The 530,442-nt window shown below is 38.7% G+C and overlaps 1 long non-coding RNA gene and 1 pseudogene across 1 annotated transcript; both read left to right on the top strand.

Moving 5' to 3' along the window:
- The first annotated feature begins 193,361 nt into the window (after positions 1-193,361).
- LOC141276841 (uncharacterized) lies at positions 193,362-511,819 on the top strand. Its single transcript, XR_012327020.1, has 4 exons — positions 193,362-193,507; positions 324,779-324,845; positions 452,864-453,016; positions 511,668-511,819. It is a non-coding gene; the product is annotated as an uncharacterized lncRNA (long non-coding RNA).
- Positions 381,356-385,287, top strand: LOC101318304 (ubiquitin carboxyl-terminal hydrolase MINDY-1 pseudogene; annotated as a pseudogene).
- Positions 511,820-530,442: the final 18,623 nt, after the last annotated feature.

Genomic DNA, 530,442 nt, shown 5'->3' with positions numbered 1-530,442 from the left:
AGAGTGCCTCAACATAAAAATAACATTCCTCTGATGAAATGTTTCACTGAGACTACCTGAAGGGGGCCATCATTTGCTTACAGTGACATTGGCAGGCAAACCAGGATATCTGTCTGTTGTCCTGAAATGCCTGTGTGGAGAATGGATGATGTTACCGTGTGGCAGAGAGAGATGAAAGGTAATCCTCAAAGTGACTTAAGAGTCTCCTAGGCCTTAGGTACTTATGAAAAAAAAAAATCTGCCATTGCCTTCCCAGATAAGAAGTTGAGGTTTTCCTAGGAAGGTTGTTTTGTGATACGTGTACATACTTAAATATCCTTACTCCCTTGAGTTACCTCCCATATTCCCATTGTTTTTGAGAACAAGGGTCATGGGGACAGAAAGGAAGAAAAAGGAAGGAAGGATAGAAAGAAGGAAGGCTGAGGAAAAGTAGGTATGCAGAATAGAGGACAAAGGATGCAGTTAGGGTGTTTGGTGTATGTGGAAAGTGCTTGTCTCATGAAGATGAAGTCTGCTTTTCTTTTCTTTTCTTTTTTCTTTTTTTTTTTTTTTTTTTTTTTGCGGTACGCGGGCCTCTCACTGCTGTGGCCTCTCCCGTTGCGGAGCACAGGCTCCGGACACGCAGGCTCAGCGGCCACGGCTCACGGGCCCAGCCGCTGCGCGGCATGTGGGATCTTCCCGGACCGGGGCACGAACCCGCGTTCCCTGCATCGGCAGGCAGACTCTCAACCACTGCGCCACCAGGGAACCCGTGCTTTTCTTTTAAAAAGAAGTTTTTCAATCCCTGGTCGGGGAACTAAGCTCCTGCAAGCCACGTGGCATGGCCATAAATAAATAAATAAAAAAGAAGTTTTTGAATTATGATTTTTACACATGTCCAAACCTGATTGCACTTGTCTGTGATTACTTTAAAAGACATGAGTAAGTGTAGTAGAAATAGCAGATCCCGGGCAGAGTAACTATGTAATTTTTGGCAATTTCCTTGAGCCTACTTAGCTTCCAGAGGAAAATGGATCCATTCATCTTCTTTTCCTGACCACCCCTGGGTGTTACTCCAAGGAGACCTTGTGGAAGCATTTTGTAATCACTAAAACGTTATGTGAATTGAATGTTAGCACTTTATTATGCTTCTTTGACTGTTTCATCTAAACCAGTTCCATCACCTTGAATTACCATTATTGGTTTGTATTTTATTTACTTAAAAAAAATCACAGCTCTCAGGTGCTGGCAGATTTTAGAGCATCTTTCACTGCTGGGGCCACGTTGGAGGGTCCTGGGAGTAAGAGCGATAGGTACTGGACCTTTTGTGTTCCCACCGTCAGAGCCCATCTCCTCCACTGCTCTCCCCTCTCCTGAATATCCCTACGCCCTGCTTGGGGAGCACTTGCTCTCTTTCTGCGGTCTTGGATGAATGAATTTGCCTCTAGCCAGTTACAAAGTGGTCACCACAGTGTGATTTGACTGAACTAACTGGTGTATGGATGGAGAAAGGGCCGTGGATTTGGTGCAAAGTCAGTTCTGACTTGGACATCCCCCTGTGCTTCTATCCTCTACCACAAGCTTCTATTATAACGCTTCCAAATGTGTGGACCACGCTTTTCAACTTAGTGACATTTGTTAAATTAATGATTGCATCATTTTTCTTTCTTCCGTCTAGATCATTAATATAAAAGCTTTGTGAACCCAGATCTATCACTGGTCTTAGTATGGTACTTGTTTCTTCCTTCCCACCGCTGGATACATCAATGCTATTATTATCTCTGTTGTTTATGGTCCATCAGGCAGTTTTCAATTCAGTTGAGGGTGCTCACTTCAAAGCCAATTTGAATTAATTTTTTATGAAAGATTTATGGAGACAATGTATGTCAAAGGTCTAAATTTATTACACACCTTGCTTTCCCTTACCCACTAATTTAGTTATTTTTCTCAAGAAAGGAAATCAGGTTTGTCCGAATTATTTTTCTTTTTATTCCTCAGCTGCTGTTTATTGCCTCCTAGGCAATATTCATTGTTCTGTAACGTTTGAAGATAATTTCTACTTAAATTTTGTTTTATTATTTTACTAGAATCAGAGTTAAATCAATTCTTTGTGGATTGAGAAATGCATTTAAGGTAATGTGATGGTAACATTATTTATAGAGATGCATTTTATAGATTAAGGGTGGAAAGGCTGTCCTAAACAAGGCAAAAATCCAGAGACTCACACAGAAAAAGGTTGACCCATTTAACTACACATTTAAAAATTAGAATTCCTGTTCTGCAAAGAATTTCACCATAAACAAAGTTAAAAGACAAATAGCAGACTAGAAGGAGAAAATAAATACATTAAGTATACAAAGAGCTTCTACAAACAAGAAGCTATCTAATAGAAAAATAAGAAAATAATTTAATCTGGCAACAAGTAGAAAAAATATAAATTGTCCAAAAAAAGATATTAAAAGATGTTCAGAATCCTTAGTCAAAAGAAAATATAAATTAAAACATTTTAAAATAGGCAAAATTTTAAAAAAGTAATAATATATAGAGCTGTGAGGAAAACGGTTGTAGTGAAAATCAGTACAATCTTTCTGCGAAGGTGATTTTGGGTCTGACACCTAAGACTCTATCCTATAGAAATAATGGCAAGAGTCCTATAGATACAGGTATAAGGGTTCTCCGAAAAGGCAAAAAATATGAAACAGTGTTCTTTAGTAATCAAATTATTAAATAAATGACGGTGTCTCCATTCTATAAAATAGTATGTTATAAAAAGTAAATGAAGTCAATCTATCTATATACACTGAACTGGAAAGACATTTCTGACACATGATTAAGTTGAAAAAGCAAGATGTAGAATCTAACAAGGTCATTTCTCTTATTATAAAAAAGGTATGTGGGTGGACACATTCAGGAAAAAATTTGAAAGAAGTTTACAGAACAGTTACCCCTGGTTCTCTCTGGGAACTGAGGTTTGAGGGTCAATGGTAGGGTTTTTCAAGAGTTATTTTAAATAGTTTGATAAAGATTATGGGTGACAGACAGATATTTACTGTCTGTTATGCGTGTAGATTTTTTTTTTTACAATTAAAAAAACTTAAGAATAAATGATTAAATAAATGAAAATGTTAATATTTCCTGTAGGTTCTTTGCATCATTATTCATTCTCTTCTCTTTTTAAAAATATTAAGAGTGATCTTCCTAATTTTAAGCACTTGCTTTCCGTAATTTTGCTTCTCACATTTTATTACCTAAAACCATTTTCTTTCATGTTGTTTGGATCAAGAATGCATTTAAAAATAATAATGATATGTAGGATATAATGATATATCTTTGCTTAACAACAGATACCTGCCCTTTATTACTAGTAATTAAAGTTTTGAAGAAAATTTATGATAATAAAATATATTATATATAATATGCTATATAATATGTATTATCATATATTATATATGATTATATTGCAACATTAGTGACTTTATTGAATTTCAATAGGAATAATTCAGTTTTACTCTGTAAACTGAGCCATTTTATAACTTCTGTCTTAGGTTGGTCACAAAACTGTTTTTTAAGGAGCAGAACAAATATAGATTTTTGTGTAGCAAGAATTCTCACTTTCAGCTTTGACAAAGTGATTTTGGGGTATGGCTTCACCCTTTGATCTCCTTACATGTGTTTGTACCATCATTGGCCCATTCTATTTCCTGGTTCAAAAGTGGAAGAACGATGGTCTTTGCCTTCGAGGTTACTAAAATTCACACTCTAATCTTTCAGGGACTGCTATTTTCCAGTCATACTCAGATGTCTGATTGTCAACTTTATGTCTTGGAAAGAATTCCTCGCAATTCAGGTACACTAAAGTATGTAGCTCCAGCTAGCCTCTGTGTACTACATAGCTTTTATAGTCATGATAAAAAATAATTTATTGAAAAAACTTAAACCTTTTCCAACTCAGGTGACTTTTGATTTAAATGTCTGTGATCCTGGCTGTGGTATTCAGTGATGGCAGGTTTTTTTTTCTGAATTAAGTTTGCTGTTTATATTACAAAGTTTAGAAAACATGAAAGTAACATCATCTCAAAGATAACTGCTTAGAAGAAATGGAAAGTCCATAGTGCCCATTTTACCATTACTTGCTTTGGAATCACATTTAATACAAGGCCTAGAGAAATTTCCTATTCTTTGTGTCGTATTTTTCCTCTTCTATGTATTTTTACTTTTGGGGGGCTGCTGTGTAGTAAAGTCTAAAATATAGCAAGCTTCAGTCTGCTGTGACTATTGTTTGAAAAAACCTTGTTAGGTGAAATTATGAGAAGCAACTTAAGCTATTAACAGTAACAGCAGATATTTAGAATAATAATTAATTATTAAAAGGTTTTTAGGAGGTTATGTAAAGGTGATGGTACAGGCAACAAATCTCTGTGAATGCCTAAGTGCTTAACCTCTGAAGACATAAACTCTCAGTATATTGTGATCTGAATTTGGAGGCGCTGTGCTGACAGCGGTATTTCCTATGCACACGGAGGGAGCTGACAAGATCAAGGTGTCCTCTGCAGCCTTAGACAGTCTGGTCAGGGATTGTAGCTGTTACTTGCAAGGAGTGTTTCACTACCTGTGGGCTGCTTTGTTACTTAGACTTTTGGCATTGAAATGAAATCACTCCTTACTCAAATGCAAATGCAAATAGCACCAAGCTATTTTTATATTTGCCAACTGAGCTCTTCTGACTCGGACTGTGGTCAAAGCAATTAAGTCATCTTTCATCTGTGGGTAGTTTGATGTGCCAAGACCCAAAAATATCATTTGTGTTCATCATGCTACCATTTCAAAGAAAGTGGTTTGCATACGACTTAAAGTCAGGGCAGCTCTTCACTGTTTTTTCGTTACTATCAACCCCCCTTATATTTTCTAGTTGCTGATGCTGTTATAGCTTTTATTTTTCTTTTTAAATGCATGGGACTTTTTTTTTCATTTTAAAAATATGCTATGATACAGAAATAGACATGTTGAATACAATCTCAGACTACAGTTATGAGGAAAGCTTTTGTTCCTTGTTTAATGAATACAGACACTTTTTGTGGAACTTGATGTTAAAATATGAAGACATGATAGTTACCTATAGAAGCTTTAAAATCAATCTCTTCCATCTACATCAAAATATACTGATGGATAATGAAAGATAAGAGAGCAAAACTTTTTTAAGGAGGGACTTGAAGAGATTTGAATAGTGCTAACTTACTTAATAGGATCTCTTAAATGAATGCATGGAAAAAAAAAAGAACCTCCACTATTAAATGAAGTGTCAGAAGAGGAAGTATGTTAGAGAGGTTGACAGATGACAGTGTTTCTAAGAAGCATTGATTCTCAGTGAGTGCGACTTATAACAGAGGTGACGGTTTTGAACCATGGGTAGGTTTGAGAGGTAAAAGAAAGAGCAGAGGGCTTCAGCAGGAATTTCTTCAGCCTATTTTTGAAGAGTAACCGTCCTGCAAGGAGAAACTATGCTTCAAAGCTCATTAGCAGGATCAAATGTGATCTTCATCTTGATAAGAGTAAGCAGTGAGTTTAAAACTCACCTGAAGGTGCAGAATCAAGAAAGCCCCTGCCTCTGGGAAGCATGTCAGAGTAATTTTGTAAAACCTAAATTAAGGTAAGTGGTGACAAAACCTATTTAAACATCCCAGCGATGCCTCTATCTGTACAAACTGGATTCAATTCACGCAGTGCAATTCAACTCAAATGGACCCAGAGCAACACAGCAAATATTCTGTGGTCGTGTACAGGGCTTTCTTTAAATCTTGTTTCTAAGAAGATTGCTTTTGGAAATAGATATCTAATTAATTTTTTGTTAATTAAATTCTATTTTAACAACAGCAAAAGAATTCTGAAGGAGACGTGTGAATTGTTGGCAGGCTGTAGATGCTGTAGGGGAGAGAAGGTGTGCATTAATCAGGATGAAGCTGTTGTATGAGGTCAATGCCACCTATGGCCTAGTGGCCTAGATGGCGCCACTGCCACCTAGTGGCCTGAGTTTGTGGACACGGTACATGTACGTGGAGTATCTAGTTAATTCAATGTAATTTCAGTAGCGGCAACCGTTATACTAGATATCCTAAAAATAAATTTTCTACTTGTGATTGAAAATATCAAAATTTACTTTTTTCTTTACTTCGAGGAAAGACACCCCTTTTAGCACAATCTCTTCTTAGCTCTATATACACTCCATGGCCCTTATAATTGCATATACATAGTTTACTTTAGAAAAGGGATAGAAAATAATCATAGCATGCTAGGCTTGTAAATTTATTTGGTGGTTACAAAGGCACTTATTGCAAAATAGGCCATTAGATAGGCGAACAGATACTTCCTAAACTCTCATTTTATAATATAAAAATGGATTTTATGGATTTTCCATTTGCTCAAATGCATAACATAATTTCAACACTTCACAGGCTTATAATTACTTAAGATTTTTAAGGGTAGCTGGTGAATGCTTTCATACATTTTAGCTTTCTCTCTTTCACTGATTCTCATCTTCATTTGTTTCTAACACATCTGTAAACACATATTTGATATTTCATATTCATCGTATTCAGGTTTCATCTTCTTTTCATTGTGCTTTCAGTTTAATTTGTGACTGTGAATAGTTACACACTTTATCTTATGTCTTAAAGGGAAAAAAATACTTGCCATGTTATTCTATGAATCATGTACAGGAAGGCAGGTTGCTCCATTACTTGGAGTGAGAACTCCAGCGCAGCAGGTGAAATAAGTGAGGAATGGCCATCTTCTGAGACACATTCAAGCATGATGTTCATGGGGGCAATCGCGTCCGTAGCTGGCTATGCTTAGCGTTTTCTTGACCTTCTATTATGAACTTCAAGGAGTCAAGGGACCTGGAGTCTGGTTCCAGTTTTCTGGTTAATTAAATTGTATGACACTTAACCTCTCTGATCCTCAGTTTCTTAATCTATAAAATGAGTCTATGTAGTGTTTTCCTATCTGGCACCTATCAGGGGAAAGACTGGCTGGCTCCTGATTTCTTCATAGCAACATCCAATGCCCAAAGGCAGGGCAGTAAAAGAAGCCTGATTCTGAGGCCAAGTGTGACCCAGGAATGTTACACCCATCCAAGCTGTCCATTAAGTCTGAAGGCAAGAGGCAGGTTACTAGTCAGCATTGTTGAGTCCTTCCTAGAAAGACAACTTGATGTTGAAATTTGGCCAGCTAGGCAATTAACTAAAATAAAGAACTCAGGAAGGAAGACAACTTGATGAAAGGAATGGAGGCGAGCATTTCATTTCAGTATAAAACTAAGACAAAGCATCTATGGGGATTATTAGAGTTGGGACAGAATGTAAACCTTGACAGGCCAAAGATTAAAAAAAATGAAAGATAGGAGAAAGTGTTCGTGTGAGAATCTCCTCAGTTTACTATATTATCAGTCAGTAGTACTTAAAAGTGAACTGCAGTTTAAAAAGTAGCCATAATTAATTCCAACCCCTCAATCTTTTTCATTGTGATTTTTATTAATTTTAGTGGGAAGACTTTATCTATAATTAGAATGTTTTATGCTTCAATTCTGTTTTGCTGTTAAGTGCAAAAATTAAATAATTTAAAAACGTGCGTAGAACGATCCCTATTTTATAGTCATTTACGTCTCTGTCTTTATCTGTATTTATTCCCGTGAGGATGTCTAGGCTGATGATGACTTATGTTTCATAAGAATAACTTCTAGCTAGTTCGATTTGAAGTCATTATTTCTTTGGTTTTTTGGTTTGTTTTTTTTTTTGGCTGGAATGTCATAAAAAAGCCATTATCATTTATAAAAGTAATTTTAAATAAAAGAATAAAATCTGGTGTTTTAGCTTTAGCTCGTACCATCCCCTTTTCCTATGGTTTTTGGTTTGGGACTTTGTTAATTATAGACTTGGAGTGAAGCATTTAAATATTTTGTTAATTTGGGTGACTAAAATAACTGGTACTATTTGACATGCTGAGTGCATAACCCAAAGATAGTATTCAAATTAAATATTCTACCGGATGTATCCTTGCTCCATACATGTAGTTTGCAAATGTTGCTTATTGTGTATTATGCATAGTATGATTTCCTTTGCTACCTAAAACTGTGAACTTTTGTTAAAATATGCATTATTTTGCTTCCAAACTCTTAACTCCATGTTCTTAAAATTGTATATATTAAAGTCTGGTCCTTAAAAGGAGGGCTTCTGGGCTTCTCACATGGAGTCTTAAAAAGGGTTAAACTCTCATCTTCAGCAAAAATCATTATTTGCAGTGTGAACATGGAAATGTAATTTTGAAATTCAATCTACGTTTTGGGAAAAACAAAGCGTTTTTGGAATATTTGATAGTGAGTAATTGACAACAATATGCTGTTTAGACTTTTTGAGGGCCCCTACTTAAAAATACTAGGGGCTGGCATAGAGCAGGAATGTGTTCTTATCCACTGACAGTGGTAGAACTTCCACCGTTATCAATGCAGATCACTCAAACAGCCCTTGGCAATTATTTCTACGGTTCTGTGTGATCTACACCCTCTATTGCTTTTCCATCTTCATTCTTTCTTGATTATCTCATTACACATTTTACTTTAAAATTGTTTTCTCTCTTTCACTTGTCTTTTGTGTAATAATTCTATTTAATCCTGCTGGTAATATTAAAATAGACATAAGGATCTAATCCTGCTGGTAATATTAAAATAGACATAAGGAAATTAAACTTAATACTATGCTCACTCACTGGATCCCTTCCATATACTTAACCACTGTGCTACGCTTTAAGTGGTACAAAGGTGAAAAAAACACAGACCGTGTTCTCAGAAACTGACAATGTAGGAAGTAAGATGTGGAAATAATAGATCAGTTCTGGTTTATTTGTCTCCAAAGGGAATGCTCTTTCATTGCTAAAGCAATAGCAGTTTTGAGTATAATGAGAACATGAGTTTTAAGTCACAGGCATGAGTTTGAACCCTAGCTCTGTTGCTTAATAACTCTGAATCATATGTCAGTTTATTCAAGTTAAAAAAAATGGAAATGATACTTCATGCAATTGTGATACAGAATAAATGAGAAAATAAGCTCACTGCCTGGTGCATAGTTTCCCTCGATAATAATTAGTTTTCTTCTTCTTCACTTAACTCAGAATATTTGCAAAATAACTAGCAAATATATTGCCGGTATCTATATATTATTTTACTATATTTCACACTTGTATCCTTATAGTATGTGAATCTATCTCTATATGTATCCTTGCAGTTTTCCCCCTTATTATGTTTTATATATTTTTAAATTTTTTTATTGGAGTATAGTTGATTTACAATGTTGTGTTAGTTTACAGCAAAGTGAATCAGTTATACGTACATATGTATCCACTCTTTTTCTTTTTTAGATTCTATTCTCATACAGGTCATTACAGAGTATTGAGTAAAGTTCCCTGTGCCATTCAGTAGGTTCTTACTAGTTATCTATTCTGTATATAATAGTGTGTATATGTCAATCCCAATCTCCCAATTTATCCCTCCCCCTTCCCCCTTGGTAACCATAAGTTTGTTTCCTACATCTGTGACTCAACTTCTGTTTTGTAAATAGGTTCATTTGTACCATTTCTTTAGATTCTGCATATCATATGACATTTGTCTGTCTCTGTCTCTGACTCACTTCACTCAGTATGACAGTCTCTAGGTCTATCCATGTTGCTGCAAATGGCATTATTTCATTCTTTTTTTATGGCTGAGTAATATTTGGTTTTATATATTTTTATTTGTATTGGATTGTACATTGTCTTGAATTATTGCCATTTCTTTTATTATTATCATTATTGATTGATTGAAACATTAGTGCCCGTGTCTCTAATTTTCTGCAGTCCCCATGGTGAGAGCAGGCAGCCATTCCTCCTCCAATTTGCAGCAGGACCTGTTCTTGCTTCTTGCTTGTGGAGGAAGGGGTGCCTTTCCTGCCATCACGTCCCTCCCCATTTGTTCCATGCTGTCCCATTTTCCAGGGAACTCTCCTGTATCTCACACCACTCCCTTTCTGCGGTAGCATTTCCTGCAATATCCACCAGTCACTCCAATCCTAAAACAAAACAAAACGAAACAAGACTGTCCCTCCTCCTTACAGCTTCCTCTAGCTACCTTTCTACATCTTTCTTTCCCTTTCATGCCAAGTTTCTTAAAGAAGAACCGTACCTCACTTCTACTGCAATCCTCAAACAGCTACAGTGTGACTTATCCTACTGACACTCAGTGAAAATTGCTTTCACTAAAGACAATTTATGACATCCGGGTTCCAAAATCCAATTCACTTTACAGTAAGTCCCCTACATATGAACCTTCAAGTTGTGAACTTTCAAAGATGTGAATATGAGATCACACGTCCAATCACGTGAGTTAGTTCATGTGTCCGGCATACTTTTCAAGGTACTGTACTGTAAGATTAAAAACGTTTTCTTTATTTTTTTGTGTTTGTTTTTTATGTATTATTTGTGTGAAAAGTATTATAAACCTATTACAGTACAGTACTGTATAGCTGATTGTGTTAGTTGGGTACCTAGGCTAACTTTGTTGGACTTACGAATAAATTGGACTTACAAACGTGCTCTCAGAACAGAACTCGTTCGTATTTAGGGGACTTACTGTAAAGAAACTTTTCTCCTCTTACTTGACCTCTGTACCATGTTTAAGAGTGGACCCTTCCCCGTCTCTTCATCCAGGCATACTGACCAATTGCTGTACTCTCCACTTTGCATAGAGATTCTTTCAACGACAGCTTTTGTTTCTTGCTCGGCCCCTTCACTCCATTTTTTATACGATCTGTGATAAATATTTATTCTAATAAATAGGTGTTTAGGTCAAAAATCAACTTTAGAAATAAAAATATATTACTAGTGATGGTAATATATTACTAGGCATGATAACCAACAGCTCTAAAGTATCAGTGGTTTAGCAAATACAGCTTTGTTTCTCACCCATGCTGAGTCAAGGTGGATGTTCCTACTTGGGCAGCTCTCCTGGGTTGCTTTCCTTCATGTGGGGACTGGGATTCAGCTTTTTCTGTTTTTTTTTTTGATGCCACTCTGTTCAATATACAGGGCACTGTGGGAAGAAAAATGATTATGGCAAGAGCACAATTACTAATTATCCTCCTTAGTCTGGAAATGACACACATCACTTCTGTTCATGTTCCATCAGCTGGAGTAGGGGAAATGGAGTTCCTGGCTGGGCAGGTGACTCTAAAATACAGAAGGGGAGCCCGGATCTTCAGTGTTAGCCAGCTACAATTTATTATATTTTTCAACTTTTATATGACTTCAACAATTCTCAGTAATGATTGCATTTACTCTCCCAAAGGGTAATTAACTGCTCTTTTGTGTCGCACCAGTGATGGCCATTAACATTCACTGTTACTTGAGATGCTGATGCATTTAATGTTATAATGAGGTCCCAGGGAATGTAGCAGATTGGCTAAGGAGAGACCTTGTCTGTAGCTTCTCTCAAGTAAAACAACTTTCCAGTGCCTCTCTGCCTCACTGATTCACACTCTTTTTTCAAATCTCATCTGAAAACATGCCTTTCTCCCTGGACTATGCCTCTTAATTTATTTCTTCCTCTGCTCTTTATTATTTAACTTTGTATTGTTTAATTAAATTAGGTTACATTATTGTGTGTTGAAGATGCTAATGCAAAGGAAAGCTCTTATACAATATTTAGCATTTTAACTTCACTTGATGTTTCCAAAGCACTTTACAGTATTAATTAGTAAATTGTCACAACATTCAAGGGAGGCAAATTAATTATATCCTGGGGTTTTTTGGGGTTTTGTTTTTTTTTTTTGAGAAATAGCCCATCTCAGTGAAGGACAAAAGGGTGTACTTTTCTTCACAGATACATCTGTGCTAAAGTCCTTGCCCTTGGCCTAATACCAATGGAAGTTTATAATGATAGAAGTGTTAGAATGATTTCTTGAAGTCCTACAATGCATCAGAAACTATGCTAAACACCTTACACGGGTGAACTCTTTAATTTTCACAGTATCCCTGGTAGGTACTTTGAGGTATTATGCCTGAGATCACCCACCTCACGACCTGAGTTGCCTCATTAGCATTGTTGGAAGAAGATAGTCTAGTGCGGCACGAGGCCAGTAACGTGCACTTGATTCTGGGCCTGTACCATCAGCCTGTGTCATAACTCTTCATTAGTTACCCAAAACTCTCTTATCCGGATCTTCTATGGAAAAGACCTCTTTGTTGATGAGTTTCTCTGCATCATAAGGACAACTTCAGTAGAATTTAATCCAAACTGCATTTTCTATTGCCGAGCGTAATTAGAGTTTAAAACTTGGCAAGCTAGCAGTTTAGGTACCCAATGGGTGGCCTCAGACTGGATCATAGGATATATGCCTTGGGTCTCTTAAGGAAATTTTGGTAGAAATCCCTAACTGATGATAAGGCAAAATTCATGCAAAATTTTGAAGTGTTATTTGATACCACCTTTCTGTTTAGCTTTTTCTGTGCTTCCCCTGCCCCCAACCAATGATGAGCTCATCCTGTTTTGAGAGACTCCTTTCTGAACGTGCTCTCTGTTCGTGTTCTCTTGGACTAGGTAGTGATGCGATTACACAACCTCAGGCTAGGTAAGGTGGCTTCCAATTATACCAACCCCCTCGGAGATTCTGCAGGGGAAACGCCACAGTCACAAACCCATTCAGAGGGGCGCCTCCCTTAAACCTTGCTCCGCTTTGTCCCACATGACCCTACTATTTTTAAAGCTAGCTTTAATACTTTACGTAATAGAGAACCAACAACAATAGAGAACTCTTACTATATGAGTGACTAAAGGATTATATAAAGGTATTACTTAGTATAAATGTAAGGGCTGGAACACATATACAAACTTTCCTAAAACTGAAAGAAAAGAAATAACAAGGAAAAGAGACCACATAGTATATAGTAAATGTAACACACAGCAATATGACAGTACTGAGAACAAACGTATCAGTAATATCAATAAAAGTGATGGCTTCCTTCCAGGCCATGGTGCGGCGAGTACTGGGCTGGTGCTGTAGTACCTTAGTGCTAACCTCAGGACGAAGTGAGGGCCTTGCCCCAATCAGGCCTTAGGTCTCCTGGAAGGACCAAGCACTTTAGCAGCAGTTGAGGGAAAAAAAAAAAATCTTAAAATAGTAGCAAATGGTATCCATCAGCCCATTAAAAATCAACGTAATAGTCAAGTGGAGTTCACTGAAGAAATGCAAATGTGTTTAGGGAAAAGACACCTGAAAAGACAAAATTGAATACATTCCTCAGTTTTAAAAATTCAAGAAAATAAGAATGGATAGATCCTTTCTTAACACAAAATATATATTTCTCTGGGGGGAAGTCAGCTTCTTACTAAATGAGACATTACATTCCACTAAAGTCAGGTGTTGTCATGGTATTAAAGTATAAGAAAGAAACATGGATGAGTCATTTTATAATCTAGAAGTGGAAAAAACCTAACTATGATTCAAAATTCAGAAGTAATACAAGAAGAGATTATTATATGCTAAAAATCTTCTGCATGGCAAGAAAAATCAAAGACAAATAATAAAAGGGAAGCATATATTTGCAATTTACATTAAAAAATATAAATATAAAAGTTTCCTAAAGCAGGAAAAAAAGTGAGCAAAGAAATGGACAAATATTTCATATAAGACATGAAAATCACTCAAAAGTACAAAAAATTGCTTAAATATACTCAATATAAGAGCAATGCAAGCTAAAATTATCCAAGATACACTTCTCAGATTGCAGATTGACAAAATCCCAAATTTCATCCATTCTCTGTTGATAAGGTTGTGAGGAAACAGACACTCTCGCATATTTGCTGGTGGGAATGCAAAATGAAACTCCATGGAGAGGAATTTAGCAGCATTCCGTATAAATTTATCCTTGACTCAGCAATTCCATTTCTAGAAATCTATCTCATCAGACATTGGTACGATGTATGATGTGCTTTATGCACGAGATTATTCCCTGTGGCATCATGTGTAATAGCAAAATTTGAGAAACAATTCTAATGTCTATCCAGAGGGAACTGATTGAATAGATTACTGTCCATCTATACAGTTGAATATGATGCAGATCTCAACGGCAAATCTGTGGAGACAGAAAGTGGATCCGTGGTTACCTGGGGTTGGGGATAGAACATGGATTAGCTATAAGCGGGCATGAGGGATCTCACTGGGCTGATGAAAGTGGATCCGTGGTTACCTGGGGTTGGGGATGGAACATGGATTAGCTATAAGCGGGCTTGAGGGATCTCACTGGGCTGATGAAAGTGGATCCGTGGTTACCTGGGGTTGGGGATAGAACATGGATTAGCTATAACGGGCATGAGGGATCTCACTGGGCTGATGAAAGTGGATCCGTGGTTACCTGGGGTTGGGGATGGAACATGGATTAGCTATAAGCGGGCATGAGGGATCTCACTGGGCTGATGAAAATGTCCAAAAAATGGATTGTGGTGATGGTTGCACAACTCAGTAAATTTACAAAAATCATTGAATTGTATACTAAAAACTGGGTAAAATTTATAGCATGTAAATCATATCCTAACAGCATATCTACAGGCTAAACTAGAGTGAGCTTTTGCATATATTGTTAATTGAGAAAAAGCAAGGAACAGAGTAGGATATAGAGTATGTAGTTTTCATTTCTTTCAGACATTTTTAGTGAACAGAGCAAAAAAATGTATGTTTTTGAAAAAACATCAAGAATTTCTACTATTTTCAATGCAAATTTACATTGCACAATTTGTACTTATTTTACACTTTTATCCTTTTATCTCTTTTATTTTACACTGAAGTGAAACTATCACAGGCAAGAGGAGCCTTAGGAGAGATGACAACTAAATGTAATACGTTAACCTGGGTGGGACCCTATAATAGAAATGGGACATTAGGTAAAAACTAAGGAAAACTGAATAGGGTATGGACTTTAAATAATTTGGAAAATGTATCAATATTGACTCAATTGTGACAAATGTACCATACTAATGTAAGATGCTAATAATAAGGGAAAATGGGTGTGGAGCATATGAGAACTCTTTATACTGTCTTTGAAATTTTTCTATAAAGGTAAAACCATTCTGAAATTAAAACCTTATTTAAAAAATCTATTAATTTTATGTCGAAGGACATAGGATCCAACATGAAAGGGCTCCCATTTGGCCAAAAATGGGACAATTTGTAACTGCAAATGACCGGTACACATTGAATATACAAAAAACCCATAGGTTCATGATGAAAAATTAAAAATAAAATCATTGGACACTATTTGAAGTAATTAGGTGCCAAATTCTTACTCTGAAAAGTTGCAATTAATAGAACGCAATTGAGGGTAAGTACAAAGCTCTGGGTGATGAGAAAACTAAATCCAAACCGATCTTAGCATTAATAGGTGAGACAATCAGATATTGTTTGACTAATGACAGGATGCTATATGAAGCCCATAGTAACACCGATGAAGTATTCTTGTTCTTGGGAAAAAAAAAAAAAAAAAAAAAAGGCTGAACCTGAGTCTAATCAAGTCCCTAGAGTTAACTTCTATTTACAGGAATTGTAAGGTTAAAGGAATAAGTTAAATGACACCATGAGGCGGTAGACAACTATATCTGAGAAGTAGGAACATTCTTTAGGATAATGAATCTGGTTTCTGTCACAATTCAATAACAAGAAAAAAGAAAGAAAGAGGGCTTCCCTGGTGGCGCAGTGGTTGAGAGTCCGCCTGCTGATGCAGGGGACACGGGTTCGTACGCCGGTCCGGGAAGATCATGGCTGGGCCCGTGAGCCATGGCCGCTGAGCCTGCGCATCCGGAGCCTGTGCTCCGCAACGGCAGAGGCCACAACAGTGAGAGGCCCGCGTACCGCAAAAAAAGAAAGAAAGACAGAGAAGAAATTCTTAGGTTAAAAGAGATCTAAGAGACATGAAATCCAAAGTAGTGTGTGGGCCTGGTTTATAAATGATTCAAACCAACTAGCAATAAAAGACCCGTTTTAGTCAGCTGGGGAAATGTGATAGTGGTTGAGGTATATGATCCCAAGGAATTGTTGTTAATTCTGTTAGATGTAAAACTGTAGCTGTGGATTTGTAACAAAATTGTTTTTAGAGATTCATAATGAATGATATAGGAGTGATATGATACCAGGAATTTACATTACTTTTGCAAAAAAAACCCCATAAAAAACAAAAACAAAAACAAAGCTGGTGAAACAGATATAAATACAGCAACAGTTGCAAATGCTTGATAACTGTTGACTTTGTGATGTGTTTCTGTGTTATTCTCTCCATTTTATATATGTTTAAAATTTTTCATAATGGAACATTTTTAAAATAGTAAATGCACTGAATATTTTTTCACTTATGCTGGGTGGGAAGGACTTTTGGAAAATGACACTAAGTAATGAAACAATAAAGGAAAAGTTTAACGGCATCACCATGTAGAAATTTTAAAATTTTGTACAGAAAAAATTAACATAAATGTCAAAAACAACTATATTTGTTGAAACTATTTGCAGTGCACATGTAGACAAAGTTAATATTTTTAATATAATAGAAAAATAGGCAAATTCATGTTCCATATGCAAAAAAAGAATTACCAAATAAAACAATGAGATATTATTTTTTACCTATAAGAAAGGTAATATTTAGAAAGATTATTAATGTTCTCCGAGGCAAGGGTATGGAAAAATGGCACCTGTATTACTGATGGGAATAAATTGCTACAAGTTTTTACAACTATGTATTTATACTTTAGATGGGCACACTTTGCCTCTGTAATTCTACATCTGGGAATTGTATCTTAAGGAAATAATTGGAGACATGTACAAAGATGTACTTAGTAGTATGTTCTCTGAAGCATTTTTAACAAAAACAAAATCTTGAGATGGCCTCAGTGTCTATTAGCATGGATACATAAGTTATCACATATCCACACAATGCAATTAGGAAGTCATTAAAATTGATTATATAGATGTATATTTATTGACAGAAATATGCTACAAGGGAGCTGGAATGGAAGTGAATGAGCCAGTCTGCTCTGTGATTCTCAGATACATATTAATATATTGCCATTTACGTTTATTAGGTAAGGAATATTTCCAGAAGTGGGAGTCTTGGGAAAAGGGGAAAGAACAATTCAATTCTTTTCATACATATCACCCAACTGACTTCTGGAAGGTATATATTAATTTATGCTTCTCTGAGAGACCATTTTTCTGAACACTTGCCAATTCCTAGAACTTTAGCTTTAAAAAATCTTTGGCAATTTGGTGGATGGAAACAGCATCTCATAATTGTTTTAATGTGCATTTCCTTGATGACTAGTACTTTGTACATTTTTTCATATGCTTAAGGACTGATTGATTTCATCTTTGTAAAGTGCTTTTTAAGTTTATTTGTAATCTTTTCTACTGGTGTTTTCATTTTTCTAATTTGTTTCTGACAGACTTTCAATATCTCAATTATTTTCTCATCATATATTGCAAATATATTTTCTGGAATTTTTGCATTGCTTTAATTTTTCTTCATAATGGATCTTTGAAATATACGAGTTCTAATTTATATGATTAAATTTAATCCTTTTTAAAATGGTTTTTGCTTTTGACACAATTCTTACAAAGGCCATTTCCACACCATGATTACGTAAATCATCACTCCTACATTCTGTTAGTATTTTATGGTTTTACTTTTATATCTAAATCTGTAATCTATATGGAATTCATTTTGGTGCAGTATAATATATGAACTACTGTAATTTGTTGTACAAATGATTGGTAGTGTGTTCCAAAACCATTTAGTGAATAATACATTGTTTCCTCAGTGGTTGGAAGTTCCAGCTTTATCAGAAAATATTATTTTTTAATGTAGTCTTTATACTCAATGAATGATAACATGTGACATGTATTTTTCCCTTTTCCCTTAATGATGTGGCCTTCCTAGTCCCACTTTTAGTCCTATAATTTTTCTTAATATCAAACTAAATTAACTATGTGAGAGAGAGGAAAGGAATATTTATTTTTTTGGATGTGTCAAGGCTCTGAAGAAAAGTTTTGTAATTAGCATTATTTTGTCACACACACACACACACACACACACACTCACACACACAGCACCATGAAAGACACACACTGAAGACATAATTTAACTCTAGGTAGTTATAGAGTTGCTGAAAACCTTTGGACCCACTTAACCTTGAATGCTGCCTTGAGTTTTGGTAATGCTTTCCTTTTTTGTGGGGAAGGGGTTATTTGTATTAAATTCCTTTTGGAGTAACTTAGGGTCCTCATGTTTTCTCTCCTTTAATTGTGAGACACGTACAGTTGCTCCCTAACTGGGCACATCTGTTCTTGAAGGAAGGAAATATTTGGATAATCTGAGAAAGGCAAATGAATAACATTTGTCAAGAACTAATGGAGAGGTTTAAAGGTCCCCCAAGGAGAAATGATTGATAAAAATGTGGAGAAATACAGAATCTTATAGCAGTATAATTTCTCCCTATTTTCATAATCTTGCCCAGGGTAGAACTATGTCCAGTCTTGGGAAGTTTCCCTTTGGGAGTATCAGGGGCTTTTTCTTTTCCTGCTGTAAGGAGAGCTACTTTATACCACCCATCTCTTCCCCATAACCAAGAAAGTTCGCAAAGATGATTCATTCCGTGACTCTGATCCCAGAGCTGGCTGTGGAAGGTGCTTTCTCAGCTGAAACTAAATGATACTTTATGTGTCTTCCCTAAATAGAGAGATTAGAAAGTTATATTAAAAAGGTGGTAGGGAAGCACATTAAATATGTGATAAAGTAAGTGGTTTGGTAACTGATTTTATTACTTAAGTTCAAACATTCTTTTCTCGCTAGTCTTTGTCAACTATAAATTGAGATAGAAGAAGTTGGACAGGGGGCAACCAGAGCAGTGCAGAATGCTTCAGAGATCACGTCTTTAAGGGTTATTAAACACAATTTGTTTTTGTCAGATTCCAATTTATCTGTATCTTAGCAAATCCAGGGAACGTGAGTTCTGACATCTTGTACATCCTTATTAATTATTCATGCTTGAGGTTCTGTACTTGCTTGACCTTAAGGGATATGTGCTGTTTACCCCAGTGAAAAGGGAGCAGAATATTCTGCCCATTTTGAATGAACACGGCTGGCCCCCCGCCCCCTGTGATTTCAGACACATTGAATGTCTGGTACGCATCTCCCTCACCCCAATCCCTCCTTTGGAGGAGAAAATAAGTGGAAGTGGTCTTAAAGGGATAATATTAATGTCCAGGGGATTTTTAAAAAATCTTAAAATTCAATGTTACAAACCCCAAAGGGTTTTATTGTCAGAAATCATTACTCTACACACCTGAGTTCTGCAATGCTGCTTTTTGAATGCCCTGTTATTTCTGAGAGTTCTTCTGATGTGCAAAGATAATGTAACTGCCTTCATGGTTTGTAACTGATAATATCTGGCACCAGGGCTCTCCTTCCCACTGATGAAGGAGGGGCAGGGCGAAGGGGAAGAAAGTGAAATTTTCTATGAAAATATAAATCAGGATCCTCCTGATTTATAATATGCCTTCTGATAAATATTTATAATATACTTTATGTTTAATATAATATAAATATATATTATATTATATTATTTATATTTATAAATATATATTTATAATATAAATATAATATAAGTATTTATAATATATCTTCTGATAAATATTTAACCCATTCACAGGTCACAGGTCTTTCAGGAGTGATCCCTCTGTCTTAAAGAGTTCCCTCCGCTCTTTGCCTTCCCAAGTTGGTACCTCCGTGCAGGGAAAATCATAGGTAAATCCATTGTGGGGATGAGAGCACGTGCTATTTTCCAGATAATGTACAACTTCCTCTGAAATCCCCTCATTCTGCAGATCCCGTGGGTGATTGGTACTGGTGCCTGCTACGTTTGGTCCTGTCCCAGTCTCTCTGCTGACAGCCCCAGATGTAGGCTGCAGTATCTGCAAAGCTCAGCCCTCAGTGTGCTGCACCATGGGCATTCTTGTCTCCAAGAATCTCCTGGTTCCCCCCATTCTCTCAGAATTCTTTGCACCACTCTCCCCACACCTGGGCCCCTCCACCCCTGCCAAGCTGGTGTTTCTGGATTCCCTGCTCAGAGCTGGGGGCTCCGTCTCACTTCTCTCTGTTCACGGATACTGTGCTCCCCGCTGGAGCAATACTGGGACTGAACCGAATGCTTCTCAGAGAGACTTTCACCTCACCTGTGCTGTGCCCAAGGGAACTGAGGCCCTGGCTGCTATGTTCTTAGATGCCCTCAGACCCATCTGGCGCCCCCATCTTGGGGTTATACACCTCTCCAATCGCAGTCTCCCATTCCTTTGTTTGATGGGAGTTGGAATTAAGGATGCTGGCAGCTAATCTCTTGCTTTTCTTTTTTCCCCCTCCCTCATTCTCCCAGCACCTTTGTGGCCTGGATGATGACGGTGGTGGTGGTGATGGTGAATAGCTGCTACGCTAATATAGCTCTTACCACGTATCAGGCACTCTTCTACTAATTAGCTCATTCAGTCCTCACAACAGCCCTGTGAAGCAGGTTCTATTATCACTCTGTTTTTACAATTTAGAAAAGTATGTATTCAGAGCTGGATAACTTGCCCAAGGTCACCCAGCTAGTAAGGGTTGGAACCAGAATTTGAATCCAGGCAGTCTAGCTCCAGAGTCTATGTTTTCATCCTATGATTCTCTCACTTCTTTTTCCCATCTGGCTAGATCTCTTATTTCATCTCCTCCTTCTTCCTAGGACGGACTCTGGGGATTATGGTGTCAGCCTAGCCCACCCCGAGAAAGCAGAGCCTGAGGCCAAATTGATGTTTGATTTGGGAAATGCAATCCCAAAGAAGCAGGAGTAAGGGAAGGACAAGTGACACAGAGAAGGAGGGAAAGAAAGTATAAGGGGAATGTGTTGTTGAGCATAATGGCAAGACCATTGCTCAGTCTCCCGGGATGTCTTTAGCGGGGATAAATGAAGGGACTGTATATCCAGTCGGGGAGAGGAAGGGAGAAGCATCGTGCCCTGCCTCCCATATCCTATGGGTCACGGTCAGGCCCATGGAGCTTTAACGCTAACAGGAATGCCAAACGAGCCCCAGCGTACCCTCACCTCAGTGCAACGGGAGAGAAGGGGGTGGCGCTGTCTGTAGCTGCAGAGACAACTGGCTGTGTGACCTGTGGAAGAGGATGAGGCCCACTGGGGGCTTCACAGGCCAGTAAGCAAAGCCTGCGTGTGGATCTGGGATGGTGCCTAGGCAGAGTCTGGTCCATGCTGCTTTCCCCTTCCCTGTAGGGATAAATGTCATCACAAAGAGGAAGCAGAAAAGAAAAAAGTAAACTTACATTAGGAGGTTTAAAACCATTACTCCCATTACATAAGGAAATACAGCACAGAGAAAACTGCCCCGGTGGAGGCCCAGGCCCCGAGCGTCCAGCTGAGTTTGTTCTGCCTCGTCGCAGCTGGTCTTCACGGGGCGGCAGCAGTTCAGTGCCTGGCCTACCTCTCCACAGGCTGCCAGTGTCTCCAGATCACATAGCTCGGATACAGCCCGCACCTCGTAACACCCAAGGTAATACCTCTCCCAGAGTCTTCATTTCCTGCCGTAGAATGGATCATTCCCTAGAGTAACTGACGTTGGAAATGTTTCTTCTCTCTAGGGAAATCTTTTCTCTACCCCAGGGAGAGACTGGCCCTACAGAGCCAAGGAGATTGTCACGTGATCATATGACATCAGAACCTTCTGAAATCTGAAGAAAATCGATCTTAGAAAGAATGTGTAGAATGTCCATAACTTAGCCCGATCTCAGTCCAGTTTTGCTTTCTTAAATGTCTCTACGGAGGGTTAAAAAAAAAATCTTGAGGTCCAGATTCACCTAAGCACATTCTATTAAGTGATTTTTTTTTTTAAGATGTTGGGGGTAGGAGTTTATTAATTAATGAATTTATTTTTGCTGTGTTAGGTCTTCGTTTCTGTGTGAGGGCTTTCTTTAGTTGTGGCAAGCGGGGGCCACTCTTCATCGCGGTGCGCGGGCCTCTCACTATCGCGGCCTCTCTTGTTGCGGAGCACAGGCTCCAGATGTGCAGGCTCAGTATAAGTGGTATGTTTTAATAAACATTTAGAAAAGAGATTTCCATTATTACTCTTACCATAAAATTTGGATTTTGAAATGTTCATACGATAGGAAAAACTGGCACCAAATATTTTCTGGGTTTTTTTTTAGAACAAGGAGGCGTATGAACCTAATCCACTTCTTGTTAAAGCACAGACATTTTCATTCTGTCATAGTCCAGTAGGTGGTAGCCATTGGTCAAAGTGGGTTTATTAACCCACCTATTAGGTGAAGGTGGGGAGTGGCAGGTATTCAGACATTCTGTTCCCCTGGTGGTGTTTCTATGGGGATTACACAACCCAGAACCCTTATCCCTACAGCTGCCCACCTGTGTATGCTCACACTCTGTGTCCCCCTGTCGTCTTCTATTTTGAGGACAAATTCTGCACACAGCTGTGAAGCATCATCAAGGAGAAGCTTGGGGCACTGTCTGCAAATGTCCCTTTATTTCTCCCGATCTCCGATAGCTCTCTGGACATACCTCGTTTTTCTTTGTTTGTTTGTTTTTTGTGGTACGCGGGCCTCTCACTCTTGTGGCCTCTCCCGTTGTGGAGCACAGGCTCCGGACGCGCAGGCTCAGCGGCCATGGCTCACGGGCCCAGCCGCTCCGCGGCATGTGGGATCCTCCCGGACCAGGGCACGAACCCGTGTCCCCTGCATCGGCAGGTGGACTCCCAAACACTGCGCCACCAGGAAAGCCCAGGGTAAGGCTTTTATCTGACTTGTTCCCTGGAGGTAGATTTTTCTGCCAGTTGGAATTCTTTCTGTCGCTAAAGATCGATTATTTCTCCCAGATGATTAGAAGGCATAAAAAGTCCCTTATAGCTGTTTTTCCTGAAATTATGTTTAACCATCTTCAGTCTCAGTATCATTTCACTGGCCTTCCTGTTTTCAAGACCTCTGTCCATTTACAACTACCAGTTAACTTGGTTAATGATTTTCCCCTAAATAATGGGTGTGGTGTTAAACAAAATAGAAGAGCACAGTAGTTACAAAATACCGGATAACTGCTAAAAGTAGCTGCAAAACCTGCTGAAAATGCCTGGGGTTGGTAATGCTGAATTTCATTCAAGCTAAGACACCGCTGCTTGCAAGATTTCACCGTTATTTTATATTCCACTAAGGAGAAAAGTTGCTGCCAATTGAACTATGGCATAATGATTCCTTATCACTTAGATCATTCATTTTCCACTTGTTGAAAAGAGTATTAGCCTTGATTAGACCCAGATATCTTTTATCGTGTATCCCTCTCTATGCATACGTAAGAAGGAAACCATCAGCAGAATGAATGGACGAAGATATCATTAAAACTTTGTCACTCTATCGAGTCCAACTGTTCTGTATCACTAGTGCAGTCGAAGTCATCGATGATTGTGAATGATGCAGCGGTTTGAGGATAGCTGTGTGTGTGTGCTCTCTTTGTCTGGTTTATTTTTCTTTTTCTTTATTTTTTGTACATTTTTCATCATGTACAGTCTGAACCCAGCATTCGCTTCTCACATCTTCCACGAGGATCTCCAACAGAATTTTTATGTCCCAGCGTGTGTTGAATTAGAAGTAAAATCTTAAGGAGATTAGATTTAAGGGAAACTTGGGCAACTTTTTAAAAAAGCATGTGTTCTCCACTGTTTCATTTATTAAGAGGAGATGCTGTTGTGATTCTTGATTTAGCAGCAATCATTCTTTTGTTTACATGGTTGTGGTTTTATTTGTTGTTTTGCTGTACACTGGAAACAGAAAGTGTTCTACATGATTTTCAGTCAAGGGTTGTGGTAGTTTCTCTGTGTTTGTAGTGACATCTACGTTGTCTTTCTAGGATTTTTTCCTGTGCAGACAATCTTTATTTATGAAGAAAAACTTCTTTGTTTTGTTATAAAACCAGCGCTGGGTGAAGGCACTTGACTGGGGAGAGATGGGGCCGGGATCCTAGTGGAAACTAATGTGCCTGACTCGGCCTCTGAAGGCTGCTCGCAGCGCGTAGGGGCGGTTGTTTTTAGAATTTTCTTCAAGCCACTGACGCCCCTTCTGCAAGTTTCAGGGAACCGAGAGGCAGTGGCAGCCGTGGCATTTCTGCTGACCGGCAAACAGTGACCACGCGGTGCAGCTCTGATTTCAGAGCTCTTAAAGTGTGCCTCAGGGCCCATTTTAAAATTGGTGTAATTTTAAATGGGTTTATATTTTCATATTTTTATGAGGAATTTAACCTTATTACAGAAAGTTTTGAAAATAGAGAAAAGGAAAATAGTTCCCCAAATCTAACTCGACTGTTGGCAGTTTTGCGTATGCCTTAAAGTCAGTGTGGATGTAACTAACCGTTGATGGCATGAAATTTGGTAATACATTTTCTAGTGTTCTTATATATGTAACATCATATAATAATAGTTTATTATTTTTTATTTTTTTTATTATTATTTTTAGGTTACTGCAGTATGTTTATAACCATCATTTACAATTTTACTGAAGTGATTCTAAAATGGAATTCAGTCTTTTTCATCTAATATCTAAAAGTGTGGATGCCTTTTTTTTTCAACTGTGGGTTTTGTGTTTTTCCCTTCCCGTAAGCTTTAAGTAGCTTATTATCATAGGCCCTGAGTTAGGATTCTTTATATAGAGTTTTTAACCATCTTTTGTTCCCCAGATTGGTTGGGAATTGATCTTCTTTTCCTACGGCAGCCTTCCTTTCTAAGTCATCTCAGTCATAAATTTATTTTTCAGAAAAATCCAGTTGTCTCAGTCATTCATTAAAAACCTAAATCTATTAGCCAGAGGTAAAATACAGCCATTCCGACTCTTCGTGCAGCTGAAATAGCTGTTGGAGGCGTCGGATGTTCTGCTTTTCACCTGGCTGCTTCAGCATCACATGGGCTGCGCCACGCCGTAAGCTGGGCCGTGAGGTGATTCTGTTAGCCCTGAGGCCCTAGAGTTGCTTCTCTTGCTGGCATGAAAATGGCTATGTTGTCTCATTCTAGGTCCTCGGGTTTGAAAGTCTGGACCGATAAGGACATTTGTCAAAATAAAGATTATTTGATATTTGAAAGATGATTAAACCATTCAGATTTTAGTCATTAGAACAGCAAAACAACATAAACAGATGCTTTCTAAATATATGATGTGGAGCAGTTGGTAACATTCATTTTAGGATCATTGTGTCAATCCTTTCCCTAAACTAGTTTCTTACAGCTATTTTGGGTCTAAAGATGTTTAATATTCAGGCAGAGGGATGCACTAACTCTAAGAGTTCAGGTTTTTATTTTTTCTAACGAGAATTTCCTTCTGTAGCTTGAATAAATGAGCTGAACTGAGATAGCCATGCTGTGAAAAATATTTGGTTGCTCAAAAGGCGAATCATCCTAGTGTTCAGAGACTTTACTTTTCTCTGGAAATTTCAGGAGTTTTGACTCCCTCACACCCTACGGATCCTGTCCAACTCAGGATGAGAGAGTCCAAGAAAGGGATCTGCTAGCACAGAGTCCTATTTAGAGGGGCCTTTATCTGCCACTCAAAAGAGAATAGTGGGGCTTCCCTGGTGGCGCAGTGGTTGAGAGTCCGCCTGCTGATGCAGGGGACACGGGTTCGTGCCCCGGTCCGGGAAGATCCCACGTGCCGCGGAGCGGCTGGGCCCGTGAGCCGTGGCCGCTGAGCCTGTGCGTCCGGAGCCTGTGCTCCGCAATGGGAGAGGCCACAACAGTGGGAGGCCTGCGTACCGCAAAAAAAAAAAAAAAAAAAAAAAAAAAAAGAGAATAGTGGCGGAAGTCACTTTGGGGAAACTTCCTTCTCAAAATGTTGACCAGTGAGAACCAATGAGTAAAAAGCAAGCTAACAATAAACAAAAGTGAGAAAAGCAATTGTGATACTGAGTCATGTGGTAGACTATTTGGGAAATATTAACTGGTGTCACCCCATCAACTTCTCCTCCCATTTGAGCAGCTGTTTCATTCACTGCCCTGGGAGGAGATGTGGCAGTTACCAAGCACGTGTGCCACAGTCTACGCCTGGCCTGCCCTCCACCTCCAGCAGCCCCGGTGCCTTGGGCCTTTTCTTCAGCTGAAAGGCAGGGGAAAAAATGTTGACTATCAGTGTGAGAGTCTAGAACTCCATCACAACCTAAACTAGAATATGGTGCTGGGCTTGGGGAGAAGGAAAGACCAAGGGGAATCTATGATTGTCTGTGTTGGTGGGTCCCAGATAGAAGGGCACTGCTCTCAGACTTTGGGGGGAAATCCTAGAGGTTAGGTTAGAGCAGATCTTAAGTGGAAGATTCCTGTGCAACGTATTACGGAAGGGCTCCCAGGAGAGACTGGTGGGAGAGCGAGCAAGGTGGGACAGGAAAGGGGGAAAAGCCACACAAGGGTGTGATCTCAGGCTGAAGCCTAGAGTCCTGACCCTGCAGAGGAGCTCTGCAGAGTAGCTTATGCCTCAGAATTGTCCCAACCTGAGCCAGGAGGGCCTCCCCTCCCTCCCTAACCCCCCAGGTAAACCTCTGAGGACAAAGCAACTTCAGCTGCCCCAGGGCAGCCTTCAGAAGGACCTGAAGGTGCTGGTTGTTGGAAATAAAGCCACTGAGGCTGTGGGGAACGAGGTTTCCAATATAGCATTGTAAATCAACTGTACCAATTTTTTAAAAAATGGTAGAAACTGGATCCACGTTGTTCTAGATAGAGCACTGAAGTCTTCTCCACCCAGGAATAAGAAACAGAATACTATAGGAATATGTGTAGGACATGCGTGTATATAACAGTCTACCATTATCTCTTCTGATCTTCATTACAACCTTAGAAGGTACAGGTACATGCTACGACACCCTCCTCAGATGTGTGAAGTTGAGGTACAGCACCATCAAGCAACTTGCTCTAAAGATGACAGCCTATGTCTTTACCTCCAAACCCACCAGTCTTTCTCTCTTCTGCAGCCACAATATAGAGACTGTTTCCGGAATCTTCTCCTACAAATCCAGAATCCAGGGGTTATTGTGGAGTAGGTGGTAGACTGGGGCTGCTGTCAGAATTCCTTGGCTCACATCTGAGAGCCTCTGCATCAGCGTCTCCCAGGGTGAAGCCAGTGGTTTCTGTTTCTTTCCGGGATCCTCAGGGGACTCCTGTACGGCCAAGGAAGTGCTATTGTCCAGACCTGATTCTGGAGGCCACTGGTTCAGAGCAGTTCTGGCTTTCAGGCAGGACAGGATATGAGTCCTGGTTCTGCCATTTACCATCAGTGTGAGTTTAGGGAGGTCACTGAAGCTCTCAGAGCCGCCCTTCTGTCATCCGCAAAACTGGGTAATGTGAGTGTTTATTTACCTCCAAGGGTTGTGTTGAGAATTCAACAAGATGATATTGGGAAGTGCTGAACCTAGGGCCAGGAAGGAGTAAGTTCCCAGTAAGCAGGATCTACTATGATTTTATTATTTTTAATCTCCATACTGTCCTGCAAATTACTCAAACTCAGATCACCCTGTCTCTAAAATGATGTTTTTCCCCCTGTGCCACACTGAATGTCAGCGTGGACCACTTTTCAGGACTTGAAAATGATTCATCAAAGTGAACCTTTCGGTTAATGTTGTTTACTGGAGTGGGATTTGAGCTGTAGCAATTTAGACACTTGGCTGGCACATGGTGGATGGCCTTGGGAGGCTATACCATTTGCCTAGAATACAGAGTTTGTAGTCTCTCTTCACCAGCCATTTAAAAAATGAGTCTCACTTAGAATTTCACAGAAGCAAATGAGCCTGTAGTTAAAATCCTGGTGAAATAACCACTTGGTTAGTATTTATTTACAGCCCAGACACCCAAGCAGGTACAATCCCAGATGTACTTTAGCTTAAAAGCAAATTCTACAGTGCCCTTCGATTTCCTGTTTTCTGGGCATGAAGAAAGACATTTGAAGACCAGCTTACTCCCAGCCCCCAGCCCCATGACAGAAATAAAAAATGAGGAAAGAATTTTTCTCTCTAATTTGTAAAGCAAATAAGAGAAATAAAAAGACCAGGAGGAAGCCAGCTGCTGGAATGATACACAAATAGAACAGTTCTCAATAGGTGAGAAATCACAGCATGAATGAAGACAGAATAAGGGTGGCATCCAGGCCCTCAGACCTTGCAGCACATATGTAAGTGGAAGCATCAAGGGATGACAGAGGGGCACTGATGACAGGATGAGATGAAAAATAATGGTTCATCTTTGCAGAGACAGAGCACAAGAGCAAAGCTTGCTGAGAAGGCTTTTCTATCAATCACGGCCATCCTACAGGATAATCCCAGAACTGCAGGGCCAGAGAGGATTAAGCGCAGCCCCTCATTCTCAGCATGGCCAGAGATGCTGAGGGAGTTGCCTTCTTTAAACCAGTAAGGCCAGTGGGCACGAGAACACACACCTCCATGTTGCCCCTGGCTCTCCACCTCTTCCCAATGTGCTAGCCTGTGTCAAACAACCCGTTAAAAACTTTCGGTGAATGGTAAGCACTCAATGAAGATGGGATAGAGGGAGAACAGAGCTAATCAAAAGAGCTCTTCACCTTCACTGTCCCTTTCCTATGTGCTAGGTTCACAGACGTTATCTCAACTAATCCTCCTGATGGCCCTGTCAGAGGTGTACTTTCCCCATTTTACAGGGAAAGATACTAACTTTGCAAAACTACAGTGTGTAGCAAAACTCGCCTTTAATCCCAGGAATTGTTTCCACAGCCTATGATCTAAACTTCTAGCTATACTGTCTTATAGTAAAGAAAACCCCTTCATTGCAAGTAATTTAATGAGGCCCTCCTATGTCATGGAAGGGAGAACACAAAGAAACGTATACAACTCAAATGCTTCTCTGGTTAGATTTGCTTGGTTTCTTTAGGATTACACTACAACATCCTGAGAAGCAGGATTGAGCTTTTATAAACGAGTGCAGTGAGTAGGCCTGTGTTCACACTGTGACCGCGGAAGGGGTAGAAATAAGGCCCAGCTGTTCAGACCCCTATCACTCATTTATTTCTCCAAGACACCCTTGTCAAGTCCCTATCATGTGCCAAACACTTGTGGTCAGAGATGGAAACACAGGAAGATGAATGGAGAGTGATTTCTTCTCATGAGAATCTTCCCATATAAGGGGAAAGTCTGCCAAACAGATAACTGCAAAGCAGTGTGTAATAGTTATATTTGTGATAACAGTGGTAATAGTTGTAACTTTCGGCCAAGTCCTTATAGGTCCCAAAAGAGATACCAAGTAGGAAGCAAGGAAGTTTTTAACTGAAATATCTGGATGAAGATGGCTTTCTGAATTAAAAGCAGTGATAGAGTGAAAACAATAAGATCTTAATAAATGCCGGAGAAATTTAAAAACTCATGGTTTTTTTCAAGGAAACTAGAAAACCAAAAAGAAAAAAAAAAGAAATTTAAGAGATTCTCTAATCTCTCTAAGAGGAAACACTTAAAAATACAAGTTACGGGAATTCAGGAGCAGACTTCCGGGAAGATGGCGGAAGAGTAAGACGCGGAGATCACTTTCCTCCCCACAGATACACCAGAAATACATCTACACGTGGAACAACTCCTACAGAACACCTACTGAACGCTGGCAGAAGACCTCAGACCTCCCAAAAGGCAAGAAACCCCCCACGTACCTGGGTAGGGAAAAAGAATAAACAGAGACAAAAAGATAGGGACGGGGACTGCACCAGTGGGAGGGAGCTGTGAAGGAGGAAGGGTTTCCACACACTAGGAGCCCCTTCGCGGGCGGAGACTGCGGGTGGCAGAGGGGGGGAGCTTCGGAGCCGCGGCGGAGAGCACAGCAACGGGTACGGAGGGCAAAGCGGGGAGATTCCCGCACAGAGGATCAGGGCCGACCTGCACTCACCAGCCCGAGGCTTGTCTGCTCCCCGGCCGGGGCGGGCGGGGCTGGGAGCTGAGGCTCGGGCTTCGGTCGGAGCGCCGGGAGAGGACTGGGGTTGGCGGCGTGAACACAGCCTGCAGGGGGTTAGTGCGCCACGGCTAGCCGGGAGGGAGTCCGGGGAAAAGCCTGGACCCGCCAAAGAGGCAAGAGACTTTTTCTTCCCTCTTTGTTTCCTGGTGCGCGAGGAGCGGGGATTAAGAACGCTGCTTAAAGGAGCTCCAGAGAAGGGCGCGAGCCGCGGCTAAAAGCGTGGACCCCAGAGACGGGCGGGAGACGCTAAGGCTGCTGCTGCCGCCACCAAGAAGCCTGTGTGCGAGCACAGGTCACTGTCCACACCCCCTTTCCGGGGAGCCTGTGCAGCTCGCCACTGCCAGGTTCCTGGGATCCAGGGACAACTCGCCCGGGAGAATGCACGGAGCGCCTCGCGCTGGTGCAACGTCACGCCGGCCTCTGTCGGCGCAGGCCCGCCCCGCACTCCGTGCCCCTCCCTCTCCCCGGCCTGAGTGAGCCACAGCCTCCGAATCAGCGGCTCCTTTAACCCCGTCCTGTCTGAGCGAAGAACAGACGCCCTCCAGCGACCTACACGCAGAGGCGGGGCCAGATCCAAAGCTGAGCCCCAGGAGCTGTGAGAACAAAGAAGAGAAAGGGAAGTCTCTCCCAGCTGAGCCTCAGAAGCAGCGGATTAAAGCTCCACAATCATCCTGATGTACCTGCATCTGCGGAATACATAAATAGACAGCGAATCATCCCAAATTAAGGAGGTGGACTCTGAGAGCAAGATTTATGATTTTTTCCCCTTTTCCTCTTTTCGTGAGTGTGTATGTGTATGCTTCTGTGTGAGAATTTGTCTGTATAGCTTTGCTTCCACCATTTGTCCCAGGGCTCTATCTGTCCGTTTTTTTGTTTTTTTCTCTTAATAATGTTTTTTATTTTAATAACTTTATTATATTTTATCTTACTTTATTTTACTTTATCTTCTTTCTTTTTTCCTTCCTTCCCTCCTTCCTTCCTTCCTCCCTCCCTCCCTCCCTCCCTCCTTTCTTTCTTTCTTTCTACTTCTACTAATTCTTTCTTTCTACTTTTTCTCCCTTTTCTTCTGAGCCGTGTGGATGAAAGGCTCTTGGTGCTGCAGCCAGGAGTTAGTGCTGTGCTTCTGAGGTGGGAGAGCCAACTTCAGGACATGGGTCCACAAGAGACCTCTCAGCTCCACATAATGTCAAACGGCGAAAATCTCCCAGAGATCTCCATCTCAACACCAGCACCCAGCTTCACTCAACGACCAGCAAGCTACAGTGCTGGACATCCTATGCCAAACAACTAGCAAGACAGGAACACAACCCCACCCATTAGCAGAGAGGCTGCCCTAAATCAGAATAAGTCCACAGACACCCCAAAACACACCACCCGACGTGGTCCTCCCCACCACAAAGACGAGATCCAGCCTCATCCACCAGAACACAGACACCAGTCCCCTCCACCAGGAAGCCTACACAACCCACTGAACCAACCTTAGCCACTGGGGACAGACATCAAAAACAACGGGAACTACGAACCTGCAGCCTGCAAAAAGGAGACCCCAAACACAGTAAGATAAGCAAAATGAGAAGACAGAAAAACACACAGCAGATGAAGGAGCAAGATAAAATCCCACCAGACCTAACAAATGAAGAGGAAATAGGCAGTCTATCTGAAAAAGAATTCAGAATAATGATAGTAAAGATGATCCAAAATCTTGGAAATAGAATAGACAAAATGCAAGAAACATTTAACAAGGACCTAGAAGAACTAAAGATGAAACAAACAATGATGAACAACACAATAAATGAAATGAAAAATACTCTAGATGGGATCGATAGCAGAATAACTGAGGCAGAAGAACAGATAAGTCACCTGGAAGATAAAATAGTGGAAATAACTACTGCAGAGCAGAATAAAGAAAAAAGAATGAAAAGAACTGAAGACAGTCTCAGAGACCTCTGGGACAACATTAAACACACCAACATTTGAATTATAGGGGTTCCAGAAGAAGAAGAGAAAAAGAAAGGGACTGAGAAAATATTTGAAGGATTATAGTTGAAAACTTCCCTAATATGGGAAAGGAAATAGTTAATCAAGTCCAGGAAGCACAGAGAGTCCCATACAGGATAAATCCAAGGAGAAATACGCCAAGACACATATTAATCAAACTGTCAAAAATTAAATACAAAGAACGCATATTAAAAGCAGCAAGGGAAAAACAACAAATAACACACAAGGGAATCCCCATAAGGTTAACAGCTGATCTTTCAGCAGAAACTCTGCAAGGCAGAAGGGACTGGCAGGACATATTTAAAGTGATGAAGGAGAAAAACCTGCAACCAAGATTACTCTACCCAGCAAGGATCTCATTCAGATTTGATGGAGAAATTAAAACCTTTACAGACAAGCAAAAGCTGAGAGAGTTCAGCACCACCAAACGAGCTCTACAACTGCTAAAGGAACTTCTCTAGGCAAGAAACACAAGAGAAGGAAAAGACCTACGATAATGAACCCAAAACAATTAAGAAAATGGGAATAGGAGCATACATTTTGATAATTACCTTAAATGTAAATGGACTAAATGCTCCAACCAAAAGACACAGATTGGCTGAATGGATACAAAAACAAAACCCGTATTCATGCTGTCTACAAGAGACCCACTTCAGACCTAGAGACACATACAGACTGAAAGTAAGGGGATGGAAAAAGATATTTCATGCAAATGGAAACCAAAAGAAAGCTGGAGTAGCAATTGTCTTATCAGACAAAATAGACTTTAAAATAAAGACTATTAGAAGAGACAAAGAAGGACACTACATAATGATCAAGGGATCGATCCAAGAAGAAGATATAACAATTGTAAATATTTATGCACCCAACATAGGAGCACCTCAATACATAAGGCAAATACTAACAGCCATAAAAGGGGAAATTGACAGTAACACATTCATAGTAGGGGACTTTAACACCCCACTTTCACCAATGGATAGATCATCCAAAATGAAAATAAATAAGGAAACACAAGCTTTAAATGATACATTAAACAAGCTGGACTTAATTGATATTTATAGGACATTCCATCCAAAAACAACAGAATACACATTTTTCTCTAGTGCTCATGGAACATTCTCCAGGATAGATCATATCTTGGGTCATAAATCAAGCCTTGGTAAATTTAAGAAAATTGAAATTGTATCAAGTATCTTTTCCAACCACGACGCTGCGAGACTAGATATCAATTACAGGAAAAGATCTGTAAAAAATACAAACACATGGAGGCTAAGCAATGCACTACTTAATAACGAGGTGATCACTGAAGAAATCAAAGAGGAAATATTCTGCTCTACTCTTCGCTTTCAGCACAGTGTGTGCCTTCAGCATAAAGAGGGTCTCTTCTCATGCTTGTTCTTCCTTCAGTGGGAAACTGACTTTACTTGTAACTCAGTGTGAGGCTCATGGTGGGCATCTTGCTGGAGGGTGCTGCTTCAGTCTTGACCAACTGTAGCAGAGTTTTGCTCTGTATCAGAGCAAGAGCCTGTGCTCAGATGTCTTTCCTCTCCTTCAGATGGTTTTTGCTTTTACTCCTCTCTCAGCCACAATTAATCTTGTAATCTCAGCCTACTGATGAGCTTAAGAAAAGCCATGATTCTGTTGATTATCTACAAAATCTCCACCTCACTTTAGGAAAACTCTATTCTCTGTCATAAGGTTTAGTTGTCTCCTGGTTCCGTCTTCTTCTCCATATCAGAGTATCTCCTGAGATGTAATTTCCCAAAGTCTAGTTTATCAGTCTAACTGACTATAGTAATATTTTGTTGTATATGAAGTGTAGGAAGTATGTGCGGAGTGGGGTTGGGAGATTCGGTAGGACAATTCAGAAGGGACCTGGTGCTTTTTGCTTGAGTCTTCTTCTTTGGTCCAGCCACAGTGGTGTGAAGGAGCCAATGCTGTGCATCTCTTCCCAACTCTTCTTTCACGTGTCTTGTTGGTAGTTTGCAGTCAGTCATAGTAGGAGTGTTTACACCATGGCAGTCAGCAATTGCGACAAATCAGGGCTTTTTTCGTACTTGAGAGAACCAACTGTTAAACATCTACGAGCACACCCCTGTCCCAGCATCCTTTTATGGGACCCAATTCTTAGCCCAGGTGGTCCAGATGAGGTTGACCCTATTCTTTGGCTCCAAGAGTAGGGAGAGTGAAATATCCTTCCTGGTTTTGGTGATTGGTACAAAAATGGGTACAATTTTTGAGATGGACCCATCAGATCCCCCTCCAGGACTTTTCCTGAAATGATTGGAAAAGAGGTACCCTCTCCTTTTGGGATTTTGGACACTAAGGTCCCTGAAAATCTGGAGCTGGTGAGGGCCACGTGGACAGGTATATGGAGAAAGCCTGCTTGAGAATGAAGCCAGCCAGCACAGAGGAAAAGAAAGTCTAAACAAGGAGCAAGAAAATGATCGGGCTTGTGCTCCTTGTTTTAATTCCTGGATCGAGCCCATAAGTTTCAGTTACTGGCACCAACAAATCTTATTATTGCCTCAGCTATTTCGAGTTCAGTTTCTGTCACATGTGACCATGTAAAATTTGACTTATATAATTGTGAAGAGAACACACATGCACATACACATCACCCAATGGCAGATGGTACTTTTTAGATAATAAGGAAGAAGAGACTTTTCCTACAGATAATGTAGAGAATTACATTATCACGCAGAGCAATGTCCATTCTTCTTTTCTCATCCTTCTGCTTCCAGATCATCCCTAGGGCCTTACCAAACAACAGACTCAGCAACTTTTGTTATTCCAACACCAGGCAGAAGTTTGGGAATTAAAGTCCCTCCCTACGCCCCCTTTAGACCAGGTCACAATGTTAGGAAGTAGCACTCCTTTCCACTCTTTAGCCTGTAGATAGAAGCAATGCAGAAATTGATATTCTCCTTGACAGAGCACCCTTTCCAAAAGAAGAGGGGTGTTACTACTCACAATGACCAAATGACGACTATTTTATATTAGGAAGAAAAAGTTCAAAGAGATAACAATTCAAAAGGATGCTATTTCAGCTCAATGACATTAGCAAGTTTTGATAAAATTAATACCCCAAAGTGGAAATGGTTAAGTGAAACAAGCACTCTCTTGCATAGGTGAATGGAAAGTCAGATGATGTAAGCTTTTCTGGAAAGCAATGTATTGATATACATCCAGAAGGTCATATACTTCCATTCCCCTTTGCCGAGTATTTCCACTTCTGGGAATGCACTCTAAATCAGTTATCAAAAAGTCAGATGGAAATGTATACACAATGATATTCTTTGGAGCCTTGCTTATAATACAGAAAGGTTGGGAAAAACCTAACTGCCCACAATGAAGGAATGATTAAATAAATTGGGACCCGCTCTGTGTGAGAATACCATTTTATAAATGGTATTTCAAGAATTTAAAATATAATCCTGATATAACATTGAAGAAAAAGCCCTACACAACCTGATAAATAGATGATTTCACATACAAATGCATGTACACCTCACCGCTCATCTCGACAAAGGCTGAGAACCTCCTAATGCCTTTGTTTTTGCCTTTGCTGGGCCTTCACCCACTTTGCCACCTGGTGAATTCTTATTTTTCCTTAAGCATCTAGCTCATATATTATACCTTCTGTGGAAACTTTTCTTGAGAAGGTCGTGCCTAAAGGGAGTTAATTATTCGGTCCTAAAAAAAATACTAAAGAATAGGCCACGTGCCCTGAGAATTTATAAAATTTATAAGTCCCTTTCTTCCACGAGTTCATTGCTCTCTGCAGCCTCTACCACCCACTGTCACTGACACCTGAGGTGAGACCGATTGCCACTCTGCCTCTGTGGTGTCCCAGGGGACCTCTGTGAGCCCTCAGCCGGCAAGGACCAGTGAGGACACCCTGGCTCCCATCAGCAGCACGGGTCTACAGGTGGATGCTCTGAGCCAGACTGTCACAGATGCATATCATTTTAAAAAGACCTTTCTACTCTGGAATGCAATACTTCATAACTGTGAGATGTTGATACACATTACAAAATATGGACTTATGCCACTTGTAATGTGTCAACTATTGGGTGGAATCCGTGAATAAAATCAGCCAAGCTTAAAAAAAAAATATATATATATATATATATATATATAAAAATATAATTGTCTCTAGAAACCATAAGGGAACTATAGAAATGAATTTTCTGTTACTAACACAGGTCACAGCAGAGGGTTTGCTGCCTCAGTATGAAACCACTGCCTGGTGTGACAAGCGGAGAGAAGGTGAGTCCTTACCTACTCTTGGTTGTCTGCTAAACAAAGGAGCAATGCAGTCAATACAGTCCCCGAACTTGCATTTGGTAGGGGTCTCCTCCACCAAGGATCACTTCTCTTTCTGCCCAGGCTGTCCCATTTTCAGGCACACTGCTATGACTGTTACTATTACTACTGTTTTGTCAATAATTTGTTGCTAATGGCACTAAAACTTCCTATCATTATCATAACAATTTCCTAAAGGATTGGAAGCTTTCAGATTGGCATACCTCTGCCTTTTCTGGCTCTATCTCTTCGGACAGATTACTTGACAATCTTGAGGGTGAGTTGGGAAACTTTCTAGGAAATATGGGGGGAAATAATGAGACCTGAATTTTTTTTTATTTTACTTTTTTCTTTGTTTTAATACATGATGTTCAAGATATATTGATTTCTTAGAAATATTATAAGAGCATCTCTGACTTTGAATTTACAGAAAAACCCAATATAATACACACTTTCAATTGGTGTTATTGTCCTAGGGCTTAGATTCAAAGGATTTTGTCATTTGATTTTAAAGCCTATTTTGTCTGATATGAGTATTGCTACTCCAGCTTTCTTTTGATTTCCATTTGCATGGGATACCTTTTTCCCTCCCTTCACTTTCAGTTTGTATGTGTCCCTAGATCTGAAGTGGGTGAGACCTGATGTTTAATGGAGAGTCTGTAAGGATTACATGAGATACCACATGCGAATTTTTATATACGTATCACTTATATAGTAAGTGCTCAATATTTGCTAGTCATTGTCACTAGTTTTGGTATATCATTGTTATTGTTGGGTAACTGTGATAAGTGATCCGCCTCTACATTGTAGTCAAGGCAGGTCCCCACTACTGGAAGTGGGGATGCAGGGAAATCTCTCTGGAGGGGCCCTTGCATGCACAGAGCTTCCGGGGATTGGTCAAGGTGGGGCTCAAGGTGATGTCTGGCGATGAGCTGGTGATGTCTCTCCACTGCCACACTGGGGGAAGTGGACATTGTCTGGCCAGTACTGGAATATCTTCTGGGGGGTGGTCTCATCTTGACAAGTAAGCGTATTTTCTTTACGTCTTTACCTTGTGAAGGTGCAGGAATGGTAGTAGTCTGGAAATGTTTAAGTGGCAAGTCATCAGATGAAGTGACAGTGTTCTGATATACCATGGAATAAACCAGGGGACGACCTTTTGTTGGATATCTCGGCTAGTATTCCCATAGCCCTTTATTACTCTAATATCATTTATCACCTCGTGGCTGTGTCTTTCTCTTTCCTTATTCTGTAAGCTTTCAAGGGCAAGAATAGAGCCTATTATTCACTCATTCAGTAAATACCTACTAAGCAATTACAGTGGGCCTACCATGTCTATTGTATTTCCAGTCCCTAGCAGAGTAGCTGGCAAATAATTGGTGTATGACAAATGTCTAAGGCGTAAATGGGAAAAATATGTAACTTTATGACATGTGAAGAAGGGGATTGCTAGAACCATAGTGGGAGAAGCCCTATGTGTACAAAAGGAAGAGACCAGTTAGAAAATTCATCTAGAATTTGGACACACTACAAGCAAATATTTAAAGTTGTGGTTTAGCAAGAGAATATTTCTTTACTGAACAAACATAGTGGTTACAGCAGACAAGAAAAGGGATGGAGGAAGAGAAAAAAGAGAATATGGATAGATACTAAATTTAGGATAGAGGTAGCCTGTGGTCAAGAGGGAGGGATTGGGTTTGGGGAAGAGCATATAGTGGGCTTCAATTATATTTGTAGCATTTTATATCTTAAGCTGGGTGGTAGGTGAATGGATACTCACATTTTTCTCTATACTTTTCTTATTTTGTTAAAAATATTCATTGCCTCTAAGCATTTTTATAATGTTGTTAGAAATTTATAAATTTATAAGACTAGTCACTAAGTTTAGTCAAGTCCATCTCTGTAATGCCCCCTCCATTAGATCCACCTTTTCAGGCCCTCAGTAACCTCTTCCCAAGGGCTCAGTGATTATCTCCTAACTGTCCTGACCACCAGGCTCAGGTCTCTCCAGAGAGGTCTTCCTAAGAGGTAGATCATGTCATTTTTCTGCTTTAAAACCGTTAGTGAGAGAAACTTGCCAACCTAGCATTCAAAGAACCCTACAGTTTAGCTCTTATTTACCTCTCTGGTCTTTTCCCCACTGTAGGACATTGGGTTCCAGTCATGATGGCTCACTTGACCCCAGCCCACCTCGTGTGCTTTCATCAGTCTTTAATTCTGTCCATTACACTTGAAAGGTGAGTGCAAAACCAGATGACTTTTCTTGTTCAGTTTGGGAAGATGCCTTCAAATAAACCAAAGCTCTTGGTATCTGAGAGCCTCAGATAAGAATAAGACTAACATCAAGTGAATCAGTAAGCAGGTGTTGGGGCTACACTAGCATCCATGTGCCTAGAATAGTCCCTTTGCTCTTGTAATAGTTGGCCTTCAATATAATACCTGTTCAGTGAGAATGAGGTATAAGACAGATATTGAAATTATGATGATAACTGCACACAATGAAAAAGATTAAACATTACGCAAGAGCTGAGGATTTGACTGGTGTTTGTTTTCAACATGTCTTGTGTGTGATTGGTAGGTAGACTAGAAATATAGGAGATAAAATACTGGTCGGCAAGTTTTGATTTTAATCCTAATTTGGCATGACTTTTATTTTTTATTAAATGCTTAAATTCTTGGAGTTTCAATTACCTTTCCTGTTGATGAGAAATCATCACCTAACTTTAACTCCAGTATCTAATCTGTCATGTGTTTGCAAGCCTTTTGTCCAGTGTTACTGAAACTGAGTAGGAAGTACCTATCTGGTACCTGTTGCACCAGAGGGGTAAGTTTGCTTCTGGTATTCTGTGAATCCCTTGTAGTTATATGAGTTTGAGGAAATAGGTTAATTTGTTACAAAAGCTGTTGACTTAACAATCATGGTTTGAGCAAGTGAGATCATGGCATACTGTACCAGCTAAATTAAACTCGTCCTTCACCACACTGTCATCAGTAATACCTGCTGCTGTTGAATCCTAATGGTGGTGGATATGTAAAGAGGAATGACATTTACTGCCTTTCTGGTTTGGTTTTAGAGAACCCTTGGAGGTCACACTGGCTTCTTTTCACTCAACTTTAACCCTGAAATGCCATTTTGGGATTTTCTTTTTATTTTAAAGACTTTCATAAATACTGCCAATATTGAAACTTTAGCTGGCATGGAATATCTGAGAAAATACTTTAATGGGAGAAGGGGAAAGTAATAAGAAAATCTGCAAAGTAAGGAAGGAGAAATTGTGTCCATAAGAGATAGAAAAAGAAAAACGCTGTGGAGTTTGGTCCATTGAAATTTTTACTTTTTTCTCAATCCTGCCAAGACTCATCACTTATATATTATTGTTTTCCCAGTAAAATTCATGTAATACTCGAAATGAGAAGAAATGTTAAATAGGTACAGGTTGTTACTCAGAAAATATTCACTTCCTACCTTCCCTTCTGCCCTCCTTCCATGGGAGAATTATACTTCCTCCTCCCATTGATGTTGGGCTTGGCTGTGTGACTTGCTTTGCTTCTGATGGTCAGGAACTATAATAGGTCTGATATTTCACCCTATTTGCAAGCTAAAAATTATTCTGCCACAGTTTCATGGATGCTGGCAGAAGACATAAGGCTCCCACATCAGACAAAGAGCTTTATTACAGCAATTACAGAGTATCAGCCTTTTCTTGTGTTGTTTTCCCAAGCCCCAGTTCCCACAGGGTGATATGAAGAGGACCAGCTGACACCTGCACTTGTAGTGAGTTGCATTACAAGAGAGAAACCCTGAGCTTAGGGAACCCAAATCTTTTATAATGGGCAGTCAGTATGTTTCCCTTTTATTCTGTAGGAGAACCTATTTCTATCTTCTAAGTCTGTTTACCATACGTCTTTGAAAAAAATAGTCCACAGTAAAGGCTGTCAGTGCCTTTGCTTATAAGATGTGCAGACACATGAGTGATGCGTGGAGCATTGTCTCCCAGCCCCAGCCTCTACCAGGAGAACATTTCCTAGATATCTGATGCCACATGGGGCCAGGCTCGGTCAAGCTACAGCCGAATATAAAGCCACCACAGCTAAATTCATCCTGAATCAGCTCAACAGTAGTCAGCATGAAAATACATACATATGGAAATAAATGTAGCATTGCTGTAGCCATAACTGACTGGTGTGTAAGTTGGTAAGAAAATGAGATGCTGCCGTATCAAAACCTCAAATCTTTGGCTTGGGTTTGGCTTTGGGACCACACAGGGGGTAATGGGGAATCTATTATGGGAGGCTGTAAAAATGGTCATTTGTGTTCTAAAATGACAAAATATTTGATAAAACTGTTGCTTCGCAGTAACCGAGAAGACAGAAAATGTACCTAATATACTTGTAGCATTTAGTTAGGAGATTTCAAAAGCACGAGCTTTTGAAACAAAGTGCTACAGGAAAAAGATAAGCTCAGTAAACGCTGGTTGATTAGCAAGGAGGATTTAGAGGGACTATAAAGAGACCAGAAATCTCAAGTTTGAAAAATAAAATAGTTTTTTAAAATTAAAACAAAGATGTGGTGTTTTTAAAGACCAAATTAACATTGGGTCTAACATCCTTTGTTAAGACGTATGCATAGAATGTGTGGGTTAGTAGATAGTCTCAGCTAGACAAAAGGGCTTCTAGAAAACTTGAGAGCAAGTTCCCACAGAAGATTAATGTACCCAAAGTACCTGAAATTAAGTCTAGAGAGAGACATGCCTTGGAATGTATTATGAGTGTGACTCTTGGCACTTGGATTTAACTAGAATTAATTACATAGAAAACAAACCATTCTTTTGAGAGACCAGTATTAGCAAAAGTGCTACCAGCCTAGACTGAAAGACACCGACACAGAGATGTAAAAAAAAATCTCTTGTGGTGAAATCAGAAAGAGAAAAACAAATATCGTATATTAACGCATATATGTGGCATCTAGAAAAATGATATAGATGATCTTTTTGGCAAAGCAGAAGTAGAGACACAGACATAGAGAACAAACATGTGGATACCAAGGGGGAAAGAGGGGTGGGTGAGATGAACTGGGAGATTGGGATTGACATATATATACTACTATGTATAAAATAGATAACTAATGAGAACCTACTGTATAGCACAGGGAACTCTACTCGGTGCTCTGTGGTGACCTAAATGGGAAGGAAATCCAAAAAAGATGGGCTTTATGTATACGTATGGCTGATTCACTTTGCTGCACAGCAGAAACTGACACAGCAGTGTAAAGCAACTATACTCCAATTTAAAAAAAATGAAATTTCTACACCAAAAAAATTGTTTTTAATTAAAAAATTTAAAAAAAAAGAAAAATGCAAAAAAAGAAATCTCTTGCTTCCCAACTTTATATAGTCAGGAATTGATCTTAAAAAAAAAAAAGGCAAAACAGCCCCACCCCACCCCCCAAAAAATCCCTGCTCAGAGGCCAAGAAAGACTTATTTTCAAATGCCCTCTTCAGAATTAGTCAAGCAGGATGATGGCAATGGCAGAAGCCCCAAGAGGGCCAACTCGAAGTCTATGGGGACAGTGGACTAAGAACCACTACCAGGAAACAGAGCCAGGGTCTTATCAGGAACCATAACCCATGACTCTGTTATTTATGGGTTCCATATTCACTGAGAATGAAGCAAATCACCTTTTCTCAACTCACATGATTACACAGGTAAAGGTTTCCATTGAGTATTCTTGTGCAGGAAGGCTCATCTTCCTCCTATGGGGTGTGCACAGGTATCGTTCACTATTGCTTTTATTCCCACTAGTTACATGATATCGTTATATATATCTTATTTCGGTCTATCTGTAGGGAAAGAGCAGTTAGCAAGCAATCATTTAAGTTCCCTATCCAGTTTGAAGACCTGACAGCGTTTGCTCTGCAGGGCTCCTGATTTGTTATGGACAAGTGAACTATCATATACTTCTTTAAAAAATAGGAGTATTTATTGTGGTACTCTATCCAAGTTTCATCATTTTGTATTGGGTGTGTGGGGATGGGCAAATTGTGCTTTTAGTTCATGGCCCGGTGAATCAAACAGAGCTGCATTCAGACCAGATGTAGATCATGAGGTCGTGGTGTTGAGCCTGATGCTGTGACTTGAGGAGTGTAATGCGATGAGTATATTTCGCGTGTGGGAAGATGGAGAATACATGAGAACAAAAAGGTGCACTGTGGTACATTGGCTTATTATATGCTATTCTCTACCTCCATGAGAATAGCATATGCCACTTCTCCTTGACGTTGGGCTTGACTCTGCAAATTACTTGGCCAATGTGATGTTAGCAGATGAGATGCAAGAAGAGGCTTAAAACATGTTTGCGTGGTTGGGCTTATTCTCTTGCACTTTGGCTATAGCCATGGAAAGACCTGCTGGAGTAGCTGCTGGCCCTCCGGCCTGGGGTCTGGTGTCAAATGCATGGAGCAGAGCTGTCCTCAACCCACAGACCTGGAGTCCAAAGCAGAACTGCCTCAGCCAACTTGCCGTTGCATAAAAAAGTAATAGATGCTTTTTCTTATCACTGAACTTTTGCGATTGTTTTCTTTGTAGAAAAAGCTGATTTATATTTAGAGACATAGAAAATGCTCACTTTTAGAAGGGAATAATGCCAATATTATGGACTGTGGGTAGTGGAGAGAGGGCAAGAACTGAATCTCAGGGCAGTTTGAGTTTCAGAGAGACAATCAGCAGTGAGTTTTCAAAGAAGCCTACGACCTTCTGAAACCAACTATTTCTCTGTTTCTCAAGTTGAATGATTTTAGTGAACGTCTATCCTATCCCATGCGTCTTTATTGGAGGGTTCTTAAAATTAGATCCTAAGCATTGTTTGTTTGTTTGCAGTATGTATAGTGTTGGCATCTAGTACCCCTGGGAACAGTGAGCAATTGTGGAATTCAGGCTTCCTCGGAGTGCAGTGACTTAGCAGTTGATCACATTTTGCAGAATTCTATTTGCAAGCTTAGAAAATTACCACACACAGTTCACCATATGGCACGACTTATTTTGCTAAGCGGACTATTGTATTTGAAAAATCAAAAACACTCACTAAATCCCCAAATCTCTCTTTTTTTCTCTACCATCATGGTTTCCATGACTACACTTCACAGCTCCATATTACATCTTACATGTAAATGATTTCTTCTGAAAAACACTATGTAGAATTTTCAAAAGGAAGCAGTGAGAGAGATGTTTACTCTTCCAGGCAAATAGTACGTGCTGATTTCCACAACTCTGTCTGGGATTGGGTACAGCACCAATGAGAAGTACATTTTCAAAGCGTGATTTCTCAGATTTTTAAGATGGGTCCTGAGACAGGCTAGAGATTGGAGATACAGAACTTCGATTGGCAGATAGGGGTTGGTGACAGTAAACTTGTGTGTAATGAGTTGGATTCTTATACCTTCTAACAGCTCTTAAATATTCTGCTTCTCTTTTATCTTTGTGGTTTAAGGTGTGCTCTTAACAGTTTTTGGGGGGTGGTGGAAGAAAGTATAGTCACATAAATTTTCCCCTCATGAATTTCTTAGAATAACAAAGACACATAAACATTCCTAGGTTTTTTTTTGTTCTGTTTTTTGTTTTGAATTAGGAGAAGAATGTTGAATTTAATTCCATGCCTACTTTTTCTTTTTTTTTCCATGCCTATTTCTTAAAAGTATTCTTCAGAGCTGCCCTTTCCTAGTGTACCTTTCATTTTATTGAAGACCGTATGTTGTTTTCAGTTGCATGAATGTTGTCTAGTCCACAAAGTTATTATTGTGTTTAACGTGAACACTCCTCAGCTTCTGGCAGGCCGCATCCGGAGCCAGGGATCTTCATTGGTATGTTTTATACGTGCTGGTACAAGGGCCTTCTAGAGTTGTTACTCAAAAAGGAAACCCCAAATGTGCCTCATCTTACAAACAGACAGCACTGCTTTGATGCTTCCCACCCCTTGTTGTAGAATAACATCATGCTGCTTCAAGAGGAATAACATTTGAAAGGTAAATTTGATGCAAATAGACTTTACTTTTTTTCACCTGCATATTTTGAGGTTTAACACCTTTTCTTGTTAGTAATTAGCACACCTGAAACTGGCCCAACATTAGCAACGCAATCTCTACCTTGTACAATGGAAGTTTTCCCAGGTTTGCAGTAAAGTCTATAAGTTGAAGAATCCACATTGGACGGGTCAAGAATTGGATGACCTGAATGTGCCACATAGAAGCATAGGCCACACCAGAAGCTGCTCTGGATATCGTAAAGTCTTAGATCTTTGTCTTCTGTTTCTCACCAGAGAGAGATGTGAAGAGAGCCTTATTGCATTTCCAGTTTCTTTTCTCTTCGACTACTGAAGGCCAGAGTTTCTGATGAAGATTGAAGGGTGGTGGCATGAGGTGGTAGGGTCATTATTCTTACAGAAATTACAGCTTCTACCACATTTCACCTTCTACTTGTTTCTTCTGCATTATTCGAGGCAAACTAGTTGATAAGCATGTAGGAACAGAAATTAGTGAACACTGAGGGCACAATAGCCGTTGTGTGTGCGTGAGGGATGTTTTCATTTGTGTGTGTGTACATGACTATTATGGGATTTTGTGACTAAAATGCTTCCTTTTGTAAAATGCTACTTGACCAAAATTACATGTGTTCATAGGTTTAAATAAAATTTTTATTAGTAATGTATATTAAATGAAGTCCTAAGGAAAACAAGATTCCCAAATTGAGCAAAATTTTTGCTCAAATAAATGAATAAAAACAATATGCATTGCATTGGGGAATGGGGGTGGGACTTCAGCAAAAATGGGGTAGTAAGTACCTCCAAACAATCTTTCTTCCATTAAAGCAATGAAAACACTGGCAAAAAAGTCAAAGTCAACTTTTTCAGAAATCTGGCAATTAGCAAAGAGCTTGGAGCGATCTGGGGAAGTTTATTCAAGAAAAATGACTCCATCTTAGTAAGAACAGTGACATTGTAACCTGCCCTATTCCCACTCCCCCTCCCCAGTTCTGTGGTGGCCTCTGAGAAAGAACCACTTGTAATTACAGCTCTCGTGGTGCAGACAGCCTTTTCCCCGGGGGTATTTGTCAAAATAATCAGAGGCAATTGTTTAACGTTGTGCCTGCCTGAGGTGGTAAATAACAACTGGGGCAAATAGGTTAACCAAAAAGCTTCAAAGGAAAAGCTGGGGAATGAGATGTCCATTGGGAACTTGGAAAAGCTGCAACATACATCTGGAGATCTAGAAGTTAATGTATATGTGTGGGGCTGTGCACATGCCCAGAGCTGTGCGCATACTCGGGAAAGATCAGCCAGAGCCCTAAGTTCTCACCTCTGGGCTCTATACAGTGGGAGGTGAAGGCTAAGGTGGAATTATAAACTGCCTGACCGCGAGCTGAAGGCATTCACCAACATGTGCACAGAGTACCTTGGCAAAAACTGGGAAACTCACTGGCCCAGACACTTAAGGAAATCTCTGTCCAATTACTAGGTGACCACTAAGCTAAACGAGGAGAGACTTCAGTGGTCACAAATGACAAACACGGGTTTTACAGAATCAGTTCGGAAAAGTCAGTAAGACAACAAATGACAACAAATAGTAACAAAAATAAACCTTAGGAAGGGAGTAGAATCTAATTTGCAGAGTTGCCATTTTTTTAAGCAATAATATAAGACATGCAAGGAAAGAAAAGTATGGCCCGTACACTGGAAAAAGCAGTCAATAGAAACTGTTCCTGAGGAAGTCCAGATGTGGGGCTTATTACACAGGCTTTAATTCAGTTATTTTTTATATTATCAAAGGATTAGAGGAAGCCACATATGAGAATGATGTCTCGCCAAATAGAGAATATCAAAAAAGAAACAGATTTTAAAACTAAAAACTCCATAGAAAAATATAATAATTGTAATAAAAAATTCACTAGAGGTGCTCAACAGAGGATTTGAGCAAGCAGAAAACAGAATTTGAGAACTTGAAGATTGGCCAGTTGAGGTTATCTCATCCAAGGAACAGAAAGAAAAGAAGAACAAAGAAAACTGAACAGTCTCAGAGACCTGTGAGACACTACTGTCTTAGTCTATTCAGGCTGCTATAACAAAATACCAGAGACTAGGTGGCTAATAAACAACAAACGTTTATTTCTCATAGTTCTGGAGGCTGGCAAGTCCAGAATCATGGTGTCAGCAGATTCAGTGTTTGGTGAGGGCTTCATTATTCACAGATGGCCATTTTCCCCCCTATATCCTCACATAGTGGAAGGGGTGAGGGATCTCTCTGGCATCTCTTTTATCAAGGCATAAATCTCATTCATGGGGGCTCCACTCTCATGACTTAATGACCACTGAAAAGCCAGAAGGAGAAGAGAGATTATAAAGAGGCAGAAAGAATATTTGAAGAAATAATGGTTGAAAACTTTCAAATTTGATTGAAAATATTAGTCTATGTTCATCTACCTGTCTTATCTTATCACATCTGAGCTCAACAAACTCCATGTAGATTAAATTCAGAGATTCACACATAGACACATTATACTCAAACTGTTAGAAACCAGAAACAAAGAGAAAATCGTGGGAAAGAGCTACAGCACGCAAACAACAACCAAAATGAGGTTGGAGTGGCTATATGATATGAGACTAATTTTTTATATATAGATGTTATATCATCCAATATTGTTGAACTAGTTTATTAGCTCTGATAGTGTTTTGTGGGTTCTTTAGGATTTTCTTTATATAAGACCTTGTCAACTGCAAATAGAAATAGTTTTACTTCTTACTTTCCAATTTGAATGCCTTTTATTTCATTTTTCTTGCCTAATTGCCCTGGCTAGAACATCTAGTATAGGGGTTTGATCCACTGAACAAGAATAAAGATCATATCTTTATTCATGTTTATACAATCAAACATGGAATGTCAAATCTCACTCTGGAGAGATGTGATAGACTGAAAGTGCCAGAACTTAAAAGTCTGCCCACTGAGAACATTTCCCGTCTTTAGTTGTCCTGTAATCTTCAAGATGTCTAAGGATATCTCTTCCTTAGTGTGCAGTTAAATTCCAAGTTGGAATGTAAATTAATACAGCCACTATGGAAAACAGTATGGAGGTTCCTTAAAAAACTGAAAATAGAACTACCATATGACCCAGCAATCCCACTACTGGGCATATACCCTGAGAAAACCATAATTCAAAGAGAGTCATGTACCAAAATGTTCACTGCAGCTCTATTTACAATAGCCAGGACATGGAAGCAACCTAAGTGTCCATCATCGAATGAATGGATAAAGAAGATGTGGGACACATACACAATGGAATATTACTCAGCCATAAAAAGGAATGAAATTGGGTCATTTGTAGAGACATGGATGGACCTAGAGAGTGTCATACAGAGTGAAGTAAGTCAGAAAGAGAAAAGCAAATATCGTATAATAATGCATATATGTGGAATCTAGAAAAATAGTATAGAAGATCTTAGTTTCAAAGCAGAAGAGACACAGACATAGAGAACAAATGTATGGATATCAAGGGGGAAAGGGGTGGGGTGGGAGGAAATGGGAGAATAGGATTGACACATATACATTATTGATACTATGTATAAAATGGACAACTGATGGGATCATGCTGTATAGCACAGCGAACTCACCTAGTACACTGTGGTAACCTAAATGGAATGGGAGGGAAGTCCAAAAGGGAGGGGATATCTGTATGTGTATGACTGATTTATTTTGTTGTACAGTGGAGGCTAACACAACATTGTAAAGCAACCATACTCCAATAAAAATTAATTTAAAAAAAAAGCAAAAAACACACACACGCAGAAAATTTAAAAAATAAATTCTAAGTTGGGCAAAGCTAGTAGCAAGATTCCCTGACACTTGTGATACCATTGCAGAAAGATCTCAAAGTTACTAGGCCACCCTCTCATTATTTAATTTTAATTTTGGAAGGATATGAAGTTAAATTCTAAACTACTAGGGGTGCAGTAGAGAAATTGCTCTAGAGATCATATATATAGTCATAATGTTGCTTAGTTTACTTAACGTTTTCTTTCAGATAAGCATTATTTTGGCAATAATCTTAAATATTCTCTGAACAAAGGTTAAAGCAGGGTGCGGTGGGTTGTGCAACACGTAGCTCTGAATTGAACTCTATTTCCAGGCTGATGAGCAGGGAATTGGGGGAGGGGTGGGGTGCAGAGCTTGGTAACTTGCTTGAGTGCTGCTGAAACTTGTCCTCAATATTTAATATTTAATGTTTTAACTGCAGTGGTAGAAGGTTAAGAACAGAGTCAGTAGTTTCAAACTGCAAGAATGTTATATTCTGTGTTGGAAGATATGAGATTTGGGACAGTCTGGTCCTTTGATTTGGAAGAGCCCCTTAAAGGGAATTATTTAACCCTTCAATTGTGGAGCAGAATTGCCCCCAGGAAAGCTGTTTAAGTTAATGTCACTCTAAATGAGTAACCTCATACTCAAGATAATCAATAATTTTTCTGAGAGGTGAGCAGAATTGTATTTCCTCTGTGTTCAGGTCCCCTGAGAGAGTTTATTTTGTTTCTTCTCTGAAGATTTAGGGGGAATCTTTTTTCTTTTCCCCCCGGTGATATTTCTGTTTTGTTGGATTGGGAGCTGGGAGAAAGACACCGAAGGAGCTGACTTCCTGAGAGACTTGGTGAGACACCAGGACCCAGGGGTGATACTTTGAGGGGAGGTCAGTTTTTTCTACTGAGGCATAGGACCCTGGGAGAGTCCAGCAGAGCTGGGAGTAAAAGCTGGGGATGCTAAGGAGAGAGCCCTAGTCAGGACGGGGGACAGGGTGGGGTGATGGAGCTGGGGCCTACAGAAAGTACTGGCAGCAGTGGGAGAGCACAGGTGGACTTGAGACAACACCCCTGGGTACCAGAAAGCGACCAAGGACCCTTTGTGGATGGCTCAGCATCTGCCTTGGAAGGTGGAGCTCCAAATATGCATCATTTTGGCACTAAAATAAATGTGACCTCAACTGGATCCACAGGCTGGTGAAATCCAGCCCATTCAAGTTTCTTCTAGATGGTACTTCCCTGTGTAAAGTTAGCAAGAGAAGTGCTGATCTAACCTTCATTTCTAGAAAACGGGAAACAATAAGAGACCAAAGATAATCAAATGACTTAATATGTAGGGCAGTGAGAACATCTCAGGATTGACCTATACCATTTGGTCTCACTGAATGCAATGTGATGATCAAATGCATCTCTTTTTAAAGGGGTACTCTACCACAAATTCATTATCCTAGTTATTGGACTGCGTTTCCTTCAAAGGAGAGCATTTAATGTGCTAGTTAGTAGACCATTTCTTCACGACAAGAACTCTACATTCTTTATTTACTTATTTATTTATTGGCTGTGTTGGGTTTTTGTGGCTGGGCATGGGCTTTCTGTAGTTGCAGCCAGCGGGGCTGCTCTTCGTTGTGGTGTGCGGGCTTCTCATTGCGGTGGCTTCTCTTGTTGCGGAGCACAGGCTCTAGGCGAGCAGGCTTCAGTAGTTGTGGCGTGGGCTCAGTAGTTGTGGCTCACGGGCTTAGTTGCTCTGTGGCGTGTGGGATCTTCCTGGACCAGGGCTCGTAGTTGTGGCACACGGGCTTAGTTGCTCCGCGGCATGTGGGATCTTCCTGGACCAGGGCTCGAACCCGTGTCCCCTGCATTGGCAGGTGGATTCTTAACCACTGTGCCACCAGGGAAGCCCAAGGCCTCTATTTTAAAATGAAAGATTTGTTACCATGAAGTTTACTACACACAGAGGAGTGTCACAATTAGATTAGTTTCTATACATCTATTATCTAATTGGAAAGATGACAAGTGAAAGATAATGCTGCCTCTGTTATGATGACAGTTATGCTTTCAAGAGTTTATAGTTCTTAAAATCGAGGGTGAGTCAGATCAGTAAATTAAGTGTATAAAAATATAAAGCAATATGAATAAAACATTTTAGAAATGAAAAGCTTTTAAACCATTCTTCCCTCATTTTTATATTCACTGAATTCCCTTATTAATAAGAATTATGTTTTTACTAACATTCAAAGGAACCAAAAAGCAATTATCCACCAGTAAACTACATTTTTACTGCAATGCATAAACTTTCAAGTGTATGTACAAGAAGTTCCTCTGAACACAGGAAAATCAAAGCCAGAAATTGGAGTTTTTGTAAAGGTATTTCAATAGTAAGTTTAGGCAAGCAGGGGAAGGAGTTTCTTGCGTCTTTCCCAGTTTGATATATTTCAGAAGGGACGTGTAAAGGAAGCGACTTCATGTGATGATTTATAATTTTACAGGAAGTGATGGAGTATGAAGACCTTTAGGAAGCATTGTATGTTCGCTTAGTTTGCTGGCTGACCAAACTTTTACTTGGGCCCCAAATCTTTGCATTAAATAGATCATTATGTTAAGATGTGTTAGAGATGTTTATTTCCTACAACAGAAAATTTTCCTACAGTCATTAACATTGTGAGCAAGGTTTTGTTCGAAATTCTTGCATCCTGGGAAAATTCTGTAGGATTTGTGACATAGGAGAAGTTAAGAAACTTTTCATACAAACCACCTAATGACAAATGTGTGTGATTATTTTTCGCACTTTTTTGGTGAATTATTATTTTCTTTCTAACCGATTCAGACATCTTTGGAGTGAAAGTACCAAGAGGATAGGCATTTGGGGGGTTGAGTCCTGCCAACAGCAGATCCTGCAAGAAGGATTCGGCTACATGGTTTATTTGGGAGGAGATGACCGGAGGCAAGAGGGAAGGTGAGACAGGGAAAGGAGAAAGGCCAGTCAGCCTGTCAGTGACCCGGTTACCGCTGGGGCAACTTGGTCTAGATGGGCTTGGGGAGTCAATCTCTGAAAAGCTGTGAGGGAATCCCCCTCCGAATTCTCCAATTAAGGATGAGGTGACTGGGCGTTTATCTTCCTACTCCCATCCTCCTTTGTTTGAGAGCTACCCCCAGGCATGTCATTCCTCTGTCTTGTGGGTTGCACTGAGGGACATGCGGCAAGCTTCCTTGATCCCAGAAAAAGCCCTCAGGCAGGGAAGACCAGCGATGCGGGTCCCGAGGGGCAAAGCTGGCAGCGTGCTGGCAATTGTCTGTGGCAGCTGTAGGTGAACTTGTGGACCCGGGGCCAGCAACAGTGGGAGCCACCAGGGCAATTCTGATCAGTCTCCTTTGTATTGGGGATGAGGTTGTGGCATAGTTTCTATCCTGGACACTCCTACCCCCTGGCACGGTAATCAATGCAGATGTAGTAGCATAGCGTTAGCCCTCTTGAAATGAAGAGAGATGATGTCTTAAAATACAAGTTTGGCTTCTGTGAGAGAGACTGAAAATAGAAGTAGCTTATAAAGAGAGAGCTGTTTTTTACTCACATATATCTGTTCAAGCTCACAAACTGAATAACCAGAGGTCCAGGTGCCTTGTATCGCGTTCCACCGTCCCTGGGGGATTGTTCTTTTCACACAGACGAAGATGCTCTACACCTCCCCGTCTGCACTCCAGCCACCAGGAAGTGAGAAAGGGAAGAGAAGGGCACATGCTTTTCCTTCAAGGGCACAGCTTAGAAATCGTATGCATAATTTTCTCTCTTATAGCGTTGGCCACAACTTAGTCCTGACTCCAAGGAGAGCTTGGAAATGTTGCCTTTATCTTGGGCAGTCATTTGCCTAGCAAAAAATTAGTTTACCAGGGGAGAAGGGGAAAACAGATCTTGGAGAACACATAGCAAGTTCTGCTACAGACCCTACCTAGGGTGCATCTTCTAGAGAAGATGTGCCTGGATTATCTAAGTTTCAAAACGGAATCTTTGAAATATATATATATAATCATTTAAAATTATTTAATGCCACTGTAAAAAGCTTTAAAACATTGTGAAAATGTGTGTATGTTTGTGTTGGTATTCATAAAGTTATAGATGGTTTTTACTCTGTTAGGATATTTTACAGTTGTAGGAAGGATTTTATGCTATTGTGGTAACATATGTGTATATATTTTATCTACCATAGCTAGTTGCTTCTATCCTATGTTCTAGACTTTATTTCTTTTATACTTTCTTTCTCTCTCTCCCTCTCACACACACCCTTAGATACCCTCCTGTTTATTGGTACTCTGCTAATAATTAGCCAGCAAGATAATAAAATTGGTCTTGATGGTACTTTTTTCCTTTCCCTTAACTTTTTTTCTTTTTTTTTCTTCTGCGGTACGCGGGCCTCTCACCGCCGCGGCGCCTCCCGCCGCGGAGCACAGGCTCTGGACGCGCAGGCTGAGCGGCCATGGCTCACGGGCCCAGCCGCTCCGCGGCAGGTGGGATCTTCCCGGATCGGGGCACGAACCCGTGTCCCCTGCATCGGCAGGTGGACTCTCAACCACTGCGCCACCAGGGAAGCCCCTCCCTTAATTTTGACCTCGTTTTCTTGACAGTGTCACAATTAGACTTTATAACACCTCGCTTTCTGCCTCAGTTGCCACACCTGATCAGCCAAACTTCCCTTTCTGTCAGCTTTGCACTTTTGCTGCTTTGCGTACCCTCCCAAAAGGGGGCATTCCCATCCTCATGTCTTAAAACGGGAATAGTCTCCCATCATCGATTGAAGGACTATGTATGTCTCCTTCAAAACTGGAAAAACTTTTCCCCGTTTTGTAATTTACAGCTCTCACGCACAGTGAACCTGGACCTTAGGATGCTATTGGTGAGTGTTGGAAGGAGAATTAGAGGAGAATCAGGGACAGGTTCTGTGTTCCTAAAGGACAGGAAATGTGTCTAATCTGCGTTTGTATCTGTATGTGTGTCTAACATGTATATAGGCGATGAATTTACTATCATCCTTAATATTGGGACAGTGATTTTGCTTAAATTCTTTGTGTGCTTGGAAAACTGCTGGCTTTCGCTGTGTGGCGGAGCTGGAATTTGAGTCCAGAGCCCGCGTCCAGAAGCATGTGCCACTGTTCTTAGGTTGATGGTCATCCAGGAAAGCTGAGGATGTGGCCCAGGGTGAGTCGCGGGCAAAGCTTCCAGGCCAGCTTTCTGGAGACCCTGGCTTAGGTTCCTACACTGGGAGCATTTCCAATCAATAGAAAGCCTGTGATCACTCAGATTCCTGGAGATCTCTAACACTTGACAAGAAAAATCACCTTCCCTTTGGGGAAGAAGATCTGTTATGAGTAGGCGCCAGAAAATGGCGATTTAAGAAATGAAATTTCTGTAGAAAAAAGAAAAGCTGTCCAAGTACTACCTTCACATATGTTTTCTCTTTGATCATCCCCATATCTAGTTTTCTTATTCTTTTTATGATTACTAGTCCCATTTTATGGATGAGAAAATGAGAGCTAAAGGGTTTAATAACTGACTGATCCCAGCCAGTAAGTTTCAGAAGAAGTACGGGGCTCTTTTTCCTGAATGCATTTCATCTTTGAAACCCAGCACTGATGTGGGCTGGGGCCCAAATGTAGCACAGATTATAACAAATAGGAAAATTAGAAGGATTCAGTTATCTGTGCCCAGGTCCTTTTGTTTTCTCTCTGATTTATCTTCCTGATTCTTAACTGCAAGCCATAACCATGTTGCTCGGCACTCTTGAAACTGGGGACACAAAATACTTTCATTTGGGTTCAGAAAGCACCAGCCAGTGGTTCAGGCTCAGCTGGAATTCCAGGCAGACTCCATATCCCAGAGGGTGCACTTCCTGAGGAGCCCTGATCTCCAGGGTCAGCCTCCTCCTTGGTCCTCTCAAGATGATGACGCCGCCCACACGAGGTGCTAAGTATGTGGTTAAGCTCGTTTCTATTTGATGGTATTTAATCCTCATATTCACGATGGGTTGGTTATATTGGTTATATATTGGTTATATTGGTTATATATATTGGTTATATCGCTGCCCCATTTCATAGCCAAGAGACTTGGAACTTAGGGGGTAAACTCACCTGCCCAAGGTCACAGGGTTGATGCAGGGACCTGGATCAGTCTGTCTCTAAAGCCCCCACTCTTGGCCACCTGGACAGGTGTTGTCTCTCTCACTGAGAACCTTGGGTCCCTGGGACACTGCCTTCCAGCCAACTGAATGACATGAACTTCATGTAAGAAAATGCCACGAATATCCAAACAGAGATACCCACATTCCTTGTTTGTCACTTCTGCTGTCACCAGCCAAGAAGGGAGACTTCTCCTTTCAAGACTGAGTTCTTTTTCCTAATCAATGCTATTTACCTACATAGGCATTTCTACTATCTTAACTTCTCAAACTGTCCTCCACATGTCCCTAGTCATAATTCATTCTAAGTTTTCCTTGCCTCTGCTGCATCCCTACTTCTCCTCTGAAAATCATATATATCACTTCTCCCAAAGTGGAATTCCAGGCTGATACTAACCTATTGTTGTATATTTCATGAATCAATCTTTATAGTGTCCTTAAATTAATACAGGCTCATGGGAGATAATATTCACAAGAGTTGCACAGAAAATGCAATTTAAGGCAGAATTATTCCTCAAACAGTTCAATGATACTAACTGAATTTTATGTGAGGCACTAATTAAAATTTCTGATCTCAGTGACCTATTACTTTAATTTTCTTGTATTTTGCTCTCCATTCAGGCTTATTTACATTGCTTCTGATCTGCAGTCTCTCACATTTCAGGTGCTCACAAATTGTTAAATCATGGAGTCATAAATGCCTACCTAGAAATAGTTTATGGAAACAGTTTCTTCTCAAAACCTAAACTTATTGATTAACTGGTAGGCCCAGTACAGATGTATATGTATAGAGATATATGACAAAATCTATACAGATGACGTTACATGTAGATTATGGAAAATCATGCAAAATGCATGAAATCACATATAAAACATATATGTGAAAATCATATATATGTGGTAAATCCATCAAATATAAAAATCATATGTGTATAAAATAATAAATATGACATGATTTTGTACATATATGATTATATATGAGATATGTCTATCTCATATATATGATTTTACATATATGTATATGGTATTAACATTTTAAGCAAACCTAGGGCCCCTTGCCGTCTGGAAGTCTCGTCTCTGAAGGGTGGGCTGAGTATCCTGGGTCTCCTCTCCTGACACTGCCTGGGAAGTTCTCCAGCTGCTAAGCTGAGAGTGGCTCCGGGAGGGGTTCAGTGTGGCCTCGGGGCGGTGAGGCCTGAGCAGTCACCCGGGTGCTTAACGAGTCTTCCCCCCGCAGGCCAGGCAGATCAGGGACCCTGTCTGCTGGGTGAGGGCTAGGAGAGTGTCGCTCATTTGTCTTGTGGTTCCTGAGCTTCAATGTGCAGTTTCAGACGGACCTGGTTTGCTTCTTACAGGAACCTGCTCAGGCATCATCAGAGGCATTGTGGGCTCTATATTAAAGATGGAGAAATGGACATCTCCTTATGCAAATTGTAAAGTGACTTATGATGTGGCTAAGAAATGGCAGAACCAGGATTAGGGCTTAGTTCTCTTTCCTACTTGACAGCTTTTCCTATCACATCTTCTCTACCTTAGTTTCCCTCCAGTTGTTTAATATACCCTCCCACCTCCCACCAGCAGGATACGCTAGCCTGTTGGTACTGCACTCATCGTTTAGATGACGTTTGTGCTACCTGTTTTGAATAGTATGAACATGGAATGTAAATGAATTCTTTTTCCCTTTGATGTCATGGTCCAAAAGTCCTATGCTGGTTGGCAACCTGCTTTCAGCCTCATGTCATTTTACACGTTGCCATATGAGCCCATCTCTTTTTCCTGTCCTCTCCCCCAGCCCCTTCAGTAAATTGGGTTTATAATAGAAACACTAAGTCAACGTTAACCAAAGTGATACTGTCAAGTGATATGATAAGACTGCTGGGTGATGTTTTATGGTAATAGAATCTCTTTGGACTTCATTTCCAAGATCATGAGATGGTGCCTTAAGGGCAAACAGAAAATGTGAAAGCCACAGCAGGAGGAAATCTATGGTACATATGTTGCCATTGTGTTTCCATTCCCAGCTTTGTTATGCAAACAAACAAACAAAAACCAAAACCAAACAAAACCCTGTCTTTTCAATTATACTCCAATAAAAACGTTAAAACAACAACAACAAAAAAAAACCCCTGTCTTTTGTTAATACAAAACATGGACAAGAGTTTTTAGAAAAAGAATCCCTATGTGAGGAGATGAAGCTTATAAAATGAATCATAATGTCCAGCCTACCCCATTTTACCCTCCCATAAGGGCATTTAACATAGTTTGGCCACATTCATACGAACCTCTTTATTTAAACCCCTGAGCACTAAAGTGTTATAAATCCCTTCCTTGGTTTCTCTTACCTGATTTAAGACAGACAAAATCTTCAAAGGGAAAAAAATGGAAATCAATGCACAAAGAATGTGAAGAAATATAAGGGGCATTAAAATAGTGAACCTTGAAAAGATTTATGCTCCTGTCTTAGTAACTTTTAGTGCCAGAGGACTGATAGAATGCTCTAGGTAACTTGCCAGGCTGTGGTCTTTCTAAATCCATCCCTACGCCTGGCACCATCTTAAAACTTGGCTTTAGCACCTGTGATCTGTGTGATGGGTTGCAAGTTACGAAACCTCAGTTATTTAATCTGAAAAATGAGAGTAATGAGAGCCCCTACTCCATTGGATTGTTGGGAGGATTAAGTATTTTTAAGTACTTTGCACAGTGCCTGGCGTAGAATGAATACTCATTAAATGTTAGCTATCGTGATTATCATATATCTTGATGGACAAAACCAGGCTCCTGAGAATCTAGTCATCTCCTGAGATAATGCCAGAAAAGAGAGGGTTCCAGATTCTCCACCCCTCGAGGACCCACCCGTTTAGCTTTTGCTCTTGCTTAGAGGGACATATTCCTTTCTTAGTAGCCGGGTGATGCAATGATTTTCCCCCATCAACTGAAGCCTCTCCCTTCTAGACACAGAACACGGGAGCTTGTCTTATACTTTACCCATCTTCCTGTACGACACCTTAAGAAACCAAAGGCCATAGGAGCGAGGCAGGAAAGAATGCACAAATTCAACAAACAAAATTCTGATTTGGAGGAATAGAGTAACTCTTAAAAAGTTCAGTCCTAAAGTTATATTGCTGGGTTCGTTGGACAGCGCCTCAAACAGTGGCTTGCACATTTTTACACACCCAAGTGCTAAAGACCCAGAGACACTGGCCAGAAAATAAAGCTGAGTGTTCACAACCTTGCAGAATTTCAGAAAAGCACGAGACTGTGCCGTGTAGATAGATATCCAAGCTACTGGATCACCCACTGGGCTTTCTGTGTGTACTTAACTGCATGAGAGTTCTGGAGAATTATTTTTCTCACCTCAAGTTTTTGGACATGTATCATTTCTTGGCAAGAAGCAAAAAGTATTTCAAATTCCCTTGGTTTGGTTATTTTTTGTGATGAGCACAGAGTAGATGCCACTGTAGGAAACAGCTCCATTGTGAGCAGAGGGGCCTGAAATTTGTGAGTTTGGAGAGTGCAGTAAGTATAACGGTTATATGTCCATTCCTGGGCCAAGGACCATTCTGTTTGCACATGTTAAGTCCGGGAAATAAGGGTCAGTGAATTGTGTTAGAAAGAGGGCAGATGGCTGGATTTTTCCCAGGGAGCAGATTGCTCCTCCCACGAAGGCTCGCACCTGGTTGCCCTGCAGCCTGGCTCTCTGGCCGCCTCTTGGATGACTTGGTCACGCCGACCTCACAAAGATGGGTGTGCATTTGTGCACTGTCTTTTCAATCTGGAAAATAATGTGGATACTGCCAGTGGATTTGCATCTCATCTGAGGAGAAGCTATTCTTTTAACGAAATGCTGCCTGGCTGGTGTGTGTATCTCTATACAAACCAAATGGCCAAGATTCTTCTACAGATTTTCAGAAGAAAATGTGAACGCTAACCAGATCCACCTTTAAGTGAATCATATCAGAAAACTGTTTCCTTCTTTTCCCTGCACAGAGTCTTTGCAAAGGAAAACAATACTTGGAAGGACTTTGCCCGCCCCAGGCAAGAAGGAACTCAGTTCAGACAAAGCCACTGTGACCAAATTCACCTTCATAAGCTGCTCTGGTGGGAACTGTGCTCCTGGGGCTTGAGCCTGGAACATTCTCTCCTTGCTCAGCTACTCATTACAATCTCTCGAAGGAACAGGAAGTCCAGCAGGAATTATTAATGGTGTGAGGATGACGGATTTAAGAGTGAAGATTGTATAGCTTTGTGGTTCTATGCCTTTCGCTGAAGCAGAACAACGAAGTTTAAGGATGGGGCCCAAAGTGTGAGGTCTGTGATATAACAACTTGTCCCAGTAGAAAATAAGACTGGACATCACTCTATGACCTGTATGGGACTGCAGCTTAATTAGAATATCCCAGTGGGATAGTGCCTCAGAGGTGCTAAAGTGCAGCCCTGAACAAAGCACACCGATCTTGGATACCGTGGTTCTGGAGAAAGCTGGGTTGGGGGCCGAACACAGGGGTGGGCGTGGTGCCCATGCCTGCCTTTATGCCACAGACCAGAAACCTTATCCTGGCTAAGGCTGCCTGGCAAGTAATTGCCCGAATGAAGTGCTAAAGCAAGCAGCCGCCGTGTCAGAGAATCTGACCTTGGGAAGATAATGAGACAAGGAGAATTCAGAACAGATGAAAGCCAAGAGCACCTACTTTATCTACTGACAGCCAGAGACACCTTCATGCTCAATCAGTTTCTGCTAATGAGACAAGATGGGGCAAGATGGTGAAACAGCAGTAACAGGCAAACTTTTTTTTTTTCAGCTTAATGATCTATAACTTAGCTAGATAAAATCCTCTTTTAGGTCAGGCAGCAACATGAGTCTGAGGGTAAAAAATACAAAACCACCCCCTGAATTGTTTTGGTTTTGTTTACTTTGTAAGGGGAGTGATGAGGTTGAAAGAAATAATAAAGACCGTGCCATTTCCTGGCGGACTCAACCAGAGGGACAGCGTTTAATACGGCTGTGCCTTGGCCAGTGAATCCCTTAAATCATTCTCTCTTACAGACCCTGTCACTAGCTGTTTTAACATCCAACAAGAAATTTAAGTTGCGCCTGTCGCTTTTAATTAATCAGTTCTTTAGTCTCTCTCTTCTGTGCTGCAAGTTATTACATGCCTCCTGGAGATGACACTGCAATTTCCATAAAGTTTTGAATATCTATCAACAGGGGAGTTTTTGGATACCTCCTACTTTCTTTGCAGTTGCAGAAATGGTGCCCAGGTCACGGGAGAGGGAACCACTGGCTGGCTAACTTTCGTGCGCTTGACATGGCAGGAGGAGCACCGTTTAATCTTCCCTCCAACTCTGGGTGGCAATTCCTTTTTTTTTTTTGGCCGCGCTGTGCAGCATGCGGGATCTTAGTTCCCTGACCAGGGATCGAACCTGTGCCCCCTGCAGTGGGAATGCCGAGTCTTAACCACTGGACCTCCAGGGAAGTCCCTGGGTAGCAATTCTTATTCAGCTTCCTTTATTGATGAGAAAACTGAGGGCACAGAGAAATTATGAAGTCCCCCAGTATTCCATGGTGGGTATGTCATTATTTATATTTATCTTTTTATTGCCAAAGTTCCTGGCCTTTTCACTGCATCCTGATGCTAATAGATAACTTTTCAAGATAGATACATGGGAAGGGGTGAAAATTATAGTCCCGAAAAACAAAGTCAACGTATTTAAGACAAGAAAAGCTGTCTCTGAATTAACTTTTTGGAGAAATACACAATGTGTTTGAAGTAGTGTGATGAGAGATTAGTGGATTGTCATCGGCCTTTATCAGTGCTACCTCGGCTGGGTCCGAAACAGTTTTGTGGGTCCTTGAGCTGCTGAAGACAATTTCTTATCTGATGCCACTGGTGTCTGCACGGGAGTTTTCTTGCCTTCTGAAGAGGGGAAAGGCTATAGCACTGTCTTTAGTCTCTCTACCTGCACCGCTCATCCCCCAAACACACACACACACACACACACACACACACACACACACACACACACCTGTGAAATCACAGGTAGCCGAAGGCTGCTCTCAGGAATGGTAGATGAAGGAAATCAGCGCTGCCATGGATACTTGGGAAATGGAGCTCTCCGCATGGGTTGTCCTCTAAAACTCGAGCCGACGCTCACCTCGGCCAATCTCAGAAAGACTGAGCCATTGCAAGCAAGCAGTGGTTTCTGTATGTCAGTGAAATATGTTACCTGAGGACATGCTTCTCGTGTTGGGAAAGTGGACACTTGCTCAGTGTGACTCCTGATGACTCTGCTCAGGGGTCCTGCAGGGTCAGCTTTCATAATCAAACGACACAGCCTTGGCGACCGTGCTGGAAACACCATTTATTTTCCTCATTTGCTTAAAGAACCTGCCCAAGCAGCCCCTGTATGGATGGGGGAGGGCTGAGGTCAGGGGAAGGAAAGGGCCAGAAAGGAGAATGAGGCTTTTACTGGTTTATTAGGTGCCCTGGGTCAAAAAATTATTCCTCTTTCTGAAGGTGCATGCCACAGACCCATAAGCCTCTCAGACAACAGCCAACTTTTTTTCTGCCTTAAATTACTCATTCCGCCATGTTAGGATTTTCATCTGTCCTTCCTTTCATTAAAATGAAATAGATTTTATTGTACAAAATCTACATTCATTGTTGAAAAAATGGAAAAAACAGATAAGCAAAAAGAAAACTATTTAATCGTAATTATACTTCTAATGATAATATTATTAAAGTCTGATGTATAGTCCTCTTCTCCATTTCTATTTCTATTCATACATATACTTTACCAACACACATATAAGCAAAATGAGACAATAACGCAAAGTTCTTTTTGGTAAACTGTTTTTTTTTTTTTTTTGCCACTTTATGTAAATGAACATCTTCCATATCAATAAATCTATTTCGATGTTAACATTTAAAATTTTTACATGATATTTCATAGTATGGTAGTATCATACTTTATTTAATCAATGTAGAAATTTTAGGCTGTTTGCAAATTTTTTGATATTTTGCATTAAGTTAGAGTTTATGTTTTTGTACAGCTATCTTTTAATACTTGTACAATTAATTCCTTAGTATAAATGTCCTTAAATGGAATTTCTGGGTCAAAGCATATATATTTTAAAAAGCAATTTCTGTTTTTCTCAAAAAATTAGGTTAAAAATGGTTTTCCTTTGCCAGTCCTGAAAAGTGCCGACCGCATAGGCATTTGGTGTCTGTTTCTCTTCCTTTGAACCAATAGCCTTGGTCTAAGTCATTACTCTCCACATTAGAAATACCCTAGGGAATTGTTCCCTGAATGAGACATGGGTGCTCATGGTTGTTCTCTCTCCCTCACTGTACACGGACTTGAGTGACAGGGAGCTAAAGGATGATGAGGAAGAGAAGTGCTAAATCCTACAATGGGCAAAACAAAACAAAACACAGACACTTCAAATGACTTAAGCTCCAAAATTTTGGCAATTTATATTCACAGTTGCTGAGAAGGCTTGAAAAGGTGATCCTAGAAAAATAATAAATAATCGTAAAAATAAAACCACGTGAAATTTCTAGGAAATTGGCAGTGAGGAAATTATTTTCTTAATTTAAAAAAAAAGTAAAAAATTCTGGAAACCACATACTGATGAAATTGGCAAATTGGCAAAACAAAACGAAAAACATAAATAAGAACCAAATGAACTGAGCCAAAGTTGAATTCAACAATGTGTCTGGTCAACATCACCTAAAAGGAGAAACCAACGTTCAGTGCGCTGTGAGGGCAGAGTTAGGAGAGGAAGGAGGGCCAGTGACCGCTATTCACATTTCACGAAGCGGAACCAAAAATCTCTGTGTGGAGTTTCCAAAACCCTACTCCACAGACAAGTACAGGAACCAAGGAGCACAACCAAATACGTGGTTAAGCACCAGGGAAATAGAGAGTTTAATTCTGCTGTACCTTTCCCTGGTGCCCTTAGGATGTTGATTTGTATTATATATTACATTATACTGTATTACATTATATTATATTATTGATATATTATATTAAGACATTGGAAAGTATAGTGGGTTTTGCCCTTGTGACAGCCGGACTGCTTTACTCAGTCTCTAAAGATTTCACATTTCCATTGTTTTCCTCTAAACTTTTTATTTTATGTTTACCCACCTTAAAACATCCCTGCTTCTATATGGCCACTTACTTAGCTGTGTAAGTCCTTCCATAGTTTGACTTAAAGAAAGTTTGGCGTTTTTATAGTGGTCACGAAATCCACTTCTTCCAGATTCTCCTTTGGAGTGTTAATATTTCTGGGAAACTAAGGGCTTAACTTGACTCTCCTAGTGCAGCATGCTCTCCAGCACCATGATAATTCGATTTTTGTAATAATTTTTGATGTGATGCTTTGTCAATACTTTTCTAGTGGCCTTTATAAATTGTTCCCTTGGTCTTCTGTCTGTCCATACACTTACTGTCTTTCCTTTGCCCTCCTCCCGTCCTTCAAAAGGATGATGCCTTCTCCACTTGTCCCCTTAAGAGGTTGCAATGAAAGGATTGATGGGAGGAGTCAAGATGGTGGTGTGAGAAGATGTGGAGTTAATGTCTCCCCACAACTAGGGCACCTGCCGGCTGCTGGTGGGGGACTGACCCCCAAGGGGATGGGAGGAACCCCAGAGTGAACTGGTAGGATGTAGGAGGATCAAGGGGGGAGGAGAAGTGGAGGCCAGACAAGATCAGCACCCCTGAGACCGGGGAGATCAGGAGAGGCAGGTAGGAGCGATTTCCTAGCCCACTGTGGCTGGGGAGCTTGCTGAGCTCCCAAGCCGGTTCTCCCCCTTCCAAAGCCCCATCCAGGCTGCATGGGTCCTGGGGCCATAGGAGGGAGGCCGAGGAAATCAGGAGAGGCAGGCAGGAGGGGTCCTCACAGACCCCAGACCAGAGGAGCAGGAGAGGAGAGGAGGACGTTTGCTCCACCCACTCAAGCCCAGGAAGCCTGCTGGGCTCCCAAGTGAGGTCCCCAGCCCTCTGAGATCAGGGATGGGTGGCACGCCTGGCCCCTTCTTTTCCTTGAGCCTAAGCCCCACCCCGCCATGGTCCCCAGGGCCTTTTCCAGCCCTGTGGGTCCTGAGCATTGGCCCCACCCAGCCCCCAAACCTCACCCTTGCTTAGGCCCCACCCTCACAGCCAAGGCCTCCCCCCACCACCCTTTTATTTTTTCTTTTCCCTCCTCCTCTTTTTTACTATTGTGGTACTGATGTACTTTCTGGTTGTTGATTCATCTATATTTGTAGTTTTACATTCTTTCTAACATATCTGTTAGTTTCTGAGTCTGAACCACTGGACTAACAGAGAACCTCAGATGCCAGGGAATATTCATTGGAGCAAGGTCTCACAGAGGTCCTCATCTCAGCACCAAGACCCAGCTCTACCCAATAGCCTACAAACTCCAGTGCTGGAAGCCTCAGGCCAAACAGCCAGTAAAAGAGGAACACAATCCCATTCATATAAAAAAAAAAAAAGTGAGATGGCAAAAAAATATGTCACAGATGAAGGAGCAAGGTAAAAGCCTACAAGACCAAATAAATGAAGAGGAAATAGGCAATCTACTTGAAAAAGAATTCAGAGTAATGATAGTAAAGATGATCCAGAATCTCAGAAATAGAATGGAAGCACAGATTGAGAAAATACAAGAAATGTTTAACAAAGATCTAGAAGAACTACAAAATAAACTAACAGAGATGAACAACACAATAACTGAAATGAAAAATACACTAGAAGGAATCAATAAGAGAATAATGGAGGCAGAAGAACGAGTAAAGGAGCTGGTAGACAAAATGCTGGAAATAATTGCCAAGGAGCAGAATAAATAAAAGAGAATGGAAAGAATTGAAGACAATCTCAGAGACCTCTGGGACTACACTAAACACACCAACAATTGAATTATAGTGGTTCCAAAACAAAGAAAAAGAAAGGGTCTGAGAAAATATTTGAAGAGATTAGCGTTGAAAATTTCCCTAACATGTGAAAGGAAATAGTCACCCAAGTCCAGGAAGCACAGAGAGTCCCATACAGGATAAACCCTAGGAGAAAACACACCAAGACACATGTTAATCAAACTAACAAAAATTAAATTCAAAGAAAAAATATTAAAAGCAGCAAGGGAAAAACAGAAAAATAACATACAAAGGAATCCCCATAAGGTTATCAGCTGATTTTTCAGTGGAAACTCTGCAGGCCAGAAGGGAGTGGCAGGATATACTTAAAGTGTTGAAAGAGAAAAACCGACAGCCAAGATTACTCTACCCAGCAAGGATCTCATTCAGATTTGATGGAGAAGTCAAAAGCTTTTCAGACAAACAAAAGCTAAGAGAATTCAGCACCACCAAACCAGCTCTACAGCAAATGCTAAAGAAACTTCTCTAAGCGGGAAACACAAGTGAAGAAAAAGACCCACAAAAACAAACCCAAAACAATTAAGAAAATGGTAATAGGAACATACATATTGATAATAACCTTGAATGTAAATGGATTAAATGCCCCAACCAAAAGACACAGACTGGCTGAATGGATACAAAAACAAGACCCATATATATGCTGTCTACAAGAGACCCACTTCAGGCCTAGGGACACATACAGACTGAAAGTGAAGGGATGGAAAAAGATATTCCATGAAGATGGAAATCAAAAGAAAGCTGGAGTAGCAATACTCATATCAGATAAAATAGACTTTAAAATAAAGACTGTTACAAGAGATGCGGAGGGACACTACATAATGATCAAAGGATCGATCCAAGAGGAAGGTATAACAATTATAAATGTTTGTGCACCCAACATAGGAGCACCTCAATTCATAAGGCAAATGCTAACAATCATGAAAGGAGAAATGGACAATAACACAATAATAGTAGGGGACTTTAACACCCCACTTACACCAATGGACAGATCATCCAAACAGAAAATGAATAAGGAAACACAAGCTGTAAATGACACAATAGATCAGATAGATCTAATTGATATTTTTAGAACATTCCACCCAAAAGTGGCAGAATACGCTTTCTTCTCAAGTGCATATGGAACATTCTCCAAGATAGATCACATCTTGGATCACAAATCAAGCCTCAGGAAATTTAAGAAAATTGAAATCTTATCAAGCATCTTTTCTGAGCACAACACTATGAGACTGGAAATCAATTACAGGAATAAAAAATGTAAAAAATACAAATACATGGAGGCTAAACAGTTTGCTACTAAATAACCAAGAGATCACTGAAGAAACAACCTAAGTGTCCATCGACAGATGAATGGATAAGGAAGATGTGGCACATATATACAATGGAATATTACTCAGCCATAAAAAGAAATGAAATTGAGTTATTTGTAGTGAGGTGGATGGACCTAGAGTCTGTCATACAGAGTGAAGTAAGTCAGAAAGAGAAAAACAAATACTGTATGTTAACACATATATATGGAATCTAAAAAAATGGTACTGATGAACCTAGTGGCAGGGCGGGAATAAAGAGGTAAACGTAGAGAATGGACTTGATGACATGGGGTGGAGGGCAAAGCTCTGCCGAAATGAGAGTAGCATGGACATATACACACTACCGAACGTAAAATAGTTGGCTGGTGGGAAGCAGCAGCACAGCACAGGGAGATTGGCTCGGTGCTTTGCGATGACCTAGAGGGGTGGGATAGGGAGGGTGGGAGGGAGGCTCAAGAGGGAGGAGGTATGGGGCCATGTGTATGCATATGGCTGAATTCAATTTGTTGTGCAACAGAAACTAAGATGGTATTGTGAAGCAATTATACTCCAATAAAAATCTATTAAAAAAAAGGGGGGGCTTCCCTGGTGGCGCAGTGGTTGAGAGTTCGCCTGCCGATGCAGGGGATACGGGTTCGTGCCCCGGTCCGGGAAGATCCCACATGCCGCGGAGCGGCTGGGCCCGAGAGCCATGGCCGCTGAGCCTGCGCGTCCGGAGCCTGTGCTCCGCACCGGGAGAGGCCACAACAGTGAGAGGCCCACATACCGCAAAAAAAAAAAACAACAAAAAGGATTGATGAACTTGATCTTTATCCTAGTTTCCTCTAGGTGGTCAGATATGGAAAAGCCTCTCAGAATGTTTACTTCCTAGGACTCTGCTGAAGCTCAGACTTTCAGCTTGGCTCCCCTTGGACTTTACCTTGGAGGAACTCCCCAGGAACGAAAGCCAAGAGGTAGAATCTTCTATTCCTGAGTCACACACACACGCGCGCACACACACACACACACACACACACGCATACACAGCCCTGACCCAACCTGTACCGCCTTTACATTCTGTGCTGCCTCGCCCACTATAGTCCTCCAGATCCTACAATTCTCATATCAGAATGTGGAGGGGCGGGGGAAGCGAAATATGTTTCCTGCTTCAACTACTCACGAACACGTCTGCATTTGAAAATAATCTGTTCTTTCAGTCATGAATGACAGCCGTTTGAAACAACACATTTCCACATAACAGTCCCACTATGTGTCTAAATTTTACTCCTTGGCCTATTCACAGGTAGTTTCAGGACAGAAGGGGCCTTAGCATCTCGGTGTAGGGCACTAGTGACAAATTGAGAGGAAATAAGGAAGTGCAGCCTTTCTGTAGACTATGTCAATTTCCTTTCCCTTTGTGTCTTTTAAAAGACATGTCCCTTAATTTTTAAATAGTAATTAGAAACAGAAGATATCTCACACCTGAAACTAATATAATACTGTAAGTCAACTATATTTTGATACAATTTTTTAATTAAAAAAATAGTCAAGCTGATTTTATCCCCTCATCTTATGATCTATGGAAGCATTTTAAAATTTATTGTAGTTATTAATCGGATAACGTATTGCTGTCGTTACATTAGACAATGGGTATTTTGAAGGCAAGAGCTATATTTTACCAAACTCCTGGTACACAGTAGGCCCTTACTGAGAATTTATTGAACAGGTGATTGAATTTTGTTAATTTACTTGTGTTCTGGGTATGTGGCAGAATAGACCCTAGGCTGGGAGGCAGTGGATCTCTAGATCTAAATGATGGGTCTACAGACGTTATGCTTCTAGTTGCCATGTCGTCCTCAGGAATTTACATAACTTTTCTATCAGTTTCCTCACTGGCGTAATAAAGGAGTTGGAGTAGCTCTTCTCTTCTAGATCAAGTCCATGGCCTATTTTTCTTGGTGACATTTAAATTCATTCCCCAATCACCTATGACAAATGGCTCTTTAACAAAGAAAAAGGACAGGTAGGAGGAGACAGAACTGAGAAGTGGTTCTAATAAATCTGGGGCTGTAGTCGATCCCCAAACCTTAGTCCTCACTCATAATTCAGCAGGTGACTTCGCCTCCTTTCCAACTTTTCCTTTCCTAATTGCTTAGACAAAGACTTAAAGGATCTTATTTTTCATTCTTTGAGGACCTGTCACTAATGTCAGGGGAAGGTGACTCAGAGTTGTGCCGGGTGGCCAGCAGAGAGAAGCTAGGTGAGGATGAAAACGGGACCGCTATTCAGACATTGATTTCTAAGCCTTTGTTTCGGTAAAGTGATTTTAGCCACCTGGAGAGGAGCTATTTTCTAAAATCCCTCTTTGTAAATGCATCTTTTTATGGGCATGATGGATGGTCAGGGTGACAGGCAACACCTGCCCCTGACGGCATGTCATGTTGTCCTGCAGCGAGGTGGTGGGCCCAGTGGGCCTCTCAGGGTGGGGCTCGTCAGAGAGTACGAGTCCTGACCATGGCTCCGTCCTTCAAACTTGTGGGATGACCTTTGAGAAGACACTTCACTAATCTGCGGCTCTGTTTTTTATCATCCATAAACATGGAGGAAATAACAACTTTTCAGCCTTTAGTGGAGAACTAGCTAATAAATCATTGAAACGTGCTTGGCAATAAAATACTCTGCGGAAAAGTGGAAGACTAACTGCATGCAAATGGACTAGAAATGGCAATTGTCCGGAAAAAGTAAACTTTGCTCAAGCCTGCATGAGGGAGAATGAACATATTCTCAGCAGAACATCTTTGAAATGATGAACGAAAGTTTTATTTGATCTGTCCGGCTCCCTGGACGGAATGCACTGGATGGTCATGGGTCTCGGTGTAGCTTGAGTTGAGGAATGTGGTCCCTTAGGTAGCATATGGGTCTTACTGGAGTTCTAATTCTGCCCCCAAAGAAGAGAGTCTGAACTGGTATGCCTGTTCCCAAAAGTCAGAGTAGAGCCAGGGGGCAGATAGTTTGAAAGGAAGCAGGAGAAAGGAGGCCTTTGAAGGAGAGAGCATCCTGTTACAGGGATCTTTTTTTTTATGTTATTGTCCTTCTGCTGGTTTATTGAAGTCTTGAAGGCAAAAGCCCAGAGTTTCCCAAACTTCAGTAGGTTTTCACAATCTAGTTAATGACCCCACCTTGAACTTCAATGTTTAAATTTCTTTCCACCCCAGTACAAGATCGCTTCCCGTCTGTCCACTTCTCCAGTATAAATCCTGTTCATCCCTCAAGACCCCTGCGTCTAGCAGTTTCTCCCAACTGTGCGTCTTTACCTTTGATGACTTTGGACTCCAAAGCCCCATCACGTTTGGCCTCAGCTCATCTCGCAATCTTGGCTGCAGCTAGCACATAGAGCACCTTTGTGCAAATTACATGAGGCTCCCTACCCGGAGGATGGATAAATTACACGAAACTCCACCTGCCCTCCTCTGACCCCCTTTCTGTCCTGTCCACCGCACTTCCTCTCCTTGTCTTCTCCAGTGCCCATTTTCAGTGCACAGACTTTAGGTTCTGTGAGGGGCTCTGGATGGATTATTCTGTCCTCTCTGGTCCTGTAGTGCGTGGCTCTCCGTGTCCTCTGTGTGTTCATGCTGAAGATCACCTCTCAGCAAGCTCAGCTTCTCAATGTGCCTCAGCCAGTGCTGACCAAACCTGCTGGACTCGCTTAGGAGCTTGTAGCTGCAGGGCTGACCTGGCACGAATCCCACCTTCTTGCCATCATCCCTGTCAGCCCATGTCTTGAATCTCCACTGGTCCTGTTAGTTCTCAGGATTGAACTGTAGCTTTGTTATCCTTTCATTCCCCCGAAACCATTTTGCTTTCATTATAGAAACAATGCATGCTCTTGCAGAAATAATTGGAAAAAGATGGTGCAAAACAGAAAATATAAATTACACATAGTCTCAACTCCCAACCCATTTTGTGTGGCTGTGTAGACTTTTTAGTGTTGTAGATCCTTGCACACACTCGCACAGGTTTATCAAAAATGGAGTCATCCGGGCTTCCCTGGTGGCGCAGTGGTCGAGAGTCCGCCTGCGGATGCAGGGGACACGGGTTCGTGCCCCGGCCCGGGAAGATCCCATATGCCGCGGAGCGGCTGGGCCCGTGAGCCATGGCCGCTGAGCCTGCGCGTCCGGAGCCTGTGCTCCGCAACGGGAGAGGCCACAACAGTGAGAGGCCTGCATATCACAAAATAAATAAATAAACAAAAATGGAGTCATCCAAAATACGCATTTTATATGCTTATGTTTTTCATTTAGCATGATGTTCTCAGTCAAGAATAAATGGTGCCCTTCCTGCTTGTTATTATTAAATATAATGAGAAAAAGTGATTGTTGAATAGCTACACGGTGTACCTTTATATAACTATTTGAAAATTTATTGTCAACCTCCTAGTGTAGGACATTAGCATTGTTTCCCACTTTCCACTCTGACAGATGAATATAAACATAGATGTGTCTCTGGTCAATCAGCTTCTCTCCATCTCCATTGCCCCTCCCTGGTCCAAGTGACCACTGTCTCTCTCATGCAGGACTGTGGTCTGGCCCAGTGGTCCAGGATGGGCTGGAATCAGAATGCTGAAGCTTGGATGCTGGATCTAAGTCTTATAACTGTGATCTTGGGGGAGTGATTTGGTCTCCCTTTGCCTAGGTTTTATCATCTGCTATATGGAGGTATAACTGGTAAGGATACCTGTTTCAAGAGGTATTAAGAGAAACAATAAAATACTGTATGTCAGGCACTTGGAATATTGACAAGCATGTAAGACATTCTCAATAAATGCTCCTTTTTCCACAACTCACTCATCACTTGCACCCACTCTTGCCCTAATGTGCTCCGTTTTCCACATGGTAACTAACATTCCATCAATGCGTTTTTCCAAACAAAGTTTACAGATACGTGCATGTATATTGAATAGATGCAGTATAGCCTCTATCTAGATTTAAAAGGGGAGCCCAAGTATACATATTATTGAGAAAGGGGTTCTTCATTTCCCTGTGCTTTCAGAGAAAAACATGTTATGATTTGAAGCACTTTCCTGACATTCATTAGGCCTTTAGAATGAAGCAGTAAATTTGTGTTTTCTACATTTCCCCAATATTATGCCACATATCACCACAATTTGTCCCCAAATTCATCCCCACCTCAAACAGAGGTTTCCTGATGAAGTCATTAGGAGTCTGTAGTAATTCACGGAGAACTTCGTGGGAGAAAGCAGCCAAGATTTTTTTTTTTTTTTTTTTGCGGTACGCGGGCCTCTCACTGCTGTGGCCTCTCCCGTTGCGGAGCACAGGCTCCGGACGCGCAGGCTCAGCGGCCATGGCTCACGGGCCCAGCCGCTCCGCGGCATGTGGGATCTTCCCGGACCGGGGCACGAACCCGTGTCCCCTGCATCGGCAGGCGGACTCTCAACCACTGCACCACCAGGGAAGCCCCAAGATTATTTTTGATAAATTCTTCAGAACATTAATTTAACATCTTGTTCTCTAAAATATGTTCTCTTTGGTGGTGATAATTACTGCAGATGTGAGTGAAGCTGAGGTTGAATCATTTAAGAACTCAACATTCACAAATATGCCCAGTGGAGCTTATTCCTGATACTGATGCTTAGGCAGTGATTTGAATAATGAAGTCTTACTGTGTTTCAAGAAAATCAACCACGTATGGAGATGGTTAAGTTTAGGTATTCTCTAAAAATAAACATTCTTTCACTCAGTTAAGAAGGGCCCTTATGCAAGCATTTGGGGGCTTATAAAGGTATGATCCTTGGAAGAAGTGTGTGTTTGCGATTAGTAGGATCATGGGAGAAGTTAGAGTCAAATTATAAAACGTGCCAGCAATAATAATCCTATGAAACTAGTCCAACTGAAGGGCGTGGATAATGGTCAATTATTACTGAGGGACTGACCCTGATTCATGCTTGTAACAGAGCCTCTTCCCTCAGGAGTGATTTTTGTCTAATTTTTGGCAAGTTTCTTTCCAATAACCTTCATCTCTTGTAGGGGTATGATATCATTCTTTGGGTTTTGAAAAGTTGACAGTTTTCTAAAAACAAATCAAACTGTTAGAAAAATAGGGCAATTATGAAGATTAAGCATAGCCTATATTTTATTTTTTTGTCAGGATCTGCATGTGTGTGTGTGTGTGTGTGTGTGTGTGTATAAAGAGGCTGTCTTTTGGGTGGGCATGAGATGAACACTCCAGGAAATGTGACACAAGCTTCTTTGGTGAAGTGTAGATTAGATCATTTTAGAGCAGGAAGAGGTACGTTTCAGATCAGTGGGGCCAATTTTTTCATTTTACAAGTGGAAAAACAGCTACAAAGAACCTAAAGACTACTCCAAAGACACAGCGTGTTAGTGACTCGGGGTAAAGGGCAAAACAGGACAGCTCACCAAATTTAGGTGTAGTCAATGAGATCATAACTTCTGATTTTTTTGATAAAAGTTTTTTTAAAAAAGAAAGAGAGACCATAATAAAACTACTACTAGTATGAGCTATTTAGACTAGTTTCAGGCCCATCAGATTTTATGTTTTCCAAGGCAGCAGTAGCCTCTGTTGAAAGCACTAGGGCAGGGATTATATCCCTAACTCACCTTGGCAAGGAACAGAAATCATGTTTCCAGGAAGAAAAATGGAGGGAAAGTCTATACGCAGGTAGCCAGATATGAATGTTCAGACTTATTTTCATATGAAACTTTTGTCCTCCTTTCCTTGGTACATTAGAGGGAGTTGTTGTTTAAATCCCCCCTACCTTTGAGGAAGAGAGACTTAGTTTTAGATTGTTTCGGGAGCTTTAGATTCAAGGGCCATCAAAGCCTATTGGGAAGGAATGAAGGAGTGGGGTGTATGGGAAGCAGATGCCTGAGAAAAAAGGGGAATTAAGTGACAGAGACACAATGTCTCAGGCAAGCAGCGGGGAGAGCTAGGTTTTACCCTCCCCTTCCAGACTAAAAAGCTTTCCCTGGACTTGGGGAAGGGATGTTGGAGAGAAGCCTGTGAGTCTGTGGTCCTGAGAGCACTGGGGCCAGGTTCCAGCAGCACCGTCCAGAGGAGGGGAGCTCCAAGACGGGAAGGGTTGCAGGGTTCAGCTGGGTAGGTCAGACCAGAGTCTCCGAGCAGATTCGAGTGACGGAGAAGTGCAGAGACGTGTAAAGCTTTCAGCTGAGCGCCCATTGTCCGCACCAAGGACTTTGCTGACGTCCCTTCTCTTGGTTCACTGAGGAGCTGAGCTCATCCACACCCAGGGTCTTTCCAGGGGAAGTTGTGTGACTCTCTGTGGACAATGAAACTCGCTAGGGTACCCTAAGCCCAAGAAGGGGTAGGGACCCCAGACACATACTGGAGTTAGGGTGGGATCTGGAAGGAGCGGAAGCCTTTTCCTTTGGATTTGGAGAGGCTGAGCTGAACAAGCTTAGACCACCCCGCCCCAAGATGGAAGAGAGGTTAGTGACATCCTGCCAATGCAGAGGAACCCCAACTCTGGGAGTGCCTCAAAAAGCCCGATATAAGTACCGACTGCTTCTTTAAGTCACTTTGATATTTAAGTTCACTGACTCTCAGGACTGAAAAAGTGGCATTTCTCAAACCAGGAATGAAGATGAAAATCTCATTATTGCATCGCAGTGAGGCAGGCCTCCTCCCCAAGCTCCAGCTGTGCCTATGCCCTTGTTTAAACCTCTTTTGAGCATCCACACTAAAAAGGTAGAAATAGGGAATGGAGACACACCTGCGAACAAAACAGACTTCGGTCTTTCTGACTTGTAGCTACTCTAGTTCTTGACCATCCTTCTGCCATCAGTCAGTGTGGGACTTGCCTAAGGCTGCCCATTGACAGCTCCTAATCTGTGAGCTTCCGTGATCACTACATTTTGGTGAGATTGTTTATAATCTTTCTAGACAGTGTGTTTCGTTCACCTGCAGCAGAAACAGGGGGGTGAGCTTACAAAGACCCCTCAGAAATACCTGATTGAACTTCTTGGGCTATAACAAATAACCAAAATGATGAGTGTAGGTCAGCAGATGTCTCTGTGAGTAATAAGTGGTAAAAATACACGGATACAACACGTTTAGAATTTGGAATATTCTACAGGGAAACTGATCTGGTTTTCTTAAGAAGACCATGGCATGAAAAGGGGGCGGGGCAGCTCTAAACTTAAAATGACCTTAAAAACATAACAAACAAATGCAATGTGTGGACCTTTTTTTGACATTGATTCAAACGAACTAGCTGGAGAAGGACAGTTGTAGGACAGTCAGAGGAATTTGAATATGGTTTAGTGTTAGGTGATATTAAGGAATTATTATTTTTATTATAGTAATAATATCGTGTTTCTATAAGAACGCTGTTTTCAGAGACGTTTATAAGAGTCCTTCTAGATCACGTTTGAGATTTGCTTTAAACTACTTCACCAGATAAAAAGATGCAATTCTGGAAAAACGTTCATCATTCTTCAGTGTAGATGATGGCTTTATGGAGATTAACTCTATCATTCCATTTTTACTTCCATGTTAAAAATTTTAAATAAAAAGTTTACCAAGTGTGTAGACCCTGATTCTCGATGCCAGTTAATGTGAAGACCCAGGGATGCACTTGATTTCTTCAGCTGTTCCTGCCTGATGAATTAATCGATAAATGTTATTTTTGTCTGATCCACCTGAGTGCTATTTAAATTGTTATTTATTTATCCAACGATCCAGTAACCATTATTCACTTGTTCATTTATTCAACCAACCTGCAGAATCTGATGCCAGCTACACTCATGTGAAGAATGCTCTTTCTTTTCCTCCTTCCTGTTCTGGAACTCAGACAGTGGTATTCTTCCCTCTGTGCTGCCATCAACCACCTCCTCTCCTAGGTTTCCTTCTGTTCAAATCAACTACAACAAGGAATTTATTCCCTCCACATATTCTGTTTGAGTGGGGAAGGAGGCATGACCAAATAAAAAAGATAATGAACTTTAGGGGTAGATCTGAATTCAACTTCTGACTCTGCCAATTGCCTGCTATGTGACCTGGGGTACATGCCGTGCCCTGTGAGACCCTCATCAGTAAAATAAAGGCAAAGCATGCTTAATGCCTGGTGTGGCAGGTACTGCAGGGCGCCCACCGCTATTCCATCGGCGCTCATGTTTTTATCCAGGCCCACAGCTTCCCATTGCAAGTATCTATGACTCTGCCTGAAGAAGTTTCTCTCTGGACACAAAGGCTTTGCTGTCTTGTGCTTCAGTTTCCCTTGCCTTGTCTCAAAATACTGAGTAAAGTTTTATTAAATGTTTGTGATCTGAATGTATGATTCAGTGAGAAAGTGGGAAGAAGAGATCGGGAAAGAAAACCTAGCAATGGTCCAGAGCAAGTGGTGATAACTGACAACTAGGACTGGAGACACCAGTCCCTAGGAATTCTTAAAAATATTTCAGGAAGGAGTCTGAACTCCTGCAGCTGCATAAGATCGGAGTGGGGTTGTTTTCCTTTGGGATCGATGACTCTATTCCCGGAAAACTTGGAGACATAGGTCATGAAAGGTTTCCCAAATCAACACATTTCTCATAACTCAGAGGACCTCGCTATGGAAATTCTGGAACGTTTCCCCAGTGGATCAGTGAGGTACACCCATGTTTAGAGATAATGACTCAACTGTAGTAGGTGGCCAGCAATCCAAATTACAGGGTGGAAGGGAGTATAATGTCATGGGTAGGACAGAGTAATAAGCATTTCTAGAAAGTGGGAACATTCCTAAGAAGAACATCCATGCGGTTCCAGGCACCACACGCGATTTGAAACAGAACTCCAGTAAGCAACAGTATTCTTCCTTTGTAAATTGGAGATAATACAATTACTACTTCCCAAGGCGGTGGTGACAGTCTAATAAGTTTATATGCGTGAAGCACTTATAACAATGCTTGGCACAGAGCACGTGCAATATAAGCTTTGCTGTTATTATCATCAGCCTGCTAGCAGAGGGGTGTGGGGAAAAGCAGGACAGTTTCTCAAGGTCAGACTCTGGTCCCAAGGAGGGGACTGATACATTTATCAGGAACAGAGACAGAAATCCCAGTGGGTAAACTAGGAGCCAAGTGGCCAGGATTGAGAGAAACTCTGTAACATAAGGACCCTGTGATTCCCAACTATATAGTAAGTTTTGTGAGGACAGGCACCATGTCTTTATAACTTTATCCTTAGCACCTAGTACTGACACATAGCGGGTACTCAGTACATGTTTGTCCAGTGAATGAATGAATGAATGAACGAAAGTGTAGGTACAATGGATCTTATACAGCACAGCAGAATCTTTCCAAACCTCATTCCTAGTATATCTACTTCAATCTCACAGGATTGTTTGGAGGATTACTGCTAAATCTTACAGTTAAAGGTGTAACTACCTCCAGGTGACCCTTGTGGAAGGTGTAGAAAACAAAAGTTCTCTCCTTTTTAGCTTTCTGCAGGTCACCACTCTTTCGGGTTTTGGAAATCTCTGCTATTAGTCTTGCTTTAGGAGTAAGGTTTTCATTTCTCTTCTCTGAAACCAGCTGACTCAACCCCATATGGATTAGAGGCCACGTTGAGCTGCTCGCGTAGCCTTCGTTTGTTTTTGGTTTAGCATTGCTTCTGGTACATCCAGAAAAATGTCTTTACATATTTGGATATATCCCCTTGTCTTCTAAGTCATCTTTTTTTTTAGTGAAGAGGGTGCATTCGTTTGCCGCCCCCCCCCCCGCCCAAATTTGACACATTTTTATTCTCTTCCAAGCCTCAATGCCCTTCTCTCAGCACTGTGTCATTTCTGCCCCATGGGACATTCACTCTAGGGTTTTTTTTCCCCTGAAAGCATTTTCCAGTTTCAGCACAGGGTGATCAGGTCTCAGCAGAAAGCAGTAGTTCCTTTGGGCCAAACAACAGAGATCTGAAATTCTAAAGCAGATAAGACTGGGGGAGCAAATCTTTGAGGGGAGAAAACCACAAAGAATTGAGCTAAAGAATCTGTTCACAATTTCCCCTTAAGCTATGTAGAGGAAGTCTCCAAGCAACTCAGCAGAAAACAGCAACTGAAAACCTAAATTGCTGAATAACTATTTCAATAGCCATGTCTTGCCTGAGAGACAGGGGTTGACGTCCAATTCCTGCCCTGGTGGGTTGGCTTTCGCAAACACACTAGATTTCCAGGAGAGACCTTATGCCAAGGAATAAGGGAAAACTGAAACAGACTAGCCACCAACAAAGCCAAAAAATAATCCCTGTCAAGATCAAATATCTGCCCATGCTCTCTATACCTGCCAGGGAAAATGTAACCCTCTTGGGAAGAGTACATCATTCAGCACCTGCATAATTTTTCATATGGAATGTGTGGCATTTAATACAAAATTATTTGTCATGTTAATAAAATAAAAGGACCAAGTGACCAAGTGACCCCATATTGAAAGAAAAATCAAGGAACTAGCCCCGTGGATGATTCAACTTATTAGCCTTATCATAGAGGAAACTTAAAATAACTTTGATTAACATGACCAAGAAAATAGAACCAAAGATGGAGAATTACAAAAGACTTGAAACCTATAAAACCAAATGGAAATTCTAGAATGAAAATATACAACAACTGAAACTAAGAATCCAATAAATGGGTTTAATTAGAAAATTAGAATTGAGGATTAGAAAACTGGAAATCAGGTTATTAGGAAGAGAAGGATGGAAAATACAGTAAAGAGCATAAAATACACATGGGATATTGTGAGAAAGGTTAACATGCATGTAGTTGGAATCCCAGCAGCAAAGAAAAAAAAAATTGTCTGGAAGTACTATTTGAAGACACACAGAGAAAACCACACCTAATTACATCAGAGTCAAATGACTGAAAATTAAAGACCGAAAATCTTAAAAGCAGCCAGAAAGTAAAACATTATGTTCAGAGGAGTAAGAATAAAACTTACAGCTGCCTTTTCTTATAGAAATGGCAGAAGGTAGAAGACAGTGGAATATCTATATGAAGCGAAAAATCCTTAATAAGAGTAAAGTAAAGACATTTTCAGAGAAACAAATACTGGGAAAATTGGTTGCCAGTAGACCCATACTAAAATATTTAAACAATTTTTTTCAGGTGGGAGGAACATCTGAGAAAACACGAGAAACATAGATGTGCAGGAAGTCATGAAGAACCTTAGAAAATGTAAACATGTAGATAAATATAAATAAATATTCCCTATTTCAAACAATATCTTGTGGCATTCAGAATAGACAGGTAGGTAGATAGATATCAAGATATAATATATGACAAAAATAAGGCAAAAGGCAGAGAGGGGTAAATGAAGTTAAAGTGTTGCAAGGTATTCGTATTGTTTTGGAGGGACTGGTAGAAGTATTAATTGAAAGTAGTCTGTAACAAGGTAAGAATTCGTGTTGTAATCTTTAAAAAAAAATCGCTAAAAAATAATACAAGGTCCAACGAATAATTCAATCAATTTTGTGTTTGAGAGCACGCCCAGCACTGTTAGGACTCACTAAAGGTAGCTCTAGGGTCAGTTCTCCAGAATCCTCACTGGGGGAGCGATGCTCAGTGCACACACACACCTGGCTTAGGTCAGGAGGAAGCCCAGCACTTCCACAGCTCTCTCCAAGTAAGTCCTCTCGTCTCTCTGTCAGTGAATCTTGGCTTTCCCAGGCCTGGAGGTAGGGGAGGCTGAAGGTGGCAGAGTTGATTGACAAGCCCTGCACAGATGACCTAAGACTTTGGTCTAGATTGAGGGTCAAGATCACCCATTTCTTAGCCTTCTCAGCCTACCCTGAGAAAAGAGAAGGGAGATCTCGTGTAAATAATCTGCTTCAGTGTGGTGTTCTTAGCTGCTCTGGTGTGGGCATGTGTGTACAGTGAGTGTGTACAATAATGCCAGCAGGCCCCCTGACTTTCCTACTGTGATCACCTGCACTAAGGTCAGACAGTGAAAATTAAAAGGCCACGTGGTCACCTTCCATTTGGATCGTAATTTGAAGTTTATAACACATTTTTCACACTTAACTAGCTTATCTGGTCCTCATCATAACCCTGTCAGGTAGTCAGAGTGATTAAGATTATTTCCTATATTTCAGATTTGGTTAGTAAACTTCAGAATACCTAAGAAAACGTGTCCCAGGTCACAGAGAGATGGGACTCCCAGGCCACCTGTTAGGAGTCCCAATTAAAGACCAAATGGGAAAAGTAGCTTAAATAATCCATCTAGTTGAAATATAACTCGGTTTTATCATAAATGTCCCCATGATTTCACTTTCTTCACTGGCCCTCCAAACCTAGGTAATTGGGAATCAGCTGTATTTCCTCTTTTCACATTGAACTCAGGACCCCTATGAGTTTGTAGTTTCATGTTTTAATAACTAGTTTTCCATCCAATTGTTACTGCTCTTTGGTACTGATTCTTCTGCTTTAAAGTTCTGTGGTTTTCAGAAAATATCTTTTATTGGGTATTTTTTCCTATTTATAAAAGAATTTCTGTTCATTATGGCAGTTTAGTTCAAATCTTACTCCTTAGAAGTAACCATCATTAAAATTTTGATTTAGATCATTTTAGGTTTTTTTCCTGTCTGTGTTACACATATATTACATATATGTAATTTGACATATTATATGTATAGTATAATGTGTTACATATGTTTTCTTACAAAATTTTGATTATTTTTGTAGCCAATATTTTTGTTAAAAGTATATGAACATTTTCTTATGGCATTAAGATCCTTACACAAAATTACTTCAATAGTATTCATGATAAAGAAATTTGCCTCATTTTTATTTCCATTATTGGACATATTTGGTTTTTTTCTCAATTTTTGCTAAAAAGTAATGAGGTCATCAACATCATTATATACAAATCCTTAAATATTTAAATAGATAAATTTCATCAGGATAAATTTATAAAAGTGGAATTTGGAAGTGAGCAGTATTTTAGCCAGCTCAGGCAGCTATAACAAAGTACCACAGACTGGGTGGCTTATAAACTACAGAAATTTATTTCTCCCAGTTCTGGAGGTTGGAAGTCTAAGATCAGAGTTCTGGTGAGAGCCCTCTTCTAGGCTGCAGGCTGCTGACTTCTCGCTGTATCTTCACACAGGGGAAAGAGAGCGAATTAGCCCTCTGGCCTCTTCTTATAAGGGCACTAATCCCATTTTGGGGGCTCCATCCTCAAACCTAATCACTTCCCAAAGCCCTCACCTCCAAGTATCATGACTCTGGGGATTAGATATCAACCTGTGAATTTGATCTGGAGGCAGGGGGCGGGGAGGGAGGAACACACAAGTTCAGTCCATAACAAGATTCTTAAAAAAAAGATTCTTAAAAAAAAATGTCATACAGATTGCTAAATAGGCCTTCAGAAAGGTGATACCCATTTACAATCCCATCTAGTTTTTGTTGTTGTTTGTTTTTTTAAGTTCTTGCCCTGACTTTTTTCTTTTCATTGCAAAGCTCTATGTTGATTTTCATTATTTTCTTCATAAAATAATCAGATGAGAAAAGTGAAGTGATATTAAAAAGCCAAATATGAAAACACATTTTTTTGTCTCCTACTTTTCAATCTCTCTGTGATGCATGACAGGGAATCAGACATTTTCTAGGCTCTGTTACCACAACCCGCCTTTCAGCTTTCTAGGGTCAGTTCTTGGTGATGCATTCGGGTTCATGTGAATGCAAAGAACAATAAACTCTGAAGCCATGTGTTTCCTCCCTGTGGTTTCCCATGGAGTTCCCTCCCACAGGTCAAAAGCTGCAGTTCTTCCAAATTACCACTAAGTGTCAGGCAGGGAATAGTCAATCGCACATGTTTTGCTGATTTTTGTTCAGACTTGCAGCCTCCTTTACATGGAAATGTTCAATAAGAAAGCACATTAAATAAGCACACGGTGAACTTTCTGATCCACTCCTCTTTTGATCCCAAGAAGAAAACAATAATCTGGTGCTTTTCTTTCAAAATTAAAAACAATCGTCTTTTGATTCACAAAAATGTCTTTCTTAAGCTTCTTTCCCACTTGTTCAGTTGCTTAGTGTTTTAACTCCTTCTCAGTGGTAAATCTTCATTATAGTATTTGTATTTGCAAGAAACACACCACAAAAGATCCCTGGCTGAATACAAATCAAAACCCAAATTAATAAATTATTTAAAAATAAAATATTCAGTTCTAACTATAGATTTGAAAGGACTAAACTAAAAACTTCCTCCTCATCATCACGCAGGGTTTTCTTTCTAGATCATGTGAAAAGATAGCCCTGTCAGGCAGTCCATAAAAATTGTGATTCAAATAAAAAAAAAACCAAAACATATGGCTCAACATAGCATTGTAGTCAACGGTTTTATAAATAACTTCTTCTGGGAGATGTGAGAACCCCAAAGTTATTTTCTGCTGCTTAGAGATCTTTTCTACTCTGATCAACACCTAATTTTAGATTGGAGATATTGACAATTATTGTGGAAAATTCATACTTTAAGAAATATCCAGAGACATTAAAGCCCTTTGACCAAATAGCCAAACAGCTTGTAGAGCTAAAGGCTTTCTACAGTTTCTATTAGACTTGGCAACACATGAAGGGCTATTTCAAGGTTTACTTTCGTTACGGGTTGAATTGTCTCCACCATAAAAAGATATGTTGATATCCCAACACCAGTACTTCAGAATGTGATTTTATTATTTGGAAAGGGGGTCATTGCAGATGTAATTATTTAAGATGAGGTCATACAGAAGTAAGGGACCACCTACTCCAGTATCGCTGGTGTCTTCTACCCCAGTATGACTGGTGTTCTTATAAGAAGATGGCCATGTGACCATGAAGGAAGAGAGTAGAGTTGTATGGCTGCAAAAGCCAAGGAACAACAAAGATTGCCAGGAGATTCCCCCAAAGCTAGGAAGAGGCGAGGAAGGACTCCCCTACCGGTTTCAGAGGGAGAGCAGCCCTGCTGACACCTTGATTTTGGACTTCTAGCCTCCAGAACTGTGAGATAATAAATGTCTGTGGTTTTAAGCTGCCCAGTATGTGGTACTTTGCTAAGGCAGGCTTAGAAAATGAATAAAACTTTCTTTAGAACAGTAGAAATCCATTAAAATTGCTTAAAAGTATACCCATTTATGAGTTGGGGAACTAGTTCAAGAGTTTGTTAGCATTAATGACTCACCATGTATAACATACAAATAAACCTATATATTCAGCGTTTTACACATAGCACTAAAGGACATTCTGCCCAATTTGTGAAGGAATTTGTTTTGTGCTGACATCACTTTGTGCTCTCACGGATTGCCATAGGATGGTAGTGGAAATCAATAACCATACAGCGTGCTCACAGATGCTGGGATGCCCATTTGGTGTCGGTTTAGGTTTGCTTGTCCACATGCCAACCTGTCTCTGAAGACAGAAGGGCCCTTCAAATCTCAGCCCGTTTGAAGACTGATGTGAGAAGAGGACCCATGGGGATCTGGGGCTTGTATTCTAGCAAGGCTAATCCTTGCAGTATAGATTGTCATTTCCTTCTCGAGGGATTTTTTTCTTTCTCTCTTTTAGTAAGCTGCCTCCTGTTCCCAATGTGCTATCAGCAATTTTACTGATTTGGGTGGTTGATAGAGTTAAACTATCAGATGCTTTGGGAGTGTATTGTTTGTGGGCCCCGACTGAAAAGTTGATGGCGCTAAACTTTGGATCGAATTTGTTCAGACTACATACAGTTCATTCACAAACCAAGAAGCACCATCTGACTAATGTTTTGCACATATCATTTCACTTCCAAATGTCAAGTACTATTTTTTTTAAACTGTAAAGTAGTTAACAACACACTACAAACCCTTCAAATGTGTTACAGTTGAGGTATGCACATGCACATAAGTTGTGGCTGCGTCTTACTCGCTTTTCACACGTGTGACAAACATGGTTTTACTACCAAGTTGGAACTCACTAAGGCTGACCTTGATTTTGAAAGGCTCCCATGCAGATTTCTTCATCATGGGTCTTTGTCCAATGTACACAGTTACATAATTGCTTTTTTCACAATTGGCAGGCAAGACTTCTGTTCTAGTTCAGGTCACTTTTAACCTTGAACTTGCCTTCACATTTTCCATTATATGCTCTCTTTTCCATTATGAGTTCAAATCCATAATGATTTGAGCAGGTCAACCTCCGACTCTTAGAAACACATTTCAAACCAAACAATGCACGTTTTGTTCCTGGGAGCAAAAAGATCACTCTCCAAACAGTAAAAGAAGGTTTCTGTTTTGGCCAAGACATAGCTACATTTGTATTGGAATACCAAAAACTTGATAATTATCGTTCTGTAAACTGACTTGGGTCCATACTTTGTGTGCAGACAATTCTGGTGGCATTTAGTTTTCCTCACCCAGGCTTACTTCTTTCCCTAGGTCACTGTCTTTCTCCTCTAAGGTACCTTTCTAGTTGGAGATGTCCACATCAGTCGTGTGATGGTTGTGTATGGTCAGTAGGAAGAGAGCAGGTGATTACATATAAAGCTGTAGAAATACGCCGGAAACCTAGAGGAGTCTTCTGAAAAATCCCCACTGTGAATGGTACCATTGTCCCTTCCCTGACTCTGTCCTGTCCCCATTACCTTTCCACCTGTGCTTATTTATCTGTGTTTAGACACAGCAGCACCTGATTCTTGAAAATGTCCTCCAAGTTACAGTGAAAAGAGAGAAGGGAGTCACTGTTTTCACTGACGATCATAAAAAGAGCTAAGGTTAATGAAATCATTTTGCTCTTAGCATTACCAAATTTACGACTGAGAACAGCCAATTTCCTCACAATTTAGCACATTTATTCTTCCAGGTCAAAGAGCACATCTGAACTGTCTTTAATGCAAAGTTCTTAATGTAGGGCCGAGCACACTGGCACTGCACGGCTCCCACTGACTGACTGACCACCTACAACCGTTTGACTGAGGTTGCCAGGAAGGTTTGGCACACACATCCTCAATTAACAGATTGGATAGTTGCTAATTATCTGGGTGAGGGATTTGGCTCCCTGAGCTTGCCTTTTCCTGCAAACAGGAAGGAAAGATTCCACCATAGCGTTCTGAATTGTTGGAATTTGTCCCCTGTGGCCTACCATGATGTCACACTGACATTTTCTCACACGCAGTTTTTGAGGTGAATTTGGAATTTAGAAAGTTAATCTAATGAATCAAACAAACGACTTCGTATTGAAAATACCCTAAATCTGAATGCTTTAACTGGGATGAAGACTTTAGAAATGCAGGTTTTGAGAAAACGTTTTCAGGATATTTAATTATTTCCCTGGTGAGCTACGACAGTCCGTTGGTAGACTGCCCACCACGGGGGTTGTCCACGACAAGCTGTCTGTCTACACTGACTTCCTTTGCCCCGAATGTATCTGGTGCGTGTCTGTGTCGCTGCCCACCCTCAGCAGCAATGCAAACCCAGTTGGCATTAGCACAACAAAATTGCACTGCAAAAGGGAAATTTTTGATCAAAATATGTGATATATTGCACATATATAAACATGGTACAAAAGTTATTTAGAAATTCCCTTTGCTTTTAATTCTTATTATAGATTTTTTTAAAACATTTTTTTAAAACAATTCATTTCATTAGTAAGTAGAAGACAGAGAACATCTTACTCTGATGACCAAGAATCTCGTTGAATTCCAGAGGCTTCAATTCAACATCAGTTTTCATCATAGAAGACCATAACTGTGTTGGAAGATAAAGGATTAGATCAAATATAAACCGGTTTCAATCTTTGAAAATTTTTTCATGTCATAAAACATGCAAAAGGACAATAAGACTACCAACAAAAACAAAACAACAATGACAACAAAACACAGCTGGAATATTAATTCTTAAACCAGGCTACCCAGGATTGAAAACGGATCTCCCACTTGCTAGCTGTGTGACCAAGGGCAATTCCTTAAGCCTTCCATGCTTCAATATTCCCATCTGTAAAATGGGGATGATGATAATTGTATTGATACCTACCTATTTCATAGGTTGTTAAGAGGATTAAATAAGTAATTAACGTAAAGGACTTGGTGCAGTGTCTGATACATCATATATGCTAACACCAATATGTGTTAGCTGTGATTAATTGGGGAACTTTAAGTTATTTTTTATTTGTTTAACTTTTAAACATAGTGTGCATAGCAAATTAAAAAAAAACTTTTAGAAAAACTACCTTTTAGAAGGTTGTTAGCAATTTCAGTTTCTAGAGGTGAAACTATTATGACTTCATTCTGATAAACTCTCTGTAATAAGCCTCCAGGTCAAACCAATAAGGCTTCCTGGAGAGCTGTGGCTTGGGTTATCACGTCCTCTGCTTAGAGAGGTAAACAACGAGCATCGTTGCCTGTGGTTTTCGGGGCAGAAGAATAATGGTTGTCCTGAAAAATGGGAGACTTAGGTTGAAATTCTGGTGCCCCTCACACGTTAAAACTCCTAGATCTGGAAAATGGGCTGAGACTATGACGGTTGCGGTCTCTAGGCTCGGCGGGCTGCCTTCAGCTGTGGGGGGCTTGGGGAGGAGAGGACTTGTCGAGGTGTGGAGCAAACACGTGGGAGCTCTGGTCCCAACACAGGTGCTAGCACCTCTGTTGACCTGGCCCCCAGAGCAATCGGCACCCGGAACAGTGGTAGTGACTCTGAACAGACATTGGCTCCAAAGTTCTCCAAGTCCTAGGGTTTAAGGGACAAATTGCCAGGATAGCAGTGGGGAAGGGGACCGTGTGATGGACCAACTAGACAGGTGACCACAGAAGCCCAGGGAGGGTAAGTGGTTTGCTAAGTCCACTCAGGTAACCTGTGATAAAGGTAGGACCCAAGCCCTGGTTTCATAACTTCTCATCAAATATTCTTTCAGTTTCCTTCCAAGTACTTTCAGAAATTTAGAAATTTGGTTAGAGCTCTCCTGATGCCTGTAACTCTTGAGAAGAAATGGAGTTAGATGCACATGTTGCAGACACTGCCCGCATACTCTGTCTCATTCTTCTGGGGCGAGGTGCCTGAGTTTGGGTAGAAGCTACCTGGAAGAGCGGAGATTCAGATAAATCAAGAAATACGTTTGACAACGTGAGGAACATGAAATATGCTTTGGTCCGCTCCTGGTCTCTAGTTATACCACTTTTATTTCTGTGTAGTGACAAAAGCAGAGGACACCAAAGGAAGCTTCCTGCGCTCTTAGCAAGCCATCAGTGTACAGAGGGTGGCTTGGAGCCTGTCTCCCCATAATTAGGGGAGGCAAAGGTGTTCCCAGCGTTGCTTCCTGAGTTATAGAAATGAATATCTTGAGCTTCCCCCTCCAGCAAAGACTGTCTGTTAATACCCAAACTACTTTCAGATTTATTGTGACAAGTGATACAGTACCATGTTCAAGGAAGAATTTTGGGATGCGTGCCTTGGAAACTTTTTTTTTTGTTGCCCATCTGTTTTGCTTGTCGCAATTCCTGTTTGTTTAAGATGTACGGGTGCCAGAAATGTGGAAAGAATGTGTGTAGCGACAAGTGCTATCGAGCCATTTTCACACTGGACTTATGAGAAGCATGTGCTGCCCATCTGTGAAGTTCTCATTTTATGCAAATTTAGAAAATAGATTCTTATGTCATGTTGCCTTAATGCCCAGGGGTAGATTGGAACATACATAAGGAGGAGAGAGACGGGGGAAATGACCTCATGTCCAGTGACAGAGTGGCCTTGCTATGAGTAAAGGAAAGACTGGGGTGCATGTTACTTGTCAAAAAGGGCAAAGGCCGAAGGGAAATCTTCTCCCCAAAAGTGTTGCATGCAGTAAAACTGAATGTCTTTAAGAAGATTGATTTTTTTTAGTCTATGAATGAGATGGTAAGAACCCCTATCTCAAGAAGCTTTGAATGGTAGAGAGAGAGAGAGAGAGAGTACGTGTTTATCCGTGGGTCTTTCCCATCTTCTGGAACATTCTGTGATGAAGGCCTCAGACATTCTCTGGGTTCTAAAGCAGAGCATTTTTAAAGAGGACCTCAGTGTGTGACTATTTCTAAGGGATCGTTCTCTCTGGACCTTTAAGACTGTGATTGGAGTTCTGTTTATCCCCATGCACTGACTTAGTCAACAAGCATGGTCATGTTAAAGTGACCATAAATAAAGGAGGGAAGAGAGTGCTCTTGGAACAGGCCCTGTGACCTTAACGTGGATTTGAGAAGCGACCTGCACACAGACCGCTGTGGGTTATCCTGACACTAGGTGGGGTGAAAGGTCCGCCGTGCTGCCTCCTTGGTATCGCCATGTCCAGGGTGTGGCTGGAGAAGACTCCTCGTGTTTCCTGTCAGCAGGAATATAACTCCTTAAAATTTATCTAAATCCATTCTCAGTCTTCAAGACAAAAACAATAAAAAGCTGAATATAAATGAAATTTTTATATCACTAAGATAGTCACAACTCTAAGAAACAGAATAGTGAAGGGGTCTCAGAAAAGCAGCTGACATGAAGAGGGAGGGTGAGTGGCATCTGGCTGCAAGAGCTGGTGCTCTAAACCCAGAGGAGGGTGGGCTTCACGGGTGTGTGCCCTGGGCAGTCACACAGGCCCCCGCTTAGAAGGGCCCTGAACTTGGTTTAATACTTGCTGTCGCCATCTTGAAGTTCTTAATGATTTTTAAATAGGGTGCCCCCCATGTTCATTTTGCCCTGGACCTCACAAACCATGTAACTGGTCCTGCTGAAGACACATTTGAACAAATATTGGCAAATTCAAGCAGAGCGTGAGCAGGAAAGTTGAGATTGAAAGGTCCAACCTGAACAGGAGGGCCCAGTGTGGCCAAGGGTCTGCTTCCCCCTCGCTCCGTCATCAATATTCTTCATCCTTCAATATGCAGTGGGATCCTGGTGGCTGCAGCCTTGTCCCTCTTATGTGGGCTTCTCGGTACCCGTCCTTACGAGCGTAGGTTCCTCTTCGTCACTCCCAGCTTGGCCTTGGATCACCATCTCTTTTGCTGCTGGTCATTGTCTGGAAATCCTCAACACAGTCCTTTCTGTTGACTGTGGCCCCAGTGGCATGGCAGTGGGATTGGGGGGAATTCCAGGCTTCTGTTAGGTTGTTAAGTTTGAGACGCCTGTTCATAGGCTAGTGGAAGTATAAAATAGGTGGTTAGATGTAAGTACCCAGAACTCAGATAAGTTCAAGGGTCCCATAGTTGAACGTCTTAATATCCACTTCCTTTGCTACACAATGACCCAAATATAGAGCTTAAAGGTTACCCCTCATAAGGACTCAGTGAAATTCTCAGCTAAGGTCCTTCTTCACGTGTCTCGGGAGGCAGAAGCAGAGGGTCACTTTATTCTTTCACTTATGCTTATTTCCCTTTTATGTAATGATAACTAGGTCACTAAATGACAGCAGTGAACGGGGTGGTGGCTGGAGATAGGAGTGAATTGGGGGATGCAAGGAGCAGCTGGAGAAAGCCACACCTGGCTGAGTGTTTGCAGTTGCCAGTCCCCGACTCTGTCACCAGCTGGCTGGGTTTGGCTTGCGATGGACTTGCTGCCTGAGCGTGGGGCAGCTCGCTCAGTGGCTGGCACAGACACCAGCAGCCCTATCAGTCTGTTAAGTCAAAGGCGTGTCCTCAAAAAACCCCCTTCTTCGAACTGAATATAGAGTGAGTCCTCTGGGGGTCACCCAGCTCCTAGGGAGCCCTGGTTATATTCAGAGGCTCTGTCTCCATAAGTGGAAGTTTGTTGCTACTACTGTTCATATTACTCATAGTTGGTTTACCTCATATGCATTGCAGGCTGGAACCAGACTGAGACAGATAATCACAAAGAGAGAAAGGCAGAGACAGACAGAGATAGAGACCTCCCCCACAAGGATTCAGATATGTGTGCCTCTGTGAAACAAAGCAGAAAACGGATGGGAAAGAACGGTCCTTTTTCTGTGTGCACAGAATAAATAGCATGCGTCGGTAACACCAAGTTTAGACTCTGCAGAACACGATTTCTAAAGCCAGGCTCCCATTTTGTTCTACACAACTATTTACAACTTCAGAATGCACCACATTCCATCCGCTTAAACCAACGCCCTAGGAATCATCCTCGATTCTTTCATTTCCAAAAACGTAGTCCATCAGCACATCCTATTGGCTTTGCTTCTAAAATCTCGAAGGTGTGTTCACTGCTCTTCATCTCCATTCTCCTGTCTCTGGTCCAGGCTGCCATCACCTCTTGCCTGGACCTTTGAAAAATCCTCCTAACCGATCTGCTTGCACCCACTTTGCTGACTCCCTAATCCGTTTTCCACACAACAGCCGCAGGATCGTAATCATTTGTGCCTCAGTTTTCTCGTGTGTAAAATGGACGTAGCATTAGCACTTATAAGGTTCTTATGAGGATTACACAAGACGATCAAAGCACTTAGTACAGTGCCTGACAATCAATTCCTTGTTGCTGTTTCCATACTTAAACCATTAAACAGTCTTTCTCTTTTCATCATTTTTTCATCTCTAATCCCCTTATTACATATGCCAGAGACATTTTTACTGGAATGTAAGTCTGATCCTGACAAAAAAAGCTTCCCGTTGCCTGCAGGATAAACTCAGATTTCTTGGCCTGACATGCATGGTCCCTTAGGAGCTCTCCCCTGCCTCCGTCTCTTTCCTCATCTTTCAGCACAATTCCTTCTTCTTGTCCCCATTCCAGGCACACATATAACTGCACCTCTCCACACTTGGGCTGTACCGAACTTCAGTGCCAGTTCCAAAAAGGCACAGTTTACTCCCTCAGTCCAGGTCTTTGCAGATGTCTTTCCATCTGCCTGAAATGCCTTCCTCTCCTGTCTCTCCTCTCCCTCTCCGCAGCGTCCACCAGTGTCTCGAGGCATGTAGAGAACTCCTACTCAGCATTTAGGACTTCACTTAGATAGTGAATTCCTGGTCACCTCCACCTTCCCCTGAACCCAACAAGGCTGAGTTAGCTTTGCCTGTGGTGTGTTCCCATAACATCCTTCATATACATCTATGATAGAATGTATAACAGGATGTGAAAATGGAAATCTTAGCTGAGGTAGAAGAAAACAGAAAACCACATCCCAAATAACATTTACAAAGAGGAAGGGAAAAATGGTTACCTGACTTTTCAACTTCCTCACCTATATCAAGTATAGAAAAGAGTTAAGCATTAGGGATTAGAGAAGGATTGAGGGGACCATTCCTTCGTAGAGGGTTATGCTGTAAATCCAATCTCCTCTACCTAGCGGAGGAGTGGGCAAGGACAGAAGGAAGAATTGCTCACAGCAAAGCATGTCATGAAGGAGGCACACGCACAGGTTCCAGAACCTAGATTCCAGGGTCTGACTCATTGCTTGCTGTGTGACTTTGAAAAAAATCACTAGGGTTAACAAAAAAGGACAAGGTTGACGTAGATCATTTCAATGGTCCTTTCAAGCCCTAACATCCACAATTCTGCTGTTTTGGTTTGGAGAAATTTATCTCAACAGCAACTCTAAACCAGAGGATTAGATGAGGTAGAACAGCTTATTAATTTTTTTCATTTGAGGAGAGAGGGAGAGAGAGAGAGCGAGAGAGAGCTTGAGTTTCCTAGAAGGAAGACCCTTTTAGAGCTGACCCTTCAATTCTGAACATGTTATAGCCAAATACCAATTTGAGCCCAGTCATTTTGCATAGCTTTTCTATCATGAGTGGCTCTTGTCCCCAGGCTGTCTTTTACTGCCAGGAACCCCCCAGTCGTGGGTCGAATGGTGGCCCCCCAAAATGACGCATCCACATTCTCATCACTAGAAATTGTGCGCATGACCTTATTTAGAAAAAGAGTCTTTGCAGATGTAATTAAGTCCAGGAACTCCAGGATTATGGGGGTGGTGGGAGGGCCCTAAATCCATTGACAAGTGTCCTTATAAAAGGTACACAAGGAAAAGAGGAGAAGATCGTGTAAAGACAGGGAAGAGATTAGAAGTAATGCTTGAAGTCACCCAAAGAGGGAAGAGGCAAGGGAGACTTCTCCTCTAGCGCCTCTGGAGATACGTGACTTTGATGACATCTTGATTTTGGACTTCTGACCTTCAGAACTCTGAGGCAATACAATTCAGTTATTTAAAGCCATCCTTCCCCTGCCCCCCATTAGTGGTAATTTGTTACACAGCCCTAGGAAACGAATATACCGCCTGTGATGTTCTTCTGAACAGAGCTTGTATTCTAGAACCGTTACTCACTGTACCGCACCAAAGCTCAGCGCCCTGGTGATGTTCCTTAAGGACCCAGCTAGATGAATATCTATGCCACCCGATAAACCAAGTTTTATCTGCCTGGCTTGACAATTGTGGATAGCATTTTCATTTCTCTGGAGACCTTTCTGCCCCTAAATAAAAGTAATATGATATTTTTATAGTCCTTTGTATTCAAAGCATTTTCAGGAACATTATGTCATTCTTCCTACATGCCCCATTAGATAAATTAGAGATATCATCACCCTCATCTTGAAGGTGATGAAACTGAGTAACGATAGAAGAAGTGACACACCCCAGGACACCCAAACCGTAGGGATGTAGATAAGACTGGTACCCAAGTCTTTGGCTCAGAGGAGTCTAATCTCCTCATTGTCAAAGGACCAATGGAGAGATATCTTGAACACGGTAGCAAATGAACACTTCTCAAATCGTAACAAAGAGGGGACTGTCGATGCTGGTTACTGGCAAAGCTGTTAACTACTAAATAACTAACCCTCTACCAATATTATGAAAGTCCTGTAACTCCCATCTCACTCTGGGGGAAAATCAAATTCTTAACTGTGGTCCGCAGGATCTGGCCCCATCCTCTCGTCTCCCACCTCAACTGCTGCAGTCCTCCCAATTCCGCCTCAGCTCTAAGCACCTCCCCTGGCCTGTCGCTGCTTCCTGGGTTCCCTTGGGACATCTGCCTCATCTTGGCCTGAAATATTCACCCTCCACTTATCCTTACTGCCAGCGACCTGGCTTCCTTCCGGCTTTTCCTAATATATCCCCTTCCCAGTTTGACTCACCACTCTAATTAACATTGAATACTCTCCCCACCCCCAAATCTATTTTTGCTTCCCTGCTTTATTTTTCTGCATATCACTGTGTATTCTACTGATCCCTGAAGGGTGAGTGAGACTACAAAAGGTAAAATTAAAAATGGGGAGGAAAAGACAGTTTTATCCATGAAAACATCATGAACAAAGGAATAGGGGAATAAAAGTCTGGGATCGTCCCAGAGCCAACATAAAAGACCAGCTGTGCACTTTGAAGTTTCTGTGTCACAGGACGTGTGCTGTTCATGGCCAGGGCTCTGCTTCCTGTGCAGGAGGCGGCCAGTCAGGTGGAGCTCCTCGGGCCCTGCCCCGGCCGCATCCAAACCAGAGCATCGATGGCAGCCTGGGCATATCAAAACAGCATCTCTGAATACAAGGTAAATAATGACTTGAGAAGTTCCCTCTCTCTCTCTCTCTCTCTCTCTCTCTCTCTCTCTTTTGTTTTTTAGCAAGGGAAAACAAAATGTATCAGCAGAGTAGACAATCACAGTTTAACTGCCTGAGAGCCTGTGATATAATTAGGAAGTTGGTCCGGGAACCACAGGGCCACTGTCACACCCAGCTGAGAGAGCAAGTGCAACGTGGGGTGGGATTGTACCTCACCCACAGCACCAGACTCACAGGTTCCTCAAAGAGAGGAAAATGAAACATGTTTTTATGACGTGGAGTATGGATACTCTAAACTAAAATTAAGACTTAGTCCAAGTGGTGTGTGTGTACCGGTATGTCTGTGATGTTCAAAATCTTCTCCTCAGGACTTTACACAGAAGTTGAAAGCTGACAGTGAAACCAAAGTGAAAATAAATAGGTTTCTGCCATTCCTAATATGGGTCTGGAAAGAGACATTAATTTCTTGATCACGTGATTGGGGAATAATGACATGAGTCCTTCCTTCTGCCCTCCCATCCCTCCATTTTACCCCTTGGAGAAGAATCCAAGTCATGGTAGAGAGGAAAAGGCACCAGACTGGAGTTGGACCAGTCTCATGGGCTTGGCTCAAAGCCCTGCATTTTTATTTCCAAGGCAAGTGAATTTGGACAAGCCCTTAACCTCTCCCAGCCTCTTTCCTCATCTCAAAATACTACTAATCTCACCTCCCTCCAAGACTTGTAGTAAGAATCCAACTTGACCATGAATACTAAAAAGGATCAGTATTGTATGGCGGACATGTCAGACTACCTGTGTTCAAATTCCCACTCCATCTCAAGATTAGCGTTCAAACTTCTGTAAATTGTTTAAAGTCCCAAACACTCAGTTTTCTCATCTTCAAAGTGGGGATAATAATAGTGCCCTCTTCAGAGTTGTTGTAAGGATTAAAGCAACTCACAAAAAAGCTGCTTAGAACCTGCATAGATAAAACTCAAAACATATAGTAATTACTATAACAATTGTTAAAATTTCTGGTTAACAGTTAACTAAATAGTTGGAATAATTATTTAGATAGGTCTTGGCATGAAGAAGGTGCTCAGGAAATGATAGTGGATAAGCTAAATTTACAACTAGCAACTTCCAGCAGAAAGTGTTTCTTCCCTTTCTTGAGTATTCCAGCCAGAACGAAGTCTACCCACGTGGAATTTCAGTCTCTGTGTCACAGGTCAGGTGCCGGGACACCCGGGCACATGGTGCCGCTCCAGGATTCACGCTGGGGAATAAATACATCGGAGAGGCAGTGCATTGATAAAGATCCACAGTTCTAGAAAGTCCTGGAGAACCCCTTGAATTGCCTCCGAAATGGGGGGTTTGAAGGGACTAATGTATAACTCCCCATCTATAGGCAGTTATTTTACTTGACCCGCCCTATAACTCTGTAGATCGGCCTTGTTACATGTTTACATATGAGGAGAATGTAAAAGTAAATCGCTGTGGATTCAGATTCAGGTTGTCTGACTCTGGAGCCCACATAATGCCCTCTTAGCAGGATAAAACCATGCGCAAGACCAAAGCCCCTGCACTTAAAATGCATATCAGTGTAACTGTGGTAGTTAAGAGAGCTACGTAAGTGATGGAAATTAAGACTGCCGACTGAAAAAAAATCCACCACCTAAAAGTTGAGAATCATGTTGTATTTGGTGGACGTGCTGAGGACTTAAGCCTGGGAGGCAGCCTCTCAGACGGCTCTGAGGGAGCGCTCTGCAGAGCTAAGGGAGCCGCAAGGCTATACAGGAGTTTTTGCAAAAAACAAAAATAAAACCCAGGCAGTCAGAACGTCAAAAGAGGACTGTTAATTAAAGAAAACCAGACTTCTCAAGTTAATGAATTTAGCACTTTTCTATGTATGGGAAGATGCAAGAGTCTGGGCTCATGGAGATCATTCCTTTGATATGCACCTTAACTATCTAGGGCCAGTATCCTGCTTTTCTCCATCCTGAATCGCCTCAGGGTGCACAGTCAGGGCGCTGCAGTGGCCGAAGGCTTGATGTTCGCAACATCATTTGTTTCTGATATGACAGGTCACATTCCTCGTCGGCAACACGAAAATGTGAATATCCCAAGTGGCGGTCTGATTATAAATGGACGATATTCCTGAACCAAGGTTCAAAGGGCAGAGGTCACATGTGGATGGGGTTCAGGATAGGCTTTATTGTGAGCTGATGCTAAATGAGATATTTAATTTCCCTGGGCAGAGCTAAGGGCAGGGGATGGAGAGAGAGAGACAGTCCAGCAGGTAAACAGAATGCCACACCCGGAGTCGGCGAGACCTGTGTTTTCCCTGATCTGCCACTTGGTGGCGCTGTGGCTGGGCAAGTGATTGATCTCTGAGCCCTCCTTTCTCGCAAGGGGTGTGAGATTTGGAGATCATGCAGAGCCAATGTTTCAATAAATGGTGCTACTGTTATAATTTCTCCAGGTAGCTAGAAGTAAGAGGCACGGAGGAGAAAAATATAAGCCCTACTTTAGGGCATACTTAAGAACAGAAATAACACAGAAAAAATAATTGAAATAGTGAAACGAGAAAGAAAGCTTCTCTCTACAAATACAGACATATGAGTGCATGAACATGAACTCAGACACATAACAAAAACACAGAAATACTTCATCGGTGTCTTGGGAGTGGGCGGAGTTGGAGACCATTTGTACTTTTAGGAATCAAAATGATGGTTGCCTTCCATTTTTCCATATCTGGAGACCAACCAGGACAAGAAAAAGACATACCTTCCCCGCCTTCACACTCCTTAGTCAGACATTAGCCAACTCCCAAGAATTGTGGGTTCTGGTCAAGGGGGCTGATCCCAGAACTGTGGCGTGTTTCTCATGACCACAGGACTAAAAAAAAGCACTCCAAAACAAGCGGCAACCCAAAAAAACAACATATTGCCATCCTGCAAAAAAATCTAAGTGTGCTGAAAAAACAACAACATATGGCTGGGTGGGGTGTGACCAAAAGGAATATAGTTATCACGTTTGGAACATTCCTTTTACAGACTTGAGTGAAAAGAAATTTTCTAGGACAGAACATGGAGTAGTCCCAAAGCCTGCCTTTTTTGAAAGCACAATTGAGGACAGGAAAAGCAAAGAAGGATTCGTTCCAGGTGACTTACAGCCGAGAGCCAGGAATGGAATCTCACCCTTGACCCAAGAATCTGCTGAAAAGAACCAAAGCAGACAGAAGAGGAAGAGATAAGGCCAGGCTCACTGCTTTGTAACCAGAGTGCTGTTGAGATTAAAACAGAGAGAGGAATGGAATGTACTTGAACATGCTCATTATCAACACCAGAGCCACAATATACACTGATAATAGCCCTGGGGTGCCGTCATTATGTACCTGGAATCTGGGTTTCATTTGAACAAAACAGAATTAGCTTCAAGTGCAGTGCTCTGCTAGGGATCTCCATTATATAACTGTTGCATAACTCAAGGTGAAGTTACACAGCCAGGCAGCAAGACGACTGGGAAATGAGTTTTCAAACTTTGGGACTTTTGCTGTTTATCTAAACCTGGCCTATTTACCCACTAGTTACACACACCGTGAGTAACCTACGCCTGAGGTCCTCTCTGTAGATTGGTATCTCTATGGGGTCTTTTATTCTTTCAGTAGGAAACTGTAGAGAGACAGTCCAGCAGGTAAACAGAATGCCACACCCGGAGTTGGCTAGACCTGTGTTTTCCCTGTTCTGCCACTTGGTGGTGCTGTGGCTGGGCAAGTGTTTGATCTCTCCTTTGTGCCAGGACTGGAGGCAGAAGAAAGAGGCAGGAGGAAGATTCCTGCCCTCAGTGAGCTCACAGTCTAGGAGGGAAAGGGTTATACGAACAGATCATTAACACGTACTACGCGCAGCGTGATCACAAGTGACCACTACAGTCCAGAGTACATAATAAGGAATGCTGTCTGTTTTAAAGCCGAGCTCACCCTGTGCTTGCCTCCCCTCTCTTGCTCCACCCCAGCTTCTGCTTGGTGGAGTGAAATTACATTTGTCCTTTCAAACTATTTCAACACCTTTTGGTATAAACAGTGTCTTTAAGATATACTCAGTCTGTCCTGGATTAATATCTATTCAGGGAAGTTATCCTACTTTGTTTGGTCTGCTGAAACAAAATACCGCAGACTGGATAATTTGTAAACAACATATATTTATCGCTCACTGTGGGAAGTCCAGGATCCAGGCACCCACACGGATGCCTTCTGGTGAGAGCTGTCTTGCCGGTTCACTGCGCTCTCACATGTTGCAGGAAGTAGGGAGCTTTCTCAGGCTACTTTTATTAGGGCACTGATTCCCTGCACGGGGGTTCTGCCCTCACGCTGTAATCATCTCCCAAAGGCCCCGCCTCCTAATCCATCGTCTTGGGTGTTAGGTCTCCACATGTGAATTTTAGGGGGACACCAGCCTTCAGACCATAGCAGAAGTTGAGTGCAGTCAGTTCTGGCCTCCCTCCCCATCCCACTCCCAGCCCTTCGCCCGTCTTTCTCTCGAGGAGACAGATGATTTGAAAGTGGGAATGGTGGAGGTCGTTGTGAGGGTTCGTACGTAGTCAAGTCTCATTTTGCTCCATCTGATGCCTACTTGTGACGTCTCTGCAAACGATTCCCTGGTGCTCACTGGGTAGCCTATGCTGGATTACTGAGAGGTCACCCCTTTGGACATTGTGGACCCGGCTGTGCCTGAAGCCTGGAGTTCCTGTCATCTGTGGTCTCCAAGTGCCATCCCAGGTCTTCCCCAGGCCCTGGAGTCTCTTAGCATTTTCGCATCCCCCATGGCGGTCCTGGAAATAGCGGGTCTATGAACTGTGGGTGTGAATGAGGCTGTGGGCGCCCCACGGGCTCTCCTGGGTGGACGCCATCCTCAGTCATTCTCAACTACCTCCCATGTGGCACCATCTTCCTCTGAATTTAGGAATCCTCCAGGAGGCTTGACATTTCCTGGGCTTCTGTAATGTAAGGGAAAGCCTCTCTTCTCTGGACTTCCCCCAAACTCTCTGGTTATTTCTAACAACACATCCCCGCAGATTCAGCCCCAAGGCTGGGGGGCCCCGCAGCTGACCAATCATTGCTCTCCGCTTCCTCTCTGTTATTCCTCCATGACACCGGCAGGGTTTCCATCTTCCTGTAGGACAGGAACTGCTCCTCTGTTGTGTCCTTACTTGGGTGGCATTTGCACTCTATTCCCATGAGGCAACATGTTGGAATGGCTACAAAACAAACAAGCAAACAAACAAAAATATCAAATTACTAAAGCAGGAAAATGCATCAGCACGTATTTAAAAAATAAGGCCTTTACAGCAGTGCTGCGATAGATCAGACTTCTTGAGGCAGGAGCTCTACCAATTCTGAAAGGAGACATTTTCCATCCTTGATTTCTGCCCCAAAGCGGCATTTGAAGGTATGTGGAACTATTTACTATTAGTATACCACTTTTTCCCAAGATAATTAGAAAGCACACTGTCCTCTCCAGAAGCCCAGTGCCTCAGCTGCATAAGGATTCTGAAAATTTGAACATCATAATTTTAGTGTTAAAAAAATTGCAGTGGTGCTTCCCTGGTGGCGCAGTGGTTGAGAGTCTGCCTGCTAATGCAGGGGACACAGGTTCGAGCCCTGGTCTGGGAGGATCCCACATGCCGTGGAGCAACTAGGCCCGTGAGCCACAATTACCGAGCCTGCGCGTCTGGAACCTGTGCTCCGCAACAAGAGAGGCCGCCATAGTGAGAGGCCCGCGCACCGCGATGAAGAGTGGCCCCCGCTCGCCACAACTAGAGAAAGCCCTCGCACAGAAATGAAGACCCAACACAGCAAAATAAATAAATTAATTAATAACCTCCTACGCCCAACATCTTAAAAAAAAAATTGCAGTGGTGCAGAAAGTTTTATTTCAGTTATATAAAAGTATAATAGCTGTGTCAGGTTGCAATTTCCAAAGTTTTCTCCTATCATAGTACTCTTCTTCAATATGACCTCGCCTCTTCCCATCAAGATGTGAAATCTAATTCTCCCGCTCTTGAATCTGGGCAGGGTTTTGACTGTTTCTACCAACAGAGTACAGTGGAAGAGACAGTATGTGACTTCCCAGGCAACGTTGTAATAGGCCATGCCTTTTCTGCCTTGTCTGCTGGACCACTTCCATGTAGGATGTCCACTTACCCCAAGGCGCCATGCTATACGGAAGTGAAGCTACATGGTGAGGCCAGAGAGGCACTTTGGTCAGCAGCCTTGGTTTTCAGAGTCATCCCAGCTCAGCACCAGATGCGTAAGTGAACTCGCCTTCAGATAATCTCAGCTCCTGGACATCGGGTCAGCCCCAGCCTTTGAGTCTTCCCTCCTGCCCCCCAAACTCTCTTCACTGTTCCCTATCCTAATTCCTGACCTACAGAATTTGTGAGTATAAAAAAATACGGTTCTTGTAGACAACCCACTTTTCAACAACGAGTTATGTAGCTTTAGTAACTGGAACAATGACTTAACTTATATGATGGTGTATTTGCCTACTTCCAAAGCTGTCTCAGTCGAGGACTTAAGAACCAGACTCTCTTTATTGAATCTAATAGTCAAAAATGAGAATGAACCACTGAATTCCATTTCATCTATTGCGGAAGACAGGAAACACCTTGTGTTTCTGTGAATTGCGTAAACCAGAGTTTGGTGCGTGAACGTTACGTCAAGGTCTGGACAACTTGGTTTGGGGCTAACCAAAGCACATTTTTCTACAATAACTAAAACTAGATGATGCTTGGTGGGGAAGAGGGAGACTATAACTAGCACGAAGTTTTTTCCTCTCAAATAAAGATCTGCAGAAATTACTAGAACTAAGTCTGTATCATGAAGCTAACAATGAGGGACGCATTTATAAAGCAAAATCGGACTCCAATAGTTTGGGCTAGGCTAGAGAGGGAAGAGCAAACTGCATGGAGATTTGAATAAGGTTTCCACCAAATCGAGACCTACCATGTGTTTTTGGGCAGTGAGGGCAGAAGGAAGGCGCTGCCTCTGCGTGGGTGGAACTCGCTCTCTGAAAAGACTCTGGAAACTTATTCCCATCCTCCGGGAATTGGATCCACGTAGATACAACAATTCGAGGATGCTCAAGTCCCTTACATAACACGGCACAGTACAGTCAGCACCCATATCGGCAGGTTCTGCATCTGTGGATACAGAGGACCAACAGCATCCTGAAAACAATCTTCTGAAAGCAGGGAGGGCTTCCCAAGTCGAGTAGGGTCTACTCCTGCTTTCTTTGCTGTGTGTCACTGGGCATTTTTATAGACGTGAACAAGTGAACTGCGGCAGGCCAGGAGTACATGCAATCTTGGGGTTAAGGTATCCTATTCATTCTCTGGTAGGTATGAGCCCTGTGAACTCCTGGGGAACCAGTCCTGATCATAACAGAACTGGTCAGAGGACCCAACCAAAGTCAGTGCTTAATTCATCCCTGTGACGTGAGAGGCCACGGCCATGTCCCTGACCCTGAGGACCTAAAGATGAAGAGGAAATGCAGCAGAGAGTATAAATAAATAATTACCCTAGAAAGTGATTCTTGTGCATATCTTTATGATAACATTTATTACATTGTGTTGAAATTGTCTACATATGTGTCTGTCTCCTTAACTAGGGAAAACATTCTGTCTAACTCATCTTTCTATCCACAGCATCAACATAGATTTTGGCTCGGAGAAGGCACTCAATAAATGCCCTGTGAAAATAATTGAACCTGAGGTAAAAGAGGAGAAGTAAAGGCATCTAGGCGGCATGGAGACTCTGCAAGTCAGAAACATGGGAATTGTCCTGGGCTCCTCTCCCTCCCTCTCAACTCCCACATTGTCCAACTTCTAAGCCCCGATGTCTCTCCCTCCTAATTCCCTCTGCCTTCCCGCCTTCCCTCCTGCTACTGCCTCGAGTGACATCCTGGTCATCTTTTTCCGGGGCTGCTCTAATAGTCTCCTGACTGGCCCCTGCCCTCTGTCTCACCTGCCTCTAATTTGCTGTCATTCACCATGCTGCCACTGGAGAGATGTTTCTAAAAGGCAGATTTGTGTATGTCATTTCGCTGCTTAGACATCTTCAAGATCTTCCCTCTGTCTACAGGATCAAGTCCAAACCACCTTGATTATCATCCAAGACCCTCCGTGATCTGACCTACGGTCACCTTCTTCAAGTTCATGTCCCATGTACATCCACATTCCTCCGTACACTTGATCAAAATGATCCTCTTTCAGCTCCGCCAATGTTGTTGGACATAGATGTTTTTGCACATAGTGTTTTCCTGGCTATGAACCCACTTCCTCCTTCCTCCCCAACCCTATCTTTACTATGTCTGGCAGAGTTCTACATGTCCTTGGGGCCCACTCAGGTGGAGCTGATCACCTTCTTTGTACAGGCATTGCGCCTTTATTCTGTTATAGAGAGAGCACAGCTTCAAGTGTGGGATGGTGGCCACTTGTCTGAAGCTGCTCGGGCTCATATTCCACCTCTAAGGCTTACCAGCAGGGTCATCTTCGCCAAGTGCTTAACGTCTCGTTACCTCCATTTCCTCATTTGTAAAATAAATTCCCCGGGTCTCTGGGAGCTGACGTTTACGGCAGCCCCCATGCCTATCTTGCATTCTGCTAGGGTTTGGCCAGTAGGAGGCTCTGTCAGATTCTTGGAGGTTCAGGGAGAGTGAGGGTAAAATGAGTTCTGGACCTATAATTTCAACATGTATTGGGGGCTGGTTTTTGCATACCGACAAGCAATTCTCAAACACCAGCTGGGTGTCCTCCATTCAGCTCCGTTCTGATGCTATCTACGTGAGGAAAGCCTCAGACCCCACGGGTTAGGGGCCCAGTCCCCCGAAGCTGCCCCTCCAGCCACACTTCAGATGCCAATCGCAAGCCAGGGTCGTTACCTGTGCTTCTGACAGACTAGCTACAGATTGGAGGGTTCAATGACATCCCGCCCAGAATTTGATTAATTTGCTCACAGAGCTCAGAGAAACATTTTACTTACCAGATGACCAGTTTATCATAAAGGGATGTAATTCAGGAACATCCAGATGGAGGGATGCATAAGGCAAGGTACGTGGAAAGAGTACAGAACTTCAGTGCCCTCTCAGAGGGCATCGCTCTCCCCAAATCCCTATGTGTTCCTCAACCCGGAAGCTCCCCGAACCATGTCCTTTTGGGTTTTTATGGAGGCTTCATTACATAAGCACAACTGATTAAATCATTGGCCACTGGTAATTGAACTCAATCTCCAGCCCCTCCCCCTCCCAGGCGGTGAGGGGGGACAGGGCGTGGGGGGCAAGGCTGGGACTGAAAGTCCAAACCCTCTAATCACAGGGTTGGCTCCACTGACAACCAGCCTCATCCTTAGACGGTGGCCAAATCCACTTATTAGCATAACAAAAGTCAACTTTATACTCTCATTCCTTAGGAAATTCCAAGGGCTTTAGGGGTTCTGTGACAGAAATGGGGACAGAGACCAAATACATATTTCTTATTATAAATCACAGTATCCCACCGGGCCATGTATTCTTTTCCCTGCTTCTCCCCTGTCAGGCCCCCTGGCCACAGCTCCTGCAGCAAGACCTTCTCCTACAGCTGCAGTTGTTTCCCAGGTTCCACTACCTTCCTCTGCATTTCTCAGGCTCCCCTCCGGGGCTCCATCTTCCCTTTCTCACACCTTTGTGGGTAGATCCTTCTTTAGACAGTCCTCAAGTTTTCCGTTTGGACCGCCTGTCTCTAACCAGGACCCTGACTGACACATCCCCCCTAGTGGCTGGTGAATGTTGAAATGCTAGGCTTTAAAGACTTTAAGGTTAGGCTGCCCTTCAGCTGTGTGTTCTAGCACGGTACCTGATGCAACATGGTAGAAGTTAAATGTAAATCTCTCCATGAATTAATGAGCCAACGAGTGATTAACACCTTGGAGAACGGTACGGCGGGTAGTCGGGAAAGCCTTCGAAGGGCAGATGATTGCTGAGTTAGGTTTGAAGGACGTTAAGCAGGGACATGCCTTGCCAAGAAAACAGCACGTGCAAAAGTACAAGGCATACAGTGTTTAGGGAACTGCAAGTAATAATTATTACTGGAGCACGAAGCATGTTGGGCTCCTATATAAGCTTTCTTTGGTATAAGTGATTCTGCTGCTACTGCAAAGTTTGAAATCACTGTCTTCTGAGCCAAGCTCCTCACTTTCTAGATAGAGAAAATCATATCTAGTAAAGGAAAAAGCATTGTCCAAGTTCACCGTTGAGCCCTCTGGAGCAGTGTTCACTTATGACGGGGAAGTTCAGGTCTCCACTGTATCTGCTACCTTGAGCGGACTTAAGCCCTGGCACACCACAGAGCGCAAGTGGGGACACTCCAGACCTTGAGGCAAGCACATTAATGGGGCCAAGCTCATTGTTTTGTTAGAGGCATCGCTTGCCAAATGGAGTTGGCTGTGTAGGGAAGGCTTTGGGGCAGAGCCCTTGGGAGGCTAAGGACATCACATTGCAGCAAACAGACACAATCAGGCCACGATTCACCCTGCGTGGTTCCTTTCACCAGAGAGCTGGCCTTGGAGACCACATTTTCAGGGGTGAGTCAGATGGCAGGCGTGTAAGGCATCATCCTGCAGGTCCTCCCGTCGTTGCTGAAGTAGAGCCACAAAAACTGGAGAGTCCACAGCCCAAATGTCAGGAGAGAGACCCCTGGAGGGAGCCACACACTGACACTTACTCTTTGCAACTTCTTTTCTCCGTGTGCTTGCTAGTGACTTGGAGAAAGAGGAAGCAAACGGGATGTCACCAGAATGTGGTAGAAGTGACCATATCCGCTTCCCTCAACTTTGTACAAGTACAAATGTGTGGACATAGGAGGTGCTTTAATGAAAAGCTTACTGAATAAATGAGTGAATGAGTGAATGAATAAATATCCTGTACCTTGTTTTGGAGCTATTTGGATAACTGGCTCTTATGGACTGAATGTTTGTGTCCCCTCTAAATTCCTGTGTTGAAGCCCTAACATGCCGTGTGATAGTATTTGGAGATGCGGCCTTTGGGAGATAATTAGGGAGACAATTAGGGAGATAATTTGGGAGATAATTAGATGAGGCCACGAGGGTGGGCCCTCACGATGGGATTAGTGTCCTTATAAGAAGAGACACCAGAGAGCTTTCTCTCTCTTTCCTACCACATGGACACAAAGAGGTCACCTGAGCACACGGCAGGAAGGCGGCCCCTCTGCAAGCCAGGAAGAGTCCTCACAGAAGCCAACCATGCTGGCACCCTGATCTCAGACTTCTAGCTTCCAGACCTATGAGAAGATAGATTTCTGTTGGCTAAGACACTCGGTCTGTGGTATTTTGTTATGGCGGCCCACGTTGACTAATACCTGGCGATAGCTGCACCGCTTTTGTAGCTATTGGTAAAGAAATGAAATGACTTTCAGTTGCCAAGAAGAAACACTTAGAATCATTTTAAGACTGAGATCCAGTGAGAAAGTTTGCTCTTCTAATGAGGTTCAAATATTAACTCTAACACCTCACAGGCATTGCCATCCAAAGGCTCAGGCCATAATTAAACATTTTTAGTCGTAGTAAAACAAGCCCCCAATCACTTATCCAAAACCCTTGGGGCCAGATCTATTTCAGGGTTCAGAATCTTTTAATTTTAGAAAGATTTGGTGCATATGCCATGCAGTTCCTAATATCCTCAGTGGTTTCTCAGCAACACACCATAACCAAACACACTACTGTTTCTGTAGCAAAACGTATACATATCCCCACTAACTGTGATTAAGACTGTGATTGCATCAGCTCAGTTCAGGTTATGTTTTGACACCAAATACTTTTGCTAAAAACTTACAAAGGCTTTTGATTTTCAGAGCTTTTTGGATTGGATATTGAGGATAAGAGCTTGTGGACCTGTAGTAGTAATAGCTATATATTTGTTCAATGCTTACTGTATGTTAGGGCTCTACTAAGTACTTTATATACATTAGTTTATTTAATCTTTAAAGGAGAGAGACAACTATTAATAGACCCATTCTCCCATGTGCGAACAACTCTCAGAGAGCTTTGTAACATGCCTTCAGCCACGTATCTGCTCCCCTTTTAGCCACTCTTCTGCACTGCCTTCTGCTGTATGGACAGAGAGGCAGAGAAGGCTGGTTTGCCAGGAGGTAGAGAAGATTGAAGAAGACGCAGAGACGAGAGATGGAGAATGAGGAAACACCTTTTAATTCCAGTTTCTGGTTTTAGCACTCCCTGAGGTCTTGCTTATTTCCTGGGTTGAAATGCATCCCTTTTTTCCTTAATAAACAATCAGTTTTTGGTTATTATAGCTTAAGATGGTTTCTATTACTTGCAAACAAATAATCCCAACCAATACCATGTGGGGCAGATGTCATTTACGCAACTTTTATGAATAAGCACATTGAACCTCAGAAAAATTAGGGGACCTAACGCACATACACATGAAAACAGCTAAATCAAACAAAAGGCTTTCTACTGATTAGTAGTCAAGGTAGTTCTCACAGCAACGTTGTCTACCTGATGAGTTCTTTCTACTACATCATGTTGCCTTTTACTACGCAAGAACAAAAACTTTCCAGATGATTAGCTGAATGTTGTATTTGATTAAAGGTACAGTGTTATGAGCTTAGAAGGAATGTTTTCAATGCAGAACAAGTACACATAGGAGAATGACACGCAGGAATGTGGCAAAGTTTCATTATACATGGAACTGAAAAAAATCGACCGAGGTGAATGGGTTGTAATTCTCAGGGTTTGTATGTGTTGGACAGGGGTGGAGGGGGTAGAGAGAACAGCAGGAGTGGGGCTCTTTGTCACTGTGGACAATATCCTCTGAGCGGGCCATTAGCTCAAGGCTATTTCCATAATGAATGGTGACCATATTGCCGATCGCTCCTGGGGTGACCATAGATCTTCTGTGGTTGGTGTAGGTTTTCGTTCCTCTTTGACAGCATAGATGTTCCTTTTATTTATCTGAACTATCTTACACAATATACTACCTAATTCACTACTTGGGAGCATAACATCTAGTAGGCGAGTCACAAAACACACACTTCATTACAGAAGCTGTCCTACGGCCAAAAGAGGTGAAGTGCAAGGCCAAATGTGGTGCTCTGACACAGGTAGGCTCTGGTTTGTTTGTCATGGTCATCCTTAGATGGGAATCTTTTAGCCAAATTGTATACGTGTGTTCAGCAGACAAAGATTTACTAAAGACTTTCTGGTTCAGTTCTACAGGTATTATCCTACTAGTGAAGCTTCTTAAGAAAGTATTCGAAAAAGGACCCCTGTCTGGGTAGGACTCAGGCTTTAGTCCAGCTTTGGCTGTGAATCAACTGTGTGACTTTGAATAAGTTACATAAATTCTCTGGGGTACTGTTTCCTCACCTGGAAAATGAGGAATTTTTTTTTGACAGTTCTTGATCCTCTTATTAGAAATGTAAAAAATGCTTTAAAATTCCCTTTGGAGGAAAAAAAATCTCTTAAAGGTTAACATAAATTCTACTACCAGTGAGCAAAAAATATAGGTCATGTAACTAAGACGTATAGATCGAAAGGACATCTTTCTTCCTTCCTTCTTTTCTTCCTTCCTTCCTTCCATTCTGGCTGCATTGGGTCTTCGTTGCTGCACGCGGGCTTTCTCTAGTTGCGGCGAGCGGGGGCTACTCTTTGTTGCGATGTGCGGGCTTCTCATTGCGGTGGCTTCTCGTTGCGGAGCACGGGTTCTAGGTGCTTGGGCTTCAGTAGTTGTGGCACACGGGTTCAGTAGTTGTGCCTCGTGGGCTCTAGAGCGCAGGCTCAGTAGTTGTGTCTCCAGGGCTTAGTTGTTCCGCGGCATGTGGGATCTTCCCGGATCAGGGAATCGAACCCATGTCCCCTGCATTGGCAGGCAGATTCTCAACCACTATGCCACCAGGGAAATCCCCCAAAGGACGTATTTCTTAAAAGGAAAAAAAACAAAACAAAACCGTAATGCACAATATTTACCACTACTTAAATCATCCAGTTGAAATCTTTATTTGTCACTAATGAAAAAGTACAACATAGATGGTTACCTCTACTGTGAAGAGCAGAAATGACTGGGGCTGGGGAAAGGATGAAGAAGGTCCGTTCTGCTGGAGCTTTGCAAGTTTCACATGTACAGCACCAGCTCTCACTAAATCAGCTCCTTTGGGTCAGTCATTAGACAGATGATTCTAAATTTCTCTCCAAATTTCTAAGCTCGGAAACTTTAGAGTCCTTGAAACCCTTTAAGTATAAAGAATTTAGTAAGTTTAGTAGAAGAGGCACAGATTTAGTAGACTAAATCCATTTTTAAACTCTGGGCACAGGACAAGTCAGTGAATTTCTCTGAAGACCACTTTTCTCCAATAGAAACTCTTGGGGAAATAGTTTCAGGATCACAAAACTACTGTGTGCAGCTAATTGGATAACATGTGAAAGGGCTGAAAATTTTCAGAGATTTTGCTGTGACTTCTTTTTAATTGATGCCTAACCCTTACAACTGCCATCTAGTGGCCACTTTCTAGTAATTACCTGCCTCAGATTCCTTGGGCTCCTGAAATCCACAGCAAACCTGCATCACAAATGGGACTTGAGTGCAGTTTCAATCCATTCCTCACACCAGTAAATGCCAGTTATAACCCAAATTATTCTAGTTAAATGTTCAAAGAGAACGATCTCATTAGAAGTATTAGGCCTTTGTTGGCTAGTTAGCCTTCTTTAAGTAATGGTATGAGATTTTTTGGGGGGGAATTACTTTTCCCCTGAGAGATCTACACCGGGAATGTGATCCAAGCTGGAATTTGGGTCTTGACCAGGTGACCAGAAGACTGAAAATGGTGGAGTCTGGACATGACAGTGAAAACTTCTCCTGTTTCTTGGACCCACAAGGCTACTTGTTACGTCTCATTTGCTGTGTCTGACTCTCCAGTTTTCCCATCAGGTTTTTAAGGGCTCCATATACTTCGAATCAAAATCGAATGTGTATGTGTATGTGAGGCAGATTTTATTTTGTTCTTTGCAACCAAAGGGCCTTAACTTACGTATTAAGAACCAGAGCGTACAAGGCAGCTGCGGTGTTATCTGCAGCAAAACAATGTCCGTAAGAGCTGCCATTATGACTCTTATGATCGGCTACATGCCAGGTTAACATTTTACCTTGTACTATTTATTTAATTATCACCACCTTCCTTTTAGCTGTTATCATGAATCCTCATTTTAAAGATAGTGAAAGTACAGTTGAACGAAATGAGGTAACTTGCCTAAGCACACAGTTAATAAAAGGCGGAGTCAGGGTAACTTCCAGCCGCTTTTGGTGACCAGCACAAAGAATAAGGAGGCTACTTGTTTTCTGTAATCTGTAACTTGGACAGTTCATTTCTCTGGATGCAGCCTGGGAATGTTAGTAGTTACATCACATGGTGAGCTTAATTGAATTTGTTACCCCAAACCCTACATTATCTTTCATTTGAATTGCTATCAAGCACTTTCCTGTCGTTTAGAAGAATTTATCTACCAATAACTCATCGAAACAAAGAAATCCCCGAGTGAAAATATATGAAGTCTGAGTCAGAAATCTCAGAGTTTTTTGACCTTTTGATTGCTAACTCCATTAAAATGGATCCTGTCCTACCTTCTAGCCTGTCTAAGGTCTAAGAAGAAAATGACACTTTTTAATTCTGAGGCTCTTTCCTTTCCTCTTCTCATCAGGAACAGAGATCATGGCCATAAAGATCCTTAGGAGAAAACAGAGTAAAATTATTCATTTATTGAACAAATGTTAATTAAGCTATAATAAATGTCTGAGTAAATCAGTGAAGACCTCAAGCCCCTCCGGACCGTCAACTCCACAGAGAGCCCCTCTGCCTTCATTTCTCCCTGATCTGCTCCCAGTGCCCAGGAAAGACTGCCTGTCCTACAGGAAAGGCTCTGATGAAGGGAGCATGAAGTCGGCGGCACAGACTTTTCTCTGTGTAAAGCCAGTTGGCACCTACAGGGATTGAAACCTGCCGTCAGCTCATGAGCACAGCCCTGTGACTAACTGAGCCAACTGGACATTCCAACACTCATGCTCTACCAGGTGAAGCGGCTCTCTGTGGCCTGAAAAACCTGACCATGCCCTCCTCAGGGACCCCGATTACCTACAAGGGAAGATCTGTGAGTGACTGCAGTGACCCAAGATCCATGGCCATCCCGGGAGCAGCAAGTACTACTGTCATCGTTCATTTGGAGCCAACAAGGAGTGGATGACAAACCCAAGGGTCTAGCTTTACATCGACAAAGTCTCTGGGACCAAAAACCCATTATCTTGATACCATGTAGTTTTCAGAGACAGCATTTGCATGTCAGCAATAAGACCTGGTGTCAGGGCCCCTCCCCAGGTACCTAACTTGTCACCAAGCCTGATAAGAGGAAGCATGCTTTTTCCTAGTTTTTAGCACAGTAACCACCAAACAAAATTGCTAATGAAGAAAAAAAATGCCTTTGCTTGTGGCTTAATACATATTTCCTTTTCTCTCAAAGGCTTGCACATTTCAAGTGTAATCTGCTCTTTGGGGACACGTTCTCCCTAGAAGAGTCTAGTGGTGAAGAGCCTCAGCTTCAACCAGGAGGACCCTTTTCTAATTGCATCATGTTGAATAAGTTACTTAAATTCCCTGAGACCAGATTTCTTATCATTAAGTGGAAATACTAATAGCCCTACCTGTAAGGTTGTTGGGAATATTTAAACAAGATTATATATACGTGTGTGTGTGTGTGTGTGTGTGTGTGTGTGTATAAAATGCTTAGCACAAAACCTAACCTAGTTAATGCTCAATACAGTTAAATATTACGATTACTAAATGAACTAATAAATATACACATGCCCAGTACAGCTTGGTGGTTAACAAATGTTAGGATAATATTTGTAAACTGTGGGGCACTATTCATATGTCAGGTCTGAATATTATTAGCACTTGCCTTAGTGATGAAGCTTTCAGTTCAGTCATGGTCCAGTAAGAGATGAGTCAGAAGGAAAATTAGGGCACACAGCAGATGGCTTTCCCAAGCATATGACCTATTCAGTCTTGAAAATCAGCCCAGGCACTGGTCAACTGCAGTCCTTGGGTATTTTGCATTTGAATCGCTATCAGATATTTTCCTCTCTTTCCATCCGTGCTAAAAGGAATGACCTTTCTTCTTTAAAACACAGAACACTCCAAGGAAAGCATTAGAAGGAGAAAGTTCAAATCTGGCCTTTGACCTTACCCTCCCCTAGAATCATTCTCCTTCCTACTGCCTGCAGTGCAATCTGGTCCATGGGAATGCATTAGAGCTCACACCTGGGTGAAGTCCCCTTTCTTTAGTTTCTCTCAGGATGTCTAAACGTGGCTGAGCTGTTTAAGAACTTGACTGCCTGCCGATGGTTCTTGAACCCAGTGACAATGAAGCTGTGTGTTTCACATGACAAAAGACCTTTTGCTTCTCTTTCCTGATTGTTTTCATTTGTTGTTTTGGCTCCCTCTTGCTGGACACTGCAGGCATCAGATAATAAGCAGAGCTCTCAACTGACAGGTCTGGGGTGCAGCAAAATGGGCCAGAGCTGAGGAAAAGGCACTGCTAGGGTGGGCTCGGTAATTATGTGGTGTTAGAGCACGCTTTTGATCCTATTTGAACATGTCTAATCTAATGAACTCTTGAAATTCTTTTCAAGGATGCATACTAGAACTCTACTTCAGCAGTTCCTAAAGCATGGCTTGTGCATCTCTGGAGGCCCCTGAGACTCTGGGCTTCCCTGAGGCCAAAACAACTGTCGTAAGAATGCCAGGATATTACGGGACCTTTTTTACTGGGTTGACATTTGCACTAATGGCACAAAAACAATAGTGGGCATAACTCTGTGAATCAAAAGAGTGGTATCTAACTGTACTTCTTATTTGCCATTGTGTTCTTTAACCTCACACACTGTCAGTAAAAAAAAAGAAAATATCAGTTTTACTTAAAAATGCCCTTAAAGAAGCAGTAAAAAGTATTCATTTTATTAAACCAAAATTTTTGAGTACATGGAACACCATTTTTACTTAAAAGAATAACCGAGAGCTTCCCTGGTGGCGCAGTGGTTGGGAGTCCGCCTGCCGATGCAGGGGACACGGGTTCGTGCCCCGGTCCGGGAAGATCCCACATGCCGTGGAGCGGCTGGGCCCGTGCGCCATGGCCGCTGAGCCTGCGCGTCCGGAGCCTGTGCTCCGCAACGGGAGAGGCCACGACGGTGCGAGGCCCGCGTACCGCAAAAAAAAAAAAAAAGAATAACCGACAAACGATGGTTATACAGACTCGGACATCTGGCAGGCAGTTTCTTAAAAAAACTGAACGAAATAAAATCTATGGCTTGAAGGAAAATGACTCACAGTATTTATTGCCAGTGGTAAAGTTTGAACTTTCAGATGAAAATTAGAATTGTTGAAAACTTGAATTCACCACTGTGGGTGTGACAACTTCTTACTACTTACAGAATTTTCGGATGAGATAGGCGGTGGTATTAACAAACATGAGTTTTTGATATTGCATAATAAAATCTGTGAACATTTGGAAAATTTGCATAACTCAGTGAAGCAATACTTTCCAAATGACCAAAGCATGATGTTTAAAGTGGTTTCTGATCCCACACTGCAGCCAATCTTTAAGAAACTGCCTTTGGACAGGGATAAAGACACAGGCATAGAGAATGGACTTGAGGACACGGGGAGGGGGAAGGGTAAGCTGGGACGAAGTGAGAGAGCGGCATGGACATATATACACTACCAAACGTAAAATAGATAGCTAGTGGGAAGCAGCTGCATAGCACAGGGAGATCAGCTTGGTGCTTTGTGACCACCTAGAGGGGTGGGATAGGGAGGGTGGGAGGGAGACGCAAGAGGGAGGGGTTATGGGAATATACGTATGCATATAGCTGATTCACTTTGTTATACAGCAGAAAGTAACACAACACTGTAAAGCAATTATACTCCAATAAAGATGTTAAGAAAAAAACTGCCTTTCAACGAGTTTTGGTATAGTTTCAAAGAATATTCAAATCACCTAAAAATGCTATTAAAATACACCTTCGTTTTCCAACTATACATCTGTGTGAGGCTGAATTTTCTTCATACACTTCAAGCCAAGCAACATCTCAACAGATTGATGTGCCAAAGCAGATAGGAGAATCCAGCTGTCTTCTATGAAGCCAGACATGAAAGACATTTGCAAAAATATAGAACAATGCCAAATTTGTCACTCCATATAGCTATTTTTCATCAAAATGTCATTTATACTAAGTATGTTGTTATGCTATATAGTGTTTTTATGATATATTTTTAATATACTCCAGTTTCAACTTTTTCTATGGTAGATTTCGATAGGCAAAATTAACATAAAGCTCTTTGGGGTTCTCCATAATTTTTAAGAGGGTAGATGGGTCTTGAGACCACAAAGCTTGAGAAATACTGCTCTACTTGTCTGGAAAACCTGAGATATTAAACAGCCATTAAATGGGAACTAAAGCCCCATTGCCTGCAGTGACAACCTTACTACGGCAGCCATCCTTCTGTTGGCTTTCCCTCCCAGGGTGCCCCTCCCTCACTCTTGCTTCCTGGGATCCCCTCCCAAATACACTGCCTGCACCCACATCCGAGTCCCAGGCTCTGAGATAACCTAAAACTCTAGGCTTACTACGTGCGGGCACCGTGCCAATAGCCGAGGATGTAATACTGAACAAAGCTGGGTTGTACCGAGCGGTTGAATCTCCACTATGTTGATGATGTGTAGCTACCGAGTGATTTTAGGCAGATGTTTTTTTTTTTTTCATCTTGCAATGTATCATCTACAGTGCAGGGGTACACGACATCTGCAGTGTATCATTTTTTCATTTTACAGTGAGTTTTTTTTTCATTTTGTGGAGTATCATCTATTCCAATGAATGTATATGATCGCTATATACAGAAACCTAGCACTCAGGTACTGTATGTCCACAGAAAGAAATAGAACATTAGCAGTGCCTTAGAAAACCCCTGTGCGCCCCTCTCTTGCATTAACTGATTTACTTTTGAACAGGTCATTGTGGGAGTAGGATAGCTAATGTATTGGAAGAGGATTCTTAGTATAGTTGGGACCAACAAACACCCACTCATATTTCAAGTCTTGGCTGTAGCATCACTTTTCTGTAAAGTCTTTCCTGATCCCCAGGTTGAATTCCTTCCTAGCTGTCCTTGATGAACTCTACATGTTATCGCGGCAGTTAAAATCCTTTACAGCACTTATTGACTCTGCTTTTCTAAAAAACAGTTATATTGAGATATAATCTACATACAATTTAATTGAAATATAATTTACCTTCACCCATTTAAAGCGTACCATTTCACCAGTTTTTAGTATGTTCACAGATATGTGCAACCATCACCACAATCAATTTTAGAACATTTTCATCACCTTAAAAAGCTTTATCCTTTAGTTATTAACCCTTCCTATGATCAACCCCTCCTGTCTCTTCAACCCCTGTCCCTACCCAGCCCCAAGCAACCACTAATCTACTTTCTGTCTCTATTGATTTCCCTATTCTAGACTTTCATATGAATGGGATCATATAATATATGGACTCTTGTAACCGACTTCTTTCACTTAGTATAATGTTCTCAAAATTCATCCAAGTTGTAGCATGTATCAGGACTTCCTTTCTTTTAATGGCTGAACAATATTCCACTGTATGGATGTGGCCCATTTTGTTCATCCGTTCATCCACTGATGTGCATTTGGGTTGTTTCCACCTTTTGGCTATCGTGAGTACTTCTGCCATAAACATTCATGTATAAGTTTTTGTGTAGACGTATGTCTTTAATTCTCTTGAGTACACACTTTGAAGTAGAATCTGCTGGGTCATGTGGTAGCTCTATGTTTAATCATTTTCCAACATGTCTGCGCCATTTTAAGTCCCACCAGCAGTGCATAAATGTTCCAGTTTCTCCACATCTTCATCCACACATGGATTGTCTGGCTTTCTGAGAATAGTTACTTGGTGGGTATATGATTGCCTTTTCAAAAAGACTGTGAACTCCTGGAAAACTGGAATCAAATCTTATTCATCTTTACATTTTCACCAGCTAACACTGCCTGGTACCTGGTAGGCACTCCATCTGTTTAGTGGTCGAGTGAGCCCAGCAAAGAGAAGTTGAGGAGGTGAATGAAGGCAATTATTATGGGCTATTAGAGAAGGATATTGGGGGCGGGGTGGAAGCAATAGACCTTAGTGACTGGCAATGGGAGGACAGGGGTGGGCATGGATTCATTTCATTCTCACTCTCACAACAGTGTGACTGGAGGAGACACCCTCTGCCGGATCCAGCATAGAGCCCATGTTTCTAACGATGCCCAGAGACCCGTCTAGTCTGGGGAGCCTAGTGTAAGATATTGACTCTGCCTCAGCTCCCTCATCTGCACAATTAACTTGTTAAAATTGTGGAACACTCAGTTTACTTTGTGTCATACATTCTTCTCTTTTGACTTTGATACTTAAATGGTTATGAGGCATGGGTATATTTATCCTCACTTTGGAAAAAACCGAAACCGAAACTCAAAGGCTTCACTTCTAAATAATGGTAGAGCTAAAACTCTACCTGAAGTTTCTTGACCTTGAGTAATAGGAGTTCTTTCTCTGACATCAGGATACCTGTGGATGACCTCTAAAGGTGGCTTTTTTTTTTTTTTTTTGCGGTACGCGGGCCTCTCACTGTTGTGGCCTCTCCCGTTGCGCAGCACAAGCTCTGGACGCGCAGGCTCAGCAGCCATGGCTCACCGGCCCAGCCGCTCCGCGGCATGTGCGATCCACCCGGACCGGGACACGAACCCGCGTCCCCTGCACCGGCAGGCGGACTCCCAACCACTGCGCCACCAGGGGAGCCCCAAAGGTGCCTTTTTTGAACTCTGTATGTGAACTCAGGGCCCTGCAATCAGAACTGGCTATAAAGTATTGCTTACGGAAATTCCCTTTTATGTCAAGTGCTGTGCTTTAAGTAGTGTCTTTTCATATCCATAATTTTGGCCTTTTCTAAGGAGAAGGTTTCAATCTTTAATCATCCATTCAAGAAGGAAGTCTGTGGTGTAGGTTAAGAACGTGGACTCTGCAGTCAGACAGACATAAGCTATATCTTGTGGACTTTCTCAATTGTAGATCTGGTGTTTCTGAGGGAAATTCACATTCTGAAGAATTTTTGGAAAGGGATCATCAAAACAGCAAGTTATGTGTAAATAACTGTGCGTGAGAAATAGATGAAGGAACTGAAAACTGTTACTTTGGGGGAAAAAGAGGGACATAACTGTTGTGAAATGATAGAGAATATATCTGGTAATGAAGAATGTTCTGTTATGTTCTAAACATAACTAGGGTGAACAAATAAGAGATCACAGAAAAGTGGGATTTAATTGACTAGAAGAAAACATGTTATAATAGAGTATTCAAAGATGGAATGGTTGGCCTGATGATACACTGAGCTCCAAATCCATGGACATAGTTAGGTAACCAATATCTCCCTGCCCCTATTAAGGATGCTGTGTCATGGGTTCTGCCTTTCCGGGAAAGGAGCTCCGATATCCAGAGATCTCCTTCAGATCTCAGGTCCTCCGTGTCTCAGTACAGTGTGTACTTTTGATAATGTGAACTGGGTTTATATTCTCTGTTTTTCAGTACAATATTTGTCTTGCAAGCTAGTTCTCTCCCCTACCTCTTTTCTGTTAATTTTACATAATTCTAGTCACCCAGGCTTAAAAAGTAAATTGATTTGAATTGTTTTCCTTTCTCCTTTTCTCCTTCTGTTTTTCTTCTTTCCCCGAGCCCAAGTGATTACTAAATTCTATCCATTTTACCTCTGTTTTCTCTTTTCCATTCCTAATTCAGTGCTGTAAGGTACCCTCTCTACTGGTTACCCCACCTCTAGGCTTTCTCCTCTGCTCTTCATCCTGTTCATATGCCAGAGAGACATACGTGGTGGCTTTACTAACTTTCCTAAAACACCGCTCTAGCAGTCTCAAACTCACTTTCTTACTCACAATTTCATTGACTCCATTGACCACAGAAAGCCTTTTCTTTAGAGCCCAATATCCCATTAGTGCCCAAGACTTATTTATGCTTCAGGTCAACTGGCCACTTATTAGTCCTCCGTATTTGCAGTTCCATGATGGAATGCCCTGGACTCTCATTTCTCTCCACTGAAACCTTAGCCGTCTTCAAAGCCTAGGTTAAATATCACTGCTGTACAATGTCCTCACTCCTTTCCTGAATTCTTAGCTTGCTGGGACTTCTTTTGCCTCTGAAATTCTAGAATCCTTATTTATATTTCTTCTACTTAACCTTCTATTGGTAAATGCTATTCTTGTTTTCTCCCACTGGTAGCCTTGAGAACAAAGACTTTAATTTCCTCCTTCTGGGTATAATAGCCTAAGTACAATAGTTGCTTGATAAATATTGAAGGAAATAATTGCTGATTAAATAAGTGAACAAACATTTAAGGAAAATTGTTTAATAAATAGTTAAGGTGGGCTTCCCTGGTGGCGCAGTGGTTGAGAGTCCGCCTGCCGATGCAGGGGACACGGGTTCGTGCCCTGGTCCGGGAAGATCCCACATGCCGCGGAGCGGCTGGGCCCGTGAGCCATGGCCGCTGAGCCTGCGCGTCCGGAGCCTGTGCTCCACAACGGGAGAGGCCACAACAGTGAGAGGCCCGCGTACCACAAAAAAAAAAAAAAAAAAAGTTAAGGTAACAGTCGCTGATTAAATAAGTAAACAAATACACAGGTGATTTTTACTACGAATCATCTTTATAAAAACAATGTGAAGGGGGCGGTAGTGCCATGGGGGCTCCTTATTTTCTGTGGGAGCCTCCAACCATTACTCAGTGGCCTACTTGTGTCATTGCTCATAAAATGAACAGCACAGGAAAGTGGCAATGACTCACCCAGGGAAACAGTTCTAAGCATTTGTTGTACGGAAAACTTGTAGGAGCATAATCCTTTCATATTAAAGGAAGCTCATCATAAACTCCCATGTCCTAAGCACCTTTCTTAACAATAAAAACAAAAGCAATCTAGCAACTTAAAACCAAGGACGTTAATAACCTTGTGTTCCCTTATAATAGGCTACAGGTTAGACGGCATCTTCAGCTGTGGGCCCTTTGTGGGAGATGGTTCTACCATCGAAGCCTCAGGGTCTCCCAGGGCCATTTCAGATTATTGCATTTCTCTCCCCACAGAAGCCCAACGTGCGCCTAAATAGAAACCTTTTGTATTTTACCCTCGTTCTTTGTAGCACTTGGTGGTAACTGTGCCAGGCAGACTGTGCTGATTTGGAATTAACACTAATATAAAGGAGCAAGATAAGGAGAGAGAAACTTCTTCAGACCAATCTTTACATACACAAGACTGGTGTTCTCACTGTAAAGCCTAAGGGGGTTAAATTTTTATAAATAAGAAAGTCATGGGGTTTCAAATTTGGAATTTTCACCATTCTAGTTCCTGATGATGACGATGAAATATTTTGTGTTCCAGATAAGGCATGGGTTTCTATTCCATTCCCTCAGTTTAAACATACACTAGAACTTTATTTTATGTAATATTCTCAGAGAAGCGAGCATTTTAAACAATTTGTCGTTATTTCTATGTTTAATCTTTGGTAGAAGGATGGTTCCAGAATCTTTGCTTATTTGCTTTATAAATTGTTATTTAATCTCAATGTGATCACTTTTACCTTGAAGGGTGTTACCGGTGAAACACGTTAGTAATTTTTTCTATTTCTTCCCTATGATAACTTTCAAATTACAGCATAAATATTATGCACATGCAGTTTCCTTCTCTGTGGTGTTATTAATTAGAGATATTAAGGAAAAGATTGTGTCAGACTCTTCCGAGTATGTTTCCTCAACCCATCTTTGTTTGTCAGTTGGGTTGGTCGCTAGATGGCAGCAGCCGCTAAGGTGGTGAGAGAAAAATCCTTTTGCTAAAATCTGCACTGCCAACCCCTGGCAAGAGTTATCATTATCATCACTCTGATGTTTTAATTTTTAAGAATAGCCAATAAACAGAAGGAGAATATTGCTGCCTGAATGTATTGTAATTATAGGCATATATTTTAAAACAAAATATTTCCAGTTTTAATATTTATGTGTAGGTAGTTTTTATTGCTTTGGGACAATTTATAAATGATTAGCTGAATCTCTAGCTGTAAAGACTCTATCATCACTGAAAAAGTAGCTGATATGAGTTGCCAAAATAATTCAAGCCCAAAAATGTTCTCGTGTATTGAATTTGTCAAGTAACTCAGTCTTCCTCTTCTTCCTAAAGTGGTTCCTCAATCCTGGAGACTACTTGAGTTTTACCCCCCTCTGCAGTCCTCTGGCTTACTGCGGGGAGGAACTGAACTGGGTCGGCCGTGTTGACATGCACATTCAGATGACGACACAGTGTGCACACACCATGAGCACACCACGTGCACACACCATGACCCCTCTATTTCCATACAAACTTTGCTCACTGTGGACCAAAGGGATCTGATTCATCTAAGAGCCCTAGGCTAGAATTAGTTACTTCTAGAAATTTATATAAGGACAAACCTTTCCATATTCATGAATGACTTCCCATGTCCCCAAGATTTCCTGGAATTGTCATCTCAGATTTCTCTCTTATCTTAGGGAACCGTGTCCACAGGTGAGGTTACTCAATCACTCACCCCAGAGGATATACTTCAACAGTGTTTCCCACCAGTCTCCTTCCTGAGCACTTTGATTCTGTCAGTCTGATATCCTCATAAGGCCATGCTCAGCCTTTCCTCTTTGCCTTTTGCTTTTGCTTGAGCTCTTCCCCCACCTGGATACCTCATCTCTTCCCTCCACCAATGCAAAGTCAGACGTTTCTTCAAGACTCACCTCCTCATGACACCTGCTCTGCCTCCCCCAATCTGATATTTTATTTTGTCTTGATTCTCATAGAACTTAGATTCTGTATTAGAATACACAATCTAGCACATTGGTCAACAATTCAACACATATTTCACAAGTACCTAGTGTCTCCAGGTACTATTCTGAGCGATGAAAACAGAGCAGTGAGTAAGAGAGACATAGCTCTCTCCTCACAGGGCTGAGGGTCTAGTGGGAAACAGTGTAAAATGTAATTTACATGGAACAGAAGAGAGAGCCCAGAAATATACCCTCATGACTACAGTTAGTTGATCTTTGACAAAGAAGAACAGGAAATACAGTGGAGCAAAGATCATCTCTTCAACAAGTAGTGCTGCATGCAACTAAGAGTTTGTGTGCTGCAACTAAAGTTCGCGTGCCACAACTAAGGAGCCAGTGAGCCGCAACTAAGGAGCCTGTGAGCCGCAACTAAGGAGCCCGCCTGCTGCAACTAAGACCGAGCACAACCAAATAAATAAATATTTAAAAAAAATAGTGCTTGAACCACTGGACTTCCACTTGAAAAAAAAGTGAATCTAGACACAGACCTTATACGCTTCGCAAAAACAACTCAAAATGGATCATAAATCGAAAAGTGAAATGCAAAACTATAAACTCTTAGAAGATAGCATGAGAGAAAACTTGGGTATGGTGATACCTTTTTAGAAACAACTCCATGAAAGAAATAATCGATAAGCTGGAGTTCATTAAGTTAAAAATTTCTGCTCTGCGAAAGACAATATCAAGAAAATGAGAAGACAAACCACAGACTGGGAGAACATATTTGCAAAAGACGCATCTGACAAAAGACTGGTATCCAAAATATACCAAGAACTCTTAAAATTCAAAACTAAGACAACGAACAACACAATTTAAAAAATGGTCAAGACACCTGAACATACACCTCACTAAAGAAGAGATACAGATGGCAAATAAACACATGAAAAGATGTTCCGTATCAGGGAAATGCCAGTTAGAACAGCAAGGACGCACCAGCACACACCTTTCTGAATGGCGAAAATCTGGAACCCCGACAACACCGGATGCTGACAGGGATGTGGAGCAACAGGAATTCTCACCCACTGCTGGTGGGAACGCAAACTGCACACAACCTGATGGTTTCTTACAGAACTAGACAGACTTTTACCATATGACTCAGCAACCACACTCCTTGGCATTGACCCAAAGGATGTGAAAATTTATGTCCACACAGATACCTGCCCATGGATGTTCATAGCAGCTTTATCCATAAATGCCCAAACTTGGAAGCAACTAAGACGTTCTTCAGTAGATAAATGGATAAATAAGCTGTCATACATCCAGACAATGGAATATTATTTAACACTGAAAAGAAATGAGCTACCAAGCCATGAAAAGACATGGAGGAAACTTCAATGCAAATTACTGAGTGACAGAAGCCAATCTGAAAATACTACATACTATATGATTCAAATTATATGACATTCTGGAGAAGGCAAAAGTATGGAGATAACAAAAAGATCAGTGGTTGCCGGGCTAGGGGAGATAAATAGGCAGAGCACAGAAGTTTCTAGGGCAGCAAAAATGAGCTGTAGGTTACAGTAATGGATATAAGCCATTAAGTTCTTGTCCAAACCCATAGAATGTGCAACACCAAGAGTGAACCCTAAGGTACACTATGGACTTCAGATGATTATGATGTGTCAACATAGGTTCATCCTTGGTAAAAAATGTATCATTCCGGTGAATGATATTGACAAGGGGGGAAGCTGTGCATATGTGAGGACAGGGAATATGTGGGAAATCTTATACCTTCCTCTCAATTTTGTTGTAAACCTAAAACTGCTCTAAAAAGTAAAGTCTTGAAAGTAATTTACACATAGCGTAAGTTAGGGGAAATCAAGGCTGCTATGGCTGATCTAGGCCGGAGCTTATAGCAGGCCTCTCTGAGGAAGGTATACAGAGTAGACACCTGAAAGAAAAGTAGAAGGCAGCCAGATGACTGAAACAGTTAAAAAAAAAAAAAAGAGTAGAGTTCAAGGGAGAGGAAACAGTATGTAGAATGGGCTAGGGGAGGACAGACCAGGACACAGCAAACTACTGAAAAGCAGCCAGTGTGGGACAGCATAGTGGGTTTCTTAGGAACGTGGGAGGGCGTAAAAAAAACTGATGAATTTATCCCAAGGACAGTAGGATGCCTTGGGATTGATATGGTTGCTTTTTTTTTTTTTTTTTTTTTGCGGTACGCGGGCCTCTCACTGTTGCGGCCTCTGCCGTTGCGGAGCACAGGCTCCGGACGCGCAGGCTCAGCGGCCATGGCTCACGGGCCCAGCCGCTCCACGGCATGTGGGATCTTCCCGGACCGGGGCACGAACCCGTGTCCCCTGCATCGGTAGGCGGACTCCCAACCACTGCGCCACCAGGGAAGCCCGATGTGGTTGGTTTATGAAGGAAGGCTTTGTCCTAAAGTACAAAGAATAGACGACAGGCAAATAAGCAATAACAAGACCAATGGGTAGCATGCTGCGGTGGTCCATGCAGAGGATAACAGTGCTCTGTGCTCATGTTTGGGCCATGGAGATGTTGAGGAGTAGAGGGATGGAAGATACACTGAAAAGGCAAAACGGTACTTCCCTGGTGGCGCAGTGGATAAGAATCTGCCTGCCAGTGCAGGGGACACAGGTTTGACCCCTGGTCTGGGAAGATCCCACATGCTGCGGAGCAGCTAAGCCCGCAAGCCCCAGCTACTGAGCCCAAGCACCACAACTACTGAAGCCCGTGCGCCTAGAGCCCGTGCTGTGCAACAAGAGAAGCCCCCGCAATGAGAAGCCCGCGCACCACAACAAAGAGCAGCCCCCGCTCACCGCAACTAGAGAAAGCCCGCGCACAGTAACGAAGACCCAACGTGGCCAAAAATAAAAAATTAAATCTTAAAAAATCCCAAAAAAACAAAATTAAAAAAAAAAAAAAAGCAAAGTGAACAGAACGTGACAATTGTTTAAATGAGATGGTAAAGGGAAGGAAGGACTCAGAGATAAATGTCAAATTTTGGCTAGACTAGGACTGGATGAATTGTGTTTACATTTACTTACATAGGGATGTGGCTAGAGCAGCAGGTTTGAGAGTGAAAATGATTAGTTCAGTTTTGCTCTTGATAATTTAAAGTGTCTGGGAAACATCTGCGTGGAGATAACCTAGTAACCAGTTGGATCTACTGGGATGAATCTCAGACAAGTCTGGGATGAAGGTACATATTTGGGAATTATTCACATATAAAATATGAACACTGGGGATTTCAGGATGTCTGTAAACCCCTTGAAATTGCATGCAGTTGTTGTGCGTGTGTATGTGAATTTTTATTCTTGGAAAATGGTTCCTAATTTTCACTAAAAGGGTACCAAGGGAGAGAGAGAATCTGAAACAGCAGAACTTTGAGGAACAATGGCTTTAAAAGATAAGTAAGATGGGCTTACCTGGTGGCGCAGTGGTTGAGAGTTCGCCTGCCGATGCGGGGGACATGGGTTCGTGCCCTGGTCCGGGAAGATCCCACATGCCGCGGAGCGGCTGGGCCCGTGAGCCATGGCCGCTGAGCCTGAGCGTCCGGAGCCTGTGCTCCGCAACAGGAGAGGCCACAACAGTGAGAGGCCCGCATACCGCAAAAAAACAAAAAAAAAGTTCACCCTGTCTAAAGAGTGGATTTCAAGGGGGGCAGAGACCAGGTAGGAGGTTCCAGTAACAGTTCAGGATAGAGGATGCTCATTTAAAGTAGGAAACTAGAGATGAATAGAAGAGAACAGAGTTGGGAGATGTCTTAGCTTTAGTATGAGATAGGAAACAACATAAGGGAAACGGATTTTGAACAATGTGGAGAGTTTTGAGGTACTGTTCAACTAAGAACATCCAAATTTTCCTTCCAAAGCCAGGGAGATTTATATAAACCATTCCACTCTGGTGACAGGAATTCATTCAGGTGTTTTGTGTAAAAGTGTACGAACATGTTATACAATGCTCTTCTATTGGAATAGAGCTATATTCCAGCATTTTTTATGTGGTACAGATTTGCGTGATATTAAACAGAACAGAAATGACCACAGCAGTAAATTTCCATTTGATGGGTTCTTTACAGTCGAGGAGAAAACTTCAGTAAAGATCAGGTTTTGAGAATATTGTCGATCAATTCAGAACTCTATGCAATTTGTAATCTAATTTGGCTACCAGGAGTTCATTAGTCTGCTGGGAACCAGAACGGGAAAAAGGCCAATGTGCTGCATAAAAGGGAATGATTCAGAGCTAAGGAAGCTTGAACATGAGGATCTTAGACTGAGTGCTGTCCAGCAGAACTTTCTGCAAAGTTGGAAAAGTTCTCTATTTGCACTGTCCAATACAATTGCCACTAGCCACGTGTAGCTATGGGATAATTTATAAGTGGCTATGTAACTGAGAAATTAAACTTAGAATTTTTCTGAATTAATTTAAATTTGAATAGCCACATATGACCAGTAGTAGTATATTGGAGAACACACATCTTAACGAATACTGAAACAAGAAAACTACACGAGGCTCCCTTGGCTAAAAGTGCCACCAGTAATCCAGTTAATACCAGAACTGCACTCTACATTATGTGTTATTTGACACATATAATTGTGTTTAACTTGACTGCTGATAATTTTACATGACTGCAAACTTCCAGCACCCATCCCCATACCTACCTCATTGTAATTGTTTGGTAAATGTTAAATTGAATGAATTCCGATAAAGCACTTGTCACATACTAAGAGAACAATAACTATTAGCTCTGATTATTATTTATAATGTCCAAGTAAACTTTTACTTGTTGTGAGTTAGAAGCATCCTTTTTTGTTTTTAATTTATTTTTTTGGGCCATGCCACGCAGCTTGTGGGATCTTAGTTCCCCCCAACCAGGCATTGAGCTTGGGCCCTCAGCAGTGAGAGTGCAGAGTCCTAACCACTGGACCTCCAGGGAATTTCCTAGAGGCATCTTTTCTTTTTAATTAATTTATTTTATTTTATTTATTTTTGGCTGTGTTGGGTCTTTGTTTCTGTGTGCGGCCTTTCTCTAGTTGCAGTGAGCAGGTACTACTCTTCGTTGTGGTGTGCGGGCTTCTCATTGCGGTGGCTTCTCTTGTTGTGGAGCACAGGGTCTAGGTGCGCGGGCTTCAGTAGTTGTGCCTCACAGGCTCCAGAGCACAGGCTCAGTAGTTGTGGCGCACGGGCTTAGTTGCTCTGCAGCATGTGGGATCTTCCTGGACCAGGGCTCGAACCCACATCCCCTGCATTGGCAGGTGGATTCTTAACCACTGCGCCACCAGGGAATCTCTAGAGGCATCTTTTAAAAAGAGGAATATGAACTGGCTAGGTCCCAACAGCCTGTGTGTTGAATACTCTGCCTCCTTTTCCTTGAAAAGCCCTCTATCCTGGAGGGCCCAGTCCTGATTTCCACTTAACTGAGAACAGCTTCGCTGATAGAGGTGTCTCAATGCAAGGTCTTGTCTTTGTTCTTGTTAATTTGAGTTGAATGTTGAGTGTATGAGCAGTACCCCCTATAATTTTATGTACCAGAGGAACATAAGAGTGATAGTAAGATGAAACTAACCTCCAGCCACTGTATTCAATCTGTTCAGCATTACATAAGCACCAGGAATATGGTGTTTGGCATTGAGAGAGCATCCTGAAAAGTGGTCAGGAAGTACTGTGTCATACAGCTTTCTTTTCTGCTCTTCTAATCATATTGATTATTTTTCAAGTCATAAATTCCCAAACTCTGCCCAATGGCTTCCTGTTATAGCAACAGAAAGGATGCCAGGCAAAGATGATGAGGGCACAGATGTCTTCTCTGCTGGGCTTTGCAAATTCAACTGGACCTACCTTAAACGAGGTTAGTTGGCAAAGGGCGGAGAAGAGACCACGGTTCCTTGAGGACTTGCCTCTGTGCTGGAAGTTGTACTAGGGGCTCAAAGTTTACTGCAGCTGGAGAAACTGAGGACTCACTGAGTTGGAGGAAGGAACATGGAAATAGAAAGAAGAAGGTTCACCTGAGAAGGATGAGGAAGACAGGCCACGTTATCCCCCTCCGTGATTTATTTCGGGGCTTCTCAAGGGCGACTCGATCGACATTTGGGTTGGATACTGCTCTGTTGCTAGGTAGGAGGCGAGGTCCCGGTCTTCTGCACTGCAGGATGTTTAGTAGCATCCCTAGCCTCTATCCATTAATTCCAATTATAACACTCCTTCCCTCTGTCACAGTAATAGAAAACTGTTTCCAGACATTACCAAATGGCTCCTGGTGGGTAAAATTGCCCCCAGATGAGAATGACTGGCTTCACTGAAGTGTCGCTGGGCATGTGGATGATTTGTGGACCGCTTGCTGAATGACCCAGAATAATAAAATAAGGGCTGAGGCCAAGAGAACATAGTTCTCTTTACACCTTACTTTTGGAAGTATTTTTATTTTTATTTATTTATTTATTTTGGCCACGCTGTGCGGCATGCAGGATCTTAGTTCCCCGACGAGGGATGAAACCGGTACCCCCTGCATTGAGAGCAGGGAATCCTGACCACTGGACCGCCAGCGAAGTCCCATGCCTTACTTTTGATAAAAGAAGAATAAAGGCTCAGAGGCATAGTGAGTACCAAGCTGTGAAGGACATCTTGGAGATGATTGAAATTATTGGGGCTTTCTTTTTACATAGAAAAAGATAGAGAGAGAACAACCCCCAAGAGAAGACCTGTTGTTAGACCAAGGGCTGGGCCAGGACTTAAAAGGCAAAAGCCCAACTGATTGCTGACCTCCAGGTGTGTTTTTCTCCTCCACTTGTAAGGTTATTCCTTCCAAGAAAAATCCCTAGGTAACTTACAGATAAATATAGTGTCAATTACTGCACATGATATCTCGTAATTTAATGGGAAACCATTCCGAAGCTGGAGCTATTTAGCTCAAGATAAAGCATGGAAAATCCACAGCTTTAAATTAAAATGTCCAATGACAAGATAGAGAAAGTATTGGGAAGGAATCTACTGTACTTAGTTTAAGATGCATGTATCTATATATATTTACTTTGACCAATGAAAATACTGTTAGGCAATAGATAAAGTTATGATGCATTTATTCTCTTTATCTCCATCACTGATTGAGAGAATGCTCCTCACAGAATGTCCAAGAGGCAGTTATACAGAACCACGGGAGGAAGGAAACTGAGGCCCTTAGACAATTCTGTCAGCTGGTGGAGAACTGTGAATCAAAGCTTGGAAAGCCCGATACCCAGGCCACTCAGGCAAGGAAGAAGCAGCCATGTTTCAGCTTGCTGACTGCTTCTTCTTGAAAAGAATCACTCTTTTTAAATAAACTGAAATCAGAGTTTCATTCCTAGGTTAACCAAAGTCTGAAAAGAATGGAAAAAGAATCCCTTTCTTACTCCCACAGAGGGGTGTTCTATGATTTCCTTCCCTGGAAATCTTTAAACTCAGGGCAGACAACAAACTCTCCAGGATGGTGTGACTGGGCTCCTGTTTGGAGGAAGGGAAATGGCCAGGCAATTTGGGGATTCCTGTAGCTCTCTGATTTTAGGACATTCTCTGTCTTCCCAAAGGTGTGTGTTATCGAATGAGAATAAACAGCATGAAGAAGAGTTCTCAAGGGGCAGGAAACTCTGGTCACGTGGGCTCCCAAAAAGAAGCAGTAAAGAAAATTTTTAAATGAATACATAAAATAATCTGTTCTGCAAATCCATATTAAATCCTTACTTATAGACGTTAGTAGATGTTAGGGCAGGAGGCGGGGGAAAAATAAAGATGCTTAGAAATGGTCCTGTCCTACCAAAAAAGGTGTTATTAAAACATAATAATTTAACTTTAATCTAATGCCCTTTTGGCATCTCTTTTGCTGACTTCTCTAAATTTAGAATGCCCTAGAATAAACATGTTTCTGTGCTCGTTACACTGAAGTTTAACTTCAGATCTCCGGGTCTCACTGGCCCAGGAGCACAATGAAGCTGTTGTTAATGGCAAAGACACAGTCACCTCCTGCCCCTTCCAAAAACTCCCATTCCTTTAAATCCCTTCCATCTGCTTAAGGGGACCTTAGGGGGTCTTCTCTGCCCTCCATGAAGGCATGAAGCTCTCCGAATCCGCCCTACGGAAGGTATTATTCTCTCTTACACTCCTGATACAGTGCTCCCTGGTCACTGTGTTGGCTGCCTTCAGATCTAAGTTTCTTTTCTCGGGGCTTTTAACATTTTTATTTCTTTGACCTCAACTTTATTAAAGACTCTGATTCTAGATAAAGGGCTACGAGCTCTGTTGCCAGATTTAGCAAATAAAGATACAGGATGCCCCAGTTCAATTTCAATTTCAGATGAATAAGAAATAATTTTTTAGTGAATTCTGTCCCATGCAATATTTGAGGTATAAACTAAAAACATTATTCATTGTTTATCTGAAATTGAAATTGAACTGGGTATCCTGTATTTTATCTGACAATCCGAGCCCCGCCCCCTAGCTACACTCAAAATAGCCTTTGTTGGTTTTTTGTTTTTCAGTGTTGTTTTTTTTTTTGGTACCCAGTGAACATTCTCAACCTTCCTTTCTGGGAGAGTGCATTCCCATCGGGTCCAGTGGTAATTGTTAAGGCAAGGTCGTTACTCTCATATTGCGTGTAGGGTCTTCGTCCTTGATAAACAGCTTTCACCATAAGTATACCAGTCATCTTGCATGGAAGCAGAATTCCAAACATCTATTCCCACTGCTGCTTCAGATATCTTCACCCATGCTTTAATTCAATGAAACTGATGCTTTTAGTCTGAGATCATTGCTATATAAATAAATGTCAATTCTAAATAAAGTAGTAATTTTTTTATCTAAAAGTAATAACATCAGAAGACAAACTTCATTATCTTAAAATCGTAACTGGGAGTTCTTACCTAATTCATACCTTAAGATTTTTTTTTATAATTATCCCTCTAATCATAATAGTGGTTTAGCAATATAATGAATATAGGATTCCCCGAAATTGTACCTAATGCATGACTCTATTAGGAAAGTAGCATAGGGGTAATATACAATTGTATGAAAATTTTCTATTGCCTAAATTACTTTCACCATTGAAAGAAGGTAAATCCTTATTCTGTTAGAGTTTACATATTTGATTAATCTGCACACTGGTTCTTTTTCATGTAGTAAAGTATGACATATCTTAGAGTGGGAAGTTTTGGGATTAAGATGATAGATTGAGCACATGCACCTCATTTTACTCTCTCTAAACATCTTTAGCAATAAAGTTAAGGGATTTCTGAAATGGCTTAAACCCATAAGAATGAGAAAAACAGGAGAGACAGCAATAACAACAAACTACAGGGAGCTAGAACATAGAAAGACAAGTGGTAACTGACTCAGCAGAGCCCAGAAAGCTGAGTCTTAAGCTGACAGTAGAGAAAACTGAGGACCAGACTAAGTTGTACTCAAATTAGAATTCTCAGAAGACTCGTTCAGTTCGGTATCTAGACATGATGAAAGGAGAGGCTTAACTAAGAAAGACTGGGTGAAAGAGCAGTAGACACCTGGAATCCCCACACCAAGCCGCTGAGAAACCGCCTGTCCTGTCTCAGCATGTTTGCAAGTTGATTCTATGGAGACAACAAAGCTCTGTGCACTTGAGACTTCAGGGCTTGCATGTCCTACCAAAAATAAAGAAATTGACTCTATGTATATTGAATAAAATGCTGAGGACCCCCGAGCCCAACCCTTTTGCTCCACTCAGCTTCCATGACACTAGAAGCCTTTCATGTATGTGGGAGATTGAAAAACTCTTCTCTGGCCACCAGCCCAAGAAAGGGACCTAAAGATCTCAAATCAGGAGGTTTCCCCAAAGCAGCCCACACTGATCACACGGTTCTTAACCCCAAACTCAACAAGCCCCATGTGCTCAGACATTCCAGGTACCTTTCTAACCCCCCCTCGTGACAGAGAGCAGACCACCACAGATGGTCTTTTAGTTCTGAAAAGCCTCTGCACAAAAGTCAGAGGACAAAATATACCCACTGAAGAAAAAATAAAATAAGAGCAATTTGGAAGAAACAAATTATTTTAGGGCAAAAAGTAGAACTCTGTTATTAACTATAGAAATATAACTCTAGTGTGTAGTATCAGATAGCAGATCAGTGGTTGCCTAAGACCGGGGCGGGGGCAGAAATTGACTGGAATAAAGCACAAGGGAACTTTTGGAGGATGATGGAAATGTTCTACGTTTTGATTATGGTAGTGGGTACGCAGGTGTATATATTTGTGAAAACGCATTTAGCAGTACACTTAAAGTGGGTGCATTTATTGTATTGTGAATGAAAAGTGTTATTTGCCATATCGGTAAACAAAGGATGTTGCAGCCATCGAGCCACTACAGCTGCCCCCCTACGGTGAGCCCTGAGGGGACTCAGGATGGAAAAGAATAGGACACTGGCCCTAGATGGCTAAGGTGCATATCAAAGGGATGATTTCAGTGAGCCCAGACTCTTGCATCTTCCCACACATAGAAAAGCACTAAAGTCATTAACTTGAGATGTCTGGTTTTCTTTAATTAAACAGTGATCTTTTTTCTTTTCTTTTTTTTTTTTTTTGCGGTACGCGGGCCTCTCACTGTTGTGGCCTCTCCCGTTGCGGAGCACAGGCTCCAGACGCGCAGGCCCAGCGGCCATGGCTCACGGGCCCAGCCGCTCCGCGGCATGTGGGATCTTCCCGGACCGGGGCACGAATCCGTGTCCCCTGCATTGGCAGGCGGACTCTCAACCACTGCGCCACCAGGGAAGCCCGTGATTTAATTTTAATTGATCAATATACTTTATGTTTCAGATGATAAACCCGGTTTGTAGTTTCCAATGACATTTTTTCCCAGAAATTCTTTATGGACTGGTACGACCTAGAAATGTCTCAAGCACTCTCCCCTAGGCAGGGGGAACTGGAGAGAAGACACTGCAGAGGCTATGGGAGAACGTTGACTAGAGACGGATGACATGTGAAGTAGGAGAGACACATGAGACATTACTAGATGATTAGGTTGAATATTGAAGGCCTGGAGAATGGTGAGAAGATGGATTTCCACATCTCTGTTGAAAAAAATCAGGATTTATTGGTCTGGTTGCTGGACTCATTCAAGTCCCATACTTGTTCAATTTAGAAAATATTGCTCAGAGGATTTCAAGACTATTCCAGGGCTAAAAGGTCTATAAATATTGCACAAATTTCTATTTCGATTAAAATGCTTTACCACGCTACCAAAAGAAGTAAGCCCTCACTGAGAGAAAGAATGTGATCGTGCTCTATCTCTATTTCCTAATCTGGAGGATGGAGCGCCAAAGGCAGTGTAACACGAGATTTATCTACTCTAATGTAGGCGTTCATTGTGGACTCCTGGCCTAAGAAGACATTGTTAAGAAGGTATTAAATAATAAAGTTAGTTGAAAGCTCATTTCCAGTCTTTCATAGAATTCCTATAAGTGCAGCTCATCAGGAAGACGACAAGAGTTTAAGTCTAAATGAATACTAAAATCTAACATGCCTCAGATTTCTAATAGAGTGTAAGCTCTTACTCAATGCCGACTTGTATTCAGGAGGACAAGAGCTTAAGCATTCTCCTTGCACCCACATTAGAAAAATACTTCTCCAGTTAGCCTTGGACGAAAGACTTATTTTGAATAAAGGATAAAAACAAAAAGCAAAGTAAGACTCTGAGCTACTTTTCTGCCACAATACATACTGAGGTCGAGCAGACTAAAATGAACTAGAGCTAATTTTCAAGCGAGGGAGGAGTGCTTTTATGCGTCTCTACACAATTTGGTTTCATGATTCTCTTTGTGAGTTCCTCCCAAATTTTAAGTTGCCATTGTATCAGAACCTCTAGAGTCAAAAAACGGCTGTCTCAAAAATTGCATGCAGGTGGCCTACAATTTTCTCACAATATTGTCAAGGGCATTTTCTGGATCCCAATTTAAAATTCAACTTCTGGTTGAATATATTGCTTGTTACAACATTTATTCCATAGTCCTTTATTGAGTTCTTTTTTCCCTCTATAATAAGCCATGCTCTTTGTGTTCATTTAAAAAACTTAGATATTATCTTTGGTTGGTATTTTAATGTTGGGGACTCTCTTAGTAGCAGCAGCTTATACCTTTAGAAGTGTTTATTTAGGGTATCCAAAAAGATACAGAAAGTTAATACAGTGAACACCAGTGTACCTGCCACCTGGTTTAAATAAAAAGCATAGTCAGTAGAATGTGTTTGTGCCCTTTTTGGGTTATACATTCTTTCCTTTCCTCACCAAAGATGCTCACACTCCAGGATTGTTTTCTGTCATTCCCACAGATTTATTTATACTTTACTACATATAAATGTATTCATAAACACTATCATATAGTTTCACAAGGTACACATCCATGTAAGTACTGTATGTACTCTTCTGTAACTTGCTTTTCACACAGTATTATGTTTTTGAGATTCATGAGTGTTAGTATGTGTAGCTATAGTTTCAGTCTTATATGAATAGTCCACAATTTACTTATTCATGCTTCTGCTTATGGACATTTAGGTAATTTCTAACTTTTTTCTAGCACAAACAGTGCCCTATGAACATTCTTGTACATATTTTCTCATGCACATGTAAGAGAATAGGGCATATGTCTAAAACTGGTCTCAGGTATTTGCCTCTTTACTGTTAGAAATTGACAAAGTGTTCTTTGCAGTGGTTGTAACCATTTATATTCCCTAGATTGTGAATTAACAGTTCTCTTAACATCCTTGACAATGTTTTTGCTGTAAGACTTTGCAAACTTCATCAACTTGATACATTAGCAATGGTAACTCATGGTGTGCATGAGAGTTTTAAAAATGCTGTCTGAAGATAATTGAAGCATAGTAAGATTTAAAGGATTTTTTTATGTAAATAAAAATAGAACATGTATTATAAACTCTTGCGTTTTGTTCCCCTGCTCACCACATTGTGAAGGAGCAGGGAGTATGGAGAAAATAAATTCCAAAACGTAAAAAAAAACACCATCTGTGTTGTGTGAGGGTCTTCAAGTGATGATAATTTTGGCACATTTGCAATTCACCACACGTTTTCTCTGACCATGAGTTATCAATATTTCTTTAACACAGCTAAAGATTGATCCCAGAGGACCCAAAAAGTATAAGATAACATTTCTATCATCTTTACAATTTTATCTCCAACCTTCAGTCCCAATCCTCAAGCCTTGGGAGGAGAGGTACGAGGGTGCTGTATGGCCACCCTAGAGCACTCAGGATGATGTCCCACCACAGGCAGCATGTAGCAGGGATAGTTTGGACGCTGTTATTGCTTCGTCTCCACCTACACTGGGCAAATCATCTGCCCATTCCTAGTAAGAGGTAGAAGGATGTAGACATATGCTAGCACATTAAGTCAGATCTTGTCTTTGAGAGACTGAGAGACTAGATAAAAATAGTTTTGAGAATTGCAGCAACTATGGCAACTTTAAATATGAGTACAGTTTTTTTTTTAAAATGGGATTAGGTATGTAGAAATACCACCTAGTTATTCTGATCCTATATTCATTCGATAAGTATTTTAGAGTCAAATCTGTATAAGCTACTGGTGGTACTCCCAACCTAGTGGGAGAGAGATATATACACATATACAAACAAATAATTATAATGCCACAAATCTTTACAAAGGAGATAAAATGTTTTTAAAAAAATCCCAGATAGACAAGGAAATGGAGAAGAAAAACACTGCCTTATTCATAAAATGATTTCAGTCCATGCTCAAGTGAAAGATGAAGCAAAGTCAAGGAAAAATAAAAGCTAATGTTGTCCATCAAGTCTAATATTTTGTGACTAACTAGATGCCTGAGTTTAAATCCCAGCCCCACCATGTACAAGACGTGTGATCTTAGACCAGTTAAGTAAACTCTCTAAGCCTCAGTTTCCTAATAAAATAGAAAAAAAGATAACTCTATATACCTCTTAGAGTTACTGATGTGAATAAATATATGAATATATGTAAAATGTTGAAAGAATGCACTGCCACTCAGTTGACACTCAATAAATATTAGCTACTCTAGGGTCATTCAGTAGTAGTGTATAGAGCAAAGAAACATTTCCTTCATGCCCAGCATAAGGACTTAACCCCGTATTTTCTAATTTCATCTGAATAATCTAGAGACAAATATCACCTGCAGAATCATGAATTCAGTCACTTTGAGACTCCGTGATTTTCTGTGTCTATTGAGGATTTTGACTTCACCTGCATATTTGAATCAGATCTCAAGCCACATTAAACTTTTAATTTTGTTCCTTTTGTAGGATGTCAGAACATTTGTCCACTGTGCATCATGGATGCTTTAATCTCTGCTCCACTTTCTGAGTCTTTTATATCTCATTCTGCCTCTGGAAATGGCATTTTCTCTCTTTCCCTTTCGATATCATTGTTGAAGCTTTGTGTCTAACTGTACTCAAAACTTAATATCTTCACACTGGCTTCTTTGGTTTTGAATGCCGTTATTGGGAGGATGAAGGAGATAAATATAGAACCTCTATTTCCTTTTCATGTGGAAATCTTGAGAGCCTCAACCTTGTGGCAGTTGCTAGCAGCAGGCTTTTTGTAAAGCATTCTCCGTGCTTTTATCAAACCCAGACCACAGTGCCATGTGAGTGAAACAATCATGGCAGGGCTCCTAGGCAATCTTTCCACAATCCTCCCTACTCTCTCCCCTTCCAGGGTGCAGCGTTACCCTACTGGAGTGGGATACAGGGTAGGGGAAGAGAGCAGAAGAATAATCTATCTGTGGAATAGGAAGGGAAAGGCTAGGGAAGGAATGTGAGGGAAAAGGAGGAAGGAGGGAGAGTGGAGCAAGAAATCAACATGTATGTAGGATTCATCATACCCCGGGGACTGTGCTACATGCTTTAAACACATGATCTCCTTTCATTCTCTGTGGATATGCATGTGAGCTGTAGTGTGAGAACCTCCTTAGCAAGTACTTCGTGGGCTCCCTTTGGAAAGTAGATGGGAGAATTCCCTGATGGTCCAGTGGTTAGAACTCCACGCTTTCACTGCCGAAGGCGCAGGTTCAGTCCCTGGTTGGGAAACTGAGATCCTACAAGTCGGGAGTTGCGGCCAAAAAAAAAAAAGAAAGTAAATGTAAGATGGGAGAGATGTAATATTATTTCCCAGTTGTTGGCAGGAGTAGTCAATGAAATTCTTGGATCCTGAAGTAACTGTTTTTAGATAATAGTAGTGGTAGTAGTAGTAGGAATAGATATTTATTCTCACTTCAGATTTAACTGCAAGTAAAAGAGAGACTGAGAATTACCTACACTCATTAATTCACTGTCAGTCTTTGAAAGGGTTCAGCGAGTGCCCACAATGTATAAAGAATTGTGCTTGGCACTGCTGTAGGTACACACATGTACAAACGCACAAGTGCCAGAATCCATTTTACTAGACCTAAAATCTGTAGTTCTGAAAATAAAGTTAATTATGTAGTCTGGGAAGTGCAGCACTGAAGAAATGAAATTTGGTCAGGGTGTTGATGGTGGTACATAGGTAGGCAGAGAGGAGAGAAGAAAATCACTCCAGGTAGACAGAGAAAAAATCCAATACCAAAGTCCGTGGAGATGCTTTGGAGAAGCTAGTTTGGAATCAACTGGGAAGGATGGCTCTGCGTTATAGTCTATGTTTAAAAATATACCAAGTCCCACACATAGCAAGCCCATTATTATTCTCTAAACGTGACTCTGTGATAGAGAGCCCAGTGTACGTAAATTTTTATTTGCTGTTTGTAGAAGTAGCAGTCTGAAGCAAAGACTAGTGAGTCATGGGTTAAGTTGTGAGCTTCCCGTAAGAGTGATTATCAGTGATAAAGAGTATGACTATTGACAGACAGTGGTAGAGGTGTTTATTCTGCTGCTGTCTGATGGCTCTACAATGAAGAGTGTATGTACCTACTCCCTGAAGGTTTCTGAGTCTCTCTTTCACTCCGTCTCAATTTCCTATAACCCAACACTGATCCTTAAAAGAGCAAAGAAAATCTATGCCTATGGCTGAAAGGCATTCTTGTGCTGCTCATTAATATTCTGTTGGGAGAAATATTCAGAGAATTTTCTAAAATATAATTGTGCTCCAAGGGAACTCAATTATATTTTTGAGAAGTTCTTATGGAGATTACTTTCCATATTAAATATAGGATTTAGCACTTGGTCAGAGCTAAGGGTAATATCTTGCCTCACAAGCACACAAGCCAAGACACAAGGACACAAGCCAAGACACAAGGACAGTTACCAATATGCTTCTTGATATTCGTTGGCGAGTAGAGGTTCGTGTGCAGCCTGGATGCACGCCAGTGAGAAACTCCAGGTTGGCTTGGTACAGGGGGACAAAAGAGCAGTGGATTTTGCATCAGAAGACAGTGAGCTCTAGTTCCAACTCTGCCACCGTCCTGTCCTTAGGCTTCTTACCATGTCTATTTCCTACTTTGGACAATGAGAGAATGATACTTTCCTCGCAGCACAGCTGTGAGGCTTGTAAGCCACATGTGTGAAAATGCTGTGGAAACGATTAAGTGCTAGACAATTGAAGGTTAATGTTATTGTGATTAAAAAGGACTCAAGTGAACTGTACTCAGGTTAGCACTTAAGGCAACCCTGACAACTATAGAATTTCTAGCATCTTTAGTCTCTGTCTGATGGACACACTGCTGAGGTCTGAGTATTCGGAACAGCAGGGTTGAAAACTGTTAATGGATTTTGCTACTTTGTAGAGTTTAAAAACTATGCTTGTTAGAGGACACAGTTTATTGATAACTACATTATACCATTATTGATTGATCTGTGAAACATATAGTAGTGATTAGTATGAATTATTTTCAGCCTGAGAGATAATATGCTCATACCCACATGGTTTAGACCCTGGGACAATTCAAGGAGAAAGTGTCCTCGATATGTGAGTGGTCACCAGCCCTCAATGCTTTTAAGCATCATGAAAAAGTGATGATACCAAAAGGCAGAAACATGTAAGAATATACATTTATTGGTCACGTGGAAGCTAGTTTCCTGGTAATTGAGCTAATTACCATGTATAATTGAGTTAAATATGTTAATGGATTTGGATCATATTCTCCTTCAGTTTTCTCATATCTTAGTAGAAGTAGGAAAATGAATAGTAAGAAGGATTGTTTGAAAAAACAAAACAATAAAATAGGTATGTTCCCTCTATGTCCGCTTTCCAGAGAGTTTTCTTTTTTTTTTAGCATGGATATTGAATTTTGTCAAAAGCTTTTTCTGCATCTATTGAGATGATCATATAGTTTTTATTCTTCAGTCTGTTAATGTGGTGTATCACGTTGATTGATATGCAAATATTGAAAAATCCTTGCATCCCTGGGTTAAATCCCACTTGATCATGGTGCATGATCCTTTTAATGTACTGTTGGATTCAGTTTGCTAATATTTTGTTGAGGATTTTTGTTTCTATGTTCATCAGTGACATTGGCCTGTAATTTTCTTTTTTGTGTGATATTTGTGTCTGGTTTTGGTATTAGGGAGATGCTGGACTCATAGAATGAGTTCAGAAGCATTCCTTCCTCTGCAATTTTTTGGAATAGTTTAAGAAGTATAGGTGTTAACTCTTCTCTAAATGTTTGAAAGAATTCACCTGTGAAGCCATCTGGTCCTAGACTTTTGTTTGTTGGGAATTTTAAAATTACTGATTCAATTTCATTACTGGTAACTTGTCTGTTCATATTTTCTATTTCTTCCTGGTTCAGTCTTGGGAGATTGTATATTTCTAATGCATGGAGGGGACGTACTTCAACATAGTAAAGGCCATATATGACAAACCCACAGCTAACATCATAATTAACTGTGAAAAACTGAATACTTTTCCTCTAAGATCAGGAACAAGACAAGGATGCCCACTTTCACCACTTTTATTCAACATAGTATTGTATGTCCTAGCCACAGCAATCATACAAGAAAAAAGAAATAAAAGGAATCCAAATTGGAAAGGAAGTAGTAAAACTGCCACTTTCTGCAGATGACATGATACTATACATAGAAAAACCTAAAGATGCCAGCAGAAGACTACTAGAGCTCATCAATGAGTTCATTAAAGCTGCAGGATATAAAATTAATGTACAGAAATCTGTTGCATTTCTATACACTAACAGAAAACTATCAAAAAGAGAAATTAAGGAAACAATTCCATTTATCATCATATCAAAAATAATAAAAGACTTAGGAATAAACCTACTTAAGGAGGTAAAAGACCTATACTTGGAAAACTAGAAGACACTGATGAAAGAAATTGAAGATGACACAAACAGATGGAAAGACATACCGTGTTCTTGGATTGGAAGAATTAATATTGTTAAACTGATCATGCTACCCAAGACACTCTACAGATTCAATGAGATTCCTATCAAAATACCAATGGCATTTTTCACAGAACTAGAACAGAAAAAATGTTTAATTTAGATGGAAACACAGAAGACCCCAAATAGCCAAAGCAATCTTGAGAAAGACAAACAAAGCTGGAGAACTCACACTCCCTGACTTCAGACTGTACTGCAAAGCTACAGTAATCTAACCAGTATGGTACTGGCTCAAAAACAGACATGTAGGGCTTCCCTGGTGGCGCAGTGGTTGAGAGTCCGCCTGCCGATGCAGGGGACGCGGGTTCGTGCCCCGGTCTGGGAAGATCCCACATGCCGCGGAGCGGCTGGGCCCGTGAGCCGTGGTTGCTGAGCCTGCACGTCCGGAGCCTGTGCTCCACAACAGGAGAGGCCACAACAGTGAGAGGCCTGCATACCTCAAAAAAAAAATTAAAATAGTTAAAAAAAAAAAAAAACAGACATGTAAATCATTGGGACCAAATAGAGAGCCCAAAAATAAACCCACACTTATGGTCAATTAATCTACTACAAAGGAGACAAGAATATACAATGGAGAAAAGACAGTCTCTTTAATAAGTGGTGCTGGGAAAACTGGATAACTACTTGTAAAAGAATGAAATTAGAACATTCTTTAACACCATATACAGAAATAAACTCAAAATGAATTAAAGACCTAAATGTAAGAATGGAAACCATAAAACTCCTAGAGGAAAACATAGGCAGAACACTCTTTGACGTAAATCATAACTATATTTTTTTGGATCTCTCTCCTAAAGCAAAAGAAATAAAAGCAAAAAAAGAAGAAAAAAAGGGACCTAATTAAACTTAAAAGCTTTTGCACAGCAAAGGAAATCACTGACAAAAAGAAAACACGACCTACTGAATGGTAGAAAATACTTGCATATGATATGGCTTATAAGGGGTCAATATCCAACATATATAAACAGCTAATACAACTCAATATAAAAAAAAAACAAACCAAACAACCCAATTAAAACATGGACGAAAACCGGAGTAGATATTTTTCCAAAGAGGAAATGCAGATGGCCAACAGGCACATGAACAGATATGCAACATCACTAATCATCAGGGAAATGCAAACCAAAACCACAATAAGATATCATCTCACATCTGTCACAATGGCTATCATCAAAAAGAACATAAATGACAAACATTTGTGAGGATATGGAGAACAGGGAGCCCTCCTACACTGTTGATGGGAATGTAAATTGGTGCAGCTATTGTGGAAAACAGTATGGGAATTTCTCAAAAAGTAAAAATAGAACTACCATATGACCCAGCAATTCCACTCCTGGGTGTACATCCAAAAACACTAGAACACTAATTCAAAAAGATACATGCACACCAATGTTCATAGCAGCATTATTTATAATTACCAAAATGTGGACGCAACCTAAGTGTCCATCAGGGATGAATGGATAAAGCAGATGTATATATATAATGGAATACTACTCAGCCATAACAAAGAATCATATTTTGCCATTTGCAGCAACGTGGATGGACTTGAAAGGTATTATGCTAAGTGAAATAAGTCAGACAGAGAAAGACAAATACTATATGATATCACTTATGTATGGAATCTAAAAAATACAACAAACTAGTGAATATAACAAAAAATAAGCAGAGTCACAGATGTAGAACTACTAGTAAAAACTAGTAGTTACCAGTGGGGAGAGGGAAGGCGGGGAGGGGCAATAAGGGCTAGGGGACTAAGGTACATGTTATTATGTATAAAGAAGCTACAAGGATGTATTGTACAACACAGAGAATCTAGCCAATATTTTATAATAACTATAAATGGAGTATAACCTTTAAAAATTGTGAATCACTATATTGTACACCTGTAACATATAATATTGTCCATCAACTATAAAATAATTAAATAAAAATAATTAAAAAATAAAAATAATTAAAAAATAAATGAAATTAACTACCTCTTTATTTCTGGACTATCAATTACTACTCTCAGGAAAAAAAAAAAAACAATAAAATAGTACTTGGCTGTGGGGTTTTTTAGCTGTTGCTGTGTGTGCATGAGAGTATATTGACAAACTCACATGCAACAGACCTTGAGCCGCCTTCTGAAGAATCCACAGCTCCTTCTGGGTTCAGATGCTGCATAATGTGTTAACTATCTCTGAGTAATGGCTGACAATTTTAAATAAAATACGGCTATTTCAATAGGAAATGATTGTGTACTAGCTCTCTTAACGAAGGCTGATAGAACCTTCTACGGAAGCAAGAAGCACACTGTAAAATTTGCTCTATGTAGATATTTTATTATGCATTACATTGTATAGCATTGAGACCGTGCTTTATAATTAGGTGTAAATCAAATGCTAAAGAAGGACACATACCATTCCAACAAGATTCAATTCATCCTGAATCTGCTGATTATAGTCTCATTTATTAAGAACATATTCCCACTGCATTAAATAAATGCACTGTTAAAGGCTGTCTCCCCCGATAGATCAAAAATCATTTATCAGGTTTGATGCATATCTAAGTAAATGGAGGCTAATGACTTGGGATCACTGTCGGGTACCCTCCTCTCTCTCAGCCTTTTGTGGGTGATGCGTCCCTTTGTGTGCCATCTGAATGTGCTTTACTTTTTCTTATTCCTCGGTGTAGCCTGGATACTGTCAGTGTAGCCTGGATACTGTCAGTGTAGCCCAAATACTGTCTCCTGAAGTCCTGGCACAGCAGCAGCCTGTAACCAGTTTCTGTCTGAGGATGATCGGGTGGAGAGAACAGGGACCGAGAAGGCCTCAACCTTCCTGTTGGGCGGTGTCTCTGCTTGCTTGTGAAGCCCATATATGCTATACCTCAGGACTATGACTTAATTCTCTAGTTACTCACATTGGAGTTTAGAGATGTCTGTATGTTTTAGGAGGTGTTTTATTCTTTCTCTCACTGATGCACATTATTAGTTATCAGCTTCACACATGAAAAGGGTAGAATTGCATCACTGAACTGCAGAGACCTGGAGGCCTTTCAGTGTTTTCCGCCCCCCTACTTTCCGGAGGTGGGAAACGGGATCAGTGTTTTAGAGTTTGTGGGAGTCCTTCGCTGGAGACTTCTGCCTGTACCAGAATCTCCACATTCTCATGAAACTAGCTTCTTGCTTCGCCTGTGCTATCGCTGCAGAAGGTCCAGATATTCCTATGAAAAGTCCTTTCTAACTTTCAAAAAGTGGCAACTGACTCGACAGAGGAGTCGCGCCCTGGATCAGGGCTGGCTGTAAAAGCATTTAAGTCCCTTGCCATCTTTGCTCCTATACGCTCTTCTCTGTCTGAGACCACTCTGCTGTATTAGCGCCCTGAGACAGAAAGCACTGACTAAGGCAAGAGCTTTCACAGGCAGGTCGTTTATTGTGAGAGTAAAGCCAGGGAATGCAGTGGGATGGGGGCAGATAAGGGGACTGCAACAGGGAAGGAGAAAAAAGCCATCCGAGAGTGATTTGTGAGTTGGCTGTGTTGTGGGCTTGAGACTGCTGGAATCATGTGGGGAGCTGTGCAGAATGTGTCTCGGAATTATCCATCCAGAGGGTGGGGCTGCAAGGCGTGAGTGCTGGGCACATGCTGCTTGGTATCCCACGGAGCCCTTTATTCACAAGATGCCCCTAAATACCTTGAGAAAAACTGATGACCCTCAGTGTCCTGTCTCAGAGCAACACTCCTGATTTCCTACATGTCGAGTAAAAAGGAAGAACTTTCCTTGGCAGTTTATTGCACACAGATTAGACTATATCACATCTCCATTGCTATTAAGGTTGCTGTGATTAGAATGAATTGAATTCTGGAATATATCTAAGTTATTTAATTCCATCCTTTTGTTTTGCAAATGAGAAAACAAGGGCCCAGAAAGGTAAGATGAATATCCAAAATCACACAGCATTTCAGAGAAAGACCCTATTTTTACACTGAAAGGTTACTTGACTCCCTGTGTAAGCCCTCTCCACCGCACCTAGCCGCCTTGCAAAATGCAAAAACACAAAAAATCTAAACACAGCTTCTATTTCAGCCACACGAGAGTCTTGAATTCCAGGACTATTAGAGACGAGGTAGTCAGCCACAATATACAAGTGATAGCATTTGCAGGAAGTCTCATTTTGGTAAGCGTTACTATTCACCAATATCTGTTATCCTCAACTTCCAGATACATGGACAATTTCAATGCTCTGCATGGCCATGTGACCAGTTCTAGACGATAAAATATGAATGGAAGTGATGTCTATAACTTTTGGGTCAAAACATCTTTCTGTACTTGAATCTCCAGCCACCTGTTTCCCTAAAATATTGTTGGAGGAGGTCATGTGCTTGAAATGACACCATCTTTAGATAGTGAAGCCTCCATCAGCTGGACTTCTTGGGACAAAAATATGGGCAGAGTTCTTCTGTCAACCTATACTGGGCTTGTAGTATGAGCAAGATACCAACCTTTGTTGCATTAAGCCAGTGAGATTTGGGGGTTATTCATTATCATAGCGTAATATAGCCCCTTCTATTTAATACATTATGGGTGCAAGGTAATTATTCTATACCTCTTGAATCACCCTCATCTTTTTTTTTTTTTGCGGTACGCGGGCCTCTCACTGTTGTGGCCTCTCCCGTTGCGGAGCACAGGCTCCGGACGCGCAGGCTCAGCGGCCATGGCTCACGGGCCCAGCCGCTCCGCGGCATGTGGGATCTTCCCGGACTGGGGCACGAACCTGCGTCCCCTGCATCGGCAGGCGGACTTTTAACCACTGCGCCACCAGGGAAGCCCCACCCTCATCTTTGATTGTTGATCCTGTTCATATCAAATATGGATTTTCTTTAATGGTACGGTAGATAAATCTCTGTAAGAGTTAATTTTCCTGGCAACTGACTCATTTTTATTAACAATGATTTTTGATTAACAGTTATTTTTCTTAACAATGATTTGCCTCTCTGTGGCAGCTGTGAGAATATACCTCACACTCCTCCAACTGCAGGGAGTGTAATTGACCAAGGGACCCAGCTCCCCTGCTCTAAAATCCATCATTTTGTTCAGAGACCAGCAGACTGCTCCAGCCTCTGGCTAACTATGGTAAGGATTCTAGAGCAGGCGTTCTTGGAAGACCTGGACTCCTCTGACAGCCAACTGGCTCAGTGACTTCCTGATGACCTTGCTAAACCTTCCTTAGACTGCACCTTACTCTAAGACACTGCAGCCCACCTTCCGTTTTTCTTTTTTCATTGGAGATCAGACCTGCATTGCAGTCTGACAGCTCACCCAACTTGAGACTTGCTGCCCCCTATTTTCTATCACACAGGCATTTTCCCTAATAAAGACATGGTACATTTAATTGCATCTTGGCATTTGCTTCTCAAAGAAGGCAAACTTACTCTCCATGTCGTAGCTAAGATTTCCCCCAAGTATCAATTCTTTCTGGGTCTGCTTATCTAGTGATCAGCTTCACTATCTTAGAACTATTAATTTTCTTGAATTCATAGCCAGAAAGTTTAGAGCTACAGAGGTGCTTGGAGAACTGGTCCAGAGTTTCTCAAAATGTAGACCAATCGTACTAGAACCAGCTGTGGTGCTTGTTTAAATGTGTCTCAGACCTGCCTGCTGAAACTGAATCTCCGAGGATGGGACCTAAAAACCTAAATTTTTAAAGTAGCTCCCAGGGTATTTTTTACTTCATATTATGGAGAGTCACCGTTCAAGTACACATAATTTGGAAATCCAGTGAAAGAAAGAAAGAAATCCAAATTACCCAACCAATTAAAGTCAGTCAACATCGGTCTCCAAATTCCAATGTCAGCAAATTAACTATTTACATGGTGTACCGTATTATGACAACTACATCCCAAAGCTGGAAAATTCCTACACTCAGATTCTTTGATGAATTGAGTAATCAGAACTTATAGGAACAGATCTTTGACCTTTTGGTACATGTGACATCTGTTACTGTCTTCAAATGTCTGACAAACATCTCTCCATCTTCAAAGACTTGGTCAAGATGATAGCCAACAGTTGTGAGCAAAACACTGGAGAGATCATCATGATCATTTTTCCTGGAGCCATAAATCTAAAAACTTCACAGCTAACGATATGGATTAAAGAAGAGTTTCAAAATTATATCTTTGGGAGTATTTTGGAGTAGACTTTTGAATGATTAGTTGATCTGATGTTTATTTTAAACATTTGAAGTCATGAGGTCATGAAGAAGTTGGTCTGATTATGATGCCCACTTTAATAATTAAATTAGATATGGTTAGTGACATTCATAACCCCTGTAGGAAAACAGCATATAAATTGAAAAGAATCTTGATGATTGAAGAAATAGCTCATTAAAATGAAGGAAAGAAAGCAAAAAACAAACAGAAGAAGGAAAAAATGAACAGGAACAAAGCTACAGCTTATCGGAAACATACGTAAATGAGGGATAAGGACCAAATTACAGAGTTTGGGTACACACGTATGTAGCTAAAATGGGAAGTCACTTGACACGGGAAGTCAAAGTCTGTGACAAACTGCGAATAAATATAATCAGTGAACACAAAGGTCATGCATGAGTAGTAAACCACAAGTCAGATGGAAGTTAATAGTTAATCATCAACATTAAATCAGCTTATATTAATAATATTTTGCTCAGTTGATCTCCAAATTGGCAATGGGATAGTAAAGGCATTCATTGTTACCAATGGTGGAGAGAAGTGGGAATAACAAAAATGTAATTGTATTGGGCTTCTTTTTCCTAGAAAAGTAATACACAAATCTGCTTTTATCATGAAGAAAATGCTAATTGTTGGAATAGGATTTAAAGATAAAATGACTTAAATTATAGAAAGTAAGTTAGTTTATGGGAGTAGAAAATTTAACTTTGGGAAAGCTTCTAGATAAGACTATAAGCTTCATAAAGATATATCACGTTTCTTTCATTCACCGTTGAATAACTCAACACATAGAACAGGGCCTGGCACCTAGGAAGCATTCAAACAGCAATGAAATGAATAAACAAATATGTTTTTATCATTGGAAATCCAGGAGATTTGGGGTGTTTACCATGACAAGAAGGAGAGGTTAAAGTAAAAATTAGTTCAAGTCTTTTTATATATCTTATTCTGTGGTATAAGTTTATGTCTATGACTGAAGGCTATGTTCAATGTTATTGGTCTAAAAACTTACTTTGCTAAGTTCTGTTATTCAATTCAGATAAGAGGAAGCAGGAAGAGAGAAGTGGAAAGATAATGTAGAAAAACTTTATTCATCGAAAGGACATTCATGGATTTAGAAAATGTTAATTACTGCAGAAAGTTATTGCAATAACAACAGCAGGGGTACGGAAAGGATAGTTTGAAAGAACCAGCCAATTTTTTAAACGTTTATTAATAGCTTTGTTGTACCATGGGGTTTTACCCTGTCAGTTAGCTGATAGTAAAGAGATAATTGTGGGAGAGATGGGTCCAGGTCACAGCTAATGTTGATTTTATTTTTTATACAACTATATTTTAAATGTAACCATAATCTCTAATATAGATATTCATCATTACTAGCTTTTCTCTCTGTCCATATGTATGTATATACACTCTCACCACAGCACTTGTTCTCCAATCTAACACACTGCCTGGTGCTTACTGGGCATTTCTGTGCTTTCTGAATTGAAAACTTAAGTAAAAATAATCCTTTCACAGACTCAGAATCCCTTTAAGTATATCCAGTTGGTAAAAATCGTTTATTAAAGAACGTATTCATGGAGTGCTTGTCGCCGATCTCTTTGATTACCTGATCTTGTCAGAACAATTAAAATGAACAACTACTGTAGCCTAGTTCTGGGAACTGAGAGAGTCAAGTCAGGCCAAGACATCAGAGAAGGGGCAAGTCCCTCTGATCTGGAAAATTGATGCTACACAGCTCTGGGCAAAAGAACGTCTTTCTCCACTTGACGTTTTCATAGCAGCCCAAACTTCATAACCTTTGAATTGACCTTGGCCAAGGTTTTTAGCATTTAGCATATCAGCCTGGGACTCACTTCTCACGCTAACATCACCCACTGGGAACTCCTGCAAAGGCCCCAATTAAGTATCCTGTCTGTCTAAATATATTGTGACTACTGCTTAGAACACTGAAATCAGCAGGGAACAAATTGCTAAGCCAGGTTTCTTCTTCACCTATCACCGTTTTGTATTTAAACAAATTGACAAAAGGAAGATAGTTTGCCCAACATATGCTATATTATAATAGTTCTATTATTATAATTTTAAAAGTTTGACCTACAACTAGGAAAGGAAAAACACAATCCTACCTTTCAGTCCATGGGATATGAGTTGAATAATGAAGAAATATTTTGTTAATTTCATTCCCAGTCTTTTCTCTGTCTTTCTTTAACACAACAAGAGCAAAATTGTAACACATTCCAATGAAGAAACACTCTTTGAGATAACATCTGGTAATTCCTTAAGAATTTTCTACATAAATATCTTCTACTGAAACACTAAAAACAGAATTGAAGTCAACTATCTTCTTAGTTCTTGCTTCATATGCATCTCAAAGACTTAATTTCTTTCCATTTCACCCCATTTTGCCTTGGTAGTATCTTCTGCTTCCAATAATTGATTTTTTTTTACTTTCCTGGGTATTTGTTCTTCAGTGTAAATATTTTCCCTGCACTTGGTAACTCCAGATCTTCTAAAGGATAATCAATTGCAATTTCTTGACATTCCAATTTTATTCTATCTTAAAGCACTATATTTTCAATTCCTATTCAGTCATATTTCTACTAGATTGTACCAGTTACTTAATGGTGGCTGATGGAAATTGCAGTGACAGCTGACTCTGAATACTGGATAAAAAATACTGGGTGTGTTAAAGCCTATTCTTTCTAATTTGAAGTCTCGGATTAGGGCTTTTATTTTGTGGTCAACAAGTATTAAATTCTATATTAATTTCACTAAGAGTGGGCGTAAAGGAGAGTACAATTATTGATGTGTTTAATCCTTATAAGTATCAGTAATTAGTTGCTTTTATTGTATTAGTGCATTCTATAAAATTATTGTTTAGATGCATATTACTCCTTTAGAAGTGAATGTTTCCATGGATTCTAAATAGCCAGAGGAAGTTAGGAGGAGTGTTTCAGTTACAATGTTACCCTTGTACAAATATACAATAAAGAGGTTAAAATCCAAATTATATACAAATCTGAATGACAAATATTGGTGCATGCCCTTCATCTTGGGTAGCATCTCTTGGACATTGGACAAGCTCTTTTAGTTAATTCTCTTCCATTTTTCTTTTAAAGAATAGAGGAAATGATTTTTAAAAGAAAAAAAACGTTTTGTTATGTATCATGCATTTATTTACTTCTAGAAGTTGGTTTTAAACTTACAAAAACTATCAGGAATATAGAAAAATTATGTCACTGTGTTTATTCTCTCCTGGGTAAAATATGAATTTATTTAGAAAGAAATGTAAATTAAGCAAAAAGACAATTAGTATTTTAATTTTTAAAAAGAATGCTTAGAAAGGAAACAAAAATTCTAACAATTTTTATACCTCAATTATAATGCTGTATGCATTCTTTGCAGAAGTAGCTTTCAGAAGACAAATGTACCCACAGTAATGTGAAATTTTACATATTTGGACAAATATTTAACTTAGTTTAACATTTAATCAAGACTTTTTTTCTGTTGTAGTTAATTATGTAATCATATAATTTTAAACATTTAGCCTAATGTTCTCAGCAACCTTATAGTTTAACATTCTTGTAAGGATTTTCATTTAAAAATTAGAATTAAATAAGTGATATTAGATAGCTATTTCAGTCTGATACCATAAAATAAACAGAACTTTATTTTTACAATATTTATTTAATAACTACATAATTAATAGAAACATTTTATTACATTAGTGTCGATAGATTCAACAATAGTCTTTATGGCAAAAATGTGTGTGTGTGCTATAATTTCAAAATTCACAATATTGAATTAATACAGCTGTACATTTATTTTAGTCAATATACACCTATATTACATAAAAATTTTAAAGAATTTTTAACTTAAAAAAAAATCTCCATTTAATTTGAGAAGAGATTTTCCATACTGAAAAACTAATTTTTAATGCAAGTAACACTGATGAATTACCTATGCTGGGACCATATCTGATGATTTCTGCTCAGAATGGGTTCTTTTATGAATAAGTCTCTGCCAGCTAAGTATTCTTGTAAATTCATTACAAAGATTTCAAGGGTAGAAAGAGTGTACATATTAGTGCAAAGGAAAAGTTTCAACCTCTTCGTCAAACATAACTCTCTTATTCTGAAAGTAAAAGCCTGAGAAAAATCTGGCTTAATTTTCAAAACAGGAAAACAATTATGTATCTCAGTCCTTAATTTTTAAGTTTATCTTAAAAAAATTAAACAGCCTGTGCTTGATATCCTTAATTATTTTTTCCTTTATTAGATCTTAGTTATTGGAGAAACCAGGAAAAGTCTTCTTTAATCACTTATTCACCACAAAGGTTTCTAATTCGATTTGCAATTTTATATTTCCATATAAAATTTGAGAAAGAAAGGATGTGGAAATATAACTGCAGAAATACATTAACAGACAGAAAACTTCAAAACATTGACTTTTTACTACCCTCCAGAATGAAGGAAATTATCCAGGGAGTTCTCAAAATCAAAATCAGGTGGCCCCTTCAAAAGTACAATATGATGAGAGCTTTTAAATTTCACAGATTAAATGTTGCTAAGAGCTTAATATTTTCACCGCTTGTTGCGACTCAGTGCCATCTGGCTTTTGTAACTGATGTCCTGCCTCTTTCGGGCAGCAGAGGGCGCTCTGGCACTGTTGACAACGGATACCTTCTGGCGCACTGCGCTAGCATCTTGTTCCCAGGACGGAAACACACTATTTCCCTGGAGGGTTGTCGTTGAGTATCTCAAAGGGTCAAGCTGTTCCTAAATTATTCCGAGAAGCTGTAATTTGAGACCACTGAATGAAAGTTGCGATTGTCAAAGGGCCCCACCACACGACGCGCCGAAATTCTCCAATTGCGAAGCAGGGATTGTTTTAGTGCAAAATGCTGAGCATAGAATTTCAGAGCAGGGAAATTGGCAATGGACATTAAAGCGGATGTTTATTTTTAAGAGAACTAGAAAATAAATAGTCTTTAAAAATCTAGAAATATTACGGATCGATAACCACTCTAGATTTAATCACGGCAACCAGATTACTAAATTGTGTGTTCCCTTATCTAAGTGGTATTTTACCTTCTCTCTTTCATATCACGTACTTCACTTCTATTTAGAAAGTAATTTTTAAACAGATTAAGCTTCCTGCAGACGAGTTTAGACCGTCCTTAAAAGAAAGGATTAGGGTGAGGGAGATTGTGTGTCCCAGTTATGTAATATGAATTATAACACAACTCAGGCAGAAACATTTTGCAGCCTTGGACCCTTGTTGTTCAGTGAAATATCCGAGGGAATGCGGACGCAGGAGATCAGCTCAGTTGCATGAATACTGGAAGGAAATCAAGGCTTCCACGATAACGTGTAATGCTTTAAACCCACTTCAGTGTCCATTGACTGATCTTAACTGGCACAAAAGGAATATTCCCCAACCCTTTCCTTTTACCATTCGAGTAGCCCTTTTTTCCCCTAATGTATTTTAACCTACTCCTTCCCAAATTGTATAAAATAAAATATAAACCTAAGTCATCAATGGATATGAAAGACCAAACTCTCGGAGTTCTAAAATCAGAGGGCAAATAAAATCTACCCTGAGGGAGGGGGCGAGGACACCTCCCACTGAGTATACTGCGCTCTGCCGCGATGTTTTCTGAATCATTTCATACATCTACACCATTCCGGTGTAAAAGAACGACTCTGATGAAATCATGACCCATTTACAGTCCATTTCTGTATCTGGATCGAAATCGGTGTTGCTGCCTCCATTGCCTGGTCTGGATTTTTTTTATCTAGTCCTAATTTTAACATCGTTTACGTTTGTGAATTTATAAGCAAATGCAAGGAAACGCGCAACAATTTTTTTTTTTTGAGAGCCCAGGCTGGCTACAAATTGGTTAATTTTCCGTTTCTTCCTCTCTCTCTCTCTAGCCTCTTTGATCCATTATTTAGTTAGAGCACTTAAATTTTTATTATTTACATTTAGTGCTGTCAATATGTAGGCTAGGACGATGAAATATGCTGAGGGATTAAAAGATTTATTGAATGTATTAATACTGACCCCGACGACCCTCGGCTCTAAAGCGAATCTTCTTTTCCTGGGATTCAGTAAACACCCTGCCTTTTTCCATCTGCCGGATCTAGGAGGAGGAGGATGCTGTGCGCTTTCTTTCCGCAGTGCGGATTTCAGGCCTCCTGGCTCTGCAGTGCCTCCCCCAGGCCGGAAAGCGCGCAGCATGTTCGGCGCACCAAAGCGGTCTGCGGGGCTCGGCTCTCTGGACCCGCTTAGGAAGGCCGCCCTGCTTCGAGCCTGGCCAGAGGCGGCAGACTGGGTGGGCTCCTGCTTGGTCTCACCTAGTCAGTCCCCATCCCATGCCTTCCTGGTCAGTCTCGAGGCCCACGCTTGAGTCCGTCGCTAATCCCTTTGGCGAGCACACCAGCACCGTTAAGGTGCGGAGCTGAAGACCTTACGTTTTGTATGTTAAGGAAAAAGACTTAAGAAGAAGAAGAAAATAAGCCTTCATTTTCCTCATTCTCCTTCTTTCAGGTCCTAGATTCGGTTTTCAGCCTAACTAAATGGAAATTAGGGATCTAGTGGAAATTGTTTCCCAATGTACATAGATTAAGCGCATCTGTATAAGTGAAGACAGAAGAGTAAAAGCCAAGGGTGGGGAGAGCGAGAGCGGTCTATTTCGGTAAACTATTAGGTTTCACGGTTTACGGCATCTCCCTGCTTTTACATTTTCTTTCGCAAGCTACCTAATATCCAGTTATTCTTTGGGGTGGTGGCAGGAGGGTCCTATCGCTTTTTGGTAAAATTGCATAGAGAAGAGGGACGCGGTCAGCACCGCGGACAGCGCCGGGAGCCGAGGGTGCGGCTGCTTCTCCCAGTCCTGCCTCAGCCCCTCTCCTTTGTTCCCACCCCCTACAGGCCAAGGCAGAACAAAGACATCTATCAAGCCTCGCTTTCTCAGCTGAGTTTGTCTTTGGCTCCAAGGCCGTGGTGCGGAACTATTATCACCTTAACAAAGTCCAGCTCTTTGGCTTCCAAATAAATTAATCTGCCCAGTCCTTCTAAAGTTTGTGGCCTGGCCTTTCCCCCCTGTCCTACTCTTTTGACTGATTTGACCATTGCAGCTACACTGAAACAAGGAAATCGTCTTGGTTTTTTGTCGTTTGGTTTTGTTTTAAGCCAGGCAAGGCCAACTCGAGAATGGGAAGAGAAAGGGGACAGGTGGGGGCCGGGGACGGGTGTTCGGAGCTTCTCGAAGGAGCTGAGCTATTGGAGGTTTCGTGTGCAAGGTGGAGAGGGCGGCATTTAATGTTAGCATCCTCTCACTTCTGTTTTGTTTCCGCATCTTGGCCCAGGATTGCAAACAATCACACTACCTGCTCTCGAAAGAACCACTGCTTTCTAAACGCCTCAGCTCTGTAGAATATTTGCACAGACGGGAGCTACTGCTCTCCTGACAGCTGTCACTGAAGCGCCCTTAAAATCCCCCTGGGGATTTGCCTGCGGATTTCCGAGGCTCTTAGTGAAAACCATGACCCTTTTGCTTTCGGAACACTAGGCTGGTTCTGGAATCAGTTTGTGGCAAAGGATGGGTTCGTTCTACCACCCCTCAGCGTCCCCTTGCAAGTGCCTTTTCCGCTTTCTTATCCTAAGACGCTCTGGTGTCCTTCAGGTGCAGCCGTAGGCTCCGCTCTTGGCATTCACCGCGTGCCTTAATTGTATGACATTAAATCAAGGTCCGCTGTGAACACGGAGGGCAGAGTCTGATCTTGATCCGGAAAGTAACTGAGACACTGCGAATATCACTTCTCCTCCTGCCCTTTCCCCTGCCCGGAGCTCGAGTCCCTGTGACTCCCTCAGAGTCGTAACTCAAACTCGGCTCCTGTCTCAGCTCACCTCCTGCCACAGCTGCCAGAGCCGCTGCTAATTAGTCTGTTCCGTGGACGTGTAGACGATGCATGTGTCTGCGTATACATATGCATATATCTGCATGCCATTTACAGCACACCTAGAAATAAACCTAGTTTTCAAATGACGGCGTGGATCGAAGTTAATTACCCCTCTGGTACAGAACTAACTTCGTAATCATGTTATTTTACTGAAGGCAATTAACTGAGTTGGTTCGCCCTGCATCTCTTCTAAGTCACTGGTAAGGACCGCGCCATTGCATGTTCTGCTGCAGAAAGCTTTGCCAATCCTCTCCTGCTGTCGGGGATGAGATCTAGCACATTAAAAAGACAATCATCGCACGTGTGTGTATGTAAGATAGACACGCAGACATGCCTAGTCTCTGTGTCCTCTGATAACGTTACCACGGTTTTGGTTGGGAGATTTGGGGAAGAGATGAGAGTCCAAGGGCCGGCTGGGTCATCTTTCTTTGTAATGCGGAAAAATTAACTCAACCGCACCTGCCTAGTCCCGAGAGAGCTGGGCGGCCCATCTGGTCAGGCTACAGCTCTGCTGCAGAGAAAAGGCTGCTCGCTAAGGCTTCCCCGCCGCCGGGGAGCGCGGGCCTCGGGTCTGGGCCCGGCTGGGGGTTACGGTTCAGAGCAGCGCAGCGGAAGCGCACTCCTCAGAGTGCTGCCCGAGTCGGGAGGCTGGCGGAGCCTGGGCCGGGCGGAGGGAGGGCGAGCAGGAGAGAGGAAGGGGTGAGGGGAGTTGACCTCTACGGGCGGAGCCCTGTGCACAGCGGGCAGGAGGCGGCGGGCGCAGCGGCTCTTTTCTCGGCGTCCCCTACGGCGCGGTTCGCGGGAGGGAAAGGCCCACTCCGGCCCCGGTGTCCGAGGAAGGGAGGATGATCCGCCGCCGCGGCCCCGGGGCGGTGTCGAGCTCGGCTGTGGCTGCAGAGGCCGCCGGGAGCCTGTCCAGCGCGGAGACCCCAGCACGCGCCCCTGAAAAACAGAATCACAGCGCAGGATTAGAGAGGGGGGCTGTAGGGAGGAGGGGGAGGCTGGGGAGAAGGGACCGGAGGCGGGAGGGAGCGGGCGAGGGAGATCAGGCGACGGCAGGACGGGAGCCCAGACGGCGGGCCGCGACCTCCGTCCCCAGGCTTCAGGCTGGGCGCGGAGGGGCCGGCGGCGCGCGAAGCCCGAGGCGCGCAGCCTGGGGGGCGGCGCGGTGGAGGTGCGCGCAGGTCCCGGCCGCGGAAGCCGCGAGACGGGGGGCCAGACGCTGCGGCACGGCCGCGGCCCGAGAAGGGATTTCGGCAGCTGCAACGGTCAAAACGCGTCCGCAGAGGGTCCTCCGGTGCAGTCCAGCCGTCCCCGCATCCTGTACCCCCTTTACCCCCGCTTCACCCCTTCCCTTCAGACCACACTCTGGATCCCCACTCTCCAATCCCCACCCCTTCATGGCTTAGTACCCTGCGAACTGCGAGACCGGCGAGTCCCAGCAAGAAAATCGAAACGATCGATGCGAGAAAGAATTACATATACACATAGCCCTGGAAATCCGAAGCAGAAAGACTTGCTAGCCCTGCTCAAACCTGCAGAGGACCAAAGCGTTTTCAGTCGCTGCTGAGCGCGTTCTCGGAGGAAAGGGGAGGCTGAGAGGCTTCCGTGGTATAAGGTGCTTTAGGGTGGGAGGTGGGCGTAGGGAGGGGGTGGATCGGAGCGGTCCGGTCTTTCCCCCTCGCTTGCTGATCCAGAATTAGGGATTAATGGCTCGCTCCAGCCAAACAAATAAGGCATCTGCCTTCAGCGCAAGAGGATTACACGGGCTGCTGACGTCACCAGTCAGACAGATGTTGGCTCCCAAAGTCCTGAGCAGCTCGCTGTGTCCTTGAAACCAAAGAGCCGCAGAAGGCGCTCAGCCCCCAAGAGCTGCGCCTGGGTACAGCAGAGGGCGAGCACCCTGCCCTTGCCTCTACACCCCACTGGCACCGACACAGTGGCCCAAAGACAGCCCCCTAAGACGTCGCGCCCCCAGTCTCTCCAGCCCTTTTCTCACAGCCCTACCTTCAGCGCTCAGGCTCGCTCAGGGCAGGTCAAAGTCACCATTCTCGGTTGCCTCTCCCTTAAATGGAGACAAGAGCCCACACTTTCTGGACTTCTCGTCTACATCCCTAATTCTAAGCTTTTGGGCTCTTGTTCCCTCGCACATAGATGGCCAAGTAGCAGCAAAATAAGCACCTTAGGCCGGACAGAGTCCACGCTCCAGATGAGGGGCGGCTTCTTAATTACGTGCGCACGCAGCAGAAGCAGGGCTTATCTGCATCTCCTCTTCTCACCCCGCTGCCAACCTTTCTCCAGGCCAAGGTTTAGGTTTATGTTTAATCTTATCACGAATGCCATTTGGGACTAATGTGCCTTTCTAAACAATGACCCTCTTCCAACAGAGGTCCGCGTCCCGAGCAGAGCCCTGGGCCACCACTCGGTGTGCCAAGGGGACCTCACCATGGTCCTGATCATTGCATTTTCTTTGCAAGTACTTTGAAGACATTGTCAAAAAAAAAAAGTGTGTGTGTGTGTGTGTGTCCAAAGTATGTCTAGCACCTAATTTTAAGAATCTACACAGTCAGGTAACTGCAGCTTCATTCTATAGTCAAATCCAATGAGTAAAGATCAAAAATTAATTAATCTGTAAACCCTAAACTCTTGAATTTGATGTCGTTTTAAAATTTAAATAAATATAAACTATTTTATTTTTTCACACCTGCGTATTATTTTTGCTTTATATGATTTCCCAGGCCTCTACAAGTCACACTGAAGCCAGGTTATGAAATAAGCCAAAAGACACATGGAACTGGAAATTTAAATGAGCAATTTTGAATGTGTTATGTAATCCACAAATGAAATGGCTTTAAATGAAGTTCAATTCTGGAAAGGAATAAAGGCAATTCATACCATGTAGGAAACAAAATAAATTGATCTCCAACACAGAGCCACACTGAACCAACCCTGTGCCCCAACCAAATGAATATACATGGAAAAAATCTGCGATTTTCTTAGAAAAAGGTTTGCCGACAACACTGCATTGACGATTATATATTACAGTGCCTAAACAGGAGTAAGAGTAGCTGCATTATATCTCCATTCATATCATTCCTGTCTATCAAAGTGGCATTTAATTTTTCCAATTCTATGCATTTAGAAATTCAGTCGCTGATAAAAATCAATTTAATTTATTCCAGTGTCATTCAGCTAATGCCAGCCTGAAAGAGTAAAATTTCTGTATCCTCACTCTGCTTCAAGGCCTTGTAAGAAACAGCCCACGTCTCAAAAGGACAGATTTAAACTTGTTATTTACCAGTAACAAAAGGTAGACCTCCTCTTGTCTTAATTGGATAAATAACATACACTATTTGAGCAGGGTATATAAGTCATTGTTTCTTTGAAACTTGGTAGAATAAGTTTGAAATGCCACAATTTAAAGGAACCTAATTCCTTCTAAAAATCATAAAGATTGTTTTTGTCTCCCAACATGTTTTGAATGTAAACCTCCATTCTGCTTCCACAAAATTTTACAAGAGTTCTTTTATGCTCAGTGATTTCATATTAGTTCGCTGTCCATGGTCTTGATTCACATGAAGGGAGGTGCTCGTGGTGCATTTTGAAAAATGTAAATCACAGTGCTTCTGCACCAATTTGATGCTGTAACATTTTAAGATAATGTCAAGAGGGGAACATCTACAGGCTTTAAGTGCTCTCTTCCATTCCAGTTGTTTTCATTTTTCTATATTTGCCACCAAATTTAGAGTACAGGAAGCAGGTGGGGAAAGTTTGCATCTTGAGCTGATAAAATCGCCACAACCTTTAGGGGGTCCGAAGAATTGTAGTAAATAGGAAATAGTATTTTTCAACCTGCATTTTGTTTTGTTTGTGCTTTCAAAAATGTAAGGCATCCTTGTCCACTTTTACACATGGTTTAACAAGTGCAGAAAATTTTACAAAAATGACAAATTAAGAGAAAAGGCCAAACAACAACCTTCTCACTTCTCTCTATAGATAGATATAGATGTAATCACACACATATGCACATCCAGAAGCACTAAGAGTATTACACTAAATCCCTTCTTTAACACCCTACAGTTTTTTTCTTGTGAAGCAAAGGAGGCATATGCTCTAGTAGTTAAGGCTGCGTAATAATTCCTTCTGTCCAAAATAACGTTTCACCTTCGGTTTAAAAAACAAAAGATTGACCTGGCAGAGTAACATTTAACCTCTCCTGGGGGTTCCTTGAGGGGGTGAAACAATAAAGAAAAAACTTTCCTCCTTCCTACAAACACTTAAGTGTCTTTTGTCCTTTATCTTTCCCTTCAGATTATCAGGAAAAGTATGTTATTTATATATATGTATATAAACACACATAAACAGACACTTATTTTCCGAATCCCTGAGAGCCACTGCGGATCTTTGAAGGGCATCGACCTGCACAAACTGGTCATATTTTTGTTTCGATACAAGTATCCCAACGGTAAGAAAACAGGCTCCTGCCCAATCTGAGGTCGGTACCCACCCCAGGCCACGGGGCCGAACTACAGCGATTCACACTTTTCCGGGCAAGAGAAGGCTACTTTCCGAAGAAGTCTTTAGCACTTGGGAAAATCCTCGTACCGGAAGAAAATGGCCTAAACACAATAGGACTCGCCATTTTCTCCTTGTGAAGCACAAAGCGCCTGGCGCTGCCCGGCACACAAAGAAAGCGTGAGCCCGCGGAATTCTTGCACATTTCCAAGAGGCCAAAAAAATACCTCCCCCAGAACCACAAATTCTCCCGCCTGGGCGCTCTGAGACACACTTTCCCACCCTCACTCAGCCCCTGTCACCAGAGGATCCTTTATTTGAGGTGTAGAGAGAAGACCCATCTACCTACGAAGGCGCGATGTTAGCTAGCCAGCTAACCCCGGCAAGACTCAGTCCCGCAAACCGAGGGCCCGGGCCAGCGGCGGCCCCAGACTCCATTCCAGGCCGGCGGTGCTGGCATTCCCTTCCTCCTCTTCCTCGGATCTCTCCTTCCAATTCCATCCCGTCCCCCCGGCACGTCTGGTAGTCCGGGAGCTTAAGGATCTCGGTGACCTGATTTCCATCCATTGCCAGGAACCAACCTTGCAGCCCGGAGCCGGGCGCGAGGCTCTCGAGGATGCTCGCTACGCGGGAACCCCTCGGCTCGGCGCCTCCCGCCGTCCCCCTCCCGCCGCTCCAAGTCGCCGCATCCAAGACAGCCAGTGCCCTGCTCTGTACGCCCACCACGGGCGGAACACTTATCCCGCTCACGTGCGGAAAGTGCAAGCTTCGAGGACAGCCCTGGGAATAAAATCACCAAAACACACCCGGCGCCCCCGACTCACAAAGCGAACACTCTCTATCCCGCCGGCGACGCAGAGCCGGGCTACCGCAGGAAAAGATCGTACTTACAGCCGGCGCGCGTTTGGGTAATCCGCGTCTCAGCCTGTTTGGTTTGTTTGTTTGTTTTCAAAATATATACACATCTCTAGGTACTTGATTTTCCACATCTTCCATCGTTGAGAAGGAACGAAAACAAAAATCTTGTAGCCTAGCGGGGATGGGGGAGGGGGATGGAGATTTTCATTGTCTACGCTCTGCACATGCAGCCCAAGGAAAGACGCTCATTGCTGTGTGGGGCTGCTTCTACTTTCTGCTTGAAATTCAGAAGCTTTCAATGCAGGAAAGCGGGGGTTTGGTCTCCCTGCCTCCCTCCCTCTGCGTCCCCTTCTCTCCCTCTCGCTCTCTCTCTCCCTCTCTTCTCTCTCTCTCTCCTTTTCCCTCCTCTCCCCTCCCTCTCTCTTCTCCAGCTCGAAGTCTCAGTCTCTGTCTCCCTCTCTCTCTCTCTCCCTCTCTCTCTCTCTTTTTTTCAAAAGAGGGCAGGTCGCTTCCTGCATCCCAATGAGTTAAATCACTCACTTACTTCTCATGCATCAGCAGCCTCTTTAACAACCCGAGGGCTGCAGGCACAAAAGAGCATTTAGCTGCCTCCAATTTGTGTAGAAGGCCTGTCCTTAATTTGTTTTTGGAATATAATTAAATCATGTATTTCACGTAATATGAAAATACCAAGTTCCCAACTTTAGCGAATAAACTGTTAATGGTAACCTTTGAAAATATACCCCCCCCTTCTCGTTGGTGCCCTTAGAAAGGGCCTAGGACGCCCCAGAAATGGAGAGGCCAAGGGTTTGGGCCCAAATCTACCCGCCCCTCCCCCATTTCACACGTCAAGGTCACAGTCGTCTGATTTCCCCCATTGATTTAAAATGGAGCCTTTTAAAAATCAACCCTTTGCCTTGGAAAGGAATTAAGTCTTTTTGTGGTGTGGGAAGAGCCGAAGGATTAAATAAATAAATAAATACATCCTTAATCTGAAATACACACGTAAGCAGAATCAACTGTGATCAGACATGGGGATGCGGTGGGAGGGAGGGGGAGGGGAGGGGGAGGGGGAGAGGGGAGGCTGACACCATGCGAGTGTGTGTGATTTTCACTCTCCCCTCCACCCGGCCTGGAGACTTCTGAGGGTCTCTCCGTTTTGCTCGGGTTTCTTCCGGAGGCTGAGTGGGCCTTACCAGGCGACAGGGCCGGCGCCTCTTTCTTTCCTCTCTCTCTCTCCTTTCTTTCTTTTTAAAAAGCCCTCAGAGAGTCTCTGAGGGGTCCAGATCTTGCGGACACCGCCCAGTGGTCGGGGGGGGGTCATGTATATGGCTCCCCCTCCTCTAAAGGGCTGGGGCACAAAAAGCAACTCTGCCTTCCTGCAGTTTCTCTTTCAGAAAAAACCCCAGGCCCGGCTATTGTTCATCCTCAATGAAGGGGGCCGAGGGTGACAACAGAGAGCCCTCCTCTTACCCCACACTCACCACCCACCTCCTCCCTCACCCCACCCACGGCCACTGCTCAGGGGACATCTGGGCATATTTTCTTGCTCCTGAGATCCCTGTCTGGGAGATCATGAGATCCAATATCACTAATATCTTGGTTATCTTCTTTGTATTTTCTTCAGCAATATTCCCTTAAGTCGTCAGCCCCCGCCTCCTGGCCCCCCATTTTCTGGTTCTAACAGCGCTTGTTCGGAAACATTGCCCTCGGATACCAGAGAGGTTCGGGCTGCAGATAACAGCGCGCGCCGTTCCATCGAAAGGGGATGGAACACTATAACTTGTCACCTCCCGCCTCTGAATATTCACCCTTATACCTTAAATCACCCTGGGGTTTTGAGTAAGGCCATGTTTCACCCTGAACATTTATCAAACCGGACTCTGCGGCCTCTGCTGTCGCAGGAGGACGCAAAGGCCTCCAGCACCCGGCTGACATCTGCTTGGGAAAAATTCAACAATACCCCCCCAACGGGGTCTCTTGCAAAAAATGAAAACCAAAAATGCAAGATGATTTCTAGAAGACGGAATATACATACTAAAAATGCTGGGTTTGGGAGCTCAGATTACCTAAGATAGAACATCTCTTCGGTTGAGCCCAGACCGAAGGCCTCGCTGTACGGGTGTTTTGCTAGCGGCGAGAGACGACGTTCTCTTTGGAGACACTAGAAGGAACGCGCTTCGTCCCCCCGCCCTTTATCTTTCACCGGATGATGCTCATTCTATCCGTTTCCACTTTATTGACCTGGGATGTGGGGCTGTTAAAAGATCGGCAACTTCTTGCCAAAGCTTGAAGGAGGCAGGGTCACGCGGTGCGCACAGCATCCGGCCCCTGGGAAGATGCGGCTCTGTCCTCTGCTTAGCCAGAAGGGTGTGCTCTGTGGGGTGACCACCTCAGACGATCCCGGTGGGCCCCGAATCCGGCAAATCCCCCAGCCCCGCCCCGCCTCTAGCGATGCCAACTTTGCCTCATCTTTCCGGGTCCTGGAATTTCAGCCTTGTCGGTGGGGAGGCCTTAGGAGGAGACCCAGGCTGCGGGTGACTTTCTTACGCATGGGCCGCTCCTTCGCCCGTGGGTTATTCTAAGTAGAGGCTGCAAAGAAAAACAAAAGCTAAAGAGATCAGCGGAGAATGCTGGAACATTCGCCCGGGCCTTTCACCCTCACCCCAAACAGATGGCTGGGCCGGGACACCTGCAAAGCAGCCCGCAGCCACCGCCTCCACGCCGCTCTCCCGACGCGGGCCACAGTGCCGGATCAAATAAGGTCATCTAACATCCTGGGCCCAGGGATCGCTCAGTCCCCCGCCCAAAAAACCTTCTTCTGGGCACGTTTCGGTCCCTTCGGAGAACAGAGCTTCCGATCCCCGCCTCCCGCCTTCGGCCCAGAATTTGAGCGGGCGACTCCTTTCCAGCCCCGGGGTTTTTTTCGCGTTTGCCAGGAGCGCAAACCTCCTCCTGCCCTGAGCATCTCGTCGTCCGGGCTCGGAGCATATGAAAATGTAACCCAACTCGTTGCCAGAAGTTGTTGCTAATTAGTGGATAATAAACTTCTGTAGCCAGGGCACAAAAGTCTTTTAAAAGTGCAAAGGTGTTCTTTGTTATGGCATCAGAAAAGGGATTAGCATATCAATTGGACTGGGGGGACCGGACAATGAGCCCTCCTCCCCCCGCGCTGCCCTCAGCTCGTCGCCCGCCGCTGCCGCCTCCTCCTCCTTCTTCTGCTCTTCCTCCTCCTCTTCTTCCTCTCCCAGCTCGGGGAGCTGTCAAGGAGCGGTTGGGGAGCGCAGGGCGGCAGGCCGGGGCCGAACGGGCAGGCGCAGTGCGAGCTTCCCGCCGCCCACCAGGCCGCGCAGCCTGCGCGGCCCCTCGCCCTCGCCCTCGCCCTCGCCCCGCGCCCTGGCGCGCGCCGGGGCGTGCGGGGACGCGGAACCCGAGCGTGGCAGGTCCCGGCGGCCGCGAGGGCGGGGACCCGACCTGTCCCGGGAGGCCGGCCTCGCGCAGCCCCACGCGGCGCCCCCTCCCCGCCCTCGGCTCGGGTCCCGCGAGCCCGCGCCCTCTGCCTCCCCCGGGCCCGCGCGACCCCCCAGCGGACTTTCCACTCCTTTGGCCACGGGGAGCCGCCAGCTCCCCACCCTCCTCCGGCGTTTCTCGGCTGACCCGCTGACCTCCCGACCCTCGCCTGCACGCGTCGGGCGGTGCGCGAGCATTCGCGACGAGCCGAGGCCCGCGGTCTCGACGCAGCCGTGGCTTCGGGGGCGGCGGGTTCGCGCGGCCCGTCCCGGGGTCGGGGTCCGGCCGGTCGGCCGGCCGCCCGCTCGAGGGCCGCCCAAGCGAGGCGGAGGCGGCAGGGGCTCCGGCCCAAGCAGGCCCGGCGAGTCTCCGCGCGGCCTGGCCTGGCCCCGTGCCCCCGCCCCGAGCCGACGGGAAGCTTAGGAAGGCGGCCCCGGGCCGGGTGCAGGAGAGCAGAGCAGAAGTAAGTCTCTCGGAGACGGAGACGCGGCCCCGGCCCCCTGTCCCGTCGCGCCCTCGCCCGGCCTCGTCGGCCCCGGAGCGCGCCCGGGCAGGGAGGGTCGCCGGGGCCTGCGGGTCCGCCTGGCTCTCGGGAGAGGAGGCGCGGAGCGTGGCGCGGGGAAGAAAGGCGAGAGGGGGGAAGGCGCAGCGACGGCACGCCTTGCTGGCCGGCCTGGAGGGGCCGCGGGCCCGGCCGCCCGCCCGCCCGCCTCTCAGCCCCGAAGCCCCCGCCGCCCGGGGTACCCCGGCGAGGAAACGTCTTCTTCTCCCCTCCCCCCTCTCGCCTGTCTCCCTAGAGGCGGCTTCCGTCCTCTAAATGCGTTTCAAAAAAAAAAAAAAATCTCCGGGGCTCTCCTCTTTCCACCCCGTCTCGCCTCCCCGGACACTGGTGTTTGGCGAACAAGCGCCAAACTCACCCAAGTTTCCCTGAAAAGCAACGGCTCTAACTGCCGTGAGGAAAGATGTCGGGGAAAAACGTGGAGGTCAGTGTTTCCCTAAATGCAAAACATCACAGAGGGATCTGAAAGGAGCTTTACTTTCCCTGCGAAATCTCCATTGTTGCTTGGCGAACAATGGGAGCCTGGGCGACTGCAGGGCTGTGAGGATGAATAGGCGATCCGCGGGATGTGTGCGGGTCAGTGCTCGGGGTCCCGGGCCGAAAGCCCCTTTCTCAGCTTGCCACAATGAACCAGAGCAAGCTTTAGTCTTTACTGGGTCACCGGCCATCCTCTATTATTCAACACTTCACAACAAAAAACACTTATTAATCAGCGCTGACCAGCGGCCCCTTCTGAAACAAGAGAAGAGGGGAGAGAGGGAGAGAGAGGGGTGAAAAGAAGATTGAGAAGCCCTGGACAGATCTTTCTAAAGCCAGAGCAACCATAGGGTACTTTCCTCCAGTGGCCAAAGTTTCTCTGACACAACAAAGTTTCTAAGCAGGCCACGGAGACCTAGATTTCTCCTCGTTTGCCTTCCTCCCCGTCTCTTCCTCTGAAGAGCTTGGAGACTTTGTTGCGAGGAAGGATGGCTTTAGGTCAGATTGCTAAAGCCTGATCTTAAAGATCTAATCGCTCTTGGAAGATAAGCCTGTTTCCCAGCTGGGCCTCCACTCTGGAGATGGCGCAAGGAAGACGGTCCAGCTCTGCTCTGGGCACCCTGCTGATGGATGAGGTGTCAGGCCAGTAGTCATGTGAGGACTGGTTTCCAAATGGTATGAGCAATAGTCAAATGTGGTACTTTTTGGTGATAGTGAATGCAATCTGTAGATTTTCTACTTCCTCATGTTTCAGTCCGGATGTCTGAAAAGACTAAACTTGCTTGCTAGAATCAAGAGGAATTGATGATTCCCGTGCTTAGGCAAGGATTTAAGGGAAAGAATGTGATGAGTAGTTTTAGGGAAGAAAATGGTTCAAAATGTTCCATACCACGAAAATCAGTGGGTTCTTTGTTCAACTTTGATAATTTTTACAGAGCTTATTTGATGTTTGTAACCTAATTGTATTTCTTTCATTTATCTGGTTACGGGCTTATTATGAACACATGCTCAGGCATATATGGACACATGTACATCAAAGTAGAATGCTACCTACATCAGCTTTATGGATGAATTTAATCCATTTGGAACTCAGCTAGACATTTGTGATGGCAAAATTTTGTCGCCTTTTGATTTGGGGTTGGAAGCCAATAGTTCTTGGTGTTTCTGTCTGTTTTACATTACTCAGGTTGTAATTTAGCCAAGTGAGCAAAGCTCTTTTGTAATGGCTGATGTGTATAACTGAACAGATGTGTATAACTGAACAGAGGCAGCAGATATTGGCTCTTGGTGGTCAAAAGACATAAGACAGTTATTCTCCTAAAGAAATAGGAGTGAATGTCAAAGCAGTATTCTTTTAAGTTTAAAATTTCGTTTGTGTGCACTTCTGGATTCCTGAGTGACATAACTAACCATTTCCCTTGTTATGATTCAAAGAAGACTTTAAACCCAGAAAATGTATGGGTGGGGGATTGTGTCTTCAGCAAATTAAGCTGTAGAACTAGATGGCTTGGTAATGAAAGCAAGATTGCAGAATTACTTTGTACGAAACTACAGTGGTAGTTACCAGAGTTTATGCAGTAAATGCAAAAAATGGGTTGCACGGTTTGGTCTCAGAAAGTGTTTTACTTAGGTGCCTACTATTTGAGATGGGCTTTTTTATGTAGAAAATATTGTGTTACTCAGATTTTGCAGAGCTCAACGCTTCTTGCAATGGAGTAATCAACTGTTATCTGAATAATTTAAAGCCTGGGATTAAAGGCCTTGGAGTTGAATGCTGACAAGCTCTCACATGTAGGCAGGGGAAAGTTTAGTATTCTTCTCTTTCTGTATATACTTTGAAAATAATTTGGTCATGTGTGGTGAATTATTTTTAAAATGTATGCATAAGAACAATGAATAATTCTTTCACAAATTGTTTTCCAAATGAGCAAATAAGATTGTTCAGAAAAAGAGTGGGAATCTGTCTAATACCTAACAGTGTGTCACCTAAAATGGAATGTTTTAAAAGGACTATTCTATAAAAAACATATTTGCCAAAGAAAGCTCCACTCTCTCAGAAAAGTGTTCAGAGCGTGTGGATACAGAGAATATATTCATTCCACAAATCCATTCGCGGGACATGACAATTTTATGTCCTGTTTTTCCTTTCAGTATTTTGGTTGACTTCCTCATTTGCTTAAGGGAAGCGTTGTTATACGTGTGTGTGTGTGTAGTTTTATTTGTAAACTGAAGGTATGTACTAAATGGGACTGATCATTCATAGATTATCTTCTGAGTGAGTTCTGTGGAATAAGCAGAGAGTCGAGGAAAGCTCTAATCTTAATATATAATACGTTGAGTCTGCATGTATATCATCACACAGCACATCATGTTAAAACATATTTATAGACTCCAAATACTTTTCTTTTCTTTCATTCTTTCATTTTTTTTTGTTGGGGGGTGGTGCTAAGAAATTAACTAAATAGCTTTGTAATGACATCCCCTTAAACATACCAGTGAATTTGTATGGAAATTGGAATAGCTTCCACATTTGTCAAAGGAGAAAAGAATAATACACGAACATTATATTCGGCAAATGTTTAAAGAGGGAAATGTTATTTGTTGGTATTATTTACCACAGAAGCAATAGTTATTAAATTTAATATATCTCTATGAAATCATTATTCCAAAGTACAGTTATTCAGTAGTGTATGCATACAGTTGCATTTTTTTTAAAAAAGAAAATACATCTGTAAGAAGAACCTAAAGATTGGATCATAGGTTTAATACATCATAAAAATTACTTTGTAGGTAGCTAAGTCATCTATATCCTGGAAATTGTTCTTGCCTTAAAAAATCCATCTGGACATTAAAAAAATGGCACATTAAAAAAACTCTCAGGCTCCAAAGGAAACAAATATCTTGACAGAACTTGTGTATCTTTATCGAAATGAAGGTTAGGTGGCAAAGCCTGTGGTTATAAAATGAAAAGTATATGCAATCTGAAATGTTTATTTTGAAACATATTTCAGTTTTTGCATTTATTCTTCCTGGCAGATGCATATAATTCAGACACTTTTCCATCTTAACAGAATTTGTCAAGTTCAGTTCCAATATATATCCACGTGATCTGATAAAATATAGTATCAATAGGTTATCAGGAAGTGTATATGTAAACTCTACCAAATGTTGCTTTGATACATGCTACTTTTTCTTTTATCTAAAAATCAATCAGTGCAGTTTTTCATGATAGAGGGTAAAAAGGAGCTGATAGAAATTTGACTTGCCCCCTATGATTTGCCCCGTTGCCAGAGAATTCTGGTTAGTTTTATAGATCTGACTTCTGTGGGGAGACTCAACCTGGTACTTATTTATTTATAAACTTCCACCTCACTAGAGATTCCAAGTTATATTTAGGAAACTAGAACCTCACATGATATGTGTTTATTTGATTCTTCGATTTAAATACTTCATGAGTACCGCAAAAGTAATTTTTAATGGAAAATTTTCATTAGGTTTACATGTGTTACATCTAAACATCCCTGATGTATTTCTGTACATACCAAGACATGACATCTCACTTTTTGGAAACAAAAGAAAATCAAGCTTCTGAATGAAACTCCACCCCACCTCCCCAAATTATTTCCACAGTTCTTCTTAGTTTAATATTTCCTTCAACTAACTGCATTTTGATACACATGCTATAAACTCCATTTTGACTTACAAAACAATTTTTCATCCAGAAATCTATCTGCTTATATAACCATTTGTGACAAAGCAGAGTATTCTAGAGAATTTCACAAAAGGCACCTAAGATACGTGTGTGTGTGCGTGTGTGTGTGTGTGAGTGTGTGTGTTTAAACCATTTTAATTTCAGTGGTTTATGGATGTTTATTATAAGTTTGAAAGGAATTATTCAGCACTCTCTTCCTTTATGGTAGTTTTTAAAAAATGAAAGCTAAATCTTAGAAATACCTACAAGGTAAAAAACACAAAATGAAACACTTCTATATTTGGATTTTTTGCCCTGGTAATCAGAGACTGAGACTATAAGTTTGACACAAGTTTTTCTTTCAATTAAGGAGGCTCTTTGGAGATGCTGTAGGACACTAGCTATGTTGAGATTATGGGAAAGAGCTACGAGGCTTTTGTTTGTTGTGTTTCGTTTTTTTGTGTTTTTATGGACCAGAATGTAGATACACATCCCTGCACTCCTCCAGTGCCCCTCGTATGTTTTATTGCTTTTTGTGGGAAAACTAGTGAGAGCAGGGGTGTGAGACAGGAGGAGGTGTGGGCAGCTGAGTCTACGCAGCACGTAGAGTTGGTGACATGCTGCTCATGATACTGAGCCAGTCCCGTGTGCCAGGAAAGGATCCATCTTTCAAGCTTCTCCTTCTCTGTCATCCTCCTGCCTCTCCACTCAAAGTGCCTAAGAGATCCTAGGAAAACTAAGCTTTCACAAAAATCATTTGTTCTGTACCTGACGACATTGGTAGGAGACAGAGGCAGGAGAGTGACTCAGGTCTCACATCAGGATTGGCCCTTTGGAGTTCATGCTAGTCTGCAGCAATGTAATGTTATGTTTTATGTATGTGCATGGTGTTTTAGTTCCCAGTAGTTTGCATGTCCATTGCAGATGCATGGATTCCATATTTAAAATTAAAACCCTAAAAACGAGAACATTTGCTTGAACGTATTTTGTAAGAAAAAAAGCATTAGAAGAGAAAAGGTCTTAGCTATGGGGAGGGAAAAAATACATAGCCATGAAAATAGATAATTGCACTGCATTGCAACTAGCTTTAATCAAACTCCCGTTTCCTGAAGACCACAGTTAACTGATGTTTATGAACATCTCAAGAGTTTTTCTAGATACTCCGGCTTCTTCTGAAAGGCAGCTTTTATAAAACCAGCCAGCTGAGACTCAGCAATATCTCAATTGCTTTTTATCCCAAGGTGGTTTCAATGATCCCCTGAGCCTCAGGGATGAACAGGTTTCTTTGTGCATATACGTTGCCGCAGAGTCTAGCCGGGAAGAGTCACTCAGGGGCCACCTGGGAGGAATTGAGATTGTGCCTCTGGGCCTGGGTCAGAAGGGCTGCTAAGCTTGACGTGACAGATTCCTTGGGCTTTTGTGGAGGACCTAGTCCTCAGGAGCAGAGCCACAGTTTCTCCAGCTGTAGAGTAATAACAATTTCATGCTTTGCTGAGGACCTGGGTTTGTTGGCATCAATCCTAGTGATTCCTACAGCTTTAAAGAAAATGAGCTTTGTGATTAAGCTTTCATTCTCTCTTCCTTTCCCTCCTCTTCTCTCTGTCCTCTTCCTCCATCACTCTCTTCCCTTCTCTTTCCTCCCTCTCCTCTCAGACTTTAGTGCCGCTGAGTCAACCCTGTGGACAGATGCATATACTCTGCTATGGGTTTGCTTGCTTTGTTAGTTACTCTTTAAAACCTTTCAGGTGAGGGCTTAAATGAAGAGACTTTACTCAATTTTTGTCTGTTTCTTTCTTCTGAACGTTCCACTCTTCTAAGAAGCTAAATGTCTTAGACTAGTGTCCTTGCTGAGCACAAGCCTCCCTCTGGTGTCCGGAGGTCAGGCCACAGGCATGGAGAAGACCAGATTGCAGGTGTCCTGTTCATCTAGGGTGGGCTTAAGGTGGCCTGAGGTTACTGATCTGAACCGTACCTCTGACACTGCCTAAGCACAGTCTCAAACCTTCAGAAACTCTCTAGGTTTTTGAAGTTTTCTGGATCTGGAAAGAAGGGGAATGAGCTGCCCTCCCTTGATAATTTTATTTTGATCATGTTTGCTTCCCTTTCTAAAGAGTGTGTGTGTGTGTGTGTGTGTGTGTGTGTGTGTGTGTGTGTGTGTGTGTGTAAGGGGAGAGAGAGAGATGACAAATGATTGTAGGCATAGCTGCTGAGATATGAGAATGGCCTTACTTTAAAGTTGGAATGCAGACACATAAACGTGGATATCAAGGACTTTTTAGAACATCAAAAGAAGTCAAACAAACTAGGACAAATAATTCTGCAGTTTTACAATGTCTCTAGTTAGGAAATATACTTGTATAGTTGGATCAAGAGATTAAGGGGACTCAAAAATCTGAATTGCCTGGGAGATGACAGAATTGTTGGATTGTAAGAGAGGTTGTCTGTTGTGTCCCCTGATCTTTAAGACCAAGGGAAGGCGGGAAGAAAAGGGAACTGACATGTAGTCTGGTTTACTATATGTTGAACGTCCTGCCAGGCTCTTTTACAGCACATTATTTCATATATTCTCACCAGAACCCATCAAGGTAAGTGTTAATTTTTCTTCATTGTAGAGATGAGAAAACTCTGGAGAGTTATGTAACCTGACCAGGGTCACACCGCTAACACATTTCGGAATCCAGATTAGAATTCAGATAAGCTTGTTTCCAGAACCTGCAGTCTTTTTCTTAAACCAGGAATATCTCACATGATTTATTTTCCTCATAAGCATTCGTGGCAGAAGTCAAGATTTAATCACCATGGATTTTCCCAGACTTATCTTTCTTTATGTTCTCCTTCCTGTGGTTACGTTAGGCTTTGGTCCCAGGGGCCAAAGCGCCTATGCTTTGCCATACGCTCCTCTCGAAGGCTCTATTCTTTGGCTTAGACTGCTCAGTTCCCCCTCAGTGCCTTCACCAGGATGTTGACTTGGGCCGCCTTTTATTCACATGTGTGTGTGAACTGATGGGCTTGGGACCAAACCTCCTTATACACCTATCTATACATGAAATGGCATTTTATGTTGCATTCTACTGTGAAACAGAAATTGGGCAAAGGCAGTCGCATAGGCAGTTGCTTCTCAGATATTTAATTTGGGGATCTGATGATTCTTTTACCTTCTTTTCCCAGTTCTTTAATATTTATTTTAAGAAAGCTTTTTTTTTTTTTTTTTTTTTGCTATCCTATTTCACATCCTAATGCACAATCAAGCCAATTAAATCCTGAATCTGAACCTTCAAGGGCTTGGGCTAGTTCTTTATTGAGGTTAGGCATCATTCTGTAGCAGAATTAACTCTTTCAAGCCCTTGATTCATTGTATTGCATTTATTAAATGTTTGATATTTAGTGCTTAATTCTCAAAGAAAGGAAAAATAAGAGTATGTTGGTAATTTACCTATATTGCATGGAGTGTTCTAGATATGAGTATACTGAATATAATTCCCTGCTTCAGTTTTCTTATCATGAGAGTGGTAATCCTTATTTTAATTGGAACTGTAAAAGTTTATTAATACTGGTGAACACCTTGAAAATGATAAATAATATCAAGTACAAAAATCAAAATATAAGTGGTAAGTTAGAAAACATTTAACTTCCAGTTAAATTAATCCTTCTTTTTTTTTATAGTTTCTTGTTGAAACATTAATTTTCTTTCAAGAGTCTTACATTAAAATCTTTAAATGACTGTTGCTCATATAAAAGGCTATTTCTGAAAAAGTAAAGACCTTAATGTAAGTAATCTAAGAATTCTTTTCATTGAGCTAAAAACTCAGAGGAAATTAGGTTAAAAAAGATAGAGTAGTACTTTAACATTTGCAGTATTTTGGTGATTAAAATGATTTGGTAAATGATGATGAAAATATGAAAGAATATTAAAGTTTAATATAGTGGCTTTTGGATTGGAAATAAACATTGGAGATCACACCAGGTATTTGCTTCAAAGATACAAATGACCTTGGAAGTTATGCTTTTGGATGTACCTTACTGTTTGTAGTACTGCTCAAAATCAAGGGTTGAGGGTCACTGTGGGGAACAAAGGGAGAGAAACAGTAAGGGCACTTACTCATACGGATTCTTTCAGATTAGTACCATGATGTCAGCGACCAAAATATTAGCCGAATAATCATTAGATCTTGAGTTTTATTTGGAGCTAAATCTCAGGTGAGCCAGTATAGTTCTTTTGACTTTGATTTCATTTCGTCATCTTCATCCCCCAAATGGAGATAAAGTTGCTTACTTGCAAAAGAGATAGTGAATACTAATTAATTAATGGGTTTGAACATGGCTAATAAATTCCATTTTCTTAATTTAGTTTTCAAGGCTACAAATTCAGAAATGCTAAAGATGCAGAAGTTCTGTGTTCATATATAATGTATCTCAATATTGGGGTTGTTCAAATGTGTACCTAGCAGACTCAAAACACAGATGAATTTCTTGGAGAGCTTAAAGCTCATTTTAACTAGCCGAATAACAATGGAACTCTTGGTAGAAAACGGTGAATTCTACTGGCTTTACCTATAAAGCTTAAGGGGTGTGTGTGTGTGTGTGTGTGTGTGTGTGTGTGTGTGTGTACTGATATATTCAGTTACTTTTGTCTTTTAGGTGGAAATCTAGAAAAATATGTTTGTGAAAATAAACCGCCGAATCACAGTGAATCCAAACTGTCACTTATCTCCAGTTTCTGATATGTACGCAGTGTCCGAAGGCATGGCAGCCTCTGCCTGTGAATTAGCAGGCATGAATTTATACTGAGCTGGTCTATCTGACCTGCTTGACCTAATTTTAAGGAATTGTTTGAGGTTTTCAGGAGTAACTTATCACAGTAGTATCATCTGTGCAGGGAAGTAAGTTAGACCACGTGGTAGCCTTCCAGGGTGATTGGGTCTCATGTGTATGAGGTGTCTTGGAAAAGGCACTGGTCAAGGAGTCAGGAGCCCCTACTTCTAGGGCTGGCTCTGCCTCTAACCAAGTGAATAAGGCAGGGAGCGCTACCAGTTTCCTCAAATGTAAAGTGAGTGCACTGGGTTAACGTCATGCCCGCCTTGTGCTGCAAACCAGTTCTCCCAATTCCTAGGCTGATTCCCTCCCTATTGTTTTACGCTGTGTTTCCAAAGAGTATTTTTGTGGGCCAGGGATCAACTCCAGGCAAACTACGTGGCAGAGAGTAATGCCTGCAGAGAGCTGTGCACGTATTCAATAAATACATATTGCTTGAAATACTTGGTGATTAATTAACCATCTAGAGAAAGCCTGTGATCAATGCTGATGACTAAACCTTAATGGCAAAATAGTTAACATTTATTGAGTAGCTCTGAAGTACCAGGCACTCTTTGCAGTTTGCAGGTGATATCTCACTTAAGCAACCATCCAGGAGACACATCTCAATCTTCCTGGACAGTTTTGACATTATGGTATTATTGGCCGTTCTTCTCAGAAAAAGTCTTTTCTGCTGGACTTGTTTGGAGTCTCCCTCATTATGTCATTTGAAGAAATTCAGTAAAGGAAAACGGATTTGCACTGGGAGAAAGCAGGGCTAAATATCTATGGAAAACTCAAACTAAAGCATTGAATGTATACATTGCATCTTGAAAGCTATAGCCAAGATCATATTCGAGCCAGAATCTTTCTCATCGTCCATGGTTTCTCCCCCTTTTCTGAATATTTAAGTAGGCAGAATATAGGCAGGAAGTGGTCTTTAAAAATTCTTTTTACCATGTAAATATCTCAAGAATCCATCTTCTCCCGTCCATCCCTGGGATAATTGTTTTAGTTCAGACATCATCACCATCTCTCTCATGGAATGTTATAATAGCCTCTACCTGGTCTCCCTTCTCACCCTTTTCCAATCTATTCTCTTTTCTTGCTGCCACTGTATTTCCTAACATTCAAACTGATCATATTTAAAATTCTTTAATGGCTCTTCTTCACACCCTGTAGGGTACATTGCCTCTTTGTCACCTCCTTCCCAGGAGGAGGGAGCTACCCCATCCTCTGGGTTTCTGTGCACTTCGATACGCACTTCTTTTTGCAAGTATATCTTATGAATGTCTCTCCTATTGGTCTGTGAGTTTTCTATAGTAAAACATCTTTGAAACATATTGGTGATTGGCACATTGTTAATAATGCTGAAGGAATAAAGAACCTGGGGTTCTTGAGCCATTCTGGGTTCAAATAGAGGAGACATAACATCACAGTTCATTAAAATTGCTTTTCTAATCATTATCTTGTTTGAGTCTCATAGAAAAACCCAACCCTATAATTCTGATCCGTGAAAAGGGCTTGGTTCAGCGCCTGAGAATTCCTGAGAGGCAACCTGTTTGGCCAGGTGATAGTTGGGCAGGGCCCAGAGATAACTATTTCAGGATTACTTCCCAAAGGTCTGATCCTCCTTCCTGAGAGTAGGAGTAAAGTCTTAGCACCAACGTTACCCTGAGAGTCAAAACTGAATCCCTAGTCCTCAAAGGAAACGTTTCCAGGGCTGAGCATAGGATGGTATAGGAGGGCTGCAGGAAGTGAGGGAGAGAAAACATTTCTAGAATGATCTGAATGAACATGAGTGGAGAAGGGGGCAGAGAAGGAACCCTATTAGGGGCCCTGCAGAAGCTTCTCAGATCTGAAAAACCCAGAATTCTGAGACAGGATTGCCAAGTTCTGGCAAATAAAGCTAATGGCTATGGTATTCAGAAAACTTTTGTACTTAGAAAAGAGCCTTTTAGCATCAAGGTATTTCTTCAACTTTCTTACCAAATTCCTTCACTTTGCCATACTTCCTGACATGCCATGAAATAAGGACTTGTCTTTGTTAATAAGCCTTTTTTAACAGACAAATGTGCAAAAGGCATCTCAAATTTAACATGTCCAGAACAGAGCTTTTGATTTCCTACCTCTCCCCAAATCTATCCCCTGCCAAATCCTCCCAGTTTTTCCTCTCTCAGTAAATGATATACCCATTCCCTAGAAGAAAACAAACAAAAAAACTAGAAGCCATCCTGGATTCCCCTTTCTCTCTCACCCGTACCCATCCATCAGTAAACCCTATCAACTCCATCTTTCCTAAGTCCCACCACATTTCCCTATCTTTACCGCTGCCATCTTACACTGAGCCACTGGCATTCTCTCTTGATCTACTGCAGTAGTTTTCGGACTGGTATCCTTATTTCTACTCTTGACTCTCCTGCTCTCCAAGATAGTCCATCCCCCACAGAGATGCCAAAGTGAACTGTTAACCTGTAAATCAGGTCACTTTGCTGGACAGCTCAAAACCACACAAAACTTTCTCTCTCACTCAGCATAAAATCCGGAGTCCTTAACAGTGACCCACACCATCTACCTACCACCTACTCTTCTAGTTCCTTTCCTTCTTTTTTCTCCACACTTTTTCCTTTCTAGCCATTCTGGCCTTCTTGTTCATGGATCTTGTGCCTTAAGAAACTAGTGGATTTTCCTGCTTTTCATTGGTTTCTTATAAGTTCAGAGCTAAACTTATGGTCTGTCTCCAGTAAGACTATGATAATATACATTTAAAAAAATACCAAGAGATTTCTGGCTCAGCCTTACTTTCTTACTATTATTTTATCTTTCTTTTTAGTAATTCAAACTTAAATTTACTCCTTACTGACTTTCTTGTTGTAAAATCAATATACATGTTTATGATGAGAAAATCAGAAAATATAATAAAAAAGTAGAACAATATTCTTTTTTTTTTTTTGGCTGTGTTGAGTCTGTTGCTGCACGCGGGCTTTCTCTAGCTGCGGCGAGTGGGGGCTGCTCTTCGTTGTGGTGCGCGGGCTTCTCTTGTTGCGGAGCACGGGCTCTAGGCGCACGGGCTTCAGTAGTTGTGGCATGTGGGCTCAGTAGTTGTGGCTCGTGGGCCCTAGAACACAGGCTCAGTAGCTGTGGCACACGGTCTTCGTTGCTCTGCAGCATGTGGGATCTTCCCGGACCAGGGCTCGAACCCGTGTCCCCTGCATTGGCAGGCGGATTCTCAACCGCTGAGACACCAGGGAAGTCCCTAGAACAATATTCTTATCAGACTGCCCCCACCCCAATTCTCCAGTGACCTTCCCCCCATTACTTCTATTATAAAGTTTAAAGGCTTTAGCATGAGTTATAAATCCTGGTTTCTTCTTACCTCCAGCCTCATCTCTCAACTCTCCCCTTTCACTTGGCTACCTTCTGTTCATTCTTCAGGTTTCAGTGAAAACATTAGGCTTTCTCAGATACCTCATTGGTGAGCCCTCCGTGCTTACTGACTCCTAGCACTCTATTGTAAGGTGATGCCATTGCCCCTGTTGGAGGACGGGGACAGTGTCTTTCTTATTCTTCATTGTATCCACAGCTTTAGCTTAGTATCTGGTCCATAGGAAGCTCTTAATGAATATTGATGAGTGAATGAATAAATGAATGGATGAGAAGCTCTCACTCAGGGAGGGTTTTTGAAAGTATCTGTCCAGGGTTTAGTCTGTACAACAGATATAGTATGAGAGGTGGGCAGGGAGTAGATGTGAATTATAAGACACTTTGAATAGGTACACTTTAGGGTGTAGTATTGTCAGAATCTTTTCCGTTGGTGGACAGCCAATAAGATTCAAGATTGCCAACGCCCTCCTTCAGTAGGGGGTCTCTTCATCTTCACCTTAGTGCTCTTTGTGGGAACTATTGAGTTTAAATGCTTGAACACGATAGAATCAAACAAGAAGTTGGGGAACCAGTATGTGACCTTTGTCACCATTCTAATTTTATTGACCCTCAGTATTCATTTTATTGATTATAAAATCAATGGTGTTTTTTTTTGTTGTTGTTGTTGTTTTGCGGTACGCGGGCCTCTCACTGTTGTGGCCTCTCCCGTTGCGGAGCACAGGCTCTGGACGCGCAGGCTCAGCGGCTATGGCTCACGGGCCCAGCCGTTCCGCGGCATGTGGGATCTTCCCGGACCGGGGCACGAACCCGTGTCCCCTGCATCGGCAGGCGGACTCCCAACCACTGCGCCACCAGGGAAGCCCGATGGTGTTTTCTTTGTGTCTGTAGCTGGGTAGCAAGCACTGTGAGTGTGTAGCAGATCTGTGGCTGTATTTTCAAGCTCGGTCTCTCATCAGGATGGCAGAGATTTGGCTCAAAAGTAATCTATTTTCTGAATTAATGAAATAGCTTTTATTTGGCCCTGCCATCTTTATGGAGCAGTTAAATCTTTGCTCTAGGCAGAAGTGATGGCAACACCACTATTTACAGAGACACAGCAATGTGCAGGGCTCAGAGATGCAGACAGTTTCAGCAAATAGTTCATTCTAGGTTCCCTGGTCTTTCATAAAATGGTCCAAATAGTCTCTTCATATGCAGAAGTTTTTTACAAAAATGAAAAATAAAGCATCTCACATTCAGACAAATGTTGTTGAAGGTGTTGGATTTGGAGGCCAGTATGATGAAACTGATTTTAAATATCTTTTTTTTTCCCGTCAGACTTCCTATGAACACAAATTGAGTATCCCCATCCCATAAGTAGAGATTTGCTTTTTCTTTACTAAAAATAGTTTTCATTTATTGAGTGCCTACCATGTATCATATAATCTTGTTGAGCCTTCAGAACACCATGATAATTGGCTGTTTTTACTCCAAGTTTACTGAGGCACTGAAGGTGCCTCAATGATAAATATCTTAAAACCAAGATCACAAAGCTGGGGGTCCACTTGTATTTCTTTGATTCCAAACTCCCTGCTCCTACCATGAGAAGAATCTAGGAAGAATGGTGGAATTGTCAATGTAGAATCTAATGTATTTTAAAATGCTTAAGCGAGAGAGAGGCAGGGACATATATACACTACCAAACGTAAGGTAGAGAGCTAGTGGGAAGCAGCCGCATAGCACAGGGAGATCAGCTCAGTGCTTTGTGACCACCTGGAGGGGTGGGCTAGGGAGGGTGGGAGGGAGGGAGACGCAAGAGGGAAGAGATATGGGAACATATGTATATGTATAACTGATTCACTTTGTTATAAAGCAGAAATTAACACACCATTGTAAAGCAATTATCCTCCAATAAAGATGTAAAGAATAAATAAATAAAAAGCAAAAACTATAAGAATACAAAAATAAATAAATAAAATGCTTAAAGGAAGCAGTTAAGAGATTTTTTTCCCCTAACATGCAAATTTACACCATAAATGTATGAATGAGGCTATTATGAAGGTAAGAGATAGTTCTTTTGCAGGTGAGGGCAGATGCTCTGGAGAGAGAATAAGGTGGGATAAAGTTGTGAAATGCTTATTGACTCTTAGAGCTGAAAACATTTATAAGAGTAATAAAAAAGAAGTGAGAATAGACTATAGATTCTTTGAGTCCTGTGGTCAATTAAGGAAACGTGAAAAGACAGGAAGCAAAAAGCTGGGTATTCTAGCAGGCAGATCCTAAAAGCAGGCTTAGAAACAGACCCTGGTGGAGCAGCCGAAGGAAACAAGACGAGAAGCAACAAAGAACACAGAGTGCTTTGATCAGGAGAGTATGGCCCAAGTCAGAAGACATATACCAATCACAGTTCTTAAGAAGGAGATTTCAAGGGTGACACTTACAAAGTGGTTATAGATACTACTCTGTAACCAGAAGCAAGAAGGCATTTTTCTCCAAGGGTCATAAGGGGGAGGAGCAAAGGCAACAAGTACTGAAGTTTGATCTAGAACTGGTTAGCAGAAGTCAGGTAGACTAGACACAGGCTGGGGTTCCGTTGACTGCCCTTCCTACCCCAAGGGCAGTGACAACATTTAGTCTCTTGGAAGGCTTTGCTTGCTGACCGAATGGCAGATGCCAAGATAAATTAACTACAATCTCTGTCCTGGTCTCAACAAGATCCCCTTGTGAGGGTAGATGGAAGAGGGAGGAAAAGAGACAGATGTGGAAGCAGAAAAATCACAGACAGCACAGCGAGTTATGTAACACCAACATGTACATAGAAGGCACTTTGGAAGCACAGAAACAGTGATGATTAATTATTAGAATAGGAACACACACAAACTATTATGCAAAGTCTTAAGTGTTTTAATGTCATGTGCAAAGTGCTATATACTAGCATAGTTACAGAAGAATTCATTCTTCCCAGGGGCTTTAAGGAAAACTTCATTGAACAAGGGATATTTGAGAGATTTTGAAGGGTGGGATTTTCTCCAGGCGGAGAATGAAGTTAACTACCAGGAACGAGAGAGAGGATTCTGTACCCTTGTTCTTTCACAGAAAGATTCTAGGGATAGAACTATAATCTATCCAGTCAACCAGGGAGAGGCACTCAAACTGTAGACTCAACCATAGTCTTCTCTTTCTTTTCTTTTTTTTTTAATTTAAAGAGACATTTATTAAAAGTAGATTATTATAGTAGATCAAGTACAGAGCACATAAATATAATGTATATAATTTTTATAAACATGTTTTGTATATGATCTAAAGGATCTTATAAAATAATTATTCATGCTATAATTTTTTATGGCTGAGTAATATTCCATTGTATATATGTGCCACATCTTTAAAAAAATTTTTTTTTAATTTTAACATTTTTATTGGAGTATAATTGCTTTACAATGCTGTGTTAGTTTCTGCTTTATAACAAAGCGAATCAGCTATACGTATACATATATCCCCATATCTCCTCCCTCTTGCATCTCCCTCCCACCCTCCCTATCCCACCCCTCTAGGTGGTCACAAAGCACCGAGCTGATCTTCCTGTGCTATGCAGCTGCTTCCCACTAGCTATCTATTTTACATTTGGTAGTGTATATATGTCCATGCCACTCTCTCACTTTGTTCCAGTTTACCCTTCCCCCTCTTCTCTTTCAGTTATCGCTAAAATGTGAGCAGTTGCCCAGCTCCTGTGACAGTTAAGCTTATAATGATGGATTTCTTTATTGCGGAAGTATTTTGTTGTGGATGTCTGTGTTTACAGGTAAAGCATACAGGAAAACTATTGGAGCTCTGAGTTCTGCAGTGGTTGTTGGAGAAAAGCGTGTGCCTCTGGTAGACGAGAGGGTCAAACATGGAGTGTGCGAATGTGTGTCTGTATGAGGGGTGGGGCAGAGCCACGGCAACGCCGGGATACTGGGAAGAGGCTGTGACTCCTTCTACTGCCTTTGGGCTTTGGAGACCTCCTGCTTGGGCACCTGTAGGAGGACCGTGCTGTCCTGGCATTTGGCTGATGGCCTTTGCGTCAGGTCCACCTCTTGGCAATAAAAGACCACGTTTTGTACGTGATGATATTCTGGCTCCCATAGAAAGAGTTAAAGGAGAGAGTCTTCTTTCGGAGATAGTATGAGTCTTCAAATTATTTTCTCTGGTCTAGGATATTGTGTAGAACATGTCTACGTCGTTTACCATTGCTTCTCAACAGCTGTCCTGGGGTGGGAAAAGTCAGGCACAGTATGTACCCGAAACTGTAGAAATGTCAGCGTGTGCTACGCTGATATATTAATTCCAATAGTGGTGATTCAGAAACACATATTGCATATATACCATATGGGCCTTAAATATTTATGAAACCTAAAAGTCAGAAAAACCACTCTTTAAATGTAAAAGTTAAAAGTCTATATAGTTTTTCATGAACTAAGTTTTAAGCATTTAATTTTTAAATTTACATGTTACTGAAAGGACACATGATTAAAAATAAAATTAATTCTTATTGATTACCTACTTTGCAGAAGACACTCTGTTAGGCACTATGGAGGAATAAAAAGGATGCCCAGAATTTGTCAGATTCTTATCTTGTTCTTGTGACTTTCTATTTTTACCACCCATTGAGTGGTAATTTCTCATTGTAGGATAAGAACTGAAAAGGAGAATAGGGAAACCTCAAATCAGGCTACTCTTTGTCTTTTCCAAGCGACATGGCATCTAGGGAAAAGCAGAGCTTAGGAGGAGGTTGTAAAGCAGTGATTGTCAAGAAGGCGTCTTAGAATTATGAAAACAACACTTTTTTTTTAAAAACATCTCTTCCAAGCTTGGTATGGTACTGAGTGATTTGGCATAATTTAGTCTAACAGCTCTGGGCTGGTAACACAGAAACCTGGCTTCTAGCTGTGGCTCTGAAACTAATTAGTTATATCTTAGTTTACTAATTTATAAATGAGTGACCGATTGGCTTAACCTTAAATTTGATGTTATACAGATTATCTCTCTAGCCTTTTTACATGTTTACAATGAAGACTTCAGGCTACTGAGAACTAGAATTGTATCTGTTTTGACCACTATTGTATACCATGTACCTAGTACAGTTCCTGGCATGTGCGTTCCAGGAATATTTAGAATGAAGGAATAAGATGATTAAAATCTAATCTTAATAAAGAATTTCCTGACACCATCATGTCCCCCTTTTAGGAAATGTGGCTTCTATATTTATTGCATTTGGAAGAGGAGTTGCATTGACACTTGCTTTGTGACATAATTTTAATATAAATAACCCTTTACTATACTTTGGACACCCTTTATCCATTTTACTTGCTCCTTTCTGTCCTCATTGTTATTCATCAACTACTTTCTATCACTCTCATCCATCTTGATAATTTCAGCTTATAGTTCGTCTTTCTACTTTAGCTCCTGTGAACATCCTTAAAATTTTTTACTTAATTATTGGATACTTGATTTTTTTTCTTAACTTCCTCATCCTCACCTTCACTTTATGATTATTCCCATGGGATCTCATCCCCACCTAGAATGGTTTATCACTAATATCTTAAGATCCGTTATAATAATTATTATTTCAGTAGTATTATTTTCAGTGTTTCCTTTTCTCACCAATCTTTATAAGTTGTCCCTTGAATATCCTTTCACACCAAATAACCTGATATTTACTTTGTATTTTTAAAACTCCTTTTCCCTGGGCTATTGATTTACTTTTGAATTTTTTTGAATCCCTATCTACGCTAGGTCCCATGACCACTGATGAAACCTTGACATTTGGAGAGTGCAGTAATGTTGCGTGTTCTCAGTCTTGCACTGGACCTGGTGTGCCAGTTCTGGGATCTAATGCAGCCTGACTGTGCATTACCAGCTCTTGTGCTGCCAATTGGAGAGAAGGTCATAAAAGCATACTCATTGGGTCCTATAGAAATTGATTCAGTCTATCCTCAAACCTGTTTTTTGTGATGTTACATCACATTTGGATGCAACAGTTCCAATCCATTTCTCTACTTCTTATGTCCTCAGTCTTATTTATTTATTTTTGCGGCACGCGGGCCTCTCACCGTTGTGGCCTCTCCTGTTGCGGAGCACAGGCTCCGGATGCGCAGGCTCAGCGGCCATGGCTCACGGGCCTGCTCCGCGGCATGTGGGATCTTCCTGGACTGGGACACGAACCCGTGTCCCCTGCATCGGCAGGCGGACTCTCAACCACTGCGCCACCAGGGAAGCCCCTCAGTCTTATTCTTATTTCTTTTACACTTAAGAGAGAAGCTTTCCTGATTTACATAGAACATTGAGGGCCTCTGTGGCAATAATACTGTCAACTTCTTTCTCTTCAATTCAGAAAATCCCTTGTACCTCCACTCCCTGTTCTCCTGGCTGCTGTTCCTTTTTTCCACGGTTAATTCCATGAACTTGTGCTTGATCCTATCACTACCTGATTCCTCCAGGAATTTGTGTATTTCTTGCAGGTTTAAGTTTCCAGATCTCCCACTTACTTGTATGTTTCTTTTGAGTAGTTCATTGACTTTGTGGCTCGGTTTTCTCATCTGTAAAACAGAAAAATTATACTCATCTCATTGGATTGCAGAAGGATCAAATGAGGTAAAGGATTCTTATGTGTCTTTCCACCTGCTTCTTTGTGGTGACATAGTCTTAGCTACTTGGAGCAGAATTGTAAAATTTTTCCTCCCAAGTCATTACCTTTGCTCTAAGTAGGACCAGACTCACAGTAAGCAGAATACTCTAACTTCAGAATGTGTAAACATATTTGTGATAAAAAAAAAAAAATCAGGCTAGAGCTAGAGATATACTGCTACCCCAAGGGGATTTTTTTTCTAGAAATGTGGAGCCTTGCTTATTAAGAAAAATGAGAACAGTCAATTTTGAAAATAAAAGTAACAGGCAACTTGGGTATTAATATGGCTTTTAAGAGCTCACTGTTTTACCTACAAAACAATGGGGTTCGACCGGGTGATGTCTAAGGTTCCTTGCAGCTGCAGTCCGTGATACTATGGCCTGAGTCTGAGCTCCACTTATGGGTATGAAATTCATAGGCTGAACTCCTGTGTCTCCAGAATTATAAGGCAGCAGCTCAGGGATGGTACTATTTCATCAGACAAAGAAGAATTTCTTGTTGCAAATGATTGTACTATTAGTTTTTGAGAGAAAACTCAATGATCTGCTCAGTGTACAAGAAGCAGTATTGAGTGTTTCCTAGCAGATAGATAGCTGGCAGGCTTAAAATGAGTATTGATGTGTTTATGTGGAGATAAGGATACACGTTAGCTTTTCTCAGAATTCCATTTTCAATTACTCTTGAGCTAGTTTGAAAATTCATCGTCTTCACGCCGAATATCTTCTAGTGTGCCACGTACGCTGCGTAGCAGACCCTGACATCTCAACAGGGCTCACCTAAGTATGATCAGGCGAAAATTAAATGGAATCGGGGAACGCAGCTTCCTGGTGCTGCTTTGCTAGTCAGGAATCAAGGATTTTTGTCCATTAAGAGATTTATACCTGTATCTCTTCTCTTTTCATTCTTGTTTTGCTTCTCACTTCTCTCCCTCTCTTCCTTCCTATTTTTCTCTTTCCTTTTTGTCTGTCTTTCCTTTCACATAAAATCCATGGCTTTTTAAAAAAGAACGAGCAAATGCATGAATACAGATCTCTCCACCTTCAGCTGCTCTTGCTAGTTAAAAGCAGAGAGAAGGCTTCCCTGGTGGCGCAGTGGTTGAGAGTCCGCCTGCCGATGCAGGGGACGCGGGTTCGTGTCCCGGTCCGGGAGGATCCCACGTGCCGCGGAGCGGCTGGACCCGTGATACATGGCCGCTGGACTTGCGCGTCCGAGGCCTGTGCTCCGCAGCGGGAGAGGCCACAGCAGTGAGAGGCCCGCGTACCGCAAAAAAAAAAAAAAAAAAAGCAGAGAGAATATCCCAGAGAACTAGGACTGGAGGGGGTATTGGGAAATCATTCAGACCACTTCTCTAACCTTAGGCCACCCCACACTATACCGAGGTAGCATAGATGAGAAAATTCCATCACCTTTTCTTGTCTCTCTTCCAATATTGACCAACTTTCAGAAATGCTGCAATATTAAACCTGCTGCTAAATTGTCTTTAATGCTGGCAATGGTGAATATGTTGACAAGTTAGAAAAAAAAGGGGGGCCATTGAGGCATGGTCCCAGAAAAGTTGGATTTTTCTAAGCGTGATGCTTTATAGGATGGCTATAGGTATATGCAACCTAGGATCGAATGGATCCTCCTGAAATATAATAAGACTGTAAAACTCAGCTACTTTAAATCCTGTCTTGGTCCCATATGCGGCCACAGCTGTGAGGTCCACAGTATGGTTATTTTAAATCAAACTGTTTTTCTAAAGATAGACAATTAATAATGTTAGCAAACTTGTGCATATTTTTACAACTTAAAAGTTTACTTATTTCATAGAATTTCATGGATTGTTAGATTGGAAATGGACCTTAGTTCTCTATCAGATGCTTAAATCCCCTTTAAAATATCCAAATGACCATCTATCCTCTATCTGAATATGTCTTGGGGATAGAGTGTGCTTATGAAGGCTCTTCCATTTTTAAAGCACTCCAATTATTAAAAAGTTCTGCCTTATATGAGAAGATTTAGGCGTAGACTAAGTATTAATCTAACCAACGCTTTTTCATTCAGGATTTGTAGCTTGCTTGCAAAAAAAATACTTCGTCTTATTCCAATAAAAGGAAGCAAAGCAAAAACCAACCTGAATGTAATTTATAAAGCTAAATAGATTAGTGAGAAATGATTAAATTTATTTAAAATTTAGGTTTTTGGTAGTAATGCAAAGAGGTGATTTGTTAAAGCAGGCCCACATGCAAGGTTTTTAAAAATAACTCATTATATATATATTTTCCTTTGGGGAATCCAATCTTTTATTGCCTAAACTATTGATGACTTCAGCTGTTACATTTGTCTTATAAGACTTAGGATCTGCCCTTTGTTTTGCCTTTGTCAACAACATGATCTTAAATATATATTAACTTATTTTCATTTTATAAAAGCAAAATCTTTGCTATAAAATTGTCTCAAAGCACAGTGCAAAAGTAAAACATTCTATTAGCTAAAACAAGAGTCAGCTGACCTAAAAATGGAACCTATTAAGAGTATAGTATTTAACACTACGAAGTTTTCCTTTTAGTTTGCTGTTGGCATGAAAAACAGGCAAGTGCAGGGGAAGAAAGAGCCATTTGACTAGATGGTGGGGGGTTGGGGTAGGTGTGTTGGCACTCAGAGGTGTGCTGTGGTGAAACATGCCACCCTCTGCCTCTGCTGCTTGGCTTCTTTACACAAAAAGTGACCTGATATAGAGGGTTGTTGAAGAGATTAAAAATAAAATACACAAAGTATCTGATAAGCAATAAAAGACAGCCACATTTATGACTCATATATATACCTAATAGCCATGTTAATAATGAATCTGTAAATTGAGAAGGATCTCAGGGTAGTTCCCAGAGTTAATGACTAAACTGTCGCTTCAAGAGTTTGGAAGGTAGCTATAGTAGAAAGATCATGAACTTTGGAGTCTGAAATGCTTGGTTTTGAATCCTGGGTTTGCCACCTGTCGGAAGAGTGACTTTCGGCAAGTTATTCATGTAGGCTCTCTCTGCACCTACATTTTCTTATTATAAATATCAATGAATAAAGCATATAGCGAAGATGGGTGTTTAGCAAGAGCTAATGCTCCCCTCCCCCAATATGGCTAATCTGTTGCAGACACTCCTGAGTTGAGAGTGACCATAACCAGGCAAGCACTATCTGGTTATTTTCAGAGTCTAAGGATTCAGATTGCCAGGCAGGTTTTGAAGTTTTGACATTGTAGCATGCTAGCAGGGTCCCCACTGCTCCTTGAATGCAGACTTGTTATTGTTCTGTGTAGCAGTGAGGCGTTTCTCCCAGTCTTCACTGGATACCGTATATCCTGAGATACAGAGCCCCATGGCACCTCTGAGACAAGGCTATTGTCATAGACTCAATGTCTTCACTTTAACCTATTTTTCTAACAAGTGACGTTTATCCAAAACTCATATGGTTTCTTTTCTTCTCCTCAGAAGAGAGGGTTGTGCAAGTTTCTGAAATGTGGGCATTACAGGAAAAATAGAGACCTGGAATCCAAATACCTGGGTCTGGTTCTTAGCTCTGCTACTTACAAGCTGTGTGACTTTGGGCAAATCACACACCTAATTTTAGCCTCAGTTTCCTTATTTATAACATGAGAATAGTAGTAATAGGTTGATATCTTCACAGAATCGTTTTGAGAATCAAGAGAGATGATAAAGTTGCTGGAAACTGAAACTATGTTATGTAAATGTGAAGCTTATTATCTTACCAGACCTGACCCAGTCAAGGAAAACACCACCTTTGGAATCTCCCGTAAGACAGAGATGGTCTCTCAAGACAGCCTAAGGCACTGCACTTCTCAGCACAAGTCCTCTGGGGGACACGGCTGGGGGAACACTGTGCTGAGACTCTAACTGCAGTAGACTCCTTTCTGGGCTAGATGGCTTCGTAAGGAGACTGGTCCGCAATACAGATTCTACCTCTCACTCTGGCCTGTCATAGAAAGACTAGACAGTGTGGGTGACTCTAGTTGAACCAACACTGTCGCCAGATAAATAGCTCGAAGTGCACGTCGTTCTTAAGGATTACCACCACAGATGAAGGCTCATTCATTTATAATAATATCTGATAATTATATCACCCTGCCTGTTACAGAATGCTTGTATAGACATTGTTTGCTCTGATCTGCATGTAAAACCTCATGAGGTCCATAAATCAAGTATCATCATGATTTCCACTTTACAGATTTGCTTCAAATTGGTTCCCAATGTCACCTAAATATTTAGTGATTGAGGTGAGACATCAATTGAGGCATTCAAATTGGATTGGATTCATGACCCATTTTTTTTGTCCCACTCTCAATATCTTAAGGTATTGTAAGTAATGAACCCAAGCATTGGGAAAATAAAGCTGCAGTGTGTTCAAAGACTTTAAAAGTCTGCATGAGATCATTTCTGTTTTACTGTGCACACAGGTAGGCAAGTTTTCCCTCCAGAGGGCCAGCAGGATCTCACTTCTTTTTTAGATGTTCTTCTTGTGATTTTGGATGATTAGGGAAAAGAGAATGCTAAATGTTAAGAAGAAAACACGAGGAAGTTAAAAAAACAGTAAAATGCTGGTAACAGAAGTTGTGAATATGGAAATTTAAAGAAGTACCTAAGTTTGTGCACAACCTCTTGAATAAATTGATGTGTTGTGCTTGAAATGTCTTCATGTTCTGTATGAGACTGACTTTTAATGTCTGTGGCTGGATATAACGGAATGCACACGTATAAAAGCATCTTTTGCCATGATACTGTTTGTTTAAAAAACGGCAACAAGGGCTTCCCTGGTGGCGCAGTGGTTGAGAGTCCGCCTGCCGATGCAGGGGACACGGGTTCGTGCCCCGGTCCGGGAGGATCCCACATGCCGCGGAGCGGCTGGGCCCGTGAGCCATGGCCGCTGAACCTGCGTGTCCGGAGCCTGTGCTCCGCAACGGGAGGGGCCACAGCAGTGAGAGGCCCGCGTACCACAAAACAAAACAAAACAACAACAACAACAAAAACGGCAACAAGAGTTTGCTTGCCTTCCTGTAAATTGACATAGCTTTGGATTAGGATAAAGTAAAATCTCCTTGGCATGGCAAACCTCCAGCATCTTCTCCCCTCCTTCTTCCAAAAGAGGCATCCACCTTCATACCAACCACACCAGGGCGCTGCCAGTCCGTGGAGAAGTCAGTTTAAGTGCTGGGTTGGTTTCCCTTCTCACCACCACCTTTTGATGATAGATTATTACTTGTTGCTGTTACCATTCATATGACTGAGATATCAGGTTAAAATGTTTTATCAACTTTCCCAAGGGTTATGTTCTTTTCAAAATATGGCACTGAGAAGAAATTTTTCTTTTTCCTTTCTCCTACTTTCACCTCTGATAAACTTTTTCCAGCTAAAAGGATATGTCACATCCACTCACTTGTAAGGAAAATTTGAGGAACTCCTCTTTAGAGTAATTTATTTCTGGTTTCATTAGCCGAACTTTGTTCTTCCCTCATCCCTATATCATTCCTTCCTTCCAAGGAAAGAATTTTCAAGCATGTCAGACTCATAATTTAAGTAAGAGCCAGTATCTGGAGTTTATTTTTATTTCTGTATTTACTGGAGTTTAGGGAAGGACTAAGCTAGTGCATAGTTTATAGACAAAACACATTGTTGAATCTGTAATGTATGATATCCGTGCTCCAAAGAACATTTATATTACATTAGTACATTTATGAGTTATCAATGTATCTGACTAATTTATTAGTTGAAGAAACATAAAACAACAAAAAGACTGCATCTTAGCATATGCAGTACAATATTTCATTGGAGTAGTCATTGTTTAGGGTATTAAAACTGACTAGTGTTAAGTGCTAGATTTAGAAAGGTAGAGTAGTATAGATTTATGCCTTTAAGAAAGCTCTTATTTTTCCTTTTGGTTTTTAGTAGGTAGCTGAGTCACACTGGACCAGACAAACAGCTAGAGGGTATAGGAGGCTGAAAGCAGGGCTCGGGGAGAGGCGCGAAATCTGCCCGAGGAGTCTCATCTTGCTCATGCACTTGGGAGCCACAGCAGCCCCTACACTTGTCTCTCCTTTCAGGCATTGTATGCCCACCCCCAGCCCCCAAAAGAGTGATCTTTCTTAGCTCATTGTTCCTAACACCTTCCACTTTCTAATAATTTTTTCTCCAGAAAGCAAAACAGATTGGCAATTTAGGCTGTGCAGAATGTATTTTTTAATGTGTAAGTTTCAAGATGTAAGGGTCATATGTTGTAAGGGTTTTGCATAGTATATTTGTAGCAATACGTTGTAAGTCAATGGATTAATAGTTGGTGAAATTTTTTTGTGAACTCCAGTGAACTAATAGACGGTAGTTATTTTTTGTTGTGACAACCATTAGATATACAGTTAACCCTGTAACTGCTCCTCTGCCCTGCCCCCCTGTCTATCTATCCATCTGTCTATTTATACTTCTTGGTTCAGCCAAGTCACACCTTAGATATATTACAACCATAAATTAAAATGCTATGCACATAAAAGTGGGATATATATATATGTATATATATAATCATATATATGTATATATTTGTGACTGGGCTGAACCAAGAGATATTTTGTCTCATGCCCACAATCTAATTTTCTAATTTACTAAATAGCTAAAGAGCCTAAAAAAACTCCCTTGTATGACTCCCTCGTCTCGGCGACTTCAGTCTTTTACTAGTGGAGGTTTCACCTCCCAAAATATAATGTGGAGCCTCCTTAGTCCCCTGTCTATTTGCTATTTGCTTCCTGAGAGAGGTACTCTCCTCATGGGTTATAAATGGAGAGGCACTGATAATGGGCAAGGAAGAGGCAAACAGCACTCTGGCGGCCGCAGAAGGTGGCAGCCGTACAGTAGAGGTCCACCCGCACCAGTATCCGGCTTTGCAACCAGGGGCAAACAGTGGGATGTGAGGAGGACATGTTCCTAAGCTCTTCCAACTGGCCCAGCGTGGTTTAGCCAGTGCCTGTGCAGCTTAGTTCATTTCCATTTGACTTTATATTTTTTAAAATTATTGATAGTTCGTAAATGTTTCTTTTAAAAAAAATTTATTGGAGTATAGTTGATTTACAAAGTTGTGTTAGTTTCAGGTGTACAGCAAAGTGAATCAGTTATGCGTATGCATATATCCACTCTTCTTTAGATTCTTTTCCCACATAAGTCATTACAGGGTATTGAGAAGAGTTCCTTGTGCTATACCATAGGTCCTTATTAGTTACCTATTTTATATATAGTAGTGTGTATATGTCAATCCCAATCTCCCAATTTATCCCCCCCTCACTTTCCCCCCGGTAACTGTATGTTTGTTTTCTACATCTGTGACTCTATTTCTGTTTTGTAAACAAGTTCATTTGTATCATTTTTTTTAGATTCCACATATAAGCGATATCATGTGATATTTCCATTCAACTTTATATTAATGGTCAAGCCATTGGTCCTAGTTTTCAGAGTTGTTATAATTTTTCATGTGTCCAAAGAGTCTTTCTAAAATGCAGACCTGATTATATTACTCTCTTGCTTTAAAACTTTTAAAGATACCCCATTGCTCTAAGGATAAAAAACAAACCTATATTCCTTCAAAAGACCTAAAATGCACTGTATTATCTGGTTCTTTCATCCCTAGCCTGCCTTATTTCCCTCCATGGCCCACTACAATTCTACAATCCAGCCAGACTGAATTTGTTTTTTAAAAAAAAGTCTCCTCCATCTCTTGGAACATGCTAACTGGTCTTCCACTTTCCTTACCATCTTTGCTATTTCTTGTACCTTGTTTTCCCAAATAATTCTCACTCAATTTTTGGATTTTCTCTTGGAGTTCCTCCAGGAAGACTCCCATACTAGCTTTAGTCTGGGTGACGTGCCCCGCTGGTGTGCCCCTGGCACCCTGTTCTACCCCTATTATTAAACTTTGCTATATCTGTTTCGAGTGGCTTATGTTTCCCACCAGAAGATAAGATCCTCAAAGGTAAAGACCTTATCTCTTTTGCTTTCCAAGATATTGCCAATGTCTTGTGTGGTGTCTGTCATGTTATTGTTGTGGAATAAACACTTGATCATTGACAAAAGTATTTTTTTCTCTGTCCTCAGAGTCTTCGAGCATTCATCACTTTAAACCATAAGACGCATTCATAATGGAGGGGAAGCATAGTCCAGAGCCCAGAATCCACCTTAAGAGCCAATGTTTGAAAGCTTTTGCTCCCACATTTACTACCTGTATGACTTTGAGCAAGTTGTTTAACTTCTCTGTGCCTCAGTTTCCACATCTTTTAAATGGAGATAATAATAGTACATACCTCACAGGGTTTGTTAGGAGGATTAAATAAGTTACCTTTTTAAAGCATTTAGAATCTACATGGCACATAATAAACCTATATTTTGAGTGTTTAAATAAATCAACAATCCCTCTAATAGCCTTTTGAATTGGGAATTATAAAATACTGAGAGCATATTTTTAACTGACTTTCAGGCCCATTAACATACCTCAAAGTGTGGTTGCTTAAACTCACTTGAACTTTTAAAAAATATTTTGGTGTTTTATTCCATTGGCAGTAGGGAGCAAGTAGCTCATAGCACTATTTTTATTCCCCATAATCAGCTGTATTATTTATGGAACATCCTTATGTTCTTTAAAAACTTACTTCACGAACTAAACCTCTTTGATATCTGCCAGCCACCGTAATGTGCAGAGGGGATGTGGTTCCTCCCTTTTCCTAGTACTTCTTCACTGCAGCTATGGCTGTTGCCTAATATTATATCCTAATGTCATGATTTTCAATGATTTTCAGTAGTAACCTAGTCAGTGTACAGTGTCAGGGGTGACACTGCAGAATAGTTAATTGAAGAGGACTTTGGCAGCAACTTTGCCTATGATATGAATTGCCACAGTGACTCCCTCTATCAGATGTGTTCACACCCCACCGGTTCCCACTGCAGCATCGGCCAAAGCAAAGATCAAGTACTATTGGTGCCATCTGGGTTACAGGCATCCCTCACATTCCCTGCATCCCTAGATGTGGAAGTTCTCTAGAGCATATGAAGGCCTAGCACTACTCTGGAACCATACATTTAAACTAGGATCTGTTAGGGAACCCAGAAAGAACAGAGAAAATATTCTATAGAAATCTGCAGGGAAAGGTAAGTTTTAGAATTATGTTGAATGGTGACTGGGAGTATCTCCATAAATGGTATTTCAGCTGATCTGAAACACTGGGAAAGGATGTAAACGGCATTGTAAATGCACTTTAAAAACTCATGAAATTCATTCATCAATGTTTATTGGACGATTACTATCAGGTTTACTTGTGACGTGTTCTAGGATTTTACAGTAGTGTTAGTAGCGTGGAGGAGGGTCTTGGGATTTGGGTTGACCCACTCATGACGGTGTGGTTTCAGCCGTGTTTTGAAGAAATCAATTGAAATGCAGAATTTAGCTCTAGCCAGGGGAAATGGGAAGTCCAAGTCATAGGAGGCAAAAGGGCTAGTAGGTTCAGGTGTGATTTGGCATCTCTCTTTACAAAATTTGCTTCTTCATGAAGCAGGGAAGGGTAGCTGAGATGGCGCTCACTCAGGAGTAAACAGGACTGATGTCCATATTACGAGAACTGTTCTCATCTATTCTTCGTCTTCTCTGGAAATACTTGGATTTTGGGGAAAAAAACTTGGTGTGTTTTATGTTTTCCAAGTTTTGTACTGGACACTCAGGAAACCATGCCAGACAGATGACCTTTCCCGAGATGTTCCCAAGATGTATATTCTATAGATCCTCAAAGTATTTAACAGTGGTTATAGGTGAGGACTCTGGAAACAGACAGCTTTTCTTCTTATACAGACTTTGAGCAAGTTGCTCAGCTATAAATGGAAATAAAAATAGTACCTGCGCATTAGGTTGTTGTGAGGATTAAATGAAATTTAGCAATGTCTGGCATTGACTATGCAATCAATAATCATTATAATTTTTATGTAATATGAGAACAGTGTTGCTGAAATGTTTCTGGCTTTGGCATACCCAAATATGAGGTGACTGCAGAACTACCCACTGAAATTCCCCTTCTCATCTATAAAATAGGGATAAAAATATTATGTAGGGCTGTTATGAGAATTAAATGAGATAATGCATGTAAGGCACTTGGCACGTACCAAATTGTTATTGTTGCCTTTGATTCAATTTTCCAAAGACAATGAAACCAGCTGTCAGCATCCAGCGTAAATATTAGAGACAGATTGTGTCTATGGCTTGCCTCCTCTCTGAAATGAGACCTTACTGTCTGGTGAGAATAACTCTTATTTATGGCTTTCTGCATTGTGCAGTTCACAGCCAATGGGTTACTTTGTCTGACTAATAGAAGTGGCAGAGGAACTCATAGTGGGATTGAAGGAAGGAGAACATTGATATAATTTATTACCTCTGTATCAGTCTTTGAGCAGTAATCTCAGCTCTGAGTCTCTTCTCTAGGATCTGGTATGTTAGTATATTTGCCTTGGAAAGATGCTTACGTACATCTGGAATGGAAGAACTCACTTCTATTATGACTATTTTATCTCTATATTGATTTTACTAGTGGGTAGGTATGAAGTATTATCCCTGATGAGTCTCAAACACCAATTACAGAGACCTGAAATGGGCTTTTAGGAAACTGTCACTGTAAGGTATGAGATCAGAACTGGATCTGAGAGTTCTATTTCTAAGGTATTGGAAAAAGACTGGGAGAATTATCCATATTCTCTCTTGGGGAATCATCATTGGTTCCATTTCACTTGAGCATCCTGAGAGTTCGCTATCTTCATCTCCTCGTCTGTCAGGCAGGGGAATTTCCATCCTATTTTCAGGCAACTTCTAAAATAAATTCATATATAATATATAATGTATTGATATAATATGTAGTATATAATTACCTTATCAACTACTTATGGGCTTCTTTAAAGATGCAGTACATGCAACGTACAATGAAAACTTGAAAGATGAGCAAACTTTTTTTTGAGGGATTAAAAGAAACTTGATTAAGTGCCTAGGCATAGGATAAAAAGTACGTGAGGATGGCGAGAATGAAAATGCAATAAAGGGGAGATGGCAGATAGAACAAATCTCAGACAAAGATTGATGGGCAAGGATAGAGGGAACTGGGACGGAAGAGTTAACATGTATTTCTCTGGGATGGGGGTTAGGTAGAGTGTATGATGAGGTTGTGGAGAACCTTTAATTGGATAGTCTCCACCTTTTAAGTGAAGTGACAATGTCATCAGCCCAGTGTAGCTGGGGATGAAGTCCTAAGATAATTGAAAAGGTTTTAATACAGTTGCAGTGTAATATGAAATAGGGAGTGGAAAATGAAAATGATTTCTGAGCATGTGCAGGGAGTGGTTGATATGAGGTGTCATAATTTGCAGTGAGTCCAGTTGACATGATTCTGTGGTTTTCTCTGGCAATGTTAAGTTGCCTGGGGGTATACACAGAAAGTTATGAAACTGCATGCCGGTCCACCACAGTATCAGTCTCTCAAGTGAGGATCATTTTTCCCCAAGGAAAGAAGTTTTCCTTCCTTTGCTTAATTAATCTGATGTAGTATTGTCACCTACCAACTCATCAGCATTTTTTGGGGGGGTATAAATCTTGATTACGTGCAACAATTGATCATATATTCCTTTTTCTTTTTGCAAGGAACTCCTTATCATAACATAAATTCATCAAAATAAATTTACTAATCATACTTGAAGTGTTAATGGTTACCTAGTGTATGGAGCATATGCTCTTTTTACATCACTGTTGCCTTCTCAGGTAACCTTTTCCATCTATGCTGTTGTAATACTGCAATGTCATTTAAATTTTTTTCACCTTTCAGGAGACTCATATTGAACAGTATCAACCTTTGGGCATTATATTATGCATGGGGTGTTGCTAACCAAGTTTTAGAACTTTGGAGTCTACCAAATAATACTATGTTCAGTTCTTTTTATCCCACTTAACTGTATAGTAGGCAAAATTTCTTTCTTATTTCAAACGGTGATGTATTCAAAGATCTTAGATGCATGCATCATCTTTTCCTTCTCGAGCAAGCCGAAGACAGTATTATTATGAGCTTGGCAGTTTTCCCAGCAAGAGTTGGAGTAGGTGTTGACCTTTCCAATATTTCGAGTTCTATTGACTTTTCTTCATTACTTTGTCAAGGCTCAACACGTTACCTGCTTGGATGCAATGTCATCACTCATGGGAAGCCAATATCCAGCTGAGAGAGGCAGATTGCTCCATTAAAATATATAGGCTTAGGGACGTTTAGGGCATAGTGGATACATGTTATTATATACTCATCAAAATCATGGAATATACAATACAAAGAGTGAACCCTAATGCAAATTATGGACTTTAGCTAATAATAATATAACAATATTGGCTTATCAATTTTAACAAATGTACCACACTAATGCAAGGTGTTGATAAAAGGGGAAACGTGTGTGTGTGAGTGGGATGGGTGAGGGCATATGTGGGAACTCTGTACTTTCTGCTCTAATTTTCTGTAAATGAGAACTGCTCTAAAAAATAATATTCATTAATTAAAACATGTAGGCTTCCAAAGAGGAGAGGAAGATTCATAGCTAAAAGAAACAATGTAAATGATAAAGAAGGCTATATTGGGAATTCCCTGGCAGTCCAGTGGTTAAGACTTTGCCTTCCAATGCAGGGGGTGCAGGTTCGATCCCTGGTCGGGGAGCTAGGATCCCACATGCCTCGTGGCCAAAAAACCAAAACATGAAGTGGAAGCAATATTGTAACAAATTCAATAAAGACTTTAAAAATGGTCCACATCAAAAAAAATCTTTTTTTTAAAAAAAGAATGCTACATTGAGCAATACAGAAAGGAACAGAATATGTGTTAATTTAAAGTTTATAGGTTGCAATTAAAGCATTCTAGTTATCTGGCTGTACATGCATTTAAAAAACCATATCCTTGCTGACTTAGTTATGCATATAAAAGTAAATTCCTATGTATTCATGAAGTACTATTATTTATATACACATAGGCATAAATGAGCATGAGAACTGCTACACTGGACCCGAGCCATGCTCACCAGTTTTATTTCTGGCAATAGCATTAAAAACTGTTTTGAGGGAAGATGTGGCTGCCCTCAACTTCTGAGTTTCAAAATTCCTCCAAAGTTTTATTTACCCTTAATCTGATGTATAATTATGTACTATCTTATCACAGTTATTTTTGAGACTATTTATATTTGATTCTCCTTCAAATAGTTCCAAATGCACTTAGCAGTAATAGTTTTATGACTTAAAACTATCTCTTTAAAATGTTCCTGGGGTAATCCATTGTTCTAGTGTTCTGGCAAACGAGCTTGTTCTCACTTTGCTCGAATCCTCCCTAATTTTAAAAATTAAAAAAGCATATCTCATTTCATGTTTTCCCCCGATCACAGCATTATAAGTGATTTTCCTATCTCTTGAAGAGAGGACCCATGTTATTCTAAGGAAGAATATGAGGCTACCTAAATTATGTGAGTTCAGGAATTGCAGTAACATTTGCTTTCCTCTAGTACCTTGCCAATTAACTGGCTGCTGCCTGAGAATTCACTGTTAAACACCTATTCCTTTAGAATCACTGTCTGACTACTGTTAAAACTTGACTCAAGTTTTAACAGTGGACATAGGGATGGCCATAGAGAATGAAGAGGTTGGGAGCTGAGAAAATAAACTTCCTCAAACTTTGCGTCTGTGCCTAGAGGAGCTCGAAATTTGTGAGTGGTTTCCATCAGTGAATGCCCAAGGGTGTGAAATGATGGTCTATTACATCCAGACACGGAAAATGTCGGCATTAACAGCGTGTTAGCCCAGGGCTAACTGGGACTAGTCACTCCAGTGACTCCGGGGACCCTTGCTGGGTTGTAATTGGTTGGTGCAGTGACTGGCTTTGAAATATTTCCCCTGAAGTTGGGAAAATTTCCCCTGAAATGAAACCATTCTGGGAGGCAGCCTATTATGATGCAAAGAACGTGACAGGAGAGGGAGATAGATCTGAATTCAAATTCTGCACCTGCCAATAAGATCTCTGTGGCTTTAGGCAAATTTCTTATTTTCTTTTCTGCCTCAACCTACTCCTCTAGAAAACAAGGAGAAATAAACTCATAGGATTGTCTTGAGTAATGAGGCAATAAAAGTAAAGTGCAGGTTCAATGCCTGTTGCGTTGTTGGCACCCAGCACCTGCTACCTATTATTGTTGTCTCAAATGAAGTTTATCTTCCTGTGCTTTCAGGATCTTCTTATAACTTCTCTTCAGCGGCTAATTCACTGTTAGGAAAAACTGAGTTTCCTCAATTAACAGAGACTTTCCTCTGTACTCTTTCTTTCAGATCATTTGGAATCTCGGAATAATAAAACTAGAAAGAAATTGGAGAGAACCTATTTCCAAAGCTTTATAATGCACACCAAGTAAATCTGACGCCAGAGGATTAGCTGAAGAACAAGCTCTGTGCTGCTCCCTTCCACATAGTAAGACTAAAGGTGATCTTGCTTTCACTTTCATGAAGAAATAGCACGATAATGCAGCAGACACCAAAAGCACATAGTGTTTTTTCAATATCACCCTTGCAAAAATCAAATTTTCTTTCTAGTTCTTGTCCATATAGCATAAGTTGCACAGAAATGTGATGATAGTATAGATATTGTGATGAATCTTGCTTTTTACTGTTAATCACATGCCTATCATTTTTTCATATTGCTGTATAATCTTTTAAATTATACTTTTTAATGGCTATATAATATTTAATTGAATGGAAGTATTATATGAAAACATTTGGCTATATCATTGGAAATTTTAGTTGTTACTTACACAGCAATGAACGTCAACGCGAATAGCCTTTCATTTATTATTTCATTAGGATACACTCTGATATTTGGGATTCCTAGGTCAAAGAATAAGGAAAAATAATGGACGTTAATATGTATTGCCAAATAAGTTCCAAAAATATTGCATTAATTTGCAATATCACCAACAATGTGCATTTGATTCACTGTAGCCAAACCATTACTAAATATGGTTTTTGAAATATTGCTTTATAATTTAACAGGTGTAAAATGGTACTTCATTGTTTTAACATAAATTTAGTTAGAATTAGCATGATCAAACATTTTTCTATGTGTTTACTTATATGTCAGATTTTTTTCTTGTGTCAATTGAGTATTCTTAGCCTTTGTCTGTTTATATATTAGGGTCTTTAAACAGTTACTTTCTAAGAAATGTTTCCTACAATGGTTTAAATGATTTTTAAATTTCTATTTTAAAAGGAAATTCACATTTCTAATAAGTCGTTTACTAAGTTCTAAGACTATCATAATCATCTGTCAGTGTTGTCAAATCAACTTACATTAAAAAGAGATGCTAGGAAATCCCTTTATATGTCAAAAATGTACGTATGAACTGTATTTATTTCAGGTCCTAAGTATGTGATACACCAAGAGTCAAGTGAGGTAAAAGTACTTTAGTTTGAATTGCAGTCCTAAGCACTCTGTTTTCATGCTATGAAAAATAATGATGTAATAGAAGAAAGAAACTTTCACAGATTTTTTTATTTGAATTTTATTTTTTTATACAGCAGGTTCTCATTAGTTATCTATTTTATACATGTTAGTGTATATATGTCAATCCCAATCTCCCAATTCATCCCACCACCCTGCCCCGCTGCTTTCCCCCCTTGGTGTCCATACATTTGTTCTCTACATCTGTGTCTCTATTTCTGCCTTGCAAACCAGTTCATCTGTACCATTTTTTAGATTCCACATGTATGTGTTAATATATGACATTTGTTTTTCTCTTTCTGACTTAGTTTGCTCTGTATGACACTTTCACAGATTCGATAAAGCATTTAAAAGTGACTTTTGAAATGGATATTCATGGAATGTGCTATTATTTATATCATTTATATTTAAGGGATAGATTATTATTTATATAATAGAGGATTTCAATTTTTAAAATTAAGATATATCTCTCTCCTCTTGGTTCACTCCCCACTTTATAAGTTTGTTTTCTGGGTGAATTCTTTTTATTCTCATGTTGGGGAGTTGAGAGGTAGTGGATTTAAAAAAAAATGGGCTTTATTTTCTTGGCATATTCAAAATACCGATATATGACAAATTATATTTAAGTTGGGTTTCTAAAGTGACTTTAGAAACATAAATTAAAAAAAAAATCACGTCAGTGCTTTGTGACAGCCTGGAGGGGTGGGATAGGGAGGGTGGGAGGGAGGGAGACGCAAGAGGGAAGAGATGGGAACATATGTATATGTATAACTGATTCACTTTGTTATAAAGCAGAAACTAACACACCATTGTAAAGCAATTATACCCCAATAAAGATGTTAAAAAAAAAAAATCACGGGCTTGTAGGGTACTATTATTGACCCTCTGGTCCAATTCTTCTATCTTTTCTACCACATTTCCTAAGAGTCTTTTCCGAATCTATGCTTGAACATAACAATGACAAGGAATGTACTAGCTTCCGAGGCAGCCCAGTATTAGGCCAACTCTGAATGTCTGAAAACTCTTTTCCGAGCTAGAAGCTGACTTTTATATCTTTTAGTCATTAGGCTTGGTTCTACCCTGGAGATTTGTAGGACAGGTTTAACCTCTCTTCCCCATGGCAGGCTTTCAAATATTTGAAGCCAGCTCGTGAACATAAAACTATAATGCAAAGTACGATAGAGAAGCCATAACTGTGGTATAGAGATAGATCTTCTTGAGGGCCTTCAAAGTGGGTAGAGATCACGTCAGTGTAGGGAATCAAGAGTTTGTGGCAAGATGGACTGAGGTGAGTGGATAAGATCTTAACAGGGACATCAAGAGAGGTGACTTTTCCAAGTGGAGTGGACTGCAGAAGTAAAGACACAAGGAAAACACAGAGTGTGTCTTGGAAACAGTTCAGTTTGATGCATAGGAGAAATGTGAACCCTTAGGAAGATGGGGAAATTATTATGAGAAGTCTCATTTGCAAGCTTTTTTTAAAAAAATTAATTAATTTATTTTTAACATCTTTATTGGAGTGTAATTGCTTTACAATGGTGTGTTAGTTTCTGCTTTATAACAAAGTGAATTAGCTGTACATATACATATATCCCCATATCTCTTCCCTCTTGCATCTCCCTCCCTGCCACCCTCCCTATCCCACCCCTCTAGGTGGGCACAGAGCACTGAGATGATCTCCCTGTGCTATGCGGCTGCTTCCCACTGGCTATCTATTTTACATTTGGTAGTGTATATATGTCCATGCCACTCTCTCACTTTGTCCCAGCTTATCCTTCCCCCTCCCCATGTCCTCAAGTCCATTCTCTAGTAGATCTTCGTCTTTATTCCTGTCCTGCCCCTATGTTCTTCATGACTTTTTTTTTTTTTTTAGATTCCATATATATGCGTTAGCATACGGTATTTGTTTTCCTCTTTCTGACTTACTTCACTCTGTATGACAGACTCTAGGTTCACCCACCTCACTACAAATAACTCAATTTCGTTTCATTTTATGGCTGAGTAATATTCCATTGTATATATGTGCCACATCTTCTTTATCCATTCATCTGTCGATGGACACTTAGCTTGCTTCCATCTCCAGGCTATTGTAAATAGAGCTGCAGTGAGCGTGGTGGCACATGACTCTTTTTGAATTATGGCTTTCTCAGGGTATATGCCCAATAGTGGGATTGCTAGGTCACATGGTAGTTCTATTTTTAGGTTTTTAAGGAACCTCCATACTGTTCTCCATAGTGGCTGTATCAATTTACATTCCCACCAACAGTGCAAGAGGGTTCCCTTTTCTCCATGCCCTCCCCAGCATTTATTGTTTGTAGATTTTTTGATGATGGCCATTCTGACCAATGTGAGATGATATCTCATTGTAGTTTTGATTTGCATTTCTCTAATGATGAATGATGTTGAGCATTCTTTCATGTGTTTGTTGGCAGTCTGTACATCTTCTTTGGAGAAATGTCTATTTAGGTCTTCTGCCCATTTTTGGATTCGGTTGTTTGTTTTTTTGATATTGAGCTGAATGAGCTGCTTGTAAATTTTGGAGATTAATCCTTTGTTAGTTGCTTCATTTGCAAATATTTTCTACCATTCTGAGGGCTGTCTTTTGGTCTTGTTTATGGTTTCCTTTGCTTTGCAAAAGCTTTTACGTTTCATTAGGTCCTATTTGTTTGTTTTTATTTCCATTCCTCTAGGAGGTGGATCACAAAGGATCTTACTGTGATTTATGTCAGAGAGTGTTCTGCCTATGTTTTCCTCTAAGAATTTTATAGTGTCTGGCCTTACATTTAGGTCTTTAATCCATTTGGAGTTTATTTTTGTGTATGGTGTTAGGGAGTGTTCTAATTTCATTGTTTCACATGTAGCTGTCCAGTTTTCCCAGCACCACTTATTGAAGAGGCTGTCTTTTCTCCACTGTATATTCTTGCCTCCTTTATCAAAAATAAGGTGAATTAGTAGAAGAATTACTAATGATGTATGTGATCAATGATAAACTCTTTCCAATCTAGTTTACTTTTTTTTTCCCTTAACAAAACAGAGAGCAGAAATTCACAGTGTAAAACAGAATAGATTGGAGTCTGAAGAGATGAAAAAATTTATAACCTATAGAATCCATGGATTCTTAGTGACTTAGCCCAATAAATAAAGCAGAACTTTATTCGGTATTAATCAAAACTTGTTTGCTTCTTGATATTGGGAAATTAAAATATTAGTTACCTTATGTCTTTGAACACTTTGTGAAACATGGCGGTGTTAATATTCTGACATTTTGAGTTGGTACCACAAGTTCAACTAAATTAGATGAATTTTCAAACTATAGTATACATAACTTAGGAGTCTTGTTCAATTGAAGATTCTGATTCTGTAGCTCTGTAGTGGGGAGTGAGATTCTAATAAACTCCCTGGTGAGGCAGATGCATGGGTCATGCTTTGAGTGATAAGGATTTAGGGGACAATTAGGGTAATCTTATTTAGGTTATTCATCTTTACGATCATTTTATTAAATTAAGATGTTTCATTATTTAACAGCTAATGCTAAATTTCTTTGTAAAAATAATTTAAATAGTTTGTTGCAACAAAATTATAGTCATCTACAATGCCTCATTATTAAGTATAATTTTCCAGTTATATAACTTGATTCATCCTTTTACCATGAGCTATAACACAAGGTAATAAGTAATCTAAAGTAAGATTGTCATCTTTGCGAGCGGATGTTGTCAATGTTTCAGAGAAAAACAAGTTTAATTTCTTCATTTAAAAACAAAATTGGCATTTTTATTCTGGCTGAGACTGTCAAAAGCTGGTATATCACTTGAGTGGGTAGCTCTATTAAGTTTTTACATGTTCAGTCTCTTTGATGGGATATCAGTGGGAAATGATTAATTAAGAAAAAATTAAAAGAAATCAAAATTGAAGATAGAGATATGCAGAGTTATATTTGGAAGTGCTGCAGTTGAGCAGAAATATTACCTGATTTTGTTCAAAAATAAAAAGTTAAAGACTGTTTTTAGTTAGGGAAATGTCACAGTGTTGTTTGTGTCTTGCTTAAGAGCGGTGTCTCATCCCGGTGACATACTTAATTAGATTTTGTTTTCCTATCCAAAATGCACTAAAGACCCAAGTTAGAGATCTCTTAGGGAATTTACTCATCCACAGTAAATTGCCAACCAGTGATACAAGTTGACTTGAAGAAAAACCCGATGCTATAAATGCTTGTTATGAGAAGGGAAATTTTGAGCTTATTTTATTGAAGGGCATATCCTATGGATGTACAGCAAAGCACTATAGATCTGCAAATTTATCAAATCCACCTAACTTTTATCTTCTCTTGGGGTTGATTTTGGCCTGATGGAAGATGTATTGTACTACAAGACATTGGTGATTAGAGCAAGAAGGCAGAAAATGTTACTGAAGCAGAGAATACGTGCTGGGATAAGGAATGGAAAGCACTGAATGGAATAAGTATATACGTGGTCAGCACGGAAAGAGATGTGGACAACGTCAGGGTCAAAAGGATAAACACAAACAAATAAGCTGTTTTGCAAACATTGGGGAGGAGGGTTTAGGATAAACACTAATGGATGAAGTATATTTATTTGGACTTATAATGCATTTAAACTCTGAATGCATACATTCTCCAACTCAGTCATTCTGAGATCTCAAGTAACTTCTCAGAGTTATCCCAGATGAAAAGAACATGGGTACTTGGTCTTCCAAGGCTGATACAAAGTAAAAGAAACATGGGTGGTGTGTGGCTTCATTTTAATGTAAAATCTTCCTTAAAATTTTCTCTTGCAGAGTTCTTTAAATTAGCTATTCTAGCATTTTCCCCCCTCATTTTGCTGCTATGTTCTATTCTCTTGTTTTCCTGATTTTTACTGTATCTTGAACATTGGCATTTGCTTTGATTGATATTCTGTCCTGCAAACAGGTTATCTTTTGAACATGATTTATGTTGATGCAAGCTTAGGCCACCTGGCATGCAGAAATTGTTTGGTTTCAGAGAATATATTCTATAGATTTCTTCAGCACTTTGTCATCTCTTCCCATTCTCGTGGTTACCTTCAGCCCTTCACACTAACATTTATACTGTTTCTCAGGCATCTTTGTGCTGGATTGGATTTATTGGGTTTGAGCTTAGGGAAAAAAAAATCTTTTTATGTATCTATATCATGATTATTCCATTATATTGGAGGAAGGAAAAACAGTAATGTGGAAAATGTTACTAACACCTATTGACCGTCCACTTTATTTTAGAAATTCTAAAAACACTGTACTATTTTTTTCTACATAAAAACTCTTTAGAAAATGAAAAAAAAAATTAGAAATTTAAAAACTTTCTCCAAATTGTCCAGCAGCTAAGAAGCTAACAAAGATGAGTCCAGGTCTGTCTGACTCCCAGAGTCGCAGAATTTTAAATTAATCCAGTGTGTAACATCATACCACAATGTAGTTAATCTTAATGGCATAATAGCTTTATAATGCAACCACTCAGTCACAGTAGCTTACAAGATATCAGGGGGAAAAGCATGATGGTTATGGTGGGAACAGTCAATCCAAAAACCAATGTATGGGGCTTCCCTGGTGGCACAGTGGTTGAGAGTCCACCTGCCGATGCAGGGGACACGGGTTCGTGCCCCGGTCCGGGAAGATCCCACATGCCATGGAGCGGCTGGGCTCGTGAGCCATGGCCGCTGAGCCTGTGCATCCGGAGCCTGTGCTCCGCAACGGGAGAGGCCACAACAGTGAGAGGCCCGCGTCCCGCAAAAAATAAAAAAAAACAAACCAATGTATGGCTTATTATATTTATAAACTCAGGTATACCATCTGTATCAATCTAAAAGTGTGTGTGTGTATATATATATATATATATATGTGTGTGTGTGTATATATATATATATATATATATATATATATATATATATATATATATATATATTTGTGTGGTATGGGGGCCTCTCACTGTTGTGGCCTCTCCCGTTGCAGAGCACAGGCTCTGGAGGCGCAGGCTCAGCGGCCATGGCTCACGGGCCCAGCCGCTCCGCGGCATGTGGGATCTTCCCAGACCGGGGCATGAACCCGTGTCCCCTGCATCGGCAGGCGGACTCTCAACCACTTGCTCCACCAGGGAAGCCCAAAGTGTGTATAGTTTTATTTTCAAAAGATTATGTTTTTTTGCTTTTTGGCTAAACAAATACACAAGCATCTATCTATATCTCTTAGGATGGTTATGAGTAATAAAAATAGTAAGTGAATTTTGTGTCATGTATGGGTCTGATCCTGACAACAAATGTGTTCATAAGGGTTATTACAACTGGGTTAAGATTTTACAGTTTAAAAGTAAGTGGTGGGGCTTCCCTGGTGGTGCAGTGGTTGAGAGTCCACCTGCCGATGCAGGGGATGTGGGTTCGTGCCCCGGTCCAGGAAGATCCCACATGCCGCGGAGCGGCTGGGCCCGTGAGCCATGGCCGCTGAGCCTGCGCGTCTGGAGCTTGTGCTCCGCAACGGGAGAGGCCAGAACAGTGAGAGGCCCAAGTACAGGGGAAAAAAAAAAAAAAAAAAAAGTAAGTGGTAGATCCAAAATGGAAAATTCAATCTCCCTTACTCCAAAATTCATTTTTAACCATAGATTTAAAAAAAATTATAATTTTTCTACCATGCACAAAATAAAGGTAAAGGATTTTGTTAACTCCATTTTGTTCCTATTCATAGGAATTTAAGTTGAAATGGAACTTATTCCTAATGGCTGGTTCAATTGCAGGTTGATTTTAGGTTCTAAGTCTGAGCTGAAGGAAAAGGAGAAAGAACATTGGGTTAAAATGAACTGAGATGTCAGCTCTTCTTTAATCCCCAGGCTGTCAAGATTTTCTAGAAGGCCACTTTTGCTCCAGGGGCCATTATGGAAGTTGAGGTTCATGGCTAGTAGCCTGACTGCAGATACACTAAAGTGAATTTCATGTTTGTCTTGGGAGAGGGGCAGACTTTCCTTGGCTATTTAGTGTTACAGAATTGGGAAGGCTGGCTATCTTCGTCCTCACCTCTAGCTATCTCTTAACTCATCCAAAAATTCTAAGATAAAGAACATAGATATTTCTTTGGTAAATTGTCTTATTGGACAGAAGCCAAGAAGTTCAAGTGATGGTAAAATTATGAAAATGTACACAATTTATGATGACTTAATGCTGATTTAAAAATGGTCAAACACTAAAGCATTAAGATTAATTGTATCTTCAGTGGGAACCATATCCTAGGCAGAGCAAATCAAGTGATAATCACCGTAGGACCATCATAGTATGATTTTGTAACTGATTTTAAATGCAACAAAGCACTTTTGTTAATGTTTTATTTTGTATTTATTTCATCTGATCTTTATTTCTTTTTTATATACTTTGGAATCAGTTGAGTTAATTTTAATATTCCATTTTATCTCAGTTTTGGTTTATTAGCTATACCCTTTATTCTTTTAGTTTAAACATTCTTTTAGTTATTCTATGATTTACATTATGTGTCCAGCTTCTTACAGTCTACATTCATTTAATACTATACCTCTCCATGTATAATATAAGAAACTTATAACAGTATACTTTCATTTTCCTCATGTTAACTTTATGTATTTCTACTTACATATATTTTACTTCTACACATGTTTTATACCTGACAATACATTGTTGCTTTAAATAATCAATTGTTTTTTTTTTTTTTTTTACGTTTTTTTTTTTTTTTTTTTTTTTTAACATCTTTATTAGGGTATAATTACTTTACAATGGTGTGTTAGTTTCTGCCCCATAACAAAGTGAATCAGCTATACATATACATATGTTCCCACATCTCTTCCCTCCTGCGTCTCCCCCCCCCCACCCTCCCCATCCCACCCCTCCAGGCTGTCACAGAGCACCGAGCCAATATCCCTGTGCCATGCGGCTGCTTCCCACCAGCTATCTACCTTACTACGTTTGTTAGTGTGTATATGTCCATGACTCTCTCCCGCCCCGCCACAGCTCACCCTTCCCCCTCCCTAATCAATTGTTTTTTAAAGAAGTTTTAAAAATGAGAAAAACTGACATTGTGTATGCTGACATATTACCCTTTCTTGCACTCTCTATTTATTTGTGTAGATCCCAGTTTCCATCTGGTATTGTTTTTCTCAACACAGACAATTTTTTTATTATTTACTTTTGTGCAAGTCTGCTAGTTTCAAATTCTCTCAGCTTCACTTGTCTGAAAAGGTCTTTATTTTGTTTTCATTTGTGCAAGATATTTTGGCTGGATATAGAATTCTAGCTTGACATATTTTTTTCAGTACATTGAAGATGTCATTCCATAGTCTTCTTGTTTATAATTTTTATTAAAAATTGGTAACTATTCTGATCTTTGTTCTACTCTTTGCCTGTCTGCTTTTAAAATTTTGTCTTTATTACTGAATTTCAATCATTTAATTATGATTTTTTTCTTGTGAATTTCTTTGTGTTATTCTTATTGGAATTTGATGAGCTTAGTGTGTCTGTGTTTTTAGTTTTTATCAAATTCGGAAAATTTTAGCAAATTTCTTGAGATATTTTTCTGATCCTCTTTTTGTGTGTCTTCAATTACATGTATCTTAGACCATTTGATACTGTCATACAGATCATTAAGACCATGAATTTTATCCTCTGGGAATTATTCTTAGCATTTTATTGATTTGTGCCTCAGATTTGATAACTTCTAATGTTATGTTTTCCAATTCACTGATCTCTTTGTCTGCAGTGTCTGATCTAGCCATCTACTAAATTTTATTTCAGATATTGTGTTTTTCAGGTCTTGAAGTTCAATGATAGTTTTTATCTCCTTCCTCATTATACTCATATATTTATTTAAAATCTTAAGCATATTTATAATAGCTGTTTTAAAGTTTTTGATTACTAAGTCCATCATCTCTATCATTTATGGGCCTGCTTACATTGACTGATTTTACTTCTGGCTATGGGTTAAAATTTGCTGCTTCATCATATGTCTTTTTTTTTTTTTTAACATCTTTATTGGGGTATAATTGCTTTACAATGGTGTGTTAGTTCATATGTCTTGAGTGTCTGGATTTTGTTATTTTTCTTTAACAATTGTTTTAGCAGGTAGTTCATTTACTTACAGTGCAACTTAAATACTTCTGTGGATCTAGAGAGACCTTTATCGTAGGAGTATTTTAAGGCATGACTCTTTAGTGGTCCTATTTCAAATATATAACCCTTTCCTACTAAGCAGTTATACTGAATGCCTCAGTATTCAACAAGCTCTCCCCTCTTGGCTTGTGGAAATTTAAACATTTCCTTGCTCTGCATGAGCTCTGGAAACTGTTTAGCAAACCTGAGTGTTATTGTTTGGCAATATGGCATTTTACCCTGCATATAATGCACGTTTATATTCAAACAAGGACACAAGGAAACCCCTATTCATATTTCTGGAGATCTTGTTTTTACATATAGCTCCCTTTTCTCTGGTACAGTTTGATGCCAAGTCCAGCTACTTCAGTCTCCCTGTGCTTAGCTTCAGTTCTTCCTTCCTCCAAAAATGATCTGTCAACTTCAAGCAGAAAGCTGAGGCAATGGTAGAAGTCATCTCATTTGCTTCCCTTATTTTAGGGGTCACAATCTAGCACTCCCTGTTTTTCAATATCTGAAAGCAGTTTTTTTTTTAATGTATTTTGTCCAGTTTTCTAATTATTTATCATTGGAGGGCAAGTAGCATTGTTGAAAGTACAAATCAGGAGTAGAGTTCTTCAGCCATTCTGAAGAAAATTCAATTCTTTTTTTCAACTCTTCAAAAAACAATCAAGTTATTATTTGCCTTAAGGCCTTTGCACTTTTTTGTTTTTCTACTTGGAAGAGTCTTCTCATGTGTCTCTAGAAGCTGTCTCATTCTTTATCTTCTAAAAGAAGCCTTTCTTGACCACACTATTTAAAGTCACTATTTGTCATATTAATTCTTTCCTCCTTTTTTTCATGCAGTTTATCCCTGTCTGTAATTATCTTTAAAAATGTTTTTACATGTATAATATCTCTCCTCCCCATGCTATGTAAGCTCTACAAAGAGAGAAACTTGTTGATTGTGCTCCTATATTCTGATTTGGTACCTCATCCATAGGAGGGAGCCAACAAACATTTCCTCAGTGCAAGTTTGAATAAAGGTAGTATCTAATCATATTTTCTGAAATATGTAGAGAGGTGCTAAGCAACGTGGTACCAGAGGCCTGTACATTAAAGTAGGTTATGTTTATGTGTTCCTGTAGAATCTTCTTTTTCATGCACAGTAAAGAGAATTAAATCCATAATGTTCATGGGAAAAAAAATGTGACTTTAAATTCTAGATATTCAGCAATGTTTGCTATTGGTCTCTACTTCTCCATATGTAATCTAATTATACTTTACCCCTGTTGGTTGCACTCTATGTATGGTGTGTCCAGTTCGTTGAAATAGATGCTTAATTATTTTCTCAACATTAACCTGTTTCAGTGAAATGTATTGGCATTGTGGTGTCTTAGTTTGGGCTGCTATAACAAAAATACCATAGATTGGGTGGCTTCAACAATAAACATTTATCTCACACAGTTCTGGAGGCTGGGAAGTCCAAGATCAGAGTGCCAGCAGATCCTGATGAGTGGTGAGGACACTATTCCTGGTTTGCAGATGGCCATCTTCTCATCTTCTTGAAGTTTCCTCATGTGGGAGGAGCTAATCTCTCTTATGTCTCTTCTTATAAGGATGCTAATCCCGTTCATGAGGGCTCATTCTCACGACCTAATTACCTTCCAAAGGCCCCACCTCAAATATCATCACTTTCGTGATTAGTCTTCCACATGTGAATTTGGGGTGGGGCGGAGGCGGGAGCACAAACATTGAGTCCATAGCCGGTGGAGAAAATAATATTTTGTATAATGGTGTTTATAAATACTATGTGCTAGTTTTCAATTTGGTTGACAATGAAGGGGCTGGCCTGTGTTAGCATGAAATAATTGTGTTCATGTTACTGATTTTAATTCTGAAGTAGGTAGAGAAATAGCTGACCTACATAGTCATGCTGTACTTAGTTATACACTCTCTTAGGTACATGGTTTTTATTAATCATCCACCTCACTCAAATGTAGGTCTGCATTTTCCTGCATTAAAAAAAATATTTCTGTCCAAGATCTTGGGATTTGATATTCTCTCAGTATTATTGGCCTACATGATGGAGGTCTAATTCTTTCCCCAGTTGGGAATTGGTATTTGAGAGCATAGAGGACTTTGTGACAGGTTTTGGGCCATAATTAGTCATAGGAATCCTCTTTGAATCTGTAGGATAACTTTTTTTGTTTTTTTCTTTGAAAATTTCCCCAGAACTTTGTTATTGAGGTTATGTTTATGAATTATTCTTCTTCATCAGGTATTGGTAGCTTTTAGTATTTCATTTAGAATCATAAGTAATACACTTTGACACAAACTAAGACATATTTAATTTTTAAAAGTTGTGCCTCATGACAATAATACCACTTTAATCATAAACATTCTTAAATTCATCTGTGCTATATTGTCCTAAGTCAGTATAAAACTACAAACTTAAACACCACTTTAATTTACACAGTCATGTAAATAAATGGTATAATTTATAGTTATATAGTTTTTTAAATATTTTTTAAAATATTGAGGGAGCATGCCTTCCCTGCCTAGATGATAACAGCCCAACATGAATATTTAAAGGTAAAAATAAAATCCTTGTGATGTGGTTCAGGGCAGCTATTTATTTATCCATTATACTTTGCTTATAATTTTTCAGATGTGAAAGTGAAGGATCAGTTTTATCCCCTCAAAATTTCCTGAACATTAAAACTTTCAGGCCCTCATATAAACACTGCCAAGGTGGTAATGGATGCCACTAGCAGCTTTTCTGTGGAAGTGGGAGTGGCTCTCAAGGTCTCATGTAACAGAGGTCCAAGAGTAACTTATGTCTAAGTCTCTAATTTACTTGGCCTCACTTAGCTGTCATCATTATTGAGAACACTTGCTCTCAAGCCCACTTTATCCAGAGTCCTAAAGATCTCTGATGATAAATTATGTCTCTTCCCCACAAGGAAGTGATATGGAAATAAATACGTTGTCCAGCATTTCAGCCTTTTTGCTTATTAAATGTATCATGGGTCCCCGTCAATCTCCTCCCCCAGCTTGACTTTCCTAATGCATTAAGATTTCATTCTGTTGTGATTATTCTTTCCTTTTAGATTGTCTGGGCTGGCTCCCCTTTTTATTGCCCCCAAAATTGAGAGAAATGATACTTACCCTACTTTGGGGGAGATTCGTAAGATTGAACAGAAAGGAATAATACATTAGGAATATTATACCTGATCATTCTTTGTAGGTATTTCTGCCCTTCTGCATAGCTGCTGCCCATAAACATTTGTTGAATAAATGAGTGGATTAGTGAATAAATCAACCATGTTAAGATGTATTTAAAATTCTTATAGAAAGAGGATTATTTTTTCAGATAGTCGAAAACTCAAAATGCAGGAGAGCTGGATACACAAATCTATTCTTTTGTTAGTTTATGTAGTAGTAAACATTTAACAAATAATGAAAACTTCTTTTAGTGGCTAATGTAGTTTACCCAAACCAATCACCCATGGTTACACTTTCTCTTCAATGGTCATTGTAAAGGGAGTAGGTGTGTCTCTCGTAAGAGATACCTAGGCATGTATATACCTAAAACTGTAACATTTGTCATTGTATTCTGTAGTTTGTAAACTGAAGAAGGTCAATCTGATGTTAACATGTTGCAAATAGTTTACTTTTATTTAATAGTTTTTATGTTCAAAAGTCTGGACAGAAATTTTCTGATAAGAAGGCAATTGTTCAGAAGCATCACCATATTGTCTGACCTTTTTATAAGATGTCCTACTTCAGACACCCACTTTCTTACAAAGTTTCAAATTCCACATTTCCTTTTTGTACTTGAATTCTTTTTTTCCCGTGAGTTTAAGATGCTTTTCTAAGAGGAAGCATGTATCAATAAGTTCTACAGCATTGCTAAAATTATCAATGAACATCTTGTCAGACAGTGATGTGTGAATCTGTTTTGTATGCCTCTATCCAAGGCCAGGTTTGTTGACGGAAGGAAACTTTCTCATTTTGAAACCCAAACCCCACCCTGTGTGGAGCACATTCATATAATGCAGAGACTGTGAGAGGAGATAACATTTGAATGAGGAGATAACATTTGAATTTGTTTTCTGGCTTTCTTATTTGTCTGTGTTTCCCTAAACATTAGGTTTAAAACCATGGACTCTACTATTTGCTCTTAATATTCTTTGGGTGCTTTCATAGATCCTTTATTTGCTTTAGTTCAGGCAGAATTACACTGTAGTTCTAAGCATCTGTGAATTAGGAGTGGAGCTTTCTTTGTTATGTTTCTTAATGTCCTTTGATCAGTCCAGCACACATCAGCCACTGCAGTTCTCCCAGAATAATTTACGTATCCACTAATGCCATCTAAGAAAGAGGAAATAAACCATGATTGTATAAATATAGGATCCTAATGTGATCACTAACTTTAAGTCGCTAATGCAACCCTCTCATTAGCTATTACTTTCAATTAGGTGTTCTCAAACGATTAGCTTTTGAGCTACAGAATCTTATTGATAGCATATACATTCCCTGATGAGAGAAGAAATTACTTCTGGGAAAGCCGAGTCTCAAACTTTTAATTTAGGTACTAAATTCAGGTACATTACCTCAGTTGGACTTTCTTTTCGTGGAATTACTAAACTCATTTCTCTTGGCCAAGTGATTCTCTAGGCATCATGAGCTGCTTAAGAACAGAACTACTAAAATTCATGGGGGCTCAGAGCACACAGGGAGATAAATGCAGCACAGACCCATTCATTGCAAATAGCATTAAAAGTTTTCAGATTTTCAAAGCATTCTCAGAAAAAAATCCTCACATCTTAATAATAGTATTTAAAGCCATGTATTCAAAGGGTCCTATTCCTATGGGCAGATTTGTCAGAAGTTTCCATTGTTGCTTACTTTTACTTGATTTTCCACTGTGAAAACTGAGACCATAGAGTCACTTTAAATGGTGGTCCTGATAGAGTTTTCAAAATCGATAACATTTATTGCATCTGTAGTCATGTGGTAGTATCCAGGATGCCATCTCAAATTCTCTCCAAATAAGACATGGTCTTTGCCTGCAAAGAGTTTACTATAAATGTAAAGTCATACAATAAACATTAAGTATACATTTATCCATGCTTTCAAGAAATCCATATTGGGTACCTAATATTTTCTAGACTCTGGAGAGACAGTGTGTATGTAAAGATAGATGAAGTCCTGTCCTCATACGACTTTCATTTCCTTGTATGTGGAAGATTGGGGTAGGAAAAAGACAGTAACAGTAAAACCAATAAACAAGATAATTACAGATTATAAAAAGTGCTATGGAGGAAATAAGGTGATGTGATAACTAGGTAGAGAATAGAAAGAGTTGTCAAGGAAAGGCTCTCAGTAGAGGTGACATTTTATCTGAGATTGGAAGGAGGAAGAGGAGCTAGAAATGGAGGAGCTGCCAAGGCAGAGAGGAAAACAAGTTCAAAGGCCCAAGGTAGGAACGAGTTTGACCTTTTGAGGAACAGAAAGGTCAATGTGTCTGGAGCATAGTGAATGGATGAGGAAAATGTAGGGGATGAGGTTGGTTTGGGAAGTAAGAGTCAGATCATGGAGGCTAGATTGGCTTTTGTTTTCAGGGCAGTGGAAAGTTACTGAAGCATGTTAAGAAGGGTAGTAATTATTAGACTTTAAAAAGGATGTCGCTAGGGGCTTCCCTGGTGGCGCAGTGGTTGAGAGTCCGCCTGCCGATGCAGGCGACGCGGGTTCGTGCCCCGGTCCGGGAAGATCCCACATGCCGCGGAGCGGCTGGGCCCGTGGGCCATGGCCGCTGAGCCTGCGTGTCCGGAGCCTGTGCTCCGCAACGGGAGAGGCCACAACAGTGAGAGGCCTGCGTACCGCAAAAAAAAAAAAAAAAAAAAAGGATGTCGCTAGCTGCTGTATGGAGACTCGATTATCAAGGCTATAGTAGAATCAGGGAAACACATTAGAAGCCTAATTTCAGTGTCCTCATGTCTTACTATCCACCTAAGAGATGATGGTGGATAGGACTAGAATGGGATCAGTAGTGATAAAGAACACTGGATATATTCGATATATTTTGATGATGGGTTGGCTGTAGTGAATAAGGGAAATAGAGAAGTAAAGGATACTTTATTGATTTTTGGCTTGAAAAATTGAGTATCATTTGCTGAAAAATAAGAAATAATGGAAATAAACTGAAAGCTCATAAGCAAGTATAGAGGAAGCAAACTTGTAACAAGTCCTGCATTCATGGTGGTTGTTTTTCCTTTGTTTATGTGTTTTGTGTATGTCATATAGAACAAATATAATTATGTGCAAAGTTCTATATTAAGTGCTATATGCAAGAAGAGATATAACTTTTCAATCAGTCACTCACATTTTATTGAGGGACTATTATGTTCTAAGCACTCTGCTAAATCCATCATAGTATTAATTCTTGCTTTCCGGGAAGGGAAATTGACACTCTAAAAGCAAATAAGACATGATGTGATGACGCAGTCATGGAGATCTATATACAGGACTATGGGCACAGACAGTGGGAGACATAGTCACCCAGGAAGTTAGGATGAGGACACCTGGAAACAGCGATCATCCTAGCATCCCTAAATGAGGGGGACTGAGGCTTGTAGGATGCCTGGAGTTAGGGCGGAGGGCCCAGTGAGCTTATCCTGATACTGAGAGCCAGCGGGAGACTGAGAAGATTGTGGGAGCCCAAGCTCTCATAGCATGCCGACTGACATACCAGCGTTACCGTTGACATGATAGATGGAGCGCATCATAAATTCTCACTGAAGACTTGATAATCAAGAGACTGATGTCTCTGCTGAGTTTCACATTAAGGGCGTTGGGATTTGTGTTTCACATCACTCAAGAAGGAGTCAGCGGCATCCAGGTAGGAGCCAGGAGGAACTATGTGGAGGAACGATTGAGAAGCTTCGAGTTTAAATTTTAGCACTAGCTCCCTTTCTCAAGTTCTATTTTTCTTTTCTGTTATAGGCTTTAAGGAGTGATCCCACCTTCCTTTCCTCTTTAAAGCTACTATCTTCCACTTTATGTCTTGGCTTTCTTCTACTATTAAAAAGCTTCAAAGCATATGGCAATTCTGCCAACTCTCAGCTTCTAGGACAATACTCACTTGGGCAATAAATTGGTTGAGAGTTTGACCAGAGGGATCAGATTTGAATTTTGACTCTGTCATGTATTAACTCTGTAAACTTGGACAAGTTTCTTAAACTCTCTCAACCTCATTTTTCCCTTTATAATTTATAAACTTAAGATAGTACTAATGCCTACCTCATAGGGTTGTAAAGGACAAATGAGCTAATGCCTATGAACTTCTTATAGTGCTCAAAGTGCAACGGGCAGCCATACCTCAGCAGTTGAAAACAACCATTCTGTAGGTAGTCTACAAATGTTGGCCTCTATAATTATTAACTGTCACCAAGAATAATAAAACAACAATGACAAGCCTTGAGTAAATCAGGTAACCTGTGTTTACAGTGGCCATACTACCACACAAACAAAGATAGAGCCAGGCTCAAACAAACAACTTTTTCTGGCTCTATTTCCTTTTACTCTGTGAAAACAACGTATTTCACCCATTCTTCCCACCTGGCTTGAGAGCATCTGGAAGTAACTCTTGTGCTGTGGAGAACGGGCCTTTTGGATCGCTGCTTAGTTGCCTGCATCTCCTCTGGTTCACTGTGGTCCTAGCCCCTCTTGCTGCTTTCCCTGTATCTGCTGCCATCATTGCTCCTGATGTATAGACCTTGCTGAAGCCTCCTGCCCTCCCCAGTACAGGTAGATCTGGGGGAGTCTAGCTTTTGCTTATTCCATTATGGGCTCTGTCTTGGATTCAAATGGAGAAACAGCCCTTCCCCCATTGGTGGGATCCTCTGAGACACAGGCCACTTTTTAGTGCATGCTCCTGGTGTGTAATTGAGAGCTCGTGTAACAGGTATTTCAACTTTTATTAGCTACTTTTCTGCATCTGATTCTTTCTAAAGTTAAGACATGATTCCTTGGGAATTATTTTGGAAAACACTGAGTGTGGAGGAGATCATGATGGTCTTATGAAGCATGCTTGCAGTCTTGACTCTGTCGCTAGATGGTTTTTGGAAGCTACTCTAGACTTTTGTTTCGTACTTTTATTCTAAAAAAAAAAAAATCTCCTGTGTCCTTCCAGCTTTCCTTAGGAAAAGCATATGCTGACTGTGTCTCCCTAAGAAGGTTCTTTTAAATATCTGTGGAGATCTGGCTTAGAATTGTCTCACCAGATATTAACACTGAAAGAAAAAAAGGATTCTTATCCCATGTCCAACAACAAAAGAAGGGAGAAAAAAAAAAACCTATAAGAAAGTTCTGTAATTACAGATATATGTAAAATACGAACTGAAAATATTTTGTATATATCCCCCAAATTTTATTTTCTTACTGTTTCATTTAATTTTATTTTGAAGATTAGGGGGAAAATAGAAAGTAAAGCAGGATTTTAAGAATGATTAGGGAAAATCACTCAGAGGAATGAAGAACAGTAATAAAGAAAAGATATGACAAAAAAGCAAACACATTGAAAGAAAAAGCGATTTTTTTTTCCTTTTGAGTAACTTGCACCTGATAAAAAGAAGGCATGCCCTCTCTCTGGCTTCTTCTCTGCTTTTATTTAATAATATTTCTTGCTCTTAATTTAAATATTATCATCTTTCATATCAAACTCTAAACAGTTACAGGATCTAAATAAAGTAATATTATCATCTTTCATATCAAACTTTAAACAGTTACAGGATCTAAATAAAGTTTGAGAATCCCATTTTAAAGGTTTTACATATAACTTCATGGTAAGGTAGAGGTAGGTATATATATATATATATATATATATATATATATATATATTTTTTTTTTTTTTTTCTAATGGCTACTAAAAACACCGTCAGTAAGGTATTGAAATAAAACTCACAAATAACTATGTTTGTCACCTTTCTATTGGCAAGTAACTTGGCACCAGATGGGATTCCTTAAATAAATATTCTGGTTTGCCACCTCAAGAGAAGATTTTTGTTATTTCAAATAATCAATAAAATTTGTAAAAGTAAAGCAAAAAGATAGGCAAAAGGAAGTTCCTTATTTCATAAAGACAAAGAAAAAAAGGCGCACTATATTACCAAGTGTTGGATTTTGGAAAGGAATCTCAAGAAAGTACTGTTCATTGTCCAAAGTGTCTCAGGTAGATGGGCCAAGTGGCAAAAATTTGAGGGCACTGGTGAGGAAATACGGTCGATTTATTTATATTCTGCAACTGTTTGGAATAGGCCCTGTTTAGGCAGGGCCATTCGGGGTCCACTCAGCTCGGTTGTTCCTTCAGTGGAATACCAATGACCTTGGTTCCTACAACTGGCCTCACAAAAGCCCACGCAGTTCTCAACTGGCCCAGACCAATCCTCCCGTAGATGGATGGAGGAGGCTGGGGGGAGGATGTATGAAAACATATTAAACTTTACTGTCAAATATTGCTATAACACTAAGTGGAAGCTATTCCTTCTTTTATCCCCAAATCACAGAGGTGGAAGTAGGTGTTAACATTCCCTCATTTTTCCTTTTGCTGTTTTCGCTTGTGCATACTTCTGTTAAACCCCTTGCAATTTTGACAATTTTGCCATTTAGTTATGGCAAACATTTCCTTCCTTTTATTGCCATCATCTCTAATTTTCCTGACTCACTACATTTTTGGGGAAGCCTTCCTTGACTTCCTGACTGTAGTAATTCTTGTATGTACTATTGGAGCACGTATTTGATTATAACCAATTGTAATACTTGTTACACTATTCTCTGGAGTTAATAACCCACACCTATAGGAGCCAGGCAGGTAACATGAATTCCTGAAGCTTCTGGGTATAAGAAAATAAGAAATAAATCGCTTGTATTGTGACAAAGCTATATTTATGCCCTGGTCTGAGTGCATTAAACTCCATGAAGATGGGAAGCATTCTTCCTTTGTTTATTTTTGTGTCTCCACCAGTAAGTACAGGCTCTGGTGCTTAGTTGACACCCATTGCATTAAATGATTGCATAATCAGTTAATACAATCTGAGCTTTCCTCCTATTGCTCCACGAAAGAAAGTGTCTCCCTTTTAGGTGATCAGTGACCCTTAGAATTACAAAATTTAACACTATAATATCAAATCATTACACTGTACGCTTCAAGCTTATACAGTGCTATATGACAATTATATCTCGATAAAACTGGGAAAAATTTAGAAAAAAATGAAAAAATCAACACCATATGTTCATTCGTTCACCATATACTCATTACTTGATTTCTTTCAAAGAAAAAAAAAAGGTATTTTACATGACTGTTTTTCTTACTAGACAGTTTTCTTACCTTGACTATCTGATGCCATTTTTTACAGTTTTCTTCCCACTCTCTGGCTGCTCCTATTAGGTCTCATTTCTTTATCTGCTTTTTAAGTGCCTTGTACCCAGTAAGGATGTCTTCCTCTTTCCTGTTTATTCCTCTGTTTACTTAATCAATTCCCATAGCTTTAATGCTCTCTATTTACTATTTACTCTTAGAGTTGTGTTCTGCTCAGAATTCCCACCTGAATACAAAAACAAAAATTCTAAAAAGGAAAATAGGAATATTTCCACATGGATTTTCCACAGATATTCTTGTTTACCCCCAAACTCTCTTCCTACCATGAAACTGCTTCTATATCCTTCTCAGAATCCATTACTCCATGTATTTATGGGGTCCTTATAAATATTTGGCATTGAGTTAAGTACTGTGGATAAAGAGTGACCAAAATGACATACTCTTTTGACAGAGGCAGGTGTTGAGTAACATACAAACTATATAATTTTAGTTGTGGTAAGGACTATGAAGCTGAAATTGACAGTGTCATGAGAAGATGTAGTGTAGTAACATACCCGAATCTGGAGACCAGAGAAAGCCTACCTAAGTAAGTAACATTTAGGCTGAGGTGGTGGATGTGAAGGGGTAGGGAGAGATTGTTCCAGGAGAAGGATTAGTAGGTGTAAGATGCTGGGCTGGGCAGAAAGGGAGTGCACTGTAAGGACAGGAGCATCATGGAGGAGGAAGATGGGGGTGTTGGCAGAAGTTTTATTGGTCGTGCTCAGGAGTTTAGGATTTAATCTAATAGCAAGACAAGTCATTAATGAGTTTTCAGTGGAGGAGTGACATAATCAATTTTATGTCCAAAAAGATGGCACAGTAATCTACCCAGTCACCCAGACCAACAAAGTGGGACCCCTCCTATAGTCCTCCGTTGTTTTATTTTGAGTTCTGACATCTGCCGTGTCAACCAACCTGCATTTGTTCGGGTGGTCAGGCTCCTTCTCTCCTCAGTCTTGCACTTGTTGTGCCCACATCCCGAATGCCTTCCCATTCTTTTGCTATTTAGGTAATTTCTACCTGTCCTTTGTGAGTTGGAACATCACCTCCAAGAGGTCTTCTAAGACTTTCTATCCTGTCTTGTCCTAACTGTAACCCTCGTCACTAAGTCATCTGGTTGACATTCCCATGGTGGTCTGTGTGCCCCTCCACCTTAGCACTTATAATATGGTATTGAAATTATGTGTTTGCTTCCCTCTGCCCCTCTAGACTATAAGCTTTTTGGGGTCAGTGGCCTATCATTTCTGTATTTCCAGAGATTAACACAGTACAATGGTAACTGCCAAATAAATAGGTGTTACATAAAGAGGTGTGTCAATAAGTGAGACTCGGGGCTTCCCTGGTGGCGCGGTGGTTGAGAGTCCGCCTGCCGATGCAGGGAACACAGGTTCGTGCCCCGGTCCGGGAAGATCCCACATGCCGCCGAGCGGCTGGGCCCGTGAGCCACGCCCACTGAGCCTGCGCGTCCGGAGTCTGTGCTCCGCAACGGGAGAGGCCACAGCAGTGAGAGGCCCGCGTACCGCAAAAAAAAAAAAAAAAAAAAGTGAGACTCAGCTATTATTTTGGTAGTATTAGACATCTGTTTCCTAATAAAGATCATTTATCTATGTTTATTGAACATGCACAGGGATATACGTAAGTGTATTGGCTGTGGGCTGGAATTATGTATGGACATACATAGCTCACGGTTTTATAGAAGCAGCACGGACTGTAGAATCAGAGAGAGCTGGGTTTATGCTTTGGCTTCTGTCACTCTCTAACCATGTCATTTGTGGGGAGTTAGTTTATTTCTCTAGGCATCAGTTTCCTCATCAACACAGTAAGGGTAACAAGCACTAAGATAGTTTTGTGGATTAGATAAAATAACTGAATCAACATGGCGCCTGGCTTACGGTAGGCTTTTGATGAATGGTAAGTTTTTCCCTTTTCTTTTGTCTCCCCTTTCCTTCCCTTCACCCACATTCTCTCACTGCCTATCTTTACCTACCCCTACAACTGAGCACTCAAGAAAACTGGGCCCCAGTGTTTATGGGAAATTATCAGTTCTTTTTTTATTATGAGTTCTTTTGAGAAAGTGTGTGCAAAGTGATGGAAGACTACATACCTCTGATACTAAAATTCAGGAAGGAGACCCAAATCTTTGAAAGTAGGAAGTGTAGTCAGGGAGACTAGTATTTAGTCATTATCTTTGCATATCATAATTTACCTTATAGAAAATCATTTATTCTAAAATATTCAATGTAATTTACTTTTCCTACTATTTATGTTATTCTGTGTTTTTTTTTAAATTAGGTCAGAACTTTTGTGTTTAATAAAGTTCACCATATCATTTGATGTAAAATTCATGGTTTACTAAGTGATATATATATAGTACCATATTACTGATAGAGAAAATAACATGTTAAAGCTGTTAGATGTATGTATATGCATATAACCACTTTTTAAATATGCATTTATATATTGAAATGAAATTGTTTTACATAGTGTTCTTTATCATTGATGAATAACTATCCCTTATTTTAGGGCCTGTTCCTTATTTTGTATTGCTTAAAAGTACAGCAAGTAAAGCACTGAGTAATAATTAGGAGGAACTAAGTAGGTTTATAAATTTAAAAAGTGAAATTTTTGGTTAGTTTTTTGATCTGTGGACTACACTCAGCAAACTGTCATACCTTGTACTTTCTTCTCAAGAACTAAATTACACTGACATCTCATAAAGTTCATGAAGATATATATGCTCATTTAAAAGTTTTGGGCTGGCATTTTGTGCTAAAATAGGTTATCTAACTCTTGGGGATTGGATGGTTATTGGCTCCCAAATTACATTCTCCATTCATTATAGACCAGAAGGGGCAGACAAAGAGTTAGCTCGTGGCAGAGTTGCAGGGCTGGGGGGGTATCCATTTTGATGGAGAGAAACACTATCTAGAAACCAGACATACCTGGAAATAATGTTTAATCAAGTATCTGGGCCTCCCGTGGCTCGGTCAAATTGACTCATAAAATTAACCATCACAAGGTATAAGTCAGACAGAGTTCTAGTATCCAACCATAGAATCAAACATCAGAACTGGGACCCAGGGTCCAGAGCAGAGAAATAACAAAGCTACTTCCTTTTGAAAGTGAAGGTTTGGTTTGGTCTCAGAGACCAGGGACAGACTGAACCATGGAGCTTATCCTAGCTGCTGGGGTAAAAGAAGGCTGCAAAGCTGGATATGCCACAGGTAACATAAGTGTCTGGGTGATTCTGACTTATCATTGTAGGGCTGACTTGGGAGGATTTAGGTATAATTAATGTCGGCACTGACGTTCACTATGACTCACACATTCAACTTGGAATGCGTATTGAAAATGTCCCCCTGAAAAATTCGAAGAGAGATTGAGAGTTTCCGTGGGCAGGATTATTCATAGTATTACTTAGGTTTCAGAATGTCAGTGTTCTGTCCCATTGAGAACTCCTGTACCAGGCATCCTATGTAATAGTGATGTTTTTACCTGGAGTGGAGCAACTTTACGCTTGGGGTTGGCAGGTAATGTGAAGAAGTGGAATAGCTTGAGGAAGGAATTCAAAATGAGCGACGAGTCTGAAGACAAGGACAGCGCAGATGGGTAAAGAAATGCCCATGTTGGCTGTGAGTATCTGGAAAGCTGTGCAAGAGGAGAGAAGAAGCTGTTGAGTCTGGAAAGGATCTGGGCAGCGTTTTGGAAAGAAAACTCACTTGATTTAAAAAAAAAAAAAAGTGGTAGGAAAAGTATCACTGAGTTGGGATTGAGTGACGGTGAAATCTTAAACTGGAGTTAAGATTCTAAGGGCGCTTGAGGCCTTAGAAAGAACAGTATTACTTGAAGAGCAGGTATCAAGTAATGAGCCAGCTGACTTGGAAATGAAACTGGATGATTAGCCTTTTAAATGCTTGACTGTTATGTCAAACTGCATCGCGTAAATATGAATGTCTTTATAACTATCCTTGCAAATAACTCTCTAACCTAAAGTTTAAGATGAAAAAATAAAGACATTCCCGGCATGAGAGTCAAGTTGTTCTGTATTATCTCTGGCTGAGTAAAGCTTGAGTGATATTATTTTAGCAATACACTTTCTAATGTAGCTATTTTTCTAATATAGGAATGTAAAATACATATTTGTTTACAATAGATAAAAATGTGTTTTAGACCTCTTGTAGTTCTATGGAAAGAGTCTATGGCCCAAAGAAATCAGTTACATCCCTCTATTTATTAAGGTATTCCTTCATCAAATGTCGTTTTGTAACTGCTGCTGTACTTGGTGCTGGTTATAGAAATAAAGGATAGAATATGTGTTCTCCAGAAGGCTATGTTTAATAGAGGACCAGGCCAGTAAATGCTAAATATCATTAGAGATATGATAGGGGAATGCCATGGAAGATTGTAAGGGGACACCTAGTCCAGACTAGGAAGAATGAAGTCCAGTTCAGTAGTTATTTATTGTGAAGCAATAATACCTCTGTATCGAGTTTTGAGGAACAAAGCAATTAACCAAGTGAAGAACACTCCAGAGAGAGTAACATGGACAACATCGTGAAGACTTCCTATAACAAGCTGCATATGACAAATTACAAATAATTTATTACAGAGTATAAGATAGAGGTGTTAGAGAGTTTGGAAAGAGAGGAGGTGCAGAGAAAAGTTAGACAGGTATCTGGTAACTAGGTTATGAAAGAGCCTTATAGGTCACGTGCAGGGCTTTGTGTTTATCCTGACATCAATGTTAGTCTAAAATCTTTGAAGAGTGTTAACATGCAGATAATATTTTCAGGTTTGTCTTTTAAAGGTATTATCATGACAGTAGAGTGGAACATGGCTAGAAAGATGTGAGCATGGGGCAAAATATATTGCAACCTAACCAGATTGTATAAGTTTTTGAACTAAGGTGATGGCAGTGGAAATAAAGAGAAAGAAGCATAATTCGAGGATATTAAGGAGAAAACCTTGACAAAACTTGGCAGACAATTGGGTGAAATGGGCAAATGAGAGGCATGAAGGTAAAGAATGACTCCCACATTTTCTAGTAGATGGATTGGATGAAAGTTTGTGTTATTTACTGAAAGTGAACTCAGGAAACCTGATGTGGAGGGGATAGACAATGAGGTTTAATTTTGAACACAGTGAGTAGAGTGAAGGTATAATATCCAAATAGGAATGTCCTGTAGGGATTTAGGCAGGTGTATTGGTGCTCAGGAGAGACCCTGGGGAAGAGACTTGAATTTGGTAGCAGTCAGCAGTTGAAGTAATGGATAAGATGAAGTAAGTCAGTGTTATGGAATGAAACATGTTCCTGCAAAAGTCACATGTTGAAGCCCTAATATCTAATGTGACTGTATTTGGAGATAGAGCTTTAAGGGGGTAATTAGGTTAAATGATGTCATAAAGATGGAGCCCTAATCCCATAGGACTGGTGTCTTTATAAGAATAAGAAGAGATACCAGGAGTGCATGAGCAGAGGGAAGGCCATGTGAGGACACAGTGAGAAGGCAGCTGTCTACAAGCCAGGAAGCAACACCTCACCAGAAATCAACCCTACTTTGATCTTGAACTTCCAGCCTCTAAGAACTGTGAGAAAATAAATTCCTGTTGATTAAGCCACACAATCTGTGGTATACTGTTACAGCAGCTTGAGAAATCTAATGGAGTCAAGAGGATTCTATAGGGTTAGAAAAAAAGATGACTAAAGACATAACTCTGGAGAATTAACATCATTTAAAGAAGAGGAGCTAGATGTGAGAAAAAATAGCCAGGCGAAAAGAGGGAGGATAGAGGGAGATACTGAAGATACAAAGTGAAGAATGGTAACTGGAAATTGACAACCTAATGGAGCTGAGAAGTTTGGTTTAGGGGGAGGGAGGGAAGGAATTAAGAAGTGGTTATGGATGTAGACAAATTACAGAATGCAGAGACAGGAAGTTCACAAAATATACACAGGACTTTGAGTAGGGTTTTTCTGAAAGAGGCATGGAGAGGAAGAAGGTGGGGTAGGAAACTTGAAGAAAACGCTAAAGATTTAATACATTTATTGTGGACTTCTGATGCTGGTTAAGATGAGGTAATAGGGACTGGATTTAACCTCCTGCTTTAAAAAATTAAAAACTTGGACAAAATATAAAATATATAGTTTTCAGACACTGGGGACCTGAAGAGAGGAAGGGCAATAATTCCTTCCTCAAGAGAGGGGATCCCTATGATTGCTCCAGCTGGCTGCCTGGGGAGTTTCCAGCCATATACAGGAAAGGAGAATCCATACGGAGCTTAACAAAGTCTATGAATTGAGGAAACAAAACTGGAACTTCAGCAAAGCCAAAGTAACTACAGTTTGCAGAGTAGAGTACCAGAGGACAGAGAGAGAGAAAGAGAGAGAGAGAGAGACAGAGAGAGCGAAAGAGAGAGAGAGAGAGAGAGAGGGGGGGAGAGAGAGACAGAGAGAGGAGAGAGAGAGAGAGAGAGGAGAGAGAGAGAGAGAGGAGAGAGAGAGAGAGAGAGAGGAGAGAGAGAGAGAGAGAGAAAGGGAAAGAGAAGCAGCAGCTCTGGAGATCTTCAGAGTTCCTTCAGTTCTTCAGTTTAGTACTCACTGATCGTCACATGCATGTGAGGGAAAAATCCAAGGCTGAGGGAAGAATCACTTAAAAGTAATGGAGAAAACAATAACTGTAATTCATCCAGGATAAGGAAAAGTATCTCTTCCCACTGGCCTTACTGGAAAAACTTGTAATTGATAAAGCACCAGGTAGAGTACTCAAAAGTGTACTGCTATTGTAGTGAGGAAAAATTTTCCCTAGAATAAGACTGCTTTGGTCTAGCCTACAAAATAAAACTTCAAAAGGATCAGATTATTTCCCACTAACCTGACTATGGCTTAGAAAAAATTTCAAGACTATTTAGCAATATACAAAAATATCCAGCACCCAGGAATATTTATATTATAGGAATACAAAATATCTGATACCCAACAACATAAAATTTACAATGTCTGGCATCCAATAAAAATTGTCAGACATGCAAAGAGGCAGGAAAATATGACACATAATGAAAGGAAAAAGTCAATTAATAGAAACAGACCCAGAAATGACACAGATGATAGATTCACTAGACAAAGACATTAAAACAATTATTCTAACTAAATTCCGTATGTTCAGGAAGGTAGGGGAAGGATTGAATATGGTAAGGGGAGACACAAAATATATTAAAAAAGACTCAAATTGGACTTCTAGAGCTAAAAAAAATACTGTCTGAAATGAAAAATATACTGGAAGTAAATATATTGGAAGTTATTAATAACAGGTTAGAACCTGTAGAAGAAAAGAGTAATGAACTTGAAGACAAAGCAAAATAAACTATCCAAGATGATACACAGGAAGAAAAATGACTGAAAAATAAATCGTATATAGAACAATATAGTATCGTAGTAGAACAATATAAAGATGCCTAATATACGTGAAATTGGAATTCCTGAAGAGAGGGTCAGAAAAACATTTGAAGAAATAATGGCTGAAATTTTTCAAAATTTGAGGAAAAATACAAACCCAAGCATGACACTTGGAGAAAACTTCATCAAAGCACATTATAATTAAATTCCTTAAAACCAGTGTTAAAGAAAAAGCTTTAAGGACTCAGAGAAAAAGGACGTATTAAGTACAGAGGAACAAAGGTAAGAAGGGCAACAGACTTCTCATTGGAAACAATCCAGCAGAGCGTCCACTGCAGATCAGGAGAGCAGAACATTTAAAATATTGAAAGAAAGAAAAACGGTCACTGAAAATATCTTTCAGAATTAAGGTGAAATAAACCCTTTTTAGGCAAACAGAAGCTGAAAGCATTAATACTCAGCAGACCTGCATGACAAGAAATGTTATAAGTCCTTCAGTTTGAAGACAGATCATACCACAGGGAAATCTGGATTTACACAGGTGAAGGAAGAGCACCAAAAATGGGAAATATGTGAATTAATATAAATGTTTAAAGATAATTGACTACTGAAAGCAAAAGTAAGACAAAATAGTGTTAGGTTTATAACATATTTAGGAGTGTAATATTTGAAATAATAGCGCAATAGTTGTGAGGGCAGAAATGCAAGTACTATATTTTCCTAAGTTTCTTATACCGTATGTGAAGTTTTATAATATTAATTGAAGGTAGACTGTCATTAGTTAAATATATATACTATAAATCCAAAGCAATTGCTACACACATACACACGCATATGTGCACACACACACACAATGAGTTATAGCTAATAAGCCAACAAAGGGAAACAAGTGTAATCAGAAAAAATACTGTATCAATCCAAAATAATGCAGAAAAAGAGCAAAGATGAACAAAGAACAGGTGAGACAGATATAAAACCTATAGCAAGATGGTAGATTTTAACAGAACCATATCAATAAACACATCAGATGTAAATTGTTTAAGCACTCTCAACTAAAAGGCAGAGATTCTCAGAATGGATAAAAATTGGAAGACCCAACTATATGTTGTCTACAAGAAACCCACTTTAAATATATAGACACAAATAGGTTAAAAATAATGATAGAAAAAGCTATACTATGCTAACACTAATCAAAAGAAAGTTGGTGGGAATTTGAAATGATACAACTACTTCGGAAAACAGTTTGACAGTTTCTTAAAAAGCTAAATATACACTTACCATATGATCTAGACATTCCACTCCTAGGTATTTATGCAAAAGAATGAAAGCATATGTCTATACAAAGACTTATACATGAATATTCATAGCAGCTATATTTGCAATAGCTGAGAATGAAGATAATTCAGATGTCCATCAATGGGTTAAGAGATGAATAAATTGTGGTTTATTCACAAATGAAATACTCTTCAGCAATAAAAAAGAATGAGCCATTGATACACAGACAGCAAAATTGAATTTTATAATAGTTATGTAGAGTGACAGAAGTCAGACACAGGGAGATCAGCCCGGTGCTTTGTGACCACCTAGAGTGGTGGGATAGGGAGGGTGGGAGGGAGGGAGACGCAAGAGGGAAGAGAGATGGGAACATATGTATATGTATAACTGATTCACTTTGTTATAAAGCAGAAACTAACACACCATTGTAAAGCAATTATACTCCAATAAAGATGTAAAAAAAAAAGTATATATACTGTATGAGTCTCTTTTTATAAAATTTGAAAATATAATTTCTAATGAAGTAAATCAGTTCAGTGGTTGCCCTGGGGATGAAGGGGAAAGGAGAGAGAGATTACCAAGAGGCACAAGGAAAGCTCTGAGGGTGCTGAATATGTCCATTATCTTGATTGTCTTGATGGTTTCACATGTATTTACATATGTCAAAAGTTTTGAAATTGTACACTTTAAATGTGTATAATTTATTGTATGTCAATTATATATAATAAAAAATAGTTATTATGACAAATGGTCAAGAAAGTTGATTACACAGATGGAACTATTACCAGGAAGGGTTGAGAACCCAGCTCGGGTTGAAGATTATGAATGTATTTATGTACAAATTTATACAACTGCATACTTTTTTTAAAAAAATCAATGTTAGAAGCTTAGTTATAGGAACAGAAAATGTGAAATCTTCAAGGGACCAGGCTAGTTAAATATTTTTCAGGAATCACAAATCACTGTCAAAATAGTAGCATAATCTACTAATGGGTGAGAGGATTTAAGTCTCAGAATGAAGCCAGTTTTACGAGGTGTATTCACTAATGCACAAGGACCGAAGAAAGAGCTCAATGTTACCATGAAAGAGTTAACGTACTACATCAAATGTCACATTTTCTGCTAGGCACTCGAGAGAATTTGACTTAATGTATTTTCAACTATCTTGATAACATGCTGTATTTAATAAATGTTTTCTAATATAATATTTGCTCTACCAGCTCATCTCATATCTCCCTTGTACTTTTTAATAAACTGGTTATAGAGGAGCTTAAAAACACTGAATAACAATGGACAGAGAATTGTATATTTAGTGCCTTCCTTGACCTACAGCATTAGAACATCAGCTTTCAAATAAAGATTGCAAAAAACCCTCATTTAATTGTTCTTAGTTCTGCCATTTGCACTGTTCGTGTGTACAGCACCTTGCAATTTTAGAATATAGGGTTCTGCACGGGTAGATCTGCTGTGAATTCTGCTGCTCCCAGCAATGCCATGATCAACTATAACTCAAAAATACCAGATGGCGGACTGTAATCAAACAATAATGTAACAGAGAAAGATTAATCCTGATTTTTGAATATGATGTTAAGCTTTTACAAACCCATTTCGAGTTAAGCTCTGGTGATAGATTTATGGTTTCATAGACATATAAAAAATAAAATATTATGATATTGGAACTATGGGTCTAGAATTGTCAGTATTTACTGTTTTAAAAGTTTCAGAATACGATCTCAACTAACCCTGGTAATGTCCCCATATCCATGTGCATAACTAAAAATAAGTAAGATTAACTGTACAGTGCATTTAAAGCCACAGTGGAAACCTTCCTTGATTCTATTGAGAAAGAGTCAGGCCATCCTCCTTTGTCCTCTTCATACCTCATTCATAGCATTATTGCACTTGTTAGAATTAGTAGGGTTTTTGGTTTTTGTCTCTTCTGTGAGCTCTTTGAGAGCAGGAGCTGTGATTTTCATCTTTGTATCCCCAGCAACAAGGCACAATGCATTTGTTCAATTAATGAATAAATAAAATTGGAATTATGTAATCCAGCAGTTATAATTATCCTCAAGGTCTTCACTAATAACTGGCATCATTAGTGATGTCTATAAATGTTTGGAAAGTGCAATTTGGTTTGCATAACAGAGCCAGAGCCCAGTTTTTTGTTATTTCATGTTGAACGGTCCTAAGCAGGTGGTACTCTTAGAGGCCTAAGGAAGTACATTTGATTGACTGGTTCCATGGGCTAAGAGAAGATTGATAACTGGATTTTCTTTATTGTCTACTTTCTAAACATGTAGAACTAAATTTTACATAGTCATAGAGAAGCTGTTTATTTAGGTAATGTGTCCTAAAAGGTAATTGTTTTTTCTTGTTGTTGTTATTGTTCAAAAATAAATGAATGTCCTTGCAATTTTAGAGTTGTTTCCAAGTAAGCAGCGTGTGTGGCATCAGGGGTATCTGGCATCAGCCTCTCCTGCTCTCCTTTAAGCCAGGTGCTTGTATGTCTGGTTCTGCTGAGACATCACTGCTCATCACCTTATTTTTCTAGCCAAAATCCTGAACGTGTTGGTTCTATTTTTCTTCCATTGCATCCACATGGCAAATAACACGCCTGAATTAATTTAGGCATCTGCCTTTTTGATACCTACTCCTAAGCTCTTTCACGCCACTGGAGAAAATGAACTAGGTAGAGTAACACGCATGTATGGTCTCCACCTCACCTGTGCTCTCAACACTACTCTCTAGTGCTACTGTCTTTCTCCAACCACTTCTTACTCTCATTCTCCACAAATGTTACTTCAAACTTCAGCATTGTTTTAAAACTTTGAACCCCTGAATTTCCGTTTTCTCTCTTATTTGTCATCCCTCTCATCAGCAGATGACCCCTGGTTAATATTCCACAGAAAGATTGGAAGTTATTGGGCAGGAATACTCTCATCTCTCCTGTTCCCTTTTCCTGTTGCTATATGAAGTCTCCTCGTTTCCTAGACCAGTTCTTGTGTCCTTTCCTGCCTAAATAGGACATTCTTTGTACTTTTTTTTTTTTTTTGTAGTACGTGAGCCTCTCACTGTTGCAGAGCACAGGCTCTGGACGCACAGGCTCAGCGGCCATGGCTCACGGGCCCAGCCGCTCCACGGCATGTGGGATCTTCCCGGACCGGGGCACGAACCCGAGTCCCCTGCATCGGCAGGCAGACTCCCAACCACTGCGCCACCAGGGAAGCCCATTCTTTGTACTATTGACCATCTCCCTCTTCCCTCTTCTTTCTCTACTGGTTCCTTCCTATCAGCATTTAAACAGCCTCAGATCTCTCATCTATTACAAATCCTCACATTCCCCCTAGCTTATGTGTCCTTATCATAGTTAAACATATTTTATGTTTTATGCACTCCTGCTATTTTTTACATGTTTGTCTTCATTTCAGTCCTTAACGTGCCAGATTGGTTTCCAGTTTAACTAATCCTGCCTCTGAAACTCCTTAAGAAAGGTCAGAAATGCCGTTATAGAAAAATTGTGGATACCCTTCAGGATTTATCTTATGAATCTCCTGGTGGCATTTGGTATTGTAGATCACTTCTTTGTTCTTCAAAAGCTTTTCCCTTGGATCTTTGGACAATTTTCTCTCCCGATTTCCCCCGATCCCTTTGGATTCTTCTCTCAGACTGGTTTGCAGCCTCCTCTTTCTCTGCCTTTCCCTCAAGAGTTGATCTTCCTCAAAGTTCAGTTTAAGGTCTTGTCTTCTACTCACTGTCACATGTTCCCTGGATGATCTCATTCACTCTTTGGTCTTGAAGTACCAGCCTATTTGATTGCAAATCTCAAATCTATATCCTAGTTCTCTCTTTTGAGCTTCCCTTGGTGCCCAGCTATCTTCTGGAGACATCCACTTGAGTTTCTCATATCAATATCTCCATGTCTCCAAAAGAGCTGTTAGTTTTTTCTCCCAATGTGCCTCTTTTCCTGTGATTTATAGCAGTGAGTTGCAGCACCCAGTTGTCCAACCCTGTGTGTCTTCCTAGATATCTCTCTCCCTTCCCATGTACATATTCAGCTAGTCACTCAGTGCTGACTGTTGTCTCTAAATATCTCCAAGTCATTCAAATCGTCTGTATGCTCATGATTCCTTCCCTACTTCAATCATCATTCTCTCTCTGGGAATACTAATTAATCCACCTCTTTTCTCCACCCCCAGGCTGCCTTCTCTAATCCCATCTCTACACTGCGGCCAGAGTGGTCTTTCTCAAAAGTCTAGCCATGTCACACTTGCACTTAAAACTCTTTAGGGACTGCACATTACCTTCAGAATAAAGCACAAGCCTCTTAACGTGGCTTACACGTCCTTCATGATTTGTCCCTTACTTACCACCCCATCTCATCTCTCACCAACGTGAGCTTTCTCTCTACATTCCAGCCTTCCAGCACTACTTCCAGATACTCAATATGCCAGGCTCCCTCTCATTTCTGGGGCTTCACGTGTGCTGTTTCTTATGCCTGGAATATTCTTACCAATCACTCAACTTGAGCTCTTAGTTTTCAGCTTAGACATTATTCACTAAAAGTCTTTCCTAATGGCTTGAGTCAGGTTTAGGTGCTACTCCTACATTCTTCCATAATAGTCTATACTTTCATCTGTTATAGCATCTGTCAGCTTATCTATATTTCCCCTACACTGTAAGCCTTATAAGGGGTGAGCCATGTCTGTTTTGTAGCTATATTTCTAGCAACCGAGATATATTGGTGCTTAATGATGGTTAACAGAGTGAATAAATGAACGTTTGTATGAATAAATGAATTCAGTTTCTCTTTTTCCCTTCATATTGCCTGGTTTCACTGAGTTCTTTATTACAAAATTGGAATGTCTTCTTGGTGTCTTATCTCCTTAAGATCTATGTATGATTGGCTTGAGCCTACATTACTGTTTTCTTCTAGAAATTCAAAGCTCTCCTCAGAATTTTGTCACATTTCTGGTAGGCTTTTGCTCTCATGAATACTGACTCCCCAGCTCCTGTGACTATTATTCTTTATCTGCATCAAGTCAGCCCATACATGAAACTCAAGTCCTTTCACAGTTTTCAAAGAGCCTTACATATAATAATTGTGAGTGTGGAAGATTTTACTTAAACAATGGGTGGGAGCGTATGGATAGGAGGTATGGAGGGCTTTATTTTCCAGCAGTGTGAACAGCTTCAAATGGAACCTACCACCACCAGGGGTCTCTAACTGGTCCATTTCAGTGATTCTCTTAACCATCCTTATGGCTCCTTTTCTCTATTTGTTCTTCATTAACTCTCTTACAAAAGCCAAATTCTTCTTCATCTTGTACAGAACAATTTAGCTGTTCTCTGATCTTGCTGGCTGGGCTCTTGTTTCCTAATCCATGTCTTCAGCTCTCACTTTTTACCTCAAACAGCTTTTTGAGGTATCTTACCAATCAAAGGCTGTTCCTTTCTTAAAACAATGCTTTTTAACTCTCATTATAATTCTTTGATTCATTCCTTTATTCAACACATAGTTTTTGAGGTGTTAGGCACTCTTCTAAGTGTGGTGAACACAACAGTTAAGAGGATGGGAGGGATTTCCCTGGTGGCGCAGTGGTTAAGAAACCGCCTGCCAATGCAGGGGACACGGGTTCGAGCCCTGGTCCAGGAAGATCCCACATGCTGCGGAGCAACTAAGCCCGTGCACCACAACTACTGAGGCTGCGCTCTAGAGCCTGCGAGCCACGACTACTGAGCCTGCGAGCCATAACTACTGAAGCCCGCGTGCCTAGAGCCTGTGCTCTGCAACAAGAGAAGCCACCGCAATGAGAAGCCCGTGCACCGCAACGCAGAGTAGCCTCTGCTCCCCACAACTAGAGAAAGTCCACGCACAGCAACAAAGATCCAATGCAGCCAAAAATAAATAAATTAATTAAAAAAAATAATAAACTATAAAAAAGTAAAAAACATAATGCAAAATCTCTTAAAAAAAAAAAGAGGATGGGGTCCTTTATCTTGAAGAACTCCGTCTGGTGGGGGAATAAATGTGCAAGGAAAAGGTATGTTTACGGGTTTACAGTGCTGGGAAGACTGATGCCAGATTGAGGAATCTTGAGGAGTGACTGGACTGTAGAAAGGAGGTTGTATGTTTAACTTCTTTTTCAAAATTGTAGTTATAAAAGGCAGGCAGTGGTTGTGGCGGAATGAAGGGGGCTCTGGGTGACATCAGCTCATTCATTTTGTAGCCAGCTCAGAGATTTTCAGAAGAAGCAGGTGGATGGATAACCGAGGTTACTGGAGTTTGACAAGCTCTTTTCTGGGGTTGGCCAATTACAAGGGGTAGAGATTGTGGTACAACAGAAATTCTACCAGTCTAGGTATGTTGGTTGTAAATCTACCTCCCCCACTAACTAGAAGGGAAACTTGTGCAAGTTGTATAACTTCTGTGACTCTATTTCTTTGCTTTTTAAATGAGGGCGAAGGCACTTAGATTCTTTTGCTACTTATTATAAGGATCCAGTGGGATCATGTATGTTATTTAAAAGAAATATAAAAATACACGAATATAAGCTATTCATCAATAGCTGCTGATTTTGCTAGGATAAAAACTTAATGTTCAAAAGTTAGAAGCTGTAGGATTTGTGAACAAAAAGTTCCAAGCCTTAAAAAGATTCCATGAATATGGGTACAGTGATTCACAAAGTAGATAAATAAATACAAAAATCGTTTATAGCCAAGTTCATTTTATTTTATATTTGCATGTACTTGACAACATTTCTAAATTGATGATGCAACAGAAAGATGAGCCACAGTAAACCTGACTCTGGTATTTTCCAACTTGAGGAGATTGAAGATGATGCGTCCGGATTCTTAATACTGATGATTGTTCCAAGTTTTTGTCCATTCAATTGGATGGTGCATTCTGCCTGGAGAGAGTCACCCTTTTCATGTGTGTTTAATAACAAAAGAATGCTTTCAAACTATGAGTCAATTTACAAAACAGAAAACTGTAACATCTCTGAAGGCTACACACTCACAAAAAGGCAAACCAAAGTCTGTAGAAATGATCCTAAGCCATAAGCTGGCTCTGGGCTGAAAGTGTTTCAAGAAACATTGCTAGAGGTACAATGTAACTTTAAGACAGAAAAGATTGCAGAATAAAAAATGAAAAAAAATACTTTGATGTAGATCGGTATATAATTCTCAAAAGAAACATTTTAGAACAGGACATTGAGCTTAGAAATTATTTGCTGATAAGCTTCTTTTCTCAAATACAGAATAGACTATTATTCGCAACTTAACAAAATTAAATTAGTTAGCAAGATCATAGTGAGTGTAAATTAAGTATTATTATTTAACTAAATGATTTATATAGGTCTTGTTATACTTACAAACATAATTTGGGAAACGCTGATTTTTTTAGTATGTTTCTATGTGTCAATTAAAATTCATTTACTTTAAAGAGTCAAAGCTTAAAATGTAGTGGTTCAGATCTAGGACAAAAATAAATGGATAAAATCAACAATAAACTTGATTCAGTCCTTTATTCAGTATTAATCTTAAAAATAGGATATGAATCTACTCTTCTATTTTAATTCAAAATGACCCAAGGAGTCTAAGTACAAACTATACTTTAGCTTCCACTTGAAAAAAAATTTAATAGAATTTCTAAACTATTACAAAATAATGTCATATCATCTAGCCTTATGTCTTTAGGATTTGATGAAGTGTTTGGCTAATTTTATATAATAGTATGAATATTATGTAAAACTTTTGTTTGACCAAACAAAATTTTAGTTTCTGATTTCATGTAAATAGGAATTGAAACATGAACTAATGTTGTATTGTTTTGATCATGTTGAACAATAACTAATCATATGTTAGGCCAACTTCATTCAAGATTAGTGCAATTACGAAATTATTAAATTCTATGAAAGTGGCTTTGGTCATTCGATCTACTATTGACTTGACTAAAAGTAAACTGACCTATTTATAGAAGCTTCTCTGTCCCAAAAGAATAGCCTTTGAAAAATAAAAAGTTTTATAATTAAATGTTTTATTTTCAACCTTTAGAAGAGGTTTCAATCTTTAGAAAAGAGAGAATACATTCAAATAAGAATTATACAACCCTATAGCAATAAGTATTCTCATATAAGCACAGTATTCTCAAGAGGGTATGAAAGGAGAGATGTCTTAAAAATTATGGTGATTTAATTTTATTTTGCCCTAGAATGACATTCTCTTGAGTATTTGTGAAAATGAAGATGAATATGCAGGGATACATTCGGTTGATTTTGTGCCAGATGGCCAGTTGCAGAGGCTGAACTAAGCTGAACTGATTGATTCGTTTTTGCCATATTGCATGCTGGCGTTTACCACAGTTCACATCATTCAAGTTATAACATATTTGGTAGGTTTGGTTTTCTTTTAACCATTAAAAACATTTTTTTAGGATGACCTCTGCTTTAAAATACATCTTTTTCTTTGTTATATCAAATGTCCAATGCTGCTAAATAGTTTTTCAAATTTAATTTTCATAGAAAAAAAATTTTTATGCTTTCAACGTACTATTTTGTGCTCATAAGATATATTATTCATTTTGAGTGATAAATACTTAAAATGAATAAGAATAATCATCTGTTGAAATTTGGGGGAAAATATATAGTGAGTGATAATTATGATTCAAGTTAATAAGTCCATAATAACTTTAAAGGATAATAGAAGACACAGTTCCTACCTTCAAGGTGCTTGCATACTAACAGAGAGAAGCCAAGTGCCAAGTCTATTTAGATACACATATTAGATGTAAATACTTAGCAATCTATAGAAAAACTAAGTGATTAAAAAGTGAAATTATAAACGGCCAGGATCCAGAATAGGCTATTCCATGATGACAACACCTTATTAGCCTCCGGGGGTATTTTGGCAATTCCTCATTGATTGTGATTCTTGTCTGTTTTGTTCGCCACTACTCTACTTATTTGAGAGGAAAGAGAGGCAGAGTATGAAATATCTGAAAGCTAGGGTTCAGGAGTGATACAACCACATATGCACATATTCTCTTTGCTTTACTTTTCAGTCTCTTCATATTGACTACTTCCAGAGTCTAGTATGTATAGGCTATGAATGTGAACTATTTTATAGTGACTTGTAATTTAAGAAGCGAACAGTGGCAAAAGCAGTTACCAAAACCCTGAAGAAGAAAAAACATCACTAAAGGACTGTTGGCCTGGGGTGGGTGAACGATGCAATGTATATTTCATTCATAGGCATTAAACTGAAAGGACTAATTGCATTTTCAAAAGTTGAGTGTCTCGCATATTTAATACACATTACATGGATCACCATACAATGAGACAAGTGTTTAAAGAATTGTACATTTGGCATAGTCCTTTAATTTTTCCAAGAGTAAGATGTTCTTGGTACTAACCCCAAACAAACCTTTGAAAAATAAAAAAGAATAATAATCATTCATAACCCTCACCCACCACAATTTAAAATACTCTAATTACAAGCAAGAACTTTGAATCCTTTATTGGCAGAAAATTTCAAAATATTAGGGGAGAAATACAATCTGGGAAACACTTTTCAAAGACAACAACCCAAATTATCTCTGGGCATGAGGTAACCAGTTTTGAATTTTTAGTTATTCATCCTCCACAGAAATTTTAGAGAAAATCATAGGAAAATGAAAGGGATTATCTTAAGGCACGTGAGGCCAAATTCGAATTGATTTTCGTTCTCATTTATATGTTTATCAAGATTGTGTAATACCTTCTGTGAATGATGGGTGGGTGAAAAATTTAATAAGGTAACAGATTTCATTGTGAAAAGAGGACTAAAAAGGGCATTACCTAGAGATGAAATTTGGCCTTTATTATTTGGGTTGAGAGAAAAAAACTTGTCAAATTATTCTGAGAAATTAGGTTTTTTTTCATCATCTAAAACTTGAGACTGACTGAATATATAAACCTCTACTCTGCCCCCAATTCCCATGACATTCATGTTACCTATAGTGATTTGGTGAGTCGAGTAGAGCAGCCGGCACCGCAGACGGTAGGACTGAAGGAGATTAAAGTAGTGAACCTACAGTACTATTATTGACCTAGGTCCCCACCTTAACCTGATCTGATCCTGTAATTACCATGAATAGAATAGGGCTTACAGTTCTCCTTAATAACATGCCATGCTTTTTTTATTCTATAAAGAGATTTTCTATTCAGTTTCTTTACTCCTTTTCAGATTTACTGATTTGTAGTGAGCAAGGATGTGTGTGGTTTCCTGGTTCTCACCAGGAGAGAAAGATATCTAATGTTCGTGGGCAGTAAGCGACATCATTCAACAAGTCCACATTTTCTTAAAACTTAACTTACTTAAAAGTTTTGTCTCATCTTTCCAATTTTTCGAATTTCTTCCTGCTCTTGAGTAATAAAAACTGAGTTACAAACATTACTAATTATGAAGGAAGATTTGTCTTTAAACTTAGAGAATGGTTAAAATACCATCATTTCATAGCACTCTCCAGATTTTAAATTTTAGAGTGCATACCTTTGAAATTGTATTGAAAACCATTACCTACGTTAACCTATTCAGAATGACATATAGTCAGAAAGATCATGTACGTGAGTGATACACAATGCTATAATTAATAATCAGTGTTTTCTTTCAATTTAGAAAAAGAGCTGCAGCTAGCTGATAAGGTATATTATTAGAAGAAAGGAATACCTGACTATTAATAATTATGATTTAGGGTAATCAAAAATAGTGATGTAATCATTTTATTCTTAAAAGTAGATTAAACTCTATTAGTAGTTGACTGAGTTAAGAATTAAAAGGTAAAGAGTGGTCAATATTAAGAGTTGGCAATTTAGATTATCACGAAGCCTTTTAAAATATTATAAAGAATTCTACTTCTGCATTGACACCTTTAAGTTTCATTGCAATTGTGCAAAATTTCAAAAGCACATCTTCAACATCCAGGCATGATAAATGTGTTGTGAGTAAATGAAGGTGAAGGAGTTAAGACAATGGCTATATGAGTCTAGGCAGGAGAAGAAATTAACGTATTAGAGAACTGGTTTTATAAGTATTATCACCACCTCAAGTAAAAATATATTTGGTGAGATTTCTATGAGTATTATATTTGTCAAAATAACTGTCTTTCTAAAGTGTCAGCATGAGCCATTCTTTTCCAGAAGAATAAATAAAATCAGCCCATTAAGAGAATAAATTTTAGTTACATTTTTTGAACAAATATTTAAAAATCAGGTATGTTAAAAATGTGAGCTACAAAATAGAGTAATACTTTGACAGTTATGCGATATTAGATGGAGGATGTAAATTCATTTCTTTTTAAAGTTACTGTTTAGAGCAATTAATACAAGTGGAATATACCATTTAATATCAGAACTTTGTTTTAAAATCTTTTATCATAATTTTCTCATCCTCTCCAATAGAGGGATTATTATAAGTCAATTTGATTAGTCTGTCAAAAGCCTCTTTCTCTGTTGCATTTTACTGAGAATATGAATAATCTATATCACGCTTTTAAGAAGTTTGAAACTGGGCAGGTTAATAGTTTGCCAAACAAACTCAGTTTGCTGATATTCATTGTGAGAACTATATTGCTTTCAAAGTGCCCTGTGCATAAAATCTATTTAACAGTGGAATTCTTTGATGATATTTTGATATTTGAGGTTTTACCATTGAGGGAATATTGTTAATCTAGCTAATGACATTATGAAAATATTTCAGGCTTAACAAATACAAGTTAGCAATTAGTGACTTTAAAAAGGATGTGTAAATATTTTATACTTTGCAATAGCGTGTCCTTGGTAAGAGAGGCACAGTGAAATCCCATCTTTTTGGTAGCTATTTTTACCATTAGAATGAAAAAGCACTTGGAAACAGTAGGGTAGTTTTCATCTGTAGGTTTAAAAAGAATCTGAACAGAAAAATGGATTCATATTTTTTTGGGGGGTACTAAACCTAGAGAAATATATAGCAGTTGATTTATTATAAGTGGGTTGAATTTTCTCTCCTGGTGGGCTTTTCAAACCTTTAGTTGCTGTTCTTATCCTTGCTGTGTGAGTATCATTTTTATATCACTTTTTGTTAAAAGGAATTTCCCATGAAAGCCCACAAAAGTAGCTTGGAATGTGATTATCCTCTTTCCATGAAAATTCTGATGGGTTTGGGTCAGTATTACACCTTTGTCACTGACTTAATTTGCACCAGTCTCTATAATAAGGGCGTTGCTCATGAATGAGAGTGGGCATTACAGTCTTTAGGACCAGAGAGGATTTCCTCTGTAAAACGCAAAAGGACCAAAATGACAGTAATAGGAAACCATGCTACTAGAAAAGGCTACAAGATTTTGGTGAATTTTTATGGTTACAGTAGATGGTAAGACAGACATGTTCCCTCTCCATCTTGGAAAAATTTAGTTGATAGAGAGGATAGAGGAGAGAACCCTACCTTCCTACCTTTTCTTAACCCTCCCAAGGTACTTACTTTAGGCTGTTCGATTTTTAAAATTTGTTAAATCATTTGAATGATCTCTGGTCCAAATCAATTTGTCTTATTAAGAAAGAAGCTAGAAGGTGATTAGGGCCTTTAAGCTGAACATCAGAAAAAACAAGTAATATTTTTTTTCAAGTAATATATTTTTAAATGCAATTACTATTGTGTTTTACTGCCATAAATGCAGGTCTGTAAATAATAGATCATATTTTGTATAGTCACTCCCAGAGTCAATTACAGCAATGTTTGGTGGGAGTAGAGACTGTGAGTTCTAATCATCTTAACTGAGACCTTAGAGGTGATATTGACAGTAGGCTATTTTCAAAAGAAATCAGCTTTTAAAAGCTTGCTTCTTTATAGCTGCTAATAAACAAATATGTATTTTGATTTAGTTATCTAATGTATAACACTATATTTTGCCTTATAGAAACTGTGCTGTTATAACTTCGTGCTATTGTAAATTGGTTTGTATTTTCCTACTGCTAAGAATCATACTAAAATTATTTAAAGCAGGCTGTCAGATGAGCAATTTTCTTTCCAAATATAAACGTTTAGTGCGATTCATATGTTTGTGTTCAGAGCAAAGTTTTATAAATGATTTAGCTTTTTATTAAAAATTATTAAATGACTTGAATTTTTTCTATGTAAGCATACTGTATATTTTTATTTCATTGTGCATCAGTATTTCAGAGTTGACTGTCAGAATTATGAGAATGCAGTTAAATGCCTACAGTTTCGGTTTCTTTCTTTTTAAATTGCTATAGTTTTCTTTTTTTGGGAAACATATATTTATTTTACAGGTTGCCCTGGGTAAGGTTTATATACTTAGTACCAGTATTTTTTTAAAATTAAAACATAGGTCTGTTGGGAAAGGGAAGCATTTAAAAACATTAAGAGGTAGAAAATCTTACGGTTTCCATTTAAAGGAAGGATATTAGGCAAAACATAGTACTGTCTATTTTGAATACAAGTAGAACTAAAATTGAAATGAAAATAAGGATACACAGCAACAATTTAAAAAATTGAGTTCAAAAAGCCCTTCTTAAACATTAGTACTGATTGTTGCTTTGCATCACTAATGCAGAATTAATGGTGGGCTTTGCCACGTTCTAGATAATTCCCTGCTTTTGGTTTGGTATGCATGTTGAGAGCACGAGATGTGTTTTGGTATAAAATTCTTGGTTGTGGTATATAAGCAGAGCTTCCACTTTCCAGATTTCCATCATATGTCTCTTTTATGGGACATCAAACAGGTATGTGGGGATTCTGGAAAACAAAGTATATGGCTATTTTTTCCTCTGAGGTCAATTATATTTCTTATATCATTTCAGAACTTTACTTACACCAAAATTTTCCATTGATATATGTGTAATTTTGTGTATGTAAGTTCATGTGCATTTATGTGTCAAATTAGCCATAGATTTCCAAGAAGGAATACCTTTACCTAAGAAACTTTACAGTAGATGTATTCCCCCTACCTATTTAAACAAGTCTAATGATTATTAGTATATAGCATCATATATAAAATTAGGGCTATGATCATGATTTTTAAAAAGATTACAAATAGTGATTTAAAGTAGTAAGATTACAACTTACTGAGCACCTACTCTATGTCATGTACTTTTCATATTACTCCTAAATGGTAGCTATTATCATCCTAATTTTATAAGGAAAATTAAGGCTCAGAAAGGTTAAGTGACTTGCCAAATGTAGTGCCACCAGTAAGTGTGAGTTTTTATCCCTGTCCATTTGAATCCACTTGGCCTCTTTATCCCAGGGTTTGTATAAAGATTTAAAGTTTACAAAGCGTCCTGACATAGAGGAGTCCAAGCTCACAAGTTCTAATAAAAAAAGAAATTCTAAAATGCTTAAACAGTAAATGAATTTATGGCATTTGGTGGTAGTTCGATACTTGATAGGTTGACAAAGATAAATGCGTATTATTTTATATTTTATAGAAAGACTTTATAAAGGCTCAACGACCCATGTACTTTACTCAGTATAAGTGGCCTGTTGAGCATGTGTTTCAAATGTAGTTTTCTATTTGGAAATCAGAACCAAGGACTAGATAACGTATGACTGAATGGGATTAGTAAGAAGATATTAGGAATATCTTCTGGATTTTTTGCTGTCAAAAAAATGACAAAACTCCATTTATACATGTAAATTGTCAGGTGAAAACAGGTAGATGCTGGATGATATTGACATTTTTGGAGTTACTTTATCTTCTGTCAAATACTTTTCCCTCCTAATTTTTCCAATCAATAAAATATCTTTATATCAGTCTATTTAATAGTATTTTTAAATTATATAATGATTTTAAAAGATTTTAAATATGAGCAATTATGTTTTATCTTTAAGCAGGCTGTTAGGAATAGAGTGAGGAAAGGTTTTCTTGGCAACCAATTTTCATTTTTTGCTTTTTTGGTAAGTATTCCAAAGATGCAGCACTGATGTAGTAAATATAATATATTTAACAGTGCTGGGAGAGAAATTCATTGTGCTAGCCCTTAGAACACAAACATGCTATGCGACGCCTTTATTTCCAGTCTGGCCATTCTATCAGCTGTCAGGGAATGGGTGGGTTGGGGGAAGGGAATTTAATCACAGAGTGTTCAGGCACCCCAAATTTTCATTATAAGACACATGAGTAAAATGGCTGAGGATCCAGGTCCAAAGTATAATAAACCAAATTATTTTAAATGAATTGTAAGATTTCATACTTTCAGTGACAATAGCAAATGACTGTGCTTTCCAGCAATTCATTCAAATTAGAAAAATGAACACACCCAGGATAGAGGCGGGGTAGTCCTTTATCAGAAAGTAATCTCTTATGGCCAGGTATAACATTACCTTTGCAGTACTCCTGCCAAAAATGTTTAACCTAAATTTAATTATTAAAAAAACAAGTAGAAAAAATTTAAATTGTGGGACATTTAAATGACTGACATGGGTTATTCGAACATTTCAAAGCATTCAAGACAAACGGTGAGGAGGTGTTCTAAATTAAAGGTGACTAAAGAGGTATATAATTAAATGCAATATATAGTCTGTAATTCTTGATTGGGTTTCAGACTCCTCCCCACCGACCAATTAAGGTGTAAAGGATGTCCTGAAGAGAACTGGAGACATTTTACATGTGGATTTTATAATAGACAATACTGTTGTAACAATGCGAAACTGATTGGGTGTGAATGGTATTATGGTTTATGAAGTGCACTGCCCTCGCTTTTTGGAGGCACATACTGAAGTATTTTGGGGAGAAATGTCATGATGTTTATAGCTTAAGTCCAAATGGTTCAGGGTAAGAAAATACGTTGTAGGTCGAAGCATGATGTTGCCAATATGCAACAATTTTTGACCAAGGGAAAGCAAATGTGGCAAAAATTGTAAACAATTGTTGAATTAAGCGAGGGATATATGGGCACCTGTTGTACTATTTCTTTTTTTACAGCTTTGAAAATTTTCAAATTAGTTGGAGAAAAGATTACATTTTTGTCTTATTGTAGTAAGCCATAAAATAATTCACTTGAAACTGGCATACTATGTTCCACGGACACAGCTAAGTCCTGTTATTCAGCTCAAATAAAAACTTCTCATTCTCAGTCACGGGGCATAGTACGCAAATTATCCAGATAATTGCTTCATAGATTCATGTCACTTTTACAGAAAGTGGCGCTTATGGCTCATTTATCAGAAAACCATTTTGACGTGCATTTTGAATCTCTGACTATAGGTATATCCTTTACTCTATTAATTAGGATGTATTCTATTATTATAGAACTCAAAGACTTCATGCTTTGAGTAGTTTAGCAATGGCAAATTTAAGTTCTAATCTGACTTTAAAATTGTGCAAACTGAAAATGTGAAATGCCTTTATTATACAAATTGAAATGTAATATCTTCCAGGTTAATATAAAATACATTGAGAAGTGTTCAATATTTAAAACAATCCAATATGATTTTACATTTCTTATCATCTAAAAGCCCTGGTTTTAAAGCCTGGTTGGTAAGTTTGCATTTACTTGAGTGTGAATTCTCTGACCTATATTCCAGTAAAATGCAAACGGTAATGAATAGGCCCTAAGTACCAGTCTACAGGACTGCAAAGGATGCCCCTGTTGTATGTAGCAGGTTGGGGATTTGTTTTGTGGTGATCACTCTTTCTGATTTGAAGATTGCATGACAAGGAACTATTAAAGTAAAGGGCAAAGAATTCAATTTCTGGATGTCGCTTTTTCTTGGACAGGCTTTAAAAATAGGTCACTTAATGTTATCTGGATTTGTGTACTACAGCAGCACGTGCTAACACTGCTGTGCTTAAGGGTCTATCAGTGTTTTCATTTTCAGGGTTTGTAGACTGTATCTTGATTCCCTAAACCGAAATAAGCTTCCATCCAAATGATCGTGACTGAGGTCTGCAGGAGGATGTGTATTTTTATAGCATACTGCAATTAAAAAATGGATGTTTGCTTTAATGTATGCTAAGAGGTGAAAAATGAAAACATTAGATTAACAAAATCATTCTAACATTGGATAACTCAACATTTGGTTCTTTTTAAAAAGGTCTATGAATTGTGCAATTAGATATCTACTTGAAGATCCATTAAAATGGTAATTACAAGTTTCTGAAATTTTTGTGTGTTATATTTTAATCATGAACATATTAATGTGCTACCTTTTAGCTATTGTTAAATTTCACCTTTTACATGTGTCTAAGTAAAGCTTTTTAGAATGGGTAATTATGCTGTATTATCATGTACTATTTTTCTAATATAAAGATAATGCCACTGATAACTTTATATGTATGTGTGTATAGGTATACATATATATGCGTATATACACACACAGATTTTGAATATTATCATTTCATTCAAGAAATATCTTGTCTGACATGTCTGAATGTAAGCTTCTAAGTGACATATAATTAAAAAAATAGTAATGGTTGTTTTCTACATGAATATTAAAAGCAAATTTCTGTCTTTAACACCTAATACCTATGTTTATCCTAAAGTTTTACGAAGGGTTTCATTTTAACACAGTTCCAAGTCAACAATTTATATATAAGAGCAGAAGTATATTTTGATAAATCTTTTATTTTGTGGATTCATGATTATTTTTAAAAAATTCAAAAGTTGAAAATAAAAATCACGGCACTTCTATGTTGTAGAGCAAAAATACTGTGATGCCACTTGAATCCGATTAAATACAATGAAAACTACTTATGTCTGCTAGTGAGTATTATGTCCTATAAATTAGAAAGCAAGTAGTTACATTGCCCTTAAGTAAAATGCTGACTTTCTGTGATGATTCTTAACTTTCTATGAAGAAGTATTATCTCTGAAAAAGACACAAATACTAGAATAAGAGTAGTAACTGATCATTATTTTGGGGATGCAAAAATATGGCCAACTAATGTTATATTGTAAATGATTTGTAAGTTAATAATATTGCGCCTGTGCATTACGAGATCCTGTCTTTTACAGAATAACTTGATCTGTTATTGTGGTATCAAAGAGACTTGCAATATCCTGGCTCACAAGGGTTAGACAATTAGTTTGAAGGAAGTACCAACATCAATTTTCCTGCCATCTCTGTTCTTGAGTTTCCTTTCTAAGGACTTTGATTTTGGGATCACATGTTGCAATAGTTTAAAGCTTGATGGGATGGGTGAAGGATAGAGGCTTAAGATGGCTTAACGGGCATTTCTGCTTACATTTTAAAGACTCAGATCGGTGTCATCTGAGGCATCTTTGTGGTCTATCCTGACAGCTCTGAAAATATTAGAAATGCAGATGGAACTTCGGGACAGGGGCCGTGCTTTACACGTTAGGTTAATTTATATTTTGGCTAAGTTGCTTGCTTCACACAAAGGTTTCTGCAGGCACTGATTTTTTTTTTTCCTGTTGACATTAAATGAGAAAGCAAAAAAATTTTTTCCAGAAAGCCAACAGTTTTCTACGTAAATGGGTTCAGACTTAATTTTAATGGAAGTGAAACATAGTCAATAGAGGCAAATTAAAACCATATAATTTTGTAATCTTAGTTTAGCTATAATTGCAGCAATAAAACAGTGGAAAGAATAATTGTGGAACATATGTTTGTGAGTGACATTATCTAGGTGACTTCCCCTTTACAGCAATGTGCTGTCCTATTTGTTTCTCCCTCCCTATGTATTGGAATGACAAACCTGCAAGGCTGGAGTTAATGCTGATTGCAGCAGCTGCTTACACATGGAGTCTCCATAGCAACTGTGAAGGTTGCCATGCAACCATATTCTTTTAGGGACAGTGAAAATGCCCAAAGGCTTACTAAAAATACATGGGGAAAAAATCTGAAATTTTCGTACTACTTTTAGTGGTTATAAAGAACTGTGATACAAGTTGAAAGCACAGGTCAAGCAAATAAAAACCCAGCCCTGACCTTTCAAAAATTGCTTGCTGTTGCCTGAAATCTCAAGCTTTATTCAGAGATGACTTTTGATCGATTGTAAAATTGATAGCTTATGCTAGGCAGCCCTTGAAGACGGGAAGATTCAGTATGGTGCTATTGGTATTCCTCATGGGGTTAAAGGTCAGTAGAAAGTCATCAATGCAATATTGATTGGTGGGCCTGAAAAATGCCTATGTTTACACCTTCTCACTGCTTAGGGTTGCGTACCAAACCTTAAGTAGACTCATGCAGCCTCTGAGCGTGCTCTGGAACAAACCATTCCATCAGCAAATGTGACATCACTTCAGTCAGCTCAGCTGTTTCTGCAGCTTTCTATAAATAGCTAGATAAAAAATTGAAGACTACTTGCAGAGCCTTTAGCCAACCAATCTGCTTATCTGAACCATTTAAGATAGGTTACAATTCTGGTTTTTAAAATCTTATTATCCATGTTTTTCATTGTAAATTGTTATTTTAATAGTAGAATCTTTGAGTATACATGTGAAATATGCCTGTATATATATATATACCTTTGTTATAACTTGATTCTTTTAAAAGGCAACCCTTTAAAAAAATTAAATAGGTACTGGCCAGCATCTAACGGGGTAGGCTGTGTCCTAATATCTGATCATACATGTTCACACACATATAGATTTCTTATTTGTTTATTACTTTAGAAACAAAATTTAGTGAATAAATAATACATCAGACAAGATGACTCTCTTCAATATTGTGAGGCTTTTAAAAATCAGCTGAAGTAATAACAAAGAAATGAACATTTGGAAAGGGTAAAGAATTGATATGCATTTTCTTTAATCATATTTCACATTAATCAGTCATATTCTAACATCTTTGTGTGCAGTTTTTTCAAAGACAGTTACGTGGTTATATTTTCAAGTGAATCGGTTTCTTTACAAATACTCCAAAATTGCAAACTGTTTATATTAGATTAATGCTAACAATGCAGTGTTTTGCGATTGAGGCATTTCTCAATTTTCCATAGATTTTATACCAGTAAAGATGATAGCAAGTTACCTGGGTCATAGTAATAGAGAATTTCACTACTTTAAAAATCAGCAAGACAGACTTCCTTGAAATCCTTTAGATAGCCTGTCTACTGTTTAGCAAAATATGTGGTGAACTTACTCCATATAGTTAGATGATCAAATGAATGCTTTGTTTCCAAGTCTTCAAATATCCAGACTGACCTAAGATATGAATATATATTTTTATATATATATATATATATGTATATATATATAAAATATACATATATATATTGGAAAACAGAATAAACTTTCATCAGTTTGAAGCATCCTTAGGAACAACACAGAGCACTCATCTAGTAAGAAAAGCTCCATCTACATACCAGCTCATTTCTTACTGTTCTTAGGCTTTGTTTCTTTTACCTTGATACTAGCAGTTTGTGTTTTTAAAATATCTTCATCCCCTCCTTTAGGAAAAACTGGCGGGCAGTATACATTTTATCCAAATCTACTCTTTTCTTAAATTAATGATCACAGATATCCTAGACTATGAACGTGCTTTTTTCTGTTCTGCATTGCTCCTTAATTGACAATTCATAAATACTATGTAGCAAATGATGTTAAATTAATGACTGAGTTGAGAGCTAGATTTGTTTTTTAATAAAGATTTACTTCATTTTGTAAACAGATAATACCTAGAACCAGACATAAAATTAATCTGTAGTATAGTGATTTGAAATGAAAATGCTTTTTGAAAAATAATTATAAATTTAAATATAGAAAAAATTTAATAAACATTAAATTTGATACCAACTTATCTGAACACAGCTAATACTTGAAAAATTTAGAAGTATTTGAAATAACATTATTTAAGCAAACTATAAACATGTATATTAAACTGTGCATTAAGCAGTATAAACGATCTATAGAGCAGGGTTTTGGGTTTATACTCCACAATACTGCATTTTTTAAATAGCATGATATAAATAGAAATATGACATAACATGCAAGCTTGAAAACAATTAAGTTAGTATTGTTAAATCACTATATTCCCCATTCTAATATTTAAAAACATGAGAGAAGAGTGTGCTAGTTTTAAGACTGTTTTCTTTCTGACAGCTATTTGCTGTGCATTCAAACTACACGTTTATAGTTTAGTTTACTCTAGTTTGGTTTTAAATTATGAATCTTTTTCAGGGAGCAGTTTTGAACTTGCATTTCATAGCCTTGTTTATGTTCTCAAACAAATTTAGGAATATAGGTGGACTATTTTCCTGTGATTTGATAGACAAGCCTCTTTCAGAATATGTGCAAATTCTCAAAATGTTCTAGATTTTTATTATAATTTTTTTTTCAGAGCTATCCTAAAATAGTGAAATAAGTTTCATTTTTATTTGGAAGTTGAACAGAATAAGAATGTATAATTATGGTTATAGTTTAATTTCTCTCAAAATATCCCTACATGTTCTTCTATGCCTAAATGTAACACCAGAGCCAAAACTGTACTAATTTTTGAGCATCTGTTCTATGTGCTCTCAGAATTTTTTAAAGTAAGCATTTAATAGCTTGGAAAGAGAAATTATTAATAGCAAAGGATAACTGTTTATTAAAATGTAATAAAATGCATTTTAAAAATAATTATGTGATCCTATTTGAGGTCATTATGCCTCAGGGCATTATCAACACTATGAAAAATCAAAATTGAAAGAAGATCTTTTTAGCTTTTTTTTAATGACAGTGAACTATTAAATCTCATGAGTGATGTTGAAAAAAGCTGGATTCTGCATAGATTGCTCTTTACCCAAGATGCACTTCTGTCTGCAAGATTCTGAATAGAGACACACCTGCTAGCTAGCTGATAACACTCTGGGGTCATTTCATTGAAGAAACTGTCAGCCAGGAGGTACTTAAAATAAAGCCACAGACAAAATCATGACCTGCACTGTTGAGTCTAAAAAGGTGTAAAAGCAGAAAGGAAATGTAGATAAAATGCACATTCCTTTGTACCATAACAAAACTTTTACGTGTAAATTCAACTGAATAGGAAAGAATGGGGAAGACTGTTTCTCCCTACAGTAGAAACAAATTAGATTGTTCAGCTGCACATTTGGCTCTCGGCCAAAGGAGTCGTGTGCCATGCTTGTTTGCCTACCAGTGCTACTTAGATTGGCAAATGCCCATGCAGTCTGAAGAGGGCAGGCGGATGGCTGGATGCCTGCCAGGAAGTGTGTGGAACTGATGCCACTGCTGGACTCCATAGCCTGGTAGGAATGAGGAATACAAAGGCATTCAATAATCTGAATGTCCCTTTGCTTCAAGAGAGTGGTGCCAGGCAGCATTTAATGAGAGATTGCTTTGTTACAAAGTCCTCAACATCAAGTGGGCTGGTGAGCTCATTAACCTGACTGCAGCAAATAAAAAGGCACACTCAGAAGACTCCCATGATAGCCTACTCAATGGTGTAAGAGCCCTTTTGCTTCCTTTATGGTGATCCATTAGCAAGCAGCAGTGTAAACACCATAAAGCAAGCCAGGTTTCTGATTGTTCAACTAAAGTCTGTCTCCCCTTGGGGATTATACCACCAGTTGATATAGGATTTTTCCCCTTAAGGTTTCTATCTGCTGTATAATGACCTTCTCCGCAATGAAGGATTTTGAGGGTTGCTCTTGAGAGCATAGCTCCAGTTAAGGAAACATGAATAGTTCAGGTGTCTGAAAGAAGGTAATGATGTAGGACATACAGAGAAACAAACTACAAAGTGGAGTGATCCCAAGGGGAAATCTTGCCGCGCACTTCTAAAGCCCAAAATGGTGAACACATTATGTTACTTTTCTATGTTCCCTTTATTTTTAGCTTTCATGGGGTTTTACATTTATACAGGAGGTAGGCCACCCCTGCAGTTAGGAGACAGTTCACTGAGCATCTGTCTCTGAGTGCGGCTCTGGCTCTCTGGGGACTGCATTACTCTGCAAAGGCTCTCCAGCAAGGACTCATTTCTCCTTCATTTGAAATGCTTTTGGTTGGCTGTGCAAAAATTCAACTTAGAGCATCTAAACAGAATGCTATAGAATATTTTTTTTTTAACTGTCAAACTAGAAAGGAAAGGAAGACCAAAAAGAAAACACCGAATATTTCAACATTATATCTTTAGAAATCTAAAGGCCATCTGTCGCTTTGTTATGTGTCCAATTACTAATCTGTTGATGTCAGACTAGGGGGAGGGCATGACTTTAGGAACTGGCTTCAGCAGTGGGAAGTAAAGAGCCTGTTACTTTCAGGTCACCAATTCAAATCCAGGACTAGTCACTCATGAGTGCTGGTTATTGTTTTATGGCTGCTGTTTGGTGGTTAAGGTAAAATGAGTTGATCGTCTTGGTCTTATTTTCAGTTGACATATGTCTTCAGTAATCAAAATTACTACCTATATTTGCAACATAATCTGGATATAGAAGTTGCTATTTTTGTTTTTTCCATAACGATTTTGGAGAAAGGATCGAGTCTAGCTGTGATGGAATCGTGTGTGAGACTGTTCCGGCACTTCGTTAATTAAAAAAAATAGAATATAGAAAAAAATAAAATAAAAATAGAAGATATCAACTTGTGCGTACTTCTGAGTGAAATATGATGCCACAACTAGGGAACTGAATGAAAAATAAAGAAATACTGAAAATGCCCTACCTGTTAATAGCATTGAATCCATTCGTCTGACCATATAAAACAAAAGCTGAGCTGTGTACCTCAGTTTCCCAATTTCTGTAAAGAATACATTTTTTTCAAAGAAGGTTATTGTCTTCATTTATGAATTCCCTAAAATTTAATTAGTTTGTGTCTGGTATATATATATATGTAGGATATATAGATTCACATATACGTATCTATTCCTATAGATACATATAGAGACATCTATGTATATATACATATATCAGTATCTATACATATATCTATGATGTATGCATATATACATAGATATATGTATAGAAAGGTCAAGTTAAAAATTTTAACGACTTTACTTTGAATTGGTGGCTTGTTCAACTTAAGATGGGAAGCATATAATGAGAAAAGTACCCTTTGTTGGCATATGGGAAAAAAAATTTTAAAGGATGATTAGACCACTAAAATAAGAAAGACTTAAAAAATATTTTAGAGCTTTTTCCTGCATGGTGAGTTTTTGAAGGGGACACACCATCATTTATTTTTCTCTTCTTCATCTTTGTTTTCCTCGTTGTACTTTTCATAGTGCTTTATATAAATAAATTTGAAAATTTCTTTAATTTATTGCACAGAGATTTCTAAGTAGGGAGCTAGAATTGCACAGTAGAAAAAGCAAGGGTTTTGAAGTATGTAGCCTGGGTTATAATTCCAGCTTCAGCATTCATGAGCTGTGTGCCTTTGGACAGATTACCTGACTGCTCTGGGCCTTGGGTTTCTCACATATAAAATAGACAGGAATGTTTGCCTCCTAGGAGATAAAAGGATTCGACTTCTGAACACTGCTGACAGATAGTAGGTGGTATTACTGTTATTTCAGTAATATTGCTATTTTGAGCTTTTATTTTCCATCCTCTATTTATTGAGTATCTAACATCCCATACTCATTTTATTAAGGCATGTCCACTGATCTCCATTTGATATATTTCCTGCTGTTATCACTAGTGGAAATAGAGTCATTGAGAATTGTAAAAAATTACACCCTATTTCCTATAAAAACTTACTGTAAGCCTTGATGCAGACAGCTTATTGATCAACCTTCCCTTGGCAATGGTAAATAACTGAAAATCTGAGGAAAAGGCATATCCTCTTTTAAGCTCCACAGTATGCCCTGCACAGGGAGCTGGGTATCAATATTCTTTTTATTTTCAAAGCCTTTCAAAAATAGCACTGACGAGACTTCCCTGGCAGTGGATAAGACTCCACGCTCCCAATGCAGGGGTCCCAGGTTCGGTCCTTAGTCAGGGAACTAGATCCCACATGCATGCCACAACTAAGACCCAGTGCAACCAGATAAATAAATAAATAAGTAGATATTAAAAACAAGAAATAAAAGTACTGCCTACAGGGTACCGTGAGCGACACCCGTGGGCCACGTGCGGGTATGCTCCACTAGGAGGTAGCACAGTGCCGTGAGAAGGTCCGGACGTTGAGGTCAGGGAAGACCTGGGTTCAAATGAGTCCAGTCGTTGACTAGCTATGTGTGACCTGAACCAGGTCTTTTTACCCCCTCAAGACTCCCCTTTTTCATCCGGGAGTGGGCATCAGGCTTTCTTTGCAGAGTTACTGTGAGGATGTTGAATGACAATGTACCGCGCTAGGTGCGCACGAGGCATTCGATCATCGTTTGTTGCTTACCTGAGAGCGGAATGCCAGAGCTGCCCATCAAGCTGGCACCCTGAGCACTGGCCGAGGCGCTGGAGAGCTGCCAGGCAGCTCTGAAAGCAGGTAGTGAAAGCGCGGCAGAGAATGTGAGTCTACAAATGGCTGGGATTGTCAGAGGGTAACGGATTGAAGTAGTGTGGAGCGGGGAAAAGAAGCAGATGTTTCTTCTTGACCTTTAGCTGGTTCTAGGAGAAATTGTCCCGGTTTTGTTGTGCAGTGGAACTTCAAAATGACCGATCAGGGATGACAGAGGAAGCCTAGAACTATCTACCAGGACGTGAAATGATCTAAGAAACCATCTTCTTAGGCTGCTGTCTTAATCTCTTTACTGGCCTCCTTTAATCCATTCTTGCCCTCTCTTAAATCCCTTTTCCACGCTGAAGTTGGATCTTTTTTCCTCAAAACATGCATATTACTGCCTTAACTTCCTTCCCTTGACTTTCTTACCCTAAGTCTCCTGGCCTGGCTCGGACTTCTTTGGCTATGTCGGTGGGTGAGGGGGACAGTCAAAGGAGAAAAATGTCACAGTTGCTATCGTCCAAGAGAGTTAACATTCCGTTGACTTTCTGTCTAGAGTTTGTTCATTTAGTGAAAATGAACAAGCTAGTGTTCTGCACAAAAAAACCCCAAAGTCCCCAAGATTTCAGGCTCTGTGGGTTCATCTCTTTTTATCACTCAAGTCGTTGCCTGTTTTGTTATCTCACTTTTTTATTCTCTCTTTATTCAAAGCCTTTGTACTCCACCTCCCTCCCCTGAATGTGACTCTCACATGGTCACATGTTACTCTGCCTCTGACTATTAGTTATCACATTTGCGTATGTGTTTGCTCATTATAATGTTATAAGCTTGAGGAGCAGACCTTGTAACAGAAGTTACCAGAAGTGACACCATGCCGTTCTTTTTCTGCAAGGATCTTTTCTCAACTTGGAGCTGTCATTTCTGTGATTGCAGGAATAGAGTATCCTCCTTTTCTAGCTCACCTTACTAATAATGCCTTCATATATTTTATGTACCAAAACATGTTCTCCTAAATGCACTAAGTTAGTTATTATAGTTCTACTAACATACAAAAATATTGCCCATCATTAAAAAACCATAGGATTGTATCATTACAAAGTATCCATACTAATATATATAAGCTCAGTTTAGTGTCCTGATTTGTTATAAGGACCTGACATGTTCTAGTGCTATTTGTCTCTAAATACTGTTTTTTCTAAAAGTGACCTCTATGTAGACTCACTCACGTACAGTACAACTATAAACTGTCTGGGGGTGCTTTGTGTGCTAACAGGATCTCTCAGCCAATAAGAGCTAGTGCGGCAATCTGGGCTATACTTGCTCTCTCAGCCAATGAGTGTCAGCGTACCATACTGCAGATGCTCTCAATTTCAGTCTCTCTTTTTGCCATTATTATATATTCCTGTGAATAATTTTGACTCAGGATGGCTGCCAGAAAATGTAATGGACCTGCCACCACCACCCCCCCCAAAGGAAATCAAGCAAAAGATATATTACCAAACGTAAAGATTAATTTTTGCAAGTGGCTGAAGGAGCTTAATGAAATGGTAGGGAGAGCCAGATAAAGATCACAGGCAATGAGGGACCAGTGCTTTTGTTTTATAGAGGGTATCAAAAACATCACAGCGTGGAAGTACTGGCCAACCATTACATAAACTGTAGTTACAAGCACTGGTTACAATCGTGGCTGGAGGAATGCCACGATTTCAGGAGATTTGAAAAGGATGAAAAAGTGACTCTCTCCCTCTGTCTATCTGGATGATGCTGAGAGCATATGTCTCTATAAGGATGATTCAGTTATTGCTGAATCAGTCCTTGCGTTTCTAGAAGTGCATCTAGTATGCTAAATGGGATACCCTTTGTATGCCAAGTCTTTAACCTAAAAGACTTTTCTGGTCCAGGAGAAAGTTTCTTTTTCAGATCAGTGCTACCCATCGTCTTCAGTGGTTCCACAGACCTCTGATGATAGACCTGGGGTCATGCATCGTTTCTTTCCTGTTTACCTAGTGTCATCCCTTCATGCCCTTTCGAATGTGCTATTCCTTCTACCTAGAATGTTCTTGTCCTCTCACCTCTTTTTGTGATGAAATATAATCCTTGGAATCTGCACTCTAATATCCCTCTTCAAGGAAGATTTTAGCGAGCCTTCAGGTAGGCTAGGTTCCCATACAACATGCCTTCACACTGTTAACCCCTCCTTCATTTGCTTGTCGCAGTTCACAATTATTTGTTTACGGGATTATGTTATGACATAATCACATGAGAGCCGGAACTGTGCGTGTGCCTTGGCTCACCTTACACCCTAGCACCTAACACGGTATGGTTGCCACACTGTAGACACCCAATTATTATTTGCTTAATGACTGAACTGACTGCAAGTCACTTTCCAATTTCGTTTCCCACCATCCTCCCATTTCCCTACGCTCTTCATTTTTCCGTTATCTCAATGTCAGTATGATGCTCCCCAAACACACAATGTGCTTTCCCATTTATCTGCCTACGTTTATCATCTCTCTTCTGTCTGACATGCATTTTGTGCTTAATTGAAGTTGTGCTCATAGCTTAAATGTCGTGTTCTCACATATTCATTTCCTAGTCCCCCCACTAAAATTTGTCATTTATTTCTGAGCACTTCTACAACGTTTAATTGTATCTTTGACACCCCACCTTTTTTTAAACAAAATTTTAACTGTATTGCGTGTTCTTTTTCTCAGTCCATTTGGGCAGCTATAACAAAGTAACAAAGACTGGGTGCCTTAAACTGCACACGTTTATTTCTCACGTTCTGGAGACTGAAGGTCTGAGATCAGGGTGCCCGCACGGGCGGGCTCTTGGTGAAGGCCCTCTTCCTGGTTTACAGCCGGCTGCCTTTCCACTGTATCTTTACCTGACTGAGGCAGAGGGCCCTGGCCTCTTTCTCTTCTCATGAGGACACACTTCTCTCCTCATGAGGATTCATGACCTCATATAAACCTGTTTACCTCCCAGAGGCCCCATCTCCTGAAACCACCCCACTGGGGGTTAGGGTTTCAACATATAAATTTGGGGGGAACACAAACATGTACTCCATAACCTTCTTAGGGGGCCCAAATTATTGCAAATGTTCTTTGTTCCGCAATTGATTTTTTTACCTAGCACTTAGCCATCGACTTTGCACACAGGTTATACGTACTTTATAAATGTTTCTCGGTTTTTGAGTTCAGTTGACATGTATGCAAAAGTGTATTTTCCATCTCTTCAGGAGGCTTATCCTTGGTAAGGAAGCGTCAGAGTATAAGGCATGGCTACACTGCACAGAGGGTGGTGTTGGCAGAAGGGACCGCAGGTAGGGTGCCTGGTGGAGGAAGAGAGACAAGGCAGTGTGGAGGCTGCCTGGAGAGGGTGTGCTCACGAGGGGCAGAGAGAGGGGCTTCGGAGGCTGCACTGGCGAAACTCTACTCGGCACGTACGGCTTTAGCACAGATCAGTGCTTTGTGTAAACGCTGCTTTCCCCTTCGGGAAAATGTACAGTAAAGGTCTACATTACTCTTCGTTTCTAGAATTGAATTTGTGGGGTTTGGGGAATGATTGATGATGTAAAGATATAGGTCTCAAGACAGTTTGCTTTTTGTAGATGATGTAATATTAAATGCTGAAAAGGAGAGGTAAGATAGAGGTTACGAAGACACAGAGAGTTTTCCCAGGCACAAAAGGAAAAAAAATCTCTGTAACCCTTTGTGTTAAGCAATTCTTTTTTTTCCCCCCACATCCTTTTCTTATTTTATATTTTTACAGGGGTCCCCACATTATTCAGTCATTTAAAAACTTACCGTAACATTTGATGCAGTCACTGGAACGTTAAAGGTCATGTATGGTTTATGTGAAATTACATTCCGTGAAATGACATATCAAGCCCTGATGGGCTAAAGGGAAAATATACTGATTTGGGGTTAAGAATGTACTTAGGACAATGGACATGATGTGATCTCTCACAGTTCATGGAATATAGTAAACTCTTAGAGAAAGAGAATTAAGTTAATTGCTGATGTCCGTTGAATTAAGGACGTGGAAACAAAGGGAATCAACTTATTTGTATGTTTTAAAGTGTCTGCAGCTCAGGCCTACTGGAATACGGACCCACAGGATTCTCGGTTGAAAAGCTAGAAGGCATAATTTAACTCTTAACAGCAAATCTAGATCTGTCAAAGTCAGTCTGATTAACAAAGGTCCCAAGGAAAGAAAATATTACAACATTTTACAGTGACCTATTTTTTAAAGAACCCTTATTAGAAAAGAATCATTTTTTATCATTGTTCGATTATTTTGACTTTAATCTGAAGAATTACTTGGCAAAAAGTAAGAGACATTTTAAGATTCTTTCTCCCATTGAGTTAGGCCTGGCAGTCTCTGTAGGAAATTACTTCTTATTTTCCTAAAGAAATTCCTATTGGACAGAAACAAATCTCTCCCATCTTCTCTTGACCTCACGGGTAACTTCAACTCAGCCCCACCTTCCATAGTCACATTTGGGAAACTGAAAATGGGAGGAAAAGCAATGTCATACCTTTAGCTCATATGTGACCATACTTTTGTATATATCTTCTTTTCTCTAAAATAAATGGTGATACTATGGATACAATGGTCCAAAAATTCATGTAGTTCTCTCACATACATCTTGAGAAATAGTAGTTTCTTCTTTTCTTAATAAGTTAATGTTAGAATTCAGTTATTCAAGCCATCCCAGGCTTTTCTTTTCCAGACTAAGTAATCTATGATTTCTAAATCTTTTTTATATGTCCTATGTGGCAATGCCTTTCTCAAGCAATAATCATTTACTAGAAAGCCTTTTTTTCCCCCTCACAGTCCACACTTACTGAGCACATTCTAGGGGGGAATAGGGTAGTAAACAAGCAGCAGAGCTCCCTGCTTTCTTGGAGCTTGTTTTCCAAGGGAGACCGTAACGCTGCCCTGAGTCATCGGGGAACCTCAAAAACGTATAAAACACAATTCCTCCCTTCTGAGAAATGTCACTCTAGCAGGAAGGAAAAAAACGTAAAATCAATGTTAATCAAACTTATATATACCAGGTCCTGTGCAATGTGCTTTCACAAAAGGAATGTCATTTAATCTTCAAATACTCCTTCAAGTTAGGCATCATTTTCTCCATTTTTGTAGAGGAAGCTGAGTTTTAGTGAAATTAAGTGACTTCCCAAATATAATGTAGGTAGATGGAGTCAGGAATGGAACTAGGTTTTGTTTTTTGGTTTTTTTTTTACTCCAAAGCCCTAACTTTTTTTTTAAACTACAATTACCATACAAAGTAATGCAAGTACCATTGTAATAGCTGCCACGTGGCAGTTGTGCTACTGCGGTGCCTCGCAAACTTGTGTGTGCATATGAATCACCTGGGGATTCTTCTTTTAAATTTAGAATTTTATTCAGTAGGTCTGGGATGGGGCCAGAGATACTGCAATTTCATAAGCTCCAAGGGGATGCTGATTCTGCTGGTTCAGGAACCACACTTTCTGTAGCAAGGGGCTATAGGGACAAGAGGTGAGAGGGACAGTTCAGGTGTGGGAAGTACCTTATGAAAGAGGTGACATTTGGAAGGGTCTTTGAATGACAGGAAGAATTTCACAAGGCAGAGATGATGAGGAAAAGGTGGAAAACACTTCAGGTAGCAGAAAAACATGAGTAAAAGCATGAAGGTTGGAAAAGTAGATGCAAAGTATGTTGTGGAATGGTTAGAAAGCATAAGCAGTATATAGGAGCATGATGGGTAATTACAAATTGGAATATGGGTGTGTTGAACAGATTCTGGAACTCCTCAGTATGAGGCCAAGGGTAATGAAATTAATTCTAAATGCCAAAGGAACGCACTGGAGACTTTTGAGAATTATAGAGATATGAACAATGTATTACTTTAAGAAATTTAATGCGGCAGGGTTGGGTAAGAGGCGAGGAAAAAGCAATGAGTTAAAATATTTTGCAATGATTTAAATATTAAATGATAAAAACAATTTCAATGACAACAGGAAAAACATAAAGGAATCAACCAATGTAGATATTGATAGTGATAAATATAATAGGTGAGAGTATGGAAAGAGTCAACAATGAACCCTAATTTACCATCCATGTTATTAACAGAATAACAATGACAAACTTAGGACTCAGAGGATTAGTTGGTTAGAGAAAAAAAATGCCTACTGTATCATTTGTTCCCCAGATCTGCTCCCTCTCTCTACTGGGTCCATTCTTACAGAGACTGTCGTTGGTGCCCATCCCCAGGAGGTAGATGTTTGGATTTATTCCAGAATGAGGATTTGTAGTGAATGTGGCAAAATGACATTTGGTGATAAAGATTTTATGATGGAGTGTGATGTCTGTGCTAGATGGGAAAAGACATGAAACTAGAGGCTGCAAAGGATGAGAGACTGGGAAAGAATAGAGGATCTAAATTTATTTGACATCTTAGTGAGTTTTGAGCAGATGAAGTGAAAGTGAGGGATTGAGAAAATGGGAGGATATAAGTTGTGACCTGAGTATAAACTGTTGGAGCCAAATAGTTCAGAAATGGGACAGACACAAATTTTGATAACAAAATTCAAAGTTACCACAAAAGTGTATGACTGAACTGGGAGGATGGAAGGAGACCGTTTGAGTTGAGAAGCTCCAGAAATTTTGGTAATAGATGATTGAATTTATTATTTGCATGGTTGATAAAATCTACTAGGTTGATGCTGGAAGAGAGGATATAGGGAATGTGAGGCAGTACCAAATCTGAGGAGGTAGTTTTGTAATTGGCAGATTACAATGAGAAAGAAAAATAGGAAATAGTGTAGCACGATGTCACTGGACTTGAAGGAGAAGAGAATTTGGATAGGCATGTAAAAGTAGAGATATGAAAATGCCAATGGGATCTGGAGAATTCCAACACAACTTCCTGTTTCATGTATTTATTTATTTACTTTATTCGGGGGCCATTGGGAGTGGAGAAATGGCAGGGGGTTGAATGATAGTCCTATATCAGCTAGAAATTTGAGAACTAAGTGGGGACAAGAGTGGAGGTGGAAAGAACGAAGCTAGATTTCATTGAAGCATGAAGGTAAGAAGTATGTGTTATAAACAGATAGTAGATGTATGGAAGCATCCCTGGGTACCAAGACAAGATGGGGGTACCAAGACAAGGAGGAATAGCGGTGAAAGGAGCCACAGGAGTCATTGTACCACACCCTGATACCTTGAGTCCTCTCCAATTTTAGTTTTTAAATCACCATGTGACAAACACTATTACTGGACTTTATTTCACTGATTCTCCAAACAATCTGAGGTGATTGGCACTTTTATTTCTACCTTGTATAGGAGCGAAAATGTCTCAAAAAAGGTGAGCAAGAGTTTTGAAGATAAGTAGGTCAAGGACTTTGAAGCTATAATGTTGTGTCATCTGCATAAATGCTAGAAGTGACCAGGATAATGAAAAGAATTAGAGAAGAGAGAAGCCAACTAAAGATCATTCAGAACTTAGCACAAAGTTAATGCTTTTGGCTCACCAAGACATATCACTTTTGTGTTATATGAAGGAAGAGAAAATCTGAAATTTATGAAGTAAGGTAGAATGCAGTAGCAAAATGAATGATGAAGTGCTTCTATAGATGGAATGCTTGTTGTTGGAATGATTTGGAAGATTTACCAATCCTGCTATTCCAAAGATAATGTTGGTGTGTATGCAGTGTCTAGACCAGGGATTGGCAGACTTTTTCTGTAAAGGTCCAGGTCGTAAATAAGTACTTTGTGAGCCACACAGTCAGCAGTAATTGCTCAATTCCGCTATTTTGACGTGAAAGTAGCCAAAGACAGTACAGAAATGAATAAGCGTGACTGTATCCCAATAAAAATTCATTTACTTACTAAAGCAGGCAACAGACTGGATTTGACAGGCAGGCTACATTTTGCCAACCCCTGGTGTAGGTATTTCTCCTTCTAAAGGATGAGTTTTTTAATATCATCTTGATATGGAGAGCCCCAACCCTGACCAGATGCAATAACAGAATACTCAATGATCCCTGCATTCCTTATCATATCATTCAATTTCTAATTCTCCAATACTGTGGATAAAGTTCTACCAGAATCATTACCTGTTTACTTATTCCCCATACCCACATCTAGTTCTATGAAACTGGGTTTGCCTTTTGAATTTCAATTTCTCTTCTTTACCTTTTGTTTCTGATCTCTACAAGATGTTGAGGTCATTTGAAATGATAATACTGTCTCTCAAAGTATTAGACGGTGTGCCCAACTCGGTGCCATGAATTTAATGAATGTGCATTTTATTATCTGAGCTGTTGACTAGAGAACTGTGGATATATAGGAAATTAAAAGTTTCCTGAAAGATACTAGAAAAATGTTTCTCAATTGAAAAGATGATTTATCACACTCTTATTTAAAAGTTTGAGCTAGGGATGAGTGGGGAAATTCCAAATATTTTCATAAAGAATTCCTCTCCAGTAGACTTAATACGTGCTTCTTCACAAAAGAAGATCGTGTTCATGTGACACAACGTCACATATTTAAATATTGCTATTCTCTGGAGAATGTGTAGCTTAATGGAATGTCTCAGATAAAAACAAAGGTTTGTAATTTGAAGTAACTTTTTGGACAATCCCATTATACTCTGTCTTAACAAGGTATGTCACTACAGTGGTATTAAATATCAATCTGGCATTAAGCTAAATAGGCCACCAAGGCATGCTCGTCAACTGAGAACTAGAGTTACAATAATTATGAATAAGTTTTGTCAATTGTTTTCAGTTACTTAAAGTGAGCTTTGTGCCTTTGTGATGCTCATAATTTTTCTGTTGCTTTTTTCCCTTGTAGTGTAAACTAATATATTGCAATGTGTATTTGAATTCCCTTTGCCGCATAATGTTCATCAGGTGTAACATTTCTTTTTAATGTTCCTCTACAATTTCAGATCATATAAATCTAGAATTAAAGCTATCGTGTTTTTTTTTATTTTTTAAAAAAACCTTTTTATTGTATTTCACATTCTTGTTCTGGTACCGCCTCTAGTGTTCTTAAGGTTATGTTATCCTCTTATTTACCTCCTCTGTGTATTTCAGAATGAGACCATCTCAAAGTGAAAGGTGGGTAACTGGGGAAATTGAAAATAAGGATTTTTATTGGCAATCTTAGAAACATCTACCTGGGAGATACAGGCCAGGTAGATGGGAGTTATGGCTGACGCCAGGGTGAGAAAATGGGTAGGGGTAGACAATACACCACATTTGTTTATCTTCATATTTGTTCCTTCATGATATTTTGAAATCTAAGATTTGCTAACTGTGAGTAGCATATCGAATTGACTTTAGGTTGATTTGAATTATGCATATTTATAACGTGTTCTTGTTCTCCGAAGCATGCGAAAAAATTTAGGGTGAATTTTTAGTTTCTCCGTAGGTCTTATTTACTTGGGGAAATGAAGCTACTTAGCTCAGGCTAATGAGATTAAAGTCTAAGGTTCAATATCCCAGCATGAGTTATACAGCTTTTCTTTGTTCCTTAGATACCAAGTGCATCTGTCATCCAGCCAAATACATCATAAAGGTCCATCACTAGTAGAATCATGTGCTGTGCATGCCCATTTCAACTGGAAAAACAGCAGAATGTGCATGTTTTATAGATAGGAGGCCATTAAAGTGGTCTGGTTTACAAAATATCTGAAACATATAATAATATATAAAGACAAAAAGAATTTTTTAGGTCATGTGTTGATATGTGCACATTTGATATGCACTTACATTTTGGTGGTTATTATTATTATGGCCATTAATATTATTTTCCTCTCAAAATAAATTCTTTTTCTTATTCTGGTCCCCATCTCCACCCTCAGTTTGTCTTTCAGCACTCCTTTCATTATTCTCCATTCCATTTGCAATACAACCAATACACACACCATTTCTTATTTTCTTTTGGAGGCTTTCTCTTTGCTTTCCCATTAAATTCAAACTTTGGATCTCATATTCGATACTTGTTGTTTTGTTCCCTTCATTTTACCTCTCCTAAGGCTCGGAGTGAGCCTACCGATATATGCAATTGATATAATGTTTCCATCATGCACTTTCTGTCAATGAGAGTCTTGCAATGTGCTATAAAGAAGAAGAAGATAGAATCTCTTGGATATAATTTATCAATTTAGCTAGCTAGCTAGCTAGCTATCTTCCTGCAAATCTTTTTTAAACTCTTAACACTTACAAGGCACTGACCTAGGCTCCATGACTCTGTGGTGACTTGAAAACTGTATTAACTGGAGCTTCTAATTTTGCCATAAAGCATTTATGAAGACCTTGGCAGTGACTTAACTCTCCATCTCAGTTTCCTCATCTGTACATTTTGGGCAATGGGCTAAATTAGAGATTTTTCAAACTTCTTTAGTAACAATAACATTTTAGAATTAAAATCTTATTTGTTACTGCAGTATATAACAGTTCAAAGCAAAGCATCTCCTGCCAAAGAGGGAAGGGAATTCATTCAGAACCTCCCCCACTTAGCCTTCCTGTCACCTCTTTCAGGTTTCTTCAGGTACTGCCTTGGAATGAAGCTTGAAGCACAATGGACTAGATGATTTCCAAAGTCTTTTCCAAGTCTGGATTTCTAAACGTCTGATCTGTTCCACTATCTTGGCCCCTTCAAATAGGAGGTGCTGAATATGTACTGAATTGAATTAAATTGAATTGAATTGAATTAAGCTAGTACCGTCCGGTATCTCTAATGCTCCTCCTGACTAGCTTCTTCGAGAACAGAATGGAATATTCTTTTCTTTCTGTGTTCACTTGGCTTCTAGCAGTTTGTTGGACTAAAAACTTAATTGTTTGTTTGGTCTTACTTGCAAGATATGAGAGGGGTACTTGTTTGAGTCCTAGATGATAACAGCATGGTCAATAGCTTACTTAGACAATGGATCATTGAATGAGTATCTTAAATTCATTTTATTTATTTAATAATGGCTCCTCAAAAATTAAATTGATTGTGATATTTTAAGAATTACTTAAGATTTCTAGAAATAAAGTTGATGCCTTGAATTTTTTTTTCTGGCCCAAATGAGACTTTAGTAGGCTAAAATTTTAGGAATTTAGAATAACTGAAGCCTATATACGTGATACATGAATAAAAAATTATAAATAGAACACTGGTTACTGTGGTAGAAACATTTCTTTGGAAGGAAAAAGGGAGTTGTTGTTTTTTTTTAACTTTGAGTTTATAGCTGCTGGAATACGATATTTTAAAAGGTATTTATAAAAGTTTCAGAACCTTCAATTTTTTTGAAGTTTAAATGCAAATGTGCCTTCTTCTTCTCCTCCCCCAATAGGAAGAAATGGATAATCAAAGAAATACAACAAATTTTTGTTTAACCTTGGTAACTGGGAGTAGGGAAAACATGAACAATTAAATTTTACAACGAATTACCAAGACTCATTTTAAAGCAAGTAATTTTAACTTCATTCCCCATTGAAATCTAGAGCTACTAACCAATTGCAAATTTGACTGGGTTCAACTTCATTTCCATTATTTTTCTTGTACACCCTCTGAAGTAGTATCCACATAAAAAGAGCATAGTTATAGAAAGTCTGTGAAAGAGAAGTGGATAAGTAGAAGTATGACTAATGAAGAAATGATTCTGGGGGCTGAGAAGGAAGATGGGTGAGATTGAATTGATCTCTTAGGTTAATTTGACTGGATTGTCCCTAAAGGAAATCTTCTTGGTCCATTTTCTACGATATATCCAATGGATATAACCATGTCCAGGCCTTATCCCTCAGAAGAAAATGCCATGTATTAATTCTAGAGTTAAAACCCTGAGGAATCTGCACCCTTCCAATTGTGGAATCTATTTCCAAGCACTTGTTTTCCTTGAGGACTGGATGTGATGGTATGTGTCATGTAGGAATTCAGCAGTCACCATAACTATTGGAATGGTCTCCTTTCTACAGTGTTTAGAACAGACAATCTTTCTAACTCCCATTAGAAAGAGTTCCAATGTTGTACATTGTTAATACGTAAATGTTTACTTTTAATGAAAGAATATATTCTGAATCCCTGCCATGGTATACCACATCCACCTGTTTATTGCATTTATTTAGTCTTCATGGTCTAAGAATATGAGAGAAAAATAACAGCTGAGTTGTTTTATAGCCTTGAGTGTAAAGCTGGGTATCCTGACTCTAAAGGTCTTCATTTGAAATTTGCTATTATCCTGTTTTGGTTTAATATTAGTGCGTAGTGCTAAATATAATCAGAAGCTGTAATGAGGAGGTCTTTACAAACGTGAACATGAGGAAATATTCATTGACCTTTGAGAGCATCTTCCTCCTGCCCAGAGAAGGGCTGACTTCTTTAAAATTCTATCTGAACTTCTACAATCACCCATACAGAGACCTCTGCCTTTTGAAGACCATTGTGACACTTACACAAGATGGTCCTCTGAACTCAGGGGCATTCTGGGACCCATGGACTCAGAAAAAAAAAGCGGTCCCAAGTCAGGGAATGAGTTACCTATTCTGCAAAGTAAGAAGAGGTTAACGTGGATGCACATTCGCTTTGCTGCATCTCTTCCTCTTTCTACATTTCCTAGCTTCCAGTACTGGAATCACTGCTCTTCGCTACCTACCTGTGAATCTATTAAAGTGATGACACTGAATGGCAAAAAACTAATAATTTATCATTTCTCTAATAAAATAAGAAAGCACAAGTTTAGGTCTTGCTAAAATTATAGGACTTAAATACCTATAAAACATAAAATACAGCAAGATTTTGTTGCGACGTAAGTGGCTGAGGATTCATATATTTGACTGCCTCTAGGCTGACGTGACTGACATGATCAACCTGAAGTACAGGTAGGTAATGGATGAGTGGTCCTAGAAATACACTAACTCTAGGAAATGGTAGGTATGTGATATAAACCTTAGTTATTTGATTAAGTCCTGTTTCCATGTTACAATGAGGATTGTGTTCTTAACAAATTTTTCCACTGTTAAATTCTCAGTAGCCAAAAAGTGCCTGGCACATAGTATGTGCTTTGTAAATATTGGCTGAATTGTATCTATTTAATCTGTAGCCCTGTTCCAAGTACAAGTGAGAAATTTAAATGTACTTATTGCTGGCAGTTGGATGGGGGACAGACTTTAATCATGAGACTCTTCCTACAACTTCTTCCCTAGGCAGCATAGTGAGGGAGATACACTTTCACAGACTCCATCACTGAGTTGCCATCACCAGCGTTTCACGAAAGTGCCACATCTCTATTTTCAATTATGTGTGTTTTCTTAGGATACTTGTTAAGTTTCAGTTTTACTGATGATAGACAAACCTGTCTAGATGGATAGATACATAGATAGATAAATGGACAGATGTCATGATTCCTTCTGGATTGGAGCTTGCCTTTAACCTTGATACATTAAAGCTTTGGCCTCAGCGTTGATTGCTTGTTTATAGATATGAACCTATTACCAAAGCCTGTAGCACACTTTTGTGAAACAACATGATGAAATATAAAGTTTAGGCTTCTTAAGTCTCATAGTATCCTCATTCTAATCCACATCTCAAAATACAGATAATTGGCACATTTTAATTTTGAAATATTTGGGATCAGAAATTTGTTTAATAAATTGGACAGAAATCATTGATATGGCTACTAATTAATTACCTTAGTGAATATAGTATACTCAGAGTTACTTGCCTTTTAGAAAGCTTTATACCTCTAACTTATGATAGCATCCCTGTACTCATGTGACTTCATTCATTCAATAAACATCTGGTGAGGGTTTTCTAGGAAGCTGGCGTTCTGCTAGGAGTTAGGGCTACAATGTCTAATGAAACACATTCCCTGCCCTGAGCAGATCTCAAACTAGGGGTGGAGGAAGGAAATTAGAGTCCATGGAAAACTATGACAAAAATTATACCTAAAGTGCTATATAGAAGCATAGAAGAAGGACAATAAAATAAGGCATTGGAGGGATATCCAGGAGTACTTCTCAAGGGAGTCAGTATGGATTAGACAAAGAACAAGACAAAGGGACAAATGGAAATTTGAAGGAGAGTGACATCTTTGAGCAAAGATTCGCAGATGATAAGCTTAGACAAATCAGTGGGAGATAGTCCATTTTAAATCTAAAGTGATAAGCTAAGGCATTGTGTTCCGAAGGCTGTGGGAAACTCCTAACGGATCTTAAGAAAGGAAGTGTCATGATCAGATTTGCAGTTTTGAAAAAGTACTTTGAAACATTGTGAAAGAAAGAGTGAGGAGGGGGCTGAAGATGGCAGCCTTGCTGAAAGAAGAGGAGACCCTCTAGGAGATGAACAGTGTTGAAGCCTGAATGAGACAATGGAAACTGAATTATTGGAAGAAGTGCACGTAGAGATACAAAATTTTCATTTCTTTGACTTAAAAGATGTTTCAAATTGGGGATGCGATGAGTTAACGGGAGGAGTTTAGGATAAAGCCAAGGTTTCCAGAATACAGGAGGGGAGGTGAAAACTATGAATTTGATATATTAAATTTGAGATGCTGGTGGGGTATCAAGATAGAGATATTAGATGGTTAGAGGTTTCTATCAGGCATCTAAGAGTGCTAAGGCAGAGAGACAGATTTAAGCGTCTTGGATGGTCTTAAACTAAGAGTATGTAAGTAAGAGAGTACACTGAGTGATAAAAAGAAAGGACTAAGAATTAATTCATTGGGAGCAACCACTTTTAAAAGAAAAATGGAGGAGTTAGAATCTGCAGAAGAGATCAGGAAGGAGTGGCTGTTGAATTAAGAGGAAAGCCAGGAGAGGAAGTCATCACAGAATTCAAAGAGGCGAAAATTTTCCTGAAGGAGGGTGTGGCCCACCGTGCACATTGGCTCCAGAGAAGTCAGGGGTTGAAAAAAAAAAAAAGAAAGAAAAGAAATCCATGGGATTTAGGTAAATTGGGTAATCATTGGTGACTTTAGAGCAACCACGTCAGTGACATAATCGGTAGTGAATCAAGATTTTAATGAGGTGTGGGCTGAATGAGAGGGGAGTAAGTAAGCACAGTTAGTATAGCTTACCCATAGTATGCTATGAGTGCCCTTAACACTTTACAAAGAACTTCACCTTATATGGGAGTTCAGAGAAGTGACCGTTAAGCAGAATTGTCAAGTATATGCTACTGGAAAAGCAAGGAGAAAAGATAACATTTGATTTGAGCTTTGAACTACAGGAGTATAATTTTTATAAAAAGGAAAGTAGAGGGGGGGTATTACAAGTGCAAAAAATGATATTAACATGCATGTGATGCTGAAAATATAATCTCAAACTTTGTCATGCATCTAAATCACCCAGAGTTTCTGATTCATCAGGTCTTGGGTGGTCCCCCTCCCAAAATTTCATTTCTAACAAGTTCCCAAGGAGATGCCGATGGTCTGCAGACCATTCTTTGAGACTCACTGGCTTAGGAAGTGTTTGAGTGAGAGTGAATTGTGCATAAAGGAGAAGTGGCTAGAAAAAAGCTTGGGATCAGACGAGAGAAGAACTCGAATATTTGGCTAAAGACCGTTTTTGTTCCTTAGAAAGTGGAATTAATAAAGTTTTTGAACAACAACAGGATTCGTTCGTTCTGGGGAGACTCGTTCATGCATGCATGCGTGAATTTACTTTACAGATATTTATTGAATTCTGTGGAAATCATGATGCTAGATAGGGAGAAATTTTAGGAGGTTATTACAATTGTTTCTCTCTAGGTCGATGGTGATAGAGACTATGGTAATGAAGTTGGTATTGAAAAAGTGAGAGGTATTCAAGAGTTATTTCAAAAGAAGAAGGGATGAATCAAAGGTGAATATAATGTTTTGTAACTGAGAGAATTGTTATGCCATTAAGAGAGACATGAACGTCAGAGGAGCTGACTTCTGGAGAGAATTTATGCCTTTGTACTATTATTTCACATAGAATTTCATTGGCATCCTGATAAATGTTAAGGGCTCCTGGAGCATCCACATTAAAAATGTCTCCGAGCTAGGAGAACTGATGCGAGAAGTTAAGCCTAGTTCATAGATGAAGCTGTAGGAATGGGGAGGCTCACCAAGAGTATGAAGGACATGAAGTATGTACGTGGCATTGTACACCAGAGCTTGAGATTTCAGGCAGTTTCGGGTGTTGCCAAGTTCCAAATAAGGCCATGGGAGGGCGGGGCTGAAATGGAGTAAGGCAGAAAGGCATTAAATTTGAGGAGGTCAAGGAATTCAGTCTAAGTTGTTGGGTAATCCACATAGACTCTAAACTTGCCCAAGAAGAGAGCTGAAGGAAAAGATTGAGTTGTTCAACTTTTCAATAAATTCTAGAAAGTGACTAGGGAAATATTGTATAATAGTGACATGGAAATACAGAGTGTCACATATTCACAGGAGTGTAAACATCAAATGAGCTATTTCACTATGAAGGAGGCAGGGCCGGAGGCAGCAAGAACAAGTCTGACTACTCTTTCCTGGGCTACCCCTCATTCTGCAAATTCTGTGGGGAAAGCACAGAAAACAGGAGGAAAGCAGCCCTTACCTGAGAGGCCCACGTGGGTGACCCAGCAACCTAGAAATGCTCGAAGAAGGGCATCTGTGGAAAGCTCGTGCTTGGAGCTGTAGGGGAGATTCATTGGGACAGGAGTTTCAGCGAAAGAGTAGGCAAAAAGGCCAGGAGTGGGAGGACGAATGAGGGAGGTGAGTATGGTATTTAAAGGGATGACTGGGGGGTGGCGTGTGTGTGTGGGAGGCATGCATTTTGAAGGGTGGCCTAATATAACCATTCCTGGTAATTCAGGCACAGGAATTCATTTAAACTCATCTGTCCATATCATTTTCCTGCAGATCCACTGGAAAATTTATGTTTTTTTCAAATGATGTAAGATTGTACTATTTCTAAAAAAGATGCATGTTTACATTGTCTGTAAGATTTTGAATTTTGAGTAATATCCTTGCAAAGTCTATGAGAATGTCGTGAACTCAGTGCTTGCTTATAATTCGAGAAATTTAGATGTGATTTTAGAAACATGAAATTCTACTGTAACTTGGATGCCTAAATACTTATTTTTCCACTTTTACTTAAAAATAAGCAATTAGAAAGGTCCAGTTGGTTGATTGGCTGCTCTGAAAATTTTATATAAAAAGATATCACCTTCTAAGGTGACTTTATGTAATTCATTTAGATGGTAGTACATGACTTTAATTTTGTGCTCCCCTTAGTTTATCATCAATATTTCTTTATCAACCTTACCCTGTTTCCTCTCCCAACTCGCAGATCTCTTTGGTACAGTAGTTACAACCACAAGTTGGGTTTATAAAACTTCATCGGTTTTAAAGGTCAACATGTAAATGAACTAATTAGGTCAATGCAAATCACTATAGCACTTTCTGTTACAAACCTCACACCTTTTAAATTCTTTCTGAATTAAATAATGAGCCATATTGTTAACAGAGCTAGCATAACATAAAAAAAGATATTAAATACTTAAGATTCCTAGATAAACAGAAGACTCATTTGCAGATATTTTACAATGATAAAATAATGCATAAAATTAGACGTCTAAGATTTACACAGTACAATATTTACAAAATGTAAATGTAACCTTAGTACTGAAAAGAACAGGAAATTATAAAATGGAATTGAAAGGAATCAAGGAAATGGAACCAACTCTCCACTTGTCTAAAAAGAATTTCTCTCTCAGCTTTCTAAAAACCAGTTTATTAAAACAACAAATGAACAGACAATAAGTTAAACTTAACCAACCCCAAGCAAAACGAAAAATTCTATTATCATAAATATCTCGATTATTTAGAAATGTTGGGGTTTCATCGCATTAACTGCTTTTGCTGTTAGTAACTTAGCATGCCATAAAGTAGAATATATAGATGGAGATGTAGCTGAGCTGTATATTGACATAAAGACAGGCAATATAAACAACAACTCTTGAACCCTTTTGGCTGCAGTGAGTAAGGGTTATATTCTGAGTCAGGAATCCCTAAGTTACTGAAGCGCTTAGAATACTTCCATTAACTATTTCCAACTCATAGGTAGATTGAAAGTCAACGTTACCTAAGTATTTATAAAAATAGTATTTTTATGTTGAGAAGGTGATTGGAATAAATAAAATACGAATGCTGATTTCCGGTCTTATGTATAACCTATTGAACAATCCCACTGTCAGTCTTACATCAGAACTGGAATCAGGAAACCCCTTTTCTTCTCTTTTAGTGCTTTGAGCATTTCAAAGACACCAGATGCCTCAATTCTGAAAATAATAAATACTTCATTTTGAAAAATTCTGGTATACAAATGAATTGATCCCTAAAAACATAATAAAATTGACATAATTTTCTTCGTGGTATCTACCAAACTATGAGTTCTCTATAGAATTTTCATTTCTTTTAAAACGTTGAGCGTTTTTATTTCTAAAAGAGAGTGGGATTTTAAAAAAGAATAACAAATGAGAGAGTAACTTATAATCTATTAATTCATGCAGCAGCAGCTGCCTCTTTTGCTATTAGAGTGTGCTTATGTTCTCAGTTTGGGTGAGAGAGCTCATGTGAGCACACTTCTCTTGTAAAAGAGACAGCTGCTGCTGCATGTATTAATACATATCAAATGGCTCCGGAGTAAACAAAATGCTATAAATTACTTGAGGCCTTCTGCTGACGTCATGAAGCCTGAGTCTGCAGAAGAGCTGATGAGGTTTTTTCTTCTGTGTGACATCATGGCAATAAGAGAGCTGGTGAATGGATTTCATTACCTTGTTTTTGTTTATTGGCCTAAACAAGTCACCCACAATACTATTCACATTATTCTTAGTTGACTCACGGAAGAGGTATAGCTGCCTTGTTTGAAGAAGTTCAGTTTGTATCTTTTAGTCTTTTCTTTTTTTTTTTTCCTTCACTGACACATTCCTTTATCCTCGTTTAAGTGCTGGTACCAACAGAATTCCCAGGGCCCAGTTTGAGTTGGCTTATCCTCTCAGAAACTGTGATGCTAGAGAGAGAAAGGAGAAAATTAAAAAAAGGAAAAGGAAGTAAGCGGTGAAGTAACTAAAGCACTTGGGAAGGCTTTAAGTTAATATAGCAAGACCCTTCTACCGAAGACTCAAGAACTTAGGCTAGTCGATGCAGGCAAACAGGTCTTGTCGCTCAGATTTCATCATCTTGCTTGTATGTTTGTGAGGGTACACTCAAAAGTGTAGTGGATTTTTAACTATCTTAATAACTTACATTTATGTTGTTTACTCTATGAAATATCCTATTTTGACAACTGTACTGAATTATGCAAGTATATCACAATATTTACGTTCACAGATAATTTAAAAACCTCATTTAAACCTTGCAAAAGAACATTGCCCATTTATACCTTTACATTAAGGACAAACATGTCAAATCTTAGAAGAACAAAGAAACATTTCCCAGACACTGCATTTTTACGCTATATTTTGATAAAGGAAAACCTCTTTTTGTACTTCTTTTCTTATAGAAATTGTAATAAATTTACTTAATAAAATAAGCAAATTCATGGTTCTGTAAAAGTAAACATATATATTTGTTAATATTAAGGTGTTTGTAGAACTAGATAAAGAAGGCTGTTAGTATCTGACCTCTTTCTGTTAATCAGATTTGGGAGTTCTAATTGGCTTAGAGGAAATTTTGTATCCTGGTAACCTCAGGACGTCCTAGATACACTAAAGCTTATGGTTCAAGGAGAAACCATTACTATAGATATAAAGGAGTATCTGATTTGAAATAATTTCTAGACCTCTTTACCATCCAAAGGTTTTTCTTTTCTTTCTTTCGTTTTCTTTTTTTTTTTAGAGCAATGAATAAGTCAGTAACCATATCTTTGTTCTATGAGCCTAATTCCAAAGACATCCTAATAGAATGTCAAAGGTCATGTGTAAGGCATTGTAATGCAGATCTGCAAATCTATATCTCACATAGGCGTGAGACTCCACTGCTACAGCTGAGAGCCGACCCATCCCTTTAATAGCCAGGGAAAGCAATGAATCCCCGACTCTAATTTTCTCTTGGAAATATTATGCATAAGCTTCCTTGAAGCTGCAAACTTATCTGAACTCTCCTAAATTACAAATGTCTTTAAGATTTTGGTATATTATCATTCAAGTGTTGTGAAAGACCATTGAAATGCTGTATTAATTATGTACAGAGACACGTCTCCTCAGTCATATCGAGTCAAGGGCAGATAACAAAAGGAATCATTTCTGATGCTTAGGATGAGACCTGTCTCCTAATCAGAAATGGACGTTGGAAATCATTTCATCCAAATTCCTTATTTCTCATGTGAGGAAAACTGAGGTCCAATGAGGTGAAATATTTAATTGGATCAGAGGTCAAGCTTTTCTCATTGAATATTCTCTTTAGTTGTAGTTTACCTTATACTCTCAATACTTTTTTAGAAAATTTATAAAAAAGGTATGATAATCTCTCCCTAGTGTTGTTTAAAGAAAGAAATGCCACCATTCTGTGTGCTGTGTGTGTTTTGCTTTTTCATCATTACTATGCAAGAGAACCCTTGCAACGGGATGTCCCATCTGCACTGAAAGACCCTGCCTAAATAAACAGCCCTAACCCTAAAGGAGAAGGTATACTATTACAAAGATGTATTTAATGGATACCAATTCCTTAACAAAATATTTGGCTAGTGAGTGATTTTACTAGCCAAACCAGTGATGATGTGTGACCCTGCCTTGTGTAAAATAAGAATGACTCACAAAACTTTGTATTCACAAAGTTTTCAGTGATTTGTATTTGAAAATAGAAAAAAATAGCTATTATTTTCAAAATGAATCTCCGTAAGTGGCCTCCTTTTCTTTTTTAACTGATTATTGAATTAATTTAGAATGTTTCCCAAGAAGAAAAGTATTTGATTTCTTATAAAAATGCTTTCATTCATCATTTTTACTTTCTAAATTCCATATTTATCTATCTGGAAGTCTTCAGGGCAGGTGACATGGAGGAAGGGACAGCTTAGAAGCAATATATAGAACCTATAGAAAGGCTATGAGAATTGTCAGGACAGTCCACGGCAATTTGGGTGCATAAACTTCAGAATGTTTACATGTTTGTTTGTTTTATTTTAATGAGGTAGAAGCAGAGTTCCTGGCTCCTTGGTGCTTATGGTGGGGTAGAAAAGTCCTGTCCCACCCAAGAGCGGGTTTCATGAGGGGATTAGAAAGGATTTCAAGAAGAGGGTGATGTGAGGGAGAGGAATGTCACCCTGCACAGAAAAAAAAATCAACAAAGGGGAAGAGAGAAAAAATCAACAAAGGGGCCACCCTGCCAGTGGCCCCACTCCATTCCATGGCCAGAGCCTCCCCAGCTGTTCCCTGAAGGCTCCAGTGAGAATCCCCAGACACTGTTTTGCCCTCTGCCAAGGACTCTGGTCACCAAGTGCCTGTATCACCCCAAAAGGGACAAATATTTGGAATAAGAAAACTTGAGCAAGGAGGCATAATTTGGGTGGGATTTAAGTAGATTCACCAAGATGTCTGGGAGATTAATATGCTCTGAGGGCTACGTGACATACTCGCTGCCCTCAGAAACTGTACGTTTGAAAAATTACCTGAATCTCAACAATTTCTCATTACTGTGTATACTAGTGTTTTATAAGAAATAGACAGTATATTTAAAAATATTCTATTTGAGAATGTAACATTTCCATTGATAAACCTCTTGTCACTCAGTAGCAGTGTCGATTTGTTAGCAGCTAGCCTCAAGTACAACTAAAATTACTGTACGTAGTCATTCCTACTCAAAAGCAATGGTAAGTATGCTCATGAAAGAAAATCAAACCAGATAGGAGAAAAGCTCCCTTCTCCCCCATAAAAGGACTTGGAAGGATGACAAAATTAATTTACTAAGGGTAGGTATATATAGACTGCTCCTCTGGGATCACCTATGCATTAGTCCTTTTCTTAGTTCTGAGATTATTTATTATTGATTCAATTTCTACAGAAACCAATATTATAAAGCGCAGAGTCCATCAAGAATTGAATACTATTTACCATTATTTTTTATACCTTATGTTCAAAGTTGCTTCTATTGCAGAATTTAAACTTCAAAATTTATATCTCTGGGTGTGCTATAACATTTCCAGAAATAATAACTTTATTGGTCAAAGAGTGAAATACGTACCAATTTTGGTTACACTTTTTATTTTCTTCTTGGTAATTTAACTCTATTAAATATGTCATTGCTTTAATTTGGATTAGAGGAACAAACCAGCTTAGTCCGAATGAGAAATTAATTATAACACCCAGGACAGAAAGTCCTTACCTTTAAGCCAGATTTTAAAATGCTGCTCCTCTCCAAAATTTAGGTCATTTTAATCTGCTTTTTGGTACCTTATATTTCTCTTTAAAATTCTTACAGATTTTTGAAATTTCATATAGAGAAGCTTCTCTATGTTACCTAGTGAAGGTTTGAAGGGCCACATTTTTTATTTGGTAATTCTCATTTCATAGTTGGGGAAACTGCAGCACCGAAAAGTTAAGTGAGTTCATCCAAGACATTCAATTACTGAACTTGGTACAGGAGGCCAAGGCTATATATAACTCTCAGCAGGATTCCGTAATCTAGCCTTGGCAATCCTCGGGGGATACTTCCCCTACTCTAGGAAGAATTAGTTATATACCCTTATTGAAGTCCCCCAACTGTGACTTCAGGTTGGCTTCGATTTAAGAGGACTGAGGGTAGGCTTAGAAAGTTACTGCATTAGTTCCCTAAAGAGCCTTATGGATGGATCTGTTGAAGAGAAGCATGGTGTAGTAGAAAGACCATAGGATTTAGAGTCAGAGCTGGGTTGGTTAGAATCCTGGTTCTGTTTTTTAATGACTGTGTTATTGAGGAAGAACTACTGAAATCTGCTAAGATTACTTCCCCATAGCCATGCCTAATGCACATCATAAAATGTCTATGATCCACTGGCTATGGTGAATTTTTTTTTTTTTGCGGTTCACGGGCTTTTCACTGTTGTGGCCTCTCCCCGTTGCGGAGCACCGGCTCCGGACGCGCAGGCTCAGCGGCCATGGCTCACGGGCCCAGCCGCTCCGCGACATGTGGGATCTTCCCGGACCGGGGCACGAACCCGTGTCCCCTGCATCGGCAGGCGGACTCTCAACCACTGCGCCACCACGGAAGCCCCCATATGGTGAATGTTTAATTGAAATGTTTCTTTCCTATCCTATTGAACTGCTCTGTCAATCCTTAGGTATCCTCTAGGCTGGTAGTCATTTGGGGGCCACAAGTGAAAATGTTTAACCCAAATCCTGGGGTAAATGCTATACGCTGGCCTCATTTTGGGCTTCGCACAACTAGTCTAGCTGGCCTTATGAACTCTTAAATCCCCTCCCACTGCGCTAAGAATTGATATTGATGGTTAAAGCCAACATCCCAAGCTACTTTTGTGCTTGGGCTATTTCAAAGGTAACAGCTGATCGGTGCCTCAAATAAAGCAGACCAAACCCTAAACAGCAAATCATCAGTTCTGTGCCCTGAAGGGCGGATGGTGAAAACTGTGAGCGAATTCTGAAAAGAGTTTTGAACGGGCTGTAGCTGTGCTAACCTATTCTGCTGAGTTAATTATTATTTTTTCAAATATATGGAGATACTGATGTGCTTAATAAAATATAATTAAGAGTGCTACTAAATTTCTATAGCCTTTTGTCTTTGTTTTAGCTCAACAGATACTAGAAAGACAATTACCTTCATGTGGTCGGTGAACCCTGAAACCGTTAAGGTTTTGTTATATGGTTTTGTTTTGGGGATGCTGTGGCATAACAGAGAGAAGCCTGGGCCTAGGATTTAAGAGATGCTGGTTTGGTTCCTGACCCTGCCGCTTCTAAGCCATATGATGTTTACCAGCTTTCTTTTCCCTTCTGCACTTTTTTTCCTCACTAGGGGGAATAACTTCATAAAAGCTTTTCAGTCATATCATTAACATTTATAGTATTTGAGAATATCTTGTAGTCTAAAAGTTCATTATCAAAATGATCTCACTGAAATACAGTGACATGCTTTATTTGGGACTAAAAAATTGAACAGGTTAAATGGTTTTGAAAAATTACTCATGTGTTACCGTAACACTTCAAAGACATTTTTATTGAATACTCCCCATGAGCTTTGAAGGCTAACTTGTTACTTAAGGAAATTCTAGTATCTTCAACATGACTATAAAATAATATTTTCAATGCAAATTGATTTTTAATACCTACATCAAACTTTTTCTTAGCCTTGCCCCTGGGCCTCTTGCTATTTTCCGTATGAACACACCATCCATAGATGGGCCAGACTTTGTCAGTGGCCCACATCTTAACATAAATATCGCTTGTTTACATTTGTACATGTACAGTAAATATGACTTTCTAATGTCTCTATTTAAAAGTCTTTAAGGTTGAGTGTAAACATTATAATCTAATAATTATCATTTGGAATTCACAGTGCTGGGGCAATCGATGAAGAAATTTGAGAAAGTATTACTTTCTTGGCATTCAGATACTGATGTCTTAAATATTTCAAATGCTCCCAGCACTTTACTTATATTAACTCAGTTAAAACTCATGACAACCCTCATGAGGTAGGTACAGTTATTATCCCCCATCATACAGCTTAGAAAACTTTAGCACAGAGAGATTAGTAATGTGGCCAAGGGCAGACGTTTCTAAGTGATGTAGCCAGGGTTTCCCTCAGTTTGGTTGCCGAGTCCATCCTCTTAACAGCAATGTTCTTACTTACTGAATCCTTATAATTGGCTGGATCCTGGGGGCTCTCGATTTCTACATTCATTATTGATAAAAAGCCACCATCCACAAAATAACCCAGCTGGTGAATGGAAGAGTTGAGGGTCTAATTAATTTCTGTCTAACTTCGATTAAGCCTGTGCTTATGTACGTATGTGCACTTAATAACAGCTTTGAGATATCCTTCACATACCAAAAAATCCACCCTTTTTTAAATCTACAATTCAGTAGTTTTTAGGATGTTCACAGTTCAACCATTACAGACATCTAACTTTAGAATGTTTTCATCACCCTCAAAAGAAACTCTGTTCCCATTAAGGGCTACTCCTGTTTCTCCTTCTGTCTAGCCCCTGGAAACCAGTAATCCTCTTCCTATCTGAATGGATTTGCCTATTCTTGAAGTTTCATATAAACAAAATTATACCATACGTGGTTTTGTGTGTGGGCATGTGTGTGTGGGCGTGTGTGTGTGTGACTGGCTGTATTCAATTAAGCATAACGTATTGAAGATTCATCCTTGTAGCATGTATCAGTACTTCCTTTTTATTGTCGAATAGTATTCCATAATATGGATATAAGGCACGTTGTTTATCCATTCATCAGTCGATGGACATTTGGTTGTTTCCGCTTTTTTCACTATCTTGAATAATGATGCCATGAGTATCTGCGTACAAGTTTTCATGTGGACACATGTTTTTGTTTCTTTTGGGTATATGTCTAGGAGTGGAATTTCTGGGTCATATGGTAACTCTATGTTTAACTTTTTTGAGGAATTTTCAGAAAGTCCACAGCAGCTGTGCCATTTTACATTTTGACCAGCAGTGTATGAGGATTCCAATTTCTCTACATCCTTGCTAACACTTGTTATTATTTGTCTTTTTGATTATAGCCAAACTAGTGAGTATGAAGGAGTATTGCATTGTGGTTTTGTTGTCCATTTCCCTGATGACTAATGATGCTGAGGATCTTTTCATGTGCTTATTGGCCATTTGTGTATTTTCTTTGAAGAAATGTCTATTCAAATCTTTTACCTATGTTTTTCTAGGTTATTTGTCTTTTTATTGTTGAGTTGTAAGAGTTCTTTATATGCTCTGGTTACAAGCACCTTATAAGATATAAAATTTGTAAATATTTTCTTTCCTTCTATGGGTTCCTTTATTTTTCTTAATGGTGTCTTTGGCACTCAGAGGTTTTTAATTTGATGAACCAAATTTATCTGTTTTTTTTCTTGCTTGTGCTTTTGTTGTCATATCTAAGAAATCATCACCTCACTCCAGGTCACAAAAACTTACTTCCATATTTTTAGAGGTTTCTAGTTTTAGCTCTTACATTTAAAACCTGTGTTGTTGTTTTTTTAAATTTATTTATTTTTGGCTGTGTTGGGTCTTCGTTGCTGCACGCAGGCTTTCTCTAGTTGCGGCGAGCGGGGGGCTACTCTTTGTTGCGGTGCGCAGGCTTCTCATTGCGGTGGCTTCTCTTGCTGCGGAGCACGGGCTTGAGGCGCGCGGGCTCAGTAGTTGTGGCTCACGAGCTGTAGAGCGCAAGCTCAGCAGTTGTGGCGCACAGGCCTAGTTGCTCCGCAGCATGTGGGATCTTCCCGGACCAGGGCTCGAACCTGTGTTCCCTGCATTGGCAGGCGGATTCTTAACCACTGCGCCACCAGGGAAGTCCCTAAAACCTGTCTTTTTTAAAACAATATTAAGTTGAAAATTTTTTTTTACCGAAGTACAAATTTTTAAAGTCGCTTCCGTTCTCAGTAATCAAGGGTCAAATATTCTGAACAACTACATTGTCCCTTATTAACTTTACAACGATTTTCTAAGTTTGAATGGAGCTTCAAAATTTGGGGTTTTGTGGTATCATACCATCCATTTTCTTTCTCTAAAAGGTAAGAAAGAGCCAACAAATTGGAGCAAGGCCTAGACTTTTGATTAGCTTATAACCTTTTCCCAGTGTAAGGCCTCTTGGCTTTGCATCTCCATTTACTCTTAAACTATGAGTGAGGTAAGCATTAGCAGATGTTCCCCTGATGCCTGGAGCTTGCAATAGGCGTGGCTCTTGATGCCTGGCATATCGAATGCCACTGATGTCTCTGTGGTGTACATCAGAATACCTGTCACTGTGAGTTGAGGCAGATAGAAAGGTTAACAAATTAGAACACTAATCATTTTCTCATGTTTAAATTAATCTTTTTGAACATGTCATTTAGAGATGCCCTTACCAATGATGAGATGTATGAAAGTGTGAATATTTCGAAGGGTGTTTTTAAGGGGTCAAAGCGACCCTATTGATTTATCTATGCGTTCTCAGCTTTAATTTTTTGTTGTCAGCCTATTTTAGTGACATCTCTGAGTGTCCATTTGGTATGTGAACTGGGAAAATGGTGTAGAAACTGATTGGGCGCTTTGAACCCTGGTTCTTGGGTGTAGCCCTGACTGATTGACAGGTAGTCCTTTGACATCCAAATTTTCTGTCTGTAAAACATGATAATTCCCTTTTCTAATCCAATAATATTATGTAGAGAATATATAGATTAAAATGGCTTTAATTCTAATGATATTCCTACAGAATAGCTTCCTTCTTCAAGCAAATCTTTATATCACAATATTATTCCATTTTGTTACCACACTAAATGCTTTGAAATTCCTATAAAAGAGAAAGTGTTATTTATTTTCATAGTTTTAAAATGGCATTAATTTTGACTAGAAGTGAATGTTCTAGTTTGGACTGCTAAAATACATACGTTTAGGATCCAGAAAATGATATTAAATTGCATTTTTTTTTTTTAAAAAATCACAGAGCACCTCAAAATACGACACCACATGGATACAGTCTTACATCCTTTCTCACAGATTATAGCCAACGATATGTCTTAATGCTTCTAGTCCTTTTAAAGCATTAAAAATAATAGCCAAAAGTTAGCATTCTGTAGAATAATAGAAGTGAGTGTCAAGGAATTGTACTTATTAAGCTTGTTATAACACTCATAATCTACATGAAAATATATATTTTTAGAAAAGGATCTTTATAAATTAAAAATATTAGGTCTGAAAGTCAATGATTCTGTAATTTCTATAATTATTTCAGAATTCCTTAATAATAATAACTTTCTTCAGTGAAATATAGAAATAATGATACACGTAGTATCAAATCAAGTAGTTTTCCCTCATTATCATTTCAGAGTAAAAATTTCTACATTTTTTTCATCTAAAGTCAGAAAATTCAAATGAGGTACATACAACTTGGTTGCCTCATAATTTGCAATGGAAAGCAGGATTATCTCGATATATTTTTAACCAGGGTGGTAGCAGACATATGAATTCCAGTCTAGAAACCTGCTGTACGTTCCACTATATTCAGTCCAGGATGTATAAAAATAAGCCTTTTTTTTAGTGCACACACACACATACACACAATGGCAATTGCAATGTACATAAAACCTGTCAAAGCTCCAATTTCCAATATTCCAATGAATATCAAAAGAGTCCAGTATTTCTGACTTTGACAAATTGCAGATGAGGTTTTATTCATTAAGAGGGGCTGCTAATGTTTATTTAAATGCAATTTACTGTTGCATTATTGATTAGCTACTGCAAAATTATCTTACAAGGAGCACGTGTGGCAAGAAGATTTCAGGTTGAGAGAGGATTTATCTAGGGAAGGCCTGTAGGCTCGATTTAGGCCCCAGGACATGAGAGTTTTAATTTATCTGGAAAGAAAGGCCTGGTGGAAGGTTTGCTTTGTTTGCATTTAGACAGCAGATGAAAGGGGTTTTGATGTTGAGCTGGGAGAAAATGGCTGCCACTCTTGTTATTCACACAGAGAATTCAGCAAAAGAAAAAAAATCTATTACCAGGCAAGATAAAACAAGCCTTTTCTTACCCTCAAATCATTTTTTCGAATCAAATACGTGGCTCTTGTTATCTTCCAAAGAAGAAATAAAATTTTTTAAATGTTGCCTGTTATCTAAAATCTTAAAATAATTTTCCACACTGCATTTATTACTAAACTTTCACTTTCTATTATGGTTCTATATACTTTGGTGGGGTCGTTGTGTCTGAAGTATTTTAAAATGGAATGTAACTTAATAAAAGAAACTATTCTAGACTTAAATATTTTAATAAAAATGAACAAACAACCTTTCATGTGCTCTTTCTGAAAAGAGCTGGTAGAAGCAGTATTTAGGCAGAAAGCCTATTAAACATACTAATAATACATTATTGATTCCGCGAGGTGGACACATTTGTCCTAAGAAATAAAGCTTTTTTGTGCTGATTTATGTTAGCTTAATCACTATGAATATACTAATGGGTAAGACAAAGCCATAAGGATTGTACTAGTAATCTTAATGTAACTAAGTTACATAATGTAACTAAGTTACTAATGTAACTAAGTAGCATGTTTCTATGCATGTCTATGAAAGGATCACAATTGGATCAAAAAGTTAGTTTAAATGAAGAAAATGAGTGCTAAGAAAATTCATGAAGTTTATAGAGAAAAATGTTCATCTCATAGTTTGTATATATTAAGCAAACAACATAAAAGTCTTACATTTCTTGCCCAGACAACTGCTGATTTATTCCCAGTAAATACTGAGATTTCATTTATTCAATCTTCTGTATACCCAGGGTGGAGATCAAGTTTGTAAAGGTAATTTGGGGATTTATACTTTTTTTTAATCATTTAAAGCTGAGAAATACATGTGGTGAGAACTGATGCTTAAACTCATAACGCTTATATGCTGGAGGTCAGTTATCAGTTTGTTATTCCTAAGCTTACCATGATAATTATTTTGAATGTATGTCAACCAACCACAAGAATTTAGAAAATGTCTCAACTGATCAGTAGAACATATGAATTGAATTTCAGTATGCAATGACGTGATACCTAAATCTGGACTCTGCAATGTTATCATTCAGAAGACATTTCAGCTGTCTTATTATTCTACAAAAATCAATTTCATAGGCAGCATTCTGCATTGAAAAAGCAGCAGAAAAAACTTTCTCTGTGTGATTTGGGGCCACAAATGAGAGTGACAGCAACAAGAATTATGTTTTCCTTTGGGGTTTACACCACTGGAGACACAACGATGATGGCTGTGTATCAATTCTGACAACCTGAAGGTTAATTACTTACCCCATATTTTGGGTCTGCCAGAATAGAATCCTGCTATGCATTTATTTACAGAAGTCTGAAGTATTCGCTATTTTTTAAACTTTGACTCGTAGTAATGCAACACTAATGACTTCATAATTGTTTTTTTTCCCCCCAGGTAATTCTTAGTTTTGATTTCCCTTTTAGTTAATTATCTCCTCTTTTTTTTCTCAAAGAGGTTCTTGCTATTTTTCCTTTTCACCATCAGTTCTTGGCAAACAACATAGCACTTCAGAACACTCAGAATGAGAGCAATGAAAAAATAAAGCAAGCTAGATAGTATGTGGTCCACTTCCAGATACACTAGCATGTTGCTCCATTAAGAGTATTTAAAAATTGCGATTTGTTATTATTCCAAGGTGAAACCTGGTACAAATTTGACTTACTAAGTAAAATCATTGGGAATAAGAAATCAAGAAGATAATTCTAAGAGAGATTCATTGAAGATGCTATTAATGAAACATGATTTATTGAATTACACTCGTTTTATTTAGGAAGGAGAAATGTGGTGGTGGCCATACTGATGCTGTTCAGACTGATATTTAACCTTTTTAAGCTCTCTGAAATTTTGTATAGCAAAGCGCTCTAAGTGGAAAAAAAAATAAAAGGAAAGGATGCTCCAAGTCAAGAATTAAGGGAGAAAATTTGGCAGCTTTAAGAAGCATTAGTTAATGTGCTCATAGCCTAAAACAAATAAAAGGATGACAAATGAGGACCAGCAAGTAAACGTATTACAAAAAAAGAATTTTTATTTGCGTATTACACTAAAAAATTTTTATTTTTATTTGTGAACTGCCAGTTTCCCCAAGCATGATATGGCGAGGGGAGCACATTCTCTAGCTTGGTGTATTTCTTTGGTCCTATGGACTTGTCACCCTTTGGAAGAGGGCCAGAGTGGGACCTTCTAAAGCCTTGCTCAGATAGAAGGATGGCACTTTGCAGCGTCATTTTCAGGCTTCTAATTTTCCTACTGTTGAATGACATCATTTTCCAATTTTTAGTTATTTGGTGTTATAATTTGTGTTGCAGTGAACATTCTTGAACATGCATCTTGATGCTCACTTACGAGGTTATACCTAAGAATAGAATTGCTGAATCATACTTTAGTATGAGCATCTTTGACTTTACCGTATTTTATAAAATGGTTTGGGGTATTTCCCTGTTCTGTGAAGTTCCTGTTCATGTCTTTTGCCCATTTTCTATTAAGTCGCTTGAGTTGCTCTTGTTGACTTGTAAGAGATTTTTCAAGGTCAGCATATACATGTCGTGTACATACATGATTAGTTGTGTACTATACAAGACGGCACATCCAAAGACACACTAGTTCATCTTTAATCCATTTTATTAAGTTATATGCTAGTGTGCAGGCAGGGATACTCCTGAAGCAATGGGGGGGAGTCCATTCCTCCAAAATCCCTCATGAGTACACATAACTATAAATCACATGTATGCAAACACTGAGCCATCTCCTGAGCCCTGGAATTCCCCTAAATGACTTCTCTCTCCTGCCTCCAGTCTTGGAGGGTCAATTCGCACCTCTGCCTAAAATGGGGGCCTCATCTAAGAGGTCAAAAGAAGGCATGCAGTGTGTGCATTGCTGGTATGTGTGCCCAGAATCTGGAGGAAGGCAAGGGTGTGTGTGTGTGTGCATGTAATTAGGTGAGAATGTGATGATATGGGGATATGAAGCCAGGGATGATGCCTACTGAGGTTGTTCAAGTTGTACAAAACTATACAAACAAACAATTTGAGTAACGATGCCTTTACCAATTTGTCCAGAGGCGCCATATGGACTGCTTGTGGCTGACCAAGATTGCTTATGCATTCTTATCTCACATTGTGGCTTATAGGTTGACTTTTTTATGTTGCCTTAAAGATGGACGTTCTCAATTTTAATGTAGTCAAGTTGATCACACATTCCATTTACAGCTTGGATTTTTTTTTCTCTTGTTTAAGAAATTCTTTTTTACTGTGAGGTCATGAAGTTATTTTCCTATATAGTTTTCTTTAAGTTTTATTGCCTTGTTTATTACATTTAAACATTTAATGCGCCTGGAATTGACTTTTGTGTGAGGTATGAGTTAAAGGTCCATTTTAATAAAAAATTCAACGAAATATCAGAAATAGCATTGAATTTATAAACCAATTTAGAGAGAATCCTTAGATTATATAGTCTTCCAATAAATTAACATGAGGTATACCTCTCTAATTATGTAAGTTTATTTTATTACTTATCAAAATATTAAAAAAATTTTTTCCAGAAATGTGTTGCACAGATTTTAAATTTATTTCTTGATACTTTATTGTTTTGATACTATTGTAACTGATGTGGGTTTTTTTTGTTGTTTTTTGGTTTTTGGGGGGTTCTTTTTGTGGTATGCAGGCCTCTCACTGTTGTGGCCTCTCCTGTTGCGGAGCACAGGCTCCGGACGCACAGGCTCAGCGGCCATGGCTCACGGGCCTAGCCGCTCCGTGGCATGTGGGATCCTCCCGGACCGGGGCACGAACCCGCGTCCCCTGCATCGGCAGGCGGACTCTCAACCACTGTGTCACCAGGGAAGCCCTGATGCGTTTTTTAAAATTACTTTTTCTAACTATATGGTTCTGACACATGGACATACAATTGACTTTTGTATATTGATTAAAAAAAAAAATCTGGCCAGGCTAATAGCCCTTCCCATTGATTCTAAATAGTTATCTAAAAAAATCATATCAAATAGTCATCTAAAGAATCGAGACCGTCTTGGTTCTTCCTTTCTAATATATTTCATTTCTTTTCTTGCCTTACTGCACTGTCTAGGATTGCCAGAATGTTGTTGAGTATAAGTGGTGGAAATGGACACCTTTTACTTGCTCCTGATGGTCACCACTCAAGTTTTACTATTAAGTATATGACATTCGATGCAAGTTTTGGGTAATGTTTATCAAGCTAAGCAAGTTTCTTTCCATTCTCGAGTGCTTTTATCATGAAATGGATGTTGAGTTTTATCAAATGCCTTTTCTCTGTATATTGAGACAAGCATATAAATTACCTTCATTAATCCATTAGTATGATGAATTACATCAACTGACATTTCTAATATCAAATAACTTTGCTTTGCTGGAATAATCTCAGCATAGGAATGACGAATTATCTTTTTTAAGATAACTCTATTGTATGCTTGCTCTCCATTGTGGTTATTTTTGTTCTTATCTTCATTTTTTTCTTCCTTCTTTATTCTTCATTTTTTGGTTTTATATGGTTTTTCTTTCTATATCCTCAGTGAGATTCCTGGTTCATTAATTTTCTCTTTTTTCTATAAATATTTGAAGCTATAGATACACCTTGTGGTACCAGTTTAACAGTATCTCACAGGTTTTCACAAGATTTTCATTAACATTTAAAGTAATTTCTAAATTTTTATTTATTTATTTGATACATTCATTAATTAGAAGTGTGTTCCTTGACTTCCAAGTTCTTTAAAAAGAAAAAAAAAACTTTTCATAGATACCTTTTGGTTATTGACTTCTAACTTATTTTCTCTGTTGTGGGAGAATATGGTTTGCATACTAATTTCTTGAAATATTTAAAGATTTGTTTTGTGACCCAGCTTATGATCAGCTTTCAAAAAATGTAACGTGTGAGTAGCAAATTTGTTGTACTGTTTTAGGATTAAAGATCTCTATATAGCCATTAGATAAAGCATATTAATGATTTCATTCAGAACTTTTATGTCCTTCTTGATATTTTCTCCCCTTGATCAATTAGCTACTTAAAAAGTTGTATCAAAGCCTTTCAATTTGATGGTGAATTTGTCCACTTCTTACTCAAATTGCTATTATTTTTACTTTAGTATTTTAAGGTTATTTCAGTAGGTACATATAAGGTCAGAATGTCCACTTTCTGGAGAGTTTTTATCATAATGGATGTTGAGTTTTGTCAAAAGCTTTTTCAGCATCTGTTGAGATGATCATATGATTTTCATTCTTCTATTTGTTAATGTGGTTTATCACATTGATTGATTTGCAAATATAGAAACTTCTTGCATCCTGAGATAAATCCTACTTGATCATGGTGTATGATCCTTTTAAGGTATTGTTGCATTGGGTTTGTCAATATTTTTTTGAGGATTTTTGTGTTTATGTTCATCAGTGCTATTGTCTTGTAATTTTATTTTTCTGTGACGTTTTGTCCAGTTTTGGTGTCACGGTAATGCTGGTCTCCTAGAATGAGTTTGGAAGCATTCCATCCCCTTCAATTTTTGGAATAGTTTCAGAGGATATGTTTTAACTCTTCTTTAAATGTTTTGTAGAATTCACCTGTGAAGTTGTCTGGTCTTGGACTTTTTTGTTTTGTTTGTTGGAAGTTTTTTAAAATTACGGATTCAATTTCATTACTAGCCATCTGTTTGTTCATATTTTCTATTTCTTCCTGATTCAATCTTGGAAGATTGTATGTTTCTAGAGATGTAATCATTTCTTCTAGGTTGTCCATTTTATTGGTGTATAATTGTTTATAGTCATCTTTTATGATTTTGTATTTCTGTGATGCTGACTATAACTTCTCCTTAATTTCTAATTTTATTGATTTGGCCCTCTTTTTTTCTTGATGAGTCTGGCTAAAGGTTTATCATTTTCTTCTGTGTTTTCAAGGAACTAGTTCTTAGTTTCATTGATCTTTTCTATAGTTTTTTAGTATTCATTTCATTTATTTCTGCTCTGGTCTTTACTATTTCCTTCCTTTTACTAATTTTGGGCTTTATTTGTTCTTCTTTTTCTAGTTCTTTTAGGTGTAAGTTTAGATCATTTATTGGAGATTTTTCTTGTTTCCTGAAGTAAGCTTGTATTACTATAAACTTCCCTCTTAGAAGTTTATATGACTTTGGCAGATTAGTAACTGGGTGTGGCCCAGACTCCTTTCAAATTACTGCCTCTGCACTGGGAGTCAGAGTGTGTGAGGTTTTGCATGCACCCTTTGGTCTCTCTTTCCGACAGTCCTCTGGCTCTCCTGTGAGCAAGCCCCACAGGCCATCACAGCCAGACATTCTGGGGGCTCATCTTCTCAGTGCATGTTCCCTGGGCTGTGGAGCCCAATATGGAGCTTGGGCCCCTCACACCTCGGGAAGAAACTCTGCAGTTGTGATTACGCTCCCATTTATGGGCCGCCTACGCTGGGGTGTGGGTCTTGACTCTATGGCATCTCTGCCCCTGCTATCTGTCTTGTAATGGTTCCTTCCTTGTATCTTTATTTGTGGAAAATGTTTTCTGCTAGTTTTTAGGTCATTCTCATAGATGGTTGCTCTGTAAACAGTTGTGACTTTGATGCGCCCATGGGACAAGGTGAGCACAGGGTCTTCCTACTCCACCATCTTGGCCACACCCTCCTAAACAAAGTGTTTAATCTGTCATACTGCCAGAAATAGAAGTTCTTCAAAATGCGTGCTGGGTGTATGTATGTGTGTTTACTGGTTAAACATGGAAAGAATAAAAATTTGATTGAGTTTTGCTATGTTCTAAGCACTATGCACCCAATGATTCTTAAGTAAAATCGCTATGATTCTTGTCCTCGCAGAGTCACTAACGTAAAGGCCAGTCCAGGAAGAAAAACTACCAAACAAACAACCAAATAACTGTTAATTTCCTTTCCCCACTTCCACCTGGTTGTTCTGATAAAGCTTCTATATGTTCCTCTTTCTGTTACATTTACTCTTTTCCATATTTATTCTCCTATCATATATGTATATTCTATACATTTTCAAAACTTGGGGCAAATAATATTTTATTTTCTACCCACCATGTATGATCTGCTTTATGCCCTTCCCTAAAGCAGGTTGAAATCAACTTCAAGGGGACACTGGATGTAAAAAAGAGTCCAGGTCATGGTAGGCCTTTGGCAGCAGGAGACTGAGTCAGGGAAAGCTTCTTCTTCATCCTAAGAGCTGGGTTTCTGAGCTGGTTGCAGAGCTGTTATTCAGAAGGTATGGACTGTACCCTGGTACTGTCTTTCATAGCTGGTGTTCTAATTTTAGAGCGTCTGTCCTGATTGGTAGATGCTCCTGTTATTCTAGCTGTTGAGTATTTTGACTATCATCCCTGACTGTGTGAATCTGAGATCCTTTTTAGTGCCACTTTACACCACTCACATCCTCAAAGCCCCAAATCAGCAGGAGAGAACACACTCTGCTCCTCCTTGACCACATGTAAAACATATAGCATATGTCAACATGTGAGTTGATCATAGCATCTTCTCTATCCTTTTGGTAAAGAACAGGATTCATCTACAGGCGAGCATTATTTATGAGTGTGCCCTTACATAAAGGCAGCTTACCTCCAGGCTTCCAGATCTGACTTAGACTTAGCATCAGTCTGGTCCTTTGTGTTTTAATTCCCACGCTTGGGATTGACCGCTGTTTTCCTGGGCCACACATCTGCAGGACCCTTCTTCTTTACTACTCTTATTCGGCTTCTTCACAGTGACAGTTTCTTAGCCATTGCTTTCCTCATCCCCGAGAGCCAGAAAGAATGCTGTGCGTGTCCCTCTGTTCTGAGCTTCTAGACTTTGTTTTTTGAAACAAGATGTTTGCCTTACTTCCCAACTTTGTTTTAATTTCTGTGCTTTTATTCAGGCCATTTTTTTTCTCTCTGCTCCAGATTTAACTTTACTTCTGTTTTTTCATATACCAAGGATTGAAGTGGAAAGGTCTGAGTTAAAAGCCTCTCCAGTTTAGAATTCAAGTGGACAGAGTATTTTTCATGGGAAAGTTTATTTCTCAGCTTCTAGTCCAGTATTCCGTGCACTACGTCAGTGAGGTAATGCCGCATTTATATAAACTTCTCAAAGCTTCTTTTTTAAAAAAAATTTTATTTTATATTGGAGCATAGTTGATTAACAATATTAGTTTCAAGGTGTACAGCAAAGTGATTCAGTTATACATATACATGTATCTATTTTTTTTCAAATTCTTTTCCCATTTAGGTTATTACAGAATATTGAGCAGAGTTCCCTGTGCTCTACAGTAGGTCCTTGTTGGTTATCTATTTTAAATATAGCGGTGTGTACAAGTCAGTCCCAAACTCCCAGTCTGTCCCTCCGGCCTACCCTTCCCCCCCACCGGTAACCATACGTTTGTTCTCAAAGTCTGTGAGTCGGTTTCTATTTTGTAAATAAGTTCAGATAAATTCTCTCAAAGCTTCTAATTCTTTTATGAGAATGAAGAACAAAGGGCACAGTTTAAAAAAATCCTTTCTAGAAGGCAATGTCTGGAAAAGTCAAGCTTGCAATCTGTCGATTTATATTCATTGAGGTTTTAAAATTGTTATGAGACACACTTAAGTTGCTCATATGATCAAGAAATCAAATTCAGGCATTGAAAGCAGAAAGTTTTTCATATTTATGTATTTAACAGGTGTTCATTTCTCATAGTTGGGTATACACCTGCACTGCTATGTTTTTTATCCTCAAAGTAGTTCAGGAATGCTCTACTCTTTTTTTTTTCTTTTGGGGTATTAAAAACTAATTTGTGGAAGAATAAACAATTTGGAAAGATGTAAAGAATAATGTATGAAGAACATTTAGAATATGTCAGTGTGGATCACGGGGAGGGAAACGTAATACCCTGTCCACACACAGTGTCTGTGAAAATGATAGAACTTCAGAGTTGAGTTGTACATTCCAGTGAAGTCTTCTCACATAACCCTGTACCTAACCATGGCTTCCTATCTGCACTGTTTTGGTTCTGTCGCTATTGACTAAAGATAGGATTGGCTGGACTTCCACTCTTCTGATAAATTTTTGGTGCTCTCCCCTGTGTTGAATCAAAATCTACCTTTTTGTAACTAATCTACTAATCGACTAACTTTCTTCTGTTCTTAAGTTTATTGAGCGTCAACCACATATCAGGTTGTATGTTCAGATGTATGGATACAGAAATGAATGCAACACATCCCATTTTCTGGAAAAACTTCAGTCTAGATGGAGAAACATATATATAAGCAAATAATTAGAGTACAGGAAACCATGCTAATAGAGGTGCTGACAACAGTGTTGTGTGAGCACAGTCCTTTAAGCCGTTCATCATATGATGTGGTTTCCAGGCCCTTTATCATCATAATGAAAGACTCTTCAAGTAAAGGTTGAAGAGATCTTACAAATTACCTTCTTATGTGAGGCGACTCTTCTGAGGCATCAGTTATAGTAAGTATGGCAATAATTAGGACTCAGCTTCAAGGTGATTCTGGATAGAAATAAGTAGTAAAGTTTCAGTCAATCCTGGATTATCAGATCAGAATAGGTATTTGAATGCATAAATGTAATTTGTGAATAGTCATTGGCTCTCAGAAATAAGTTAATAATGATGTTTGTCTATTCAACAGAAGAAATTTCCAAAGTTTAACTTTTATTAATGTTAATTAATGCATCACCCATACTCAGAGTTCTAGAATTTTCAAAATGCTTCTAGCTACATTGATTCCTTGTAATTATAGTTACTTCTCCTTCTGCTTTGATCTATGATTTCTAGTTCAGAAGTTTACAGGGATTTATATCGTCTGTTTTGTTAAATTGATCTGGAGTAATTGTGTACATTCCCTTATTCCTTTCATTTTAAGGAGGTGGAGGTGACTTAGTATTTGGGACCTGAATTCAGTGTGACTTTTAGAATGTTACTTGATCTATGGTTTGCAGTACCTTATCTTATAAACAAAAGAAAAAAAAGGAAGAGCTTCCAAATTGTGCAGATGATTCTCTTTTCACAGAGAGTTTTGCTTTGTACAGTGTTGTAACTGGGGATTTTTTGGAAATACTTGGAAGAATTTTAAGTAAAGTCTTGTGTTTATGTGTATATTACGTGCATTCTTCTCGGGTTGTCATCCACAGGATTTATCAAACACTCGATTGAGGCTGTGTACCTGGAAACATTCGCAAATCCCAGCAGTAGATCCTTCTTGCTAAAAATTCATGCAACCATACCAAATGATAATGTTCCCAAAGCCATGAACATGCTTTATGTCCTTCATTATGCCCTGTCATCCCTGCCATAAATAGCATTATATATTACTTTAAAAATGGATTCTCCCAGAAGGGATTAAGTAATAAAGGTCATGTTTGTGCATCACTTCATGGTGATGTCATGGTGCACAAAGAGATAAATACTCTTTTGTACATCAAATGTTTATCAAAATTTTCCTTTTGATTAGTTTCTGTGTTCTTTATTTAAATAGAGAGTGCCTGTGCCTTAGACTTGCTCTGTACAAGGGGAATCGTCTGGACAATGAACTAGGAATTTAAGGAAACCACACAACCTCTTGGGGCCTTGGTTTTCTCATATGCAAAATGAGGTAATCAACAAAAGCCACACTGAGATACCTTTCAGCTCCTTCATTCCATGTGTCTTTGTCAAAGTTTGGTCCAAAGCTTCTTCTCAGGAGAGCAGGTCCATTTATTATACCTGCATGCCAGGAGGGTTGGCGTGTTTCCCCACCAACTGCAGTTATGCCCCCAGTCCCAGTGTCCAGGCTGTGTGTTGGTGATCCTTAAAGTGTTTCTTCCTGCTGTGAGGACCCCACCTTAGTTAATCTTACAAGAACAGTTTGCCCTGAACTGGCGTTCATTCATCTTCTCTTTACCCAATTCTTGGCTAGAAGAATTATGTTAATCCTTGCTTTAGTGCTGTTAACCTGGCTAGGTTTTAAGATATTTTAGTTTTCCTGTATTATCATGTGATGTAGAGTAAGTAAATCATTGTTTAGAGTGTGCTTCTTGGGTGACATTAAGCTTCCGAACAAAAGAAATTCTGTTTAAAAACTCAGGAATTAACTTGATTAAGAATTCCAGACCCTTAGAAGGCTTGAGTCTATCACTATTGCCAGATTTGATTTAGAAGCTGCGTGTCCTGGTGGAAGAATGATTGAGTTGGGGATTCATGGTATAGGCTAGTCATTGGGCAAGTCCCTCATTAGAGCCTTAGCCTCTTCATTTATCAGTATGTTGAACCAAATGATCTCAAAAAGCCATGCCAGTAGGAAATTGCCTGCTTTTCCAGCAGTTTAATTAATAAGCTATTTCTTCCTGTTCTTCTTATATTTTGTAGCAGGATGGAACCTTCTGCTGTTGTCACTTGAGAGCCTTCAATAAGACCTAGAGTTTTCTCTGATAATGCCATGATATCAAGTATGCAATGTGTTCTTCCCCACCTTTCCCCAACCTGATCCCCCAAAGTTTTCCCCTCAATTTGTTTGACTTGTTAATTCCTCTATTTCTTTTAACTTTAAAATTGGTTGCATAAATGGAAATTGAAGCCACAGTACAAGCCCAAAACACGCTAGGTCAATATAAGCTCATTTTCTTCAGGACTACGCAGGTAGGCTGGTAGTTTTCTCTGGCTCAGGAGTGGGGACTTTCTTGGTGTGGATCTCTTCATGGATTCCGTTCAGCACTCCACACCGCCTGATGCAGTACCCACCCTAGAGCTGAAATCACAGGCTGGATTTTTATTATGATGGGATCATCTGCTATTGAAATAAGATATTGCTGTTCCATTTGTAGCCTGCCACCTGATAAATGCTAGATTATGAGTCAGAATAATAAGCACAGAGGTGTTTTAGTAGGCCCCAAAGCTTCCCATTGTCTAATGTTACATCTGTCTTTTTAAGAGTATTCTCAAAGGAAAACAAAATTTGAATGTGTGCCTGTGTACTCATGGTTTCTGGAAATGGCAGCCCCCATCCATTTTCTTTTTAAATAAAGGCTTTCTGTAAGCGGTTTACATAACCAGTTATTTGGCTTGAAATGGCCTCCCCATGAAAATGCCTGCTTTAATGTCAAGTCAGGGAATAGCGAAGCTTTGTTGGAGTCCCAGTGTCTAGCAGATATACTATAAATTTAATTTCATGGCAAAGTGAAGTCTATTACAGAAAATCAGAAAGAACTACCTTCTCAGCAAGGCCATCTCTCTTTTTTTATTGAGTCCTTTTTGTGTAGCTTTTCCAAGATTTGTCCACACCTGCCAATAAAACGGGGCTCTTTGTTTGAGGGCAATACTGACAAATTAACCAGCAAACATATTTCCAGGGGTGGGTGGGGACAGAAGTTCAGGAGGGGGCCATAGCTGCTACCTGTTTTACTATATCTGTAACTGAGGAGTTCAGTCTTGTGAACAATTTTTATTCTACTAAATTGGAATAGCCTTGGTTCTCTCCTTGGTTGTTTTACATATTTGTCAGTGAAACCGGGACATTTTTACAAATTTTTCTGCTCAAAGTATAAGCCACAGAGGGAGCACGATGACGTGGATATTAGAACCACACTGTCTTGTAGGAACCTCAACACTCCAAGACTGGTTAAAAACTTTAGAGCTATATCTAGTGCTTCTTAATTGATGTTAACTGATTTGTTGTTATGTGGTATAACACATTAATTAAAGATCTCCTGGGTACTCTGAAGAATAGCTGATGACTTTTAAGTGGATGACTTGGCCAACAACCATTCTTTTCATAGGGTCAACATAAAATCTTTCTTGGGCATTTGAAAAAGAATGACATTCATGTATAATGTAAAAGTGATGAGCTGACGCTGTCATTATAAAAACCTCCGGAACTGGGGGTTTTGAGAGATTTTCTTTCGAAAATTACCATGAAATACAGTTCTAAGTTTCTCTAGTACTTGCAGAGGTGAACTAGACAGCATATTGAATATGAAAAGAAAGAATCACCACCATCACCACAATTTTCTTGTGACAATGTGACTGATTAGGAGTTTAACTAGATGTTACTTCATTGAAGTCTGGTTGTTCAGTTTAAACTCAGATCAATTTCTTGTGAATTCTTTATTAATCAATTCTCTGTGAATATCTGTGATGCTGTTGGCAGTCTTCTAAATTCTGTGAAATACAGAAGTAATAAATATGGCCCCTATCCTTAAGGAACTAATGACATATTCAGTGGTCTCTATAGATTGTTTTTTTTTTAAGCAGTGGATTCTTCCAGGAGTTTTACAGTTTCAGGTCTTACGTGTAAATCTTTAATCCATTTTGAGTTGATTCTTGAGTATGGTGAATGATAAGGTGCCAATTTTATTCTTTTGTATGTGGATATACAGTTATAGCAAAATTGTTTTATGTCATTTTCTCATATGTAAAGAGATGGAAATAAAATATACTTCCATAATAATGTTTCCCTTTATTAAATTTTGGCACAGTATTCATAAATTTACTATTTTACCATTTTTAAATGTATATTTTAGTGACATGTATAATTCGGTACATTCACATCACCACCGTCCACCTCCAGAACTTCATGATTTTTCCAAACGAAAACTCTGTATCCATTAACCCATTCACTTTTAAAGAAAAACATATTTGGAATTTTCCATTCTGTTTCAGTATTTTCCAAGCAACCTTTTGATAGAACTAGTCTTCTAATAAAAAAGAGGAAAGAACAAATTTATTCTTGACATGTTATTAACTGCTGGTTCATCTGATAAATGGAACTTAATTCTCAAAAGTGGCCTCATTGGGAGCGTAAACTAATCAGTTGAACTAACTAGCCACAGAGTGAAACATTTTCCCATGCCAGATAATCAATGTTGAACAACAGAGTTTGGTTTTACAGGACTCAAGAAACGGAGGCCCAGAGAGCTGGAGTGACTGCCCCCTATTTGATAGTTATTTGAGCAATATGACTAAGTCTCCTATCTAGAACTAGAATGTAGAGCTGAAAAAATAGATGGGTACAAATTACAAATTACTGCGTTGGATACAGAACCCAGATGATTGAAAGTGTTAGAAGGGCCCTTACAAAGTACCCTACTTGTCAGTGGAGCCTGACCCACCTTTGACTTCCTATGTCCTTGTATGCAGATATAGTGAGAGGTTTGAGAAGCCATTGTCCTGGGTGAAACGTGCACGTTAAGTGTGCTTGAGTGTTGGGAATAGACCCTACGGAACATCCGCTTATCCAAAACCTGCCCTCATAGACACTCTAGTTGACCAGAGGTATATGCACGGGCATATGTCCTAGTAACAGTATCACAACTAGCAAGTATTTGTAATCGTAGAACTTTGGAGCTGAGAGGGACTTCAATCAGCCAGGTTTTTGGGATGCTAATAAATGGTCTCTGAAAAAATTGGGGGAAATTATAGGGTAAAGTTAATTTGTCTTCTTGTTTTTAAACGGCTGGGCATCTCAATATCTTTATTGTCAACATGCACTTGAACCTTTACAACAGGTTATGATAAGAAACATTTCCTAAACTTACATGGCCTTGAAGGCAACTTTCTTTGGGAGCATCTTTAGGAACTAATCTTCCAAGAAACCCTAGTCTATTCCGATAGCTGTATCCTGCCAGGAGTCATGATAATCTTATTCCTCATGCTATCACTTACTTTTATGTCTATAATCACCTTAAACACATATAAATGTGTGAAGTAGGTAGGAATCATTGTTTATCCTGAGACAAAAAGTAATTTGTATTAACAGCGAATGAAATGTCCTTGCTTATTAGAATTTGACAGTTTGAAATTCTGGCCTAAATGCATAGCTTGGTTCCTTAGTTGGTAGGTTGCTTTTGGCTGCTTAATGTAACAAAATATCCAAACTTCAAGGGACTTTAGCAGTAAGAATGAATTACTCTCTACATAATAAGGAGTGGGCTGTGGAGCAGCTCAGCGGCTCATTGAAGTCAGTAAGGACTCGGGCTCTCGCCATCCTTCAGGTCCACATTCCTCAGTGTGACAGTGAGGTTACGACTCACGGTGGTCAAGGTGGCTGCAGCAGCCCCAGGCATCACGTCCTTCCAACCATGTCGAATATGGAGCTAAGCATCTCTCAGGAACTCTGCGCTCTATCCTTCATCCCCCATCACTCAGCAGATTTCCCTGCAGGCCCTTTGAACTGCAGTGGGTCACATGCCCAGCCTCTAGCTGCAAGGGAGGCTGAGAAAGTGAGTATCTGGCCCTTCACTCTCCATCCTAGGTGCTGTCTCTGCCAGCAGAACGTCAGGGGAGGATAGCTGTGTCCTGCGTGTGTTTTTAGTACGTATATTTAACTCTCATTTCTCTGTGGCTATGTGCTGATCTTCTCTTGCCGCAAAATGTCTTTGTTCAGTACTTTAAAATGAAATTACATACTGAAATACTTTAGAGCAACTCTATGCACACAGATTTATTGGAGAAAATGCAGGTATTATAGAAGGGAAGACCCTCTTGATATGCTTGAGTCCCGTAATTATCGTGAGAGGATTGTTTTCTTCTTCACTAGTTTATTTTAAATTAAAGACTTTCTAGCAGGATTATAGACCCTAATTTCAAAGAAAGCTATTGTTTTTAGGGAAAAAGTGAGGATCCATCAAAGGCTGGCTTTTTAAATGCTCTTTCTTCCCTTGCGCTGTTCCAGTTTGGCTTCCTCTTGTCCCCTGCATTTTATATTCCTAGCTGGGCTCCTGGATTCTGCTTTACGCGTGACAGTCTGGAAGGCTACTGCCTTCTTCTCTTCTTCCCACTTATGAGAGATAAATAGAGATGGGTGGACAGATCATAGGTTCCAGAAAAGATGTGCCTCATTGTGTTGCTCGTGTTTGTCTGTTTGCTTCTCTTTAGCCCAGCTTGGAATTTATAGATGTCAAATTTGGGCAAATTTGCAGGATAGAAGCCAGCTCCTTGGTCTCCCCCCATTCTCAACTTCATATGCTTTTCTTTAAAACCTCTCTGCAGTTAAACCCGAGTAGAAAATGAAGTGCAGCGAGGAGACGTGGTTAAGTGTAATCTGAGGATGGACAGGTTCGTTTGTGAATCTGGTGAGAGGTACAGCTCATGCATGTGGCATGTATGAAATTGCCACAGACTAAGTGTCAGGGGAGCCTACGCTATTTGAGGTGTCAGTGGAAAGAGTCCTTGTGGTCTCTGAAAATCTACGACTCATTTTCAAGTATCTTCTTGAGGAGACTTGGAAAGAGGGGGGAAGCAAGACAGACTAGATTGTGGAAGCAGGAAAACAATTAGGAGGTCAGCACAATCCCAGTTGAAAATATGGGGGTGGCTTAGACCAGGTAGTCAGATTCTGGATATAGACTGATACGACTGGATATAGAGCAAGCTTACTATACCAATGGGTTCCATTTAAGTGTGAAGGAACGAAAGGCATAAAGGGTAGCTCAAGGTTTTTGACCTGAGAAATTAGAATATCCATGTTAAGAAATTAGAATATCCATCGAATTTACTTGATGGAGACTTGTGGACGAACACTTATGCAGCAAAATCAGGAATTCTGCCATAGACACATTAAGGTCGAGGAGCCTGTTAGATGCCTAAATGGAGATGTAAAATAGGCAGTTGCACATAGAAGTCTGGAGGTGAGGGCGAGGTGAGGTCTGGGCTGGAAATGCAAATTTAGAAGTCATTAACATATGGATAGTATTTTCAAACATGAGACTAGATAGTGTCACCCAGGCAGTGGTGTCCATAGGGAAGCCAAAAGATCCAAGGACAGAGGTGGAGTAATCAAACCTTCAGAAGTTGGAGAAATTAGTAGCAGTGAGTACAGAAGACTGAGGAGTGGCCCGAGAGGGTAGTGTCTCAGAAGCCAAGTGCAGTGTTTGGAGAAACAGGGAGTGATCATCTGTGACAAAGCTGCAGATGGATTGAGAAGGATGAGGACTGAAAATTGGCCATTCAATTCAGTATCAGAGAGGTGGTGTCGATAAGAGCTATTTTGGGTGGAGTGGTAGACAAGAGCGTGAGAGTCATTTGTTCAAGAGAAATTTGAAGGTTGTTACTAGAGTTGGTGATTATGAATGACATTTCGAGGGCATTTATTGTGAAGAGGAGCAGAGACATGTTTCGACAGCTGGAAAGTCAACCGTGAGGTTTCTTGTTGTTTATTTGTTTGTTTTTTAAGGACTGGGAGTATTCATCATGTGATATCCAGAGTAGAGATAAAATAGTGTAGTAAGATTCAAAAGTCATTTGAAGATAGCTTCAATAAGATTCGGTGACCTCTTTGCATGTGGAAGGGAATGAAGTAATTGGAGAATATGCCAGTATTTCTAGTTTGAGAAATGTGTGAATAGTACCAGCTTAAAATTAGTAATTTGAGAGAAGAGTTTTTCTGATTTATCCTGAACTTTCATTTCTTTTTTTTTTTTTTTTTTTTGGCGGTACGCGGGCCTCTCACTGTTGTGGAGCAGAGGCTCCGGATGCGCAGGCTCAGCGGCCATGGCTCACGGGCCCGGCCGCTCCGTGGCATGTGGGATCTTCCCGGACCGGGGCACGAACCCGTGTCCCCTGCATCGGCAGGCAGACTCTCAACCACTGCACCACCGGGGAAGCCCCCCAATTATTTTTAATGTGTTAATAATATATGAATACATTGTAAACAGATATGAAGTAGTCTACTCCTGTCCAGCTGTCATTTTTAAGTAATAAGTCATCTGTATGACATCTGCACTGGCAGGATTGTTTGAAGGAAAATAACAAATAGATCTCAGTGGGAATCGAGTAGAATTAGTATTTTCTCCTACATGTATTCTGTGTTTTGTTAAAACTAACTCTTGAGACTAATTATGATCTTAATGGACATTCAGACTTTCAACTGCATGTAAATATTTGAAAAGGGAAGAGAAGGAGAAAAAAAAAAAGAGTCCATCAGGCAATCATGTTTGATATATCAGGGCTATCACTTCATTTTGGGAGGATGCAATTATATGGAAAGCAAATAAGAGAAACGGTGTCAGGAAATGCTAAAAGACATTGAAGTTCCCATGTACAGATATTCATACTTGTTCATAATCATCTCATGTATATGAAAGAAAACCCCTCCTCCAGCAGCCTCACCTGGCTCCTAAGATACATTTTCTTTTTGTGATTCTGTCTGCTTCAAGATACTCTTGCTGTTCATTTTGACAAGATTCCGTTTGTATAAAAAAGTTTAGCCCTTGGGGAAGGGAGGTAAGGAGAAAAGCACAGAGTATGATTTGCTTCGTATGCTACCTACTGCTAAGAATGTCTTGGTCCACAGAAAATAATTACCTTCCCCTTGTCCAATTCAGTAGAAAGGAGACCACATGCTAAAGCAATGTCTAATCTTCTTAAAGGCCAGTGACAGAACAATGGTCGCGGAGTCCTTTTGGTTTCAATTTTGATCTGTTTGCAACATCCAGCACCCTTAATCATGCCTCCTTTCGAAAGTTTCTCCTCCTTAGTTATTCCCAGGCCACTCAGTCTGCAATTTGGGCTCTTCTTCTTCACTTAACTGTGAATTTCATCATTTCCCCAAAGGGCCATGTGCCCTGACCCACTGCCCTTCTCATTTTTTATAGTCTCTCTGGTGACCTTGTCAAACCTCCACTAAGCTGGGCTACGTATCCTGCCCAGATCTCTCTGTGCATCTAAGATTTCTTTATCTATCTACGTCATTAGTATCCAAAACGTAACATTCATTGTTTTGCTCCAGCAACCTGCTTTTCCTAGAAGCCTTCTTTTTGTGAATGTTTTCCAACAACTACCCCATCACCCAAGGAGTTATCTTTGACTCTTCCTTCTTCTCCCACCTAATATGTCACGGCGCTCTTTAGATCCCGTCTTCTCGTCTTCTCGATATCTATCACCACTACCATCCCTCCTTTTCCCATGCTCACTACCACTGCCTTAGTTCTGGCTCTAATCACTAATTTCTTGCCTTACTTTGCCACTAATTGGTCTTTCCAATATTGTCCTCTGATCCATTCCTTATATTACCAGAGGAGTAATCTTTCTAACATGCAAAATGGGATCGTGTTACTCTCTGCTTAAATCCTTCATTTGTTTCCTAGACCATTCAGAAAAAAAAAAAAAAAAAAAAATTAAGAAATGTTGGCTTAGCACACCAGATAGTGAATAATCTGTCTTTCGTCCACAGCTCTGATCTCATTTCCTTCCACCCACCCACACCTTCCCTTTGCTCCAGCCATACCTACTTATAGGCTGCTCCCTGAATATATCATGCCACATTCTGTTAGAGAAATGCTTATCCTCATCCTTCTCTACTTAACTCCAGGTCATATTTAAAATTTCAGCTTGTGTCTTCTGCTCTTGAAAGCTTATAATGGTTAAGAGAGTTGCTCAAGATTGGGCAGTAAATCTAGCAAAGAAAGTAAGCTTGGAAGCAGGTTTCTGATCATTCAGCGAACACATACTGAGCACCTATTACGAAGTTTTAAAATGGAATGACCTGTGCCTCATGCCTTCCATCAACTGACAGTTAAGTGAAGCAGGCAGAGAAAGAAATCAACAAGAGGCATTGCATCCCAGTGGTTAAGAGCATGGTCTTTGGAGGCAGACGACTTAATGTCAAAACTGCCTATAACTCTCCTAGCTGTGTGACCTTGGGGAAGTCACTTCAACTCTCGAATATGGTTTTTTTTTTAATGTTTTTATATGGGAATAAAAATATCTACATGAGAGGACTATTGCAAAGATTAAATTAAATGAGATTATGTAACTGACTCATAGCAAGTGCTCACCTTGTGATGGTGAGAAGGAGGGTGTTGATGATGACATAATGACTGCAGTGCCCAGGATGAAAGTTTCAACAGAATATGCAGGAGGTGCTAATGAAAGTGCAGAGAATGTGCACCCCACTTCTAAGGGCCAAGGAAAGCTTTTATTTACTTAAACCCCTTCATTGATAAAAATGGGGATAATGCAAACTAATAGAGTTGTGAGGATTAAATAAAATAATGTGTGTGAAAGTACCTTCAAAGAACTGGGTGCATTTTGTATCCTTAGTAAATATTCATTAAATATGGGGTTTCCCTATCAATTTTTTCCCTCTCCATGTTATTATACTAGATAACTTGCTAGGATTCCTAATGGTAGTCAATGGTGGTATAAAGGTCATCTGTGGAACATTTATCACTCAAGATTTACTTAGTATCTAGAAACACTTGACCGATATGAAATCAAAAAGTTTTCTACACTCATGATAATTCAACAGGTACATGTCTTACGCATACCGCCACCAAACTTATGAGTTCCTTCATGCAACCAACACCTACCGAGAGACTAAGTACCCAGCACGATGCTGGATATTTGTCAGATGATGAGGTGTCATCACAGAAGACCTGGAATAAGAACCTGTCCACCAGATCTGTCACTGAGAGGAACCCTGTGTGGAAGGTCTTTACACAAACTTGGAGAGAAGTTCCAAGTACACTTACAGTGATGAAGTACGGATAATCTGTGGACTGAATAATAACGTTGCTCCAGAGATCCCGGGAAATACTGTGTAGCGTCACGGAGCCCTGAAGAATTTCTTTTGCACATTGCAAAAGAAAGGGCTGAGGCTGCAGGCCCAAGTCCTTGTACATCAGAGGAATTCAGTAAATGTACCCTGACTTGAGAAAGAAAACCAGTGCTGTTGAGGGCAATCATCCCATCACTCCCCCATCTTTATTACACCTTTAACAACATTATGAATAAGTTCTTGAAATGTTGTGTAGCTCTTGATCACAATTTGGGCATGAGACTTCTTCTGTTTCAGATAGGACCTGTTTAAAACTACAAATTTTGTGACACATGATTTAAATGCAAGCTTGTGTTAATTTACTAATGGAACAATAAATACTTCAACTTATTTAAATACTTCAGTGAAGTCACCATTATATGTCCTGTTCTATGATAAATCTTGATATGAATACTCTCCCCGTTTGTGTCCTCAAGTAGCTCAGAGCCTAGTGAAACAACCATGTTAATAAAAATATTGTGAAATTACACAGTGTTCCCAGTAATAGAGGGCTCACAAGGAACTAAGGAATCCCGAAGTTGGAAGCCACTAACTTGGCTTATAGGGAAAGCTCTCAGATGCCTTCCCATGTCTTTGAGCTTGATCTGAAGAATTAATAGAAATATGCCATGAAAATGTGGGCCATGCAAGCATTGGAAACAAACATCTGAGGATAAAATATTCGAGGCAGAGGGGAGGGAGCAGGTGTACAGACCTAGAGGCAAGAGGGGGCCTTGGTGTTGGAGGAAGAGAGAGGGGCCCAGGAAACCAGGAGGACCTGGGGAGAGCAGTGAGGGAAGTGGTGCTTTGTGGCTCTCCTCTGAGAGGTGGGGAGCCGGTGGAAGGTTCCGAGCTGAGGACACACTTGATCTGAGTTGCTTGATCTGCTTTTGCTCTCTCCTTCCCCAGGGCCACAACTACACAGTGTGTTACTAAGAGGGGTCTCTTAAGGTATACTACAGTGGCACTGGCTGTCTCCACCCGGACTGAGAATATTAGATACTCTTTTACTAAATAGGAAGAAAAAGATCTCCGGACGGCACCCGGCTGCCGCATGAGTGTGGCAGAAATAAAATGGCCTCTCAGAACTTCTCAGGGCAGGAGGTGCTAGGGAACACAGGTGGGACTGCTCTTGAGAGTAAACTCCTTTTTCCTCGAGAATGAATTTCACCAACACCTACAGAAACAGTGAATGAAGAAATGAAACAGTAAAAGAACGGGTAAAGATGAAGTGTGTGCACTGAGCAGGTTTACCAAAAGTTAAATGATTTGCCCACACCTGCACTGAAGGAGCTAAACTAGAAGGAACTAAGTTCCTATTTCCTTCTCAATTATTAGCCATTTCACGTCTTTGCTTTTTGGATCTTCACGCCTTTCAGTCCGGGCATATCTGTGTGGTGGTTCTGTCATTGGACTCGAGCAGTGAATACTAAACACTAATCCTAGAAATCGCTGACATTGATAAATCCCTACTAAGCCACCAGTTTCACTGAAAACGATCCTTTCTTTGCTTCTAAGATGGTGAAAGGGGAAATATTTCCCGATGAGAGACTTAACCATGATGGAAGAGTGGCAGAAGGTAGTTTAATAGTGGGAAAGGCCTGGCTCAGAAACCAGCATCCCTCTAAGACGCTCTGCCTTGAGTTTACTGTGGTGCTAAAGTAAGAAATGCCCTTATATTTATGTCTGAGGAATCTTAAATCATTTTAGCAAAACCCATTACAGTGGACCTCCCTCTTGTGTTCTGACTCTGTCTAGTACACGGGGCCTCAAAATGTTTGCTCTTGTGTTACGATGTTTTGGATATGCCTGAAAGCAGGGGATACATTTAAACACTGAAGTTGGATTGAATTTTCAATACAGGGGATTGTCTCCTCAATTATGTATAATATAATGAAGTGCACTCTTGGTGTAATTAAAGTTCCTTAATTCACAGATATATGTCACTTTTCACATCATTGAACACTCAAGTGCCTCTAAATGAACTAAAACCAGAAGGTCGTGATTTTCTTTACAACCGTATTTTTCATTGGCCTTTATGGGAAAACTAGTCTGACAAGGTATTTGAAGGACTCCTGCAAATGTTAAAACCTGCCTATTGTTGATAAAGGAATTTCAGGAATCATACAAGGCATATCATGGGGCTGCAAAAAAGGAAAACCAGTGTATTAAATCAATGCTTAATATAAATTACCTGCTAATTCAGTTCATAAAACTCTCCACCTTCATATTAGGAGATAACATTTTTAATCATCAAAAAGTGAATTAGATAAGCAAAGTTTTAATCCTTCATCAGTCACATAAAACATTGGCATATTCATTTTACTATCAAAATGTATGATTCGGGCTTCCCTGGTGGCGCAGTGGCTGAGAGTCCGCCTGCCGATGCAGGGGACGTGGGTTCGTGCCCCGGTCTGGGAGGATCCCATATGCCGCGGAGCGGCTGGGCCCGTGAGCCATGGCCGCTGGGCCTGCGCGTCTGGAGCCTGTGCTCCGCAACGCGAGAGGCCACAGCAGTGAGAGGCCTGCGTACCGCAAAAAAAAAAATGTATGATTCAACATCACAATTAAATGTTTGTTTTTAGTTATATGGTTTATAAATCAGTTTTGTTTGCCCTTTTAATTAATGATTGATTGTTCTTATATCAACATGATTGATTTCAAAACCACTGTGAATAATACAGTAGTTTCATGACAAAAATGAAGGTGAAGTATGAAAATAAGGAAAAGTAATTTATCCCAAACAGATGATTATACTTTTAAGCAGAGTGATCCTCAAAAAGTGACCACTGTGAGGTCTGATAAAGACCTGGATCACCAAAGTCCCAGTGGATTCTTATCCAACTCTAAATTTTGTCATAATATGGAAAAACTCTCTTGACAGGGTTCTCAACTGACAAAAGAATAGTGTTATTATCACCTTCCACTGAGTTCTTTTGGTATAGGAGTGTAGAAACGATCTTGGAAGTACACATTTTTCTAGAAAAGCTTTTTTGAGAGTTCTTAAAAGCATGGCTTTATTGATTCAAGATATACCTAATGACAAGGACCTTCTGTATAGCACAGGGAACTATACTCAATATCTTGTAATAACCTATAATGGAAAAGAATCTGAAAAAGAATATATATATATGACACTGAATCACTTTGCTGTACACCTGAAACATTGTAAATCAATTATACTTCAATTAAAAAAAGATAACCAAACCCCTACTATATCTAGATGTTGACAGATGCTAGGGGCATGGAGGTAAATATAAGCTGCCCTCAGTGAGCTCACAGTCTATTGACAAAAACTCATAAAGAACTTCAAGAAGGAGCTTAAGATGCCTTGAGTTGAGTCTTTACGGACATATAGGGGAAGGGTCAAGAAAGGAAGGGCATTCTGGGTATAGAGAACAAGGCATTGGGTTTTTTACCTGGGAAAGCCTTTCCAGACCATTGGGTCTGTGTTGTCTAATTCACAGATGATGAAATTGAGGATCAAAGAGAGGCAAAGTGCTTTGCTACGCTTCCTTCCTCTCCTTTCCCCTGGACAACTCCTATTCATTCTTTTGACCTCAGTTTAAATCTCACTTTGCTACTGGAAACATTCCAGAATACCTTTAAGCGAAGTAGCTGCCTCTGCTCTGGCCCTGTAGCCTTTTATCCTTCCCTGTAACTGACTTTGGTATGTCAGTCTTTCTGCCACTGAAAGTTCTGTGAAGGCAGAAATATTGCTCACTGTGGTCACTCTAGGGCTTAACAGATATTTGCTTAATAAATTAATTTATTAAAATTACATACCATCTCATTAATTTCAACCTTCATCCTGAAGATTCCTTGAATGCTCTTTTGCAGTTTATTATTGAAATGAACTATCTGGGAAAGTTGAATTTAGTCACCACCAGGCATGGCTGTGCTTTTAAATATACCATAGATATCATCATAACTTACTTAAGTGGTGGGAATAATGTGTATCATTTACATGTGATTCTGTGTAAAGGCAATTTTCATTAGCTAAATGTTAAATTTAATATTGAAGTCAAAATCTAATGGTTAAGAAAGACTTGTTTTATGATAGACTATGCAGGTCCCTTTCTATCTCCAATGTGTACATTGCAAACTGAATTTTAATTGTTATGAATCATTCCTCTTACAATAATCCATGTGTATTTCACCATGTGGGTGGCAAAAAGAAGTAAGAGCATAAAGAAAATAAATGTAGGATTCCTGGAGTTATATAAACTGGAAAACTTGTCTAGGACCATTTGGGGACTCATTTCTATATGAATTAAATAATGTTTCTGAAAGATAAGCTTTAGGTAATAAATAAAAACTTGTATTGAAAATAAAAGCAACCAGTAGTTTTCAAAAAAATTTCCTATCATATAAATGCAATGCCATTAATAGACAAATAAAATCCGAGTTATAGTCTTATCTGACTATGGGACTACAATAATTTTATTTTAGTAAAATAGATAAGCTTATCTCCTCTTCTTGCCCCTGAAAGATGAATATTCCCTGATACTCTATCGTTAATCCTTCTTGATGGGGCCTTTCTTTATTTCTGTTGGAATGATTATCAAAAACTTTTATTTTTATTTTCCCTGGTTGCCTCCCTGATACCTCAAACATAAGTTCAAAACCAAATTAAAATGTTTAATACTTTTTTTGTGAACCAAGTATTCGCCCTTTCCAAAAGAGTTTCTCCTGTTGACATCTCTACTTCTGTAAATGGAATAATCATTCTCGTAGTTACCAAACTTTGAGTTAATTCTAGAACATCCTCTTCTCCTTTCCTTACCTCACAGTGTTATCGAGCTTTGTGGATTCTTCTCCTGAAATGTCCCTTGACCTGTCCCTTCCATTAATGCCTCTGCCGTTATTTAAAGACCCTTCCTACCAGCATCCTGGGCTGTTGTTCAAACCTCTCACCGGTTTCCTTCCCATCCTGAACAGAAGTGCCAGATTCAACCTCTGAAAGCCAAGTTCTGATCCGGTCACTTTTATGCTGCAACCGCCATCTGCTTCTCCTTACATGATGGACGGACTACGGTCTAAACCGCATCTTCGGGACTTTCACAAACTGATCACAGATCTACTTTACAGCATCATCTGTCACCCTCTGCTCATGTGGAGCTTAAACACCAGCCAAACTAGCTTATCCGCTATTTTCAGACACACCATGACCCTGGCTCCCTGCGCTTGCGGAGTTAGCCCGTTCTCCTCTCGGGCCTACCAGAATCCTACTCAACGTTGTTTCCTCTGAGATGTTTTTCTTCGATGCCCCTCCCCCCCACCATGATAATTACTATTAAATATCAAATGCCTGCGACACTGAGAAGGTGTTTTACAGAAATCATTTTACTTCTCACAATAATACTGTAATATAGTTACGATTTTGCTAATTTCACAGTTTACTTAGTGAATTGGGAAACATTTGCTGGGTGCCTAGTATAGGGTATTCACCGTGTTAGTTACTGGGAATGAAAAACCCTTGCTTTCTTTTTTTAAAATCTTTATTGGAGTAGAGTTGATTTACAATGTTGTGTTACTTTCAAGTGTACGGCAAAGTGAATCAGTTATACATATACATATATCCACTCTTTTTTAGATTCTTTTCCCATATAGGCCATTACAGAGTATTGAGTAGAGTTCCCTGTGCTATACAGTAGTAGGTCCTTATTAGTTATTGCAATCATGGTATTTGCTCTGAACTAAAACTTAGAGGCATTGAATGGCTTGGCCAAAAGCAGGAAGTGACAGAGCTCAGCATTTCGCTGTTTGTTTGACCTACTCTACACCTGATTCGCATACATTTTAAGATGTATGTGTGAGGTAGGGAGGGGGGTGGGGCTGAGGGGTAGCTGGGCTGCTCAGGGGAGTTAAAAAAGCTTCCCAGATGTTCTGACAGCTCATTCTCCTGGTTGAAATCACTATGTTAAACTATATGTAACAAAGCTCCCATCTTGCTCTCGATCCAGTTGGCTTATATATTCAGCACACAATGCCCTGATTATGTTTTTTTTTGCTTATTTAAGGAGTAAGGAAAGTCACACTGATTGACTGAATACCAGTATTTTGCTATAGACATTTTATATATGTTACCTTCCCATTCACATCACAGTCACTCATTTTAATCCTGATCTGACACTTAAAGAGCCAGAGACCCAGCTGGTGAGGGGCAGAGGTGGAACCTGAACCCAGTCTGTGTGTTCCCAGAGTCCTTCTCTCTCCACTATACCATGCAGCTTCTGCCTGTGTATTAGAATGTAGACTCCTTAAAGAGAGAGGCCCTATTTTTCCTCTTATCCCCTACAGCACTTAGCACAATGCCTTACACAGAATGTGCTCTCTACATACATTTGTCTAAGGAATGAAGAACCAAAGCAGACCAGGAAACATTTCTTTGTTCAGGGAAATCAAATGAACATCAGTGTAGAAAGCCCTTGAAGAATAAATAAGCCATTGGAAATTATAATGTCAGACACATTATTACATTTCACAGTTTTTCACAATTTTGCACATTCCTACTGATCCATGAAATAATTTAATTACATAGATTATTGCATTATGATATAGTTTGGTATTGCCATTTTCCCCAGCATGTTGCTGGATGGAGATAAATTCTTTCTCAGAAAGAAAATATATTACAGAAGAGTCTAAATAAAGATGAAAGGACTTAATTCAACTCTTCCATCCCCAGGATAGTACAAGCTAGTTCCCTCCAGCATTTTTTAATGATTTTTTTTTTCCAGGCCAGTATTCCAAGTGAAGGAGCTTCGATCATTTCTCAAGGAACACTATGGAGAAATTGAGATATTTTAATGGAAAACTGTTGTGGCTAATTTTTTTTTTTTTTTTTTTTTTTTTTGGAGGGAGAGAACATATTCTGACAGTTATCCTCATTGGAACTCTCAAGGAAATCAGAACCTTAAAAATGCCTTTCTAATATATTTTATATTCACTTTTTTGTAAATATAAATAGTATAATTATTTTTTTCCTATTTTTTCTAAGTAATTCTTTATATTTATTGAAGTTTGGTCTTTTTAGATACATAGAGTTGTTATATCCCTTTCTATAAAATAGCCTGTTTTGTGTAGTTTTTTTTATATTTTAAAGCATTTTCGTATTTAATTTTACCTTTATTTGAAGTTCATAGGGCTGCTTGTCAGACTTTCTGGTTTCAATTCATAGAAACATGATCAGGGTACTTCAGCTAACGGGGGTTTTGGGAATGTATAGGGAAATGAAAAAGGAACCATTTTAATAATCTTGTAATAGAAGTCAGGGAACTTAGATTTCAAAATTTACATAGTTGATTTAATGCACTTATGATGGTACATTAAAAGCAGGATTTTTTTTCCTCCCTGGTAGTTGTGATGGGGGTTAGACATCTATTTATGTTTGTCCCAGTGGCTCTCTGCCTGTGGATTTACTCTCTTCTCTACTTTGAACTTCGTGTTTCCTGCTGACTCTTGGTTTCTACCAATTCATGGGTTTCGTTCACTGGCTTCTCTCTGTGTTTCTTTTGACTTCAGTTGGTCGTGTTACCTGTGCGTTTCTCAGTGTCCATGAATGATGGACCAGCCTATTTGTGTTGATGCCACATGAGATGTGAATCTCTAATACAGACACCCAAGGGTAGGTAAATGGTTTCCAGCTCCTTGTGCAGGAGAGGGCTGTGGGTGTACTCAGGGTCCTCACTCAGAGTACTGCACTCTCCTCCCCCGGTAGAGTTTGGTATTATTTGGATATGACAAATGTGGAAATGAAATCTCAGAAAATTTGCACGGTTTGTTTATATCCACGCAGCTACTGGAGGCAAGCGCAGGAATAGAGCACAGTTTTCCTGAATCATATCCAATGGCCATATAACTAACTCACTGAGCAAAGCTATCTTATGCAAATTTAGCTTGGCTTAACTTAATATTATAGGTGCCTCTAATAAGCTATTTATCTTTATGAGCTACGGTTTCTTTATTTGTAGAGTAGGAGCTTCCTAGGGTTGTTGTGAGATTAAATGAGATGATATATAGTATAAGGCTGTTAGCACAGTGCTAAGGGGCTAATGATTTATAACTATTGTTATTAGGCTCTATAGCATCTGAAATATTTGAGTGTTTGCATCTTACTGTTTACTTTTTTTTGCCAAAATTGTCCACTGCTCTCTTTATTTTTTCAATTATTTTTCTTTGTAAAAATGTTCTCCCATTTCTAAAACTTTCGGATTATTTAGCAGTGATAATAATGATGATGAAGTTGAGGATGATGATAATAATAGCTAAGATTCACTGAATGGTAATCTGCTAAGCATTTATATTATGTCACTGAATTTTTATAACATCCCTTTAAGGTCTATACTTTTAATACTCTCATTGACAGATGAGGAAGGAAGCTCAAGGAAGCTTCCGAGGCTCAGGAAGTTTAAGTTACAAAGCATTGCACGACACACGTCTGTCTGACTTCAGATCCATAGGTTTTAACCAGGGCACTTGCTGAGACTTTTATAACATCGCTTTATCCTTTTTGATAACGGGATTTGTTCTTCAGGGGTCACAGGGCCCATAATCATCCAATCAGTGTATATCATCACCACAGCTACAGTGATTATCCCAAGACGTGTCTCACTGACCTGTGCCTGGCCAGTTGATCATTCTCTTGTTTTATTTGTTTTTGTTTGTTTGTTTTAACACAGACTTAATTTCTCTGGATACAAAGCTTTAAACATATTGAACCCAAAAGATGTAAATGGCTATGTTTACAGTATTGAGGGTAGACCAGTCTGAGAATGAACTGACAGTAGAAGTAGAGCAGAGTGAGGAAACAGTCCTAACTGTTTCACATACTTGGCTTGTGTTGTTCCTAAGTGACTGTGCCCCCCACTTTTAATTACTTTGGGTAGAATTAACGTTAGACACGGCATTCAGCACTTTTAAAATTTATTTATTTTTTTAATTTTTTAAAATTTTTGGCTGCGTTGGGTCTTCGTCGTTGCGGGCGGGCTTTCTCTAGTTGTGGCAAGCGGGGGCTACTCTTCGCTGTGGTGCACGGGCTTCTCATTGCGGTGGCTTCTCTTGTTGCGGAGCACGGGCTCTAGGCACAGGGCTTCACTAGTTGTGGCGCACGGGCTTAGTCGCTCCGCGGTGTGTGGGGTAGCTCTTCCCGGACCAGGGCTCGAACCCATGTCCCCTGCATTGGCAGGTGGATTCCTAACCACTACACCACCAGGGAAGTCCAGCACTTTTTAAAAGCTACTTCAGCTTACTAACAGAGCATTTTGTCTAATAAAATATTATGCCTCCTAAAATAAAAAAGAATACAAGACTATACAACTTATAAAATGAGAAAAATAATTACAATAAAAAAGGAACAGGCAAAAGACATTAAAATTAGAGATATAGAAAAGATTAATGGAAAAATTTTAAACTGCACGGTAGAAAATGATTATTGAATAATGGTGAATTTGAGGAATTAAAACTTTATGATTTTATAAGTGAATGTGATTAGTTCCATAGCAAGGTTATGTGTTCATTTCATGGTGATCATGCTGAGGGGAAACTTTAAACCATATTTCATTCATTCACTAATTCATTTATTTATATTTATTTATGTTCATTTCCTTATTCGTTTACCAGCTACTATTTATATGTCATGCTATTTTGTCTTCTCAACTAACTAGAATATAAAAACAAACGTGACATAATCCCTGTCCTCTTGGAACTCACAATCTAGAGATGGAAACATAACTATGTAACTCCCTAGTCCTATAGAAGAGACAGTACAGTGGCAGCAACAAGGACTAAGTGATTCTATTGAAAATTAAAACACCATGTCAAGGAAAACTTTTGTGTGCATGACATGAAAAATAGAAACCATAATGCACCTCCCTCCCACACCCCTTTCCATCCCACCCATCTAGATCATCAGAGAGCACTGAGCTGAGGTCCAAGAGGGAGGGGATATATGTATACGTATAGCTGATTCACTTCATTGTACAGCAGAAACTAACACAACATTGTAAAGCAACTATACTCCAATTAAAAATGTATACATATAAAAAAACATAATGCAAAGAGGATTAATAAATTTGACTCTATAAAAATAAACAAAACTTCAAAAGCAAATAACATTCCAAAAATTGTTTGCCACACAAAAAACTAGTACACGTAATATACAAGGAACTCTCACCCACTGATGAGAAACTAACAATGAAATGGGCAAAAGGTCTAAATAAGGCTGTCCAAAGAAAAGGAATAAACACACAAAAAAGCATAATGCTATACATAATAGAAAAACACAAATTAAGACGATAATAATTTTAAATATTAGATGGTCCAAGATTAAAAGATTGATAATACTCATTCTCTCTCGGTGAAATATGAATGTGAAACAGCAAGTTTCATATACACTTGGGCCATTAGTTCAAGCTTTTGGGGAAAAAAATCAAACTTAGAGATGTAACCCAATAAATATTTTATATTTGTCTCAGCATATATTTGAATTCAAAGGTGATAGTCCGAATGCCATGTGTAATAGTATGATATTGGAACCAATATAAATATCCATTAGCAGAGAATTAATTGTGTAAAAATAGTATACTCACACTCGTGTATACATGGGAATGTTTGCATGAACATAAAATATGTACCAAAATATTGTTAGTAGGCATTTCTAAGAAGTGATTAGTGATACAGGAAGAATGGAAAAATCTTAAATTCTAAACCTAGATACAGCTGCATATTTTGTCCATTACAAAAAATGAGTCTGATTTAATCATCCACTGAAAATACCATAAAAAGAAGAATACTTTAAATAAAAAATATTCAGAAGAGGAGGCAAAATGTGATTTTCTGTGAAGACGGTGTCACATTAGCTTTCGTCCAGCAAAAAACAATTAAGTGAAAAGTGGAGTTGATCTCGTAAAGTGAACAAGAAGTTGGTTCAAAGATATGAGCGGAGAGATTGTGTAGGGAGTGAGGGAGTGGTAGTTGCCGAGAACTAAAGGGTTCTCTGCATTCTGACACAAGCTTTAAAATTCATGGCCATTTCTCATACCTTAAAGAGCATTTGGTAGGCTGTAGAAGGGAAAAGGGGGTATGGGAGGCAGTCTCAATAGGTTTTGCATTAGCTCATTAAATACTAAAATACCCTTTCTATTTTACATAATTTAACATGGCAAACTATAAAAAAGGTGAAATCGGCAACCCCTAGGCATGCGTTTTAAAACATCCTCATTTAGATGCTAATTTTGATTCTAAGTGTATGACTGGCTTAAAAAAAAGCCATTAACCACGGGCCAGATTACTTAAAAGGGATTATTAGGCAAATATGTGAGGGTGTTCTGATACCAAGTGGCCCCTTTTACGACCGATTCCACTACCTTAAGTAAAAAGGGATGAAAGTATTTGTTTTAAAATAAAAGAGAAAAACCATACAATAGATTTGAAAAAAAGAGAAAAGGAGATGATAATCGTCCACACGTAAATCACGCAGCTAAACAATAAGGTTACCTTTTCCCTAGTGCTAGAGGAGCGTGAGTTACTGTAACGTCTATAGCACTTAGAAGTACAAGGCACGGGTTGGCTGGATGTAATGGTGAAATGAGCTAATAAAAATCTGTTTAATAACAATTTAATACCCTTCCTTTTGTGTTAATAAAATCCACCATGACAGAAAACATGAAACAAGGCAAATAGCAGACAAGAGGGAGAGTATGTTATCTCCAGCTGAGACTATGACTGGCAAAAATGATGCTCTAAAGATATTAAGATGAAACCTGTCGGACAAAACAGATATACATAAACGTATCATAGCGCCTAAAAAAAACGAGTGATAGAGGATGCACAGGTGGTTCTGTAAGGACATCACGGCCAAGGAATGCCGAACTGGCCTTGAAGATGGGGAGCCACCAAACTCATACAAATTTCTCAGTAAAAGAAGAACAAAAGAAGTTTGACTGGCAGAGTTAAAACATGCAAACCTACAGAAACAGTTCCATTTCACCTTTGAGCTTACTGGACAATTAGTCTTTCTCATTTCATAATTGACTTTCCTGCTTTCAGTCACTTACAGATCAAAATTCTTCACCAAGAGGCTGCCAGCTTAATTTTCTTAAATGGCTTCTTCTTCTGTTATTGCTAATTGCTTAATAGTTTTATGCATTTGCAAGAATATAAACAGTAAAGGAACAGGAGTTGTTTCTTACTCATTTTCTCCTGTACCTTGTAGAGGATCTTGCCTGTTACAGCTTAATAAATTCTTGTTGGGTGCTTGGTTGGATGGACAGTTTTACATTCTTCCTCATTGTTTAGTGAATTTTAAAATAATACTTACTCTGACCCCCAATGTCCCTTATATCCTTCCAACGTTCTTTTCTATTACTTCAGACTAAACATTATTCTCCAGCCAAAGTAGATGACTCAGTGTTTCCGAAATTTGCCCCTCCTGTCCCTATTCATCTGTGTGCCTTGGCCCATGCTGTGAACTCCATCTGGAATACCATTTCTACTCCTCTGTATATCTGCCTCTCCAAATCCTACCTGCTTTCAAGTTCCATCATAAACATCAGCTTCTCCATTAAACCATCATCTTGACGGAGTGTGATCTCTTTTTTTTCAACTTTCATGTTGCCTGTAATATTCTCTTAATATTATCCCTCCTTAATTAAACTCTGAGGCTGTTTCCTTTTCTCTCCTTCTTCTGATTGGTATTATTTCTCTTTAAAAATATTTTTGTTTTATTTTTGCTATTTGATCCTAAGCTCCTTAAGGACAGGAAGTGGAATATTATTTATCTTGCTATTTCTTCAATATGATTTTCATACTGCAGATTTCAACTCATTAGTGAGTTTTGAAATTAATTTAGTGGCTTTATCATCGTTTTTATTAAACAAATTATAATAATAAATGATTGATTCGAAGAGGATAGAAGGTATCAGGAGGTATCACACATATTAAGATTAAATGTTGTTTCATAAAATTTTAAGTCATATAAATACATTTGTAAGTGTATACTGTGTCATATTATAAAATATGTTCCTTATTGCAATCAAAATTTCCAAAATCACTGCCATACAGCATTTAGCTCAGTTAATTGTGTGCAATAGGCTATCATGAATATTTTTAAAGGAAAGAATGGATTTTCGTGAATTTCCTCTTTCGCTTTAAAACACCTGTATGCTCCATCAGTTACTTCTGTAGGTACACTTTAGTGTCCAAGTAACACTGACAACCCTTGCTTCAGTTCAGGAATGATGGAACACTTAATATTGATGCCGTTTAAGAACAGGAGAGGAAAATTTCTGCTAAAATGGAAAGTAAGGTTACTTGTAAGAGACACTTTATAATGCTTAGATTTTGAGGTTTTCCTACTTGAATAGTGTGGTCCATTGCTATTCATTGCTAATGCTTTTTTGTTTCTTAATTCTAGTCTCATGAAAAGGCTCTGAATAAATGTAGATTTCAATTAAAAGAGTCTAGACTGTTATTTATAATTAACCATCCTAATAGTGTGAGATTGTTTACTAGCCAAATGAAATAGAAATGGTGGTTTTTACAATCAATGCGGGTTTGCAGCTTGTTGGAGCACGTTTGACTTTCTGTTATACCAACACAGCTGGAGACAGATGGTGGAAGTGGTTCTGAGCAGCCCGCCCATGAATAATGGGAGGCCAGGGGCGCCCAGCCCTGCGGGAGAGCTCTGGCTCTGCCATTTTTAGGAGAGACTCGGAAATACCTCTTTGGTTTAAAGTATTGTTACCTCTGAACAGGTTAGAGACCCCCTGCTAAAGAGCAGGAAACAGTGAGGGAGCAATGCCGTTTGAAATTAAAGTGATTACTTCACACACAAACACCCACACCCTTCCCCCAGCCCTCCTGGAAGGCTGGTGGAGGGGAGGAAAAAATTTCCCTCAACTCTCTTAGGGTCCCTGGCTGGGCCTGAAAATTAAACTGATGAAGACAGATTAACAGGAGGAGAGCAGACAAATTTATTTAATGTCAGTTTTACATGACATGGGCTCCTTCATCAGGAGATGAAGACTCAGAGAAACGGTTAAGCCTGAGTATTTCCGTAGGAGGAGTGAAAAGTCTTGGAAAAACATGGCTGCACACGCGCTGTGGAATCTGCCTTCCCTTTCCGGTCAGGCTCACCGGAAGCCCTAAGGCTCTTTTTACCTCAGTGGGGATCATACTCTTCTGTCCCTGTCATTACTGTTGCCCCATCTCCAATACCACATAATGATGTTAATAGGACAAGGATGACAATCTTAGGGTTTAAGGTGGATAAACTTCTCCAAGTTGATAAGAAGTTTTCAAATTTTACTTGTGATAGAGTTGGCAACCTTGCAAATACATTCATGGTGTTACGCCCGCTGTGGCATTCCTCACCTCTGTCTTGTACACCTTCCCCTCTCCTGTTCCCATTTATCACTGTTTTTCTCACTTCCTCTCAACAGTTCCTGCTCATTCAATACAATGGGATTGGCAGGATACTGGTTTGACACTTTGCTCGACAACCCTGGCTATCTTAGCCAGACCATTGTCATAGGCAACAGCACCCTTCCTCTCCCAGGCCTCCTGGAAGGCTGGTGTAGGAAGGAAAAAGTTTTCCTCCACCCTTTTAGGGTCCCTGGCTGGGCCTGAAAATTAAACTGACAAAGGCAGATTAATAAGAGAAAAGCACACAAATTTATTTAACACAAGTTTTCTATGACATGAGAGCCTTCATCAGGAAGTCAAGATTCAAAGAAATAGTTAAGCTGAGAGTGTTGTATTAGGTTTGATAAAGAGTAAAACGTTATGGAAAAACATGATAGGACAAAAGGGCACAAGCTACGGGTAGTAAACTGGGGGGAAATGAGTGAAGTCAGTTCATTCTGATTCCTCTCAACATCTCTCTGTCTTCAGAGATAAGGACGCTCCTTTCTTTCAGGTACAGGGAAGCACCTCTCGCATGAGGGTCTTAACACCTGCTTCAAGGGAGAAGCGGGGATTCAGAGAGTCCTTCTTTCTTTTATTTTTATTTTTTATTTTTGTCTGCCCTGGGTCTTCATTGCTGTGGGCAGGGTTTCTCTAGCTGCGGCGAGCGGGGGCTACTCTTCATTGCGGTGCGCGGGCTTCTCATTGTGGTGGCTTCTCTTGGTGTGTAGCACAGGCTCTAGGCACATGGGCTTCAGTAGTTGCAGCACACGGGCTCAGTAGTTGTGGTTCGTGGGCTCAGTTGCTCTGCGGCATGTGGGATCTTCCCGGACCAGGGCTCGAACTCGTGTCCCCCGCATTGGCGGGCGGATTCTTAACCACTGCACCACCAGGGAAGTCCCCAGAAAGTCCTTCTTGCACCTGCCACTTCTTGCATTCCTTCAACTTAATCAGTATGCCAAGGTGTCATTGTTTTAGGGAAGCATGTTCTGAATCCCATCACTGACATGACAACCAGATAAGACTGTGCTGGCCTTTAAGAAATTTTAAAGAGGTGTAAATTATTTAGCTTGAAGGTTATTGTTTATATTAATTAGAGGCTTGGGGTCAATAAGAACGATCATTCAGTAGGTAGTATTCTATCCTCCAGACACAAGAGAGCAAAAATAATTTTGTGAAAACGATGGCTGTCCTGTAGTCCTACTCTGAAGTATTTGGTTGGGATGATTGTAGATTGTGCTTTGACATCAAATGTCAGCACGTGGCCTAGTGCCAGTTTTGAACCTAGAGCTTTGTTGTCCAATACGGTAGTCACTAGTCATATGTGGCAATTTTAATCCTAATTTAAATGAATGGAGATAAAATACATTCCTTAATTGAACTAGTCTTGTCAGGTGACTAGTTGGACATGATATCCATCTGCCCTTGGTGTCTACCCTATTGACCAGTGCAGGTGTAGAATGTTTCCATCATTACAGAAAGCTTTATGGATAGCACCGTTCTAGAGACTTCCATCCTTTGTCCCACACTACAGGGTTCCAGAATAGTATATAGAATCCCAGTGGCCATTTTGAAGAGTCGTATGCTAGCTGGAGCTCTGTTCTATTCCACTGTCCACTTAACATCGACATAGTCCCCCTGCAACACACACATACTTTTCTTAGGAATAAGAAGTATCCAAAGGCACTCTGTTGAGATTATGAGTAGGTGGGGTAGAAATGGATACTTTTTTCTTGCAAATATTTGTTGAGTATTTACAATACCGTATAATATGCTAGATATTGCAGATAGGACAGCTGTGGAGACAGACATGATCCCCACCCTCATGGTGCTAACACTGTAATAAGGGACACAAATAAAACGAAATACACACATCTCTAGGTGATAGAATTCCACTGAAGAATAAAAGGGAAAAGTCTGGGAGCACTGAAGACGAACCAAGTCATTTCAATTAGTCCACTGATCTCGTAATTCACTAGTTTTGGAAGTGTCTGGTATTAATCTTTTTAGATCAAACTGAAGACAATCCTCACAAACTAAACACATTGAAGCCTTTTATCAGAGAAAAGACAAAGTAAGAAAGAGTAGATGAAGCTGAGGAAGAGAGCAAGACGGATGCCCATTTTAAATAGACCCTCGGAATGGACCTTGGAAAAGACTTTCAAGAATTTAACCCATATCAGAAACATGTGGTCCATGTTTTCATTCATTTTCTTGTTCATTTATGTATTTAGAATTTTCTGTTTGGTAATGTGCTAAAAATCCTGAGACTAAAAGCACTTCAGGATCGACTTGATTTCAGCCTATAGCCATGATGTAACCAAAAGTGGGCTTCGGCTGCTCAAAAGCCACTAAAGAGACGAGGTTGATGGAAAGGAGAGTTTGCTTTAATTTGGATGCCGGCAACCAGGGGAAGGGCGGACTCCTGTCCAAAGGCTGACTCGCCCCACTGGCAACCAGGAGGCAAGAGGTTTCACAGATGAAAGGAGGGGGCTCCATGCAGAAACAGCACAGGCAGCTCTGACAGTCATCTTGAAACTGGTCCTGCGGTGGTCTGACCGGCGTCATCTTGATTGTTTTAAGTATAGTTAATCTTCATTTCCAGGATCGGTTTGTTCCCATTTCCTTGAGGCCAATTCTCGGAATTGTAGCAGCTCATGTCATGGCTACAGTCTGCTCATCATGTAGTTAACTTCTCCCACCTGATGGGGGTTTCAGTACCTATAAGACAGCTCACGGGACACGGCTCAGAATATTATCTATAGCCCTTGAGGAGCAACTGAAGGTCCTTGGCTTTGCTTCATGACTAAACTGTTATTATTTTGTCCTGTGTGACTGCTTTTCTTTGCTTCTGCATTTTCTTACTTCTCTGATTAATCTTATTCTTTGGCTAAGTTTTTCCACAGACAAAAGGCAGACTGAGGACACGGGGGGCGTAGACCACAGGGCCATGCTCTGTTTCAATGAGAGAGCTGGAATACCCTGGAGCTGGATCCAAAATTTGAATGCCCCTTCCACATAGTTAAATTAGAGAGATGGATAATCCCTGTTCGGTTATACTTTTTTACTTTTTTTTTTTTTTTTTTGCAGTACATGGGCCTCTCACTGTTGTGGCCTCTCCCGTTGCGGAGCACAGGCTCCGGACGCGCAGGCTCAGCGGCCATGGCTCACGGGCCTAGCCGCTCCGTGGCATGTGGGACCTTCCCGGACCGGGGCACGAACCCGTGTCTCCTGAATCAGCAGGCGGACTCTCAACCACTGTGCCACCAGGGAAGCCCCTGTTATACTTTTATGATGCCCACTTAAAAGCCAGAAACCTTGAAGGAAGGCTTGTATCCTGCCTTTGCCTGGTTCAGGTAGTTTGATTAACACAGACACTTGCTTGATCCTGAGGGTGGGATGAGGGGATAGATTTGGGAGAACATGGTGACTATCTCTAGGACTTTGTCTAAATGGGCATTTAGATTGTTAGATTGCTACATTTTTTTTCTGGTAAGCCAGAGGTAAATTGCCCATTTGTGGTCAGATGCAGTCTGGTGTCAATGTTCCCTCTTCCTAGACAGCTCTTCCAATAACTTCTAAATACATGTCTTCCTGAACGTTGGTGTTTCTATCTTTGTTGCTAAAAAATGCCTCTGCCCAGTTATCACATGCTTTGCTGGTTTTCAGTGTTTCTAATCCTGTTGTATTCCTGGCCTCTTTTACAAAATTAATACATTTCATTGATTTTTGTGACTGGAACACAAAGCACACGTTGATTTCAACCATCCTTGGACCGCACTTTAAGTCACAAGGCTCTGAAGACTTTTCTCAATCACATTTTGTTGTTCGCTTGTATAGGTATTTGATGCTCAACCCATAAGCCCTACTAGGGCAGGAATTCAGTTTGTTTGGTTCATTGAAGTTTCCCCATCACCAAGCATATGACCAGTTGACTGGCACATAATTTGCCACCTTCCACCCCCCCAACACATACACAACTGTTGAAAGGATGAACATGGGTGAGTCAATCAGCATGTATCATGACCTTTCCTCTTATAGCTTTTCAGAATTTTAGTAGGAGTCGTTGGAATGGCACTGTAGTGTATATTGCATATGGTATAGGTTGCATTCCTCTGTCCCGGGTATACTTTGAAAGAAGTCATTTTGTATTTATTTTCTCTTCTCTCAAAAGATAGGGATAAGGCTGGTGACAGTTTCTGAACAGTTTCCAGAAACTATGGACAGTTTCCACAGTTCTATGGATTTAGCAAGTTCTTAACTTCTCTGTTCCTCAGTTTTCTTATTTGCAATGTGAGAATGATGATGGTAACTACCTTACAGACTTTGTAAAATACAGTTGTGCCTGTGAATGCTCAGTTAATTTTAGTTGTTATTCTCTTACTTCCCCAAGATCGTGAGCCTGTTGCCAAACATAATAAATGCTTAACATTTAAATGAACAAATGAATGAGTGCATGGTGAACACTTTCCTCTGTGTAGAACAGGATTCTGTGAAAATTTTTTTCTCCTGCTGCTAGAATAGAAATGTATGGAGAAAAGGTACACATCATCCAGCATTCAGGGCCCTCTACTGCTGTGGAAGAGACATAACCCTGCACGAGTAATCTTTTGCTTCCTAAAAGGGATTATTTTATTGCCATTCATTAATTGATTCCATGCTGCCAGATTTTTGTATCCTTAGATGCATAAATGTTTATATTATTGGATGACAACAGTGAGAATTTCCCTACAAGAAGTAGATGGGAGTGGGTGCAAAAGTTTATTTTACTAAAAATTAAAAAAAATAAGAAATAATACTAAACATTGATAATAGCAATTAGCATTTACTAAGTACTGTGTACCTTTAGATATTTATAAAAATCATCTCGTTTAATCCGCAGAAGACCCCTATGAGATAGGAACCAACATTACCCCATTAAGATAAAACTAATATTTGGGAAAGTTAAGTAACTTAGTCAATGTCATGTAGTAAAATGGGTCTTTGGATCCAAGTAGTTTGATTAGGATCATGGCAGTTTAACATGATACTGTCATAGTTTGGGAGAAAGATTTGTCAGCAGTGTTCTGGTGCACCTGCTGTCTGAAAAGAAAAATAAAAGTTCTGATTTATAGCATTTGGTGATTTCCATGGTAGAAATGCTCCCAACATGGTCAACTTCAGTGAGCCAATATGACATCGTCTAGCTCCCAGAGTCTTGGATCTCAGCAACCAGCCTGAGCTGTCTACAGCACAGCTTTGGTGGAGATAACAAAGCCCTCAGAGTGGCTGAGGTCTTGCACAAGACGTTGGACAGTGGCAGGGATGTGATTAGCAGGTTGGCAGGATGCATGGCAGGGCTAACATTTCACTGCAGTGCACGTGAAAGAAAACTGAACGAATCTGGGCCAAGCAAAGAATGCTTATGGCCTTAGCAAAGAAAAATTTGAATTTATAATTGTTTGGCCGAGAAAACGAGGAGTCACTTGCTGAAAAGGATGTGGACTTGGTCTAGGGACTTAGGATATTAAAAACAAACAAAAACCTTCCTTATTAATCAAGATAGAGATTTGATGGCAGAAACACTTGCTATTTTCCTTAGTTGAGAGAGAAGACAGATAAGCCATTAGTCATATTTTCTACTTCTGTGAATTCACAGGAACTTTCCCCCAGAAAGGTCTGCAGGTGAATTAGACTATGAAAGTAAAAAGAGAAATTCAGGGCTCATTTAGTTACCTTAAACCATTTCTAGAATAAGATATGATATAGGTGCATGTGTATATATACACGCACACGTATCAGATATAGTTCATTAATATATGGATATCTGACAAAGCACCATTTGCTATATCGAAGCATCTAACTTCACATTTACCAAATGTCTGCTAGCCCACTCTTTCCAATATTTATCTCTTGGAAACAAACAGTTTGTAAAGTGAATGGAAATTAGCTGTATATGGGTGCTCATCAGACACTGAAGGGTACAGTTGGGTTGTAGCAGCTGTTGTTTTCTGGCAGAGACCAAATGGTTTGGAATGCTGCAGGATGAGAAGCTTCCTGTCAACTGGTGACACTTACCACAAGGGAGCAGAGGCCTTTTTACACCTGCTTTAATCTGCAACTTTAGGAATTCATTCATTTTTCTTACTCAGCAAAGTCTACTTTTCTCATTCACAAGAAAAATCTATGAACAGACTGCATTGCTCCTGCAGTGTTTGGGGAGACAAGTGTTTATATATATGGATGGCGGGATGGATGGAATTAGTTCCTTTTAAATGTTGTCCTGTAGTCTTCGGTTTCACCTGAACTAAGCCCTTGGTATGCGGAAAAAACATCAGCCTATGCTAGAGGAATCAGCATTTTCCCTCTTGGTATCCAGGAATGTGATCAGACTCTAGGCAAGGTGAAAGAAAAGTCAAAGTTAAAGGGAGGCACAATTGTTTCAATTACTTAGGATCTCACAATGTCAAAGTCATGATACTCTGTTTTTCAACAAATAGAATTGGTTTTAAGCCGTTCACACTCCAGTTCTTCTTGAAACACAAACATGAAAAATTGCTTCTTTGCGGGACACAAAAGACTTTTTAAAAGACAGTGTAGTTTTATATGAGATTATACTTCTCATTCTTTTACAATCGGTGTGTCTCTGCTTCCACATCTTCACCCATGTTAGAGCTTCTGAAAAGCTGAGGCCCACGTACAAGAAGATCTGGAAGAATGATATCACATGGGTTTACATGGGTCTGCTGTCTTTGGATTGCTTTATTTATTCAGACACACACACACACACACACACACACACACACACACACACATTTATTCTCCAATCAGGTGATAGTTGAATTCTGCTCTTGGTTTAGTCGTTAGAGTTAATGAACTTTCAGAAAAATCAGTGCCTAATTTTATTGTCTTTTCAATAGTGTCAGCGAAGATGCTCCCGAATTTATTCCATTCACTTTATCACATAAGCTGAGGAGCTCGTTGCTTCTGCTGGGCAGTTAGAAGGATGCCCGTAGTGTTCAAACTACTGTTAGGTATTTACATTATATATTTACTTATTTTTTGCTCAACACAGTCACCAAAATGGAGGAAAGAACAGGAAATCTGTACTGTTCAAAGAATAGCACTTCATGGTCTACAGTCAAACGCTATTTTCCAAGAAGCCATAAAATTCAACTCAGTTCCATTACTTTTTACTGAGCACCTACCCGGTAATGTGGCAACACTCTAGATAGCATCAAATACCTGAAGTCTAAGGAAGGTGATAAATTATCATTGCCCTGTTTAAAGCCTTCTTAGTATTTAAAGTATAAATGGGGACTTAAAAAATTAATCCTCCCTTTACAAAACTGTATCATTTCTCTAGCTACATAATAAACCCTCTTCGTCTGGTTTATAGGTGGCTCCTTTGTGAATATTTTGTTAGCTGCTAATTTTCCTTTTGAAAAAGGTATTTCAGGATATTAATTTTTCCTGTATATCGTTTTCACTTTGATTAATGAATTGAGTGGCAACTTTCACAAATGATTTTTAAAGACTTAATTAATGACCTCATGTAATGTGATACCTCAAAGAGTGGATCCAATGTCTCCATACTATATAAATTTAAAAGTTGTTGAAAATTTGTATTTGAATTCAAGTGTGAATATCACACAGGGCTTTTTTCTTCCTTTTTTAACACTCAATTCTGGACCTTAATATTTTGGTTAAAGACCTTAAAATTTTCCATTTTTCCATGTAAATAATAAATTGAAGAGTGTTACAGACAGACATATCCCTAATGTATAAAATGTTATTGTAAATGAAAAAGAATCAGCCAGCTCAATTTTAATATAGTCCCTTAAAGCGTTGTTTCAAATCTCATTAAAGTTATTTCCTGTCATAACAATAATGGAAGCCAGTGAAGCAAAATGTATTCACTTGAGTTGATTTTCAGACAAAACTGAAGATTGTGTACTTCTGATATCCATCTTGTTTGACCCAAATAAGACAAAAGTGGGGGAAGGGCTAAAGATGGTCTCATTTTGTCACCATCGGAAGTCTTTCTGATTCAGTATGCGGTCTGAAGATACTGGGCCAGATGCACATCTCATGGGAACCTTCCCATAGCTACATGATTTAGGGCACGGATCTGATGCTTTTTTAACAAGGTAGATCTATGGAAATTCAGATTTTTTGAGCTTATTTTATTGTTGTGTTGTGCAGTAGTAATGTGTGTTGGTTTTTAAGTTTAGCTTGAGGTTTAATTTTTTAGAAGTTGCCAATTTATTCAAACTTCATTTTGGTGGGTAAAACATCTCCAAATCGCTTGTTTTTGTAGTTTTAATTTTTCTGGTTTCCAGAGTATTTTCAAAAAATGCATAAGATTTCACTAATAAATGTTTTGATTCCGACTTTTACAGTTTGAAGCGATAATGTGTATGCAATTTATGATCAGCTTTTAAATGCATTGCTGTTCAAAATCACTCAACAAAATTTTTTGTTATTGAAAAGAACATGCCCTTATATTTACCCTGGGCTTTCTGCATTTACAAAATGCTTTCACATTAATGCCTTGAACGATGCCTGTTACACTTGAATGAAAATATAAATTAATTCATTGTCTCATTTTATTCCCACATCTACCCTGAGAAACTCAGTTTTATTACTCTTACACTTCAAAAGAGGAGACAGAAGTTCAAAAGGCACAAAGTTTTACTGGCAGAACTGAGCCCAAAAACCAGGATAAGTTTATCCCTAATCCAGTCCTGTTTGCTCTACATTGTTAATTAATAATATAAATTATAATACTTTCTTGCCTGTTAATGTCTATTCTAGACAATATAACATGAATCTCACTGTCAAACATGTTTTAAATTTGTAGGAATACCCATTCTATTAAAACGTAAGTAAAGAAACTCTCAACAAACATGGAATGAGTATCTGCTACACACAAGACACTGAACAAAACAGGCACAAATTCTGCCCTCTTGAAGCTTACCTTTTAAGGAGGGAGAGAACCAATAAAAGCACTAAGTAAGCCAGTGATGCAATGTGTCAGCAGATGGTAAATGCTGTGAAGAAAAAAAGCAGCAAGGACATGGGAAGGGTGCCCTGGGGCAGGTTGCAATATTAAAGAAGGTGGCCAAAGAAGACTTCACTTATAACATGATGTTTGAATAAAGATTTTTAAAATGTGAGGGGGTTGACCAAACTGGTATGTGGGTGACAAGTGTTCTAGACAGAGAAGATGTGAGGCTCTGGGATAGGGCAGACTGTGAGATAGAAGAATTATGAGGAGGTCAGGATAATTGAAGCACATGGCAGGGGATGGTAAATAATTAGGTCAGAGGACAGGGCTGGGAGAGGGTGGTGGAGATCTTGAAGGCATTGGAAGCTATTGTAAGGTCTGTGACTTTCACTTTCACTGAGATGGAAGTTGTTGGAAGGTTTCGAGCAGAGGAGGGACACCCTTTAACTTACATTCTTACAGGATTGGTCTGCTGCTGTGTTAAAAGTAGACTTGAAGGGATGCAATGAAAACAAAAAGATCTATTCAAAAGCTATTGGGATAATCCAGGTGAGAAACGATGATAGCATAGAAATAAGAGTAGTAACAATTGTAGATGGTAAGAGGCTGATATATTTTGAATGTGCCAATGATAAGATTTGCTAATGGATGGGATGTAGGGTACAGGGAAAAACAACAAATCAAAGATAACTCCAAGATGTTTAGACTTAGCAACTAATCATACTGGTTCGCCAACAACTCATATAGAAAAGACTGAGAAAGGCAGTTTTGGGAGTGCAGGGAGTTTGTTTGGACCACCTTTAGTTTGAGATGTCATTTAACCATCACAAGGACATATGGGAACAGTTTGGGTATAAGAGTCTGGATATGATCTACCTGATCCAATAATGTAAACATATGAACAAATTAGCATTTTCCAAGGTGTGTTCCTTGGAGCATATACATCAGACATTTACTAGAAAGGGAGTTCTACAGTCGATTATATTTGAGGAATCATGCATTAAACAATGTTAATCACTGAAAGCTTTTAATATGTAAAAAATGTGCATTGCAATTTTCTAGCATATGCAGCAGGATATAGCTTGCTAAGATTATCTCACAGTGGAATCCTTATTTTTAAAAAACATATTAACAAATGTATACCTTAAGAAAGCTGACCTAGACCAAATTAAATCCACTTCCAAAATATTAGCACTGTTATCCTTCATCTTGACCTGCGTCTTTCCTTAGTAGCAATGCTTTTATAATCACAGCAAAGTTAGAGCAGTTCTCCCTGCCTTCCTGGTTCGCTCAGTCTGCCTCTAGCACCATCACTTCATCTACCACAGATAATACGGAGGCACTGCTGATTCTGAACCTCAGAAACCAACTGATGATTCACTCCTTAGGTAAGCAGAACCAACCAATACAAATGGCTTTATTGGATGGTGGGACTGCTTCATGAAAAAATATTCTGTAGGTGAGAAGCAAAGAAGAGCAAATCTGTAGCTGATGGATGACTAAACCAAGAGAACAAGAGAGAGAAGAGAATTAGGTTTGCTTTTGCTCCTGGAGAGACAGAGACCACTAGATTTGTCACGGGGTTTTAGAAACCATGAGGCAAAAATGGGGAAGCAAAAGGCAAAGCAGGTTTTCAGCATTTGGTTTTAGATGCAGACTAGCTGACAGGATGTAGGGCTGAAAATGTGTTACGCATGTTTTAAAATTTTTATAAAGTTTATGTAATTGTAGCTGTTGGGTTTCACAAGAAGAATTTCTTTCCTATTTCTTACGGTTCCTATAAATTCCTCATATACTCAGGTCGATTGACTATCCTAATTCCTTGGAAAAGTTACTCCAAAATTGCTCCATTTTGAGTGAAATAATACAGCTTTATAAGAGATTGAGTAAAAGAGAGTCCTTTAGTACAGAATGATCAGGCAAATCAAATTCCACGGTGATTATTTCCCTGGACATATCAGTTAGTATTCATTGACCTAATTTTCTTCATTTGTGAATGGAGATGCTGAGGAGGAAGGAAGAGACAGAACACACACATACACAAACAGGGGAAGGTTCTGGGCTAGTTGACAGCCAGACCCTGCCGGGGCAGAGTCGACAATGACAATGAAATGATTCCTGTCCTCAAAAAGCTTATGATCAAATAGGAGGAATCAAATGTGTCACAAAAATAAGAATAGCAGGTTATGGGAACTCAGAGGAAGGAATGATCATTTTCATGGGAGCTACTGAGAAGTCTCCCTGATGGTAATCTGTGCTAAAAGTTATGACTAATAGGTATGAGATCACTGTTAAGAAATTGGCAGGATTAGAGAAGTTCAGGCTAAACACGAACAATAGCAATGTTAACATCTTTCTTCCCACCCAGCTTGAGATCAGAGGCGTCTATGAAAAGTCCTAGGATTTGGCTTGGGAAATTTCTCCATGTTTTTCCCTCTCTCCCCCACTTATTTATTCTCTTCTAGCTTAGGTTACTGTCCCATTTGTCACTACAAGAATTTTCTATTTCTGCTTAACCCATTCAGATTGACAATATTCCATCTAAATTTTGGTGACCTTTCTTCTCCAAACATTGCCTCTTGTATTATATTGCCTGATTCCCCACACTGCCCTGCTTCTGCTTCTAAAAATCTGGAACACCAGATATCCTAACTCCCATTTGCCTGGGAGGTGTAACCAGACAGGTGGCCACCAACCTGAGGAATCAGAAAGAGGCCAGAAAATCAGAGCTGTGTTCACAAGGGAACTATTGTTCCATTTGGTTGGAAATCATGGTAGGTGAAAAGGAATAGTATGAAACAGAGCTCCCCACACAGATGGAAGCTCTCATATAAAATCTTTGAAAACTCATTTAGTTAAAAATGTCAGACTGTTTTTTGTGTGTGTGTAGGAAGGGAGAGTATTTCATATATTTAATCAAGGAAGTAACATACTCTAGATTTTTCATTATGAAAGTTAATTTAGTGGCTATGAATAAAATGGATTGGCTGAGGAAGGTGCCCATACAATGATAGAACTTGGTCTGGAGTCATGGGATTGGGAAGACAGAAGAGAAGGAAATACGAGAGGACAGTTTTGGAAGTGAAATCAATAGGATATTGATTAAAAACGGGGCTGAGGAAGACACAGCAATGATATAATCATATCTCTGAGACATGCTGGATAACAACATGTGGCCTTGAGACTGAGTGGATGGGATTATTAAGGAGAAACAGGAAAGTCAAGAGAGGAAGTGTTTTTATGCCCAGAGGAGTTAGAGTGGTGAAAAGTATCCTCTATTTGGAATGAGAAGCTGAGATTTGGATCCCTTCGTGGACAAAATGTAACTTCTGTGAATTTATTTTCCTTAGCTAAAAACTCTCTTGCGGACTGGTTAAATGAATTATGTGAAATGTTTATGGGAGTTTCTGTTTCATAATTGGTGCTTTATAAAAGTTTGCTTGGAATTGAATTTCTGGATTGGGAGGGAACTTCACCCTAGCTCCCATGGGTTGGTTACCCTTCCTATGTTTAAAGATGTTCCCTAGCTTTTGCACCAAATGGCCATTCTGCTCTCCAGAGACAGAAAACCCTTGCAGGATAACTCCTTTGTCTATGAACAGCTCTGAGTGTAAACAATCTTCTGTACATTGTGAAGTGTCTTCCTAAAGAATCCATTCTCAAACCTTACTGTGCATAAGAACTGCTTCAGCAGCTTAAGGTCCCCATGAGATTCACATTGGGTTGATCTGTGGGTGGCACAGGAATTTGTATTTTAAAGAGTTTCCAAGTGATTCTGATGAGATTCTTTGATAAGCAATACCCTAAAACTTCACCCACATGTCTAATACGATTTTTAAAAATTGCTATCGTGTCTCCAGTGACTGTCTTCTCCAAGTATAATATGAAATGATAGCAGTTAAAGTGCTTTGAAAAAACAAGGCCTATAAATAATCTTGAGATGAACGAATGTTTTCTTAAGAAAACGGTGAAACTTCAAATAGTTTTATCATAATAACAGTTAATACTTACTGAAATTTTTCATCTGTATTGGATGCCTTATTCTGTCTGATGTTTATATTTTATTATTTCATCATTCTACAGTTGAAACTTAGAAAAGTTTCTTTCCTAGGGTCATAAAGTGGCACAGCCAAATTTCAAATGCATTTTATTGCCTTGTTTAAAAACTAAAGAGATGGTTTTTCCTTTTGTAGCCAAGAAAATCATCCAGGAAACTTATGGACGTAGTACCGCAGGAGAGATACATGTCCACATTTAAAGGTAAGCACAACTATTTCATCTAGTAATGTATTTTTTTCTTTTTCTTTTTTTTTATCTTTATTGGAGTATAATTGCTTTACTAGTAATGTATTTTTGTTCATCAGACTTCTCTTCGTTTGCATGGCTATTGTCATCGTGTTATCAGGTGTGTGTTAAACAATAAAAAATTGACTCCAGAGAAGGAGTCATTTGTCTTATCTTTTGGAATTATTTTCCTGTGAACTTAGCTTCCTAGAGAAGCCTTATGGGGTGAGCCTAGTATTGAAAATTCAGAGGGAATGGGATGGAGAGAGAAGAAAGGGAAGAGCAGCACACGCCAGACCCATTTTGTCCATTTCACCATTTTGTTCAGAGCTAATAGCTGTGTTCAGTCTCTCCATACTAGGTCTATAGCAATTAATTCTGAATCTACCAAGAGTTATTTTACATATGGAAAATTTTTAGAATAATATATGAATAACTGTCTTTTTACAATGGCATGCTCCTTTCTAGTCTTATGCTTTTTCAGACTTAAACAATATAGTGCCCTGAGTTCTAATTTTTCCAGACTGAAATATTCCTATTATGGTCATTATCATCGTAGGAAAAAAGGGACGTGTGGCTTTCGGTTTCCTTCACCAGCGTTTCTCAATCCTAGACGCAACCTAAACTCACTTGAAGAAGTTCAAGAACTAACGATGCTCAGATTTTTCTGGGACTGGCTATAATTAACTGAATCTTTGGTGTGGAACCTGGGTATATATTTTAAAGCTCCCAGGTGATTCTGGTGGGCACCAGAGTTGAGAACTAAAATTTAACTCCATGTTTAGAATCTATCATGAAATTGGAGCCTGCACCACATTTGTAAATGGAAAACAAAAACAATGACCAAACCAAAACCGAGTTCTTAGTATCTGTAATCATTACGAGAAGTACCGGCGATTGAAGGGTAGAGTGAAAGCTTTGCTTGGATCAACATAATAAATTCATGAAATTTATATGAGAGAAAGATTTTTAGGTAGAATGGTTCTCAGAGAAATAGAAATGCTACTCAGATAACCCTTGAGAATCTGAGGATAAAATTACACTTCAAACATCACCTAGGTAAAATCTAACTTTTTAATATCCTCGTATTAATGAAACTGAGTTTCTTTTAATCCTGATTCTGAAAAAGTTAAAATTTTACTTCATGTTACAATTTGGATCAATGCTCTACTTCCAAACAGAACAACTTCTCTTTAAAAAGTTTGCAAATTTCCTTAGAGAGCTGTATTTTTACTGAAATAACAGCATAATTATTGTCCTAAGTCACTTTTATGACCAAAGAAAGCTGAAAAATGGAAGCCCAAAGCGACATTATATTTTTTACTAATTCCTTCAGTTCCCATTTCCTTTGATATGTGGAGTCATGGTCACAACACATTATTTATTTAGCTTTACTTAAAGGGAGAATACTTTGATTTGTCAAGTACTTGATTCTTCCATAAATGGGAGGTTGCTTGTAGAACTGGCTTTAGAATTTTGGTTGAATGTTATTGGATCCTTTTCCTATGTCACCAGGGTTTACTTGAACTGAACGTAAGTGTGCTGGCTCTTAGACAGTGGTTCCTGTAGCAAACAGATCCTAACTATCTCAACATGCCAGTGGTATATTAATGGCCACTGTAAAGACACACAGCCTTGAATTACATTGATTATGGGGGTTCCAAGGAGTACCAGTGATTGACTCCCACAAGACTAAGGGCTGTCTCAGCTGTGGAGGGCATTTATTGTGATGTACTCTTTAAGTGGTCTCAACAGGATACCGTGAGACGAACATGGACTTATTTAGACGTGCTCTTGCCAAGAATGATTTCTAGTTTTGGTGTCGTTAGGAAAGGCTTTTACTGTTCCCACTGTCTTTTCCTCACATAAATCCTTGTCTCTGCCATCTGCTTTCACCTCATTCATTTTCAGCGAGAGGTGGTGTGGTGCCATTTGATTTCCTAATCATTAAGCTGTTCTCTTCTGGCCATAGGTTAGCTCCTTTCCTCCCCTCCCTCCCTCCCTTCCTCCCTTCTTTCCATGTTTTTCGTTCTTTCACTGGCTCTCCACCCTTCTCCCTTTCCTCCCTCTCTCCCTTCCTAACTGCAATTGCCGGCCACAATCAGACTATGACTTAGTTGAGAAGAATCTGTCGAATGCTGTTAAGTCCTCAGTACTGACACTTCCCAATTGTTAGGGGTTGTTTTGAAGGGCATAAATTGAGGTATTAGTTCAGAGTATTTGAGCTTCTTTCTTTTTTTCTGGTGCTTTTATCTAGTTTCTGACTTTTAGATCCTTTGCATCATTTTGTAAGGTTTTTGTAAAGTCATCCTTTGTGGAAATGTACCGCTTTGTTGAATCGCGTGGAATTTCTATTGATTTGCAGTTCCTTCATCTTGGGACAAATCCTCAGTTAACCTCGGATGATATAGTTTGTGTGTTAGCATTCCCTTTATTGTTTGCTATATATGTTCTCTTTGACGTTTTGATTTTCCAGTCTTCAAGCAAAGTTTTATCTTGAGTTTTCAGTGCAGAGTTTCCAACACTTTATGTTTGAATACTTTTCACCGAGATGACTTTTTTTTAAAAAATAAAATTATTCGTAATTGTATTGCTCGTCCCTTAACTGGTTCTGTTTGGTAGAGTTTACAAAGCATGTGACTGGCAGCTGTATTTCTCTTTATATGACTGATGGTCTGGATTTGCCCCTTTCTCTGATACTATAAACTACATCTTGGCTCCTGAGCTGTTACTGAAGTCAAATGTCTTTTCTATCTATTTCACAAGTTTGTTTTGAATCCTAAATGGTGCAATTATGATAACCTTTTTTTTTTAATTTTTTTAAAATTTTTCATCCTGATACATCATAAGTATTTCTATCAGCCCCCTTAAATGAAATTAATTGCTGCAGGTAAATAAATCAACTGCTTTCTAAGGGAAGAAATAGAAATACTGTTTATCCAGACTTGGGGGATATTAGGGAAAAATGTAAACTTCCACGAAGCCAGATGATGTCATGTTGTTCTCAAGGCAGATTCAGGGGCCGCCCTCGAAGCACAGAAATACTGACCCCTCTGCTGCCTCAGCCTCCTAAGTGCCCGTCTCCTCGGGCCGGCTCTCCCCAGGTGTGTGGGGCGGCTGGATGCCGACCTCGCCCTGCCACGTCTGACGACCATGATGCACCACTATCTGAAAAGAAGTATTTCTTTTTTCTTTTTTTTTTTAACATCTTTATTGGAGAATAATTACTTTACAATGGTGTGTTCGTTTCTGCTTTATAACAAAGTGAATCATGATAACCTTTTGTTAACGCTAAAACATTGTGTAAAAGTAAAGGATTATTATTAGCTGAAAAAAAGATCTTAATCAAATTTAGGCTTTTAAAAATATCAAACATTTAGTGAAATTATATCATTTGATGGAAAAAAAAAGGAAAAAGGGGAAAAGGAGGAAAGGGGGAATATATATAAAAAATTAGAGCAGTGAATGTGTAAAAGGTTAAAACATGGAGGAAAAAAGTCACTAGTACAATCTGAGACAACGTCTGAAAAGGAAAAAAAATTGGCAGTAATTCAGTTGTATAGTCTGTAATGACAAAACCATCATAAAAAAACAGAGAAGAAATTTATATGTGTTATTTTAATGAACATTTCTCTTTTTTTCTTCCAGATTTATTGAGATATAATTGACATATAGCACTGTATAAGTTTAAGATGTACAGCATAATGTTTTGACTTGCATACATCATGGAATGATTGCCACAGTAAATTTAGTGAACATCCATCATCTCATATACATACAGCATTAAATAGAAAAAAAAATTTTCCTTGTGATAAGAACTCTTAGGTTTCATATATAAGGTACAGCATTGTTAATTATCTTTATCATGTAGTACATCACATCCCTAGTACTTATTTATCTTATAACTGAAGGTTTGTACCTTTTGACTGCCTTCATCCAATCCTCACTTTTCCCATCCCCTGTCTCTGGTAACCACAAATATGATCTCTTTTTCCATGAGTCTGTTTGTTTATTTTTGAAGTATAGTTGACCTACAACACTATGGTAATTCCTGGTACACAGCATAGTGATTTGCTATTTCTATACATTTCAAAATGATCACCATGATAAGTCTACTTGTCATCTGTCACCGTACAAAGAGGTTACATAATTATTGACACTGTTCCCCACACTGTACATTTCATACCTGTGAATCAATTATTTTGTTACTGAAAGTTTGTACCTCTTCCTCTCCCTCACCTGTTTCTCTCATCTCCCCTCCCTCCTCCCTTCTGACAACCACCTCTTTGCTCTCTGTACCCATGACTCTGTTTCTGGGCTTTTTTGTTGTTGTTCTCATTTGTTTTATTTTTTAGATTCCACACGTAAGTGAAATCATCTAGTATTTGCCATTCTTTCTGATTTATTTCACTTAGCAAAATACCCTCTAGGTCCATCCATGTTATCACACATGGCAAGATTTCATTCTTTTTTATGGCTGGATAACATTCCATTGTATACGTCTACCACTTTATCCATTCACCTATTGATGACCACTTAGGTTGCTTTCATATCTTGTCTATTGTAAATAATGCTACAGTGGGTGCATATATCTTTTTAAATTAGTGTTTTCATTTTCTTTGGGTAAATACCCATGAGCGGAATCACTGGATCATATGGTAGATCTATTTTTAATTGTTTGAGGAGTTTCTATATGGTTTTCCATAGTGGCTGCACCAATTTATATTCCCACCAACAGTGCACAAGGATTCCCTTTTCTCCTCATCCTCGCCAGCACTCGTTATTTGTTGTCTTTTTAATAATAGCCATTGAGATAGGAGTAAGGTGATATCTCATTGTGGTTTTAATTTGCATTTTCCTGATGATTAGTGATATTGAGCATCTTTTCATGTGCTTGTTGGCCATCTCTATGTCTTCTTTAGAAAAACGTGTATTCACGTCCTCTGCCTATTTTATAATTGAGTTGTTTGTTTTTTTAGCATGGGCATTTACTGTTATAAATTTCTGTCTGAGCACTGCTCTCATTACAGGCCATAAATTTTCGTGTGCAGTGTTTTTGTTTTCATTCATTGCAAAGTATTCTCTAACTTTCCCTGAGATTTCTTCAACGGATTTGTTGTTCAAGAGTGTGTTTAATTTTAACATATTTATGAATTTTCCAGATTTTCTTTCTTTTTTAAATTTATTTTTGTCTGCGTTGGGTCTTTGTTGTTGCTGGCGGGCTTTCTCTAGTTGCAGCGAGCGGGGGCTACTCTTCATTGTGGTGCGTGGGCTTTTCATTGCGGTGGCTTCTCTTGCTGCGGAGCACAGGCTCTAGGCGTGTGGGCTTCAGTAGTTGTGGCACGTGGGCTCTAGAGCACAGGCTCAGTAGTTGTGGCGCACGGGCTTAGTTGCTCCACGGCATGTGGAATCTTCCCGGACCAGAGCTTGAACCCGTGTCCCCTGCATTGGCAGGCGGATTCTTAACCACTAAGCCACGAGGGAAGCCCTAGATTTTCTTTTTTTATTGACCTTTAATTTCATTCCATTGTGGTCAGAAAATTTATATGATTCAATCTTTTTAAATTTATTGAACCTTATTTTGTGGCCTAACATATGGTATATCCTGGAAGATATTCTCACGTGCACTAGAGAAGAATGTGTATTTTGCTGTTGTTGGAAGGAATGAACGTTCTCTATTTGTCTGTTAAATCTAATTGATTTATAGTCTTGTTGTCTTCTATTTCCCTGTCCTTTTTTTCTTGTCTAGTTGGTCTATGCATTATTTAAAGTGAGGTTTTGAAGTCTTCAGCTATTATTTTCAAACTTTCAATTTCTCCCTTTAAATTTATCAGGTTTTGCTTTGTATCATTTGGTGAGATTGTTAGGTGAGATGTATTTTTATAACTGTTATATCATCTTGATGTATTGTCCACTTTATCATTATATAATATTTTTCTTTGTCTCATAACCATTTTTGTCTTAAAGTCTCTTTTATCTGATATTAATTAAGCCACTCTGTCTCTGTTTTAGTACTGTTTGCATGGATGATCTTTTATGGTCTTTTTATTTCCACCTATTGGTGTCCTTGGATCTAAACTAATCTCTGTAGACTACATTTAAAAATGTAGATCATTTTTAAAATCAATTATTCCAATCTCTGTCTTTTAATTGTAGATTTTAATCCATTTACATTTAAAGTTGTTACTAATAAGGAAGAACTTACTTGTACCATTTTGCTAATCATTTTCCCAATGCCATATCTATTTTTGTTCTTTACTTCCTCCAGTATTGCCTTCTTTTGTGATTAATTGAATTTTTTCTAATGTTTCATTTTGATTTTCTTCCCATTCCTTTACTGAATATTTTTAAGTTATTTTCTTAGTGGTTGCCCTTTAACATTTTAATGCAATTAATATTTTAATTTATAACAATCTAGTTCAAATTAATACTTAATTGAATTTAGGTTCAAGAGTATACAAAATCTTTGCTGATATAGCTCTCAATAGATACAAAATCGTATATAGCTCTAAACTCCCTTTTCATTGTTGTCACAAATTACCCCTTTGTACATTGTTTGCCTTTCAGTGTAGATCTGTATCTTATTGTCTTATGTAGTTATATGTTATATCACATAGGAAAATAAAATGTTATAAACCAAACCAAAAATATAGTAATACTGAGTATACCTATGTAGTTACCTTTATTGGTGTTCTTTATTTCTTCCTATGGATTCAAAAAACTGTCTAGTGCCCTTTCAGACTGAAGGACTCCCATTAGCATTTCTTATAGGGAACTTCTACTAGTGGTGAACTTTCTCATTTTTTTTTGGCAGTGTCTTAATTTCTTCATTTTTGAAAGATAGTTTTGCCAGATATAGAATTATTGGTTAACAGTTTTTTTGTTCTTTCAGGACTTTGAATATGTCATCACACTGCTTCCTAGCCTTCATGGTTTCTAATTAGAAATCAGTTGTTAACCTTATTGAAGTTCCCTTGTACATGATGAATCTCTTCTCTCTTGTTGCTTTCAGATTCTTGTGTGTCTGTGTGTGTGTGTGTGTGTATATGCACCTGGATGTTGATGGTTTGATTATAATGTGTCTCAGTGTAAATGTCTTTAAATTTCTCCTATTTGGATTTGTTGAGCTTCTTAGATGTGTAGATTTATATATTTCATCAAATTTGGGAAGTTTTCAGCAATTATTATTCAAATATTCTTCTTCTCTTCTCCCACTAAGATTCCTATTATGTGTATGAGGGTACACTTTAGGAGCTTTGACCTGTCTCTTGGCTCTGTTCATTTTCCTTTTTCTTTTCCTTTTCTGTTCCTCAGACTAAATGACCTCCATTGACCTGTCTGAAGTTTACTGATTATTTTATCTGCTCAAGTCTGCGGTTGAAAGTTTCTAGTAAAATTTTCATTTCAATTATTGTACTTTTCAACACTAGGATCTCTATTTGATTCCTTCTTATAATTTATATCTCTTTATTGATATTCTTTATTTGATGAGACAGATTTCTAATGATTTGCTTTAGATATCTGTATGTGGCTTCTTTGAGCTCTTTGGATATATTTAAAATACTTGATTTAAAGTCTTTGTTTAATAAGTCTGGTGTCTGGGCTTCTTCAGGAATAGTTTCAAGTAATTTCTTTTTTTCCTTTTTATGGGCTATACTTTCATGTTTTTTTGTACAAATTGTAATATTTTGTTTAAAACTGGACATTCTGAATATTATAATATAATAAATCTGGAGATCAGATTCTCCCTCCTTCCCAAGGCTTTTTGTTGCTACTTGTTGGAGTAGTTGCTGTTTGTTTGTATGGTGATTTTTCTGTACTGATTTTCTAAAGTCTGTATTGTTCATTCTGTATGGCCACTGAAGTTTCTGTTCTGTTAGCTCAGTAGACAGCTAATGATTTGACAGAATTTTTCTCAGAATTTAAAGCTGAGATTCAGCTCTTTTGTTCTTATTTAAGCATTCACCTGCTTGCTGTTCACATCTGATGCGTTTCCAGAGTTCTCATGAACTTGACTTCAACTGTTTTTGCCAGTGTATTTGCTGCTTGTGTTGGGGGACGGGTTTTTGGAATTTCCTACTCTTTCCCTTTCCCTGATGTTATTCTACATATACTGACATTCAATCTTCACAATAAGCAGCTTTTGTCTGAGATAATGCAAATAGAAGCCCATGAACCCTGTTTCCTTTCTCATGCGCCCATCTGCTGGACGTGGATTCATGAGAAAGGCTCCAGGTGGGAACAACTGGGTCTACTTCAAACTGAATGCTTGGCCTGTTCTTCTGTTGTGATCCTTCCCATCATGCTCCAGCAGTGTGGAGCCAAGCCTCTGCTCTCAAGATGGGACTTAGAACAGCTTCTCCCCCAGCTGCTCCCACAATAACAGGTTCTTATGCTTTTTCTTGAACATATAATTTGTTACTATCTTTGTGATGGGGTTCACAAATTTTTTTTCAAAATTAGGGACTTATGTTTGGTTTTTTTTGTAGATTATTTCCAAATAATGAGCATTATTTTATGCTTATTTGTGAAAATGTTGTGATTTACTAGAAGAGTAACTATGTTTTCTTTGAAAATAGCATAAAGCTTTGATAACTTCCTGCCACTAATTGTCACAGTTTTATAACAGACAATGGTCTAGCTGCCAGAGGTAAAACAAGAAATCCTCAGGTATTTTGTATTATCTTATTTTTCTCATCTCACTCTTATTTTTTGGATGCATGTATGAAATCATCATAGTTGCAGATTCACATCTTAGATTTGCCCTGGAGTTCTATTTACTATTATATTTAAAACATTAATTTGAGTAAGTATATTTACATTGCTGTTTTATTGATATTTTTAATGCAGTTGTGAATCAATTTTGAACAGCTAATCTAGTTTATTTAAATTAATCAAGAACTTAAAGAAACATAATCATAACAAGGAAAATTTTTAAAGTTAACAAATATGTCATTTAAATGATGAGACAGTATATGTTTTTCAAGATAAAAAAATACCAGCACAGTCTTTGAAAGTGCGTGCACAGCACTTTATAATCAATGATTATTAAATACATTTGGCATTTTGTGAACATCATAGACTTACATTTCGAATTTGTTAAATACGTGTTAGCAAAGCTTTTCACTGTTTCTTGTCCTGAAACTTGCCGACCATTGGCAAATTCCTTTGTACTGTATGATTGCTAGTCTTCTGTGCACTTCACCCTGAGGAATTTTGCACTGAATCACATCTTTTAAACGACTATAATAATAGTAATGAGGGTAAGCCTCTGCTGCAGAATTTTAGACTCTTGCTGACACTGCTTTAGCAGCGTGTATGCATGTGTGTGCATATGCACATGTTTGTTTCACTCCAGCTATACGCTAGATTAGTACTGATATTAGGACTGATGTTAAAACCAAGATGACATACAGTTTTCTGGAGAATGATATTAATTTCTGTCAAATCATGCTTTCAAAATCTTCAGGTTTCATATTGCAAAGTTCTCCCTTTCCTGGTTTATAAATGTCTAATTATGAAAGTTATTAATTGAATTTCTATAATATATATCGTATATTTATATATTAAAACAATAGCTACCAGATGTTTTGCTATCTCTCTCCACCACTTAAATTTTGATGTTTTCACAGGTTCTGTCTTTGGCCCTTTGCTTTTCTAAATCTATTTGACCCCTCCTGACAATCTCACACTCTTGGGGATTCATCTACTGGTTATGGCCAGTGAATCCCCAATGTATATTTCTAGTCTTGATCTCTTTTATGAGATTCTACCTAAAAGCATCTCCTCTTGGACATCCACAAATACCTCAAACTCATCTTGTTCAAAAAACAATTAATTGCTTTCACTCCTGTGTTGTATTAGTCAGGGCTCTCCATAGAAACAGAACCAATACCAACAGGATATTTCTCTGTCTCTCTATCTCGTTTTATATAGATATACATAGATAGATAGATAGATAGATATGTATGTATGTTATTTCCTTGTGTTTTGCTTTGTTTTGTTCTGTTTCTCAGCCACCAAGCATCCATCCCCACCGGTGCCCTATTCTTTCCTTGTATTTCTTGAGAGAGAGAGAGAGAGAGGTTTCTGTATATGTAGGAGATTTATTATGAGGAGTTGGATCATGTGATTATGGAGACTGACGAGTCCCACAGTCTTCCATCTGTGAGCTGAAGATCCAGGAAAGCTGGTGATGAAATTCACACTCAATCTGAAGGCCTGAGAACCAGGGGGAGCTGATGGCGTTAATCCTAAGCTGAGGACAGAAGACGACGAGGTGAGATGTCCCAGCTCAGGCAGTGAGGCAGGAAAAAAGGGGCAAATCTCTCAAATTCCTCCTTCCTCCCTCTTTTGTCCTATTCAAGCCCTCAATGGATTGAATGATGCCCCTGCAGCCCCTGCAACCTTGGAGAGGGCAGTCTATCTTTCTGAGTCACTCACTCAAGTGCTAATCTTGTCTGATAGCACCCTCACAGACACACCCAGAAATAAGGTTTCAATCTGTGCACTGAGTCCAGTCAAGCTGATGCAGGAAATTAACCATTACATATATCCCCCTCCAACATGTTATTATTATTTTTTTTTCTTCCTTCAGTCGGTGGCGTTACCTGATATACCGTCACTCAAATCAGAAAACTGGCAGTTGGTCACCTGGTGCTTCTCATTCTATGTGAGAAATATTTTTTTCAGTGTCTTCTTCCTCTCTACCTCTACCACCTGCCTTAGTTCAGGTCTTTCTTGGCTGTGTCTCCCTGCCCTTCTGTGCTGGCATGGTTCTCTCACTGATCCCCTGCTGCAAGTGTTTCCATTTTCCTACCATTCCTCCACAGTCCCCAGAAAAATCCATCCATCTAAAATGTGAACCCGACCATATCACTCACCTGTGTCTCAGTATCTCCCTGTCCCCTGCAACGTAAAGGATTACTGTCCCTTCTGTGTGCTTATAACCACTTTCCTTCAAATGAACACTTATTCAGAAATTCAAGAGAAAATTGAGGAGAGATGCTAGCGAAGGGCATGTGTGTGAGCGGCACCGTGTAGTTCTTAAATATGGGACAGCTTTCGTAATGTTCTAAGAGAATGAACTTTAAAAGCTTGAGGGTACTGCAAATGCTATTTTGTATCAAATATTATTAAAGTCTACTGCATTCTGTAGAAGAAGATTATTGGATGTTTAATTTTTATATATATAACTAGTACTCAAGTATAGGATGCATGAGTTTCTATTCCTGGAACGTTATTTTGGATAGTGTAATCCAAAACGGACTTTTCCACAGGAACAAAATTACATATGGGAATTATGCTTCTAGAAAACCACCAGAAGGCTGTGCATATCATGAAAGAAAGAAAATAGGGAAGAAAAGTTAAAATGAGACTTGGACTGAAATAACATTTATTAAAAGACAGCCATCAACAATGAATCTTTTTTTTTTTTTTTAGAAGATGTTGGGGGTAGGAGTTTATTAATTAATTTATTTATTTTGCTGTGTTGGGTCTTCGTTTCCGTGCGAGGGCTTTCTCTAGTTGTGGCAAGCGGGAGCCACTCTTCATCGCGGTGCGTGGGCCTCTCACTATGGCGGCCTCTCTTGTTGCGGAGCACAGGCTCCAGATGTGCAGGCTCAGTAGTTGTGGCTCATGGGCCTAGTTGCTCCGGGGCATGTGGGATCCTCCCAGACCAGGGCTCGAACCCATGTCCCCTGCATTAGCAGGCAGATTCTCAACCACTGCGCCACCAGGGAAGCCCAACAATGAATCTTGTAGTTCAAGAACCAGATGTTTGCTAACAACAAAACAAAGCAACAACTAAACCCCACGTGATTTGGTCAGCTGAGTCACTAAGGGATATTTACACTATTGTCCTTAACAATTTAACACAAATGCTCATTTTCCACCCTTCATCAAATTTGTTCCTCCTTAGTGCTCCTATCACAGTAAAATACTCCTACTATCCACCCAAGTATTCGAGGCAAAAAATCTACGTATGATCTGTGAATCTCCGCTTTCCTTCATCCCTAATATCTAATCTATCAACAAGTCCTCAGGGTCCTTCCTCCAAAAGATTTCTCAAGTCCGTCTATTTCTTTTTGTCTCTATCACTTCCTTCTAGTCCATTTTCAGTCATCTAGATTCTTCCCATCCCTTCCTAACGGTTATTGGCACTTCCATTTTAGCCGAGCTACAACCCATCCTATACATCAAGAAGAAGGTGATCTTTCAAAAGTACAAATCAGATCATGTCACTCATCAGCTGAAAGCCATCCAAATGTGCCTACCCCTTAAATGAGATTCAAACTTCTTTCCATGTCCTGCACGGTTCTATATAATCTGGCCTTGCCTCCAAGTTGACCTTGTTATTCTCCCTGGACTATTTTGCCCTAAGCACACTGGACTTCTAGATGGACCATTCTGCCTTTAAGGGGAACTCGCTCCTGTCCCCAGGGACCTTGTGCTTTGCTCGGGACACTTTTCTTGAAATTCTTTGCCAGGTTGGCTTTGCCTCCTCCTTAGTCAATGTGTAACTATGTGTTATGGTCTGAATTTTGTTTCTCCCCAGTTCACATATTGAAGTCCTCAGAATGTGACTGTATTAACTTGCTAGGGCTGCCATAACAAAACGCCACAGACTGGGTGTCTTAAACAACATAAATTTATTTTCTCACAGTTCTGAAAGCTACAGGTCCAAGGTCAAAATGTCGACAGTTTTGGTTCTCCTGATTCTTCTCTCTTTGGCTTACAGATAACCACCACCTGTAGCTGTGTCCTCACACGACCTTCCCTTTGTGCCGGCACATTTCTGGTGCCCCTTCCTCTTCTCATAAGGACACCAGACCTATCGGATTAGGGCCCCACCCTTGTGCTTTTATTTAACCTTAATTATCTCCCTAAAGATCCTATCTTTGAAGACAGTCACATTGCGGGTTAGGAATTCAACATACGGAGTTTTTGCTTGTTTTGTTTTGTTTGCTCTTTGGCTGTGCCACACAGCTTGCAGGATCTTAGTCCCCTGACCAGGCATTGAACCCAGGCCACAGCAGTGAAAGCGTCGAGTCCTAACCCCTGGACCACCAGGGAATTCCCTCAACATAACGAATTTTGAAAGGACACAACACAATCCATAACATTGGCTGTATTTAGAGTTAGGGTTCTTAAAGAGGTAATTAAGTTAAAATGAGTTAAATGACTCCATTATCCTGTCCCTAGAAGGCAAGCCCATAAAAGCAGGGGTTTGTCCTGTTGTCTCTGAACATCTTTAGCATCTGGCTAGTTGAGTGGCCCGTAGGATTATGCGCTGTGGTTAAATAAATGGGTGGGTAACTGATGGACTGACTGAATAGTTAAGTGGATGAATCATCTTATAGAAACAGACCCAGAAGAAGTGGGACATGGACAGGGTAAATTTTAAGGAAAGGAACTTTACAGCGTCTTACCTAGGAAAGAACAGTGAGATTGCAGAGATGGGATGGCTTTAGGTCAAAGGTTTACTGGCAGCTGGAAGAGCCTGGGAGAGTGCATGAGAGGAGACACGGAGATGGAACGGCTACAGTGACTACGAGTGTTAGTTGAACAGCTACAGCTATAGAGTTGGAAATATAATATAGTTGTCTTCCCATGAGATTGCAGCAAATAGGAGACTAGCGATTAGCTTAGGAACCTGGCAGGAAGGGGAAGCAAAGCTCTCCATTGACTTCCAAAGAACCCAGCCCTTTGATTCTGACTGTAATGGAGGCCAGATCTCCCTTTCACATTCCAGAGGCTCAGGCCCTCCTTTCCTTTGTGTGAACTGAGAATGCCCCAGTCCTGCTTCAGTTTGACACCTCTCACCTCCACTTGCCACACAAACTCTCTCCATGGATCCCAGCTACCTGGCAGTGTTGGCTGTAGCTGTGTTCATATTTCTCCACTTTGTCTCCTTGATATCTGATTCTTGCCCAAGGTGACTCACACCGTGCTTTTTACAGGGCCTAATAGGAAGAGTTGATGTTGCCTTAAGATTATAGAGACTATGGTCTTTGCCCAGGTCCTAAGGGAAGGTCAGAGGAAAATAGGTCATAAAGTTACCACCTGACACACCAGCATTTAAGGAGAACAGCTCCAGAAATTGAAAGAATATATTGTAAATAAAAAATAAAATCAAAGCAAAAAAATTCAAAAATGCATATTTGATAGTACATAACTATTATAGCACATTAACTCTACATCAGTGTCGTGTGTTTTATTAGATTACTAATCCACTGCAATTCATGGTCCACATGAGCAAAAAGTGTTAATATGACTTGTCAGCCTGAACTTGAAAATTAGCTTGTAAGATGGCATCAGATGCTGTCATGGCACCATTAAAACTTGATTGAACCTGTATAAATACATTGATTTGAGTACCCAAGGTATAAATGACTTTTAAAAATCATTATTCAGGGATTAAAATGAGTCAAAATAACCACATTTGGTTTGGGGGACAATGATGATATATTCATCAATGGAATTCAAGCTTTCTCAGGCAGCTTTTATTTCTAAAACTTTTCAATGAATTCTATTTTCTGAATAGTGATAGTGAATGTATGAGTTTTAAGCACTACTTTATTAACTTTTTACAACTCTATGAGGTAGGAACAATTATTATCTTAATCTTATCCACGAGAAAACTGTTTTACTCTCTTGCCCTAAATCTATAAGTGGCAGAGTCAGGAATTAGACCCAGACAGTCTGATTCCAAGAAAACTTTCTTTAGCCATTGCATATGCTGAATTAGAGGAAAAACTTTTGTTTTATATGAATTACATATACAATTTAAAATCAAAGTTTATTTTCTTTATGCTTATAATTGCAAATTTTGGTGGCTATTTTATACATATATATTTTTAATGTAGACAATCTTTTCGGTCTAAGCAAAAATTAAAATGCATGTATCGTCATGTATGTGTAATCGCATTTGATTGATTGATCAACTGATGTTTAATCACGTACCTACTTCGAGTACCTGATTTAAGCTTTTCCCTGGGTGGCGAAGATGAGTTGAGACTGGCTTTGCAATTCCTGTCTCTAACTGCTGCACGTATAACGAGATGTTATTTGTTTGTAGAGTTGATATTCAGACACAGTTCCATTTCTCTTTTGTTCGTATTATTCTGCTTTCCAGCGAAGTCCAAGCCTCATAGTCATGTTTTGATTAAGGGACTAATGCTTTATTAAATTTTGAAGAGAGTCTGTTATCAGTGTACTGTTATTCTTATTGAAATAGCAACACAATATTCTTCAGCTGCTTTGTGAAAGGAGAGCAGAATGTGATTTCTATCCTTACTCTGATTCCTAGTTGTTTACAGTGGTTGAAATAATTCTTTCTGTGAAAGGTTCCCAATTTTAGTTTGAGATGATACTGGGCTGTATCATTGATTCTATTAGCATCAAATACATTGGCAGTGTGGTCCACCTATTCCAGTTTTATTACTTCTTGAGAGACAGAGGTACATTTACATGAAATACTGATTTCTACTCTGAATTCTGCTTAGTGGGGTCCCAGAGATGAAGTTTATTTCTGAAAGTCAGATGACTGCTTCAAAGGTTTCCATGTATCTTCTAATTCTTTCAATATTACTCGGTCAGCAAAACATAAGATCTTGGGAAGACTTTTCTTTTTTTCCACAAAAGACGCCTGAAAAAGGCCAGAGTTTGGAATTCGCGGTCTTCTCAGATATGCAAACCACTCAGAAGGATTTCACTTTCGTGTGCCTCAGTTACAGCATCTATGAAAGGAATGAAGGAATAATTTTTAATCCTTCTAACTCACAGTTTTATGCTGAATGATTTTGATTCTATTACTTTCTCCTTCTGTGTCGTAGTAGCCTCTATAAATGTATTGACAGCATATTCGCATGTGTATTGATTACCTAGTAGGATAGAAATGGTTGATTTGAGCCCTTTACTCACTCCCTTATGACAAATGTTTCACATGTATGAGACACATTTATTCATTCAACAAATGCTTATTCTCTGGCTGTTATATGCAAAGCACTCTGCTAGGTGAATACATGCAGGAAAAATAATAGACTATAAACACTCAAGCTGCTTCTTTTTTTTTTTTTTTTTTTTTTTGCGATACGCGGGCCTCTCACTGTCGTGGCCTCTCCCGTTGCGGAGCACAGGCTCCGGATGCGCAGGCTCAGTGGCCATGGCTCACGGGCCCAGCCGCTCCGCGGCATGCGGGATCTTCCCGGACCAGGGCACGAAGCCGTGTCCCCTGCATCGGCAGGCGGACTCTCAACCACTGCGCCACCAGGGAAGCCCTCAAGCTGCTTCTTGATTGTTGGGAATTTGGAGTGTAGCTTATATCCACAGAACCTAGCAGAAATATTCTACAAATAGGCAGAAATAAGATTCAAATGTATGGTCTTGACTTCAGTATCAGTGGGCTGAAATGAATTGGCAGGGATGCATTCCTATTAATCCATTTTCTTGCTCTTTCCAACCTCTGGAAGCTGCCTGCATTCCTCGGCTTGGCTTATGGCCATATCACGGAGACCTCTGCTTCATCATCACATCTTTGACTTTGGCATACCTGCCTCCTTCTTACAAGGCCCTTGTGATTACACCGAGCTCAGCCAGATAATCCAGGATAATCATTCCATCTCCAGATTTTTAACTTAATCACGTCCTCGAAGTTCCTTTTGCCATGTGAAGTAACACATTCACAGGTTCTGGGGATTAAGACATGGACATTTTTGGAATGCCATTATTCTGCTTACCACACATTTTTTGGTGGAAATGTATATGTTAACAATAAAAATCCATAGAGATTTTCTACTATGCAGGATGTTCATATAATAATATTACAGCTTTTAAAAAATCGAATTAATGTGACAGTTGCGTTAATGTGACCACCATTGCCCAAACTATTTCTAAAATGTCTACTTGGCAAATGCTGGACGAGCCTAGAACGTGTTCTTTATAGACCTTCATCCTCCAAAAGTGAAATGTGTTTATGTAATACTTATGGCATCTGATGAACAAAATGGTTACTCCCAAAGGACATTTTGGATTTTAACAAAAGAAAACAAACAACTACTGCCACAAAGACATGAGTCTGATTTTTTAAAAAATAGTAATAATTACTGTTATTGCTATTATTATTATTCCTGGGCACTAAGTGCTAAGCCGTGTTCTAAGTGCTTGTACGTATGTTAATTTGTTTAATCCTTATAACAACACAATGAGTTAGATGATGTTATTTATCTTCATTTTAAGATGAGGAAACTGAGGCACAGAGGTTAAATAAATTGTCCCAAATCATACAGCTAAGAGAGGCACAGGTGGGATTAGAACTCAGGTCTTCTGGCTCTGGAGTCCATACTCACCCTCTAGGCAGTTCTGAAAAATACTTTAGAGCCAAAGTCCTGCAGGAGGATTCAGATACACTTATTCTTAATATGCAGTTAGAAAGATAATGCGGCAGACAGTCAAAGAACCTCTCAGTGCTTTCATTGTGAAAGGCTCACTCTGAATGTTAAATGACTTCTTTCTCTTATTAAGCTTTGTTTGGGGATCATTCCTCACTTTACTCTTTTGACCCCCAATAGTCTAAAAAGCCACTAATAAAATGGAAATGAGTCTTGTGATTATAATAATTTTAAGCTTTCTTTCTAAGCCACACTCCTTGTAATCAGACACGGTCACAAGTGTGTATACGAGGTAATGTGACTGACTTTTAGGAAGCATGATAGAGCTTACCTATTAAAATGAGTACCTTTCCCAGTATGATTACACAGTTTGCTTATTAGAATTGGTTCAGAATGCCATTTAGCTATTCAATTTACCCTCAAAAGAAAATGTTGTCTGGTCACAAAAGTCAAAAACATACATCAGGGACTCTGAAAGAAATTCCCGAAGAGATCTTCCTACAATGGCTTGGGTGATGTCATTGTTCTTCAAAGCAGTGCACATCCTCCCAAGGTGACTACTCGGAAGATAATTCACAGATTTGCAGGTGTAATGGGTAGCAGCACCCTGACACGGTTTGATTCAAGAGTGCTATTTATTTGGTCCACCCATGAGTATCAGAATTTTGACTGCAGTAGTCTGTTTACAGTCTTCCTGAAAGAATTCTTATCTCTGAACATTAACAAAATAATTAGGATTGAATTTGTGAGTCCACAGTCAGGAATGGTAAATAGGTAGAGTTTATTTAAATAACAGTAAGCCATAAACAATACACGAGGGTTCTGAGGTCATTTCCAATACTCCGTCATTAGAGGTTAGTGAAAAATATTCCTTACCCAAGCAGAGCTAAGAAAAATCACCCTGTCTGGTTCATGTTTCTCTTCTTCAATTGTTCACATTCTGGCTGACCGTTCCTAACCATCCTAATTTGGTCTGGTTCCTCCCTTTCATCATTGAGCTTGTTCTTTTCCTAATTATGGACTTCTTCAAAGCTCATCTCGAGTGCAGGATGTCATCAGCGGTGTTGTTGAGGAGCCTTTGCTTACCTCTACTGTACTCTTCAAAATGCTTGCTCCTATGTGCTTATTATTGGGGATTGGCTTCTGTTTATATTTGTGTGGCCTGCAGCTTTCATCTCAATATTTGTGTTCACCCTCATGCACTCTAGTCAGTCTCTGTGGTGGTGATGAAAGGAGTGGTTTCAATTCACTTAGCTCAGCAGGAAGAGTAAGTTACTAAATGGGATCTAAGCTGAAAACGGATCTTCCCCATTGGGGAATATATAGCTCACACATCCACACACGCATGCATACATGCGTATATGAGAGTTTAATGCCGGCAAACTTCCTGTGTAGTACAATGAAGCCTCCTTCCCGGCTTGCACTGCTCAGGAGTGCTACCTTTTCCACTTCATGTCTAGTGTCATCCAGGCTAAGTCTGCATTTTAGAAGGTGTCTTCACTCTAACTCATTGCTGGTGGACAAAGCTTCAGTTCTCTGTTACCTTTGAATCCATCTTAAATCACTTGGCTTAGCTTCATATAAGCTAATGACTTAGACAACACCATGTCTCTGGATATGAAACTCCGGAAGTCCCTTAACTTGAAGCTGTAGGACAGAAACCCCTATAACTCCAGAGATAGCTATGAAAGTTTGTCAGGAGGCTGAGGCTGGCTATGCCACCACCTAGAAGATTCTGCTTTCTTACAGGGTGCATGGAGAAACTTTCCTCTGGGGGAAAACGGCTCAACAGCTTCAAAACAGAAAGTGAGATATAAAAGTATTGTACCTTGTAAAGTATTTTAAGCGAGTGGTTCCTGTTCTTCTGCATGCAGATGATAATAAATGTAGGCACAAAGGCTAAGAAACTTGGGTTGAAAAACAATAAACCATGTAGCTAAAAGTAGAAAAATTTGTAGAGTGTGTATTTGGAAAACCCACAATGTAATGTACATGAAAAAACACGGATTATTCATTAAACCAACAAATGTTTAAGTTCCTAATAGTACTAAAGTCTGTTAGAACATAAATGAAAATATCTAAATAAAACTGATTTTACAAATATTGAGCAAAAATCTCTGAATTGTTTAATACTAAAATAATTCTTCCTAATTTGCATGCAGCTTCTTTCACATAACACTTCAACCTTTTAGTCATTAAATAAGAAGTCTAAAATAAGGTAACTTGGTCAGTACTCATTAGAATGGACCATAAATGCTTACCTACTAACATTTTGAAATAAGCCAGCTTATTTATTTTATTTTTTAAAAATTTTTTTAATAAAGTATTTTTTTAAAGATTTTTTTTTTTATGTGGATCATTTTTAAAGCCTTTATTGAATTTGTTACAATATTGCTTCTGTTTTTTGTTTTGGTATTTTGGCCACAAGGCATGTGGGATCCTAGCTCCCCGACCAGGCATCAAACCCACACCCCGTGCATCGAAAGGCGAAATCTTAACCACTGGACTGCCAGGGAAGTCCCCAGCTTATTTATTTTATATTAGACATTTGTCCTTCTAGAAATGCTGAATATTTTATACCAGTCCAAAATATTATCTTAATTTAGTTTTAAGCAATTTAAGCATCAACTCTTTACCATCCTTTTAATTATTTTAATCACATGAAATAATTACTAATGTCAGAACTATGCCTGTGTTAGCCAAGGAATAAAAAATAGAAAGACACAAGGAGTATCATTCTTAGATGTATTTAATAAACCTGGAGAAGACTACATAGTGTGTGGTAATTCAGTGCCCTTACTATAAGGGCTCTCAAACATTGTCTTATAATGTTAAGTATATAATAAAATTGCCTTAACAATGCACTCAACTTCCATTTTCACTCTCAAAGAAACAGACCAGCAATTTTACGTTTAATATACTTAATAAATTCTTGTTGGGTAGACTAAACATGTGTTGACTAGACATTAGCCAGTTGAAAGAGATCTAATATGCTATAATGAAAGACTATATCACCTACAGCAGTGGATTTCCCAAGGATCAACACAATTACTTTGACAATATGTAAAGAGAGTGACCAGATCAGTGTAGCGATTCTAGCAGTAAGTTTCCAGATCAAGCAGCTGTTTACAAAGGCACTGCAAAACTTTATCAGATGTTTTATTTATATTAGAGCTTAAATGAAACATCTGGCCATACCTGATAGTAAAGTTACAAATAAGCGTCACAACTGACCTGAGTATATAATTAAGGTAAAGTCTAGGGAGGAGGCTTTGGGAGTATTAGGTAGCTCTGACTTTAATGACTTATTTCTCTTCAAAGAGCTGCTTTATAATTTGACTTGTAATTATCTCAAACTTGGCCTATGGCAGTCCTCTCCAATATAGCATAAAGTGTTCAAAAGTTTCCAATAAATTCACAAACTTGAATAACTGCTGATAATTTTGCATTTGCTTATATATATTCCTGGACACTAGCACATTACAAAGCTACTTTAAAATTTATTGTTTGACTTAAGAAAATACCCACCAAGAATCCAAAATCTATAATTTAGTAAACCATAAAAAATTACTAGATATGTAGGAAGCTTGAATTTTCAAAAAAACACTAGACACTAAATCTATGAGAAAACTCACAAGGAAGTTCCTCTTTCTCTCTCCCGGGATTGAGTTTTATTACATAAGGCCCCCTTGTGTTATGTCAGTTCCAGAAAGATGTAGGTATGAATGCATTTGTGTAAATGCATGGGGCAGAGGTGATAGTGGTGAGGTATGGAGATTAGGAAGAAAAAAATCATCCCATTATAAAACCATATAAGTTCATTAGGAGAACAAAAATCTCAGTAATCTTGTTCAATTTTGATTCATGAAAAAGGCATTGTTAGTTCTGAGTTGTCAGGGAAAGTACTGTAGAATGTGATTTTGACATGATTTGTACTTCACTTAATAAAGACACTGATCCCTTTTCACTCAGTAATGCATGCCAAGAAGCAGTGCTATGGAGTGCGTTTTGATAAACTGGATAATATTTCCTCATCACAATGTTATAAGCATAGTTTTCTCCCTAATCAACTACTCAACACCAAGCAAATCATAGATTTTATACGTACTATGCCATAAAAGCGACTATAAAACAACTATAAACATCTATAAAAATGCAAAATCATAAAAATAAGCTGCTGCTAGTTATATAAAAAAAGCATAAATATCCAGCTCACATTATTTATAAAATGAGCCCAAATGTCCAATAAAATGTACATATGAGGTTTAAAAGAAAACTCTATGCTTGAGAATTTGGCCCATAACTCATAATATTGATAAAATAAATAATAAACCTACTAATAAACAAAAATGACATAATATAATAAGCATTTTGCTTGTTATCTTTTTAAAAAATAGAGACCTTTATTAATGTTGAGTGTCAAACACAATGGCTAAATTAAAATATTAATAATGTTTATGAACTTTAGGATATCTGGAAGATACTTTAGGAAATAATTTCATTGATCCAAGTTTCTTTAAAAAGTCTGTCAAAGGATGTTTGGATTCTTTTTTCTACTCTCAAATGTCTTGCAAGCTAAGGAAACATTTTAAATTACTTTAATTTTATCTAAAGGTAGTATAATGAGCATGCTAAAATTGATAATTTGAGGAATTGATTCTACTTAGAATATCATAATAAGCCAAAAATAACATCAATAAATGGATACCATTACGTTGTGCTGGGTACAGAGTTGGTTGTTTTCTCTATTAATCCGAATTTACTCTTTCATTGTCTTCTATATTTGTAAATTACTTGTGTCTCTGACCAAATAATTTTAGATCAAATCAAGACTCCCAAGAATATAAGTAACAGCTGTATAAATACTTTATTTTAAAGAATAAGAAAAATTTTCTGGTTATCAGAAAACGTGAGGGTTCCAAAACCTCTCCCTCCGCATATCAAAGGCAGGCTTTAGGTATCACCCTAACTCCACATGTGGCTTTAAAGAGCAGTAGAAGACACCCAGTGGAAGGAAAAATATGGGTTCACTTGGAAGTGAGCTGCAGCATGTTTTAAAGTGCTCCCTTCTCCTGCTCTCCACACATAATAAATAATCTATCAAAACAACACTCAAATACCTCACCATTTAGTAGCATCCTGCTCTATTAAGAGAGTTGTACCTTACAGAAAATATTTAGTTATAAGCATAAGTATCTCTTATTTATCTGTTATGTCATGAATTATTTTCTTAAGCAGAGACAGTCATCCTTCAGAGAAAAGCAATCCCTTACCCATTTCACTGTCTATAACATTAGACTAATTTATTTTACTGATTTGGAAAAATTGATTTCCACTGGATTTTTATATTTACCCTATTAGAATATGTTGCATGAACAGTGAAGATTGGTCTGCCTTCTGTCTGCTCATGTGTAAATGACGATCTTGAAATACACTTACCAGTCTCCAGCACCACTATCTTACTGCTAACGGCAGTGTTTTCATATAAATTCCCTCTACTGGGGAACAAGTTCTTTTTCTTTGTGGGGTCTCAAGAGCATCTTGACTCTTGAATATTTGTTTTCTCTCAGATGGAGGCTATCTGTGTGTCCTAAATATTCAGACTTATAAATTGGTGAGAAATATAGATGGAAAAATAAACCTGATGTATCTAGTGAGCACACTATTTTCTTAAAATAAGTCTTTCAGAAGACATGTGGTACTCAACTCCATTATGCTATAAACATAGTATTTTAAAGGAATAAAATGAAATCGATGTTTTATCTTTATCATGTTTGGCATTATACTTGAATAACTTCAGGGTTTTTTTTAAAGCTACAAAACTTGGTAGTCAGTTTGGGTATTATTTTCCATCGTTTTTCCCTCTCATCCTTCCTTCTACCTTGTTTTAGAAATATATATATGTGTGTGTGTATATATATATATACACACACACATATATATTAAATATATAAGTACATATATAGTAAATACATGTATATGTAAATATATATATTCTAAAATAACCTTCACCAATATGGCTCATATATAGAAATTGGTATTGCATTGACAGCTTTAGTAGTAATGGTTTTGTTTAAGTATAAGGGCGATGTTTTACAGTTTGGTAAGTGGCACCAAAACATGCGGAATAACTAACATAGAGAATAGTGAGTCGATCAAGCTTGATGATTTAACTGGGGAGCAAAGGTCAAAGACCAGTATTCTCCAGAGGACACCATACGCAATCGCCAGATATTACAGATGTCCTTTATTAAGCAAATATTTATTATGAGAGTTGTATCTATTTTGTCTATTAATGACCAATTATACTATTTTATATAATTAGCTGTCATCCTTTGAAATGAAACCAATATTAGGTATTAGTAAGTCAATGAAAATATTTAAGCTATGCCCAAAGTGTCATAAGTCATGGAAAACTTTGCAGATTCAGTTTTCCAGGGACACCTGTTATTAGCAGTAATATCACACTAGCAGATGCTAGTGGTATTTACAAAGCGATTATCATAATTGATAATACTGACCAATCACGTGCTACATTAAACACATTCCACACATTGTCTCAATCCCCTAACAAGCCTATTATATTTTCATTTTATTCACAAGGAAAGTAATGTAGTTACATAGTTCACCCAAGGTCACACAATTAGGATAATAAAAATACCTTAAATTATGAGATATGAGAGTACAAACTACTTTAGATTTGCCTTAGAAAAATTTTATGACATTATTCCACTTCTAGATTTAGGGAGATTAAGATTTAGAAAATTTAAATGATCTGTCTAATGTCACTTAATGAGAAGGGCTGGGGTGAATGCAGAGCAGTGCTGGGGATATGCAGAAACACTGCCAGTTCACTCGGAAAAAAAACCTTTATGGAATGACGGCTGTAAGCTGTTTGTACATCATCATCCCATTTGACCTTCAAAACCACTCCATGAGTTGAACTGGTTAGTTATAAAAATCCTATTTTGCAGGTGAAAAAAATGACACTTTAGAGACGGTGCCTTTTCTCAAGTCACAGAGCCGGGGACTCATGTATTCTGCTTTCTAATCTACTGCTTTTCCATTACACAATGAGTCTTCTTTCAGGAATCAGCAAAATGATTTATATGATAATAAATAAGTAAATTAAACATACAATAAAGTGAGTTCTGTTATGAATGTGTTGTGATTATGATAAGGAATACAGAAATTGAGAGTCTGGGGAGACCCGGGTAGAATTATAATTATCAATAATTTGTTCCTTGCCTCCTTGGCTTCTCAAATCATGTTACTTTCAGCATTCTTCCATTTCTTAGAATATTTTTCCATTCTGATCTCCTATAGATCTTCTGCATTAGGGATGATCTGGACCCAGTAAAGGATACTTCATATGCTTCATTAATCAATCAATCGATCGATCAATCAATCAATTCTTTTCTTTCAGTTAGTAATTGAGTCGTCTATGTGACAAGTACAGAGGATATACAGATAAATGAAGTGTGGTCTTGAAAGCTCCACAGTCTCAAAGCAGAGCGGTAGTAAAGCATTGAAGCGGAGTGTTGTTCCATAGGTATAAATGCAGTCTGTACAGCAATAGCACAAGAAAGGGTGTGATCAGCAGTCCAGGGAAGTCAAATGTGTCTTTGAGGACAAGACTCGTGTGAGTTTTTGAGGAGAGCAGCAGCTTGCTTGGTGGTCTGGGGAGGGGTTTGCTCATGAACGGCAACCTTATGTTCTGTGAATCAGCATATGGCAGTTTAGAAGAACTGCAAGTGCTTGGGTTTGTCTTTCTAGAGCATTGGCTGTTTGCCTATATTTGGCAGGAAATGACCCTGTAGGGACCACCGAGTCCTGCGTGTCATGACAGGCACTTTGAATGTCATCTTGTGGACAGGATGGGCATTGAGATGTTTGGAGCTCAGGAAGAAATTTATCTAGTTTACCTTTCAGGAGACTCAGCCTGTAAACACTGTGGATAAGGCATCAGGGAGTGAGAGTAGTGAGATGCATGTCAGGGAGGCTCTTTGGGGGTTGACTTCATCTGCTTGAGCTGCCATAGCAGGATCCCACAGACTTGGCGGCTTAAACAACAGAACTTTATTTTCTCACAGCTCTAGAGGTTGGAAGTACAAGAACAAGGTCTCAGCAAGTTTGGTTTCTCCTGGGACCTCACTCTTTGGCTTACAGGGAGTCTTCTTTCTGTCCTCGCATGGCCTTTTCTCTGTGTGTCAACATCGCCGACTGTCTCTTCTTCTTATAAGGACACCAGTCCTACTGAATTAGGGCCCCACCTTTATAACCTCATGTAACCTTAATTACTTCCTTAAAGACCCTAACTCCCAATACAGTCATATTGGAAGTTAGGGTTGAAGCCCTAGCCCCCAATATGACTGTATTTGGAGTTGTGTTTTGGGCAGACACAATTCCATGACATTCCTTTCTGTGGACCTTCAAAATTCATGTCCTTCTCATATGCAAAATGCATTCGTCCCATCCCAAACATCCCCAAAATCTTAACTCATTTTAAAATCGACTGTAAGTCCAAAGTGTCACCTAAATCAGGCATGGGTGAGACTTGAGGTATGATTACTCCTGAGGCAAAATTTCTCTCCAGCTGTGAATCTGAGAAACTGGTCAGTTTATGTGCTTCCAAAATACAATGGTAGGACAGGCATAGGATAGATATTTCTGTTGCAAAGTGGAGAAATTGGAAAGAAGAGAAGGGTCATGTGTTCTAAGCAAGTGCAAAATCTAGCAAGGCAAATTTCATTAGATATTAAGGCTTGAGAATAATCCTTTTGGGTTCAGTTCTCTGTTCTCTTGGCCCATTGGGGCAGAAGTGATGCCCTTATGGTCCTCAGAAGTGGCCCTGCTTTTGTGGCTCTGGGTGGCAGCCTTGCACCTGAGGCACTGAGCAGCTGCAGCCTGGCCCACTGAATCCTGGGAGGAGACAGCCTCACCCTTTAAAACTCAGGAGAAAACAGCCTTGCCCCTGGGCATTGGCACTTATAGGATCATTCTTCCCTTTTCTTGGAGGATTAGGCATGTTTGCAGCTGGATAACGCTAATGTCCTGTCCTATAGGATCTCAGAAATCGGAGAGCCTATATTTATTTTGTTCTCTCTCTGTCTCCTTTAGTGTGAACTGGAATATCTTTGCTTGTACAGCGCCATCTCTATTCCTGGCTTCTGCAGAGATGCTTGATTAAATCCGTGGGTACCTCTTTGTGGAGTGACTGCCCAGTCACATACTTGGTGTTCTCTTCACAGCACACATTCTCATTTTTTTGCAGTATAGATATAGGCTGAGAACATTCCATATCTTCAAATTCTGGTTTCTTCTTGCTTAACAATTCCTCCAATGTATCTCACGTCTCACATTTTGCTATAAGCAGTAAGGAGAAACCAGGCCATACTTCTAACACTTTGCTTAGAAATCTCCTCAGCTAAATATCCAAGTTCGTCACTTAATTAACTACTTTGCACAGAACACACTTCAGCCAAAATCTCCACTGCTTTATTACAAGAATCATCTTTCCTCCATCTTCCAACAACGTGTTCCTCATTTCTGTCTGAGATCTCACCAAAATCAACTTTCATGTCCATGTGCCTAACAGTCCCCTCAAGGCAATCTAAGCTTTCTCTAACATGTACCCCCAAACTCTTCCAGCCTCTACTCATTACCAAGTCCAAGGCCACTTCCACTTTTTTGGATATTTGTTACTACAGCACTAAATTTCTTGATACTAATGTCCATATTAGTCAGGGTTCTCCTGAGAAACACAACCCAAGGGAAATGAATGAATGAATTAATAATTATAAAGAATTGTCTCATCTGATTATGGGAGCTAGCTAGTCCCAATCTTCAGTATGGACTGGTAGTCTTAAGGTTCAGGAGAACTGATGGTACAAACGAAGTCCAAAGACAGTCAAGTGGTCTTTTGCTCTATTCAGACCTTCAACAAATTGGATGAAGCCCACCCACATTATGAAGGGCCATCTGCTTTACTCAAAGCTCAATGAGTTAAATGTTGGGGCTTCCCTGGTGGCGCAGCGGTTGAGAGTCTGGCTGCCGATGCAGGGGACACGGGTTCGAGCCCTGGTCTGGGAGGATCCCACATGCCGCGGAGCAACTGGGCCCGTGAGCCACAACTACTGAGCCTGCGCGTCTGGAGCCTGTGCTCCGCAACGAGAGGCCACGATAGTGAGAGGCCCGCACACCACGATGAAGAGTGGCCCCCGCTCGCCGCAACTGGAGAAAGCCCTCGCACAGAAACGAAGACCCAACACAGCCAAAAATAAATAAATAAATAAATTTAAATGTTAATCTCATCCAAAACACCCTTTGACTTGACATCCCAAATTAACCATCACAGGACGGTATTGATGAATTGGAGATGGTTAGAGTTTGAACTATAGCAGTGATACGAATCAAGTATCACTGTATCAAGAATCAAGTATCACTGTTAGCTTACAGGTTAAGGTGACTGAGTAGTTGGTGCTGTGAGCAACTAAATTGTACATGCTTGAAAAAGGAAAAAGTTTAATGAAGAAGATAACAAATTTAGTCTTGAACTTTTTGGGTGGGAGGTGACTGTGGAACTAGAATAGCAGATCTGCCCCAGGGTTAAGGGACAGTGGTGGACACAGAGATGTAGGAGCTCTTAGCTTGTGGGCAGCAGGAGAAGCTATGTGGGCAGAACAAAATTTCACTGAAAATAGAGAATGAGAAAGGATCTAAAGATGGACCCCATCTTTGATGTGTTAGGATTCTATTGGTGGTAGGCGACAGAAACGTACTCGTGTGAACTTAAGAAAACGACGGGGATTTGGTTTAAGTGTACATGTGTTTCTTGTGGAAGCCCAAGGTTCTAGGTCATGAGTGAACTAGAAACAGTTTTATCGCTTTGTTTGTTCACTCATTTAATTGTTTTAAAGATGAGAGATAATGAAGCTTGTTTCTACATTGTTAAGAAACTAGTGAAAGGGAAAGATTGAACATAGGTTAAGATAATAAATAATTAATGAGAAAAGATCCATGAGGAGAATAGGTTCTAGACCAGTACTTCTCAAACTTTAATGTACAGGAGAGTTAATCGGGGATCTTGTATAAAACCCAGATTCTGATTCATTAGGTCAAGAGGGGACATGAGATCCTGCGTTCTAACAAGTGCTCAGGTATTGGTAGTGCTGTTCATCCACAGACTACACCTTGACTCACGAGGGTCAGGGCACAGTTGCAGGATTTTTCAATACGATGTGTACACCACTTTCCCTAAAACATGTAGGGATTTCTCAAAGAATTGTGTTTAAAATCTGATCAAATTTATTTTCAATCTCAGGGTAAATAAGCATCCCAAGATACTTCCAGTTGGAAAATAAATTATTATCTTTTAAAAATACACTTTAATATGAAAATGTTCAGACGTAAGATGAAAACTCATACACCCACCAGGCAATTGTGGTCATTAACAACATTTTACAATCTTGTTTCATCATCCATTGCAGCCCCCCTCACTTTACCTCTGCTGCTGGCGTGTTTTAAAGAAAATCACACGTATCTATCATTTTGTCCATAAAGACTTCAATGTGTATCTCTAACAAATAAAAATTCTAAAAAATAAGCATAGTGCCATGATTACAAGGTCAGAATTTCTAATTGTCTCAAAAATGTATTTTCATAGTTAATTCATTTGAATCAGGATCCCACAAGGTTTTTACATTGCTTTATGTTGACCTATCTCTTAAGCGTGTATAAAATATATGTTACTCCTCTTCCTTTATTTTCAAAGTGGTTTTTGTTGTTGAATAAACTGGGTTATTTCATTTTCGATAACATTTCCCATATTCTGGACATGCTGATGGCATCTTTGTATGACGTTATTTAATATGCTCTACTATCCCCCCATTTCCTGTAAAATGATAGTGAATTTAGAGATCTGATTCAGTTTGGTTAATTACTTATTGGCTAGAATACTTCATAGATGATGCTGTGTAAATTACTTGGGTCACATCACAAGGCATGGAATTTCTTTTTGTCCCATTTTGATGATGTTAATATTAATTGTGGGTTCAGGTGTTGTCAGCCTCATCTATCCATTATAAAGTCCCTCATTAACTTCTCATGTAATTATTTTAACAGCCATTGATGATTGCAAACTTAGATATATTATTTGAATAGAAGTTTCAAAATGACAATTTTTCCTATTCTGCCATTTCTCTAGTATTTATTAACTGTAATTCTTCTATAGAGAAGAATTTTCTATGATCGAATATTTCATGCCAGGAAGGCAAGATAAATAGATTATTTTTCTACTTATTTAATAATTTTTAGAATAGTTATTGGTACCCTAGCAATTTCTAAATGTGACCACAAAAATGCAGTTAGCAAGATTTAGACTGTGGGAAAATTCTGCAGAATAACATTCCCAGTATCTTCAACTACTAAATTGAAAGAGGTAGAAAAGAAGATAGAGGAAGGGTTAGAACCTATATGTTAAAAGAGACTTAGGTACCTACCTACCAAACTCAATGTATGAGTCTTATTTAGTTCTTATGTAAATAAATTTTAAGTATGACACTTGAAAATCTATTTAATTTGAACGCTGATGAGATAGTTGATGATATTAATGAATTATTGCTAATTTTAGGTTTGATAATAATACTGTGTTTATCTTTAGAGATACGTACTGAAATATTGATGGATGGAATAATGTGGTGTCTGGGATTTTCTTAAAAGTAATGTGAAAGAGGATGTGATAAACAAGATGACCATGAGCTGATAATTGGGGAAGCTGGCGATGTATACGTGTGAATCCATTATACTACTCTTTTTGTATATGTATGAAATTTGCCATAATAATAATTTTGAGAGTCTATCCAGGACAGGAAAATTAAAGTAGCAGTCAAATTAAAGTCACAGAGTACATTTTCTTTTTCATTTGAGACCCTTAAACATTTGCATATATTACTTTGATATCCAGAAATAGTTCTCATTGTATACTTAATTCTATGTCTGTTTAATTGTTTTGTTCTTTAACCACTTGGCAATACAAGGCCAGAAGCTGTTTTTCGCTTCTGTATTTTCAGCATCTAGCAAATTTTCTGGTACATAGAGAGTTCTCACCAAATGTTTGTTTAATAAATGACTGATGCTTTTAATACCAGCCTCATATGAAACCAGACTTTCAATAGGGAATTTTCCATTTGAAAAACCACATGCCTAGTGTCAAAAACGATAATTAAAACAGCTAAAGCAAAAGAAAATTAGGTAATATCAAAAATTTGAAATTTGAGATCGATTTCAAATTTCTGGAGCAATTGTAACTGTCCCATGTCCTAACATGGAGACATCACAGCTTTATCTGTTTTAACTGTTATCTTTTTCTTTGGGAGCTGTTCATATGAAATTTTATGTTTACAAATTGTGATGGAAAGTGATTGCATTTTATTGTTAAGAAATCGCTGTATTCTTGCAACAATCAGAAGTTGAGAACGAGGACTGATTATTAGTTTCTCTAATGTTAACTTATTCCATATTTGTTCGCTCTGCAATGTGACTCTCAGGGCAGATTGGAACTCTAATTAGGGGTCTGTTTCCCTTTGATGTTGACGGCAACTCTTCTTAGTATTAATGTATATGGACGAGAGAATAGATCTTTAAATAATTTAAAAACGGCTTTGTGTATTATGAATACAGACATATAAAAGATTTAATGATGTGACTTTTACATATTTATACTATGGTGCACATACACACGCACTCCATGTATTGTATATAACTATGTCTTGGGGACTAAATGAAGCTCATAAAATCTTGCCAATAATTATGTTGACAGAGGGAATATCCTTTTTTGTTTATTCATTCATTCCTAGAAATGGCTGAAGCTTCTTTTAACAGTGATCTGCCTGATTTTCAAACCTTAGTCTCTTAAAAGAGAATCGTCGCTTAGATTCCCTAAATTGAGGAACACACGTTTTTACAGCCGTGGCAAATTAAAAGAAAGAGGAGCCTCAGCTTTATGTCTTCACAGGTCAGGCATATGGGAGTATACATTTCTTAGCAAAAACTGTTTCACAATAGTTGACATTTTCTCTTTTTCTGCATGTTTCTTTCATAAATATTGTGAGCTACAGCTGTAATCCTTCTTTGGGCACAAGTGGCCTACAGTGAGATTGTACTGTATTGTATTTATAAGTCGTAAGTGGTGCTTGACATGGCAGTAAGAATAGCTTGTCTGTGACTTCCACTGCGAGAGGCACTGGGGTTTTGTTGGTCAGAGGTGTATTTTTCACTTATTATGACACAGCTTCTGTATTTGAATGGTCCAGTTACATTTAACCTACACACTCTGGCTTTATATATGGATTGCTTAACACATAAATTATATCTTAAAGAAACTTCCAAAAGAAGAAAGGAAATAAAAAATAAAGCTAAGTAGGTTTTCATTCAGGGATCACAGAAACAAAGCTAAGAACAAACTCCTTCTAGGGTTGATTCTATTGATTCAGATGTAAGGCCGGAGCATTTCAGATTTCCTATATGCATAAATAATTTTTTCTTTTGAAGATCCAGCCCCTGAGAAGCAGCCCTGAAACGGTTGCAGGAAAGCCCCTTTTGAAGGACTCTCAGCACAGGTCAGGGAACAAACAATGCCAAGGGGCAAGGTCTTTGTTATGCAGGAGGCCGTTGGCCATTTCAGAGCAGCTCGGGGTGTCAGAGAACCCAGTTGATGACAGATGGTGTGACTGTCCTTGCAAATTTTTCACCTTAAAATGACAGCCTATGTGGAAATACCCTGTAATCACTGGGGAAAGATACTCTAAAAGCCCCTTGAAAATTACATAAAAGAAAACAGTTTTTATTTCAGGTATAGGTCTGGGCCCTTTTGATATTTAAGAAAGCTAGGATGCTTGTAATGAAGAGATAGGAAAGAAGGAAAATGTTTCAGTTCAAAGTTCAGTTCCCCTACACGCAAAGCAATAAACAGCAAAATAAAAAAGAAAAGAAAAGAAAGAAAGAGAAAAGATAATCGATATCCTTTCACATTTTGCCTTTTAAGGACATATATTGTTTGACTTAGCACACACTAAGTCTGTAACCATATACTATGCTCTTTGAATGAAAGACGGGTTCTTTTTTTTTTTTTTTGGTAACTTCAGTTATTGCAGAAACCAGCTGAAATAGAGAAATAGGAAGATTTCCCAGGTATATCCCAGGACAGAAGTAAAATACAAAATTAAGCAAGAAACTGCTTTAAGCAGCTTGCTTTAAAAATTGCTGTCAACATATGATCGGAGGGTTAAAAAACATCATTTTCCTTCCTCCATTTGTTCTTATTGAATCTACGCAAAAAGGTGAGGATGGGAGAATTCTGGAACTTCGGCAAAAATTTTGTATTTCCTTTGCATCTTTTCAGTTTTTAATCATGTTGCTTTGTTCAAAATCATTAAGGAGATATTGGTAAAATTCTGAGTGACATTGAGGGGTTTCTAGCTTATATACTCTATAGATTTCTGGTGGCAGTCAGTATTGTAAAATTAAGACATATTAAAAAGGCTTGGTTAATTCTGAATGCAAACATTGTTTTAGGTTGGTTTTAATGAGAAAATCATAGCTGTCATTTCTGCTTCACATTCTTCCTCATGTACTGTAATTTGCTCATATAATGCACTGTGGTCTCAAGGAGCAGAATGAGTTCACAACAAAAGAATCAATAGTTCATTATTTTTTGATTCAATTATTTTTATGTTCCTTTAGTAACCTCATTAAAATTAGAAGTTTGAAAATTAATATTGGGATCAATTCATTAAATTGTTGGTTTATGTTCTTAAATGAGATTTTGCTTTAAGCTTCGTGTAAGAAGAATATTAATTTTCCCTCTGTAACATCAGAGACAGTAGCAGTTATTCAGCGAGGTGCCTTGTGGACAGATCCCAGACTGACCAGCTTTAAAAAGTATGTTCTCCCTTTGTTCGCTGGTCACTTCCCTCATAAGTCCCCATGATAACTGAAGCCTTCTGTGGTTCACTACTGGAATTGAGTTTCTTGAGATATGGAGTTCAGTTGTATTTTGTAGTTTACTATTTTATTTTTAGGGAAAGGAAACATGGTTGAGTCAACAAGCTAAGTTTGGGGAATTTGCCTTTGGCTGACAACTGTATTATGAAAACGTAAAGAAAGAGGGGGAAGGAGGAAAGAAGAAGGGAGAGGATGAGAGGAGAGAACAGGAAGAGAAATAACAGGCTTTCTTATGGATACAGTCAATTCCACTCTAGTGTATTGGCATTCTACATTAGCTGTTCTCGCCCATGGTTTTCTAGTGTGGCCACTTACGATACTAAAATAAGGATAAAATAACATAAAATTATAAGACCATTTCTAAAAATCCTAAAAGTTATCTTCAGAAATAGTTACCTCATCTGTTTTTCCCCTGCACGGAGAACTGTGCTAAGGTGATAGGAAGGCATTGGGCTCTCACAGCTACGCTGCATCTAACCTTCCTGTCTGTAGCTCATTCCTTATTGTATTTGCCGTGGTCTTGTTATCTTTCCATCGTTCTTCAATCTTCTCTATCCAAAAAGTAATGCATTATTCCACATGGCATTAATCCGTTTTAATATGTTAAAAATCTCCTCTGAAATTTGCTGAGGTTGAGGTGTGCTATTTAGATGAATTTGACCCTTTTTTTTTTTTTTTTGCATGCGGTACCTTTCAGAACCTTTATATGCTGAATACATTCTGAGTGTCAAAACTGAAGCATAGTATGTGGGAAAATGTCTCAAACTTAGGCCATCGAGGCTTCTTTCTTCCATTCGGGAAACAGCTCACAAGAGTCCTGATCCAGATGGCACTTGGGGGTAAATTCTGTCGGTGTCATAGTGCCCTGAAGTTACACAGCTGGGGTCAGTGGATAAGAGGGGCTTAACACACGGACATACATACACTACCAAATGTCAAACAGATAGCTAGTGGGAAGCAGCCGCATAGCACAGGGAGATCAGCTCGGTGCTTTGTAACCACCTAGAGGGGTGGGAAAAGGAGGGTGGGAGGGAGACGCAAGAGGGAGGAGATATGGGGATGTATGTATACGTATAGCTGATTCACTTTGTTATACAGCAGAAACTAACACGCCATTGTAAAGCAATGATACTCCAATAAAGATGTTAAAAAAAAAAAAAAAAAGAGGGGCTTAACAGAAAGGGGTGGACATAAACCATGTCTGAAAACCCAACTGCCCAGTCCAACTGCTTTCTCCAGAAGAACATCCTGGACACAGAAGGAACACATTTTTGTCAGGTAAGAAGCAACAAATCAGGCACCCATTCACTTAATACCCAGTCACAAGTATGCTCAGCTGTACGATCAGCTAACTCTGTCAGGCTTACTTTACAGAGTTCTGAAGCATGAATTTTGTTTGTAAAAGCACCTGGAAAATGGCAAAGCATAACACCAGCACAAGAAACTGTTATCGTTGGATGCAAACATACAGTGAAAAAAAAGCACAGGATCTAACTTCACAAGTATGTGACCCAGTTTTGCAATTATCAAGATGTGTAAACTTGGGCAAACTGTGTGACCTCTATGCGTCTCAATTTCATCATCTATAAAATAGGGATAGTCATGCCTACCTCAAAAGTCACTGAGAAAGTTAAATGAAATAACATGTTTCAAAGCTAGGACTGTGCAGACACGAAATACATAATTCTAGTAGGGTTTCTTGCTGAGAAATATTCTTCGGGGTCTGACAACTCCTGAAACACACTGAGAAAATGCTAAATAATGTTCCTTCTTATCCAGGCCTCGAGACTTTAGTGCCACTACATTTATCAAAGAAAACTCAAAGACATAATAGTGCTAGAATGAAGAGGTTAGGTATTGGAAGTAGGGAACTAGATAAAGAAGTAGCATAAATGTGAGTCATCAAAGTAACCTCAACTCTCTATTAACCCACTTTGTGAAATGCTCTGAAAATTACCAAATATTCCTATCTGGGATGATTTTAGCTGTGTGCCATTGTTTGAGAGAGAAGCTCTATTTCATTCCTTCAAAGTTTCCTGTGTTGCTTGTATGATTTCTCCAAAAGACCAAGGAAGAAGAACAACTGCTATTCAAATCAATCACTTAGATATCAGAATGTGATATTATGTATGTCATGCTTTTATATTTAGAGTAGATGATATTTCTTTTCCATAAGCCTGTGGCAAAACACATAATGCACCCTTCATTAGCAATATTTGTTGCCAACTAGAGGGAAAAGGCTTCTTTGCTGTTCCAGATTCACATCTCCCTCCACACGTCCACTGAAATGTACAGGAAGATGTGAACTTGGCCCCAAGCCACAGAAAATGCACATAAGAGAGAAAGTATTCGACCTGTTAACAACACCATAGACGTGCAGATTTTCTTTTATTTTTTCTCGAAGGAGATGTTTTATTTTTTAAGTTAAAAATGTGTACATCCAAAAGAGCTGATAAACCATTTTCCCATACCATAAAAAGGGGCAACATAGTGGATTTTTTACTTCAGAGCCTGTACCCTTGTTCCCTGCCCTGAGAATCCTCTCTTCAATCCTCCCCTGAGGCTTTTCCCTTCTCCTTTTTTTAGATCTTGGCTCAAGTGTCACCACTTCAGAGGCGTTTCCTTGACCATCCTATCTAATCGGCTCCCTGCACCCTGTTCCCCTATAGGCTCTACTTACTGCTTATGCGTTTACTTCCTGATTAATTGTTTATTGTTTGTCTCCCCACTAGGCCTTTTTTTGTTTCCACTGAAAAATTGGTAGATGTTCTACCAATAGTTGAGTAAAAATGTGTACAGATTTAGACTAATAGCTTTTTTGTGTTTTTTTGCAATATGATAATAATTATTGAATATATTATCTGTATTACGTATTATGTGTCAGATATCATTCTGAGCCCTTTGTCGGTACAATTTTATTTAATCCTAACAACAATACTATGAGGTTGATACCACTGTCATCCCCATTTTAAAGCTGCATTTATTCAATAAGGATAAAGAACTCTAGAAGGTCAAAATCATTGAGTAATGATTTTCCCACTCAGTGTAGTGTAATCTTGGAAAGTAACTTAATTTTATTGAATGTTGGTTTCCTCATCTGTTAGAGTGGGATAATACCTCCCGCTTGGAGCTTCTGGAACATTGACTAGACAAGGGCATAAGACTGCATTTTCAGGGACAAATAGCTGTACAACAAAATGAGAATATTCTTTCTATGTCTTTATTCCTCTACTTTTCACCCAGTTCTCCTCAGTGATGTCAGTGGAATTTGCTTAGTCTCCAGACAGCTCAAGGCTGGTTACAATCCTGTTGTAAAATCTTACTCAGATGGTAGGTCAGATTCAGCTAAGTCAGATACTTCCAAATATAAAGCACTCCACGCTCCGAGTGAGTCCTGCCCTGGAGTTGATTATTCGTATGAAAAATGTGGGTTAAGCAAGGAGGAAGGCCCCCAGTAGGTGGGGATTTCCCTGAAAATAGAACTTCCAGATTCTGTGCATGGCAGGTATCCATGAACTAGTAGACACATGTAAGGGCCAGCAAGGGCCAGGCATCAGGAGAAGGTGCTTAGAGCCACTTGCCTCTGACTCTGATTCCCTAATATAAGTCTTTACAAGATTATATATTTAAATTGTGGCTACAAATTTAGCACCTGAGCCATATTGCTGAACTCCAGTATAAAGCTCAAATTGTGAACCATTGGAACCAAGTTGATGATAAAAGTCCATATAGCTAAATATATTTATATGTGTGGGTATATATGTAATATATATGTATGATATTGTATATGTATGTATGTGTATGTATGTATATAAATGCTTGTACATATAAGCTTTACAAATACATATTTAGAAAAAAGTACAAAGAAAAGTACAGGCAATCTTGCTCAGGATCATAAGGTCAGTTTGTAGCAGACGTGGGATTGTAATTCATGTCTATCTGACTCTAATGCTTGTTCTATATTAGCAGATGACCATTTGTGGTTAACAGTTATACATACACATAGGGTAATAGTCATTCTTTTTTTAAACACTTAACTAATTGTCATTAGCCATGCTGTATGTCTCATATAAGCCTCTTAATTGGTCTACAATATAGGTGTTTTTAGACTCACTTTACAAAGCGAAAAAGTGACTTCAAAAAGTTTATCCAAGGTTGCGTCACTGTTAAAATCACAGTCTCAAGGCCAAACCATGTCTCCCTCACCCACGCCTCACCCAGGCTTTCCTTTTCATTCTTTCCTTTTCACTATGTTGCTGTTCCTAATTTACTAAGTGTACAGTAAAATCAGAACTGAAAACATGTCTTTACTTTCATCATGTCCCCTCCAACATGCTGGAGCTCACATACTTGTACTAATCACTCATGTTGTCTTCTTTCTAACCGCATAAAAGTATTTGATTTATTAATGGTATGGTGGGAAAATGTTAAAAGGAAAAGAAGTCCAGAGGTCAAACAGTTTCTATGTAAACTCCACTGCCCCTTCCCTATTTGGCTACTTTATAGTAAATCAAATCCACTTTATATAATGAAGCTTGTCTTTATTATCCCATTATGGCTGCCTTAGCAAGGAAGTAGCGTGTACGTTTCAGTTTTAGGTCATTTGTAATTATAAAAAGATATGCAGGAAAGCCATGTACTTCTTGTATGCTTTTAAAATCTTCTCCTTCGGTTGTTCATCACGTTTTTACTGTTTTATAAAGAAAGTGTTAGAAAGCTGTGTTTTTATTGCCCTGATGCCTTTAATAGTACCTACTGTGAACCTAAGCTGGATACCTGATTGATGCCATTCCTACCTGTCTGGGAAGATAACGAGCAAACATCGAGGGGTCTGTTCTCCAGGTGATGTGTGCATGGAACTCCCATTAATGTTAATGGGAATCCTGCAGCTAAGCACGGTGACTGGAGACAAGAGGCTTAGGGTGTGGTAGGTCCATTAATACTTATTTCCTTCATAGCAGCTGGTTGGAGTACAAGGGGTAGGCAGTCCTTTTGAAGCTAACAATCCGCCATATTTAAAAAGTGTAAGCTATGTAGATGTGTTGTCAATAAACTCTCTGTAGAAAGTAGACTTACTGTAAATTTTACTACAGAAAAATTTCTTATGAAATGCTTATTTTTTGAATAATGTTTTCATAATTCATCTTCCTCAAAATGACTATAACAATTCTATAAAGAATTGTATAGGGGCTTCCCTGGTGGCGCAGTGGTTGGGAGTCCGCCTGCCGATGCAGGGGACGCGGGTTCGTGCCCCGGTCCGGGAAGATCCCACATGCCACGGAGCAGCTGGGCCCGTGAGCCATGGCCGCTGAGCCTGCGCGTCCGGAGCCTGTGCTCCGCGGCGGGAGAGGCCGCAGCAGTGAGAGACCCGTGTACAGCAAAAAAAAAAAAAAAAAAAAAAAGAATTGTGTAAAGAGTTTTGATCACTGGTGGTTAATTGAAAAACGGATATGAAATTTAAGAGCCAAAAACGACGTAGTTAAAAAGGTTGGTGACATAAACTGATTAAAATCTAGACAAGAGAAGAAAAGTATAATACACAGAAAAGACGAAATTCCATGCTTAGGCAAAGTCGTATTTTTAAATAATTCAGAGATAAGATACATGTATAACTGTATATGTATACATATATATGTGTGTGTGAATCAATCCACTAGTAAAGCAACATATACAAATATAAATTACTTAATTTACTCTGTAGTACTTTCTTAGGTCTAGGCATTATTTTAGACACTCACACTGACAGACTGGGGTCTTCGTCTCATGAAAGTTATAATCTAGGGGGATTATAAAGTAGAAAAGAAGCTTAGAAATAGATATCCAACCTTTATTTTCTGCAGATGGAAACTGACGCTCAGAGAGATGCATTGACTTGGCCATTGACACAAAGCTAGCTGATGAGAGAGCCAGTGTCCAAACACCAATTCAAAAACATCAAAGTGTTAAATAAAAATAACTCCCAACCTTTATTTGCATAATCAGAGAAAATATGTTTTAGAAGTATAAATTTTATAAGAATGTATCTATAGATATATAGATAGACAGACAGCAGTGGGAGGGTCGATAGCCACGGAGGGAAGGAGGGGAAGGGAGTGTTGGAGGTCAATCTCAAAAGATAGTTTGACGTAAGGCGTTAGATACTCTGTTGAGGAATGTGGGCTCAATCTTAAAAAGGTTGAGGAAGTGTTACAGGTTAAAACAGAGGCAACATGATCAAATTAATATATTTGAAGTGATATTTTGATGGTTGTATGAGATGGAGTGAGTCAAGAGTCGGCAGAGTTATCAATTTGGAAATATATGTGATATTTGATGTAGGGATGCTAGAAAAGGTAGAAAATGAGTGAAAACAAATGAATTTTAATTGACAAATATTTGATAGTGGACTTACAGGACTTGAAAAATGGGAGAGTGAGGGAGATTTGAGAAAGCTTTTTGAGAGAGAATGGCATTTCATGAGTTGTCAAAACCCAGGGTATGGGTGAAGTATCTCAGGGAAAGTGAAGAGATTTGAGAACAAGATGCTGAGGATCTCAGCTATTTATCGGACCTACTGAGCAAGGGGAAAGGTCCTGTGGAAATAAAGTAGGAAGAGTTAGTATCTGGGGTCTTTTGATAATTTACTTCATATGATGAAAATATTTCATCATTATGGATCTTAAAAATAATGTATAAAACTTAAAGATTACACTCTATTGTTGTAGATAAACTGTTGGCTTATCAGAACCTTCTTCATTAAGCCACCTGAATTTAATTTAATCAGCAGTAAATAATAAAGTTCATTTGCCAGCCAAACCCTGAGACTGATACATATCAGATTGAATTTGAAAGTGCTCTGAAGCACTTGTGGAATGCAAGCTGGTATCATGAGGAGCCCACCCTCACCTTTCGTAAGAAATCATACCACAAACTTCATTCATGTCGTTCACTGACCCCAGAAAGGTGCTGAGCCTAGTAGACACACAGAATATATTCTAACTTCACTTTGACATTTGAAGCATATCAGGCCATAAAGATAAGCTACATATCAATCCAGTGGTACGGAAACTTCAATCTGAGTGTACTTTAAAAAATTCAGATATCATGATATGGGATATACTTTTTAATTGCATTACCCATTTTAAAATGTGTCTGTTATAAAGTCTTGCCTCATTATAAACTAGAAGTTATGGTGACAGAGCAATATTTTTTACTGTCCAGATAAAAAAAGAATTCCTAATTCTACCCTTTTCTGGTGATGCTGTTAGTTGCCTGGGGTCTCAGTGGCTTCACTTCATTTAACATGAAGAAGTAAAAAACTGACATATAACAATCCCCTGGAGGGACTATTCATAATTGTTCTTTTTTTCATTTAGTAAAAGTTTTTACATTAAATATAAGGCCTGTAAAATATCAGTGTTCTTTTCTACATAAACACACTAATTTATGTCTTATGGCAGAAAGCTGTAAATTGAATTTACATTTTCTATGTGCACTCTTTTTTGCAGTCTTAAAAAAGAAACCAGGATATCATCTTATCTAGTCATTATCAAATGCTTTATATAATAAATATTTAATAAACTCTTCATTGGATTCTTTTTTTTTTTTTTTTTTTCGGTACGCGGGCCTCTCACTGCTGTGGCCTCTCCCGTTGCGGAGCACAGGCTCCGGACGCGCAGGCTCAGCGGCCATGGCTCACGGGCCTAGCCGCTCCGCGGCATGTGGGATCTTCCCGGACCGAGGCACGAACCCGTGTCCCCTGCATCGGCAGGCGGACTCTCAACCACTGCGCCACCAGGGAAGCCCCATTGGATTCTTTAAATCGCTGTTATTGTGCTCTAATTCACATACAATAAACTGAATGCACTCATTTTTAAGTGAATAGTTTGGTGAATTTTGATATACGTCTACACCTATATAACCACCACCCTAATCAAGTTATACTACATATAATCATCTCAAAAACTTTTTTCACGCTCTTCTTGTTGTCCCTTCCTGGGAATCCCCTCCAGCCCTCCCCAGGTGCTATTAATCTGTATTTTATCACTATAAGTTAATATTACCTTTTTAGAACCTCATGTAAATAGATCATACAGTATATATGCTTTTATGCCTGGCTTCTTTCACTCAGCATGTTTTTAAGATTCATCCATGTTATTTGTGTATTGATAGTTTGTTTCTTCATATTGATGACTAGCATCTTATTGTATGAATATGTCACAGTTTGGACAGTGGGGTTCTACTTTGTGGCTATTACTAATAAAGCTATTGTGAACATTCATGTTCCAGTCTTTTTGTGGTTATATATGTATTTTTATCTCTTAGGTAAATACACTCACCAGATGATTTTTGCTGAGTCATATAGTGAGTGTATATTTAACTGTATAAGAAATTGTCAAACTGTTTTCTAAAGAGTATAACCGAAGAGCAAATATTTCCATCAGAGAGTTCTCAATGTTCCACATCCTCATTTAGCCATCCTAGCAGTAAGTAGAGGTATACCTCCTCAGTTTTAACTTCTTTTTCTCTGATTATTAATCATATTGGACCCTTTTTTCTTGGGCTTATCGAAATTTGTGTCTCTTTTGTGAAGTATCTGTTTAATTTTTTTGCCCATTTTAAAAAATTATCTTTTTATTACTGAGCTGTGTTCTACATGTGTCCAGGACACAAGGTTTTTGTTGGGTGTATGTATTATGAATATTTTCTTCCAGTTTGTGTTTTGTTTTTACATTTTCTTAATAGTGTCTTTTGAAGAACAGAGGTTTTCAGTTTATTATTTCTTTCCCTTCGTGGTTAGTGTATTTTGTGTCCTGTTAAAGAAATCCCTGCTTAGAGTTGCAAAGGTTGCAAAGAGTTTCTCCTGTTTTCTTCTAGAAATTTTACATCTGTACTTTTATGTTTCATTCTCGTATCTATTTTGAGTTTAATTTCATGTATGGTGTGAGGTAGGGTTTGATTTTATTGGATTTTTCATATCAGTTGTTCCAGAACAACTTGTTGAAAAGATTAATTCTTTACACATTGTATTGCCTTAAAACTTTTATCCAAACTCAATGGACCTTATATATGCGGGTCTATTTCTGATTTCCTATTCTTTTTCCATTGATACATATGTCTATCTTTATGCCAATTCCACACTGTTTTGGTAATTTTCATTTTATATTAAATATTGAAAGTTCTCCAAATGGTTCTTACTTTTTCAAAATTGTTTTAGCTATCCTAGGATTTTTGTATTGCCATATAAATTTTTAGAATCAGCGTTTACATTTCTTCGAAGAGCCTGCTGACATTTTAATTGAATTGAATGTATACATCAATTTGGGGTAAACTGACAACTTATTAATGTTGAGTCTTCCAAACCACAAACGAAGTATATCACTCCATTTATTTAAGCTTTCTTTAACTTTCACATGACACTGTTTTGTAGTTTTGAGTGCATTTTTGGGTTAAATTTGCCATTAAGTTTTTATACTACTGATGCTTTTATAAATGTTATTTAAAAATTATATTCCTATTGCCCATTAGCATTGGATTTTTAAAACTTTGGTCAGAATATGTTTCTCCTCTGCTCAAAAACTTCTAATGGTCTCTGAGTTCACGTAATAAAATCTAAAATCCTTCTGAGCTAAAGTATTTAGTCCCATACAATCTTGCCTTTGCTGCCCTACTGACCTCCTTGTACTTCATTTACTCTGCGCCAGGCACAATGACCCCCTTGCTCTTATTTGAAGATGCCAAGCAGTCTTCCACCCCAGGGACTTGCTCTGGCTTTTTCCTTGAAACACTCTCCTGCTTAGATTCACAGCTGGGACGCTGACTCTCTGTGAGGTCTTCTCTGACTACAGCACATTAAAAACGCACCCCTCTTCTCTGCAAGTTCAGGCCTTGCCTATTCCCTTATCCTTGCTGGATTTTATATCATCTCACACTCTCTATATTTACTTGGTTATTTTTCCATTTCTTGTCACTCCCACCATAAGCTCATGAGGGAACAAACGCTGTTTTGTTCACTGCTGTAATCATAACTGTGCCTGAATATTGTAGTTGGCACGCAATAAATACTAGGATGAATGGCCTGATTATGAGAATTATTTCAACTATGAGGGCAGAGATCAGACTGCTATGAGCTACAGGGTGGCAAGGCAGTAGAAGAAAGAATGGCTAGTGAATAATGTCACTCCTTGGGGACACTTGTTTGAGAGGGGCAACTGGGTAAGATGGAAGCTGCTTGCGGAGCTGGTGTTTCAATCCAAGCTAACCGAAGCTTGGAGGGCATTTGATTTCTGGATTTAAAAACTATAGTGTTTAAAATATGAGAGCTACTAATAAGGGAAAAAGAATTGATTAGTCACTCGGATCTATTAAAATATGCTGAATTAATTTTAAAGATAATAGTAATTATAATACAGTCTGTTTCTTACAAAGACATCAGTAATTGACAGATTATTTTTTATAAGTGTAGAAAACAATTCTCATCTTCATTGTACTGAGATACAGAGATACAATGATGTTTTTTCTTAGGCACACTGACTGGTAAAACTTGACTTGCATTTTATTCTCTTTCAAGTGCTTTCTATTTCAAGTCAGATTCGTGAAGTTTCAGAATATTCATGTATACTGTGTCCTACAAGATGGTCAACATGACTCCCCATTTTCCTGTGTAATTTGGAGTTAAATGAGCACATTTGGTTAAAGGTCTGTGCTAATGGTACCAATCTAATTAGTTTGTTCCCCATGTAAAGCAGGGAGCTTTGCTTTGTTTTTTATCCCAAATTGCACCCCAGTGGCCATTTTGAAATTGTATGACGGTTTTACACGAGGATGTCATGAGGAGGAAATGTGGATGTCTTAGTGAAATCCATAAGCTCTGTTCCAGATCATAAATGTGCTACGCTTTACTGGTGCTGAGTCCGTCGAGTAATCTTCACATGTTAATTTTATCTAGTTTACTTGTCTGCCTTTTCACGTGGCATCTCTTTGTGGGTCCTTCGTAATGTGAAACTTATCTGGGCGATTCACAGGCCAGGTGAAGACACCTTTGTGTTCTATTTAAGGACACGGCTAAAGACTATTGTGAGAACTTCGTCTCTTGAGGAATGCCGTGGCCTATTTACTTTAGAATTCACAGATTCTGAGCTCTATGGTATGTTGGTGAATTTAAAACTCAGAAAAACTATTATTCTCTTATGCATTTCTTAATCTGTGTATCTGAATGCTTTTTTAGAACGTAATGGATGTCCAATCCTGTCTCCAACGTTGGACATTATACTCCTTGTATAATGGAGTATAAATTGGAAATTATACTCCTTGTATTTCGCTTTCGTCGCCTCATACTTTAACAAATTAAAAAGTGGCAGTACCTTCAGTAATCTCACCATGATATAGTAACAAACCCTTGTGCTCTTATACAGGATAAAGAAGAAAATGATAACTAAGATAATAAACAACAGGAAAAAAAGAAAGAGGGGGAGTCCCTTTAAAATAGCCCTCGTTTAAGGCCAATGTTGGGAGCTTAGAAAAGGAGAGAGACAACCATTTAAAAGTAACCTTCATTCCTAAAATCTTGAATAAAACCTAGTCCTCTTCCAATGTTTTTAGTATAGCACATATGAGTTTTTGATATTTCACGGAAACAGACATTTTTAGGTAGCAATAGTGGCAGCAGTAAGTAGGATGCCAAGGATTGAATAAGTGTGGGACCCATGCTGGAGCCTGAATAGACAGAGGACTTAGTGAGTGACTGGATGTCAGAGCATCAAGGGTGATCTGCCAGCACTCTGGTCTAAGTAAGAGCATGGAAGGAGTTGCTATTAACTGAGATGAGGAAGACTAGAAGAGGAAGAGATGGGGCAGTGGTAGATGATCAAGGATGGTTTTTGATATAAGCTTGTGATCTTGTAAGACATGTAGCTGGAGATCTCATTTTGGCACTTGGATTGAGAATAGATATAGGCTGGTTATATAAATGGAAGACTTCTTGGCAAATGGGTAGTATTTCAAGCTATACAAGTGAATGAAATCATCTAGCGTTGGCTTGTGGAAGCATCAATCCATCTCTGGCTTCATCCTCCCATGGTGTTCTTCCTTTGCATGTGTCTGTGTCAAAATGCCCCCTCTTAAAAGGATACCAGTCCTATTGGATTAGAATCCCAATGACCTCATTTCAACTTGATTACCTTTGTAAAGACCCTGTCTCCAAATAAGGCCACATTATAGAACACTGACTGAATCAAGGGAGAATAAAATCCCAACAGCAAGTTCACAGGGTGCCTGTTAAGCTCAGAGCTAATCTTCTCTTCTCTGGAGACTCTGAATGATGTTTTAGAATTTTTTTCAGTAGGTAACTCCAGTTCTGATATCAATTCCCATGTGCGGTTTTCCAACACCACCAAGCAATTCTCCAACATCAGCTGGAGGTCCTACAGTTCAACTCCATTCTGACACTATCTACCTGGAGGTAGTATCAGATCCCACAAGTTAAGGGCTCAATCCCACAGGAAAGTCCCCCACTTTAGATGCCAATCGCAAGTCCATGTTGTTAACTATAAATAGGAAATCCCCATGACCCCCTTCTTGGGGTTAATTAATTTGCTATAGCAGCTCACAGAACTCAGAGAAACATTTTACTTACTAGATGACCAGTTTATTATAAAAGGATATAACTCAGGAACAGCCAGATGGAAGAGATAAGTAAGGCAAGGTATGGGGAGTGGACGCAGAGCTTCCAAGCTCTCTGAACAAGCCACTCTCCCCAAATCTTCACCAGCCCAGAAGCTCTTAAATCCCTGTCTTTTGGGGTTTTTGCAGTGGCTTCATTACATAGGCACGATTGATTAAATCACTGGCCACCAGTGCTTGAACTCAATGTCCAGCCCCTCCACTCTCTGGAGGTGGGACTGAAAGTTCTAACCCTCTCATCACAATGTTGGCTTCATTGGCAATCATCCCGCATCCTTAGGTTTCCTGGGGCTTTCCAAAAGTCACCAGCATAACAAGAGACACCTTTTCTGCTCTCCTTAGGAAATTTCAAGGGTTTTGGGGCCAGGAATGGGGACTAAAAGCAAATACATATTCCTTATTATAAATCACAGTACCACAATAACATAGTCACATGGTTCAAAATTAAAAAGTGAAAAGCTTCCTTCCTGTCTCTCCCCTAGTCATCCAGTTCCCCTCTCCATAGGTACCTCTGTCATTCTTTTATTTTGTATCCTTCCAAAGATATGTTAGGCTTATATAAGTATTTATAAGAAAATGTGAATATATATTTCGCATTCATTATATATTCAATATATATTTCATTATATATATTCAATATATATTTCACAGTTCATTATAACTGTGTTATAAACACAGTTTTGTGCCTTATTTTTCCCTACATAAAATATTTCAAGTTCTCTCCATACCAATATACAAACAACTTCCTTATTCTTGTTTATAGCTGAATTATATTCCATTTTCTGGATATAATTTATCTAATCAGTCCTCAGTTGATGAGCACTTAGGTTCCTTCTACTTTCCTAGTAGAAAATATTGTCGTGAGGATGCCTGTGTGTTATTTGAATGTGATCAAGTTTATCCATAGGATAAATTCCTAATAGCAGAATTACTAGGTCAAAAGATGGTGAGCTTCTAATTTTGTTGGACGTTGCCAAATTGCATTCTGTATGGGTTTCAGCGAATTGAACCTACACAGTCCAAGTGTAAGTTGGACCCCTTAAATCATGTAAGATTTTTCTCCAGTCTTATTTCAGCCTTAAAGATAGCTTGAAAAAAAAGGGAAACTTTAATCTAATTCTTAAATTATTTAAATAAACTTGAATTTAATGAGAATTAAATAAATAAAATCATAAAGCAAATTTGTTCAGCATAGATAACATTCCAAATATTGACTTTTTCCTTCCCCCTGGTGTATATTAAGTTACATGTAGCCAGCCAATTTCCTTTTGGTGTTATTATAAAAAGATAAACAAATCCTTAAGTAAAATTTTAAAAAGGACTCCATGAAGGAGTCATTTAAATTAGGATTAAATTTGTGAATTTTGATATGGAATAAAAGTATATTTTGTTGTTTGTTTTTTTCTGACAGTCTATATAAAACATTATATTGTAAAATAAGTAATGTTGAGAAAAAAGACAGGGAGAGAATTACTTAACAGTGCACTTTATCCTACTCATATGAAAGTAAGAACTTTGTTGTAACTTTGACTCCTTATGAAAGAAAAACGATTTCAGGGAGCACATTTCTATGACCAGAGTCAGAAGTGAAAGATTAACCACAGAAGCAGAATCAGTGTCCTGTGACTGAGGATGAGACAAGGAGGACTGATATTTGGAGTGTCCGGGAGAAAAGACGCATTGATGCTTAAAGGAAGAGTTTTGCAATATCTAATAACGTGATTTTTTTTATCTGGAGTGATGTAAAGAACCCCTTAGCGCCCAACCAACTTTGTTTTCCTTGGACAATATTTAAAAGGAAGTGGATTTTGCTCGATTTGACCCAGGTGGGTGAAAGGGAAGAGAACAAATAACCAGAAATTATATTAGCTAAGACTTGTGGGCTCCTGCCTGTAGACTTGTATGGAAAAGTTATTTTTTAAAAATAGGTTTAAAAAAAAAAAAAGTAAGATACTAGGCTAAGCACAAATTCCAAACAAATAAGGTCAGTAGGTCTCTGTGAACCTTATTCACTAAAATTTGACCGGATCAACCTTCTGAATCAGCTCTTCTTGAAAAAAGTATTTAAAACTCTATCTAGGCTTGGAAGCCTGGCCTGATGAGCAACACACAACAGCATAAAGCACACGGGGGTGAGCTTATCCACTGACTTATTGCCTGTCTTTGGCCAAGTCATTCACTGACTATAATTCTGGCCACTTGCAGAATCAACACAAAGGAACCCTACATTCTTTTCATCTCAGGGAGGATTTTACAGAGCTAGGCCTTAAAATTAGTTTAAGTTAGTCTAAAATTCTCGGCACAAGTTTCTGACCATATGATCATATATTTACTGACAGGATGCACTTAACTTTGTCCATTTTGTGTGAGAGTATGTGGAACCTGTTTGTGGATACAATGTATTTTAGTATATTTAAATTCATGATTTTTTTTTCCTGATAAATTGATAGGTTACTGTGAATAAAAAACTAATTTCTTCTTCTTCAACAAAATCTCAGCCTCAAGATCAAAAGAATTCCTCTCTGTTAAAAATGATTCCATTTAAACATCATTCATTAACTCCATGGAATTGATAGAGTTTAACACTTTGTTTGCTACTCAGGTCACATTCTTTTTTTCGTGGAAGAGCAAAAAAAATGAATGAATATTCACACTTAACTTTCAGCTTCAGGCTAAAATGTATTATGCACCGTATTTTGGTTTTTAAAAATAATCACCTTGTCACAGTTCAATGGCAAAGTGAAGTCAACTCTGTCAACAGAGACAATTTGAGGGGAAAAAACAGTCTTCACCCCCTTGAGTATCATTTCGTTTGAATGCTCCTGATTTTCTACCTGCTGCTTTTTTGGGAATGCTCCATGGGACAGTATAATGAACTCTAAAATCCCACACACGGAAACCTCATCCTTGCTGGCAGCACAGAGCTGACAGGTACGGATGTTCTCATACGTTGTCCCTATTTGAACACTATATTTTATGTACATGAAGTGCATGTCTAGAAGGTTCCTTTTAAACTCCACAGGCACAGAAAAAACCTGGATCCCCATATGTCTACCAATGTATTGCATGAATATATGAACACCATCACATCACCAACTGCTTTCATTGTTTTCCTGTAAATGGAATCATAGGCAGGATATACATCACTTTCGATGTATCTTTCGACATATCCCAGAAGAAAGCAAAAGTGTTTGTTAGAAAATGCTTAGGTGGAAAAGTAAAAGTAGTAGACATAATCTATGATAGCAGATATTGGCAATTGAATGCAGCTGACAATTTTTTTGATAGGGAGGGGAGATGGGGTTGTAGAGGAGGTTTGGATTCTATTATTTTAAAACTTATTCTCCAAGAAGGGCCAGAACGCTTTCCACAACTTTGTGTTGATTCTGTTTTTTTGCGGTACGCGGGCCTCTCACTGTTGCGGCCTCTCCCGTTGCGGAGCACAGGCTCCGGACGCGCAGGCTCAGCGGCCATGGCTCACGGGCCTAGCCGCTCCGCGGCTTGTGGGATCCTTCCGGACCGGGGCACGAACCCGTGTCCCCTGCATCGGCAGGCGGACTCTCAACCACTGCGCCACCAGGAAAGCACTGTGTTGATTCCTTAGAGGCCAGGTACTTTTCAACTGACCTCTGTCTAAAGCAGATGAAAAGTAAATGAAGATTATTTCTGAAGAAAATCAAGATGTGTTTAATGGCTAGAGTGGTTCAGCTTTCCTGCCTTTCATTATTATTGTTTTTATTTTAATAGAGATCAAAACCTTTGAAGAATTGATACTACTCTGGCATATTTTCAGATATTGCATAGCAAATAAGTAAGTAAATCAATGAATGAATGCGTGAAGGCAGATAAGGGAATCCTAAGGTCCTACAAATGACAGAAAAAGATTATTCCTCATAGGAGGATTGATACAATTAATATAGGTTTCTCTTTAATATTGTATTTTTTTGCCCTGGTCTGGGTACCCTGTGACAGTTGCTTAAGCTCTCAGAGTCTGGGGTGACCATGACCACAGGAATAATGTTGTCCAATTCCCATCTTCTGATAATGATGTTCTGAGGTCATATGAGATTTATAGAGACTTTGAGGTCCTTAGGAGAAAAGCTTAACACGAATTCAAGTGGCAGTCACTGCCAAGAATACATTCCACCCAAGAAAATTTTGGGTTTGATACTCTTAAGTTTCAGGAGAACAAGTTAAGAAAGACTCATATTATGAGAGCAGGCAAAAGCCAGCAGTAGTTCAAAATGGTTGATCCAAGAAAGAAATTGAATTGAGCTGTGGTTAATGAGCAGAGTAAGGCTAACTTCAGTGAATTTCATACAGGTCAAAGGCAGCTTTGTAGACAAAAGTCCCAAGCTGTCTGTGTTCTGCAGCTCACCATGAATTTTTTGTTGCAGAATCCCATACATGTGGACCTACATGTCTAGGAGATTGTAATAAAAGCCACCAAAGCAAGTGTGGGCAACTCTGCAAATTAGTAAGTGTATCTATAGATAGCTCCATAAATGCCAAATAAATACACATGTGAGAGACATATGTAGTTTGTGATTATTTTAAATTCCATTTTACAAACTGATAAACTTCCTGGACAGAGTGAGAAAGAAAGATACGCAGGTAGTACAATATTGTCAATGTGAGAAGGGTTAATGAACTAAGAGTATTTCTGTCATGGTTCAAAATGGCCAACAGTTACACATCTTTTAACAAAATCCAGTTAGGTGGTCAATTATAGACTTGGCTCATTTTTTCATATCATGTCTCCTTTTTCTTCTAAGATGGTTTATTAGCAGGACAAACTTCTTGTGGTCATTGAGAACAAAGGAAGTGAAGGTTGTATCTCATTATGTGCCTTGAGTCTCCGTGCCCTTCCACCCCCTCGACTTTGCTCATGAAGCACCTTGGATGTACCTCCATCACGGCACTGACAACACTGATTGAGATTGTGTGTTTACAGCCCTTCTCCTAGAGGACAAGGGTTTCCTTCTCGCTATCGCTAGTGTCTGGGGATTAAGTCACTTTTACAGAATAGGACTGAATGTTGTCCATGTGCTCAAAGAAATAGCGCTAAGCAGGTGTTCTTAAAAGGAAGGTCATGCAGCTTTAGTCACAGCTTAGGAGAGTAGGGTAACTATGGTCTGCATTAATAAATACAGGTCAATGAAAGGTAATGGTACAGCTGGGCTGGTAAGGCCACATTTGGAGTAATGTGTCTATTTCTCAGTAATGCGTTTTGGAAGGTCTTTAGTGTCCAATGTAATTGGAGAAAGGTTTAAGGAAACTGGAAAAGTTCAAGCTAGAGAAGCCTTTTGGGGGCATTACCTTTCTTTTGATTTTGTCAGTTTCTTATGAAGCAAGATTATATTTGTTTTTTGTGACTCCAGAGGAAAGAATTAAATGAATAATGATAGATAAAGCACACATTTAGCTGTATATTAAAAAAATATATTTTTCATTGTTTTAGCGTTATAAATAAAAATAAGTACATAATTCTATCTACCATTACCATTTTATAAATGTAATAATGTTTTCACAATAAAATAGAGTAGACATAGTCTCATAATAGAGGATAGTCTGTTAATATTAATAAATGTAACTTTAAGAAAAACCCAGAACATCATTCTTATTTCTCTCAATTTCTCATAAGCCAATAAAAACATAGTGAATTGTCCCTGATGTAAGGCCTACTTTGGGGAGCCATTGGCCTCAATTACATTCCTCTTTTCCTCTCTGAGTCTTTAATTCCATGAATTCAATAAAAGGCAAAGGACAAATGTTGGTAGTGATTTTAAATCAAAGGTTTAAATCAAATATTTTTTAAGTCTAAGATTTAAAAATTAGAGTGTGAAAGCATTTTTAATCCCTTATTAATGGCTAAACAAAACATTAATCCCTCAAGAACTGGAAGAGAAAGGTAGGGTTGAAACATTTTTCTCACTTGCTTTAAAGCCCTCTAAGATGCATCCAGATATTTCTTCTCTTCGCATTAGGCTCAAACTAGATGTTGGTGCAAATTGGTTAGTAAAATGGACTTTTCTGCTTTCTCATTTTCTCTCCATTCTTTGGATGAGCCGACTGGTTTAAAATATCAAGAACTGTAATGATAGGCCATAATTTATATGTGAGCATTAGCAAACTCTACATAAATGGTCCTAAGAATTGAAGAATTTAGTCAGCATTTTTCAGACGTCCCATAGCTTTTTTCAGCTTAAAGAAGGGTGAAGCTACACAGAGATTTAATATCTTCTTCCACTGGAAAGTAGCCACCTTTCTATCCAATTGTAACTAAAGAAAATGTATTTAATTTATTATTTCAATTTACAGAAGTGCATCTATAGCCTAAACCTCAGTGTAATACAGAGTATATATTTCATTTCAGTAAAGAAAGACTGAACTGAATCAATATTTGAAGGACCTGGAACTGTATGGAGGTCAACAGACTCTGGATCAGTCGAACTACCTAGCATATCTGAGTGTGTGTGTGTGTGTGTGTGTGTGTGTGTGTGTGTGTGTGTGTGTGTGAGTGAATGCCTGAGTATGTGTACGTTACTCATTGCCCTGCATATTTTTTTTTTTTTTTTTTTTTTTTTTGCGGTACGCGGGCCTCTCACTGTTGCGGCCTCTCCCTTCGCGGAGCACAGGCTCCGGACGCGCAGGCTCAGCGGCCATGGCTCACGGGCCCAGCCGCTCCGCGGCATGTGAGATCTTCCCGGACCGGGGCACGAACCCATGTCTCCTGCATCGGCAGGCGGACTCCCAACCGTTGTGCCACCAGGGAAGCCCTGTCCTGCATGTTTTAAAGTTATACACCTAGGGGTCTTATTATCTGAGTGCACAAAAGTACCTGTGAAATCTGATACATCACCAGCCCTAGTCCTCACCTCCATCATCTCACAGGTAGTTAGCCGGCTCTTTGAAGTGGAATCATTCATTTCAGGGTGTTACTCTTCACTTTCTGGAATGAACAATTCTTACATTTAAAACAATTAGTTTCAATCTGGTTTGCAGGCTGAAGTGGTTTACTGGAACCTTGTAAATAAAGTTTTATGTTTCTTTAAAACCTTCCCTTAGAAGAGGCCGTGCTACTGAAAAGAAATCTTTTTCCATGAAGTTTTAGGAATTTGAATAGCAGCTATATCACTCAATACCGTTGTTTAAACATCTCCAAAACCTGGGTTTCTGTTATCCACTAGTCTGTTTATTTTGTTTTTTGTTCCCTGTCCTCCAAGTTCTTCTCAAAACCTTTCGTTATTCTCAGCAGTTTTTTGTTTTTTTCTTTTTTAGACTCAGAATCAGAGTTGTACCACAGCACTCAGGAGGACAGTGAAAGTATCTCACTGGAGTTCAGGGACATGATCAAAGTCGTCTCCATAAAAGTCAGTGAAAAGCATGAGGTAGTCCAGAGGAAGTTTCCATGCCTCCTTCGTGGCCTGGCCCTGCAGCTTTGCGATAGTCATCTAGAATAGGATTAGCAAAAATGAAATTGTCTCCAACTGAAGGGTGTATATACTTACTTTCACCTTTTGTGAAAACTCATTACTTCCTGATATTTGCTGAGATGTAGCCAAGCTGTTTGAAACGCTAACCAAAATAATGTGCGAAATCCTTACTAACTAAAAAGTCCCCCAGACACAGTCACATCCAGAATCAGATTTTACTGCAAAGTCATTTCTAGAGATTTATTTGGAACTAAAAAAAGGAATATTCTAATAACATATTACTAAAATTATCATTTAAAACTAATATTTCCCTTTCGAGAGTACTCTGGAATTCTGGACATTTTTAGCTGATCGATGTCATTTTCTCTTCAGTTTAGGGAATTTTCTGAGATTTGAGGCACAAGTTCTGAGAGCAGATGCTAGTTCATGTTTTCAAGGCAGAAATTTGGATATTTCAGGATAATTTGTTTTTAATCCCTAATCACTTCCATGCTCATTTGATCTTAGACTCTAAATAGACTCTAGCTCAATCAATGAGCCTTAGACCATAAGAACAAGCGGAATATTCAATCTGCAAAGAGAGAGAGGAATGGAGAGACTGATGAAGAGGTTATGAGGGGTTCATTTATCAGCAGAGAAGGAGAAGAATGAGGCACTGTCTGAGGAAGGTACTAGATAACTACCATTGAGGGGCTAGCAGAAGGACTCTTGAAATGTTCTAGACGTATTTTGTTCTTGTACACAAAATAAGACTCTCTATGACAGAGTCACTTCCATGGCCTTCACTTGCACATAAAAATTGAAATTCCAAAGGCATTTTCCCTTATTTCTATTATTTCTAAATTATAATCTGATATGCTAGGAAAGAAATTAAAATACAACTATCTAATTTTAATTAATGTACTCATTCAACAAATATCTAACTTTTCTCTCTCCCAAAGATTATCTTTTCATATATGGGAATATTTAAGTGGATTATAATTTTTTTCTTTTACCTATAGAATGATTACCAATGGTTGTTCATTTCTTTGGAGTTGTGAATCAATTTGAAAAGCCCAACAAAATGTTTAGCCCCTATCCTAGATAAACGGTCAAACACACATACAATTTCAGAAACAATTTTATGGGCTTCACAAAATGCTTCAAGTTCATCCATGAATGCTTAAGAGACCCTAGATTAGAATAAGATAAAATTGTAGCTTAGGTGACAGCTTACTATGACTGAAAGAGTTTTTGTTGGTGCCTTGGAAGTAAAAAATAGCTGATAAGGTCCTCAGTCCTGGTTGTAATCTTTAAAAATGACGTAATTTATGGGCCTGTAATGAATGTTCAGGATTTTTGGAGTTTCACCAACTTCAATTTTAAAGTGAAACTTTTTCATTGCTATCCTTTGCTGCATTTATATGAGAAGTGAGAATAATTACCAGTGTGCTTTCCAAATGGAATCCAAGTTAATTTCTATTAGTGGCAGGATGTGCAATATCATATGTAAACAAAAAAGACTACCTAATTAAAAGATTTCTGAAGGAGATTTCAATTTTCTAAATGTTGGTGCTCATACTAAATAATATGTCTCAATCGAGCCAGCTTACATCATTGCCAAGTTTCTGTCATTTGGCAGGTTGTTCCAGCATTTAAATTCACATATTCAATGAAAAGAGCTTTGCAGAAAATGACATTTTTCTGAATGAGCAGTCTTACCTGCCATCCATGTATGAAACAAACTATTGCCCCACCCCAGTTATCACTGGACAGCCATTCAGCCAGTCATTAAATACTGACTCAATGCTTACTACATGCTAGACATTCAAGTACGGTGTACAATGTTTGTTTTAAAGGGCTGTGACCTACTGGAGGGGCAACTAGGATTTAGTGTGATGAATGTTATTATGGAGAAATATGGAATCAAATTTAGTCCCTCATTCAGGCTTGGGTATTAGGGAAGATTTATTGATCCCATTCATGTCTAAATGTAAACATAAAGATGAGTAGAACATAGTATGAGCAAAGGCAAAGGTATTTGGGAAAATGAGGATGGGAATGGAAAAGTTGCTCTGGGACCTAAGAGGAAGATATAATAGGCACAGAGTACAGAGAGCTAAAGATTTTGATCCCAAGAACAATGTGAAACTAGTGCAGAATTTTAAGCAGAAAGACACGCACTGTTTGGAAGTTTAGAAACATCACTCTGGCTGCAGTAGAAAATAGAAAGTTAGATGCCAGTGAAAAATTGTAGGTGAAAGATATGGGTGACTCTAGTAAAGGTAACAAATGTACAAGAGTGGAGTATTGAATAATTTGTCAGAATTAACAGTTGAATGATTTTGGAGAGAGAGCAAAGAGTAGAAAGTGATTCCCTCTTTTCTGTCTTATGTAAGTCAGTAAATAGCAGAACAATTTACAATGAGTGACGTGCTAAAAGGAGAAGGTTTTGGAAGAAAAAAAGGTGAGCTCAGTTTGAAGTATGTTGAGTTGTAGTTGAATATGGAAAATCTAGGTAGAGATGCCCAGTTAGTAGTTAAATATTTGGATTTGATGTTGTAAGTAAGACCTAAGCTATAAATATAGGTATGGGTGTTATTCATGCACACAGACCAATGAAATGATAAAAGACAATGAGATTAACCAGGAAGGATGGAAAGAGAGAGGGGTGGAAAGAGAGAGAGAAGGGGGAGAGAGAGAGAGGAGAGAGACAGAAAAAGAGGGAGAAATTTAGAGGGAAAAAACAACGGGAATGGAAGGGAAGGGAAAAGAGGGATGAAATGCAGATTCAAAGACAGAATTCTATAGAAACCATTCCTATAGGGGATGGTGGAGAAAATAAATCAAAAAAAGAAGGCTTAGAAGAAGCAGCCAGAAAATAAATAAAAACCCAGTTGTCCAGATGCCATGAAAAATGAGTGTTTCAAGAAGGCAAGAATTACCAACAGAGCTATATCCTATAGAGTTGTCACATCCCAATTAAAATAAGCATTAAAAGAAATCACTGAATTTATCGATGAATGTCATGAATGTGCCTGACAAACATGAGCTTTTGAGAACAATCCTAATGAAGGTGAATGCAGAAGCAGAAGCATTGTGGATTGAGAAAGGTAGTGAAGGAAACTGTGAATGGAAACTGCTCTCCAAGCGGTTGTCTGTTAAGTGGGAGGCAGACAATACCAGAAAAATGTTCACTTAAAAAAATATCTTCCATCATTTGCTCAAAAGAGTTGTATTTTATCATATATGTAAAGCAAATTGATAGCAACGGTGTTATTATTGCAAAACTGAAGTCCCAAATATAGGCCTGAGATTTATTAGGCCTTGTGTATTATATTTTCCTTTCCTCGTTAGGAAAATCAGGAAGTTTACAATCCCTGTGAATACGATTTGGCTTTTATTTTCATGTGTAATGTCAAATTGGGTACAAGAGTCAGAGACAGATAAAAGGGAGAAGAGAAACCCAAGCATATTTCTCTTGGGTGTCGATCAGCGGAGGTCCTCCCTAAAGGATAAAGGTAAGCATATTAAAATGAGAGTGCCTGCTGTATTTTAATTATTATTTCACAATGTGGGATCACTGGCTGGAAGGCCTGGCCAACTGAGCATAAGCCCTTGAAACAGTCAAAAGGCTCAGGGTAAGAAAGTGAGTTCAAGTGTGACAAAATCTCCCTGTCCCATTGGGTTCCAGTGATCAGAACCATGGTAGGTTAGAGCAGCCAATCACAATAAAGGTCAGCAGAATCTGGGTTCCTGTGTATTTCTGCAGCACCCACGATTAGTTTATGCAGAAAAGTACGTAGTAAATTTACACAGCACAAAAATTCTGATCATCGTGGTCTTTAATGTTTGTTAGTAAAATGATGGACTGAATTCTGCACCCAATACTGACCTCATGCTGTAAATGTGTAAGTTGATGAGCTAAGAAATTTGTCAAACTCATGGTGATTATTTTTCAGCTTATAGCAATTTTAATTCATTGGTCACCTCATTGAGTGTACCATACCATGCTATGACAGAAAAAAACTATTTAAGATAATTAGGTAAAAATTCTTTGATCATTTGCATTCAAATAAGGGAAGTGATCTAAAATATTTTGAAACCTCTTTTCAATATAATTAATTGAATTAGTATCTAAATCATATTTTCTTGCGCTTTTTGTTTCACAAAATCATCTAACGTATATCATTATAGTGGCATTTGTTATCTCTTTTTTATAGCTAGGGGTTTTTTGTGGGTTTGTGTGTGTGTGTGTGTGTGTGTGTGTGTGTGTGTGTGTGTGTGTATCTGTGTGTGTAAGTATATGGGCTGAAGCTGTGGTAGAAGGTTTAAGAGCTTGGGATCTGGAATCAGACAATCAGTTCTGCTATGGACTAGCCGGGTAGTCTTGAGTGAATTACTACATCCCTCTGTGCCTCAGTTTCCTCATCTGTAAAAAGATGATAGGAATGGTACTTATTGCCTTGAGATGTTGTGAGGATGAAATGAGATAACTCAAACCTTGATATAGTAAGCATTCAAGAAGTGTTAGCTCATTTTGGCCTTTGATGATTTCTCATCCTGAAAAGCTGAAAGACACAAGGAAGAACTGGTTGGTTAGACTTGAGTTGTTAGTTAGGAACCAATGGTTGGACAAGAACTGAAACTATCTCAAAATCCAGACCTTCCGGGTCTTTTCCTGCAGATAACAGAAGTACAAATGCTGTAATGTCTACAGCAAAAACACTAACATTCTGGGTCAGTGGAGGACTCCAGTCTCAGGTTTTCAACTAAACTTGATGAAGAAAAACCTGGCCCGCTCCTCCCTAATTAAATAAAGCTCGCAGTGGATTTATCTGGCGACCGATGCCTTAGGTACAGACATAGGAACCTTCCTTAGGGACCAAGAAGCACCTAGTTATAAATAATATTAAAAGCAAAACAGGGCTTCCCTGGTGGCGCAGTGGTTGAGAGTCCACCTGCCGATGCAGGGGACATGGGTTCGAGCCCCGGTCCGGGAAGATCCCACATGCCGCCGAGTGACTGGGCCCGTGAGCCATGGCCGCTGAGCCTGCACGTCCGGAGCCTGTGCTCCGCAACGGGAGAGGCCACAACAGTGAGAGGCCCGCGTACTGCAAAAAACAAAACAAAATTGGGGATTGTATGAATTTAGAAATACAAATAAATAAGAAAGATTTAAATTACCATAGGAGAATAAAATTTCATCACGAAGTGATCCCTACTACTAATATTCTGGTATAAAGTGTGTGTATGTGCAAAGTTACATTTACAAAAATAAGATCACATGGGTCATATCTTATAATCTATTTTTATTTCACTAAATAATATAGTCATTTTTCCTGGATATTTATATTCCATGGAATATTTATGCAGCATCCTTATAAAGAGTTGCCTATGTTTATTTAAAGCATACATCATAATTTATTTAACCACCCTATTATTGAATATCTGGTTTGTTTCTATACTTTTGTTACTATAAATAGCACTGTGATGAACATCTGGGCCTACGACATGTTAGTGTGTGTGGATGTATGTGTGTATTTGTATACACACACACGTTTACACACACATATTTCAGGTTCTCTTACGTAAAGATGTTCTCTACTCTCTTTCTCTCTCTCAAATGTTAAATATTTTCATTGCATCATACCTTAAAGGTAATATAAAAGAAGATGAAGCTAGAAATAAAAATGAGTTATATGAAATAATAGCATTTAGGGGAATTCCCTGGTTGTCCAGTGGTTAGGACTCCACTCTCACTGCCTAGGTTCAATCCCTGGCCAGGGAACAAGGGTCCTGCCAGCCGCCCAGCACATCCAAAAAAAAAAAAAAATTACAGCATTTACCCATTTTTTAGACAGTTGCTAAAAGGAATATTGAAAACATTACTTTAAAGGCCCACTTTGAGCACACAGTAAGAGCCAATACAAGACCCAGGTAACAATTTTATGTAAAGATGCCACATATACAGGCCATATCTATGCATATACACATGTGTGTGTGTGCGTGTGTGTGCGCGCGCGTGTGTGTGCGTGTGCATGTGTGTGCGTGCGCGTGTGTGTGCATGTGCGTGTGTGTGTGTACGCGCCTGCGCGCACTGCTCCCTTGGGAGGAAGTGGTCACATTCGATGGCTGGTGGCCCAGCTTGGAGACTGCCTCCTGTCCATCCCGCCCCAGAAGCCAGAGCGACTTCAGCTTCATTTTCAGAAGAATGTGGGCGGTGCCACGTTCCGCCCAAGCTGGGCAGAGTCTGGGTGTCCATGTGCAATTTCACAGGTGTCTCTGACCTTGACTATTCCATCTGAGTGCCATATCTGGCCTATTCAGTGTACCTCTGTCGCATGGCTGGCTCGTTAATCCACAGAGTCCTGAGGCCGTGAGCGCAGTTGGGAAACTGAGTTACACCCAGCCGGCAGAGATGGTCACCACCTGCAGGCAGTCCAGCGACAACAACCTCGTGACAGAAAGCCCAATGTCAGAGCAGTCCGTGGACATGACAGCGGCCAGCTGACCGCCACGGTCTGTGTGAGCTAACGGCAGCTGCCAGCGAAAGCAGACTTAGCATCTTTTCCCAAAACAACCATTTTAATACCATGATTAAACACACGAGTCACGTGCACCTACTTGTCACCAACCAGCGCTTTCTTTGGGAGGAGCAAATGGGGTGGGAGAGCACGAACGATGTGGATGAAGACAGCTGCTTCTGATGACCCCTAAGTCATCCCCTGCGGAAGGGCCGCGGAGCAGAAGGTGGGATGGCTCCCTAGAAAACAGCATCAGGTGGACCAGGATTACCTGATCGCCTTGTCCCTGCAGCTGCAGCAGTAGCCACCAAGCACACTGGGTCTCAACGACTTGGCACTGGCCCGGCAACTTCAGCGAGAGAAGTACCAAGAGCAACAAGTGGTCCAGCCTGTAGCAACGCAGGACCTAACGCTGTGGGCGTAGTGGGGGAGGAGCCACCTCTGGACCTGCAGCTGGAGAGCCAGAGCTGCAGCTAGAGTCACCTGTAGCCCCACCCAGTGCTAAGCTTCCTCTTTCAAAGCCTGTGGCTAGTTTGCTTGCTTCCCCAGCTCAACTCCTGAGATGCGTTCTTCCTGAAAGAACAATGAAAGAATCTCTACATAATCTGATGCTAACTTCGTCATGGCTTCGATTGAAGGAGATGTAAAAATTGGCAATTTTGAATTTCATTATTATGAAGTTTGGTTACTCTTCCTAGATCCTGTTGGTTATATTTTAGTATTGAATGTTAAAAACAATTTCAATAGTAATAGTGGTAATGACTGTCTATAAAAATGTTCAAAATTTAATCAGTTTCAACAAAAGTGTTCACAAAGATACACTTGAGACTATCATCAACAAAATTTCAGAGACCAGATACTTGTGTGTGTGTGTGTGTGTGTGTGTGTGTGTGTGTGTGTGTGTGTGTGTGTTTTAATCCATGAGAAGATTTAGTCTGGTCTGCCTGACATAAGGGTGATAGGTTTCTATTTCTTAGTCTAATTAACACCTTTAATCTTTTTTTAATGGTTAGGCATTCTCTCTTTGGTTTTGAGGCATGCTAAAGATAAAAGCACGGGAGGCTGGAGGTTAATCCTTCCTGTTCTTTATTTCTTAATTTCTGCCATGGGGACTCCCTTTCCATCATGCCTATTTATTCAGGAACCCTGACAATATGCTTTCAGTAAGAGATGGTTTAGAACTACCACCCAATATTACTATATATTAAATTATAGGGGCTGTAATTAATAGCTGCTAAATGAACACAACTCCAATTTCTTATATGTCTTTTTTATTATTGTGCCTAAGAAAGTAATCAAATTAATGCTTTTAGAATTAATATTGAACCTAAGTAGCACTATTCCTAGAATAATTCTAGCATTACAAAAATGGTAAACAACCCCAGATTTTGTTAATCAAGGATGTTACAGATGAATACAAGTTTATTGATGATGATTTGCTTCTTCTCACTCATATAAAGAATATTGAATTTCCTATGGTATCGATAGTAAAATACATTAAACTTTGGCATTCAAAAATCACAGAGATTTGATTTTTCATCTTAGAACTAAGAATTTTTTAATGTCCTAATATGTCTTACATAAGATAAAATGTTGTAACCATTTGCCCCAGTAGCAATTTTATTTTAGAATTTTGGAAAATATACTGAAATTTTACGTGTAAAAATGGACTCTCGTTCAGAATTGCCCATTTGGAATTTTCAGCAAACTACAGGTTTGTAAGTGTTTTGAAATGAATAGATTTGTATGACTTGAGATTTCAGCTCAGACTAATATATTTTAATACATTAAATATTAAATATGTAAACATATATATATCTTCAACCAATTTTGTTTTAATTGAGTCAACATGCCATATCTTCAGCATTGTAACTGAGGAGGAACTTGTCAAAATATGACTTGTTTTCTTTTAAAAAAGTAGAATTAAAATAGTCTCAATTTGGCAAGGATTATTCAATATTCCTGTATTATGCCCATGCACATAACACACACACAAACATACACACATTCTGAAGATCTCTAAATAACTTTAGGTAGAAAAACTCAGAGGTCAAAGGAGTGCTAATTAAATATTTTAAAATGGAGCAAATTCTTTGAAGAAAATACAAATATAGGTAAATTATAAATTAAAGCACTTTCAGAATTCTCTAATATGAGGGTTTTTCTTTTCAGAGTGTTTGTTAAAATACATATGTGGAACACACTCACAAAGAAAATATAATAATCATCTCTACCTTCACTTCCTGTTATGGGCAATGATTTCATTCTGTGTGGATAACTACATAAGGTGAAAATATAATGGTCTGAAAGAGATTTATTTTCTTCCCTTCTCTTATCGATTTGTGAGGGGAAAAAAAGAATAATGAATAATACAACAGTGATCTAATGAATGAGTTTGAATATGACGTGCTTTGTTTCTTTATAAACCTAACTCTCCCAGGAAAAATAGATGATTATTGTTCATTCTACCTTTTCTTGAAGTATTTTTTCTGACTGTACAAGTTTTATATGCTCATTGAACATAGATTAGGAGAAAGTAAAACCCCTGCTGTCAAACAGCTCAAGACACAATGAATAATTCAAGGAAGTATATGCAGGGACCAAACTATTGGTAGAAAAACAGAACTACCATTGGGTTTCAGACGAAATGAATGAAATGACCAGGATAAATGGAAATGGGGAACTGGTCTTGGAGATGTATCCTGAAGAAGGCTGGGCGCAGAGAGCTGGAATGAATAGAGAGGACATTCTGGGTAAAGGGGTCGCATGAAGAGAAAGGGAGAGACATGCCTGGGTAAAGAGACTGTTGATCATGGTAGGGAGACTGTAAAGCTTGGCAAAATTATGAAAAGAATGAGTACTAGGCAAAGAATTTTAGACCTCAGTTTGTAGGTCATATAAAAAAATATGGGGGGGGAGACATGACTGGAAATGAAATTTTTAAAAGATTAACATTGCAGTAGTCTCTTTGGTGGCTTTGCTTACAGAGGTACTAAAGGTGAGGGATCAATTATGATGTTATCAAAACTACACAGTTTATAAAATGGGAATAGTTTGAATTAGGGTGAGACATAAAATATGGATTAACATGATTTGGGATGGGTGGTATGGAAGTTAGGAGTATCAAAATGACTGAGATTTTGACCCTAAAGGATGAGAAGAATGGAAGCGTTCACAGAATAAAAAACAGATAATGAATTAAAAGACACAACCAGGGCTTCCCTGGTGGCACAGTGATTGAGAGTCCGCCTGCCGATGCAGGGGACGCGGGTTCGTGCCCCGGTCCGGGAAGATCCCACATGCCGCGGAGCGGCTGGGCCCGTGAGCCATGGCCGCTGAGCATGCGCGTCCGGAGCCTGTGCTCCGCAACGGGAGAGGCCACAGTGGTGAGGGGCCCGCGTACCACACACAAAATAAATAAATAAATAAATAAATAAATAAATAAATAAATAAAAGACACAACCACAAAAACTAACTAAAAAGCATTGTCTCCCCTGCCCCACCACCAATGCCATTAGAAGCTGGAACCCACCGCTCTCCCTCTTCACTGGCTCCTTAACTATGTCAACTCATAACTTGACAATGAGGCTGACAGTCCCATTTGCCCTAAGAGGCCAAATAGCATTCACTGTCATTGCAAATAACAGCATTTCCTCACTGAAGGTTGAACTAAATTACTTTAACAAGGCTAAATTAAAAATCAAACATGTTCATGCATTTAATGTGAGGCACAGAGGACACAAAAGATCATCAAAAATGAGTGGCAATATTGATTGTCATAAACTACTCTTCATGAAGTAAAATACATTCAGTGCTGACCCCTTGAAATTCAGTTACCCTGTTCCTTGTATATTTACTCACAGGTTTTATAATTTAGGAGAATTATTTCTCTTTTGCCATATTTCATCTTTAATGTGTTATCTTAACCTTTCCTTCCTCACCACAGTCTATTTTTCTCCTAAATGAAGATAATGGTGATAATAATAATTCCATCTTAAGTTTAGAATTTTATGAAAGTTTCATTCTTTTATGTTACATGTGTGAAGTAGATAAAACATCTAATTATACTTACTTCACAGAAAAAAATCTTACGGATTTTAAATATGTTCTGACAGATAACTTGGATATCGTGAGGCAACAAAATTTTTATTGCCTTTGCTCAACATTTACTGTATTTTCATCCATTTCCTAAAGGAAGTATGAGCCATACCTGTGGCCTTACTATTTCAGAAAAGTTTTAATTCTCTAAAACAGTACCAGATGGTATTTTAATTTGGTTGTGTTATAAAATGTTGGAAAACACCATGGGATTATCTGACATTTGTTGAGATTTCATCTTTAGAGCAGAATTTAATTTAGATTAAATTCTTACAACTCATATCTAAGAAAATTTGAGATGAGGTTAAAAACATTCTTGCAGAAATACTGGACATTAATACGATGATTCATTATAGAAAATTTGGTGATTTTCTTTCACCAATTTAGAGGAAAAACATATTTTGCAATATTTATTCTTCATCTTCATGGACAGCTCCACCAAATCCTGAAATATCACGTGACTATCATAAGGCCCTACGTAGAAGAATTTTAGAAAATTTCCATAGACAGTGTCAAATACACCGTGGAATATATTGCTCCTGGAGTTAAATATAAACAAGTACAACTTGGTTTTTGTAAATTTATGATTGATCCAATCATATTAGGGTATTACAAGAAACTAGAAATATTTTTGGAATAAATGCGTAAGCCCCTTATCTGTTTAATTAACATTAAGTGTGGTAAACATGCTTTTCTGCCTAATATCTGTTATCAGAATTGCAGTACTGGGTAGAATATGTCATGGATATGAAGCAGATTAATAGTTTTTATTCTTTTCCTTACTGTACATTTAGAATGTAATTCAGCCTAGACATAAAACATTACATAAGTTATATCCCCATTCTTCAACCTAATACCCCAATAAATCCATAATTGTGTCTCCAGACGTTTCTGCAAACCCTACCACAAATACATCTTCATGTATTTATACCCCACCCTCTATCCTCAGCCTATCCGTTTCTCTCCCCAAGTTTTCTCTCTAACACATGGGTTTGATTATTGTCCGCCTGTGCTTCAGAGCCGCGCCTATAGAACAAAACCCCTTCAGGTTATATTCAAAGCCCTTCAAAATCTGACTCTGGCAAACATTTCATTCTGTCAATGAATATTAAACCTTTGCCTCATGCTAGAACCTCTGTGGCAGCAAGGGTTCCTGGGGGGAAGGGAGAAGACATAGCCTGTGCCCTCATGTAGCTCACGGGGAACAGGAAATTACAACCCAGTGTGGTCAGTGCATTGCACTTGTGCATATGTAAAGATGAACTCAGACTGGAAGCCTTAGGGAGATTTCCCAGAGGAAGTGCTGGTTGAGATTTGTTTGATGGCTAGAAATTCATCAGAGAGAAAAGAGGTAAAGGGTCTTCTGGAAAAGAAAAATGACTTTCACAAAACCTCAGATGCATTACTGATCTGAGAAAGGCAAGCAGAGTTCCCTGACATTGGTGCGTAGGTTCCATGAGAGCCTTGGAGAGAGGGGATGTCAGAGCCGATTACAAGTAGCTTTCTGTGCAAAGGGATGTGGTCTTTATCAACAGATAGGAGGAGAAAACATTAAAGAAAACATAGGAGGAGAAAACATGCATGAAAGATTACCTGTAGGGAATAGCCCAACGGGGAATATGCAAAATAAAATGAGGACCGGTGCAAAGGACAGCAGGTAGTTGAGTTAGAAGCCAGTGGCCCATAGGATATGAAGGTAGGCAGACCAGTGAGATGTATTAAAAGCAGAATTGTCATAATTTCATGACAGGGTGGATAGAGGAGTGAGGGAAAAGGAGGAATGCAAGATGGCCTCTGTGTTTCCACCTTGCACAGATGGGTCAATGCTGGTTTGAGATTCCAAGAGAGAGAACGCAGAACAAGGAGAAAATCTGGTCAAGCAGGGCAGAGACGAGATTAAAAAGTTAGTTTTGTCCCTACTGAATCTAAAGTCCCTTTGGGAATCTGAGTAGCAGTGTCCCATAGGCAATTGGGTAGACATGCCTCTATATCATGGGGTTATTCCAAGCTTAGTTATTGCTCTGGGAATTATTGGGATACAGCTGATACTGAAAGTTGTTATAGCCAAACAGGGGCATAAAAAGTAGCCAGTGATATTCAGAAGTCTATATTCAAGACAATTATTTTACCAGTTCAGATTTATAGGCAAATTTAGTGTAACCCTGTATCTGCTCCTAATTTTCTCTTTTTTTCTCATCTTTGTAGCCTCAGTGAATCTGCTCACCTTATCTTTTAAACAAATTCTCTACTAGTAAAGAAATATATATTACTGTTACTACATGATGCATCAATGAGGTTTATAGCTATTGGGTAAAAATTATTTATAATAGGGTATCATAATAATTTTATAAGTGATTGTATGTTTTTTCTCTTGTTTAATTAATTAGGCACCCATCCCCTGATTGCCTTTTCCATTTGAGTTGCAGTGCACTTTGAAGGTGTACTAATTTTACAAAACTTATCATACCTTCAATACATTGTGTCCCTCAGTTTTTCAGTACCTAAAGTGAAAAACTTATGTCTAAGGCATACACTTTTTATTTGGATAATGTGTCTGAATTATTGTATGTATTTATTGTTACTATAGATTTATTCTTTTCTTTTTTAATTCCCCTTAACTCTCACAGCCACATACCAATCTCTATTTGAGCAAATTGTGCAATTACTTTAGTTATTTTATTTTAGTGTCCTAAATCATCCACAATATTAAAAAAGAAAACAATTCCAAGGGATTAAGTCAAAACTAGTAAAAAAGAGATGACTGTATAGCAAATTCTAGTTCATAAAATCTAAAACTGTGGTGAATTGCTCTGAGGACATAGAAAGATTTTTAAATTGCACTGGCATTTAATGGAAGAACAAAAAAAAAATCAACATTTTTCTGAAGGTAAAGGAAAAATCTGATAAAAATCCTAATGTTTTGCAGAAAAACAATGTCATAAAAAATAACATTATAAAAATGATATCCAAATACTAGGAACCAAAAACAAGATATATAACTGTGGCTAGAGGAAACCACACTGTTTCATTTTCTAAAACCATCCAATAAACTAGACAAATAAGGAAACAATTCAATGATTTCTACATGTGTCAATATTATTCCAACCATGAGTCAAATATTGCTCCAGTGCTACACACTTAAAGTTACTGTCTTTTTTTTTTTTTTTTTTTTTTTCCTGCGGTACGCGGGCCTCTCACTGCTGCAGCCTCTCCCGTTGCGGAGCACAGGCTCCAGACGTGCAGGCCCAGACGCCATGGCTCACAGGCCCAGCCGCTCCGCGGCACGTGGGATCTTCCCGGACCGGGGCACAAACCCGCGTCCCCTGCATCGGCAGGCAGACTCTCAACCACTGCGCCACCAGGGAAGCCCAAGTAACTGTCTTTTAATTCTTCCTGAAGACCTACAGAAAATGTATCCATTTGGGTGGATGTCACTCTCAAGACAATCTTGGTTGTTGTGGGACTTCCTCTTACTGTGCTTGATTTGCCCATTATAAAGGGCAAATGAACTCAGAGTTGCCCCTAAACTCACAGTTAACCAGTTTTCCCCCAGCTTTATTGAGATATAATTGACATAAAACATTGTGTAAGTTTAAGGTGTACAACATGTTGATTGAAATCAGTCTTGTTGGGAGTATTTAATAGGCAAACAACATAAATCAGAGCTTTTGTTTTTTTGAATTGGTTCACCAGCACACCACTGTTTCCTTGCAATGTGCGAAGTGCCTTCCATGTACAACTTAAACTCATGATCGCCCCTAGGTAATGCATGTGCTCGTCATTTGTAGATGGCATACATTTATTCTGAAGAAAGCTCTAGTCAGAATTAAAGTCATAGAGGTGGGATTAGTGGAAGGAAATGTCTTGAGGATATTAGTATTCAAGTTGGCCTTGCTGTGTTGGCAGTGAGAAGAATGGAATTTCCAGACAAGTGAAAAAGGATTATTCAAATCTGTGATGTGAGAAAAGCAGAGAATCATAGTAAGATTGCTGCATGGGGGTATTGGTTTCCTATCACAGTTATGACAAATCGCCCTAAAGTTAGTGGCTTAAAACAACACAAATTTATTATCCTCTGGATGTCAGAGTAATAAATGGGCCAGTGGGGTTGCATTCCTTAAGGCTTTAGGGGGACAATCCTTTTCCTTGCCACTTCTAGTTTCTAGAGGCTGCCCACATTCCTTAGACTGTGGTCCACATCACTCTTCCTTTGTTGCATCTTTTCTTGGGATTGTAAGTCTCCTGTTTCCCTGTTTCACTTAGCTTGTGATTACATTGGACCCAACAGGATAATCCTAGATAATCTCTCCATCTCCAGGACTTTAATTTAATCACATCTGCACAGTCTCTTTAGCCATGTTAAGCAACATATTTAAAGGTTGGAGGAATTAGGATATGGCTAGGATATGGGCTTCTTTGAGAGGCTGTTCTGCCTAACACAATGGGTAACATAGCCCGGTTGATGATGGGCCTTAAATGGATGAATGAAGAGATTAGAGAATTACTGATAGTGGGCAAGGGAGTGATTTAATGAAAATAGTATTTTAATAAAAATCTATTGCAACAGATGGCTCATAGAAACTGGAAACAGCTTCTATAGTAGATTATTGTCATAACCTACATAGGAGTGATTAGAGCATGCACTAGGAGATGGCATGCTAGCTAGGTATGGTGAGACTTTGACATGGACAGATACAAGGAAGTACTTGATTTTAATAATATAGCTGTGTTTTCAAGACAATTTACACTGGATACATTTAGCCCATTTAAGGTATACAATACAATACTTTTTAGTATAGTCACAGAGATTTGCAACCATTACTAAAATTAATTTTAGAATATTTTCATCCCTCCTAAGAAATAGACAAACAACACCTGTACTTTTTAGTAGTAACTTCTCAGTTCTCCTCAATACCTCAACCCTATTAGCCACTGCCCTCTCTCTATCTCCAGATTTGTGTATTCTGGACATTTCACATAAATGGCTTTTTGTGACTGACTTCCTTCACTTAATATGAGGTTTTCAGTGTTCATCCATCCTGTAGCATGAATCAGTATTTCAGTCACTTTTACTGCCAAATAATATTCTATTGTATGGGTATGCCACATTTATTTATCTATTCATCAGTTGGTAGACATTTAGATTGTTTCCACTTTTTGGCTGTCATGAATAATTGGGACTTCATAATGTTATGAACATTTGTGTACAAGTTTTTGCTGGACATATGTTTTCATTTTTCTTGGTACATACCTAGGAGTTGAAATGCTAAGTCATATGGTAACTCTATGTTTAGAGAAACATTTTCAGGAACTGCTAGCCTGTTTCCCAAAGTTGAATGCACCATTATACATTCCAACCAGCAGTGTATGAGGGTTCCAATATTCACCCTTGCCAATATCTGCTACAATCTGCCTTTAAAAAAAATTTAGCCATCTTGGTGTGTATGAAGTGGTATCTCACTGTGACCTTGATCTGTATTTATCTACTGACTAACAGTGTTGAACAATTTTTATTGTGTTTATCGGTCATATAGAATTATGACTTATAACATTATACCAGAACATATAAGATTTTTAGAAATTTCATGTAATGTCTGAAACATTTATATTAACATATTTCCATACAAATAACCCAAAGAAAGTTTAGTATTAGTTGTTTTCTTTGTTTTTTTATACTGCAGGTTCTTATTAGCCATCAATTTTATACACATCAATGTATACATGTCAATCTCAATTGCCCAATTCAGCACAACACCATCCCCAACCCACCAGGGTTTTCCTGCCTTGGTGTCCATACGTTTGTTCTCTACAACTGTGTCTCAACTTCTGCCCTGCAAACCGGTTCATCAGTACCATTTTTCTAGGTTCCACATACATGCTTTAATATATGATATTTGTTTTTCTCTTTCTGACTTACTTCACTCTGTATGACAGTCTCTAAATCCATCCACGTCTCAACAAATGACTCAATTTCGTTCTTTTTATGGCTGAGTAATATTCCATTGTATATATGTGCCACATCTTCTTTATTCATTCATCTGTCGATGGACACTTAGGTTGCTTCCATGTCCTGGCTACTGTAAATAGAGCTGCAATAAACATTGTGGTACATGTGTCCTTTTGAATTATGGTTTTCTTAGGGTATACGCCCAGTAGTGGGGTTCCTGGGTCATACGGTAGTTTTATCTTCAGCTTTTTAAGGAACCTCCATACTGTTCTCCATAGTGGCTGTATCAATTTACATTCCCACCAACAGTGCAAGAGGGTTCCCTTTTCTCCACACCCTCTCCAGCATTTATTGTTTGTAGATTTTTTGATGATGGCCATTCTGACTGGTGTGAGGTGATATCTCATTGTAGTTTTGATTTGCATTTCTCTAATGATTAGTGATGTTGAGCATCCTTTCATGTGTTTGTTGGCAATCTATATATCTTCTTTGGAGAAATGTCTATTTAGGTCTTCTGCCCATTTTGGGATTGGGTTGTTTGTTTATTTGATATTGAGCTGCATGAGCTGCTTGTATATTTTGGAGATTAATCTTTTGTCAGTTGCTTCGTTCGCAAATATTTTCTCCCATTCTGACAGTTGTCTTTTCATCTTGTTTATGGTTTCCTTTGCTGTGCAAAAGCTTTTAAGTTTCATTAGGTCCCATTGGTTTATTTTTGTCTTTATTTCCATTTCTCTAGGAGGTGAGTTGAAAAGGCTCTTGCTGTGATGTATGTCATAGAGTGTTCTGCCTATGTTTTCCTCTAAACGTTTTATAGTGTCTGGTCTTACGTTTAAGTCTTTAATCCATTTTGAGCTTATTATTGTGTATGGTGTTAGGAAGTGTTCTAATTTCATTCTTTTACATATAGCTATCTGGTTTTCCCAGAACCCCTTATTGAAGAGGCTGTCTTTTCTCCATTGTATATTGTTGCCTCCTCTATCAAAGATAAGGTGACCATATGTGCGTGGGTTTATCTGTGGGTACCATTGATCTATCTTTCTGTTTTTGTGCCAGTACCATACTGTCTTGATTACTGTAGCTTTGTAGTAAAGTCTGAAGTCAGGGAGCCTGATTCCTCTAGATCTGTTTTTCTTTCTCAAGATTGCTCTGGCTATTTGGGGTCTTTTGTGTTTCCATACAAAGAGTGAACTTTTTTATTCTAGTTCTGTGAAAAATGCCATTTGTAGTTTGATAGGGATTGCATTGAATCTGCAGATTGCTTTGGGTGGTATAGTCATTTTCACAATGTTGATTCTTCCAGTCTAAGAACATGGCATATCTCTCCACCTGTTTGTATCATCTTTAGTTTCTTTCATGAGTTTCTTAGCGTTTTCTGCATACAGGTCCTTTGTCACCTTAGGTAGGTTTATTCCTAGGTATTTTATTCTTTTTGTTGCATTGGTAAATGGGAGCGTTTCCTTAATTTCTCTTTCAGATTTTTCATCATTAGTGTATAGGAATGCAAGAGAATTCTGTGATTAATTTTGTATCCTGCTACTTTACCAAATTCATTGATTAGCTCTGGTAGTTTTCTGGTAGCATCTTTAGGATTCTCTATGTATAATATCATGTCATCTGCAAACAGTGACAGCTTTACTTCTTCTTTTCTGATTTGGATTCCTTTTATTTCTTTTTCTTCTCTGATTGCTTTGGCTAAAACTTACAAAACTATGTTGAATAACAGCGGTGAGAGTGGGCAACCTTGTCTTGTTCCTGATCTTAGTGAAAATGGTTTCAGTTTTTCACCATTGAGAATGATGTTGGCTTTGGGTTTGTCATGTATGGCCTTTATTATGTTGAGGTAAGTTCCCTCTATGCCTACTTTCTCGAGGGTTTTTATCAAAAATGAGTGTTGAATTTTGTCGAAAGCTTTTTCTGCCTCTATTGAGATGATCATATGGTTTTTATCCTTCAATTTGTTAATATGGTGTATCACATTGATTGATTTGCTTATATTGAAGAATCCTTGCATTCTTGGGAAAATCCCCACTTGGTCATGCTGTATATGATCCTTTTAATGTGCTGTTGGATTCTGTTTGCTAGTATTTTGTTGAGGATTTTTGCATCTACGTTCCTCAGTGATATTGGCCTGTAGTTTTCTTTTCTTGTGACATCTTTGTCTGGTTTTTGTATCAGGGTGATGGTGGCCACATAGAATGAGTTTGGGAGTGTTCTTCCCTCTGCTATATTTTGGAAGAGTTTGAGAAGGATAGGTGTTACCTCTCCTCTAAATGTTTGATAGAATTCACCTGTGAAACCATCTGGTGCTGGGCTTTTGTTTGTTGGAAGATTTTAAATCACAGTTTCAATTTCAGTGCTTGTGATTGATCTGTTTATATTTTCTATTTCTTCCTGGTTCAGTCTTGGAAGGCTATACTTTTCTAAGAATTTGTCCATTTCTTCCAGGTTGTCCATTTTCTTGGCATAGAGTTGCTTGTAGTAATCTCTCATGATCCTTTGTATTTTTGTAGTGTCAGTTGTTACTTTTCCTTTTTCATTTCTAAGTCTGTTGATTTGAGTCTTCTCCCTTTTTTTCTTGATGAGTCTGGCTTATCAATTTTGTTTATCCTCTGTTGGGTGCATAAATATTTACAATTGTTATATCTTCTTGGATTGATCCCTTGATCATTATGTAGTGTCCTTCTTTGTCTCTTGTAATAGTCTTTGTTTTAAAGTCTACTTTGTCTGATATGAGAATTGTTACTCCAGCTTTCTTTAATTTCCATTTGCATGGAATACCCTTTTCCATCCACTCACTTTCAATCTGTATGTGTCCCTAGGTCTGAAGTGGATCTCTTGTAGACAGCGTATATACAGGTCTTGTTTTTGTATCCATTCAGCCATTCTATGTCTTTTGGTTGGAGCATTTAATCCATTTACATTTAAGGTAATTATCGATATGTATGTTCCTATTACCATTTTCTTAATTGTTTTGGTTTGTTATTATAGGTCTTTTCCTTCTCTTGTGTTTCCTGCCTAGAGAAATTCCTTTAGCATTTGTTGTAAAGCTGGTTTGGTGGTGCTGAACTCTCTCAGTTTTTGCTTGTCTGTAAAGGTTTTAATTTCTCTGTCAAATCTGAATGAGATCCTTACTGAGTAGAGTAATCTTGATTGTAGGTTTTTCCCTTTCATCACTTTCAATATGTCCTGCCACTCCCTTCTGGCTTTCAGAGTTTCTGCTGAAAGATCAGCTGTTAACCTTATGGGGATTCCCTTGTGTGTTATTTGTTGTTTTTCCCTTGCTGCTTTGAAAAATATTTTTTCTTTGTATTTAATTTTTGATAGTTTGATTAATATGTGTCTTGGTGTGTTTCTCCTTGGATTTATCCTGTATGGGACTCTCTGTGCTTCCTGGACTTGATTAACTATTTCCTTTCCCATATTAGGGAAGTTTTCAACTATAATCTCTTCAAATATTTTCTCAGTCCCTTTCTTTTTCTCTTCTTCTTCTGAGACCCCTATAATTTGAATGGTGGTGCATCTAATGTTGTCCCAGAGGTCCCTGAGACTGTCCTCAATTCTTTTCATTCTTTTTTCTTTATTCTGCTCTGTGGTAGTCATTTCCACTATTTTATCTTCCAGGTCACTTATCCATTCTTCTGCCTCAGTTATTCTGCTATTGATTCCTTCTAGAGAATTTTTAATTTGATTTATTGTGTTGTTCATCATTATTTGTTTGCTCTTTAGTTCTTCTAGTTCCTTGTTAAATGTTTCTTGTATTGTCTCCATTCTATTTCCAAGATTTTGGATCACCTTTACTATCATTACTCTGAATTCTTTTTCAGGTAGACTGCCTATTTCCTCTTCATTTGTTTGGTCTGGTGGCTTTTTATCTTGCTCCTTCATCTGCTGCATATTTCTCTGTCTTCTCATTTTGTTTAACTTACTGTGTTTGGGGTCTCCTTTTTGCAGGCTGCAGGTTCGTAGTTCCTGTTGTTTTTGGTGTCTGCCCCCAGTGGGTAAGGTTGGTTCAGAGACTGTGTATGCTTCCTGGTAGAGGGGACTGGTGCCTGTGTCTGGTGGATAGGGCTGGATCTTGTCTTTGTTGTGGGCAGGGCCACATCCAGTGGTGTGTTTTGGGGTGTCTGTGAACTTAGTATGATTTTAGGCAGCCTCTCTGCTAATGGGTGGGGTGGTGTTCCTGTCTTGCTAGTTGTTTGGCATGGGTGTCCAGCACTGCAGCTTTCTGGTCGTTGAGTGGAGCTGGGTCTAAGCATTGAGACGGAGATCTCTGGGAGAGCTCTCGCCGATTGATATTACATGGGGCTGGGAGGTCTCTGGTGGTCCAATGTCCTGAACTTGTCTCTTCTACCTCAGAGGCTCAGGCCTGACACCAGGCCAGAGCACCAAGACCCTGTCAGCCACACGGCTCAGAAGAAGGGAGAAAAAAAGAAAGAAAATTAAATAAATAATAAAATTAATAAAGTAATTAAAATTAAAAAATTATTAAAATAATAAAAATTTTAAGGTAATGAAAAGAGAGCAACCAAACCAATAAACAAATCCACCAATGATATCAATTGCTAAAAACTATCCTAAGATAAACATAAAAATCAGAAACAAGTCAGTTGCATACAGCAAACCCCAAGTCTACAGTTGCTCCCAAAGTCCACCTCCTCAATTTGGGATGATTCGTTGTCTATTCATGTATTCCTCAGATGCAGGTACATCAAGTTGATTGTGGAGATTTATTCCGCTGCTCCTGAGGCTGCTGGGAGAGATTTCCCTTTCTATTCTTTGTTCACACAGCTCCTGGGGTTCAGCTTTGGATTTGGCCCTGCCTCTGCGTGTAGGTCACCTGAGGGTGTCTGTTCCTGCCCAGACAGGACGGGGTTAAAGGAGCGGCTGATTCAGGGACTCTGGCTAACTCAGGCTGCGGGGAGGGAGGGGTACGGAATGCAGAGGCCAACGTGACGTTGCACCAGCCTGAGGCACGCTGTGCGTTTTCCCGGGAGAGTTGTCCCTGGATCATGGGACCCTGGCAGTGGCGGGCTGCACAGGCTCCCAGGAGGGGAGGTGTGGAGAGTGACCTGTGCTCGCACACAGGCTTCTTGGTGGCGGCAGCAGCAGCCTTAGCGTCCCATGCCCATCTCTGGGGTCCCCGCTTTTAGCCGCGGCTCACGCCTGTCTCTGGAGCTTGTTTAGGCGGTGCTCTTAATCCCCTCTCCTCGCGCACCAGGAAACAAAGAGGGAAGAAAAAGTCTCTTGCCTCTTCGGCAGCTCCAGACCTTTTCCCCGGACTCCCTCCCGGCCAGCCATGGTGCACTAGCCCCCTGCAGGCTGTGTTCACGCCGCCAACCCCAGTCCTCTCCCTGGGATCCGAAGCCCAAGCCTCAGCTCCCAGCCCCGCCCGCCCTGGTGGGTGAGCAGACAAGCCTCTCTGGCTGGTGAGTGCTGGTTGGCACCAATCCTCTGTGCGGGAATCTCTCCGCTTTGCCCTCTGCACCCCTGTTGCTGCGCTCTCCTCCGTGGCTCCGAAGCTTCCCCCTTGCCCACCCCCTGTCTCTGCCAGTGAAGGGGCTTCCTAGTGTGTGGAAACCTTTCCTCCTTCACAGCCCCCAGAGGGGCAGGTCCCGTTCCTATCCTTTTGTCTCTGTTTTTTCTTTTTTCTCTTGCCCTACCCAGATACGTGGGGAGTTTCTTGCCTTTTGGGAGGTCTGAGGTCTTCTGCCAGCGTTCAGTAGGTGTTCTGTAGGAGTTGTTCCCATGTAGATGTATTTCTGATGTATTTTTGGGGAAGAAGGTGATCTGCACGTCTTATTCCTCTGCCATCTTGGAGCACCCCCAGTATACTAATTGATTTTTGGATGTTAAACTAACTTGCATTCCTGAGATAACTCCTGCTTGGTCATGTCATATAACACTTTTTACACGTTGCTAGCTGCTATTTGCTACTACAGTCAATCCTCATCCTGTGCAGCTCCCATATTTGTGAATTCACCTACTCAGTAAAATGTACTTGTAACCACCAAGTCAATATTGGTGGCACTTTCATGATCACTTGCGAACATGCACAGAACAGTGAGAAATCTGAGTTGCCCAATGTACACATTCCCAGCTGAAGCTGGAAAAGGGGATATTCTGCTTCCTTGTTTCAGCTCTCATACTGTAAACAAAGGGCCCTTTTTACGGCCCCAGAACTGTCCCATTTTCCACATATTTGTGCCTTCTGTTGTTGATTTTGGTATTTAAAAAGGTTCACGACATTAGTTCTGAAGTCCTGGCTAGTGTTTCTAAGTGCAAGGAGGCTGTGCTGTGCCTTCCATAGAAAACGGTTTGTCAGATGCGCTTTGTTCAGGCATGAGTTATAGTGCTAATGGCCATGAGTTCAATGTTAATGAATCAGCGATATATATTAAATAGGATGCCTTTAAGCAGAAATACACATAAAGCAAAGCTATTATTGATCAGTTGATGAATATATTGTGACCAGAGGCACTCAAGAGCCTAACCCTATATTTCTTTAGTGAGCAATGGCCCAGTTCAGTTTCTCACTGATTTTATAGTATATAACTTCTGTGAAAAATAAGAAAATGAATTTTTAAAGAATTTTTGCATATGCATTCACTAGAGAATTAGCTGGTAGTTTTCTATTCTTATGATGCTTTTTTTTCTGGTTTTGATATCAGGGTAATGCTGGCCTTATATTGTATAATGACTTGGGATGTGTTCTCTCTTCTTTTTTGGAAGAGTTTGTGAAAATTTGATATTAACGCCTTTTTAAAAAATTTTGGTAGAGTTCACCAGTGAAAAAAACTGGGTCTTAGCTTTGCTTTGTAGAGTTTTAAATTTTCTAATCGTACAGAAAAAAGTTAACATAGCAGGCCCAAGATCCTCAGGAAGCTTAGCTTACAGTGGGCTGGTGTCTGGGAATTCAGATTTTGAGAGGATTCCCACCATCCCCAGAATTGATAAGGGTAACCCACTGTGCTTTACCTGTTTGTACAAACAATGGTTTATGCCGAACACCTGCTTCCTTCTGGGAGTCTAGAATTTTGGTCTGTACCAGGCAGAGTCTGTCTCTATGACCAGCTCTTTGGAAGCTGAGTCACAACATTTCACACATATTTACATAACCCTTTGGTGGGGAAATTAAGCACGTCTTGTGTGACTCTAGTGAGTGATGACCCTTAGATGCTTGTGCCTTTTTTCTCCTTCACCACATGCACCTTTTCCCTTTGCTGATCATGCTTAGTACTCTTTCACTAACATAAATCATAGCCATGAATACAATTACATGCTGAATCCTGTGTGTGAGTCCTCCTAGTGAATTACCCATCCTTAGGGTGGTCTTAGGGACCCCCAAAATATTAATTCAATCTCTTCACTTGTTAAAGCCCTATGCAGATTTCCTGTTTCTTCTTGAGTAAGTTATAGCAATTAATTTTTTCCAGGAATTTTTTCATTTCATCAGAGTTAACTAATAATTATTAGTTAAGCCTGTAATTATTCATAGTCTTCCTTTATAATCCTTTTATTTCTGTAAGGTTAGTAGTAATGTACCATCTTGCATGCCTGTGTTTAGTCCGGCTACAGCCTTGTCAATTTTGTTGATCTTTTCAAAGAACCAACATTTGATTTCATAGATTTTCTCTATTGCTTTTCTACTCTCCATTTCATTATTTACATTCTTTTCTTTATTATTTCTTCCCTTCTGCTTGTTTTAGGTTTAATTTGTTCTTTTTTCCAGTATTTTAGGGTGGAAAGTTAGCTTACTAATTTGAGATCTTTCTTTTTAAAAATTTTTTTTTACTGTGAAAAGGCCTTTATATATTGTAATTGGATAACTATTATTAATATTTAATATTAATATTTATTTATATTAATATAGTTATATTAATATATATAGTTAATATTTATACTGGCATCCCCCACTTGTTGAATGTTCACTTTACACCACCTCGCTTTAATGAAAGACCTGCTGTTTTCACTAAACAAAAGAAATCTGAAGAGGATCTTCCCTCTTATAAAAAAAAAGTGAAAATAGCGTTCATCATTTGTTTTGCAATGGGTCGTTATAGAGGCAGCATGCATTGGAGCACAGCAGCAAGAGTGGTCCCAAGCTCCTTCCCCAAGAGCTACACTCAGCATCTCAGCACCAAGCCACCACAGCTTTGAACTATGTCTGTGAGCATCTGTGCTTTATCTTGATCTATTTTGTGCACCTGTTAGCAAGACGTGTCCTAAGGTAATTGTTTCTTTGCTTTACACCATTTTGGCTTATGAAAGCTTTCATAGGAACAATCTACTTTCAGATAGTGGGTTAATCTGTATGTTAGCAGTTGCCAAATCCTGTAAATACCAGCAATAAAATATCTATTGAATTAGTTCTCTTTCCTGTTGCCAACACTCAGCCCAGCCATGTTATTTTTTTTAAATTGAGGTATAATTGACATATAACATTATGTTGCTTTCAGGAGTACAGTGTAATGATTTGATATATGTATATATTGTGAAATGGTCACCACAATTGTTTCAGTTAATATCCATCACCACACATAGTTCCAAATTTTTTCTTCTGATGATGAGAACTTTTAAGATTTATTATCTTAAGAGATATATTGTATATTGCAAATATACAATACAGTGTTATTAACTAGAGCTACCTTGCTATACATTATATCCCCAGGACTTATTTGATAACTGAAAGTCTGCAGGTTTGGATTGCCTTCACCCATTTTGCCTATTGCCCATCCCTCACCTCTGGCAACAATCAATTGTTCTATCTATAAGTTCTTTTTTTGTTTTGCTTTTCTTTGTTTGTTTAGATTCCACTTACAAGTGAGATCACATGACATTTGTCTTTCTCTGCCTAAATTATTTCACCTAGCATAATGCCCTCAAGTTTCATCCATATTGTCACAAATGGCAGGATTTCCTTCTTTTAATGGCTGAATAATATTCCATTTTACCTATATCTATATCACATTTTCTTTATCCATTCATCTTCAATGGACATATAGGTTGTTTCCACGTCTTGGCTATTGTAAATAATGCTGATGATGCAATGAACATAAGGGTGCTCATAGCTTTTTGACTTAGTGTTTTCTTTTCCTTCAGATAAATATCCAGAAGTGAAACTGCTGGATTATATAGTAAATTTATTTTTAAGTTTTTGCAGAACCTTTATACTGTTTTCCATAGTAGCTGCACCAATTTACATTCCCACTATCAGTTCACAAGTGTTCCCTTTTCTCCACATCCTTGTAAACATTGTTATTTCTTCTCTTTTTGATAGTAGCCATCCTAACAAATGTGAGGTGATTTTGGGTTTGATTTGCATTTATCGATACCTCATGACTAAGGATGTTGAACACCTCTTCATGTACCTGTTAGCCATCTGTATGTCTTCTTTGGAAAAATGTCTATTCAGCTCCTCTGCCCATTTTTTAATTGGATTTTTTTTGCTATTGAGTTGTATGAGTTATTCATATATTTTGGATATTAACATCTTGTCAAACATGATTTGCAAATATTTTCTCCCATTCAATAGGTTGCCTTTTTACTTTGTGGATGGTTTCCTTTGCAGTGTAGAAGCTTTTTAGTAAGACAGAGTCCCATTGTTTATTTTTGCTTTTGTTGCCTTTACTTTTGGTATCAAATCCAAAAAATCATCAGTAAGACCAATGTCAAGGAATTTACCTCCTGTTTTCTTCTAGGCGTTTTGTGGTTTCAGTTCTTATGTCCAAGTTTTTAGTCTATTTTAAGTTAATTTTTCTGTATGGTATAGGATGGTGGTCCAGTTTTATCCTTTTGCATATGGCTGTCCAGTTTTTCCAACACCATCTCTTGAAGAGCTATGCTTCCAACACCATTTATTGAAGAGACAATTCTTTCCCCATTGGATATCATCTGCTCCTTTGTCGTAAATTAATTGACCATATATGCATGGGTTTAGTTCTGGGCTCTCCATTCTGTTCCATTGGGCTATGTCTGTTTTTATGCCGATACCATACTGTTTTCATTACTCTAGCTTTCTAATATACTTTGGGATCAAGAAGCATGGTGTCTCTAGCTTTGTTCTTCTTTCTCAAGATTGTTTTGGCTATTTGGGGTCTTTTGTGGTTCCATACAAATTTTAGGATTGCTTGTTCTATTTCTGTGAAAAATGCCACTGAAATTTTGGTAGGGATTGCACTGAATCTGTAGATTGCTTTGGGTAGTATGGACATTTTAAAAATATTATTTCTTCCAATCCATGAGCATATCTTTCCATTTGTTTGTGTCTTCTTCAATTTTTTTAAGCCACTGTTTTATAGATTTCAGCATACAAGTCTTTAACCTCCTTGGTTAAATTTATTTCCGAATATCTTATTTTTTCTGATACAATTGTAAATGAGATTGTTTTCTTAATTTCTCTTTCTGAGAGTTCATTATTAGTGTGTAGAAATGCAACTGATTTTTTGTGTATTGATTTCTGTATTCTTTGACTCTACTAAATTTGTTTATTAGTTCTAACAGTTTTTTGGTGGAGTCTTTAGGGTTTTCTTATATATATATAGAATATAGAATATATTATTCCACCTGTAAATAGACAGTTTAACTTTTTCCTTTTCAATTTGGATGCATGTTATTTCTTTTTATTACCTAATTGCTTTGGCTAGGACTTCCAATACCTTGTTGAATAAAAGTGGTGAGAGTGGGCATCCTTGTCTTATTCCTGACCTTAGAGGAAAAGCTTTCAGATTTTCACCATTGAGTATTACATTAGCTGTGGGCTTGTCATATATGGCCTTTAATGTATTGAGGTACATCCCCTCTATACCCACCTTACTGAGAGTTTTTATCATAAATGGATGTTAAATTTTGCCAAATGCTTTTTCTGCATCCATTAAGATATAACCATATGATTTTTATCCTTCATTTTGTTAAAATAATGTATCAAATTGATTGATTTGTGATGTTGAACCATCCTTGCATCCCTGGAATAAATTCAACTTGATCATGGTGTATGATCCTTTTAATGTGTTGCTGAATTCTCTTTGCTAATATTTTGTTAAGTACTTTTGCATCTATGCTCATCAGGGATATTGGCCTATAATTTATTTCTTTGTAGTGTCCTTATCTGGTTTTTGTATCAGGGTAATGCTGACCTCATAAAATTTTTTGGAAATGTTCCTTCCTCTTCTAATTTTTTGGAAGAGATTGGGAAGGATTTGGCGTTAGCGCTTTAAGTGTTTGGTAGAATTCACCAGTAAGCCATCTGGTCCTGGACTCTGTTTGTTGGGAGATTTGTGATTGCTGATTCAGTCTCCTTACTCCTAGTCAATCTGTTCAGATTTTCTATTTCTTCATCATTCAGTCTTTGTAGGTTTTCTATTTCTTGGAATTTATACATTTCTTCTAGGTTGTTCAATTTTTTGGCATATAACTGGTCATAGTAGGCTCTTATGATCCTTTGTGTTTATGTGGCATCAGTTGTAATATCTCCTCCTTTATTTCTGATTTTATTTATTTAAGTCCTCTATCTTTTTTTCTTGGTGATTCTAGTTTAAAGTTTGTGTATTTTGTTTGTCTTTTATAATATAGACGTTTATAGCTATAAATTTCCCTCTCAACACTGCTTTCCCTACATCTGGTAAGATCTTGTATGATGCATCTTTTTTTAATTAATCTCAAAGTATTTAATAATTTTATGTGTGTGATTCTTCCTGGACCCATTGATTATTTAGGAGGCTGTTGTTTAATTTTCACATCTTTGGGAATTTCCCAAATTTATTTCTGATTTTGATTTTAAGTTTATTCTCTTATAGCCATAAGACATTGTATAATTTCAATTATTTTAAATTTACTGAAGCCTATTTTCTGACATAATTTATGTTCTATTTTTGAGAATTTTCCATGTGCACTTGTGAGAGGAATGTGTATTCTGGGATTATTGAGTGGAGTTTTCTATATATGGCTGCAAGTCTATTTGATTATAGATTATATATTCACTTCCAAAGTGATGCAGTTCTCCCCTCAGGTTTTTAAATACCATTTCTATGTTTACAACAGCAAAATTCATATTCTCCATCTAGAATTTTTCTCTTAATTGTATACCTACAACTTCTTTCCTCACTTACCTATATTGGTTAATGACTACAATCTTCCAGTTACTTGTGTTAAAACTTTGGTATCAATCTTGATTCCTTCCTCTCATATCTGCTGCAACAACAAATTATGTGTATTCTATCTTCAAAATGATCTGGAATGCAACCCTGTCACAGTTTTTCTCCATGCTATTATCGTCTGTCTCGTGGATTATTGCACTGTTTTTTAAATTGGTCTCTTAGCTTCTGCATTGCCCCCATAGTCTACATTCAACATCTATTTGAAATTGTTTTCAGCCCACCTCTGATATTTCACATACCCATTCTTTGCTTTATATGTTTTCTTTAACATTCATTTTTCATGATATCAATATATTACTTTTTTATTATGTTTATTATCTATTTCCTTCAATAGTATGCATAATCTATGAGAGCAGGTATTTTTTTAATCACTTCTCTATCTTCAGTGCCTAACAGAATACCTAGTATAAAGTAGAAGCGTAAACAACTCTTGTTTTGAATGAATGATTAAAGAGCTTATAATAATTTGGGGAAATGGGACAGGAGGGAAAGTAAAAGATAGGATATCCAGGAGATAAGAATTTTTGAGTCGTGAGTATGGAGGAGATGATTAAAACATTTAAATGTATAAATTCTATAAGTTTAGAGGAAAGTCAGCAGATAGGCAGCAAAGGGAATCACTAAATTGATGGGCGAGAGAGAAGAAACAGCCCAATTAGTGAGAGATACAGAGAAAAAAATCACAGACATTATCCCGGAAACTCAAAATAAGCTATGTGAAGTACAGTGGGGATTTTGAGGCGTGTCAGGATGAAGAAACTCAATTCCGTCTGTAAAATTATTTAATTGAGCAGTTTCAAGACATTGATGGGTCCATAAATCAGAGTATAGGGGTTTAAGGAAGTATGGGATGGCTAGTGAGAGTAGTGGGGTGTGGAGGTGGGTTGCTTGTTTGAGGAGCTTAGCTATAAAATAATGTCAAATGATAGGAGAGCAATTAAAATGGAATAGTAGTTTCAAAGAGAAAGAATTTTTAAGATTTTAGAAAATCAAACACAATTCAAGAAGAAATGAAAGAGTTAAAGAAAAGACTAAAGGAGAAAGTGTGGTCTCTAGTATAGGAATGTGATCTCTTTAGAAGAATGGACCCCATCCAAAACAAAGGAGGTCAAGTTTTACTCTGAGAGTAGACATCATGTACGTATGTGACTTAAAAAGAATTGCAGGAAGAGGATTGCTGGCTTACAGTGAACACATTGAACTAATGGCTGATACGCTTAGGATGATCTGAAAAATCACTATGTGGAGAACATAGTTTCAAGTAACTGAGATTAAACCGATATTGGGAATTGCCTTTCAACTTTCGTGGAAGCCTCTCAGAAATTTGGTAACTCTGACTCCCAAATATCCAATGCATGTGTTTGAATCTGGAAGCACTTAGAGTGATTTTGTGGCCAGTGCACCTCTAATCCAAAGACTGAAAGCCCTCCAACTGAGTAGCAGTTAACAGTCAGGGCTTGGTTAATAAAGCGGTGGGGCTCTCCCACTTGGCTAGTTGCTGCAGGCAAATTCCTCCTTTGACTCTGCCTGAGGCAGGCCTTGGGTCTGAATATAACCTGGGAGAAAAGGAACTACTTGAAAACTCTGGCTCTACCACTTTTCTTTCTCTGATCTTGCCCCCTTAACCTCTTGATGCCCCGGGTTTTTGTAATCTGTACCTTAATTTCCTCATTGCCCACCCTAAGAGCTTAATACATGGGTAATTTTTCTGGTATCTAAGAAAGATAAAATATAAGCACTGCTGGTATTGTGGGTTAAGATGAAGTATTCCTCTGTTATTGAAAAAATATTAATAGTGATGATTTTGATGTTGAATGTTGGAAGTAAATTAGGAGATTTACTTCCAAAAATATGTTTGTTCATTTGTGAGTTCCATCATCGTAGTTATTTCATACAAAATTGAATGTTATTCCTGGCTGGGTAGAAAAAAGGTGGCTCATTTAAGAAGTCAAGAGTAATATTTTGTGCTTAAGACTGATGTTGGTTTAGTGCTATTCATTCATTGTTATTGCTATTGTTATGTTATGTAAATAAAACTGGCCTTTCCCTTCAGTGTGGTTGTGTTGTGGATTTAATTACATGTGAAATTGGGGCAGGGCAGAAAGGCTTATCAGTTTTAAAGAAATTTAAAATGGGCTCTAACAATTTAGAGTTATAAAGCATTGTAGTTTGTTTAAAGTTAAAATGTTAAAGTAGGTTCTTTAATCAACCACTGCTCTATGAACAGATCCAATCCATGAAAACACTCAATAGAACTATATTTCCTATAAAATTACAACACGTCAGTGTTGCTGCATAGTATGCAACTGACCAATGAAATGATTTTTTACTTAATTGAAGGTCAAAAAAATTTCAGATTTCTGAGGAGGATGCAGAAGTAGTTTCTGGTCAGCATATTACCTGGAATACTCTCAAGTAACATAATGGGATAATGACCATTTTGCTATTTAAAATCTTTCTATTAAGGGCACTTTGGTTTTCAGCTAATTAAAATTCGACTTTTTTTTGGTGGTACTTTTCTGAGTTGAGTGTTTTACCCTCCCAGAATATGGGGTTTCTGCCCAGGAAAGAATATAAATGTGGTTCAGTTTTTTTCACTTGAGCACTCATATAGAGGCATCTGTGTTCAATATTCAGTACTTATATATTAAATACAGTTCATTCATTACAGATTATTTTCCTCTCTTTCTAATTACAGAAGATTTGTGCCTAGTGAAAAGTCATTATTTATAATCTTTGGCCAATTTACTTAGGGCATTAGTTAAATTTTTATTCTTTCATAATATGGGGAAGTAATTATGATAGAAGAAAGAAATGCCAATTTAAAAATAGAGGCATTCTTATCATGTTTTTTACATGAACAAAAGGGTTTTAAAAATAGTTTTAGTTTGGATTAATTTATATTGCAGTGTACAGCTAAGAAAGGAGTTTACATTTGGGACCAAAATGTGGAAAATCCATAAGCACTAACAGAGGAATAATGATGCCCAGTTGATTATTCAAATTTGACTTAATCAGTATTTTTTTCTATTCCTATAAAACTGAAAAGACAGTTGGTCATATCAATTATGGTATAAATAATGATCAGTATCAACACAGTACAGCCAGTAAAATCTATTGTCTTCAGTAAAATAAACTAGAGATTTTTAATCTAAGCAACAGGAGCTATCTTTCCTTCATTATAGTTAAATATCTACCATTTTATTTTCTTTTTTAAAAAGCCTGTTTTTTTCAACATTATTTAAAGTAAAAGAACAAAATCTGGGATTAAAAAAAGCAGCAGCTGCCCATCTGTCCCATCCCCACACAATTGTTCAAATTGACAAGCTGTATTCTGAGACCTTATTCCAGCAAATGTGGGACACCGTGCATTTGCAAATGACGAAAAAGCCATACAGATATTTTAGTAGCATTTTTATATTGCCTCCTTCATGGATGAAATATGATATTCTTCGCTTAAAGAAAGAGGCCTCGCTATGTCACGTAACTGATTGCTATAGAGTTTTTCTTTTAAAAGACATAACTGATAACGCAGAACAGCAGATTGCATAGTTGGTATTCATATTGTTCTGTTTTATAACAGAAAACTTGTTTAGTAAAGTACATTTTAAAAATGGGGATGTGTGTCATGAGCTGTACGTTGTTGCAAAAGCAGCTGGAAAGTAGGCAATGTGCCCGTTGTCTTTTTTTTTTAATTTATTTTACTTATTTATTCTTTAATAGATCTTTATTGGAGTATAATTTTTTCACAATACTGTGCTAGTTTCTGTTGTACACCAAAGTGAATCAGCCATAGGCATACACATGTCCCTATATACCCTCACTCTTGCGTCTCCCTCCCACCCTCCCTATCCCACCCCTCTAGGTCTGCCTGTGCTATGCGGCTGCTTCCCACTAGCTAAATATTTTACATTCGGTAGTCGATGCTACTCTCACTTCGCCCCAGCTTCCCCCTCACACCACCCCGTGTCCTCAAGTACATCCTCTATGTCTACATCTTTATTTCTGCCCTGAAATTAGGTTCATCAGTACCTTTTTTTTTTTTAGGTTCCTTGTATATGCGTTAGAATACGGTATGTGTTTTTCTCTTTCTGACTTACTTCACTCTGTATGACAGACTCTAGGTCCATCCACCTCACTACAAATAACTCAATTTCGTTTCTTTTTATGGCTGAGTAATATTCCATTGTATATATGTGCCACATTTTCTTTACCCATTCACCCGTTGTCTTCGAAGAGAGCAATAACATGGCTACCAGAAGATTTCTGAGAATGTCTGGCATAAATTTCAGCTGTGGACCATGTGACTAAGTCTAAAATGAGCAAAGAGAAAATACCTTCCATGTTAACGTATTTCTGCTTCAAACCTTTTCAACAGACAAACTCACCTTGGTGGGGTATCTCATGTATGTGATTTTATAATCAGAGAAGAACAGAGTCCAAGTCCCAACTTAGAGATAAAGTGTTCAGGATATAATGCCAATATCTTGCAGGTACGTGCACATGCCTTGCTTTTCAACATGCATATAAAATGGCTACATGTAGAAAGGCATTATAACCATGGTAATTTTTCAGAAAAATGAAAACTGAATGTAAGAATTGTCACATGACATGTTTTGCACTACCTACCTGTTAAAATCCCTCTATGCAATAATTTGCATAACATGCTTAGACAAGCATACGTTGTCCCTCAATTTCTTAAAAGAAATGACCCAAGTTAACAGTGTGGTAAGAAACGTATTCATATTTCATTATATACAGTTACCATGGGCTATAGATGATCCCACACTAAATAAAAGAAAAATGATATAAGTAAGGAATTTAGGGAATTGTTATATCCATAGTTCAACCAGCTCTGTATCTACTACATACATAATATATATAGTAATTTTGGAATTTTAGGAAATTATTCTTATTATGAATGTCTTTCTGTTTCTTTTAAGGAAAATTCTAGCCTAGATGGTCAAAACATATTTTGAATATGTATTGTACCCACTTGATGTTTAAACTGAGAGATTTAAATCCACTACTTCAAGTATCTGTACCCAGTACAGTTGTTTTCTAATATGAACATTAAAACCAGTCGTCAAATCTGAAGAAAGAGCAAGCTTTGAGGATCCTTGCACATTTTTTTTTAATAACTGACAATCAGTTTATTTAAATAATTCATTTAAGTATCTGCAATGGTGACTTCAACCTTGAGTCCTGGCTATACTTCACCTATCATGTACTTTTATTACAAGCATCATCTAAAACATATGTTACTTTAATAGACCTGTTCCAGTAATAAAAAATGTGTTGCAGAAAGGAAGAATTTCTGCACAGCAGCAGTGGTTGGCAGTGCTGCACTGAATCCACCACACAGTCTGCAAAATAACACAGCCAACATTATATGCTTGAAGAATTCATGCCCAGTGGAACTGCTGCATTTAACTTTTTCTTCTTACCTTTCACTGTTTATCTAATTTATAATGTAAAAGTGCCATTTATCAACTCAAGTTTGAAATTGCAGACCACTTTAGTTGAAGATGGGTAGCAAACACAAATAAAGACTCATCAGAAAGAGAAGAATCAGTGTCATTACTTAACAGAGTGAAATCTCATGGGGACAAGGAGGTTGACCTAGATACCTTGTTTTTGCCAGAGATTTTCTTTTTTTTTTAACATCTTTATTGGAGTATATTGCTTTACAGTGTTCTGTTAGTTTCTGCTGCATAGCAAAGTGCATCAGCTATGCATATACATATATCCCATATCCCCTCCCTCTTACGTCTCCCTCCCACCCCTCTAGGTGGTCACAAAGCACCGAGCAGATCTCCCTGTGCTATGTGGCTGCTTCCTACTAGCTATCTATTTTACATTTGGTAGTGTATATATGTCCATGCCACTCTCTCACTTCATTCCAGCTTACCATTCCCCCTCCCCATGTACTCAAGTCCATTCTCTACGTCTGTGTTTTTAGTCCTGTCCTGCCCCTAGGATCTTCAGAACCACTTTTTTTTTTTTTTTAGATTCCATATATATGTGTTAGCATATGGTATTTGTTTTTCTCTTTCTGACTTACTTCACTCTGTATGACAGACTCTAGGTCCATCCACCTCACTACAAATAACTCAATTTCGTTTCTTTTTATGGATGAGTAATATTCCATTGTATATATGTGCCACATCTTCTTTATCCATTCATCTGTCGATGGATACTTAGGTTGCTTCCATTACCTGGCTATCGTAAATAGAGCTGCAATGAATATTGTGGTACATGACTCTTTTTGAATTATGGTTTTCTCAGGGTATATACCCAGTAGTGGGATTGCTGTGTCATATGGTAGTTCTATTTTTAGTTTTTTAAGGAACCTCCATACTGTTCTCCATAGTGGCTGTATCAGTTTACATTCCCACTAACAGTGCAAGAGGATTCCCTTTCCTCCACACCCTCTCCAGCATTTATTGTTTATAAACTTTTTGATGGCCATTCTGATTGGTGTGAGGTGATACCTCATTGTGGTTTTGATTTGCATTTCTCTAATGATTAGTGATGTCAGGCATCCTTTCATGTGTTTGTTGGCAATCTGTATATCTTCTTTGAAGAAATGTCTATTTAGGTCTTCTGCCCATTTTTGGATTGGGTTGTTTGTTTTTTTGATATTGAGCTGCATGGACTCCTTGTATATTTTGGAGATTAATCCTTTGTCAGTTGCTTCATTTGTAAATATTTTCTCCCATTCTGAGGGTTGTCTTTTTGTACTGTTTATGGTTTCCTTTGCTGTGTAAAAGCTTTTAAGTTTCATTATGTCCCATTCATTTATTTTTATTTACATTTCTCCAGGAGGTGGGTCAAAAAGGAACTTGCTGTGATGTATGTCATAGAGTGTTCTGCCTCTATTTTCCTCTAAGAGTTTGATAGTGTCTGGCCTTACATTTAGGTCTTTAATACATTTTGAGCTCATTTTTGTGTATGGTGTTAGGAAGTGTTCTAATTTCATTGTTTCACATGTAGCTGTCCAGTTTTCCCAGCACCATTTATTGAAGAGGCTGTCTTTTCTCCATTGTATATTCTTGCCTCCTTTATCAAAGATAAGGTGACCATACGTGCATGGGTTTGTCTCTGGGCTTTCTACCCTTTTCCATTGATCTATATTTCTGTTTTTGTGCCAGTACCATATTGTCTTGATTACTATAGCTTTTTAGTATAGTCTGAAGTCAGGGAGCCTGATTCCTCCAGCTCCGTTTTTCTTTCTCAAGATTGCTTTGTCTACTTGGGGTCTTTTGTGTTTCCATACAAATTGTGAAATTTTTGTTCTAGTTCTGTGAAAAATGACATTGGTAGTTTGATAGGGATTGCATTGAATCTGTAGATTGCTTTAGGTAGTATAGTCATTTTCACAATGTTGATTCTTCCAATCCAAGAACAGGTATATCTCTCCATCTGTTTGTATCATCTTTCATTTCTTTCATCAGTGTCTTATAATTTTCTGCGTATAGGTCCTTTGTCTCCTTAGGTTGGTTTATTCCTAGGTATTTTATTCTTTTTGTTACAGTGAGAATTAGGAGTGTTTCCTTAATTTCTCTTTCAGATTTTTCATCATTAGTGTATAGGAATGCAAGAAATTTCTGTGCATTAATTTTGGATCATGCTACGTTACCAAATTCATTGATTAGCTCTGGTAGTTTTCTGGTAGCATCTTTAAGATTCTCTATGTATAGTATCATGTCATCTGCAAACAGTGACATTTTACTTCTTCTTTTCCAATTTGGATTCCTTTTATTTCTTTTTCTTCTCTGATTGCTGTGGCTAAGACTTCCAAAACTATGTTGAATAATAGTGGTGAGAGCGGGCAATCTTGTCTTGTTCCTGATCTTAGTGGAAATGGTTTCAGTTTTTCACCATTGAGAACAATGTTGGCTGTGAGTTTGTCATATATGGCCTTTATTATGTTGAGGTAAGTTCCCTCTATGCCTACTTTGTTGAGGGTTTTTATCATAAATGGATGTTGAATTTTGTTGAGAGGTTTTTCTGCCTCTGTTGAGATGATCATATGGTTTTTATCCTTCAATGTGATAATATGGTGTATCACGTTGATTGATTTGCATATATTGAAGAATCCTTGCATTCCTGGGATAAACCCCACTTGATCATAGTATATGATCCTTTTAATGTGCTGTTGGATTCTGTTTGCTAGTATTTTGTTGAGGATTTCTGCATCTATGTTCATCAGAGATAGTGGCCTTAGTTTTCTTTTCTTTTTTTGACATCTTTATCTGGTTTTGGTATCAGGGTGATGACGGCCTCGTAGAATGAGTTTGGGACTGTTCCTCCCTCTGCTACATTTTGGAAGAGTTTAAGAAGGATAGGTGTTAGCTCTTCTCTAAATGTTTGATAGAATTCACCTGTGAAGCCATCTAGCCTTATTGCCAGAGATTTTTCTATATAGTCACCTGTGAAATGAGTAATGAAAGAGAGTTAGGTAGCTTTGCATATTTTTGTTTTTGGATGTTTCAAGCCGGCTTCTTACCTGCACAGCTTTCCGGTCAGTTTAACTCTTTTGTGAGGATTCAAATGGCAGGTAATGTGTATAAAGCACGTCATTGCTTAAAACACAATGAGTGTTTAATAAATATTAAGTTCTTACCCTCTTCACCATTTCCAATTTATTTTGAACATTCTACTTGTGACACTTGTACTATTTGGCTTCAATTCAATAGTTCTGGATTTTGTATGAATTCCCACTTCTTTTAATTAAGCTTCTGACTGTAACTTAAACTCTTCAGTAAGCCACCTCTTTCTTAAGTGTGAAGAGTCATCTGGATAAAGACTGATCAGTGATCCCACTTTTCCTCTCCACTTTGGAAACAAGCAGCAAGTATCTCCATCTCCCCTGCATCCCCCTCCCTCCTAACCCTACCTAGATCCCTTGTGTGAATCAAGCGTATCTTTGGGGTCAGGGGGCTGAGGTGAGATTAAATCACAAGCTGGAGAAGAAAAGACCTTTTTCAATAGCTGCTCTCAAACAGCTGAGGTAGGTGGTACCTAAGTCATGTATCTTAGGCTTCGCTCATCCATCTTGTGTATCTATATTAAAGCAACAGATGTCATCCTTGGGAAGCACACTAGCTGTGCTACCTGCTAGGCAACACTGCAAGTAAATAAGTGGAGGGACTTTATTTGATCCCTATCCCCATACTTCACTATCAGATTTTCTTTATGGTTAAAAAAAAGAAAAAGAAAGAGAAGGAAAAGAAGATTCTTTATAATATCTACACTACATTAATTTCGATTATTTCCCTTCTTTGTCTTAGTAGAGATAGAAAATAACTGGTTGGATTGAACTAATTATCTTCTCTTTAGGATCAGCTCTCATGTGGTGGATCAGACACTAGGCTAAGAGTAAGGTACTGACTTCATCACTGTCCTACTGACTTATTCAGGGAAAGTTGCTCACACTCTCTAAGACAATTTCCAGTCTATAAAATGGGGAAAGTCATATTTTTAATTGCCCAGAGCAGTGCCTGTCACATAAAATATGTTAATAGTAGAGGGTGAGATATATTAACTCAATGATCTAGGTTCTTACAACCTTCCTATTATAGAAAGTCAATTATAGAAAGTCACATAAATTGCATACACTCTCCATACACATATATACATGCACACATACATACACTAATCCAACACAATACCACACTGTACCTTTCCTTCAATTCACTGACAATAGTGTGTTGTGGCTATCTTTACATGTTATTGTATACTACATTATGTATTACAACTTCAGTTTTAATTTTAGTATAGCATTTTATAATAGGTATGTACTGTAATTTAATTACATTAAATGAATTATAGTCCTTTTGATAAAATATAACTGTTTTTTTAATCTTTCATTATTATAAATAATGCTTCGGTAATATCATTGTGTCATCTTGGTTTTTGGTTTGCTTGGTTTTTTGTTTGTCTTATTTTGCAAAACAAAAATTTTTATTGAAGTATAAGTTATTTATAGTATTGTGTTAGTTTCAGGTGTACAGCAAAGTGATTCGGATGCATATATATATATTCTTTTTCAGAGTCTTTTCATTATAGCTTATTACAAAATATTGAATATAGTTCCCTGTGCTATAGAGTAAATACTTGTTGTTTACCTATGCTATATATAGTGGTAAGTATCTGTTAATCCCATACACCTACTTATCCCTCCCCCACCCTTTTCCCTTTGGTAACCATAGTTTTGTTTTCTATATTTGTGAATCTGTTTCTGTTTTGTAAATAAATTCATTTTTATTATTTTTTAGATTCCACATGTAACTGATATTGTATAATATCTGTCTTTCTCTGTCTGACTTACTTCACTTAGTAGGATAATCTCTAGGTCCATCCATGTTGCTGCAAATGGCAATATTTCATTCTTATTTATGGTTGAATAATATTCCATTGTGTATATATACCATGTCTTCTTTATTCATTCATCTGTTGATGGACACTTTGGTTGCTTCCATGTCTTTTTTTTTTTCTCCCTTTAAAAAAATTTTTTTCTGCTTGTAAGTATATGTTTATCTTTTTCCTTTAAATTAATTTTTTTATTGGGGTATAGTTGTTTCACAATGTTGTGTTAGTTTCTACTGTACAGTGAAGTGGAGTTCCCTGTGCTATACAGCAGGTTCTTATTAGTTATCTATTTTATACATATTAGTGTATATATGTCAATCCCAATCTTCCAATTCATCTCACCACCACCCCTTCCCCGCCTTGGTGTCCATATGTTTGTTCTCTACATCTGTGTCCCTACTTCTGCCTTGCAAACTGGTTCATCTGTACTATTTATCTAGATTCCACATATATGCATTAATATACGATATTTGTTTTTCTCTTTCTGACTTACTTCACTCTGTATGACAGTCTCTAGGTCCATCCATGTCTCTACAAATGACCCAATTTCATTCCTTTTCATAGCTGAGTAAGATTACATTGTATATATGTACCAAATCTTCTTTACCCATTTGTCTGTCGATGGACATTTAGGTTGCTTCCATGACCTGGGTATTGTAAATAGTGCTGCAATGAACACTGGGATGCATGTGTCTTTTTAAATTAGAGTTTTTGTTTTTCCTAGATACATGCCCACAAGTGGGATTTCTAGGTCGTATGGTAACTCTACTTTTAGTTTTTAAGGAACCTCCATGCTGTTTTCCATAGTGACTGCAAAAATTTACATTCCCACTTACAGTGTAGGAGTGTTCCCTTTTCTCTGCACCATCTCCAGCATTTATTATTTGTAGACTTTTGAATAATGGCCATTCTGACTGGTGTGAGGTGATACCTCATTGTAGTTTTGATTTGCATTTCTCTAATAATTTGCAATAATGAGCATCTTTCATGTGCCTGTTGGCCATCTGTTTGTCTTCTTTGGAGAAACGTCTACTTAGGTCTTCTGCCCACTTTTTGAATGGGTTGCACAAAACGGAATTTTGATGTAATAACATTTGACCACTTATTCTTTTATTGTTTCTAGTTCTTATGACATGGTTACAAAGGCTTCCCCCAAAGCCAGTTTATAGATATTTTAAGCATTGCTTTCCATGATAAAAATTCATAATTTCATTGATGCAAAAAGAATTATTACCATTTATATTCTTGTTATTGTTGTTAGATATAAGAAATGAGGTAGAGATACCATTTTATTTTTTCCAAAATGGCTAACCAGTTGTTCTAATATTATTATTAAATAATCTATTTTCCCACTAATTTGAATATTTTCTTATCACATATTATTGAATTTATTTCTAGATTGTTATATTTATTTGGTTTGCTAAAGTTTGCACTGGTACCACACTTTTTAAAATGCTACAGGTGTTGTGAATAAAACCATTATTTATGAATTGCAAACATAAGGATTTGGAGGTAAGTAGGGAAAATCTCCAGCTCAAAGTATAATTGGAAGTATTGGTTCTGTGGTTTAGGGAGTTTGAACAATGTCTGCAAAAGGCAGGTGGGAACAGCGAGAGAGGTAAAACGATGAAGGGTGAAGAAAAATACAGATGAACAGCATAGCAATTCCAAAGGGGGTTGGAAACCATATACATATTGAGGTATTGATTTATATTTTCCCGTACAGCACTGTGTATAGTTGTATCAGAGTGAAGAAGGGATATGACTGGGTTGTTCCAGCACTGAGACTTAAATGGTGGCAGTAACAGGACTGACTCATATGGGCTTGAAGGCACCAACAAAAAGTTAGGCAAAATGATGACATATGAGGCTGAGGCTGGCTGCAGGACATAAAGCCTGGGGAACACAGATCAACTGAGAAGAGAAGTAAGAGTAGTCATGCAATTGTAGATATTGATGAAATTCAAGAGTATGTTAAATATTAGAGAGATTTAGAGAATAAAAGAACTAAATGGGTGGAGCTGCAGTCAGAGACGAGAATTTGAAGTTCACGTATAAGGACTCCATCGTAACTTCCTTCATGCTGCCTATTTTTATACAAGAAAATTATCAGAGGGGTGAGATAGAAGTTAGATAAAAACTTTGTGGACAGAGAAAGTATAAAATCCTTCTGCTATAATGAGGCAAGAAGAGGTTTAGAAGAAAAGGAGGGCAAACTGTATTTTAAAAAGCAAAATCTTATTACGATCCAAGGTGTGAGGCAATATTCCTAACAGGAAAAGAGGAATGGCCGGTATTTTAGAAAAAAATGAAAGTGGATCTGATCTAAAATGTGGTGTAGAATTGATGATGGGGCAGGAGGAGAAAGAGGAAGTGGATATAAATATTTGAAAGGAGTGCTCCATGTTCAATTAAATGCTCAGGCAAGTCCCCAAATTAAATTAGATGCCAAGAAATAGTTGGCAAACAAAGTGTAGTAATTAAGTGCCATGGGGCGAGGAATGAGGCTGAGCCTGGCCACATTGTGTCACCTCGCCCTGGCCTGTTCAACAGTCTATAATGGGGAGCTTAGCCAATGAAACAAATAGATCACAGTCCAAAATGGAACAAAAAGATAACTGAAACCAGATACTAAGGATAAACACAACTAGGGCCAGAGATGTGGATTCCAAGGGCAGCTCTGCTTTGGCCAAATGGGCATTTACACTCTGGTATAAATAATGTGCCAGGCTCCTGGGGTCCAGCCTGAATGATGGAAGATGCAATATTCACAGATGAAAGAAAAGCAGACTGTAAATTAATACACTGTTAATGTCTTTCAAATAAAGATATGTATGGGTTTGTAGCCTGGGTAATAACGAGAGTCTCAAGCTTTTAAAGTAAGTTCTTGCATGCAGACACCAGGCTCCTATTACAGCCCTGGCAGTAGCTCTAAAGTACCAAGGGTATAAGCCCAGCTTGAACTTCAGATTAGAATGTAAATATCAGAATCTTGAAATGTCTAAGAGCTCTTACCAAAGTTAATTCACTATTTGGAAACTATGTAAATAAATATATACATATATTCATCTTGTTGTTTGCTATTTTAATTTGGTTGTTATCATGGTGTTTAATTTAGCGCAGAGAAGCCCACCTTCAAATCATTTATTTTCATATTTTATATAGCTGTTTTTGAATAGTGGCCTTTCTGGTGAGAGTAGAGGAGGCATTCTAAATGATTGCAATTGTCAGAGGGAAGTAAGGTGTAGTTTATTTGTACCTTAGATCCAAGTATCTAGCAGACACATTTAGTTACTTCACCTCTAATGGATAGCATTAGCTTTGCTGTATATGAACACAAAATAAAGAGGAAATTATAGCAGCTGAAAGAAATTCTGTGGCTACCTAGAGCATTTTGCAGAGATCAGAAACCAGCTAATCCAAGCATTTTACAAGGATCAGGAAGCAGTTAATCAAAGGAATTAGTACTATAAGTTATTGTGAAAAATAGCGATTCAGAAATTACTCTTTATTTATTATGAAAACCAGTAGAGGATCTATAGGAGGTCCTCTGCATTGTGGTTATAAAATAAGACTCATTTTTCTTTCATTCATTATCTGCAGACAAATCGTTGCATTCATTCACACAGCAGCCTTTGAATAAAGTAGATCCAGGGACTGTGTTCTCCAGTTTAGGGATGTCCACATGGATGCAGAAAGCTCTCCATGAACTGTCCATAGAAGTGCAGCAGTGGCAGAACCAAGACTGAAGCCCTGCTACTGGTCTAAATATCTTTCTAACTGGTCCACACTGTCTTTTATACTCCTTAGACTCTTAAAGCCAAAATGATCCTAGAATATAATACTTTAATAAAGAGACTGGACTATTACAATATTAAAAAAAACTATAGTATGGGATTGCTCAGTACTTGATAAATGTAACTAAATCACCAACAATGTACAGCATTTCAGGTTATAGCCTCAAGTGTTTTTAACTGAGTTGCAGAAAAGCATAGAAAGCAGAAAAGTTTTCCATTTTTATGATTGACAGCCAAGAATACATGTAATAAGTTTTGCATAAAAGTTACTGTTGAATGGCCTTATGTGTTAGAGAATTTTGCCCAAATAAATAAATAATCTGTGAAATGGGAATAAAGCCTAGGACTGCTTTGCTTCATAAGGAATGAGGATTAATGAATAACACTGAAGACTGCACTAAAATGATTGGAAAAGGCTTGAAAAAGGGATTCAAGGTATTGTCAAGACACTAGGATTAATGGGAGAAGAGAATTGTCCAAGAGGAAATGTTAATTTACTTATAATTTAAGCGGTGAATCCAGGACACTTATGTGTGCTTTTCATTAGAACCATATCCTAAATGTAAGGTTAAAGCAGTTTTATTTTATCTCCAAAAAGAAATAAGTAAGAGAGAAATTTAAATTTAAGCAATAGAGATTGACTAGATATTTTTAAATCTTGTTACTTCACAATATGCTAATTTATAATAACAGTTTAACCAGAAACGGATTGAGCTTTAACATGACACGTGTCTTAAAAAAAAAAGGGGGGGGGGGGGCTTCCCTGGTGGCGCAGTGGTTGAGAGTCTGCCTGCCAATGCAGGGAACACCAGTTCGTGCCCCGGTCCGGGAGGATCGCACATGCCGCTGAACGGCTGGGCCCGTGAGCCATGGCCGCTGAGCCTGTGCGTCCGGAGCCTGTGCTCCGCAACGGGAGAGGCCAAAACAGTGAGAGGCCCGCGTACCACAAAGAAAAAAAAAAAAAAAGACTTCTTAATTAAGTTAATAAAGTAAATTGTTCTGTTCCTCTAGAAAGAAACATTTATCTTGCTTGAACATTCAGGCTGGTTTTAAGTAGCTTAATAGCACCTACTGGCTACAAATAATAATTTTTCAGATGTTTATTCTAATAATCGAAACATTTTGCAGACTATATACACAACACTTTATTTAATAGTACTTTTATGTTACTGTCTGTAAATGAAAGTCATTCCATAAACTTTACACTTTTTTTCTCATAAATTTCAAACTTTATAGTGTTCAAGCTGATCTTTCTCCTAAAAATTAAGCTTTTCCAAAATAACGTCTCCTACTGGCTCCTTGTTTTCCATTCTTTTCTAATGGCTTTAGTTTAGGCCTTCCTGAGTTCTCAGGTGGATTATTGCAAGTCTTCTGTGTCATGGGGTCTCTCTGGCACAGACACTGTATCTCACTGGTCTCTCTCTTTCCTGCTGTCCATCTAAACTCACTGTCACTGTAATGATCTTTGGAAATGGCATCTGTTATTATAAACTTTTTTTAAAAAAAAACCCTTTAAAACCTTTAATGATTCCCTATCACCTAGAGAATAGAGTCTAACACTTAATGGTGTTCTTTCACATCTTCATATCTCAGCCCTAAACTCCACTCTTAAAGCCTACACTTGGGTTTATTTGCTTTTCTAGGACCTCTACCCCTTAATTTTTCATGCTTCTATAACTTTTCCCATCCTGGTCATTCTTCCAGAAATGCCTTTCATTACTACCTCCATCCTTTCTAGGATAGGTAAACAGCTCTTGTATCCAGATAGAATCAAGCTTTACCATTTTCATGTTAACTTTCTCAACCGTTGTTTTTTTGTTTTGTTTTGTTTTTTTGTGCGCACTTACTAAACTCTGTAAACACATTAAGAAACAATAGTAATGAAAGCTAATATTTACTGAACACTTTTGCTAATCACTGCATGGATTATCTATTTAAAATTCACCACAGTTATATAAATATGATACATATTAGTTCCTTTCACTGACACAGATCCTTGTTGAAGGTAATTTAGTTAGTAAGTGAAGGAGCTGAAGTCAGATCCTTGCTCTGCTCTCATGTCTTCCAATGGTACTTACTTGTTTTCGGTCTGTCTTCCCAAACTACAAAGCAAACTCTGAGAACACAAACAATGCCTTTTCAGTATCTCCCACACCCAGTAGAGATTATAGAATAAAATGTAAGAATATAAGAGTAATCAGATAGTGATATGAACTACTCAAAGATGTAGTGAAATAATTAGTAATACAATTGTAAGATTTAAGATTATGTTCATCCTTTCTCTGTTAAAGTATGAAAAGTTTTCCTACTGCGTGTGTAAATTTTCATTTTAATGAATGCCAAATACTCCTGGTTTTCTATCCAACAACATACTCTACCTTTACTTCTTTTTAAAAATTTTTATTGAAATATATTTGAGTTACTATGTTGTGTTAGTTTCAGGTGTACAGCAAAGTGATTCAATAATATATGTATGTATATATATATTCTTTTTTTCATTGTCTTCCATTATAGGTTAATAGAAGATACTGAGTATAGTTCCCTGTGCTATACACTAGGTCTTTATTGGTTATATATTTGATATAGAGTAATGTGTATATTTTGCTTCTTTGCTAAAAGAAGTCTGGATTTGGCAAAGGTATTAAGGGCCACGTACTCGAGGAGATGCTTTAAGAGCGCATGTTAACTAATCTATGCCAATCGATTATTTCTTTTGTGCTGGTGATTAGTTTAGGAATGAGCATGTGGTACAATTTTAGCAGGAGGAGCCAATCTTCCAAGAAGTTTCTAGGAAGGTTTTATTACTCTTAAGAAGGGAAATAAGAAAAAGACCCTTCCTCTCTTCTGGTGTTTGGACATGTGCAATGATGTGCTTCCTGGTGCTCTCGTAAACATCTTCGAGGATGCAGGACTATTTGCATCCTCAAAGGGTGAGCAGACTATTTGTTAAATAAGGCAAAAAGGAAAGATGGAAAGAATCTTTCTTGTCTTGGGTGAGATGCTGAGCTAGTCATTTCTAGAACTGTTCCATCTCCAGACATCTTAGGATACGTGATAATATCAATACATTTTCTTTTCTTTATGTGTTGCTTTTTAAAAAATGGTTGTCTTTCAGCAGTTTCATTACAATGTGCCTGGGCACGATTTTCTTGGTATTTAGTGTACTTGGGGTTTATAGGTGGATGGATTTGTTGTGGGTTATGGTGGACCTATTTTACCAACTTCAGCAAATTCTTGGACATTATCTTTTCAAATATTCTTTTTAGCCCATTTTCTTTCTTCTCTTTTTCTGTGACTCCAATTCATATATTACGTTGTTTGCTATCGTCCTACAGATTTCAGATGCTTTGTCCTATTTTTTTCTGTTTTTGCTTCAGCTTAGATTTTTTCCGTTTACTTGTCTTTAATTCACTGATTCTAGTCTGTGTTTAATTTACTGGAAAACACATCAAATGAATCCTTCATTTCTGATATCATAATTTTCATTTCTACTATCTCCAGTTGACTCTTTTTAAAAATGATTTCCAGGACTCTGATGAAATTTCCTCCCTGTTTACTTATTGTCCAGTTTTTCCACTTTCATTTAACACAGTTGTCATAATTATTTTAAAGTCCTTGTCTGAGAATTCCAGTATTTATTCCATTTCTGCTTCTACCAACTGGTCATATTTCTTTGCTTCTTAATATGTGTCATGATTTTTAAAATTGTATGCAAGGAATTGTGTCTAAAAGGATAGTAGAGACTGAAGTAAATAATAGTAAAGCTCAGAAGAAAGCAGGCTTGTTTTTCTCTTAGGTCAGTAGAATCAGGGGGGCTGAGTCAATCTAATTTATAGATGAACTGAGACTGTTGTCATTTTAGTTGGAGTCAATTGACCACTGACCTCAAATGACTTGAGATCAGCATCAAGACATTCCCTTCATTCCAGCTGGAGATCTAAGCACCCAGGAGACTCTAGGTACCTCTTGTGCTTTGTAGCCCACCACCAGCTTTCAAGCCATGGGAGATCTCATCATGTTCACAGCATGCTGCCAGTTGGTTGGGTTGTGGTGTGTTCTCTCCTCTCCAGTGTTGACCCCAGCTTTCTGTGCCTTAAGACACTTTTTTCTACCCTGCTTGCATGTACCCTGTTTTGGAGGGCTGAAGCGGTAGTTTTGGTGAAGGCCTGGAGTGCCCATGAGGGGTGGTTCTCAGTTCTCTGGCGCTGCCCCCAGGTTTGGCTGGCCCTTCCTGCTTGGTCATCAGAAGGTGGTCTCTCGCAGCTCTCCTGCCCTCCCCAAGCCTTAGGCAGCCACCAATTCATACTTTCTGGGGGACGGGATAGTCTACCTTGCCCTCAATGTTTCATCAGGCCCTTGTCTCCACTCAGCCTTCTATGTGAGTGTTCAAGGAGAGCCTAAGTGAAAGAGTTGGTGGGTGGGTGCAGATTCCGTATGCGGCTACTGCCCATTGAATTCTAAACTGTCATGCCTGTCCATACTGGCCTTAAAAATTTCTAAAAATTTTAGTGATTTTTCTTTACCCCTGTCCTTCTACTCTCACTGCTCCTCCAAGTATTAAAGTGGTTCTGGATCTCTTTTCTCCTAGGAAGAGCTTGCCACTTTCTAGATATCAGTTATTTACATTCCTTTGCATCCTGAGGTCTGATTAAAAACAAACAAACAAACAAAAAACCAAAGTTATGGTTGTATAGGTTATCTGCGATATTCTCATTGTTAGAATGGAAGCAATGTTATCCTGCAACTGTCTTTCCTGAGTGGGAGTGGAAGTCTAAGGCACTTCTAGTTGAGTTTTCTGGGACTTGCTGCTGAATATACCCTAATCAGATCTACACTGTATTTGAAATTGTTCTTTGGGATGAGAAAACCATAGATTATTTTAATGACTTTTCTGGTGATTATAAAGTTAACCTATTTTTTATTAGAAAAAATATAAAAAATACAGAAAAATTACAAAGAGGAAAATAAAAATTATCCATAGTCACTTTTCACAGATATAAGCATTAATATTTTGTTAAATATCTTTTCAAAGTTTTTTGTCTATAATATATATCTATTTTTTCATAGTTTAAAGCAAAATATACTTTGTATTTATGTAAGACTATGTCATGCACATTTTCTGTATTATTACATCTTCTAAAATATGACTTTTAATGCAGCATTATATTTTAAGATTTAAAAAAATTTATTTAAATAAATTATTGGGCACATGTTATTGGGCATTTTGAATGATTCTAATTTCTCACAGTGACAAATAACCCTGTGATGAAAACCCTTATATTCTGAAAAGGTTGAAATCTGTTGAAGGTCAAATAGCTGGTTGGCTAATCTGGCAACCAGGTGTGAGGTCTACACCACTGTTTTTTGTTTTTTTTTTCCTTTGCGGTACATGGGCTTCTCACTGCTGTGGCCTCTCTGGACGCGCAGGCTCAGCGGCCATGGCTCACGGGCCCAGTCGCTCCGCGGCATGTGGGATCTTCCCGGACCGGGGCACGAACCCGTGCCCCCTGCATCGGCAGGCGGACTCGCAACCACTGCGCCACCAGGGAAGCCCTCTGGCACTGTTCTTGACTCTACCACACACTAATTGTGATGGAGCAGCAGGAAGTGTACAGGTCAAAGGAAAAATGAAGATCAGACAGCTTATTATAGCAGAAATCAGGACCTAAGAGCCCAAAGTGTCAAGTTTCTAGGACTCAGGAAGAATCTAAGTTAGAGAAGTCTAGAGCTAGGCAAGTGATCTGTTTAGGTAGTTATGATTGGACCTCTTTAAGTACTTCCTGACCAGGCATAAAATGGATCTGAAGTGTAATCTGCTTGCACTCTCAATGCCCACTGATTGATATAATCTACCTCTCTCATAGATCACTCATCTTACAGTGCCTGTTTTCCTAAACAGAGTGGGAACTTAATTTCCTTTTTCCCAATCCCTGCTATCAGGGCCTTATTTTAGGATCTCACCGTTTCTATCCTTGATTAATGTAAAAGCATTCTTTTTGTATTATCTGACTTTAGCTTCATCCTCTTCAGGTTACCTAATCATACTGTTTCCCCCTGATTTAAATCCTGTTATGCGTTTTTATAGATTGCAGTAAAAATCAAACTCCTGTCTCTCTAGACAAAACTCTTTACGATCTTGTCCCTGCCCAGCATTTCAGCTCTTCGTTTGCCAATACTCAGCACAGACCTTCCATCCTGTGAGCTTCTAGTTTTCCAAACAGTTGTACCTTATTTCTGTATGCATTTGCCCATACACTTCTCCACATCCCCAGCACCCTTCTGTCTCTCCTACGAGTTGTTATTCTTGTTAATTTCAACTCATCTTTTAAAACGCAGCTCCAGTTTCATCTTTATTGGAGATACTTGATAATCTCTCAAACTCATATAAATTCTTTACTCTCTGCTGCTCAAATATCCTCTTCATATACTTAAGATAGTACAAGTTATGTCATACTAAAGTTTCTAGTTTTGTTTTTGTTTTCTTTGCATAAACAGTGGTTTTATTTTGACTTTATATTCCCAACACTTATCACAGAGCCTGGATCCTAGCAATTTCTTAATCAGTATTTATTTGAATACTATCATAATGATAATATATTAAGAGGAGGAAAAAGCACATGTGTCTAATTACCCAATCATCCACCCCCAATCCAATCTTCCTCAAGCCTTTTACATATCAGTATGAGACCACCACCATTTACAGAATTGTTAGGATCAAAAATCAAAACTTCATTGTTGTTACTTCTCTTTCCTTCATATTCATCACTTACTCTGTCAGCAGGTCCTGCTGAGCAAAATGTATTCCGACTCAAGCTGTTTCTCATTTTTCCATCATTGCCCTCCTAGCTCTCGTCATCTTGTTTTTTCTCTACTTCTATAGGCTTCATACTAGTCTCTCTCTCTCTCTCTTTTTTCTCTACCATTTTCACATTAGTCTATTCTCCACGTAGTACCTAGAGAGCTCTATAAGAAATGGAAATCCTGCCTTAGTTCTACACGCAACTTCACCATCATATTCAGGATGAAATCCAGAGTTCTTTGCAAAGCTAACAAGTGTCCACAGAGCCGGCAGCTGCATCTCTCTCTGTGTCATTTCAACCACTCTCCTCTTTAGTCACTCCAGTCCACTCAAACTGACTTTCTTGCAGTTCCTCAATACACGCCAATCTTTTTCTTACCTTGGGGACTTTGCTTTGTTGTGCCCTCGGTTGAAATGCTCTCACACCGTTCAGGTTCCTGATCAGACATCACCTCCGTGATTCCCCTTTACAGCTGTATTGCAATAACCCCCTTCCTACCCTTGGTTTCATTCTCTAAGCCTCTTCTCTTTTTTCTTTTCTTTATGGCACTTATCACTAAAGATTATATCACATATACGTTTTGTTTACCGGTGTATTTTCTGATTTTTCACTGTAACATAAGTTTCATGATTCCACAAACTTTGTCTTCTTCACTGTCGTACCAGTGATAAATATTTATTGAACACGTGAATTAAGCGATGCATTTCATATCTAGACTCTGTTTTTTTCTATGCTCCTTTTTCTTTTTTTTTTTTTTTTTTTTTGCGGTACGCGGGCCTCTCCCTGTTGTGGCCTCTCCCGTTGCGGAGCACAGGCTCCGGATGCACAGGCTCAGCGGCCATGGCTCACAGGCCCGCCGCTCCGCGGCATGTGGGATCTTCCCGGACCGGGGCACGAACCCGTGTCCCCTGCATCGGCAGGCGGACTCTCAACCACTGCGCCACCAGGGAAACCCTCTATGCTCCTTTTATGCTGCTTTATTAGAAGATCTTCCCAACTGTTATGACCATAATTCACAGTAACAAATACGTAATACATCATGATACACACACTGAGACACATTCATGTAACTGATAAACACATCTCACAGAACAGTTCTTATCTTTACTACATGAAATGAATTCTCTTATTTTCTGTTTTATTCTATTTTTCATAAAATTGATTTTACCACTTAGTAATGGGTTATAACCAGGGTCGCTACTTATGGTTTCGCAGGCTGTATCCTTCCCAAGGGGTTATAGCCAGATATATGTATCTATGTAAAAATAAGAGTGGGTACATACACACATATCTGAAAGTACTTATTATATTAAATTTATTTTCAGAGTAACAAGGTTATAGGAAAACGTAAGTTGAATTTAACGTTCCTGGAAATTAGAGCCTTGCTTTTCTGTTCAACCAGCAATTTCTTTTGAAGTATCGACTTGGCTTTGAGAAAAGATTCATTCTTTTAATTGGGTTAACCATAAAAATTAGTTAAAACTAAAAATAATTAATAGGTTTTGTATGAAGGAAAAAAATTTAAAAAAAAACAGAAATAAAAGTTTTTATTTTTGTTAAGAAAATGTATGTGACAAAACTTAAAAGTGAATGCAAGAATAAATGAAAGTCATTCCCCTGAGTCATGAACTTGGCCCTTCTAGCCAGGAGTGTCCAACTCCAGGAGTAAAGAGATGGGTGTACTCTTCTTTGTAAACTTGCCTTTAGAATTTAAGTCTGACAGAATGAGAAGTTCATATCTAGGGGCTCTGTGGAAAAATGTCACCCATGACGGAGGGTCAGAAAAGTTGGAATAAGGTCAAGGGATTATTTCTGTATCTTTTTTTATTTTTAAGCATGTAAATTTCACTTGGATTTGTCATGTTCATTCATCTTGTTGCATTTCTCAGGCAGAGCACTGGGGAACAGCAAAGAGAATTTCATTTATATAAATTAATGTGCTAATTAGCAGCAGTCTTAGAGCTCTTGGAAAATTGCCATTTCATTTTATTGCGCATTAAAGATTGGGTGTCCCAACCCTTGTATGCCTTTAAAAATCAAGAAACACCCCTACTAAAATATATTTGCCACTCTAAAGGGAAATGTTAAATACAGTGGGCTTCAGGCGCAGTTTCTGAGTACTCCATAGTAGCCTATTTTGTACCATTTGTGCCTTTAGTCTGGAATTTCTTTTTTTTTCTTTAAGAGGTGGAATAAAGTTCTATAAAATTTTAGCTCTTTCATCTTATTATGTTGATTAACAATTGTGTTTGCATTTATAACATATTTTACATATATATATATATATATATATATATATATATATATACTGATATGCCCAGAAAAAGTATTATGCTAATAAACAAACTATATAAAAATGCAAAAAATGTGAATCTCAAAGGCTGAACTGTTTTAATTAATATTTTTAAATTTTGGATGCTATCCCTTTAAAGGATGTGTTCCAGAAGTTTGTATTCCCATCTGGGATCTACCACTATTGAGCTGAACAACCTTCACCAGTTAAATGGATTTTTCTTCATTTTGACGATTGCACACGAGTGACATATTTGCCTCTTTCACTTTTTGGAATAATATTTTGGAAAGAAATAAAAAGTGCTCTTTCTTGGAGTAGCTCTGAACTTTTGTAAATCCAAGATACACACATGAGATATTCACTACTATCACCACACACACACACATACACACACCCACACCAACTGAACTAATATATATGAGTGTTAATGTGAGTTATTAATTAATGCTACATGAATACTAAAGTGACACAAATATACTCTTTGTTTCTGTCCACGCTTCTTAGATTTACGATTTAGAACAACTGGCCTGGTCCTCTATTTTATTTTCTTTCCTTCAACTGTTGCCTAAGAGGAGAGTTTGTTTTGTTCTTCATCTCTTATAACTCTTCTATCAGAATGGGCACAAGACATACTATTTTTAACTGATAAAGTGTTTACTGATTAAAATTTAATCACAAAATAGCCTAGGCCTTCTGGAAAACTCTACCGCTGATTTTCATCCTGGAGGTAAATCCCAGTGACTGCTGAGAAGGATGTCCTGTCCTCTGTCTGCTCCACCTCTTAGAAGTTGAAGAAAGATTCCTGTTTTGAAATATCATAAATCCTTCTGTGTATCCCAGAACCTCCGAAAAAGAACCACAGCATTTTAAGAATCCTTTTTATAATCTGTAAAATGGAAAGAACACCAAAGGAAATGTCATGAAAAGGGTAGAGGATAAAGGCAATGATTGTGGGGCATAGAAGAGCTGAGTGTTTCTATAGGGATAGGGGATTATGAGTGACACAGCTGAATGTGAAAAGGGGTAGGTAGTCACTTAAATAGCCTCTCCTTATTCACCTTTCCTGAAAAAGCAAACAAATAAACAAACACACAAACACTAGTTCTGGAAAGAAAAAGGCAAAAAAGTAAGATGGTATAAAAACCACTGCATCAACCACTGTATCATGTGGCCTTGGTGCTGGTCTTGGGTCTACTGCCAAAGATCTACTTTGTTTTATTTCACCAGCACGTTGTCTTTGACCTGCAGAGTGAGCTGGTTGGCTTCAGTAAGTCCTCAAGCCCCTTCTATTTCCATGATTCTGTAACAATATTTTTATTTTTCAGAGACTATCTAACCTGTTAATAAATCCTTACATATTTGCTATCACAAAGCATTCCAGAAATTATGAAAAACAATAGTAGCAAAAGTTGCCTACCGTGCTAAATTAGGCAGAGTTTCCTAAAATTCTTATATAAGAGAAGTGGTGAGATAAACCGGTAGCTTGGTAACTCTTTAAATTTTGTGTTTAAAATATTCCAGAATTGAAATAAGTAGTTCTCAGCTGTTAATAGCTGTGGGCAGTATATAACACGATTGCCTATGAATACTATCCAGGGAAGAACAAATGAAAGAGATGCCATGGAAGTGATAAGTGATAGGCTGATAGCTTTCTAAAAGCTACTGCATACGTTATTCTAAGTCTTTTCTCTAGAAGCCAATCAAATGAGGACTATTTGGGAACACTGGCATTAGCTTACTAGACGATGGCATTTGCATCTTGAATTATTCTATTAGATTCTAACCTTGGCACCATATAACCCTTTTGCTGAAATATTTATAATTGCCTAGTAACATGGGAAATAAACAATTTATTCCTATTATCTGTGTGCATGTTTTGATACAGAAGAAGCAAACTGTGAATGACTAGATACTAATAAGATCATGGAATGTCCCCAGCTTGTCATAATGGCTAGTAACAAATATTTGCATCAAGCTTTGGTTATCCAAATATTCCTTGTGACAAGTGGCTGAGTGGGTTTGATTTCTCTAACCTTGCAGAATCATTTTATTCTATTGTTTCTGTGATGGATATTCAGGGTAATGCAGTCCAAAGCCTTCAGGCAATGCATGAATTGAATATTTGCTATTTGTGTAGCATGTGGTTTCTAAAGCGTCTAATTTGGGAGTGATTTAGTAAATACAATCATCAAGAATGTGGTGATGTTTTCCCTTTGGTTTTTGCATAGGGGGATTTTGAGAAAGTCTCCCCCCAACCATAATTTACAAGCAAATGGGGGAAATAGCTTAACTTAATGCTGGTAAGAAGCAAAGTATATATATTTTTGGCAGCTGGTGAACGAGTTTTAGGGAAAGAAATGATTTCAACTAACTGCCTGGATCCACATTATAGAATAGCCACAGTTTTATTTCATAACTTTTGTGTTACTTGACAGAAAAGCTCTCGAATTATTATACAAGAGTGCTAACACTAAATGACTTTGATTAAAAAAATCATCTTTGTGGGACACACATGTATTGTCATGGACATTATCTGCAAACCCGAGCATAACATCAAAAGGAAAAGGCCTCATTGCAAGTCAGAACTGTTTTAATTTAATGAACTAATATTAAAAAGATTCACATAGTATATCTTTCACCATCTTTCAGCTGGAAAGCATTCATTAAGGAAAATCTATGCTAATGTTAGCAGCATAAGCAGAATTCCAAATAAGGAAGCACGCAATGAACATCCTGAAAAGCCCTGTGGTCTCCTTAAAGGATTTACTGCGCAGGCAGCCGCTGCCCCGTCACAGCCCCCCAGCCCCCGCCCGCGTTGCCGCATTGCTGGTGGGGGCTCCCGAGACAAGTTGCTCCTGGCTACCATCACCACTGGTAGAGAGGGGGCACTGACTGCTTTGGAAAAGTTTCGAATCAGCTCCAGTTTGGTGGTTTCAAAGCTTGACCTATTTTAGTCTTGACTTCTTTCTTATTCCCTTGAGAAAAATGTATCTTTGCATGATCAGGGGGAAAAAAAAGCCAAAATGAGTTCCAAATCTCTTTAGATAGTAAACAGCATTGGATCAGCTAAATACAAAGAGACACACGCAAAAGAAGAGAGAGATTATATTTCTCTTTCCACTATCCACGGAGTAGGGTGATGTGTCCGAAGAGATACTGTTTGGAAAAGTTCCTCACACTTTAAAGTGACACACAACTAAGTGACCTTGAGCAAATCACCTCTTCCACATCTGGGTCTTGGTTACCTCACATACAGAATGTGGAATTAGACTAAATTCTTCTCGCTCTGAAAATAACCTACCCAAAGTTTTTAGAACTTTGCCTGATAATGTTTGGTGTTATAGGAAATCTGAAGTGGTGGGGTGGGCAGGGTGTGTGTGGGGGGTGCTAGATAGGAGGGAAGCTTTGCCAGGATGTGCAGAAAATTCTGGAGCCCCGCACATAGTAGAAGTGGTTCTTGAAGTTGGCTTTTAAGCCTTAATGGTTAGGAGGTAGAATAATGGATTAACACAAGAATTTTCACAGCAATTTTCTTCCAATGTAATTTGTAGATTTCTCCATCTAAGTAAAATAAAGCAAGAGGAAATTAAAAAGGATTAAAATGTTCCACATATTTACCTTTCAAAATATCCAAACTTACGCAAAAGAAATTGGCCCAGGGGAATACTCAATGCATTTGTTGGCTCCCTGGACAGACAGCGTCCTATATACATGGACATTTAACTAATTTAAGTCAGTAGATAAAATGTTCATAATTATATGTAGATAAACCTAATATTTCTAAGTTTGAGGTGCTTTTTTTTTACTCGTCTCCCACAGGGCTTCGTGAAATACATTAGTTCTTTCGTATTCTAAACTTTTATGGTCAAAAATAACAATTGAGCCCAACAAGAAATGATATTTTTAACAACCCATTTTCCTGGAATGGGGGGGAGGGGCAAAAGGTAATAAAAGATTACATCTTAGAATGATTTTACTTTACAATTAAAGTTAGTTTTAGTATGTCCTTTAATCTAGTTTTTATTCTGAATTGAATTTAAGCCCTAAATAAGGGATTATTCATAGAGACAAAGCAATCATATGATTTACCGTTATTACATTTAAAATTTCATAACTGTATGTTCTGCAATAAATAGGTGTTTGAAAATAAAATGTTGTGAAAATGTTTTAGACACACACATCAGGAACTGGACACTCAGGGCTCTATCCCCTTCAAAAAGTCATCTAAAACCAGTGAGTGGGCATTGATCAAAATATTACTAAAAGCGAATTTTGGAATTATTTTTCACAACCTGTGAAATGTTCTTCAAATTATAGACTACCATCAAAGACTGAGAACCTTTTTTCTCTGAGGATTATTTTGGTTTGAGAAAGAATGATAATTCATTCAAAGCAAGTCTAATCCATAAACCAAACATTCCAAACTGGATAATACCATTTTCGGGGTCTAAAACTGTGATGCCTAGGTAATAAGACTGACTCTCTTGTGTGACTAATGGAAGAAATGACCAAATAAAGAACCCTGTACGCAAAAGCCAGTGAGGTGGGACGAAGTGCAAAAGCTCACTCTTTACAAATGGCAGTCCTGGGAGAAAATAGTTAACTGGCTGGAACCCAAGCTACAGAATATACTGTCACTCCAGTTTCTAACTTCTCTGCTCATCATTTTTTTCTCTTTCAAGATATAAATGCAGTGAAAGTCATACAAAGTGTTGCCGTAAAGTCATGAGTAGATACATTTAGAAGTAGCAAATTAATATGCACATAACCAGATGAGTATTGTCCTTTAAATGAGCCATCCTGGAGCCATACATTCTACTGTCTTTGTTCCTAACTTGTTTTGAAACTCATCTTTTAGAACTATCTTCTGAATACGTTCATGACTCACACAAGAAGACTGGTCACTGATTCTATCACCCAGCCTCTTAAAATCTTTCTTTTCTTCTTCTGCTTCATGACCTAAAACAAGCTAGATCACCTATCTGTCCACCAGTATTGGCACTGAATGATATTACAAATCCTCTCAATACACAATACTTTGACCTCACTGCAGACTTACAAGCAGGATGCCCACCAAGAATGTAATTTTAAAGAGAAGAATGACCACACAAATGCAATAAATACAGGCTCCTGATGTGATGCCTCTAAATTAAAAGACTTATTTGAAAATGTAAGTTTGAGGTTTTTCTGTTAGATTGCTTTTATTGCTTTATACTCGGGCCTCTATGTTTTATATAATTTTGGTGCCCAAATTAGGAAACGATTATATGGTGCTTGAATGGGATCTGCCAGTGGAACTGATTGTAGTATCTTAGAAGGAAGTAACTAAGTGAAAACAAGTATATACTGAGTGTTTTAAGAGGGTCGAATATATTTTACTAGACTAAGATATGAATTTTTAATTCACACATACTTTCCCTTAGAAAGACAAAGATTATAATTTCAAGGAATTAGCCTCATGTGAAAACACTAGGGTTTCAAAGATTTCTATCACACATCCTATGTGAGATATGGAGGGGACAAGGAAAGTGGAGACATTCCTCGAAATGTTCTAAATCCATGAGGTATAGAAGGTAATTAAATTATCCACAAAAAAAGGTTAACTTCCTGGTACAAAATAAATTGGAAAAGGACAATCTGTCTTTACACCCCCAAAGAAAACAGGAAGGAACATCTTTAGTTTTCACTTTCCTTCAGATTTAGTACGCCTCATTCTTCAATTTGATGATTTGCTGGGAAAAAAATGGCAACTGTTACTTTTTTCATTAACTGAAGAATGACAACTTTTGTTACTTTACAAAATGAGGGTTGCAATAAAACAGATACTCAAGCTTAAACCCTTTCTTTGTGTTTGGGCTGATAATTCTTTCTCTGCTTTGCATGTCTGGAACTCACATGATATCAAGAGTATCCTGATTTTAAATAAATTAATACATTACATAATCTTCTTAACAAGCAGAGATTAGATTACTTTTTTCATATTAAAATAAACTAGCAAAACAACTGAGAGGGCACATCTTAGGACATATTCATTTTTATAAAATCATTTAAATCAACCTAATTCCCCTTTGCAAGCATGGATGTATCGAACCATATTTCTAAATATATCCTGTGCACTTTGCTTTGAAAATAAACTCCAATGAGAAAGAGCACAATTAATACCTCACTTAGATCTTAAACATGCAAATACCATATATTTTGGCTTTCTGAAGTATGGAGCCAGGATCATTTTATAGTTGAAACATGTGAGAAACATTTGACACTTGTAATCAAGGCTTCAGAGATGCCTGCATGCGTTATTTTAAATACTTTCTGCATCTGTGATCATTTCTACTTCTCCTTAGGCATGAAGCTTTCCTACCCATCATCCCTCTCTCAACACACACACACACACACACACACACACACACACACACACTCACACAGACAATACATCCCCCAAACTAAGATGATCAATTAAGCAAAATAACTGTTCAATTAAACAAAAATTCAATCAAATCGTTAAATTGATCATTACATTTATTTTAAGATATTCCACCGTATCTTTAGCATCAAGTCATTTCAGTCAATTAGAGTGATCAGTGAAAGAGGAGAAAAAAATATTTGCCCATATGTATAAATACAATCTAATAAAGATGGGATTTTGTTGGTTTTTTGGCAAGATGTTTCCTAAATATCTCTGAAACCATATTGATACAAATGGGCCATTGCTTTCTTCCGGGGAATGTTTTATAGTGAGAAAGTGGGCAAGGAAAGAAGATCTTTATGTACCTGAAACATTCGTAAGTATTTAAAAATGGACACATTGTCTATACACCTGATTACACATTTTCTTCATTATTTCATTTAGCAGTTCCTGTGACTGATTCTCTACAACATTTTAAGGTGAATATACGTACATCACACACACACAAATATCATCTCAGCATACAAAACAACAAGGTTATCTGAAACGAATATGGAATTCATAGCTATGTATCCTTTTTAAATGACATTTGCAAATGGTCACACTGCACATCTGTGGTTTGCTCCGAATAAATGTAAGATTATAGCATTACCTTTTAAACCTGCAGATTCTTTCTGTAAGCTTTGGCTCCAGCAAATCTCAGCTCGTCTTATTACAGGCCTTCTCACATGCCCCCAATTGAGGAGCGCTTTGCAAGCTTTTTGGCAAGATGTGTTGTTTAAGCTGAGCTATTTATCTGATAAACATTTTCACTATAACTCAGTGTTTTTAATTTTTCCCCTTTGTCTTAAATAACTGACAAAATTCTAAACTGTAAAAGTAAAAGGAAGAAAAAAAAAGAACCCGGGGTAATTATTATCTTCACAAAAGTATCTACCATAACATTGTTCAAATAACAACTGTCCTTCCTTATTCCCTTAAAAGTGATTTACCTAACATTTTCATATGATTGACTATCATAGAATCTTTACAATTTTTTTTATAAAGGGCTTGCAATGATGTGGGAAAATTCTAATAACATACTTTGGAATAAAAGCATAGGATACTAAGTTAGGTAAAATTTATTATATTAAATTTATATAAAAAGCAAAATCCTAGAAAAAAAAAAGACTGGAAGGAAATATTCCAAAATATTTCCAGTAGTTGCCTATGGTTGTTAGGATCGTAGATGACGTGTTTTCTTATTACACGTTTTTTTTCTATTTTTTTCAGATTTAACACAGTGGGTTAAAAAATGGAAAAAATAATTACAAAGATGTTTTTCTTTGAACAAAAGGGATTCTGTGAAAACTTTTAAAGTGTTACCTCTCTGGTATAAGGCAAGAAAGACATAAATGATTTTTAAAGATATAAAACCTTTAAAATTTTTTTCTTAACAGATTCAAACAATGATTTTAGTACAGACTAGATAATTTATGTGATTTAGAGTCTCTGAGAGTAAATTCCAAATTATAAGAGGAATTGTATTGACCAAATACTACCTATATGTAGTGTGCTGATATTTAAAAATTCTTCCTGTTTGACAATACACTTATTCTCAGGTGATAGTTCTGATTCTTTCATATGGATTTTTAGAGTAGCATTTAACTAAAAAGCTTTTTTATTTGTGCTACAAATAAAAAATTGTACATAAAGCTAAAGGTGATTTTAATAATACTAAAGTCCTTTTTAGATACCTATTTAAAAGATTCTTAGTTGGCCAGCAGAGTTCTCTCTTCTTCTAATTATATTGTACAGTTTTCTAATTGCAAGGTATCATTCATCTATTTGCTAAACAAATAGTTTAAGGGATTTTTTTCCCAAGTAGAGATAATAATATTTTGGATTTACTGTGATTAGCAACCCTTTTGATATTATTTTCGTTAGAAGAAATCAAGGTTTTACACCAATTAAATTATTTACAGGAAAAAAATCTGCTTTATAAATCATTTTCACACATGCTTCTTGATTCTTTTATGTAGATTAAAACAGAATTTGTAAAGCATATTAAGTATTGATTATATTGTCTAAAGGTATACGTGATAATTAAAAATTCTTTTCCCAAATTGTATGCAGAAAGCAGACAAAATGTAGGTAAAGAAACAGCAAGTAAAAATGGTCTGCAGTCCAGTTGTGCATGTATACACAGCAATTTGAAAATACTAATTTTGTTCCATTGAATGGTAAAGAATTATTTCTTTTTCCTTCTTTGCCTAAAGGTCATCTATAATTGAGGACAAGGTAGGAAGGGTCTAGAGGCTGAGTGTGGCTTTGCTCTAGATGTCCAGCCTTTCTCAGTGCAGATCATTCTGTGGAGGAAGGTAGGAGTCACATCAATGAATTGGTTGCCTTCCTAAAGGTTATCAAGGCCCCCTTTTCCCTTCTCTCCTGCCGCCTCTCCGACACCACACCCTTTGTGAGCACTTCTGTATTTCTGCAGCAGTTTGACTTTGTCTGGCAGAAATTGTACTCTGGTATAATACGAAGCCTTAAACCTGTTCATCTTTATTTGTACCTGGTTACCCTGATTTTACTCTGAGATTCATGGCATGTGTTTTCATCTCTGACCAACTGTATCAAATCATTTAAAAATATGTATAGCACGTTTTGTTTGATTTTGGATAAGCAGAATATTCTCATTCTCAAAAAAAGGATCAGAATACCATTGGTTATATAAATCACTTCATATGATGCTTTCCTTCAAGTATTAGGGCAATAATATTGATACTATGGATTTTCTTTTGAAATAAAAAGAACAGCATTAAATGCTCCAAATTAGAATAAATCCTGGAAATATTAAAAAAAAAAATATATATATATATATATATATATAGAGAGAGAGAGAGAGAGAGAGAGAGAGGGAGAGAAAACAGAGAACCTAGGTCCATTTATGGAGTTCTTTGGAAATACTTTTATCATGTTTTTACTTTTATTACAAATATTAATAAAAACATGAAGAAAGATTAAAATCATTCTAAATAGCCTTTTACCAATTATTTAGACCACGTTGTACAATTTGAAAACTTGGCAGTAATTTTATCAAACATCTTATAAATCACTGTCAGAGTTCTGTTAAACAGTCATTTTGAATTACACTATAACCAATTATTTTTATAATCAAATATTTCATCAATTATCAAATGCATTAATCTTTTATGCCATTTAGATAAAAATAAGTCAGCTATTTCCAAAAACAGTGCTTCTTGTAATTACTTATGCAGGGCTAATTTATGTTCACATCATTTTGTACTTTTTTCTGTCAAACAAAAGTATTTTTCACTGAAGAGATAATATAGCTTTAATTTCAATCCCCATACTATTTAATTGAATAAATATTTATATTTACAAAAATACTTTGAATACTCTTCTAACCTTAAAGAGGTGATGATGACAGCTATACACTTGTTTCCAAGTAATGTCTTAGAGTTATAGGAAAATTCTTTTGGAGAAGAAGAAATCCTATGACAAGGTTACAGATACTTTCACGTCTTTCTTATGTCATTCTACCTTCTTTAATATAGATAGACTAAATATTGCATTTAAAATAACTATAGAATTTTTTTGGTATAAAATGAGTATTTACTATTGCATGTTAAAATAAAAATATATAATTTTAATGTTACATACATTTCGTTTGGAATAATTCCATTTCATTTAATGCATTAATTCTGCAGTACGTTTTAATAATTACATACCTCTAATTGCCATATGTACTATGTATGTGGCTAAGATAAAATACAATTTGAGTCTATGGTGAATGCATTTGGTTCTTAGACATAATTTTTGCAGTATTTACTACCAATTTGAATATTCTTTGTGTTATATTTTATGCTATGAACCTTGTGGTAGCATCACAAAACATCAGAATAAGTTTTTATCTTCAATCAGTTATGTAAAAGTAGCTCTCAGGGTACACAGGAAATAATTACATTTATAAATGACTATTTGCACATTATTATATTTATATATAATTTTTTCCTGACATTTTGAATAAGAAATTCTTTTAACTTTAAAAAATCTGTCAACATAAAAACATCTATTCACTTTTTTAATCATGGCAGGACTATTTTCTAGGGAACTCTATCTCAAAATTTAACAAATATTGCTATTGAATAATATTAAATTTAATAATTGAGAATAAATTTTTATTTTGAAAAATTCCCTATGTTTTTCTATTCTCTAATAAGATATTAGTTCATTTTTATGGCACAATTATTAATCACTTTTGCCCATGTAGCCTGGTTGTATATTATATTACACAGTCTTAACACTTGCTTTCCTGAGAAAATCCAATTCTAATGCTACCAAATAGAAAAAGCTTTTGCATGTGATATTTTATCCCCAAGAAAAATAATTCTTGGTTTTCTCTGAATATCATGTATAAGGCAAAAGACGGCTATTTTTTCCAAACGTGATCATTAAGTATCCATTTTCATATCATTTTTAGTAAAAGAAGCAATCTCATTTAGGAGGAAGGCCATTTAAATGTAAGTGTGTCCTTGTATGAAAATAAGCTTGTCACACTCCTCTCTAATAGTGAAGGATTTCAGTTTCCCTTTACACAGACATTTGCACCTAGTATTTTCCAATTCTGTAATGCAAACATTCACAGAGAGGTTAAATACAGTGTTGGCTTTGCAATATGTATGCAGAAGAGCGGCACGCATTTTGCACAGGCTTCCTTGAATTTAACCCTGGGTCAGCAGACATGTTTAAATGTGGACTTGAACATAAATGGTGCCTACCAAAAGAGAGTCGAGGGGGAAGTTTTTATAAAATATCACAATTGAGGTAAGAACTAGATCTCGAAGGGAAAAGACAAAAGGTGGGAAAGATGTTCCAAAATCACTTGGTTGAACATATATTTCATCCTTTTAATTTGATTACTGTACCAAATCACAAGGAGCCAAGTTGGAGTTACAACTATCCGTTAACATTTTCTTTTCTACATTCCTGGTATGTTCTCTCACTTTCCAACTCTTCTATTTCCAGGCAGTTGTACCATATGAAACTGAAAGCAATTGTTCTGATTCATGGTTTAGGAGGAGTAGCTGATTAATCCCATGTCAGCAGTCTTGACCCTACGTGGAAAATAGAACCTTAGACGGCCCACTCAACAATATATCAGGGAACAGAGTTGTGTGGCTTGCCTTTCTCTTAAATGTAATGAAAGTTTAGGGCAATGTGGAGCAGTGATGTGAGGCCCCATCATCCCTTTTAACCTATGTTTCAAAAGAACATTCTGGTGTGGGGTGAGAATGCAATGGGGAGAGAAGATGACCAATTAAGATTTTCTGGGACAAAATCTTAGTTTTCCAAATATTTTATTTGTGTCCTCTATGAAATGCTTTAAAACATTTTTTTTCTTAAGCGTAATTACTGTTTTAAAAAAAAAAATAACTGGTTGTATGTGTTTATCTTAACCCTTTAAAATTTCAATCTTGGCATTTTTTTTCTCCTCTTTGATGTCTGTAGAACGTTCCTCCACCTTTTATGCAGAGATCTAATTGTACTTATTATAAAATAATTGCAAATAACTCCAAATTTCAGAATCATGTGTAATAAGACACACTCAATTTTAAAGAAAAATGTACATGTTATATTTTCAAAACACAAAAGACAAGCTTTGAGGAATCCACTTAGTCCTAAATATCGATAATTTTCACAAAAGCCTTACACTGAGCATGTATTTCTACTATAAATTAGGAGAAAACCTTCATATTTTGTAAAATGTTCTCAGAGCTTACAATTAAAATAAAGGGATAAAGTGGAATTACATCTTTTTCAAAGAGGACCACAGGCACAAAGGCATGAATGTGTGAATTTTATTTACAACTCTAAAGCAGATTGAAATGCCAAAGCAACTTGGAAATCTGTCAAATAATGCTAAATCTTAAACACAGGGTGCTGTAATGGTGGTCACAGAGTCCAAGTTGGATTTCAGTATTGGAAGCCATGCATAACTATTAGTAAAAGAAAAGGAAAACACACACACACACAACTACCTAGCATAACTAGACAAAGCTGAAATGTGCTGAAATCTCCCCGTGCAAACTGCATAATAGCACTTGCAGTGGCCCCTTTCTGTCACCCACCGTAACCATCAAGCCTGATTCTGCTGCAGTCAGGTGCACAGCCGCAGAGCTCTGATGGCTGGCTGCAGAGAATTCCGAGGAAAGACACATTTGTGCAATTTTTCCTTGGACAATAATCAACAGTACTTTTTGATACATTTAGATTTTTCCTAAATCAATTGGAAACAAAGCGTGCAGGAATTTCTTCTGCCTTCTCCTAAAGTGAAGGTTTTATTTTGACTGAATCCTTCACTTAAGAACGTGCAGCCTTTTGATCAAGTATCATTTGCATTTCTGTATGGGGCCGGGTTTTGTGTTCTTTTCATGCATACTGTCTACTACGTGTATCATGTTGGTTCGTGCTAGTCACCATTTAAAACACTAGGTACCAAGTGTCGCCTTGTGAACAGAATCCATATGTATAAGCAGAAGACAATAGGATAGTGCAATTTAAAATTCAAAATTAATAGGTCTTTTGAATGGAACATATTTTTACTATGGATATTTTAAATATATGCTCAGATACAAAACGCGATATTTTGGTTTTTAAATGCTGCATCTTCAGATTAGCCCTGTCTCTTAAATTTTTTTTTAAAAAAAGGAAAAACAAAAAATGAAATGCTTCTCAAGGCTTTTCTTCAGAGCCAAGCACTCTGCATGTTCCGTCAAGGTGGGTAGCATTAAGAAATAATAATAAACAAACTTTACGTTACATTATGTAGCCCAAAGAGTTCTTAAACAAGAAGCTCTGGTTTTACAAAAAGTTGTCTTTGTGGGGATCAGCAAGCACACTGCTTTGTGTACAGAAATGGAAAGAATTTGTAAGGGCACGTATATGTGTGTGTGAAATAATCTTTATCTACATCATTTTTATTAAAAGGTCAACAATTTTTTTTTCCTTGCTTCATGGAGAAATGTTCTTTTACCATCCTTATCTCAAAAAGCTGGTAAGAAAAACAGTTTTCCCCTTTTCTCCAATTTTGAAGGCATCCTTTCATAGAGAAATGACCAGACCCTGTCTGTTTCATTTATCCATGTGTGGCTATTAAAACTGCCTAGATCTCAAACACACACAAACACCTTGTCAATAAAGTAGTAAATTAAATGACTGGCATTTAAAAAAAAAAAAAAAAAAAAACCTTCTGGTAAATTTTCTCATTAGCAGACAAATATTTTGCACCCAAAATAGTTGTCTCAGGCTTAGAGCTTCGACAAAATTTTAATAAGACAGGCTCTGAGTTTAGCAAAGAGTGTATTATAACACACATGGAGTAGTCATCCATTTTATCATTTTTAAGAAAAGTATTTCAATTTAACACAGTTTTTCTTAAAAGAACAACAGCTTTATTAACTAGGTCTCACATAGCACATTTTTTTGAAAAATATGATTCAAGTTTGCGTTTGAAGCATTGTGATAGCATTCATCAAAAATAAAGCTAAGCAGAATACAAATTACGTATCTCTCAATCAGAGAGAGTTGAGGCTCTAATGTCAGGAATATATTATTGGAGGAAAGCCTTTTAGTGTCTTCACTAATCGGGTGGTTCTTTCTGCTTTTCCTCACCTACTGAGCAAGGCAGCGTGTAGTATCTATGAAGATGCTTGATGTTTCTTAGATAATGTGGTTTGGAAGATGCTGTTTGCAAGCTTATTTGCTTCTGGGTTGCGTTCATAAAGCAGGAGAATATAATTCATTTCTGCATATCTGCTAGACTGGACAAATCAAGGTGACAATCCGTGGTTAGCTCTGTCAGGCCCTTTGTCCCACTGCTGCTGTGAATGGAAGTACAATGAGAGCAAAATGGAATATATAACAGTCCAGCTGCCTTGTTGTGACAGCCCAGTCCCACCATTGCTGTGTGTCAGCTCACGTTTGTGTACCGGTAGCCAGTCCATAAGATGACAATGCAAATAGTGTGAAGAGTCTTCTGGAAGATAACAAATCATGTTGGGGGTCGAGGTGTGCGAGGAGAGGAAAAGGGGAGGTTGGACACATGTCTTAGAAAAATAATGATCCGTAAAAGGTTATATTTTTGGTACAGTGATTCCATTCAAATGCAGGGCCCTCATCGCCATTCTGGCATGTGTTTCAAAGACGCAGGTAGGCGCTTATCCTTAAATTTATCATACCATTTCTGTATGCAAGTTTCTGCATTAATGTTACTTTTAGGGCTATTTATATTTCATTTACGCATGCAATTAATCATCTTTACTGTGTTGATGCTACTGGCGTCAGCAGTGTGACTTAATTAAATTTGAAATTATAGTACAGTAAATATAGGCTTCCAACTAGCCAGTCCAAATTAAATGCTGTGGTCTATTTCTTACCCATGGTGTTTTCCAATTTAAGTGTTCATTTGAAAGGTTACATTTCAGGCGGAAATCAGGTTTCTTTTTCAAAAACTTAACTGTTGCTATACTAGAATCTCTCTCTTTCAGTGAGTATTCCTATCTAGTATCTCTATTCGCAGTATATAAGTACAGTGTCATCTGTATTGATTACCTTACCTTTGCTATTTATCTGATTGGATAACTAATATTCTTTAAGGGACGTTTTTACCCCCTTCATACATTTCCCTCTGATACATCAGCCCTGAGCTGCCTTAAAAAGGTCTCGCCTCCATTTTGTTTCAGGCTGAAAATCACACAATTAGCCCACAGAATGGAGGTTCTCGGCTCTGCTCTATATCCTGGCTCTCAGATGGGTAGTTTTACCTGTTTGAAAGCCCAGGCAGAACGGTTTACTGTTGATCTGGTTAAACTGGCCTCTGAAGAATATTCTTACGATATCAAAGAAACGACTCTCGCTTAGCAGAAACCTTAGAGCTCGAGATCTCTGTGGTGTTATCAGTAGAGAATTATCCTCTGTGCAAGTCTTGCACATCCTTGCCCTCCTTACTTGATAGCGTGAACAATTAAACTATTTATTCAAAAATTCCACTGTAAAATGCCAGGCTCTAAAACACTGCTCACTTAATTTCTTTAAATGTGTATATGTTATGTATTACAGCCTTCTTCAAATAGTTTATAATGTATCTAGCAAGGTATCTGACCAGAAACATAGTCACACTCCTATCATGTATACAATACAGGGTTTGAATACTAGGAAATTTGTCATCCATAAAGTGCAGCACAGGACTTGTGTGTAAAAAGCACAAGCTCTTTTTCTTTTTCTTTTCTTTTTTTCTTTCTTTCTTTCTTTTTTTAATGCAGTGCTGCCTTGTCTGCACTTTTTGAAATTGCATATTTATCAGTTCATGAATTATTTATGAGATTGGAAAAGGTTGGGGGGTGAAGCACTGAGAGGATGAAGAAGAAGAACATACAAAAAATATATGCTTGAAATACTTGGGATGGGAGACGCTTCTAATGTGAACGCCAGCAATTCTGCTCAAGAGTAGCTGCATTTTGATCTTTTGGTGTATGTTTGGATTCAGTGTTATATATTTTGGTATTTAAACGTTGCTTTGCTGTGCTGTCTGCTTGCTTTCCGAGGAAATTAGGAAGAGCATAGTCTGTTTAAAATTAGGTGAAATGGGGACAAAAATGAACAGAGCATTTCAAACACTTCTAAAGTGTAGAGTATTTAATAAATTTTAATCTTTTGTCTGTCAGCCTCTATTGTTATCAAGAAAGAGCTGACAGATTGAGGATTAATGAAATGTTTCATAAATTAGAAATGAAACTATCAGCAGAATGTCCAAAGTAGGACTCAAACATTGTTCAAGCAAGAGCTTTGGACCAGTAGAATAGCCCGTTCTTAAATCCAATCCCTTTCAATCTCGTGGGGGAAAAAATAAACCTCCCATATCCACTGGCTGAGAACATATATTCAGCTTCTTTCCTTAAAGAAATCTATGTTTTCTACTTGTTTTTGGCAGAATATTTTTCACTTATCTTTCTCAAAAACAAACTAAAAGCACAAGAAAGAGGAAAACAACCTCAAAAGTGACTTTAAAACCAAGAAACTCAATGCTAAGAATTTCATTAGTGAGTATAAACATGTTAACGGGTAGAATGACACCAAATATAACGTAGGATCCTAACCCTTCTATTTCCAGAGCACTTCAGTGGGGTACGTGTGTGTGGAAGGAGGACTCATGGGAAGAGAGGAGTGGATGTATTTAGGACCCTGCTGTAACTTCTGAATATATTCCACAGTATAACATCAGGATGGGTCACTAAATCCCCCAACCTAACCCTCCCTGTTAAAAATAAATACATAAAAAGATGAATCGTCTGACAATAAATTCTAAAAATGGTATTTTCTTAATCCCCACAGAATTTCCTATATAAAGGGTGCAATAGGAAACATGTTGGCCGAAAATAAATGAGGGACATGTGTTGTGTTGAACCTTGAAAATGTGCTACGCTGAAAAGAAAAATATTTTGCGTGTGCAATACATGACCCAACGCTCCATTTTCGGTTCGGAAGATCCTGATTTAGGTATTAACAGTTTAAAGTTGAAACTGATCTTTTAACTCTTCTTCTTGCTGTTCTATTCATTTGGAGTTATTAACTTTTCTTCATGGTCATTCTGACCGTTTTTCTTATCGGCCAGAGATACAGAATCTGAAAGTGGGCTGGTGGAGTGTATAAAAATGTTTAGCCTAATCACTCCCTAATGACAGCGACTTATGTCCTCAGTGCAGTCGATTTGTTTCCTGGGTTTTAAAAGTAGATTATTTCCATGGTGCAGGCTTAGTGTAAGCTGTTGAGAAAACCACAAGCACTGCACTTCAGCCTGGGTTTGGGACATTCGCCAAGGGTAATCTGATTAAAAGGGCATTTTTTTACAACATTGTGCTGCTTTGAAAATTCTGCGCCACCAGACAGAGTAGGGGCCACAAAACTGCGTTTTGAAGACCAACTAGTTTTCTTGAGCAAAATTAAAAGCCTGGTGATTCTCTTCAACCTAAGTGCAACGGAGAAGCAAAACCTCCTTACAACACATCTGTCACCTATCACAAGTCCTTTCGAGATCTGTTTAAGCAGCTGTTCAAGCTTGTTTTGCTTTGAGCCACATGAACTCATGACATAGGTGTACCGCTCGTTAGCCTGGTTCCATGGAGAAGTATGAAAACAGTAAGTTTCCAGTTCTGGTTTTGTTATTGTGTGACTTGCATTGAGAACCGTTAACAGTTATGGTTGGTTACCTAAGAAGTCAGCAGCTGTAAGTTGTTAAAAGGTAATTATCATATCTCAAATCTGGGGTGTCTTCTAAAAGATGGAATATAATACTAATCAAATATGTCATGTTTGCACACATTGGAACGTACTCAGAGAAACTTCCTTGCATCACTTATTGAAGTATTTTCATATTTTTTCCATGGGATCTCAGTAGGCAAGTAAAGATAGATAACTAAATCTGTTCCCATTTTCCTAACATCCCTAGAGTAGGATGGATAGTAAATTCATGTGAGAATCCATCCATTTAAATAACCATAGGTCTGTTTGCACCCAAAATTTGTATACACTGCTGATAGGTGAATACTTGGCTTCTGTTGCTTCTTCAGACTTTGCTGATGGATTTTGTTAACACTTTGTCTTTGTTGGGAGGACATTTCCTCCCTTTCTCCCATCAAATTAAGGAATTTCAAAATAACTGAAACGTTGTCATGAGATACTATGACACAGTTCTGAAAAGAAAAATAAAATATATTTTAATGCCATGTATGATTTGTTCAGCAAATGTGCCAGGTATTGTGTTAGTGCTGTACATGAACCAGTCCCTTCCCATGAGCTGATCACACTCTACAGAGGGATAGTATGATACAAAGGGGTAAGTGTAACACTTAATCCAGAAGCCAATGGCTGAGGGACCAGAGAGTAGGGAACAGTATTACTCTTGAAAGAGATTGGCATCCGTGAACTATACGTTAAAAAAAAAAAAAAAAAAGAAAGTATTCCTTTTAACAGTGGAATGTTTTATAATCCCCAAGTTTACCTGTCACAATAAAAACTAGTGTCAATGAAAGAACATAGACAGACATTTTCGTGTATATACCTCACAACATTCAGGTCTCATTACTGGCAAAAGCTTTGCTACGTTTTTGTGGTACCCTACAACATGTTGAATTCTTCTACATTGTGTGTTTCTAAATTCTCTGGGCTATATTTTCAGGGAAATAAATCCCTGAGCGCGTCATTCTCAGTCAATATCAAAAATGGTGGCATTTCTTAAAATACACTTTCTAACTTTTGGTAATGCAGAGGGAATGTGCTGAAAACAACTCGAGTCAAAATAGAAACCCGGAGATACTGCCGATTGAATTAGGCCTTTCCCTGCGACAAGCATCTATTGCATTTCTTTGTTAGAGATGACTGTTTTTCTTCTGAGCCATCTGTAACTTCCCGGGAACATTGCTCTAGGATGGCTCAGGAGTGTGTGATATGGTAGAGAGGGGTCAATGACAAAACATGGGGTTTCCAAAGAAACTCTCTGCAATCAGTAGGTCATGTTTCAGGAAAGCACTGCTGTCACTTCAGAGCAAAATTCCCATCTGTGCCAGTGGGGTTGCCCTGATGGATGCAGAGAGCGTTTTATGGTCTTTCTTCCCCCTGCAGAATAGAAAGGGTAATTTCACTCAGGCACATTAATATGAATGGCTTGGAGTTATATGATTGAAGATTTTTTAATACTAGCACCCATGTCAGCACGTAGGGTAGAAACAGTGCCCCGGGGTGCCAGTGAGCCAAAGTACACACTCCTGTGACCAGAGAGACAAAGTGAAATGATTTTATTCTGGAGAGGTACAGGTAAGGGTGAAGAGGTATTTTCCTGCTTTTCTCTGTATTTGGTGTGTTATTTTAGAAGCAGTCCTTTGAAAACCTTCTAGGGAAAATTGGCCATGAGAAACCATAACTCCACACATCTGCCCGTATAACCCTTCTGTAGCACCAGTAATGTTTCTTAACCAATTTTACCCTTTGAAATTCAAGGGTAGATTTATTTTTTTAATTTAAGTTTTGGATATCTCTTTAAGATTTTTGAATTTTGTGCCACTAAAAATGAGATATTCGTGTCAGGGAGATGTCCTGCTGTTCCATGAAAGGGAGGGGGACACTATTTAAAAAAAAAAATCCTGATAATCAAGGCCACCTGTGATCCTGGGCTGCTTTCTGGAACACAAAGGCACTGAGGAGAGCTGTTCCCCGAACCAAAGCGAAATTTCTATGATCCACAAGACACTTCAACCTCTTCCCACTAAGAAAAAAAAGAAAATCATGCTACAGCAAGATCAGCTGCTTTCTGTTCCTTCCTTTAAAAAAAAAAAAAAAAAAAAATCGAGGTGGTTGCTATTTAGCACAAAGCCCTGTGACCTTAGTACTGGGGCTGCTTTGAAACACCGAGCTATTTAATGATGCAAATTACAAACAGAGGGAAAACATCAGAAGAGTCTGTCTGGAAATTAGCTTGTTGGACTGAAAATTAACTAGCTTAATCGAACTTGCAGGACTCAGATTTTCTCTGCAGAAGCCTGGCTTGGAGCTTTGGTCCATTTGCATTATCTCACTATTCAGTGGAACCCTTGGAATTGCTGGAAATTAGAGACAGGAAAATCTATCTTCTATTTGCATGGTTGAAATGACCAAATAGGCCTCTTGGATTTTTAGGAAGGGTCTTAAGTTTTCCAAAGAACCATTACATTAGATACTTGCAAAAAGTCAACCTAGAAAAATTCAATTAAATTATAACTATATTTTAACAGTTCCTAAAATGCTGAGTCAAATTATCCTTTCATCCTTAAGAACTAGGGTGAATCATATATGTGTTGATACATGATGACATTTTTCTTTGGTTTTAGGACATGGTATTGTAACAACAGGACTCAATTCATGCAGAGAGAATCCTTGTAAACATTGAATCTAGTCAGAGACTTCAAAGTCATGCTTAAGACATAGGGCTACATTTGAGGCTTATGAATAATTCTGAAGGTCAAATAATTGTACCACGTAGAGATAACAGCATCGGGTCATCAAGATCTATATTAAAACATCAGTTTTTAAATTAAGGGAAGAACTCAACAACTTTAAAGCCATATTTTTATTTTCTAAGAGCTATGAATGGGACTGTGTGATGATTTCTCTGAATAGTTTCAGAAATATTTGTGCTTTCACATTTTTTTTGATAGATGGGATGACTATACTTGGTTTTTTTTTTTTTTTTTTGGTACGCGGGCCTCTCACTGTCGTGGCCTCTCCCATTGCGGAGCACAGGCTCCGGACGCACAGGCTCAGCAGCCATGGCTCACGGGCCCAGCCGCTCCGCGGCATGTGGGATCTTCCCAGACGGGGGCACGAACCCGTGTTCCCTGCATCGGCAGGCGGACTCTCAACCACTGCGCCACCAGGGAAGCCCTATACCTGTTTTTTTATTATAAAACCAAGGGAGCAAAAATCCTAAACCATATACCGAGCAGATCTTCTGCTTTATGTCCAGCCTAGCAATCAAACATCTCTGTCTGACAGGGGAAAATAACATATATAAGTGATGACACCCAATACAGTATATCCCTAAATTAAAAGAATTCTGTAAATGGTAAAAGTATACTTAATGATAAAGTAGCCTCATATCCTAACATTTTTAAAAACTTTAATTTGAGAAATGTAGTAGTTCAGAATAGAGTTGGAAGCAATATCATAGCACAGAGACAGTGGAGAGAAATCCACTGCTACTATTTGGATATCATAATACAATAATATTGATGACCTTAGGCAGAATTCAGCAAAATAAGATGATAAACATTTTTATCATTTTTTTATTTTTTAAAAAGTAAAATATGTCATAAATTTGTTATTTGTAAACTTTAAATAAGAAAATCTCTGGTAATAGTTTCTGAATTTCTATTGAGACTAATGACAGTTCATAATTATGTCAAATTAAGTTATTAGGAACATTTCTAACTTTTTACCAGAACTTTCTAAGTTTTTACAAGATGGTAACTTATTATCTTTGCAACTATTTTAAAACAACTGAAGAAACTCAGTCTCTGTTAAATTTTTTAAGTTGAATGTTTTTCAGTGATGAAGTAGCCTATAGACTTCCACAATATGCCAGTATCAACAGCACCAGGTAGCCAACTTATTTAATTGTGATATTCAAGTCCATTGTAGCAATGACAATTCTATTATTAAGCATTTGCAAACTAAACAATAGATGTTATTGGTTAATATTTTGACAAGTGTTGAATAAAATGCATTAACTATCATTAAATGCTTATAAAATCATATTTTACAAATTAATGCACAAATCTTATTTGCAAAAAAATGATGCTATCAACATCTTCAATCTGTGTTTAAATAGCACGTACGATTTTGGGTTATTTCTTTACCTTGGTGTCTTTAAATTGATAGACAAGAGAGCAATGGTCCTCCAAGAAAATTGACTGTGAAACTGTTTTACTAAGTCTCTGGATCTCTGTGATGTACGCAATCCACTGTTTGTTGATTGCATACATCAGTGCTTTCTGGTTTCATTCTCTTATAACTATGATAAAGGCCCAATTAAAAAAAAAGTGATTTAAGCAAGATAATTCTTTTGATCACTGTGAAAATACATTCAGGAGATGATAAGGTGTTTTCTTTTTCATTACCATTCAGGGTCACTTTTCGTAGTGCTACTCAAATTTAAGGGCTTGGTTCTAAACAACTTTCATTTTGTAATCTGAACAACTGTCTGAAAATATTTCACCTCTAGAGGGAAATTACCCAAGATTCCCTCTCTTCCTCTTTCCCACTGCCTACAGTTTGCTTTACCTCTCCAGTTCTCTGAATAGGTGAATACTACATTGTCACCTGATTCACAGTTTAAATGTCTTGCCCTCATCTAAGTAGTGCAATACATCAGCCTTAGGTTTTACATCCCTGGGGAATCCTAAGGTTGATAGCATGGTGCTCATGCCAACAGAGGGACTCTGAAGTACCAAGCCATCATCTTTATTCTATGAGGTGAAATTCATATTCCCACTGTGAAATTCACATTGGTTCATATATTTTTGTTATTATTATAGGTGGCTGGCTTTGATTCTTCTTACACATTTGGTGACTGAAGCTGCCCCCACCCCATGACTTAAAAGTATCGAAGATGGAACACTTGTTCAGTGACTAAGCTAATTCTGAAGCCTAATGTGTTTACATAAAGAATGGACCATAATAGTATACATGTAAGTATACGTTATGATACATATGAATATATGTTGTAAAATATAGCAGATACAATACATATTATGATATGTTTAGACTGTATTCATAGATATGCACATATACCACTCTAGGTGGCAAATAAGTTTATTTAGTGTGTGTTATTTCAAAAAAAAAAAGTCCTGCATGCATTAAAAACTGTAAATGGTTTATAGGCAGAGCATACATGTTACAGTGGGGGAAAAATTTTGCCATAAAAGACCATAATAGTGGTTAGCTTTTAACGTTCACGTTGATAGATTCTGAGTGAATCACCCCTAGAAAGTGGGCGATGTAGGAGGCGGGTCAGGACGCCCTCATGTCCTTCTGCACAGAGAAGCCGGCTTCCCTAGGTAGGGATGTGGGGCGGTTCCCAGAAACTGCATCTCGGCAGCACCAGCACATCCATCCTGAGCCCAGGCTGTGGACAGCTCCTCCGCGGAGAAGGAGCTTAGGATCGCGGTCCCTCTTTTCCATCACCCCCTCCATCCCCTGGCTCCGTTTAGCAATCTGAGCTCTGCATGTGAGCTGCGATGTGATGTCTGACATTTTTGCAGCAGAGCCTGCGGGAAGAAACAATATTGGTGTCTGCGGGCTGGGAGGGGACAGGAAGATCCGAGGGAGAGATGGGTGGCAGGGAGCTCGGGCAGGCAGGGACCTGGGGTGCAGAGGGGTCTTATCTCTTCCCACGAGATCTCCCTTTATCTCAAGGCCGAGAATAGAACCTCCTGTTAATACAAGTACATCCTATTTAAACACATTGCTTCCCTCCACCGGCTAGCTGTGGGCTTCAGGTACGGTGACTTCACTACCATCGCCTTAGGTGGATTTCAAAGGCCAGGAGCCCACCAACATTTTTCTTTTTTTTTTCCCCTTACAGATTGCTTTTTTCTAGGAAGCTTCCACATGTTTACTTATTCTACCACCACCAACAGGTCGTTTGTGTTTCTGGCACACTCTGGTCATTACATAAGAGTAAATATTGTTAACAACAGGAATAGGAATTTGGAATTACCTTACCTGCATGTAAAATTAATGCTTTCCTTTCTGCAGGAACCGTGAAAGCTTGAGAGGCTTATATAAAAAGTGCTACACAATTGTCAGAAGAAGCATTACTGTGATGAGCATCCCCTTCATTTTACAAAGTAAACATTTAAGAAGTAATTAGCAAAGAAAATACTGCTTACTTAAAGGTAGAGAGATGACACTTTAGTTACATTAAGTCTGTATATTCTAAACTTTTAACTTTACATCGTGTGATTTCCCAAGGAATAACTCTCACTTAGCATTTTCTCAGCGCAGGCATCACTCAGACTTATTCAGTGGCAGAAACTGTGCTGAGTGTACACTTACACCCTTCATGAAAAGATCTGATAGGAGGCAGACAGCCAGAGAGAACTTCAAGGATTTGGCAAAGGCAAGGACATCTCTTAACCTATCCCAAATTCTCATTTTTGAACATGTAAAATTTCAGGCATTTAAAAAAATAAATTTAATTATGTGGAGCTCAGTACTTTCTTCACAGTACTGGTACTAGAAATAGTTGAAGAACAAACTGTTCTAAGTTTTATTTTTACTGGATCTGTAGGTAAGACTGCCAAAACTGTCACTTAAAAAATGTTGTTTGCAACCAGATTTTGGAGTCCTCGTTTCTGGTTCAGAACTTTGAAAATAGCAGCCAAATGTTTGGATACTTGTTCAGTGATGCAGATAAAAACTCTGGGATGGTCCAAGGCATTCCTATCTCTAAATGGAAAAAAATAATAGCAATAGTAAAAGGAAGGAGAAAGGCAAGAAGGAGGGTAGAAATTCAACCTAATGAGAAACGTTACAAACACTGTGCTTTGACCTACTTTGGAACTTTCCCTTTCTACCAGACTATATTCTCAAAGACAAAGTCAGCTTCCTCACCAAGTAACATGATTACTCTTTCATGACACCTTAGAATTCCAGGAAGAAAAGACCTCTGGGGTCACCTTGACATCCCCTGCCACTGCAGGCTTGAGTCGAGATCTCATGGATCACGCCCCGTGGTGCATTAAGGCAGGTTCTGATGTTGACGTAGCCCCTGTGATGAGGAGGGGAACAGATTTCCTTTACAAAGTAGGTCTAATAGCTCCCCTTTCCAAATTATTCAGTCACAGGCTCCGGTTCTACCTTCCTCCTGTCCTCGCCTCCCTCCCTCTGCAAACAAAAGGCACAGTACTCTGCACATTTTTGTTGTTCCCTGGGTTGCTCTGGTTGGGCAAAGATCATCATGCTCTGATTTAGTGTTTTCAAATAAGTGTGCCCTGGGCTGCAGCACTCTATTGAGAGACAACACAGCCCAAGCGGGAGAGTTCAGCATGGCCACTAATAAAACACAAGTGCGGCTTTGTCAGGCCACGAGTGATTACTTGAACAAGTGCCAACGAAGAAACCAAACATTAGAGCTCAGCGCTTCAGACCCTCAAGACAAAGGGCCAATTGACTTTCCTCATTAGTTTTTGTGCCAAACATGTAAACACAGTTTCCTCTCTATCTTTGATGCTCAAAACATGCCAGCTTGTTAACATCTTGGGTGGTACTGTGGTTTATGAGGCTATAAAGACTATTATGTTGGGTTGGGTATTTTTTTTCTCTTCTTCTTGGAAAAGACCAGTTTATCCTATTTAACTTTTTTTTTTTAGTGAAAGGAGAGTCTTTGGGGCACTTTTTACTTACCGTTAGTTCCATTGATTCAAATACAATAATTCACCCACCTGGGTCAGATCGAGCAAAATCCACTTCCTTTTAAATATTGTCAAAGGAAAACAAAGTTGGGTGGGCGATAAGGGGCTCTTTACTTCGCTTCAAATACAATAATTCAGAAATGTAGAAAGAAAGAAAGGAAGGAAGGAAGGAAGGAAGGGAGGAAGGAAGGAAGGAAGAATGAAAAGAAAGAAAGGCAAACCCCAGAGAGACATGATTCTTACTAAATCCTGCTGAATGTGTACAGTGAAAAGTCTGTTATGAATGTTTCAAAGGCAAACCCTGTAAATATATCATTGTGAGAATAAGAATAAATAATCTAGAGGACGGACCAAGGAGAGGTAACTATGGTTGTCAAGTCACGTCAAAGCTCCGTCTTGTGTTAACTGACACTCACCGCCTCACCACACCCTCTTTTGGTGAGTGTCCTAATGGTGTCTCGGAAGTTTCGTTGTGCTATTTCAGCGGTGACTCTTGCTTCTCCTCTCTTCCTGTCCTCTTTGTATTTTGGCTGTTCTCTTACACCTGTGCTTACCCATACTTCAGACCCCGCTTCCTTTCACTCCTAACTTCTCAGGCCAGAGGAAACAGGTGTCTACAAACGTGTTGTCATTCGTGTGGTTATACAGAAAACCCTTTTCTTGACTATGTCTCCGTAACTAGGTTAAGACGATGTAACTAGGTTAAGACGTAACTAGGTTAAGATGGCTTAGGCATCTGATTGTCATCATTGTGAGTCTTGACTCCATGAGTCGGCTGTGTTAACTTCTTCGATGCGAAATCATTTTGTTGCCTATTAAATTGACCAACATTAAAGTGTGATATCACAATATAGTGTCAAGGTATGTAAATTGTTCCAGATTCTGTGGATGGCCCTTTAATAGTATCTATCAATATTAAAAATGCATATATCTTTTATTTCAATAATTCCATTTCTAGGAATTTATTATACACATATACTCACACTTATGTTTAAAGGCTGATTTTAAACATACCGTATATAGGGAATTCCCTGGTGGTCCAATGGTTAGGACCCCACGTTTTCACTTCCTAGGACCCAGGTTCAATCCCTGGTTGGGGAACTAAAATCATGCAACTGGCACGGTGTAGCAAAATAAATACATACATATAAAAATTAATTAAGTACCATGTGTAGCATTGTTTGTAATCACAAAAGGTTGGGGGAGAAAACCCTAAATGTCCATCACTAGGGACTGATTAAATAAATCATGAGATTTCCATCCTAAGGAAAACTATGTATCTGTTCAAAATAACACTGCTACTCAGTATGTATTAAAATAGAATCATCCCACTTTATACGTTTTAGTGAAAAAAGCAAGGTGTATAAGAATATGTCTAAAAAGCTAACATTCGTATAAAAGAATTATATAAATATATTTGCATATATGTGAACATATCTATATTATGGATTACCCATGGGAAAAGGCACAGTTAATTGGTAGGATAAGTGGCCTTAGAGAAGGGGGAATTGGACTCTAAGGGCCAGGAAAGGAGACTTACGTTTTACTATATAACTTTTTGTACCTTTTGAATTTCTTATAATATCAATGCATTTCTTGGTCTAGTGAAATAAATTACATATTTTAAAGCATATCTTAGAGAGGAATACATAAATTCACTACTATCTATTAAAACCATTATTAAATAGTTTAACTGTATTGAATGGTTTCATGATTAATTATTAAACCATTATTAAGCAACTCACACTATTAAAACCATAATATGAGTTATTTTGTCTTTTAATAAAAACTGGCTCTACGTTTTACGCCATATACAAATACTGAAACGTTATGTTGTATATCTGAAACTAATATAATGTTATATGTCAACTATACTTCAATTAAAAAAGAAAAGCTGGCTCTGTTGACTCCAATGGAAATGGGACTGAATTTTGATATATTTCATCATGGAAGAATAAACACCGGGAGGCAGTGTGAGGACTCTGGGTCCCTGGATGAATTAGATACTAGGTGGACGGGAGAGCAGATGTGAGACCTCTGAAGTTAAAATAAACTCAAAGACGATTTGATATGGTGCCAGCCTTGGCCAGAAACCTTAACAGATGTTTACGTGTCTGGGAGGTGAAGGGTTTTGGGGAACATCCCTAAGCTTTGCAGCAAGTTTAGCACTAAGGAAGGTGCATTAGTTCTTTCGGGCCACTGGGGTCCCATTTAGCGCCGACTACTACTATCACCACAGCCAATGGCCTAGAAACAGAGGATTTCCAAGTAATGATACCCCAGTGGCTGGGAAGAGTTAACGTACTTCCTCAGTGACTGCTTTACCATTGGGGAGTTACGTAGCCTCTGGGGAAGACAGAATTTGTTCTCACAAAGGCAGAGTAGTTTTGTCAATAACACTGAGAAATATCAGTAGAACACAGAAGCATGTTCTATTATGACTCCTTTGTAGATTTGTTCTGCTACCTTGGTCAGCACCTAACATTTCCTTGTTCCAGCACATCTGTGAGACAGGGCCATGGTCCCTGAGCCGCCCAGAGTTCAGGCATGGTATACGGATGGCTAAAATAGCACTTGGACAGCAAGTACTCTTGTAATATGGGGTGGCAAACTGTTACAGAGCCCAAAGCCATGTGCTAAAAATCAAATGCCTAGATGTTCGTGCTACTCACTAGCTAGCTGACCTTAGATATATTTCTTAACATCTCTCGGCCTCAGAGTCCTTAATTGTAAAGTATAAGATCAGACTTGATGACCTCTGACACTTGTTCCAACTTTCACTTTGATGAATTTTAGCCAAATACCTAAGAAACAGTGAAATAGAAGTTTGTAAAATGTACAATAGAATGTTACCATTTTTACTTTCTCCCAAGCTCCTCTATCGTTAGCCAAGCAATAACACTACTAAGAATGTAAAATTTAGAAAATACATCTTGGCCTAAAGAGATAAATATGAATTGATAAAATGTAGTGCTTATTGGCAATAGATTTATCTCTCTGTTTTGAAAAGGGGGCATGTACTCATGTGAAAGGCAAAAGAAAACTTAAAACATATTCAGCAGCACAAATAATATAAATAATCCAGAGCCACATTAAAAAATATGCAAAAATTAGGTGTGGTTAAACCAAGAAGGCTTACTGGAAGATGCAAGGAAAATAGGATATTTGGTATCTTTAACAAAGGAGGCAAGAATATACAATGGAGAAAAGACAGCCTCTTCAATAAGTGGTGCTGGGAAAACTGGACAGCTACATGTAAAAGAATGAAATTAGAACACGCCCTAACACCATACACAAAAATAAACTCAAAATGGATTGAAGACGTAAATGTAAGACTGGACACTATAAAACTCTTAGAGGAAAACATAGACAGAACACTCTATGACATACATCACAGCAGTATCCTTTTTGACCCACCTCCTAGGGAAATGGAAATAAAAACAAAAATAAACCAATGGGACCTAATGAAACTTAAAAGCTTTTGCACAGCAAAGGAAACCATAAACAAGATGAAAAGACAACCCTCACAATGGGAGAAAATATTTGCAAAGGATTAATCTCCAAAATATACAAGCAGCTCATGCAGCTCAATATCAAAAGAACAAACAACCCAATCCAAAAATGAGCAGAAGACCTGAATAGACATTTCTTCAAAGAAGATACGCAGATTGCCAACAAACACGTGAAAGAATGCTCAACATCATTAATCATTAGAGAAATGCAAACCAAAACTACAATGAGGTATCACCTCACACCAGTCAGAATGGCCGTCATCAAAAAATCTACAAACAGTAAATGCTGGAGAGGGTGTGGAGAAAAGGGAACCCTCTTGCACTGTTGGTGGGAATGTAAATTGATACAGCCACTATAGAGAATAGTATGGAGGTTCCTTAAAAAACTAAAAATAGAACTACCATACGACCCAGCAATCCCACTACTGGGCATATACCCTGAGAAAACCATAATTCAAAAAGAATCATGTACCACAGTATTCATTGCAGCACTATTTACAATAGCCAGGACATGGAAGCAAGCTAAGTGTCCATCAACAGATGAATGGATAAAGAAGATGTGGCACATATATACAATGGAATATTACTCAACCATAAAAAGAAACGAAATTGAGTTATTGTAGTGAAGTGGACGGACCTAGTGTCTGTCATACAGAGTGAAGTAAGCCAGAAAGAGAAAAACAAATACCGTATGCTAACACATATATATGGAATCTAAAAAAAAAAAGAAAAAATTGTTCTGAAGAACCTAGGGGCAGGACAGGAATAAAGACGTAGACGTGGAGAATGGACCTGAGGACATGGGTAGGGGGAAGGGTAAGCTAGGATGAAGTGAGAGAGCAACATGGACATATATACACTACCAAATGTAAAATAGATAGCTAGTGGGAAGCAGCCGCATAGCACAGGGAGATCAGCTCAGTGCTTTGTGACCACCTAGAGGGGTGGGATAGGCAGGGTGGGAGGGAGACGCAAGAGGGATGAGATATGGGGATGGATGTATATGTATAGCTGATTCACTTTGTTATACAGCAGAAATTAATACACCATTGTGAAGCAATTATACTCCAATAAAGATGTTAAAAAATAAATAAATAAATCCATCAATTCACACTCAAGGGGAGATTTATCAGGATGCATATACCAGGAACGGAAATCCTGGAGTCATCTCAGAATTATGCCTATCACACCATGTTAATTAATTAGAAGATTCAGTATTGTGAAGCTGTCAAACCAGTGTGTGTGTTATAGTGCAAGTTAACAAGAGAGTAAACCCGGAGTCCTCATCATGAGGAACTTCTTTTTCCCTTTCATTTCATTTTGTATTCATAGGAGGTAGTGGATATTCACTAAACTTAATGTGGTAATCATTTCATGATGTATGTGAATCATTATGCCGTACACCTTAAACTCACACAGTGCTGAATGTCAATTATAGCTGAATAAAACCGGAAGGGAAAAGAAAGAAATTAGAAAGAAAATATTTAGGGATAGAGTTTAGAGAAAGTAGGTCACCATTTCTCTTCTAATTAAGGATTAGATTGGATTGCAAGAAAAAGTTGTAACATTTCATTGTACGTATTATGCTTTGTGCATTACATGGAGCATCCTTCAACAGATTCCTCTCAGATAAGTGATTGTCTGAAATATTTATTTCATCCTCCTAGGGAGACATTGCAGATGAAAAACACACAAGTAAAACTCCTGAAAATATATCTAATAACGAACCTATTCAATATCTTGTTAGCACCTAACTTTGCAGAGCACCGCAGCACAGGCAGCTCAGACTCAAGTAACAGTCCTCTTGCTTCAAACAGTTTTCTATATAAATCTCCATTTGGGGATGTAAATATTCCAATAACACTGTGGTATAGTTAAATGAATTAACTAAGTACGTGAACAAATACCCTGACTAACGTACAGAGAAACACAAGCTAGCGAGCAGTCTCTGGGGAGCCAATATAGATGCTACAATGCTCACGCATATAGCATCTGGATGTTACTCATATTATGCCCGTCAGGTCTTCCCTCAGATTCTGCTTAATCTGATTTCATACATGATTATTCTCAGTCTGGTTGTATATACTTATTTCTCTCAACTCCATAGAATGATCAGAGGAAAAATCGTCAGGAGAAGGGGACTGTTATCGGCAGGCACACTGCCAGCCCAGACCTGTTGAAGGCTGTCACACGGGCTGGAGGAGGAGAGAATAAAACTACAGAACCACAGATATAGGAACTGGAACAGGTAGGCAGGGCAGGGCCATTAAGTGAAGGAGCAAATGGCTCAACAGAACTCACGAGCTCTCCGGGGCATGAAACATGGGCTATTAGAGCTCTGTACAATAACTGATAAAAATAGCGATGAACCTGAATCACAAAGAATAAAATAAATTATATTAAGTACATGTTGACCAACATAAATAGTTGAAACCAAAAGAACGTTGTGTTTATAGAGATTAAACTTTGGTTATCCAAAAAATTATGCTATTTGAAAAAGCTTAGTCCATTGGGAATTCAGCCAGCGTTTAAATACAATATACTTTTTTCCCCTATATTTACTGAAAGAGTGCTTTATAAAAGCATCTTTTGTGATACATGGACAAAAATCTCTCCGTCTTGAGTTCAAGTTTGTTTTACTGTAATGCATGACAAGTTTATGTATTTAGTTTCCTTAGATGCAAAATGGTGGTAGTAAGACCCACCTCAAAGTGATTATATAATGGTTAACTGATGATAAAATTTTTTTAAAAAATCACACTTAGAAAAATCACATTTATGTTCCAGTCTCTGTGCAAAAGCTTTATATGTATTAATTCAATTCTCACAACCACTTTATCAGGTAGGTCTGTTAGTATCACCCCCAGATTACAGGTGATGAAACTGAAGAGTAGAGTTACCATGTGTCTTGTCCAAAGTCTCACAGTTATACAGTGGCAGAGCCAGGATTCAAATTCAAGTATTTTGGCACCAGTGTTTGCTCTTTGAATCACTAATCTAACACATATATAAGGAATATGTATAAAAATCATAGTGCGTAGCATAAATTGGGTTCCAACTAGCTTCTTCTAACTTTCCGTTCCCTTTCTGCAAAAAGTAAATACCAAAACAGTGAATAATAATTTTATTTTTCTAATCACCATTTTTCTTATTGATGCTGGTGGCTGTTTCCCCTGTTGTATCTCACAAAGCTGTGATATGGCTCTGCATTTATCACTTATATCACTCAACACATGTTAATTACACAACTTCTATGTACTAGGCACCAAAGATGTAGGGATGCCTCATCTACGTTCTGGTCTTTTAATTGCTTATAGCCTGGGGTAGAAGGGCACTGTTTACAACTACTGAGCTTCCTAGTCAATGCTCTACCTTTACAGATAGGAAAGGAATCCTGTCCATGTGGTTTTATCTGATACAGAGGCTATTCAGTCAACAAGAACATGAAGTTCCAGATCTCATTTTGACCATGTATTCAAATGTGTTCTTGCTTTATTGCCCACTAGTTGAACTACATAGCAGCTGTGAGAATGCATTATTGTAAAATGAAGAACTGCTTTGAAAAAAAGTTTAGGAAAAAATGAATGAGAAGTATTGGGAAGGAAAGTTTAAAAACACCTGATTAGTTGTGGGTGATGCCTTGGAATGTCTGGGGACAGCATAGGGAACAGAGATGGGATACCAATAACCTGATTTTGGCAACCAGTATAATTGAGTTAGTGTGGTTTTACTAGAACTTGACCATTTTTCAATTTGTCTTTATGAGAAAGCATTTCTTAGGATTATATATACATGTGATTGTGAAAGAAATGATACATATAAAAACAGGTATACCATTGAGAATCATATGTAACCATTTGTCTCCTAAAATAAAAAAAATAGTTATATATATATAGTTATAAAAGAAATGTGAACTTTTGACAAAAAGAAAGGAGAGGAGGTGAGGTGGAGAGAGAGAGAGAAAGAAAGAGAGAGAGAGAGAGAGAGAGGGAATGAGGATCACTTTAAATTTTAATATCCTAATGAACAAACTTTAGCAATTTGTGTATATTTTCTTTCAGGTTTTATTCTAAGTACATGTGTTTTTCCAAGTTATATGCATGGTGTAAATACAATTTCGTTTCCTGCTCTATTAATAGTTTTTATACATTGTAATATAATTTCATACCTTAAAAATCTATTTTGATAGCTGTACAGTACTTTATCTACAGCTTGTTTTATTCATTTATTCCTTTAAAAAATTGAATAACAAATGCTTGTCAGGTGCTATGTTACACTCTAAGAATGAAAATACAATAAAACTTGTTCTTGGTGTCCAATATTTTATAGCTTTGGGGGGAGGAAAATAGTCATATAATCAAGGAAGTACAATAGGATTGTATAGGTACAATGGTAGATTTACGGAGAAAGTTGTTTGGAAAAAAAAGAGAAATGGTCCATCCTTTTTTGGAGAAAGGGTGGTAACATGCTTCTTTTCTAAAAAAGTTGATTTTCTGGGGGGAGGCAGTCAGAATGTACAGAGTTCCAGTTGATAAATATGGACCAATGATGTACAACTTTATAAACATAATTAACTGCTGTTATGTTATACATGAAAGTGAAGAGTAAATCTGAGTTCTCATCACAAGAAAAAAAAGTCTTTTTCTATTTCTTTATTTTTGTATCTGTATGAGATGATGGGTGTTCCCTAAACTTACCGTGATACTTCATGATGTATGTAGATCAAATCATTATGCTGCACACCTTAAACTTACACAGTGCAGTATGTCAGTTATATCTCAATAAAACGGGAAGAAGAAAAGTTGATTTTGAAGGCCGATTACAAGATTGTGAGGTTGCAATGCTGGGGAAATGTGAGAGAAGTTGAACTTCCAGACAGAAGGAGCGAATGAGCGAGGAGACTGAATACATAATGTGGCAAGGGCTGCAGACAGTCATTCTCAGAGAAGCTTCTGGTGTGAGAGAGCTTGCAAAAAAGAGGTGAGGTCTAATGTAAGTAGGGGCATGATGAGGAGGTTTTATAAAACCACCAGGAGCGTCAAAGCTGGCACAGTCGCCTTTGTATTTGAGTAACGTCACCCTGGTAAGAAAGCAGCAGATGGTCAAAGGGAGGCACAACTAGAGGGAAACTGCTTAGTGAACTCTGGTTAGATTGGTCTACAGATGTTGCGTGTATGAACTACAGAGGTGGCTGGACGTATTGACATGGAAATAAGGTAGAGAACTCTATGAGGGGACAGGTATTTGCTCCGGTATTACTGTTTGCGATAGCTATTGGATATTGGATTGGAGAAACATGGGCTAGAGATAGAGATGTAACATGGGCTAGAGATAGAGATGTAAGACTATCAGAATAGATGAAAAGTGTTAAAATTGGACTCTTTTTCGTTAGAATTTAGATTGAGGTTCAGAGGTGAGAAGAGTAGGTCCTTCAGGGCTCCCAGATTTCTGTAGCAAACAGCCCCAAAACGGTTTGTCCAAGTTCATTCATTAACCCCTTCCAGACTATATCAGAGAAGATGAGTATTTATTATAGAAAGAGTGGACAAGATAGGATTTCTTTGAGGGAAACCCAAACCCAAGCAAGGGGAACCTCGACAGCTTGGCATGTGTATTTCCAATAACGGCTGGTACCTGACTCTCACCAGAAAATCGTCTGACAGGGATCCTCTGGCCGGCAGGGCCAGCAGGACAGGGGGGCTGCACAGGGAATACCTGGTGTTTCTGAAGTTTGCCAAGGATCATTGGTCATCCTAAAAGGAACCTCTCTTCATGCTACAACATGGATGAACTCTGAGGACATTACACTAATTGAAGTAAGCCAATCACAAGAGGACAAATACAATATACTTTCGCTTACATGAGGTACCTTAAGTACTCAAATTCATACAGACAGAAAATAGAATGGCGGTTGCCAGGGACTGTAGGGAAAGGGGATGGAGAATTATTCTTTAATGGGCGCGGAGTTTCAGTTTTGCAAGATGAAAAGAGTTATGTAGATGGATGGTGGTGATCGTAGCACAACAGCGTGAATGTAAATGTAGTGAACTGTACACTTTTAAATGGTTAACATGGTAAACTTTATGTTATCTGTATTTCACCACAATTAAAACAATTAATTAATTACTTTAAAAAAGAGGAACCCCTCCCCCAAACAGATAAAGGCACAATATAGGTTTGAAATTTCTGGAGCTAGAAGCTGAAGAATAAGAAGTAACGTGGTCCTGCGAGCCAGCTCCCATGGCCTCATAATAGCCAATTGTTAATTTTTTAGGAATTTTGTGAGCTAATTGTTAAACAGGGCCATTATTTAAACTAATTATATACTCAAATCAATTACATTATTGGTTTCAATTAAATAAAATCTATTTTAAAAGGTAATACGTATTCAAAATTCATTACTTCTTTTTATTTCATTACATTTTTACTATTACCTACATTCTTGTGTTTAAGATGGAAATACTATAAAATTTTGTGCTATTCCCCACTTAGTGACATCTGGTTGATGGGTTAAAATCCACCATGACAGGAGTATATATATCCTGGAAATCAGAATTTTTTTCCCCAGAGATCCAATTATTAAACTTTTCACCAACATCCCACTGGGCACAGTGCATATCAGAAAACCGTAGAGATTTCCAGCAATTAGAGGTGATGTCTTCAAAGAACTTACAAACTTCCGGAGATGTTCTAAGAGAGAAAGTATTTGAGCATTAGCCCCATCCAGAGGGGTGCCATTGAATCTACTCTTTCCAGCTGAATCTTGTTGTACCCTTTACCTCTTTGCTCATCCCCAGCTCTGATTCTCCTCAGCGGTGGAGAACATTTTAACACAAGTTACCCATTTCCCTGTACTCTAAATTTAGGTTGCTTTCAATGATTAGCTATTTTAAATAAGGGTGCAATACATATTTTCATGAATATAGCTTTTTCTATACTTGGATTTTTTTAAGGAAAATTCTTACGAATTAAATTAGAGATGATAGATGTTTTAAAAAGAAAAGAGGGGATATATGTATACGTATAGCTGATTCACTTTGCTGTACAGTATAGACTAACATAATAGTGCAAAGCAACTATACTCCAACAACAACAAAAAAAAGCCCAAAAAATAAACAAAATAAATAAAATGAACATTATTTTTGTAATATTAAATTGTACATGTTTTCTACATATTTTCTACAAAATTTGGTTTCTAGTCTAAACTGATCTTTAATTCTGTTGAGTTAATGATTTCTTTTGTATTTTTGGATATCATTTCATATTTTGGAGGGTAGTAATTAATGGTAGGGAAGTCACTCCTCAAAATATCTTGTTTCCTTTTGTCTTTGTGAGATTTGTAAGCAATGTATTCCATTTAAAATTCTGAATGGTTAAAATCTTTTAATAAAAATTATTCTTATCACGAAAGTAAAACATGTATACCATGAAAACAATTAAAATCCCCAAGATATAAACGGAAAGAAAAGCTTTAATTCCTATCCCTCCAATGTGCACTTCAGAAGCCATCGCTCTCCATCATTTTCATGATTTTAGTTGCTCTGCTGGCCCCCACCATAATTCTAAATTTGTTCTTATTCGATGTCTTACTTTTTCAACTTAAGACATATCTACTCTTTCAACTCATTGAAACCATCCCCACAATTGTTAGTTACATAATGTTCTGTTTCTAAATTATTTCATTCATGGTTTTAAATAATATTTTAAAATTTCCATCTTATTTCATAAACCAAAGTTATTATGTAAACAATATTCTTCATAGAATAAAGTACCTGCTGGGTCTGTACAGAGGGAATGTAATTCCACATCTTTCCATTTTTGTTGCTTGAAAAAGAACATGTTCCAAGCATCAAATTCAAATGAAATAACTTTATTATTCACAATCAATTATTTATTATTGACTACCCTTATTCTGGCACAAGTTCATTCACTTCATGTTTGGACCATGACTTTACTGAACAAATTTTTCCCTGGCATTTCCAATTTCCTTGCTTTTTAATGGATGGGGAAGGTATGTGTCGTCTTCACCATCTCATGGAGCTCTTCCAGCTTATTCTTCATATAACATTTTGAATAAAATCTGTTTTCTTCTTGAAAGAAAGTCTTTGGAAGCCTTTGATATCCTCTGGGGATAGTTTTCTTACTAGAGTAGTTCCATTTTTTCCCCTTGTAACTCATGCCTAGTGGCTATGTCGTAACTATGAAGCAATCTACGCAACCGGAAGCTACAATTTCTTTCTGGAACTCCTCTTATTTGTTACATATTGGCATTCTAGAGTGATGCTATAGTAGCTGTCATGGGTTTCCTTTGCAAGTTGTGTAGGTAAATTAGGCTTTTCTCGGAACAGCAGAGCTGAGTTTGAGGTCTATGTAGTTGCCTGGGGTGTGTCCACCTGTGAGTTTTGTGTTTTGGTGCAGGCAGGAGTGGACTGTGTCTTGACCTTGTCAAAGGCAGGTGTTTATTTCAGGATATCAAAACCCATAGCCAGCTTACATTCCCCTAAGCACATTTTTCCATATCTTTCTCATCGCGGAGCTCAAGAGCAAACCTTGCTGCAGCCAGTCTGAACTTCAGAGGAAGGAAGAGATGTGCCCAGCTGGTTGACATTGGTCCCTCCTGTCACCTGGATCGCTGTCCCCTACCCAAGTCCTGTTAGTCCACCGGGGCTTTTAAGATGATATGCCTTTTCCTTTGTTCTGAATTTTTTTGCTTTTCTTTTTCAAAGAGCTGCTGTTTTTTGTTTGTTCATTATTTGAGGCTTATTCTTTCTTAAGTGAGAAGGTCATCCCAATGTCATGCTTATCCTAGTCTCCCTCTGTTCATTTGGGTGCTCAGTAGGTCTCCTTGTCATAATGCAGCTGGAGGGCAGTTTGATACATTCCCTCCTAGACGAATTTCCAGCATCGGCAAGCATTTATCCTGTGGCTTCTATAGCAGCGCGGTATAATTTTCTCCTATTCCCATCGCCTGGGTATCTTACTCTGATGCAATGGAGTTGCTGGGAAACTACAGTCCCAGGGATGCGCTCAGACCTGGGCTGCTTCCATTGCTATGCACCTTCTAGCAACCTACTCATTGGGGATGAGGCCTCTCAGCACACAACCCTGCTGTGACTGTGCTCTCTGCCCCCTCGTTTTGTGGAAATTATAGTCTCCAGATAGATGTGGAAAGAAAATTTCCAAGAGAGAAAGGGAACAAAAAGTAGGAGAGAGATGGTTGGCTGGGCTTTATTAGTAGAAAAACATGGGTGTCTAGGGTGAGGTGGGCTTGGGCATCTCAGAAAAGACACTAGATTTCATCATCTTCCTTTAAACTGGTAAGTTTATTTCTTTTGAGATGGAATACTTTAAATGAGTCATCAGGTTTCATTCTAAAATTATGTGGATATATACTTCATGGTTAATGAAAATCTCTTTGATTCTGTCCAGCAGTTGGCTGTCAGTAACTTTTGGTCTCTTTTTCTGTTTTTGTTTTTTATTTTGTTTCTTCCCCATGTAAGTTATCTTTATACGATGGGATAGACTGAGCAAAGTGCCATTTCTTAAACACATATCTGCTGAAATCTACTGTGAACACTGTTAAAGAGTTTTGTATATAACTGAGAAGCTTTCCTAATGTATGAAATGTCATTGTCACAATGCCCACAAAGAAATAATGATCATATTTACTTCCACTAATTGGATAGTTTAAAAGTATTTTTCTCTTTTAAAACATCTATTAAAATAAGTTTCTACAAAATAAAGATATTTTCCCCATCTTTTCTGACATACCATATGTAATGGAACAAAGGTAAAGACATATATATATATATCAGAAGTCATTAATATTCAAAATATTTCTGTACAATGTAGTGGTTAAGTGCCAAGGGGTTGGAGCCAGCAGCAGTGAATATGAGCTCTGAAATTAACTCGGTAATCTTGGATCAATTACTTAACCTTTCTTAGCATTTGTTATCTCATTCGTAAAATGGGAATAGTAATATTATTTTTGTCATAGGAGATGTGGATATTAAATAAGGTAGCACAGGGAAGTTCTTAGGACCAAGCCTGACACAAAACAAGCACCAATACACACCAATCTTTGGTATGATTATTATTTTATTTCTAATTTCTTCAGTATATTTTTAATTCAGAATCAACTTTTCAGCAGTTTCTAAATATCCCATTGCTTCTTTTAGTCTTTTCTGTGATAGGATATGATTTTTTTTTTCTTATTTAATTATTTAATAGATACGGAGTTTATTTAATATATAGGATGAAGTTAGAATCTTAAATATCATCCTTCCCCAATCTTCAAAGTCATTTTTAGATACTTTATTGAATATTATTCTTCCATACTGATGTATCATGTTAATTTCATTAAATATTAAATTCTTATAAAAATAGTAACATCTGTGTGGTCTAATTATTCTGAGATGTTGAAATGACTATTCTTACCTCAGGGTCAAAATCTTTCAATTATAGTAGTTTTAAAATATGTTTGATTACTTAATAAGATAAATTCTATTCAATCTCACTGACAGATATGAAGGCCTGGATTCTGGGTCCAATCTAGGGTATCTCTTACTTTCATTTGAATTGCATGGAATATAAAGCAGTTGATCTGAGAAGCTTCTTCTTGATAGAGGCAGAAAAGAAAAGAAAAGGAAAGGAAAAGAAAAGAGAAAAGAGAAAACAAAGACAAGACAGGCTATACAAGTTTGTCATACACTCATAGGGTTAGCTGGGGAACACAGTCAAATCAATAAGAAAGAAAGAGAAGTTCAAGGCTAAGAATCAGAGGAACATCCAGGATAAATTGCAAGCGTGAAAAAGAGTAGCTTCACACAGTTTTTGTAGCCTTTACTATGGGAGAGTAGAGAGTGGCTATAAGTGCCAACAAAACTGGACATTACCTTTCTACCATGCTGCTTCTTTTTAAGAAGTTCAGTTTTATTTGGACTTGTTCAGTTTTCCAATCGAGCATTCCAACCTCAGCTTTTCCACTTACTGGCCAAATAACATTCCCCAGTCCCTTAACCTAACTCTTTTTATCCTCATCTACAAGGTAGAGATACTAAAGTCCACCTGTAGGGATGCTTAGATCTAAGAAAAAAACCTTGACAGTGGACGTTAAAAACAAAACAGCAACTCCAACATCGTAGTTCTTTTTTTTTTTTTGCTTGTATTTTTTTTCTGGTAAGTAGAAAAATAGGCCTGAGTCTCAACCCAAATGATGTGAATAGACTGATGCCTTAAAGAGAGGGAAATAGGAATGATTTTTCTTCCTCAATCCTTTATCTTTGGCTTGCAATCCTCTGTTCTCTCCTATGTCCACTCTGATTGCCAGTTCATATTGCATATGAAAGTGGCTGAATCCAGACCCACTCTGCTGCCAGGTGTTGACTGTTCCTAATTGTTTGCTGGACCCTGGAAGAGCAATTGTTTCACATGCTTGGACTTGTCGATGAATAATTGGCTGGGGGCTTTTTCTGACTAAAAATATCTTTCGGGAATATCAAAAATATAAAATGGAGCCTGAGAAGCTGTTGGAGTAGTCAGTCAGGACCCCAGGTCCTTGTCTTTCATCATCAGAGCGTCAACCTCTCAGGTCCCTCTTTTGGCTTTTTTCCGTAGGTCAGAGGCCAGACCACCCACTTCCAGGCAGCAGAGCAAGAAGAGACACTCGCTGAGAACCCAGCTTGTTCAATAGTTGTTAGTATCCCACATTTTTTTTTTAACATCTTTATTGGAGTATAATTGCTTTACAATGCTGTGTTAGTTTCTGCTTTATAACAAAGTGAATCAGCTACACATATACATACATCCCCATATCTCATCCCTCTCGCGTCTCCCTCCCACCCTCCCTATCCCACCCCTCTAGGTGGTCACAAAGCACCGAGCTGATCTCCCTGTGCTGTGCAGCTGCTTCCCACTAGCCATCTAGTTTACGTTTGGTAGTGTATATATGTCCACGCCACTCTCTCACTTTGTCCCAGCTTACCCTTCCCCGCTCCCCGTATCCTCAAGTCCATTCTCTAGTAGGTCTGCATCTGTATTCCCATCTTGCCCCTAGGTTCTTCTGACCATTTTCTTTTTTTTTTTTTAGATTCCATATATATGTGTTAGCATACGGTAGTATCCCACTTTTAACAACATCATTCTGGTTCAAAATGACTGAACAGTAATTTTAATTTTGCTTTTGGAAAAACTCTAAGGCAAAACACCTACTGGCATAATTTATCTGGGGAGGAATAGATCAGCTGGCTGTAAACATCTGCGTGATCTTGCAGTGTCGGTGTGATGAGATTCTGGTTCCTCCTGTTGTCAGTGGTGACAGCATTGCAGTTACTGAACATAACTTGGCAGGCAAGATTGTATTGAAATGTACTGTATTTATTGGTCACGATGAATAAACACTAAACCCTTGAGTGGGTCCTGGCCAATGTGAAAATTGAACTGCAAAGCACAAGTGCTTGACCGGAGAGTTCATTATTGTAACTTCTGGGGTTGCTTCAAACCATGTTCTTGTCACTTAAAATCAGATGCAGAAGGCATGCCAAAGATCCACTTTTCTCTGTTTAGAAAACAATGCTTCCTAGCATATTTTATAAATAGATTAGAATGGCTACCAATATGCAACAAATGCTGCTCTTCATGTGTTCATGATTTTTCTAATACAAGCTTAGAACTGTGCCAGATCAACACACCAACTGTTTTCCCAACTGCTAAGAGGGAGCGAGCGATGCTGTCTCATTCTGAATCACTTAGTTTGGAAGTCTCATCTTAACTTTACCTTTTAAAGTAATACTTCAGAGGCACTGTGACTGTATTCTCTGATCCAAGAGTCACTGAGCGTGACCTGAAAAGAACTTGTATAAATGAGAGAACAAAATGATACATTTTTAATTGATGTGGACCGTTCCTATAAATGACAATTGTATTATTATTTTCACTCTGTGTCTAAGTTTCTCCGTATGTAATACGAAGAATACAGCATCATTCTCATTACCTTAATGAAGTATTTACCAGATTAACCAGATTATTACCAATGACAAATGAGAAATAACTTCGTAGGAAAAAATCATTGAGAAAATGACTAATAGTGAAAAATGTGGGGAAATGTATTATCCAAATGATCTAACGATTTAGGAAAAGAACATGGAAAATCTATTGATTTAATCATTGACTAAATTGATCATGTTGCTGAAATACGTCAGTATGTTTATACTCACTGAGGATGGAATCTTTGGATCATGTGGTACCATGTATGCATTTTTGGGGGGAGCAGTTGGGGTTTCGTTGGAAGAGTCAGTTTTCCTTCTAGGAAGGGTACACTGTAAACTGATACCCTTCTACAGCAAAAGTAATTTTGCAATCTATTGAGCCCTAACGGTGGAAATATCTGGGTAAATAATAGTACCTAAAAGTTTTTCTGAGAGTATGTGTTTTTTACAAGCGTACATGTTATTTTCATGGCTCTTGGATATCGCTTTGTTACCGCTTTATGGAATTTTTTTTATTCAAACACTGCCATATTTGTTGAGTACCTACTATGTGGACCTCAGCATGCTAAATGCTTTCACATACGCCATTTGATCTGAGTGAACAATAGGGCATGTTTACAAGTGAAAAGACATGGACAAATATGTCTAACTGTGCCTTTTCAAAGATGCAATGGGTCAGTCATATATGTGAGTTCTGAACTAATCAATCACCTTAGGACACAAGGCGAATTTTGATTAGTCCCATGCTTAGAAACCTCTTTCAAAATTTGCAAGCTTTACTATATATTGGAATTCTAAATATAATGCTGTTCTTCCTACCTTTGTTCTTCTGCACTGATAGTTTTTAAAATGAAAGCCCTAATCTGTATTATATAGGATCATTAATTTCTGCATTTTACACTTGAGTAACAGCACTCTGATTATCTACTGCAATGAAAAGTAAGCAGCCCTGCCTTTGCTGCTGACTTAATTACCTACTGCAGGGCCTTTCTTTTGCCCATACCACAAACAGTCTGGAAATGGGGTCAAAAGCATGATTAGAAACCAAATTAGCCACTGAATCCGAAAAACAAACATGGAAACAGATCCAATAAGCCACTCTGATACAGAAATCAGTTTCCTATCACACCTGAGTTTATCCAGAGAGTCTCTTAATTTCATGTTCCTTACAAGAGCAAAGCCATGTAAGAAGAGCTGTACAGTGACTTCTATATTTAAAAAAATAAAATGAACTTAATAAAAAACAAGGGATCAGTATTACGCAGATCAGAATCAATCTAGGTAACAGGAACTTTCAAAGAATTTGATTTATAGGTATATAAATGCCAGAAAAATGCCCACATAGTTTTTAAAAACTATCCTCAGATTTCAGCTTAAAAATATCATAAAATAGGAAATTTCTTGATTATAAACTATTCTACAATAGTTAAAAATAATTAGCATTAGTCTTTTTAAAAAATATATCTTTCTTTTATTTGAGAATTTCATTATATACCATTTTATGAGTGTTTCCTAAAGCTCTGTTAATTGATATGACAAATCCTATCCATTTAGTGTTTTTCTTTCATCACATCCAGGTTCTAAACACAGCGCTAAAGTGCTAAGAGAATTTGGCAGTATTTTCTAGCTACATATAAAAGAAAGATGTCTCAGATTAAGGTCTTCTTGTTTAGGGAGTTTAATGGACAGTTAATAGAATTTTATACCATAAATGAAATGATCGATTTATATTAACAGGGATAATAGTGTTTACTTCCAATATTGATAGGTACAGTAACATGATGGTCTAATTTAAAAGATTATAGGGCAAGACAACTATTGAACTATTTGAAAATATGCATAGGAAGCAACAGGGAAACAGAATGATAAAATATTTAAGGAACATAGAGGGAAATGAGTCAATAAAAACCACAGTTAACATTAAGAGATCATTCAGTTCCACTTGGAATTGGCTTACTTGAATATATTGCATACAATTAAATAGTCACAGTAGCTAAAGCTTAAAATATCCAATCTAATCCTATTTTATTCATAGGATGAGTGTTCAGAAAGCCATAGTTTGACAAGTTTTACTCATTAGTAAAGTCTTGACTAAATAATCTGACTGTAGTCAAAAGTCATTGCTTTTATATTTCAGGTGGCTACGTGCCCGTAACCTACAAACAACTGTCTTCACGACCACTTATAGCTTAATAATAGTTATTTATAAATCCCCACGTCCATTGCCAGATTCAGGAAAATGCATAGGTTTCCTCAGGTTAGCAATTCCTTTTCTGGATTTATGTCCATTTTACTTGTATTTTTATCTAATTTCTTTAATCCAGTAATAACCAGAGATGAAAAAGCTTACACTTCATAATGAAGCTATCACATTACCTTAACCAAAGTAAAGGAAAGATTTGAAAAATTATGCAGTGAATATATGGGAACTAAACTGAATAGAGAGAATGAACTAGGTCACAGATCTTTTACTTTAATCAAAGTTTTCATTTTTTTCTTCTTCTGAGGGGATGCGTATAGGGTTGGAAAAGTCCTTCCAGTCTGTATTGTCCAGTAATTCGATGGATGCTTCCATTTCGTGACTGCAGCCTTGACTAAAGCAAAGACTGAAAGCTCACTGAATGAGTTTTGAAACAACCTTAGAGATGGCCTCCTATTTCCTGACTTTTCAGAGGATATTAGTAAAATATAATGTCCAGGTATTATTGAACTGAAGCCATTTTTTCAAGGAGAAAATGAGCTCATTTTTACTAACTCATTTTTCTAGAGCTATTTTCTCTCATCAAGGGACCATTGTCCAGGGAGTATAATTTTGGAGCCAAAGAGCCTTACAGCCTCTCCAGGTTGAACACACTTCTGCTACGTGCCTATTTATTTTGAGGAATTCTGTCACAAAACTTCAACCAGTTGATCAATATTTATTGTCTGCTGAGGCAGTGTGTGCTTGGATGATACAAAAGAACTCTAAGACCTCACAAAGCCTTACAGTCCATTTGAAAAGATGTTAAAAATAACAGCGTTCATAATATAAACCACATCCTGTAGAAGTGAGCTGTGGCACCTTAAGAGACTATAATCTTTGGGGCTAAGCAGGTGTAAGTCAGATTCATTCTTTCCTTATTGAGGCCTGAGACCTTATATAAATGAAAAGTTTTGACACTCAGCCTTCTCACCTATAAAATGAGAATAGAATTATCCAATTATCCAATTCAAAGAGATTTTTTGAATACTAGAAACACTACATTTTTAGCACCTGGCATATAATATGTGCTAAGTGTATAGTTGCTAATTATGACTATGATGATTACTCCTAGTAATCCTGTGTATAAGCACATTATATATAATACATATGCATGTGTTCTAGCAGCTATACATAAGGTGGTTAGGAAGACAAGAGACTGAGGCAGGAAACACACAGAAACTGAAGAAACCTAAACAAGTGGTGATAAAAGAATGAATGAAAATTCACAGAATTGAAAACAGACCATTTTGGAAACAGAAATGAAAAGCAGGATTTAGTAGACAATATAAAGAAAGAATGAGAGAAACTTATAGCAATTTAGATATATGTACAAAGAAAATTAAGATACAAAATAAACAACAATGTAAAATTCACAATGTTTGTCATTCAACTGAAGATTACCAGGCATACAAATAAGCACAAAAACACAGCCTATAATAAGGAAAATAATCAATCAATTGAAACTTCTCCAGAACTTACATTTGTTATAATTAGCAAGATTCTGGATATCATTTAGGTTAAAAAATAAATTGCATTTTTAAATACAAGACAAAACTAAGAAACAAAATATAAGGAACAATAACACTTAAAATATTATCAATATTTTAAATACATAGGGGTAAATATCTATCTGATGTAGCACTAAGACAGTACTGTGATGTAGTGTGGTGATCTTTTCAATGATACAGGACCAATTAAATTTCCATATGGAATAAGCATTAATTCTGATCCCTGCCTCACACTATATATAAAACTTAATTGCAGTTGGACTGTACATCTATACATGAAAGTCAAAACAATGAAGTGTCTTGAACATGACCTATATCATCATAATCTGAAGTAGAAACAAATTCCTAAATAGAACATTATTCATAAAAGAAAAACTATAGAAATGCAATTAAATTAAAATTAAGAATGTCTGTTCTTCAAAAGAGAGTGAAAAGGTAAATCACAAAGTAGAAGACATTTTCACACATATAACTAGTAAGATAGTTATATATCTAAGATAAAGGATCTATCTAAGATAAAGGATCTATCTAAGATAAAGGATCTCTTCAAGTTATTAATAAAAAAGATCACACAAGAAAATAATATGCAAAAGACTTAAACTGGCACTTCACAAAAGAGGCTATCCAAATGACCAATTAATTGATATATGAGAAGCTTTCAACCACACTTGCCATCAGGGAAATATAAATTAAGACTAAAATGAGATACTACTATACATCTACCAAAATAGTTAGAATTAAAAAGGTAATACTAGAAAAAGTTAGTTGAAGATGTGGAGCAATTGTTGCTCTTATACACTGGTAGTGGAAATATGAACTGATACAATAACTTTGGAAAACCTTTTGAATCTATCCATTAAAGTTTAATGTGTGCATACCTTAGAACTCAGCAAATCCAACCCTGTTAAATATGTAACAGCAATGTCTGCAAATGTTTACTGAGAGACAGGTACAAAAATATTCACAGCAGTATAGCTGGTAATAGAAAACTGGAGAGAACCAAATGTCCCCCCACAGTAGAATAAATATATTCATACAATGGAACAGGACAAAGTAATGAAATGGAGGAACTCTTTCCATATGCAATAACATGGCTGAATCTCACAAACATAATATTGAGTGAAAGAAGCCAGCCAGAAAAAAAAAAAAAATATATATATATATATACACACACACACACATATATATATAAATTTATAAATTTATATATATAAATTTATACACACATATATATATAAATATATTATAAACTTACAATAGGTGATTTTTATGTCATGTATATTAGGCCTAGGTTAAAAAAAAATTTTGACTATGGGGTTTAGAAATAATTTTACTAAAGGGAAAATTCCATATGCACTTTTATTTCTAAACAAAATTAATAAAAGTAAATAAACTTACCATTTAATTCAAAAAGCTAGAAAAGAATAAATTAAACCTAAGAACTTTAAGATTGGAATTAAAATTATAAGTTGGATAATTGCCCTGAAAACTGATCTGAACTCAGCAATGGTGACAAGATAGATGATAAATAGATACATAGATAGATGATATGTAGATACATAGATACAAATATACATAGATAAAGCATAGTTAAATTTAACAATAAAAAATTAATTACATACATAAGGTAAATATTTTGCAATAGGAAAAGAGAACATAAGCACAGGTACAGTGAGAATTAAAAGAACTATGAGAAAACATAGTTCTTCACAGATAAATATGAAAGCTACATATTGTAAATATATATTATATACATATGTATATAGTATGTACATATATTTTAGGAAACTTAATTCTAAGAAACAGTTTAAGTGGATAGATAACCATAAAGTATGTTGAGAAAGTTTTGCAAGAACCAGTCTTAATAAAAGTACTAGATTTAGATATTTTTATCAATTCATTTCATTTCAAGGATTTAAGGAACAAAGAATTCTTATGCTAGTAAACATGTTATGAGACAGAAATAAGAAATGAACATGCATCAATTCATTTTCTGTAGTCATCATAACATTGACAATAAAATGTAGCAGAAACATCCCAAAACACAGAAAAAGACCAATCTCACTTGCAATATTGATGCAAAAAATCTACAAAAATATTTAAAAATTAGCCCAGCATGAAAACATAAAACTCTATCAACCTAGGCTTATTGTAGGAATTTGCTAGGTTGTTTTAAATTTTATTTTTGGAAACTCATTAATATATGTCTCCATGTGATTTTTAAAATTGACACTAAAGTCATAATTGATAAAATTCAATACCAATTCATTATTTTAAAAATAAGCTTTAAAATTATTTATAGAAGGAAAATGCCTTAACATGAAAAGTTTGTACATCACAACTAATAGACAATTTGATTGGTTTAATGCATTGATTTTTAAAAATACATATTCCAACAGCTGCAAATTTTAAAGCACTATTAATTTACAGAGAGACTCTAAATACTCCAGAGTATTTAGATAATAATAAAACTTTATGGGATGCAACAAATTTATACCTATAAGAATATTACATGTGCATTTTCATTTTCAAGAAAAATTAGTGGGACTTTCCTGTGGTGCAGTGGTTAAGAATCCTTCTGCCAATGCAGGGGACACGGGTTCGATCCCTGGTCTGGGAAGATCCAACATGACGCGGAGCAACTAAGCCCGTATGTCACAACTACTGAGCCTGGGCTGTAGAGCCCGCGAGCCACAACTACTGAGCCTGTGCACCACAACTACCGAAGCCCGCGTGCCTAGAGCCCGGGCTCCACAACAAGAAAAGGCACTGCAAGGAGAAGCCCACGCACCGCAACGAAGAGTAGCCCCCACTCGCCGCAACTAGAGAAAGCCTGCGCACAGCAACAAGACCCAATGCAGCAGAAAATTAAATAAATAAATAAATAAAATTTAAAAAGAAAAATTAGTAAATGCAAGTAAATTTAGAATTCATCTATGACTCTATCATATAAATACATATAGTGGATAGAGTGATAGGGTATATATAGCATGTAAAAATATAGTACATATGTTATACCTGAATGTAGTATATATGCATATCGTGTGTGTATATATATGTATATATACATACATATGTAATAAACAGAAGGGAAATTGATAGAAATATACCACACTGTAAATGTGGTTTTCCTGAGAGAGTACAGAAAAGCATGAAATAAGGATTCAGGAGATCTTTTTACATTCTGCTTTTTTATGCTTCTGTCTTTTTTAGTTTTTTAAAATCAGTATATTCTGCTCATGTGGCTTAAAGTAATGATAAAAATAGAAAATTCAAGAGTAAAGTTATTTTTGTGTCATAATTTTGAATTTGCAATGGGTCATCTGAAATTATATAATTCAGATATGAAATTTGTAAACACAACTTCTGGTTAGTAAGAATTATATGAGAATACACATGTATCTATCTTTGCCCCTTCCCTAACTCTTCCTAAAATCAAACTTATAAAAACTGGTCAAAACCTACATGTGCAAAAAGGATCGGGAGAGAGGAGAGGGCAGAGGAGAGATGCAATACATTTTTTGGACAAGTATTATGGATTGAATAAATCATACTGATGGATAATCTGAAAACGAATTTTCCAGGAAACATGCAAAATCATGCCAGTGTACCCAGGAAAGCCTCCAGAATTAGAGATACCAATTGTGGTAGAAAACAGGGATGTGGTACTTAAATACTGTGGGACTTAGAAGCATGATGCATCAATAAAAGATTGGTTTAAACCATCTATATTAGAAGGAGATAGATTCACAGGAACCGTTTCTCATCCCCTGTGTCCCCATGATTACCTTTCCTCCAGCCCCAAAGAAGGATTATTCCATGGCAAGTTTGAACCAAGGTATCCCCAAAATCAGAGATACCAAGCACATTGGAGGACAGAAGCTCTGTACAAAAACAAGGAGAGACTGTCAAAACCTACATATGAAACACTGTTTCTCTCAGAGTTTATGAACACCAACAATCATGCATAATCACTCCTGCGTCTTACCCTGAAGCAGTAGATTGCTGAGTATTTCTCTGGAGAAACTGAAAACAGGGCCAGCAGAAATTGATACTGAGACATCTACCAATGAAATAACTGCTCCTGTGGTGTGAGAGCCAGCTATTACTGCTTTGCGAAGACCAATTGTTAGATTTTCAGGAATTTTACAGCCATTTGAAGTCAAATTGATAACTTGAAATCAGCTATGGTGGGAATATTACACCATGGAAATCAGCACACACTACCTATCAGGGTTCCCCCCCTTGAGAGCCACTTGTTAAACATTTATCATTTAAATGCAAATGACTGACTCCTTACCTATTACTTAACCAATAGTAATCATCTGATAAGTCAGACACATTAACACCTATTTTAGTGTCTTACTATTAATATGAATGCATACCCAAGAATTCCCAGTGACTTGAGGAAAGTCTCCAAAGAAAGACAAAGAATCCAACAAATAAACAAAGAACTCAAAGGAAATAGGGATGTTCCTGGAAGAAAAAGGAGACTTCCAAAAACATATTGTTAACTGACTCAAGGAGAAAAGGAAAGGTATAGCCAGAAAACCGTGAGACTATGAAAAAGAGTAAAGAACACTCAGAAAGCAAGAAAGAGCTTTTGGGTTTATCTCTTGTAAAAATAAAATACCGTGTGTGTGTGTGTGAAAAAAAAAGAAAGAGCTGTTGGAAATATGCTGGATGAAATGAAGAACAATCAATGGAAGGATGGTTAGATATAGTTAAAGAAATTTCCCAGGACGTACACATAAATGAAAGAGGTAGTTAAAGCATCTCACCAGGTACGTGTCATGTGACTCACTGGAGGAGAGAACAGAGCAAATGTAAAAAAATACCAAGGAAATAACACAAGGAAAGTTCTCAGAACTCTAGAACATGACTTTTCATGGAAAGAGATTGCCAAATGTTCAAAACATAAATGAAAGGCATACGCCTACACACAAGCCGAGGCATAGCACCATAAACTTTCAGTATAATCGAAATTAAACAAAGAAAGCCCTTCACGCTTGTGGAGTGGGGAGATGGGCCATAGGGAGAATGAAGACCAAGATGGGATAGGAGTTCTTAATTGCAACACTGGAAATGATGCCAACACAACTCTAAAGGAAATTTTTTTTTTTTTTTTTTTTTTGCCGTGCGCGGGCCTCTCACTGTTGTGGCCTCTCCCGTTGCGGAGCACAGGCTCCGGACGCGCAGGCTCAGCGGCCATGGCTCGCGGGCCCAGCCGCTCCGCGGCTTGTGGGATCTTCCCGGACCGGGGCACGAACCCGTGTCCCCTGCATCGGCAGGCGGACTCTCAACCACTGCGCCACCAGGGAAGCCCCGGAAATTTTTGTTTTATATTATTCTGGACCCAACCAAACTACAAAATGTGATCAGAGAACAATAAGATATTTTAGATAGATGTCTAAAAGAATATTTCCCACAAACTCTCAGGAAGCTATTACAGCATGAGCTAAAACATGAGAGAGCAAACCAAGGAAAAGGGAGACATCAGGTCCAGGAAAGAAAAGATCCCACACAGGAGAAAATAGGAGAGAAGTCCTAAAATAAGTGCTGTGTGGACAAAACAGCTAATCCCCAAATAAAATGAGAGGACAGAGAGCTCCAGCAGGGATGAGGCCAAAATTTACTAAATCAAGAAATAAAGTTAGAAACTATGTTATTTACAAATAAAGTTGTACCATTATAAATGGCTACATTATTTATAAATAATGTTATATTATTTAGAATTATGGAGGTAAATACCAGAAGGCATGGCTAAAAGAGTGTGAGAAATGATTGTCTCTATTGAATGAGAGTGGCACGAAGTGCAGGAAAAGATGCTATTTTTCACAATAAGACTTGTAGCATTTTATGACGTTTTAAAATAGACACGTGTATTACTTTGACACACAAAAAATAAAACAAAAATAATTAATGTCTAAATCCACATAGCTATGTCTAATCAATAGAACTAAGTTTCACTGATGGAATTTCCACTAGCAGGGAAATATCAAAGACACAGTACTGTTAACTGAAACTTGTGCATATCTGAATCATGTCCATGCTTTGCACATCAGTTACCATGGACTTGTGCAAGGCAGATACACAGTTCCAACATACATGAGTTCATTAACGTGGTACTGTGCAAATCAGACTGCCTGAACCAGTCCTAATAAATCCCAATTGGAAATCGATCCTTCATTATTATTTAACCAGTATACCAGAAAGATTTGTTTTCTCCTCGATCCATATAAACAACAACTTTAGAAATTTCGTTTGGAAATCAAGTTCTTAGAAAAGACCACCATGTCATATATATTTTGGGAGATATTTCTGGAAGCCTCCTTCCTTGTCACAAGTACCATAATATCTTTCCTGCTTTACAGTCCTCAGTAAAAATAGGGTACTTGGAAGTGCACTGATGTGTGAAAATCAATTAAAAACACAACTAAAGTTTTAGGATTTTGTTTAATTTAGTTCTAGTTTTAGATTAGGGTTCAGGTCAGTTCTTACTTTATCCCTATCAATTCATCCATCAGAAATTATAATTACCTTTTTTTCTAGTCCTTAATTACTTCTACCAATAGTCTGTATAATATTCAAGATGGTTTAAATTGTATTATCCAGAAGAAAATGCTTAATTCAGGGTGATTAGTCTGTACATTTGATAACGACATTGTTTTCCCTACAGGGAAGAGGCATTCATTCAGGATAAAGAGTTTTAATGCAAGCAACAAAGTAAGTCCATTCTACATAATATGAAAGTGCAAAAAAGCTCAAATCTCATTAAATAGAGTATATATATGAATATGAAGAAATTGATACACTGAAGAGTTTAGCTATGTTTAAAAATTACATTCTTATATAATACCATGTTCTGTAAATGCAGTTATGTTTTACAGTTCCTTGTTACTTTTTAATACAACTTTAATAAAGTATAATTTAAGAATAGAGAGAAAAGAGTTCTTACAGATGTGTACACCTCTGTTGTCACCACAACAGAGTTGGATATGGAACAATTTTTACCTTCAAAATTTATCTTAGGCCAATTTTCTGTCAACCACACTCCCTCCCACCCCGAGAAACCACTCACTGGTCTACGTTCTGTCACTGTAGATTAGTTTTCTGATCTAGAATTTCATATAAGTGGCATTATACAGTATGTATTCTTTTTGTTTTTGACTCTTTTTGTTTGGCATAATGCTTCTGAGACTCATCTGTGTTGCTGAAGTAATCCATTGATGAGGGACATTTGTGTTCTTCCAAATATGGCTATTGTAAGTAAAATTGCAGTAGACATCTGTGAACAAGTCTTTGTGTGGACAAATGGTTTTATTTCTGTTAAATTCCTAACAGTAATATTGTTGGGTCATATGGTAAGTGGGTGTTAAACTTTCTAAGGAACACCAATCTGTTTTCTAAGGCGTGTGTACCATTTTATATTCCCAACAGTAATACACAAGACTTCTCGGTGCTCTCCATCCTTGCCAATACTTGTTATTATCAGTATTTTAAATTTCAATCTTCCTAGTGTGTTCAGTGATTAATCACTGAGGTTTCAGCTTACATTTCCCTAATGACTACTGATGATTAATAATATTTGGCATCATGTTATGTGCTTACCAGCCATTGATATATCCTTTCTTGGTGGTGTCTCTTCAAATCTTTTGCACTTTTTGAAAACTGAGTTGCCTAGGTTCTTACTGAGCTGGAAGATGTCTTCACAGGTATTCTGGATACAAGTCTTTTATCAGATACATGTGTTGTTAATAGGATCTTCTTGTCTATAACACGCTTTTTTACTTTCATAAAGGTGTCTTTTTAAAGAGATGTTAATTTTAAGAAGTCCAATCCATATGTCCACTTTTTCCTTTTATGGTTAGTGCTTTCTGTGTCCTTCTACAAAAACTGCTGTCCCAAGGTAGCAAAGATTTTCTTTTATTTTCTTCACCTATACATTTTATAGTTTTAGTTTTTAGTTTAGTTTTTTATAGTTTTAGTTTTTAAGTTATAGTTTAGTTTTTAAGTTCTTTTTCTCAGTAGTGGTCTCTTTCTTGGCATTAAGTCTCACTCTACACACGAGCAGCGGAAGACTCGAGAAGCCCCCAGTGCAGATGTCTGGAGCTTTTTCGATGTCTCTCCACTCTCTCGGTGCTCTGCCCCACGATGTCCAGACATTTCTGGCTCCTTGAACTTCAATCTGTCTCTTCAACTTGACTCTGCCTGAGGTTGCCCTCCCTGTGCCACAGTCTTTTTGGTGCCTAAAGGCAGAAAGCTTAGAACTAACTCTTGTGATTCTCTTCTCTTTGAGATTACAGTCTGAAAAACTATTGTTTAGTATATTTTGCCCAGTTTCTTAATTGTCCACAGTGGGAAGTCAGGGCCACTTTCAATAACTCAGTTATAGCCACAAGTGGAAACCCTGTTATGATTGTTCACCTTCCAGGCAGATGAACTCACAAATAAAAAGCTATATGGCATAGACTAGAATGAACAACAAATATTCAAGTCATTTTCTTCCATTTTTACACTCCTAAATGATAACTAGCAGCAGAAGGAAATAACATGAATGCAGTGATGATTTCATGATGTTTTCCGGGTAAATAACCAACAATATTAAAAGATAAGGCATTTATATTGCAAAAAAGATATTGGGACATTATGTTAAAAATAATGAAGCAGTGGAGACTATAATATGTACAATAATACCAGGGAGCAATTATTCTCCAGATACTATTAATATTTTTTATAAACTTTCTCTCGTCAGTCAACATTGTTATAATAAATATATTATGGATGAAGCTGATTATTAGTTTTCCTTCCCGTGATGTAAGAAGTCATCCTGTGGTTATAAGATTTGAGGCTGGGTGGTTGCTTTGGATAAAAAGAAATTTAAAAGTTTGAAATGCAGAGAATTGATGTTAGTGAGGGAAAAAAGAGAATATTGTAAGAAGATTTTCCACATGTGTACTTGTGGCCGCCTGCTTATTCAAGTGATTTCGATGAATTAATCAGTTTCTTTAAGTTTACCAGCCAATTTAATCTAACATCTGTTTTGATTACCTTTTTATCACTAAAATTTGACTGTGAGCATCCAAGTATAGTTTTTAACATTATGCAGAAATGGTTGAAAGTCTTTTCAACCTTAGATAGACTATAATCTATTTCTCTGTCTCATTTGCATTCCCCAATCCACTCAGTTAATTTAGCCTCTTTGCAAGCATGTGAACTTTTTCAGGTCATTACTATACCATGGAATAAAAGTGGTGAACTATTTATCAAATTCTCTTCCAAACATCCATCGTTTTATTCTACCTAAATTCAAGAACACTAAAAATAATCGTTATTAATTATAATGACCTGCATCAGCAAAGGACCAATATAGTGAGATAATAGTCATAACTATCTTGTATTGAACAACTGCTTATGCTGCATGCTTTGCTTACATTTTCTGTCTTGTGTTACTTTATTATTTCGCATATATAACTAAGTACCTAGCAAAAGGTACTTAGTTAGATAAGTTATTCAAGATCTTACAGCTCACCAGCACCTGAAGCCAGGATTGAAACCTAGACTTTTCTGACTCTAAAACCGATGGTTATTTTACTGTAGCGCTATGCCAACTATTATATTTTTTTAAACTTTTTATTTTATAGTGGAGTATAGCCGATTAACAATGTTGTGATAGTTTCAGGTGCACAGCAAAGTGACTCAGCCATACATATACATGTATCCATTCTCCCCCAGACTCCCCTCCCATCCAGGCTGCCACATAACATTGAGCAGAGTTCCCTGCTCTATACAGTAGGTCCTTGTTGGTTATCTTTTTTAAAGATAACAGTGTGTACATGTCAATCCCAAACTCCCTAACTATCCCTTCCCTCCACCCTTCCCCCCCCCCAGTAGCCATAAGTTCGTTGTCTAAGTCTGTGAGTCTGTTTCTGTTTTGTAAGTACGTTCATTTGTATCATTTGTTTTTAGATTCGGCATATAAGCGATATCATACAATATTTCTCTTTCTCTGACTTACTTCACTCAGTATGAAAATCTCTAGGTCCATCCATGTTGCTGCAAATGTCATTATTTCATTCTTTTTTATGGCTGAGTAATATTCCATTGTATATATGTACCACGTCTTCTTTATCCACTCCTCTGTTGATGGACATTTAGGTTGCTTCTATGTCTTGGCTATTGTAAACAGTGCTGCAATGAACATTGGGGTGCATGCATCCTTTTGGACCATGTTTTTCTCTGGATGTATGCCCAGGAGTGGGATTGCAGGGTCATATGGTAGCTCTATTTTTAGTTTTTTAAGGAACCTCCATACTCTTCTCCATAGTCATTGCCATCTATTTTATCTGAGTTCTTGCGGGTGTAAGTTGATTCCAGTGAATTGTCTTAAAGGGCGTAAGAGGTTCACATGAAGAAAGCTATCAAACATTGATATTTTCCAGGAAGTTTCTTCAAGACTGCAAGTGGAAGGCCTTAAGAGTATAGAGGAGCCTCGTCACCCTACACAACAAAGAAAGGAAGAAAGGATGGCATGGCTCCCCTTCACACACTCCAATGCATCTCAGACTTGATGCAATTCTTCCCACACCATAGCTTCTGCCTTCCAACTGCACTTACACTCAGGATTATATACTTCCAGTTGTGCATTCAAATTGCCAGAGAGTGAATCTTACAAATACATCACTAAGAGTTCATCCCATTTCACTAAAATATGCTCTACTCTTTTCTGTTAGCTATGTCTGAGATAAAAGGTTACTTTAATGCTATTTCACTATCTGAAAATAGAAGAAACATTCAAATATTAACAAAATTTGTTTCATGGCCAGATTGGCTATCATGATTTTGGACAAGTCGCTAAGTATTCTGCTTCAGTTCCCACATTTCAAATATGAAAATGATAATTCTCCTACTCCAGCCAAATGATGTGGTTGAGTAGATAGTGATTCAAGGGGCTTGGGATGGCTTCAGTAGAGCTTTGAAGAATCCTAGAAAGTGCAGGATTTGGGGTCTTGCCTATTAAATAATTTTAATGGAAAAGTGTATTGCAAAATTCATGAGCCTATGAGAGGTATGGTAATTTATGGAGGAAGGTCTAGAATACTGCATAGAGAAGAAGGACTTAGGTATTTTATTGTCCAATCAGTGCATGTGAAGATTCTTTAGAGACCCTGGCATCATTGCTTCATGTTCTTTCCTGTCATAGACAGTGTCCATGGCTTATTTCCCACTTGGAGAAAAAGGTAGAAACACAGTTATTCAAAAAGCCACCCAGTCTGTGTATCTTTGTTACACTGGCCCTAAAAAACAAATACAGTAGTCAACTATATCAGTTATTGTATGTCTGAAAGATCCTTTATTGTGCCCTTATTCTGAAAAGTTGGTTTTACTTAATACAGAGTTCTATTCATTGCTATTTTTATCATGTTAAAGATATGACCCCCTGGAAAGGAAAAAATAAAACAAAATTCCATCTCTTCACGGAGCTTACAAACCAGTGAAGAGAAATAGACAATACGTAATTGTACGTTAGCAAGCAATAAGTTCTATGAAAGAAAGAAAAGAAGACATCAGAGTAAGGTGGATTGGGAATGCTGGCAGGGGATGAGCTGGCCTGCAACTTCAGGTAAGGTGCTGAGAGAGGTCTCACCAGAGGGTCATGGGGGAATCACACAATTGATATCTGGGGGAAGAGAGCTCAAGGTGAAGGTAATAGTCAGTGAAAGGCCTTAAGTCATGTTTGAGAAACTGAAGAAGGCCAATATGACTGAAGTGTTGGGAGCGAGGGAAGAGAGTAGTATGGGATAACATTCCTCAGAAGATGAAGAGACTCAGATCATGTTGACCCTTGTAATTCAGTGTAATGATTTCAGTTTTCATTCTGAGTCAAATGGGAGCCACTGGAGGGTTTTGAACACAGGAAAAGCATGATCTGATTTATGTTTTTAAAATACCTTTAGCATTGGTAAAAGAATAGACAAATAGGGCTTCGCTGGTGGCGCAGTGGTTGAGAGTCCGCCTGCCGATGCACGGGACACAGGTTCGTGCCCCGATCCGGGAAGATCCCACATGCCACGGAGCAGCTGGGCCCGTGAGCCATGGCCGCTGAGCCTGCGCCTCTGGAGCCTGTGCTCCGCAACGGGAGTGGCCACAGCGGTGAGAAGCCCGTGTACGGCAAAAAAAAAAAGAATAGACCAATGAAGCAGAAGAAAGCCCAGGAAAATATCCGCATAAATGTAGTTAATTGACCTTTGACGTGGGAGTAAAGGTTATACAATGGAGAAGAGATCGTCTTTCAAACACTTGGTGCTGAAACAGCTGGACATCTGTGTGCAAAAAAAAGTGAATCTAGACGTGGACCTTATACATTCCACCCCAAATTAACTGAAAATGGATCTCATACCATTCAATAGTTGTATACTTTTGAATCTTTAACTGTAAAATTCAAAACTGTACAACTCCTACAAGACAGCATAAGAGAAAATCCAGATGACCTTGAGTATGAGGCTGGCTTTTTAGATGCAACACCAAAGACATGATCCATGAAAGAAAGAATTGATAAGCTGGACTTCATTAAAATTAAAGATTTCTGCTTTTGATAAAAGACACTGTTGAGAGAATGAAAAAACAAACCTCAATTCATAATTGCCAAAACTTGGAACCAACCAAGGTGTTGTTTAGTAGGTTAATGAATAAATAAATTCTAGTACATCTAACAATGGAATATTATTATTCAGCACTAATGAAAAGACATGGGCATCAAAAGAAATTATTATTCAAGCCATGAAAAAACCTGGAGGAATCTTAAATGCATATTATTAATTGAAAGAAGCCAACCAGAAAAGGCTACATACTCTATGATTCTAACTGTATGACATGCTAGAAAAGGCAAAGCTATAAAGACAGTAAAAAGCTCACTGGTCGGCAGGGTTTCTGGGGTTGGGGAAAGGGATGGATAGGCACAGAACAGAGGATTTCTAGGGCAATGAAAATACATGTAATTATATACTTGTCCAAACCCATAGAATGTACTCCACCAAGAGTGAACCCTAATGTAAACTATGGACTATGGGTGATGACGTGTCAATGCAGGTTCATCAAATGTAAAAAGTGTCCTGCTCTGGGGGGATGCTGATAACAGGAGAGGCTGTGCGTGTGTGGAGGCAGGAGGTTTATGGGAAATCTCTGCACCTTCTGTTCGTGTTGCTATGAACCTAAAACCACTCTAAAAAATAAAGTCTACTTTTAAAAAGGCCCTGTGGGTGATGTGTAGATAGTCATCTAATGAGGAGCAGGGATAGAACCAGGAAGACTGTTTAGGAGTCTTACAATAATCCAAGTAAGAAATAATAGCAGCTTGGTGTTGATGGTAAAAAGAAAGGTTTGGATTCTGGTATTTTTGGACTAACAGATGTAGGCTCTGACAGAGACAGAATAATAAAAGATAATTCCAAGATTTGGGATCTGAGCCACGGGAAGGATGGAGTTGCCATAAACCAAGCTGGAAAGAAGACTGTAGGTAGAACATGTAGAGTGGGGAGGGAGGTAAATGATTAGAAGTTTAGTTTTCTATCTGTTCCATTTAAGATTTTTACTAGGCCAAGTGCAGAGAGCATATCTAAAGTAGGGAATGACAAACGAAGTATCACTATTAAAAAAGAAATACATTCTGTGTTGGATTTTATGATGCAGAGGTCATTAGGGACTCGACAAGAGCATTTTGCATGGATGGAATAGTTGGAGACAACCTGATTGAAGCAGGTATAAGAGAACTGGAAGGGTGTGTGTGTGTGTGTGTGTGTGTGTGTGTGTGTGTGTGTGTGAGAGAGAGAGAGAGAGAGAGATTTATAAGGACTTGGCTTATGCAATTACGGAGGCTGAGATGTTCCAAGATCTGCAGTCAGCAAACTAAAGACCAGGAGAGCCAAGGATGTCGTTCCACTCTGAATTCTGTAGCCTGAAAATCAGGGGAGTTGATGGTGTATGTTCCAGGCTGAAAGCCAGCAGGCTCAAGACTCCAGAAGAGCCAATGTTTCCACTTGAGTCTGAAGGCATGGAAGGACTGATTTCCCAGCTCATGTAGTTAGGCAGGAAGAGTTCCCCCTTACCAATGGGAGGGCCAGCATTTTTGTTTTATTCAGGCCTTCAGCCGATGAGTGCCACCCACATAAGGAAGGGCAGTCTGTTTTGCTCAATCTAACAAACTAAATGCTAATTTCATCCAAAAGCATCCTCACAGACACACCAGATAATGTTTGACCAAATATCTGGGCACCCTGTGGACCAGTCAAGTTGACATAAAATTAACCATCACACACCCCTTTGTGATTTTGTTCAAATTTCTCTAGTATATACATAAAAATGGAATTATATGTACACACTCATCTTTAATAGATATTGTCAAATTGTTCTCTAAAGTGATTTTTCCTCTTTATATTCCCAGCACTATTTCACAAGTTTATTTAGTATTCAATGTTTCCCTTTTGTGAAATGCTGATTAATTTAAAAAATTTTTCTATTGGATTGAACATATGTATTTTACATTTTAATAACAATTGTCTAAATTCTTGGGAAGGGTGTAGCAATTCACATTCTGATCAGCAGTACATGATAAAACTGCTTTCATGCATCCTCCTGAGAAATTGGTATCATCCTTCGTTTTCATTTTCCCTAACCTAGTGGTTTCTCATTGTTGCATTATTTTCACATTTTTATTACTAGAGAAGGTAATCATTCTTTTGTGTTTATTATTCAAATTGATTTTTTTTCTTTTGTGAATGACCTGTTCATATACAATATATAACTATCTAATTTAATTTATCTAAACAGTAATACTCCAAGAATACACATCAAGTTATTAGAAAGAGCACTGGAGAAAAAGGAGCTAGAGATATAAATAAGCTAAATCCAAAAGATGAATAGTGAACCATCCTTGAATTTCCTTTTGATCATGATACATTAGCTTTTCAATGCATTGCTGAATTTGTTATGCTTGGAAATTTTCTTTTACGTATATATTATTCTACAATTTTTGGATTTCCAACTGAAATCCATTTAACCTGATAGTTCAGTGCTGCAATATTGTAAGGAGATTTTTCTCAAGCATTGGAACTATATATTCATTGGATTTTTTTTAAATGTAGATAATAATTCCAAATATCACTTTGAACTGAAATAACTCTGACCTGAATGAAAATAATCTTTCCATGATATTCTGAAATCTATGGTTCATTTATAATATGTTTTCCCCTGAACTTTTTAACTTTCAAATACGTTTTCGAAGAATTCCACAAAGGGATGTTTTTAATGTCTGAATTAGCAAAGAGCATTTATTTGTAGATTTAAGCTAAAAGTGAAAACTACTCTCTGTCATTATTGAATTACACATTTTCGGCTCTAAGTAATTAGCCCTTACATATTACTTAAGTCCCTTTTGATTTACATATCAAATTAAAAAAAGGATGGATGTGTTGGTATATATAACTATGCCATCGTCAGTATTGTGCAGTGTATCTCACTATCACTAATAAGAGAGTAAAGCTCATTTTTAGAGGTTAATTATAAATTTTGCACCTACAGTTAAAGTGTCAGAATCTGCCTTTTTCAGTCTGGAAGAAAATGAGTCTTTTCCCCAATGGTACATTGGTCAGCTTTGTCACTACAAAGACTGCTTTTCTTTCCATGTCTTGCAAAAGCTGAAGGAAAGTCAAAAATAGAAGATTAAAAAGGAATTTTTAAGTTTCCATATACCTATGTCTCTTATTATTTTAAGGCTGATTTCTCATAATAAAGAAATTTTGATGACAGCCATGGAAGAATGGAGCTAAAATCAAGAAACATATCTAACTCTCTCATTTTTAATATATGCAATTCTGTCTACTTATGGTAAACTGGTAAGCAACAATAAAAATAATAATAAGCATGTTTAATTTCCTGCTAATGTAAAAGCGTTAGAGAATGACAATTCATGAATGAAGAAGGGAATATATTCAGAAAACAGAACGTGTAAAAGGTAATACATATATATATATATATTTTAGATATCAATGATTTGAAATCTAAATAGATTGCGAGGAAGAATTGACTTATTGAAAGAGACAAAAGTTACACTATCTAAATACATTTTCAAAGAATCTCTCTTGGGGAATATACCTTTAAAATTATATTTTAAAAATATATCTAATATGTTTCAGTACACGATAGTATTTCTGAAGTTAGGAATTGGTTTTACTTGAAAATGTTAGTCTTCAGAAAAGAAAATAACCCTAGAACACTGTATTTTGTGGTTATTTCTGTTCTTGATACCTATTTTCACATTTTGTCTTTGAAAAATATACATTTACTGAGTAAGGTATAAGCTGATATTTTGCCTAGGTAAAACTATATTAATTTATATAATTTATAGAAGAATTATAAATAATTGTTTCCATATTTTAAAGATAATTTACTAAATTACATTTTAAGGTATTTATGCTGGATATTGGGCTCCGAAATATTCCAATAAGAATTCTCATTGTGGTGAAATAAATCTTTTAAAAATAAATGGCCGAATATGTATGTAAAAAAAATCTGAAAATATTTTTAGGTAGAAATTCAGTTCATGTAAGAAAAGCATCTGTGACGTCTATTTATTAAAATTTAGTGTTTATTAAAATACCAAAATCTGGTATTTATTAAAATACTAGCATCATATTTGATATTTCTTTTGAAAAGAGTACTTATTATATGGTTAAGAACTTTACAAAATTTCCAGTATAAGTATATTAAAAAGTTAAACACTCTATCAGCTGTAATCATTAACATTTTATGAATTTTAATAAACTTAAAAGATAGGAAAGACAATCTCAAACTGAAGGAAACCTTGAGATGTATTGACTTTATGAAAAACTCACTCTTTGCATTTTTCACATTTTTAAGAAATCAGTAAGAACTTTGTCAGGAACTGATTCCAAGTCAGGGCCTGACATTTAGCATCTGTGGTTTTCCTCTTCCTCTATTCCTCCTCTAATTTAAGCTCTGTATTAATGGGCCCCATTAAAGCAAATGTGCTTGAGAATCTGTGGGAAATCTCTCCACCACTGCCTTTACTACTAGTGTCTACCGTCAAGAGATCAGATTCCAGTTGTGTCAAAACTATTAGTATGTCTATCAGTCATATATTGAGCTCAAGGGCTCTCAGCATCCTGTGCCCCACTGTCCCCTTGGAGAGAGGAAAGAGTCCCCTTCTCCAGCCTTGCGTTGTGCTCCAGAACATTGTTCACATAGTAGCTCTTCTCTGAATCCCTCTACTTAAATGTGTGTGTGCATTATTCCTTTCAGTTTTGTTTTTTTTTTTCCTTCGGAATCTCTTTTCTTAGGACTTGAATACAAATTCTTACATTCTAGGCTGGAAGACAAATCCAAATAGCAAAACTTATGTCTGTGCTGACAACTGGGGCATGATTAATTTTATTGAGCAATAGTTGCAAGGTTTCTACTATGTATCTTAAGACAAGTTCTTTTCCAGATTCTCCCTCAGTCAATCCCTTGGCACAATCAGTTACCATTCTTCCAGAATATACATATATCTGAAGGCTGAGAACCCTGACTCGTTACGTATATTGAGACAGTTCCCACAAAACATAGTTTGTAAATTGACTTTTATGCATCATTATCAATCACTGAACTGCTTCACAATGGAAATTATTACTGTGAATCTTAGGACCTTCTGTGAAAACATTGTATATATGTGAGTATTTTTCGATACTAATTCAACATCAAGAAGTATTGTATGGATTATAACCCCACCAAGATGTAGTGTAGTAGGCACTATGAGAGAGAAGTTATTATGACACATCATTATGACAAAATCTAAGTGTTTTGTTTAAATATCTTTTGGAAAAATAAGATGGTTTGTCTATCTGTAGGAAGAATTATACACACTGAATTAAGAGTAGAGGTTCTATTGTCAGACAATCTCTAGAGATAAGTCAAAATCCCAGGTCTATCATTTACTGGATAGAAATTCCAGCTTTATTATATACTTGTTCTACCAATGTTTAGTAAGGTACTTAGCCTTTCATTTCTTACTTATATAAAACGGATAATGTTAGTTCCTTCTCCACAGTTGTTATGAAGATTAAATGCCTTAATTTGGAAAAGATGCTGGGGCAAAAATTGAAAAGGCAAGGTTTTCTTGTTACAGGGATCCTACAATCCTGGTCTCAGGTTTGCACGGAACTGTCCAGCAGAGTTGCTGCTAAAATTACAGATGGGATCTGTTACTGTTATATTTACTTTTTTTCCCCCTAAGGGAAGAAATAAAACGTATCCAATTTCAACAGATATCTGTCCTTTTGAGTTGATTTTCTATTTATAAACATCCCTAATAAGTCTGACTCCTTTTTTTTTTCAAACTTCCCTCTTCATCAAGTGAACACTTCTTTCTTACATATTCACATATAGTGAACACATTAAGATTTTAGAAAATATTAAAAAATATCAGTGTTAATCAGAGATTTTTATGTTTCAAAGACACATTGATTTGAGCAAATGCAAACATAAATTAATTTTTGGCAATATGTAGAGTGTTTCAAAGTTTACACTGAGCATTGAAATTTTAATAGAAATTAGAGGTTGCCCAAAGAAATGGGCAATACTTGACTCTTTGGGAAGGTGTCTATTAGCTTCTGGTTTAAGCTTGCCTCTATAATGCTGTAAAGAGGTTAGTTGGTCATGGTATCATCCTTGTTTGTATCCACTTTGTGCTTTTAAAATACCATAATATACAATAACAAGCATTACATTCTTGAAAGCCATCAAGAATCTGTAAGAAAGAAATTGCCAGATTTCTTTAGGACACACACATGGATTAGAATTCTAGTCCTTTAATCCACCAACATACGTATAGCAAAGTCTACAGTGTGGCCAGTTCTTTTTTTTAATCTTTTTTTTTTTTTTTTTTTTTACTGAAGTATAGTTGATTTACAATGTTGTGTTTATTTCTGCTGTACAGCAAAGTGATTCAGTTATACATATACACACATTGTTTTTCATATTCTTTTCCATTATGGTTTATCTCGGGACATTGAATATAATTCCCTGTGCTATGCAGTAGGACCTTGTTGTTTATCCATACTATATGTAATAGTTTGCATCTGCTAACCCCAAACTCCCACTCCATCTCTCCCCCATTCCCCCTCCCTTTGGGCAACCACAAGTCTGTTCTCTATGTCTGTGAATCTGTTTCTGTTTCGTAGATAGGTTCATTTGTGTCATATTTTAGATTCCGTATATAAGTGATATTATATAGTATTTTTCTTCCTCTTTCTGACTTACTTCACTTAGAATGATCATCTCCAGCAACCATGTTGCCGCAAATGGCATTATTTCATTCTTTTTATGGCTGAGTAGTATTCCATCGTGTATATGTACCACATCTTCCTTATCCATTCATCTATTGATGGACATTTAGGTTGTTTCCATGTCTTGGCTATTGTGAATAGTGCTGCTATGAACATAGGGGTGCATGTGTCTTTTTGAATTATAGTTTTGTACAGATATATGCCCAGGAGTGAGATTGCTCGATCATATGGCAGCTCTATTTTTAGTTTTTTAAGGAACCTTCACACTGTTCTCCATAGTGGGTGTACCAATTTGCATTCCCACCAACAGTGTAGGAGGGCTCCCTTTTCTCTACACCCTCTCCAGCATTTGTTATTTGTAGACTTTTTAATGATGGCCATTCTGACCAGTGTGAGGTGGGACCTCATTATAGCTTTGATTTGCATTTCTCTGATAACTAGCAATGTTGAGCATCTTTTCATGTGCATGTTGGCCATTATGGTGTGGCCATTTCTTATTAACTTGTTCTCCACATAGTCCTCACATGCTCAGTTTTATGATCTTATGCAATTGGATCATATGTGTCTCTTTTCACCCCACTAGGTCAAACCACAAACCACAGGAGGCATAGTTCTACTTAGATTGAGTTACTCTAAATCCCTCAGCTTATATGAGCTCTTATAAACACCATCTATGCTTTTATATGCTTTTAAACCTACATTTTAAAAACTAAAATTAATTTTGCATGTTAAAATGTGTTATTTGTCTATATGTTAAACCCAGTGCCTTCCTATTGACTTGTTATCAGTAAATATGATCTTTTTCTTAACAATATTCTATTTCACTATGCAATGGCTCTCTCATAAATTGAGAAGGTTGACTATCATTTCAAGTTGCCTAAAAACTTTCATTCTGATATTTTGCTGAGTTGTATGCTAGAAGATGAAGAAAGAAATATTTTGACCAAAAGCCCAACTAGTATTTCCATACTCTGTACTTTCAGTTCCAGACCACAGAAAATACCTGATTGCATTTCTCACATTAAGGCTAAACTTTCCTATGTAAAAAATCCCTTGATATTATACCAATTCAAGCCTCAGATTTTGGATAATTGAGAATTGATAATAACTGGGAATTGAAGATTTCCTGTGAGATTCTTTGTTTCTCCTAGTAAAAATAGGGCCAAACTAAAATTAAAAAAAGAAATTCTCTTTTATACTTCAATAATTCTACTTTTCATAGTGGCCTATGAATAAAATATGAGGAGATTGTTTTAGAATTGCAAAGTGATGGCTACCATAGAGCAATGACTTTCACTTCACATTGTCAGCCATGTCCACTCTCCCCTTGACATGTGTGACATGTCTACCCACCAAATGACAGAATGTTACAACAGAAGAATCAGTGGGTCTGTTCCGTTTCTTCCACTGATTCTACAGATGACCTTCAGGAGAACATTTGTACCCTATTGAATCTGGAGAATTTGGTGCCTCCTTCTTCAAAATAAGGAAGGTAGAACTTCCTTAGAAATTAAATAGGGATTAATGAGATCTTGCCAGTAAAGTACTTCAAGGCTAAATATAAAAGACCTCTTATGAGTGCAAACAATTATCTTTTCTAAACTAAGCCACCTTTCCTATTGAAACCGTGCACCTCTGTTTGGGACTTGAACCCATATGCTGGGACTTGAACCCAGCCAAAACCCTGGTTGGAACTTGAACCCACGCAGCTGGGGCTTGAACCTGGCCAAAAGCCACAGTCTTCCAACTGAGATCACACACCTGGTTTCAGGACTTAATGAAGCTCAGGTTCTTGATGTCTCATCACAAAAAGAATTCAGTGAGAGACAAAGTGATAGGTAAGAAGTTGATTTATTTAGAGCAAAACACACTCCACAGACAGAGTGTGGGCCATCTCGGAAGGTGAGAAAGGCACTAGGGATGGGGTTGTCAGTTTTTATAGGAGTGGGTAATTTCATAGGCTAATGAGTGGGAGGAGTATTCCATCTATTTTAGGAAGAGGCGGGGATTTCCAGGAATTGGGCCACCGCCCACTTTTTGATCCTTATGGTTGGTCTTGGAACTGTCATGGCACCTGTGAGCATGTCATTTAGCTTGCTGATGTGTTATAATGAGCATATACTGAGGCTCAAGGTCTAGTGGAAGTCAACTTGTCCACCATCTTGGACCCAGTTCATTCTAATCAGTTTATGTCATGTCCTCGGGCTATGTCATTCTTTCCAAGGTTGTGCCCTGCCTCCTTCCCTCCTGTTTCACTATGAAACCCTCCACACATAACAGCTGATTCAGGTCTATCTAAATTGAAGAGGTCATCTGAGGATGAGGAGTTTCATTTTTTAATTTCTTGATGGTAAGGAAAGAAATAAAAAGTTTCAGCCCTTTAAGTACATAGCCATTTATCTCAGTATAAATTAAATGGTTCCCATTGGAAGTAAATGAAAGAGTAAGATTTTTATCACAACTGTTTTAAAACAGGATGATATTCTTGTCAGGGAAATTAGCAAAGAGATCTTAAACTCTTTGCCCTTCATGAAGAAATGTGAAATTGCTTTCATTTCTATTGGCATTTTACTGAGCACACTCTCTCTTCACTCTAAACTGGAGGTCACAATTTGTTTTGAATTTGAGCTGGAAATAAGATAACAAATATTGCCTAGGGCTTTCTGGGATGCCTTTTATCTCTGAATTAGATTAGACCATCAGAAACTAGTGCAAATCCTTTATTATTTTGTTTTTAAGCCCTTAAAATCAAAAGCAATGCATACAGGCAAAGTACATTGAAGAAGTTAGCATTATACCACAAGGGCTCCATATATATCTTTTCCTATATTGCTCAATTTATATGGGGAATAAACAGAAATTTCCTTTGACTATTAAACTCTAATTTTTTTAAATCAGATTTTTGCTGTCATAGGTTACCATTCTAAAAATTCTAAATGTAGGGTTGGAAGTGGTGTAAACTTTAGTATTATTAGAGGGGGAAAAAGTTTTATTTTTTCCTTTTCATTGGAAAAAATTGTGTTAATTATTCCTCTGCACCTGCCTAATGGGGCTGAAGTAATTCGATTGTCATATTGCAGATTGTTGCTTTGTGTAATGTATCACCCCTGCTGTTCCATTAAAAAAATTCTATACTCTTCCATTATTCAGCAAGGCCTAATGATTATTCCAACATTTGTACATGCTGCACTGTTATTCTGATTTTAATTGACTTCACTTTTTTAATTAAGCACATTGGTTTTAACACTGTTGTTGACAAGCTTGGCTTTGTCATTATCAGCATTTGCTCCCATATACATTCCATACCTATTGACATTTTATTTAGATTCATTATAAATGATAAGAGCAATACATACCCTGAGTTTATCGTCAACTCTAACATTAACTCATGTCACACATTATTGATACATAATGGTCTGCAGAATACTTTAAGGGATCAGTTACTCTGTTTAAAACATCTTTTAAAATTAAATTATTAAATCTTTAGTTTTCAAATTAGAAATAAAGATTTCATTATTTCTGAATGTGTAATAATCTTTCAATGAAAAGAACACATGTTTTACTCCACCAGTAAAATATAATCACATGTAACAAGCACACGTGGTGGTATTATCAGTGTTTAGCGAAACATATGAAATTATCATTTGTATAAATTTGAAAAATTAACCAATTTTTGAAGGAGAATTGTTTCCTTTATTTAAATTATGTAAAGATTTATTAAAAGTAAATCTTTAAAATATTAATTTATTGTAGACAATATGTTCTTTTAAGCATAGCATCGTACCCTAAAAGAAAATAATGCCCTTGCAAAACCCATTGAAATGTCTCCTTCTGAGTGATATCTCAGTCATTTATCACAACACAAGATAATGAAAAGTGGGCCATAGACAAAATAAGTCAAGCTTTATTTAGCTGAGATGTTAGAAATTGCTGAACTGATAGGAAGAACTGGAAAGAGAACAAAATAATGGTAAATTTTAAGATGAGTAAACGTTTGAATATTTTTAAAAACTACATGATAATATTTTGTGGTTTTTATATCTCTGAACACAAATCTGGCACAAGTCTCTGGCTTTTAAAGCTCTGTAAGTGGTATAGACATACCTTACTTTGGAAAGGGTTGACATGTGAACTCTTATTTCCACTTTGCCATCTTTGTTCTGTCAGTGGACATGAATGAATGAATGAATGAATGGGACAGTGAATGAATAGGTCACGTGGGACTTGCCAGCCATGTGGTCATCTGAGCGACAGAAGACAATGATTTCAAAGTGGGCCCTTCTGCCCTCGTTTGGTGCAGCTCCATTGCTGTAGTCCCGACTGTTGACGAACCTGCTGCCCAGGATTTATGTTCAACCTCTCCTTATGCCTTCATGTGCCTGACCCAGCTCTATTAGCATAACTTCCATTTCCAGTGACAACATGAATAAAAGATGACTGGTGTGACCTCAGAAAGTGCCAAGATAGTATTGATGTAATGAGCCCGGTATCCACTCTTTTATGCATTGCCACACAACAGCAATCTTAATAAAAGGTTAAACAGCATTATAATGCGTGTTTCTTTGATGTCTCATTGACTTCACTTTTCCATTCACTGGTGCTCCTTTGAATTTTACCAATAATAAAAATAATAAAATTCCCCTTTATTTTTGTAAACCTAAAACAAAACAAGACAAACAGAAAGAAAAGTTTTGCTTTCAGAGTCTTCTCAAGTTCGGAAAATAATCTTTCTTTTGCTTTGCATTGGTTTCTGTTCAACAGCAACTATTATTGCTAATAGACTAGAGAAATTACTGAACATACTCTGACTTGAATGTCCCATTTTAACCTTCAGAATTCTGCACTACCACCTCACCTTCTTGGCTTTCCACATTTTCTTTTCTAATGGTGAACATCTAAAATAAAATCTTATCAGTGGAAGGCCCTCAATACCAGCCTTGTGTTGCATTGTTTCCTTTTCACCTTGATATAGTTTAAAGACCTGTTGTATATGGAAATCTTTGATGCAAATACTCTGATTATCTAGCTCTGAAAAGCCCAATGAAAGGAATTGCAAATGTGCATAGGAAAATATCAAGGAATCTCCTTTTTCTGGAGCTTCTTGGCCAAAAACAATACCAGTCAGTTAAACTTTTCATCACACTTCTCCTTAGCTGTATAAATAGGCAGGAAGTAAACGGAAGATGGGACTAGCAGGCGTCTGTCTAAAGTAATATCACACCTTGCCAACAGCATCCTTTATTATATTTTTCTTTAAAAGCAAAAGCACAACACACTAATATTCACCCTTTTAACAACAGAAAGAAAATTGTGTGCTTTTTATAACTTCTCTCGATAGCAAATCACAGGTGCTCTTGTAATAGTACTCTTTGCTTTCTTGCTAGGTCTGTTACTTAGATGATCTGGAAATGTGACAATATGTTAACAGCTAGCACTCTGTGCATCTTTGGGCCTTATAGGTATATTAAAACTCATTTAAAACAAGCAGTTGCTGAAACATCTTACCACTTCAAACCCCCAATTTACTGCTTGACACATGGGTTGTGTCACTCTGCATTTTGAAAGGGTGATGGTAAAGCAACAAATAGGGAAGTTTTTCAAACACCTACTCTGTTGCTTTGATGATATCATGTCTTATTGGAGTGTTGCATATCTAACATAACAGAAAATGATCAGATATAATTTGACATGACCTTATGCAAGCAGGCACTACTGTCAAAGACGTGAAACGGTAGTTTTCATATAGCAAAATGTAAAGTTAATTAGACTACAGTCATTGGGGCTTTGTCTTGGAGAAAACAAACACCTTTGTATCTATAGCCTCTCTTGGATCCTTGAGTAATGAGAAAATCATATCGTATTTCTATATCTACTGAAGACTCATGGATGGCTTACTTAAGAAAATTCTAACAATGATACTTCATTTATCTCCCTTCAATTTGATAGTGACTCCAACAAATGATAGTGTATGAACTTTCTTGTATGGGTAAAAGTTGTTGGAAAATGGAGATTTGCCTAATCATAGTTAAGGTGGCATTTGATGTTGAAAAGAAGCTGTAGGAAAGAGTTGGGATTCTACCACACACCGTGCAGTGTGGATTGCTACACTCCTTAGGGAAGGACCCTTGATGAGGTCTAAGTAGTTACAAACACAGCCCTACAAAATTCAACCTTGAGACTGCCAGAAAAAAAAATTGGCTGCTCGAAAAATTGAAGCAGATGTCAGATGCAAGCAGCTGTGGCCTGGGAAATTCAACAAAATTCCAATATTCAAATTGCTTCTCTAGATAAAAACTGCTTGATAGCACAGTTTCAGATTTGATCTGGACTGCCAGTGAACCATCTGCGTAAAATGAAAGTAATCTGCTGACATTGTCAATACAGGTAGGCATCAGCGTCATTTGGTCAGAAAAAGAACACTGCTAAGATGTTTTTGGGTGAGCTTGTCATGAAAGTAGTAGAATAATTAACCCCAGTTTTTAGAATAGTGAACCCAGAATAAAGAGAGACAAAAAGTGTGCTTGCCTCATTGTTAAGCATTATTTTCCAAAAAAAAACCACCCCAAAAAACAAAAGCGAAACAAGGTAACAACCTTTACTCTAATTTTAGGCTCAAAATGGAATATTCTGGTAGGGATTGAATTGGGGTGAGAATATTGGGGAAATTACATTCCCAGCACCAAGGAAAAAGTGATGTTCATTCTGTTAAATTTGACCTTGTGAGAATAATGGAAACGCACAGAGGGTTGGTAAGCAAATTGTTAGGCAAATTGTGAGCTTTAAAAATTTAGTATCACATGCAAAGGAATAAATCCCTACAGGGTTAGAAAATACAATTCTAATTTTACCCAGCTATGTGTTGGATAAAATAAACATATGTAGATGCTGAAAGGTTGCTCACAAATAGGCTTGTGGCGGAAGTCTTTCATAATTCAAGATACATCAGCCTTGGCAGTAGCTGAGAATAAGAGCGAGTAATCAAAAGTGACCCAAACAATGACACCAGAGTTTCCAGATGGTATAGAAAAAAGTCCATGATTTATGATTGCCGGTGCAGTAAATAAATCTAAAACAATAGGCGTGGATGGGGAAGCAGTCACAGCTGACCAAAAGAGCAGTTGTAATGCAACCCACAGAAAGCTTGGTGCCAGAAGTAATTGACATAGTCGTCAAATCAATTTCCTAGGGTGCAGACGCTCCAGCACTCCGTCTGATTCTGCATGCTGCACAACGCTTGGATTATACAGCTGCCTCTAATTCTGATAGCCTTAGCTCAATATGAATCCAATTCAAGGAACTGTCTGGAAGCGAACAGTAATTATTTAGGCTTCCTTTCTGCAAGTTTACTGTTTTCTAGTCAAATTACTCTATTTTGAGATTACATACATTTCATATTAATTATTTAACATTTTGCTGATTTTTTTTCTTCCCCTCCTCTGTCACCAAACTCAATGACATCCCTGAAATACATTGTCTTTTCTCCCAGGGAACCCGGAGGTACTGCTTCAGGACAGAAAAGGCTTATGAGGAGTAAAATATTCTTTGTATTGACTACGGAATAAGCCACTTAGTTGCAAATATGCAATATCCCTAAGAGGAGGATCTATCTATATCTATCTATCTATTTTTCTATATTTCAGTTCAATGCAATAATAAGATTAAATAATCTTTTGCTGCAAATAATTTCATTGGCATTCATTTATTTTTTATTCATCCAATGTTTATAGAATGTCTGCAGCACATCAGATACACAATTAGACACTGGGGTATCGAGATAAGAGACAGAGTCTCTGCCTTCAAAGAAGGCATAGCTTAGCAAACTGATGAGACAGGTAAAGAATCATGTGGGAAAAATTACAGAGAAAATACAGAGGGCAGTGGGATAGCTGCAAAGGAAGCCCTAAGCCGGCTGTAGGTGGGGCGAGATTGGGAGCGTGGTAGGGGAAGGATTTTGGAGATGCCAACATTTCCATTGAAATTTGAAGATGAGGAGAATTTTGCCAGGTTGAGAGAGGATCGCAAGTATTCCAGGCAAACCGAACACCAAAAAGAACCCATGGCATTTTTCAGGGAGTCACATACCCAGTGCAGCAGGCATAGCGTCTAGCAGTGAAGAGAGGGAAAAGCGTTGAAGAGAGAGAAAGGGATAGGTATGGACCAGATGGTAGAGGGCAAGCGTGGTCAGTCCTTTAGAGCGGGGGTCCCCAACCCCCCAGCCGAGGACTGGTATCAGTCCGTGGCCTGTTAGGAACCGGGCCGCACAACAGGAGGTGAGTGAGCGGGCAAGCGAGCAAAGCTTCATCTCTCCCTCCCCGGCGCTTGCATTACCGCCTGGACCATCCCGCCGCGTCCGTGCAAAAACTGTCTTCCCTGAAACGGGTCCCTGGTGCCAAAACGTTGGGGACCGCTGCTTTAGAGGGTACAGAGCACTTTCACTCAATGCCTACAGAGCTTGTGAGAATATGATTGCCCCTATTTGAAAATAAGCGAAGATCGACGGTTGAGAGAGGTTTGGTCCCTGACAGAAGTCACATAGCTGGGATTTAGGCCCAGGTCTGTCTGCTTTAAAGACCACATTCTCAACACAGCATTCACTACTTGGCTTCTCGATCAAGGGGTTCCCTGGATATGTGCTCAGCCACTTATGACAGTTTCCAAATTTTTGGAAAACACAAAGGCAGGATGATGGGGCTGCCAGCAGTATGTGAGAGGGTGATGGAAAAAGAGTAAGCAAACTAGGAAGTAGAAGAAAAGGAGGCAGAGGAAAAGAATGTATATTAATTTCAAAACACTATAAAGACAGAACAAGCTGGCCAGTCCCCTCTGGGATATAAGGAAAGAAGATAATTCCACAGGGACTGCAGACTCAACACAATTTCTATTGTTGAAAAAGATCTTTGAGAGAGCAGATTAGAAGATGATAAATCACATCGTTAACAAGCTATTTGTTTGCTATTAATTTAAGATTCTATCTTTAGAAATAGGGAAGACTGAAGGGTCAGGAAAAAGAGATAGCAAGTTGATTATGGGTGCAAACTGGCTGAGCCGTCATCAAGGGCAGAGACGAAAACAAAGAACCAGGATGACAAAAGCTGGTGGGATTAAAGAAGCAAGCAGTGAAGACAAAAGAGCAATGATAGGAGTGAGGACCCAGAGATAATTCTGAGAAGCAAATGAGAAAAGAATCATAGAGAAAATAGTATAGCTCACAAAATCAAAAGGATCAAAACACAGGGGAAAAAAGGTTACATTGAGAAGAAATTTAAAGTGGAAAATAAAAGGCAAGAATTAAACCTGCATTTTAAAATAAAATGCATTATATATATTTATAAAATAATACTGCAATTGTAGAAAAGTAGATAATAAATAATAGTATAAAAGAGAAAAAATTACTTCTTTTTCACTAATGAAAACAATTGCACTTTGTATTTTGAGGTACTTCCTTCCAGTCATTTTTCTCTAGACACTTAGATAACTGTGACTATAATGTGGAAGATTGTAATCTCATTTTTCTTCTAGTATTTTAGAATAAATATTTGCAATGCTATATAATCAATCTTTATAAGTATTTTCTTTCAAACATGATTTAATGACACTGGAAAATAGCATCCTATTATATCTTTGAGAATAAATATTTTGGTTAATGGGTAATTTCCAGATGCACAAGATTACCTGTTTGTTATATTTTAATTTAAGATTTTTTATGGCTCCAGAAACAACTCCACTTTCGAAATTAAGAACTATTTAAGCGTACCTAATATAAATTTTAAAAGAATACGTGAAATAAACATGAACAGTATGCATAGGTATCTTCTGTTTCATCTAGTAAGTCAGATAATGAAGTAAATCTTTATTATTTTTCAATTTTATTAAAACAATTCAGAGGCAGGTTGAAGTACATGGTCCATGTTATCCACACACAAGATTATGCTTGGCATCAAGCAGCCTACAAGTGAAAAAGATGTGCCGCGGCGGAATGCATGGACTTCCCTTTAGTAATATAGAAATGTAAAAAACACACAAGGCAGATAGTGTTTAGAGCACTTAATCCACCATTCTGTCTAATAAAACACCTGGGATTGCTCTGTCCTTCGGCATATCTCAGTGGTTATCAGATTCAAATATGCTGACGCTCTGGTTGCAAAGGAATTTGTAAATCTATGGTAGATGCACTTGATCAGATTAATTTTATCTAGTTCTAAAACAAGTTTCACTTATGATTATAATAAACTCTTGCCAAAATTAACTAAAAATATTAGCTTGCAGTGTCTATATCAGTTAAATTATTTCAAGTTGTTTCAATGCAATATATCAATTTTTTAATCTAGCATAAATAATTTATCAGAGGAAGAGAATAGCAAAACTAGCTTTTTTTTTTTTTTTTTTTTTTTTTTTTCGGTACGCGGGCCTCTCACCGTTGTGGCCTCGCCGGTTGCGGAGCACAGGCTCCGGACGCACAGGCTCAGCGGCCGTGGCTCACGGGCCCAGCCGTTCCGCAGCGTGTGGGATCCTCCCAGACCGGGGCACGAACCCATGTCCCCTGCATTGGCAGGCGGACTCTCAACCACTGCGCCACCAGGGAAGCCCAAAACTAGCATTTTTTAAAGTATGGATAATATGATCTTCTGAAACTCCCTAAAGGAGACAACTTATTAGTAAGATAATAATCAATTCAGAGTGTTTGCATTGAAATACACCACAAAGAAAGAGGCTATTCAAATTACACTGGTATACATCGGGGGCGGGGGGGTGGGGAACAACTTGTAGAAAAGAAACATGGAACTATTTGGATCACTAGATTCACGGTTCCAGACGAAAAGACTCTTTTGAGAAAAGATGCCCTTAAAATGTACCTGCTTCTCCGTAGATTTCCATCGTCACGAAATGGCCACTTCAGTAGTTCGTTTTACAAAATGTGTTCCTGTTACATGCCAACCACTAAGCAAACAAAAGGGAACAAAATAAACATAGTCTCTATGTAGAGCTTTGATATGATACATTTTCAAAATTTTTCCAGAATTACAAAATAGTCAAATTTATTTTATCATATGCGAAGAAAGCACGTGAGCTACAGTTTTTGACATATATACATGTATGTCTACACACACACACATATATGTATAGAAAAATTTGCTGGATTGTTTGCAAAAGAGGGAGGACTACAAATATTTAGAGTTTTCTGTGAGAATAATGACAAACAAGGACCCTAAACCTGAAAACATTTTGACCTTTCAAATTACACTTTTAATTGCCCTAATTGCATTATTTGATATTGAAAATTTCTGGACAATGTTTGAAGAGAAGATTTCTCTTTGACCTATAACATGTCCTGCAATGTTGGTAGTTATACTTTTCGTCCATCTCATCTTTCTCAATTTCAATATATTGATTCAATTCAAAGAACACATTTTTAAACTAATGAACGACATAAAGAAGATGTTTGAAAACATCATTTTATTAATTTTAAGTCCTATTACCTATTCCTCTCGAAGGATTATCTTAAATTCTAAAGCCCTAGGAGCAATGAAACATCTTAGATGTAAATTAGAATAATCTAGTAATTAACCCCAGGTTTTTTTCTGCACTAAACGTGACAGCAAAACGAATCAGTGTTAATGATGAAGGATATTCCAGACCTAATGGCCCTAAGGTATCAAGTTTTTTCTCTTAGTCAGGAAATGGATCAATTATATTTAGTTCTTCAGTGAGGTTTGTTTTGAAGGAAACTTCTCGAAGTAGTTTTCATGAGTGATGATCATACTAGTGTTACTTTCAAAGCTCACGCTGAGAAATGATTTCTTGTAAGTTTTTTCTGTCCACCTGGCATAATACATTTATTTATGTGAGGTAGATGAGTAGCCTATAACCCCCATTGCCAGTATCTAGTTTCAGAGAGCATCTCTCACCACAGAGTAGTTGTTAAACACTTTCTATTGATATAGCTACTGGGTACAATTGCCAAACCACAGTGCGCTACAAAATAAGGATGTGAGAAACTTGAGGCTTCATCTATCTTGCTCCCTCCGCTTAATGTGGGGTATCTCAAGATGTCACCACCATTCAGTAATTCAATGTCATCCAACATAGAATGATTCAATTGTACAATTATTCAAATGTGAATTTCAAGAAAAGAATAACATTTGTCTTTCCTATGAGACAAATGAACATAGATGTGTCAGTGGGTACTTCAAAAACATTTTTCTACCATGATCATGAAATTAACATATTGTCCAGGAGAAATTTATTTTTTTATAATAGCTCCAGTAACATATTAGTGAACATGCTTATAGGTACATGTATAGTAAAAGTGTAAGACAACTTCTTTGAAATAAGAATCTTACCAGATATTTCCATACTGTCTAGGGAACAAGAGATTATACAATAAGTCTAAAAGAAACTAAGTGATTAGCTAACCTATCAGTTAAATCAGGAAAAAAATTTTAAATTTCCAAGATTTATGTTTTTGTTTTATCAAATTAGCTGAGTATCTGCCTATAAGGAAGACATTGCAAGAACTAGGAAAAGTCTTTGGGTAGCTGAGGAAGATGGCGCTGAAAAGGGTAACGGTAGGAAGACTTTACCTTATTTGGAAGCAGAATTCACCTTATGTATCTCTTCCCATAGCTAGTGTCTCCCTCTGGAGCAGAGGGCAGGTTTGTCCAGGAGAACAAGAATAATGTCTCCTTCTAGGATGAACTTTGGGAAGGTTTGTATAGAAAAAGATTTGGGGGCTTCCCTGGTGACGCAGTGGTTGAGAGTCCGCCTGCCGATGCAGGGGACACGGGTTCGTGCCCAAGTCCAGGAAGGTCCCACATGCCGCGGAGCGGCTGGGCCCGTGAGCCATGGCTGCTGAGCCTGCGCGTCTGGAGCCTGTGCTCCGCAACGGGAGAGGCCACAAGAGTGAGACACCCGCGTAACGCAAAGAAAATTTTAAAAAGAAAAAGAAAAAGATTTGGGTTTCTTAGCTCAGGATTCCTCAGCTGTGATGGAAACCCACCGTGTGTGTAACACCATTCGCCACCCTGCAGGGATTTAGAGCGCGGGAAGAGCCACGCCTGAAACCGAAACTCCTGCTGCCGGTGCCATAAGTCGTAAAGTTCTAGGATCCATGAAAGTGGTGGGCTGACCTGTTAGGTGCAGACAGGATAAAATCTCTGACCCTGAACAGTCTTGACGCTTCCATGGAGAATTTAGGGGAGGGGGGACTTACGTAAGTATAACTTTTCACTCAGTAAACTGAAACAGTTTATTTATATGATCCTAGTATTTGAATTTACCCCCCATTCTTTTTCTCTTCCACCTTTTCATTCTTTCTCTTCTGTACTTTACTGTTGCCGTATCTGATTGATGGCATTTTCGGTACCATCCGAATTCCTCTCTAAGCCCATTAAGGTCTTTGCCGACAGCAGCACTATGTGGTCAATATGTACTTTCACGACACGCATTCTGCCGGCACTCTCATAACCCCCATTGTAAAGAATGCAATTGGGTTAGAATTGTTTTCCCTCATGAATAGATATAGAATGGCTCCATTCTTTCTGAACATGCTCTATAGGGGCTCCTATCAAGAACCCAAGTGGTGTCAACAGGAAGAGAAACCTCTATCTTTGTTCAAAGAGGTCGCATATGGCACAGATGGGCCACATGTCTTTCAGAGTGCTAGAGCTAATAAATTCCCTTTTCACAGGATGACCAAGAAGGACCAAATGTTGTGTAGAATATAAATACATGGTACCAGATAGTAGACGGAAAGTCAAATAGGATGCAAAATGCCTGCACAGGTTGCACGGCTGACCCCAAGAGCCACATGTCAGCCACACTTAAAGGATTTCTGTCTCTAAAGAACATTAAGAGGTCATCCCAAGGTTATTGACATCAGGTGATCCCGTGTACGAAAATATAATTCTGAGACTTCCTAAAACTGACTAGAAAGGTGCAAGCGCTAAGTTTCAGCTCAGAAAAACACCGACCCCTTGGTATTTTAGTATTCTGCACGGACACCGCAGAGGAGTCTCAAACCTCATGCTTCTCAGTGTGGCATGATATTACATTTAGTCAATGTGTGAAATCTCTGCAGAAAATAGGTGGGAGAGAGAAGGCAGTTTTATTCTGCCAAATAATTGCCCTGAGCCATGGAAATAAGCACTAGCCATGAGTCTGGATAAAACCAGGGTGATACTAATCAGAACATTCTATGAAGTAATTTTCCATGCTTAGGCAATTCTTTTGGTTTTCTTCTAGTTTTATTTTCCAGAGGCTCAGCTGAAGTCACGTGCTCTTAGCCTTTTGGAGTTTAGTGATTCAGTAAGACAAAAGGAAGGTGAAGCTGACTCCAGGAGAACATTGAGATATATCAGGGCCTTTCTAGGATGTTGCCCTTGCAGTCTGTGCCCTGAAACTAGAGCAAAGAGGCTTTACACGAGGTTATTTGGGTGGCTTCCAAACTGATATCTAATGGGTACATTTTCATTTGATTAGCTTTCATTCTATTCTAGTGCAAAAGATCATCACAATAAGTTGCAAGATGTTTGTCAATGGGAGTAGAGTTAGTAGTAAATAACTAATTCAGGATGAAAGGAAACATTAAGTTCAATAATTTTCTTAAGTTTTTTTCAAGGTCAAATTAATTTAGGCTTTGTGTGAATACATCTTCCTCCTTATCCAATGCAGGGATCTCCCAGTATACATCCTAGCATAGAAGCCAAGAGTTTGACCAGGGCACAAAGAATGCCTTCAGGGTTCCCTCGCAGATTAAGCTGGAGGACTCTGACAACTTACCCACAGACCAGAAAACGCCCTTCTGAGTTAGATGTACTCTGCGTTGGATCTGCCCCTGAAAATTTTCACGACTATGGGCTTCCCTGGGGGCGCAGTTGTTGAGAGTTCGCCTGCCGATGCAGAGGACATGGGTTCGTGCCCCGGTCCGGGAAGATCCCACATGCCGCGGAGCGGCTGGGCCTGTGAGCCATGGCCGCTGGGCCTGCGCGTCCGGAACCTGTGCTCCACAACGGGAGAGGCCACAAGAGTGAGAGGCCTGCATATCGCAAAAAATAAATAAATTTCACGTCTATAATTTCCCCTTCAAAAATGACAGTTATAATCAAGGTCATGACATTTCCTCCCAATATCACACAATTGATTCCTCACTTGAATTTTGTTTTGAAAATGCAGACCAGGCTTTCAGGGGCTAAATATCAATACTATGAGAAATGGAAAGATGTCAGAAAGAACCATTTGCAGCCAACCATGTGCCTGACCTGAGAGCTGGTTACACAACTCAGCAAATATATGGCATGCACTTGTCTGGAGGAAGATGGACTGCAAATAAATTATTAAGCTTTTCCTACTGGCGGATGGGACATTTCACATAGACTGCAATGTGTGTCATCACATACAGCAAAAGGATAAACAGACATGGACCAACTTGAAGAAAATTGATAGTGACTTGTACATCCTTATTCATAACCACTTCTTTGCAGATTAAGAAAGTTTGAACAGAAATTTCTATAACAATCCTACAGATCTCTTTACAGCTCTCCAAAATCACACATATAAAAACCCCCAAAACACCAAAAACAAAACCCAAAACCCTCCATTGATTAAAAACTAAGAGTTTTAATTTGGTGGCTCAGATGTTTGCTAAATAGTCAAACCAGGTTGTATTTTAAGGGAGGTGAGTGAGACAGAGCACATTGTTGGTTGGAAGGTTAAAGATGAAAACTTATTTTCTTACTATTCTATGCTAAGAGCACCTGAATGGCTCTTTTCATTCTTATGAGCAATTCTGTTTCCCCCTCAGTCGCAGATGTCTGTTTGTCTCTGCCTCTGTTAATAAAAGGAGGTTATTTGAGGCAATATGTGATCATCCACTTTGATATAAGGTAACCAGAAAGGCTAGGGTAGAAATGAGACCAAAGCAAACATTTTTTTTTTTCTATTTCAATGAAACAGAATAAAAACTGTTAAGAGAGAGATCCAGGAGGAAAAAAAAAAAAAAACACAACCCACTGTACTTGAGTGTGAAAAATGTGTCAAAGATGGAAATTGGTAGAATATAAAGAAAGAAAGTGTTGGGAATCCATCCTTTCAAAGACTAGCAGAGAAAAGCATAAAGGAGAATTTGGGAAGCAGCTAAGCCTCAACTCAAAGCAAGACCACTGAGGTGACTTTAGCCCTACCCTTCGCATTCTGTTTACAGTAAGAGAGCACGTGCTGAGAAAATACTTTTATAGAGTATCTTACCCACACTAGTTATCCAACAAATCTTACTTCAGTTTGCACATGCACAGAGGATTTACTCTTTTCTTTTCTTCTTCTTTTAAATTATTGCCTGAAGATGAAGAATGGCTTCTGATTTGAATTGGATACAAAGAAATGGATCCTACTGGACTTACCACCTCAAAGGGTGAGAAGAGGTGCATGCCACACCTTTGCAGGTGTCTCTGAAAATACCAGGATAAAACCTAAACTCTCACTAAATTTCTCAACGTGACCTCACCATGGCCGCTCACCAATTAGACAAATATACTAAGGTAAGTGACAGGAGATTGTACCTAGAGAACTTCCTGTCCTCACTAGTATCTGATTCTGTAGTTCTCTGGGAAGGACACAGAAAGGATATAAAATCACAGTGTCAGAGGGACCAGGAAGCCCATTTCCTTCTTTCTCAGAGCTCAGCTAAACGCCGGCTCAGTGGATTTGATTTAGCTCAGTGAAGAACCTCTGACGCTAGCGGCCGAGCTCAGGAAGCTTCTATTTCAAAGGCTATTTCCTGGACCAAGTCTCTCCCACTGTTCTCTGCCCTTCTGAAAGCTGGGTCCCTCTCCTGGAACCCTGTCCACAGTGTGTCCTGTTCAGCTCTACCTGGCTTATGCATTCCAAAGGTCATTAGAGCTAGATGACCTTTTGTGTTTTTCTGCTTCTCAGCTAAAAATTTTTCTCCCTAATGTCTATATTATATTCACACCTTGTAATGGCGATGGTGCTGGTGATGGTAGTGGTAGTGGTTGTGTATGTCCAGACCCTTTGGAGCAGCAGCTGTAGGACCAAATTGGCAAAAATTAAACTGATAGGTATCTGAATTCTCTCCCTTAGAAGTTCAGTGGCTACTGTCCCAGACACTCAGTCCTGGTCTTGAATCCAACTTGGCTGTGATCTCTTTTTCTAAACTGTCCCAGTCCTAAGTCCAGTCAGCTCTGCATTTTACTGATACCTGGTGTGTCTGTGTTTGTCTATGTGTTTTACCCTATTATTTTAATGGGAAAAACGTTAATAAGGCACTTTTCTATGTCAAGTACTCTAGCTGCCATCCACGTATTAAAGAGTTGAGTCTTCATAACAGCCTTACAGGATAGGCAGGACTTTTCTTCCCATTTTAAAGGTAAGGAAAACAGGCCACAGAGAGTTTAAGTACTTGGCCCAAAGTCACCTATCAGGAAGTGGCAGCGTTTGGATTGGATTTAGGTGTCCTGGCTCCTAACTTAGAGTTAGGAGTCTCCACTGCACTACGCGGCTCTCTACACCACCCTTTTCTTTCTTTAAAATAAATAAATAAACCTATGGTGTAAAATTTGAAACATACAAAATATTCTGTGAAGATTTTTTCATGACCGTGTCTCCCAGCCTTCATGTTTCTCTCTCTAGATATAACCATTGCTGTTGCATCCTTGAGTATTCTTTCAAAAATATTCTATGTAAATATGAGTAAATACAGCATATATGCACTTTCCCTTTTTTTTTTTAAACATCTTTATTGGAGTATAATTGCTTTACAATGGTGTGTTAGTTTCTGCCTTATAACAAAGTGAATCAGTTATACATATACATATGTCCCCACATCTCTTCCCTCTCGCATCTCCCTCCCTCCCACCCTCCCTATCCCACCCCTCTAGGTGGTCACAAAGCACCGAGCTGATCTCCCTGTGCTATGCGGCTGCTTCCCACTAGCTATCTATTTTACGTTTGGTAGTGTATATATGTCCATGCCACTCTCTCACTTCGTCCCAGCTTACCCTTCCCCCTCCCCTTGTCTTCAAGTCCATTCCCTAGTAGGTCTGTGTCTTTATTCCCGTCTTGCCCGTAGGTTCTTCATGACCATTTCTTTTTTTCTTTTAGATTCCATATATATGTGTTAGCATACAGTATTTGTTTTTCTCTTTCTGACTTACTTCACTCTGTATGACAGACTCTAGGTCCATCCACCTCGCTACAAATAACTCAATTTCATTTCTTTTTATGGCTGAGTAATATTCCATTGTATATATGTGCCACATCTTCTTTATCCATTCATCTGTCGATGGACACTTAGCTTGCTTCCATGTCCTGGCTACTGTAAGTAGAGCTGCAATGAACATTGTGGTACATGACTCTTTGAATTATGGTTTTCTCAGGGTATATGCCCAGTAGTGGAATTGCTGGGCCATATGGTAGTTCTATTTATAGTTTTTTAAGGAACCTCCATACTGTTCTCCATAGTGGCTGTATCAATTTACATTCCCACCAACAGTGCAAGAGGGTTCCCTTTTCTCCACACCCTCTCCAGCATTTATGTTTTGTAGATTTTTTCATGATGGCCATTCTGACTGGTGTGAGGTGATATCTCATTGTAGTTTTGATTTGCATTTGTCTAATGATTAATGATGTTGAGCATCCTTTCATGTGTTTGTTGGCAATCTGTATATCTTCTTTGGAGAAATGTCTATTTAGGTCTTCTGCCCGTTTTTGGATTGGGTTGTTTGTTTTTCTGATATTGAGCTGCATGTGGTGCTTGTAAATTTTGGAGATTAATCCTTTGTCAGCTGCTTCGTTTGCAAATATTTTCTCCCATTCTGAGGGTTGTCTTTTCATCTTGTTTATGGTTTCCTTTGCTGTGCACAAGCTTTTAAGTTTCATTAGGTCCCATTTGTTTATTTTTGTTTTTATTTCCATTTCTCTAGGAGGTGGGTCACAAAGGATCTTGCTGTGATTTATGTCATAGAGTGTTCTACTTATGTTTTCCTCTAAGAGTTTTATAGTGTCTGGCCTTACATTTAGGTCTTTAATCCATTTTGAGTTTATTTTTGTGTATGGTGTTAGGGAGTGTTCTAATCTCATTCTTTTACATGTAGCTGTCCAGTTTTCCTAGCACCACTTATTGAAGAGGCTATCATTTCTCCACTGTATATTCTTGCCTCCTTTATAAAAGATAAGGTTACCATATGTGTGTGGGTTTATCTCTGGGCTTTCTATCCTGTTCCATATATCTGTATTTCTGTTTTTGTGCCAGTACCATACTGTCTTGATTACTGTAGCTTTGTAGTATAGTCTGAAGTCAGGGAGCCTGATTCCTCCAGCTTCATTTTTCTTTCTCAAGATTGTTTTGGCTACTTGGGGTCTTTTGTGTTTCCATACAAATTGTGAAATTTTTTGTTCTAGTTCTGTGAAAAATACCATTGGTAGTTTGATAGGGATTGCATTGAATCTGTAGATTGCTTTCACTTTTCCGTTTTTAATGCAAATTTTAACTCACTAAATACATTATTTAACATCCCTTTTTTTCCACTTAATTTTGCAGCTTTATAAATCAGTTTCTATATCAGTCTATAAATACTGCTTTATTCTTTTTAAATCGCTGAATATTTTGTAATATATGGGTGTAACAAACTTATTTGACCCATCTTCTGTTAAATTATACAGTTAAGTTATTGCAAATCATTTGCCACCCATAACGTCTTATATATCAGGTTGCACTGATGTGAGTTTCAGTTGGATAAATTTCTAGAAGTGGAATCCCTGAGTCTAAAAATAACTGTATTTTTAATTTTTATTGCCAAATTGCCCTTTATAGAAGGTGGTATTAATTTACATTCCACCAGCAATGTGTGAGGGTGCCTGCTTCCCGCATAGCCTTGCCAACATAAGACATCATCGGACCTTGTCCATGTGCATTTGGGTCTTTGCTAATGGAAGAGGTTAAGGCAGTTATTTCATTGTAGCTTCAGTCTGAATTTTTATTTAAGCATTTTTCCTTTTCCATGAGATGTTTTTCATATCTTTTGCATATTTTTTATTTTATTGTCAGACTTTTACGTATGGCTCTGTAGAGAAATTTTCCATTTAAGGGCTAGCCCTTTGATAGTCTATAAATTGTAATTCTTCCTCAGATCAGCTTTTGACTTTATTTATTTTGAATCATGAAGGAATTATTTTTTCATATTTATTTTATTTATTTTTATTTATTTATTTTGGCTGCACTGGGTCTTGGTTGTGGCATGCGGGATCTTCCTTGCGGCATGTGGACTTCTTAGTTGGACCACCCAGGACGTCCCATGAAGGAATTATTTTTAAGACGTTGATTGAATCAGTCATTTGTTTTAATGACTTTGTACCATCAAAAGGTGAAAAATTTTATATTTGGAGTAAGTATAAGGAAATTGAGCCTCTTTTGCTGTCACTGCTAAATATCTCAGTTCATTGCTCCTAATGTTTGTCATATTTTTATTGTTGAAGAAATAATTTATATAAGTACTCCTTATATATTTATATTTCTCATGGCAAGGTATTTTTTGATATGAATATTAATGTGCATTTCTTAAAGCTTTTTTTATCCATGACCTAATTTACTCTGGCATTTTACTTTAAAAAATTGCAAAATCTAAAAAACACTACATGTGCCTTTTAATATTCTGCTTATTTATCAATGGAAAACTAAGCAATTTTAAAATTTAAAAATTTTAACCCGATCAGGTAATGATCTTTCTGAATCTTCCATTCATTCTTGGCTTTTTCAATTAATAAAGAAAATCAAGGTTAACAACATTGTCCTTAAAATTTCTGTTGTTTGACACCGAAAAACAGTACAAAGATGTAGATTCATTTCCTGCTTTTTCCTTATAACCCCAATGCATTTATGTTAATGTGTAATTTTGCTACAAGCAAGATTTAAAATACAAAGGAAACCAGAAAAAACATGTGTTAGAGTTAAGATCTATTTGCTTTTGAATCAAATCTTATTTTAGGAGGCTCTTTGGGAGACTAACCCTGAGATAGTCATCTCTGTCTGACATGTGGCTCAGAACCAAGTTGCGCCTCTAAATGTTTGCCAACATGTACATATTGTAGTAGCATGGCGCAAATATCAGTGTGGTAGATGCTGAACAGGGTAGCTCTGATGGGTCTACATTGATCCCAGGTCTTAAATGCAAGGTAGTCCACATAAACTATTCTGATGAATTAGGATAATGCAAGGGAGATCTGAAGGGGAGAAAGAAGAACATTTGACCCAAATATAGATGCTAGTTGTCTATAGATCATCCAAAACTCTCTGGTTTCCCTGAAAGGAGATGAGCTGACAATGTTTTCAGTTAGCTATAAGTTTCTGAGGATTAGAACAGTGAATTGATACTACAGCATTCCTGAATATGCTAGACAGGAATATGAATGTTTAGCAGGTTGAATGCCATGCTTTTGAGGAATTAACTACTTATTCATTCAGTCTTTAAGCACTATTGCAACAAGAATTACATTTGAATTTTTAAAATGATTATGAACTGGCTAAAGGCTGAGAATAAACCTGCATTTCTCTACCATTGCCATGGGAAAAGGAAACCCTTAATTACAATGCTTGTCTTTGAATAATATTTCAGTTGTAATAGCACATTTTTTCCAGTTTTGCATGATAAGTGCATTAATATTTATTCATATCCTGTGACCTTTACATAATTCTCCTGGGCACTATTTTCCAAACTATGATGTTTGCTCTCTTTTTTTCTTTTTTTTTTTTTTTAACTCTTTAATACTTACCGCTTATGCACTCTTGCTACTCCATATTTTATGAGAATGTTAGGACTACTAGGGAATCAGTTGGAATGAGACACTGACTCTGACTCCTTTTTATCATGTTTGTCCTATAGTGGTAGGTACACAGTTTTATACACTTGTCAAAAATCATCAAAGTGACATCAGCAAAAATGGCAGAGTGGGAATTCAAAAAGTCTATCCCTTCACAAAGCAAAGGATAAACTAGCAAAAACTATCAGAATCAAACTTTTAGAAATCTGGAAAGTAACCAGAAGTTTGCAGCAACCAGGAAAACATTTAATTATAGAAGAAAAAGAAGCTGAATTTTGGTAAGACAACTTTGTGGCATTTTAACTTACCCTGGTCACATCCCTCATCCCATTGTTTGCCGGTAGCCTTGAACAACAGCCCAGAGCTAACATAGACACTTATGCCACAGAATAGCATAATGTAGCACAATGGGCCTTATTCTGGGATCATTTGTTTTAAGCAGTCTGGTAGCTCTCAATGGGACTGGCTCAAAGAGTTTGCGGTATCTCACCTAACTCTGAGTGAGGTCTCCCACTGTTGAGGTGGAGCATTTGTTGAAAACATTTAAAGGAAAATGTACTCGTTTCTACTGTCTAGGGCAATGGAAAAGAGCAGGGATGAACAACAGAGTAACCAGATGCCTAGGAAGAAAGGCTGGAGAATGAGAAGCTTAGAGGAAAAGGAATGTGAAGAGTTCTGACATATTCCTTGGAATCTAGAAGGCCTGGCACATGCCCAGAAAAGATCCAAGAAGGCCTTCCCTCTCATGTCTGGATGACCTTCAGACTCGGTGAAAGCAGAAAGTAAAGGCTATAACACAGCTGTAAATTGCCTGGCCGAGAGTTGAATGTGTGCTTCAATACACAAAGCCCATCTACAGAGAATAAGAGAATTATTTTCCTTTTTTTATGTCAGGTTTTAAAACCCTTGTCCAATCACTAGCAAACCACTAAGCTAATAAAACATAGACTTCGGTGGCCACGCATAACAAAGAATATAGACTTTACAAAATTCAGTCAGAATGATTATTAAACAGATATAGAATGGCAACTATAACAGAAACAAAATGCCCTTGGCAAGGGGGAGAATCTGATTTCCAAAGCTGCCACACTATAATATTAAAATATACAGTTTTTCAGCAACAACAAAGTATATGAGGTATGCAAAGAAATAAGAAAATGTAGCCTAGTCAGAAAATAAAGAAATTACCATAAACTATCCTTGAAGAACCCCGTAGATTGGACTTACTAGACAAAGATGTTAATTCAGCTGTCTTAAATACATTCAAAGAGGTAAATGAATCCATGAACCAAGAACTGAGAGAAACCAGGAAAACATTATCTCACCAAATAGTGAATATCAACAGAGATAGACACTATAAAAAGAAAAGATAGGCTCATTTTCTTATTTCAAGAAAATTAATCCACTGTTTTCAAGAAAATTAATAATTTGTGTATCATTTAATTTTTGTAGCATAAAATTAACTTTCATCCTAATTTCAAATTACTATTTTGAAGCTTTCTTTATTTAAAGAAATACCAGCTCCACCAGCTGTTTCAGATTCCTAATCTGATATGTTGTTCCTGGAATTATTCATCTGCTTTTTAGTCTAGAATTTTTTATCTGAAAAGGACCTAGAGTTTGCCCGTTGCAACTCCTTGATATGCTACCTGAAAAAAAACAGGAGACCAGATATACCAAAGTGCTTTCTCTGGTTCACATAGCTGCAGAGGCCTGGCCTCATATCTTTCTTTTTTTTTTTTAATTACTTAAATAAAAAGTCTGGATTCTTAAATAAACTCAATTTGCTAACTCACTCAATTGTAGACTGCCCATAGGGGATTAATCTGACATAAACTATGGTACCATATGTATACACTATATAAGACAGAGAAAATTTAACAGGAAACCGTATCATGGGGTCTGAATACGAGAACAAAAATTGTCTTAGAAAATCTTCTAGCTCTGATAGAATCTGGTCATTCTGAAAACCAAGAAATAATTAGATCATTAAATTCAGTGAGATTATTAATTTACAATTTAACAAAATAACCAAGTTTTGTTTTTGCAATACTAAATGTCAGGAATCTGATTATAAAACAACAAAAAAAATTAGAATGAGACATTATTCTTATAATCTGGAGAATTAGACTAAGGTCAGAAAAAAAAATCTAAGTAAAAGAGTGCTAACTTTCCCTGACTCTAGTCATATATTTTTTTCCTATTTTGTCTCTCTTTTGCATTGCATGTTTTGTATATTTGACTCATTAATTTCTAATTATAATTTAAAATACATAACATATAAAATACTAGATATTGAAGACCTGTGCTTAGAGTTTGCATTTTTGAAGACCAAATCATATTACTCTGCATAATTAACAACATCAAAAGCCTTGAGAAATTATACAAAGTCTTAAGAAATTTACTTAAAACCTCAAATAATAATGGAAGTGTTGTTTTTCCATGTGGAAGTAAAATTTACTATACTATGGTGTTTTCTTTGGATTTAGAAGGATGTAATATCCTCTGGAAAATAGAAAGAAGTCAAGTTCTTTAGCAGTGTTTGCTCTTCATGCAACTTGAGTAGAATAAGAACAGGACGAAGATCCGGAATTCAGAGAACGCACTGCCAGTAAGATTCTGCCTTACACTGAACTATCCTTGTGCCAGATTGTTCAGCAAAGTTTTCTTCAATGGCCTTATCCTTCTTACCCACATTCCCCTAGCATTCCTTCTCCTTTTTTATTGGGTGAAAATATACTTTTGACCCACCACCAATAAAAACGTGCTTCACTTCACAAGGGGAGCTATAAACCCTTTTGCATGAAGGTGATATTGATGAACGCATTTTAAAATATATCTCTTCCTGAAGGTATTTGCATTTCATCATGTAGCAGAAACCTAGCAAAGGGTTGCATCTCTATAGGTGACGTTTCAAACATTTCATGTAGAGGGCTTTTAGATTTAACACTAGCGTTTAGATGTTTCCAGACCCCCTAAGATCTTACCACATGGGTGTACACCTGCTCTAACCACCTGCACGGTGAACCTTGTGTCTGTTTGATGCTCAGATCACCCCTCACCACCTGGAATCCTCCCTCCAGCAAAGCTGTGTGATTGAAAATATTCTCATTCTGTGCTTCTGCTCTGTTTTCGGAAAGGTATTGATGTGGGTTGGGTTGGTATGAAACGTACTTTGCCTCTTCTGGAGGGACTCTTTCCATGTCATAAGGACTTGTGGGTGCAGGATCCCCAGGCGGACACATTCCGCATCTGGGTATCTAGGAGCTCTGTGGCAGGTGCTGCAGGCCACTTGTACTTGGTGCCTAGAACTTGGCAGCTCCCAGAGAAACACACAGCAGGGACACGCTGAAGGGCAAAAAGAGCAGCTGTCCTTGTCACAGGTAGGAAGGGCTTACTCTCCACATAGAGGAAAGTAGGGCAAGCAGGGTTGTGAGGCAGGGAAAGCTGAAATGTTCTCTTTGAGCAGCAACCTCTAGGGATGCTTCTTCCTTCCTACAAGGGCTAATATGGTTCTTAACATGACATATTCTAAAGAGAATGTTTTCTTAGCCAGTATTAGCTCGTGGTGCTCTACATGGATCACCATGAAGAAAAGATAAGAGTAATTACATATTTGGGAACAGAATAGTCTCACTTTTAGGCTGACAGTAACGTAAACAAAGTAGATGGAAGTGTAGAAAGAATAAAAAAAAAAAGAGGAGTGGTGCAGTGAGGGGCAGTGAAAAAAGTGGCGGCATTAGTTAACAAACAAGAACATAGTTTCAGGATTGAGAGTTTGGGAAACTGAAGATACAACCGACTGGCCTTGAAATTGAAAAAGCAAAACTCTGTCAGAGGAAAGGTTATTCCAAAACAAAACCAAGTATATTTGACTGGAACTTTCATTTAAATTTGAGGAGTTAATCCAGTGAAAAGTCTTTCAATGTGCAAATGGAAAACCAGAGAATTTAGAAGGGCAAGTGGAGAGAAAAACAACCAAAGCAGTCAGTAGGACTTTAAAAGAAAGTTGTGTTTTACATCGTCTCATAAGTCATTGTTATTTCATTAGTTCTGGTTGGAAAATGATTAGACATTGCCCTTGGTTTTGGTCGTAACCGGGCAAGGCAGTAACTTACTTCGTTTTCAATGCCTCCATTTTGACACCCTGAGAGGTCCACCCAGAGCGGGCTTTCTATCAGTACTCGAAGAGAATGAATTTCTTTTTGTGAAAAAAAGAGGAACTTGTAGAATTTTCTTATTCCTTAAGGGTACTATCTAATATTTGATATTTATTCTTTAGGAAACAAAATTTCTCTTTTTTTTTAGGTTCAATATTCCCAGGGTGGTGGAAAGATATTCAGGCAGGTTGGTGCTGGCTAAATAATTTATCTGCATATCAACAAATCAGCCAGTTATTTCTGGTTTGGATAATTTAGAAAAACAAAGCAGCGTTTCTTTCAAAAACAGTCCCTCTAGATAAGCGCATATCTCCGTGCTGTGTTAAAGATTGTTCCTTAAGGCAGAGAGTCAAATTAGTATCTAATCGTGTACTTGAACCTGCACAAAAGGTTTTTGTAGAAAAGAAAAACAATGTTGGAGAAAACTATACTTCCTGAGCTTTTCAAAGTCTTTTAAATGCAACGCAATTGAAATGCTGCTTTCTAAGTAATGAGCGTTTGTTTCAAACAATTACTAAACTTGTTTTAATGTAAGTTTGATAATAAAATAACTAGGAAACAAAACCAATGTTGAAGGGGCTGATCAGCTGCTAATTCTTCTCTTGGCTGCCTGGAATCTTTAAACCTTGCCCTGGCAAACTATAAGACAATGGCTTAGAATCTTAGAATTGCTAAGTAGCCTCGAGGTTATGAAGTCCCAGGCTCTTATTTTGCATATGAGTAAACCGAAGCTTAAAGTGATCAGGTAAACAGCTAGGTGTGCAAAGTTACTTGTACTGGTGTGACTTACATCTCAAGGTTGTTTTCTTCTAACCCCACTGTCCTCATTTCTTGGGTATCTTTCTTAGGTATCTTTTGCATATACCTTCCCCCCCACCCCCCCGAAAGCACTTGGTGTATGGTTATTTAAATGCTGGTTTGCATCTCTTTCCCACTAGGCTAAAATCTCCATGAAGGTGGTAAACCGGATTGCAGATTCAACTTTGTTTACCTCTAGCCTAGTTTCTGGCAGAAAGAAGGGATCCATCAATGGCGCTCAATTTATCTGAATTTCACTGAATGTCGTATGCATATCAGTACAGGGACAGGAGTCACAGATCTCCCTAGCCTTGTCTCCTTGATTTTCCACTTATACATTCTCCCACACAAACTCCACAAACTCTATCACCACTAAAACTTACCCTTTTTTTTTTTTTTTTCCGGTACGTGGGCCTCTCACTGTTGTGGCCTCTCCTGTTGCGGAGCACAGGCTCCAGACGCACAGGCTCAGCGGCCATGGCTCACGGGCCCAGCCGCTGCGTGGCATGTGGGATCTTCCCGGACCGGGGCACGAACCCGTGTCCCCTGCATCGGCAGGCGGACTCTCAACCACTGCGCCACCAGGGAAGCCCTCATTGTTCTTTTATATCCACACCTACATCCTCCATCCAGTTCCTAGAACAATGTCTTATATATGTTGGATATAAATATTTGTAGATGAAGGAAAAATTATACCCTCCTGCCAAGGAAAGAAGTGAGAGCGCGACTCATTTCTCAACATCTTTCAGAGAATTTTAACAAATGGTGATTTATCTTTTCTTTCCTGTATTATTTTTTCCCTAAAAGTTCAAATCATCAATGTGAATACAAAGCCAAATCCTTACCTTGCCTATAACACTAAGAAGAGTCATAATAAAAGAACCAACTGGAAGTCTCAAGGGTTGATTCATGGTCTCACTGCTCCAAGCTGAGAGGAAAGTTATAACGGTTCCTGGAGTCAGCTGTGGGGTCCTGGTGCACATCTTCAGTATCTTTTCTTGTTCTGCTCTGTCTCCACTAATTTATCTTCCTTCACCTCAATTCTATCACAAACCCTACGGAAGGAGAGTGGCCGGCATCACTAATTTTGTCATTCAGACTGATCACTGCATTCCACACTAAAGAATGAGAAGTCTAACAAAGACCGTGTCTTTGGCCAACCTTTAGTCAGCCTCCGCTGACCCTTCTTCTTGACTAAGCCTCAGCTTGGCCTATGAGTACTGCCAAGTCTCAGCACAAACGATGTCATCCACACATCTCGCTGCCACCTGCCACCCGCCACACTGAGACTTGACTAGCATAGTTACTAAGAGCTCGCATCTTCTAACATCCCTAGGATGACCTAGCCATTTTAAGTTCCTGCCTGAGAAAGCTCACAAGTGCCAAAAATCTTTACTGTTTGAGTTACACCCTGATCCTATACCTGCCTTGCCTAACAGTTCTTGGAAACACAGCCCCCTGCCTGATTTTTGCAAATTTCCACTTCCGTGACCCTGCTCAAGCCTCTGTTTGTTCCTCCTCCCTCCTCCCTCATCCGCCCTTTAAAATGTCCAGTCAGCTATGCACAGATTGGAGTTGAGCTCTCCAGTTTATACTGGAGTCTCTCTCTCCTACTGCAGCAGTCTGAATAAAATGTCTCGCCACCTTTAACAAATGGTCAACTCTGCTTTTTTGACAATTCTCCAGTCTAAGGCTGTGAGGGAGGAAAAATAAATGACTGAGTGATCTCTTGGCCGCCTTATGCTTATGGAAATTTTTCTAGAGCAGTGTTTTCCAAGAAATGTGTGGGCTTTTTAAAAAACATAAAACTTATTAAATCCTGCAATAACATTTTTGGAAAGGCTATATGGAAATACAAACATAAAGTATGGACTTTAAAAAAAAATTTATTGAAGGGGCTTCCCTGGTGGAGCAGTGGTTGAGAGTCCGCCTGCCGATTCAGGGGACACGGGTTCGTGCCCCGGTCCGGGAAGATCCCACGTGCCGCGGAGCGACTGGGCCCATGAGCCATGGCTGCTGAGCCTGTGCGTCCAGAGCCTGTGCTCCGCAACGGGAGACGCCACAACAGTGAGAGGCCCGCGTACTGCAAAAAAAAAAAAAATTATTGAAAAGAAAAGGCATTAGGGAGTAGGAATTACAGAGCCTAGTTCAATGAACAAATACATATTCACAGAAAAACAGTAATTTTGAAAAAGACTTACTCAGCAATTCAAGATTGTTGCCTGTATACTTTAGTTCAAGAAATACAGCTACAGGACATAATGCTGTCATCTACTTCTGCTTAACAGGACTGTCTTACAATTCTTTGAATTTACCTCAATTTTCAAAGCATTTGCTTGACAGATTTTAGATGAGCAGCTAATCTGTCATTTACAGAAGGGACAGTGATGAGAGGGACCAATGCCTCATTCATTCATATGTTCTTTTATCTGTTGATTTAATTTATTTAGTTCATTTTTTACTAAAAGTATTGACAGAGGGGGAAAATATTTAATCACAATCTTGCAGGTTTAAAATAAAATGCTGATATCAGGCTCAGGGCAGCAGGAGAAAGCTGGGATGTTTCTGATCCCAGGAGGAAAGAAAAATGTGATTGAGTGATGCTTATCTGACCTATTTTCCTCTGAATTGTTATGGATGCAGCAATAGTAGTAGAGAGCTTCCTGCATGTGACAGGTATTCACCAAAGGATTTTCCTGCACTGTGTGTAATCACAGACATGATTTCTTTACCCACATCCCACCGTAGAATTTTTGTTAGCGTTGTGATTGCAGCAAATCAGAAGCCAGAATTGTAATAATATTTTATAGAGAGAGAATGGTCATTTCACGTTGTCTAGGCTTTGAAGGGTTTTTCTTGTTGTCTGTCCTATTTTAGATGTTTATTTAATTATTTTATTTAGCTTTCAGAATTCTTGATCCTCTGGCCATGGAGATATCCAAAAAGGGAACAATACAACATGTAGGTGACAAACACTGTTTTTTGTTTTGTTTTTACTTTGTTGCTCTTGATGGTTTTAAAGCCAAGGGTAAAAATATTTGGAATAGTAGAAATAAGATTCCATTTTTATTCTTAAAAGATAATTATTTGCTTCTCAGTAAAACTGAGGAAAAACATCCCTTTTAATAATGCTGCAATTTTTTTTGGTCTTGGCTCCAGTTGACTCTTTAAAGTGGGAAGTTTAGAAATCATAAGAAATCTGCTGCATAAAAAAACAAAGTGGAGAGACCAATTTACAGCTTTCTTAAGTGGAAGTAATCTAAGGTCTTAGGACTTTTCTGAAGACTGGACTTGTGCTGTGGCTTGCCTCTGAATGAAGTTCTTGAAATGTTATCCTCTAGTGGAGAGTTCTCCCTCTGAGATGTCTATTTATATAATCACATGGTCACAAAGTAGAGTAGTTTTCTTAAAAGTGCCAAGTATCTAAAAATGTTGACTGAAAGAACACACTTTATTCATTTAACAAATATGTATTGAGCACCTACTGTGCTCTGGAAACTACTAACTTCTGGGTGTTCAGTGGTGAACAAATAAGACTTGATCTCTGTTGTCATAAGTAGTAGAAGAACTCAGTTACAGAGTAGTGATAGAAATAAGTTGTATACCAAATAAACAAAAGTACGCATATGATCTCAAATTGTGATGATACCTATAATTAAAAGTAAGTGCAATTTTTGAAAAGGGACTAACATAAGAGGCTAAAATCAGATTGGAGACAGATGTTAGAGATGCTACTTGAGAAAGTGACATTTAAGCTGCACCCTGAAGGATGAACATGAGTGAATTAAGACAAGAGATGATAAGAATAAGCATGTGGCCAGAGGAGGAAGGAATAATATTCAACACAGAAGGAACAGCACAGGTGAAAAGAAAGGGTGTGGGATCTCTTAAGGATGAAGAGAAGGCCATTGTGCCTCTACCTAGTGAGCAAGGGAGAAAGTCAAGATGAAGTTAAGGAGGAAAAGCAGAATCAGATCTCGCAGGGTCTCATAGACCAAGTGAGAGGATATGGAATATTAGCCCTGATTGAAAGTTCTCAAACAGGGGGATAAAGTTGTATAATTTAAGTTTAAAAGAAAATTCGTCTGCTATTGTATGAAGACTATATTATAGAGCGGTAGCAGTGGAGATGGCAAGATTAGAAGCAAAGACAATATTGAAAAATTACTGTGTTAGCCTATGTGATAGACAACTGTTGCTTGGATTAGAGTGGCAGCGGTCGAGACCAAAATAATTTATATTTGCCATTATGTAGAAAAAGAATTGCTAGGACTTGGTGATGCATTAGTTTGGGGACATAAGGAACAGGGATTTGTAAAGAAGAACTTCCGGGTTGATGGCTTAAGCAACTGGATGGCTAGACCTGCTGCCATTTACTAAGATGAGGAAGGTTAGGGTCATTTTGGGGATGTTTTAGCTTTGGAATGTCCACGACACTTCAGTAGATATGCAAATGTGCCGTTGAAACCCAGAAAAGGAATCTGTGATGAAGATAAGATTTTCAGAGATGACACATATATTAGGGTTCTCAAGAGAAACAGAACCAATAGGATATATATATAGAGAGAGTGAGACAGAAGGAGATTTATTATACAGAACTGGATCATGTGATTACGGAGGCTGAGAAGGCCAAAGACCTGAAGTTGGCAAGCTGGAGATCCAGGAGAGCCAGTGGTGTAAGTTCTAGTCCAAAAGCTGGCAGGTTCAAGACCCCAGAAGAGTCAATGTTTAAGTCCAAGGCTGAAGGTCAGAAAAGACCAACGTCCCAGTTTAATCAGTTAGGCAGGAGAAGTTCCCTTTTACCCAGCCTTTTTGTTCTATTTAGGTCTTCAATTGCTTGAATGAGGCCCACCTACATTACGGAGGACAGTTTGGTCTACTGAATCTACTGATTGAAACATTAATTTCATCCAAAAACACTCTCACAGATACACCCAGAATAATGTTTGGCCAAATGTCTGGGCACCCCTTGCCCAGTCAAGTTGACATATAAAATTCAAATTCAAAACATATAAATGCCATTTAAAGCCATGGGGAGAATGAAATTACTGAGGGAAAGAGAATAATAGATAAGAGAAGAAGGTCCAGGGCTTGGATAAAAGATGTCCACCATTCAGAGTTTAATGAAGGGAAAGACCGGTGCTGTGGGTACTGTGGCTATATAACAAACAACCCCAAATTAGTGGAATAAAATAATAGCAATCATTTCCGAGTACTGTGTTTCATGGTTCTGGGGGTGGCCTGGACTCCATAGATGTTTCTTGATCGGGTTCTCTCACGTGGTTGCAGTCAGAGAGCGATGAGGCTGGAATCATCTTGGAGGCTCCTCCCTCCCCGGTGTGGTACTCGAGTAGCCAGTGGCTGGAGGAGCTGAGGCTCCCCGGGCTTGTCTCTATGTCTGGGTGGTCATTCCAGCATGGCAACTTCAGAGTAGGCAGACTTCTTCCACCGCAGCTCAGGGCTCCAAAAGCACGTGCCCTGAGAAAGAGAAAGCCAGACTTTTACGACTGGACTTAAAAGTCACATAGCTAGTTTCACTTTTGCCTCATTCTAGCATTAGAAGTGAGTCACTAAGCCCGGCCCGTATTTAAAGAGAGGGTATTTAGATTTGTCTGTTGAAGAGAAGATTGTCCAAGTAGTTGTAGATAAGGTTTAAAACCCCTACCATAACTTAGAAAAAGAGGAGAATGCAGTTTTCTGGGAGCCAAAGGAAAAGTGGTTTAAGATTTTCTTTGCAAAATTTCTATGTTGGCGATTTAGAAAGTCTTCACCCTCTTCTTTCTGACCTTCCTTTGTTGTTTTATAGAGTAATCGATCTGTGGCAATTGACCTGTCTTACCTACTTTATTCCTTGATTGATTATGTAAAAAAGAGAATAACTTTTGTTTTCAAGAAAAGTCGGTCAGTCAGAAGTAATTCAATTTATGAATGTAATATGGTAAAGCTATTGAGCCAGATAGGGAGGGAGAGACAACTCTGCTTTGAAGATGGTTTGTCCTCAATTGAATCAACTGCGTGGTATCAATCATAGTTTTTCAAAGCATTTTGATGAAAAGATAATGGAATCAAAGTAAAACATTTGATTAGACGTCAGTGAATGAGTGAGCACAGCAGAGCCGGTCTTCCAGAGCTGCTCCGTGCTCCCACTGAAGTGCACAAGCCAGAAAGAATGAACGTCAGCTTCCGAGGGGGGAGAGTTGGAGGCTGTCATCAACGCTTAACAGGACCTCTCCCACCTGGCCCCGTGTGCAGGCAAAGAGCACGGACAAAGAGGATGAAAAATCATTAGCCACTCACCGTCCCAGCCCAGGCGTCTTGGGCTGGTCTCTTCCCCAGCTTTCACTTAGCCCTAGCACCCCACTGCCGGCCTTTTTGTTTGTTGGTTGGTTGGTCTGATTTGATTTGATTTGAAGGACTTGCTACCATGAGGAGGTTATTGACATGAAATAGTCAGATGTGAGTCAAAAATTGTCTGTGATTGTGCTTTATTTCTTCTCCTCGTCTGTCCTGATTTACTCTTCCCCCCTCTCTGCTCTGCCCTGTATCCTAGGCGGCTCACCTCCAGGATCATCTCAACATCATGAACAGAGTTTGTTTCCTTTCTTTCTTTTTTTTCTTTATGGATTCAGAAAAAGTACAGGAGTTCTGAGGTGCCGAGTAGAGTGACTTAGAGCTATCGTTTCTAGCCTCCCCCCTCACGCTGGGCTGACGGCCACCCACATGGACTGGGAGACACAGATCCTGTCGAGTCCTTTCCACACAGCCCTCCCTGCCTCAGATTTTAGGAACCGCTCTTTTCTGTTGCCCCTTCAGGCCTAGGAATGGATTCTGGGTTCTCGTTGTCACTATTTCAGAGATACTGCAATATTACTTGCCGGTTTCTTTAAACGCCATTTTCACCTTTATAAATAGGTTTTTATGAAACCCTCTTTAAATGACGTAATTTGAGAATGACTTCTGGGTTTATGGCAAAAGCAACTGGAGGAATAGGGGTATCATTTACTAAGATAAGGAAGATCAGGGGTTGACTCTGGGATGTATTAAATTTGTAATGTCCGTGATACTTGAATAGATATGCAAATGGGAAATTCACATCAGAAGAGAAATCTGTGCTGAAGATAAAAACTTCAGAGATGACATATAGCTGCCCTATGCCAGAACCCCATCTTATACAGGAGGATGTCAGTGGCCCGACTGGGCGGCCGGCACAGAGAAGAGGAGAGCTGGTGAGGTGCTGAGTGATGCAAGGCAAACTTGCCAGGCACCGAAAGTGCCACATTCCTAGTCCCTGAGCAGAAGAAAGGAGAGATGGCAGCTCCAGTGAGGGCCAGCATGAGAACTGGCCTGTGAGCTCTAGTTCAGCTCTAGTGCCTCCCGGGCCCTGGAACAAGGCCTCTCCTTGGGTCCTTTACCAAATCCAGCCTCTCAGCTGTGCCTGAGCTTTCCCTGGTTGGTCCCTAGCCCCCACTTGCCATGAGTCTCCCAGGCTCCCCTTCTATAAACCTTATCCTTCCCTCCTCCACTTTCTGACGCGCTCCCTGTAGTCTCAGGGAAATTCTTTCCTCACCCTGGTGTATCCCCTTCTACCTTCCTTTAGAACCCTCTTTTCCTTCTGTTATTACTTAATAGACTTGGACGGACCATTAAATGCAGAGTACCAATCATTAGCCACTGAAAAACTCATTCTTTTTCCCAAAGCCTCCCTGGAGGGAAAATATTTGCATTCTGTTCTTTCGATGCAGCCAAGAAAGAGAGGGGAAAAAATAAAAAAGTAAACAGAGCCCAGGCCATTTCAAGGAAAATGGAAGGTATGATCTTTGAGATTTTATAACCTGATGAGAGGGGGAGTTTGGGTGGGGAAATGAAAATATAAAACTCACAACAAAATTGTAGCATAAGTAAATTAATGTATAAAAAGCCACCTGAGAAGAAAAGTAACAATCAGATATTGGCATAGTCCAACTAGGAAGGTTTTAAGGGGGAAGGAAATTTGGGATAGCACCTGAAGAAGAGGGAAAAAATGTGAATCCTAAGAGAGGTTATCCCTGGCAAGAAAATAAGGCATGCCTGAATGCACAGGCAGAAACAAGAACACTCTACTTTGAACATCCAAGCAGATTTTCTTTATAGGACTGGGAATGCGGAGCAGTGGAACCAAGACACGAAGAGTTCATTCATGAGCTGGAGCATTTGCATCTCAGGCCCAGAATCTAGGATAGACCAATAGAATGTTCTGTCCACGGTACCATCAGTAACTGTCGTGTCGATTAAATAAGCCTTTTGACTTCCCTGTGCCTCCCTGTAGATGCCTATGACCTTGGTCCA

The sequence above is a fragment of the Tursiops truncatus genome, chromosome 17 (genome assembly GCF_011762595.2).
Source record: "Tursiops truncatus isolate mTurTru1 chromosome 17, mTurTru1.mat.Y, whole genome shotgun sequence".
In the NCBI taxonomy this organism is placed as follows: domain Eukaryota; kingdom Metazoa; phylum Chordata; class Mammalia; order Artiodactyla; family Delphinidae; genus Tursiops; species Tursiops truncatus.
Note: the sequence above shows the minus strand (reverse complement) of the source record. Positions and strands in the feature narration are given on the sequence as shown.